Genomic DNA, 576,716 nt, shown 5'->3' on the forward strand with positions numbered 1-576,716 from the left:
TGTGGCCAGGAGTCAGCTCTTCTCTAAGCCTGCTTTTGTTTGTCTGTCGAATAGTGACCATAACATTTACCTGACGCAGCATGTTTGATGATGGAATAAGACAACCAATATGAATGAAAACCAGGAAAGCAGAACTACTCTATGTGCAGATGGAAATAAAATATAGATGGATTGAGATTTAACTGTGCAAACCTGATCCTTCAATCCTGGTGAAATTAGTCCCCTTGGCATTGCCAGATGGAATGTGTCTGGTATTCTTCCCCTAGTCTGAACAGACAGTTTAAGGGCTTCCCTCTTCTTTGCAATACGGTTTCTTAATCCATTTCTGAATCACAGCTATTCAGAAAACTTTCAGTTGCAGAAATATCTGTCCTGTGTTTTTTTGCAGATTGTTATCCTATTGTTCCAAGAGAGATGTACCCCGTCCTACATATACGGTAAGTCGCTTTCTACAGAGAGAAGTTAGCCAGGTTTCTGCTCCCCATCCCCATGTACTTCCCAGAAGCCCTATTCCCAAGCTTAGTGATGTCAACCCCTGAAAACTATAAACTTTTTAGTAAACATTTCAATTTTTTAGTGTTTTTTAAGGAGGAGACCAGTGAATCAGACAAATCGAGTACTTCTGAAAATATATATCCATCATAAATATCAAAGATGAGCAAGGCTGAATCAAATCAGAGTGAAATCCAACCTCTTTGTCATAAAGAAAATACTACTTTGTAGTACCAATCAACCCATTTTTTGTGATTTATTTTGCTGAATTTATTGTATTTCTTGGCAGTGGTTATATTGTGTCAAAAAGAACAGAGCTCATCGTTGTATTTCAATGAAGTAGCATATTTTGTAGCAATTTGAAACTAGATTTATTTTGTGATTTCCTAGCGAGCTCATTGGGAAAGATACATTTCATTTTAAGAAGATAGTCTAGAAACAGTGACCACAGAACAGGTGTTTCAGTGTTTGTTTTCATACTTACGGGAGTTTCAGATGAGAAAGAACTGGTTGCTTTCCAATGGTTTTGTTGCTTGCCTTGCAAATGATGATCCTACTTTTATTCCACATAGAAGCCACTGCTGTTTGAAATTCCTTGCATGTTTTGCACCTGTGCAAATAATTTATCTTACTACAGACCTTGTATGTTGTCTTTCAGAACTTTCTATTTAACAGCTATTAGATATAGTAACCCACCTGTGTAACCTGGGCAAGTCTTTTAATCCCCTTAGGTTTTCATTTCTTCACTTATGACAGTGGAATCTGGGGAGAGGATGAGCCAATAAACACTATACATCTGTTAGGATGTAGTCCCAAAGGCCCGGGCTTAGCACTTGATAAAATACAGGCTGTGCCTCCAATAAGCTCACCATGCAGTGGGTCACCATGCAGGGGGAAACAGAGGCAAGCCAAGAAGCAAGCACTAGGGAGCCATCAGTGCCACACTAGAGACACACGCGGAGTCTGTCAGAACAGGGTGGGCATGGCCAACATTAGGGGGGTGACAGGTGTGAAAAGTCAGGAAATGCATCACCAGAAAAGGGAATACCTGAGCTACGTCTTGATGAATGAGTAGCAAATTGTGGGCAGATGTGAGGAGATGGAAAGTCTAGAAAAGGAAAGAAAAAAACAGTAAAGAAATGGGTTTTAAAAAAAAAAAAAAATCTGTGGAGAGCAGCTGTGTAGAAGTTAGAGACTCCGGCATGGGCCAAATCCTGTATTGCCGCGTAGGCTTACGGGGACTCCTGAGCTTTACCTCAAAAGTAACAGGAAACCATTGATGAGTATTAAGCAGCATTCGATAATATCACAATTGAGTAAACTCTAAGGATTTCTGTGACCGCATGTCTATAAAATACTGAATAAAAATGAAAGACAGTTAAAAGCAGGAGGAAAGTAAGGTAAACATCCTTCAAATTTAAGGTTGCACTCTGTCAGACTTCGCTTTGATGTATGGTACCGTAAACCTTCTGAAACCTGCATAATGAATTTTTATAGGTTCCACTTGTAACAAGTCTCTCAGTTGATGCTTGATGAAAACATTATAAATTATGTATATTTGGTCTGAGATCTTCTAAATCCTTGTGATAGTACACAAAGGATTATTTATGTAATTTGTGTAGTTGTGTAAATTGTGTCTTGTTATCATCACAAGACAGTAAATTGGCTTAAGATGAGTGAACTAAAATTTCCCGGGTTGTCTTGTATCTTCAAACCCTTGGGGAGTCTTTTTTTCTTCTTTTTGCCTTCAGAGGAGCATGACTTACCTTCTCCATTCTCAAAAACTTACTTGGCTTCAGGATCTGATTGGCTCCTTGGCCAGTAGAGAGTTGAACGTTTTCCTAGTTACAGTAGTAATATCTCAAATTATATGTGTCATTTAGTGCCATGAAGTTACTGTTCCAACCATTCTTTTGGCATTTCAACCCACTTTTGAATCCTCAAAATCTTTCCATTCTGATATTCAACATGTCTCTCTTTTTAATATCCATACTTGTCTTCTCTCTCTGATTCTCAGGAACCTCACCATGGTTTTTATTCACCTAATCTGGTACCTAATAGGAACAACTAAATACACATATCTGCACACAGTAGACATGACTTTTCCCCTTTAATTTCCAGGAGGAGTTTCAAATGAGATTTTGCTCTCCAGCCTTCATTCAGGGCACTCATTACAATTTACACAGTTACTTTCAGTTAAAAGGAAATGCAGTCCCCTCTGCTTGTTGGAAATAGATTGGGCAAATTGATTTAAAAATGTATACAATTCCTATGGTAAACTAAATGGAGACCACAGGATATTGAGTATTAAGTGTTGACATCAAGAAATGCCAGTTATCTTAGGGGGAAGTTGTAAGGTCATGGAAAGAGCCTGGAAGATCAACCTTGATTCTTTCAATTCTAATGACTCTATGACATTAGGAAATGCAAATAATGTTCTAACAGAAGTATTACTATCTATAAAATTTATAGATAAGTAAATGGAAATTTTGAGAGAATATTTTTTGAAGATTGGAATAATTTACAAAGCACCTGGAACCAAGTGCCTGACACGTATTAGATGCTTGATAATGGGAAGTAGTTATCACTAGTCTTCACTCATGAGGTAAGTACTGATAGACACTCTTACCTCTATAAAAAGAGCAAGGATATTTTTACCTGATCACATCCTCAATTTGGAAGGTAAAAAGCAGGTAGAATATTGAGGATTAGAATCAGAGAAATTCTCTTTTTAAAATGTTTAATGGTTCTCTGGTTCATAAAAGGAAAAGAATAGTCCATCTAGACTTCCACTTTTTAAGCTCTTTTTAAAACTCTCTGGAATCTTACTATAAATAAGCAGGGAAAAGAGAAAACTCAAAAGTTTGATAACTTGAAAACATTGTCTGCCCACCCCAATGTTGCTTCCATGACGAGTTCAAATACCCTACTCAGTGCTTCCTAAGCTCAGCTCTGACATTTGTCTTTTAATCCTCCCCTGATTGTTCTTATGTGGTGTAACAGAGAGTCCAAGTCTGAGTTATGGTTAATAACAATATTTTAATGTCACTCAGCATTTTAGTATGCTATGGTCTCTAGAAGAAAATGAACCTTCATTATAATATAAATGTCTTTTATATACAGCCTCAACCAGATTCTTGACTACTATTTCAATACATTTATTTCAAGCATAATCAAATTCTGAGAAAATTGGTTGGTATAGTGAGCAGTGGCTGAGTTATCCATCCTGCTGAATTTTAATTCATTGTCCTAAATAAACCTGAAATTGGCGATATGATTAGAGTGTAAAGTCAACTGCTGAAATGAACATGTATAATTTGGAATTATTTCTATCACAGTGTCTCCCTAAGTATGTTGGACAAAGCAGTTACCAAAGGATTTTACTTTTAGAAGCTTAGAAGTGTTCAAAAGAATATTGCATGCAGCTAATGTGAGTTTCCATGTCAGGGCATTGATCTGGTTATTCATTTTTATTGTAAAAGGAAATTAATAAGTATTTTTAAAGAGAAAGAAAATACCATATGATATCACTTATATGTGGAATCTTAAAAAAAAAAAAAAGACAAACGAACTTATTTACAAAACAGAAGCAGACTCACAGACATAGAAAACAAACTTATGGTTACCAGGGGGAAGCGGCTGGGAAGGAATAAATTAGGAGTTAGAGATTTGCAGATACTAACTAATATATATATAATAGATAAACAACAAGTTCATACTGTATAGCACAGGGATCTATATTCAGTATCTTGTAGTAACTTATGGTGAAAAAGAATATGAAAATGAATATATGTATGTTCACATATGACTGAAGCATTATGCTGTGCACCAGAAATTGACACAGCACTGCAAACTGACTATATGTCAATAAAAATGTATATAAAAGGACCAAAAAACTAGTATTATTTCACTGTTAGTATCAGTATGGCAATAATTTCTTGTGCTTAATTATACACAATATACTTGCAAATACATTTTACCATTATAGAAATCCATGGGGTAAACTAAGCAAACATGCTTATCTCCATTCTATAAATAAGGAAACAGGTACAGGGTATTGATGACTTATCTAACTTCTCAAAAGGGATTATTCAACTGGGTGAAGTGTGCCCCCAGAGGGGAACCCAACACTAGCATTCTTGTAGGAAGCACTTGGACCAATCACTCTGATTTGCTGAGACATTACTTCAAAGAGTGATTATTTGCAAGTAAAATAGGGATAATAGGACCTGCCTTCAAGAGTAGTTATGAAGATTAAATGAGACTAGTCAAACGTAATTCTTAGCATAGAATCTGGCAAATAATAACAGACGTTTTAAGTGCTTCGCATGGACTGACTTGTTTAATACTCTGAAGTTCCTTGAATGAGACTAACACGAGAAACCCTGTATTTTACCATTACCAGACTGCCATCTATTACTTAAACAGCACTGGCCAAGTTACTTAACCACCCTCTGCCTTCCTTGTCTCATTTGTGAGATGTAGATAATACTACTATCCATCTCTGAAATAAAGTGCTGCTTTTGAAGAGTTTAGGAGCCTGCCTAGAAAACATGAGCACTCAAATAATTTTATCTATTATTTCTATTAACTATTCACTTAACAATGTTAAAAAGAATTCATTTCACAAAAAAAAACAACTACCTATCCTATTCCACAATCCTGTTTATGTATCACTTTCTCATCATCGTAATAATTATATATGTATCTATATAATAGAGAATATTGTCCAAAAATGGAAAAACATGACCGCTTACTGAGTTCCCACTGTATGATAGGCACTGGGTGTGTATTAACTGATGTGATATTCCACCACAATCGTTGCAGTCAGTGTTACCATCTCTACTGACAAACATATCAGCTGGCTCTCAGGGAGGTGAGACATCTCGACCAAATAACTGTCGTCCCATCAAGGTTTGGATTTATGATGTCAGAATACCTAGACCTTTTTCACTACACCTATAAAAATGAGATTTATCCACAATGGCAACTTGAGAGACATGTCTTTTCAAATCATCAAATTTGGTTCATGTTAGTGTGAAACCACTTTCTAATAGGAACAAGCAAGAGGTGCTGTGATCAGAATGTGTACACGTCTATTACGATCCATCACCTGCTTCTCCTGGTGAAATCGTCTTGTTAAAGTAAGTCACAATTCTAAGTATGTCTGTCGCCACCAATGAAGGTAGGTGAAGAAATAACAAGCTATGGTGACCCAGGAGGAGATTAGAAACAAAAATACACTCGTAGAAAGATGGGGAACGTGTATCCATTCTTCTATTTTTGATATATCCATTTGGTTTAAAAAAATCGTTCCAACCAATAATTGTCAGGAAAAGGTATGCACTTTCCTCCCACTGAAAATGTATTTCTGCATGTATGTTTTATTCACAAATACATTTTTATTAAGGGGAAGAATATTTCTAGTTTCTCTTCGGAGGTATAATTTAAGTACCCTAAAGTTAATTCGTGGCAAGTATCACTGAAGTGCAGGGGATCTTTAGATCTGTGCAACCTTGGTAACACCCCGGTTTTAGAGTAGTTCTGTCACCCCACGAGTTTCCCAAGCCCCTTTTCTGTGTATAGCTATTACGTCACCCAGCCTCAGATAAACACTGATATACTTTCTGGACATTTTTATACATTGAATCATACAATGTGTATTATTTTATTGTTTAGCTTTTTCACTTAGCATGTTTTTGGATTTCTTCCCTGTTGTGGAATGTATCGGTAGTTTATTCATGTGGACCGCCAAGTTGTATTCCCTTGTGTGAATATACCACACGTCGTGTATCCAGTCTTTACTTAGGGGACATGTGGATTGTTTCCACTTTTTGGCTGTTATTAATGCTGCTGTTATGAATTCTTGCATCAAGTCTTTGTGTGGACATATTTTTTATTTCTCTTGGTTATATCCTAAGATTGAAGTTGTCAAATCTTATGGTAAATTTATTTTTAACTTTTGGGGAAACGCCTAAACCATTTTTCAAAGAGGCTGCACCATATTACATTCTCAACAGCGATGCATGAAGGTTCTTGCGTCTCCAACATCCTCACCGACACTTGTTATTTGCATGTGTCTGTTGACGATTTTTACAACCATGCCAATGGCGATATTATAGATTAGTTGTGATGGCTTTGTCTGAATTTGGTATCAGAGTCATACTGGCTTCACAGAGTGAGTAGGGGAAATGCTATTTCCTAAAAGATTGAGTGAAGTTTTATTAGTATTTATTCTTTAAATGTTTGGAAGAACTTACCCCTGAAGCCATCTGGCCTGAGCTTTTCTCCGTGAGTAGATATTCCATTGCTGACTCAGTTTGTTATTTGCTTTAAATCTATTCAGAAGTTGTAGAGTAGAAGTTTTTGAGTGAGGAGGCATGAGAAGTTGAAGAGGGGCTTTCAAAATCAGGGTGGAGGCATGTGACATGTTGAGAGGCAAGGAAGTGCTTTTCCTGGATTTAGTACTCCAGGTGGCTGGATAGCCCAGAAAAGGGAGAAAAAACTCAAAAGCTGTGAATATAGCACAGTCAGAATAAAATTAACCCCCTTTTTTTTCATATTACCTAAGTTAAAGACATCAATAGGACATATTCAATTATTTCAACTAGGCAAATATGTCACCTATTTTTAAGAAAATTTATAAGTAGACAATAAATAGTATCTGAAAATTCAAACAAGGATTAAGACTATAAATTAACGACTCACTATGCTTTTGATGATATTTTTGTAATGGGAATATTTAAAGCTGAAAAGATGAATGGTAACCCAAAACATTAATATTTTTAAAACTGCAGTAGGCAAAATAATGGCCCACAAAAGATGTCCATAATCCTAAAGACCGTAAAAATGTTACCTTATGTAGCAACATAAGGGTTTTACAGATGTGATTAAAGTTAAAAACCTTGAGGTGGAAAGAATATTATGGTTTATACAAATGGGCACAATATAATCAAATAGATTTTTTCTTTTTTTAAAGAGCTTGGATGCTTTGGGAGTCTGGGTCAGACTCTTAAACCATCAAGGTGACTCACAGCATAGATGTCAGCTTAGGTTTTGAAGTTTATCTGCTTTGACTTTCAGGTCCTTTTTTTTTTTTTTTTTTTTTACTTTTTTTTTTTTACTGAGTTATAGTCATTTTACAATGTTGTATAAAATGGATTTTTAAAATCAGAAAGACCGTTTCCAGCTTTGGTCAGAGGAGATGTGATACAGAAAAACAGTCATATGCAAATCTTCTGACCTTGAAGATGGACAAAGGGGACTGAGAGACAAGGAATGTGGGAAGCCTCTAGGAGGTGGAAAAACAAGCAAACAGATTCTTCCCTAGAACCTCCAGAAAGGAATACAGCCCCCTGCAAGACACCTTGCTTTCATCCCATTGAGATGTGTCAATTTTTTGACCTTCCAAACTGTAAGATAATACGTTTGCATTGTTTTAAGTAACTAAGTTTGAGGTAATTTGTTACAGTGTGAATGGAAAACTAATACAGTAACTTTTCTAAAATGTATAAAAATTAGTGGAGATGCTTTTAGGGTTATTGCTGAAAGTGATACCAAATACAGTTAAAACCTGTGCTTACTCAAAATACCGAACACCATCAGCACAGTGTGTATGACTCAGTCGCATGAAGTGAGGTCCCCGTTGGCCAGCTTCTGCCAAGAAGCTCCAGCAGCAAAATTATGAGCACGTACATTTCTTTGTATATATCCAGTCTCTTCTACTCTGAGCAACGTTTTAAATCACTCATCTCAAAGACTTTCCTTCCTAATACTTTGCTTTTCAGAAAAGACCCCTTTGACCCTCCATCCCTAGCTTGAGTCCCAGAGTGGGTTGTTCATCTCTGACCTGATTCTGAAAATGTCTTTTATGGGCAGGTGTTGGATATACATCCTCTCACTCCAGTATTTCTTGATTTTAACTATAAGCTGAAGCTTCTTTGGGAAAATTGTGAGATATTGCTAAATCCTTCCATTTCTTTTCCTAATTTTAAATCCCTCTACTGATTTCTCACGCCCCCTTCTAGTCTTCTTTTTTTTTAATACAAAAAAAATCTTCATCTTGTCTTTTTTCCTCTCTTGCTCCACCTTGACCCTACTATATAGTCAACCTTAGCCTTTAACCATTGACCTTTGCATCCCATCTAGTGAAATCACCCAAAATACATACTTGTTTTCTAACTTTGCTGTATGTTCCTATTTTTTAAGGTGAGAGAGAGGATATACCATTCAAGCAGCCTACCAATTTATAGCTTATAACTCACATGTCAAATGAGAATCTGAAAACTTCCAAATATTTTCTGAATCCCCATCAAATACCAAACGCTTGGCATTGTTTTTGCCCTCACTTCCCCCACCTCATAGGCGCATGTCAGGTATTGTTATCAGATCAACAATACCTTGGCTCAGTTTCCTCAGACTATAATTAAAAATTGCCACAAATTGTGTAGCGGTAAACAATAGAAATTTATTCTATCATAGTTCTGGAGACTAGAAGTCAGAAATCAAGGTGTCAGCAGGGCATACTTCCTCAGAAGGCTTTAGGCTTTAGCTTTTGTTTTGCCAACTCTTCTCAGTATTCTTGTGCTCACAGCTGCAACACTCCAAACTCTGTAGTCATATGGCCTTCTTCCCTGTGTCTTCTCTGTGTCTTGAAGTCTCTCTCTTATAAGGACATTTATCATTGGATTTGTGGTCCGCCTTCATCCAGTATCACCTCATCTTGACTTTTTCACACCTGCCAAGACTCTTCTTCCAGATAAGATCACATTCAGATAGGTACTGGGGATTAGGATTTCAATGTCTCTTTTGAGGAGACACAATTTGACCTACAGTAGCCCTACAGAGAGCGTTAGAATACTCAGTAAACTATTCTAAACAGCCACTTGCAATCAGTAAGAGATGGAATAGAGAATCAAATGTATTTGGGAAGGTAACATTGAGAAGTGTTTAAAGCATGGATTCTGAAATGAGACAGCACTGTGGCCCCGATTTAAATACTTTCTTAGTGTTAAAAATATCTGACACCTTAAGAAAGAGAAAACTGGTATGTTTTTAAAACTAAGTTAAAAATATGACATAAAACTGAATGACTACTTAGGGACAAAGTAGTACTTAAGTACAGTTGAGGTAACAGAAGAAGTGGCTAATTCTGGAAGCTTTGCACAGCAAATAAAGATCACATTTCACATATAATAAGCAGTTAGGCCAAAGTTGAGCTCTTATAAAATTTCTTTACATATAAGTTTTAAAATTGTGAATCCATACTTTTGTTTCCATGTAGTACCGGCTGTGATATATTAGTAAATGAATAATGCTGATTTTATTTGCTGTTACATTGCATCAACTTGCCTTTGTCCTCCCAGGTTGTATCACTAGGTCCTGCCTTCGTAGTGCCCTGTGGGTAGCCCGAGAGCAGGTAAGAGACAGAAAAGTTTGCAAATTCCCTGTTCTTCCCCAATTTTACATTACTTAAACAATTTCTTCAAAAATGAAAAAGTCTTTGATACTCATTTATTACTACTAAATAAAATGTGACGACACGCACAAGACACTTGATGCATAGAGGGGATCCTTCCTCTCTAACTTTCTTGCTCCAGTGTATATTTCCTTCCCGTACCACACGGCCAGCTTTGGACCTTAAAGGATGTCAGCATAAGGAATAGACGTGTTATATTTAGATATAGATTATTAATCATGCAAGAGAAAAACTCAAACTGTTCCTATTATGACAGACGGACACTATGAGTTTTATGACTAACTTGATGGTTTGTTCATCTGTCAATGCCCCCTGACGTACTAAAACATGCATTTCTCTCTCCTGCACCAAACATTGTTCAAGATTATTTTCCCTGAAAGAGTGTTGTACGGACTCTTGTTCTTGTATATGTTTAAAAATACCTCATGTGTCATTTTTCCAAGCATAATGAGAATGAGTAAGGAAATGCATTAACCTGTTGACTTAAACTTCTGAGGTGGATCAGTCTTTTAAAGGGTCAGTGACACTTTTCCTCTGGGATGGAGATGGAGAGTTATTTTTATGTTTCTCTTTAACAGAAGCATACTATCTAAAAGCAGCTGAACAACTCTTATCACCTGTTCCAGGTATTTAAATTTATGTTGCTTATTTTTTTCCCATGCATAATATATATTTATCCACCTCAGTTGAAAACAACATCAGAGGGAAGGAAAAAACACCAAACCAAATTAAACCAGCAGGATTAAGCCAAAATTTAGTTGCAGCCAGCTTGATCGGTGATGTTTTATTCATCAATCACCTGCACTTACATCAAATTGTTTACGCACAGATTTCAAGCATAAATAGCAAACGCACCATTTCATTTTACTTGTGTAATATCATGGATTAATGTGGTGTCCGTTAGTCTGTTAGATCCCCTCAGATGCTCAGGTGTTGCATAAAATGACTTCCCATTAGTTGTATTAAACTTATTTCTCAAATGGAATGAAAAGAATTTTCAGGTGTTTTAAGACATAATGAGACAGATTATTTAAGTACTTAGGCCACTTTAGGAAAGTAAGTTAAGCATGACTGGAAGAGGCGTTAATGCATTTATGTCACAGAACAAATTACTGATGCAATTTGTGTATTTTTTTTCAAAGCTCATGTCTTTTATAACCCAGGTATTTCCCAGTCTTTCTCTAACGTTTATTACAGAGGCAATGGGAAGTTACAGGGAAAGCGGAAATTTTGTGAGAGGCCTGCTTCAGAAAGGTTGGTGTGGGTAGACCTCCATGAAGAGGGATAATTTAAGTAGAAATCTGCAAAGGAGTCAAGACTGCAAAAGTCATAGGGAGGAGCATTTCAAATAGAGCCAAAATCCAGCACAAAGACCCCGAGGTGGGGACAAGCTTGGCCTGTTCCCAGAAGAGGGAGAATGCTGGAGTATCCTTTAGGACATTCAGTTCTGCCATACTCCAAAACCGTGCTGTTTACACCACATCACACTGACTGAAAACCAAAAACCAAACCAAAACAAACATGGAGAAAGTCTAAGGGTGTTCTTTATCCTGAGCGATTCATTACTCTTTCCTTAAATTAAATCTCCACTGATTACAGACAGTCCATTTGATTACAGATTTATGATGGTTCGACTTGCGATTTTTCAACTTCATGATGATAGGAGAGTGATAACACATTCAGCAGAAACTGTACTTCAAATTTTGAACTTCGATATTTTCCAGGGTGAGCTCTCTGCAGTACAACACTCTCTCATAATGCCAGGCAGGGGCAGCGAGCCACAGCTCCCAGTCAGCCACGCGATCATGGGGTGAACAGTAGGAACACTGACAGCTATCCTGTTCCACAGAGACCACCACTCTGTGTTGCACTTTCCGTATAGTATTCAGTACACTACAGGAGATACTCAGCACTTCATTATAAACTAAACTTTGTGTTGGATGATTTTGCCAAATGTAGGCTAATGTAAGCGTTCTGAGCACGTTTAAGGTAGCCTAGGCTTAAGAGATGGTGTTTGGTAGGTTAGGTGTATTGAAAGCATTTTCAACTGTTTCAGCATATGATGGGTTTACTGGAACGTAACTCCGTTATAAGTCGGGAAGATCTATATGCTTTCTTTTGTCCTGAGGCCCTCACTCAACAAATGATAGCTCTGTTTTCCAGTCTGACATATGTGTTGCTAAAATATTTAAAGAAGTACCACACCCAATTTACAGGTTTTATGGAAATTTCATTTGCAAGAAAGACAGATAGATAGATAGATGATAGATAGATTTTTTTTTACCCTTTCCAGAAAATCCAGGAACTTTACACATGTTCTTGAGCACTTTTGAGCCACTTAAATTCACTGAGACTTCATATTGTACATTTTTATGCAATATTCATTTCTTTATTACTGACTAATATCCATCATTGGTTCTGATAAATTGAGTCTATGAAAACTTTTTCCTTTTTATTACTATTATTAGCATATTCAATTATTTGGTTCAAGAAAGGTACTATTCTTATCATTGTGTTTTATAAAAATATATAAAATTCAGTGAAATATACAAATAATAGCATAAGTCAAATTTGTTGTCATAAAACAGTAAAATTTTAGAAAATAAATGGTTGGAAGTTGCTTGATTATGAGATAACTTGACGTATACAATGGATAGCTTATGTAAAAAGTCTAAAGACATAAAAAGCATTGAATGGTGACAAAACATTCAGAAGAGTGATTTTACAAAAGACCTTTGATTTTCCTTTTGTACTGTGTTTCTTATCACTCTAAATAATTTAAGCTATCTTTATAAGATGTATATATCTCTTTATAAGCTTTCAAACTATGCTTGTTGGTTTAAAGAGAATTAAATAAAATAACAGAGTTGCGCTACACTTTGAACCTACAGTATTAAGACTGCAGTAAATTCTAGTACAGAAAGGAGTCATAAATGAAACAAATGCTTTTTATGTTCAAAGTACACTAAACTAATGAGAGAGAAGTAACTCTTGGATCAAAAGATCCATGCCATATTCCAGAACAAGGAGAATCCAGTGTCGCTCATGGTGTAGGTTTCATCTTTACTCACCATACGTGATAGGTTTTGTTCCTATTCATGTAACTCTGAGATGGAAAAAAGAGCATCCCTGTTTCTTGTGAATGCTTTTGCTCATTCCAGACATCAGTTTCTAACTTAGGAAACTGAGCAACGTAAGTGGGTGACCTCTGAGGTCCTTTCAATGTTGGCATCCGCAGATTCTATATCAAGACAGACTCTTGGAAAAACTGACCCCAAAATGATGACAGTGTTTTGCTATTAGCTATTAATAGTTTGGTTTTTTTTGTTAAAATACAACCTTCAGAAGTGTGTCATAGTGCAAAGTGGCTTGGAATAGGGGTTGGGACACAAAGGTTCTCATTCCAGCTCTGCCATCAGCAAGCTTGGTGTCGTGAGATATCTCACTTAATTCTGCCAATCTTCATTTGAAAACTGAAATGATTTCAAATTGCCTTTCTCATGATAAATTATAAATTTCAGTGAGAGATGAGTAAGTTGCTCTTAAAATGAATCTTAACAATAATTATAGCCAACACACGGTAAAAACATTCTCAGCAAACTAAAGGCTCTGTAAAGTCTTCAAATCTTGATTTGTTTTTTCCTTTTTGAAATCTGGAGTGAGTTATGATGGCCACTTGGCCTACTTGAAGCCCTTCAAATTGTCAATTCTTCGCTCTTTCCAAAGCTCTTGAGATCTGTTTTCTCTGAAATGTTTGTTTCTCTCAATTTGTAGCTCTCTGTAGGGTCCCACACTCAGAGCATAAAATAAAAAATACAAAGAAAAGTGAATAATCTTACCCCAAATTTATTACAAATAACAATTTAGAAGACTCATTATCACAGTATGAGACATAAAAAAGAAGGATCATGATCAAAGAATGTGAAAAAATGTAGAAAATATGTGGGAATGTATCTATCTTGCTATTTCAGTAACATCTGAATGCATGATGTTGTGCTGTTCATGCGTGAATCAACAAATACATTTCTGTACTCACTTAAAAATGTGTTATTGAAATTAGACTATAGTTATAAATACTGATTAGAATTATTAGAAATGAAGTGTGCTCAGCATCTTCTACCAATCTACTGAAAATGAAGGTGCTCAAATTGGTTGAAACTCATCAATTTTTGCTTCATACTTTTATCAGGGTTTTATAAGACAAAAGTATGGGAGGGGGCAGTCCCCAGGCTTCAAGAGACTATAAAATCTCATTGAAGTTGGTTTCCTGCAAGTCAAATGAAAAGGGAAAAAAAGCCCCTTGGTACACACGCACTGCTGAGTTGGTCAAATTGAGCCAATTCTAATTTTTCAGGTTGTTGAACTCATCAGGGAGGACCTGAGCAGACAGATGAAGTACAGGGTGCACTCTGTGCTTTAGCTTCAGCAGAATCCAAGTCATTTCTCGGCCTGTACTTCCGAACTCCTGCGGCCTGGGCCCGAGTGCTCTCTGACACTCTTTAGTTAGTACTTGTGGTGCCTCACTCAGGCAGCCCTGCATCCTTGATTATATAATGTGAGACTCCAGCCCTCTCTAGCCCCGAGCTACAGAATCTCAGGCCAGAGCAAGGCTGACTTTTGATTGCTGCTTCTCCGAGGAAAATAGGAAGCTTTGTAGTTCAGTAACTCCATGGAAGACTTAGTCTGTTCCAGGGTGAAAGCAGCCACACGAGGAAACTAGAGAACTGGGGGAAGCAGGGAGGAGAGACTGAGGAGAGATCCATGTTGAAGACTCGGGAGACAGAGTATTTCTGGGGAAAGTTCACCAGGTTATGCACGGGTTTTTCAGCCTTGGCACTACTGACATTTGGGGTCAAGTGATTCTCTTGTGTTTGTACGCAGTGTTGTTGTGGGTGTGTGTTCATACTGTGGGACATTTAGCAGCATCCCTGGCCTCTACCCACTAGGTGCCACTAGCACTCCTCCCAAGTTGCACAAATCAAAAAAAAAAAAAAAAAAGTTTCCAGGCATTGCCAAATGTCCCATGCTGTGGGGTGAGGGGGAGGCAGGGAGGGTGGCAAAACCTCTCCTGATTTAGAAATCTCCTGTGGTTCATCGCCCACCTCCATCGTTTGGCTTACCTTCTTTCTACTTTACTTTTTAATAATCTTGCCTCTTCAGAAGGCTCCCTGTACTCTCTGTGAGATTTAGATACCCCTCTGCATGCTTTGTTTATACCCTATTCTCATTTCATTCAACAAAACTGCATTAGACACCTACCATGCACTGTGTATGTCCTAGAGATATGGTACTAAATAAAATTGACACGGTTCCTATCCTTGTGCAACTTTTCTGTTTGAAGAGGAAACAGACGAGAAAGTGTATGGTCATCAAGGAGCAAGAAATGTGTGGCTGCTAGGAAGGAATTAAACAAAGAGATGTGATGGGACTACTACTTAGGAATTCAGGAAACAGTTTACCTTGAGTGGGCATGGAAGCTGACAATTGAACAGAAACATGTGAAAGGAGGGAGTTCTAACAGCCAGGCTGAGGAAGCAGCCAGGGCGAGAGCCCTGATGTGGGAGCACACTGGGCTTATTTAAAGAACTGCAGGAAGGTTGGTGGCTACAGTGTTGTGAGCCACGGGAAAGGCAGATATCTGAGATGAGCTGGAAGAGGTAGTTACAGGCCAGCTGATAACAGAGCCTAGAAAACCATGATAAAGCCTTGTTTTATTTCAGTGCCCCATCAAAGCTCTTAGTATACTGTCTCTACTTGTCCAGCAACATAGGCTCTCTCCCTGTCATTCACGTGGCCTTAAGCAGTTCATTCTGTTAAAAAGTAAAAAGCTGTAAGATGGGTAACCCCATACACCTCAAATAGTGTTGTGAGGATCAAGTGAAATGCTGTGATATTAATGGTTGGTTAATGAAATTGTAGTCGTGGCATACGTGCATTCTGTCTCTGAATCCACTCAACAGTAGGCTTAGTTCCACTGGGAAATAGAGAGAAGACCCTCGTACTCAGTGTTGAAGGCAGAGTGAGAGATTGTTGGTGTGAAAGGTGATGGAGAAAATAAGTCACGCCAGGAACTGGGAACGATATGTGCAAAGTACAGTTATCAGAAATCCTGGAGTTAGGGGTGACAATGAGCAATTAGGTGTGTATGGCTGGAGTTTAAGGTGCAGGGAGCAGGAGGAGAAAAACCTGGAGAAATAGATTCTTAACTTATTTGGATTATTCAGTCTTGCTAAAAGTACCTTTACTTCTTCGAACGTCAATTTCCTCATGTATGAAAAGGAGCAATAACATTTCTTTCATAGCATTATTGTAAAAGATGCTTTTGCACAGAGGAAGTGTTTTTTTTAAATTAAGTACGTAGCCAAACATCCAAAGAATGCTTATTGAGGCACCAATACCCTTCTCAGCTCCTTTCCAGTTGCAAGTACTCCATTCTAAATCTTTTCGCATTCTACATTTTGATGAGTGACTTGAATGAGAACACAGATCAGATTTTTTAGATTACCAAAGTTAGAGTGGGTAGTTAATACACCAAGTGACAAAAATCATATCTTGATAGGCTGAAGTGATTAAATTTAACACAGATAAATGTATAGTCCTTAACTTGCATTCAGAAAAAAATAATAAGTATTTGAGATGAGACAGATGTGGGTAAACAGCCATTCACATGAAAATCAAAGGGCGTTTCTGTGTGAATGCACACTCAGTATGCAATAAGACTATGATATATTTTCCAAGAATGCAGATGCGGTGGTATTTTAGTGGCATTCATAGAGGTATGTGTCTGATTAAGAAAGTAATTATCTCACTTCAGTAAAACCAAAGAAACTTACCGCACTGACGGAAAACGGTTGATATGCATAGATTGTTGGAATGATTGCATCTTTGAAACTAATGACTAAAGTGGTCAGTATATTAATACCGCAAATCTATCTGGAGTCAGTGTCCATTTAGAACGAAAGGTATGAAAGATTCCCTGAAAGATGTGAACAGCAGTGCCCGAAAGGAAATGGAGCTCACAATATTGACCTTCGTCTTCTCTTCTGATTCCTGTAATTCCACTAGTGTTAAGGAGGCCAGTAGACCAGTTGGCAGATCTTTTCAAGGAAGTTGACCCTGAATAGCTTGCTTTTGACATATGGCCAATGGAAAAGTCAGACTGTAATTTATCTGGGGAGTCTGGTTGAAATGTGTAATGATGGGCATGACATGTACTCAGCAAGAGTGGCACGAACCCAAACAAGGGAATTGGAATGCCTACAAAGAGGACTCTTCAAGAAGAGGATGCAGAGAAAAGCACAGCCTTCATTCGAAATACACGATTCGTGAAATTCAAGAGACTGGAACGTGTTTTAAGGAAATCTGGGCTTGCTTTCAAAAACAGGATCCATTTATAGTCTGAGGGGAAAGCCACAGGAGGCTAAGGGATGCTGGCTGAGATGTTCTTTGAATTCCTTGATTTTTCCAAATTTGAAGCTCAAAGTCAAATTCAGGCCCTGCCAACTACTTGAACCATGACAAGAATTAAAATAATTTTACAAGTCCTTGAAGAATGGAATTACAGCTTGGCGACTTTAATTCTCCAACATCAGTAATGGTGGCTGGGTTGGGTAATCCCTGTGATACTATCCGGTTTCACTCCCTGGTACTAGCTCTTCACGTGTTCCTTGTTTTGGAAAAGTATTACTCATAGAAGAATAACGGTAAAGTGATTTATGTAAGATGATTCTCTTGAAGCCATAACAGTCATGACATGCTTTGCATTCTTGGGGTGGATTTGACCCTCTGCAGTCATGACATTTTGTAAGAGCATTGAAAACTCTTTTAAGAAGCAAGTGAACACAGGATTATGGACAGAGAATTCTATGGGAAGGTGGTCAGTACAGATTAAGGGCAGCTGCACCACTGGCAGTACCATATCTGGACTCAACAAATAGATAAATAGATAGATAGATAGATAGACAGACAGACGGATAGATGGATAGATGGATAGATAGGAAGAGTCATTCAGTCTTTTAAACCTTAGAGTGATTTTACCCAGCAGGCCCTCTTTACTGTGGAGTCCTCTCTGACATCACTCATAATTCACTCTCAGCAAATTGGCTCTTGCTGTCAATTTCAGAAAGACTGCTTCCAACTAAACTGGTCTTACAAAAAAAATTGCTTTCTCAGCTCTATTCACCATGTTAATACACCTTGCCACGTTTACTTTTACCCTTCTTGTAACATTCCCTGTAATAACCTGTATAGTCTAAGTTATGCTCTAACAACCTCCAAATCTTATTTGCACAACACAATAAAATGTCTGTCCCACTCACTCAGAATGTCCCATGAATTGCCAGCATGGGGCTGTGCTTAACACTGGGCTCCTGGCTGACAGAGGCAATGCCTTGTTATAGTTGTACCGTCTGTGACTCTGGCCCCTTCTCAATAACTAAGGAAGGGGAAGAAAAAGAGTAGAGGCTTGTGCAAAGGCCGATCAAAACCTCTCTCTAGAAGTGACATGAATCAATTATATTCACCTTTCATGGCTTTAAATCCACCCACCGTCATGCTCTCATGGAGCCATTGTTAAAAATCTCATCTGCGATGAACTGAGATGTGATCCCAGGGGAAAGGAAGTATGAGCAAGAACAGTTACCCAGGCAATTGGAAAAGTCTGGGGGGAGTGATGGCGATAAGGACCTTAGGGCTGTTGTTCGGAAAGCGATGCTCTCGATAAGACAATGATAGGCTGAGGGTGAGTAATCGGCAATCAAAGACTAAGTGTGAAAGCCAGTGGATTAGGAAAATAACAGTTTTTCCCCTCCTGCGTCTCTCCCTTCCTCTTACACCGCTACCACACTCACAACACTTCTGACAGCAGATGTGTGGAGATTTTGCCCCACAACAAGCAACTCTTTGCTACTCCAGCAAGGTGTCCTACAATTTAATTCAATTCTGACACTAGGTAGTGTCGGAGATAATGTCAGATTCCCCAGGTTAAGGGCTCAGTCTTGTAAGACTGTCCCCCATTTCAGATGCCAAAAGCAAGTAGTCGGCCCCCAGGTTACCCACAATTTCTGTCCAGTTTGGCTACAGATAAGAGGTCCCCATGACCTCCTCCCGCTTAGATGTGGCTATTTGCTGGAACAGCTCACAGAACTCAGGGAAACATTTAAGTTTGCCAGTTTATTAAAGGATATAATAAAGGATACAGGTGGACAGCCAGGTGAAGAAATACATAGGATGAGGTTTGAAAGTGTCCTGACCACGTGACTGTGAGCTTCTGTCTTTGTGGAGTTGGAGTGTGTTACCCTCCTGTACGTGGATGTGTTCACAGACCTAGAAACTCTCCAAGAATGAAACAGAAATAATTACTGAAATACAGCTTGGATATGCCCCTTGCGTGTATGGGAAAACATCCATCAGGACACAGTACACACCCTGAATCAGTGGCCATTCTATTTTCCAGTATACCCAACAGATATGAATAATGAGTCTGAGAAACATGGCTGAAAGTCATAGTAACCACACGTATCACCACTGCCAGTGATCCTTTTGGGGAGTTTGTTCTTCCAATATTGCAACTCTTGACTCTGTAAATTTAGAAGTCCTGATCCTTTGCCAGAGGACACAGACACAATCTTACTCAACTTTCAACTATAGCTTGCCATCTGGTTACTTCAGGAAACGTGTGCCAAGAAATCAGCAGTCATAAGAGGAGTCACCAGCCTGACTACGGTAATGGGCTCTGAGGATCAGGAGGAGACAGGGCTGCTATCAGACCGTTGGGTAGAAAAGAATATGTTTGGTATCCAAGAGATCCACAGTCACATTTCTTGATACCCACTTGCCCAAATTTAACAGAAAATTGACAAACAAAGCAGCTGTGACCTGAGAAGGGCAGAATGACCAGCAGGTAAGACCCCCCTCGATATGAGGATTTGGGTCACCTGACAATGCAAGCTACCTAAAACCAACCGAGGTGCTAGCCAAGACTGAGTGGAATCTAAAATGTGTAGTAGATGATGGGAGGAGATGATGGGTATCCACTGTGGCCTCGGATTAGCAGGAAAGTAAACCAACCAGAATCCTGGCGGAGCTGCTTCCAGAACTCATCATATGACAAAAGTAGATCTGACTGTGCAAGGTGTGCCACCCAGGTGTGTCTCCACCCCCCACTCCCCACTTTCCGCTTTCAGGCCTGAGTCACACATTCTTGATGCTGCCGAGATTGTTGGTAGCTGAAAGCTCTCAGGTGAATCATTCTCCAGGAGTTTCCATCAAAAGAAGAGATGTTTGGCTTACCCAAACACATAACCTATTCCTGGGACATGCCACTTAGAGTCACTGGTCAAGGGGGAGGTGTCTCAAAAGAACAATTATGAAGACTCATCCACCTCCGGTGATACCCTTGGATTGTAATGACTGTGTTTGTAATTCAACGTTTCTCGTTGTTCACTCCTGCCTGTCTCACTCACCCACGGATTTTGACCCAAAGCATCTTCCCCAACATACTACTTATACACAAATCTCCATCTCAGAGTCCACGAGGGCAAAACCTGACTTAAGACACCTACATCTGCAGTAAAAGCCATGAAGAAGAGCAGGTTCTATGAAAGTGTAGAATCTAAGACTAGGTTTAAATAGGAGGCTACAGAGACATCCGTGTGCAAGCGATGATTAGGCTCTAATTGGAGGATGTACACAAACATGGCACTTGTTGAACAGGCTGTGGTGCAGGGCAGGGGAAAGAAGAGCACTCCATCCAGAAGGAAGAGCGTGTGTAACAGCGTGAAAGCACAGTGACAGGGGAAGCAGGACAGGAGGGGCTAAAAATCGGACCGGAGTAGCTGAACCACAGAAGGGAAGCAAGGACTGGAGAGGTAGAGTCTCATCCAAATCATGTGATGATGTTGATTCTTACGTCAGTGAGGCAGCTGGTGACTTTTGTTGGTGCAGCTGTGCAGATCGGAGCCAGAGGTGACAGATGGTCAGTCAGATCCCCATTGTGAATAGCCCTTTCTGCCTTCAGTATAGAAGCAAGAGAAGGTGCATACTGAGAATGGGGAGACTGGATCACACAACTGTGGAGGTACAGGTGGGAATCTGAGGGGAAACAAGGAGGGGTCTCTAACTCCAAAGTAGTAGAAGACACAAGTAGACAGAGTGGGAGAACACATCAAATTGGAGGTTGTCAGGCAGAGGAGAAAGGGATTTTGTATCAGAAAATGTGTGCAAGCCTCTGACCAAGAGAGGCTGCCTTAACACCAGCCTTGTAACTTGATAGTTACGTATAGTTGGGGGCAGGAACCCCTGAGCTGGAGAGCTAAGAGGCCATTTCCTGAATGAAGGTCCAGGGCAGAGGTTTAGACTCTACACTGACAATAAAGTGGAACTGTTGCACAGCGTAAAGCAGCGGAATGACATGGTCATAGTTCCACTTTAGAAAGATCTCACTGACACAGTGGGAGAACTGAACCAGCACGGCAAGGTTCTAAAATAGGTAGGAGCAGTGGGTTACTTTTTTAGAGTTTCAAATCAAGGAAGATGATTCTGTCAGTAGTATATAAGGAAGATTTCTAGTGGAGCAGGATGTGGAGACTGGTGACCAGAGGCAGGGAAAGATAACACAAAGATATCTGTATAGGTCGTCAAAAGATAAAGACTTCAACACCCACAGTGGTAGAATGTCCGTGAAACCCTTGCCCCACTTGTGGATGAAATTTGCAGACTGAAACAAGTGTGTCACTAGGTGAACAACAATCCTGGTTGGCTTGATACTCTGTTTAGCCACTGAAAGCCCCACATCCAGGGAAAACCCTCAGTCCCAGCAAATGGTTACTCTAAGAGGTGAGTTTCAACTTGGATAAAGTTTCTTACGTCAGGCTGCAGGTAATGCACTTTTTGAGAAGATCCGCATTCGGTGAATTTATTGGCAGGTTGCTTTGGGGATGAACAGAAGTGAAGGAGTGAAGGCAGCAGGAAGAGGGAACGTGACCTGGGACACAGTCCCAACACCGGCCTCAGCTGGTCCAGAAAAGAGCTCTGGAGCTGGGCTGGCCCTCAGGGATTGTCCCAGATTGAGGCAGCTGGCTGGGTGTTTGTACTGCTGTGCGGATCACTCTTTGGCTCTCAAGTTGTCCCCAGAGAGGAAGCATACATTTGGGCGTGGTCAAGGTTAATTCCCGGCCAGGGTCTCCGCTGTGAGCCATCAGCAGCCTGCACTCCAGTTCTGAGCGTCTCGGGGAGTGAGTGCTTCGGCCCTTCACGGGGAACTGAGCCAAGTACAAGAGCCTCTATTAAAGTCTTTCTACAAATAATCCCTGGGAAGCTCCCTTCAGCCCTGCATGGGTTCCTGTTGCTGCTTGACTTTCTACAGGGCTCACCGAGCGTGCAGCGCGTTCGTTTTCTCTCCCGTATTCCTTCCACTTTGTTTTGGAGGCTATAACTCAGCTGCTTATGCACATTTTAGTAAACACATTTCCAGCTCCTAGAAAGAGAAGCCCGTATTAGGTATTGAATGGGTGTGCTGTTCCCTTTTTTATCTTGACCTGGAAATTGAAGCCACCCCTTTGTTCCCCTGTACTTTTCCCTCTGCCTCTCCCACTAAGGAAACTTTCGCCAACATCAAAAAGCAGTCGAACAGAAGAGAGCTAACTTACCCATAGATTTCTCATTGCTGTGATACGTGCGACCTTTTCCTTTTGCCATCGCTTAATTCTGGCCCCCTGGACTTGCCTCTAAGGTGCAGAGAGAGAACCAACTCTCTGCACTTCAAGAATGCCTTTCTTCTCAAACGAATGCTTGAACAGACAGAATGATCCCTCACAACCCCCTTTCAGTTACCCAGTGGGCTTCCAAATACTAGAGAAGCACAAGATGTGCATTCCCAGGTTTCTGGCACCTCTATGACTAGAAGGAAAATGCAAATAATCAGTGATAATTAAAGACATCTGGGAAATGAGTTGAGCTGTATTATCACTGATTTTATAGTTTCATAAATATTTTATCTTTAGAGCCATTTTATTGAATGTTGATTAAAAGTCTCAGCTTTGGAATCAGATCGTTGTGGCCTCCTATTTGACCTCCTCCAGCTCCCGCCTGTGTTATTTCGAGCAGATTAGTTAAATACAGTGAAGCTTAATACAGCATTTGTATTTGTGCAAGGGGGCACGTAACAGGTAGCAAGTAGTATGCGTTCTGCCCAGCCCCGTTCTCTCTGACAGTGAACCCACCCCCTTCTGCAGGTGTTGACTGCTCCTAGCCCGAACCTGCACCTTTTGTTAAAGGCTTTCCCTTGACTGGTGAGGTTCACCTGAAGGGGCTGGGCAACTACTCACCCTCAACTCAGGCAAGTAGTTGATTCCGAGGTGGGCCTATGTCCCAGTGCTGACCAGAGAATTATCAAAAGCATTCTACTGGGAAATTCCTCCTCATTAGGAAGACACAATCTTTTTCATCCTCTGTATGTTGCTGTGGTTCTGTGTACTTCATTAAACATCTGTAGTTAACAAACTATACTGAATCTTAAACAAATGTTGAAGTTGTCAGAGCAGACAGGAAAAAAAAAAACTAAGATTTTTGATTACATAGGCGAGTCACTAAATCAAATGTTCTGGAGAATTTTATTTTCCACTAGAAACACTGGAATTCCTATTTTGTTTTATTTTCTGAGGGGGGCAATTTATTTATTTGTTGTTTGTTTGTTTTTAGAGGAGGGACTGGGGATTGAACCCAGGACCTTGTGCTTGCTAAGCACACACTCTACCACTTGAGCCATGCCCTCTCCCCCCTCCATTTTGTTAGTTAACACATGTTATCATTGGTTAGTGAGTTGATACAAGGTCCTCTTCCTTGCAAGCCAAAGTAGGCTAACAGATACACAAGAGGGGTGTGTGTGTGTGTGTGTGTGTGTGTGTGTGTGTGTGTGTGTGTGTATGCAAGAGAGAGTCAGAGCAAGACAGAGAGAGAGGAGAGAATATATGTATCCTGGCATCCACTTTGACTCCCTAGTCTTGGTCTCTGAGGAAGTCCTACAATATTCCTCAAAACATTGCCCAGATTTCTTTTTCTTGAACTAGATTGAATTGGGTTTCACTAAAGGGAACCTGAAAAACTAATATTGATTAATTCCCATTCAAAGTGCTTGGAATAGCTACAGTACAACAAACACTCAATGACCATTACCTATTTATAGCATTCTTAGTTATTAAGATAATCATTATGTTCTTTCATCTTATCACTCCTTATGAAGCCAAAGTGGTGGTTCTTAAAGCTAGTTTCACATTAGTATCACCTATAAAACTTTAAAAAAATTAATGCAGCCCAAATCTTCTACTTCCACTGTAATGGGATCCCTGATTCAGGTCTTCAAGGTAAATAACAAGGACATAATACCTAACAAGGACATAATACATAAAACACTTTGTGTCAGTGTGATGAATATATGTTTGGTCCTGTGCTTGGTTCCTGGCACACAGCTCCTAAAACCTATTATTTTAGGGAACCTCTAGTAGTTCCTTTAGATTGGATGCGCAAGGGAGACATTGTCAAAAGGTAAGGATAGAATCTGAGCTCTTTTTCCCTCAAAATAAACATTTAATTTCCTTTTGAATTAATGTTTCTTTAATGATCAAATATGTTTCCTTTTAATTTATTATCTGCCATCTCTTACCCACAATTACAAATAGGTCTTATTGTCTTATTCATCAATTTGACATGTGGGAAACAGAGAATGTATTATAACTTTTCAGTGGATGGTGAATCCATCCTAGTTAGCACTGAAATTATTATTAATAAAAAAATGCTGCCTGTAGATTTTTATTTTATGAAATGCTGTGGGGAAGACATGGGCATAAATTAGAAATGGAATGAAGCAGAATATTTGGAATTTAGACAACTAACAGTTTCTCATATAGCGAGCACTGCATGCTTTTCATGAAATAAAAATTCTGACACCTTTACCCTTCATGAGTTGGTTAAAAATGACACATGATGAATGATGAAATATTTTAAACCAGGATAAATATTCTGTTTCATTCCGTTCCCAGTTTGCACCTATATCTCTCCCTTTGTATCTCTCAAAACGAAAATTCAAGTGTACCAACCTGTGGAGAAAATTTTATAACAGTACTGTTAAAAGGAAGGAAAGAAAGTATTAACCATTTAGACCTGTGACTTACGGGAGCACGCATGACCCTGAAAGAATTTGCTTTTAATTGTTTTTTACGTCAAAATATTAGTATGCAAATGAAATTAATATTCAGAATAGAATCTTGCTTTGCCATGGTTGCAAAAACTCCTCATTCATAGTGATACCTTAAAACTTTTATATTTAGAAATCTTAAAACATGTTATAATTGTAAACTGCAGACACTTTTTTTTTTAATCTGATGATTTATATAATAAGCCTTCAGGATAGTTAGCTGGGGGAGCAGGTCACTGCAGTGATGAAGAGCTTGGTTTCTGGTCTCCTTCATCTTCAAAGCCAATAATAATACGTCAGACCCTTCTCATGCCTTTAGCTCTCTTATCTCCCTTTTAGTTGCATTTCTTCTGCCTTCCTCTTCTGCTTTTAAGGATTAAGGTGATTGCATTGGTCTTATCCACATAATCCAGGATAATCTCCCTATTTTAAAGCTAGCTGACTAGTAACCTTAATTCTATCTACAATTAGTAACCTTCATTCTATTTACAAAGTCCCTTTACAGCGGTACCAAGATGAGTGTTGAAGAATGTGTTTTTCAGGGTGAAAAACATGGAATCTTTAGATTCTGTCTACCACACTGTCTCACAGGGTTCTTTTGGAAATTAAATGAAATACTACACATAAAATGTTTTGTGTAGTGCCTGACACATAGTAAAATCTCCATAAATCATAGCTGGTGTCACTGCTCATTAATCAATAGCAAGTCTGATGTTTGGGTACATCCTCCTCGTTCAGTCATCCTATGAAGACTAAACAAAGGGAGTTCAAATTTTGAAGGCATGTGAGTGGATCAAAATTATTGGGATGATTAGAGTTGTTAATTCGTATCAAAAAATTGAGTAAAGCTCTTATTTTAGACTTTAAGTTTAAATATGTCACTTAAAAAATGTTTCAATAAATAGGGAAAGCTACAGACCTAGGCTACATTTATATGCCGTGTGACCCTACACGATTTACATTACCGATCTCAGCCTTCAGAGTTTTCAGCTGTGAAATGGGCATAATAGTACCTTCTGAGTTTAAAAAAAAAAAAAGGATAAGAAAAGTATTATGATATATTCCAAATAATACGTGCTTAGTAAATGTGAGTTTCCTCTCACATTTCAGACATGGTTTTCTAAATCAGGGCAAAGAAGTATTATTTATGGTTGAGTCTGCTTTCATTTTCTTCGTCTGTAAAAGGTGGTGATAATTCTTACTTCATAGGGGCACTGGTAAATTAAATTAGAAAACGCCATGATTTAGTGCTCAGTGACTTTCCCCTTTTAAAAACTGAAGAATTTTAAAGCATTGCAGAAACCTTTTGAGTGACACATTTCCATCTCTCAGGTCACCTATTGAGTAATACTAGTGTTCCAATTACTGTAATAAGAATGGTTGTAGAACATGATTCTGTTTGGAAAATGTGCAGCTAGCTAAATGCATTTTCAGTAGCTGAGTCTTTACCACTGTGGATTCACCTCTGGTGCTTTTGTTGGCAGCCTTTAGTAAGCCTTTAGTTGGCAGCATCTGAAGAGGCAGTGGCTTGCCCCTACTACTTATTAATATGTGTTATCTATATTTTAAAAGGAACGCTCTCTATCTGTGTACTTTGTGATTGCTAACAATGTGGTAAGCAAGGTCATGAAAGATTAGCTGGGGTTTAAAGTAATTTGATGTTTGACAATGGTAATGAAATGTGTACTGTATTGGAACTTTGCTTGTTAAAAAAGGATGGTTTTTAATCAGGGAAGATTCATTCAAAAAATAATTATGACACCAAACCCTAAAACCAGCACGTTGAAAGAGAAAAAAAAAATGGTTACTTTATCTATTGAAACATTTTACAACTTTGGATAATATGTATGTTCTCTCAATGGACCTAACCACCAATGTGTGTGTGTGTGTGTGTGTGTGTGCGTGCGCGCGCATGTGTGTGTGTGTACAATGATACATGTAAATTATTAGTAAACATAAATACATTGTATACCTCTAAGGAATACCATATATACATACATGCATATGATTAGTAATGATATGTATATAAATGATCTAGTATATGTAAGTTATATGAAGGAAATGACATATAAAATATAAATATAATGTCATGATATGTGTAAATTATACATAAGTTATATATAACACTTATGTGTGTGTGCTTAATAAATGGTTGCCATTACTATAAGATAATGAATTTTTACATGTTATTTCTAAGACTGAAAGTTCCTTGAGGGAAGAGACTATAGGAAAAATGTGTGTGTATATAATATATAATCATATATATTCACATATATAATCGTATGTACAATTATATGTATTATGTTATTATTAATATCTGATTATTTCAATTCAGGGGGAATATTGAGCATCTGGACATGGCCAATAAACTGCTCTCAGATAGACAATAAGCTGCCCTTTAGGAAGGGAAGACAAAAGGGGCATAGAAACACATTCAGACTCTAACAAAGCATGTGCTAGATAGCATAGTAGGTGCTTTCCAATGAAATTACATTTATCTCCTCACTTAATAACCCTGCCAGAACTATGGGATGAATACTATCTGTTTGATGATACTAATAATTTCCATACTTTGTTTACTGGGTCAAAATGTGTGAACATTTCTATGGTTCTTGCATGCAGTCATTTAATTTCAGTAACTCTCATAAAGAAAACACCGAAGAGGTATTTGTAGTGTGGGTTAGGTTATCCAGTGCTCTTCATTTCAAACTTTTATTTCCTATGAAATCCTGTTGGGTAATACTGATTCACTTTTAGATAGCAAGTGGTCTTTTTCCAAAACATCTGATTTAAAAAAAAAAAAAAAAGTACTAGTCATTCTGCTTTTACTAGTAGATGTTGTCAAGGTAATTGGGTTTTATTGTACTTGAAGGTACCTGTGGGTGATGGTTAGGATAGTATACTTTACAGAGATTAGCAGGCAATAAGCTGGCTTCTGCCTGGGCCTTCGAACCAAGGGCATCCCTGTTTGATGTAACAACCTGCTGTGTAGAAACTGTTTCCTGAGGTATTCTCACTTAAACATGGCATCCAAGAAATGTCTTTTTGACGAACAGCACAGTTGTGTTTTTCTAAAATACCACTGCCTGAAATCCCTCTCACAAGAGATGTGAATGTCAATAAATGAAAGTATCATAAGAAAAAAAAAAAAGAGGTCTTATTTTAGAAAAAAAATTCATGTATTCAAAAAGCACATCCTAAACCAGTGCTGATACCAGGGTTACAGGAATGAAGAGATGAAGCAAATGTGGTCCTTTCCCTCAAGGAACTTGAAGTCTTAGGGAGAAATAGCATGTAAATGAGCCCATATCTTCCAGTGTTTACATTTATCACCGTGATCTGTAGTGTTTGGTAATCACAATAAAAAGAGCAATCATTTATTAAGCACGTCATCTGTGCCACTCACTGAATTCAATATTTACAAATATAGTCTCATCAGATGCTCACAATAGCCTAATGTGGTAGGTGTACTATGATTTTTCTCGTCTTCCTGAGGGTTATCTGGGATTCAAGAGTTTGACCTGCCTGCCTAAAATAATGAGAAGGGGAAGTGGCTCTGTCAGAAACTAAGCTGTCTGACTACAGTCAGGGTACCTCATCACGATGCTGTGTGGCTCACAGAAGGGTGGGATTATCTGTTTTATTTTGGTGGGCCGTGGAGGTTAGTGGTGATTGGCAGGGGATGACATTCAAGGATTCATAAAAGAGTAAGATATTACACAAGCTGATTAAATATATATGTTTGTGTGTTTTCCAAGCAGATTTGAACATGGGGAAATCCAGGGCGAGGATACAGCATGTGCAGGTGGAGGTGCCTGAGGAATCATGGCTGGAAGAAGACAGACAATCCACATGGCTGGAAGTGAGCTGCAAAAGGAGTAAGTGGCCTTATATGATTCTGGAAAGGTAGTGACGTGACATACTAAAGCTTTAAGAGTGTAAGTTGTTGTTGGGCGCCACGGAAAAGGTTCAAGCAAAAGAGTTATATGGCTGACTTAGGTTTCAGGAAGATAGCTCGTCAGAGGGACGGTGGGATTAGAGGGACAAAAATCTGAAAATGGCCACCCCAAGAAAAAGGCTATTGAAAATGTCCAGGAGAGACATGATGGACTAAGGCAGTGGCGACGGGGCGGAACGGTCAGGCGAGATGGAGGAATGCTTGATTGGATGCGGGTTGATGAGGAGGACGGAGGACTGAGGAGGGGACTGGGTGAGAGAGGGGCTCCAGTGCTGGTGCAGCGTCACTGGAAAGCAGGGAGAAGAAGAAGAAGGGTGGGGCCCTTTTGCCTTCATCTGACACTTCGTGGTTTCAACTTACGGGGTTACTTGGCCAGGATGAAAAAGAAAACCTTTTAACCCATTTTATTTCCAAAGTAACAGTGGCTGAAGCCAGCATAGTAGCTTAGCATCCCACACATTTTTGAACTATGACTGATGAAGCACATTTTATCTAAGTCCTGTCTTCTGCTCAGTAGGTTGAAGAGCTACATCTAAATCTATAAGCTTGTCTACCTTGTTGGATGCTCAGGGGAAACAACAAACAACAGCAACAGCAGATACCCTGGGAATACATTTTTGCCTTTCCTGAGCATTTGGACCTTACTGGCGAATGACTTTCCTTTCTCACTGTGACCTCTGTTGCTGAGAAAACTCCCTGTCCATTCCTCGTAGCCTTCTCTTAGCTGCTGTAATTCTGTTCCTTGCTCCTATCCATGGTAATTCACCTGATAGCATTTTCCCTGCCACCAAACACTTCTTACACAACAATTTTCTGAAGTTTATTAGGCATTAGTGTGTACACTGGCAGACATTCTATTTACTGGTTGACATATTAGCTACTTAAAATATATATTACTTTTTTTCCATCTGAAAAACTTTTGCCGAGAAGCTTTGAGAGTAGAAAACAACAGACTCTTTGAGGATTTGAAGATAAAGGTGAGGGATATGAGTTACTGAGAATCCACTGTAAGCCGGGTACGGGGATCTCCATAAGCATTTTCTCTCCTAACCCACACTGTGACATTGGTATTAGTAGCCACGTTTCTAACAAGAAGGTTGTAATATTTAATACCTTCTAAACCTGCCACTGCTCGCCGGGGTTGAATTCAGCCTTGTGAGGAGACGAAACTCTGCAGCCTTCAGTTGCTTCCCTCTGGGAAGCTGCTTAACAATGCCTGGAAGTGTTTCTGCCCCCTGCTTTTAGTCACACTGCGGCATCTTCCAGATGTTACATCTCAGCAGACTGAAGAGCTGCCCAAGATGAAATGGTCACTTCAGGGCAAACCCTCCTCGTGCTGACTGCTTTACTAATACATTTTAAAGCGCTCGTTTCTCTTGCCGTGGAAGATATAAGGGTGTTCACCCTGTGCGTTTCCAATGGCCCCTCAGTGAAGTTCCGAATGTTTGCACAAGAGCTGTAAAGAGGACTTAGAAATGCTTGAGATCGTTCCCTCTCCCGTGTCTTAAGGGAAAATGGCCCTTCCATCAGGTACCCACCGCCTTTGTCCCTTTTGATTGTATCAAACTTGGATATCGACACATACATAGAAGCAAGAAAATTGAAATAAACAGAGCAACTCAAGCCATCCACATAATAAAATGATGAGCCAGAAAGGGAAGGGAGAGAGACAAGAACTCTGCGGGTTGGAGTTAGCCACATTTTAAGTGTTTGGCGTAAGGGAAGGGAAAGTTTTCAGTGTGAGGGAAGTACCGGGGGGAGATGGGAAAGGCAAATTTTCAGTAAGTTTTTAGAGTCAGAGGTTACCGAGAGTCATTCAATTATAACTGTTTTCCATGTTGGATTAATATGTCTTTGATTGGCATCTATGGAGAGGTGTGTACATATTTAGGGGGTCGTAGTAACTATATTCGTACAAGATAGAGTAAAGAAATGAGAAGAAGCCCTTAGATCTAAAGGGAAAACTTGAATTTTAATTTGGGTTCTGCCCCGCTTTCTTTATGCGATATTAGAGAAGATACCTTAACCTCAGGGCCTTCATTTTCATCCACACAAAAAAGAGAGAAGAGTAGTGTCTTTCTTCTACATCCCGAAGGCCAGCGGGGTGAGAAATCCTGGCAAGGCGGGGTGGTGGGATGTTCATCAATTCAGCTAAGTAATGCAGGGATTTGCCAACCTTGTAAAGAATGCTTTTCTAAAAATGCAGCCAAAATTCAGAACTGCAGATTGTAAATATTAGACTTGCAAACTATTATGGTAATTCTATGTTCAGAGAACTCAAACATGATCTTATATCACTGATTTTACCTTTTATTTCAGATGCAATTTTCAATAACATAATATGAGCTTTTCTTATAATTTTCTTAATTTTGTTCTTTCATTTCAAAATCAAACATGGATAGCTGGCCTAAGTTCAGGGAGTGTCCAGCTAACCCTAGACATGCACTGCCTTTGATGCACAGTTTAATACTGTCAATCCTGTTTTTAATTTCATTACACTTTTGGACACTCCACTTTTTTGCTGTTAGAGGCACTTTTCACTGTCGTCCACTGTTTTTATAAATCGGACAGATTCAACAAACACTCAAGTAATTGCACAAACTGGTGTGCGACTGATGTGGAAGGTGACAGCAGGCAGACGTGCTATGTGGGAAATGAAATATCAGTTCATCAGCTGATGAGCAAAAGCCAAAATCCGGAAGAGGAGTTCTGGGTTGTGAAACACACACATGGCAAGTGTTTTGAACATGAAGGCTTTACAAATTAAAGATGAGACTGTATTCATGTGTGCAGAGAGAATCACAATCCAGAGAAGAGATGAAGACCCTTCATGACGGTGTTTCCAACAGGAGAAGCAAGTAGGGTCAGGAAAGCTTTCCAGAACAAAGAGAATATACAGAATAACTTCAGAGTTTCAGAAGCTCAGAGTTGGAGCAGTTTCGACGTGAGGGAGATGTGAGAGAAAGCTTTGATACACATTTCAAGAAGTTTTGCTATGTATCTGGGTAAAATGTCATTTGAGAGAAACAAGGATATGTATGGGAATTATAGAAGCCCAGGTGTGACATGCAGAAAACTAAGACAGGGGACATTGCCCAGGGCCAGGCGAGGAGGGTCTCCTCGCCCCTGGGACAGTCTCCCTTCCCTTTTCATTCAGTTCCTTGTCGTCCCTAAGTTTCTTACAGGAATAAACTTTGAATTACTTTTCAATACGTGAATATTCTAGTATCTCTGGAATCAAAAAGCAATGAGTTGATTCTAAGAATAAACCAAAAAGGGAGGGGAAAAAGCACTCTTTATTCAAGCAGATTTTGGATAGTGCCCTTCATAATAGCTATAGACTCTCACCTTTGAACTTCAGACTCGCTCCCTCCCACCACCGTGACTCCACCCCTGTCAGTTCCGGCTGAAGTTTTGATGATTGGCTCAATCATTACAGAGGCTCACTTTTCTTCTTTCCCAAACTAGTGATGTGAAAAAGAAATTCTGAGTCTCAGGTTGCCTGTAAGAAAAAGTGATATAGCCAGTTTCAATCTTTTTTTTTTTTAATCATGAGAATATCAGTGTCTTATTGTTACAGAGGGAATAAAAAAAGAGGCACAAAAATGAAAATTCTTTTCTCTGTGTTCAATTTTGAGACAACTGAACATAGGCACAGTGGGAAATGTAATAAAAAATTATATAAACTCTTTGAGCCTCGAAAGATTAAATTTTTCAATAGATCATCATTTGAACATTGTCTATGAACTCCCTATTGTATTTTTTTTTTCCAAATTGGAAGTGTATTGTTTTTCTGTTTGCATTTTCTTTTTCATCTTTGTGTGGTGAGCCAAAGGGATAGCTCATTGGAAAGAAAATCAATAAAATTCAGTGATGATTTTGGACCATCCGAACAAATCCTGAGATTTTAAGCAAACCACTCAAATTCTTTGATCATTAGTTTTCAGATTTATAATTTAAAAATTGAACAAAATAGTTGTATACCATTGAAAGTGGGAAGGTAATCTTACACACCTTTTACTTAGTTAAATATAGAAATAAAAAGATATTTATTCCTCTGCTAGTTATATCCACTTGTAGTGAAATTCCCACATAGACCTCTCTGCAGTGCCTTGAGGAATCTTACCCTTCCCAGACCAAAGGTTTAGATTATTCTGTGCTTTTGTGGAATTTTCTCTGTCAGCTCACGGACAGGTAGTGTGTCCAAGCAGGCTGTGTCCACGAATCTGGCACAGGGAGGTGATTAGATACAGGGGGTCTGGTGTATGCTGCCCTAGCCTTTCTCTCTGGTACACAGTAAAGGTGCCTTTCCGCTTCTCCCTGCCTCAACCCAGGAGCTGAGGGCCTCTGTTCAATTATCTTGAGTCAACAATGCCGATGTGCATCTGTTAACTGTACTTATTTCTATCAGGACTTCGCCTGACTCCTTTCAACTCAAGGACAGCTACCCTGTCCCCGCCTCCCAGGAAGGGGCCTCTTGCGCAAGCCCACTAGTCGTTGTCAACAGGAGAATCTATGAGATTGAATGAAACTTTGCTTGCCAAGTAAGCACTTGGTGGAAGAAATAGGCATTCACTAAGGATGGTATGCAGTGGGTGAAGAGACTGGAGAGGGAATTCTCCTGTCTCAAGAAGGCCAGAGACTGGCAGTTATTTTGTCTTTATTAACCGAGCATTGCTGAGTGATACACGTACAAGCAAATCATCTAGCTGTCTAAGGTCTGACATAGTAGGGCGGCAGCTACATCTTCCATTGTTTGTGCCTTGCTAGGAGCTGGCTTCCACTGAAAAGCTGACTAATATTTGGCATAAATAGCTCCATCTTTCTCACTTAGAATGGTTATGAAAGCTACTTTTGTAGACTATTTTGAAATTGCAAGATTGACTCAATGAGCATAAGCTCCCAGAAAAACCTATACAACTTTATGACTCCCTAGAATGTTGTAATAGTCTGAGATCTTCAGAACAGAGAGCCAAGGTGTCTGAAGCATAAAAGTATCGTCAGAGACAATGATCTCATTTGCTTTTGTGGAGAATTAATACAAGTCTGAGATTCTGAGATCTCGCTCCTTCTTTTCACCATGATTTCTTGAAACCTAATAAACTCAAGGCAGCTTGTAAACAATTATTTTGGAGAATTCTGCTTTGACATGTTGAACGATATTACAGTTTCTGCTATAGAAGTGATCCTACGAAGCCCTAAAGACCACCTGATCCTCTTTGAACTCCGTCTACTTCAGTCATCGCTGTTAGGATCAGGGAGACTAACACATAGGCAGGGCTAAGATAAAACATGTGTACCTCCTAATAATTTTTTTCTGACAAATTGAGTTTTATTCCAGGAATAGAAAGATGACCCTTAGGAAACATGTTAATATAGTAATATATGTGACCGTTTTTTTTTTTCCTACTGAAAACTACACAATGTTGATGAAAGAAATCAAAGAAGACCTTAATAAGTGAAGAGACAAACTGTGTTCATTGCTAAAAAGACACACATTGTAAAAATGTCAGTTCTTCCTAAATTTATATGCAGATATAACACAATCCATATAAAAATCCTAGCAATTTTTTGTGGATATAGACAAGATTATTCTAAAATTTATGTGAGAAAGGCAAGAGATTTAGAAGAGCTAAGACAATTTTTAAAAGGAAGAATAAAGTAAAAGGACATCAGTCTACCCAGTTCCAAGAATTATTACATAGCTACATTAGTCAAGACTATGGAAATGGTGCAGGAATTGATGGAGGATTAGGCAAAGACATTAGTAGAACAGAATTTTAAAAACCCGGAAATAGAGACATACTCTTTTAATAATTTGGATTAAAAGAAAAATGCCCCTGATTCAGTCAGATGATGGTGAATTTTTGGAAGAAGAAAGTCTGAAACAGGACAGCCATATACTTCTTATTTAAGCAGAGGAAGCCAGAGTCATAGAAATTGGAAAAGAGGATAGATCAAAGACAGTGGGGGATTAGGAGCAAGAGACAGAGAAAGGGGCAGAAAGAGGGAGGAAGAAAGGCAATGATTGACTTTGAGTTGCTGTACCTTCCAGCTGCTTCTGGAGATTCCTCATTCTTTCCAATTAACCCATTTTATCTCTGAGCTAATTAGAAAGGATGTCTCACTGTTGTTGCTGTTGTCCCAGGCCACCAGCAGCCACTTACAAAGACAGATATACAACTTAGAAATAATATAGCAAACTAAACAGTTTAGGGATGACAGCGCCCTGAGGTTTGCTGAGAATTTCAGGTTTCCAGGGCAGGCCTTCATGCTTCAGTGCAGAGAATGATAGCAACCTCCCAGGCAATAACAGGAGGCAAAGGTACATGACTTTCAGATTTAGGATAAAATTGAGAATTCTGAGATGGCATATACGAGGCCATAAAAACCAGTGCCTTATGGACACCAGCAAAACAGGGAGCTTCATTGTGCATAAGAGTCTCACTGACGAGAACTGGACACCAGCTCTTAAGGCTAAATCATCCAGGACAAGTCACTTAACCTCTTCAACCTTTAGTTAGTTAAATGGAGATAATAAAGACAGCTATTCCACAGGAGAGCTGTAATGATTAACTTACAGCATAGCTCTAAATGATACGCTGAATATTCAAAAGTGTTTTAGTGGTGTTAACGTGATTGTCTTTTAATTTTGTTATGTGTCATTTGCAAAGGTTTTAGAAAAGGTCTGTAGCTGAAGACATTAAAGTGCCATTTGTTAAAATTTTACAAATGTATAAGATTTTCTTTGTCACTTGAGACCTTTGAAGTCACACGAACTTGGGGGAGAAAAAAAAAAAGCCCAAGTTCAAGATTCCACACGTTCGTGTTTGAACTGTTTCAGTGATTTGTTCAATGCCAACTTTTCAAAATATGAATGTATTAATGTATAAAAAGAAAGTGATGATTCTGCCCTCAGAGATGGATCACTGGGATGAACAGATAAAATGCACATTAAATGATTTACAAAGTTTTAAATGCTGTAATACATATGTATGATTATTATTCGTAATTTTTGGTTCCCTAAGGTACTGGAAAGAGTTTGAAGTTCCATTCTGACAATCTGATACCTTTCTTCTACATTTGCTTGCAAAATATAATTTCTCAGCATTTGTTTAGTTTATGACATACAATCTGCAATAGCAGAAATAAGGACACAAATTAGTTATGTTTATTGAATAGCTGTTTGCTAATCAGACTAAGAAAACTTATGGGATTTAAGAGTTTGAGGTAAGCGACCAAAATGCACTGGCCCACTTTAAAGTAAATAATTGTTTTAAAGATAAAATAATTGGTAGGTATTCTGTTTAAACGTTAGACAGATAGATAAATGTAACTGATTGAGAAATAGTTAATTAAATTAAGCATAACCATTTGACTCATCTACCATGAGGCCCAAAATTGTGATGCAATTGAAATCAAGGTTTCCATTTGTTACAGTTCACTGCTGTGAGCTTTCTTGCAATCCCTGCCAAACAAAATGAGATGAATAGAGGTTACATATTCAAGGTTCCTAGCTTTTATTCCTTAAAGCTCATCAATATGTAAACCCCTGGGGAGTAGCTTTCTCAGTTTGTACACCAGGCCTTCGCTCATGTGAGGACCACAGTTCAGTGAGTTATGTAAAAGATCCTTGCCATCACTCTCCAGCCTCCCCTCCCATAAAAGAGGGTAACCTGAAAAAATGTTTAGGATATAAACGGGGGGGAGAAATAGCAGAAGCAATAAGCAGTGCAAAAAGCTTAAAGTGTGGCAGAGAGATAGATGTAGATATAAATAGATACATCTGATATGTCTAATATATTGGAATATAGGTTGGGAATATTTTATTTTGTAAATGAAATTCTACACCTTGGAAAACAGATAGCATCTTGGACTAAAACTGACGTGGGGAGAGAGAACTTCAGAAAGATTTTATATAAAATTCTAAATTGCAATAATTTTCCAATCTCTTCTCACTGATTCAAGCCACTTCCCAAACATTTACTGAAATTGTTACCAACCCAAACTTGAGTCCACTTGCCTGTGCACAGTAAAGCCAATCTACAGACACTGGGTTATGGTAAAGGAAAGTGCGGCATTTATTAGAGGTGCCAAACAAGGAATGCCGGGCAACTAGCGCTCAAAAAACCCGAACTCCATGATGGATTTCAGGCAAGCATTTTTAAGGGAGAGTTGCGGGAGGGGAGACACAGGGGCTGTGATCAGCTGGTGCACAGTTCTCTGACTGGTTGACAGTGAAGTAAAAGGTGGTGTCACAGGGGTTAACATTATCAGTCCTCGCTCCAGTGGGTCTAGGGGCTAGTGCTCACGGTCATCACGGTCATCACGTAGTTAACTTCTTCCATTCGGTGGGGGTGTTAGCACCTGTAAAACAACTCAGGACATGTGCAGCAGATACTTTGTGTACTTGAGGGAGGAACTAGAGATTCTGTGACTGCCCTATGGCTGATTTACTGTTTAAATTGTTACCAGTTCTCCTGACCCAACTGCTATTTATTTCACTACACGTTCACATCCTTTCAATCACTAATTCTTAAAACAGGCTTTTGTGACTCAGGGGAGGCTGGGAGATTACAGCTTTCCTACAAACAAGAGACAGGCAGAGGACATGGGAGGGGATGTGGTCTGTCCTGGGAAGGCTTGATAGGGTCCTGCTTGGTCACATAATTAATCATCCAAGTCCTCATCTGGGATCATGTGTCAACTCTTCCAGTACCCCCCACCCTATCCTGATGCTCTTCACGTCAATAGCCATTGCTGGTCTAGTTTGCTTCTATGTTTATAACATGTAGAGAGGGTGGCATCCTCAGACGTTAACTTACTCATGTGCCGATATCCAGCATTTATTAAAGGGTTTGGTATTTTATAGATGCTCAATAAAGACTGAAATAAATGACCAGATCAACAAATTAATGGATAATACATAAATAGATGGGTTGATAAATGAGCATATGGATGGATAGATGGATGGATGGATTAGATGGATGAATAAGCAAATGGTTGTCTGAGTTTTGATCAAACTGAACTATTCTATTGTCATAAAAATCAAAGCACAAAAGCATTAGAAATAAATACCAGCACTCTCATTTTATTAAAGGCTTCTTCATAATCTACTTTATTATTCTTCAAATTCAGGATATTAGGGCAAATCATCTTTCTCCTTCAAATTATCAAAGAAGAAATTTGGGGGAAAACACTTTTTTTTTTAAGTCAAGAAATATTGAACAGCCTACAAAGCCCCTACACAAAGAAAGAAGAGGTCAATTGATGCTATCATCAGTGCACTTAAACATAGCTTCTAAAAATGAGACACTGGTGAAAAGGCATTTAAAAGCTGTTCCCGTTACACCATTCTAAAACAGTTGATGTTATTTCATTTTTTCTCCTCTGAGCTTTCAAAATACTCATGCTGAGATACTGAGATTGTATTCAGTTTGTGAAATTAGTGACATAAAGCTTCTCCAGCCACCCCTATTATCTAACACAAAGACGCTAAAGCAGAATTGAAATCCTATTATATATATTGCATTAAATTGTCTCCCAGCGGGGCATCTTAATTAAGATGTGCTTATTACCTGGGTCCAGATTAAGTGGCATGGACTATATCACAGTCTTTATAATCAGACAGAAAGCAGGGTTAGCCCAGGACCTGATTTGCTAATGAAGGCTAATGGCCCGTTGCCTTCATGGTACAGTTGTGGTGGGGGACTTTTTAATACCACACCAGTCACTGCTTTAATTTAACGCTAAGAATGCACATAACCCTATTGCCCTTTCTTAAGTAAATACTCGTCGGTTTTAAAGCATTATTCTCCTAATGAGAGATTTGCATCAGACCCTCACTTTATGCTATGTGAGAATAATATGGTTCTTCTGTAGAACCTGAGGAAATTGGAATTTTTTTTTCTATTTTGACTCCTCTTCTCTCATTTCTATTATACCCCGACTCAAACACCCATGACATCACATCTACCCTACCCAACATATACCCACTTCTGGTAAGACTTCACCCCCTCTCTCAATCTTTCCAGAATCTCCAGAGCATCAAATCTATGATAGACCAAGAAGGTATTTATGATGTTCTGGCACAAGTCAGGGTTCATTCTCCAAGGTCCAAGGTGGCTAAGACATTTTTGTATGGCCTTTGTGATATCAGAGAAAGAGATTTCTATCCTGACCATCCATAGAACCATCTAGTTTTTGCAGTGTCTCCTTGTTTTCTTTCACTTTACAAAAACAAACAAAAAAAGAGTCCTATCTTTTTATTTTGATATGTACCTTTGGATGCAAAGCAAGGGAGGAGCTATCCCAGTTGATTATAGAAAGCAGGAAAACCAGCTGATCAAAGTAGCAGAAGGCTTTCTCGTCCAGGTAGGCACACCGTGGTTCATCCTCATCAACCTGTGAATAAAATCTTACTGAGTGCCCCAGTTTTCCTCATTTCTGAGTTCCTAGGAAACCCACCTATGAATTAAATACTCAGCTGGGTAGCACAGATCCTATGAAACAGTCCATCAAACACCTTTAAAATCTGAATTGTTGGAAAAGCCAACGTTGTGACATAAATATTTGATGAAGGGGACTCAGTTATGGGGGCTGCAATAATTACACAAATTGTAATGGTAATCCTCACCGTCAGTGACACCTTTAAAGGAAACAGCATTAGATACCTTGCTCGGGGAGAATAATAACGATATTAGCATGGTGCTGACACTTGGCAAGCCAGTGTCTCCCAAGCTGGGCTCACTTGGCAATCAGGACAGCAAGGAAGCTTAGCAAACACATATTTTTTTGGCTGTCGTTCAGTTACTGGAGTGGCAGAGAATATTTGGCGTTTAATGCTATGCAAAGTGTTGTTCCCGTTTGATTGTTGTATACTATATAAGCCTTGGAGCATGACGTGAAGTAATTTAACAACTGGAATAAGGCATTTGGGACAAAACTAATTTCATAGGAAGGCTGATCACAGAAACTCAACTTGTTCATAAAAATGTTACCTCGCCACATAATGCAAAGTTGAAGATGAAGCTACGGAGGGGAAAAAGAGCCAGATACGTCCCTTGATCCTTCTGACACCAAGTCCGTTTTTCATAATGTTATCGTAGCTCTAAACACCAAGATGTGCTTTGGTCTTTCCTTCTGTGTCTCTCTCCAGTTTCCGAGAAATGGGCAGTCGAGTTAGTAAGTTTGTGTGGGTTTTGATGAGCCCTGCTACAGCCTCTAATATCATAGGGACAGCTCTTCACTTCTGTCTGGCCTCCTGTGAAAGGTGCCGAAAGACCTCATCGGTGTATCAGACATGATGCAAAGACACAGGAGAACACAAGGAACAAGGCGGAGTCTGAACCACTGCTGATGATTGGCGTGTGTTTTCTTTTCCTGGATGACTTATACGGGGTTCATGTTCTGGAGTCAGTCTCCCTGTCATTCCCACATTGCTAAAGTCGCCGCACTTCAGTATCTCCTGGAGGAGAGGAGGCTTCATCTGATGGTCTCCCAGATTCACCCACTCTGCAGCTGCTCTTCAGCATCCTGCCTGCTGTCCACCAACTGTGATGCTTGTCACTGTCAGTGACTCTTCAGCATGGATAGAACCGCAACGTTGATTCCTGCGTCTTCTGCCAAGAGTCCAGCAGAGGACTGAGTATGAGAAAAAGCTACACTTTTCTCTACTGTCTTATCTTTCTTCTTCTTCTTAAAAGCCCTGCCTGGCATTTTAGAATGCAGTGAACTCTTGGCTATAAGACCTGCAAGTTCCAACTTCCAAAAAATATTCTCTGTGTACCCACGGCTCACTAGGCTCACTCACAACAACCTAATTCATGCCACCATCATGTTTCACTGGATGATTGTGATCAGCTTCCTCTTGGACTTCCTGCTTCTCCGGTTGCCTCCCTACTCTTAATGATCCATCAAACAGCCAACACGATCTTTTAAAAAAAAATCAAATATCTTCAAAATATTATCCTATATAGAATAAAATAAATGCACATTTAAAATAAAACAAACCAATAATACATAATGTATAGCTAGATATAGAATGTTTCTGTCTCTCCCAATGCAATGTACAATGAAGAGAGAAAAACAAGGGTCTTGGTCTCCTTTATTCATTTTTATGATCATGAGTAACTAGACCAATTCCTAGCATATTGTAGAACTGAATTTATATCTGCTGAATTAATTAATTATGGGGTATTCACCATCTCTGTCTTTGTTCTTTGGCTTCATAGAAAGTCCTACATATTATCCTCAGGATTTGGTCTTGACCCATATCTTTCATCGTAATGATGCTTCTCCCCAGTGTGAGGTGAATTTAGCCCCTAAAACAGAATAAAATAAAAGCAAAAGGAAAGTAAAACCATAAGGGGATCCCTCTTCTGGACAATTCATTATGAGTTTTAGCAATGCATGCACCTTAGAAAACAGCACATGGGTGTGAATGCCCTAGGTATCCAACTTTCCAATGGGCAGCTGAATTGCACACAGATACACTCATGCACACTCAGTCTCACATACATATCATGTACCTGAAAAGAATACATTTTAACAATCTCAGTCTATTAAAAGAGAAGAAATGCCTAACTTCCCCAATAATTTGGGAAGCCACTTGTCTACAATGTAGTTACTACTTTATGTTACCTTCCTGTGCTTACCTTAGGTCTGCAGAGAATCAGAAACACATACAAAGCTGAACACATGCAGCACTCTTTCATTGCTTTTCCCTTAGGTATAAAAAGCTCTGACACTATGGCTTGTAAGAACTCTGTTACTTATTTAAACAAGGGCCATCTTCTTTCACAAATTCAGTTAGGAAAAGAGGATATTTCTTTCAATGCCAATTAGAATATCAGTATCAATGTTCTACTGTCCATCTGGTCATGTTTTAAGAGAGGCACTGTGCTTAAATTATTGGAAAGAAATGGTTCTCCGGAGGGGGTGGGGGGCAGGAGTTATTAACTACGTTTTGCTTAATTCTATATATCTTATGTTGTTTTGATATCTCTCCTTGGGCCACACAGACCCAGGAAGAGGCTGCCCATCCAAGAGCTTGCTAATTCCTGCGGGAGGTGGACAGCTTGCCTGGAATATGCCCTTCATGTGCAGGATGCCCCCAACGGCCTTCTTATCTACCTCTCATACAGCAAGCCAATGCTTTCCCTGCTCCACATCACCCCAGGGCCAGGGACCAGACAACTATGTCCTAAAGCCCCCTGGAATTATTCAGACTGGCCAGCGCTAAACTGTTCACCCTGCCCTGTTCTGCCTTGCCTTTCCTGCAGAAAACCCAGTAAAGCTTCTGGCCTTGGCTTTCCCCTTGTTCCTGCTTCTGCCAAAACTGGTCAGTCATAAATTTTTCTTTCAAAGACATTGACCTCTCTGTGTTGGCACTCAGTCGCCTCCATACTTTAAAATCCCATGGGTGTAATTTTAATACAGGGGTCATTCTGGGTTGTAGTGCCCAGTTCAGAGCACACTTGAAGGGGTTCTTTTTGAATTAGATCATATACATACAAGACTTGTCCATGACTTGACCAGGAAATTAAAACCGAGTTGCTCTGGTTGAAGTGACTTATATGGGTTGTATGGTCCTTCTGCTGTGACCAGTGAGAAAAGCCACTTTTCAAGTGAGGAAATAAGCACATGATATTCATGTGTAATTAATAATACTGCTTCCCAGGATGCAGTATTATTTTTTTTCCACATGCATCAAAGTCAGTCTAGCCACTGTGCCTTTAACAGGTGCGTCAAGAGCAAATTCCTGGTCTCTGGATCATGAACTTCATTGCCTAGATCTGCTTTTTTTTTCTTTTAGTAGCACCTTTCTGTGGCCCATTAATTCCACTTCTGACACTTTAAAATAAGATAGGGAAAAAAATCAAGAACTTAGTTCTCCTGCCTAGTCATCGAGTCTTTCAGATGATTGATGGAAGGACAGAACTGTTCACATGTGCCTGGCAGAAATCAGGTTTGTGCTCCAAGAATCAGAAGATTGAAAGTCGGGAGGGGCCCTGTGATTCATGACAGAGGGTGGTAGGTGCTTGGATTCGAGATAAAAACGTGGGAATACATGGAGGCAGGGGCTGGGGTTAGAGGGGACTGTAAAAACTTTAAGGACCCACCACTTACAAAAATATTAAATACATTTTTAAAAGTCATCGTAAATAAAACTTACCCCTAATATTACAGAATTTCTGTCAATGAAAATATTATTCCTTGTTCATTCATAACTTAGGAAAAGAAGGATTTGATTAGACAGGAGGAGCCATGTCTGGATAGCACTAAACATTTTCTTATATTGCTGATGCTCCCTATTAGCTTTTTAAAAGACGGCATGGCAATCTCACTTGACAGATGCACTAACAGAGATGGATGTGACATTGCATTCCAGGTTTTGTTGTGGTTGCTGTTTTGGATGAACACAAACTCAGTTCTGTGTGACTGATAGCCTAAACTTTTCGTGTTCAGTGATTCAGAGTGTTTCATAGGAAGATAGACCCAATTTTATTTAAAACTTTCAGGCAGTTTGTCTTACTCTTTTTATCCTGAATACGTGGTACAGAGATTTCAGCTGAAACATAGCCTTCTTGACAATGGATGAGATGAGGCAAAGTGAAGACTCAGCCAAGAAGACCTGAGAGAGGGTAGATTCCATAAGCCTGGGGCTGGAATCCCTGAGCAACTTGGAATCCATCCCCTGGGAAGAGGCTGTGTGATGGAGAGAAGGTTTGTTGGAGAATGGTCTCAGGAGGTCACCCCTGTGAGAAAGTGATGGAGGCAGAATTGAGTGGCGAGAGGAGCTGACCAACAGCCAAGCTGCAAACTGAAGCCTTAGAAGATCCCCCAGGGAGCTCTGCATCTGGACTGGCCCTTTGGAGTTGTCCCACGTTGAGTCAAGGGGGCTGGGCCCGTGCACCTGTGAATCAGCTGAGCATTACCTGTGGCTGAGACAGGGCCACGTGAGAAACAGCTGTGAGCTGTTGGCAGCCAGTAGTGCCAGAGGACAGGCAATGAATGCTTCAGCCCTAAAGAGGGATCTGGGCAAAGCACCGTGGTATCTACCATACTCAGCCTGGATCTGGACATTTAAGGAGCAAAGGGAGTTTGGGGGAAATACATATGGAGAGATTAGTTTCAAATGTGTGCATGTAAACTTCTGAATGAGTGATGAAGCCTAGAGAGACCTCCAGCGGGGAGAGTGAAAAGGCAAGGTTTCAAAATAAGGGAGATGGTCCTGATGAGATCTGCATCAGGGTGAAGAGGGGTGATTTACAGAGGGTGAGAGACTGATTGTAAGACTTCTAAGTAGAAATTTCCTGAAGTTGTTTTATTGAGCAAACAGGGGATGCTGGTTTAATGAAACAAAGCCGGGGTAGAAAAAAAATGGATGTTTCATTCCTAAAGCAATGAAGATTGATTTCATTAATGGTAACACCAAAAAGTTAAAGGTTTTTTTTCTTCTTCACAAATAAATATCCTGATCTGGAAATTAAAGTGTTTAAAAGAGAAAAGTGGATGGAGATCAACTTTACCAAGGAAGCGCAAAACCTTCTAGGACGTGAAAGACTCACTTTCAGGGTTTACATCGAGGTTCTTCCAGAGCAACACTGCTGCCGTTTGGGACCAGACAGTTATTTGTTGGGGGACTTGTGCTGTGCACTGTAGGATGTTTAGCAGAATCCCTGGTTTCTACCTCATGGATGCCAGTAGCTCCTCCCCAAAAGTCGTGGCAATCAGAAATGTCTCTAGGCATTGTTGAACATCCATCTGAGGAAGCGTGTGTGTGGAGGAGGGAAATGTGGCAAAACTGCTTCAGTTGAGAATCACTGATCTAAATAATCCTCTTTCGTTTCAGTTAGGGTTACTGTCTATCCCAGTTTGCCCAGAACTGAGGGGTCTCTCTGGAGGTTAGAATTTCAGTGTTAAAACTAGACAAGCCCCGGGCAGACAATTCAAGTGGGTCACACTATTTGGGCTCTGTTTCAAAGTGCAGTGTGTTGGACCAGAAGAAATACGTTGTTATACCAATTTAAATGACATGCAGCAGAATTACCTAGCAAGAATTGTCTTTTGCACTTAAATGAGCTTCTGATTTCTTCAGGACAATGTTGGGGTGACAAGTTTCAATTAACAAAAGTGAGTTCCATGTAATTTTACCTAATCTGGTAAAAGATAATTCACTAAAACTTGATCGTATGTAAAAATGAATAATACTTGTTTTATTGACAATGAAACTGAGTTCGAAGTAAATTGTCATTATATTTAAAATGTCTTAAGAGAAAATGGTTTTTACAAATAAGTTTTAACATTCAAAATCCAACTATTTAAGTAAAAATGCAGCCCAGTGATTTATAATTGAGTTTTCAGCAGAGGTTTCTCCAATAAATCACATTATTTATCCACTCCTTCGTTTGCCCCAGTAAATTGAAGAAGTTGAAGAGAAAATGATTTACTCACAGGCACTCAACTAGCATTATGCTCTCAATATGTAAGCCTTCTTAATATGGTAATGCAAACTAATTGAAAATTTACTAATGAGCGTGAAACTGGTTAAATATTGTTCCTGTTGCTGAAAACATATTGTTTAATCATTAAACAAATACTTATTGAAATCCTATTGTTTGCTAAGGACATCGTTAAGTGTTGAGGAGAGAAAAAAATCAATAGTACTTTCCCCACAATATCGCAAACTTGATGGGCACCAATAGATCGCCAATTGCTGTATACTGGCATATGAATAAAGGTGAATATTAATAGCAATAACTCTGATTGACCACTGTGTGTCAGGCATTAAGTTCAGTACATTTGTGTATTTTTATTAATAATCACAGCAAGCTTATAAAGTAAGTATGAGTAACATTCAGATTTTGAATTTTCAGTTCTGTATATATACTGACCCTAAGATCTGGTATGCAGTTTGTCCAAGGTCACATGGTTTGCAAATGGTGGAGCCTAGAGTTGGACTCTAACTCTGAAAACTTTGCTTATAACTGCAACTCTGATCTTTGGCAAAATGCATTATCTCTATGATTATATTTCTTTATTAATTATAATCTGTTGATATTTTTAGTGGATAACTATGTAATTATTGTTCACTAATATTATAACAGTGGCAATGAAGTATGTATATGTAACAATCTTCCTTAGATTTTCCGAAATAGCCTTAATTTCAAGTACTTAGCATTATTCTAAGACTGTATTTCTTTCTTTATGATACAAATAATATGGGCACTATGGGAAGCATTGTTATTACTATTTATTTGCTAATGAAAAGGATCAGAGAAATGACTTGCCCAGGGTCTTAGAGCTGGCAACTGGGAAAGCTGGAATTAGAACCAGTCCATCTGACTCCAAAGTCCACTTTATCAAGTCCTCTGCCTCCTAAAGTTGTAAGATAAAAGGGGAAACAGAGTTTAAATAGAGAGATTTGAGCTCACATTTGCATGCAACTTTTCTTCTATGGTTTTATTACAAGCTAAAGATGTTTCTTACACGGTCAGTGGAAATGATGTTGGGCAGGAAGCAAAGAAAATCTTCCATGGGCACTAAAATCCCTCTACCCTCTCATTCCTTAAGGGAAAGACATGTCCAGGGTCTAAAAGTATGAAAGCCTTTCCACAAGTTCCCTTCCTTCTTTGTTACACTCACTACTGAATAGCAAGACCCTGTATTTAAAGCCCTACTTGTTGCTTGGATTTCGTGTTACATTTGAATGCAGATGTTGTCTTGAATATCTTTGAAGGTGAGCAGAGTTCTCTTTGGCTTCTCTCAACTCCTCAACTAGTTCTTCATAAAAGAAGGAGGGAAATGAATCCTCTTTTATGGTTCATGACTTTGTGGTTCACAAAACATCTCTTCAGAATAGATTATTGGATGTAGAGGCAAATGAGACACTTTATTGTGTTTGACCACCTTTTGACCCAGCAGCTCACTGCTGTATGGAGAGCAGAAATCCTGTTGTCAAACATTTGCTGGTTTTTCAAAATTTTATTTTGGCTATGGTACACTTTTAAAGTCAAGTGATGTTAACAGTTAAATTTCTAGAAGGTGTAATTATAAGGCAAGAACACCTGTTGCTTAGAAAAGGCACTCGGATGAGAGCGGAAGTTTAACTTAATCACTGTGTCCTGAAGCCCAGCAAAGTGACTGTCGCATGGTGAGAGTTTGGCCAACATCAACTGTATTGAATTGAAATCCATTGCCTGTATCACGAGAGGATCAAGTGAATTATATATATAACTACTGTATAACTACTTGTAGTTATCACTGCTCTAGTTATAACTACTAGTAGTTAACAATGTAGTTGCAACTATATATGTCATTAAACTATGCGTAAGTGTATGGTTTATATATATGTATATACCTACATGTAGTATAGCTATAGATATATGCATTTACATACGTAGGACAATGTTTATAATACTATAATGCAGCTCAGACACCCATCAGAGGAATTTCACATCTCTCTAGGAAGGCATGTCCCTTTTAATGGGTGGCAGTGATGTAGAACAGAACAGACAGAGACATGAGTTTCAGTCCAAGTTCTGACATTTACTAGGTAAGTGAACATGGTCAGCCTTTTTGCCCATCTGTGCTCCAGATTCCATGCTTGTAAAATTTACCAGCTGAAACTCTTTCCACCTCTGAGTCCTAGTATTATCTGGTCACAAGCTAATCCACACTCATTTTGATTTATACTGAGAAAACAGTCAGAAGGTTTTTGATGTCGAAGCTTTCAAGAAAAAACTTTAAGCTCTTTGTTTTGAGCATGTTGTCGATGTTAAAAAAAAAAAAAAAAAACAAAGAACAGTCACCTTCACATTTTCCCCAAGTTCTCAGCCCTATTCTGTAGTTGGCACCCGGTGTCCCATTTTATTTAGTCAAGATGTTTTTGTTCAAATGCAAAGTACTAATTACTATTTGAGATCTTAAAAGATAACTATAAAAGCTGGGTTTTTTTATTTTAAAAATATTAGAAAAAGGAATATTGACATCTATACCTAAAAATATAGAAAGGAAAAGGATGGAAAGAAAACAACTTCTCATTATGCACATTTCCCACTGGATTTTTTCCCCTCCTTCTCAGGCATCCCAGCCCTTCTGTCAACTTCCGTTGAAGTGGCTGTCCCTGTCAGTTGTCTGTCACTGCTTCATGTCATTCTCAGAAAGATGAGCAAACTTCCTGGGTGACATTGTAACTTCAATCAGTCTGCATTTCTGCCACAGTGGGAATTATTTCTGAAAACATATGCATCCTTCCTAGGTGCTTTGAGGCCTTAATAGCCTAGAACGTCACTTGATCTGTAAACTTTCTGCAAGTGGTTCTGTCTGAAAGGAGGTCTGTGTGAGCTTAAGGAAAATCTCCTTTCATAAGACATTTTTAATAAGTTCTAAAATCGTGCCTGGCGCACATTGTTATGAGCTATTGAGACGACCTATTGCCGTGGTCTGTAGAATTACTTGTTAACTTTCCAGATGCGGCAGAGGCAGCACAGAACCCTGATAATCACAACCCAGACTTTGAAGCCAAACTGCTTTCCAGTCTGGATTTTCCTTTGACCAAGCCTCTGACCTCAGGTGTTTTGCATCAACTCTGTCCTACTTGGGTTCACTTTGTAAAACTGCAGGTTGAAAGTGCCTAACTCAAAAGGTTACTGTGTTGATTAAGTACAATTGTGCTTCATGCTTGGAACATTGTGTGGCCACTTTCCTTCTGAAGGCTGTCTCTGGGAGCAGTCTAAGGGCCATCCCCTAGGGAGCTCAAAACATGAAACTCAGTCTAAGTCAGGATGTGGTGATGGAAAATCCTGGCAATTGCTACCAGGTCCTGATTTAAAAGATTCTGTTTGTTGTCTCTACATAATATGCACCCTTGCCAGACTACATATGCCGTTTTCTGTCTTTGTCTCTTTCTCTCTCCACCACTCCCTCCCTCCCTCCCTTCTCCTGTTTCTTCTGTCCTGTCTTTCATGTGCATGCTTCAGAAAATCGGTGCCAGGAAGGGACATAAGGCAATGGGTTTTGCAGATGAAGAAATGTAGATGCAGAAAGATTCAGGAACTTACCTGAGTTCACCCAGCTAGCAGATGGCAGATCTGGGCGGGTCCGGTCTGTCTGGTCTTCCTCCTGCACCACGCCGCTTCAGTGCAGCGTGTCAGGGCCATCCTATTTGTTTCTCTGATCGAATGGCACTAACCCTGCACTTTCTTCTCTCTCAGGGAAGGCTGATTCCAGGCCTAATAGCTGCTATTAACATTCTCGCGCTAGGTTCTTTTAAAATGTGGGAATAGCTTTCAGATTAATTTCTGTTGAAGCAAACTTAAACTAGCTTTTCTGTTGATGCTGTGAAGAGGAAAATAGTCTTGTCCAAGGTCGATAAAGAATTGAAAAGTGAGGTTAATAATAAAAGCAGAATTAGAAGCAGTTTCAGTGGCAATATGTCATGGGCAAGCCTATAAAATAAATAGCAATTATTACGTTGGAAAAATGAGTCTCTTGGAATGGGAGCTGTTTCTGACAACTCTGTGTACCCCTCTCTTCTGCCTTGCTCACTTTCTGTCTCGTATTGACTGAATCAATGCAGGGCACTCCCCACCCCAGTGCTGAAGATGAAAGCTGTTTTGTTCCATGAAAACTCAATACCTAGAGACAAAACCATGCCTTTCCAAAAAAGTACCCCCGTACATACTGGGTTAATGTATTAGCAAATACTGTCTGTGTTACATTTCACTTGTGTTTGAAACAAAGATTACTTGCTTGTGCATAGTGTGTCTATAACGTATAACAATAAATCCTTAATAAATGGTATCAGATATCATTATTCAGTGTAACACATGCTAAGTGCTTATTTTATGTTATCTCTCTGAATCCTTACAGCAGCCCGGTTTTAGTTATTATTATTGCCATTTTACAGACCAGAAATAAGAGTTCAGAGAGGGGTAATGGCATGTTCTGGTTTATGATGCTGTAAGTGGCAGAGATAGGATTTAAACTCAGTTTTGTTGGGATATCTGGCCTTAATCTTAAGTGTGTATGTAGCACCTCTAAATTTATTATTTGGAATATCCACATATACATGATATGCTGGTCACTACCAGTGATAGAAAGTCACAATGAGTTTTTTTCTAAATCTTAAGGACATTACTTCTGAAATGTTAGTTAAGTTAGATAAGTAAAAACATCTCCGTGTAACTTACGTTCATTCCTAGTCATTTCCATCAGACACAAAGCCTTCCCCAGGCGCCCTTTGTGAGGGACCTGTTTGTTTGTTTCCGCGATTACATGCAGTGCTGGCTTCATATCTGCAGGAGAACTTCAGTCCCCCAGGTAGGGCAAGCTTCCTGCTGGGGAAAGGCCTCTACCTGAGCTCTTTCTCCACTGGATGCCTTAGCGTCCTCGTTTCCACCACAGACACACCTCTGTGAGTATTGTCCATAACAACAAAGGCAGTCGTTGTGGTGACTAATGTGACTCCAGCAACATCTCAAGGACAGAGGAGCTTTACCTCGCCTGCCAAGACAAAATGGTCTTCCAGTGCTCAAACCCAAGCAGTTTGCTTTCAGTTAGCCCAAAATGTATTTGCTTCATTGAATTCTCCCTGCAGAACAGCTTTTCTCTGGCAGCTGGGTAATAGGAGGAGCAGTGAAAGGAAAGGCTGGCCGCCTGGCACAGTAGTGGAGGCTGTAGGTTGGGATCATCATAGGCCCTGAGGCTACCCGGGACTATTTGGGAGCCACTGGAACCATCACACCTTGGACACAGTTACCTGGTGGGCCAAGAAGCATTTCGGGTAATTCTGAGGCTCATTAAATTGTAAGAACTAAGCTAAGCGCAGTGCTGCTTAAATACGGCTGCATTTGATTTAACAGTAATGACAATTAAATGAAAATATCTGGGGATAGAGCCTAAGCATTTATTTGTTTTGTTGCTGTTTGTCTGAGACCTTCTGAACCTCTCTCAGCCACCACCCTCTCTTTTAAATACCTGGTATGTTTCAGACATGGAATAATTGTTTAGCACCCCTGTCACACCTTTATGACATAGACAGTCACCCTGTGTTGCAGATGAGGGAACTGAGGCACCAGTACATGAATTTACTTTCTCAAAGTCACTCACTGAGTAAATAACCAAGATCTGAACCCTGGTACCTCAGCCTCAGAGCCTGCATGCTGACCCACCAGTTGGCATCAGTCTAGATGCACAGCAGGTCCCAAACACAGACTGGTTCTCTTCTTCTCTGCCGACACGTCAAGACACGTGTCTCTTCCTACTTTGTTACATGTTCTTTAGTCGAAAAACCTTGAGCTGATGGATTTTCTTTATAGAAGCTAATGACTTTTCTTTTTTCCAAAAAAAAAAAAAGAGATGAGAAATTCTTTTAAGAGAGAAAGGAGGGAGCAGAAGGGGGAATGTGATTTCATGAAAGACCTTAGGGTTCCTAGATTTCAAATGTTAAGTGAAATTTTAAAAAACTCTGATAGTATTCTGCTCATTATGTACTACCCTACCCTGTAAACTTTTCCAGTTTTTTTTTCCCTTTCCCACTAAACTTTTTAATGGAATATGACTATCATAATTTGCAGCTGAGAAACAGCTTAAGTATGAGCAGAAAACATTACTCTATTTGAAAATGACATTTCTTTTTTGGTAAAAAATTTTAACTAAGAAATTGGCAGCAGTGATAGCATCACAGGGAACAGGATGATGTTTCTATCCTTGTCCTGCTGCAAACATATTTTACCAGTAGCTTACAGATGGCTGTTAGTACTCTGTCACTGAAGGGTTAGGGCTGGGCTCAATAGAATTAGTCTGTGAGTCTGGTATAAGAGAGCAGTGTAAGAAAGAGGCAGAAAAATACTTTATCCTAGAAAAAGATGAAATTTATTCAGTGTTTGCAATGTGTCATGGACTGTTCTCTGCACCTGGCACATAGACTCCAATCTGATCCCCCTGAAAAGCTAGGAGGAATAGCTATTATTATTCCCATTCTAAAGAAAGTTAAATCACTTCCCCAAGGTCATTCAGCAAGTGACAGAGGTGGAAGTTAAACCAAGGAGTCTGCTTTCAGAAACCAGACTCTTATCCTCTGTATTGCATAGTCTTCTTAAATATTGTTTCTAGAAAACTCTCTGTTGCTCCTAATCTTCTCCTTCATTTTACTAACAACAGTTTTTGCACGTGTGTCCTGTGCGAGAGTCTGCTGAAGGTGCCAGGGATGCAGGGGGAATTCACGGTGATCCACAGCTTGGAGGGGCCCGCAACGTTTCATTTAAGATACTGAAATGTGTCCTCCTCGGTCACACTGCAAATAAACTGTAAGTTATAGATGATGCTCGGAACACATTTTTTCCCATGAATTCATGGACAGATGAATACATGAAGCCAACTTGGGAGTGATGGGCATATAAACATACTGCGAACACATATGCCACTGTTTTCAGCACAGGCTATTATTTGTCCCCCAGAATTTATTATTCTCATCTTTCTTAGTAAAGCAACTCCTTATAGGTACCCAGGCTAATGGAAGCCAGGTCTTTAAGCACAGGCTATTATTTGTTCTCCCAAATGTATTCTTCTCCTCCTTAGTAAAGCAACCCTTGATATGTGCCAAGGCTAGTGGAAACCAAGAATTTACTTGCATTTCCTACTGCTCTGGGCAGTGAGGTGTGGCCATATAACAGCTTTTAGTTAAATACAATAAATATAGTTTTACGTGCCATTTCCAAGAACTGTCCTTATGGAAAGGAGACCTACTTTTCTTCATCTTTCCCATCTTACTGATTTCTGAAAGGCAGATATGATGCTGGAGCTTGAGGGGCCATATTGGAATATCAGGTGATACATTAAGAATTGCACAGCAGCAAACTATAAGGATGCAGATCCCAGTGGTCATGAAGCTCTCTGTTCTCCTTCACGTGAGATTATGTGAGAGAAATAAATTCCCATTTTGTTCAAGCCATGGTTATTTGCCTTTTTCTGGCATAAGCATTTAGTCCTAACCTTAGTGATTCAGTGCTAAGATACAAATCTGCATAGAGTTACAGGAAGGCAGATTAGGGAGCATCTAACTTAAAACATGGCTGGGAATTAGGAAAGATTCCCAGGACGTGAGGGTAGAAACTTGAAGAATGAGTAAGAATTTACCAGCATCCAAGGTGAGGAGATTATTTCAGGAACCAAAATCATATTTCTAGGATTCAGTGGTTTTCTCTCTCTCTCAAAGCCACTTCCCAGTGGTGATTTTAGATGCATGATATCCATTAAAAATTCATTCATTAAATATTTATTGAAAACTCATTGAAGCAGACATACATGCTGTGCTCAGTAGAAGCTCATAGTCTTTCACAAACTGGGACCAGTCTACCTCTCTAGTCTCAGGACCTGCTACCAAGCCGACAAGCACTTTACAAGTATTTAATGTGTTAGGACAGTGACTTGTAATACACCATGCTTGTTTTGGCCTCCATGCTTTAAGAGTTATCCAGAACCCTCTTTTCCAGTTGCAAATTCTGTCAAAACTCTTTGCCTCTTTTTCCTCTTCCCCTTATTCTTTCCTTCTCTTCTCTTCCCAGGCAAGTCAGGTCAGACTGAGAAAGATAGGTGTCTGTGGCATGTCCAAGGTAGCTGTGTGATCCAGAGCAGTTTGCCAGAGGCCAGGCAAGTGGAGAAAGGCATACAAAACCGAGCCAGGAGCACCTGGTTATGCCAGGAAGTAAAGAGGTTGCAACAGTGTCGGGCATTTCAAAAGAAGACAGAAGCCTCATTGAAGGGACTCTCCCTGAGTGACTAATCTATACTTGTATACAAATGAGTGACTATATTGAAAGTTTTGTGAGAGTTGAATTATGTATATAGTAGTTCCCTGTAAGATTGATATTAATTGAAGTGAACACATGTGTTTCCTATCGCATACACATCTTAACTGCATCTGAGGACACTTTTAAAACAGCAGTGTACAGGAGGAAATACCTTGTTTATTTTCACTCAGGCAATCTTCCAGTGCATGTTACTTGACAAGTCTACAGATCTTTCTCTCTTCTTTATGGGCATGAAAAAGAGAGATATTTTACAAATCTGTCCGTAATTTCCTGGCCCTATCGGGTGTTAGAAATCCACATATCACAAAACCCTGTGACAGAAGAAAGAGACATATAAGCCTAGAGACTAAGATTTCTGTCTGTTTTTCATTATCATGCTCATAAGCAGTGTAACAGGATGCTTACAGGGATCTCCTTGTCAGCTCAGAGTATCAGGTGAAGCCTAAACTTGAAAGAATTGAGTAACAAGTACCCCGAATTATGAAAAGAATCGTTAAACCATCAATGCAGGAACCCTAAGGAGTGACTTAATCTGGTTCTTTGCTACCAGCTCAATGCCAGGCTCCAGGTTATAGGAAAGAAGAGCCCAGAGAACTAGTGGCATGCATCAGGAATGTCTTCCTAAGAGTACGGTGTTCTGTGTTTCTAGATATATCCAATTGAGGCAAGAGAGGTGAACTTAAAGAGAACAATTTCTGTTGGAGAGTGGAGTAGATGTCTGGACTAGAAACTAGAAACTAACCTGTGATATTGTGATTTATAATAAGAAATATATACGTTTGGTCTTTATCCTGTTTCTGGCAGCAAGCTCCTAAAACCTGAGGACTTTCCAAAGAGAGGAGAGTAATGAATGTGTCTTTCTGTAATGTTAGTGAGGTGGCTTCTGAGAACCCACCTAAGGATGGGCACTGGTTGTCAGGAGGACCAACTGGCTGATTAGAAGTTTGGGACTTTTAGTCCCACCCCAACCTCTATGGAGGAGAGAGGGCTAAAAGCTGAATCAGTTGTCCATGACCAGAGATGTTAGGAATCATGTCTATGTGATGAAGTCTCCATAAAAATGCAGAAGGATAGGGCTCAGAGAGCTTCTAGGTTGGTGAGCACATGCAGATGTGGGAGAGTGGTGTGCCTGGAGAGGGCATGGAAGCTCCTCGCCGTACCTTCCCCTATGCATCTTTTCCTTCTGGCTGCTTCTGAGTTATATCCTTCTATAATAAACATGTGATCTAGTAAGTGAAATTTTTTTTGAGTTCTATGAACCACCCTACCAAAGAAATTTAACCCAAAGAGAGTGGTTAGGAACTCTGATTTATAGCCAGTGAGTCAAAAGTACAGGTAACAACCTGGACTTGCTACCAGTAGCTGAAGTCCAACGATGGAATCATTGGAACCTCCAATTTATAGCTGTTCATTCAGAAGCACAAGTGATAACCTGGACTTAAATGATTGGCATCTGAAGTGGGGAGGAGGCAGCCTTGCAGGACTGAGCTCTCAAGCTGTGGAGCCTGATGCTGTCTCCAAGTAGGTAGTGTCAGAGTTGAATTGTAAGACACCCAATTGGTGTCCAGAAAATTGTCAGGTGTGTGTGGGGAATCCCCTTCACCCATAAAAAAATGAGAACTGAGCTTCAAGAACTCACGGGACCTTCCTGAACAGCTATTGAAGGAGAGGGAGTTGTACGTTCTTCCAGCCATTGGCATAAGAATGAGGCAAATAAGCACCACAGAAGGACTCCCCAGCTGGGGTTGAAAAGATTCCACCCAAGAGAACCACTGGAGCAGAAGCTGAAGGGCAGTTGCAAAAGGCCAATAGGAAAGGGCAGCACCAAGCTCAGGTGGTGATGAGAGACCCTAGAGGGAGGAGGGACTACCTTGGGGAGCTTCTGGAGGTACATTCAACAACCAAGAGAATGGTGGCCTCTACGCAGAATCATCTCCCCGCACTTTTCCTTCCCATCCGTCCCCTTTGTCCTGACCCAGCAGGAGCCAGGTAAGTCATCAAGTAGGAGAGGAGCAGAAAGAGGAGAAGGAAGAGTGGAAGAACATTTCAGATATACCAACAAAAAGTTGACTTAAAGAATTATAGAGGAATGGCCGCCATCAAAAAGCCTACAAACAATAAATCCTGGAGAGGGTGTGGAGAAAAGGGGACCCTCACACACTGTTGATAAGAATGTAAACTGGTGCAGCCAGTGGAGAAAAGTATGGAGGTTCCTTAAAACACTAAAAATACAGTTATCATAAGATCCAGCAGTCCCACTTCTGGGCATGTATCTGGAGAAAACGCTAATTTGAAAAGACACCTGCACCTCAGTGTTCATTGCAGCACTATTCACAATAGCCAAGTCATGGAAGCAACCGAAGTGTCCATCAACAGATGACTGGATAAAGAAGATGTGACACTGTAATATTACTCAGCCATAAAAAAAGAATGAAATACTGTCACTTGCGGCAACATAGATGGACCTAGAGATTATCATATGAGGCGAAGTAAGTCAGAGAAAGACAAATATCTGTGATATCACTTACCTGTGGGATCTTAAAAAATGACATAAATGAGCTTATTTACAAAACATAAACAGACTCACATACATAGAAAGCAAACTTATGATTATCAAAGGGGAGGGGGTAAGAGGGATAAATTAGGAGGGAAAGAAAGGAATGATAGAAACTGAGATGAGTTGGGGGAGCAAAAATACATTCAACTGGTGAAAGACTGAAGTGTTTATATTTTACTGACTTGGCCCTGTAACTATCTATGAATGAGACTGTGTTAACACCAAAAAGTGGCAGGAAAAACAATGGAAGCTGCTTGATTCAGTGTCCATGATTGAGTGAGCTAGACAGAAGAGCTGGTTGGAAAAACTAAAGTGAAAAAGAATAAATCTGTTTCTGTCTTGTATCCACGCTCTGCCACTTACTGTTCTGATTTAGCTGTATTGCGTATTAGTTTGCTAGGGCTGCCATAGCAAGATAGCACAGGCTGGGTGACTTAAACAACAGAAATGTATTTGCTTGGAGGTGTGGGGGCTACAAGGCCAAATTCAAGGCTGGACCTCCTCTTAGGACCCTCCCTTTGCCTTACAGGTGGCTTCTCAGTGTCCGCACATGGCCTTTGCCTTCTCAGTGTCCGCACATGGCTTTTCCTCTGTGCACACGCACTCCGAGTGTCTCGTTTTGTGTCCAAGTTTCCTCTTCATATAAGGGCACCAGAGATGCTGGATTACGGTCCATTCTGAAGGCCCTTCGATTTTAACTTACTCCCCTCTTTAAAGGCTCTATATCCAAATACAGTCACATTCTGAAATTCTTAAGTTAGGACTTCAACACAGGAATTTTGTGTGGACACAATTCAGTCCTTCATATCCTATTATTAAGTCCTTTCTCCATACCATAGAGTTGGCTCAGTACTTTCCTAATAATAACAGACAGCCTGAAGTGGGGAGGGTATAGCTCAGGTGGTAGAGCACATGCTTAGCATGCATGAGGTCCTGGGTTCAATCCCTAGGACCTCCTCTAAGAGTGAGCAAATAAATAAACCTGAGTACCTACCCCCACCAAAAAATAAAAAAACAAAAAGACAGAGTGCCTGGCACCTATGATGTTTTCAGTAAAATTTAGCCAAGTACTCTACATGCATTATGTCATTTAAATCCTACTTAAATCAACCATTACCCCTTTCTGTAGAGCAGAAAACAGCCTCAGAGAAGTCAAGTAAATTTTCCAAGATCTCACAGTTAACAAACAACTCAGCTACAATTCTAGCAAAGATAGTCATGTAGAAGCCAGCTCTCCTACAATTTGTGGTCTCGTTCAACATTGCATGTCTGTGTAACTGCATGATAATTTATCTCTGTACCTGGCTATATAAATACTTCATTGATGAGAGGTTTCTAGTTAATGTCATGTGTTTGTAACTCTAGTCTTCTTGTATTTGATAAGAAAATGCGCAAAAGTCCTTGAGAATAAATTGCATATAGTCATATGAATATAAAATTACAAATGCATATGTCTTTAAACATATGGTGATATAATATACTTATATGCATATATTTACACATAAGAGTTAGCTGTTTTGTAAAAATGACTGAATTCTTTTCTTAGTGTGAAACTTGTTCTTTTTGGTGGATCTTACTTGCTTTTTCGTTAAAGAAATTCAAGAACAACTGTAATTATTATTTAAAAAAAGACTTTCTAACATTTATTGAGGGTTTCTTATGTGTCAGGATCTTTAAACATTCATTTGATTCCATCCTCCCTGAAAGCCTTAGGGGATCAGCACCCTACAGATAAGAAAGCTGATTCCTGGAGAAGTTAAGTCACAGGTGTCTGCATCAAGGGACTTTGATATTTGCAGTCTCTCCCAGGAGACATGAAGTAGGGAGATTAAGGAAGTTGGTTCCTACCAGATGTTGACTGAAAAAAAAAAATGCACAGCCTCAAAGTTGAGAGTTATGTTTTATTCAGTGACCTTACTGAGAACTATAGTCTGGGACTCAGACTTTCACATGGCTCTGAGGAACTGCTCCAAAGGGGGTGAGGGAGGAGCCAGGATGCATAGGAGTTTTTGCTCAAAACAAAACAAAACAAACAAACAAACAAAAAAAACACAGTCAACCATCAAACAATCACTGCTCATCACAAAAGTCAGACATCTCAAGCTAATGATTTTAGTGCTTTTTACCAAACTTTGTGGTACATATGCATCAGCTAAGATGATGCTTATTGAAAAATATTTGTCCCTGAGCTCCTGTCTGAGAAATTCTGATTCAGTGTGCTTTGCCAGTGTCCAGGAATTGATGTACTTTGTGAATTTCCCTGGGTAATCACTAGAGTGGTTAGCCCCATTCTAGTTCCTATTGCCAATATACTACATTTTGAGATACATTTGTTGATATTAGTGGCTCTTCACCCTCTCTTCCTGTAAGAATCAACTGAGGAGTTTTGTTTTTGTTTTTCATTGTCATTGCTGTAACTCACACCCAGAGGTTCTCAGTTGATTGGTCTGGGGTGGGGCTTAGGAAGCTGACTATTTTAAAATTCCCCACATGTTTCTAATGAGTATGGACAGAGGAGAAGCTGAGAATGATCTTTCAGATACAACATAATGGAGTCAGGAAGATCTCAAAAACAAAACTCATTCTCCCAAAGAAGGCATCCCAGTTAAAATGCTGCCACTAGAGAATATTTCCTTCCGGGCAAGTATTGTTTTCTCCACTAATGGTATAACACCTCCAGAATATATTGCTGTTTTTCTTAAAAATATCCGTTTAAAATTCTTATGATGCAAAAACATTACAGAAATAAAGACAGTTTTTACTAAAAGGGAATTTGCAGAAAAGAAGCTTCAGGAAAAGTGAAACTGTCCAGAGGAGATTAAAAAAAAAAATCAGAGAAAAAGAGACACATTTGGAGGAGACGGTGGCTGTGACCCTTGGAGGGCTCTTGTGTTGTGCCTGGTACTCTGCTAAACCATTAGTGTGCATCATATTATGTAACATATACAGTAACACTACGACAGGCACACAGTTATTGAATACACTTTACTGCTAAGAAAACTTTGCGATTCACGGAGAGTGTGACATAGGGACTAGAACTTAAGGCTCCTGACACCAGGTCAATAGCCTTCCTATTAGAAGACACTATTATTGCACACTTTTCCCAGGAAATGTGTGGGACTCTTCCATAGAAGGAAGAGAGCTGGGGTCAAGGATTCCAGGTATAATGAAGAAATTCTTAGGGATCAAAGTGAAAGAAAAGAACTGATGATGGAGATTTGAAGACCATGAAACAAGCTCAAATGGCAAGCTCACATCCTCCACCCCCACCTCCTGGAAGAGCTAATCCCATTGGAATCCAGATTCCAGAAAAAAAAAAAAAAAAAAAAAAAAAAAAAGCACAACATGAGAGTTGTAAGTTTTATTTGGGGCAAAATGAGGAGTATTGCCCAGGACACAGCCTTTCAGATAGCTAATGAGGAACGGCTCTAGAGAGGTAGTGGGGAAGGTCAGTATATATGTGATTTTAGTGAAGAGGGTTACATGCAATCAAGCACATGTTTTGGTGGAAGGTTGCTGCTAGTCACGAGGAGCAGATGTCTCCATTAATGATTTTAGTGCTTTTCTAGCTATGAGAAAGAATTTGGGCTCATAAAATCTTCTCCTGAACATATCTGACTATCTCAAAGTCTGTTCTGCCAGTTTTTCCCAGAGCACAGAGCGCCTCATTCCTGATCTCCACCCTGAGCTCCTTTCAGGGTGCGTTGAAGGTCAGCGACTGCAGGGGCTGTGACTTCATCCTTGTAGGGGCAGATGGGCAAGTGATGATGTTTAGCTGGCTGTAGATTTCCTGACTCTGGATCTTCGCTCTAGACTCACCTGCTCACAAGTTGCTTTGTCACAGCTGAATGGTGTACCAAGCACTGTGCTAAGTATTGAGAACATGCGGTGCAATCATGACCATTATGTCATCTGCATAATCAAGAGAAACTGTCAAATACATCAAAGCGATGGAGTATTTAGGTTAAGCGTCATGAGTAAAATAATTTTTGTGTTGGAGGGATGACAAAACAGGGTGGAAGGAAAGAAGGAAGAAAAAATAATGAAAGAAGCTAAGAGTGAAATATGTGGATTTTCAGAAACACAAGAGAGCTATGTGGGGAAAAACCTGAAAAGCGAAAATAGGTTCTTGAAACGTTGTAGTTCCCACAGAGAACTCACCCTCCCCCACTCCCTGTTGACTTTGTCCTGAAAAGATAGAGAGCCAATAGCTTCTTAAACCTTATTGATGGCAATCTAGTGAACCTTCACTTCTCCACGTATCCACTTAATCCTTCGAAAAATTCCCAGTGGGTCAGGGGTGCTTTGTACTCCACCTCTTTCCCTCTGAGTGCCATCATGATGAGCCAGTTTCTTTGAAAGTGTTTCCTGAAAAATATTACCTGCTGACTAATGAGGAGCTGTCCATCAATAGCAGAAATCCTATGACAACTATTTACCGTGTGTGCTTATTTTTCTCTTCTGGTCTGAATGTTATTTTTTTGGAAAATAACAAAATGTATTGATAGAGACTTTTTTTTTTCAGGTCAGTTGAGTAGCTCTATACTTTTATTTCAGGAAAAGTTTGCACTGGTTATTCCTATTGGGTGGGGCTACTGAAAGAGACAGAAGTAGAAATTCTTTGCTGTAATCCATCCCAAGGCCATGGGGCACAAAATCGTAAAGTATTTGCTGTTCAGCTGTGCAGGGTTGAGAAGAGCTACCCAGAAGTCATGCATCTGTTTATACGTCTTCTATTTCACTGTGTTTTCATTCTGATTGACTTTTTTCCCCTGAACTTCATAACTTGGAGATAAAACATGCTTGGCACTGACCGCTTGATTTTTTTAAAAATGCACTGAACACTTGCTCTTAAGAGAAAATTGGATCTGTGATGCGACTATTTCTACTTAATGTTAGGTAGTCACAACTTGTTAAGACCTGCTTTCCTTAAGGCTCTGAAATTGCGCTTACAATGAAAATTCATTTTCAGTCTTTGCTGTATGTGTATAGCATTCTTCATCTGTAAATTCCCTGCAATTTTCTTTTATGAGGCTAGTCCCTAATATAAAATCCTAATCCTATAATATGGTTTACTTGAATTTACAGCAATAAAAATTTATAAAAAAAATTAGCAGTAACTGAATGCTGTGTGTAGTCTACTTAATAGTATCAACCAATGTCAACTTTCTGGCTTTGATATTAATAACTTATATTACTTGTGACCATTGAGGAAGGTGAAGGAAGGGCACATGGGACGTTGTGTACGACTATTTATGCAAATTTCTGTGAATTTATAATAATTTTGAAATAAAAATGGAAAATAATTAACAATAAAAGGAAGAAACAGAGAGCACTGCAGAGTAAGAAATACAGGCTTTAGAACAAGACAGTTTGGGTTCCTGGCTCCATCATTTAAGAGCTGACTTTGGGAGAATTATTTGATCTCTCAAAGCCTCATTTTATTCATTTCTAAAGTGGTAGTAAGAGTCTGAGTTGTGTAAGAAAATTTTTCCAATGAACCTTGCCTGGAGAAACGGCTAAAAATGTAGTGAACCGTAAGTGACACAGATAAAACCAACAACTACAAAATCTGTGTTGAATTTCTTATATTTATGTATTTATCTATACCATACACTGCACTTCAGACAAAAGATGTATTTTTAAGGTAACCTGACCTTTAAGTCCTCCCAAGCCTCTAAATTCCCTGCCCATTTATATTTCTGTCCAGTGGCTTTGAGGTGATTGGAGGATAAATGACTAATACCAGGAGGAGGAATTTAATCTTTCTCGGCTCCCTCTTCCCCATCACAACACTTTCCTACTGATCACAGGATCAAGACCTAGACATGTTGGCTAAATAGATTACCACTCCAAGGCCCTTTAATATTGCAGAAGATAATCCTTGGAATGCCCTATTTTACAATTAAAGCAGCTAATCTGTTGCCATTAAATAAGCAATTGATTGGGTATCATCTTTTGAAATGAAAGCAAGCGCTGTAACGTCACCATTCTGAAGAATCAAGAAGTCAGAATTTTTTCCCCTGTAATGGTAGAACCTAGCACCATAAGACACCATTTGGAAAAGGACATTGAACCTTCCCAATTTTTTTTTCATTTGTTTCTTATCTAATATTGAGTGTGCTAGTGCATTCCTAACGAATAACATCATTATAGTCAGATTTCTCTGGAAAGTGCTTCTGAAGCTGTATTGCATGCTAACAAGGACTACCAGCTACAATAAACTGTCTGACATCTACCCTATAAATTACATTTTTTTAAAAGGTCATGGACTCATGTAAACATGCATAGCGTATTTAATTTCCTTATTAAAGAAGCCATCCCTCCCAGAAGAATAAATCCCTGATCATCATAGTCATGATGGAATTTGGTTCCTCTGTGTGGAATTTCCACGTCATGGTTTTCATCTTATCAAATCCTCAGTAAAGTGTTCACCATCAACTCTGGACCAGTAGTTGAAAGTTGAAATTGATGTGGCTGTAAGATGCCTGTGTTCTTGTCAGTTACATGGAGATCCATTCTAAATGCATATCTTTGGCCTGATTTCCCTAAGTATTCTACACACTCTGACAATCGTCTCCTAAAGTTTTAACTGCAAGGATGTTAACTGCAAGCTCCCATATGAACAGAAGAATGCTGATGACACTTAATGGACAACCTGATGAATATTTATGATCTGATCAGAGAACTAGTAGAAAGGCTGAGACTTCTGGATATAAGACTCTCAGGCAGTCTTATACAGTGATAAAGGAAAAGTAAATCTTTTCTGATAAGTAACACCTTTGACAATATAACAAAATCACATTTGCAAAATTGTGGATAACTTTGACTTATTTTGAATGAAACAGACCAAGGTACAGAGATGTTGAAACCTATGCAAAACCTAAATCTACACTTTCCCACCTTTTTTCCTGAGTGAGCTCAAGTAAGTTAGCACCTAAGTCCATAATTTCATCTGTAAAATGAGGAAAATTAAAAAAAAAAAAAACTTTGGCAAATTGGTGTGGATGAAATGATGCCATGCTTCCACATTACTTACACGACAAGTTAAACTACAATACTTTTCCCCCCTAAATTATATTAAAGTTGGCTACCTGCCAAATTAGTAAGTATGGTTTCAGTGTCCTACCTCTCCCATCCCATCTTTGTCCTTAGAGTCTAAGGATCACATGAGAAACCTAAGGGGCTTAAACATAACTCAGGCTTCTATCTAAAACCGTGTGGGTGGAGAGAGGGAGGTTTTGGGCCCACCAACAAGTTTCTGCTGATGTCCTTGCTCTTCCAAGCCACAAGGGGAGCTCTTGTATATGGTCTTTGATCTTTTATATGGTCTTCCACTAGTCAATCACTGTGGCTTGTCTAAGCTAGGTTGAAGTCTCTATAACCCAGATCCTGGGAAAATGTCTTAAAAGATGTGGGAATTTGTTCTACAGATAATTTTCTTTCATCAGTGCTTTGTTTAAATTAGCATGCCTCTCACTTCACACAGTTGTAACCTCCTTCAAGCCCTTCTCTCCCAGCCTAGTAGTTTTATGTCCAGACAAGCAGGGAAATCTGACCTGGGTGAACAGCATAATCAATATCCGTATTTCTAGTTCCAAGGAGTTCTCCTCCAGACACCAGCTTATATTTTGCTTACTGTTTTTATCTCTGGAAACAAAAATATTTGCGCTTCTTTCGGGGTCTGGAACTCAGAAACACAAAACCATACTTGAATTGTAACAATCACAACTGTGACTTAATTTAAGAGGACAAGATTAAGCATCTTCCTGAAAAAGTTTTATTGTCTCTGAAGTGACCTCATTTTCAGTTAAAAGGAAAAACATGTTTAAAATACCAACCACCACCATCTTGCCTTCCTTTCTCATGGTGACTGATCATAAATTCATGGAAAAGATCAGAAGGGTGTGATGGGTGATTTTTATGTGTCAGCTTGGCTCAATCACAGTGCCTAGATATATTGTCAAACATTATTCTGGATGTTTCTTCAAGGCTTCTTTTTGGATGAGGTTAACATTTAAATCAGTGGACTTTGAGTAAAGCAGAGTGCTCTCCATAATGTGAGTGGGCCTCATCCTATCAGTTGAAGGCCTTAATAGAACAAAGACTGACCTCCCCTGAAAAAGAAGGAATTCTGCCAGCAGACTGCCTTCAGACACAGACCACAATTCTTCCCTGAGTCTCCAGCTTGCCAGCCTCCCCTGCAGATTTTGATTCACTAAGCCTTCATAATTATGTGAGCTAATTCCTTAAAATCAATCAATCTCTCTTGGCAGATAGAAAGATAGAGAGAGATATAGAGCTGAGTACATACTGCTGAGAACCTATCCAAACTGAACTGAAGTTCACAAAAGAAGCCCGTCTTCATGACTTTCTCCATTCTTTCACAAATCCATTTTTCTCTTCTTTCATGTCCCAGTTTAACCCAATCTTTGAGTCTAAAGTAAAGCACTTGTTGAGTGAAAATTAGGTCTCCCACCTCCTCAGGATTAAAGTAAATTGGTCTATTCCAACTGGCCCTGGTTCTATATTAAACAAAGAGGACTTTTCTTGACTAAAGTGACTATAGAGATCTAGGAAAATGGGCCTTAGACAGCATTACATTTTACATGAAAAATACAAAAAGCGGTGAGTTTACTGATTTTATTTCATAGTACATTTATTTGCAGACATCAGCTTCCTCTACTCCTATTGATGCAGATCATAGGTTAGCAAACTTTCCTTCAGAAAATAATTATACCACATAAGAATTGAATGGGTAATGCTAAATTTGTATGATGCATCAATAATTCAGCATTTTCCTTATTTTTATATTATTTTTAACACTAGATTATTTAAACTGTTTTTAACCATAGTTTAGGCGAACAATAGTGTTAAATTCTTGATTGTTTCCAAAGCTCCTATTTCATTATAAATATTTATTTCTTCACATTTGATTTTCACCTATTAGCTTTTGTTAGGACTGAAGTATTGGCTGAAACTTTCTGTAAGAAAATAAGAATCTTACAAGTGCTTCACGAGGCCATTCAATAGGGCATTTTATTTCTAAAATGATTTTTGTGCTGTGGAAATAACTAGGTATCAATGTTTATCTGTGGAGCAATTTGTATGCTGTTTCTGAAAGGAGGGCTGAGGATGGGAGAGGCTGGTTTCTCAAGGCCAAAATACGTAAAGGATTAGATTGTGTATTTATTGTATTGAAAATTCAAGTGAGTAGTTGCCTTTGTACACATGGAAAATATCCATGGGTTAAAATGCATCCATGGTTTAATGTACAGCTGAAGGTGATGATAAAACCCTTTCTCATACATCAGTATGACATATAGCTTCTGGGATGGGCAAAGATGTCAACTCTTGTGTAAGAACCCTGACATTAGGGACTATGAAGCGAAACAGTTTTTTTCAGGTAGTCACTCCGTGTGTTCACAAATGTATTTACTTTGTTTCCTTGAATAAAAATAATAATAAACAGTTAGAACTATTGGTATTATTGTCTTCATCATTTTGGCAGAAGACAAAAGTTAAGGCAGCCAAATTTCTTGAAACATATGTAACATTGTAACGTTCATTGAGTATTAATTGTGTATAATCGTGTGCTTTGTAGGATGGGTGTTCTCCAGTGATACTTGTTGGTACTTTATCTATAAAAGAACTCTGCAAGAGATAACACTTACTGAAAGGGACAGCTTTCATAGAAGCATCATTATCGACCATCATTGAGTAACTACTCTCTCTTTGGAAATGCTTTGCTTTATTTATTAAAAATTTATACCTGGCAGGTATAGAGCAATAGGATATTTTATAAATGAGTAAATTAAGGCCCAGAGAAATTTAAAAAAACATTATGCATTCACATTTTCATTTAAAGCTATTATTGAAATACTGTAATAGCTCTGTATGGGGACAGATGGTTACTAGACTTACTGTGGTGATCATTTCATAATGTACACATATGTCAAATCACTATGTAGTACGTCTGAAACTAACATAATATTGTACATTAACTATACTTTCATTTTTTTTTAATTTAACTATAAAAATATTATTGAGTAACCAATTTTGGGGGAGTCTGGTAGTACCAGGCTTTATTTTACAAAGATGGAACAGAAAGAAAAATGTGGAGACTTTGTGATATTTAGAGTCAAGTGAGGGAAACAGGGATTGATCAAATGTCCCCATAATAAATGAAAAATGAAGAGTTGATAAACTTGCTCTAAAGGAAAGGAATGCCGTTCTGTGAGTGCATATAGTAGTGAAACTTGGTCAATTCTCTCCAAAGTATTATCACTGACACGAGATGTAAAAAAATTCCAAACCAAGGCTGAGAGCCCAGAAAATGTAGACTGGTTAGAGCAATGCCAAAAGTTTGCTATATGACATGAGGGAATTATCTTATGATTTTAGAAAACAAAATAAACAAATGAGAACCAACAATGGCAACAAATAGCAGACCTCTACAATTCACATCTGTTCTAATAGAGACTGCATATGTTTTAGACAGAGAAACCAAAATCCTGACATTGCAAAGGTTAAAGACCCAGATTCCTTTCTCAACATATGAAAGAATGGACAGAGTCCCCTTACCCCTCCTAGTTAAGACCCCTGAGCAGACACAAATCCCATCAATTTCAACACTGCACTTTTTTTCATTTTTACTCATGTATTCTTTTTTGGCCACTGAGAACCTTATAGCCCATCTCATTCTTGGTAAGTAAATATCTGGCACTTCATCCCCAAGTCTGGAACAAAAGAGATGCTTGTTGACATTTTGATGCTGGTCAATAATTTTACAAAAGAAGTCAAGATGTCTCCTCAAAATGTTCTTTGCCCTAAGTATCCCTTAGATGTAAATGCCAGTTGAATCGTTTCATTCTTTCTAAGCAAAACTATTCAAAAGGTGCAGGCCATCAGAATGGATTACCTGAGACTTAGCTGTGAAAAGACAGCAGGAAATATAAGAGGTCAGAAAGAATAAAAGCAAGGTATTCACCATTGCCATAACCATCAACATGCCCCCCTGCACTAACCTTTCCTGAGGTTCTGACCCCACTCTGCCCAGAGAGAGTTCCTGTTAAATGAAAGATAGCTCTGATCCTGGTGTAGCAATAGAGATATGTCTTTGGGTAAGATCCAGGAGGTAGTGAAATAAGGAATCATAAATTCCACGGGTGCTTATGCCTGCTAACAGAGAAAAATACGGGGGCCTCTGAGTGTTGCAACTGTTTCCATCTGTTCTCTTTATGTGTAACTGATGTAAGAAATTAGTGACTGCCAGAAGTCACTAGGTTTGCAATTACAGTGTTTAATGATATTAGTATAAACTAGGAAAATGAGCTACCCTATTCTAGAATGGAAAGCACAAATGAAGGTGAAATCAACTTTTGAGATACTATATCACTTATGACATCCTTTATCGTTACCTAAAGCAAAGGAAGAGTCTCACTTTACTGCAAAGCAGATGGAAAATCCCTAAGACCTGCTGATACAGGGTGAAGAAAACTTTCACTAAAAAAGCTTCTGAATTCTCATGACCAATCATAGGAGTGGGTTTATTTATCTCCTGTGGGTCAAATGGCTAAGTGTGATAGAGATTAAAAATCACAAAGCTGGTCCTGTTACAGGTTAAACTTTGACCCCCTGATGCTTGTTTTGTTCCAAAATGAGGTGCTGTAATACTCATCCTTGTTTTCAGTCTGACCCTGATGGGTCGCACATTTTGAGTTCTGGCTTTCACTGAGCACCCCCAACCAGCAGTTTAACCTTCACAGTAAGCAGTGCAACCCTGGGTAAGCCAATTCAGTAAAATAAGAGTCAGAAAAATCATCTGTGGAATGGGTTTATTAATTTCTTCCCTGAATAATACACAAAATTATGGTATCGTCAGAAGGCATGGAGACTGAGGATAGTCTTAATAAATCAAACACTTGCAAATATGAATGGTCAAAAAACAAAGAGTGAGTCTCTTTAAGTACAAATGCGATATAGAGTTCTCTTTACAGAGTATCTGTTACTCAGCAATGGAAGAAAAAGAAAAACTCACAAGACAACCATTTTAAATAATTATTTTTGTCTGTGGGTGGCAGTAGATTTTAGTAGAAAATGGATGCATCACCAAGAAAGATGGGTATGAGTTGGAGTGCCCAATCCTAGCGGTATGACCTACATAAATTCCATACTTTCTCAAAGTCTAAAACTTCTCATTGTAAAACAGAAATAATTCCAACTATCTCATTATACCGCAATGAAAATTTATATGAATTAAAGAATGTGAAGGCTTGGCATGCAATAGGTGATTAATAAATACCAATCCGTCTCTTTGAACTGTCCAAACCCTAAATATACTTCAGGTAGGACTTACTGTTTGGCAGGTCAATGGAAATATGATGAAAATTTTCTTATAAAAATTGTAGACAGATACAACTCGCGATATATTTCTGAAGGTTCACAGATGACTTGTAATCTATCAATAGATTCATGCGTTATCCATGGATTCCCACACGAAGAAGGTGAAAAGGAAGGAGAGTGTTTAGGGTATTCTGAAAATTCTTCAGACAATTTGAGCAGAAATTCATGAGCTATCTTCTATTAAAATCCTCGGAGTCTTGTACAGCCATTGTCACTTCCTTTCTGAAATGAACTAGTTCAATGTAAGCTCATAACAAAGAAACCAGATGTGCCAATTTGCAGCAAAACATCTTGTTCTGCTGCACTTAGGTTAGTGTTATCAAAGTTATGATTATTGGCTTGCATTCTCAAATTTAACAAACCTCCTGCTTCTGAATGCACAAAGCATCTGGAAGTGGTAGAGAACTTTGGGACCACAAATTCAGACACTTGGGGAAATTACTACTCTTGAACTCCCTACTCTTGAACTAATATATGGTGTTTTATCAGTTTCTTTAGACATACTCTCCTCTGAAGCCTCTAGACATGAAAAACACATTTTATTGCATATTATTCCTTATCTGGGGCACGTAGTAATGTCAGAATCCCTTCAGTTAGTGTTTTCTTTTGAGTTATTGTGAAAACAACTATTGGGGGGAAATAAGCCCATCTTTATTTACAATCTAGTTTCACATTTATTATAATGTATGGTTAAATTATTAATAGCCACAATTAGGTTTGTTTTTTTTTTTTTTTGCAAAAAATACTAACTTGGGAATTTGCATGGGATTATGTATAACTATTCTTTTGAACAGAATGTTTGCAACTAAATATTTATCTGAAAGCATTAAAACGATTCTTTCAGAGTTTCTGTTTCTAACAAAGCCTTGATACTCCTGAAAATCTCATGGACTTTGGTGTACAGGCATGCCTCGTTCATCGCTCTTCACTTTATTGTGCTTCCTAAATAATTGTGGTATGTCTTTTTGTTTGTTTGTTTGTTTGTTTGTTTGTTGTCTGTTTGTTTTTACAAATTGAAGGTTTGCAGTAAACCTGTGTAGAGCAACTCTCCTGGCACCATTTTCCCAACAGTGTTTGCTCACTTCGTGTCCCTGTGTCCCATTTTCGTGATTCTCTCAATATTTGCAACTTTTCCATCATTACATTTCTTATGGTGATCTGTGATCAGTGATCTTTGGCGTTACTACTACAGCTTGCTGAAGGCTCAGAGCGGTGATGGTTGGCATATTTTAGCAGTAAAGTGCTTTTTAACTAAGACATGTACATAGACATGTACATTGTTTTTTTTTTAGACATAATGTTTTTGCACATTTAGTAGACTACAGGATAATGGAAACACAACGTTTAGACGCACTAGGAAACCAAACAATTTGTGTGGCTTGCTTCACTGCAGTGATCTGGAACTGAACTTGCAATGTCTCTGATGTATGCCTGTACATGTTTATACATGTCTTTAGTAAATGGTGAACAAAAAACCACCACGAGAAAAGTCCTTGGAAAAGAAAGGCATGATTAGTTTTAGGTTAGTTAAACTGGGGTCGTGCATATTAAGTGTAGGAAAGAGATATTTAATACAAATCAATATAATGAAACACTCTTTGTCATCACTTAGAAGCGTAATATAAAAATTGAAATAGTTTTGCTATCAATGTCTCATTGATTTGGTCAGGTTGGTTACAGAAGCTAAGATGGGCATGGTTCTGTTACATCATTAAAAGCTGGTAGCATACAGAGGTTAGTTGCGTATACAGTGGCGTTTGGAGCCCACAGTCACTTTGGCAAAGAGGTCTTTGGAGCACAGTGCTCCCACAGTGCTGAAGATGTCAGGCTGCAGAGGATCACGGAATGAAGAAAGCCAGTCCTCGTTGGAACATCCAGTTTTCCATTGAGAAATAAAACCTGTCACTACATCTCTTGTCGCCCTTGTTGGGTATGGCAGATTTTGTTCTGTGTTGAACTTTTAAATTACAGATTTAACTTAAATTGGTGTGTGTGGAGGGGGCTGCAGGACCATTTGTAGATGGGAGCTGAGCATTCCTTCTGAGGGCATGCGTATACTTTCCAGCAGGCATGGTAGCAGACAGCAGGTTTTAAAAGCAATACAAAAACCCAGCTGTGGTGTGCCACCCTCTCCTGCATCCCTGAAAGTGTTCTGGAGAATTTGATGCCTCAGAATATTTCAGATGTGGAATTGAGAAGACAAGGGTTCCGGTTGCTTTGTCCACCACCCCTTTTTTGCTGCAGCTTCCCTGCATTCTTCACTTCACTTCACTTCAGCTTCCCTGCATTCTTCATCCATTCACTTTTATGTCTGCCCATGATGTGTATATTGAACATCTATTATATGTCAGGCCCTTTGCTAAGAACCACAGATTCAACAATAAATAAGAGAAAACTGCTGCCCATGAGAAACTTACAGGCTGGTACTTGAGGACTTGCAGACAGATTATCAGAGACCAGGATAGTAACAGCTCTGACGGAGGTGGGGAAATTGCAATGTGAACTCAAGAAAGGGGCTGAATAACTCAGCCAGGGAGAGAATAGGGTTTTGGAAGGCTTCTCAGTGGAAGTGAATTTTTAAATGCCAGCTGTTCCCTGGAGACTCCCCTGGAAGAACCAGCTAACCATTTCTACTCTGGAAAAATTTATCTCCACTGTCTCTCCACCACCACTCTATAAGCAACTCTAATGGCACAATAAATACTTTAAGTGCTAAGTTGATGGTAGCCTCTCTAGTGACCAGAGCATAGCAAATAATATGGAACTTCCCAGGGAAATCAGGGGAGGTTAGGGAGAGCATCTTGGAAGAGGTTACACCTGAGTTAAACATTGAAGAATGGGAGTTGGCCAGACAAGGAGAAAGGGAAGTTCATTCCAGAAAGAGACTTGCGAGAACTAGGCACGTTCATATCTCTTTGGTTCCAGAAAGTGTGGCCAAAGATCTGTTTCTCTATAGAGCAACATTGATTCTGATTTGGCAGGGTTTGCTAAGGTTCAAGACTGGGAAATGTCTCAAAGGAAATAGTAAAATATTTTGTGGTTTTGTTTGTTTGTTTGTTTTAAGAGATACAACAGGAAAAACTGAATTGGTTAAAGATGATGATACCTTCCTTGGGGAAAAGAGGAAATAAGATAGGATTCCTGTGTGTACCATGAGGGCAAAATAAGTTTCTATAACTCACAGGCTTTTCAAAAGAAATGAATGAGATAAACTTCCCGTCTTCATTCCTGATCACTAGCCAGCACTTAATAAAAATATTTCCTTCTCTCCTTCACTCCTCTCCCAAGCACCCTTTTTCAGGGAATAGGGTCTGAAGACCTTATTTATATGTCTGTAAATATCCTTTAAAAATATAGATACTCGGTCAGAAGAAAGATACTGAATGGAAAAAAAAAAAAGATGTTGCTTGGCATAATATATTAGTGTCATTCTACTCATGGCCCTAAAATCTGACTTATAACAGGCAAGAAAACAAATGGATTTCTTCACTCTTGCTTAACTTTCATGTACATGATACATAAATAATGTACAAAGGTGACTTCTGTGTTGGCTTCCTCTCTCTTTCATTCATTTCCCCGTACCTTTTCAGAATTCTAAGATCCCTGTCATTGCTTTATGAAAAAACCACCACGTTAATTGCATTTTCGAGTTAGGTAAAAGCTAATCTGTGATGCCAGCTAGAACACACATGGTACTTACTGTAGCAGGACACTCTTCTAAGGTATGGATTTACTCTCCATTACGAGATGATGGCTAAGTTCTGTATTATCCCCATCTTAAAGAGGATTCACAACAGATAAGCTGTGCGAGTCCACACATCAAGAAAGCAGTGTGGTCTGAACTTGAACCCAGGAAACGATGGGCTTCTAACCACTGTTCTAAAGAAACACACGACAGAGGAATCAAGAATGATTTTTTTTTTAAAGCCTCTCTTCTTCCCTCCAAACTCAGATGATCAAGGTTGGGTTTGATTAAACGCTGTTTAACACTCCCCGGGTACACCCTATAGAAAAGAGCACTGTGTGTGTGAGCATGCATGCACGTGTTCGTGTGTAAGTGTGAAAAGATCCCTGCCTGTGCACTGGAGATGCAGGGCCACTGAAGGTAAAAACAAAGCCTGGCCAGCATTACATCCATTACTCCTTTGATACCCACAGCACATCTACAATGTACACATCATCATTCCTATTCTGCCAGGAAAGAAATGCACTCAGAGTGGCTAGGTGACTTCTCCCAGGTGACAGGATTGTATGTGGCAGAGCCAGGATGTGAGTGCAAATGTCAACACAAAAGAAAAGTATCGTGAGAGCCTTTCACAGAAATCATTGCATTTGCTGGAAATGGGAATAGATTCAGGAAAGGCTTTCCCGAAAAAATTAAAAGCACTTCAACTGAAGTCTGAAGAATGAGTAAAATTAACTCAGAATGGAGGGAGCAGTGCTCCAGGCAGAGAGAAGGATGTGAGCAAAACAGAGCCCGGCTTGCACGGGCAGCAGAGAGAAGGCCAGTCTTCTCCAGCGTAGAGAAGAAGCAGATATTCAGGGTCCTGTGGGATGAAGACAAGGAGGCTAATCTGCATCCTAGGGGGGAAGGGCAGCCAAAGCAAGGTTCTGCGGAGTGCCTGAGGGGAGAGCGAGAAGGCTGGGAGGAACAGCTCTGCAATTAACACGAGGGGATTTGCATTTCTGGAAGTTGCCTCTATAGGTAGAAGGTAGAGTATCCAGCACAGCGGATTCACGTAGACCAGTTAGGGCGCTCTTGTAACAGTGCAGCCGGATAATCGACAGTCAGAACAGAGCAATGGCCATGATGCAAATGGATATATCGGAAAATTTGTAAAAATCAGCTGAATTTACTGAGAGATAAGTGAGTGGTTAGAGAGACTGAGAGATCCAAGCTAGACTTCTGGCTTAGGGGACCTCCGCATCACTCACTAAGAAGAGAAGCTTGGGTGAGAACCCCCCACTTGGCAGGAAATGTGGAATGGGGGACTCCACAAGGGTTCTGAGCCACATGCGTTTATTCATACCCAGACATTTTCACGCACTCACCGATGGGCATTCAAGGAGTGGAAAAGCATCACGAAAATCTGGTGACCTACGCCCACTGAAATCATACAGTGGAATCGAACAAAAGAGAAATGTTCGGCTTCTAGACTCCCATCAGCTGATTCACTAACTGCCCTGAAACTAAGGTTTAGATAAACACTACTTCTCTTAATTCCTCTATCCTCTAAGAGGTTAGAATTTTGTTTTTTCCTCTCGAACTTTACTTGCTTTTCTTGAGGCAGCACACGTTAGAGATGCCAGCAGCTAGACTCACCACACGAAATCATTTCTTCATCTTACAGATGAGAAAACTGAGGCTTAGGGAGCAGATAACACATACCCAAGACCACGTAGCATCGTTCTGTGTTGTAATTCCACCTAACTGCCAGGGGTCACGCAACTCAATGACAGGATGTGTGGAGAATGTTCTTTGTTTTCCTTTCATTCATTCCAGGGCCAAGGCACCGCTGTGGATCAAATACAGCACACTCAAACACTGACATGCACATGAGACACTTTTCTGAATGCCTTTTTGTTTCCTCATTTAGATTTTGGTAAATTCAGTAATACCAGGGATGTGAGCCAATGCCAAGTCCAATATCCCATAACTTAACTTACACAAAAACATTATATTCTGTTCTCTAAACTGTAATTTTTCAGACTTCCTCCTGTTCATTTTTATTATAAATTACAGCTATTGTATTTTGCTTAAAGTCAAGACTTACGACAAAAGAAAGATTTGTTTATTCACCAATATGTTTGTGTGGTATGTGCCTGTATCTGTTTCACTTTAGGAAGGTGAAACATTTTTGCATGATTAGGAATAGAAACTAGCATAGATCATGGATGCTGGATGATCTAGGAATTGCCTCACACACAGAACTTGATAAGGGTTGTCATCTTCTTGCTTGCACACTAGTCTTGAAGAATCTGTGACATTAAAAAATAAAAACTGTGCATCAGGAAAATGACACACTATGACACCATGCAGCTTTAGGGTTTCCCTCAAAGCATTGAAAGGACAAAAACCTGGATTCTCAGATGAAAAGACCTACTCTACATCCTCGCAAAGAGAGTTTGGTATGCGGCCGGGCCCTGGGCCAGGCTCAGGATAACAGTCAGACTGCCTAGATTCTAACCCTGGTTATTTATGCCCAAGCTGTGTGGCTTAGCATAAAAATGCTTAATGCGCTTGAACTTAAGTTTCATTATCCATAAAAGGGGAGAATAATAATTGTACCCACTTTGTAGTGGTATTGTGAGGATTAAATGAGTAAGTGTAGTGAAGAGTTCAGTGTTGTTCTTGGCATAAATGTTAGCTATGCTGAGACTGATGATGGATATGTGCAATAAAAAGTTGGGAAATACTGGAAGGACTAGTAAGTATGCCACAGATAGAGATAATTTGTGACCATGCTATTGGAAAATAAGATTTCTTCATATGTGTGGGCCCAGGAAAACCAGGTTTGTAATAGTATCCTGAATAATACTTAGACCACTTATGCAAAGAATACACAGTTTCTGTTTGGGCAGACAATGTCTTCTGTATGTCTCTCCCTTTAGTTCTACTGTACTATTCAATTGATTAGCCTCAGGAAAAAAAATATAATGAAATATGTGTGATTCATTCACATAATTGTATTATGTGTATATGTATTTAAACCTTTTCATTTGGATCATGAACATTAGGGGATGTTTATTAACATTAGGAAAATTAGCATAAGAGCACTCGTTTTATACTGGGATCTGCAAGACACTACTTGGAATTTTTAGGTAGCAGAATGGTCTGGTGGAAATAATGTGGGCTTCCTAACTGAAAAAGGGCCAAGCCAAATTCCAGGATTTGTCCTGCTTCCTGGAGAAAGCTATTTAACCCCTGTCACCTTCTGTTACCTCATCTTAAAAACTGAGTTCCTATAACCTCTTACAGTTTTTAAAATAGATGATAAATGTATAGCAAGTGCCAGATATTCAGGAGGAGCTTAAACAGTGCTGATATCCAATTCACTGAAGTAAATACATAACATACGCGATGCAAAAACCACTTGTCTTTTCAGTGAACTAATTAGCAGATCAATTTTAGAATGTACATAAAATGAAAGATCTCCAAACTGGGATTCAGGTGCCCTGGATTTCGGCTCTGAGCCTTCGTGGTTCCAAGCAACTCTCAACCTCGTTGAGTAGAGAGCACATGGCATGAAACTTTCATGCCAAGGCCCAGCTAGAACCAATATTTTCAAACTCCCCATGTAACCCTAAGCAAGTTCTATGAACAACACAGCTCTCCGCTTGCCTGTCTGTAAAATAAACCAGTGACCTGAATTATCTTTAAGTGCCCTTCCAGCTCTGAAATGGTGTAATTACTGACAGTTAATGTTTTAAAATATTAAAAAATGGACCTCGCCTTACTTTTTCCCCAGTGAACGTTGATTTTAAAATGGTATATCCTGAGGGCAGTTGGGAGGAAGTAAGAGGGAAGGCAGCCCCTCTGGTTTCAGCTGGCACTTGAATCCCAAGTCAGAGGCAGATTTTCAGTTACGTTAACAGGCAAGGGCTTGTGTGGTAGTTGTGCATCTTTTTAGAGCAGATTTTTTTTTTCTGTCCTCAATGAAAAGAAACGTCTGTATATCCAGTCAATGGCGGCCAGCCACTGTCAGGAGGTCTGTTCATGGCTCACTTAATACATGGCCCTTATACATTTTCAGCATCATGCATTTTAACTAGGAGCGCTTACAACTTGGGTGCCCTCTCTCCCTGCCACCTAAAAATGAATGTTAGCCTGGTTCAGAAGATAGTTGTCCTGGTTCAGAAGAACCAGACAGATCTCAGGAAATGGACTGATGTTCACAGAATGAGTTAAAAGCCCAGGGGATTACAGATGAACCATCCACGTTTCACGGAGCCACCCCCATGTCAGTGGCTCGTTTCCCCATGCAGTACTGATAAAAGCTTTCAGTGGAACCAGGTAAGCGGCCTCCAAGGTGCCAGTTACACTGCGCATGTGTTATTTCACAGACATAGACGTTCACATTTGGAGAAGTAAAGATGTTTTACCTAAGAAATGCTGATTAAACCCCAAGTGCTCCTGTAACTTGGTTTGATGAAGTTTCCTCTCCAACGAAACTGCACTTACTCTTTGGGTGGCCACATCATCTATATGAGGAGGAAAACCTCTCTGAACAAAAAGGGAAAAATTAAAGAACGGTGAGAAAAAAAGAACCCAAAGAAAACCAGTCTTGTCAACATAGGTGAAAAGAAAGAAGGAGGGAAGGAAGGAAATAAAGAAAGAAGAAAAGAAGAACAAGAAGAAAGGAAGAATAGAAAACAGAAGCCCCCCACAAAAAAAATTACAGAAGAGCTGTGAATCAAAAGGGAAGTCCCAGGGCTGGGGCTGTTGCGTGACAGCGCAGAAAAGGAAAGAGGAAACAAGGGAATTTGCTTGTGTGCAGCTAAAACTCTAACTGCTTCCCTTAAGGAGTATGTATCACTGTCTCTTTTGATCAGTAAGTCAATGTTTTAACTGTGTTATCGCTGCCTTCCTTATGGCTTTTAATAATTGTTCTTGAAATAGAAGTGTTTTTGCAGGCATCCTGGGAGACGCTCTTCTCTCTTGACTGCCCATTTAATCCACCTTCAGCTGTCTGTCTGTCTGTTTGTAGGACAAGGTATTCATTCAGACCGAAAGTGAAGAAAGCTCAGAATGGCGCTGATATCTTGGAGCAAATTAACTTACATAATGACCCTGTCAGTACACCCTCCCCTCAAATCCCATGTTGTTGTTTTATACTAAACTTGATCAGTCTCTCATTGGGTTTGTGTTCTTTCTCATGCACCTGTCGATTATTCCAGCTTTCCTGACCTCCTACTAAATGCTAAGCAAAGATGAATGCCATGAGGAAGATAAGAAACATCTCCACCACCCACAAGACGCATACAAATCTTACGGACTGGATGTTTGTGTCCCACCAATATTCATATGTTGAAGCTCTGATTCCCAGAGTGATGGTGTTTGGAGGTGGGACCTTTGGGAGAGTAGGGATGAGGTGTGAGGATGGTGCCCTTCATGATGAGGTTGTCCTTATACCAAGAGGAAGAGACATGAGAGCTAGCCCTCTCTTTTTCTCTCTCCCTCCCTCCCCTCCCTCTCTCTGTCTGTCCATGCGTCTGCATCCAGAAAAGGCCGTGTGAGCACACAGTGAGACAGGGGCCATCTGCAAGCCGAGAGAGAGCTCCCACCAAGAACTGAAACCTCCAGCGCCTTGATCTTGGGCTTCGCATCCTCTCGAACTATGATAAATAAATACCTACTTTTCAAGCCCCCCAGGTCATGATATTTTGCTATAGCGGCTCAAGCTAGGACAAGTGACATTAGGCAAAAAGGTAGCAGTGAATACAATAGCCAGGGAGCCAGGCTGCCAACAGTAAAGATTTTCCAAGTGCCGTAGACCTGTGCTGCTTTAGGACACAGGCGGTGATTCCCCTTGAGTTGGAGAACTCAAAGATCTCCATAGAGGAAGTGATCCGGCAGCAACTGGAAAGATAAGCCTGACGAAACAGGCCATCTCCAGCCGAAGGAAGCACGTAAGCTTATTTGGCAAAGGGATGTAATCGAATTGCCCAATTCTGAATGCTTTTTCATGTCTGGCTTAAGTGCAGTCCTGAGATAAATCTTCAAAATGAGTCCATGCTCAGCCGTGATCAATTCAATGTGTCCGCCACGGTTACAGGATTGAAGAGGGATCTTTGTTAACTGCCATATCTGAAGAATTCAGAGAATCTAGTGAGTGTAGGCACTAATTTGGAGTCGGGTAGAGAGTAGTTTTACACAGAGGGTAGAAGAGATTGGTTAGTGAAGGGAATTGGGGGCAGATGCGAAAGGCTGTGGACGTCAGGGTGAGGAAGTCACCTGCTGTGAGAAAATTGTACACTTTCATATTTGATACTCACTATAGTACATGTGAAAGTCTAGAGGAACAAACTTCATCTGACGTAAGCCCATAGCAATTCCATCCATACAGTTTAGACACTGCCAGTCATTTGTCGTTTCCCAAATATTAACGGTTCCTCAGTATGTTTTGTTTTCTCTACTGCAGTTGTTGTGGGGTGTAGCCCGCACTTAGTTAAATAATGTGTGCCTGATTTCCCAGAGTTCTTAGTAGCTGTGATAGCACAGACACCAGATATCTCTGAGATGTTGCGAGGTGCTCTAAGGACAATAGTCACGGTCAAGAGATGGTGGAGGTGTAGAGATGGCGAAGGCTTTGTACAAGAGCTGCTTTGTCATCTAGCTGGATCCTGGAGATCAGGCAAGATTTCTGTGTGTATAAACTGCAAGGAAGAGGGAAGAGGAAATTCTAGGCGAAAGAAGTGAGCGATTATTTGGAGAAAGGAAAGACAATGGTGCCACTGTGTGCCTGCCTGACACTTCGGTCACATGTTATGGCTGAATTGTCCATGGAACCCACGGATGCCTCTGAGCCCGTCCCTTTGGTGCATTTGGCAACCTGTTATAAGTACCTGCTATTTGCTAAGCACTAAAGTAGGACCCATTAAAACATAGTGAAAATAATCATTTGTAGAATTCAGAGCATCTGTCCTGGAGCCTGTAGCTCTGAAAAAGAAGCTACTTATAAATAGGCAGAGAGATAGCAAGTCCAAAATGCACAGTCAAATAAAGAGCATATTTTCACAATGTTTTGCCTGCTTCAGGACCTCCAGTTTTCTTCCCTGGACCATTACGATGTAACAGTGGCTAAGGGTAGGATCTCTGAAGCCACACTAGCTGTGTGGTCATGGGCAAGTTAATTCCCTTCTCTGTACCTCACACTTCTGATCCATGAACTAGGAATAACAAGATTATCTATATCATAGGGGGTTGGTTTATTTGTTAAGTCTTATTTAATTTAACTATAGTTGATTTACAATATTGTGTTGGTTTCAGGTGTACAGCTTCAGATTCTCTTCCATTAGAGGTCATTAAAAGAAATTGAATGTAGTTCCCTGTGCTATACAGTAAATCCTTGTAGTTTATCTATTTTATATATAGTGATGTGTATTCGCTAATCCCATACTCCTAATTTATCCCTCCCTCCCTCTTTCCCCTTTGATAACCGTAAGTTTGTTTTCTGTTGTGAGTTTGTTTCTGTTCTGTAAATAGATTCATTATTTTTTAGATTCCACATATACATGATATCATACAATATTTGTCTTTCTCGTTTCATTTACTTTACTTAGTCTGATAATCTCTGTTGGACCTCGAGGAGTTAAAAGCATTTAGAAGAGTGCTGTTTTGTTTGCTGTTGTTTAATATTGCAATTCCTTCTTTTTTTTAATTGAAGTACAGGTAGTTACAATGTGTCCATTTCTGGCGTACAGCACAATGTCCCAGTCATGCATATACATACATATATTCGTTTTCATATTCTTTTTCATGCAATTACTTCTTAACTGGTATTCCTGCCTCCCATTGCCTGCTATCCAGTCTATATCCACTCAACTTCCAGGGCTCTGTTCACACAGGGCTGTCACAGAGGTGACTTACCTACACCCACCAGATATTTTTCAACATGAGATAGACTTGGCAGATTCATGTCCGAGTTTCTCAGTCTAACAGATAAGGCCCCGTGAACTGGTCAATTTACCTTTCTAGGCTCAGGACCCACCACTCTCCCCTTACACTCTCCCAGGTAGTCCGCACTCCAGCCACGCCTGACTGCTCATCAGCGAGATTAAGCGACTCCCAAGGTCAGAAGGTTAGAAGGACATTCAGAGAGGTTAAGTGACATTTCCAAGGATGCTTTCTGACTCCTAAGCCCTCACTCTTTCCATCAATCCATTCTGCCGCAGCTCTTGAGAGCTGTCATTGTACCAAGCGCCTGTTCTCACATTGTCTCTGCCACTTGACTGAGCTGTTGAGGACATCTTGTCTCATTCATCTCCGAATGATCTGCACCTGGTACTATGTAGGGTAATAACATGAGAATTATTTCACGCTTGATGAAACAGGGTAGTCATGCTCACGTAGTCATGCACACACTTGTTCCTACATTAATAAGACCCCGACTTCTAGTGGGTTAATCAAACAAACTAAGTACTGTCCGTGCTGAGCACTCACATAATGCCTTAGCTCTTAATGAGAAACTCCCACAGTGGAATTTTTAAAGGGAAAGGCAAGTCAGATGAGGATGTCTGCTGATCAGGGAGATTCTAGCCCCCACACGTAGAGCGTGGACTCCCTGGAAAATGACAGATAACATGTGAGAGTCAAACTTGCGGCAAAATAGGAGCAGTTCTATTGCTTTGTTTCTTGCTTTTGGTCTCATGTATTAGCATACAAGACCATAACACTGTGTGATGCGACTGTACGCGTATGCGGGTAACAGTTTTGTCATGGATATTTCGTATTATTAGATTTTTACTGCAACCCAATGAGAAAGATTTCTCATTATTTGGGAGTTATTTTTCCCAAATTACTGATAAGGAGCCTGAGGTTCAGGGAGGTGGAAAAGGTGTGGTGCAGGGGTTAAGTGCAGAAGAAGAAAAAAAGAGGCGAAAGCTCCATATGGATATCAAAGTGACCCTGACAGAAGACCACTAGAATAGATTAGCATTCCCATCTTGACTGACTCAGGCTGCAGGGACAAATTCACAGGGCAGGTAGAAAAGAGAATGGAGAGGATCATGTTACAACTTATCAAGTATTGGCTACCAAGACCTCGTTTTAAAAGGACAAACATATCAAAACAACAACAGAGCAATCCAGGCATACCTGGGAGTTACTGTGAGTTCGGTTCCAGACCACCCTGATAGAGTGAACATCACAATAAAACAAGCCCCACAAATTTTTCTTTTATTTCCCAGTGTGTATAAAAGTTATATGTATACCATACTGTAGTCTGTTAGGTGTGTGATCGCATTATGTTTAAATAAAAATACAATGTACATACTTTAATTTAAAAATACTTTATTGCCCAAAAGAAACAATGCAGAGTGGATACAAACCTTCAATTTTTAAAAAACACAGTATCTGCGAAGCACAGAAAGCCAAGTACAATAAAACGAGTTGTGCCTGTCTCTGTTTCACTTTTTAAAAGTCCTGCACCTACCTCGTAATAAGACCTAGAATATGTCCAAGATTTTCTGACTCCAAACTTGTGAAATCCCAAAATGATTTTTAGGTTGTACACCTCACAGTCTGGCCCTGAAAAGATCTCGTGTGTGTGTGGCTTAAATATCTTGCTAGGTATTCCCCAAACTCCAAGGACTTGGCCACACTCTGCAAACCCAGGAATCAAAGGGGACCAGACAGTGTTTAGCATTTATTTTACTTTCTATTTTTCCAATCCTTCTCTCCTTTTGTCTCTCCACTTTTCTTTGTAAAAAAGAAATTTTTTCCTTCCTCACATAGTAGAGTGCTAGTCAGTAATTCAAACAAAAGGAAAACATAAACGGTACTTCAGTACTAAGTCCTGGGGGACTTGAGTGATTTATAGTCTCTTTCTTCAGCAATATTTGCTATAAAGCTACAGAAGGTAATATTCAGAGGAAGTGGGTATTTTGCCACAATTTCACCTCTTAAACCTTAGAGCATTTCCTTGATATCTATCAGGCAGTTCATAAAGACTTTAACACTTTATGAGCAATATGTTGACTTCCCTTTACTATGGCAAGGAAAAAAAATAAATAAAAATAAACTCTCACTGAAGAGGTCTGTAGTGTCTCCCCAAATGAAATTGGGTGATAAACCATATAAAATAGGCACCAAAAAATGGAAGTAGGTTTTAGTTTGTTCTCACACACTCTGCTCCAAATCTGTATGCTGGGAAGATTTATTTGATTTATTTAGTTGAGTCTTTCTTGAAGAAAAGGACTTACAGTGCGATTTTCGTCAACTCGTGTCAAGGAGGTTAACTGAAGATGATGATTTTTGTTTGGAAATATTAGCAGGGAGGCAGGGAGAGGTATAATGGTACAATACTGCTTGTAGCTGAAGACTGAAACCATTTCTGCACAGGCCACTGGAACAGGTTATATTGTTTCAGTTCTTTGTAACTCCAGAGCTGACATTTATATTTTTAAGAGGTGATTTTATAGGAAATCAAAGTAGAGAAATCTGGAACATTTGATACTGAATGAAAACCGTTACGCTCAGGAACAGGACTTTAGATGTATACACTTCCAAGTTTAAGGGGACTTGGTGATAGTACGTTGAAAGGATGCTGATTTAATACATACTTTTTCACCCCAAGCTGCAGCCGTTTATGTAGTTCTGTGTTGGGTTTTTTTTTTTTTTTTAATGTCTCTACACCATCTGTGTGATATTATTTTTTAATCAACTCACTTCTTAAACAATGTAAACATTAGTTTTAAAACGGAATTTTATATCCACTCCTAAAAATAAGGGAATTCTTTTCACTTGCCATAAATACAAGGTAAACTTAGAAATAAAATGAATGAATGCAAAACAATGTTCTTAGATTCTAACAAGGCACTTGGAGCCTGCTTAAGGCTCTGAGCCTGAGGCCAGCATTCTGCTTGTTAAAGAGATCATCACTGGCAGGGAACTGAAATGTTCTCTTCTGACAACAATCAGAGGAGTGAAAGAGAATTGGAAAGCAAGTAGCTTTGCCACAGTGTGATTTAGTGGTGTTTATCCTTCGTGTGTGTGTGTTTCCCGTCAAGAGATCACCGCAGAGGTGCCCCCTACAGTCTGACAAGTGCAGGGGTCTCCTAAGAGGTGTGAGCCGGACAGCCAAAGGTGGGACACCTTTCGGAGTCTCACATCCTTTAACTGAAGAATGCATCTCTGCATCACCCGCACCTCTGAATGGCTGGGCGGGTGAAATGGAATTACGTTCTGTAAAACCACCAGTGCCTACTGGTTGCTCAGTTAATTCTAGTTACCATTAACCCTCAATGATTGTTGTCCTTTCATTCTATCTGGTGTACAAACATTGAAGGCTCCGTCTATTCCAAACCTCTGTCCTCACTCTTCACAAATCCTTCCTTTATACAAAAATCTTCTTTAACCTGTGTAATTCACCCCTCATTTTTGCTAGAACACTCTGAGGCTTTCTGAGGAAATCACATCCAATATTCTGACAGATTCCATAAGTGTATCTTATTCTATTGAAAGCTACACTGGCAAAATAAATAGATACATGAAAAAATTACTAATGACATAATAAAATACAGATTAACCACATCTGGGTAGGGGAAAGTGGAAAGGTTTTGAAAGCAATAAGATTCTGTTCATAAATGAGAATTTGAAATCATATCATTTGAGTGTAAGATCATGGGGAGAAAATAAGTTCCTATTCTTACAGCAAAAACAACTTTAAAGTCCCATTAGGTTCTTTAAAAGGCTTCTTGAACATCAAATATCTTTTCCAAACACTTCATTGATTTAAGTGTAAATTAATCAGAAATGCATAGATTCCATCTCCCTTAGAATACACATGGATTTGTACATCCAGATGCAAAATGCCTTTCCTGTTTTCCATCACTTCAGAATTTGAAAGGGTACTTGAGACTGACTCAAAAGTGCTATGCCTTGCCCTTGATTCTTCCAAAGCATGAGACGTGGTGACATTTCTTTGGTCCTCTCTGTGAATACTAAAGGAACACTTTTTCTTAGAATTCCTAACGGAGAAGATGTCATTAATAAGCAGTAGGACCTTGGTAATCTCTCTATTGTAGCATGGCGCAGCAGAAAAAGCCAAATGTGTTCAAAGAGCTCAGGCTGGTTTCCCGGATTCAGCTCTGACTAGATGTTTCCGGTTTCCTCATCTGAAAAATGGGGGTTCTGGACAGGATTAATTCATCTTGCGGCTTGCTGTGGGGTAGATACGAGATGATAAATCAACAAAAATTTATGAAGCATCACTTCTGTGCTACTGGGGATTCAAAGATAAATGAACAGAGTACTTCCCTCTGGTCTTCAAGGAAATGCCTAGCTCTGGAGGAAGAAAGCACTCTGGGAGTCTATTTTAGAGCTCTGTCCTTGAGATGGGGTGACGTGGGTGTGTGTGTGTGTGTGTGTGTGTGTGTGTGTGTGAGAGAGAGAGAGAGAGAGAGAGAGAGAGAGAGTGTCTAAAGACTACAGAGTCAGTGCGCTCTGCCTGAGGGGTCCTTTTCTCCCTGAATGGGAACTCGCTTTGTAAACACTCAGGTACTAAATTATGAAGCACTAAGGAGCAGATGGATTCTTATTGATACTTGGTGTCATTGTAATTATTGTTACTACTAGTATTAACTACTACTATTATGCAAATCACCATTTGGGATCTGAATTGTTTCCTAATGTTCATTCTTAATTGTGTCAGTTCGATGAATTTTTAATTTTTTTTCAATTGTTCAGCCTTTTAATCTGTCTTCAGTGTTCTATTTCTGCCCTAGGAGATTGAGCTTCCTGGTTTTGTTTCTTTTCACTTTGTTTTGCGATCCTCTTTCTCCCTGTCTCTTTTTCAGGGAAAGCTGTTATCCTCATCGAGCTCCCCACACCAATCTGTTGGACCATCTGATTTTTCTAAGCCCAAATCTGGGACTATTTCTAGCCAACTGTTGACAAAAATCTCGTAGTTATCTTTGCAGTCGTATTCATTTATTATCTTAAATAATACAATTGTTGAATGTTGCCTGTGCGTCAGGCCTTGGGCTAGGTTGAGGATACACAGAGATGGATAATATAATCTCTGCTTTCAAGGAGCTCAGAATCAGTGTAGTGAGGGCGCCAGGCAAACACACATGAAATGACAGGACGGTCTGCTCAGCCTCATGCTGCAAACGTCTGTAAGGAGCAGCACAGGTATGTCAGTGGGGACTTGAGTGAAGGCCTGAGTATGAGTGATACCTGTGATCCATCTTGAAAGGTAAGATGGCCATTATTCATGGAGAGGTATCCTGAGAGAGGAAGAATGTCATTTCTCTATGCTCAGGATCTGTTCAGCAAGCTGGTGCTCATTGCATCCCCAGAGTACAGAGCCAAGCTCAGTGGCATTTCCAAAAAGTGTCTCCAAGGGGCGTAAGCTCCTCTATAATTACCAGCAGCACCATAACAATGCATCTCCAAATAGACATACAATGTGTATATACTCAAAAAAGCCAGGATTCTTGCTGTGCAAATTCAGGTTCTAGGCAAGTCCCCAGAGAAGCCAGACTCTCTTATTCAGTTGCAACCCGACTCAGTCCCATTTCTGTCCAGATTTCTTCCTGACACCTTCCCATTTTTAAGGTTGGTCAAGCTCTTGTCTCCAAGGTCCATGGCGTGCAGATAAGTGGATAAATGAAAAGCCCCGTGCAGAGTTCATCAATAGGAAAATGACCATGGAGCTGACCCGCTGTTGGGTCATGGAGGGTGCTTCTCCTCTGAAGCCATCAACTAACCAAGGATGCCCCTACCAAGTGCTCCCAGCATTAGTATGGAACCTAATGGTCAGTCCTTTTGCCTGTCCGTAAATTCTAGCACCCTCCTGATTGAAAACTGACACCAGCACCCTTTTCACCACTGAAGGAAGAGAGCTTGTCTTCCATTAGGACTTTGACCCTAACCTTTTCCTTTCTCTTGTTTATGCCTTAAGATCCTATTATTCCTCTTCTAGGTCATTAAATGCAAAATATACATCCATATTTTTTTTACCCAATCCTGAGACTGAAGCAGGCCTCCTTCTCACCTTAGCTGGTAACTAACAAGACATTAGTCTCTTATTAATGAAGGTGGGGTGGGGAGAGGGACAAAATAAGAAAAAAACACAATTTTAATTCTCAAGAAGAAATGCATTTGTGTGTGCAGGGTATAAACTTTAGAAAATGATGCTTTGGAGAAAAATGAAGGCTTGTTTGCCTGGAGCTCAGATGTTTTGGAAAACAGTGGATGATACCATTTAAAGGGCTGATTGGGGTCTGAATCAATGCCCTGGGTAGCCGGGAGACAGATTTACACAATGAAGAGGACTAGCCTAGCTGTAGGGATCTCAGAGAACTCTGTTTCCTGGTCATCTGCTTTTTGTAGGTAGGTATCAGTGGGCTCACTTGAGAGGAAACTAGCATGTGCGCCAAAAACTAGACATTTTTTTTCCTTTCATTTTATCCTTTAATGCAACAGCCCTGTGAGCTAAACATTCCATAAAGCATACAGTTCCTGATACACAAAGGCAATGAATGAGACTCGGAGAGGTTATCAAGCTGGTTAACCAGTTAGCCATCTAATTTACAAGCCAGTACTGTGACTGTTGACTGCTGACCGGATCCTCGTGGCTGCAGAGACATCTGTATGTCTTGCAGGAGTCCCATCTCCTACCCCCACCCCACCGCCCCTAAGTAAGGGGGTACACATTTTCAAAGGACCAAGAGAAGTTTAGTTTGGCTGAGTGCACACAGGACACATAGAGTGTGCTGTGAAACGATGGTAGAAGATGGTAGCAGAAGCCTAATTGGGATTTAGAGAAAGAAAATACATTTCCCTTGACAGTCTCTTCATCTGAAAAGTTAGGAGGTTATGGTAAAGAATAAATGAGATAACATGTTCCACTCAGTCCCTAGAGTGCCTAGCGAGACACCGATAATACCAGCTGCGAGTGCTTCTGCCATTCATCGTCACTTTTTATTCCAGAAAAATGATGATATGCCTTATGTAATGGGGGGGGGAGGGAGCAACCTAGTGAAAAATAAACTGTTCTCTGCTCAGGCACAATGAGATCATTTGGCAGAAGAAAGCCAGGATATCCTTATGCCAAAAAAAAAAAAAAAAAAAAAAAGAAGGAAAGAAAGAAAAAATTCAGCAGGCTCTATGCATTGGTTTTTCTCTGCTTTCAGAGCAGGAGTCAGTCTTACATAGCTTTGTTTGAAATGGGTGGCTTCTGTTTGGGCTTTGGACTGGAAGGTATCAGAGAAAGTTTTAGGGTGCATCAGAATACATGAGAGCACAATCATTTTTTTTTCCCTTGTGCTGTTATCTTCCTCTGATTCCCCAATAATTCTCACTCCAAAAGTCTGCAGCACACAAGATCTGCTTTGAAGGAGCCTCTGGGGCTACATTAGTGAGCCAAACTCCAGGGTACTGAAATAATTCAACCAAGACAAGACATATTATTAGACTGAGCGGATGCTGGGTGAAGGGAGTAAATGTAATCTCACCAGAAAATGTAAGTAGACTTTTTCTAGACCATGTTATTTGAGTCTAAACTATGTTTTTCGTTTTATTTGTTTGTTTTCCCCAGCCTTCTGATTTCATATCCTGAAGACTAATCAGGTTTTTAGCTTAATGACTCCTCCCCCCTCCTGCACCCCGGCCATATTTTCAGGGAACAAGTGACAACCTGATATATTCTTTAAAGACCAATGACCTGGGATCTGGGTCTTGGTTATTTTTCCAAGAGCTGGTTACTTCAGTCTCAGGAGTCAAAAACCTTACCCATTGTTTTTCCCCATAAAATGAAGAGGTTGAACGAGACAATCTCTAAGGGCCCCTATTGGCTCTAAAAGCTTGTAACTGTATAAAACCGAGGAGAGAATATATCTTCTTACCTCACAAGGTTATTCCAAGGATCAAGTAAGAGAGCCGATATGCTTGGAAGTACACAAAGGGCTGTACAGAGCTAAATGGTCATAGCGGAAGTGCGCCTTGGCCTTGCACGTCGGTGCTGAGAAGCTCAGGAGACCTTGGACTCCATTTGGCTTCATTATTCTCAAATGGCCTCCGGAAAGGTGTTGGCTATGCTGAATCAGAGTCACCTGATTTGCTTTCTAAAGGTATACATTCTCCTTGGAGAGTTGGATTTAGCAGGTTAACCGTGGAACCTGGGATCTGTATTTCCAAAATCACATGCAGTTAAGGATCCTGGTTCTGTTTGGGAACACATACTGCTTAGGTCATCTTGCTTGCAGTGTGTGAGTCCCTTCTATAGATAGGGAGGTGACACATTGTTCTAAAAGTAGGTTATAACAAACAGTTACTTACTAGTATTTCAATATGGAAAGGTAGTACTTGATTATATTTAACGTTGGAGACCCTGGGTTTGAATTGCACTTTTAAATTACTAACTGTGTAGCCTTAAGCAGATCACCTTCTCTGAGCCTCAGCTTTCTTATGCTTTAAAGGGTACCAACAATATCCTTTCCACTCACAGTGCCTTAATAATTAGAGATACTGTATGTAAAAAAAAACAAAAAAAAAAAACAAAACACAAGCTAATGGAATGTGTTAAAATGTTAGCTCACCTCCCTCTTTACCTACCCTGTAAAATATCATAGCTATAGGGATATTGGTAAAACACAATGCTGCATAATAATCATACTATTAGTAAATAAATCTCTTGAGTTGCATAACAGGTGTTTAGACATCCTACCATCTGAACAGATGCCAGTACACAAGTTTGTTTACATGTGTCTGCTTCTTTCTTGGAGACTAAGTGTTTACTGGGTGGTGTTTGGGTGAGTAAAAACTACCTTCTGTTATTGTTAGCTCATTTTAAAATTTAGGGAGAGATGCCCAAATGTATACCATGTAGGAATTTCACCTTACTATTTAGCTCTGTTTATTCACAGTGTTTGCAAAAGCAAGTACATTTTTCTTCTCCAAATATTCTTCCCCATATCCTACCATTCTAAGTCTCTTGAGCAAAGCCACTATTTACAATAGAGTTGTTTTAACGACATGTTTATGAAAATACAGATCCCTGATCACAGTTTCCCTCCGGACTACCAAAGAGAATTTGAAACCCTGTTAGTAGATACAAGATGAAAGGCGGGTTCAACTATATATCAAATTGTATCTGAGGAATTGAAATTGTTTTATAAACCTCAATTAGGCCTCATACCACCCCCCTGAGGCAAGAAAGAAGTATTATGCACTTTTATGGAGACACAAACTGAAAACCCATGGAGAGGTTAATCAATTTGCATCAAATGTCTTATAGTTGGGCTTCAGTGAGTTAGGAACAAAATGGAATTTCTTCCTAGGGAGCAACTTACCTTCTTTTATTTGCCTGATTACTAGAGTGTATGAAACTTCTGGAAAATTATGATGAATGTTCAAAAGAAACCCCTGAGAAAGGATTAGCATTTGTTTCCCAGTTTAGTAAATGAGTGATTTGTTTTTCATGCAAAAGCAAAGCACCTCTTTTGTTTTGCCAAACACTTCTGTGGAAATGACCCCTTTGAGGAAGGAGAGAAAGCAAAGCAAAGCAATTCAGGAATTAGGACAGCGATTGGTAGAGGATTTCTTTTCCTTTCTTCTCTCCACCTCCTTCTACATAGCAACCTATGCAGATACCGCACGCTAGAGGGCGCTTGAGGTGGAAGAAAAAAAGCCTCCACTTCCCTTCCGACGGGACCAGTGCCCGCGCAGACAGGAGACAGCAATGCTACCTTTTTTCCCGCGCGGCAGTTTAACTTTGATGAACGAACGAACAAACAAAAAAATCTTTAGACAGCGTTATGCAGCTTTAACTAAGAAAGAAATTGTGTTCATATTCTCAGCAATGTCTTTTTCTTTCAACTTAGAACATTGGTGGGATGCATATGTAGTAGTTTCCTGTCGAGTAACCGACGTGGTAACAACGATTCAGAACTATAAACTCCGTTCTAGGCATCCCATAGTAAGAGACGCTGATGGTCCCCGCCTCCATCCCCTGTGCGTTTGTGTTCTTTTATACATTTGTAATGATACATAGTATAAGTGTGCAAATTTCAAAAGATGGTAATCTGCTAAACTAGACTTAAGATCAATTCAGTTTAATTATTATGTTTTAATACTGAATGCAATTTGATATCCCAAGCTAGTAGTAGAGGGGAGAGCGGGGTGGGGGCCAGGAAGGTCCCCTCTGTTTCTCTTTTCTTTTTCCTCTTTTTAAAGCACAATGTGAACTTTTTTTTTCTTCTTCTTCTTTTTTCCCCCTTCATGGCTACCATGTTAAACAAGAGGGGTCTGGAATCCTATTCTCCTTCAGGAAAACCAAAAAACAAAACCCACAACCAAACAACAAATATTTGATAGCTTTGTACCAGTCCCCTTAAAGCTATCTGCTGCTCCCCTCCCCACCCCGCTCAGTTTCTGTTTAGAAGCTGAATTGGGGCTTATCTCTTTTCTAGCACCTGGGAAGATGAGAGATAATGCCATTTTGAAAACCTTCTCCAAAATGCTCTGAGCACAGATGTGGTTTTCAGAGAGTGTTTACACCTCCATTTACTGAAAATATAATGGCAAGCTCAAGATTAGTAATTACAGTCAATATTAAGAGATCCAGGTCTAATTTCAGGGACAGCTAAAACCAGCAGCCCAGAAATGTAGAGCATCACAACTCTGAACAGAGAGTTCAGTGATGATTTTATCCCAAGAATCGTCAACCACTTCTAAAGAAATCAGTCTAGTTTTTCAAATCCTGTAGTAAATATTGGTGAAGTTAAGTGCATGAGAAATTTAGTGTGCATACACTTTTCTTTTTATTTTACTTTACTTTTTAAAAGGTAGTATTCTGTTAGAATATTCCAGGACAAAAACAAGTGTTACTGCACCATTTTATTTTTAATTCTTCTCTATGTTATCTATACATCACTGGAGAAAAGAGCAGCCTGAGGCAGTGGCTCTGAAACCTTCGCAAGCCACAAAAGCTCCTGGAGTGTTTGTTAAAACCCAGATTGCTGAGCCCCATCCAGATTCAGGGCAGGGGACTTTGCATTGCTAACAAATTCCCTGGGGGTAGGGAGGCAGTACCCAGTCCAGAGATCACAGTTTGAGAACTTCCTTCCGTAATTGCTCCCATTAACTTCACTTGAACACCATCATATCTTTTCATGAGTTTAGTGATGAGGCTGGTTTGGAAAAAAAAACTTCAGAAACACCTTTTCTAAATTTATTTAAACATGTACAAGCTTCTTAAAACAGCTTTCTTAATTTCTCCATCCTTATGACTTAGGCTTCAATACTGGATTTCAAAATAAAATTTTGAAGTCTCTTGCCTAATGCCACACTAATTATATATTTTATATAAAAATATAAAAATGTTTTATATAAATATATACACCCCCCCTCAAAAAAAAACATAGTGGTTTTCAGCTTTCTTTATTGGGATTCTATGAAATGTGGGGGAAGGCCTCTGAATCACCAGAAAATAATACATACTAATTGGAGTTATATTTATGTTTTTTCCTTCTTCATGTTTCACATTCTTCAAGTTTTTATTTTAAATCTTATTTTGAAATACCACTGGCAGGTATCACATTATAAAATCCTCTCATTCATGGAATCCATACTACTCAGCCTTCCCTTTAGGAGGTATTCTATGAATGAAGTCATTAATTAGTTAATCTAAATGTAAAAGCAATCCTGTAAGTCTGAACGTTCTCAGCAATCCAATCATGGTAAACACATTTATTTTTTAGTTAGTGAATTTAGGTTTTTATTGTGTGCTGAAGAAAGAAGAGAGGAAAAGTTTGGATTTTCATGCAGCAAGTAATAGCTGTATTCCATTCTGCCATCTCCTGCTCCAGCTGGAGAAGTTGGAGGCTTCCTAGCTCTCCCACCCCCTTTCGGGACCCTGCTTCCTATAAGCCATCGGACTCCTCACCCTCTAAGTAACCAGTCACTTGGTTTACTGTCTTCCTTAGTCAAAATTGGAACCAAAGTCCCATCCCTAGTGAACAAGACAAGTGTCTTTCACTACGTGGAGTCTCTCTCCACCTCATTCAACTGCAGAGACTCCTCTGCAAAACTGTCTGCCTGTCACCAAAATGCAGGCTGGAGACGTCCTGCCTCATCCCACTCTGGGCATCAGTCAGCCAAGGTTATTCTGAATGCAGTCCTCCCCCTCCCCGTCCCCCGACCCCCACGCCGCCTCCGACCGTTCTCCTGCCCTACCAGATACCTGCTCACCCTTCCTCCCCTGCAATACTCCACAACACATGCAATCTTAGTAGCCATCCTAAAAAGCCTGTGTAACAGTCCTCTTCTGCTGGAAGGCTGTAACCCTGGAGAGGATGTTGAAAGAAAACAGTATCTCGAGTTAAGCTCTCACCATTGTGACATTGCACTGCATCCTATTAAGAGTGGGTGGAATTGTTAAAGAGGCAAATGCCTTGTCTTTCAGCAACCCTCGTTATTTTAGGAATATCCTTATAGGGCTTTTTAAACATTATCCTAATCCTCTTTCACACTGCTTAATCATCCAGGCCTCTCCTAAGAATTAGGAGAAAATTAGTAGGAAATTCCTACTGCAGCACTTTGAGCAGAGATTAGCCATGCAGAGAGACAGGGCTACCTTGAATTCTGGTTGGCCGAAATTCAGCGAAGACAGTGTATGTAACTGCTCTGAGAATAAATGTGGGCAAGGTGAGTCAAAAGAAACTCACTCTAACCCAAGGTAAGTAAAGCCATTGGATTCTGACTCTCTTCAGTTTGTCTTCAAAATAGTTTTATTTTTCCTTTCAGAAAATATGATTTGAGGATTTTGTCTATCCCTACCATTCTAGCGCTTTCTTTTGAGGTGAGTGTGTTGCTTGTGACAATTCCCAGTCTTCAGTAACACATAACTTTTTCTTCAGTTCTCATAGATGTGACAAGGTACCCAAAGGAAAGGTTGGGAGGAGCATCTGCTCAAAGTGAAAATGAACGTCTGAAAATTAAGCATAGCCAAGATGTGATCTATTTCTCAGTCCACTTGGGACTGCCTGGTCTAGCAGCAGTTATAATTTGATTGCGGTGTGACTGCTGTTCCTTTTTTTCAAGACAGAATTAGCAAATTCCTGAATGCCCTGTAAGCAGACAAAGTCTGAGAACAGTTGCTTAGTGACTGCCTGGTGGGAAAACACCTACTCCTGCTCTTCACCTTTCCCTCTCTAAAATAATTCACTAAGTTTCTTGCCCATATATTAGCTAGAATGTGAAACAGACGGATATTAGACCTGTAGTCAATATTCTTTTCAGCATTTCACAATAGGATGCTAGATGCAGCAGACACAAAAAGTCAAATTTGCATAAATACTATAAGCATATTGTGTCTGCTTTCTCATTCTGTTCACTCTGTCTCATTAATCTGAGTCAGACAGTGCAAGCTCTGCAGACCTTGTCTGGTCCTCGGCACGCGTTCTTCTTGTGTCGGTTCTGTCCCCAGGTGGTAAAAACCCTTCCTCGGAGTTCATCTTTAGTGCACAGAGAACGGACTAAATGCTTTGCAGAGGGGAGTTAAACAAAAAAAGTAAGGCTTAGCTCATAGTATTTTTCACTAATTTTATTTTAAAAATGATCATAGTGGCTGCGTATTTCTACGTGTTTGCCTCACTGATGGGAAGAAAAGAAATCTGGACCTCCTGATTCATGATTCCTCTTCTTGCGCTGGCTTCACCGCAGGGTGAGCGATTCTCAAGGTCTGAGTGGGGACTCTCAGAGGGCTTGAGGGGGCATCTTACAGTGAAGGCAGAAGAGCTGCAATAATGGTGCCTGGGAGGAGATCTGGAGGCCAGGGCACGTTGAGAAGACCTAGAAGTCCCTCCCTTTATTTCCCAAACAAGTTCTGCTCTTTTCACACCTACTTACTGCGCGCCCCTCGCGCCTGCCCCTCTGCGCTCCCTCATCCCATTTCTCTAACGGAGTAGAAGCCTGGGCTATGAGGAATGCGCTCCACCCAGAGGATCACAACACATCGCCTGTAAACCATAGCTTCTGAGAAGTAGGCAGCGGTCTTACAAAAACACCCTACTCTGTCCGCAAGAGGTTCTCGGCATCACGAGGAGGTAAGCTGCCCACGCGCACCCCTTTGCCCTGTCGCGTCCTCTTCCTCCCCAGGAAAACAGCCGTGGATCACTAGGACGCTTTTCAAGATCACGCTAGCCCCAGAGCTCAGGGAAGACTCAGAGAGAAAGCACGCGGATACCTCCTTCGCATCCTTTAATCGTCTGCCAGCCCTCTTATCCGGGAGCCTGGCCTTCCGCTGGCTGCGCACGCCGCGCGGAAGGGCGCATCTTCACCGGTAGCTCCGGCGGCGGAGACGCGCGGGGCGTGCTCGGGAGCGAGGAGCGAAAAGTTGTGCGCCCACTTGGCAGCGGGAGAGAGCGAAGGAGCGAGCGCGCCGGAGCGCGGCGGGGAGACGGGGAGGGGGCGGAGAGGGGGCCCGCTTACATGAATTTCCAAGTGGTAGACCTGCCTCTGCGCTCTGCCCAATGAGATCCGTCAGGGGAGGCACCCGGCTCACTTTTCCACATCACTTCACAGTTACATTTGGCAGGCAAGCGGGCTCGCACGCTGGAGCGCTCAGCCCAGAATTAGTGGATCTATTTGGAATCTCCCTGCCTCCTCGAAGCTCATCCGCTGTCTCTGGTTTCTGCACAGACTGTCGCGTCCACCCAGCAAAGCTGCACTTTCGGCTGCAGACACCCAGATCCCGGCGCGCCCGCCCGGTGTCTCCGCACCAAGCCCCGCAGCTCTGAGCGGCATGAACACGATCCGGAGGCGGCTGCCCAGCGCGCGGGGATCGCTTGGTACTTGCCGCCATCGGGAGTCGACCCCGAGCCCCTCCAGCCATTTGTGAACTAAGAGGCTTGAAATTCGCCAGCGCAGAACCCCACAAGAGTAAGTGGTCCCCCTCCCCGCGCCCCCCCCCCCCCGGTTTAATCAATGCCCCGAGGTCTTAAAAGGGACCGTTTCTTTTAGGAATCCCCTTGCCCCTTCGGACTCCTTGCGCGCCTCCTTCCCCGCAGGGTTGAGCTGAGTCTTTTTTCCTGCAATGCACAGCTGATGGGGACGCTTCAGGGTTTTACCTGACGATTTTGGCAACCTACTCTGACAGTAGATCCTGGGGAGTAGCAAGCAGGCTGTGCTCCTCCAGTTTTCCTGCCGGGCTCCCTCCTTGCGGTCGCCTGGCGATTTCGCCGCCTCGCGACACAGGCAGGCGCCGCCGCAGCCGCGCGCCTTCACTGCGGGGTCTGTGCGGTGAATGGGAAGCACCCGCCGCTGGATGAGAGGCGGGTGCGAGCCCCAGTTGAAAGGAGGCGTAGGGGGTTGAGGGTGCCCTCTGGCTGGTTTGCTGCACCACCCCACCCCCGAGGAGAGGGAGGGCGACCCTCGCGGTGGGGCCGCGGGCCACGACACAGCAGCGCAAGCCCCGGTGCGAGGCTTTCCCACAAGTGGCTGCTCCAGCCCGGGAGGCGCAGTGCCCACCGCAAACTTGCCGGGCTCCCCAGCCGCACCGCGGCTCTGCGATCGCTAAGATGCTGCCCCGCATCCAGGCAGGACCCCCAGGCAGGGTCCTCCCGGAACCAGCGAGACTGCACTCACAGAGGCCCCCCAAGCGGAGGCGGGGACTCCTTGTCTCACAGCGCCCGCGGAGCCCGGAGCTGCGCTTTCTGACATCTCACTCTTCCCCATCCGCGAACCCCTGTGGGGCGGGTCGCGCCCCCCGCAGGACCCGAGGAAAAGCGGGCTCTCGCCTGGGTTCTGCCAACGCGTAACAGGTTCATAAGGAATCTGCTCCCGTTCTCCCAGGCTCCAGCCAACCCTGGAGACGGAGAAAACCAGCCACCGCCAACGATGATGCCAACAGGTATCCGCAATTCCCTGTGCCTCTTCTCTCCCCAAGACCGAAGCCTTCCTCACCCAATCTGGCAAAATCCTCAAAGTTTCGTTATCGTGGACCCTTCCCCGCAGACACAGAGTCAGCGGCACGTCCAGGACTAGCCAGTTTGCCTCCGCGAGCCGAGATAGCAGCTGTTTGCTTGGCTTGCTAAATGTAAGAAATCAAACATTAATTGTTTATTGTTGCAAACGCACATTAGTCGGTGGTGGAAAATCAAGCAGGCAGCTGCTCACTTCAGCTCCAATTAAAGAATAGAGCTTATAACCAAGCAAGCGAGAAAAGATCCTTTCAACTTTACCACCCTTTCCTGAAGATTCCACAAGAGTTTCCTCTTTAAGAGGCATGATCCGATCATCCCTTAGCGCGCCGGAGCTGCTAATCAGATCAGCCGGCTGCTTTCTTTCGCCGGCTTCACTGGTGTTTGTGGGCTGACAATGGGAGCGGGGACGCTGGAGAAGGTATGCGAGCACTGCCCTCTGGAATGGGGTACCGCCGCGAAGCAGATGAGAGGGACTGGGAAGGGTTGGGGCCCTTCGGAAGCGCCTGCCCTCTTTACAGCACTCCTGACAGCCATCTCAATGGTTAACAACCCTCCCTAGGCTGTCACCCCCGGCTTCATTATGGGAGCTTTTCAACTGGAAAACTATGTGTGGGAGAGAGATATTTATGTAAGATTCAGGAGCAGGATTTTCCGTCCATTCAACCTGGCTGCTGTACCCCACTGCATGCAAAATGAGCCCTGTTGTTCATGGCAAGCACAGATGAAATTTCTGCCTGGCTTTTGCTTTTCAACAGCTGTGTCCAGCTTTGCAGGGGTTCTATCTGGAGAGAGGGAGTGTGTGTGTGTGTGTGTGTGTGTGTGTGTGTGTGTGTGTGTGTGTGTGTGTGTGTGTGTGTGTGTGTGTGAGAGAGAGAGAGAGAGAGAGAGAGAGAGAAAGAGAAAGATTCTTTCACAGGGAGGCCTGATACCTTTCTTTGAAGGGTGTCCTCTGAGGGTTACAGTTTTTTTTTTTTTTTAATCCCTCAAAGAGAGTTCCTCATAATCATCATGTCCAGACATGTTTTTCCACTTCCCTGAGCTCTGTGGCTGAAAGAAATTCTAGGGCTATCCCTCTTATTAAATAATACTAGTAATAATAATATTCTGTAATTCTGCTTTAGCAGATTTGAGGCTCCCCATCACATAGTCATTTCATGCTGGAGCAGTCGCAGGATTTTAAATCACCTTTGATATATTTTTTTCCTGGACTCTGAAGAGGGCTTGGAGTTGAGAAAATCTGTTCCGAAAACAGAGAGAAGAGCCTTCTCAGCAGTTCTGGGGATTGCTTCATTCAGGGCTATTCAGTGACAGTTCATCTTCCTCATTCTGTTCCCCAGGACACTCAAAGGGGCATCAGGGTATCCCATGACCATTGCAAACAGACCAAATATTTTAAAGGCACTGCTAATGTTCTCTGAAATTTATGCTGCAATGCTGTCATTCAAACTTTTTAATCGTTTTCCCCTGCAACCTGGATCTTGTATTTCCAATTATTATTACTATTAAAAATCAATTATTCTGCCTTAGAAGCTATAGTCTCCTACAACTCTAAAGACTCCAGGAGGGTAAATATCTCTACTCAAGACTCAACATGTTTGAGCTGCATTTTGGGTGTCCAGGATGCATTTCTTGAGCTTTTGAAGGTGTTACGAGTTTAGCTGAAGAACAATTTTATAGCAGCCCTCACTGGAATAGCAGCTCCATTTGCCTGCTATACATATACCAGCTCGAAAGGGAAGGAAGTCTTTAGCCTGTAAAATAACTTTATTTGGGTATTAAGTAGAACTCTGGTTAAGATAGTAGTCTTCTAAAGCAACCCCTTAATTTAGTACTGAACACAGTGTAAGTAGCCAATGGCACTGTACTAAACAACCCATAAAACACACTCAGCAGGATGTAATAGACCACTTGAGAAGGCATTTGTAAAGGCTGTTATATAAATATACTCATGATGCAACATTGCCTTGCAAACTCTGCACAGATTTAAGGTCTGATACTCCTGGTTAGCAGGGAGCACCCGATTGTTGGAGCAAAGCAAGGGAACTCCAAAGAATGAGGGTATAATGATCCTGTTCAAGAAACTGTGTACCGCATGGCTTTCCCTTCCAGGTTCCTTTCACTGTTTATTGGAAAGGAAACAGGAACAAGCACATACAGGAAGTTAGAATCTGCACATCATCAACTGTTCAGGAAACCTCATCATTAGAAGGAAATTAACGCTTCAAAGAAAAAATAATAATCCTCATCTTTTTCTACTCAAGGTGGCACACCTTAACGACTTTATCAGCATTCCAATCTGAGCAAATTTTCCGTGTACTACCAAAAGCTTTTCATGGTCAAGATGACATTCAGTTTATATTTCCAACCATTCTTTTCTATCCCATCAGCAAAGTTTTAGACAAATCAGGGAACAAGCATAATCAGAATAGCCGTTGTAGATGCAGTCTACGGCCCCAAGACTTCCTTTTGAAAACGTTTTGCTCAGTGATGCTGCTGACCCTGGTTTTGGTCATTTTATATTTCTTACAGTGTTATTCAGAGAAGCAGGAAAAATGATGTAGTTATCTCTCTGTTTTCAGCACTGTTGACATGTACAGCTGAAATGGACTAACTTTGCTTTTTAGTTTAGGAAAAGGCTTCTAACTTCGGTGTGTTACACACCTACAGAGTGTAGAATTAAACCAAGGCTGATTCTTGTTGCTCTATATTCTGTGTTGTACACACACACACACACACACACACACACACACACACACTCAGCTTACTTTTAGAAAACCTGAAAACGTGCCCAGATAACTAACTTACTTATTGGTTCAAGTAGGAGATTTTGGTCATATTCCCTTTGTCATTTCATCTGCCTTAGATTATTTGATTTGCACTCCTGGTTCCTTAGATTTGTATGTTGACTAGTCTTTTAAAGCAGATACATCTGTTTGTAGTGGGGGACAATTTTTTTCCAGACTCTCATAAATGTGTATTTGTGAAATAGAATAATGTTTTGATGGTTGAAGGCCGTCAGCTGATGTCGTGGGGCTTCATTATCCAAAGAGCTGTTGGTCTGCGCTTGTTTCGTTCCCCTAGAAAGTTGTGATGATGTGATGTTTGCAGTATATCTCTGCTGAACTGTTGGTTCTTGCCTCTGGAACCCGCTTCAGATAGAACCAGGAGGAGAAAATTAGTTGAACTTGGCAACTTCAAGAGGTCAGAAAAGAAATAATTTCAAGGGATGCCATTTAGTTGCTTCTCCCATGTGTTGCCGTGAACTAAATCGCCAGGCGCATCTTCACGGCAAAGCACTGGGGCCAATGCTATTTCCTTTTTCTATCATGTCCCGAGTTTTTATTTCCTGAGTTTTAAATGTCATGTGCTATTCCGTATCACCAGTATCATCTACCTTCTTGCCTTTAGAAGTTGTTGTTGTTGTTGTTGTTTAATAAAGTTCTATTAGTAAGTAGAAATAGATGTGATTTTCTGTATCTTTTTGGACATCCTAAAAGAATAACCTTTTTATTTAGGACCTTCACACAGTCTCCTTCCCTACCCTTCTTGCCAAAGACAACTGCAAATGCTAGAAGGGTGATGGCTGAGGGCATAGAGTTAGTGTTCAGTAAGCATCGATTTAATGCATTAATGATTAGCAAACACTATGCCTTTTTTCCTTTTCCTGGGGGATTCTCAGTAAAGGGGAGGGAGGGATGCAGTTATAACCAAAGTCCAATACTGTGACAATCTACCTCAGTTTTCTCTACAGGAATTTCATAAATTGCCCCAAGTTTATTCTTAGACACAGCTTTTCTCTTTTTGAAAAAAAATCCATTTTATTTATGTTTCACAAAGCATATATTTCTCCCTCAAAATCATTTTTCAAATGATATGGGCATATAAAAATGACATAATTCAGCTTTGTAAAACTGAGAATGCCTCCAAGACTAAACTTGCATCAAAAAGGCTATTAAACTGTATGTGATGCAAAGTTGCATTTTACTGGGGAAATGCTCTAATTATGGAATCGTTGCATGCACCTTTCCCTTGCAGGGGATGTATTAAGAAATACCTGAGGAAGAACTTACTTCTTCTTTCCTTCCTTTGCTCCCTCCCTTCCTCTCTTCTTCCTCTCTTTAATACATTTTGTATTTGGATGGAACAGTTCACGTCAACCTCATGTGAAGTGCAAATCTGAGTCTTAGAAGACAATTGTATATTCCTCTATACTGATTTTAATCAGCAGGATACCTGGCCCTCAATGCACACAGGAAAAAAAAAAACGTTCCATGGTAAGGTGCATTGTGGATATGTTTACTGATATTTTAAGCAAATGGAATATACTCCACAGGAATATTAAATGGAAATCTTCTTAATTCTTCCTATGTATATCATTAAGTGAAAATGTTATTATGCTATATTCAATCCTATTAACAGTAAGAACCATATTTTCCATGCATTGTTTCTTTCTAGTTGGATTAGTGCATAAAACATGATTATTTGATTCCTGATGTGACACAAATAACATAAAATAAGTAGACGGGGGAGTGCTAGAGATGATCATAAGGGAATGCTTTTCCTTCTTATCTATGCAACCTCATCTCCAAAATCTGATGTAAAAATTAAGGTCACATTGCACGCTGTGTTTTACCCTATTGCTGTTTCAGCTTGGCAAACAGAATTTAACTTTTCTGTTGTCCAAGTATTTCTATCTTTAAAATGGTGGTCTCAGAAATATGAAAAAAAATGAATTCATATCTATTTCGATTAGGATAGTAAAACATACTTGTCTTTGAGTTTTACTAAAATATAGTAGCTGAAGATAGTACACTTAGAATCTGAATAAGCAATTTTATTTTCGTGGACCATACATTCCGTGTGGTATCTCAGTATTGTTTTTGTCCAATGAGTGCTTGCTGTCTGTCTACCTACCTGTCCATCATCTGTGTCCATACATAGTTCATGGCAACAGTGCCAGTGGGTGGTTTTTAAGCTATAAAGTCCTTGAAACATGAAATAATGACAGAAAGGTGTACTTACAAGTGTGGTTATTACACACTATAATCTACTTTGCAGCATCTTCATTTATTACGCTGGGACACTTGGCTGCATTTCAGTTTCAGTGTCACCAACTCAGTAGCCCTGGTTGTGTGATATAACTGATTCTAACCATGTCCACATTTCTCAGACAGGAAGGGGGAGCTCCTAATTTCTAACCGTCATCAGTAGTGCTAAAATTCCTTGAAATACACAGAAGAAAGCTGTGAAATATTTTGGGAAGCAGACACTACCTAAACCCAATCTCTAGTTAGCATTGTCTTCTCGGAACTCCTGCCTGAGAAGTGTTTAGATATTACTTTGTCCTCGTCTTTGAATTAGTAGGGACTAAAGGAATTTTTCTTGTAGAAGAGAAGTCCCGGGTTTTTCAATGAGTAGGTAACAATTTGATTGTAAGTGAGTAGTTCCGGTATGCCACGTCTTCTGTGGAAAAGAGAGACATGGGTGACCCCAGGCTGGGGGGAGGTTAAAAATACTGCCCTTGAGAGAGGCCTCATAAAACTCTTTGAAGTCATTAATTGTATGTTAGCTGTGGGTAGGGAAAGCTATTTATGAAATGCTGTTCCATTTATGTCCAACTTGGTTCATGCCATGTCAAAACAAGAGTTGGAAGGTTATTTTATTTCTTACCTATTTACATAGAGCAATGGAATTTTCCCCACTGATGTACGCAAGAAATTGAAGCAAAATAATTTTTTAAAAAAATCAGTCAAGATTCTTTGTTAAGCAGGTGAAACATTCAATAAAGAGTAACTATCATTGCTACATTGACAGAGTTTTACAAAGCTTATCTCGTCTAATTTTTTTCACCATCCTCCATGTCACTTTCCTCATCTGCCACAATTGAGATGAATTTGCTCCGGTCACTTATTGTAGGAATGATAGAACTGTGATTCAAACGACTTCTGTCTGACTCCAGGGTCAATGCTCTCTCAACCCTTGTGCCCCCACAGTTTAGCTGTGTTACAAGATTGTTCAGAGTAAGATTGATTCCTAGTCGTTGCTCTGATTTAAAGGGTAGTGGTTTGCAACCTTGGGATTTGGGGCCGTGAAATTCAAAGCCGGCCATTGTACATAGAAGGCCAGGAGAGACTGACCAAGAAGACAGACCACTCCAGACTGGGAGGAGTTTAACGAGCAAGGGAACTGACATAGGAGACTTGTCTTGGATAGCCGCAAGATCTCTGCACCTGCCTGCCAGAATCTTAAAGTTTATATAGAGGCCTTAATGGGGTTTAGGCACAGACACCGTCCAGACTGTCTCAGTAACACATTACTCTCTCAAGGCTACATCTTTGAACTGCTTCTCCTGCAGGACGAGTGGGTGCAACATGCATTCCCAGGACAGGGAGGGGTAAGGAGCCTCTGACTGCCGGGGCCCAGCTCATGGGTGAACCCATCTTCTCCATGACCTCCTCCAGCAAAGGGCCAGCACAAATTGTTTTCACTCATTAGTTATTCGGCTATTAAATTTTGAGTGGTTGTTTTAAAGACAGCAAAGGATGTGGCTTTTAAATGGAGAAGGAGGGGTTTAGTTTACACTTGAGAAATGACTTCCTAATGGTGCTCTGTCTAATCTGCAAGAGAAGGGTGAGACTTAGAGTTACCTTTTAGGTGGTTTCAATACAGTTCTGCCTTAAGAAGATCGAACAGAATCGATTCACCTTCAGTATCTCAACTAACCTTATAATTCTAAGAAAGTTTATTAAATAAAGCTCTGAGTCAGTAAACACTAGAAAAGGGACCTTGACCTTCCTGTGTTTGTCACAGACTTAGACACCCCATTCTGAAATATCTATAGCAGGAAAGCTTCTGTGTGAAGACAAAGTTCTGACTCCATCTTGGGGAAGGATGAGAAGGCATCTATCTATCTATCTATCCATCTATCCATCTATCTATCTATCTATCTATCTACCTAACAATCATGTATCTGTCTCTGCTTGTGCCATGGTAACCAGTAATCATAGAACTTAAGGAAAACTAAAGATTACAGTAGAAAAATGCAGTATTTTTTTTGTTTGTTTTTGTTTTTTTAAATGCAGTGTTTTTGTATTGACACATACATTAACAGCAAAAAGGATTTGGCAAGTTTTATTCTGGGTGGCAAAACAAGCAAAACGGTATGCTTTTGAGAGGCAGCTGGATAAGTTTATGATCTGATGCCCAAGAAAGATGTCCAGAAGGGTTATGGTTGAGGGGAGAGAAGAGTGTGTATGTGTGTGTGTGTATGTGTGTAAATAAAAAAAAATTAGACTTCCAGTCTGCCAAGGGAGCTTGGTCAGGGAGTTCTGAAGGCTTTAGGAAAGGTGATTCTCTTGAATATTTGTATTTGGACACAAGCAGATATTGTTCCTCTGTAGTCACCCAGGGCTTGGCGTGAATAGCACCAGGCCGCACACTGAACCTTATACCCTGTGTTCCTGAAATACCACTTTGAATTCAATGTGCATTTACCTGTTTTGAAGCAGCCTGCTAATGGCTCTAAATTCAAGGTCAGAAACATTTTTAATAGAAACTCTCCGGTCCTGTGTGTCATTTTTGCTTCCATGAAATATTGCGGCCACTAAGCCCAGTGGATAATAAAAGCATAATTTCCTGTCAACCACAATAATCTGCAGGATTGAATTCTAAAGTGTTGGTAAAAGGCCGTTTTTATTTTAGACTTTAGAGTGTGGCTCATCGTTGGGAACTTCAATCTACGTTGTTTACCAAATCGATGGCGCAGTATGTTTTTGCATAATGACTTAACGTGTCTGAGCGTTGGCCGAGTTCACCTTAAAAAAAAAAGTTGGGGTCAGCAGAGTCAAGATCTGGGCTGTAATTAAAAGTGTCTCTAAAATGTAAGTGTGACTGCAAAGGTGGAGTGTCAGTATCTTACCTAAAACAAGATACCGTCTTATGGGGAATTCTGAGGACTTCCTTATTTGTAAGAATTCCAGAGAGACTGTAAAATCTCTTCATCTCACTCTCCGGGTGTAAATCAATGCAGCAGCATTATAATAAAGTGAATTGCTTGGCCAGATATACATTCTGTGGTTAGAAAATCTAAAACTAAATTGATTTTTTTACCCAAGCTTTACAACTTCGCTCAGTTTCTTCTTCCTTGCATAGAGTTAAGCGGTTTGTGTATGCAGCTCCTATTGCAATGTTTACTAATTCTGATAGCAGTGATGTCACATTCGGTAGTATCTCAGGAATCCCTACAAAGCTATTCTCTGGCCATCAGCGAGGACAGCATTGGCTCTGCCTGTGGCCGAGGTGCGGCGTGTAAGTCGTGTCCTTCCAGTTGTCACAGCAGAATCCCATTTCCCTCCGAGTGACAGACTTCGCCGAAGTGAAGACCGAGTCTTACCCCCACCCCCCATAGCGTGCATGGGAACACACCACCTGCTGGGGCCATTTTCCCAGTGTCGCTCATCAAGTAGGGATGGAGTGGCTTAAGCACATTATGACATCATAGAAGATCCTGTATGTTCATACACTCCAGTGCCAAGTTCCCCTAAGTCTGATATACGTGTGTACTGTGGTAGTAAGTAGTTCGTGGGCATGATGTTAAATGACACTGAGGAGACAGTGACTTTCTCACCACACCTTTGAATCTCTCAAGCCATTTGAGGGAGGCCGTCTTAGTTGGGAGGTGGTTTTATTCTCTTGAATCCCAGGCTTCTCAAACTGAGTTCCTCTAATCAGTAACATCTGTAGCACAAGTGAGAGTGTTTGGTAGTTTAAATAGAAATGAGCACTGGGTAGGGGGAGAGGGAGGGGAAAAGAACAACCCAGAAAATGGCAGTGTGTCTGCATACAGGAAAAGGGACTCCAGAAATTTTTACTTTTTCTACATGAGGGCCAGTAAAAGAAGCCAGTTAAAATCAAAGCGCTGCAGCTACGCATGGGAGGGGGACCTGGTATACCCTGACCCGATGAACCTACCCAAAAGGGGATGGGCGCGCCAGAGCGCCGGGAATCCGAGCTGTCAATCAATCAATCACGAAACCAGGATATAAAAACCAGGAAAAACAAAGGAACGGTGCCATTTTTCCTCTTGGATTGGCCCGCTCCCAATTCTCAGGAGCGTACTGTCTTTTACTTTTTTTTCTTCACTAATAAAATTCTTGAGTATATCATGCTTTCTCTCGTCAAAAATCTTTTTTTTGGGTGACTAAGAACCGAGGTAATTCTTATTTCCCTTTTCCCGGTAACAAGATTATTAGAAATGCAAAGTTGCAGGCTCCACCCTAGATTTACCGGATCAGAATCCACATTTTAGAAAGACTTCCAGGTGATTTGTATGCATATTAACGTTTGAGAATTACCCACCTAGGGGTTTCCTGGAGGTGGCTCTTAACTGGGCTTAACCAGAACTGGGTCTTAAATTTTCTTGAACTGCCAGAACTGGTTAGTGGTCACACTGAGAGCTTGAAACTGGTCACAGTGGAAGTATTTATATCTTGGAAGTCAGAAATCAGAGATTCTTTTTCCGGAGAGCTACTTGCTAAATATTTAACGGCACACCCTTGCCTCTAACTGGTGCTGGTCTTTCTTTTCAACCAAGAGAGAGATGATCTCAGGCTCTGACAGTATTTAGTTAAGTGAAAATTAAATATGATTTAAAATACCAATTTCATTGCGCTTCAGTTTGCTTACCTTTAAAATGAGAATGATGGCAATAAAGTAATAATACTGGGTTACTTTGAAGAGCAGATATGTATCTGAACATACAAGGTATGTCTATACATAATTGCATATGCTTTTTCTTGGTGATACCGTGTGTATGTCCTGGATGTCCTTCTTTGTGATTTAATACCCAAATACTTTCTAAGTGTTCACTATTCATCTTTTTTGTTTAATCACATTGGCTTTCCATTTTTAAATAAATATTTTAAAACTGAGCCTGTTTCAATGAAATATAAAGCAATAGCACACATGATTCAAGGATTCAGCAACATTTGAGGAGGGGGTACATGGGTGTTTCCGGTCCAGAAGCTCTGTACGAGGGGTTACTGGGTATGAGAGCTCTGCCACCTAATTCAGGGCATCGGTCAATCACTCCATCCTTCTCCGAAAAATGAGGAGATGGACAGGAATAGCACTTACCTGTCTCAGACACCCTCTCCATGGGATGACACTTACTTTTATTCCTCAAAGCTTTGCAGAAATCAAACATGCTCTTCTCTTCACAAAGGACTGGCAGAGAAGAGGACTCCCTATTTGACATGTACTCCGTAGAGACCATGATTAGGGTGAATTTGATGGGTAGGAAGACAGTACCATGGCCATGGACTGGGTGATGTAACAGGAAGTGATTTGAAAACTATGCTAGGTGCTCATTCATTCACGGATCCTGGGTTAGATGGTAGTAGCTGGTTTGATTGACTTAAATGACCTTTTTACAACCACCATCCCACCACCTTTCTGGTCCCCAGTTGGGCAATTCCTTCTCAACATTTAGATGACACTTCCTCCGGGAAGCCTTCTTTAAGGTGGTGAAGATGAGGGACATACCATCACCCTGCATTACCCTAACCCTTCTCAGACTATATTCCACTAAACACTGTTAACTACCTATTTCTTAGTCTCACCCATTAGACTCTTGGCTTCCTGAAGATGATCTGTTTGCTTTTCTATCCTTCGTGCCTGACCCACAGTGTACGCTCATCAAATATTCATATAATGAGAGAGGGCATTGTGACAAGAAAGAATTTTGATATTAGATTACCTAGATTCAAACAATGGTTTGCTCTTTACTGAAGGTGTTCTTCAGGCAAGTCATTTAATTATTCTGCACCTCTGTTTTACACAAAACAGTACAAGGCATGGTAAGCTTTTATCTAACTGTAAGATACTGTGTTAATGGATGCTTTGTGCATGTATTCCTTTATTAATCTGTTCATTCTAACTAGTGAAGCTATGTCACTGTATAAAATTGTTTCAAGGTCCATTATTACTTTTTACCTGATTCTAGCAAGTTCAGGTAGGGTACCAACTGTGTCACATTCCGTCCTGCATAGCTTGGTGGCATTCCGTCCTCTTGGTGGCTTCCGTCAAGGAAGTATCTTAGAAAGTATCTTAGAAGTAACTCAGGATTAAACTTCCTTATCCCAGAATCATTAACAGCAGAGCAGATGCCAGAGAATACTTGCAGAATATTTGACACAGTTTAAAAATAACTGTACAGTCTTATCTTTCTTAATTGCTATGCCAAGACTATGTATTTTTAGCCTCCAAATAAACCAGTTAAGTACTTATTATTATAGTAATTTTTCTTGTTAATTGACCCCCCTCCCCCCTAGCTATGCAACTGGTAAGGGTAGTACTTTAACTCGAATTCAAACCCCAGGCTGGCTGGCACTAGAGGAAGCTCTCATAACCATCTCATGGTTCTGCTTTTGTAGCACTCAGGCCATTGCAGAGCGGTCGGCAGAGCTCTTGAGCATTCAGGTCTGGCCCATCCCGGAGCAGGGTATGTTTGGAGGCAAGAAGCCTCTTATCCCTGAGAAGCATTGAGGCTGATGCTCCATGTTTAGAACGAGCATCGCCTTCCGTGTAACATGGCCCAGCCCTTCTGTCAGCAGCATGACCGTCACCCTCCCACACTCCACCTTGGGGAAGATGTTTACTGCCTTTACCTGACTCTCCTACCTGGACTGCCCCTACTGCAGAGGTCACACAGCTTAACTCTTTGCTCATTCATTTGCCTCTGAAGGGCAAGGGACCCTGTCAGTACCTGCCCCCTAGTCTGGCTCAGGAAAACCCCAGGCACCGCAGCTTAGTGGGCACTTCCCATGTTGTGGCTGCTTTACATGAGTCCAGTTTCTGAATCACCCTCCTGCCTGGAAAGTAGGAATTATCATTGCCATTTTGCAAAAGAGAAAAACGGAAGCTCAGAGAACTTCAGTGTTTCGTCCATTATTACAGAGAAAGCAAGTGCGGTGAGCTGGGATTCGAGCCCAGGCTTCTCTGCCTGTAAAACAGACGGTCTGCCGAATGACAGAATCATCCCATAGCACTGTCCCTGCCGTGTGTCTGTGAGAGAGCATGGTGTGTGATGAGTGTGCTGGAATGCTGTTTCAGTATTTTAAGTGTAAATGCTCTTTAACTGGATTGGCAATTCAACAAGATATTAATTAGTTTGGGATTTCTTATCAAGACCTTTTGAAATTTGTTTCGTTTCAAATGTAAAGCTTGCAAAGGTGTGCTCTCACGCTGGGATGAGAGAAGGCCTTACTGGAAATCTGCTTTAAAGGAAGGCTGATTTCCCTGCATGGGGCTGCAATTCTAGCGAAAGTCGAGGACATCATTCTGGACTCTGTTTGCTCTGAGTTGGTTCCCTGTTGAAAGCTTTTCTCCCCTTCAGTTTCCAAAACAGCTGCTGCTTGCAGTGTCTCCCCTGTGCACTCACCAGGGTGGGGCCTCTTCTGAGGTACAGAGAGAGTCCCAGTGATTGAGTGGAGCCCAGGCAAAGAGTGACAAGCAGGGCGACTCCACTGACCATCTTGTTAGATCAGATCTGCCTGCCGTTGCAGCAGAATCTGGGTCTGCCCTTTTCAGCTGGCTTCACTAAGGCCACTCACTAGCCCAGCCAATGTTAATGGCTTTCCTGCTTTCCCATTCTGAGCCAGAATGGAACCAGGGACCCACAGGGGAAAGGTTCCCTACCCCATTATGAATTCCCTGAGCCAAACTGTTCCCGATAGTGTCCTAAGGAATTATTTTCCCATTTAATCTAATTCAGCAAGGCTTTTCTCTGGGATCTGCAGTGGACATTATTTCTTTAAAAATATTTTTTTTGAGAGGGAAGAAACACGTTTTGCCACGCTGAAGGTAAGCAAAAAATGTATTTGACACCTCAGGTAATGGGGATTTTTTTTTCCTTTTTGCCCATTCCTTTCTGAATCGCCTCAATTGAAAATTGTATTTTTACCATATTTCATTCCCAAAGGAGCTTTTCATAATTTAAATCTCCTGTTCAACTGTACATCTGGAATGGGAGCCTTGACACTGTCCTGATTATAACATACATGCTGGACATTACAGAATTTCTCTCTAGGAGCATTCTAATTTTATTCACTCATTATTAGCATCCCAGCAGAGAATTGCATTCTGCACCCTGAACTGGATGATCCTTTCTGATGGGTTGTGGCAGCTAAGACTGTAAAAAATGGGGGATATTTCCCTTCTCATTTTCATTTGTAATTTTTTTAAAAAATTTACCCATTGAAAGCTAGTTTATTCACATAGTTCAGCCTAAAGTGAATTAGAACTTATCTTTAAAGTAGGCATTGTGGGGAGAGAAGGAAGGAAGGAAGGAAGGAAGGAAGGAAGGAGTTTGTAATCTCTACAAGAGAACAAGAGGGCTCCACTGTCATACGCTCAAACCTGCATTACAACCAAAAAGACTTAAGAAAAGCGACAGTGGGAGGAATGGAGAGAGAGGAGGAAGGAAGGGAAGGAAGAAGGAAGGAAGAAAAAGAGGAAGGAAAGAAGCAAGGAGGGAAAAGATAATTTCAGTTAGTTGAAGCAGTTTTTGATAAGAAACATAAATAAAAAAATTAATATGAAAGTCTAAATAAAGCTTAAAGCATAAAAGGACCTATTAGCCTATTTGTTCTAATTCCTCAGATCCACTTTCTTAACTCAGGGCTTGGGAAAAATCCACTGTTGTTCACTTACATGCTTTTGACAAGCAGTACTTTTGTTTGGAAACCTGTTGCAGTGGACCTTTATCTTTCTTCCTCCTTGTGTTTTGCAGGAAATTTCAATGAGAAGGAAAGCCAATGGATCGTGGTCTTAGAAAAACTGCTTAGATGATGTCTGTTTCCTGTGCTATAAACACGTGGCAGAGCTGTAAGTAAATGCTCGGCACTGCATGATGAATTGGATGGCTGCAGACCGGAGGCAAAAAAAATAATTGTCTCATTTTCGTGGTGATTTGCTTAACTGGTGGGACCATGCCAGGACGGCTAGCGGACACGCTCTTGGATCTCTGGACTCCATTAATAATAATATGGATTAGTCTTCCCCCTTGCATTTACATGGCTCCGATGAATCAGTCTCCAGCTTTAATGAGTGGATCCCCTTTGGAACTAAGCAGGCTGAGTGAAGAACAGCGGATTTTGAACCGCTCCAAAAGAGGCTGGGTTTGGAATCAAATGTTTGTCCTGGAAGAGTTTTCTGGACCTGAACCGATCCTTGTTGGCCGGGTAAGCGTTGTTTTTAAGACCCCAGTTTCAGGATCTGTGGCTGGTCTCTAGATCTTTACCATGAGGCTTGTCGCTGTTGCCGCCTAACACTTAGCTGTACGTACTTTAGGCCAGATGGTTAGTTAGTTTACCTGTAGTTTCTTTCGGAATATGAATAATCCCACGGTAACAGTTTTAAGTGTAGACAAACTGTGCTTCTTGGGAAGGCTCATCCTCTCCCCACCTCTCCCTCCTCATCATAGATAGGATAACTCTTGTGTAATTCCTCAAAAATAAGCTTTTTCTTTCTTATTTCATACAAGAAATCTGCACACCAAACCTTTTCTGGTAACTTAAAGCACTTGCTTGGTTTGAATTTCTACCACCTTGATTCCTAAGATGTTATTTTGTTTCATTTTATTTTGAGGCCATGTATCTCCAGTTGCAGGTAGATTTTTGTCCTTTTTGTTTGTTTGTTTTTGTTGTTTGTTTGTTGTTTCAATCATTAACCTAGGAAGGAGAAAGGGAAATTCTTGGAGTGGATGCTTAGCACTGCTTTGTACTGTTAATTCAGGGAACTCTGCAGTAGGAAACTAGTTCATTCATTGTCAGGTGGAATCAAATGTATAGAATCAAAATTTTGGTTTAGTAAAGTGTGCGTGTGTGTGTGTGCACATGCATATATGTGTTAAACTGGATTTACATTTGTTTTGCTGTTGTTGGCAGGTGAGACAACATGTTCCTTGGGTAGATGCATGCTGCTTGCTTTTCAAAATCTCACTGAGGGTTATTGAAGACCATACATGTTTATTCCTCAGAATCGTTCATAAGCTTCTGTTACTTTTGATGCACACCATCATCGTAGGGAGAATTCCAATTATGAGGCTACCAATGACTGATTTTCCTGATAAGTCAAATTCAGAAGTGAATCATGTCAATATAATTCATTTCCCAAATGCAGTGATTTTTTTTTTTTAAAGGAGAATTGAGTATTGATCTTCAAGACTTGAGTTAACACTTCGTGTTTCATTAGGAACTTCTGATTGCATTCCTGCTTCTACCTCATTGTCCTGCAAAGCAAATTGAGCCTCCCCAAGGGTTATGTTTTCTCATTTCGTATAGTTCTACTTAGACAAGGGAAATCTGGATGAGGCAATATCATGAATCATTCAAAGAATATTTATTGAGCTATTTCTATGTGCCAAACACTTTTTATGGCACATGGGGGCCTGTCAGTGAACAAAACAATGATCTGTGCCTTCAGGAAATTCACGTTCTGGCCAATATTGTTATGTATTGAGCACTATTATAAAAGCTCTTTGTGGGCACAATTCTATTTGATTCTAACAATAGCTCCTTCCTGTTCTTGTGATATATATGTGTAGGAATATTCATACATATATACACAAAAACAAACAACATATGTATAAAAGAGGTCTATACTCCTTTATTCGTCCAAGTCAAAAACTTAAAAAAATCTCTGACAGATTTTTTGGTATGCTTGCTACAAACTCAGGCAGCAGAACTGACTGGGGGCTATTTGTAGTCATAATGCATCCCATTACTGTGACTGTTCACTTATTTCTCAGCAGAAATGTTAATGTGTTGGATTACAGGGTGCTGCCACCACTCTGCTGAGGGTTTCACTTCCTATAGTTTATCTACCTTCATACATTTCTAAACGTGAGAACTTCTCAGTGCCAAAACACATCTGGCCTCTGGAGTTTGAATAGGAGCTTCTTGACCACATTATCTTTTTCTTTCTTTCTTTCTTTCTTTCTTTCTTTCTTTCTTTCTTTCTTTCTTTCTTTCTTTCTTTCTTTCTTTCTTTTTTTTTTGGTACATGCAGAAATTGAGACTCAGATGGATTAATAAAGCAAACAAAGATCACAGAGCTAGAAAATGACCTGAATCTGAATCAGGTTAGGGATTCCCAAGGCCATATTTTTACCCACCGTATCCTGTTACATCATAGTGACTAGCTACCATGTATTTAAACTATAATTTGCACTTAAGAATTATTGAATATAGAATGCAGAGTCCTTAAATTCTTACTTTCTGGATATTCAAAACTTCTTTAGCCAGCCCTGAGGCAAGGTGTTTTTATACCATATGAAATTTGGGACATACAATACGTGCATACATACATAATTGATGGATATTTTCTGCCTGTTTCTGTTAGTTAACTCTAAGGAGGTATATCGCACTGATGGTGTCTTGTGTAATATAAACAAACTTGCTATGCCCAGAAGAACTTTCCATTTTTATCTAAACAGAAAAAGTAATTAAATTGGGGTTTGTTTTAGGCTCAGAATCTAATGACTAATTTTACCTCCATTCTTTAAATGTAACAACTGAGAGAGAGGCAAACCACGAGGCATTTATCATCCTTCTGCAACTTAGGAATACTTGAGAAATTCATGCTTCTGTGAATGACAGAAGTGTTGCTAGTGAACCTTCGGATTCTGAAATGGCCAACATGCTCCTGATTCTTTACAACTGTTTTTATGAATTAGCTGTTTCCCCTCTGTCTGCCATGGCCAATTCCCAAACGATCGTTAAATCTCAGTTAAGCTTATTTTCTGAAGGACTTTTTCCGCAAACATTTCCAATCATATACATTTACCTTTAAAGAAAATTGGTCCTGAATTATTACAGCTTAGCCTTTGAGGATCTTGGATTGTAGCAAAGCTCCGAATGCATTTCAGGTGACTGCTTCAGATTAGGAGTCAGACCGAGTGTGGGGATGACCCGTATCGGGGTGCCCACCGGTGCTTTACAGTGTTTTATCTCTGTGCACGCTCTTCCACATCTGACACTAAACCACTTCATCGCTGAGCTTCTCCCCAGGAACTGGCTGAGAAGCATTAGTTACTTATGAGCTTACCTGCTCTTTAAAAGGCCCTCCTGCGAGTCACCATGGTGGGAGCCTCGGGCCCGGCAGACTGAGTTCAAGCTCTGGGGCAGAGCCAGTTTTTGAGTGATGGGCTCTTCAGAGCTTCACATATACTCTTACATCCTCCACTGTCTGTTTTTACTATTTTTGGTAGGCAGCTGGATGCAGAGAAAGAACTAAGCCTCGAAAGATGGCCTCTGCAGTGGTTTGAATTCTGGATTTGCCACTTTCTGAATGTTAACCCTGGGAAAGTTACTAAAGCTCTTCAAGGGTTATCCAAGAAAGATAAATATGAGTAGATAAGAATAAATAAAATAATGTATCCATAGTGCCTTCACATGGCAATTGTAGCCATGATTGTATCCTTAACTCTGTGTATGTGCGCGTGCACGTGCAGTTGGCGTGATGGACAAATTGACAGTTACATAGAAGGGTGCGGAAATCTGGGAGCCTAAAAAAGGTCCTTTCAATCAGCCCAGGTTGCTTAGGATGGAGGTGATGTTTGACATTTCGGTGTGTCTTGCAGGGTACCTGTCACTTAGCCTGGTGGCGTGGGGTGGGATGGGATGGGATGTCAGGTGGCCCTGCTGGAAAGAAAGGCTTATGCCTTTGGGGATAGGGTGGGATGACTGAGGTGCCCCTCGATCAGAAGCAGCATAAGCCTGTGTATTTCCCATTGAATTCAAACAAAGTTGAAATTTCTGTTCTTAGCCTTCTCTGCCTCATTCTGTCTAAAATATAACTGCCCCCCTCTGAGACTTCATAGCCTTTGAGTATACTTTATTTCCCTCCTTCCTCATGATCTCTATCTCACGTACTCCGTGCTGTATCTTGTTTATGATTTGTCTCCTACTAGAATGTAAGTTCTACAAAGAAAAGGATTTTGTCTCCTCTGTTCTTCACCGCATGATTCCTCAGGACCTAGAACGCTGCCTGCACAGAGGAAGAGCTAGTAAATATTTTGCATGAATAAATGAATGACTATTTCACCTAAATAATGCAGGAATTTATAAAATAAAATAAACCCAATCAGCTTTAATACAAATAGCATTTTTCAGTCAAGGGGACAATACATGGCTGTCATGTTCTCCCTTTCTGTTGGTGTTTTAGAGACCAGCTGGGTAGTTTAAACAGTTTATATACATTGATTTTAAAAGTCTTTTTTTGTGTGTGGTTACAATAGTGACAATTTAATTTATTTTTATTTTTATTTTTTATATGTACAGATATCCTTGACTCCATGTTTGCCTTAAGTTTTGTAGCAGAAAAATTTCTGGTAGCGCATCCATAAGCTTAGTGGGCTAACGTATTAAAAAGTGGTTTCTTAAAAAGTTAAAGAGAAGAAGTAATAGACCTTCGTTCAACTGTAAATGCTTAAATAAATAAAGTCCCAGAGACTGGCTCCAGGAACTCATTCCCACTCCCGTCTCCTCCCTCCAATACCCCCTCCCCGCCAATTCTGTAGATACTGAAATCACAAAAATCCAGGATGCTCAAGTACCTTATATAAAACGACACAGCATCTTAGGCCCACCTGTGGTGGGCGGGGCGGGGCGGGGCGGAGCGGAACCTCCCCTGTGCCTTTGCTTCTGCCAGATTTTGCTCCCTGCACTCGCCTCCGGAGCGTCTCCCACCGAGGTAGGCGTGGGCCGCACCCCTTGGCTACCACCTCCCCGTTCCTCTAGGAGGTGTGAGCGCTGCCCCTGGGGGGTCTTCCGGCCCCTCGGGTCGCGGATGCTGCCTCCACCGACGCCGCCGCCGCCGGACGGGCAGCAGCTCGCATTTGGCCACGGGCCCTGCGCCCTCGGCCTGGGAACAGGGGCGGTTAGCCCGCGCCGCCTCCGCGCCCCCCGCACGCGCTCCCGCGCCGCCCCCGCCGCAGCTGGGCTCCGAGGGCTCGGAATAAGCGCTCAGTGACTGACCCTGCAAGTAAAACAGCAAACAAACAAACAAACAAACAAACAAACAAACTCGGAACCTCCCGCGGGAAGTGGAACCAGCTGGAGGAGGGCTGGCTGTACCTCACAATGTAAGTACTTAACCAAAGAGAGAACCAAACTCAAGTGCAAGTTATTAGGTGATACGGAGCTTTGTAATCCTTTCTCCTCTGAATTCAGTTTATTTATTCAGGACCGACTCTGTGCCAAGCACTGCGCCCAGTCCTTGAGATACAAGGATGGATAAGTCACTGTCCGTCTTTCAAAGAGTTTTTAGTTTTTTGATGGAGATTACTCTTCTCATATTGTAGTTCAAGCATTCCCACTCCCACATCCTGGCTCTATTTCTTCCTTCCTTTTTTTTTAATTTCTGTTTTTTAATTGAAGACTAGTCAGTTACAATGTGTCGATTTCTGGTGTGCAGCATACTGTTTCAGTAATACATATAGATACATATACTTATTTTCATATTCTTTTTCATTATAGGTTCCTACAAACTACAAAATATAGTTCCCTGTGCTATATAGAAGAATTTTTTTTATCTGTTTTATATAAAGTAGTTAATATTTGCAATTCTCAAACCCCCAATTTATCCCTTCCCATCCCCTTTCCCCTGGTAACTCTAAGTTTGTTTACTATGTCTGTGAGTCTGTTTCTGTTTTGTAGTTCATTAGTGTCTTTTTTCTTTCTCTCTTTTTTTTTTAGAGATTCCATATATGAGTGATATCACATGTTATTTTTCTTTCTCTTTATCTGGCTTGCTTCACTTAGAAAGACTATCTCCGGGTCCATCCATGTTGTTGCAAATGGTATTATTTATTATTTTATATGGCTGAGTAGTATTCCATTGTATAAATATACCACAACTTCTTTATCCAGTAATCTGTCAATGGACATTTAGGTTGTTTTTGTGTCTTGGCTATTGTATATAGTGCTGCTATGAACATTGGGGTGCATGTATCTTTTCGAATTTGAGTTCCCTCTGGGTGCATACCCAGGAGTGGGATTGCTGGATCATATGGTAAGTCTGTTTTTAGTTTCCACTCAGTTTTCCATAATGGCTGCACCAGACTGCATTCCCACCGTGTAGGAGGGTTCCCTTTCTCCACACCCTCTCCAGCATTTATTGTTTGTGGACTTTTTAATGATGGCCATTCTGACTGGTGTGAGGTGATACCTCTTTGTGGTTTTGATTTGCATTTCTCTGATAATTAGTGATATTGAGCATTTTTTCGTGTGCCTGTTGGCCACATGTCTTTGTTGGAGAATTGCTTGTTTAGGTCTTCTGCCCATTTTTGGATTGGGTTGTTAGTTGATGAAGGCTACGGAGTCCTGTCTGTGGAGGCTGTCCCCCTTTCCGGTGGCATGAAGCAATCCTGGGTGGGGATCCCATTATCTTCCAATACATCTGCAAACTTTTGTTTGTGCTTCTGTTACAAACTGGACCAAAAAAGTCTTTCTGAAAAACACATACCAACCAACCAGACTCCTCTCCTGTCTCTAGTTGTCTGTGGAACAAAGTGGTTCCAAATCTGTTCATAAACACGTAAGTACTTAGCATTCCACATTATCCGGGACCTCCAGTGTTGACTTTCTCTGCCAATTCGGGAAGAGAATAAGATGGTACATGGGACTTTCACTCTATATGTTTATTTGTTCTGGTCTTAGAAAGAAAAGGAAAACCCATGGCGGTCTTCATACATGAATCTGTAACTGAGACAGAAATCTTGTCCTTGGGATGAAATGTGCACGGACTCTCTAGGGTGGACTGCTTGATGCCATCATGAGAGCCCTTGGCTGGGAGTCAGGAGGGTGATTAGTTAAGTCACTCCATAAATATTTATTGAGCACCTACTACCTGCTAAATGTGGTTACCAATGGATCCTCAGCTCTGAGCAAACACAGATCCATGCCCTCTGTCGTAATGGGCTAATAGGGGGAGACAGATGTTACAAAAATACTAACCAGAACACCTGTCATGTTAACACCGAGATAAGCACTCTGAAGTGAAGGAATATGGTTCTTTGGAAACACCTACAGAGGAAGCTAGTCTCTTTGGTGGGATGATGTATCTTCTCTAAAGAAATCACTTTGTGAGCTGAGATGCTATTCCACGTGAACTAGCGCATAGGGATGGAAAGAGGCAGCATTCCCAGAAGAGGTCATAGCATTATGCACATGGCTATTTAAGAAGCTGAGAGAGGGTCAGGGTAATTGGAAGACAGAGAACTAGGGTTGGGATTTTTTGAATCAGGTAGAAGGATGGGCAAGGATCTCTTGGAGATTTGATTCCTTCTTTTCGCCTCTGCTATAAAGTAGCTGGAAGAGAAAGTTACACGGCCTCTCCGGGGTGCAGTTTCCTCACTTATAATTGTATAGTGGATTATGAAATTATATTTAAGATACAAATCCCTGTGGAACAGGCAAAGAAAGCAATATAAAAAAAATGTGCGACATCTATCAGTTTTTGGCCCGAGTTCCTTTAGCTCTTGTTCTGTGGTTCTGTGGTCCACTGTTCCTCATACTGCTTTATTTTGGGAAAAAACGGTTTGCTTTCCAGGTGGTCAGAGATCTATACTAAATCCTCTTTCTTACATAAACTCCTCTGCTCTCTTTCCTCCCTTTTCCCCTCCTACCTGGGTTTCTGAGCAGTTCCTTATTTGGATATATCTCTCTCGATGGTGATACCACATCTATTTATAATTCTCTCCCTCCAAGGCACTGACTCATTTTCTTTCTTTAAATTTGACCTTCTAACCTTCCCTCTTCCCTGTAACTTGGAAATGGTTTGGGTGGTGCTTAGTATGAAGGACACGGGATGCCAAATAATTACTCTATATTACAGTTTACGGTGTCAGCGGCTGGTGAGAAAATTGCACTTGACATGCCATTATTTTTGCTGGCCGTTTGCATGTTAAGAGCACTGGGCTACGCAGCCACAGCCAAATTGTATCTTCGGCCTTGCGAGAACAATTCACTGTCAATTTTCTGAGGCTTCTGCCTACTCAGACAGAGCCTATGCACCAATAATTTGGCAGGAATGCAAGTCAGCATTGCATGTCTCAATCTGGCTGAACAACAAGGGTTGCCTGCCTCTTGCCCAGTGTCCCAACTGTTAGAAATCTTTTGATGCTGACATAAAGAAATGAAATAATATTAGCCATATAGGTCAGCAGAAACTCTCAACATACATACACATGCACACACACTCACATGCACACAGTCTATTAGCTGACTTTGTACATGAGTAAAATCCTGAGTCATCTCCTAATTCTTTCTGTTGGTGGCCCCAAGATTCTCACTCAGTTTCTTTCCACCTCTACTACGAAGGTAGCTGGAGGAAAAAGTAATACAGTCTCTCTTGGGCGCGGGCAAATTGTATCTCCGTTCCTTACCAAGAGGCCAGGTGAGAGTGTGGATAATCTATTTATCTCTTTAGATTCCTGGAAAAATTCCTACAGACTTCTTACAGGAAAAGCCCTGTGCACTTTGTCAGTCCTCTGTAAGGGTCATCTCATCGAAGCAGGTACTTTTCCCACTTGAAGCAAAATGATAGTAGTCAAGTGTTTGTGGGTGAAAAGCCAGATTATGTAACCCTACTTTATGAATAAAACAAACAAACAGAGAATTGATTCCTGTCACAAATACGAAGCCAAAGCTCAGAGGGAAGGATTAGGCAAACATAGAGCCTGCACAACGAGGGAGGCTTTCCCTACTCACAGAGTAGTATGAATCATCAAAAAGTGACCAAGATTTAGAACATGGGAACATGATCACAACTGAATAAATGCCAGAAGCAAGATATAAAACGTGTACAAAATATAATGTAAAAATGCATGTGTGATATGAACAGAGTACCTGGCACATACCTATTAAGATATGTTTGTGGACATAAAAAAATACGTGTAATAAAACGTTAACAAAAGGATGACTCTGGTCATCCTTATTCAGCAATTTCACATTCTGCTTTTACTCCCCCCCGCAACCCGCCCCTCCCCACAGAGTCAACACTCTTGATTTTAAAAATTAATATAAGGAGAATCCTAATTATATATATAACCACTATATGGATTTTGATATAAAGATTTCCCCAATTGAAAACAACATACATTATAAAAGCCCCAAATATATGATTCTATCTAATAAATAAATGATAATCATGTAACCTGCATTGAAAACAAAATAGTTAATTCCTGGCATTAATTCATACTAATAACTCTACTACAAATCAGAAAAGGGAAAAAATACCAGTATATTCAAATTTTTTTCTAATACATGTGATTGGATTATTTTTTTTCCTATGTTATAATTTTCCGCATTCAATTTTCTAGGCTATGCTTTTATTACATTATAAAACATAATAAAGTGAGAGAAAAATAAATGACAATGTTATATTCAATTTTTAAAAAAAACCAGGACCAGGTGTTCCTAGCAAATTCTTGGGAATCATTCAATGTGAAACTCATTTGGTAAATAGAATCTTTTTTTTTTTTTTTTAAACCACACCTGTGTTAAAGCTTTGGACGACCCATCTCATCAGTTAGTAAATTAAAGTGCCAGCATTATTTAATCATTTCTATGAAACTATGAAGAGAGGAAGAACAGCCATAGCCTTGCTGTACTGCTAAATGTGCGTTAAATGACTTTCACTGCCATGGAATAGATGACAGATTATCCAGAAAGGAAGATTTTATATTTGGCCTTGAAATGGGAAACAACTATCTGGAGTCTTCAAGTAATGCAGTCAGCCTGCATGTTGCTTGTAACCATGCAATAAGTAAGAATAGCCTGCAGAAGTTGTTTAAGGTATTACGTTGTTTAAGAAAGATGAAGGTGTTGCAGCATTTACAGGATGTCGTTTGGCCTGGCCAGATATATTTTCTACGTAGCACTTCCTTCAGTATTTCAGCATTTTTCATCTGTACATATTATTTCTGTTATAGTTAAATTCACCCCCCTAAACACACACACACACTCTCGCCCCTTGGCATAATTTAGTTATGTGTATAGTCCTGTTCCTAACGAAGTCTTTAAATATTTTGATGTATAGTAAAAACAACGTTGTCAATATTCAAAGATCTGAATATTTCACTAGAATGTGTGCATATTTTCTTATCAGCACCAGCTACCCCACCTCACATTTCAAAACTTTTTAGATGTTATATCTAAAAAGAGAAGTAAAATACACTTCATTCTTATTAATCAAAGCGGGATTCTGCAGACCACCGGCAGCAGCATTACCTGAGAGCTAGTTAGAAATGCAGAATTTCATTCTTGCTGAATCAGAATCTGCATTTTCACAATACCCCCAGGCAATTCCTGTGCATATTAAAGCATTAAAATAAAAACCCATATTTTTAAAGAAATCAGTCCATCCCGGGATTGTGCGAATCAGGCTTTCGGCTTTCTGTATCTAGTCTGAGTAACTTTTGAGTACCACTCAGTTAAACAAAAGGGCCCTGGGGCTGGTGTTTGGAAGAACCCCAGGCAAGGTTCTGGGTGGAAGCTGCTGCTTATCTCATTTGACCTCTGCGGGGCAGGTGCTGGACACAGGAGGCTGCCACATGAGTTTGCGGATGGGACCTCCTTGTACTGCAGGTGATGGCAGGGGGAGGCAGCTGTCTGTGGGCCCCCCAAGCTCGATTAGCTAACAGGAACTGCTTCCTGCTCAGATCCACAGACTGCTCTTTTTTTCTTGTATGTATTTACCACAACGTGGCAGATGTGCTCTGAAATCTGCAGAGCATCAAATGTCACTGGGCTTCCGCGGGAGACAATAGCGGAATCCAAATGAGCCTGGTCAGAAAGGCTGAGGAATATTGTGGGAACAGCGGGGAATAAAACACTGGATGCATATTTCTATTTCTCTCTAATCCTAAAAAAAATAACCCAGCTATGTTGCCTAGGTTTTTTTTTGTTTTGTTTTTTTTTGTTTTTTTTTTTTGCTATGAATATATATTGGAGACTGTGAACTTGGTGGCATGGCAGAGGCATTAAAGTGGAGAAGAAAAGGAGGTTTAACGTAACCAAAATAAACTGAGAATATCTATTAAATGTTTACTACATGGTAGACACTTTATAAAGCTTCCTTGTTCAATCCTCACGGTAATCCCTTGATGAAGGTACCAGCAGCCCCATTGCCAGACCTGGAGAGAGTCACTGAAGGGAAAAGTTACTTGCATTAGAGTTTACAAGGTTAGACAAATAGTGAGTAAGTGATCAAGCCAGGAGTCAAACCTGGGCCTGGTGCTCTCAGAACTTGTTCCTGTCATCTTGGCAATGCATGGTCCCAGGTGAACCCATTGTGGGAGGAGGTCAGTGCTCTGGGCTGCCACCCCAATTTGCAGATGAGAAAAGTGAGGCTCACTGACGTTAACCAAGGTGTGGTCTCATGACTAGATGTAAAAGTTTTAATAAGATGTAAGGAGACATTTAGAGGTGTCTGTCTCATTGCAAAGCCACTACATCTTTTTCTTTGCATATATCTCTCTATGCTTTGCTAGTCAGAGACAGAGGTGGATATGAACCCCTTGAGAGAAGAAAAAATGTCCTTGAGGTTTATACATGTGGTGACTCTGTTTTATTTCCTTTACGGGGAGATGAAACTGCCACAGCCTGGGCCTGGGGAGATTTGTGGGTTATTCTCCAAATGTCGCAGCTAGCCCCATATCTGTCTTTTTGTCTCTATCATTTGCAAATATACATTTAAGATGATGATGATGATAGAGTTAAGAGAAAAGTGATGAAGGAATAGTAGGCAGAGAGGAATATTTTATTGAGCATCTCAGGCATCTTGCTCTGTGCGTTAAATATATTTGTAGATGTTACTGTCTCCATTTTGCAGGTAAGAAAATTGAGACAGTGGGACTAAAGTGACTTCTCATTGGTTAGGTGATGACAGTGAAATGATTCTAGCTTTTTCCTGAGTTGGGCAGAGTTCTTAATGACTCCAGAGCTATTGCATTAAGTTCCCTGGAAGCTTTGGCCACAACTGGGCAATTTTGTGAGTTTCTTTTAAACTGAGAATGGCCAGAACAGTAGTAGGAAGAGCAGAATGTTTGAATGGAATGGAAAAGAAAATCTTGTACACATAGACAGGAGCGAAAAGAAGACAGAAAGCTTGTACCCTGCAGTTTCTTGAACTAATTGTGTTAATGCTGAATAATTTAGTAACAACTCCCTGTACACTTGGAAGCTGAGCTGGTGGACATTATTGCAGAGGCTCCAGAGGTGGGATCTGTAATTTACTTAGCTGTCTTCAGTGACTTCCCCGGTGCCTTTTGCAACGCCAAGAATCTTTTTTCCAAATGGATATGTGCTTCTCTGTTTCATCTCTTCCTTGCCAGCTCTTATAATGGTGACCTTCCTCTGGACAGATCCGGTCATGTCCTTTGCTACTGGCGCACGCTGGCCACTGAGAATAACCCCCTCGTGCCTTGAGCAGATTCTACGAGGAAAAACGACCAAACCCTGTAACTCCTCGAAGCAAGCCGGGCTCCCTGGCCACTCAAAGGCTTTATTTAGAATGTGGCAGGCTTATTTATAGTAGCATTTTCTTTGCTTTTATTTTTTTATGTGCTCCTGGGAACCCAAAAGTATAAATGAATTTCTCATTGCAGTTTGCCTTTCGTCACGCTCGCGCGTGTGTGCTTGCATGTTGTGAGTGTGTGTGTGTGCGCGTGCGTAGGCCTGTGTTCTATTATTTTTCACTTCGAGCAGCGTTGCTCTGGCAGAGCTCATCCTCTGAATATGACCCTGACTTTGCAGGGACATTTGTAATCAGCCCTGGGAGGTGTTTTCAGGAATCATTAGACATTGGCGATGGTTGGTTCTATTGATCATGGCCACTGCTCCTCTCCTCTTCTGCTTTTCCTGCCATTAGACTCAGGCTGTAAAGGTCTCAGGTTTTTTTTTATAGCTGAAACCAAATTCCACATCCAAACTAAACTATGAGGAATGCATTTCAATGTTCCCAGTTACTCCTCCATCCCACGCTGGGAAGAAAGGTGCGAGTTGCAGCTGAAAGACCGAACAAGAAACGTGGAGACACAGCCAGCCCAACACACAAGTACCCAAACATGGAAGGAGGTGATGAGACAGGGTCAAAGAGACAGCAGGCCTAGGGCCAAGCAGCAGGTGGACAGCAGGACAGGAATCCTCAGGTACCGGGACTCGCGTTGCTATCACGACACAAGGGAGAAAATGTATAGAAAGTGAGTGGCTTTTACAGAAACGCAGAATTTAAGTAACAGAGAATCAGAAACAATGAGAAAAAAAGTGAAGTTGGGTGAAGGCGAGAAGTGAGACGGGGGGAAGTAGGGCAGGTGAGACAGAGGGGGAGAGAGCACACGTGTGGAGAGAAGCCACACGGGGAGGATTCGGGGTCCAGTAAGTGACCTTCACTAGGCCCCAACTGGTTTCTTTTTGCCCCTGCACAGATGGGCTTGTGCATACTTTTATGGCATTTCTAGTCACACAGGACTGTTTTTTGTTGTTGTTATTTTGTTTTTTTAAGAAGTGCATTTCGATTCTGACACGTGGCGTTTGCTGAGTACCTGTGGCTGATGGGACTGGGCAGGAAGTCAGAACGAGCTGAGTGAACCAACGACCATCATGATCTTTCTTCTGTACTTCTCCAGAGACACAATTTTGGCTTTTAAAGCTATATACTGTCTAGCAATTGATGATAGAAACTAAATCACGGCCATTTAACCTCAAGTCAGTTATGGAGCATAAGAATTTAATAATGAATATTGGAGTGAAATCATCACATCATTCCTACTTAGAGATCAGGGCGCTAGTTTACCAAAGAAGTGGGAAAGGATTATGGATAAGCCTCTGGACCATTTATGTCTTCTAAAACTCTGAGAATATGGAATGGGCTTTTGAAACATTGGAATTAAAAAAAACAACATTTTATTGGAGTGTGTATTTCCAGTATAGAAACAATTTAACTTTTGCAGCTAATTTTAAATAATCTAAAATGGCCATAGAGGCTAAGGTGGTTTTCTACTTTTGCACTTTTACCAATATATTTGAATAAATATATGTTTTAATGGCTTAAGAAAGGGTAGGCAAGTTGGCAGTTGAAGGATATGCATGGTAGGACCAGGGGGAAATAACACTTCCCAAGTGCCTAGTGCCTTCCAGGATGTACAGAATCTTACACAGCCGTCATGTGAACCCTGTGAAACAGGGCTGTTACCATCACCTTCATGCCCGCTTAGCTGAAGAAGAAACAGGTTCGGAGAAACTGGATGGCCAAAGAAAATGGGGAATGGGGAATAGAACGCAGAACCAGCTGGTTCAGAAACCTAGGCTTCTTTCTGCCTCCATCGCGCTGCTCCCTCTCTGTCACTTTATTTGGTTCTTCCCTGTTTCCTTGCACATGGATATGTTCTTACGGAGTATGGGGAAAGTTCTGACCTCTACACAACACAATTTGTTCTTCTGAGTATTTCTCTTGATCATCCCAGCAACCCAGCCTATTAGGGCAACTGGGATGGTGTTTCTAATGATCACACTGGCTGCGCAAGGTCCTTTGAGAGGTCTGTGCCGTGGTCACTCCTCTCCATCAGGACGTGTGTTGAGATGACCACTGCAGTTCCATGCTGCGCCACAGAGCACATCTCTTAAGACTCAGACTCTTAAATCTTACAGCATGCCACGGCTGGGAGTTGGCAAAGGCCTGGATGAAGTTACCCTGTCAGGTCACCGTCCAGTCACGCGGTTCATGTGGTCTCTCTTAAATCCAAGGACTACAGTACTTCCCTGCGTACAGTGCCAAATGCAGACTAAGAACTTGGATTCCTAATAGTCATCCTCCCAGGGATGTTACTGAATGAGGCTTGCAGAAGCCTGTGCTGCCTTGTGAACGCTTAGCTTCACATTATTTAAGATTGGGTTCCTTAGTGCAGACTAGCACCCCAAGTTCTGGAGGATGCGTAGTCCAGGCTAGGAAGCCACAAATCCAAAAATGTTAGAGGATTCTTTTGTTAATGTTTGAGGAAGGCTGTTGCAGTCGAATCTTTAGGAATATATTCACCAGGCCTGTCTCACTTGGCACTTCAAGCTCTAGGGTACAATTTCATCCCGTGACCTGGCAGAGAAGCTTTGTTAAATTTATAAGGAAAGTCAGCACGCCTGGCAACTGTTCCCCGAGAGGCGGTAAGGAAGGAGAAGTCTGTGTCTGAAGTCTCCTCTCTCCTGAGAGATCTTTTGAGGTAGCTTAAGAAAGGATTCCCACTTTGGATTTGGACACTTTGGAGGGTCTTTGCAAATGCAAAATCCTCTGATTCTGCTACTCTCTAAGCACCACACATTTCTGGCTTTTTCCTTTGAATTTAATAAAAATGTCCGCACAAGGAAAACTTTTCTAACCCGTCAGGTCAGAGGTTGAGTTAAGTTTTCTTTCCACCTCCCCTGAAAGCTAAACATTAATGTGGCTGGATGCAGATTTTCATTTGAACCTTCTTCCTCCTAAAGGACTTGTGTTTTCTGTTTTACAGCTTGTGATTGCAGGCATATTGTTTCACCCAAACCAGCTTTTTAGGGAGCATGGATTTGGGTTTGCGGCTCTCGGAGGGAAACTGCTTCGTATGAACATAGAGACGCATTTAACACAAAATTAGGAACTGATGTTTAGTACACATTTCTGAAACCATTAAGAAATTTTCAACACAATTTCTGTCTTCTGTTGTTATAACCACAGTGGCTAGCCTATTTTTCTCCTCTATTTATCCCCTGAGATGAAGAGTTTGTACCGTTCACCTTACCCTCCATCACCTCCATTGACCTCTGTTGGTCAAAAGTACAGGCTCGTTTAAATGAGAACCATGGTAGCTCAGAGTCCTGTGGTAAGGAGTTCCTCTCTAATGTCAGACCAAGCTGAGTTTCACATCCTGTCATGACAGCCACACAGCTTTGTGACCTTGTGTGTCCTTTAATCTTGTTAAGCTTCAGTTTCCTCATCTAGAAAATTAACTTGTAGGATTTTTTTTCCCCTTAGGATTCCCCAGGCAATGTGATAGCTTTATTCACTAGAGGAGACTAAATAGAATGGTATTTATGACTATTTTAAGCATCCACATCTTGACCTTTTTTTTTTGGTCATTAGTTAAAGCCTTTTCTGATTGTCACTACCTGTAAGTTGTGAGGTCCCCACATTCCTTGGCCATACGTCCCTCATCCAGGCTTCTAGGGCCCTCTGAGCTCCAACATTCTGTTTCTCAGTAATTCTGGGTCATCTAAATGGATGTAACACCGAGCTTGAGGAAGGAATAAATCTCATGGAATAGAAGGGGCAGTGCTTCTGTAACACAAGTGCTTTGTCTTCTGAAGGCAGGGATGAAAGTATATGCTTCACTGTGACTTCCAATGTTCAGGGAGAAGAAAAGTCAGAGTGAAATGATGGAGTTCCTTATGGATAGGCAGACATTTCCAATGCGTCAAGATGTTACAGAACAAACAAAATAATTACTTTTAAGATAAAGGGAGGATGGGCTTGGAGATGTTTACCAGCTTTCAACTTCCACCACTCAGGGACCCACATAATGAGTCAGTGATGTGGAACATGGTGGTGCTGAGTTCCGCCTTGCTGCAGACCCTCAGGTGAACGCTGGTCAAGGGGACTGCTTTCTTTTGAGCTGTGTGTGAGTAAAAATGATTCCCTGAAAAAAAAAATACAATCAGGCATTACAAAGTGTTCTTGGCATACAAGTATAGAATTGCCATCATCATAATGTGAACTACGATGAAATATCAAATCTATGACACCTGGTATGGAGATTGCATAAAAAGAACAGCATTATTAGAACATACTTGATAAAAGCTATTACATTGCAATGACAGTTCTATTCAGTGGCTGTTTTTTTGTGTGTGCAAATTTTCAAAAAACATTGATCTTCAAACTCTTGAACAGGCAAGAAACGTTCTATCATTTTAGTATCTGGAATTCATTAAAATAGAAGCTAACCTTCAGTGGTACATTTTACAAATACTGAAGAGAAGGAACCTTTAGATTCATAATTACTTAAGCCTTTCACACCCCTTCCACACAAGTGTACCACCAAATCCCACACCTACACAAACAATTGCACTAACTTTCTTAGTAGTGGATAATTATTATGCTAAACATTTCTGATAAGTGTGTTTTTAGATAGAGTTGTATTATCCCATAAATTCACCTCAGGTTTGGACTTTGTTTTTATAAAAATGAGGTGTTTTACAAGAAGTTCATCTCTAGTCCAGACTGTCTAGGAATTACAATTTCCATTCTTTACTGCTTTCTTAAGGAAAATAGGAAATCTCATTGCTGTTAATAATAATGCCAATGACTGACATTTCAGACACTTTCTGCTATCACTGGCATAAACACTACAGCATATCTCATTTAATGCTCACCAAATCCATACGCGATACCTACTGTAATACCTTTCAGTTTGTAGACATAATCAGATCTAATGAGGCTGTACAATTTGTGTAAGGTCAGCCAGCTGAAAGTTACTGAATCAAATCTTAAACAAAAATGTATTTGCCATCAGATTTTGCCCTTTGAAACTTTTCTCATATATAACCTCCCATACAATAGTTGAAATTCTTCGGTAAAGTGTTCACATTCTGTTATTTCATCAAACATACACACATGCTCAGGACCCACGTAATGAGTCAGTGATGTGGAACATGGTGTGACACATATACAAACACAGAATTTAGAAACTAATGTGGTGGTCCGCAGATTTATTTACTTTTTATTTTCCAAATCAAATCAATTGATTAACGTGTTATTCTGAAGTACTGACAAGTTATTGGGCAAAAGTAGAGTAATGTATTTATTCAGCGGTATTTACTGTGCCAGAGCCCTTACTGAGGTGATTCAGGCGGCAGCAAGGACTCTGGATTGTTGTCAAACCCAAATTTGTGTGCACGACGTACAGTGAGGCCAGATACACCATAATGTCAGAGTCTGGAGCAGAGAAGGTTTATTGCAAGGGTGCATGCAGCATGGAAAACGCGTGGTCTGCGTTCAAGAGATCTGAACTCCCCAGTGGCAATAAGGCAAGGGTTTTTTAAAGACAGTGTTAGGGGAGAAGGTCATAGGATGACCACTCAGACGGTCCACGTGATCAGCTCATGGACCTTCTGATTGGTTGGTGGTGAGGTAACGGGATGATGTTTCCTGAATCTCAGCCTTCTAGTTCCAACCAGTCTACTGCTTGTGGTCAGCATGTAGTGGCCATCCTCCATCTGGGTGAAGGTCTTAGTTTTTGTAGAACAGCTCAAAGATGTGCATCAGATTGTTACCTGCATCCCTTCCGGGAACTAGATTTCCTATGACTCTATTGTCCTAATCATTAATTGCTTGTGCCTGCTCTTTGGAACTTGGGGAAGGCCTGGGAAAAGAAAGTCTTTTTTTCTGCAAACAAGAAACGGGACATGGAAAGGCTTTTGTACCCGGGACGGCCCAACAGGATCCTGTTCGGTCTCAGGATGACATCAGCTTTCACTTTGAAGAAATGAGGTAGAAATACTCAACAGTGGGCTATACACTCTTTAAAACAACTTTACCTATTTTTTTCCTCTAATATCTACTCATCTTAGCAACAATGTTGTTACCAGCTCACATGCGTTATCCAGATTTCACATCACCCCTGGAAAAGAATGAACAATCAACCAGCTTGAAATGGAAGGATTTCTCTCCTCTTGACTCTGTAACAGAGCACATAGCTTGAAGCTAGTGCAACTTTCTAGGCAGGAAGAGAGAGGATCACTACGTTAATCATTACTGCTGACAAGTTAAGCCTCCAGTCAAAAGCAGAATGTATAGTTTGTGTATTTACCTCAGGCTATTTGTCTCCATGGGGTAACTTTGAAAAGAAGTACTTACAGCAGGCTGATAGCCATATATATCCACACAAACACACACACACACACACACACACACACTCTCACACACACACAGACACACACACACACACAATTATGCTCATGTCACTGTGGATTAACCGAATTCCAAGGCTTAAATTATCCCCCTGGACTCTGATAATCCATCTCTCCATCCTAACCCAGAAATCCCAAGTAAATCAGATGAAGTGAAAATTTCATCCAGAATGAGTAGCTGTTTGATGAACTTTAACTGTACTTATTAAGCACAGGGTGGGAGGTGGGAAATGACCTGAATGAGTTTCTCTAGACCTTTCTCCACAGGGTTGGGGGTGGTCAAAACGGCTGTTCCAGTCTAACTCTCTCCGTTTTATCTGACTCTTTTTTTTTTTCTTCAGTTTTAGAGCTGGATATATTATTCCCCTGCACGTAAAATTTCCGTGTTTCTCCGTTACCTATGTAGCTGAGTCCTGAATCCCTCCCTAGTCTCAGTCATCAGCAGTTACCATTATGTGACCTTAGGGGATCATTCAACCTTTAATGTTGAAAACATTAAATGAGTTGGTAGGACGTAGACAGCACTGCTGTATAATTATTAAATGTAACAGTAAGAATGAGAATAATTATTATTATTCACCAACAAATAACTGTTACTACTTGTATTACTACTGCTGCTGCTAAAAACACCAAGGAATTTGTCTCTACAGATATTAAGAAAAATAGTTAACTTTGATCGGCAACCTTGTGAGAAATAGAGGTCAGAGAAGTGAGAGGAGTTCGGTTAAGATGTCACCTAGAGGCTGTGTCTCTTCTCTGCACTGTGATGTCTGCTGTGTCTCTTTCTATTCAGTGTTTGGTGGATTGGGATACACAGTACATGTTTGCTAATCGAGGAATCTTTCTATCATTTTCGTTATAACTTTAAAACCATCTTACCCAAGTGGGTGCTCAATAAATACACTTTTTTTTTTTCCTTCTAGCTTGCTCTCATGACATTTCGAAAACCAGTGTACTTTGAAGAAGTGTAGCTTGTGCTGTCTTAAGCCATGTGTTTCCAAGCTAAGGAAGGAATTTATTTATAACTTTTTTTTCTGAAGGAACATCTCAGTCTTGTTCTTACAGTATCCCGGTGAGCACAACATGAATATCTGAAATACATTCAGAGTTGAGTGTCTGTATATTACTTTTTCCAGGATTCTTTAAAATCATAATCACTACCTGGCACTTGGCACACATTATCTCATTTAATTCTCGTAATAAACCTAAAAGTTGGGTCTTATTATCTCAGTTGCATAGTGAGAAACCAACGTACTTCAGGAGGAAAGGCAAGTTTCCTAATGGAGGGAAGTCAGATCTACCCCTGCTGACCGTCGTCTATCCCTCCACTCCTCATGCTGCCTGTTTTAGAAGTAGCCTGTAACTTCTGTGACTTCCATAATCCTTTTACTCAGAGTTTCTGCCTCCAGATCTCCATCACTCCAGTCTCCAGAAGATAGGATAAGCTGGTAAAACTGTGGTGGAGTTGTGTTTCAGACCAGATATATGTGACCATGAGGAAGTGCGACCTCTCTCAGCTCTGTTTTTCAGCTGTAAAATACTTGGTCGGTGTATGTTTCCGATTAAAGGAGAGAGCACGTGGGAAGTCCCTAACAGCATCAGTCATACGATAGGCACCCAGGGAATGGTAGCTAGTCTTTTTATTGTTCGTACTCTTCTGATTAGTGTTAACAATCAGATCATGTGGAAGCACCATGAATCATTAAGATTTTCATCCTTCTAAGGCTGTGTATTCGTTCTGTTTGCTAATGAGACTCTTGTGCTTAACTAAACTTGTCTGCCCACTGTCTTAGTTTTAGCTTCCTTGTAATATTTATCCTCCTTATTTCTTAGAAGTGAATTCCTCCCCCCTCCCCCATTTATTGATTTCATTAAATCTCTTGGCACAACAAGTCATTAGAATAAAACATCCGGTCTTAAGAGAAAACAGTCTTTGGAACCAGAAATGTAGTTTCATTCCTAGGATCAAATAGGTGCCTGAAGGAAGCAGAGACTTGAATGTCTTTTTCAGGTGACAGATACCTTCTTTGTGGTGGCAACACTGTGACCCACCCCAGAATCTCTTGGATTCATGAGCCAAGATTGAGTATCTCAGGATTCTCAGTGATGGCAGATGATGGGCATGATTCATTTATTTACAAAATACGAACTTGAGTACAACTTTGAAGATGAAGCAAGAAAGGGCCGCACTGAAGTTCTTACCTGCTTCCTCTGTGTCTAGGCATGAGGGGGCCTGGTTGAAGACAGCATGGTAGATTGGGAAGTCTTACATTTTAGACAGTCCTGGGTTAAAATTCCGACTCTGCCATTGTGTTAGTCAGGGTTATCTGGGAAAACAGAGCCCATAGAATATATAGAGATATATGGAAAGAGATTCATTCTGAGGGATTAGCTCATGCATTTATAGAGGCTGAGAAGTCTCACGAGCTGCCAGCTACAAGGTTGGGGTCCAGGAAAGCCAGTGATGCAGTTCCAGAACTAGGGGAGTCACTGGTGTAAGTCTCAACCTGAGTCCAAAGGTCGGAGAACTAGGAATGCCAGTGCCCGAGGGCAGAAGATGGATGTCCCAGTTTCAACTCGGAGCAGTTCCAGCCCCCCTCACCTTTGTGTTCTGTTCCAGCCCTCAGTGGATTGGATGATGCCACCCACGTTGGTCTTCTTTACTCAGGTTACTAATTCACATGCTAATCTCTTCCAGAAACATCCTCACAGGCACACCCAGAAACAGTGTTTTACCATCTATCTGGACGTCTCTTAGCCCAGTCAGATTAATGCATAAAATTAACTATCATAGCCACCATATGTTCTTCTGCAAATAACTAACCTGATCTCTTTGAACCTCAGTTTATTCACCTGTCAAATGAAGAAAGTATCTAGTAAAAATCTGATGAACAGCTTTAGTTATTATTCGCCGCAGAAGGCCACATTTTATTGTGGTTTAATTTCAACTTGATGGAAAAGTTGGAAGATTTATACAAGGACCTCCCTGTATTCACGAGTTGTTTACGTTTTAATCCATTTGTTTCATCATCTGCTATGTATCTGCCTACGCATGTTATATTTTTCTTCTGAATCACTTGGGAGCAAGTTGGGGACATTTGTCCATGGCTTCAAGATACTTCAGTGTATTTTCTAACCACAGGATAATTGTCATAATCAATAAATGGGACAATACTATTATGCTTGTATGACTTTGTAAAATTTCGTCAGTTGTCTCAACAATGCTCTTTGTAGATGTTTGTCTTCCTTGGTCCAGGTCATGATGGCGTATACTGCACTTAGTTGTCATATCTTGCTAGTTTCCTTTGGTCTGAAACAAATTTTCAGTCTTTCTTGAAATATATATTTTGCAAGATGAAAGGCCAGCTATTTTGTAGCATGTTCTTCAATTTGTGCATCTGATAGTCCCTTGTGATTATATACATGTTACGCATTGTTGGATGAAAAACTTGTAAAAGTGATGGGGCGTTTCCCTCAGTGCACTGCATCATGAGATGTGTGATACTAATTTGTCTCAATATTGGTGATGCTAATTTTGCTCACCGTGTTAAGTGTCTGTTAAGTCTCTCCACTGTAAAGCTAGTATATTCCCCTTCATCATTAACAAGTAATTTGTGGGGAGATACTGTGTAAAAATTATATCCCTCATCAGACTTTGATCTAATAGTTTGAGCATCAGTTGGCAATTTTGCATGTCCATTTTTTCTTCCCTATTTATTAATTGGCATTCTTTTTTAAGGAAGTCCATGATCATTTGACAACTGTTCTCTGTTAGAAGGAAAACATAGTAGAAGCAAGAGAAAATGTTGGGCTATAATGATCAGTGCACAGTCTGTAAGTGCCTAGAAAAATAACCAGTATATGGGAACCTGACCAGCCATTTTGACGGCATGTGCAACACGGTACAGGTGCCGCCTGAAAGAAGTATGCGTTATGTTCTCATTCCAAATAGGATGTCACAGTTTTTACTTCAGACAGTACACCATAATGCAGGATGTGGAGTGATGGAGGAATCCCTGGTAATCAGCAGTCAGCTCCAGGAAACTAGGCTGGGAGAGTTGTATTTAATGTAAGAATTATGAACTGTTTTTAGAAAATCTAGATCCTGAGAACAGACACTAGAAAACCAGAGAGGGATTATTCTAAAAAAAAAAACCTCTGTGGTCATGAAATATTCTTTGAAGAGTATTAACCTCATTTATGGAAGAAAGCAAAGTTCGATAGATTAAGCTACCTAGCATTTCAAGATTGTTTAAACTGTAGACCCCATTAGGGATCTAAGAAACTACCTTGTTGCTGTTATGTAATGCAGTTTGCCTTTTGAAAATTCTTTCATAAATTAAGTTACCACCGTGAGTTTCAGTTAAAAGTCTCCCTACTTGGCAGCCATCTTCATCTAGAGCTGTGTTTGTGGGAAGCTTTTGGACTTGAGAATGAAAGCTGATACAACTGTAGGGAATATTACATAACTTCATATGTCCCCAAGTAAAGCCTGTTGTAGCGGAGCATTCTTAAATGTGTTGTGTTATGTCCCCAAGGAATGCACTGATGCCCTTTTAAGAAAGGAAGATGCTAAGGCAAGCCTTTGCCTCACCTGGGTACAGGTTGACAAGAGTCTTTAAGTGCATGCATCCTCTGACAGAGGCCAGATTCGCCCCCCTGTGTGGTGTTTGCCACTTCCCACCATGGCAGTGAGAGAGCAGTGTTGTTCAATTAGGAGACATGATTCTTCCATTGTGGGCTCACCCTCAGTCCCGATGCAGTTATTTTTATCTCTGCTTCTGGGGATTGGGGTGGGTGATCTGTCAGATCCCTTCTAGCTCAGATATTCTCAACTAAGAAACAGAGAACACGCTAGTGAACATTTCCACAGGCCTTGAGTTTTGATGAATTTATCTGCAAGGATGGATTAGGTTTATTTTTCCTTCTCTCCAGGGGAAAGAGACATATGTCTTTAAAGCTGCTAGCTGGACTGTCTTTTCAGCATGATTTAAGAACACAGGAAACTTTCACACAGGATTAGAATCAGTATAAGCCGTCTAAAGTTTCCATAAATTCTTTTTGGAGGATAAGTTGATGAGACAATCAAGGGTGGATGGATTATATCTACTGAGTTGCACAGGTAAGATGAGAATTTGTGAGACTGAAGGCATCTTTTTTTCTCCATTTAGAAAATGCATCTGTTAATTTTGATTGAACAATAATGAGATATTATTATATACATATTATATACATATACAATATTATCAAATACAGCTATAGGCAGTCAAGTCTGCCTAGCAGAAGCTGTTCTGGTCCAGTTGATCTGAATGAAGAAGGAGACATGCAAAAGGTAACAGGAAAATCAGACATGCCAGCTCCCAGCACAAGCCCATCTTTGCCCTTGGAATCTGAGAATTAGATGATTTTTGTGGGAAAACAGGAATTGCTTCCAATAACCTCTAACATTATTTGTTTTGTCTAGTTTTCTTGTTCTGTGTTTCCTTTTTTATTATAGCTTTAGGTAGGTTCAATCTTGGGACATTATCTCATTCATAATCATCTATCACAGAAACGCTTCCTGTGTTTCACAGAGCAGAATGTTTTCTTTGTATGTATACCAGGCCTATTCCCTCTTTAATAAACCTTTACCCACAAGGGCCTTGGCGAGGAACAAAAGAGCCAGCATGATTTCATACAAGTAATCACCTTTGCTGAAACTTGGTTCATTTTTCTTAACCTCCCTGGGACCTTGAGTTAACTTTCAGCCAGGTCTGTTTGCTGAAAGTAAGTACTGTGGGACACAATTAGAACTTCCATAAGATTGTAGAAGGAACTAGAAACGGGAGTGGTGGTATTCTGCTGCTTTTCCCAGTGAGGGGTTCCAATATGGGGAGCAAAACTGACTGCAGGAGGATAGATGTTTGGAAAAAGGAGTTGAGAAACGTGCTCCGCCACAGTGGTTCTGAAGGTTCCGTGAGCATCAGAATCACAGAAAGGGCTCTTTAGAGCTGGATGGGGGTGCCCCACCCTGAAAGTTTCCGATTCAGTACATCTGAGGTGGGGGTACCAGTACTCTTAATATACCCCTAAAATGGATTCATTTCAGTAGCTGTTATCTGTAGTGAAGAGAGTACTGGATTGGAGTCATAAAGCTTTTTACATTCAGTCAGTCATCTGATGAATTTTTCTTGGCCTGTAATAGGTAAATTATGTGCTATGCCCTGTCAGTATAGAGATTAATAAGTCACAGTCTTGTATTCCAGGAAATTGATAGTCAACTAGGGGAGACACTCAAGGAAATCCACAGCCTCAATACAGTATAATAAAAATCTAGTGAATGTGAGTGCAGGTTTGCTGTGGAGAAGTATAGGAGCCCTGCCTGGCTCAATTTGCACCTGGGGCCTTGAGTCGGGGCAGACTTCTTGGTAGTAGAAATTGAAAATGAGTTCTGAACACCATCTGGGATTTATTAGAGGGACGATATTGCAAGCAGAAGGGATAAAGGTTAAAGACACGAAGGAGTGAAATGACAGTGCAATTTTAAAACCGTAAACAGCTCAGTGGACGTTGAACATGAGATACTACTGAGGAACTTGCTTCCTCCCCAGCTTAATCACTATTCACTTCCCAGTTGTGAGTTTTGCCTGGTATTCTTAGGAGTTTGCATTTTATTATGTGTGTGATAAGGATGGTAGAGTCAGAAATGAAATTTTAAGCAGAGGAGTAATGAGATTAGATTTCCATTATGAATGCCTGAGTACTTTATGATACATACATCTATTCTGTGGAATACTATACAACTGCGAAAAGGATGAGGTAACACTATATTTGCTGTGGATTGGTCCCTAAAACAAGATGCAGACTAGTGTTCATAAAATGCTTTCATTTGAGTACAAAGAAGGATGAAAAGGGTATCTGCATTAGCATATGTTATGTCTGATTGGAAAATTTCTTTGCATAGGAACACCGTACATGCACAAGCATGCAAAATATAACTTGATAGCAGTAGTTGCCTCTGGACATAGGTGTTGGAGGACAGAGGTCTGTAATGGGAAGGGTACTTTATGATTTGCATGCTGTTATGTAGTATTTGACATGATTTTAACATGCACATATTTTATTTTTGTTATCACATTTACTACTACTCCAACCATTAACAAATCATTTTAGAGAAAAAAATATAACCATTATAAATATTTTAAAAAGGGATTTCAGGAGGAAAAGCTAAAGGGAGCAAGGTCAGTTGTCTCTTCTTTCAGTTACGTTTTGAGTAGTGTTTAAAGTTAGAAATACAGTGGTGACAGATTAGATGGAAAGGAGGACGTTGTTCTGAGAGAGTTACACATCCCGGGTGTTTTCTGAAGTCACTGTGTACATCCAAGAGTTTATCTTTGCATCCTGTGTATGTACATTAAAAACAAAACTCTGCCTTCTTTACCAGAAGGTAAACTAACTGAGGGCAAGGGGTCTATTTTTCTTGTTTACATTGTCACCACTTCCCTAGGTAAGGGCTCACTAAATATTATTAGATGAATGAATTACAGGGCTGTAATTTCTTGCCTCTGTTGAAGTTTTATTCATTGAATCACATATTAAAGCTATGTATACTCACTTGAGTGTAGAGCCCAGAACGGAATATATTCTTTTCTATTGCAGAGGGGTATATTCCCTTATATTTTATTTCCTGTACAGATGACCACCACCCACCCCTCCCCCAACAAAAAGGCTTAGCACATACTCTGCTGGAAGCAGGTGGTTGCAGGGATATATTCAATATATTGACTGGCAACAGTTTAGAAAAGCAAAGCATAGATACCCCAGTGTCTCTTAAGAGCAGCTTGCCTCTCCAAAGCAGTAGATGCATTTTGGTGTTGCCAGTTTCAGGAATCAGATTAGACAAGAGAGAGAAATCTTGGCTAACTCCCAGGTTTTCAGATTCAGCTATTAAAAGGGCTTGAACATCAGCCTCATCCCTAACTTGCGTTGTTGTGAGCAAGCCTCATTCTCTCAGAAATTCTCTCCTGCTCACCTGCAAAATAGATGACGGTGTAGTCTCCATCTGCTTCCAAATGTGAAGTGCCATGTGAAGTGAAGTACGTGAAAGCATTTTGTAAGCGTCTCCAGTGCTGCAGAAACTTAAAGCCGTGTTATTGCCTGCCTACCTGGGATCTTTCCGCATTTGCTTTCGGTGTTAAGAACAACTAGAAGGTTATAATCACTTAAAAATCCTGCTCTTTTGGGTTTCTGCGGGGAGATGAGAGCAGAAGTTTATAAAAAGGAAAATCTATAGTACAGACGGCATGCTCAAAAGTGCCTCACCCTCCGCCTGGCAGATGGTAGTACCTTAATAGATGTGTTCCTTTCCTTCCGCCCCTGCTTACCTAAAATGACTTAGAGATGCTAACTCTGCTGGTTTGGAGAAGATTGGATTCCTGAATTTGCCAAGTTGGTTTAGGGTATGCACATATGATTCTTATCTGAGTATTGTTAGAGAAGACATATTGCTAGTAAAGTCACAGAGGCAAGGAGTCCTATCCTCACTATTTTAAAGATGATTCTGTGCACTTTTATACTTGACTCTGTCTGTTTTTCTTATCTGTGAAATGGGGATACTTTTCACTTTATCAGGATGGTAAGCAGATTTGAACTAAAGTATGTCAACTACTTGTTAAAGTATCTAGCTAATAATACGTAAGCTGTTAAACGGAATACACGGTATTAACTAACATAACCTGGGTTAGTAGCCCTTTCTCTCATCTATCACAATAATAGTTAGCAGTAACACCTGCTCTGTAACAACGTAATGATTACTGCTACACTGTGCCAAACACTGTGTTAACAGTCCATTTTTGTTTTCTTATCTCAAAAATGGGAAATCAACAGTACAGATGACTTAATCTTTTAATATAGAGATTATATACCTGCTTATAGTCAAATATCCAGTAATTTGAGGTGTAGGGATTGGACCTATTCTTGCCCATCGCTGGACCCTTGATTGACTTCTAAGTACCATGTGATACTTGCTTTTTGAAGGGCACTAGATGAAGAACGCAGAAGCCTGCATTATGGGTTCTCCCAAAGACAAAATTATATAATATCATAGGCCCCTAAGTTTAATGCGAACAGCAAAATCTCAACAGATGATGAGAAGGAGTTAATTAATGTTTACAGAGTATGTTCTTGAAAAGGAATACAAAAGAAAGAATAGAAACAACCACATGTTTTGCATTTCCTGGGCTCTAATGCAATTCAGTACAGTTTATTTATTTCATCACTTCCCTGATCAATCATAGGAGCTAAGGATGGCGGTCTGAACACACTGATTTGTAACTGTGGTGACTGGGGCTTTTGGCTACACAAGCACATTGCTGAAAAAGATGTTCCAGGAGATTTGAGATGGGGCTCTTGGAGCTGCCTTTATCTTTGGATGTGTCTATTGCTCTCCCAGGGTCAAGATGCTCTGCCTTCTTTAGGGCATCGAGTTGAAGTTGCTGTGACTCTCAATCTGCCCACATCTTGGGAGTTTACCATTCCATCAAAGCTGGCTGCCTATACCCTTACGATCAACAATTTGCCACTCATCTGCCTCCCTGTGTGGGCAAGCCCTTTTCAGTCAATCCTGGTATGGATCTATCTGGAATACCACTCTCTTTGTCTAGAAGTAATAATGCATCGATAGCATGTAGCCACCCTTGCCAAAAGAGTACAGATGTGTGAAATTACAGTTTGAGCATCCCTTTTAGTTTTCTTCTATCTGTTTTATCTTTCTCCACCCGACTTTAGGTGTTAGAACCTGTCTTTAAGCCAATTCACTTCCGATGCTTTGCAGAAGTCTCCAGTTACTTTCAGGTCTGACAGAATCAAAGGAACTCTCTCTGTCTATGAGCCCAAATACAGACCAAAGGAAAATTGCTGGAGTGTTTTTAGGAGCTCTGTCCAAGTCTGATCTGTACTCTAACTCTTTTATTCTTTTTCTTGCCAAAAAAGCCAATTCCTTTTGCAGTGAAATTATATCAATGCAATGATCTCATGTGTGAATATTACTGGCCTCAGCAGCTTTCTTTATGTTGCTACTCGGTCTAACATTGGGATTCCTGAATAACACTTCACGTTCGAAAGGGGTTTGAGCCACAGAGTTAAACACTGCCAACAAATATTTGGCTGGCAACATTTATTACTTATTTGGATTAATAACAAAACATCATCTAGAGAAATTCCCATCCAACTGTGTTACCACAAATGCAGTATTCATGTTTTCACCTGCAATTCAGTCTGTTTTGTTTATGTAGTAGAGGAGGCTCTATCATCTGAACGTGCTGATTTTTTTTTTTTTTTTTTTTGGTAGCTCAGGAGATGAGCTACAAATTCAGACCAGAGGAAATAGCTACATTGTCAGTAAGTGCTGTGTGCTATCAGGAGTAGTTTTATACTGTTATTACAAAAATATTTACAATTAAAATGCAGGGCTTGGTTTAAAGAGCCCCTGTTTAATCAAGGATAGAAAGTCATATTTTGTATATGCCACTAGGTGAATGCTGCCTTGCATATCAATTCTGTCCCTGACTACGGCTCTGTTCTTTTAGTGTTTTCTCTCTTTAGAAGATAATTCTTTGTTGAACCACTGCTTACAATTTTAGGAAAGTTTAGTTAGTTTTTTTTCTGGGGGAGAGGTGGTTTTGTTTAATGTAACTTTTTAAAGTTTTCCTTCGCCTTTAAAAATAACTTCCTATGGGAAGTTTGGTGCAAATGTTACCTGGCGGAACAAGAAGCAGGTTAACAGCAGCGTCCTGAACCTGCTGAGTGTTGTGATGATGGGATGCTTTTGTTAACTGAATTGCCTTACCCTCTAAGCATAAATGTAGAGCTGACTAATCACAGCCTGGGCTCTTAAGGCTCTGACGTTTGAGAGGCTTGGGCCACTTGCTAGTAATGTAAATTAAGGAAATTTACTAAGTTAGCTTTTCCCTACTTGGAGAGTTATGAAAATGGTATTTCATCCCTCGTAAGGTTATTGAGAAAATTAAATGAGGCAATTCATACGAAGTGCCTGAAATGAGGTTATCACTTAGTAAATGCTAACCCATTAGTATTAACATTAATATCCAAGGAAAATCTATATAAGGATGAACAGTTTTCGAAGACCGAGTATCTTTGTCAGTCTAAAACTCCAGACTGATGATAATTTGAGTAATGGGAAGATTCATGTGTATGACATCATATTGCAACGAAAGAAGCGTGAGGCCACAAAATCAGCCTGATATATATTTGAATCTCAGCTCCATTACTTATTAGCTAAGCTTCAGTTTTCTCCCCTGCCAAATAGAGGTAATAATCCTTATCTCCAAGGGCTATTGTTAGGATTAAGTGATGCTATCTCCAAACTGTATTGACCCAGAGAGAAAACCCAATACATTTCAGCCCTTTACGCATTTTCCTTTAAACTCTTCGTTATGAATTAGTACCAGAGAGTGAATTAATACAATAGAAACACTTTCTCCCTTCTGTGTAACATAGTTTAATTTAACTCTCTGGGAGTTAGAAGCAGGAGATATTTGTTTGAAAGCCCAATTGTAGGTAATCATTCCTCATTACTTTTCCATTATTGTTGTGAATGATAGGCAGGCCAGCCTACCTTAGATTTGTTTCTAAAGAATCCATAAAATAAGAGTTAGAAAAATCATATTAAGATGCCAAGACAAATCCCCAGTATTCCGTATCCTGATGCCTCTTCTTGATGCATTTAATTATAAACGGCCTTCCTAGGCAAAAGCATCCAAGGTGTGCTTGAAAGCTCTTCCACAGCCAGTGGCCCAGAGTGACTGAGTTTGCAGTCCTTCTGCTTTATCTGTTCTGACTCTCTAATCTACCTTCACACAGCCTTGACTCCCTGCCTCCAGCCCACATAGATCCTTCACTTCTGCTCTATATAATCACCTGCAAACCCTGTTACTATGTTGACTCACTTTGGACATACATCTCTAGTCTTTACTCAGATTCAGTTCTCATAATTTCAGGGTTGGGTCAGACAATAGTTTTATTAACCCCCTCTTAAAGAGTAAAGTTCAACAGAAATAAAATTTAAGAATCTTACTGGCTCTATTTGGTAGTCATGAATTGGGAGCATCTACTCAACCAGTGGTTCAGTTCAAGAGGGCTTCATAGTGACCAAAGTAAGCAAGAACAAGGAAGTTATACTGGGCATCAACTGATTGATGAAAGCAGGGTTAATTCCCTTACATGGAGGAAAGGGAAGGCTTGCAGCCAGTCAGGTAGCTTGTACTGAGCTGGCAAGTGCTGATTGGTTGATTCAGGCTTTCTTTTTTTCTGGAAAATAGAAATTTGGTCAAGTTTTTGTTTGCTGATGTGGGGTTTGGTGTCAGTAACTCCATCTTGGGCCTAATCTGGTTACTTTAACACCTCAAATAGTACGTGCTCTTCCTTTCCGTTATTACCTATAGGCATATAGTAGACCTTATTGCCTTTTACAGCTGTTGCAAGGCAAATAGAGAGTGTGAGAAGGGAATGAGTGTCTTATCACCAGATAGGTGCCAGCAGAGATCACTCATCCTGCAAGTTATCCAGGGACTCAAATATCAAAAAGGTTTGGAAAGGAGTGAGAAAGTCCCATAGAGGAACAATGAGGTCCAACCTACTCTAGAGACTGTTGGCATATTTATGCTGAGTACACTTTTATTTTTCACTTTTATTTTATTGTTCATCCAGTGGGATGAAGATAGTTATGTCCGTCAACAAAGACATGACATGTAGAAATTTTCGAAGAAATCTGAATGTAGCTGATTAAAAAAAAAATTGAAAACCAGAAGACCTTTTTTGGGCTCACTGCTTCAATGTTTTCTTCAAAAGTGAATAAACCAACTTCCTTTGATGGTTCTGTGTTGAGGATCTAAAACAGCACCATCTCATAAAACTTTCTGTGATGATGGAAATGTTCTACATCTGTGTTTTCCAGAATGGTCACACTGACCACTTGTGGTTATTGAACACTTGAAACGTAGATAGTACACCTGAGTAACTGAATATTTAATTGTGTTTAATTTCAATTATCGTAAATTTACTTGGCCACGTGTGTCTAGTGTCCCTAGTATTGGTCAGTGGAGGTCTAGAATGTATCATGGCTTTGCCAGAAAGGGATTTCAGGCTTTTCATTCACAGGGGATAGAAGAGGGATCATTAAGAGCCTCCACATTTGGAAAGACAATCATTCTTGAAGAAAAACAAGATGTGGGTGGTTTCACTAACATATGTCAAGGCTCACTGGAAAAGGAATATACATTGTAGTACTGGCTTGGTGATAGCCAAGTAGACTGTAGACCTGGATTAAAGGACCCAGAAAGAGACTGTGCAAACACTAAAACTTGATATCCAGCAGAAACAGCATGACAAGTCAATGGTGAATGATGGACTAGAGGATACATAGCTCAGGGACAATTAATTATCTATAAGAAAAAAATGAATTTCTATTTTATATCATTGCTATTAATTTTAGATGAGTGAAGGCCTTAAGTATGAAGGGTCCAAATTTTGGAAGGCATGTGGGAGAATATCTTTATTTCCTTTTGGATGGGGAAGCATTTTATTAAGCAACAGACAATGGAAACCTTAAAGAGAAAAATTAATCATTTTTACTGCATTAAAATTAAGAACTTTGGTTTAGACATCATAAAGCTAGAAAAAAGTGGGAAAAAGAAGAGGTATTTGCCACTTACAACTGGCAAAATATTTTATCAGAATATATAAGTAAAAATGAATAAAAGACAAATAAAAATGAGTAAAATTATGCAAAAAAGAAACAGGTATTACTCTTAAACATATTTTAAAAAATACTCAGCTCACTAATGGTCATGCAAATTAAAAATTGCAGTTCAGGAGCATTGGGTACCCGACACAATGCAGGAATTAAATGTTGAACAGTATCAAGTCATGAAGATATAGAGCAAGGTGAATTCTCATAACTGATTGGTATTGTGTGAGCTAATAAAATTGTTTCATAAAGCAAGGTGATACTATCTTGGAAGCTAGGAAAATTGAAACTATGGATTTATCTATCACCTAACAATTTTTCTCTGAGGTAGATGGCCTAGAAACTGTCTTAGACATGGGTACTAGAGTTCAAGTGAAAGTCGTAAATCAGCATTGTAATGTTAAACACGAGGTAAATAACCCAAATTTTCATCTAACGTAGAATGGATAGATTTGGAATTGTCTTTTAAGATAATTTGGTGGAAATGAATGAACTAAAGCTGAGAGCAACACCATGGGTGAATTTCAAAAGCAGAGTTGAGCAGAAAGTAAGCCACAGAAATATATAGGAGGCTGAACTCTAAAGAAAAAAAAAAAAAAGGCCAGTGAAATATGGAATTCAGACAACTGGGTACCTTTATTGTTGGGGGGGGGGTGCTGTCACATAGGGTCATATTCGAGGCTTCACGTACATTACGATTAGTGTTATTTTAGTATTATTCTTTAATCTTGCTTTTATAGTCATATGTGTATTTTGCATGTAGATAATTTATTTCATGATAAAAGTGAATTTAAAAAAAAAAAACAGGAAAAACTTTCATGGCAGCATATAAATTGCTTCATAAAAATGTACTTTACCAAACTACAGAGACCCTCTGGGCTCACGCCTAAGCTAAGGGACAGGCTGGTTTAGTTTCCACCCCTATGCCCCCACTCTGGGCTCAGACTCAGAGTTGCTGGGACTCAAATTTCCATCATAATAAATTGATCAATTCATGTATGTTACACAACTTTAGTACCACAGATAGCTGAGATTGCTAGTGTTATATCTAGAAATAAGAATGGCTCGTGTCCATTGAGCGTGCACTATGGACATGGCACTTTTAAAATAGCTCAGCACACATTAATTTATTGAATCTTTACCACAGCTCAAAGAAGAGAGCATCATTATTATTATTCATCCCCTTTCTGCCGGTAAGGAAGCTAAAACTAAGGAAGTTTAAATGACTTGCCCAGTTTCCCACAACGAGGGACTAGAGAAGACCCTTTCTCACACAGATCGTGGGACTTCAGAAGGGAGTGCTTCAGCCATTACATTGTAAGGATTTGCTGTCACTAATCACAGCTTGTGATTTTTATATAAGAAGTGAATTTGACTATTTGTTTGATAAGTATTATTAAGTGTTTTTCATGTACCAGTCATTATTCTAGAAGATGAGGGCACAGTGGTAAGACATAAGTAAAAATAAGATAATACATCTCTTTCCTGAAAGCCAGCAGCATGGTCAGAGGAGAGGAGGGGCAGAAAGAGAGAGAGAGATGGAGTGAAGGAGAGAAGAGGAAAAAAAAGGGATTATGAAGAAATTTTATGTTTTTGTTACCAACAGAGTCTTGTCAGTCCTATTAAGGTTGGCTTTTATTTTCTAGTTCCAGATTATTCCACAACCTGAGAGTCTTAATTTACCATATATATTGCTTCTCAATTCCTGAGTCAGAATTCTTCATGCGGTCACTTCTGTCTGGAATAGTTCTCTCACTCCCCTTTCTGTTCCCAACACACCACAGCCACCACCACCCCAAACATCCTGTGGTTCAGCTCACTATTTACTTACTTCTGAAGATTTTCTTGACCCCCATTAATCTCTGAGAAGAGTAGATGAATTATTCTGTGTAGGTTTGCACAGCTAGATGGATACATAGGTAGGCAGACTGACTCCATGCATTATTCTGCAGGCTCTTTCTCCGTATCCTCTAATCGAGGAAGAGTTTAGAAACCTCATGTCCAATGTTAGATTCCCACAGACCCCTGAAGTAGAAGCCGTGGATCTAAGAAATATGTCTTCTTGAGAAATTTAGGTTGAGGAAAGCAATAATGAATAAGTTTGTTAGAGTTATAAGAAAATGATGAAGCAGTTTAATAAGTATAAGCAGTATCATTGATAGTTATCGCATCTTAAAATAGCGGATAAGGTACTACTGGTTCTCATTTACATTCCTCAGACAATTTTTCCAGATTTCCTTATTTCACTGTTTAAATCCTTGTAAATCTGTTTGGTTCTGTCGCCCACAGGCATAAGCCATAACAGCTAATACTTCCTTAGTGTGTGCCGTGTGCCAGACACACTACTAAATATTTGGGAAACACTCTCTTGTTTTATCTTTGGCATGGTGATATTGTCATCCCTCCTTACTGTGTAGATGAGGAGCTGAGCCACAGGAAGATGAAGTGACATGTTCAAGGTCACCCTGCTGGTAAACTGCAGAACTTGGTTTCAAACCCAGATCTAGCCCTTTTGTTCTTTGGGGCATTTTATATCTGAGAGGAGACTCCGTCTGCACTGTGTAACAGTTTTCTGGTATTGTGTTTTTAATAAAAACGCACGTGGTCTTGGCAGTGTTCTGAGCTAGGAGTTTAGGGATTGGCCAGCTCTTCTAGAAGGGGTTAGATGGTAAATATCATGTGCATGCAGGCTCTGTTGTAACTACGGAGCTCTGCCCCTGGAGCAGGAAGACCACCTTAGCTGTAAGGCACATGAATGAGAGTGTCTGTCCCAACAAATCTTTATTTACAAAAACAGGATTGACCAGCATTAGCCTGAGGGCTGTAAATTGTGGACTCTGGTTTTAAGGGCTTTATAATTACCACCGTAATCCTTCAAACAAGCAAACAAAACAAACCCCCCAAAAGAGGTATTACTATTACAATGGTAACAATTTAACATATCAAGAAAATGGGGTGAATACTGTTGAAATCAATTGCCCATGTAACCAATTTACATGGTTGGTAAATAAGAAAAGAAGGGTGTGAGGTCTTTAGGGCTGTGTTCCTCACTATGTACATGTTATTCCTGCATCTGATGCAGCAGAAGTCCCATATTATAATCTCTGAATTGGTGACATTCCCGTTCTGCCTGCCGAAGGGTCCCAGGGCACATCCTTTGTTCTCTGTATGAAATCCCTGTGCCAGGGTACATGCTGTGACCCCTTCTAAACATACATCCTTGCCCTCCTCCGGGCTTCCCTGGAGATCAATGTGCTTTCTCTCATGTTTCTATAAGGTTTCACTGTCTTATTACACAATCCTGAGTACTTTCTTCTTACCTTCTTAGTCTCCTCTTTCTACTTCTGTTCTTTAGTTTCTATGTTTGGATTGTCTCTAGATGAAGTGCATCAATTCTGCACACACTCTAAGTAAAATCCTTATATAAGGGCTTAAAAGGAGAAGAGGAGCATATTTCTGCATGCTAGAATTTCAGCAAGGGAAAAAATAGGAAAACGAATATGTGTATGTATAAGCAAGACTGGGACATTGTGCTGTACACCAGAAATTGACACATTGTAATTGACTGTACTTCAATTAAAAAAAAAAGAATTTCAACATGGGGGTTTACAAATTGGGTAAATTATTCTTTCTTGAGAGTGGAACCAAACAAGATTCATTGTGATTTCTCGAGGAGGTGCCACAGTATCTAGGATGAAATTGGTGCTTAATGAATGTTTGTGGAATAATTTAGTAGCTGAATGGCACCTCTTATTTGATAGTCTTAAAGCATTTCTGAAATTATGGGAGGATTCACTGATTAGAAGGGTGACTAATGGTGAGTACCTGAAATTCAGCATGTGGATGCCCGTAGAAAAGTCCTTTCTTCAGTTTCCGCATTCTGTTTATCAGATGACTTCCCACCTATGTTTCAAAAATTTTAACAGACTTATTGAGGTATAATTGATACACAAAAACTGCACATATTTAATATTTATAATTTGATGCATTTGGACATATGGACATATGCATATGCCCATGAAACCATCACCACAATCAAGGTAATAAGCATCTCCATCACCTCCAAAAAAAGAACAGTGGCTGATACTACACGAAAAAAAAAAAAAAGAAAAACAAACAAAACAGAAAAAACTGAGGGTAAATTTAAATAAAAAGAAAAACAAAATTTAAAAACCCATAGTCATCCATATTCTCTGTCTTCTGTGTTTGGGTTGGCACAAAGGTGTGTTCCTTTGTGTCCATTCCAGTTGATTGATAGAGGCTGGTTGGAATGTTGTGTTCATAAAAATGCTTAGGCTAATCTTGGTCCAGTGAAAACAAGTGCCTTGATCGATTAGTGATGTTTGCCCTGGGTGCATGATGGTAGAATTGAGGCACCCATGCAAAGTATCTGCTGATGTTTATCTAGAATTTATGTTGCTCTGTAAATAAAGGTTATTTTACTAATTAATGAGAAGATCTTTAATTTAATGGCAAAGGCTGTCTGGAACTTGGCCTTATTAATGTTTCTCAAGTTCACTTTTCATTCTACTTACGTCCCTTTATCCACAAGGGGAGAGGGAACCCTTTTACCCCAATTTTAAATGTCCTATATAATATCTCATCTTTAATATCTGAAATGTGTGTTGTCAGTAGCTAAGATTTATTGCAGTGCCTACCTTACTGAAGACACTTTTACTTTGGGTTCATCTTTCCTGGCTCTGGGCTGGAATTCTTTATTTCTCTTTGCTTTTTTTTTTTTTTTTTTTTTTTTAGTCCAGAAGCAAATTGCTTTTCAAAAGTTTGAGGAGAAACTAGAGCAGTTTTGGATGGGTTAGAAATGGGGAAAATGGCTCATTTCATGAATAAATATTTGCCTGCGGTTCTCCACTTTGCAGGCTCAAACAGGGATTAAAAGGTAAAGATTAGCAGAAGGGAGGTGAGGAGGCTTTTAGGCAGAAAGCAGCATGGGTGTTACAGCTCCACACACAGAGAATGCAATTTTCCCTTTGTTATAAGTAAAATCAGCTAGAAGTAGCCCTTTGTAGCTGCCATTACAGTGGGTCAGTCCATTGGAAAAAGCACAGGCTTTGAGTCAAAAATATCTGAATTTGGATCATTTACAGGAGGTGGGAGCTTGCGCAGGTGGCTTAAGGTCAAAGAATGTCAGTTTCCTCATCTGCGATATGAGGGGCAATACATGTAATCAATGTACAGAGCCTGACATGTGGTAGGGGATCATCAGTACATCTTTGTTCTCTTCGGTTTACCATGAAGAAAAATTAGAAATTGATAGTGTATGACTAATTATAAGCCAATCAGAATTCTTCAACTTCCAAACACTAGTTTGCAGCAAACGTCTTCGAGCATTTTATTTGTATAAACGTGTTTGCCATACCAAAGCATTACACCACCACTGCCACCAGCAGAAGGAGCGGTAGTGGCAACAGCGGCAGAACCCTCAGTGTCTGTCACCAGGGAGGCAGTCCTAGCCTTCTGACTAAATGGGCTGAGGAAAGCATGGATTGTACAGAGAGAAATACACACACACACACACATGCACAGTGAGAACTTGTGCTGCAGAACTGCTAGGCCAACATGCTCACTAAGATGCTGGCATACCTTTTGAAGTTGTATAAAGATTTTAATACAAGAGCAGAAGAAAATTTCAAAGCATCCAAAGATAGTAGGGCTTCCTTGCCAAAAGAGGAAAAAATTACAAATCTTTAGATTCTGGACTTAAACTGAACACGGATGGAGGGGGAAAAGGCTGTTTAATGCAGTGACACATTTTACATGATTCTGTGCTGTAATAACAGTGAAACCACCACAAATAGAAGGATGAAAATAACAGACAACCACTAAAGCTAATAGGTACTGAGTGCTTGCTGGTTCCGGCCATGTGACAAGCTCTTTAATAAGCCTGTAAGAATCTATGTATTGTGGTTATGAAGAAAAAAAAATGAATTACTAAATACAATGTGTCCATGAACATACAGTTCAGACGTGGTGAATTCAGTATCGGAAGCTTAGAGTTCAGATGTCCTACATCAGTGTCAGGCAAGCAAGATCTTAAAGGTCGTTCTTCACCTCCACACCCTTAAGTACGTAAGAAGAAACTTTCCTGATCCATTCACTGCACCTCCCAGGGATTCTGGGGTATTTTTTTCCTAAGCTGTATTATTCAGTTTCAGACTTCAGAATGCTTCATAGGTATCCCATTTGCACCGGTTTCAGTTACCCTTCACGTCAAACTCATCTTGTCCATAGGAAAGAATTTGTCATGTTGACAGTTGAGTCATCATGTTTTTAAAGACACAGGTTTTGGAGAGAAGGCACTTTTCTATGAACATACTGTGAAGAAGTCTTTGAGGTAAATGGTCTTAGAGAAATACAGAATAGTAGTACCTCCATATTACGATATTTTTTTTTAACCAATGATTTTTAAGATTTGTCCTCCCCAACTTCCTGCCTCTTGCTTCCCTTTGTTACTTATACAGACATTGTTGCACATTTACTGTACTCTAGACACTCCCTGGGGCTGGAGAATCACAGGCAAATACTGGTCTGTCTGCCATTAAGAGCTGCCGTCCCAGCGTCTCTCAGAAGGTTAACTATTGTGTAAGTGGGAGAAGGTAGGGAAATCTCTGAGGAGAATTTAAGTGACTAATCTTAACTCCACAGCAGTGAGAGTTCACCCTTTTTTAAACAAGTGTTGCCCAAATTCCATGGCTGTGTGCTCTTTTTTCACATTTCTGGCTTTTTATATTATGCAGTTTGAGCCCGTTGATTTCCTGTGCTATTAGGTATTCTGGAAACTGGCATTTATACTGGATGTCCACATTCCAGACTATTTTTCTCAAATGGATTAGTATGCATTTTTTAGATGTGTTTGAATTGTTTGCTAAGTGAATCCCCCCGAAGATAAGAGCAAGTTACCACCAGCTTGAATAACAAGGGATTGTGCTTCAGAACCATTTAGCTGCTCACACTCTTCCGACTTTGGTTTGCAATCAAGGTCTCTATCAGTGTCCACTGTGCCGTAGTTATATGTGTGCAGTTGTGTTCTCAGTGGAACTCTCACCAAATGATAAACTCTCATTCCCAGTACTGTTTCTATCCTGGAATTTCAGTTGATAACAAAATAAAATCCTTTCCGTTGGCTTATGCAGAAATAATGGCAGAATATCAAGAAGTCCACAGAGTCAGTGAGAAATCCGTTGGACCCACCTCAGAGAGCACATTCAGATCCTGAAAAGGAGATAGCTTGCTGACAGCCCTCGTGCTGCCCCCTCCAACGCTCATTCCTGGAAGTCGGAATCCCCATTCAGATTCAAAAGTGATGATGTATTTCCAAGATATCACAAGAAGAGTCTTGATATCATGTGCAGCCTGAGAGAAAGAGAAAGAAAGAGAGAGAAGGAAAGAGAGAGGGAAAGGAGGACAGATGCACTACGCAATCAACCTAGGCTATTCCCCACATGAACTCTGTAGCGTTGAAATACAGCAGTGGAGCACAGAGGGCCTATTATGTATGCGTACTACAGAGATACTTGCAGAATGGTTTTCATTCCTGCAGCCTTAGGAAGCAGCTCAGGAAAAGGAGCGCTTTTGTCAGGCACTGGAGTGGACTGGCTCTCCTGTCAGCCAGTGATGTTAATATTAGTTCTGACCTGCTTTCATCAAAAGAAACCTGCAGCCTTTTGAACCCAAATCTTTGGCCCTTTGTAGCCCCAGTAGCTCCCGTCCCGTTACATTCATGCAGTCCGTGGGGCTGGCTAGGCACGTGGACTTGATGGGAGACGTTCTAATTTTTTCATTTCCTACCTTTGTGACCTTCAGGAAATCAGTCTTCAGAGCTTTATCATTTCTCCTTAAAAGCAAAAATAATACCCTTAAAAAGAAAGCTTCATAAGTGCATGGCTAGATCTAACTTTTCTGTCAATAATGAACATTGTGTGAATGGATGAATAAATGAGTGAATGCATGTTTCATCCACTCATTCATTCAGTTATTTATAATACCACTATGGAATGCATTAGGCGTGTTTTTAAAATGTTAAAGCATCAAACATATGACAAATACTGTTTCCGTGGGGTTGGAGTCATGCTATTTGGTCATTTTCCTTGTTTTTAATCTCACTCATTATTTTCACCATCAGTGCTCCTTACAAACGACTGCCAGTCCCTATGCTTGGTCTGTTGCAGACACTGGCCCTGCTAAGGAAGATGGTCGTTACTATCATTCGACATATGGAAACACAAGAGCAGAGAGTTCACTTACCTAATTACTAGGCGGAGCTAGAATTTCAGCCCACTTTCTGTGTTCAGGGCCAATTTTTCCCCCTACTCCACCATTCTGTGTCTGACAACAAATGCCACAACAGTATGAATTTTCTATTTTGAATTTCCGCCATCAAAATGCTGAGCAGCCTTTTTTTTTTTTTTTTTTTTTGGCAGGAGGGTGCTCACATTTGTTTCTCTTTTTTTCCTCTTTTCTTTTTTTATGTCAGTGACATCTTCTGCCCAACCTCATAGACCATCACAGAGCCTTCATGATCTAAAGGGAGACAAAGAGATTTATGTCTTCTTCAGATTGTCTCCTGCTTCTCTGAGAATAAAATGAAATTCTTTGTACCACACTTCAATATACTTGACATCTTTTATTATTTTCAGGTCGTACACATCTTTCTTCCTATAAAGAGAGTCATCCTACAAGCATTCATTCATTACTCTCAAGGTCATGTCAGAAAGAATCATAGACTTATTGTCAACACACTCAGTGTAAAAATACAAAACCTTTTTTCCCCCTCTCAAACCTTCCATATGTTCTTACCAGGAAATCAATGTGTTGATGGGGCACTGAGAACTGGGAGACTTGGAGAAACTCAGTGTACTTTGCCATCTGCCCAAGCAGATGGAGTTCGGATTGAGCACTCTCACTCTGATCTCAGATCTGCTGGGTATCATCATCCAGGATGTCATAACTCCTACAACTACTGCCCATGAGAAAGGTACCACTTAAGACACTGAAACAAAAAAAATGTGCAGAGCACACGCTGCTGTGACATAGCTTCTATATTTTCTAAACTATTTAATGTATTATGTGCTTTGGAAGTTTGGGGAAAAAAACCTTGAGAATATCTAAAATTTTCTTTCTTTTGAGTCTGCTCTCAGACTTCTTAGAGGCTGTGATATCAACAGTAAGAGTTCCACGTAATGTTCTGAGTGGTTCGGAACTTTCAGAACTGGGTGTCTTGGATTTCATGGTACTTACTGCACCTCTTCCCACATTGATTTATGTGAGCCAGGTGGACCCTGCGTTGCCAGGTGTAATAGAATGAAGCAGATGCTGTTCTGTGTGCGGACTCCTTACCCCTGACACAGGTTGATCCGTACCCCCATCCTCACACTAACACCAGCCTGGTTCAGAGATGGATGTCTGCATCCACTTAGTAAAGCATTCCATTATCAAATGGGTGTCTGTGGTAAACTGAGTATATGCCTTCATCATTTTCCAAAACTCTCTTTTATTGAAAGTCAAATATATTTTCTCATTTCAAGGAATGCATTTCTTTGTATGGTTCTGCTGTTCATAGCCTCTTAAATTATTATGTAGAAGTGTCACTTAGACTCATTACTAGATTCATTGGTCAAGTTACTCACTCTCTCTAAACCTCAGACTGTTTAATTCAAAATAGGACTAATTATACCTACACTGTAAAACTCTTGTGATGGTTAATGCATGCAAATTGCTTACTGTATTTTCAGCCCTGGGTTAGTGACTCACAAATGATGAGTCTGAGAATTAGGCAAACCTGACAGATAAGACTAAAGGGAGTCATGGGAACTCATGTTTATTTCAAATATTTGAGATGAGGGCATTGGGATATGTGGGGTTTTTAATGCACTAACAAGCGGAAAAATTAAGTGTAGAATTATTGGGTATCAGTTTACAAATTATAAATCTGAGGGAAATTTAATCTATAACTGGAGACTGAGAAGTTGTGGGTCTTTTTTTTTTCAGATCATCATTTAGGAATTTATGTCTCTGCGTTTATTTAGTTTCCATAACATCATTTTCATGAACTGCACTCCAGGTTTCTTAGCAACCTGTGAACGATTCCTCTGTATGACTGTGCATGTGGCTTTATTGGACCATGGGCTCTGTGGTATGAAGGAGAGATTAAAAAAAAACCTCCAGGGAATCACATACACATTATTCAGGTCTCTAAATAATTATATAGTCGCCTTTTTGACTTAAGCTGGTGTGAGCGGTTTCTGAATCCATATCCACCTGTATTTGTACAGGCTCGTTCGATCTTAACTCTGTCTCTCTCCACGTCTCATTTCTGCTTTCCTGTCTGAGTGGAAATCCTTATGGAGACTGCTTCTGCTAAGCACCTGGGTAAGAGGGTTGTTGACACCTAGAGGCTTGACTCTTCCTTCAAACTCAAAAGACAGTAGGAAGAGTGAGGTCCATGTTCATCTAGCACTCTCATGTTACTCTGTTACTCCTTGGAAAGGTTCTGGTTAGTCTTGATTGGGTGATATTTCTGCTCACAGTTCAATCGTCTTATCACGGAGAGAGATACTCTGAACATTATAGGAGGCAGGCCCAATTTAAAAATGAAATTAAACACACACTCACACACATACACAAAGTGTTCTCAAAGACGTTTTTTCTCGTGAACAGAGTGGAGGAGGCCCATATGCTCTACCATGCAGTCCACCTTGGCCTTAATCTCTTCACCTTTTCACCAGCCCTCCCACTGCCTTCAGGAATAATACATGATGCTTATACTGTACCATCCAAAACCAAACCAACAACAAAAATAGAAGCTTCCTTCATAACACTCCTCAGGGGGTTGAAAAACTTTTGTTCATTTTCTTCTTACTTTGATGAACTCCGTTCCTCTTGTTTCTTTCTTGGTTTTGGAGATTCCCCTTTTATCCAATTGTAGCTGCTTTGTTTCTCATTTTTCAATGCCTTTGATAACCTCTTTTCAACTTTCACTTTGGAAAAGAGACATTCTCCAATATTTTCTGCTTGAATTTCTATTCTTATCCTTCCCTTGAGTCTGGATTTTGCTTAGATCGTGATGACACACAAATAGGGATCTCTAAACCAGGTCTCTCTTAAGTTTCTAAACCACATGGCTAATGGCTCCACGTAGACATCCACGTCAGCACATTAAGCTCACATCATCTTGTCAATTAAAAGTGCATGGATTATGTAGCATCTTATGAACCTGGGTAGAAGCTCAGCGTCCTACATTTAGTAAAGAGGTGACCTTGTAGGAAATAATGTACATTGTGTTGCATGTTTAATATGCAGATAATAATACATGCCTTTAAGAAATGTTTTGAAGATCAGAGATACTACGTGTAAAATCGTGAGCAAATGGTCTGATGCATAGCTTTGAAAAACGTTCTATTAACATTAGGACCTCGAACTAAAAGAATAGCTTTCTTATCCTTTCGGCACCCACATATCTGTCCTAGGGAAGCATCTTAATTCTCCAGTTGAATCAAATACCTGTATCTGGGTTAAAAAAAAAAAAAGTGTTGTCTAGAAATAGACCCATGCCTGATTCATGTTCTTCCAAGCTGGGAAGGTACTTTCATATAGTAGATTTATATTCATGCCATTGCACTTAAAGAGACTGCAACATATAGTAATGGGATCAGAGATGACATTATATACATTTTTCCCCACCAGTTGTTCTGTACATAGTGAATCTATTAGGTGCTCAGTAAATCTTTTATTAATTAACAAGTGCATTGGGAAACAATTATATATATTTTATGTATTTTTTAATATATATACATATAATCATAATTGAGTTAGTATCTGACGCTCACAGAATTACAGTCTCTTAGAGCTGGGAGAGACATCAGAGGTTATTCGGTACATTTGGCAGATAAACCCCTGTGGGACCTCTCTGCACTCTGGATATTCTCTGACGGATTTCAAAATAAAATGTAGACCACATTTAAGAGACCTGCTAGATGTTAAGACAGACAATAGCCCCATTACCAGAAACATGCTATGATTGCATGAATCATTTAGCAGTGACTCCGGGCGGTAGGTGACGGAACAGAAGCACTCAACTAGCGAGTGTCAGACTCCGGATTCAAGCCTGTGCATCTGTGATTTTAATAAGGGGGTGCCTGGGCTATGAAATCTCTTCTCCTGAGTCAGTTTGTTTTATCCTACCATGTCCCACAGATGGAAATCCATTTTAACATTTCAGGGCCTGTAGGGAAGATTTCAGTCTACCCCCAAATCCATTCAACGGTGGGTCTGCCCCTGGAGTTCACTTTTCGTAGTGATTTTCTCTGCACGTGCCCGGTCATGTTCCGTAAGTTCTGCGAACTCTTGTGTCAAATGCCAATCCTCACTTCATACCATTTACTCTGCCAAGAGGAAGTCTATTTATTTTGAGTCATTTGTATCATTATTGCAACTTAAGGGCAAGAAGTAAGGCTCTTAACAGCTATCAACACAATCACCTCCGTTCCTCTTTTTTCTTAAGTATGTAACTGCCTGAGAAGGTTGCTTCTGCTCCTTTTTGTGTGTGTAAATCCGAACCCTTCCTCAGTGTTTTTCAAGAATCTTGGACTCTCAGCATCCTGCCGTGGTTCTTTGCCAAGAACAACAGTCAGTGTGTGGAGCAGGGCTTCACCTCCCCACCCTTTTTTTGGAGCAGCGGAGAGCTCGTTTTAGATGAGCAGCCTGCGCCCTGTCAGGCTTCCTGCCGCTTTCTCAGGTAGCTCTAAAGGAAATGAACTAAGGACAGCTGATGATTGTGATGGGCAGACTCCCTCCTGCCGCTCAGAACTGGAATGTGAGTGAAAGCTGTGGGCGCCGGGGCCAGCCCTGACAGAAACAGGTTTTTAACAGCATGAATTTATGAATCCAGTCAATGCAAATGAGAGTTTATTATACTTGGAGTCTAAAAACGATGCCTCATTTATTAAATTAAGCTGCAGAAATTCTATTCAGATAATGTTAAATGAGAGTTTTTGCTCTCAAAGCTAAGCTTTTCTTTCAGTGATTTTGCTTATTTGGTTGTGCTATTTTACACTCGACTTCAAATGGAAAGGAGAGGAAAGATTTACAGATGGAGGGTGCTGTGATTATAGCCAAATAAAACGGGGCTGGAATCGAAATTGTGCCCTCTACCTGCCCTAGGTCTCACAGCTTTTAAGATTACCTTTATCATCTTTAAAATGGGCATAATTGCCTAAACTGAACATTGTGGTGAATGAGGATTGGAAGGAAGACCATGAACTATGACTCAGTGGTCCAGTATAAATAAAAAGAGGAAAGAAAACCTTCAGACACATCAAGATTTCACAGTAGTTTCTGGGCCACATGCAACAAGTCCTGTTCACTCATAAGGTCTTTTCTTTTTTCTTTTCTTTTCTTTTCTTTTCTTTTCTTTTCTTTTCTTTTCTGTTCTGTTCTCTTCTCTTCTCTTCTCTTCTCTTCTCTTCTCTTCTTTTTTCTTTTCTTTTCTTTGATTTTTTTTGTGTGTGTGTTTGTTTTTTTGGAGCTGATCCGAGGAATCTGTCTCCAAGCAACACTTATTCTAGTCAGAGAACCACTGGCCTTAAAGTCATGTGTGTATTTCAACCCAATTGTGATATAAGTAATAGGAATATTTTGGCCCCAGCATGAGATTCTCACGAGGTTTCTAGTGATCAGTATTAACATGGGGGGAGGATTGTGGTGGCATTAGAGAGAGAAAACCGACACCTGTGCACTGTTTGAAGCCCCCATCTGTGGGATGTTGTGGCACGTCTGTCTTTGAATAACTGTATGACATGGGCGAGTATTTCATGTTTTCTAAGACTTGACGTCCTCCTCTCTAAAGGGAAAATGTCCTGCTGTATTTGCATGATTGCTTTGGTTAATAAGTGAGATAATACACGTAGATTCCAGCACAGGGCTTTGAAAGCCGTGGTGTGTTTGGAGTGCCAGTTTTCTATCTGCGTCCTAAAGATCAATAGTTGCTCATTGTTTATTTCTGCATTTTGGAACATAATTGATGGACTTGGTTTTTAATGATTTGACTCGATGTATTCGTTAATTTTCTTATTTAGACACATATTTTACGATGATGATAATTATATAGCTGAATGTTTAGGTACAAATCGTGTGTGTGTGTGTGTGTGTGTGTTTCTGAATGACCACCACACTCTTTTTTTTTCTTTCATAACCAAATTATGTCAGTATACAAGTTGGTTTGCTCTTAAATTGCTACCACCTTGTGTCTGTGTGAAAGAAGCCTACGAAGTATGTAGACTGGAGAACTGCTTTATCCTCTTCAAAGCCACAGTTTCAATGAAGAGGTTCAGCCTGATAAGGCCCTTTGTGATAAAACCAATGAACGTGCTTTTTAATTGATAATTCTTCCTGAATCTTGAAATTATGGTTTTTCATTCCAAGAAGCCAATTGTACGAACCCTTTAATAGTGTCACATTTTTTGATCAAGGCAAGAGGTGTTCCCACAACCATTAGCTGTTAGGATTCAGGTGGAAACAAGATAATCCACACATACGCATCCTCCATACACGTTAGGCTAAAAAGCCACTGCAAATGAAAACAATTAACATACATTATGGGCCATTTCCTTGAAAGTGCCTGCTTGCAAACAAGTGCCCCGAGGTGGAAACGTGCTCCCCAACGTACACTAATGCCACCTCCACCCCTGTCAGCGTGTTGCGTCAGGAAGGCAGTCAGCTGCAAGGCGACCATCTATATAGAGTCCTTACTCTTGTTCTTTTGCTTTTCTTTTGCTTGGAGTTAAGTTTATTTGGTAGCAGGAGTCAGGAGTCCCTTCATGAGGCATCCACCTTATGTGGGCTCATTTTTGAATTTTTTAATTTAGGTTTTTAAGAGCCAGGGCTTGTAGAAAATTGGGTAGCTAAATACCAAACTTAGGGTACTTGGTTGTTAAGAACTTTGGGAATCGTAAGCGTGCCTTTTGTTGGAGACACTTACCAGACACGTGTGAAACAACCGTTCTGTGCCAGGCCTGTGCTGGTGCTGGGGATTCCGTGGTTACCGTATTGAAGTGATTCTAGCCTTTAGGGAAAGATGATTTGTTTTGGATCCTGCCTCCCCTAAGAGAATGTAAGCACATTAATAAATCAAGCATCAGAATGGGAAGTTGGCTGAGAATGAAACAAGCCGGGTCCTGACAGAAAATAGCAAATGGGTAGAGGGAGTCTAGTTTAGATGGTCTTAGGAAATGGTCTTAAATGAACCACTTTTGATATTTAATTAGACTGTGATACCGATTTGAGGGAATCTGAACATGTTGTTTATTATATTTTGAACACTCTTGCCTCTAACCTCAACTCCAAAAACTGATTGGGGGTGGGGAGGTGGTTTGTGTTTTATGCATAAAGAACAGCATGCATCCAGGGCCTTGGGGCAGACAGACGTAGGAAAGAGCCAGATATATGCGAGGAACTAAAATACGACTGTGGTAGAGGCCAGGTGACGCAGGCCAAGTGGACTACTGTAGACCACTGTAAGGAATTTGGATTTTACTGCCATGTGCACAGGAAAGGTATTGGCAGATTTTAAGCAAAAAAGGGATGCAAGTTACTTTACATATATTAAAAAAAAATCCATCTTCTACTGAGCAGCAAGGTAGTATGGAAAGAGAAAGTTTACCAGTAAACCATCTGGAAGGTCAGTAGTTAACCTCGAAGAGACTAAGGATGATAATTTATAGAGAAGGAAAGAGGCAGATGGTAGATTCCCTGTAGAATTGGGGGCAGACTGAGGCCCTTGAAGAGGCAGTGATTTGCCCAAGGCCACAGACCCACTCAAGGGTTGAGCTAGAACTACAGCCGAGTCCGTTTTCCCCCTAAGCCTGTGCTCACGTAAATTGGTGAGCTTTGAAGGACTTTCTAGAGAGAAATACCCAAGGGTTTAATTGTGTTGCCATTGGCTGCCTCTTGTCTGGTAGAGATAAGCAAGACAGAAAGGCTTTAAACAAGCTTAAAAGTGAATTTCTAAGTATTCGTTTACATTTGATTTCTTAGAAGATTCTCAATTAAAGAAAACAACAACAAAAAAATCAATTAACATTTCCTGTATATTTGGTTCCTTGAATTTCAGGAAGTCTGGGAGCTTGAGAAGGACTTTCGAAGGTGGGTAGTTGTTATTTCCCAAGTCACTCCCTCTTCCTGTGCCTTTCAGTCTTTATCACAATGGAGAAGGAAGTCTCAGCATATTGTTCGTCTTTAGTTGAGTGTTAATAAGAGAGATTAACACCTCCCTGGGCCTGAAGGCCACCCCCCAACCTTTCTTAGAGACTTTGGCAGGCTGCAGCATCTAGACGGGATTTAATCACATTGCTTCGTTTTCAATGAATTTATTTTTATGACTGCAGTTATTTATGGCATGTGTCATAGGTTTTCTGTTATAGTAGTGACGTAAGTTTTCTTTTGAAATAAGTCTGAGTAAAAAGTCAACTTAAAGAAAAAAGTAAAAGCGTTATAGATGGTATGAGTATGTACGTAACGAATAAAAAGCAGCGTTTTATAGATAAACTAGTTTATGCTGTACAGCATAGGGAACCATATTCAATATCTTGTAGTAACCTACAGTTAAGAAGAATATGAGAACGCATGTATGTATGTTCCTGTGTGACTGAAGCATTGTGCTGTACACCAGAAATTGACACAACATTGTAAACTGACTGAACTTCAATAAAAATATATTTTAAAAAAAGCAGCATTTTAGATCCCTCCTGGCAGTCACCCCCCTGGTGGCCGCGCTGGTGCAGTAGGGACGTGGAGAGGAGTGCTCAGGGCCAGTTTCCTGTGTCTGCCCCCTGCCCCAATTCCCCTCCTGCACCAACTCTGATTTTCACTTGGGGAAGAATCAGTTTTCCACAGTAAGGTAGTGAGTATGAGATACAACACAGCCCCAATATTCAGAAACCAGCCTCATAATGAGAGTGAGGGTGGGGATGGGGAGAGAGAAAAGAGACAGAGGAATATATTTTTAAAAATTTTAACACTTTTTAAGGTGAATTATGCTGTATCTGTGTCATGAAATGGTGTAAAGTCGTTAAATATACCAAGTTGATCTAGATACATTGTGGTAACTGATTTCTAAAATAGATTAAATGAAAGAAGGTCTAAAGATGTTGCAAATGTGTGCTTTATTTCTCCCATTTCTATGAAGAAAATAATGCTACATGCATGCTAACGTGGATGTAAACAGAAAACGTCTGGAAAAATGCACATGGGGAAGTTATCGTTACTGCCTCAGGCAGGGCTGGGAGGTGGACGTGGAAAAAGGCTTACTTTTATTTCGCACAATTTTTTACCAGTGTTCCATTTTGTCGACTTACGCCATACGTTTCTCACAAAAACAGAAGGAACAGCACACATTTAGTGTTAGAAGGAAGGGGGTGAAGTACCAGTTTTAAGTCAGGGCCCATTGAGTTCCACAGTATTAGAAGCAATGCTTTAGGCCAGCAGCCCAAGACTGAACGGGCTTACGGCAGACGTGCCCAGCACTGTCCTCAAACAGCAGATCCACAGGGTTGCATGATGGTCACAGGAGCTGTGGAGGGTGTCACAGCCCTGGTGACATCCTCCTGCCTGCCCTTCCCCCACCCCACCTCCAGTGAGGCTCCACTCCCCTGGAGGCGCCCTTACTTAGTATCCGTAGTTTCCCCACTTGTAACAGCTTTCACAAATGTTCACTGAGTTTCGCTCTTTGCTAGGCATTGTTCTGGGGACATAAGGATGCAGAAGTCAAGAAGACAGACTCACCAAACATTATTTTGGTGTGAAATCATCAGTTTACATTCGAAGGGAAAAGATCTAAACTTATTTATTTAAGTGCAATGTGTCAGACAGCGTTAAAAGATAAATAGTAATATAATTAGGGAATTCTCTTAAAGCTATCAGAGAGAGCTCTGACAATAGTTTTTAAAAAAATGTACTGCTCAGCTTGGCCACAGAATCCAGCCAGCCAAGACTGTGTTGGTGATGGATGATGAAGGAAGAAAGAAGAGATGGAAACAGGCAAGTGGACTGAATAAAAAAGGGGGAACAGGTCTGAATTAGCAGAAATTCACCCCTTGTTTCTGTTGTTTTGCTGGGTTTCATTCAACATTAGAGTATTTTTCAGTACTAGGTTGAGGGTTCAGTATGCCATGCTGACTGTCCAGAAACATCTTCAATAAACATGTATTTTTAATTGTTTTTTGCACTTTTTAATTGAAGTATAGTCAGTTTACAACATTGTGTCCATATGTAGTGTAGAGCATAATAGTTCAGTCATACATATATGTACATATATTCATTTTCATTGTAGGTTACTACAAGATATTGAATATGGTTCCCTGTGCTGTACAGCGGGAGCTCGTTGCTTGTGATAAACATGTATTGAGCGCTGCACTGTCAGAGGCTCTGTGCTGAAGACAGAAAACACAGGTGGTGTGGCCGTTATGCCCTGAGAACGCAGATTCTGGAGAGACGGGCTGCTTTCCTGTGCATGAAACCTGTGGAGTCACACAGGTCTCTACTGCTCGGAAGGACCCCCAGGCCTGGATTAATTCCCTGCTCTTACTGTCTTGAAATTTCCTAGTTTTTGCATGTGACACCCAGTGAGAGAAAGGAACGTGCACACATGCACATAAGCAAACGAGATTTGTGTACAAGAGGAAGTATTTCGTATTTTAGTACCTTTTCCCTGCATTTTCATTTCGTACTGGGCATCACAAATTATGCAGCCGGTGTTGCAGCCAAACATGTGTGTTTTTAAACCAGTAATCACAGTAGACCTTGGCTTTGCCTAGCTGAGAAATGCCTGTGGACAGACGTAGAGTTAGAGGCACTGACGTCTCACAGAGGTGGGAGACGGAGGAGGACAAAGAAGGATTTCAGGAACAAGTGAGAGTCCAGTTGGTCTTTGAAGGAAAATCAGGAGATGGACAAATAAGAGAAAGGATGTCAGGCAGAGCGAGCAAACCGCTTGTGTGAATGTGAAACCTTATGAGGGGCTGCGCTTGGGGCATTACAGTTGTCACTGAGGCTTTCGTCTGGGGAATGGCCTGGGAGTTCTATCGGCTGGAGGCGGACCTGGAGAGAAATGTTCAGGCTCAGATCAGGGAGAGCCTTCCGTGTCACACTATTAGGTAGAGAAGCAAATTGTCTCTGAAATACCACTTCTAATAAATAGCCTCAGATGTGCAGATAGCACTGAAGGTTTCAGAAGAGTGACAGTTGTTACTGTTGAGGGCTATGGGACACACCTTGTGCAGATCTTGTCATATGCGTCACCTCACTTCATATGGTTGTTTTGAAGATTCCTGTTAATTCCTACCACAGACCAAGGATGGAGGTTGAGCCCATTACTCTCCAAACAGGGGGCTTTAGAGAGATAAAGCAGGACACTGAGATTCGTGTCAAGTATTTTGACTTAAGAGCCCAGGCTCTTAGCTTTCACTTTTTGGGGCCTTCCCTGCAGAATGGTAGGTAAACGGCCATGGTAGGAAAAGGCTTTGACAAATTGACAAGGCTTGACTTAAATTATAAGGATTGTAGAAGTTTATTGTGTTGCTGTTATGGATGAATGTGACAATATTGCTTTCTTATATTGATAGAGCTCTGCTTTGTTTAGCTGTTGCCCCACATATCACCGCACTCATATAGATAGATTCAACTTCCGAATAGATCAGAGACCTCTCATAACTTGAGACCTGTGTACATGCTTTTTTTCTTTTGACTGGAGAGCAATTCCAAGCACTCTTTTATTTAGCTCAGTCTCTGGGGGCCCACCTAGGTGATCACCAGCTTTCCTCTTGCAGACTGGTTTGGCGTCCCTTTCCCAAAGTTCCCTAATCCTCTGTGTTTCCTAATCTCTTAACCACGCATGTCATTTGCTCTGTGTACTTACCCTTCTCTCCCACTAGCCGCTAGATTCTTGAGGACAGACACATGTTTTATTTCTGCATTTCTGACCTATTTTATTCTGCATATACTTAGTCTCTAGAGCAATTTGAATATAGTCATTGCACAATTATGTTCTTACATGTGTTACCATTCATTATCCTAGTAGAATTCTACCTCTCTAGTGGAGTGCCCGACGTTAACAGAAAATTGTATTGAGTACCTGCTGTAAGGCAGACACTGTGCTGGGTCCTGGGGCGATAAAGGTGAAAGAAAAGACATGATAAGGATGAGTGGGAAAGAGGAGAAGAAATGACTTTAAATACGGTGGTCAGCAGAGGTAGGGTTGTATTCAAGCTGTCACCTGAAGGGTGGGAAACCATCCATGTGAAGATTCACATGGCAAGTGTTTCATGCATTGAAAACATACCATATGCAAAGGATCTGTGTTGCAAGAAAATGTGTCATGTGCAGAAAGCCTGTGTGGCTGGACCAGAGTAAATGAATGTGTGCGCCTGTGTGAGTGTTTCTCGTTTTGTGTTCGTAAACCTATATATGGTTCTTCATATATTTGTCAGTTCTTTTATTTCCATCCTTAAATCCTACACTCTCCTTTTTTGTACCTGAGCTGAATGGCTACTTAAATAGTTTGAAGTCTCTTGAAGTCACATTAACTGGTGTTCTTTTTCACAGAAACGTTGAACCTGACAGATAGGGAGGGCTTCCGATGTGTTCTTTTGAAACTACACTTAGCTGCTGCTCCTGGCTCTTAAATCGACATTCTTTCTGGCTTCCTTGAAGGGAACAATCAGGTAGACTGTAGGTGGCCTTGCTTAGACATTTGAAGCTTTATTCTTGGACAAATACTGCCAGGTTGTGCTTTGATTCCTGAGAGCAGCTAGAACCTTTCATGGTGTGTGTGTGTGTGTGTGTGTGTGTGTGTGTGTATCTGTATGTCTAAGGGGAAGAGAAAGGACTATTAACTTTGATCTCTTGAGTCTCTGATTGTGTAATTAAGAATCAATTGGCCAAAACCTAATTTTGAATATATAACCACTTCCACTAACTTGCTTCTGCTGAAATGATTTGCCAAGCAATATTACATTAACACCTAATCTACTCTGAAAATCAGTTAGAAATACTCAATCACCCAGGTGCACCTAATGTTTTCGATGGAGCGTCCACATGTGTTAAGCACACACATTGACTACTTCACACTTATTACCGTGATGACGGATCTAGAAACATGTACTGTTTTGACCACAAGGAGGACAAAAGTGGATTGGAGAGACAATGCAGGAAATCATATAATGGTCAACTGTAAGGACCCTCCAAACCTCTCACAGGCTGGACCTTCTGCCTCAAGCATTTCAAGTTGGTCACCTGTGGGTGCAGGGTGAAGGAAATCAGTACCAATGAAAACACCACTGAAGTTGGAATAAATTGCATAGAATCGAGCATTTTACTTAGCTTTTTATTCTTTTTTTTTTTCCTGTTTTATACTTGAGAAGTAAAATAACTTCTTGCCAAGGAACTACAAACTTGTTAAGCAGCATCATAAAAATACCGTTCAGGGACTTGGTATTTTTACTGTAAAAATAGATACTGCTTTGTGCTTATGCAAAGTAGGCTTAATTTGCCTTCATAAAATAGAATCTGTATTACCTTGGGTCTGCTGTTTGGAAATTAGATAACATTAAAGAATATAATAAAACACAATGTAAATTTACCCTCTCCTTCCTTTTTCCAAGATGAATTTTATTGAAGTCTAGTGAATACTTGAGTCAATTCCAGATATTTTCTCTAAGTTTACTGTAAGATTTTACTGTGTGAGGTTTTGGCTTTTTCAAAGGCTATCTTGCCTGCTTTAAAAGAAAACAAACACTTCTGTTGTGCAATGACGACTTTCAAGAAATAGGATAAAATTAGATCTTTTGTTTTCTCTTTCAATGTGTAGATATTTATAGTTAAAGGGTATGTGTGCATATGTCTGTGAGTGTATGTGTGTGCACGTATACTTTCGGGGGCAGCTAATTTACAGAGTTGATACTGTTAGATTGTTAAACTGTTGTCCTGTTGTCATGGGTTCTTTCCCCTGGATTTTTCATAAGCTATTTCTTCTATCTTGAATTCACCCCCTATGCCATCCCAACTCCACATTAACTCCTTATTTCATTTGAGAAGGCTTCCCTGACAGCCCTTCATGAAGCCAAATCTCTTAGTTCATTTTCACATGATATTCAATACTTATCTTTTATATACTACTTAGCGACACAGATACCAAAAATAAACACAAAACACAAACAAACCCGTCTACCCCCAAGTCTGACTGTACATTGTTATTTTCTTGGTATTCACCATTATAGTCTCATCACTTAACACAGTGAAGGAGCTCAGAATATATGTTTGAATTATTGAATGGAATTCCCTTGTGGTATTCTCCAACTGTGGCACTGGTATTCTGTTTCTATGTATTGAATTCATGCAGGAAATTAGAGTTTATGCCTTATTTTAACTCATATTAATAATGAACATAATTTTCACAAATTTCAAAAAAGAATATCTCATCAGGCAATTATTAGACATCAGCTCTAAAGAATTCTACTTTGGAAGCTACACAGATGAATAGGAAGACATGGCTGCTGCCTTCAGGATGTCTAATAATCTTCAGTAACTGATTGAAGGTTTATTCTACTTCTCTCTACCTCAGAGGTTTCTACTAACTCATGCAATGAATGAATTCCAGCAAAGCTGACAAATTCCAGTGAAGCAAATCCCATTTTCCCATTTACTTCCATCATTATATTGAAAATGCATTTTCTCTTGGTGATGGATCCTGCAATATTCAATTGCTTAACCCAGTGGATCATAGGGAAACCATATCCCCTTCAATGAGTAAAGTGAAAAGCAGCAGCAATAGGTGAGATAGGAATGGTTAACGTCCTAGAAAGGTGCTGCAGATAAAGGTTAATGATGGCTCAGGAATTATTTCTGGCTTTTAGCTTCAGAATAGTAAAACGTGAGACTCAGTGGTGAAGGTAAACAGAACCTTTTGATTTTGAATCCCAGTTTCTCCCCACTAGTGGAATGACCTAGGGCAAGTTACTTCTTTGAGTTCTGTATTTCTCAAGTGTGAAAGTAAGATAATGTGACATTTTTCATAGGTGTATTGAGAGGATTAAACAAAGTATATGTGTATTGTTTAGCATAGTGTCTGGTACAAAGGATGCACTCATTTAAATACGTCTGTGTTTATTATTATTATTATTATTATTATTATTATTATTATTATTATTATTATTATTATTATTATTATTATTATTATTTATTAGCCAAAGACTGGAGTGTGGAATGTTAGTGGCATAAAGACGTAAAGAATTGGAAATAATAGTTGACCTGATGTTGGGGAGGAAAATAAAAATAAGTCTCATATCTAGAGGTTATATTTCTTAATATTGTTATTTTTGGCACTAAGCCATTTGAATTAAAAGCAATAGGGGGAATAGACACCCAGTTGCACTCCCCATGGTGCTTTGCACTCATGTCATTTAATCTTTTCAACATTGATTCACTCAACAAACAAGTATTGAACTCCTATGCACATTTGCTAAATAGGGTAAAATCTAGTACCTGCCTGCAATATTTCCCTAAAGGTGTCTGTCTTATGAAGAGCTGCTTCTCAGCTAAAAATATCCTACTCTCTGTCTTATCTCTAGCACCTTCTCTCAACGCAGAAGTCAGAGGGGAAAAAAAATCCATTTGGGATCAAAATGTCTTGCTTTCTGTATTACAACTCATACCACTTACCAGAGAGTGTGGTGGGCTCATCCTTTACAGACAGAAAGTGCTTTATCAATAATTTTGTTGTACTACCTCATTTACAGGTCCCTGGCTATCTTGATTTTAGGATTATTCAGGCTATACATGCTATAAAAAACCAGGGCACAGGAAGCACTAGTGTGATGCTGTGATTCACGGAGCTTAAGATGTCTTAAAACTCTAACATTTGCTCAAGTGCATCCTGTGAGGTATTAATGGATGTCACACGAAATAGCGGTTCCCAGTGATGACCACAAAACCCGTGAGTTAATTATATTAACATGTTTCTCCGCTGCAGGAGTAATCAGAACTTTTAACGTGTTGACCTGCCTTGCATGTCTCCAAATTAGGAATATAGTCTAAAGTCAACATAGCAGGTAATTTTCCCAAAATGTATTTGATCATTTTGGATGCGTAAGATTATTTTAAAAAATATTCACCCCCTCTGCTACTTCCTTCACGGGAACAGTATACTTCCCTGCCCTACTTTCTGTCAAAAGCTTTGAGAGAGGAAGGATAATTTTTTTTTTTATAAAAAGATGCTGTATTGAGCAATTAGAACATACTCTTTCCTTTATCATATTCTTGAGAGGGATTAAAAGTATGCCTCTAATATCTATTGTTGGACTGCTGATACTTTCGGTCAGCACTGGACAGGTTCTATGCCATTTGGAGCCCTGGTTGTATTCTGGTTACCTACTGGTAATATTCAGTGAATAATCAATGGTGTGTCTCCTATTTGAGAGACACTGTGCTAGATACTAAGTTTTGACTGTGTTCTAAGCCCCTTTTGTACATTTGTTCCAATTACGAACTTTTTAAACCTAAAATTATTTAATCAGAATCAAATCAGAAAAGCAAGAGATCAAAAATACTCAGAATCTATTTCTTACGGACAGGCTTAAATTAACCCTTTTGTATGTATCTTAATGTCTTTCTGTTTTGTTATGTTACTCTTTACAGTGTCAGCTCCGCCCAAACATGTTCTCAGATCTTTTCCCAATTCGCTAGTCACTTTGCCATTTGCTTTGTCATTGAGCATCTTTAACTGAGAATTATCCAGTTGATTGGTTTTCTTATGATGCCATTATCAAAGTGCGGTTCTTAGTGGTTAGATGACCAGGACAGAAGTATGGAACGGGAAAATATACTGGAGACTGTTAACTGCATGTGGCCAGGAGTCCCCATGCTCTCAGCTGCATGGTTTGCCTGCCTTACTGTAATATAAATTCCATCTGATGAACGTGTTCTTAGATTATTTTCATTTCCTGTGGCATCTATTATTTGAGAACAGAGCCACAGCAGCCTTGTAAGTTGACCAGTAGCAATTCCATGTTGAAATTTAAATACATTTCAACACTGTTTGACATTTATTTTAATATTAGACATAATTTACAATACTGTAGAGTAATGAATGAAACTTTTCTAAAAAGGAATTGAAACAAATATTTAGATTGGGGGGGGTATATCCATATATTAAGTCTGGAAAGGAGCGTGTTACTTCATTCAGAGGAAAAAATGTATTCTGCTTTCTCTCAGATTTGCACTAGCTAACACTCGAATTCTATTCCATTTTTATTTTCCATTGCCTCGTATGTTCCAGGAGGAGAGAATTCAGCCTAGAATGAGAACTTCTTGAAGGCAGGGGCCATGTTTTATTCATCGTCTCAGTGCGTAACTCCTCTGGAAAATAATAGGGACTCAGTATGTGTTTGTGTGACTCAGTGACTGAAAAGCAGCTGAGTCTATCCTTACGTGGTACAGTTACAGAAATATGTGATTGGGGAGCAATCAGCGTTTTCCTTGACACATTTAATACCATTTTTATTCACACTGTTTAAATATTTAAAAAAAAAAACAACTTGGTACCTTACAAACAAGTTGTATTTGCATTATTTCTCCTAATCATTGTAGTAATAATACTCATACTCAAACCTACAGCGAAATATACGTCGGTTTAGAAATAAGATCTACAGTAGCAATCGTGTATAGGAGGTGAATAATGGTTTGGAGTTGTTTTGATAATGCTTGTGATACTGCTTTTGAGCAGTCTTGAAATTCTTGGCCTTAAGAAATAAAGAGCTGTTTCAAACCCCTCAGCGAGAGAATTCTTGGTATCAACTAGTGGAAACACTGCTTCAATCACTATAGAATATTCTATCCAGGAAATAGGATAGTTGAGTGCTTGGCTGGGAACTAGATAACCAGATTTGGTCAAGCTTAGTTACCTGCAGCCTGATTCCAGATTCCACCTAGATCCTCAGACACTTCTCCTCCCTGGATTGTTTACTTAAGATTGTTCTGCACCAGCCAAGAGGAGAAGCACAGTCATGCAGTTCAGCAAATATTTATTAAGAAGCCAAATTGTGGCAATGTAGAATCTGCAGATAGCTTTATGGGCTGTGCCTCCTTGGACAAGTTACTCAGTGACATTGAGCTCCAAAATAATCCTTGTTCTTCCTAAATTCCAGCTTGTTCTTAGGATCAAGAGGGCTAACAGGTATGAGGGGAAAAGATGGAAGAAAACTAATATGTATTACACACTGACTGTATACCAAAGAGTGTACCTTTCAAACCTCAGCTCCCTAACTTATTAAATAAGTGTGTTGATACCTACCTACCTCAAAGGAGAAAACAGAAGTTTAAGCAAGCATCAGCTGTTAGAGATTGAACTCAAGTCCTGACATGCCTGGTTCTGAAATTTATATATTTTATTGTTTCCTACATTGCTTCTCCAGAAACACTGTAAATAAAAATACTGAAAGCAGTGCTTTCTTTAGAATGCTGCTAAGCACCATGCAGCACACAATCTTCAGTTCTTATGGACTACACAGTTTCTTATAGACACACTTTCCAGTTAACAGAAATAAGAGTTCCCAGTCTTGTTCCAACTGTTTGTGGGGTCTTTAGTTATTCTTTTTTGGGGGGATAAATCTTAAGCTGAAGAAGCAAAAATACCGCTAATGAGAACCCCATGTAATCTTCAAAACAGTGGAGCAGGTATCAGTGCACAAGGACGATTCAGCTTCCCTCTGTGTGTGTGTGTGTGTGTGTGTGTGTGTGTGTGTGTGTGTGTGTGTGTAGGGGGGATATAAGGGGTGCACAGTGGGTGGTAGAGGCTTCAAAGCAGGGAAGCAGACTGAAATTTTTGAGACTCCTTTGACAGGTACTGATACTGAAAATGCTGAGATCCATTCTGCCTGTGACTTAGGAAAATGAAGGGAAATCACAAAGCGTCCTTTGATTCAGCCACGCTTCTTTTCACATTGTACAGCCATTCAGTCTACAGTCTTCCAAAGGATTTAAAAGAAAAATAGGAGGAAATAATGAAACACACACACAAACCCCCCCCCCCCCAAATCACCATGCTTAAGAAAGCTGTTACAAAGCCCAGTTCTCTGTGAGCAGTTTGCACCACCACCTTTTAGCAACATATTTCTCTTGATTCACACCAGCTGGTCGTTTCTAATTTCTCCTCAGTGTCTTGGAATAGCTGTTTTCCTTGAAGCTAATCTCTCAGCCTTTGCCAATGAGTCCCTGAGTCTGGAATTCCTTTAGAAAGTGTTAGTCCTCTTCAACTTTCTGTTCTCTATTCCTTCTCCTCAAACTCTTAACTCTTAAATAAACTGTCTTCACAGCTGACCTTTGAGTAAGGAGGCTCCCAGAGATTCATATTGCCTATGAGTTTAGGTGACCTTTAGGGGTAAGAATGATGACATATTGAGGTGGATAAACTTGAATCCCTGTCTTTTATCATGCATTTGGTCTCAAAGTGAAATTGACTTTTTGACTGGAGTGACTGAGGTCTGAGCATCCTGCCACCACCACCTCTCTCCGGGTGGTGACAACAGTCCTAGTGGAGAAACAGACTTGTTGACTATCTGGATGTGAATTCTATTAACAAAGTTAGAGCACATTTCTCATGTACTATTGGAGTTAATCTTCACAAGGATCCTGACAGGTGGGTATTTTCCTGTCTTCTTTTAAAAGAATTTAAAAGAGGCTCAGAGGGCTTAAGCAGTTGCTAATATCATGGAGCTCATAGGAATAAAACCTCAGTTCAGACCCAGACTGTCAGACTCAAAATCCGTATTTTCTTCCTAATGGATGACAGTATCCAGTCCTCTGTTGCAGTAAATCTGATGAACTTGTTCTTCTTTGAATTTATTTTCTTAGTTTTGGACCATATTTTCTTTTGTCTTTCCTTTAACATTGGTAGGACTTTAATTGTGTGTGTGTGTGTGTGTGTGTGTGTATTTATATATACACACATGTATGTTAATATTTTACTTTTATTTCTGTTTGTATTATTGACAACTCCTTAAATTGGAGAAGACTTATCTAGGAAGTGAAGACATCAGACCCATGCCTGGAACATTGCGTCTGTAGATTTTTGAATATATAGAGAGATATCACTGTCTTTTAAACTGTAAGTGCTCTACATACATCTAATTCAGTCTTCAGAACAACTTAATACATTAGCCTACACAATTCCTGCTTTAAAAGGAGAAGGAGTGGAAACTTAAATAATTTGCAAAAGGTGACACAGCCAACAAGACAACATTCAAACCGCTGCACAGGGTATCAGCTGGACAGCGGCACCTTGTCCAGCAGTGTTCAGGAAGGAACAACTGAGAACCCTTAGAGCAGAGCTTTGTTTCTGTGTTAAGAGTACCTTAATCCAAAGCCAGCAAGAATTATAGATTCCATGCTAATGAACATTCAGTCTCTTTAACTCATTTCTTGTCACTCTATGCATTTCAATTGAGTGTTGCAAACACTTACGGGCCACTCGTGGGCTAGGGAATGTGGCATTACATGCCTCCCGTTGTCTCGTTTCGGCCTCACAGTGCTCCTCTGAGGTAATGAGCGATGCTCTCAAAGCCTTCATTGTTCTCATCTGCAGAAGTAGACAATAAGTAACTTCCCCAAAGGGACCTGCGTACATACAAGTATGCATGTATGCGGTGAACCGGGAAGGCAGATTCAGTTCTGCCTGATCTTAGAGCATCTTGACCACTGCGCTGTGCTGTGCATGTCCCGTGTCTGCCTCTCTCAGGGTTTCCCCCCACAGGCTTTGGTAACTCGCCTCTCCTCTTTAGTTGACACTATCCTTGATCCTATTTTTCTTGGTTGTCACTTATCTCTTTTCGCTGCTTTGAGAATCAGATGAGGCATTCACTTATATGAAAGAAATCTTCTCTGATGGTTAGCCTCTGGGCTCCATAATACCTTCTTATAACACAATTTTACTTTCCATTCTGTGATACTAATATTCTATGTATATTATATATTATATATATATTATATATATATATATATATTATAAAATATTCTATGTATTGTTCTGCTACCCTTCATCAAATTACGAGATCTGAGAAAAGGGGCCGTCTCAATTATATTTGTGTTTTTCAAACTCAAACAATACATGGAACACAGAGTAAACAGTCATTCAGTGAACTTCTATTGAGTATCTTATGTATCTGAGTAAATCCAGTTCTCACCAGCATGTCAATGCGGGATTATTTGTTATTCACATGGACAACCAAGTTTTGATTGAGAATAGAATGGCCACTCTGTCAAAAACTCTGTACCGTCTAGACATGATGTTGAGCTGCAAACACCTATTCTGAATCCCAGGCTAATCTAAAGGACAGGAGGTATCTCGTGAATTTTATCTTTCTCAAGTGTCTAGAATCTAGATGATGGAAACCCATTTTACTCCCACCGTGGGTGTCTCCATTCATTCATTCTTTTATTCAGCAATCTGTTACACAGCACTTCGTATTGGTGAGACACTCTCCTTGCTGCCAAAGTTACACCTGAGCAAGACAGAGAAGTCCTCTACTCTCATGAAGCTCATGTTCTAGTATTTGAGGTTGGGGAGTAAGACAATAAACAAGATGAAACAGTGTGATGGAATATGGAGTGACTGGATGACTGGTTAGTCTGGAAAAAATCTTTTCTGAGTTAGTGATTTCTTTTTTTAAAGCTAAGATGTGAATGACAAGTCAGCCTCCACGGAAAGAAAAGAGGAATTAATGCTTACCTTTTGAAAAGAACACGATGAACTTGTTAGAGGAACAGAAAGTAACACAAGGTGGCTGAAGGGCGGTAAGCTAGGAGTAGCGTGTTACAAGCTGCAGTGTGAGACCAAGGTCAGACAATAGGTTCTCATGCAGTAAGACAAAGAGTTTAGCTTACCTTCTAAATGTAGTGGGTGGGTATGGAAGAGTTTAAAACTGGGGGCAACAGCATGTTACGTAGATTTCAAAATAATCATTCAGGCAACAGTATGCAGAATGGGTATTAGGGAGATAAATGTGGAAGGGGGACAGCATTTAGGTGTCTCTTATGTGGTCCAGTCAAGGGATGCTATTTCACTGGTCTGAGGATGTGGGTAACCATGGAGATGAGAAAACTGGACAGTTTAGGGATGTTGTTTAGAGGAGGAGGCAACCCTTCTGTTTGGATGTAGGACAAGAAGAGAGGCTCCAAGTAGGGCTTTTAGGCTTCAGCTTTGAATAGTTGGGTAGATGATACCGCTACTTCCTGAAATGAGGGGCAAGTTACGGGTAAAGGAGCGCTCAAAGGATTAGGAGTTCTGCTTGGGTCATGTGAACACTGAGGTTTCTCGGGAGTATGCATGTGGGAATGCCAAACGCAATGCTGGGTTTATGAGTCTGGGGTCCAGAGGAAGGTATTTTACACAGCATGCACATTTTTAGGTCGTTGCCGTCAGGTCAGAAGATAGAATGAGATCACCTAAAAAGAGCGTGTAAATAGAGAGAGAGGAAGATTGAGGGCACTACTGTGGGAGGGAACTCCAGCCTTCTGAGTTCTGGAAAAAGGAGGTGCATCAGTGGAGGAGAGGGTGAGTGTAAGCCCGGAGAGTGAACTATTTTGGACACCGAGAAAAAGAAAACGTTTCAAAGAGAAGATGACTCATTGTTTTACTTGCTGTTATCATTATTTTAATTAACATCATTTTGAGTCAAAGCAGGAGCTATTAGAAGAGGGCTTTGAAGAAATTTTAACTTTATAAAAAGAAAAAAATCATCATAAAAAGTTATTGCCCATATTTCTAGGTCACCTCTGGAAATTTCACCGTACAACTGAAACTGTCTTTTAAGGCTGCACGTGAATAAAATGAGAACCAAAGATAAATGTAGTCAGCCTCCACTGCTTATTTTTCTTATGGATTATGTCATAACTCTTTGAAAACAGTGTTGCATTATTGTAAAATTGCTGTGTATTTTTCTTTGTCAAGTTCAACCCGATTGAGTTCTGCGTACCTTTGAAATGGTACAAGATGAATGTGCCCACTTGCGCCTCCCCTGTTTGTCAACATTTTCTCATTTTTAGTTTATCATTATTAATATTTTTATCATTATTATGCATGTGTTTCTCTTGTCCTTAAGATCTGAGACTCCTTAAAACCTGAATTTGTAACTCTTGAAAGATACGAAAGACAGGGAAGAGAGCATCTCTTGGGGTACTCCATATGGCATCTTCTTGCCAAGAAGTTGCTGTTGAATCAGCCGTGGTTACATCAGACCCAAAGAGACTTTAGGGATTCCAGCGGCCTCTGTTCTGGGCCTCTTTTTTCCGAGATAAAACAGCCCATTAGCATAGCTCTGCCCAGCAAGGCTGTAAACTCTGGCCCTGGTGAGGAGCACGCATATGCAGAAGCTAATTCGGGCCAGTAATGAGATCTTTAATGTGCAAATAAATATTAGATGGGGCAAGGAGCACAGTGTGTTTCGATTCTGTGGTGACTCATTTATGTTGATGTGCACCGTTTGACGTAAGAAAGATGGAAAAGGAGATAAGGGGTAGATGTATTATTTTTTAATATATTCTCCATTTACATAAAAAAAATCGATGAACTATCCAAGAAATACAACGCAAAGACTGACTTTTATTTTTCTTTGATATGTATTATTTGTGATGTGGTAAAATTGGTGAACTGATAAGGAGCTGTGCTAAGCAAGGGAAGGCACCTCTGTTGTGGGGGATGGAAGAGAAGTGCTGGCAGGAGGAGGAGGATGTTTTGTGAGCCAGACATTTCTCATTTGAATCCATGTCCCATTGTTTAAAGTCAATGTTCTCCTGTACAAGTTTCTTAAACTCTTGGAGTCTCGGCTTCTTAATTTTTGCAACGTGGTGACGCTCATGTCCCTGGAAATGGCAGATCTTTACTCAGTGACAGTGACTTACAGTGTTGTTTCACTTCTTTCTCCAAACTGCTAAACCTTCAGCCTTTTTCTCTAACTTTATATGTAGCAGGAGAGGGAGATCTATTTGCATAGCCCGTCATTTTCAGATTATGGTAGGGCCTGGTATTTAGCTTTTTGGTAGTAAAGTCAATTACCAATGATTTATTAGCTACTAGGAAGGTACAATATAAATAATAAACTTGAAGGTTATGGATAAATTATGTTTTTAATTGGAACACTAATAAATTACAATGTCATGTTATGAAGTAAGTAGCTGCATTCTTCAAACATCAGAGTAAAAGTCACCTGATGAAAATTTAGCAAAAAATGATGGCATAAGTTAAATTTAGCTGTCAGAATAAAATGTGCAAAGGAGGGAACTCATGCTTCCCCGTCTCCAAATATAGTTTATTTGAATTTAGAATAATTTCTACAGATCTATACCTTAATAAATGTGGAAGATCCTGAAGTCATCTTTTCTGATTAGGTGGCAATAAACTTTTCCCCAGAAAACTTTTTTGTCCTTGAAATGGGAAAGCCATGTTTTGTTTGCAAATATTCCCTGAATTGAAATCTGTGCCTTAATTCATATTGGAAATGAGTTGAATTGTTACAGGTGGAAGGATCTTTTCACACCTCTTCAACTTTCTGTATTCAACACCAATATCCATATTGAAGACGATTCTGAAGAGTGTTCAGTATTTGACAAATAGCATTGTGTCTAGGAATTGAGAAACTAAAGACTTGAAGAAGGGATTACTGCCTCATCCTACATGAAGTCTTCGTTGATTTCTTCGTTTTCCTTAGCTTTCTTCCTTCTGAGTGACAGACAGAAATGTTTATACAGTACAATTGCATGTAACAGTGTAATGACTAACAAGTATTAAATGCTTACTAAATAGCTGGCACAATGCTAAATATTCTTCATGTATCATTTCTTCCAGTCTTCACAAACAACCCCAGGAGATCTGAACTAGCATCATCCCAATTTCAGATGAGCAAATTGCTGAAGGTCATGCAGTATATAGATATTATTAGAGCTGAAAACACAAGCAATCTACTGCATGTTAACCTCAATTCAGTACTTCCTCTTTTCTGTGAAAACCCATTGGGAAGGAAAACCCCATGGAGATAATGGTCTTTGGACATTTGAGTGCTTTTGCTTACCTGTGATTTTCAAAAAAAGGTTACGAGGTGGACGGGTGCCATGTTTCTATTCCCAGCGTAACTATTTGCTACTACTTTACATTTTAGCATCACTCCTCATACGTATGATTTACTAACACTAACGTTTAGGAGATGGATGTGCATTTCGCAGAGATGTGGCCAAAGCCCATGGCCTCTGGTTCTGTATTATGCAGAGGGAAACAGCAGGGGTACATTTCTCCTTCAGTCAGAGAGAGATGCCAACAGGAATAGCAGGCGGGGTGGGGCGCCTCATTAATGTCTAACTGCAAGGAATGATCACTTCTAATTTTATGGTCTTCTTCTCCTTGAATGAACTACTTTAGTTCTGAAATGACTAGTAAGAACATGGAAATCATGTATATTGTAAAATAAGTGTCATTTGGGATAACTGAGTAATTAATTCACTCCTTGTCAATTCGTCTGTAGCCACTGATGTATTACATAGATCTGAGCTTCATTAGGATTTGGTGAAAAAGACACCCAATGAAATCATTTTATATATGATTTGGGGAATTAAAAAAAAAAAAACTCCATTACTTTATCTTGATGACTCAACATGAGGTATTGTAATTTTCCAGGGCATCAGTGAAATACTGAATTGTCATTTGTCTCTTTTAAAGGAATTTGATTCCATTAAATTTAATAATATTTAGTACTTATAGAGTATCATCTCCTTTCAAATGGAAACATTAACTGCTGTAATTAATCCTCTCAGCACTTCTCCAGGCTAAAAATACAAACAGAAATAAAGAAAGCAATTAGGAACAGGTGTGCCCTTGATAAAAGAAGGAAAACAACTAGATGTTCAGCCTCTGACTCAGGACTCCTGGGTTCAGTTACTGCCCATAGAAGGTTTTTTTTCTTTAGGGACGGGAGCAGTTCACTTCCTAGAAATTGCAGCTTATGCCTAAAGCTTGATTAGTTGGGAGAAGATACTGAGATCCCTTTACAGATACCATGAATAAAGCTCTGTCATTAGTGAAAGTTTGAAAATAGTTGACACTGTGGGCTCCTCTCCACACAGAAATGCTGCAACTTTTTTTATTCTGTGGAGAACTTGACTATAATTTGTCTGCTGTTCTTTCTCCTCTGGCTTAGGCCAGTTTTTCAGGGTCCGAGAAAAGTATGTGTTAGGGGACGGGGGATATGGAAGTGGCAGATAGTAAGCAGAAAGAATTTCTTTGGTCGCTGATGTTTGCTGTCAGACACGTCATCTCTCAGTTGAACTGTGTCCCTAATTCATCAGTTTGATTCTTTCTAAACATGCACCTGAGCACTCCCTCGTGTCCTTCAGTTGTTTCCATCTGTCCTCAAGATCAAATCCAAGTTCCTTTCCATGGCACCAGACATGTCATCATAAGCAGCCTCTTCCTGTTATTCATCTCCCAGTCTTTGAGGACCGTAAGTCCAGAACCATGTTTTACCATTTCACGTGTGTATGTGTGCTGGTTGAAAAATCCAACTCTATGGAAAACCACCCATTAATTACACTTGGAAAAGCAATGTTCCACACAGGAGAAGCATCGCAGTGGCTTTCAGTCCAAGTAAACATTTAAATCATCTGGAGGCTGTGAAATATACCGATTCCTGGATCCCACCACAGTCTACTACTTCAGAATAGAAGCAAATGGGACCGGGCATGGGTATTTTACAAAATTCCCCCCAGAGATAGGTGATTTCCGTTTGCATCCAAATTTTAAAACCGTTTCAAGATAATATGAGATAATACAATAATGTAATAAAAGATAATATTATCTAGCAGTAAAAATAAGGGCTAGGACATCAGACAACTCTGAAGTTCCTAATGTGTTCTTAAATGAATTTTTAATTCAGTATTTATTTAAGAGACAGAGCAGGACATTGAAAATGATCAGAAAAGTAGGACCCCTGGTGGCAGCCTTCAGGTTTGTCTCTTGCTCTGAGCAGTTAAGCCCTGGACCTCCACACTTGTATCCCATTCAGCAAGACCAAAGCCTTTTGTGTGACTGGACCAAGCTACCAAGGGAGGGTGATAATCCATGAACACTTGCACATGGCTCTTTGGGAGGGGGTCCCCTTTCCCACTTCAAGTGGCTCCTCCGTGGGAGTTACATTACTCCTTCCAGCCACATACGTCATCTCCCTGAAGGGACTGTGAGAAATCTAGTGTTTTCCGTCTTGTTAGAAAGCCAGTGATATTTTGGCAGTCTTTATCTGCTAGCCTTGGTTGTGAGGATTAAATTAAGCAGCAGGAATACAGCGTAGTGTTTGACAGTGTTAAATGTTCAATACATGCTGGCTGTTACTATTTTCATTTCCAGCACTCTGTATCTGTATACCTGAATGCCTCATAACTATGTGGTTTTCTCATTACGCATTATTTCTGAAATGACGTTTTCTTCTCTTTCCAGGGAAGTATATAACGTAAAAGCTAACATCCTTTAAGTATTTACCGTGTAATGGGCACTGGTTTAAGTCCTTAATATGTATATTTAGCTCATTTAATTCTTACACCTATTGGTAGTTCTCACTACTTTCCCCATTGTAGAGATGAGAACATTGTGTCACAAAGAGGTTATGTAGCTTTCTGAAGGGTGCAGCTAGTATGTGGTGGGTCCGGAGTTTGGACTCAGGATGTCTGATTCCAGAGCTTATGCCATGAACCTTCACAACACCTACTGCCTCGCCCTCCTAAGATCTAGCTTTCAAGTAGTACGACTGTGTGAATCCATCATAGGCACCTTCCTCCTCTAAAGAACATGATCCATTTTCTCCATCGTCTCTTTACAGACTAAAAATGTATGATGCTATGTATGTGTTTTTTTTTTCCTCAAGGAATACATAGTCCAGTGGAGGAGTACACGTACGTCTTATTTATTTATGTGCCTTCAGTCGGCAGTGAAGTATCTGCTGTATACTAGCTGCTCAGCAAATATTAGCAGTAGAACCAGGGGGGAGGGTGTAGCCCAGTGATGGAGCGCATGCTTACCATGCATGAGGTCCTGGGTTCAACCCCCAGCGCCTCCTCCAAGAATAAATAAATATACCTAATTACCTGCCCCCACCCAAAAAGATTAAAACAAACAAACAAACGAAAAACAATAGAACCAAAGAGAAAAATGGATAAGGAAGTCACAGGAAGAAAATTATTATCTGTGTCTAAGAAATAGGAGGTGACTTCCTTGCTCTCCCGTCCAAGGCATACAAGTATGCCTTCCAGGTCAGGGTGGGAAAAGAGGGGAGGAGGTTTAAACGCACACTTCCTTTCCTCACGTTACCTTCGTGCAATCCAGGCTCAGTCCTAGATGCATGTTTTCAGTTATGCGTCACTGCCATTCATCACTTCTAAATCCCTCCGGTCAGAATTTGTCTCCGTAAAGCTGTATTTGGGCCTAATGGAAATTTAATAAAAATGTGTAGGTTAGTTCATTTCATGTGAAATAATCTGAGGACTGTGTTTTCCCAGTTATGCGCTTATACATGAACGTCTTAAAGCTTTCTGATGCATTCAGAATGGGGTAGCCACATCCTGCTTTGACATTTATCGTCTTTGTTTAAAGCATACAGACTGCAACTCTCTGCTTCTGACTCTTCCCAAGTTAGCCTGCAGAGCGTCGGTGCATTGTCATCAATAATGTTGTCCCAGCCCAGTGATGTCCTCTCCTCCCCACTGATACGAAGGGCCTGCCCGGTGGCCCTGGGTTTTAATGCGAAGATGACTGGATAGTTGGTATTCGTGTTAACAAATTCAGACTCGTCCCTGCAGACCGTCCTCTCGGCAGTTTCCTCTCTGGGCTGCGTACTTTGGGCTTGGCATGGGACCTTACTTAGGAGTCCTGTCCTGAGGTTGCAATTACTGCCCTGCAAGCTGAAGCTCACCTTTTTTATCCCTGAAAAGCTTCAGGTGACAATCAGACTTAAATTCTCTAGTGATGTTGGTGCTTGTGATCATCTGGTAATTCTCCGAGCATGTCTTGAATACCAACAGTAGCTAAGTTGTGTGCTCAGCGCCAAGGATTCAGAGATGAGTGGGATATAGTCAGGAGTTCAGATCCACTTTGAGGGAGAGAGAGAGTCGTGGCATAATGACATAGTAATAGCTTCAGCTTCCCCTGAATTGGTATGTACCAGACATTTTCCTCTCAGCGTTCTGCTGCTTGACTTCATATCTGTCATCTGAGAAATTATGATAGAGAGAAGTAAGTGATCGTAACATTAAATAAGTAGCATACGCACCAGATCACACGTAGGTGATCTGCAACCCAGATTCTTAAATGATAAGATACGGAAGAGTGTCATGTTTTTCCTGAATTCTGTCATTAAGCTTTCCCTTGTTTTTATCTCTCGATACACAGTAACTAGTATTGCATCGCCATGTACTCAGCAGACCACGGAGGCCCTTTGCAGTAAGCTGGGAGTGAGGGCTGGAAGGATAGGTGGGAGTTCGTTCAGACTCCCACATTCATCCTGTATTTCCCTCCTAAACTCTCTTTTCTGCTGTGTCGCTCCCCACCTCCACTGGTGTGCTTGGGGTATTCAGTAGGGAGGGCCTTAGTGTTCTAGGTGTTAGGAACACTAAACACAAAACCTCTTTGACTTTGGCTCCATCTGGGCACCACCCAGTGCTTCTGAAAGTGTGAGCTGAGGCAGGTTCCTTCATTCAGATGTTCTTTTCTTACTTTGTGCCACACGCCAGCACCATCCACACACACCTTTGTCATTGATCCAGTCCACGTACGGTAGACGATTTCTGCCTTGACTTAAACGGTGTTGTCTTTACAATCACAGGTTTTAATGTGTTAGTTGCCCTCTCCATTCAGAGAAAAATAAATCCGTACGTTTTAAAATTGTTCTTTTTGTACCACTTAAAACAAATTTGTGTATCTCTGTTTGGGATGAACACAGAGCTACTACAAAAAATGCTAGACTGTATGATACCTTAAAGGAGGAGAAAATGTCCTGGAGCTCTGTCCTTTTTGCGACGTGTGAAACTTGCAAAACAAACAAAAACCCAGGCATTAAGAATTAATATCTCCACTGATACTTTATCCCAATAAATATTTCTTAAATTTTACCATGCCTTTTCACTTCTGCCGTTGCCACTCTAAGCCACATTTCCATTGTTGCTTGCCTGATTTATTTCACCATGTACTTTTTTTAAAAACTTGATTTCTAAAAATTTCTTTCCTGACTTCAAGTTCACACTCTTTTCAATCCATTTCCCGCATGGCAGTGTGAGTGATATTTTAAAAACTTGTATCTGGATGTATTATTGTCCTGCTGTAAGTCCTTCATTAATTTCTCCAAACCCCTTTGGGTAAAAGTCTAGTATCCTTAATATATGTGTAAGGGGCCCACGAGCGTAGTACCCCTGCCTACGATTCCAGCCTGTTCTCCGGTCACTTTCCTTATCAGCCTCTGTTCTTGTCCCTCTCCTTATTATTTTCATTGTCCTCTCTACCCTTTGAATTTATTTTGATTTCTTGAAACTGTTCAACTAATATTGATCCTCTTAATTTGGTACAGAATGGGGTTGATTGCAAAGAGAAAGACTTTTGGACCTGGATTCAGATTTCTCTTTGGATTCAATTTCTCTTCGTCTCTCTTGCTGTTTATTTCAAATAGAAGCAAGGAAGCCTCACTCCCAGTATTACTATGAATAAGAAAGGAGACAACAACCTCCTTGGTAAATATAACTTCTTTCTTATAAAAACAATTGCCCCTCATTTTCAGCTTTCAAAGAATGGATTCCTGCCTTGCTGTTCATAGTGGCTCTTGTGGGCTCCCTAGATCACAGCAACGTCAGTGCCACCCGGGAGCTTCTTCCACATGCAGGATCTCAGGCCCCAGGACAGACTTGCTGAGTCGACATCTGCATTTTAACAAGATTCCTCAGATAATATAGGCACACATGGGGATCTCATGGTAATATTTAACCGCTGTGTTTTCTTTTGTAGAATTCAAGTCAAGTCATCGTGTCCGATAGGATGTCTACCACTGAGGGCAGGACATATCTCTGACTTATTCATTGTTATGTCCTCAGAGTGTAGACCAACGCATTCAATGGCAGTTTAACAATTTAGTAGTGGGGCCCAGAAAATAAGATGGGACATGATTTTCACTACCCTGAACTTACTGTTAAATCCTCATCCTGACCACTCTAAGTCATAAGCATGGCATGGTATTCAAGGACACTGTATATATCAGAACTCAAATGACTCCAGATTACTTTTTCCCCAGGAGATAAAAAAATGGAGATTATTTGGGGAAGCACATATATGTACCCCAAACATACTTTTGGATTTTATAAATCCAAACCTTTGAGTTGCATTTTCGTCTTAATAATGCTTTACTATTAGCATTATCTCTAATAAATTCCAGAGTGCTCACTTCTAAATTAATATTATGGTATGTCTTGGAGATGTTTTGTACTTTTTCATTATATTTTATAACATATCATTTCAAATCCAGTTGTTGATTATGTGTGTGTGTGTGTACAGGACCATGCCTTTAATACCATTGATTTTATAAAAGTGTATCTTATAATTGCAGGTTCCATTTTTATGCTGTTTCTGTTTCACATTTATCCCTAGTACAGTAAGCAAATCCCTCATGAACTTTCTGGTAGAAAGTTCAAATGACATTGACAGTTGTGGTTCACAAATAACATTGTGGTTCAGAGTTACTGACGGTGGAACGTGGGTGTTTGTAGCATCCAGAAAAAGTGGCACAACAGTGTGACGAGAGACCAGGGCAGTTTACGTTTCGCTTAGCATGCCCTGAAGCCAGGTGATTCCTAATGAATGTTAAACGAAGTCCTCGTTATTTCAGTGTGTTCATTTTAAGCGAGACGTTATTAATTTATATATATATCTATCTCACAATTTTAGATTGGCGTAATCAAAAACAGAGAAGATGCTGCAGTAACTACAGTCTTTGACATGAGGTACTGACAACTTTTGAATCCGAGAGTGTGGTTAGATGTGCACTGAGCTAGTTGGAGCCAACAGGTAGCAAGGCAGGCTCCTTTGAAAGCCTGCATTTTGTTTCTTGGGTGACTCAAGCCAAGTAATGTAGAGTACCATCAGAAATTTCATCGAGGGTGACATTTAAGGCCTCTTGTTTGGTTTGGTTTGGTTGCAGTCAAATACCTAGAGATCACTTTTCTTAACTAGACAAAACTGTAGCTAGAAAACCCTTAATGGTCCATGGAGAAAGGAATGATATAGTACAAACTTTTACTTTAGTTGTTATTTTAAATCTGGACATTATTTTTACCAGGATCATGAAAGAGTTTATGGCTTGTTTTTATGGAATAAAAGGTCCACACAGTTCCCAATGCTCGTTCTCAGCCCAAAGCAAGTGTCTCCTAAGGTTTGTGAGTGATGAATCCAGAACTCCAAAGGTCACTGCCGGATTGTAAACTTACATTCCTTTTGGCATAAAAGAAATAAGCTAGCCTCAAACCCTTTTCAAAGGTACATTGACGAATAGGCAATCTAATTGTAGTGTAAGCAGAAGTCAGTGACTTAATGTGCTAATTACAAAGAGTTTTTATCCTGTTCTTAAATTAAGGTGTGTTCTAGCAGCAGTTGGTTAATTTGCATTTAAAGATTATATTCATTTGAATGTAATAAAATTATATTTTTCATTTAAATATATAATGTGTAAGATAAACAACAAGGTCCTACTATATATAGCACAGGGAACTATATTCAATATCTTATAATAACCTACAATGAAAAAGATATGAAAAGGAATATATATACATATATATGTATATGTATAATTGAATCACTGTACTGCACACCAGAAACTAACACAACATTGTAAATCAACTCTACTTCAACAAAAGTATAAATGAATAAGAAATAAAAATATATGTGTATATGTGTGCGTGTGTGTTTCTCTAACTTTACCTAATTTAAACAGAAATCTCCTGGGCAGTTACTCTGCATTAATACGATTTTTACTTTCACTATTCATACTTTTCCCCCACTTTAAACATTTCTCTTTGCTCTTAGTTCTGCAGAGTACAAATTTAAGTAAGCAGTTGTTTACTTTAATGATCACCCTTCTGTTTAAATACTATCCCTGGCATATATTTGTTATGGGACAGAATCATAGAAAAAAGAGGTTTGCAGTTATTAAACTGATCCGTAATTTGCATTTTGGCTTTTGGCTGAGTTATGTAACTGACATAGATTTTGTATGTATCAGTCTATTGATCGATTAACTGATTCTCTTCTCATTAAAAAAAGAAGGCATTTAAAAAAAACTTTCCATTCATGAACTTATTAGAAATCGTTACTGGCAATCTCAGTACACTAGGATTCTTCCCAAGAATCTCCGATCCATGTGGATGAAGAACCAGCTCCTGGTGAGATAGTCAAGGGCAAAATCACCTAGCTCAGAAAACGTTTGTTGTGGTCACGTGGTTAAGAGCAGGAGTTCTAGAATCAGGGTGACTGGGTTGACGTCTAGGCAACTACATGTGTAGCTTTAGCCTCGTTGCCCATATTAGAAAACCAAGGCTCAGTAAGTTTATATGAGTTGTCTTTTTAATTGTATAGTCAGTTACAATGTGTCACTTTCTGGTGTACAGCACAATGTCCCAGTCATGCGTACACATGCATATTCTTCTTCATTGAAGGTTATTACAAGATACTGACTATTGTGCCCTGTGCTATACAAGTTTTTGCATGGAAAGTAGGTACAACAGTACCGAACAAAAGGTAAACATCTAAAGAAAAACCTGTAACCTCTATTAAGGAATTATTTTTGTATATAGTTCAACAAACTGTTCTGCTTCTTTATAGACATCCTTTTCTAAACCTACCAGGGGCCGCCTCAGCTCGCAATCTGTTGTCCTACTAGAAGATAGAGAAGGATTATTTTGGCAAAGTGGCTTATTCAACAGCACCTGCACCTTGAACACCATCCGAAAAAATCCTCATATCACTCACTGTCATAGAGTCTCTAAAATATAGTGCTGTTTCCATTTGCTCACGTAAAAGGTTGCTAAACCTCTCCTACTGACTGTTATTATGTTAATATGGGGGCCACTGTGGGATCATGGAGTGAGGCCCCTCACCGGCTGGGTGTGCCAGTGGAATGAGAGATAACAGGCAGTAAGGGAGGAGAGGTAGAGTGTAGGCACACAATAGATGCGGTTACCCAGAACAGGCAAGAGTCGTAGTAAGCGTGCGCTTTCTTATCAGTTTTAGAGTTACAAATAGAACATTTGTAATATGCAATTAGCATATGCATACGTTGGGCAGGAATTTGAATATCTCAAAAGTTAAGTTTACCATATTTATCTCAGCAGATTAAACCTTACCACAGATGAAAATTCATATTTTAAACAAGTAAAGCCAAAATGTAACATACAGATGGTGACAGCACTATATAAACTAGACATAGTTGAAAACAAATTTATGAAAATTGAAAACAAATAGGAGCAAAAGGGCACAGTTAATTTAGCTAGTATACACAATGCATAATAGAATTTCTGTAAGTTTGTTGTTGCGGAGGCCAACACTTTGACTCTCAGTTTTGGCTCATAGAACTTATTACTAGTACAAATCAGAGGATCCATAAGATAAAATAAACTAAATCGCCTTAAGATATTTTGTTACTATCTTAGTATTGGGAAGAGCTATTTTCCCCCCACAGTCTACTAGACAGGGTACTGAGCAACATCCTGACTCTAGCCCTGTAAGATCACAGTGAGGTGTTTCACAGGGCTTTTAATTTCTAGCACTCCTTAATGTAGGTCACAAAATTGCAACTATTGCATGTAAAGTGCAATTCAGTGGAACTAACTCTACTAACTCTACTGAAAAGAAGTACTCGTTGTACAAATGGCACTGCAGTTGGAACTCTCAAGTATTCCTGTGTCGTTTAGTCATAGGTATTAGAATATTCAGAGCAATGATTTTCAAATATTTTTAAACAGCCTAACCCTGTTGTCAAGCAGTGTCTTACGTAAAAACACTTAAAGGTGATACATTTGAGGCTTTAGCATTATGCTGCATCCCACGTAGGTCCACATGGCCCCTCGTGCTCTGTGTCCCGAGGCATCGCTGCAGATTCTGCCCCGGCACAGAGTTGTGCCACATGTTTATGTATAAGTAATACCTATGAGTTAACATTTATATATGTATGTGTTTAATGAAAAATATATACAAGTAGAAGTAAAACAGTATTTGATGAATCAAGACCTATACCTACACCGTACACATCTATTGTCAGTTAACATACTTACCGTAAATCTCACACTGACTCTATGAGGCATTCTTATTCCTAGGGTGACATAGGAACTGAAGGGAAGGAAAGTAAAATGATTTGTTTAAAGTTCACATGATGTTTAAATCACAAACCAATGTCGGGGGTGAGGACTCAGTGACTTCAAAATCCATATTCTTTCTACTATAACGTGGTAGTGAATCACATGGCAAGACTCACCTGTGGAGCACTCAGGCCACAGGTGACAGCTCACGCAACGCCTTTTGTTTTTCACTCTTTATCCTTGAAATTGTCATAAAAGGTATTAATGGCAGAGTTCAATAGCAGTAATTAGCCACATGAAATAAAAAGTGCATAACATCTTCTATGAGACCTTTTGTAGCCATTTTCCCTCCCAAACCTCACCATTAACTCAGCACACCCCAGATACCTGTCTCCAATGTGTCTACACATAATTGCTGCTACTACTAATGAGACTTATGTAGGCTCACAAAAGAAATAATGGAACCTATTGAATCAAAATTATGAATCCTGTAATGGTTCTTCCTTGTGAATGAGCACACTGTATCTTGGCGACTCCTTTTGCATAGCCAACAATTGTTTGAATGCTGGGTCATTTGTGGGCATACGCTCCATCTGTCAGGTGTCACAGAAACCAAAGGACGTAAAAGTCCTTCTGCCACCTAATGCTTTTCATCTGTTTGGTGAATTCAAGAGTTGACCCTTTGGAAGAAATAGCTAACAAGGACATAGATCAAGGTGTTAATTTGGAAGGTGTCACAAAGAGAGGAAGCAAAACTGTCTATAAATAAATCAGAAGACTTTGGGAAGGAATGTGAGGTATTAGAAATTAATGGGCTGCTGTCAGGCATACTCGGGTTCAAATATCTGTTCTCCTGTTTGTTGTCGTGTTATGGAAAAATCTGCCAAAGGATCAATATTCAGCAAGCGTTCCTTCTATTTCCTTCTCCCCATATTTAGAGCATAGATTTTTATTTCCCTTTCCAAGGAGGCACCAACAGAATTCAAAGAAAAAAAAATAAGAATAACTATTTATTTGGAATGGAGAAAGAGAATGGCTGTATACGAATGTGTTTCCACACAAACACACACAGGAGCACATGCTCTTGGATGTAAGACCAAACTCCATGGTTCTGCTTCTTATTAGTTTGTGTGTTCTGGAGCAGGTTACTTAACTACTCTGTCTCAGAGTTTTCATCTATAAAATGAGAATAATAAAAACAATCTGTGTATGAGGATCAAATAATGCCTTTTAATCCATTAGAACAGTGCATGGCACGTGCTAGGTTCTATATATTTCCACTTTTCTTTGTCCTCCATCTCTTTCTCTTTTTTATTTAACTTAACTTGCCACCTCCTGACCTGACCCTGGTAAGACTCGTCTTTGAAATAATAATGTTAGAGGTTTTCTTTTGCTTTGTTCTCCGCCCCGTCCCCCCTCCCCCCCCCCCCCCCGCAACCACGGGCTAAGAACAGTACTTCAGAAGTCAATTCATTTAGGGGTGAGCAGTTATTTCCTGTGAATCTTGATTTTAACATTTGATAATATGCACTTCCTCTAAGGAACAGTATATTGTACTTTTGCAGAAAAAATGACCCTACTTTAAATTCCTCTTAACATTCATATTGCATGAAGCTTTTGAAATGCATGTGGGGTGGCGCCTTTATAATTACACATCTTGCATTCATTATTTCCTAATGAGCTCAAATAAAAATAGCACAAAAGTAATGTAATATGAAATTATCTTCTTCCCCTAACTAAAACCATCAAACAAGGAGACATAGGTATTCTCCCCCATACAGTGGCTTGGTTTGGCGGAAGATGAACGTTGTGATTTCAGGCGATTCAGCATTGCTCACTACAGTGCGTTATTCTGTGGAGATCGCATCTTGACTGGGATAAGGAAGAGCAGTGAGTACCCTGATTTCTGTTAGCTTCTGGATGTTTTATTTAAAACACCAACAGGAACAACAAAAGACTTCTTTGCTCTTTTTATTGCATTTTGTCTTGTTATCTAATCAGCCTGGCCATGTCTGATAGGCATTTGACAGTGTTGCTACCCTCTGGTCTCACATGCTTTAATTGGACAGTGGCAGTTTTCAATTAGTGAAGTGCGGCTCCTTGGGCTATGTCTGCAGTTTCTCTCACACATGTATTGTAATTATGTGTGTACCTCAAAGTGTGAGACTATAAACATATGCTATATATTTGAATAAGAGTGCTGTCAACACTTTATTTCAGAAGTGTATTAATTATGACTGAATAGTAATGTGGATCCTAACGCAGAGCAGCATCCTGTGCCTGGCTGATATTTACATTGCCAGATGCATCTCGTCCTTGGGATGAATTTTAAAGTAAGGGACAATTAGCAACTGTATGGAAATTGTGTGTTAAGAGTGTCTTAAAAATAATCCTCCTCAAGACAACTAACAGCTCTTTATTCTAAATTGTTCCTTTTGCCAAAACAGGCAGAGGTGTTTAAAAATAGAAAGCTGAATTTTAGTTTGAGTCGCAGCAACTAAAGATGACTACGTGCCTGGATAAGAAGATTTTTAAGTGTTTGTAGCTCTCTCCCCCCCTCCCCCCAAGGCTAATATTCATTTATCTTGATTATGTTGCTCCATCAGTCACCAAGATCCTGCGTATTTATGAGTGCAGGCTTTGAGTTTGACGCTCTTTAACCTTCACATGAGCACACACTGATGATGCCTGGGAAGATGATTATTTTCAGCAACTTTCAGTAGAGAGGGCAGAAGTCGGGGGTGGGAAGGAGACTTTGTTATTAAATATTCCAGGTACCTGTGGGTTGGGATGAGCAGGTAAATTTGGCCTGATAGTTAACTCTGTGAAAGAACAGTGTGATTCTCGTATGTCTTATAACAATAGGATGGGATGAGAAGCTGTGTGCTGGGCACGCAGTAGAAGCTCTATAAATGTTGTCGACTATATTTGACAATAGACTATATAGACAAATAAGGAAACTAGATTTCTACGTAATTTAAGTGTTTTAGTGTTCAGGACACGAATGCTCGAATGTCCCTAAAAATGTTTGGAACCTGAAATTGATTATTTCTTAAGGAGCAACTTGGACTATTTGTTAAAAATGGCATTTGCCATTATCAAATAAAACAATTCCACTTAGAATAGTTTAGGATTTTTTTTTTTTAATCATAGGGAAAAAAAGGACTTTCTGATCGCTAAGTCAGTGGTCTTCAAAGTACAGTGCCTGGACCAGTAATATTAGCATCACTTGGGAGTTTCCTAGAAATGGAGTCGCTTGGATGGCACCCCAGAATTGCTGGGTAGGGTGCAGAAATCTATTCGTGATTCTGATATTCACTGAAGTTTACACTGCTCTAAGCATACATATGAAAAAGCATTCATTCCTGTTTTCTGCAGCCATCCAGATTGATTGCCAGGGCTTCATAATAACCTGAGATAATATTCACCTGTGATTTGAGATGAGTGTCCAACTTCTCAGAAGAATTGCTTTGATGTGCAAATTATTGTTAAGTTTGCTTCAAAGAAGAATATTTTAGGCAGGGAACTTGAATGTGCAGCTTTGTGCTATATGTTTGATGTACCGTATTTTATTTAATATTCACAAAGTTTTAGGGAGGGAGGGGTTCATTTCCCCATTTGTGAAACTTGCTTTAAATCGAAACAAGGTGAGTTCTTTCCTGTGATCACTGGAACTTCCAAACCTAGGCTTTGTGATATTAACCCCATAATTTTTTTATTCCAGACCAGCAGCCTATGTTTATAATATTAAATTACATTAGTTTTAAAAGATAACTTTATTAAGGTACAGTTGCATTAAATTTAGATAAGTGTTTCTCAAATTTTTCTGGTCACAAGAAACTACCTTTATACTCTTAAAACTTAACGGGGATTCCACAAAGTTTGGTATAAGTGAATAATATTTACTATATTTGCCATATTAGAAATTCAAACTGAGAAATTTTAATATTGTCATTTAAAATAAAAAACGTGTAACATGTAATATAAATAATATTATTTCAATGAAAATTATTCTTTAAGAGTGGTATTGTTTTATGTTTTTAAAAGTCTTTAATTTCTGGCCTGGTAGAAGACTACTGAATTCTCTTGTCTACTTCTGCATCCAATATGTCGCAATATGTTTTTTTCATTGAGGTACATGAAGAAAATCCAGTCTCAGAGAAATAAATAGTTGAAAAAGGCATAGATATTTTAATAACCTTTCCAGATTACTGTGTATATTTTTCTTTGATATCACATCAAAATCTCCACAAGTGGTAATTTCTTAAAAGCTAGTTTCAATGTGGAATCTGAAACCATATCAATAAATTTTTATACTCTGCTCCATTAAATCCATTGGTTTCTCTTATATTTGAATAGATCTTTTGCCAATTCATAATTTTCTAGCATCATGCATTTAGAAAATGTTTTTTTTACTGAGCCATACAGATCTTCCAAATCTCATTATAAAATAATCCAAAAATTCATATCAAGTAGTTTTATCAGATCATCAGTCTCACAAAAAGTCTTTAACTATCTTGAAGCTTCAGTCTCATAAAGGCAGATATAAATTTCCTTAAGTTCTAGAAAGTGCAACTTTTTTCATGGACAGTAAATACTGTTGTTTATCTTTGAAGAAGTAAGTTAATTTTATTAATAAAATAATTGTTCTGTTTTCTAAATTATAAATTTTGGCTAAAATGTCTGGTAAGTACCCAAGTCAGAATAGTCATAGTTTGTCTATCATTTGTTCTTTCCCTTTTCCATTTTATGGTAAATGAGGTTCCATAAAAAACGTGGCTTATTCAGCTTGTCACGGAACCAATCACAGGTTACATTCCTTGAGTCAACAGTCGTACTTCACTGTGGATAAGATGTGGTTTATGTGTACTGCCTGTTTCATTACACAGAAGATTGAAAAAATATGTGTACTCAAGGAGGGAGGGTGTAGCTCAAGTGGTAGAGTGCATGCTTAGTATGCACGAGGTCATGGGTTCAATCCTCAGTACCTCCTCTAAAAGTAAGCAATTCTAATTATCCCTGACCAAAATAGGATAATTAAATAATACAATAATAAATAAATAAAATACTAAAAAAAAAAAAGAATATGTGTACTCAGGGCTGGGATTTAATAAAATGAGTGATTTGCACTGCCTTGTCAGAGACATCTCAAGTGAAACTGGCTGTTTAAAATTCTTTTATTATTACTATTATTTTTTAATCATGAGAACACATGGTAGTGAGGAGTACCATGACTCCTAGTATAGTTTGGTGCCACCGCCTTGAGGGGTGGGAACGTGGCAGCATTTTTGTCCTCCCTTACATTTGCACTATCAATGCGCATGTCAGCACAGTGGGAAAGGCAGGGAACTTTGATCTCCTGGATGCCCTGCAGGGTGCTGTGAGATTCCCAGAGGTCTGTGAATTCATATTCTGGGAACTGCTGCTCCAGACCCTCCTGTTTCTTCCAGTGCTCAGAGTCCTGACGGAGGTGGTTCCTGCTGAGATAGGAGAAGCCCTGCAGCTCTGCTGTTTGCCAGAATTTTTCTCGTGCCCTGATAACAAAGACTGGCCATTTTTAAACTTAACTATAGGAGATTAAATTTAGCTACCAGGACTATAGAAACATTCAGTCCAATCTCCAGTCTTCCCCCATTGCTCCAAAACTGCCAGGTTTTAAACACACACACACACACACACACACACACAAACACACACTAATAGGTCAACAATTTGTGCAATGCTGAACTGCAGTGAGCCTTTACCTCAGTACATGGTCACTTTCAAAGACCCCTCAGCCTCACATTCAATTCACTTTTTTAATATAGTCACTCCATCATATGCCAAACTGAAGTCTACATTTTTATTTTTAAACAAAACCTCTTAGAAACCTGATTCTCCTCTTGTATTTCTGAAAATCTTTCACATTAGTGGCAAGTGTCTCCGAGTTTCTTCTTTCTCCTCAAACACATCAAAATTGAAAGTAAATAAACAATATGCAAAAAAGCAAATCTAACCTGCCATGCACACTCTGTCGCTTTTATTTCCTCTTTCTACATCTATTACTTTCTGTATCACTAGCTCTTGAACTTGTCATTGCAGATAAACTAGCAGATCTGATTCATAGGAAGAAGGTTAAAAGGACCATGCAATCTATTTTTGCTGGCCTGAGAGTCCATCAGACCAGACAAAACTTTTCTCATGATCAGAATGGATGAAGAATTGTGGGAGCACATCTCCACTACAGCTTCTTACCACAAATGTATAGAATACTGGGAGGTGGGGTAGAGCTTTTTTCTTAATTCATAATGTAATTCATAATTATATATTGTGCATCCATTATGCACCTAATCAGTGTTGCCATATTACTAGTGTTGTTGAGAGTGCAAAGGAAAGTTGCATTGGTTCATTTTTTTAGGGAAGGGTTAAATACATGACTATTTGAGTAGATATTTCCCATTGGTAGTTTCTGATTTGCAAAGCGTACCTAATAATTCTCTAGCTTTACATTGTTGTCTGCAAATCCCCCGTCTCCCCTCCCTACCTCTGCCTCCGAGGCTTGCTAGATTTCCCTAAAGCCTTTTCTGCTAGCAAGGGCAAGTTTCCTCCTTTCCTGCCCCCTTTGCCTTCCCCTACCCCGGGGAGGTTTCTATCATTAGACTCCTCCCCACTGAGGAGTTTGGGGACCTAGGACTCTGAGGTGTTAATTGGGTGTTAAGGTTTCCAGAGGTCATTAGATCCAGAGCTCTGTTTCCTCCCATGTGCCATGGGGATGAGGACGCTCTCCTTGACCTGAATTCTCACAAGTCTCCTATTAAGCAAACAGGTCATATATGAAATATACATTGAAAAAAATTGCTAAACTGGTTATAGTTTTGTGAACAGTGAAGTCTTTGGTTTCAGGGGCTTCTGTTTTTCTTCCTCCATGTTTGATTCTGGCATGAAACGCTAAGACAATAAAATGAACATGAGCTTGGGAAGCGGATTGACTTGGATTTGAATCCTTTCTCTGATTCACTTGCTATGTAAGGTATTGAGCAATTGTCTAAAATTCTAATCTTTGTTTCTTAATCTAAACTGAAGAGTCTAGTATGTAGCTCATAGGGTGGTTGTGATACTTAAATGAAATAGAAAATAAACATATCTAGGATAAGGAAGCTCTCAGTATTCGTGGGGAAATGCCTGAATTTCCTTCCCTGTGCCTGGGCAGCTGGGGTGACCATGTGTTTGCTGAGGGAGTGCCCATGGTAGCCTACTGAAAAATTAAAGTAACTTTGCAAAGGGGAAGGATGTGTCTAAATGATCACAGGCTGTCTGAGCTATAAAGCATCTGAAAAGCAGTTTCATACCCTTTATTTTATAAGGGAAGGAAGATATAATTAGGAAGGATATAAGGTTTACTCACAATCACTAGCTACCTGATATGTAAACTTACCAACATTTCAACAGTTCTATAATTGCACTGATTGAGAATATTATATTACTTTTCTGTTGTTCCTGTGACAAATTATCACAAACATAGTGGCTTAACACAACATGAATGTATTATCTTACAATTCTGTAGGTCAGAAGCCCAACACAGGTCTCACTGGACTAAGATAAGGGTGCCTGACTGTCCCTTTCTGGAGCTTCCAGGGGAGGATCTGTTTCCTTGCCTTTTCAATCTTCTTAGAGGCCACCCACATTTCTTGGCTAGTGGCCCCTTTCCTGCATTTTCAAAGTCAGCGAGCTTGAATCTCTCTGACCATTATTCTGCAGTCATGCCTCCCTCTGGCCACAAACAGAAAAGGTTCTTCTTTTTTAAGGATGTATGTAATTAGATTGGGTTCACCTGGATAATCCAGAATAATCTACCCATTTCAGGGTCTTTACATTAGTCATGTCTGCAAAGGCCCTTTTGACAGGTAACATGTTTGTAGGTTCTGGGAGCTAGGACATGGATGTTTTGGAGGGCAGTTTTTCTGTCTACAACACCTACTAACCTATCAGTAGCCTCACTGCAAGTTGCAACCACAGTTTTGAATCTATAAGATATTTATAGATAAATATCTAATACGTCATTATTGAGGGAAACGAGTCAGCTCCTAACAGGAGTCTTGGAAGGATTATTTTTGTTTCTGTTTAGAAACAAAAAATACAATTGATTTCCATCATAAAAGATTATCATTAATGCAGGAGATTAATGATTTTATAGCGTGAAAAGGAACAGCATCTTGAGGTTTTAGGATTTCCTTGAAGTTTCCTTGGTGTTGCTGTTTGGTGTTTTTTCAGCTTCTAAACTTTGCTGTCAGAACAGAGATGGAGTGGTGAAACACACACACACTTAAACAGACACCTGTTTATAGCATTGCAGTCTATATTATTAGCATCTACTTCTGGTAAGTTGATAGTACATTAGATTCCGTTTCCAAATCTTCACTATAGGATTGATACTTGGGAGAGGAGGTGTTTAAAGAAAAAAAAAACCCAAAATTGAAAAATGACTTTTACATATATGCTGTCCTAACAACAGATAATTTTTTTGAATAATGGTGCTAATAGCCTTGTTAGTATCTTTTTAACTAAAGAAGCTAAAAAAGGGAAGTTTTAAGTGACTTATTGAAAATCATATTCACTAAAATCAAACCAGGTCTTGGATTATCATTTATCTAAAAGAAAAGGTGTTTTTGAATCTGTTTAGTTAGCCGTCTTCTCATCCACTCTTTTGTGCACCCATTCATTTTCCAACAAAATCATTTACCTAACCACCCTCTTCCTCTTAATTCTTTTGTCAACACATTTATCCATCCATCAATCCATTCATCCACTCTTTGAGTAGTCAAACTTGAAAATGTGATTATTTCTGTAAAATCTGAGCTTTGGTCATGACCCTCTACTTTCTTAGCAAGATTCTGCATGAGACAGTTTATAATGCTCAAGGGGTAGGACTGGGCAACACAGCTACGTTATTTCAGGCTTTTTGATCACAGAAAAAAAATGAATTGCCAATGTCACACCCTATTCTATGGCCTTCTCGATCCCAGGTTTATGTATTTCATTTCAAACTGTAATGTTCTTCCAAGTTCATGGCATTTTGGTTACTGCACAGTCCTTTTATAAATATAGAATTTCAGAAAGAGTAGGTGACTGTCATTTGGTTATCCACTGTGTTCTTTCCTACTGTGTTCTTGTCAATTTTTGGATAACAAGATACGTCCTGTTTAGCAAGTAATCGTGATCACCACATCAGAAATCTATCTCGTATTTTCAGCTCCTGTTAGTACTCTGATTAATCAAGTTCTTTTCAGACATGAAGAACATTGATGCAGCATTCCTAAATGCTTTCCCTTTTTCCCACAGTAAAACTGAACTCTTCACTGTAAATTGATCTTTGAATAATATCCTGAATATCTATTTTATATATCCATATCTGTTTAAAATCTACTTCTTTTGTTTGGTGTCTTCTTTTTTTTCCGTCCTATTCACATTGCTTACATTGCATATTACTACCTTGTATATTTAAGTGGCACAAAAATTTCCCCTCATATATCTTTATCTATGTATCTGTATCTCTCTCTCTATATAGATAGATAGATAGATAGATAGATAGATAGATAGATAGATAGATAGATCGAATAGAGAGAGAGAGAGAGAGATTGTTTTCAAGAAATTTGTGAAGAGTGTTCATTTAGTTGAAAATTAAATATACACCAAAGATCTTCATTTAAGAAATACTGGGTAAGTACTGTGTCTGTTTTAGTGTAAGACAAAGAATAGAGCTCTGAGACAGAATAATTTGTTATGTTTTCCCCAAATCGATCTTTTAGTGAAACTCTGTGGTCCTTCCAGCCCACCCACTCACCAGTACATCCATGTGTTCATTCATATATTGGTTCATAGTGTTCAATGTGCATTGGAACCTGAATGGAAAAACAGCTGAGACTCTCACTCAACCGGCCATCCCTCTATCCATTACTTTTTGCACATGCATTCCCCAATAAAACCATGTATCTAACCATTTTCCTTCTCAGTTCTATCTTCAGTCAATTTATCCATCCAACTGTCCATCCATCCATCCACTCCTTGATCCATTCACCTAAATTTCTTTTTAGTAATAGGTTCACAATTACTATTCACCTACACTCTTGCACACACAAGCATTTACTCGATGACCCAATGCATGTAGACCAGCCTCCTTCTGCTTGTAGGCTTACTGTTACTGTGTAACAAGAAATGAAAACCAAGTACACTTTAAATACCTTACAGCTTTTTGTCAATTACACATCACTAAAGCTGAAAAAAAGGTAAAAACTTCTAGATACATCTACTGGCATTACTTACTGAGTGAGTGAATAAATACCAAATATGTGATTATGTGCCTAATACAAGTGCTCAGTGTAAGAGTTTAAGCCGCTTTTCCCAAGATCGTTTAACTCAAGAAGTGACATTCTTAGATTTTACTACAAAGCAATGTTGCATGTTAAATTCTGACCCAGAATATGCTGTTAGACGTATTTTTCTTGGAAAGCAGTTCCAGGTTTGGCAGAACCTATCAGTATAATTCCAAAATTAAGTCTCCACAAGAACCCACCCTATATGCAGTTTTATTTAAATGTTTTAGTCCCTAGAAGATACCATGCCTTTGTCTCTTGTCTTTGTCACATTTTAATCATGACCCAAACCCTATAGATAGCATTGTTAAAACTGTTATTAAAACATTTTTACAAATAAGGACACCATTTGGGGGAGGTTAAGTAAATCCTTCAGTATCTTACAGTTTGTCCTATTTCTTATCAGGCTCTCATTTTGGTTCCTATAATCTGAACTACTGCTCTATAAATCTTTGGTTCCCTTAGAGAACCATATTGACTACCAAGCCTGGAAGATTTAATGTATTAACCAGGCTGTTATCAACATACATAAGCAAAGATGTGTCCAGTCGAGAGGACTCAATTGTCTTTTTTTCTTTTGTCATATGATTGCTTACTTAAAAAGTCTCTATCTCAGTACTTAAAGGAAAAGAGAAAATCTGAGAATACAGAATTTAAGCATTCTCAGAGCATTTTTAAGACCGTTTTTGTAGAAGGGGCATTCTTAAGCTATTTTTTCCTGTGGCATCATTATGGAATTAGTCCATCTAATGCTCCGTTCTCTAAATCATATCAACAAGGATGCTTTGGCTTCACTTTTGTGTGTGGGTCTTTATATAAAGGGAAATTTTGTTCATCATGATAGCTTGAATACTTGAAATGCTGTTTATCGTCAATACGTTGCTTTCTTTAAAATAAAAATTAAACTTGGAAACTTTCTTTATTGGAGTCTGGCTAAGAGAGATGGGTTTGCTATAAGGCTGACACATCATGTTTCCAAATCTATAAAGCTGTGGTCCAGACTGAGGATAGTAGCAAACTTGCCAAGGTCATGAATGTTGGCTTGGGAAGTCTCTTGGTAAACAGCCTGCCAGCCTCTTCTTGTCAATATTTTCTGTTTGCATTCCTATTAGTTGAGCATACTGCCTTTCTATTTCTATGTCAATTCTATTTCAGACTTTTATAGGATAAACTAGTTCACAAAATGTGCCTGTGCTCTATGGTCTCATACAAATGGCTTCTATGTGTGTGTGTGTGTGTGTGTATTTTATATATATATATATATAATTTTTTATATGTATATAAATATATATATAATCTTTTATATATATATATATAGTAAATCTTGACTGCCATTTAGGGGCAAAACAGAGAGCCTTCTCCATTCTGCCTCCTTCTCATCTACTGAAAGGGGAGGCTCCCAGACTAACTAGTTATATTTTCCCGGGAGTCTCTGTTGAATTAAGCTAAAACGTGTATGCTCTGAAATCTGATTTACTGAGTTACACCTGATTCTGTTATTTGTGAATTGTATGAGCTTGAGAAAGTCAATATATTTACTGAACCCGTGCCCCTCATCCTTGTAAACTCACCGACAAGGTGCAGGATGTTAAGATAGGCTCTGTGCAAACAAAACAGTTAGGCTTTAATGAGCATTTACTGTGTACTCTGTGCAATGCCTGCTGTTGGGGAGATTGTTGAATAACTTACCTAGAGTGTAGCTAGAGGCCTGTCTTTAGGAAACTCACTGTTTAAAAGGGTAGCACAAGTAATGCATTCCTAATTCTGACTATTTTCAGGTTCCCACTGCCAAACACAGCAATTCATTCAGACTTGCTTCCAATTTTCTGTTTCTTTGGGCACCAGCCCCCTTGGCCAGGTCAAGCTGTTGAACGCTCACACCACCAGCTGACACAGGAGGCAGAGAACACACATTGGAGGCCATCAGGGTGCTAGATGTTTGCCTGCTGTAACCCGTTGGAATTTTTTTATTTTTTTTTGAAGCAGAAGTCACTTCCAGTGCAGGACGCTCTTCTGTTCTTTTAATCAGGGATTACATCTTCTTTAGCCTTTTGCCCCATAAGACAAATTTGAGGGTAACTTGGTTTATAAGATAATTACTTTGAAGGCTGTTATTATTTCACTGAATTACTTCCTCAGAGTGTGTAATCACAAGAGTAAATGGTATATTCCCAACTTGATTTACTAATATGCTGGGGTGCTTTTAGTCTATTTCCTAGCTTTAGTTTTCTGATCTAGTTTGTTTCCGCACCTTGTTAAGAATGGAGTGACTGGATGAAGGAGTTATTTAGACTTGCTGAAGTGGTACGCCCTTTCAGCATATGAAGGCACCTTACAGGTTGTGGAGTCCATCGTGACATCCTCACTCCACCTACTCCATCTCCCACCGTGCCGAGCATCAGGAACAAGAGGTTGTCTAGTTCTGCCTGAATACAACGATGAAAGCAGACTCTTTCCTGAATGGTCCATTTCAAGTTTGGTGAGCATCTTTGGTGAGGTGTCCTGCAGTGCACAAGAAGGCTAAAACTACAAGTTAAAATAAGTAGATTTCAACTCAAACTCCTGGTCCTTGTTTGCGGAGAGCAATTCAGAAACATGAAAACTACTCTTTTCTTACACCCTCTTTCTCTTTCGCTTTACTTGCCTTTTCACGCTCCTAACAGCCTGAATGTGCTTGATCAAGAGTGAAGTCCTGCATTCTGATTGTTTAGGTCAAAACCTCATATTGTGTCAAGTCTCTGGTCCCATCTTTGATATTAACTGGTTATGACTTAATGATTAGATTTTCCATCCGTTTGCTGATTGATAGCCACTACATAATATCTCCCTGAAAGGCAGGTACTAGATACTGAGAATATAGTGTAAGATTTAATTTTTTTTAGGTGTGCTAAGCTTGCTATTCTTTCCCAGGGAAAGAAATTTGTGAAAAACAGGAATCAGTAAGTAATAGAGAATCATGTTGTAGTGATCCCTGTTAACCCCTTTGGGTTCCAAGAGGTGCTGGTTCTCTTCCAGTAACTTTGATAATTCTCTAGAGGAAGACAGAGAGAAACTCTCCTAGGATCTTGGATAGAATGGAACGTCAGAGTTAAGTTCTGATGTCAGAGCTACCTGACTTTAGTTCACTTAATCCCGTTCCTCATCACTTACTCTTCAGGAGAAGGCGGGCAGCATGGTAGTGAACTCGTTCTTTGGTGTTATAATAGGCACTCAGAGGAAAATTTATCTTCTCTAAGCTCTACTGCCCCAGGAGTACTTTAGTGTCCTTGGGGATCCTGTAGGAGAAGGTGGAAAAGCAGTTTGTACCTTTTTTTTTTTTTTTTTTTTGACAGATATGTGGGTGATACTGACGGTTGGGTTCAGGTGGGCTTATATTCTGTGAACAGTGATGTGTGAATATCAGACACTTGTCATCTGTCATCCATCTATTATTCATCCATTACCCATCCATCTGTCCGTCCACCCATCCGTCTTCCACCAATGTTCCCTCTACTATGTCTCAGTTGTTATACCTGGAGCTAAATTTGGATGCATATTTGAGGGAACTCAAGGGCTCGGCACATAGAGTGGATACGATTTTAGCTCACTGGGCCTGACATTTCTAGGTTCCTTTGCTCTCTTCTTTAAATCACTCTTTCGAAAAGAAAATGAGAAAATGTTGTTTCCTTCCCTTCCTTCCCATTCATCTTACTCCACACATATTGTTTTCAGCTCCAACAACATGACAGACACCTCACTAGGTGGTGGGAATATGAAGGAAAGTAAAGATGCAAACGCTTTTTCCCCATAGCTTTTAGAGTTTAAACTTGTATTTTAATTAGGGGGTAACATGCCAATATATGAAAGATAGTGAGAGTGTAATTCTGTTTATACTCACAATTCAGCGCACTTATGTAGTGGTCCTGTTTTGATCCTTGAAATCTATGACTTAATGTGAACTCTGCATGCCTGACTTCTCCAACCAGCCTGTTGTGAGTGACCAGAGGGATTCATCTGGTTTTTGATGAGACAGATCATTGATGCTGGGCTGAGCTTGGGAATCAAGCATACAGAAATGCAATACTGTGTTTCAAGGTTACCATTAGCCCAGGGCTTTGGATTTTACTGAGACTGGCTAAAAAAGGAATTTCCAAAAGAAAGAGGAAGCGCACAGTGTTTACTAAGAGTTTCCCCACCCACCTTGTTTTTTTTCATGATGGCGTCTTGGGAACTTGTTTTCACTAACCTTGCAACTGGGCTTTATTACAAGTGCCTTCAGATGGTTGTGTGTGGTTGAGGATGGTATGTAATAATAACGGTTTTAGTTATTGCACACTTAATATGTCAACTTCCACTTTTCTCTATTTTTCAAATAGATCATTTCAGATTTTAAAATCAATTCTGCCAAATAGATGTTTTATCTCCATATTAGAGACAAAGTAATGGAAGCTGAAATGAATGGATTAATTTCATCAGTTCATATGGTTAGAGACCTGTCTCAGCTTTGTGTTTTTCAAAAACCTATGCTATTCCCTTCTCCCTCAGTTATTTCTAAACACAAAGGAACATCAAAACCTAAGAATATGATCTGATTTACTAATCAGAGCTATTGATAAATGTCAGGAAAATATGGTACAAATAAATTCTAACATAACAATAATAACACCATTTTGAATGGCTTGATTTTTGATACCAGAAATGTTAAGGGCAAGAGTGACACGTACCAATACCTTCTGTGTCTCAGGAATGCCTTGTATTTGAATGAAAATGTCCGTGAATCATTTATTATTCAGATTTTCTCTTTTTTAATAAAAATGCTAATGGAAATGTTAAAATGCACATAAATTAAAATGATCATAAATTAGGATTAATATCACATTAATGAATTATAATCCCACATTCATTAAGATAAAGTGGCATTTCAATATTTGCTCTTGTCAGTGACTTTAATACAATAAATGAAAGGGATACATTTTGAGATTCAATAAATATTTGATGTAATCTTATGCTTTAACTTTTTAAAATAGTCAAAAGAAAAATAGGAGATGTAGATGTATTTGGATGCTTTGTTGCTATTTTGTGTCTTTTTTATAATCTTTTCTTTTCGTTTATTGAGGCGCTAAATACAATTTAACTTGGCAAAGAAAGCAACAGAGCCTGTTCTGAATAAAGTGATCCCAAGAGAACTCAATGAGTCTTTGCAGTTTCTAGGAGTTTCTTTCCATGAGACATCTTTTTTCCCCCAGTATTTTTTTTAAAGGAAAATTATTTGAAATCTCATGGTGCAAGAACTGTAACTGTATTGGCATTTAAACACCTGAGTTAAACTGAAAATATGTGCATTTAAGCAGTATTTTGCAACTATAATGAGTTTTTGTTTTAAAAATGCAAACTAAAATATATATATATTCTTATTTTATTTTAGTCTTTTAACAGGAGTCAACATAGTGTAAAGGAAAAGCACCAACACGCCTGTCTCCCTCTTGCAAGAAAACTAAAAATTTGATAGCCAGGGATTCTGTTTTCCCCAGTTCCTACCAAAATGTTTTGGGCAGAGTAGGTGTTCAGTAAATATTTGTTGCCGTGATCTGAGATGGATTTGGATTCCTGCTGCAAAGTTTTTATTTTTCAAAGAAGTCCCATTTCTGGAAAATGTGCTCCCATCTTCTGGCCTCAGTTGTCTTCTTTATAAAATGGGCATAATGTTCCTGGACCAAAAGAATTGGACAGATCAAATTTTTTAAAAAAACCTCACACACACATAAGATCTGACTATGTCAGATTATTATAATTATTTCTGTTTTTATATATATAGAAGGCAGATCTGAGTTGAATTTTGGTGACTACACTTGATTCTATCAAATGTAAACCTTGGAGATGTTATGATGTGCCTTCTCAAACTTCCCTTTTCTCATGGTTCCTATGAAATATTCTAACTCATTGAGTTTTAGAAAAGATCAAGGGAATTATCATATGAGAACTGATTCATGTAGTTCTTGGCACAGAGATAGTAATCCATAAAAGGTAGCTGACAATAATAACTTATTACAGGAAATCCCTGTTAATAAATATATTAACAAATTGAAAAGAACACATACAGTTTTGCATTTTCTCCTTGATCTTTTTATTATTCTAAGTGCATATCAGTTTATACTGAACAGTAAATGTATTAATAAATTGAAAAGAATGCATGTATTTTTGTATTTTCTCCTTGATCTTTTTTTAATCATTTCAAATGCATGTCACTTTATACTGAACAGGTCAGCATTTTTTTTTTAAGTGTTCTAACTTATTTGTCTGAATTTCATTATATTTTACTTTACTTGATATGTAGACAGTTGCATAAACTCTTTGTACAGCTACTGTTAGGCAGAACTTGATGAAGTGACAATTAGTGTAGAAAGAAACAATCTTACATTCAAGTATGCAGTAGCTAAAACATACTTTGCAAATCGCTGCATCACTAACCAGTGTCACTTTTCATTTTAGCTACACACGGACCTGGATCCTGGGAGCAAAAAAATCAAATACATCCTATCAGGTGATGGAGCTGGGACCATCTTTCAAATAAATGACATAACAGGAGATATCCATGCTATAAAAAGACTTGACCGAGAGGAAAAGGCTGAGTACACCCTCACAGCTCAGGCAGTGGACTGGGAGACAAATAAGCCTCTCGAGCCTCCTTCTGAATTTATTATTAAAGTTCAAGACATCAATGACAACGCACCAGAGTTTCTCAATGGCCCCTACCATGCGACGGTGCCAGAGATGTCCATTTTGGGTAAGTATGTTTCCAATTTCATAGTACGATTAAGAGTCATCTTTAAAATAGTTCCTGGCATCAAGGGCAGCGTGTGGCTGAATAAAAGGCATTTATTACCGTCTTATCCTCATTTGCATTTCCAAATCCCCGTTTTTGGCCTCAGCTCCACAGCTCAATAGCTTTAGTCACTTAGTAATAGGAACCGCCGAAGCAGTTTTTATTAAACGCTCTCTCCTTACACAACAGTACTTCAATAGGCTGCATTTGTATTCCTCTCATAGACGTGTGGTTCGAGTATTGTTACTGAGGCGGATTTATCAAGATTTGTTCCAACATGCCAGGCTAATCCTATTGATGCTTGCTTGATGTTTAATTATGTGTTTGTGTGTATTCACATGCAGATGCGGCACACAGGGAAGTAGGAAGCGGTCTAGGTCTGCAGTCCGGCCAGATAGTGGGCTGAGCTGGTGGGGTGAGTGGAGAGTGGATCAGGAAACTGCAGTTACCTGAGGCTTCTGTGCTGTGACCATCTTCCTTTAACTGAGCTTGTTAAAGAAGCATTGCTATCGCCAGTGGCTCACTCCCACTTTTTCTGAGCCATTATACTTTACAGAACAGTATATTTTTCAAAACATGATTTTTTTTTTTACCTTTTTTCCTCCCTTTTTTGAATTTGCTTATCTATCCCCAAACTCTGGCTTTGATACAGGAAATCCCTGCTCCCAGACTTTTTACTATAATAAAAGGGCTCCTTCTTGTCTGACAAAAATAGTAGGTAGGATCCAACAAGCCAAAGTATAGAAGTCACTCTTTTGTATGTAATGTATTGTACTCTAGTTTGTTTCAAATTGCATTTAAGACAGCCTACAAGGGTACATGCTACGCAGCAAATTCACATAAATTACAAGCAGGTGAACATGATGTGATACATTTAAAAAACACACACACACACACACAAGTAGGGATATAAATTGAAGGCCAGAATTAGGTAAATAACTTGGCTTCATTTGATCTCTTCTTTTTCAGCCTGCAGTATAGCTTTGGTTGCAAAGCAATACATCATTGCAATGGCAAATCAGAATTGATTTCAGGTCTTCACATCTTACTCATGTTATTTCTCCTGCCAGGACTCCACTTTGTCTATCTCTTCTGCAAGGAATCCTACTCTTATTTATTTTTTCCTTCGTGTCAAAATCAAATCACTCCTCTGTGGCTGGCTGAAGTGACACTTTCTCTAGGGAACCTTTTATGGCTTTCCAGCAGGAAGTTATCTCTCTACCATCACCGTCACCGTCGCCATAGAAAGAAACCCACAAACAAGCAAAAACACCTTCATGTTTGTACTTCTTTTAAATTCTGACATGTAAACAGGAACTGCGAAATACTATGTATTTTTTTTTCTTTCTTTTTATTTTCTCCTTATTTGATCAACTTATTTAGGGCAGAAAACTTGCCTAATCCATCTTTTCATTCAGATCAGTGTACGATGACTTTAAAGGACTATTACCACTTACAATAAATATAGAACGCTTAATCTTAATTGCTAATAAACGATGAACAGGGAAGCTGCTATTTCTGTCTCATTTTTATGATTTCTACATCTTAATGGCCAAGTCCATATCTGTTTATTGTCAATGTGTCAGAGACTTCCATTCCTGTACGTATGAGTCATGTGCCTGATAAATATGTTGAGAAGGAAAACCCCCCAAACTTCTGCAAACATCTAAGTCAACTGCAGCTAAGAAAAGGATTTTTAAAGATATTATTAGGTACATAATGCACTGTGTATGTGCACCTGTAAATATATATATATATATATATATATGCATGTTTTCCTCTACCTAAAGTATTTTTCTTGATAAGAATACTCTTATCTTTAGCAGCTGAAATAAATCATCTATACTAACATACACAGTTTTTTTTTTTCTTAATGCTCAGCTTGTGACATCTCTTCCAAAAACCACATGGACTATGCTGCATTTCAAAGTGTGGGTTTTGAAGTTAGATACATGAAATTTTGAATCCTGGTTTTATCCCTTATTGTCTGGTTGACTTTGAAGTTCAAGGAGGTTAAACTATTGCATATTTTCCTTAGCGACAAGGCAAAGATAACAATTTCCATTTTGCTTTCATTGTTTGAGAACTGAGTGATAAAATACAAGGAAATGGGATGCCATAAAGTAAATAAGTGTTCAGTAATTGGTTGTTGTGGTGATTTTTTAATTTATTTTTATTAATCTATTTCCCGCTTTACCTTTGGACTTTTCCTTTGTATCGATTTTAGGCACTGGGTGTCTGGTTGCTGTTTGACTCCAGCCTCTCTGGTTAAAGGAAGCAGAGGCAGCTGCACTATTTTATTGTCAAGTGTGAATTATTCCCTTTATTTCTCATGAAGGTGAATACCAGGATGAAGGTCAGCTGCTATCTCCTTTCTCTCCCCATTACCACTGTTCTCTCCCAGCCTGTCTCTTCCCTCCCCGCCTTCCTTCTTTCATTTTTCTTCCTTTGCTACTGCAGAAATGCCAGCATCTGCACCTGTGCACCCTAAAGAATGCCGGCAAGGGCTGGGGAATTTCACTGTACAGAAAGTGAAAAGTAAGATTCTAATTGAGAAATTTACCAATATTACATTGAAATGAATGTGATGTTCAAGAACTGTCTGCCAGTTGACAAGCTGTCAAGACAAAACACACATATATATTTGCCCAAATGGCAGCCAAATTATTTTAGAAATACCTTATTTGGAAGCTGGAGACTGAGCTCTTTTATATTCTACTGTGAATTTCAAAACTTGATGAGAATTCACTTTTATAGCAATGTCGCGTAAAGAGAGACGTGCGAGCTTGCCTGATTTTTACTGTGAATCCCAAACCAGCATTGTTGAAGTTGGTTTTTCAATGAAGATTTGCCTACATTTGTCAAGTTCCAGACACTTTAGATTTTTTTTTTATGCTTTTGGATATTGGAATAAGGGACATTTAACCCTGATTGTATGTCCACACCTGGGTTCAGGTAGAATGAACTTTGTATTTGGCTTGGAAATAGAGTCTCAGATTATTTGGCTGCAAATTTGATTTCTAGTTGTGTTAGTGACATAACCCATCTAAGCCTGTCTTTCCCTGTTTCTGTGGTGTGTGTAATAATCACTACTTTAAAAATGTATTTCAGAAAATGCAATGATTTTATTTAAAGTGCTGGTCTAGTAGCATAGAGTTTGTACCCAATAGATATTAGTTCTTTACAACTATCCGTTTTTGAGCTACTTCTACTAGATATGTTTCCAAAAATTGCCTATAAGGTATGAATGCCTTGGCCAATAAAAAATTTTTTGACAAGCCTTAACTTTATGTTTCACAAATGTACATGTTGGAATGAACCCTATTTTATTTAAAAGGGCTTATTAATGAAGACGGGGATAAAGGGATGAGAAAGCCAAGTAGGGCTTAAGCTGGTAGGCATGATTGCAGTGTTGAGTAGACGTATGAAACCTGACACTGAAGGTTTTCTTAGTCTTCTTTGAGATTCAGGCTCCTTTAATGATGATTAATATCTATTAAGAAGTTGCTATATGCCTAAAGCTGTGTTAAATGCTTGCAATATCCACAACAATCCTACAACCTTAGTAGCGATAGTAACTTCTCTACTTCTCATTATGTAATTAGTCAGAAAAATGGGGGAAATAATACCTAGTCCAAATCTAGATAATCAAGTGGGGGAGCTGGATTTAAATCCGGACATCTGGCTCTACCTACCATGGGTTTAGCCAATATGCTGCCCTAATCTTTGATAATATCTGTATTTTGTTCACGTACGCCCTATGATTCTGCTGCCTATTTATCATAGTTACTGTCTTTCCAAGGTGGAAGAGCTCTTGAGGTCAGCATACTTTGCAAATTAAATTGAGGAACTGAGGCAGAAGTTGGACAGGGGAACTTTGGGTGAAGTATTACATATTTTTTAAAGATTGGAATATTAGTGGGGAGGGTATAGCTCAAGTGGTAGAGTGCATGTTTAGCATGCACAGGGTCCTGGGTTCAATCCCCTGTACCTCCTCTAAAAGTAAATAAGTAAACTTAATTACCTCCTTCCTCCAAAATACTATATATATATAGTATTTTGGAGAAAGGAACAATACATCAGTTAAAAATTCAAATCACAGTGGAATTAACTGAGAGCTAAGTGGTAAATGACTGGGGCTGAAGTGCTGTTAACATATTAAAGGTGAAAACTAAAGAGAGTAACTGGGATTGACTCTGGTTTTCTTGGTGGTGGATGCAGAAAAAAAGAATGCACTCTCCATCAAAAAATACTAATTGAAAAATCAGAAGAAGGTCAAGAAATGTTTGGAAAGGCAGATCTCACTGCTTTCCAAAGACTCATAACAGAAGAGGTTATGGATGTCGGTGAACTATATGCAAGTGAACTTAACTCTCTTTGAAACAGTAACTTAGCCAAAAGGAAAATGTTAAAATTTGAAGATAGTTTCAGTCTTTTTCCTTCTGCGTGTTATTCTCATTCTCTTGTCTTCTCCTACCATTAATAGTATGCCTTTTCTCTGTAAATTTGTTCTTTTCTGGTTAAAAATCTTCAAATCCTCTTTTGGAAGAAGGCCCACATAAAACACATTCTATTTCTTTTGTGTCGTTCATTATCTTTCATTTGGAATGAATTTAATCTTACAGAAAAGTTGCCATGGTAGTCCAAATGTATTTTTCCTGAACTATAAGAGATGCCCCATAGCCAGGAGATACCTCTGTCAGCCTTTCCCACATGGGTGTTTTTCTACGCGAGCACAATACTACCATCAAAATTAGGGAATTAACATTGGTACACCGTCGCTATTGAATGCACAGTCAAATGTCTCCAATTGTCTTAATAATGTCTTTTTTCTAATAGCGGAAGGGTCAGAGCCAGGATGGCGCGTGCGTTAACCACGAGGTTACCTCCATACCTCCAGTTCTAAAGCAGCACCACAGGGTTCATTCTGACTGCTTCCCTTTCTCCAGCAGTGAAAACCCTGTTTCTTTCTGGTGTTTGGATCACTGCTGTAGTAAGTGACTTCCATTGGCTCCCTCTGCCTATCCCCTGACTCCCCAGCATAAATGTTCATCTACTATTCCACTCTCCCTCCAGCTTCCTGCCCTGGCCTGGATCCCTACCTTGGCCAGCCATACCTAGTGGCCTTTCGAATGAACTGTTCAGGTGGCAGGCAGGCAGGAACAGAGGCAGGAGGCTATATAATACTTTTATTTTTATTTTCCTATGTATCTCAGTTGTTTGTATAATACAATAGGCCAATGGCAACAGCTTCCAGTCTGTACTCAGAGTACAAATACTGAAGAAATAAAGTCAGATTTAATCAATAAACACTAAATTAAAGAAAACAAAATACTTACCGTACTTCAGAGTCTTTAAAGTATTCATATATTATAATTTGATAAATTCATATTATATGCCCTTTTGGAAATTCAGACATTTATATGATCCCAGAAAGTATGTTTAAAAAGCGTCTTGCGGGACTACATTATATAAGAGCTATATAAACTCATGTCTAATGAGAAGGGATTTTTGAATCCACGTTAGGTCATGTGTTAATTTAGCATGCAGCTAAACAGAGAAATTTGCCGTTTCTAAAGAGTGCATTGAAGATTGTGATGATCAGAAAAAAACATTATGATGACTGTAACTTACATGGATTAGCTTGCTATTCATGTCACTGCCCAGTGTATGTTTTCATCCTGTATGAAGAAGATCCCCTCAAGTAATAATGAAAGAGATTCATTTTTATATTCTTTTTTTTATTATTAAAGAAACAATTTATGTCGCAGAAGCTTAAAAGATCAAAGAATGTTCATACTGACGAACTGTCTTAAACCTAACATACGTCTTTTTCATAATTTAGAGGTTGTGGCTTTCCTGTTCTCTCTTGGCTAGATTTTAAAAGGATTTGGCAGCAGTTCCCTATTTTACAGGAGAGAAGCAAAGGGAGAAAGGGAAAAACACATCTTGATGGATTTGATTATCTTTTTTTGTCTGACTTGATTCAGAATGATGAACCAAATTGAAATTCTTTAGGAAAACATGGCCGGGGAATCATGAGGATTGAAATAAACACTTTTGAAAGAAATCCAGCTGCTCTACCTGGTATGAACGCCTGTAACAGCTGTGGTTCCAAACCTCTAAGATGGGGTGAGGGTTGTGCAGTTTCTATTCTGTGTAAAGAAGGTAAACCTCCGTTAGGACTCCACAGACAGTTGGTATGACAACTGAATCTTTTCTTGTATCTTATGATGAGAGTGAAGCAGTGGTTTCTGATACGTGGATTTTGATGGGTCCAAAAGGTCTCCCTAAACCATCTGTGGCTTAGAAATTACTGAAGTATCAAATGGGAAAATTACTGGCCATTAACTGTGAGAAGTACCTAATATGAATTAGTCTACCAAGAGGCATTATGCTATTTTTACACTGTGGCTGGGAACAAGTTTGGTGTATAATGATGGGAATATAAACAAGGTTCATTTGGATGTCTTCTGTGATGAGGAAACTCCTTCCATCAAACTTTGCTTTAATGCTTACTCTTCTGTACTCTCCACGTTATACAATGATATTTTATTAGTCAATCAATTGATAACACAATAATATAATTAATCAATTGTACTGTTCCTTATAGGACTCTTAATATTTTTAGGACCTTATGTTGGTCAACTCGTATCCCTGATATCTTTAATTTTAAGGTTCTTTAGGCTTAAACATCAACCCCTAAAAAATATACTAATGCAGATAGAATAGCTTAGGGAAGTTTATTATAAATCCAGCTTTCAGTCATGTTGAAAATAATTAAAATTCTAGAACTATTCATTCTAGGGCTGGCTTAGGAGCCTCAGACCCACCCCTGTTCTGGGGTTTCATTATCAACATAAACTAGGTGTTTTCAATAGTCTGTGTATATTTGATCTAAAGACTAAGGAATTTCAAGTAAAAAGCAGAAATCTTTGAATTCTCTCTAGAAGATGAATTTCAACCACTAGCCAATAAAAATTCTTCAGAATGATATGAATAACAACAGAATGTGATAAAATATCTTATTTGATTTTTTAATTGATACTAATGTCACTTGTTCTATATAACAGAACAAAAATTGAAATAAAAATATATTTCAGTAAGTTACATGAATGCTTGAAATTTGAACCTCTTGGAAACTAATTTAACACTCTCTGCCCCAGCTCCCCCCCCCCCACCCCAAGTGAACAGAGTCACTCCTGTGGAATGGGATCTGTTGCCCTGATTTAATTTAGAAATCTCTATATCTCTTTCATGGTTATCTCATAATTTGAATTGGAGACTAAAATTGAAGCATTGACTCAGCGTTAACAATATCTAAGTGAAGAGGTAACATTGATTGTATATCTCATGCTGTGCCTTTGCACCAGGTCAGTCCATCGATTAACAATTAAACAGTGGTTTCCAGGCCTATTCATAGCAGTCGCTAAGGCTAAAGTTCTGTTTCTTTCCTTTTTATTTTTTTCCTCCATTGCATCCCTGTGCTTATTAGAATTAAACTCAACTTAATTGAGTAACAATTTGATTATCAAATTAAACTCAGTTTGAATATCCTGGTGTTCTCTCTTTAAGTTCTTAGAAATACATCTTCTAGTCACTCACATTTTGACTCTTCCTATTTCTGTGGATACACTGGGCAACCTCTCTGAAAATTACACCCACTTACCTGTTGTCAGAGAAATTTCCTATGGTGAACAGTCTTTTATCCAGGTCTACCCTGAACTCTTCTGAAAAAATAAAACATCTACTGCTTTGTATTCAAGTAATCTTCTGGTACTTGAAATACTGAAGAGTATTCTCATATCAGTAAACCTGCACTTATAAGGAAAATCAAAACACTCAAGAAAAACTTTGTATTACAGATGGAAAGTTGAGAGACAGAGGTGGAATTCCACCCAGACAATACCATGATCCTGCTGTCTTTCTCTCTCTGTCCTCATATACAAATTAATATTTGAGGATTTGATACATTTATTGATTTTAGAGGCAAAAGGGCAAATCATTCTTAAGGTATTCAAGCATGCTTGTGTGCTCTGTAAATTAGCATCAATCCCCACATTGTTACAAGGTTTTGTTACATAGCCATTTCAGGAAATCATGAATTAAAAGGGCCTGGAGAGAAAAACACACAGAGTTCAGCCTTTGCCCACATGAATCAACTGCATGTCAGGGCAGCTCCAAAACATGCATTTGTGAAATTCTGAAGTCTTGGCCGAAAATGAATATGGGCTACCCTTGTCAATATGTTTTTGGTACATGTCATGCCATCCTTGCCTATCAGAGCTGGTGGGGATTCCTAGAATCTTTATGCAGGTGCTAATATTGGTTTTTTACCTTTGATACTGTGCATAGACTTAATAATTGTACTTCCTGGATTCACTGGACTTTGAAAATTGCCATTGGATTTTTAGACCCAAAGTGCTTTTCTTCTTTGGCTGATTAGCAGTCACAGTTTTATGAGGTATGTGCCCTTTTTTCCCTTTTCTCCTTATCAATAATTTTACATAGAGAAAAATATGATGAAGTCTGTATGGCAGAATAGCTGCTTGCACATAGATCAACGCAGGCATACCTCAGATCCTGCTAGTTCGGTTCCAGACCACCGCAATAAAACAAGTCACACAAATGTTTTGGTTTCCCAAGTGCGTATAAAAGTTATGTTTATGCTATACTGTAGTCTCTTAAGTGTGCAAAAGCCGTGTGTCTTAAAAATGTACAAGCCTTAAAGTATTGCTAACAAATGCTAACCACCCAACATTGAATGGTTGCCACAAATCCTCAACTTATATAAAAAGCAATACAGTGAAGAATAATAAAAGGAAGTACGCCTGTAGATAAAAAGCGGTAGGAAAGCTATGCAAGCTGCTGAAAGAACTGAGGATGATGATAAGACTGTAGATCTATGGAGAAAAGAAATGTGTGTGTGTACATTTGATATATAATTAGATATACTAAAAAAAGAAAAATAATTACATTATGAGGCTGTAGATGAGAACATAATGGATTGTCTCAGATACAGCTCACATATTAAGGGAACAAGGTTTTATTCCTTGTGTCTGTACTAGAAGAGCTTAAAGTCAGTATAACCATATTTGTGCCACTGTTGAAGATGATTATATTCATCTTCTTTTTGTCAGGGTGCATGACACCAAGGAGTCTTCTTTTTATAACCATGTCAGACTCTTTGGATTTCATCACTATCTACCAATTAAGAATCTTTGCAAGCCATAAGGGTGGTTTGAGTTCAGGAAATAACAGTGGGGGCCAGAGAGGGGGAATTCATCAAATAAAGGTCTTTGAAATAGGTGTTGAAATGTCTATACATGTTTCTTCTGAAATCTAAAGCAATACTGTTCGCTTAAGGTTAGCATAATGAATAATTGTTTTGTGACGACACAGATTAATATTTAAATATTTAAGTTTAAATATTCAAAATTAATATATAAATTTAAATAAATAAAAATTAAATATACATATGTTAAAACTCTGTCAAACACAGTGTGCATGTACATTCATTTAGTCCTAACAACCTTATGAAGTGAGTTTTATTACTCTTATTTTTAAAAATAGAAAACTGAAGCACACAATCTTAAAATATATTCAAGATCTTATCAAAAAAAAAAAAAAAATGGAAAGAAGAGCTCCCCGTCAGACATGCAGAACCACTAACAGTCCATAGAGTAAGGGAGGAGTTATTATAGCGTTTAGACCGTATGGAGTTAGAGAGCTGGTAGGAAAGCTTTCTCTCTGCATCAGGTGATGAGATACAAAGCTGGAAGTGAAGCTGTGCTTCACAGGTTGGCTTACTTAGCCCCTGGTTCTAGAAACATACTGAGTGTCAGACAGTTCCCATCTCTGTCTACTCCCATCGGTCCACATATGACAGCTCAAGAAGGGCAGGGAGGCATACAATGGTTCTTAAAAACAAAAATGTCCTAAGAAACATAAAAGTGTCTGCTGGATGCTGTGGGTGCCAGCGAAAAGGAGTTACTCAAAGAAATGCTGGTCTATTAGAGAGTAGATACAGAAGTGTCTTTCTTCTGGACTATGTAAACAGTGTAATAAGATAATGAATCTTTATGCCCACTCACATTGTTTGCAGTTTTCTCACTATATGAGCCTAGAGAACAGACTCACTCTTGGGTCTTCCTTGTGAAACATCTCGGCTCTTCAGGGCAAGGTGTGGTATGGGTATTAGTGACATGTGGTGCGTATCTTCGTAATATAATAACATTTTTTTTTTCTTTTTCTGTCGTTGACTACTGCCCACATAAAAGCAATGAACTGAAATTTAAATCCTTGGGAAAGTCAGAGCTGGAGTGGGAGATGGGATATCCCTTCTGCCAGGCTTGTAGAAAGATCAGGCATCTCCCTGAACTGGGAGCGAGAGACAATGAGAGGAGGGATGTTCTCAGTTCAGTCTGAGAAGACTCTTCATGCTGAGTGCAGTGTCACTCTTCTATCCATTTATATTCACAGATCCGATTAAAGGATGTGAGATAACCTGCAGTCTTCTGTGCTTTGTTCTTTTTAAAATTACTATTAAAGAAAAACTAGATGATCAAGACGGAAAACAAAGGGCAAAATTCATTCCTGAGCATGTCTTTGTTGTCCTTTTTCTCACCTTGACAGAATCATCTGAATAATGATAATCACCCCAGGATTTTTTTTTTTTTTTGTATTGCTATTCCTGTGTGATTATTAGGGCTGCTGATACCATTAAGTGACAATGAAATAGTATCAAACACTCACCACACATTTATGTACATGTAACAAGTTACAATGTCACAATTAAATGAAAGGAGAAGCACTAGTATCCATCTTAGGAGCTGCTCTCGCAGTGTCTTACAGCTCCAAAAGGCATGACCGAAGTGCACCGGGAGGGTCTTTTCCGGGACCGCATAGCAAAGAAAGTGAGACCGTGGGATGTGAATCCGGCGTTTTACCTCCACTGCTTGATTGAGCGCTGACGGTGTTGCTCAGTTAGATTTCCATAAGCATAGACAGCAGTTCTTGCTTCTGTTCAGGCTTTTCTTTTCTTCACTTTGGCCTTTTCTTGGCCCCCATACGTATTTTTAAATTAGGCATTGAAGTGTAATATCCACACAGTAAAATGTGTGTATCCTAAGAGCACACGCTCACGTCCTGAACAGGCTTGCGTAGGCAGCACCCAGGAGAAAGATGAGAAGAGCCACAGCACTGCCTCCTGGCTGTCGCTGCTCCCGCAGGGGGGCCAGTGTCCTAACCTCTAAAAGCGCAGCTGAGTTTTGCCTGCTTTGTTCTTATGCAGGTGGACTCACACGCTACTTTGGCTTCTGAGTCTGCTTTCTTTCCCTCCACAGCTAAGCCTGAAACCAGGTCTACCAAGTTTACAAGACTGGGGGATAAATCAGTGAATATATTGGTTTTTATATTTACTTATCCTATTGATTCCTCTCCCCTCTTCCCCTTTTTTCCCTTTTTTTGTTCCGGTGCTGGAAGGTGACTTTAATATTAGATATGTTATTTTGGGTAGGCTTTTATTATGTGCCTAGCTCAAGGCAGCCAAGGGAGAACTTCCATGTCAAAGCCAGGGTTAGTTCTGCCGGCGGTTAATCTGCACCTGTGGGACGTTTAAGACGTATCTCATCTCCCGGAAACAAATCTCACCTAATTCCTAATGGAAACTCACTTATTAAAACTACGTGGATTCCAAAGAAAACTACTGTTCTGCCTCTCCCGCTTTTATTTCATTTTTCAGTCCCAACCGCTATTTCTCTATTTTCTCCAGCATTATCATCAAATACATTTTACAGACATGTAGTGAGCACCTGCATTTATAGACAGTGAGGTCACAGAGATAAAAGCTGTATTTGCAGATAGAACGCCCTAGTGGTTAAGAGTGCATACTCCGGAGTCAGCAGGCCTTGTTGCAAATTCCCACTAGTTTCCAAACCCCCTTGGCCCTTTGAGATCCATCTCCAGGATTATTGTCCAGTGTCAAATATGCCGTTAGCCTGCATGGAACTGTCCTGTCAGAGAAAATTATTATGATTGTATTTATTTACATTGTCTTTAAAAAAATTATCCTGCCACCTGTAACACTTGTCATAAATAGAAGATAAATGTCAGAGAAATATTAGATAAATATAATGAAATATATACATAATATTAAATATACTGTGAAATATGTGCAAATATATAAAAGCCATTAACTTTTGTGTAGACACTGTTGTCTGCCGAAGTCTCTTATCCCCTAGCGTGCTTATTCTTTGCTATATAAAGGGATTTTGGCAAATATTAGAAAGGTGTTGAACACATACTAGCATAAAACTGAAATAATGTCTTCAGTATAATCATGATGATTAAAAGGAGAATGAAATGGATGCATCTGCCACTATAGATGTGAAATAAATTGATGTGATTCCCTGTATACCTAGAGTGCCCTGCTGGGGTGCTTCTCATGTTTTGGAAAGCAACATGTTATGCAAAATGTTAAGTTCATATTTTGGTGAATGCCAAACTAAGACACGCACAGTGAATATTCTCTTTTAACCACACCTGCCTTCAAGGGGCACATAGTCTATCAGGACGGATAACCTGCTTTCTTGAGGTTTGTCAGAAATGTGGAAAAACTAGCAGGAACCATGATTACCTAGGGACCCAGGGACATGGCAGGGTATCAGTTACAATTTCATGTTTTCTCATGACTCAGAAGACCTGCCACCATTTCTTAAGATCTTTGGAACTGATGAGAACTAGGCACGTGGTATCACCTGCTCCGAAGTCAAATCACATGAGCAGAGCAGAGGCGGTGTTAGCAGGACTGTGTGGGCTCTGCTTAATAGCTCAAAGACTGATTCCTGCCAAATGGAAAATAGTTCAGCATCCTCTCTCCATTCCTAGGTCTAAGGAATCCAGGGTAGATAAGCAGTTAGCGCTGTATTCAAATGAGCAAGCAGGTGGATAGATTTAAGGGTGTGGGGTTGTTTTAAATATTGGTTGAGAGCTTTTTACATTATATCCATCAAGTAAAATGCATTTGATCTGAAGATGTTTCATGATGTCGTGATTAAAGTGAGTGATGGCTGTGCTATCAGCAGTGGTGAGAAAGGCCACTTTGAAGCTCCCCTGCCCCCAGACCCAGGGACAGGGGCCATGTTGGACTTTGAAGGGATATTCTAACACGTTAGACTTCACATTTGCGTTGACAGAAATGACACTCCTGGTTAACTCTAAGATTTGCCTGGCTTTTTAGATGTATCTGTAGCTCTTTAAGTTCTGCGGAGCTTCCAATACTCTTGACGCCAGTTTGAAGAGGGAGGATGCATAGAATGTGGGATCCAAGGTTAGGCTTAGGACCGTGTAAAGAATATAAAAATGGGCTTCCTTGTGTCTGATTTAATGCTTTCTTGAAATGCTCAGAGATAAAAGCTCAGGCTTTGAAGCCAGACTGTTTGAATTGTGGATCTTCTCCTATCTACTGGATGACCATGAGAAGGGAATTTACTTCTCTGAATCTGAGTTTCTTCTTTAAAAAGAGATTTGAAAAGGAAAATTAGGTGAAAGAAGAAAACACTCTGCCTGACATACAATATTTCAATAAATGTCAGTTTTGTCTAGGCTTTGAGGCGTAGCTCTGCGTTCTGAAGTTTACCCGACTTCCCGTCTCAGTCAGGATGCTGCTTCTGAATTCTCTGAGCGCCAATGGACATAAAGTTGGGTCTTTCTCTCGGACATTTCTGTTTTTGATACATTTTCAGAATTAAGCTAGTCTGTTCGAAACAAACAATTGATTATTTCATTACCTTTACATCAGGTGACGTCCTTCCCCTTTGTTTCTGTGACGTCACTTTCTCTCTTTTATTACTTTTTAAATTCACCCTCCAAAACTAACATCTTATTTCCGACCTTTCCTTTGAGTTCCAGGCCTACAACTCCGACTGCCCACGTGACATGTAAATGTGAGACTGAGGCGCCTTGGTTAACAGCCAACACATTCAAGACTGTATACATCTGTTATTTGTTGCTGTGTAACAACGTAACAATAAACTTCATGGCATCTAACAACACACAACACACATTTATTATATCGTAGTTCCTGTGGGTCAGGAGCTGTTCAGGAGACTGGTAGGACCTCTTGCTTTAGACTCTCACAAGGCTGCAATCAAAGCTTCAGCCAGGACTGAGGTTTCATCTGGCGCTTGGTAGGCAAGAATCCAGTTTCCCAATCCAGCATTCAGATCTTTGCTGCCTGGGTCTGGTGGCCACCCTCCATTCCTTGCTACATGGATTTTCCGAGTGGCATGTTAGAACGTGGCAACTTGCTTCTTCACAGCCACCAGGAGAGGGTCTCAGCTTGGTAGGTGTTATAATCTCTGATAACATGTTCACATCCATGCCGCCACATACACCTGGTCACCTTTGCTGTATTTTCATTGGTTAGAAGTAAGTTCCGGGATCTCCTCTCTGATTCTACGATAGCAAGAATGATATTTCCAAAATGGCTTGAGCATGGCGATCCCTTACCACACATATTTGAATGTTTTCCCCATTGCTCTGAGAAATAAACGTTGGTGGATTTGATTCATTTTACAATAAATAAGGGTCACCTTCTGCTTTTCAACCACTGAGTCTTCTCTTACCATCCTACTTCCGGAAACCATAATTCACTTGGACCTCTGCCTAGCCTCCATACTGCTTGTCTAGATTTACGACTGCCCTGTTCTAATGCATTTTTTTTTCTAACTGAAGTACAGTCAGTTACAATGTGTCAGTCTCTGGTATACAGCACAATGTCTCAGTCATACATATACATACATATATTCGTTTTCATAAAAGGTTATTATAAAGATATTGAGTATAGTTCCCGTGCTATACAGAAGAAATTTGTTTTTTATCTATTTTTATATATAGTAGTTAATATTTGCAAATCTCTAACTCCCAAATTTATTTTTTCCCACCTTCTTTCCCCCAGTTAACTGTAAGATTGTTTGCTATGTCTGTGGGTTTGTTTCTGTTTTGTAGATGAGTTTATTAGTCTTTTCTGTTTTCTTTTTTTAGACTACATATATAAGTGATATCATATGGTATTTTTCTTTCTCTTTCTGGCTCACTTCACTTACAATGACGTTCTCCAGATCCATCCATGTTGCTCCAAATGGCATTATTTTATATTCTTTTATGGCTGAGTAGTATTCTATTGTATAAATATGCCACAACTTCTTTATCCAATCCTCTGTTGATGGACATTTAGGTTGTTTCCATGTCTTAGCTATTGTATATAGTGCTGCTATAAACATTGGGGTGCAGGTATCTGTTTGAATTAAGGTTCCCTCTGGATTGATGCCCAGGAGTGGGATTGCTAGATCATATGGTAAGTCTGTTTTTAGTTTTTTGAGGAATCTCCATACTGTTTTTCATAATGTTTGCACCAAACTATATTCCCACCAACAGTGCAGGAGGGTTCCCTTTTCTCCACACCCTCCCCAGCACTTATTGTTTGTGGACTTTTTAATGAAGGCCATACTGACTGGTATGAGCTAATACTTCACTGTAGTTTTGAGTTGCATTTGTCTGATAATTAGTGATCCTGAGCACTTTTTCATGTGCCTATCGCCCATTTGTATGTCTTCATTGGAGGATTGCTTGTTTAGATCTTCTGCTCACTTTAGGATTGGGTTGTTTGTTTGTTTGTTGTTGTTACTAAGTTGCATGAGCTGTTTATATATTCTGGAAGTTAAACGTTTGTCAGTTGCATCATTTGCAAATACTTTCTCCCATTCTGTAGGTTGTTTTGTTTTGTTTATGGTTTCCTTTGCTGTGCAAAAGCTTATAAGTTTAATTAGGTCCTATTTGTTTATTTTTGCTTTTCTTTCTATTGCCTGAGTAGACTGCCAAAGGGGAACATTGCTGTGATTTATGTCAGAGAATGTTTTGCCTGCGGTTTCTTCTAGAACGTTTATAGTGTCTTGTCTTATATTTAAGTCTTTAAGCCTAATGCACACTTTAATTATGACAGGTTCCTCCTTACTGAAGTGTTTCTCCATTGCTTTTTTTACAGTTCAAAATTTATAAGATGGGTGACAATATTCTGCACAACGTATGCATGCCAATACCCCCGTATTTTCTAGCTGCGTACTCTACCTCACACACCTGCTTTTTGTCCCTCAGGTGTGAAGGCTTCAGAGTCTCCATACATGCCATTGATTTTGGCCAGAAGACTCTTAACTCTTATCCATCCTTCCAGTCTCAGATGATCATCACTTCCTCTAGTCTGTTAAAGACTTCATATCTTTCTGCCTTTTCCTTGATGCAAATTATAATTGATTAATTAATTATTTGTGGACTTTTCTGTGCTTGGTGGTAATACGCTCCCTGAAGGTGGAGCCTGTGCTTCTAAAGTTCACTGTCATCTTCCAGTGCCTATCACAGGACCAGACACATAGCCGGTATCTCAGAAAATATGTATCAAACAAAGAAAAAGGAAGATACGACAAATAATGCTCAGTGTTCCCTCAGAAGATCTCAATGACAGGGAAACAGACAAAAGACTTCTCTGCAATGAGGTGAGGGGGGTAGAGAGTTGCTTTCTCATGGTCTGTGCTCCTGAAGGATGCAGTGGAACCGCCCGGGAGGTTCAGCCACGACCAAGGCGCGGGACGATTTGTGAGAACGATGGCAAGTAGCTGGCGCGGCTGATAGCGCGCGCGGAGCGGTGCGGTGAACCTCAGTGGCCGGTAGAAGCACGAAGCACGGCGGTGTTGGAAGGTTAGCGCGCTCTGTATCGCCTCCCCGAGTGACGCGGCAGCTGATCCTGAAGCGTGACAAAGAGGGAGTTTCTTTTGGATGATATTGTGTCTTCACTCTTCCTCCACAAACCAAACTGACGTAGAAATGAGGAACGTGCTATCTGCTTACGGGAGAAAATGCTCATGGCCATCGTCTTTTTTTTTTTTTTTTTTTTTCAGTTTTGCTGCTCAAGTTTCTCCCTTGTATTTAAGGTAGATTCATCCTAAAACAGTAACGTTCTTTCCCTTGATGAGTCAATATAAATGCAGTTAACTTATTCATTATTATCTTTTAATTTTTGGTCATCAGAGGCAAGGGAATCTTGGGAAGCTGGGGAATAACAACTCAGCAGCCTCCTTCGCTTTTGAGGAAACTCATTTGTGTAGGATTTAGACAATGGAATATGAGATTCACTGTACCGTCTTTTATTTCTCAGTGGCTTTAGAAACTCACGCAGGACATGGGGGTGAATACATTAACCTTATTCAGACATAAGGGATCAGAACCTTCAGACAGTAACTGAGGTAGTCTCTTATAGGATTGAATGTGTAACATGAGGTACTCAGTGTAGACTGACATGGTTCAGCCTGAGACACGAAGAGTCTGCGGAATGAATTGTGGACTGTGGAGGCCACTCATTAAACATGCAAATTTGGATATGTTGTGTCTCTCCCTTGCGCATCCAACTTATTTTAAAAATGTTATTCTTTTACCATTATTTAGGGAGCCGTGAGGTACTTAGACAGTTAGTTTGATGTACCTGCAGCAATGACACTTTGTAAGCATTCAATACCTATTGATTAAGAAATAAAAATAATACCACATGCAAAATACCTGGGCTGCTGTCTTGCACACAGTAGGTGCTGGGCAAATATACACCATTAGCATCATTGTTATCAACATCATTATCAGTGCTGCTATCCTGGACCAACACTGTGCTGTGCAATTTCATCTAACTTGATAATCACACCAATCTGTCAGGTGAGGTTTTTTGTTTGCTTTGTTTTTTGTCTGTTTGTTTATTGTTTGTATAAAGAAAATGAAATAAAGCAATTGGCTTAGAGTCTTAGGGCAAACATGCAGTGAGGCTGGGACTGGACTCTTCCCAGGCTTATCCACAAACACTTTAACTAAAACATGATTCAGTGCGTGCAGATGGAGCACCCCATTGTGTGTTTGATATCTATACACTGTAATCAAAATCACAACTGCTTTTAAGGTAGTGCTTTTCTCACTTCCTATTATCGCCAGGCTAAAGCCTTTGTAGTGATGTTGAAATACCTTAAGCCAGAGGAAGAAGACGGAAGCCCTTCTCCACCTTAGACATCACTTATTCAAGGTGCTCCTTAACCATGTTCTTCAAGATATCTTCTCTGGGGAGAGAAAATGGAATTCATTTCACAGTCTTCCGTCGGTCACTGATATACGTAGAATAAGTATTCAAAGAGAAGTTCAGATCCGTCTAACACCTGAATAGATGGTCAGCTCTGTGAAGGCAGGACCATTGCTCACACACGGTCGGCCCGGTGTTTGCATGAGCGATTTGCACACAGCAAGGGCTGATGCATGGTTTTGTTGGCATGCTAGTTTTTCAACCCTGACCAAAAACAAACAAACAAACAAACAAACAAACAAAAAACTGGCAAGAGTGTGATTCTGTTCCTCTTTCTACTTAGTTTGTGAACAGTAAGTTATGTAACTTACTGTTCATAATGGCAGGTTAATGCCATTTCCAAAAATATTCCTCTTAATCCTTGAAGGGAACAAAATTCTTTAATATCTTATTTCTCTTCCACAAATTTATTCTCTCTCTCTCTCTCTCTCTCTCTCTCACACACCCACTCCCACTCTCTTTCTCTAAATTACCTCTTATTTCTACATGTTGCAGTGTATGTGTGTTCATGTGTGGATTTGTGTGACATATACTGTCTGAGTTGGAGAGAAAACGTTGTTTTCTTTCCAAATCAAGGAGAAAAATGTGTAGAGTCTGGAACGACAATAAAAATAGCTGGCCTGACTCACAGTCTCTCTACTCTGAAATATAAATTCTATTCTGAAGGGAATTCTCATTTCTGCCTAGAGTAGGCTTCTCTCCATACACACCCAGGTAGTGGAATAGGTGCCAGTTCTAAAGTCTTCAGAGGGACACATGAGATCATTAATTTTGTATTATCTTGGCAAAAATCGGGGTGAGACATTATTTATATTGTGGGCTCTGATACGAGGCAATTCAAGTTCCAAAGGATTGAGTTTCAGCAAATGCCTAGGTAGCCTCTTTTTTTTTTTTTTTTTAAGAATTCCACATTCCCCCATTTCCTTCCTTACAAGTTTGCCAGTTCCAGCCATAATGTACAGCGTCAGGCAGTCTTGTGCTAAGAAGACGATGCAGTTATTTTCTCATGATGGTGCTTAAAGTAATTGTGTCTGATTTCAGTAGGCTTCATAGATGTAGTGGTGTCTGAAAAAGAACCTCACACTGGTGACAGAGATGGAAGTTAAAATGTAAGGGAACCGACACCTAAAGATAATATAAAGTTATCTTTATAGATGTCTTAATGTTTGTATGAGATTTGCATATGTTGTTAAATAGTGTTGTAGATCTTTGTTACCCTGTTGCTTTTCCCTGATAGTGCAGTAACATGGGTGAAGCAGATGAGTAAATTAGACTCAGAGATTTAGTGACTTGCTCTAAGTCTGTCTGTTCCAGCTCTTATTATCTGTAAGCCCCACATATACTGATCCCTGTGCCAAATGTGCCTTCCATGTGCTTTCCACTAAATCTGCGATAATGCTTGGATTAGAATTAAAAGGGAAGGGGACAGGCACAAATGGAAAGTTGAAATTAACTTGTTCTTGGCTGATCGGTAGATAGTCCTTTAACAAAGAGCAAGCAGAACATCTCTACTGTAAGAATGTACATCTAAGAGGATTCTTTTTCATGATTCATTTCTCATAATCCTCGCTTCTTCTGTCCCATAAACAAACATGTAGAGAGAAACGAGCTAAGCCAAGTAAGCAGAGGCCGTTTCCCTGATAATGGAGTGTAAAGCATTCTTCGACTTGGTTTTGAAGGCTATTTGATAGCTGTCATGCAAGCAAAATGTCCTGGGTTCTTGGTCGTTCCAAAGTCTTGAAGTGTGTGCGTTCTTTGTAGCATGAATGGGGACCGGAATGGAGTTGGCGATTCTGATGTAGGAGATAAGGAAGTAGCAATTGCCAGCTATTAAGGGATTTGTGAAATTATGTGCCTGGAAATTTATGCTTATTTAATTCTTGTTCAAAGTTTCACAAAGGATGTAATTTTAATGACTATACTTAGATGTGTCGCAATATATTAATTTTGGAGAAATAAAAAGTGTGATTAGTATGAAAACTATACTGCACCCCCCCCTTTTTTTTCCCATCCCATTTTTCTTAATTTACCATCCTAAAGAAAAATGAGCTGTTCTGGTCATGACACCCTACCATTTGGTGGTAAGACACCATCATTACTGGAAAGCATTGGGTCAAAACAGGGAAATTGATTATGAGTTATATCCTTACTAACACTAAACTGAAAATGTGACCCACGTTGAAAGATTACAAAGCACACCAAGTGTATTCCCAGCATCCTCAGCGTTGGTACTTTCTGTACAGCCTTCGAACATAAAGAGGTTAAGGCAATTTTTCAGTCTGCTTTTCTATAAAATTAGAAACTTCCTAATTGTCTCACCTTACTAGGAAGGTTGTAAAGTTATAAAAAGAACCTAACCCATTATCTTAGTAGCTTTTTTTTTTTTTTTAGGTCTAAGATACGTATATTGATTTAGTATAAAAGTACTTGCTGCTCATTTAATACACTGGTTCCCTAATTTGAGTGGGCATCAATCAGCAGGACCTGGAAGACTGGTTAAATTATATTTTTTTGAGCCTCATTCACAGAGTTCATGATTAAGTAGGTCTGGAGTGGAGATGAGAATTTACACGTGTAACAAGTTCTTGGAGGAGACGAATACTGCTGGAATGGAGACCACACTTTGAGAACTGCTTGCTCAGTGGGTGACCACAGTGCCGTATTTCCATACTTGGAGTCCACTCCCGTTGGCATCTCTACCTGGCGGGATGCCAAGGGATTCTGAAAACAAAATGAAAAAGGCGCGACGCATCTTTCTGAGGTGTTATGGGAAACTTTGTAAAGCTATTTCGTATTTTAAAGAAATGTTGATATATTAGAGAATGAAATACAGGAACTGCATGATATATTTTGAGAAAAATGCAAGACTTCAAATAATTCCAGTTTTATAATCATCTGCTTCTACCTATGAAAGCTATCACCTACTATGGCTGCCTAACTTACTAGAGCTTTTCAGACTTGACCATCCAAATATTCTACAATTCGAGGCTCACAAGGGCAAGTGTTGTGTCTGTGTACCAAACCCCAAATCCCCACATTCTCAGTTCATGTCTGAGCAATCTCAAGTTTTGAGTCTCAGCAATCCATGTGGTCTTAGGCAAGATTTCTTCTGCTTTAACCTCTCGGTGTCTAGTTGCTGCTTTAAAAGTAGCAATGATAGAACCACTTCACTGGTGGGATAATAGTCTATGTTGGGCCTTTCATATGGATTCAAGACAATATTTGAAAGTCTTCACCAAATACGGTAAATATCGTGACCGTTTGCTGTGAACCGGACAACTATTTAATTATGGCAAGTAGACAAGTTGACGTACACCGTTCTGCATGATCAGAATTTCACGTGGAACCAGCTCAGTGTGCTTCTTCATTAGGTGGCCTGTGTGGTTTACAACTCAAAGCACTGCCACAGAGGTTTTTTTTTTTTTTATTCCTTTCAGGGACTATGCCAGCCTGGGGGAGTAATTCGGCTGACTTCAGGCTCATGTATGTACGTGAAGAGTCTACTGGAGATTCGTGCTTGTCTAAATAGCTAATCTTTTAAATTATTTATATAATATTAGCCACTTTTTGCATCATTCATTCCCACTGATAAAGACACATTCATAGCAGCCGCACCCTAAATACAGAGCGCGTGTTAGAAGTGTCCTAAGGCGTTAGCACTACAGAAAAATGACAACATACAGGTTTAAATACTTACAAAAGTGGGGTTGAAGCTGTTATATTTTGCAATTCTCCAGGCTCTCCTGGATGTTTTTCACAGTTTGACCCCCCATCTGTCCCAAATTTACTTGACAGCTCCATAGAATTCAGGTGCTAATTAACTTCTTAACGCTTCTTTGCACTGTCCTATGAGCCCAGCCTTCTCACTTCTGGGCCTTCTCAGATGTCTCTTTGACTAAAAAGAGGTGTTTCCCACAGTGAGTATGTATTACTTTTGTAATTAAAAACTTGAAATAACATGTAACTTTTTAAAGAGTGTAAGTCCCCCTTCTACTTTCTGACTCACAATAGCACTTTTCCAGGGGCCGCTGTGTGATGAAGTGGAGTCCTTGCCCCCTCCTCTGAGATTCTGAATTGGTTTCCCAAGGGCTAGGACCTGGGGGGTCTATTTGCATTTTTTAAATTAATTAATTCATTCATTCCTACCTCAGGTTTGTCTGTACAGATAGCACAGGAGGACAGAGCCCCCCTGCAGACAGCAGCCCGGGGGTCAAAGCAGTCTTTCTGTCCTCACTCTGGAGCCTTTGTGGGGGCCTCTGGGCACCTCTGGGAGGCTGAGTCTGAGCTGGAGCTGGAGCCGCAGCTGCAGCCTTGGCCGTGGGTTGAGCCTTGGCTTTGGCCTTTGGCCGACAGAGCCGGGACCTTGGTGATGTGCATGCGAGCACGTCTCCCAAGCTTGGGGTGAGCAGTGTGGGCAGGGAGACAGGCTGTGGTGGCTGCCTTTTGGGCTCTTGGGCTTCGCGGGAGCCTTGAGAGCCTCACCACGAGCACTTGTGCCCTTGGCGTTGTTGGCCTGCATCGTCTTCAGACCCTGCTGTGCTTCTTGGCAAAGCCCGTGTTCCTCAGGAACTTGGGGTCCACCTCTTTCAGAGATTCACATCGTTGTGAGTGGGGTTTTTTAATGTTGTTTATGTGCCATTTTCAGACCTGGTTGTGCGTGGTGTGGTTCTTGGACATGGCCGTGTCTGCACCGGGGCCCACAGATCCCGGAGCACCTGGGACTAGAAAAGAAGGAGTCCATTTCCTTTTAAACATAGCTTCTCAGGGGATTCTGGCCCGGAGCCGGGGAGTAGGGGTGCGAATTACCCATTCAGAGCGGAGTTCTTTTCACATTGGACACACTGTTCTGTTTTCTGACTTACAGCGCGTTGTTCGATAATTTCAAAATATGCCCTGTGAGCGTCTCCACATCCTGATTCTCATCCTGAGTTCTGTTTCTTTAAGTCATATAGAAGCAATATAGCTTAGCACAGAGCACAGGGCACAGGGCACAGAGCACAGAGCACAGAGCGCCTGGCATAGTACAATATTGCATAGTACTTGCAGCCTGCTATTGGTCAGAACTGGCTTCTGACTACAAGTCTCACATCTGTCGGCTATGGGAGCTCACGTAAGTGACCTAAACATTGTAGTGTTTCTTTCTGTTTCTCTTTTTTTAGCAGTCAGTATTTTCTCTTATTTTTCTTCGGTGGTTTTATTTTGCGTTTCCTATTTTACCTTTTATTTATTTTTTTTTTACTGTTTTAATATTTACTGTTGATGAAACTGTTACTAATAATATTCTAAATGTTTTAAAATAAATACTTGTTCAATCAGAATGTAGCAAAAAAAAAAAAGTTTGCTCATATTTTGAATTCTTTCTTTAGGATAACTTCCAAGAAGTGGAATTAATAAGTCAAATCTTTTGAGTATGTCTGTATCTTTATCTATCTGTTTTGTTTTCCTGGTTATACAAACTATTGAGGTGCTTGCTATTATAATTATGCTAAAATATCCATATGGAAAACTCATCTGTAAGTGAGGAGATGAATGAGTTAAAAAAAAAACATTTATTGGGTACCTATGTATTCCCATCCTATTTTAGAAATCTAAAAGTGATTTAAATCTAACTTTTAGGGTTTATGAAAGATCTGAATAAGGTAATTAAGTCAAGTAAATGCTTGGGCCAGAAACATAGTGGTTCTTCTATATTTGATGGTAGTTATCAGTATCTGATTAAAAGGAAAGATTAATATTTGAAAATAAAACAGGCAATTGACAATGGATTTTTTTTTAAAGGAAGCTAGAGGGATGTGGAACTCTCTAGAAACCTTGGATTTTCTCCTTTATGCTTCTCCTTTGAAGGAACATCATGTGTAAAGTTTGTATTTAAAGATCATCTAATTATTTTCTTTGGAAATCTGGAGAGCTACTAAAGGTAGCTTCACTTCCTGTATGAAGTACTGTTTTGAAAATACTGTTTGGAGAATTTAAAAACTAGAAAACCCCAGATTCCACTGTTTTTCGACGTATCCCAGTGCTCCTCATTTCACACACTTATACTCAAACATTTACAGAATCTCTGCTGCCACATTTTCCTTGCTGCCCGGAGAACAGCTGTAGGGACATTAATTGTGCTTCAGTCATAGATGGACTGCCAAAAGGGACAGAGCGGGTTGTGTGTCTCATCAGCATGCCCTGTCTGGTATAAATAATGAGACAGAAACTTGGTAAATTGGAAATTTGTGATAAAAACGAGATGTGATATCATGAAGTCCCACCAGTTCCTTCTTCTGGGTGCATTGATTTTTAAGGCATTCTGCAAGACTGCCAAATCAATGATTGTCTGTCACAAAATGTTGGTTAAAAGGGCTCTGTTACTGGGGTCAACTACAAATTAGCCCAATGGGTAAACACAAAGGTAGCATAAATGTTAAAAAGAAAAAAGTCACAGATATTGTAAAATATAGCTCGAAAGGCACAGCTGTTGAAAAACATGTGTAGTCCTTTCTCCTGTTCCACCTAAGAGTCTTCAATGTGATACCTAGGAAGACGTGAAATGAGTAGCAATACAATTGAATTGAACTTTATTTTATCATTTCAGTTATTTTTAAAATGAAGTTGGGATTTTCTCTGATGTTTCTCCAAATTCTCTCTGTGTGTCTTCCAAATCTGCTGATTTTTACTTTTACCTTTTGTTAAAACTTAGCAGATTTACTTTTCCCAGCATGGTGCCATGAGTAAAATTTAAACAAATCTAAGAAAATGTTGATATTTCCAAAGGTGTTGTGTAAATAAGTTGATGTACAGTAAGTTGTTTTCTAAATAAAACCCCAGTTTGGAAGAGATCTTGCCTTAATGTGATCAAAATTTAAGAATGGATTAAAAAAAAAAAAAGCTTACACACCTCTCACACAGACATATACTCTCCATTTCTGATGGCAAAGTCAATATTCTAAAATCACAGAATACCCTTGAAGTTGAGGTACCTGCCCTGACTCGTCATCAGGGAAGGTTTTGCTGACCTCCAGCCTGTGCTCCATCTTTTCCTTACTTACTTTTCAGCAATAAGACTTGGAGTCAGTCTCCTCTGTACAGTCACCTTGAACGTACCCTAAGTTACAGCCTATGCAGTGACGTTTCTTTCCACGCCTCTCCCCCTGTTAGGCTGTGAACCCCCCAAAGTTCAGGAAGGACCCATATTCCTTTTTGATACCCCAAGGCCAACCACGGTTTGATGGTGTACAGCCATCAGTAAACACCTGTAGAAGGAAAAGAAGGGACTAAGGAAAGGACAGTAAAGAGAAAGATGGATGCAAAGAGAAACAAAAGAAAAGATGGAGATGAAATATTAATTCTGTTTTCCTGTTAAGCTACTTAAAGGTCTAGTCCATGTCAGATTCGTCAGTACATCTTCAGGGCTAAAAGCATAATCGTCTTATTCTCTCTACCTCATCCTCGCTCTCTCTTTGTCAGTTTCCACGCTCCTAGTTTGAAAAAATCCCTCGAGCTGTTGGCAGATCCTCGATCGTTTTTTGTAAGCCTAATGCCTAGGCTTTCATGTATTCTTCTGGTTTTTTCCAAGATTTTAAATCAGGCAGGTAGAGTTTCCAACATATATTTTTTCCCAACTCTCTCCAAGCAAGCAGGTGCCAAGATCTCACCATATTCTTCTAGTACTTTTGTTCCATGCCCTGATTGTTCTGTATGGCCACATTTGACTTCTTCCTGTACAGCTGTAGAGGCCCCTTTCCTCTCCCTCATCTCTCAGGATGAACCGGGAGAAAGAAAGCAGGCTAGTAACTGGCATCCAGGAATCTCTGTACTCAGAAATGAGCTGATAGCACCAGAGGTGCTAAAGATGGGGTTGGAAATTGATGTGGATTGACTTGATTTTTAAATCCAATGATCAGTTTTATTTGAGGTGAGGTCTCTTTGCCAAGGCTACTTTTCTAAGAATAGCCCTCATGCTGTTAGTTATTTGTAAGGATTATATATGTGTGAATTCCTTAGTTCCACGGTTAAGTTTCAGACATGTGGCTATTTAAAGTCAGGTGCTGGAACTCCAGAGTTGAACTCTGAGAGGAAAATGAAACAGAATAGTATTTCTCTACTTACTGAGTCTATGTCTTAATACATTTGTTTAGGTTCTTTGAGCTTGTTTTCCCATCTAAAATGGAGACAACATTTGCAGCTTCATAGGTATATTTGGAGTATTAGAATGAGTAACAGAAGATAAAGGACCTTGCATAGTATGACACAGTTGGAAATAATTAATGGTATCAGTGTCCCTGTCCCAACCAGAATTGGGATTAGGACCAAGTGATATTTCTCTCTTTCCAGACTGAAAGACCCTGCTTTTATGATAAGTAAAATTTACTTTAAAATATACAAATACCAAAATACAAATACTGTATGCCTCTTTTTTTTTTCTTTTGAATAGAATAATGTTGGCTTTGGATCAGATGGAGTTGGACTTGAAGGCCAGCTTCTTAAATTATAACGTAGACCTTGGTAGTAAAAGATGGTGGCAGTCTGTGTCTTAGTCAGTTCAGACTGTTATGAAAAATTGCAATAGACTGGGTGGCTGAAACACCAAACGTTTATTTCTCATAATTCTGGAGGCTGGGAAATCCAAGATCAAGATGCTGGCAGGTCTGGTGTCTGGTGAGAACCTGCTTCCTGGTTTGCAGAAGTCTGCCTTCCTGCTGTGTCCTCACGAAGCAGGGAGCAGAGAGAGAAGCAGCAAGCTGTCTTTTTCCTCTTCTTATAAAGGCACTAATCCCACTGTGATGGTTTTACCCTCATGAACTAATTACCTCCCAAAGGTCCCATCTCCGAATACTATCCCATTAAGGGTTAGAAATGCAACATATGAATTGGGGCAGGGGGCACAAAAAAATAGTCCACGGTACCCTGCTTGTGATTTTTTTTATAGGGATTAAGGAGCTTCCCTATGTGATGTTAATGGAACATCTAGCAAGGAGTGGGTCAGGTTCAGGAACACATATCTTCACTTACTTTCACCAATTTAAGTAGAATTTCCTTAAGCACAGACTAGCAAGATAGGCAGAAAGTACTTATTCTTCTGGATCAGAAAAATCCAGAGGGATTTACTGATAACATAAAAAAGTCCAACAGACTTCAAGTTCTACCAGCAGGGAAAGAGAGTCCAGCTCCTCTGCACCCACCATCACCAACTCATCCTTGGCCATTGCTACCACCCTTTCCTGTCAATTGATTTTGTTGACATGTGCTCTCCTGGACTCTCGTAGTCCTAGCTGTGCTCTGCTAGATCTGTGTTTGCCCTGGGTGGAAGGTAGCCTTGTGTCTGTCCATTTGCTCCGTGATAAGTTTGGCTCTGACATCTAATTTACAGACTTGGGCTCTTACTGATCAGCCTTCATGGATGTGACTGCAGCCATCCTTGGTGCAGGCTTGCCTAGCCTAGACAGGCTCAAACCTATCCCCATGGAACCTACCATCTTTGTCTTTCTTCCTAGTCCCTGGGAGGTCCTTAACTCCTGGTGAAGACACTTTCCACCTTCTCAGCCCCACCAAATAATGTCTTCAGTCCATCACTTCTTCTGTACCTTGTAGGGTGGTTTGATATCATACTAGCTTTTGTTTACAGCCAGAAAAGCAGACCTCTCTTTAGGAAGACGAGATCATAACTACACTTTTAAAAGGAACAGAAATCCCTACTGTTTCTTCTCTAAAAATTTGAAATATGAAAATAAGACAAAACAATTGAAATAACACATAATTAAAAGTATCAATGGATCAACTTGCTGTTATTAATTTCTGAATTAAGTCTTCCTAAAGAAAATAACCATTGATTCAGTCATTCATTCATTTATTTACTTAACACTTATTTAAATGCAAGGCACTTTCTGGGATCCCAGAGGGAAAAAATAAAAATGTTGGGCCATGTTCTCTTCACTTAAAGATGTAAAGTTCAGAAACAGTATCGTGTTTGTGTGATAGTTAAGAGGGCCAGTTTGGAAACCTCTGTAATTGGTTTTGAATACAGGATTTATCCCTTTCTATTTGAAAGGAGATAATCATCACAGATGCTTGAAGCCTTGTTGCAAAGATTAAATGAATAAATATTTTATACCAAGCATTGTTCTTAGCATTTGTACAACTGGGACAATAAAGAGCTATGCTTATGATATGAACAAAGGAATGAAACCATGTTAGGGTAGAAAGGGTTAATTCTGGAGAGGAAGATTAGAGGGGATAGTTGAGCAAATAAGAAAGAATATTGTTTTCAAGAAGCTTTGAATCTGAAAGGAAAAAGCTGTATGTGCTGTGATTTATATATAAAAGCAAAAGGTGCCCCGAGAGAGAGTCAAAGTATTTTTAGAGTTCAGAAGAGGGAATGATTCAGCTTAGGAATCAACTAACTCTTGAATCTGGGTCTGAGTGATTTAAGTGGATGTGTTAGAGTATCATAGGAATGTACTTGCTAGATAAGAGTGTAAGGGGGGAAAAGAAAGTTGTGAAAATTAGAGAACTCTCAATGACTGGTGTAAAAGAGCTGTTCAAGACCCATTTCTAACTTTCCATTTTCCTAAGATAAGCTCCAACCTGATTAACCTCTTTCATGGGGGTTCTTCCTGATTTGCATGCCTACCTCTGAACAGTGACTCAAGGTCATCCTTTTTCTCAAATCTAATCTCAATGTCAATGTCCCCCCCTCCCAGAAACCTTGCTTTAGCTGTTTAGCTGCCCCTCCTATATTATTCAGCACTTTTCTTTTACCTACAGCACTTTATCACTTCATTTGCTGTTAGTTATTTAATTTCTGCCTTCCCACTAGTCTGCTCTTCAAGAAAGCAGGAATCTCCTAACTATGAAGTTTCTTAGGCACCTAAAACTAGGCATGACCCATCATAGGAGCTCAATAAAAATATGTTGAACAACCTATATGGCCATCAACAGATGACTGGATAAAGAAGTTGTGGTATATTTATACAATAGAATACTACTCAGCCATAAAAAATGATAAAATAATCCCATTTGCAGCAACATGGATGGCCCTGGAGAATGTTATTCTAAGTGAAGTAAGCCAGAAATAGAAAGAAAAATACCATATAATATCATTCATGTGGAATCTAAAAAAAAAAAAAAAAAAAAAAAAAAGACAAATGAACTTATGTAGAACAGAAACAGACTCACAGACATAGAATACAGACTTGTGGTTGCCAGGGGGAAGTGGGGTGGGAAGAGATAAACTGGGAGTTCAAGATTTGTAGATACTGACTGGTATATATGTAGATAAACAAGTTTATACTGTATAGCACAGGGAAATATATTCAATATCTTGTAGAAGCTTATTGTGAAAAAGAATAATGAAAATGAATTTATGTATGTTCATGTATAACTGAAGAATTGAGCTGTACCCCAAAAATTGACACAACATTGTAAACTGACTATACTTCAAAAAAAATGTTGAAATAATAAAGGGTCCAAATAAGAGATAAGCCCAATTTACCTCCATTTCATCTACATCGTGGATGGTAGCACTTACAGGTTGGCATATTTGGGGTGAGCTTAGTGAATACTTAGTTTTATAAATCTCTTTGAAACCATAGCTCTAAAGATTGCCTAATTAAGCCTGTTTTGTCTAGGACTTTCCCTTCCCAAAAAGCATAATGGCTCAGTGGCTTTCCACGTTGCCAGGTTTGCAATTTGATCGGAGAGCTACTCATTTTGTATTTCACATTTAGGGGAGAAGAAAAAGTAGCTATGTGATGTGATGGATGTGTTCATTAACTTGATTGTGGTAATCATTTCACAATGTATACGTATACCCCATCATCACACTGTACACCACTTTAAATATATTGCATTTTTGGGGTCAATTATACCTCAATAAAGCTGGAGGGGAGGGAAGAAAGAACAAAGAAAGAAATGGCAGCAGCCACAACCATCCAACTGCAATTTTTGAAAGTCCTGGCTTTTAGCTAGAAAATTAAGCTTATTCTAAAAGAATAAAAATGAACAGCCACTGTAATGGTTATGTATTTTTTCTCATGCATCTTGGTCCCCAAATTCTCACTTGGTCAAATGTAAATACAGTAGTGGCATGCCCTAGAGAGCCAGGGGGACAGGGGACAGCTCTGTGCCATGTCCCCTCACCCAGGGAGCACTTATTGGTACTGTGGGACCCTGATGGAGCCTTAGACTAAGAATATGAAGTGGCTGGTGTCATTCCCATTTCTTAGATTAGGAAAGTCAGCCTTAAAGATGTGAAAAGATGCTCTTGTTGTGTGAGAATGTCAAGTCATTGACGTACAATGTGGTCTCCTTGCCTCTCAGTATAATAAGATCATGTGAAGAAAATCTTCTGACATTGTAATTGCAGTATATACGTGTTTTCCGCCGCATCATGCTACCACCTTCTAGAAATAAACTTCACAAAGATTTGCAGAGTTTTCTTCATACTGTGGAAGCATTGCTGTAATGAGCTTGAAATACTGTTGGGACAAGACACTCTGACTCTGCTGCACATTCTTATACCTCCTCATCTAACTCTGAGCTTGGCACACAGAACACACTATACAAATAGCCTTTGTGTGAGTGAGTGAATGAATTCATACAATAAAATAGAATAAACGAAGCTTTCCTCTACTGCAGTCCTGACACACTGCATGAGACACCTGCAGTGCCACTGGTAGCATAATTTTGCAAGGTCAGGGTGGAAATAGCTGTCAGTCTAAAGCATAAAGGATGCTGGTTTACTTCTGAAGCATTTATAGGATTTTGTTCCATACGTAACAGAACAGCAAAGATGTGATTGCTAGGAGTAGGCAGCCCAAGAAAAGAAAACACATTCCTCCCCCACCCCTTGTATTATAAAAGAGTCATTCCAATTCTGAAAGGGTTTATTTATGCGCGTGAAACTGTAAAACAGACAGCTTATTAGTTTTCATAACCAGGCCTCCAATTGTCCTCAGTATCTGTTTGCGAGAGCAGTGGGTAGGCCACCGTCCTGGCGTCGGTTGCATGGGCTGCAGAAGGTACTTTTCTCCTGTGCAGAGTAAACATGGCTGAGGTTTCACAGTTACACATTGTCATACAGTGTTCTTCATTTCTCTCCCCCGACTCACATTACAGATGTTTGCTGGAATGACGTATGGGTGGATGGAAGACATCTGCATGCTCCAGTGCATTTTCTGGAGTGTTTTTAATTGTTCCAGAAACTTTCAAGCTCATTTTAAAAACACAATGTTAAGTGGGTATGGATGTTTCATTAAGTTACAAAACTGTTTATACCTCGAAATGCACCAGAATGAAATATGGGAACGGAATTTTATTTCCCCAGTTTATGTCCCAAAACATAGAGCCAGAGAAATGACAGGGTCCATTTCAGTGCTGTCCATCCGCCAGACTGCAGTTAAGGATCTGTCCCTGTTCCCGTAATAAATTCAATTTGGAGCATGTAGAATCTGGCAGCGACATTTTGCTACAGGCTGAGAGTTGGCACAGGCGAAGAACACCCAGTGAGCAATGGTTAGGCCTTTGCAAAAGAAGATGGAACAGGAAGTGGCTGTTTAGGATCGCATTGTGTGGTGCGTGTCTTCAAAGAGAAGGCTTCTGGAGCAAAATGGCCAACGGGCGCTGCCTCGGCCTCCTGTTCAGTTGCAAGTCTGTCAACAAAAGAGAAAGGTTAGATCTTCTAGTAGCCCTGACGTGACTCCCAGTTAACCAGCAGTGGTTTGGAGCGCAAGTTTCTAGAAGGAAGTGGAAATCTGTCTTCCAGCTTCCAGGTGAGCAATCGGATGGCACAGCTCGCTGTTTATTTCCCCCAGAACTTGATTGGGGAAGAATTCTCCATACATAAGGTTAAAAAGCAAGCTGTTATTTTTACTGATCCATATTTAATCCTTCTCCTCTTCCAAAGACCCCCTAAGGCGTGCGTCCCTTGGAGGTTTGGATGTTTGGCATGTGTCTTCTATAATTAAATAGCAAAAAGGAAAAAAAAAAAAAACAAAAAACCTGGTAGGATTGAGGCCATCTTTCCCAGTAGGGGAATTTGCTTGAGGCCTTTCCGGGGAAATGAATGTTGAAGCCTGTGGTATCAGAGAGACGTGAAGAAAAATGCAGTGGCTGCTTGCATTTATTTCTCAGATTTTTCCTTAAGCACACTAGGCCTGTGCTGTGCTGCAACTGGGCCAGGGGGTGGACACAGCAAACCAACCAACCATCCAACAAACAACCTCTAAAAGTATATGCCAGTCATGTACAGAGGCATCCCAGAGCATGGTTTGAAAAAACTGGAAAAAATAAAAATGGATTTGACACGACGCATTTAAAATGTCCAGGGCCAGATGTTTCAGATTCTAGTAAGCGATAATTTAAATGTCAACAAGTTATGTAGGTATTATGAAACTATTGCCCTGCTATTCAACAACAACCAAAAAAGGTTGTCATAGCAACACCTGGGCCCCGTTACCTCTTGTGTTGCCTGCTACTTGCAGGAATTAATAAGGAGGATGAGGAAACATGGGTTGAGGGTTTGGTTTTATTAAAATAATGGAGGAATCACATTGGTTGCTGTGACCTGCTAGATCTATGATCTTTGGAAAGTGTGAATGTTTAGGTAACATATTTTCAGTTGATAATGCCAGACATTCTGTCTGGGAATTCTACTTCACTGAACTTGGAACAGGGTAGACAGAAGGTCAAATCAGAAGTTGGACGATGATCGTAGAAATACAGGAATGCATACCTTTGTGAATTTCAGCTCTTGCAAAGGTTCTGCTGCTTTATTTTCCCACCTGCTATTGAAATGCTTATTCTCTGAAAATGTATTGCAAATGACTCTTTGCAAATGGGGTTTGTGTTCTTCTCATCATAAGAGTTTCAGCATTTCCAGCGTGCACATTTTCACGCCGCACCAAACGTTTGTTTTTCTGCTCAGCGTGTCAGCACCAGCATTTTTCTTTCTGAATAATGTGCAGAATTGGTGTGCTGACTTGCTCATAAAAAAAGTAGAGCCCAGCTAACAGAGCTGCACCACCCAAACCCCAACATCTTATTTTCCCGAAGGCCTTTCATCTTAGTTTGTCAGCAAACTGGAACCTCTAACCTGATGGTTAATTTTGCTTGTAGTGTTTGTTGTCATTATAGGGGGGAGATGTGTAGGTTCTGCTGCTAATGGGAAACTTTCAGGTGTGGCAAGAGGCGAATGATACTGGGAGCCCTCGGTTAATCAAAACCCAAGCAACACTTTGGCAAATCGCACTTTACCAAGAAGCTAAATGGAGAAAAATGGATTTATTAAAAGCAGAATCCACCTTGGAATTGACGTGTGCACACTTGACTTGATACTAGCAGGCTGAATTGTGGTGACAGGGATCATTTTTGTTGACAACAGCTGGAAATACAACAGCTATATTATTATAATTAGGATCAGCATCAAGTTGGATCATAATAGGGGCTTTCTTGGAGAAATGGCACGGTGTCAAATTTATAGTCTCTAGCTAAATGAGTCTCTTGTATCCTCTACAAAGGGACAAAAACGGCTCCAAATGAAAACACAGACAGAGAATCCTGTTGTTATATTTCCTGGGTATTACTCAGGGTCCTATTTATCACATACCAACACTTGCCGCTTTGAAGAAACATTATCCTGCAAGGTTTACACTTTTCAATTTGCCTCCGTGGTCTGCATTCTGCATGCATTTCCACGGAGAAGCCTACACCACAGCTTGACTAGAAATCTTTTCTGCTGCAAGATTAACCTCAAAGCATTCATTTTCCCTCCCTGTGGGTAATCACTTGACAAATGCATCCACAGAACCTTCGCACACATCTATTCCAGTGTACAGGTGCATCAACAGTCTTGAATCACTATTAGGAGAAATATCATTCTTGATGGAAAGTAGTGCTGCCTTTTCATTTCCAGGTGTCTGAAGCTGAAGGATGCGGATTTCCTGGGAAGCCAGATATCTGGCAGAAATATCCTGGATGAGGATGTGGGTGAAAGCTTGTCTTAGCTTTGTTACAGCCCCCAGCCCAGTGGTTCATCTTGGCAGGCGTGGGAGATTTGCATGGACTGGGAGAGACGTCATGCAAATATGAGAGCCGTTCATTCTAATAACATTGAGAAACTTGTACTGAGGATGTGCCCAGTGCCTAGTTTTGTGCTTGCTACATCAAAACAGTGTTGTGTTTTTGAGCCCACAGCAATTTTATACCACGGAGGAAACCGACATGAAATTGATTGAATGAGCAGAATGTGAGATTGTGTGTGTGATTTCTTTTGTCAGTCACTTTCTTGTTAAGGACGTGAACATATTGTTACATTTGGGGATGCCGTTTGGTGTTTCCTCTTCCAAATTGAAGGAAATAAGCTACTATTAAAACGACTAGGCAAAACTACGCCCAATTATAAGTTATAACATCCACCACCACTTAAAATTGTAAAAGACTAGGTTATTATTCAGCCTCTCACACATGTGTGTATATATATATATATATATATATACACACATGCATGATGTACATATGACAATAGTGACAATAAACTCTCAGAAGTATTATCTAAATAACTCTTTTATACTCTTTGCATAAATTGTATTTAATTGTAATAAATTGTATTTAATTATCTCAACAAGCCTAGGATATAACAATTACTATCACCTTCCGTTTTTACAGATTAAGGAACCAAAGCTGAGAAAAATTTTATTACTTGGCCAGGGACACAGAACTAGTAAACGTTGGGGATGGAATATAAAACAAGTGTTCTGGTTTCATTCAGTTTGACTCCAAGTTTATCTTCTCAGCCACTATTCTATATTGAAAATTATCTCATTGGATCCTCACAGAAAACTTTGAGGTTTGAAGAATAAAAATTACTGTTTTTGCATATGAAAAAACTGAATCAAAGAGCACGTAAATGATGGAAATCACAGGTCCCTACTCTTACCTCAGTGTTTGGCAATGTAATGGGAGTCCTCTCATAATAATTTTCTCAACTTATACCAACCCATGACAGTAGATATGATCATCCGTCTTGTAACAGTACATTCCGAAGGAACTATCCCCAACTTCTAGTTAACGAAGGATGGTCTCCATGTCTATTTATCTAGCAGGAAGGATTTTAAAATTTCTTCATTTTGATGAACAAACCTGAGCAAAGGTTATTCAAAGTAATGAAGATAGAAATGAATGGTTCTATGGAGAAGAGTGAAGTTAAATTTAAAAAAAAAAAAAAAAAAAGTCTGGTGCCCATTACAGATGTTCTGAACTGTGGCTTTACATCAGAACTGGCTGAGGAGATTTTTAAAAGTAATGCACCCTCATCCCTGTATTGCCATCCCACAGATCTGAAAGGGACCCCAGGGATCTAAATATTTTTCTAAGCTAGATTCTAATACACAAGCAGAGGTTTAGCATGCTCCTACGTGTATTATTTTGTTTGACCCTCACAGTGACACAGTAATATTCACTGTGGACTTGAAATCCGAGGCTAAGTTAAATGATTTGTTCAAAGAGACAGTGGTACTTGTTTCAGAACAGCCCACGTGGAGCTATTCCACCTGGGAAACTATTAACCCCACACGACGCTGCCCAAGTACATACACTCCGCTAATGTACACAGGGCTCCTGTCATCGTCCAGGTACTGTCTAGATTTATTTATTTATTTACTCTATGAAGACATTTCTTAACTTAAGAGTCTGCCACTAGAAGGTAATTTTGTTGATGACAGAAATTTTTGACTCTGTTCACTTTTTTTTTTTCCAGCCTAACCAGAGACTAATACTGAATGCTCACCCTCATTAACTTGGCATGGTACAGAGTATAGATCTTGACTTTATTTTTCTAATGGTTTTGTTATTTCATAATGTGTGAAAAGATTTCTCCAAAAAAAAAAAAATCAAAGGAAATACATAACACAACAAAATAAAGGAAAATAGAAAGTTGCTGCGTGGTCTTCTTCAGGGCAGAGTTCAGCCTGTCCGATCAGTCTCTGAACTCTGTTAGTCCTCTCAGTAGCTCTTGGGTCTTTTTCTTGCGATTCATTTTTTTATGTCTTCTGAACTAATGTTAGACTTAGAGAAAAGTGGCAAAAGTAGTTCCTGTACCCTCCTCACTCAGCTTACCCTCAGCTGAACATTTTATATAAAGTTAGTACGAGGACCAAAAGTAGAAAATCAGCATTGAGAAACCATATTCATTTTCATTGCCCAGTGTCAATATTTTAGCACCTCTTAACTGGACTGTTGCTGTAAATGTCGTAACTAGTCTGATCTCTTAATTTTCTGTGTCTCTGCCTCCAGATGAATCTGGGGGCACTAACGGAGGGACCCCCAACATAGGGTTGGTCTCTCACTGAAATAGCTTCTCTTTCTTACAGGATGAAGTCAACGCTCCTCATCTTGACATTCAAATGCCCCTTCTGTTTTGTTCTCAGCTTTATCTTTAGCCTCAGCTTTAATAACTGGCTTCTCTAGACATCTCTCCTCCTGAAAAAAAAGTCTAGTCACTTTTATCTTACTGTCCTCCTCTCACCTGGAATGTTTTTCCTCCAATTCTTCTCCATCCCACACAATGTTCAAATGACTACAAATATTGTGCTTTCATGTGCTCATTTCACCATCTAGTTGATGAGTTACTTGCGAAAGTGAGTCTTAATTTATTTATTTTTTTGATATTGTTCCCAGTGTCTGGTGGAATGTATTACACAACCGACATTCAGAGCATTTTTTTAGTTCTAACTGTAGATCTTCGTAGAACCTCTGAATCATCATTCTGAGTAAAAATTCAGATTTTATGGGATGATCAACTGCTTGACAAATATTATTGTTACATTGCCCTGTGCAGTGACCATAATTCAGAACACTTCAAAAAGATTTTGATTGGCAAGATCATACAAAGCTCTACCTTGTTTCAGCAAACAGAGGGATATAATGCTCATACCCATCCTCAAATTTTTTTTCAGCTACTGGTGATGGTTTTTGACAGCTCAGGGCTGATGGTCCCTCAGTGGAAGAGAGCTGCCTGGTCCAAGGCCAAGCCTTCCATCTCAGGGGGTTCCCACAGCCAGTCACTGGTCATTACTGGGCTATAAAGTCCTAGGTGGGTTTCCTCAGTGACCATCCCAGCTCTGGAGAGCAGTCTTCTGAGGTCTTCGCTGTAGCTGACTCATAGCCCAAATGCTCCTGCCCTAACTTGTCCTTTCTCTCAGATATTAATCAAAGAGACTTCTCAGTAAAAATTCAAGAAATCTTCACCTTTGAATCTACTTTGAGGAAACTCATTTGTGATACCTACTTACCATTCCTCATTAAATCACCAGATAATTTATTCATTTGTCCATTCATTCTATTATCAAATATGTGTTTGATAATCCTTATTCATCCAACACTGACTGGGTGAGGAAGACACTGAAACTGCCCTCGTAGAACGTGATTCTTGTTACCACACCAGACTTCTCCAGTTTCTCCCCGCTTTCAGCAGTTCCCAGAATTTCCCACAGTCTCTTGGACTATTTGGCTTTTTTGCTTAGAATTTTTATTTTATTTTTGCTTAGAATTCCATCCCTGCCCTTCTTCTCCTGGTTAAACTCCACCTGTCTTTCATAATTTCACTCAAATGCAATGTCTAAGAAAGCTGTCGCTGACCATACCCGGTTTGTGCTGGACTGAGTGGGGGTTCCAAAGACGCGGGGCAATTGCATTCAGTTGAATTTCTACGTTTATTTGTCTCTCTCCTCCTTTCCCTTCCCACCACCAAACTGTAAGCTTCTTGAGTGTAGATTTTGTCTTAGGATATATAATTTGTAGTAAGCAAGCTATATGTGCTCAATTGCTAAATGAATGAGTGAATAAAAATAGAAAATTAATCTGGGGGAAAATAAAGGTTTTGAGTCTATTATCCACAGGCCCAGTTACCTAAACGTGCTGATTAATTGGTAGTTCCAGTATAATTTTATATTCTGAGGAATTAAATAAAGTGGGATAAAGCACTCCTTTGATGTTTCTGTACAGCTTTTCTCAGCAGCCGATTTTAACAGGTATATTCAGTTGTGCTTTTGCAAAACTTAAATGCTGCGTGTTGTATCTATCATATTGTTAACCTTATGTTTCATATTTCTTTGATATGTTTCCTTTTCATATTTTCTAAGCCCACATGATAGGTATCTTAGAAAACAGAAACTACAAAGCCATCTTCAATAAAACTGATTGTAAAGGGGCTGTCTTTATATAGTACCCCAACCTAGCAGTGCTCTTTCTTTTAAAAGGCTTGTGTATTGTTGAAGTTGTGATAGTTTAACTCCTACTTTTTAAAGAGATTTCTTTTCCTTCTTATTCTAGCACATGGATTTCTGTATAATATGCTTGACAAATTTTAGCTCTTGGCAAAGAATAATGTGTTAATTATTATTTTCTCTCTTTCTCTCTCTCTCTTTTTTTTTTTTTTATTTAGGTACGTCTGTCACTAACGTAACAGCTACCGACGCTGATGACCCAGTTTATGGAAACAGTGCAAAGTTGGTTTATAGTATCTTGGAAGGTCAACCTTATTTTTCCATTGAGCCCGAAACAGGTTTGTGGCCTAAATTTTGGATTCTATTCAGCATGTCATTGCTTCAGGGAGACACTTTTCCTGGGATTTGGATTATGAAATGCTATGGTTAAGTGCTCTGATGCCTGCGTCAATAATATTTGAGTGTGTTATTCCTGTGCAGTGTGGGGGACATGGCAAGCCCAGCAGTCATTCTGGTACATATTAAAATGAATTGCAGCACCTTTATAGAATATCACCTGTTTAACAGATGGCCTGGCATCCTTGTTCATCCCTGTGGGGGGAAATGCACTTACACATGAGGCCTCCTTAAATAGATTTAAGAATAAATACAGTTACTTATTGGTTGTGTGATGCTTGACAAGTAACGTTTATAAATCTTTCTGAGTTTCAAGTCCCACATCTATGAAGTGGGTGAGGAATCCTCCTCGTAGCCTCATGATGATCCTTAGATGAAGCAATAAATATTAAACGTATAGAACACGACATATTCCATGTATGGATGTTGCTTCATTTGGTATTAACCCCCTTATTTGTAAAACAGGAAGCTGACGTCTACCCACTAGGGCTCTTGTGAACACATTATTATTTTTGCCAATATTAAACCCAGCCAGTATCCTGAGTCCAGTGTTACAGATTTTAGCAAACAAAAAATAAGTTATTTAAAAAATAAAACCAACAAAGTTGCTTTTTTTTTTTTTTTACTGATTTGGAAAATAACTTTATAAAGTAATAATTTTTATAAATGAAGACATATCTTTTATTGTTTATTTTTAACAATAGTTAAGAGAGGAAAGCCATTTTGTTAGACTTTTTATAATCCTGTGGGGGGTTTTTGTAGCACATTTAAAAATTGCTATAAATAATATCATTTTTCTGTGTATTTTTCTTCTGCATCTGGTGGTTTTTGTCTGCAAATTTTCAAGTAGAAAAATTCAATATGTGGGGATATACACATATCATTTCTTTGATTCATGAGTTTTCAGCATTATTGAGATAAATTCCCATGTCTTACCATTAAGTCAATTATTAATTAAATTAAAAATTTAAAGCTTCTCTTTGCTTTATTTTAATTCAAAGAGTAAAACCCTCATGCATTTAAAAGTGAAAAAAAGTACATTTATACATAAATAGGTCATGGCTTAAAATTGAATTTAGATTTGGCAACAGGAAAGAACTCTTGTAAAATACATTAATTAGGGACATAATTACATATTCTTCTTCAGTTAAGAAGGAAGTCTGTCATAAACTTCATCTCATTTGCAGTCTTTGATGACCCTGGGGAAGTGGCAGAGACAGCAGTGAGCTCTGAACTTTACTAGAAAAGAAAGTCTAGAAATGTCCCATTCCTTGGCCAAAGTCACAGTATCAGAGTTGGGACGAGAGTTGGGACTCACACCCAAGTCCTTGATTTCAAAGCCACTGTCACACTTCCTTGAGCTTCACTTTTCATGGGCTGTAGTCATGGTAGAGTGACCTCTGGAAAACAGAAATGTATTAATTGCTTAAGTGGGGTTAAAGAGTTTCCTCGTTTGCTCCTTGACTATTTGTTACTTGAATCTTTTGGTTCACTATTCATAGTGTAATATGTTGAGATATATGTGACACATAACAGTAGTTTCAGGTATAAAACAAAGATTAAATATATATATACAGATATATATACGTATATATATAGAGAGAGAAGTGATTATCACAGTAAGTCCAGTTAACATCCAACACCACACATAGTTACAATTTTTCTTTATAAACAGAACTTTTATGATCTACTCTGTTGGCAATTTTCAAATATACAACACAGTATTATTAATGATGGTCACCAGACTGAACATTATATCCTCAGGACTTACTTATTTTATAACTATCAGTTTGTACCTTTGGACCAGCAATGGATATTAATCCAGCAGATATCCATTCAGCATTCACTATGTGCCAGGTACTAAATTAAATACAAGGAGATGAATTCACAAAGGCTAATCTCAGCCTACAAGTATCTCACAATCCATTTTGGAAGACAGATTTTTTTTTTCAATGTAAGTACAAGAAAGCATGATATGCCATTTAAATAATTTATATCTTAAGAATAACTTACCATGAAGTACAGTAGGGCTAATAAAAGTCCTACTAAGTCAGAGGGTTTGTGAGATTCTAAATCTCATTGATATATATCACCATTTGTTTAATTAAATGTCATCAGCAGTTTTTAATATTTACATTTTTACTCAGCATGGATGTTTATCTCAACATCTATTCATTTTAACCTTATCATTTCCAACTTGGCAGATACAAAAATATTTGATTTATATTTTAGAAAGTTTATTCTGGTACTATGGTGGAAAATCTAACAGAGAGAAATGATACTTGAAGAATGTGCATAGTAGTTGCTGAAAAAATATTGGTTGAGGGAAGTTGAGGTTTTTAACTAAGGCAGACACGATGGGGAAGGAAACAGAGGCAAAGTTTAATAATCAGTAAAGAGGCAGCCTAAGTTCTTTAGCTGAAACGTCAGTGTGTATGAGTGAAATGTGAACAGACTGTCAGTGCCTGCATAACCACACCTGAGTGTGTTCAAATGAAGGCAGATTGCTTGTGGTTTCCAAAGAATCTAAATTTGTGTATCTCTGAGGTCTTTTTTCTCTCTTAAAAAAAAAATTGGGACTGATATGAATGTATGTGTGTGTGTGTGTGTGTAAGTGGAGGAGAGTATAAATGCAGAAACAGATTAAGAATACTTTTAAATATTTTATATTAGAAAAATAAAGAAAAATGTATAAAGGATATTGAGCATTTGTATTTTTTTATTTTGTAAGCAAATGGAAAGAAAATACCCTTTCTGGTGATCAAAAGATGTGTTAATTAGTTGACTTTTGGACTGCCTCTAAGGAAGATGGCTGGTTGCCAGGGGAAATACCCTTGTGATTAAAAGGTTGGAACTTTTAGTCCCTCTCTCTGATCTCTGGGTAGGGGTGAAGGGCTGGAGTTTGACTCATTTGCCAGTGGCCAATTATTTCATCAATCCTGCCCTTCTAAGGAAGCCTCCATGAAACCTGCAAAGGATGGGGTTCAGAAAGCTTCTGAATTGGTGAACAGGTGGAGATTTGGGCAGAGTGACACCTGGAGAAAGCATGGAACCTCCGTGCCCTTTCCCCATACTCTGCCCCACGTCTCTCTTCCACCTGGCCATTCCTGAGTCGTATCTTTTTACAGTAAGCCAGTAATCTAGCAAGTAAAATGTGTCTCTGAGTTGTCAACCACTCTAGCAAATTAATTAAACTCAAGGAAGGGGCCTTGGGAACATCTGATTTATAGCCAGTTGGTCAGAAGAACAGGTAATAACCTAGACTTGCAACTGGAATCTGAAGTCCAAGAAGGGAGTCAAGGGAACCTCTGATCTTTAGTCAGTCAGTCAGTCAGTCAGTCAACACAGGTGACAACCTGGGCTTGCTACTAGCCTGACACCTTAAGTGTCGGGGGGGAGGGCAGTCTTGTAAGACTGAACCTTTAACCTGCGGAACCTGGTGCTGTCTCTGGGTAGACAGTGTCAGAACGGAGTTGAACTGTAGGACACCAAGCTGGTGTCTGGAGAATGATTTGGTGGGATGATCTTTATAAAGAAGATTGCCCATTGACTAGGGTCAGCAAGTCCTTAATGCTGTTATGTTTTCAATAAGGAAAAGGAAACCGGAGCACAGGAGACAAGAATAGATTGATGTGTCTTGTTTTCTCCTCATAAGAATGCTAAGAACCGAACTCTGGATTTTGGAACTGATAAGTTCTGCTGCCCCCTCGGTTGCTACTTTCCAACTTTATGGGATTATTTCCTGTTGTCATAACACATCAAGCTCTCTGTGTCGGGGAGAGTGCACCCTTTTGTTTGAGGTATAAGCTTAAGGCTGCGGAAAGGTTTTCCCTTTGTTCTGTTTATTATCTTCGAGCTTCTCATCATCAGTAATGATCTTGTATATTGACTTGTCTTTATTCTTGTCAGTTTTCATGCTAGAATGTATAGTTCATGAAAGAACGGGGCTCATCTGATTTCTTCATTTTGCATCCCGGTGCCTAGCAGAGTGTTTGGCATCTAAAGCCACTCAGTACATAGTTTAGACAGAAAGGCAAGGGGTGGTGGGGACAAAAGGAATATAGAAGAGAGAAATGGGTGAATAAAGAGAAAGAGAAAAGCTTGCCACAGCTCGTGGAGAAGATGTGTGATGACCCAGGCAGGGAAGCCAGCTTGGTTTCCAGCCTGTGTTCCTTCTGTCTACGTTTGTGGTGGGAAGAACACTCGAACCTCAGATGTAGGTTGTTTGTTGTTGTTGGTGGTGGTGGTGGTGGTGGTGTTATTGAGAGTCACTTAAGACTAAAGTTAATGCCATTTCCAAGTCTCATACTTTGTCTCAAGTGTGTAACCAACACAGTGCTATTGTGATACCTGCAGAAATGAGCCTTGAGGCTGTGGTAACCTCTTGCCCAGATTTAGTTCTAGATTAGATGTTGAGATAGAAAGGTTCAGGGCCCACTGCACAAAGAAGGGATGGCCGTTAGCAGGTCTATTCCCGAGCTCACTGTGCTTGTGTTAATAATAAGAAGAACAACAACAGCAAAAGGAAAATGCCATTGTGTTTCTACAGTCCTGTAGGTTTGACAGAGCACTAAACCATAGTGTAGAGAATTTCTGTCTCCATTTTGCAATTGCCAGAGCTATGTTTCGGGGGAAGTAAGGTAAAATGCCTTCCCCACCTTTAAATCAAATTCTCTGACAAGTTATAAACAGGAAGAAGAAAAGCAACAAGAATATAAACAACAGCCACCTCATTTACTGAACATGTATTATGTTCTTGCCCGTGTGCTAATTGGGTTTGCATGCATTATCAAATTTAATGTAATTTATTCCACACAATATTTCAAGATAGGTACTAATGTCATCTCATTGTTACTGATGAGACAGAGGAGGATCAGAATTGATACATTTATTGCACAAGGTGTTTGAAGCAAGATTCAAAGTGAGTCTCTGATTTCAAGCTCTAGATTTTCAGCGTTCTCCTGTACCCCCACTTGACTTCCACGCATTGTAGCTCGTGCCTGGGGCTGCCATTGGTTTAGAAAATGACCTATAAAACTTGGAAGCAAGCCCGTCTCCTTTATACATAGACATAAGAGGCAGTTTGGTGTCAGATAGGAAGTGAGGCAGTAGTAATGGTAAAATGAATTGTCATTTTTGTGAATAGCTTCAAAAGGCTGAAAATAGCTTATTTGTATTCTATAAATGTTTTTTCTCTGTCTTTTTTTTTTTGTTGTTGTTTTTGTTTTCCCCTCCCTGCCACTTCTAATACCATATGTTTGCCTGTAACATTTTGGGCACAGGCAGGGAGAAATGTGGAATTTATTTAAAAAGCTACTAATTTGAGGATAGATGAGAAAACAGTTACAGTCCATCCTAAGTGATTGAAGATGGAAAGTCTAAATAAAATGCAAGATGAGTGAATAATAAATACTTAATTATCTAAAGAAATCAGGGTAAAATTGCAGGACAGTCTAAACTTTGCTCCAGGCAAGCGAGAGTATGAAAAATGACCTGCTTAAAAATAAACTAACTTAATTCATTGACCTTTTTCTGAGATTCAGACCATCTTTCTTCATTGTATACAAATAACATTTGTCTCAGTGGAACCTGTAAAAATGAGCTAAGGAAAAGAATACTCCTTGGGGAAAAAAAATCCATGTAATGAATGGTTCTCTTTTATAAAAATCAAGATAATACATGAAGTCTTCATGTAATGCCTTTATGGAATCGAGTCATTATTATGCCTTCTGAACCAAAGTGATAAATAGCAAACACACAAGGTCTCTTTTTTAATCAGGATAGCAGAGATTATCATTTCCACCGTCAGGAGGGCTGGCTTTTTTTTTCCTTTTTCTTTTTTTTTTTTTAGTGTAGACCTTGGAGAAGAAATATTCAGATAAAGGCAGGCTGACCAACAATGCTAGGATATGCACTGACGGATGAGAATGTCTTTGTAATTCACATAAATTGATATTTAGTCAACATTTACACTCTGATAAGAAATACCCTAGGCACTGAGGGTGCAATGTTGTGTATGACAAATCCCAAAAAGAGATATATATGGGCAAAATGCTGTGATAAAGTGGGACACGGGCCAGAATTGATGATATGGGGATGGAGAGGAGCACCAGCCAAGCCAGCTAGTAAGGAAAGAGGAGAAGAAAGAAGCCTTCTTAAAGGTAGTGATACCAAAGGCTGTGTCCTGAACACCTGTGTCCTCTAACACGTGACTGGTGTGGGGGAGGGGAAACTGTTAAATAAGGCCTTTTAGCAAGAAGAAAGCAAAGGGATATGTGGTTAGGGGACAAATGAGGGTGATAATAAAAATTGAGTAGTTTTCACTTCTTCAATGGTATCAGGAGATTTTTACTTTAAGAGATTTTTCTATATAAGATAAACTTAGGCTATAATTTAGGAATCCAAACTCCTATTAATTTTCTGCATGACTTTCGATGAGTGCCATGACCTCTTAGGACTAAGTATCCAGTTTTTAAAAATACTGATTATAGTGCTGTTTCCAGTCATTCATGAAATTGGAGGAAAAAAGCATATACTCCATATTTTGCTTTTTATTTTCAAAATTAAGACTATCTTGAATATTACTCATTTTTATAGTTTTATTTTTATTGAATATAACAGAACATGTTATTTCTTGATAGGACATTTCCATTTACAACAACCCATAGTTTTTGCATTAATGGTAGGTAGAAAGGTACTTCAGCATTGTTCAGTACAAGACTATGAAGAGCCCTGGATTTGGAGATGAAAGTTTGACTGTAAAGCAGGAGTGACATGGAGAGAGGAGGAAGCTGGCTTGACCAGTTGCCTGGGACAGTTTCATCACAGAAGATAAAGAACCTCTTTCTAAGTGCCGGCCAAGAGCTGAGGGATCTCCACATAGATGACTCACTTTGAAAACTGCACAGCACCCCAGATCAGGCCTTCCCGTGGCGTGGGTGGCCAGTGGTGGGGGAGAGGCAGGTATGGCTTCTTCTGTAACATGTGCAGTCTTTTCTAAGTCTCCTGGAAGAAGAGCAGGGGTTCTCTTTGGAGAAGTCAGGCATGGAGCCAATAGACAGAAGGATTTGGGAGGGAGCCAAAGAGTGCATTTCTCACCTGGGGGCATGTCCTCCTAATGCTCTCTTCATCCGGCTTATATTTTCTTTACACAGCATAGATTTTGACATAACTTTTGAGGGAAGAATACAAGCAGAGAGACCCCTTTCAAACATAACACACACGTGTGTGTATGCGCGCACACACACAGACAGACACGTGTTCAGAACAACTAAAGATGGGGGAAAGTATTAGTTTGTGAATCTCTGCTTGTTTTAGGCCAAAAGAGCAAATAGAGAAAGGCAACTGCCTTTCTCATATTCCTTACATTTCAGGTGGAAGAACCACTGTGGATGCTGAATAAAATCATAGGCAGCAATGGACTACATGGCAGTGTCTTTGCAGTCTTGTTTAATCTCTATACCATATGAAGTATTTAAAAATATTTTATTAAAGATGAAGATTATGAAGCTCCTTGAGGTTTAATATGGCCAAAGTCAGGCAAATGACAAGTGTTTGGTACGTTTAGCTCAAATCAAGACTTGTTGGAGAAAAATGAATGGATGGATGAATTAATGAGAGAGTGAGGATCCAAAGTGTGTAATGGCACCTGGACCTATATTTAAACCTCGTTGCGTTGTTTAGTCCCAACTAAATTATGATATGCTGATGACAAAATTAGATTTTAAGTCTCTAATAGGTTAATATTCTAATCTGCTTAGTATTTATAGATAATGTTCCCAATAAGTGCTGTCCCTCCCTAGTCTTGCTCTTGATTAAATCTTCATATCCCAGTGAGTGTATTAACTGGCTGCTTGCACACAGTGACTTAACAATCATTTATTTCCCTCCTTGGAATCTCTTGTGGGAGATAAAGTAGCTTGAGAAAGTGTTGTGGTCACATTAATTGTTTTATGATTCCTAAAAATAGCCCCCCCACACACACACACACATACAGAACAATTATATATACTTGGATAAGCTGAAAGCAGTGTGACTGTCATGTTAGTTATATCTTTGAAGAAACTATTTTTACGCCCAGAGGGAGCTGTCCAGTGCTGACCAGAGCTAGAGTCAAAGGGATGTATTTTTAGAGAAACCAAAGTTTTGGAGGTGCATGGTAAGCAGAAAGACTGCGAACTACACAGACTCCTCACCATGTAACAGCTGCTGTCACATTGGGGTGCTTTGGGATGGGTTTAGGTGGAAGCAGAAGCAAATACTTACTCCCCCGTGACACCTATCCAACCTGAGTAGACAAGCTAGGATCAGGAATTTTTCCCAGCTTACTATGTTTTGTGTCCCTGCAGAATTACAATGTAATTTCTATTTTTACAGGGATTTTCTTTCCTTTGAAATACAGCTTTGGGCTTCACTTGGATTAGTTCAAAATGACTTGGTCTAGAAGGACAAAGATGTGTTTTCATTGATTTTGTAAATAAGCATGGTTTATCTAAGAATATCAAAGATTAACCTTATATATTCAAAAATACACAATCATACACACACACACACACACACACATCCTTTGTGTTTTTATTTAAAGATAGCAGGTTTTATTTGTGTAATTCCAGTCTTCCCCAACCCCCACCACCTTCCATCCTTATGGGCTAACTCTGCACTCCTAGCCCTAAGACAATATAGAACACATCACTGGTGTTCAGTAATTGTTTTTAAATATTGTGCCAAATGCGACTTCAAATACAGCTCCCCAAAGAAGGCTTATCTAGCATTCAGTTGTTCTAGTTTGGAAAACAGAATTTAACATCACGAAATATTATCTGTAACTATGTATATATGATTATCAGAAGCTCAGAGAAGAGGGTTAATTCATACTGGATACTACACTTCTTAAGACAAAAGGAGTCTCTTAGATCAGTCTAGTGCACAAATATAAGAATCCTCTGAGAGGCTGGGTTAGAAGGAATGTACACACACTTCATCTGTTTCCTTATAAGTCAAATTCCAGAAACATTCCTGTGAGATAAATTCCTCTGAGCTTATGCATAAAAGACCATAATTTCTCTTTTCAAGAAAGACTAATCAAAAAAGTAAAAGGGTTTCAACCCTAATTGCAGGAATCCTGTCTAGTTCTCACCATGTACCCTAGTGCCTAGCACTGTGTCCACTTTGTGATAGTTGTTCAAGAAACATGTTGTAAGTGAAGCAATGAATGTAGACAGTTAACTCAAAGATGAGCACAGTTAGAAAATGGGCTTCCTCAGAAGGATTGAGATGCTGTCAATTTCAGATCCCAGGGAATTTTGGGTTTGAAAAATGGATGCTTCTAGAGACTTAGAATGTATCTTTGTGTTCTCTTCTTGTATTCAGTATATATTTGCACTTGATTATCTGATTATGTGGAATCATTTGGTATGACTCCGCTTATGACAGACCAGGGACACAAGGGTGTGCCCACAGATGCTGTATAAGAATAGCCCATGACACCATGTATCCATTTGCGGGTCCCTTTCCAGAGGCAGTGGTCTCTCATGGCAGTGGCGTGGAACTCTGTGCATTATGTTTGGTTTATAAAATCAAAGGGAAGGGAGGTACCATATCTTGTTCGTCTACTATGTGTGATTTCTTATAATATTCTTAGTGACCATGGGAAGTGGGTGCTATGATCCTCACTTCACATAAAGGAAGCAGAAGCTCTGGGCAAAGTAATTTCTGGAAGCTACCCAGGTAGTAGAAGTCAGAGCTGGTTTCCTAGGCACATCTGTCTGATTTCAAGCTCTGCTGCATTAGGCTTTTTATTTTTATGTCCCAAAAGAAAATGTGGTGGTGGGGAGGAAGTAGTGAAAAGTCAGTGAGTCCAGAAAATAAGAAGAAGAAAAAGAAGAAAGAGACTCTAAACATTTTAATGCCCTCTTTTATATTAATGTTTATTTTCAATTCAGTAAATAAATATCTTGTTGATCACCTCCAGTCTCTGGGACAAAGTGATGAATGGGGCAGACGTGGCCCTGACTGCCTGGAGCCTACAGAACAACTAGAGAGATTTCAACAGAAATAATTATGTTAAAATACATCAATTGGATATTTTCTTCTTCATTGACCAAGGTGCCATGAAGAAAAGATGCAAGGGAATGAGATCGTTTATTTATTATTATTGTTGTCGTTGTTGTTGTTGTTGGAAAGATTGGATTGAGTTTAATGAAAAGAAAGTAGAAAAAATAACATTCTTGAATAATGAGAATAATTGGTTCAGATAAATACCAATATGGATGATTCAGGAATATTGGGTAAGGGAGTCTACCATAGAGCTACTTGCAGAGAACAGTCTTTCTCAAGAGAATCAGTTCTTCATTTCTTAAATACTGGAGAGACTTTCCTCTTGGGGTGAAACCCTGATTCAGGAAAAAAATTGTAAGTACTAGTCTGTAGGCTTATATTTATTCCCTTAGTGAGACAATTTTATGGTTATAATATGGAAATAAGTGGTTACTTCTATCCATACTGGTTTAATTGATATTTATAGACTAAATTTAGTTTTCAAACTCTTATATGCCTGATACTGTACATAGAGTAAGTGAAAAAGACACGGGTTTTGCATTCTCATAGGCAGGACTATGGAGCATGTGGGTCTATAAAGAAAGCAAAAAAAAAATTTTTAATGTTTCAAGAATTATACTAGAGTCACCTTATAATTTGTGATTATGTGTAATTTCCCATTCAAAATCTTCAGTGTGATTATTTTATTACGAGCGAGGCTGTTTTATATGACCATGAGGAGCAGAAATATGGAACGGTAAATTAGTGATTTTAGTATCCATAAGGTGAACAGGATTGAACTGGTTAGTAAATGTAAGCATAGCCATAATTAGATAAGATTTTTTTTAATATCTGGAGAGTTTCTTTAAAAGTCGTTTCCATGTGCGGTAAAATTTTATTGTGTGTGACAGAGTACTATTGAAACTTTCCTTTCCATCCCATTAACTTTAATAATGTTGCAGTGGTATTATCTATCTTAAAAGCTACCTTTGCACTCTGACACCTGTGGATCTCTTAAAGACGGGAATTGAGATCACCTAATTGTGCTGTTTAATAGCAAACACATTCATGAGCTATAAATGAAAAAAAAAATGATTATATTTACATGATGAAACAAAATGCAGATTTGATTCCCTGGCTCTCATTCTCAGCAGAGTATAATTAACAACCCAGACACAAATAGCCACAATAGAAAGCATTTACTACGTACTAGGCCTTGGGCAATAAAGCCTAAAACATTTAGCAGTTTCAAAGAACTGGGATCAGGCCTCCCTGGCCCTCAGTCCACTTCTGCACACTGGGTCAAGGAAAGGTGGGGCCCCATAATATTCTCATGGCATTAACTTCACTCTATGACTTGAGTCAGGTCACTTGAGTTTAGATAGCTCGCTATCAAAGTAGCATTCTTAACAATTGTGTTCTACTAACTTCACAAAGTCATATTTTTAAAAAGCTCTCCCTTGTGAGTCGACTGTTTGAACAAGGATTAATTAATTAATTAATATTCACTAATAATTAATATCAATTAAGTGATAATCGGGTATCGAGAGAATATATGTAAGTGTGGCACTGGTTGTGTTATTTTTCTCACTCCGTGTATCCGTATCTGTAGTTATTCTTCAATAGCTGAAAGGAAATAACCCCAGCCTCCGACCGTACTCCATTTTCTATCCCCCAGGTCTACCGAATTACAGCCACAAAATATTGGAATTGTCATAATGGAGTCTATTCTGAAATGACATCACTTTCTATCACGTTTGAAAGCAGTTATGGGGAAAAACACGTTTAACCGCAGCATGTGTCTTATTTACATTTCGTATGAACTCTAAAGTAATGTGCCTCCTACACTCTAGAAAACAGTTACTGAAGACTGTCATCTAAAGCAGCTGAAAAATATGCTGTAAGAAAGCAAAAAAGACAAACAAAGCTCTGTGTTACGTGTAAACACTTATGACAAAGCTAAGCCTCTGAATGGTCACTGTGTTTCTGAGAGAAAGACAGATTCAAGGTGGTGCCAGTGTGGCTCGGGATTTCAGAGGAGACAATGTGGTATGGGAAGTCCTGGATGGGAACCCTGGAATCCGCATTAGGTTCAGCTTCCCAAGTTGATGACCATTCCCTGTCCTAAGGCCTTATTCTTTATGTGTTAAGGATGGATAATCATAGCTACTTTTAGAGTTCTTACAAGGTTAAGGTTGAGATAACATTTTTAGAGTGTCCAGCGCGTAATTTCCACTCAACTACTTGAGCTCCCTTACCTGCCAAAGTTAGAATGCTCCCTGAAGGACATTCACCCAAATACAACCCCCTTGAGTGAAAATTGTTGGTAACATAAGTCATTGTCTTGAAAATGCATTTGGGTGGAAAATTGAGGTTTGCTTACATTTGATACGTATCAAAAACCCTGCTTTCATTATCTTAGTGGGGCATCCCAGGAATGTGGAACCAGAAGGGCCACCTGTGTGTTCACATCCCGAGCAACTGAGTGGGAAATATTTTCAGAGCCAGCCCCCACCCTGCCCACAGTAGGTCCTGGTTTCTGCATATTTGCTTCACTACTCCTGGTTGTCACATTGACAAAGGACTGACTTCCCCTGTGCCGATTGCCAACACCTGTCTCTGAGTCAATTTGTCTCAGTTTTTCTTCCATGCAACTATTTCAATAAATGTCAAGGTGCTGAATTTTTACATGTGCAATATTTATGTAAGAGTGAGAATCAGCACAACAGTAATTTGATGGTATTCAGGATGTTTCACAGGCATAAATTATGTACCCCACGCAGCTCCCTGTTAAGTAGCACAGTGCTGCTCTGGCTCTCGAGCATCCTGTGGCCAGAACTTGCCACAACAGAGGTGAAGAAGTGGGGAAAATCAGCTCTAGTTGACCTCCACGCATCTTAGGAAGAGGTCTGCAGAGAGTCATTCACTTTTATGTGGGATTCCCCACAAGTTCACATGGGAAAAAAGACATTCATTCATGCACTGAGTCATTGAAAAATGTTAAAATGCACTGGGAGGCAACAATGTGTCAGGCAGTCTTCTAGAGGCTGGGTAAACATCAGTAAACCAGGAAAGTCCATTTGTTTATTGTCTGTCTGCTCCCACTTGAATGCATGTAGGCAGGGACGTTGATCACCGGGTAACCAGCCCAGAGTGGTTTGTAAAGGCTGGTCAGGGGAGTCTCACTAAGAATTTGACATTTGAGTAGTGGTATCACAACGCTGTTTTTACAAATGAAGAAAGGATCATTAGATATAGTGATGCTATGCTGTGCCCCTGGAATACAGCGGGTGTTGAGATTCTGAGTATGAGACTGTCCTGTTACAGCAAGGCACGGTGGAAATCACTTCTGTCTGGTCTTACAGTATTTATGAAAGTGTTGAGGGACTCAGCAGAGGCTTAGTCATATATTTGTGGAGTGAAAAAGATTGGAGCAGGAATATTTTTATAGAAAAGAGGATGCTCAAAGCCTTAGAGTATAAATTTGACAGAGAGGGGCGGACCAATTTGTTGCTAAACTAAGAAGAAAAGCACATCTAGAAAACACATTGGGTGGGATAAGTGTTGTAACAGTGTGGTGCAAAAAATGATACAAAGTTCAAAATAGGAGGGGTGCGTCTGTATCTCAGAAGGCAGTTGCTCATACCTGCCTCACCTTTCAGATTGTGCACTACTCCAGACCGGAGAACGGCACCTCATTCATCTTCATATCTCCAGCCCTTAGTGCGGTGCTTGTTCCATTAGAGGTGCTCTCCACGGCCACTGATTTGAATGAATGATCCAAGCTTTTGCAAAGATGAGGAGATAAAGAGGGTGGGAGACGGTGACATGGCTTCTCTTCTCTTTCCCCGCTGCGGGCGTGCTGAGAAATGAGAGGTATCTGGGGACAGTTAGCACAGGTATAAGGAAGGAAGAACGAAGGGTTGGTTTTGTTTATCATCTTCCTATTTCCCTCACATGAGATTTCTTTGGGTATTAAGTTCATTCACACCAGAAATTAACCCCTAGTATTTGCTCATAATAACAGATTGTTTGCCTACATGAAGGTAGTGAGGCTTCTGTAATTTGATTTGCTTCTAAATATATAAAACATCCAAAAGAATGATTTTACACTTTGAAATTGATCGGCCAAATAGCTACTGAAAGAATGCCGACAAGTTCAGGAAAAAGCAAAAGCATCCCCACATCTTTAGAGCCCTTTGGGGCCATTACTTGGCAACAATTGCTAGAAAAAGACGAAAGAAAAAAATTACAGATCTTGGTAATCATCAGTACAATATGCCTCTAGCTATGACACAATATATTTGATGTGTTTTATAGGTGTTCAGGAAATGTATGTTTTTAACAAGGATGGGTGAAAAAAACACACCATTACTTAGACACATTCGTGCTTATGGTGAGAAATACTGGAATTAGAGTTTGAAAATTCTGGATTCCAGCATCAGATTTTACTAGCAGCGTGACCTTGAGTAAGTCGCTTATTACATTGTACTTTGAAAGAGTATGAAAAGTATGTCTTCCAGGCTGCCTCGCACACATTTCTTTGATTTAATCTCTTCCTTATCTTAGAAACAAAGTGTTAGTGGTCTTCATTTAATACAGGGAAATCATGCTGAGAGAGGGTAGGTGGCTTATTCAAAGTCACCCAAAACAGAACTGTCAGAGTTAAAAGACAAATGTATCCCTTAGTCCTCGTCCAGAAATGTTTTCTGTGTCACATGATTTCCCTTAATCTTGCTGCGCTCATGTGCACGCACAGGTGTTCCTCCCAGGGGTGGCGTTTTATTCCGCATCACGCTGCATCTGGTGACGTGTGCAGGGGGAGACTGCAGGTTTGTACTGGGAGAGTCCTTTGTCCTGTGAGTAGCTCGACAACGTATAAACACATAAACCTCAGGTTCTGCAATTCCCAGGAGCAACTGAGAGTTTGAAGGAGCCGGTCTTTCACTTGCCGTGGGTATCTTTTCTGCAGAGACTCATACACAGGCCCCTCAACCATGCCTAAGGCTTAGCAAATAGGACATAATTAGTGTCCACTGAATGAATGTAAGGGAGCAAACTATGCGAGAAGATGAAGTTTTAATATTCATTCATTCACGATTCACACACCAGCTGTGTCTTCCATAATATGTATCTTCACTTAGATTTTTTGGAATGAAGGCATTAAAGAGAAGACTTCACAGCAGGCAGAGGAGGGGAGATGGGCCATGAGAAGAGGTTGACAAGAATCAGGAGGAGAAAGAGAAGGGGGAGTCGTATAACTTTTTTTAAAAAAAATCCAGAGCAGAAAAAAGAAGAGGTACTTATTTGTTACAGTTTTTAATTTTAATGTAGAGAATAAAAATCCTAAGCCACTTAATGTATTTGAAGAAACAGAGCTCTGATGTATTTTGACAACTGTCACTAAGGGAACAATAGATCCATAAAAATCTGCTCTTACTAACCCTCTGTTCGGTGCCTCTCTCTTAACTAGAACATCTACCTCCCTTTCCATTCTGACTGATTTTGCCTCCGGCTTACCTTCCAGGAAGGTCAGACAGCTCCTTGTTTATACACGTCTAATTATCTCTGTCCTGGAGGGACATGGAGCTCTGTTCCTTTATGCTTACCTCTCTATCGTGGGGCATAATCACGCCTGGATTTCAGTGTTCTCAGGAACGTCTGGAGCTAATTATAGTTAAATGTGTCCTATGTAAATGAGAACCACGGATGATGAATAGCCCCTGCAGGTGACATATGTCTGTCTCACTTTTTTCTTGCAAGGTCTTTCACTCTCCCAGCTTTACAAAGGAAGTACTGGAGCCCAGCCAGCCAGCCAGTGAATTGTGAGCCCGGTTGCCCCATTCGTGCAGCTTTGCATGTTGCAAGCCACCCCCCACCCCCCTGCTTTTATACGTAACATGTAAGAACTGTGAAGTTAGCCTCCTTGTCTGCCTTCTCACTGTAACCTTAATACCTGAAACAGTGTTCAGTGCCGAGTAGTCCTTGACAGACGTTTGTGAAACCACAGATTGATTCCTGTCAGTTATGTAGCCCTGCTGCTTCTTCTCCTTATTCTGTACAGAATGGAGCCCAGGGCACTTTGTGCCACTTGCCCTCTTAGGTTCACAGATGGGACGGAAAGGCATTGATTGCAAAAGTACAAGTAATTTTTAGTGTGGGAAAAAAGTCCTTAAAGACGTAAAAGAATAAAACAAACTAAAGCCCATGATATTAAGCAAGAGCGAGGAGGAGGGACGGCTGCTGGGCCAGGGGAAGGAAGCTGAGGATGCGTCTTGCGCAGACACAGCCTGCGTAAGGGGGATCACACAGCACCATTGTCTGAGAAGAGACATGAGGGGAGGAGGGGGAGGGGAATTCTATTTTGAGAGAGAATGCGAAGGAAAGGAGAGAAGTCACTTTGCTAGGAAGAAAGAGAACCCGCAGCCCCAGAGAAGAGTGTAGGAGGATTTCAAAAACAGAATGTGGGGGATGTGACAAAGGGGTCAGGGAGGGTATTGAATTGAATGGCACAAAAGAGTGGTGAGGAGATTATCCAGGGTTAGTTAGTTGTGAGATCGGTGCCCCTTAAATTACTATAAACGAATCAAGTTGTCAGAGTGTCAAGTGATTTTATTACATGACTCCTCTCAGTACTTGAACATTTTTTTTTACTTTTGTCCATGTCAATATTTTATTAAGGTCTTTGGCTGCTAAAGAAAAAGCAGTAGAAGCGTAACAGTGGTAGAAAACCCTAGAATATTTCTTTTGAGCCCAGTCAGGGTCCTGATTCCTGCTTTGAGGGGAGTTGGGGTAACTCCTCAGCACATGTTTGATTGATGCCCACGATGGCAGACCCTCCCCTTCCCAGCCAGAGCCCTCTCATGGAAGTAGGTGTACCCCTCTCCCCTGTGTTACAGCGATGAAAGCAAACCAGTACTCTGTGTTTCTGAAGTCTTGTGTTATGATTTTATGAATGGGAGCCTCATTCATTTACATGCAGAAATCATGCAGTGATCATCTGTTGCTGAATATCCAATGACCATGGGGCAAAACCAGGATTTATTAGCCAGACAGTTCTCTAAAAATATGAGGTTGAGGACTTGGTTAATTTGGAAAATTTTGTTAGCAAAGGCAGTCTCTTCACCAATGGTCTTACTTTCTACATTTTATAGATAATTCAAGTCAGGGTTGCTGAGTCACTGGAAGTTCCCTGCGGGAGGTCTCAGAGTGGGTTGAGTGCCTCTGGGTTAGAGATGACTAAAAGAGGAAAAGCAATGACTATTACAGTGACTGTTACTTGAGGAACAGGCAGAGTGTCCCAAGTCAGCGGTGAGTGATCATCTGGACCCTCCAAAGTGTAGGCGAGAGAAGCTGGTGTCACAGGAATTACAGAAAGGAGCATCAGATCTACTCCTGCTCCAACCGTGTTCAAGCTCATGGAATACAGAGAACTCAGATCGGGCCACAGAGGCTCACGTGTCTTCATCTTTTAGCGGGAACTGTAGTAGTTACCTAGTTGGTGGTTGCAGAAAATAAAGATGAGGTAATGGTGATGATAACTGTAACAGCTATACAGGGGAGCGGCTACCTCCTGCCAGCCATCGCGCCAAGTGCTTTGTGTACACGTAGGCTTTGTACCTGTGTAGGGCCTGGCGCAAAGGAGACCTAATAAGATATGGAGTTTTGTTATTGTTACTGTCACTGATCTTCACTATCACTGCGCAATAGTGTAGGGTTAGAGTTAGTTATTTCCATGCTAGTGGTAGAAGTAGTGATCAGCTAATTGCTATCTTATTATTGGTTAAATATTTTAGATGCATTATCTTCCTTAAAAATCAATTTAGGGGGAAAAACACCTATGGTTAAGTTCCATTTCTCTGTAACGAAGGAGAAAGCAGGGGCTCAAACATGTTAAAAAAAACCACCCAGCTTAGTTATAACACTTGGAATTGGAAGGGTCAGATATCAACTCTGATTGTCCGATATCAAGTCCTGGGCTCTTAAAACACCGTGTTCCACTTGTCCATATTGGCAGTCTGTGATCAATACGACATGCTGGGTCTGATCGAAATCTGGGTTCGGAAAGTTCCCCTGAGGCGTTAGCGGGATCAGGGACACTTTAGCATTTGGGAATGATATCAGTTCCATTCAGATGTGTTCTGAATATCTGTTACGCTCTGTGAGCAATGCCAGGTGCTACTTCTATCCTCTCAGGTGGGCGTGACCGTCTCTGTTGTACAGATGACGAGACCGAGGTTATAAGAGTTGGCAATAGGTGCTTGTCTTATTTAGACTGAGGTCTCAGTCCCAGCTCCATTTCTTGGTAGGGCGATGGCAGAACCCCTGCTGTGTCTGCCCTGCAACCCCGCCAGTCCCGTCTGCTTAAGTTCTGAATTGCTAAGAGAAAGCATCCGATTTTTTTAGCAACTTTCACTCTGCTTTCTTAAACTACCCATACTTATTATACGTGTAATTAGTGACTGGAATTATGGCTTAAGGAAAGAATAGTGCCATCGTGTTCTTCACAGAAATAATTCCACTTGATTGAGGAGTCCCTGAAAGTGTTTTCATTTAGGGGAAAAGAAATTTCACCTTAATTCTGAGTAGGAATAATTGCAAGAACTTCAGGGTAACTCAAAATGGGCAACTGAAATAGCACCGGTCATCGGTCAGCCGGCGTGCTGACGCTGTGAGTGGTGGCTGGTGCAGACCTGTTTAATAGGGGAATCCACGAGCTACCGAGGTGGCAGTCCACGTGCTAAGCTCACTGCGTGCTTTGTATGTGGAGGTGCAGAGACGGGGTATTGTTACTAATTCACTCACGACTCTTCATATGTTACTCCTTCTGGGTACGGAGATAGACATGGCTGTGATCCACCCGACGGGAAAATTTAAAAGTTGTAGTTATTTAGTAAGAGAATATGCTTCATTATAAGACAGGAAATTCTTATGTAAGGGAGCAATTTGTGCTCATTGAGACACTGGGACAATTTTCAGTGGTCTGATTTAAAGCTTTCAAGCCTGCTGTTCTCTAGAACGGTTTTCAAACACAAATGGGGAAGGTTGTGTAGAGGTTAATATATAAAATCTATATAAAAAGAGTCATGTCTGTCAAACAGACTCATGTTAAGACACTGATGGCATAGGAGGAGACTGTTGGACAAGTACCTTACTTACTAGCACTATGCGGAGGTTTTTGGGGTTTTTTGGGTTTTTGTTTGTGCCAATGGAGTGTGTATTATTTTTTCATTAATAATAATTCATCACTGAGATTCTGGAGACCCAGATTTGGATCCTTACTCAGCCACAGTCTATGTGAGCTTGCCCAAGACCTTTCTCTTTGCTGGACCACATGCCAAATCCCTAATATTCATATAATACATTTTCAGTTCTGACAAATGAACCAGGTTTTCCTATGGATTGCTGTAGGAAAAGTTGGCTGTCATAGCTATGTATTTGCCAAGAGAAGTAAATAATAATGGAACTTCAAAAATAGAAAAACCAAAGCATCATTGATAAAGGATATAGATCAAAAGGATTTTTTCATGAATTCATCCTTAATTAATTCAATTCATGAAGTGTTACTAGTACACGTAGCTTATCAGCATCACTTTCTTTTTGAGTAATCCTGAGAATATCCGAAGTATTAGAATAGTGCAACACAAACTTATACTGAGACACTGAATAAATAACTCAAATGTCGATCATGAAATGGGTAAGATAGCTAGAGAAACAATGAAACCCCTTGGCTTCTTTAATCTGCAAAAAACACACCCACCTCACTGGCATTTGTGAAATGCTACACCCTTCTTCTGGCAAAGCGGCAGGACCCTAAGAAGTGACTCTTGCGATGCAAAGAGTGGCCCTTGAGCCTCCCTTGAGCCTTGAAGGCAGCAAGACTTGGATTTGAATCTTCGCATCCTTTTCCCAGATTTAGTGGCTCTGTTACCTTATAACCAAATGTAAATGTCTCCAGTCCCCAGATACATGACAATCATTAATATTTATTAAGTGCCTGCAGACTCCAGGGCTGAGTCCCCGAAGTAGCCAGAGAAAAACTGTGATCATCATTTTTTCTGTCTCTTTGTTTGTCCCCCTTTACTCCCTCCTGCCTTCTTTCTTCCCCTTTGTGCTACTACTTTCTTCCCTCCTACATTTGTTGATACCTATTATGTACCAAAGATTGTTCAGTTCTGGGCACTCAAGAATGAAAGAGACATGGGTCCTGTCCTCAGTAATTTACTATCAGGACTGATTGACACAATAGGGCAAGTGGTGAAATGGAGAAGAAACAGGAAAGTAAGTGCCATGAGGAAATTACTAGGAAAGGTGGGTAGGGCCCAAAGGAAGAGAATAATTCATTCTACCTGGGAAGGCTTCTTGGCTTCTGAAACATCAGAGCTGAAAGGATGAAGGGAGTTTGAAGAGATCCATGAAGGGCAAGTGTGGACTAGGCTGCACCACCCACACCAGTTATGGAGGCACCGAATGTGGGAAGTCTGAAGAAAGGTACCTGGGGAACCAAAGGCATATGCTGTGTAGAATGTTGTAGTCAGGATGAATTTGGGTACAAATCATATAGAGATTTGGATGCAAAAAAGTGTAATTTTTGTTTGTTACCTGGAAATCACTGGAGGCGTCACCATTTTGAGATTGGTAAGAGAGATTCTTGTAGCATCACTAAATAAAATCTTTGTTTCTAATCTTTAAAATAACACAGGTTTACTTTCTGTATCGTTACCACTGAATTAATGTCTGAATTTTATTTACATATATGTATTAACGTGTATACATTTATAAAATGTAAATACAAAATTTGGGTATATATACATATATACACTCAGAAATATACACCTTTCTGAGTGTGTATATGTATATATATGTTTATGTATATATTTATAAAAATAAATACCAAAATATGGATATATTTATATATATCTTTGTGTGTTATATCTGTATCTAATGTATAAAGTAAAACGTGGCTTTTTATCTCGTGGGTAATAATAGCAACCTAAACTCTTATTTGGCAGTTAATAACATTTTACACATGAGATTGAAAGCTTCAGGGAGTTTCAATGACTTGCCCAAGATCACATGGCTGGTAATACTCCTATCAAAATAAATTCTCATCTATATAATCCCAGAGCCCATTCTAACCAATACAGTCCTATACTTTCCATTAAGGAGTGCTGGGAAATTTGGGGGGTAATAACTTCTAATTCCTTCACAAAACGCATCAAGTTATCTTCCTTTATATTCTTTACCAAATTGTTATAAGCACTTATATAAGCATAAGAATAATCATGGCATACCTTATTTTTAAAATTAAAATTTTAAATTATTATAAGCACTTTATATTGCTACAGACCTTTTGTAATATCTGCTTAGTATTGTATGCACTTGATCTCTATAAACTTAACCACTAATTTAATATTTCCCATTGTTACATATTTAAATTGCTTGCCTTTTACAAAATATCATAAACAAAAAAGCAAACACTTTAGTCTAAAATTTTGAGGGGTTAATAAGAGAGAGGAAATGTACAATTTCCTGGGAATACGTTCTTAGTTTAAAAATACCAGGTCAAAGTATCTAAGCAAGCTTTTGATTCCTGAGACCTTGAGCCCATTAGCTTTCCAGTTATGTTATATTTTGCAAAACCATCAGAAATATGTGAGAAATCTAGTTTCTCCAAATCCAGCCCATTCCATCTATCTACCTACCCATCTATCCATCACCTGTGTAATTCATCAGTTCTTGGTCACAAAAAAAGGTAAATGCAGGTTTTTCTGAGCCTCATGGAGGCTGACCAGTTTTCTAATATTCTGCTTTCTCCTTTGTGATATATTTGTGCAAGTTTGGCATCATTGAAGTTATTATATTGAAGCTATTATTCAGTGCTAAGGTGGGCATGTATTGAAGCATCTCTGGTCGTATACCCTTCACCCCCCATAACTCACAGCATGCAGTACAAATTCCATAGGTGGCAGGACATGTGGGGTGCAGTAGATGACCCCCCAAAAGAATGTATCCCTGGTGAATTTGTACCACTTAACCTCATAATTGAAAGACCCTTTTTTCACAGATAGTAAGGTGATAATTGCATGTTCTGTTGGTAAGAGTTTGGGGGAATAACAGAGCTAGTGGGTTCATAACTAGGATAATGTGTTCAACAAGTCTTATTCAAATAGGAGTTTAGCACAGCATTTTATATCAACTGCAATCTTTGAACAGCACAATCTGGGAGACCCACAAAGAGTGAATTACAGTAATCAGCCTTCAAAATGACAAAGGAGTTAATCAGCATCTCCTTGCCTTTCTCGTGAAGCCTCTCAATCTGGTGATATCACAGAAATTATAAAAGGAAGTCTTCGTGACGGGCACAAAATGCTTCTCAAATGATAACACCAAAGACAATGGGAAAACAACAAAAAAAAAAAGACCCAAGTTTTAGATTTTTGAGATGACTGAATTCTAATCAGAAGTACTCCCTGAATGATGAGGCATAAGGAACAGCTGTTTAGTACTCAGGAAGAACTTAGGCCAGGCTAGGATTTAAATTCCTAAACTTCTGCACTAGGAAAATCTCCATTTGATTGCATACAGTTAAGGTGAAACCACGTCGTTTAAATACAGGAGAGTCAAGCATGTCCGTCTGTTCACAGTGGGGGCGTGGATGCCAGTGTCAGAGCAGGGACGGTCCCTCTTTCCCTTGTCAGCCCTCCTGCCAGGGCTCACCGCTCGCCTCAAAGCTTCTCAACCCCACTGCCAGTGCCAGGCGCAAACCTCCACTGAATTCAGTTCACAGAGGATGGACTCTTTTCATTAATTGAATTTTCTGATTAGATTAGGTTTTCAAAGTGGAGTTCTAGGAAACACTTCTGGAATGTAATAGTTCACATTCCGATTTCTGAGTCTGCTTTGCAGTGAATGTGGTTGGGAATCCAGCAGGACAAGCTCATTCTTTGGGACACCAGTTGTGTGTTAAGGTCTGTGATTTTCCAGGGGTAATTCGTTAAGGTGTCTTAAGTCTAAACCCTGGAATCATTCCTGGGTTGGATATTTACAAAATTTACAGAAAAAAGTATGGCAGCTTTCATCATATCAACCCCACGTCATTTGGGGAAATTTCCATGCTTAATAAAAAGTAACTAAATTAATTTTCTTTCTTTGTGACATTACTTATCGAATATCTACATTAAGGAGTTTTCTAGCTGCCCCTGAAGAAAGTATTATGTCATACTGCTTGCCAAAAAGTTGAAAACTCTGATTTGTTGCCAATTTGGTGTGATGGAGGTTGAGACATACTATTTAAGCTTGTGAACACATTGCTGGGCATTGAGGATGTGACTGTAAGCACGTGGGAAGCCGTGGGCACTGCTTTTGCTGGACCGCTACTTTGGAAAAGAGGAACACAATTCATCTCTTGGGGAGCTGTTTAAAATGAGCATTATCAAAAAGTATTTTTAATTAGTTTGTTTTGGCAAAAGATACTGTAGGAATCTCTCCTTTGCCTTCTTAAAAATCACTGCTGACATTGGATAAAAATGCCATTTAATTGAGGTTTATAGTCACTAAAAATTCTTCATAGGTTGAAATTTTTGACTTCTCAAATCGGAGAGGGAAAAATCATTTTTTACGATATTTTCTGTTCTGTGTTAGGTGATATTTAATACCAAACAGGTTTTAAAATTTAGAAGTCCTCTCTCTTGTCCACAAAAGAAACAGCCTAAAGCTACTAACACTTGGGAGAATATATGTGCCAAACAGATTGGGAGAAGAAGTAGGAACCTTTGCGGCAGTTTTTAAGCTTCTATTTTAGGAGTTGATTAACATCTTGCCACATCCGCACAAGTGAAATGATCTGCCTTTTGAATAGGAGTAAAAAACGTTAAATAACATGTGTAGATATGCCCCCAACGCAAGGAGAACAAGAAGAGGACCACGGGCACTTGTGGTTTTTTTTATCCTGCCTTTATAGCCACGAGGTAGCAGGGAAAATGTTCCAGAAGTTCTGTCTTGAATTTTCTAATGAGTTGCAGTGGTCTCGGACAAAGCAGGAGCTGCGCGCTGTGCAGTCTGTCCCGAGGCCAGTTCAGCGTGCGTGTGCCCTGAAGTCACTGAGGGAGACTGCCTGCTTACCTTAAAAACCAGGAGCCCTGCTCGCAGTGTTGGATAGGAAAGGAAGGCGTGAGAACTCCCAGGTGCGCAGCTTCCCAGCTGGGTCCCTGTGAGCGACACACTTAACTGAATAGGTAAGATTCTCAGTTTACAGATAAGGAAGCAGATACCTGTCCTGCCATCTCGAGGGGCGGGCCTTTGGACAGCAACACAGGGTGACACTGAAACACTGTTGAACTGTAGATGTCTGTAAGAATGACACTTGGGTAAAGAACCAGTATCCTAACCGTATCTTTTAGGGTCCTGTCAGGAGTGGGGTGACTGAGGAGAGTTTAGTGACGGAAATACTGAGAAAAGCATGGCCAGGTTAAGGGAACGGAGCAGAAGTGCCCGTATCATTTGTAGACCTGAGGGAGCAGAAGAAGGAAGCTGCTAGTGGACACTGGAGTTTTGTTCTCCAAAAGCGTCCTGAGGTAACAGCCATCGAGTGGCCAAACACGTGGTTGAGGTACTGGGAGCTCAGGAACCTCTCTGCTCCAGGCTCGCTGTCTCCTGGGTGATGTATGTTGGTTGAGTCTAACACAAAGCCAGAAAGGAAGGCCAGCCGTAGAGGTCACGCTCCCATGCCAGGAGTAGGTGGAGAATGCTGGAAAGTACTGTCCAGATAAGCTTTAAGTTCTGGCTGGGAAGCCAAAAGGGGAAGGTGAACAGTGTGGCTGGGGTGACTATTATGTGACAGGAAGTTGGCAAGAATTATCGCATAGAGTCTTAGAACATCCTTAATGAGAGGCTGATGAGTATTTCCATTTAACAGGACAGGTGGTCCTGGTGGGCTTAATCATTTGCTCATGGTCACAAAGCCGTAGTATGAGGATAATGTGAGCAACCAGCAGATGTAATAGATGGGGACCCGGGGAGCTCTTTTCCCATTAAAGCAAGGCCCCCATCAGGCTTCTCATATTCACACAACTCACAGACACTGACCCAGGTACGCGATTTTCAGCCGAGCCTCAAAACTACTTTAATTCCAGGTGTCTGAGACACATCACAGTTTTTTTTTTTAATTTATACTCTCATGATAATTTTTTAAAAATGATGAGAATAATACACAGCAATCTTCTCTGACTCGGAGGAAGCTGTAAAAGTTCTTCCACTGACATAACCTGAGAGGATTAATATGCAGCCCTCAACACATCAACTTCTTTGAAAAAAGCTGCTGCCTTCCTTGAGGGGGAAAGCCATTCTCTAACCCTTCCTACTGGAATTGGGCCAGTGCTGAATATATTCTGAGTCGTGGAAACACACAACCGCAGCAGGGCAGCCACGCTGGCATCTCATCAGGCCAAGGATGAGGCCTCCTTATGGTCGTTCTTGCTGGGTTTTGCCCATATGTTTATTTTGCCCTCAACGATGCCTCACAGTGATCCAAATTGGAAGGACTGCTCTATTTCTACTGTTCTCTTCTTTCTGTTTTTGTTTATAACCATATAAGTATGACCCATTGAATTATGTACAATCAAATCCTAAATCAAATCGTTGTATTGGAAAATGCTATTACGTTACTATCTATATTTTCAAACGGGCAGGGTTATCCAATTGAGTGCTCCCTGAATGGAGAGCTCTGATATAAAGGTGGTTTCAAGGTCGAACTGAGTACATAAGAGCTCACGGCTTTTCCCAGAGCCTGCTCACTGCCTGGGTGGATCGGATTCCCCGGGGCACTCCTGTGCCTGCTCTGCTACTTGACTGATTCAAGGACTTGAACTCCTTGCAAACCTCTTACAGACAAATGATTTAATTAGAGCATACGAGTCCAGAAAAAACAGAATGATAACTTCAGACATGGCCAAGAGATTGGCTCATCCTCAGCTTGAATGGAACACTTACGATGTCCCTGGGGTTGGAAAGTGAGGGGCAAATTGTCTTTAATCCAGAGAATTTTCCTTCACTTGGGCCAGAGAGGTAACACACATCCATTCAATAGGAATATTCTGGGCTAGTCATGAACACTTTTGTGAGCTTCTAGCAATATGAGTTGGGGGAAGAATCTCATGACATGGAGTTAAGTAAAAATGCAGGACTCAGAAAAATACAGTATCATCATAAGATACTGGATAGTTGTTTAAAGTGGGAAAATACGGGGGTGCTGGAGTTACCTGTGTGATAAAACCCTGTATGTCCATTCACTGAGCAATTACGCAGCTACAGGAAGTGATGAGTTGGGTGTCTGTGTCTTGACATGGTCTCAAAGATATCTACTGTGTGAAAAAAGAAAATCCAGAACAATGACTATGCCATGATCACATTTGTATCCATATACAAATCAAAATGTTAGCCATGTCTATGTATGAAAAGAGGTATGAAAGTAGGGAAAGGGTTAATGATCTAAGATTTTTCAGAATAACTTCAGAAATATCCACACATATTTTGAGTCTTTAACAAGAATATTAAACTACTGGTGAAACACACAAAGAGGAAGAAAGATAAAACCCTGAAAATGGGTCAGGAAAAAAACTAACATTTTAGCACTGATACTGTGTTATTTTATATGATTCTATGTCTACCCTCTTTTCTCTTTTACATATCTTCTAATTTCTCTAAAATATTTATTACTTTCACAAGAGAGACAATATAACTAAACAATTAAAATATAAACGTAGTTGAACAACACCTTAAGGTTTAGACACTTGCCTGTGGTCATTCTGATTGGCGTTTTATTCATCTGAGTTGATTCTAATAATGCATTTATTTCTTTCATCTCTCTGATGCATTTGTGAGCTTCAGAATAATTTATCTCTGACCTCAGAGCCTTCAAGCTATTTGTGTATTTACTTCTCTTGCAGGGGAATTGGAGTCTGTGATAAATTGTAGGATTCTTTCACTTCCAGGGGTTTCCTGGGTAGAAGAAGCTATGTTATGATTTATACTTTAATTCGGTAGGCAAGGATATGCCATTCAGCTTACTTTCTCGAGTATATTTTTTGCAAGTTCTTTTTTTATACATTATAAAATGTATTTTTGCAAGTTATCTGCTAATGTCTATGACTGGAGTCTTTCTCATTGCTAGCATCAGAGATGCACACAGGTAAATGTTAAAATTATTCGAGTGGGGACCTGATATATGCACATGTCTTTCTCTATGTGTGTGTGTTTGTGTGTGTGTGTGTGATTCACACATTCATTTCTGAATGAGCTGTCCTCCTGAAAGTCATTCTCCCATTTTTTTCATCCTCAGCAATTATAAAAACTGCCCTTCCCAACATGGACAGAGAAGCCAAGGAAGAGTACCTGGTCGTTATCCAAGCCAAAGATATGGGTGGACATTCCGGTGGCCTGTCTGGGACCACAACACTTACAGTGACACTTACTGATGTTAATGACAATCCTCCAAAATTTGCCCAAAGTAAGTGAATTCCCTGCCCTGGGTGAGCATCTAAGTATGATGTTTCCATTTGAATTTATATTCTAATTTTCAGTGACATTTATAAAACCGACAGCAATCATTGAGTGCTTATTATGTGCAAGGTATGGTAATTCATATATATGAAACCACCAACTCTCCTATCATCTTGGTACTAAATGATCCCCGCTGTACAGATTTCAAAGAATTTGAGGAAATTTCTAAATATCAAGCATAAAGTAAGTAGTGGAGCTGAGAATTAGAACCAGTAGGTCTGGCTGCAAGATTTGTGCATATTTCTCTATTCCATGGTACTTCCCATTAAGAAAACTTGAGAGAATGATTGAAACGCACCTCAGATACTGCTCTATCAATAGTCCCACTTGTTGTATAAAATAAACTAAATCTCATGAGCCTGAGGTGGGGAAGGCAGATATATGGTACACTTGCTGCAAAATATACACTCCTCCTTCCAGTGGCTGGCAGGCCATCGGTGATCACTGACTCGGCTCGTGCCTGCTAAAGCTGTGCTCTGCCTCTGAAACCTCCCGGCAACAGTCCCTGCAGCCACCATCGATGAATCAGGGGGACAATCATTATTTGCCCACATGCTTGTACCCTTATAGAGCCCTCTCCTTCTGTGCACTTATCCACATCATCTGACATGAGAGAGATGACTTGGGAAGGCCTTTCTGACATGGAGAGTCTTGAATTGAGAGAAATGAATGAGGAATAGGGATGAGCTGGAACAAGATGAAACCAGGGGAGGGAAGATGGGCATAGCAGCTGGAAGAAGAGGATGTCCAAAAGCCCTGTGGAGGGAGGGCGTGTGGCCTGGGATGAGAACTGAAAAAAAACACAGCACAGCTGGAGCACAGGGGCTGGAGAGCTAGGTTAGACGGGAGCTAGCCATCCTTGGATTTGCAGGCCATTTAAAGTACCATGATCTTTATCCTAAGATCACTGGGAAGCCACTGAAATATTTTAAGTTGTAGGTTGAGTAATAGGATCAATTCTAGGAAAATGAGAGAAAATGAAATCTGGCCTTCTTCCAGTGTCTTTTCCACATTGCAGCCAGATAAATGGTGTTTGTAATCATTCGTGTAAAAGGTGATAGTAGCCCCAGCCAGCAAGGGCGGTCGCAGAGGGAGCAGAGAGAAGTGTATAGATGTGATAGACATTTAAGAGTTAACGGTAACAACAAATCTAAGGATAGACTGCATTTTCAGTTGAGGAGGTGAGTTATCCTATCTCTGACACGAGAGATTAGATGCAGGCTGGTGCTGTTTCTGGGATAGGAAATACCTTAGGAGAACCAGTTTTGGAATAGAGAGGGAAGAGAGGGAAGGGAGAGAGATCGAGGTGGGGTTTGAAAATAACACACTTGAGGTACCTTGGAGAATTTATCTGCAAAAATCCCAAAGTAGAAAGAACAGAAAAGACACATTGCATTAAGAGTTTTAGAATGTTCATATCTGGCCGTTCATGAATCAGACAACAATGCAACCCTTTTAAGCCCAATTATTGAAATAAAGAACACTTCTTGTACCCTTCCTCTGACTCTTATTTCCTTTTCAGTTGCCATTTAGTTAATGCTCTAATATGCAACTGTTCTTTCTCAGAAAAGTCATTGTTTCAGTTCAGCAGTGGCAGATGAGTTTCAAAAACGTTGCCTTTCTTAGCAGTAGTAGCTGTTCACTGTGATCGCGCTGCTGGAGATGAAGGATAGGACAGGATAAAGAAATACGCCGTTTGCTTGGTTTCCCAGGGCTCCCTGAGGCAGCACTGGCAGCAAGGTGAAGCCCCTTACTGTCTTATTTACTTAATTAGCACACCAAAAGGAATCATCTCAAAACCTTACCTGAAATATCAAGCTTGAAGGAAATGGAATCATTACGCCAATTGTGAGAGGATTGGGAGACCTTCGCTCCACATGGCGATTGCTGGTGCCTAGCTTATGGCAAAGCTATTTGGAAAATATTTTTGTTCCCAACCTCAAAATATGATGATTTTTAGAGGCGTTTTTTTATTTCATCATTAAATAAAATTGTGTTAGTGCTAGAAGAGAACCTTCCCCATCGTCTGAAGTAATCTTGTTATATGGGGTAAAATGAGCCGCAGTGAATTCAAAGGAACTCAGTGATTGAGTTCAAACTAGAATTAGGCAATGTTCTCCAGATTTAATTTGTCCTTTTGGGTTTATGGTTCATTGAATGTTTATTTTTCCCTTGTTCTTGTTGCGGTGGGACTAAATCTTCCTGGTTGTCTGAGTTTAGGTTCCCCAGAAATAGACACTGAGACAAGAATTTGATTATAGATAGTTTATCTTGGAGATGATCCCAAGAAATGCCAGTGGGGAAGTGAGACTGTAGGAGAGAGAAGGATAGAAAGCCAATAATGTGCGTTAATCAAACCAGCTACCACTGCGGGCGACCGGAGCTCCCTCCCACTGGGGAAATGCTGGAACACTGTGAATAAACAAAAGGAAAGAACTAGCTCCGTGTTACCCTACTGGAGGCGGAGAGGGAGGGACCTGAGGTTTTATATACTAAGTTGTGTGAGTCTTCGATGGTTGCTTCTCTGAGAGTATTAGTTTTGTGGCAGTTCTGGTCTGCCGGGCAGTGGGGAAAATGGGTTCCGAAGGCCAGAGGAAACCCTCAGGCAAAGAAATGGAAGAGTTGGCAGTTCGCTGTAGGGCAGGTGTGACTGAAGTGGTGATGGCCAGAGGTTATGGGAATGGGGTACCAGCAACTTCCCCTACCCCAGTGCGAGTGAGTGACACCAGTACAACAGCAATAGTGATTTGAATAAAAATACCACTGTCGCTCATGTCACTAATTAGCCACGTTTTACTGCACCCAGAGGAGAAGGAACATACACTGTAATTGTATTTTGCCCAGAGAGTTTTGAAGGTAGGACTTTTGGTCTTCAGAGCAAGGAGGGCTTTAGTAACAAGAGGAGTGTTTCATGTGTCTGAACAGCTTGCTGCAGGGCACAGCAGAAGCTTGGTAATTGGATTTTATCAAAAATGGTCAACAAGTCTGTAAATATAAAGGTAACTTCAAAAGTGACTTTCAATGGTGTTACACATTGCATCTATCTGTGCTGAAATTAGCTTAATATTTTATGTTGGGCAACAATGAATATCCCCAAGGGCAGCCAATGTGATTATACAGCAAATTGGAAAGAACATTCACATAGACTCACTAATACCCTGATATAGCTCTGCTCCAAATATAAACTTGGTAAACATATGGTTGAATAAGGCCCATAACTCAGAAGAATTTCAAAGAAAGAGCAGTATTTCTGGGAACCATTTGTCTCGCACTCATTTAAAAGGTTATACATCCTACAGAAAAAGGGATGCTTTCGTTGTTCCCATCACCGTCCTGGTAGCGTCTATACAGGAGTACCCAGCTCAAAGGGCGTGCCCGATACATATTTGCTAAGTGAATGAATGAATGAATGGTTCTGTGCAGTGCTCAGTGTTTCTCCTCTTTTCTAAGGTCTGTACCACTTCTCAGTCCCGGAAGATGTGGTCCTTGGCACTGCGATAGGGAGGGTGAAGGCCAATGACCAGGACGTTGGTGAAAATGCACAGTCGTCCTATGACATCATCGACGGAGACGGAACGGCGCTCTTTGAAATCACTTCTGATGCTCAGGCTCAGGACGGCATTATAAGACTAAGAAAGGTAAGTGCAAAAAGGTTTTGTTCGTTTCCAGAATACCTCTTTAAAACTTGATTTTGAAGTTTGTGGGGGTTGGGTGGACTTCTGGCGTAATCTTAGAGTTAATGGTTTGCCGTCTTAGCTGTGAAAAAGCAGAGTCCTTTTTGCACATCCTGTCTCTCGATGCCACTTCATACTCCAGCTAAAGCCCTGGTGAACGGTGACCACTGTGGTGCCAGCCTCCCGTCTCACCCATTACTCCTCTCCTGTCTACGCCTCTGGGTTTTTCCATGAGCTGCGGGAACTTGCTCCGCTCTTGTACAGAGCATCCAGCTTTGCAGGAGAGTCAACACTCCGAAGGCAGCCTTCGAGCAATGAGGGGCAAAGATTGGTGGACAGTCTCTGTTCTTTGAAGAAATTATTCTGAGGCATATTATCCTTGGTTCCTCAGAGGATTCTCAGTGGAAAGAATCCTCATTAACCCACAGAGGTGGCAAGTTCGGTGGCTTTGAATCCTTTTTCTATAGAACTCTCCCCATTTCTGCAGTCTTGCTTTCTGAAATATCTCTGCAGAATGCATTCAAGGTGCCTAAGTCCTCATTGCAGGCTCTGGTTTTAGGGAAACTCAGAGACAGACAAAGTACTCAGCTTCAGTTATTCTGGCGAGCTCTGGCACCGGCAGGACAGGGCTCACTCTGCTACCATTATCTAACTACTCCAAACCGTACTCAGATGTCCGAGCATTGTGGTAAATGAAGTTCATCTCGGCTTTGTCCCTGCGTGGGGGGGGCTTCCACTGGAGAAAGCAACGTCTCCATAAATAGTACAAATAATATATGGCAATCCATGACTGCTTTTGTGAGCAACCATTTGTGTGTGCACGTGCGTGTGTGGTGAATATGAGAAATTCTGTACATTCTCCATATTTCTCATCATGACAGTGACACTCATGGAAAAAATGTGTAGAGCACAGGTCAGTATTTTATGGACACGGGCGTTTGCAAAGAAAAACACCCTTTTGTCCTCATCATGAGTGTTTTGTTCAGCATCGTTCTTCATGTTGGTCATGAAGTGTAGCACAAATTCATTTTGAAGTGGATTTGCTGACTCATGAGCAGGAAGATCACACTGTTTGGAGCCAGTGAGTTTGCCGTCTGTCTTGATCAGCGCTACACTGACATGACTCCGAGCTCACTCTCTGACTCTGCCGTGTCACGCAGGGACCTGCTTCCAACGGTCATGCTCTTAAAATCCCCCCCTGGGGAGGTATTGACAGTGAGGACCTGGAACTTTCTGGATATACTTTTATATACAAAATCAATTTGAAAAATCAATTTTGGGGGAAAAAAAATAGCTGCATCTGTTTTACCTCTGCTGGGTGACACTACCTTTACACCTGGACGGAGCTTAGTACTGAGAGTTGCAAAGTATGTAAAAACTCGTGTTTGAAATAGACCACAGTGTAATTGTACTTGAGTCAATTATTGAATAGCCCAGAGCCACATTTTTCCCCTGGTTAACGATTCCTAATGTCATTTTTATTGGTATTATTAACTGCTATTCTGTGTTACCATAAGGTGCTTTTATAAACTGAAGCCATTAGCCGTTTGCTGTATTTTTATTCACCGTTATTCATAAACGTGGAAGCATATACCACACATCCTGACACCAGGAGACACATGGAGAACAGTGCGAATGGAGCCATTTCCCCACAATTCACAGGTCCCCTTTTTTGTCTGATAAAACCCCAAGGACACCAGGATGGGTTCGGGTGCACTGTCATTAAGTTGAGCTAAGAGTTAAGCAGAACGTAATCTGTTATACTTAACAGTGTTTGTGAAGTATTTGAAATTACAGAATTTTTACAGTCGGGATGATTGGCCATTTGGCAAAATTCTGATGTTCAATCACCTATTCACGGGCACGTGTGTCCAGGAAGCTCAGAATAGACAGGGAATTGAGTGCCTGCCTTGTTTACCAGAGTGTATTTCAAAATAAATAAGTCCATTCCCACTAGAATGAAATTCCAATATAAAAATCAACAACATTTTGCAATAAGAACACAGATTTAAGCTTGTATAGGAGTTCTGAAAGAGTTCACTTATGCCAGCTTGTGTCCCAGCTTCTTTTTTAAAAATTTGCATTGCAGATGTAAAGTTCTATTTCTTACAAGAAATCGCAGTGCAGACCTAAATTGTCTCTTTGAACCTTGACTGAAATACATCCTTGACATCTGAAGCATTGTGCGTTGCCGAGAGAATTGGACTGTAAGGGTTCTGGTGCAGAAGGGCTTCTGGTCATTTAAGGGGGACTGTGTTCTCTCGCCCACCTCTGTTTACCTGGGTGATGGGTTAGGTCTCTGAGGCTTTTAAGGAAGGAGGTATTAGGAGGTCAGAAATATTTTCAGCAATGGTACAGGGAGGTAATTTCACATTGTTTTTAAATGGTGAGGGACACAGCCAGACCTAGTTATCTGTAGCTATATACCATTCTCCTAAATAGAAACACGGATAGGTATGCATCTGCGTACATATCTTTATATGCTCACCTGTGTCATAGCCCAGAACTCACGGCAGAGACCTAAGAATGCCCTCAAAAATAAGAAACCTCATTTTAGCCACATGATCAGTAAAGCAGTGATGCCTTGGAAGTGAAATAAGAAAACGCTCTTTTATTGGGATTAGTGCTAAATTATGCTTTTTAATGTCTCTGCGGACTAAACAGTGATTATTTCTAGTTCTTTACATTTCACATGCTGTTGCAGAAATGATAAAATATTCTTCCCAGATAGGGATTGTGTTCGAGGCTGCCTTATCTCCGACCAGCAGAGGCCCGATTAACTGGCTGATTGGTATGCGGGTCATGCCATCACTAGTAAAATTTTATTATGAGTCTGAAGTGAAATTTTGATGGCACAATTCATGACTGTGAATATTTTGTGAATTCCAAGTGAAATGAGCAAAACAAAACAAAACAGTGGGAGATTAGAGTCACTGAGCTTGAATAATAGGCGGACATCAGTAAATGCCTGTACAGTTTACAGGCTGAATCTGGGGGAATGGAGAGTGAGGCTCACGAATGGGCTTAAATGCACAGAACGATCATCCATCAGCATTACACTCATTTGTTCTTGCTGCTGTGGTCATTAGTGAGAAACATTCATCTTTGTCATTTCTTAACAGCCTCTGGATTTTGAGACCAAAAAATCCTATACGCTGAAGGTGGAAGCAGCCAACGTCCACATTGACCCGCGTTTCAGCGGCAGGGGGCCCTTCAAAGATACGGCGACGGTCAAAATTGTCGTCGAAGATGCCGACGAGCCTCCCGTCTTCTCTTCGCCAACTTACCTCCTGGAAGTTCATGAAAATGCGGCTCTGAACTCCGTGATTGGGCAGGTGACCGCTCGTGACCCTGACATCACTTCCAGTCCTATAAGGTATTTGTCTTTTCAAAGGAGTACTGGCCACAGTGAATGACAAAGCAGAATGAAACGTGATTATGTGTAGTCTGTGTGGCTGCCTCTGAGACTGTGACCGGGGAATTGGTCCACACGTCCTGCGAGTGTGCGTGTGCGTGTTGCACACACAGGTGCCCACACGCCAAAGAAGAGGTACATACAATGCTCAGAGCCAGGAATATCAAGATGAAGAAACTTCTTGGCTTTCAGAGAGCTCAATGAAAAAGCAAGATCACATATATCTTGCAGTGCATTTGGGTGGATCTTTTATATTACATTGTTTTTGCTTCTTTGTGCATTTGTGGGTTTTTTTCCCTAGCATTAGGAAAGTATTACTGTTTTTTCTTTCTCCTTTGACAGTTACAGTGGGTTATGCGTAAGAATTTAGAGGCATGAGAGCACTATCTCAATGCATTAAGAGGCCTCTACCTTATTTCTGTGTTTGGTGTTTGGCTTCAAAATTAACTTCTTATCACTTTATGGGCATTTCTGATAGGTCAGCATCTCTGGATCAGTGCCTTTTAGACAGAATTTTCTCTGCCAAATACCTTTTGTTTATAGCTTTCCGTGTTCAAAAATTTTTCCCTAGATGAGAAATAGAATCTTTTATTAAAGTTTTTCTTCCTTTTTTTTTTTTTTTAGAAATGAAGCTTAGTTCTGTTTTTTTTTCTGTCAAAATATGTACATCTTTTCTCTTTTGTCACCCCCCCCCCCCAGATGACAGTACAGATGTTCAAGCTAAATAGCTTTTTTCTGAAAGAATGCTGAAAATCTATCATTTGTCCACTGGTCTCCAAGGGTGAAGTGTCGGTTAATGATGTGTTTGAGTGTGGCTTTCAAATACTGTCTTAGAAACATTTGTTGAAGAGAGAGGAAGAGAGAGGGAGGGAGAGAGGAGGGATAGGGGAGAGAGAGAGAGAAAGAGGGAAAACTAGACGAAAGAATACCATTTTAAAGAAAGGTCTGAGTTTGATGTCAGCTTATACCCAAGTCACTCAATTTCCAAGTCACAGGGACAGAGGGCATTTATCTTCTAATTACTTTATTCAGGGAAATGCTAGACAAGTGAGCTTTCTGAAAATTTTTTTTATTCACTTCTTCTTTATGTGTTAAATTCCCAGTTCTCACAAGGGTGCTGAAACTATGAGGCTGGAGGTGAAACCCAGCGGAACAGTCAGTGACCCAAAGAATTTGAGTTTGGGCAAAAAAGAATTCCTTTCAGATCTGGAAAGGATGTTTTTAACACACACTTTCTAAATTCAGGATAAGAGAGTGTATCTCATAAGGATACAAAAAATACTTTCCTCAAAAGAGTGCAACCTTTAAGAAGGTAAAGCTCCATCTGAGGATGTGAGGAATGGTCAGTTGTCCATTCTCTGTTCTGAAGAAATTTAACAGGCAACAGACAAACAGAATATTCCCTATTTGGCTAAGAGAATCGTATCTCTCAAGCGACCAGCTATTGACTGCAGGGGCAAGAAGTATCCAGAAAAATCAGTTTCCATGGGCTTCCATTTTCTGAGTAAATAGTGAAGTTGCAAAACGGCTTTATACTGAAATTCTATTGTAAACAGAGGCAATGACACTTGTTGAATGAATGGACCTGCCCCGTTTTCCTGTTACTTCGTTTCTTCAAAAGAACCCAGAACAGGGTAATCGCCACTTTGTTCACATCTTCAGGCGCAGGAGACAGAACGTGAAGGGAGTAATAAAGAATGGTACAACCGAGAGACCCATCGTGGGGCCAGTTTAGCACCTGATTTGAACCTACAGGGGGCTCAGGAGTCAGCCAAGCTAAGGACCCTCGGGGGAAGTCGGGGTTCTGATACCAGGCAATACGGTGCACACTCCAAACGTGGAGTCCATGGTACCAGTGGGGACAGACTTCCCGCTGACACGCGTACTTCATCAGCTGGAGATGAGGTTTGAGGAGGAGCTTTTGGTACCAAAGTGACACTAACCTCCAATTAGCAGCACTGGGTAAAAAGCCAGATTCATAGCTCCCCCCTCCCCCCCCCCCACACACATGGTTTTGCACATTTTATAATCTATCCATTTACTCATGTAAAGATGGAGATTTACTGATAATCATTCCAGATCGCAGAATCAAGTGAGGATGATCATTGTAGTTGGTTGTTATTATTATCGCCATATATATATAAAAGGCAGGTGTGGACAAAGTTTGTGGGTCCTTAGCAACAACCGCCCAGCTTGGAAGCATTTTGTTTCCAGGCAAACTGAAGGGGAGTTGGGATGTATTACTGGGAAGAGATAGACAGGTAAAGTACCATCTGATGACAGGGCCATGTCTGCATTGCTGATAGGTATCAGGCAAGTGCTAGGTCCTTGGCATGAATGGTCCCACCCAGAAAAGGGTGATTACTGTTTCAAAGCATTTACCACAGTGTTTGATGTGTTATTCAGAAAGTGAGCCCTGCTGACTGACGGTGCACTGGCTCCGTGGGATAAGAATGTAAGCATCACCAACTGCATTTTCAGCTTCTGTTCTGCATTTTTCCAGTTGCCGCCCCGCCCCCGACCTCTACTTGGGTGATGGAGAGCAGCTTCCCTCTCTCTATACGCAATTGGTTAATTTGAGTAGAAAATTAAATTTCCTGACTAGCCAGAGCAGTGCATGTTTCCTTCTAAGTCTAGCAGACAGATTTAGAGCCTTTTAACCTTTTTAAACAGAACTAGAGGACACAGATATTCAGGGAAATACTGAGTAACAAATAGCAAAGCAGTATCCTCTCTGGCGGACTGTTGTTATTTTATATGTGAGCAAGAATGTATCTATCTTTTAGAAGAATGTTTACTTTGCCATCCAGCAAGAAATAGGCATTTATTATGGCATCTGCCATGTTCAAACATGCAGTCATTAGCTGGTTGCTCAACTTCCCGTAAGACTCAACTTCTTTGAGAGCACATTGTCAAGATGGAAATAATCAAGTATTTAAAAATTCGTACACCTAAACCTCTATCTATGTCTGCAAACCTAGCTGTATCTATACCTGGGTCTTACATAATCCCATGCAGGGGCAAATAGACAGTGACACAGAGGCAGAATTCACGATCTTATCATCTCCCTTAACATTAATTAAGGATATGCTTCTTTCTTCAGTACCGTATGCCGCTCAGGGGTATAGAATACAGCTGTGTAAATTATTTAAAAGATGCCACATCCTGAACCTACACATACGACATTTCAAATCCTGCCTCTGCTGCTTCCCATTCAGACAACTAAAGTGAGTGGTAGCTACTAGCATTATTGGCTAATAGAGCCTCCACAAATTCCATTATCTTAGTGCACACTGAAAGCCTCGTACTCATGTTAGCAGAGATTCTTCTACTAAAGGTTGCTGACCATGTGCAAAACTGTGGGCTTTTTATTTAATGGTTACATGCTGAACAGTCTAATCAGCCTCACCAGTCTGCTCTACCCCCACCCCTGTGGGGGACATTGTTACTAGTGAGTGCTTAATATGGGGTGGGGGTGTGCTCGGTACATTCACTTCCACTCCCTAAGCCCTCCAAGAGATACTATGTGTACTTGCTGTCCCCATTTAACAGATGAGCAAACCAGAGAGAAAAAGAAAGGCTAACTGGCCCAGGATCACGCAAATAGTCAAGAACGGAGCTGTGGTGCACACCAGTTTTTTTCTCTCCCTGTGTCACATGGTCACACTCCCTTCTTTCCTGTGATCTCCGTGACTCCAGCTGTGTCTCTAGATGTTGGGAGGCTTAGCAGGAGCAGGTTTTTTCCCTTCAAATTGTATTTTATTTATTTGTTTACTTTTAATTATATAAGCTTCAGCTTTATAGTTCAACATCTGCATACACTACAGAGGGATCACCACCGCAAGGCTAGTTCCCACCTGTCACCTGCAGCAGACCCCTGCACCCATTTCACCACCTCCCAGCCCTCTTCCCTCTGGTAGCTGCTAATCTGTTCTCTGTATCTATGTGTTTGTTTTGTTTTATTTTGTTTTGTATTAGATGATATAGATATATCATTAGATGATATATATATATATATATATATATATGTAAAATCATATGGTATCTGTCTCTCTCTGTATGACCTATTTCACATTGCATAATACCTTCAAGGTCTGTCCATGTTTTCATGTTTTCACAAATGTCAGGATTTCATTCTTTTTTATGGCTGAGTAGTATTCCTGTGTGCATGGGTGCGTGTGTGTGTGTGTGTGTGTATGTATGTGTGTATCATCCTCTTTATCCATTCTCCATCGATGGACACTTTGGTTGTTTTCGTATCTTGGCTGTTGTGAACAATGGTGCATTGAATTAGCAGGACCAATTAAATTGAAATAATAAACTGCTCATTCTCTAAATGGTCTCATTCAATCTAAGATGCATACCAAGAAAGAAGAAGAATATACCAGGTCTGTGTAATTAACCAGAGTTAATTCCAGGCTGGAGTGTTCCCTGCTCAGCAGTCTAGCTCCTTTGTATGGTTATGAACCAAATTGTGTTTAGGGAGGTAAATGGAGAAACAGTGTTGTTATTTGATGAATCAGACATTGTGCTAAGTTTCTAGTATGTGTTATTTCACTTAAGTCTCACTAAAGATACTACCAAGTAGTCAGTGTGATTCCAGTTTTGTGGAGAAGGAAACTGAGGCTCTGAAAGAATGAGTTTCCTGTGCATGTTAATACAGCAGGGGGTGCCGGGCCAGGGTTTAAACCCAGATTTCTTCTTATAATTGCCCGCCATGTCTGTGCATGCTTTGCTAGTTTCTGGCATTTTGCATGAGGTGTAGGACGATGACAGCTAATGTTTACTGAGCCAGCACTTTGTGACAGACTCTCAGAAATGGCATTCTAGACAGCTCATTGTCTATACTTAAGGCAAAACTTCCTGGTGCAGAAGAGGTGTTAAATATAAGGCAGTGCTTCCATGTAAACCTTCTATGGTTTACTTATTCCTCTCAGTAAATTAATTTCAAGTGTGTATTTGATGTCACTGTGGCTTCGAGATGGCATGTGACTTATTTTTTTTTTTTTTGATAGCTGCTTCCTATTTCTTTCAAAAGACTGTATGAGCTGCTTAAATGAAAAGTGGCCATTCAGCAGGCAGAGCAGGTTGACATATGACCGTGGCGGCCACAGCGCTCTGCTGTCCTAGTTCCTCTCTTGAATGTAAGTGCCCTCTCAACAGAAGACATTCCTTTTTTTTTTTTTTTCCTCCTGCTTGTTATTCTGGCATTTTTATAATTCACCTCAGTTACGAGGCTTGCTATTAATGAGCTCTTTTCCTGAAAACGCTTCCTGTCCTGATGTCCAATGATGCTAAAAGTGGAAATATTTCATGCCGCAGAGAACCTGACAATTATTTGAGAATAGGCTGTGTATCGATTGACTCTCTCCTCCGTCTTGCGATAACTCCTATCTTTGTGAAGGATTTAGTCTTTTTTGGTTGTTTTTAATTGTGAGAAGAGCACTTTACATGAGATCTACCCTTTTAACAGACTTTGAAGTGTACAATCCAGCACTGGTAACTATAGGAACAGTGTTGTAAAGCACATCCCTAGAACTTGTTTATCTTGTGTAGCTGCAACTTTATATCCATTGATTAGTAACTTCTCATTCCCCGCCTTCCCCCAGCTCTTGGCAACACCATTCTGTGCTTCTATGGCATCAAGCATTTTAGGGACCTCGTGTAAGGGGAATCGTGTGATATTCATCCTTCTGCGACTGGTTTGTTTTACTTAGCATAATGTCCTCTGGATTCATCTATGTTGTCACATATTATAGAATTGTCTTCTTTTTAAGGCCGAATAACATTCCATTCTATCTATATACCACATTTTCTTTATTCATTCATTTGTTGATGGGAATTTAGGCTGTTCCCACACCTTGGCCATTGTAAACAGTGTGGCAGTGAACATAGGAGTGCTCATATGATTTCAGTTCCTTTGAATATATGGCCAGAAGTGAGACTGCAGAATCATATGGTAGTTCTATTTAAATTTTTTAAGGAACTCCCAGACTGTTTTCCATAGTTTCTGCACCATTTTGCATTCCTACCAACAGTGTACAAGGGTCTGGTACAAGGTCTAAGTCTCTCAAAAACAATTAAAACTTGGTCATTTAGTTCCTGGACACTCTTAGCCAGTTGAAATTTGATTGTCTCCCAGTGCAAAAGTACCAACTCTTCCAAGTCATTGTACCAAACAACTCCCTGCATCTACTAATTCAGCTAAAAGTCATTAATTTATTAAGTCACATACTGATTTTGTCACCTATCCATCTATTCATTCCTTCCCATTACTATGTATATAGTATTTATGGTATATAGTATATATGGTGTATATACCATAGATGGTCAGTCACGTATGATGTGTGTGTATCTGTATCCATATCTGCGGTGTCCCAAGGAATTTCTATGAAGACCAAGCCTCTGCTTGGAGCACGGATCTCGTTTTATAGTGAGGAGGCTGGTTAATAGTCATGTAAACTTTAAGTCCTTCACATTTATCTAACTAGCCTTTATTATGTGCTATCTGAAAATGATAAACAAAACTAGATTATGGAACTTTAGGGTCACATGGAGGAAGAGGTTTCCTAGTTTTCTGATGAATTGGAATAGAAGCAGCCACAGATTATCCACTGACGCTACAGAGGACATGACTCACACTCTAGAGAAACTGGTAACAATTCGGACGGTGGACTGTGTTGTTTATAATTTTCTCTCATTTTTTATTCCCTCCTTCCCTTCCTCCGTCCCTCCTTTTTCTTTCTCTCTCTCATGATAAAGAAATGCTTTGGGTAGAAGAAGTCTCCTTTTTCTCCTTAAAGGAATAATAAATAATGTGTGATGCATGGACTTTAGAATTCCGAGACTAGCAGAACTCAGATAATATTATTTATTAAAGCAGTTAGAGCAACCAGTAGAGCAATTAGAGGCAAAAAGCTGAAAACGTGTAGATGGAATTTTTGATACTCAAAGTGCATGCGAGAAAATGTTAAAATGGTTTCTTTAGGCATAACAACAAAAGCTAGAATGAAATTAAACAGTGAGGAAGAAGCAGTTGGAGTTCAGTGAAATATAGTAACCGATTCACAACTAAGGGGCTGGTTTCATTATTAGCGGCTCCAAGCAGCACCCTCACTAGCAGATGGATCAGAATTGTATCCCCCTGTGAGTTCTCCATCCAGAGGCTGCAGACCAATGTTTAACAAAACATTTTTGTAATATAAAAGTGCATTTATGGCTGTTAAATTTGAAAACTACATACACACTGCCTTCCTCCCAGAGCAGCATCTCCCTCACTGAGCCTGAGAAACATTACTGGGACCAAGGACAGTGTGGCCAGATCAGCTGGAACTCAAGTTTCTTTGCACTCGGATTTGACAGCTCAGTTAGCTGGCTCAGGTGCTTTGCCCTCTCTAAGAAGGGGAGATTTACTCTCTGGACTTTCTGTAGTTTCGCAGAGAACCTGAAGCGTATGATGTAAAGGAGGGTGTGTGGTGTCTGTGCCGGTCTCTGCTCTAGATCCTAATGCATTGAGCGTTGCAAATATCATGACACTTATTCCTGTGTATGTAATAACATATATGTCCTTATATTACCGTAGAAGAGTGCCCTTTTTTCCTTTCTGTAGCACCTGCTTAAAGGAGGACCCATGACTGGTGAATACTTTGACTCGGTCTATCACCTTGGGCCAGGAGTCAGCCAACTACAGCCTGTGCACCAAATCCAGCCTCCCACGGTTCTTAAAAATAACGTTTTCTTGGAGCACAGCCACCTTCATTTGTTACGCCCTAACTGCAGAGCGGAGTAGCTGTGACGGAGACATTCTGACCTGCAAAGCCTAAAATATTTACTTTACAAAAATGTCTGTCATCTCCTATGACAGACCGATAAGGACTGGGGTTTTCATCAATAATTTGAATAACTGGCTCTCATGGAATTCCAGGATCCTATTCTGTCTCAGAAAGTCTCTAAATGTAAGATTTAAAAAAATATTTTTTAAACCTCTAGTAGTCAAAGAAAGTCTTTGTATGAGAATCCAGCACTGTGTGAGGGGACTGGCATCTGCCATGCTTGCTTCAGGACCCTGGGGACAGTAGCCCTCATGGGGCCCAGGACAGTGTGCAACTCATGTTGAGTCTGCCAGAAAAACTTGGCTTTGTTTAGTGCAGCTTTGAGGAAAATCACCATAACTACCATCAGACTGTGAAAGGACATCCTAAAAAAGGCTGAGATGCTTACCCGCTCGGAGTAGGGAATTTTTTTTGTTTCTTGCATGAATTAATTACAATAGCCTATTTTTCTACCTGCCCCATCCATTCTCCAGACCTCAGTGATGACAACAATACAGGGTTTTTAGAATCAAGGCTGGTGATTGCCTTAGCCAAACTCTGGTCTCTGCATTTCAATGTCTTAGCAAAATCTTGGACTCCAGCAGCATTTCTCTATCTGAAAGCATGAGGTGGCATGAAATAGAATTTCACTTGGAACAGACGTGCTGGAGTTTGCTGTAATGTGTATTCTCTAGTATGAGAGCAGAGATTTGATGAGGGCTACTGGAAACCTCCTGTGGATCTTGATTCATGCCTATTTAATGTTTTAGATCAGTGCCCTTCACATATATCTCATCTACACTTCATTACATTAATGCTACGAATTACTCATATTTTTATTCCCATTAAACATAGAGGTTACAGGTTGTCTTCCCTGGAAATAAGTGGGGTTTGCAGTACAAGCTGTGTGTTAGAGATCGGCACCTGTAAATGGAAGGGGATGGGCAGGGGGAGAGAGCAAAGGGCAGTGCGGCCCCAGCCAAGCCTTTGCCCTACCAGTGGGCCTCCCTGCCGTGAGTACTGACCGTCAGAGGACCTGTGTCCTGCCAGACTGGACGGGCCTTTATCGCTCTGCTTGCTCATCTCCAGATGACCTCTGGAGAGGACACGTTCTGCAAACGACGCGGAGTCCAAGGAGCGGATACTTAGCGGCCGTCTCCTGACCGCTCCCTGTCCAGCTCGGGTCCTTCCTTGAAGGGAGAGCTGCCCCGTGAGTCTCCATGTCACTCATGGATAAGCGCACAGAACTTCTCTGCTGGTGCAGTCACGTCACTGACTCCACACTGCTAGCCATCCAGCTCCCAAGCCTGCATGTTACCACCGCATGACAATGTCTTCCCTTAGGCAAATATCTATTTGTTCTACATTTTGAGATGCAAATGGTAAAGCAGCAATTGATTTAAAACAAGTGATCTGAGGTGGTAAAAATAGCATAAGAATTTGAAAGAGGATAAACAAAAATTGGAAAGTGCTGATCTGGGGTTTAAAAAGTTTTTCTCTTTTTTTCCTGATGGCTGAAGTCTGTTGCCTCTAGGGAAGAAAACTTAATAATAATGTTTATAATCTGAGAGAAACAAAGATGCTTGTGTAGGCTGAGCAGAGTTATCTAACATTATTAGACTCATAAGGGAAAATAAATCCCATTTTGCATCCCAACAAAGGGAGACTGACACTCTTACCTGATGTTCAGATATTTATGGGAGCTGTTTCAACCAAGCCTTTATTTTTCTGGGTATTTCTACATTCTGACTGACACAATGTATTATACAACCTTGCTTCTGATAAAGGACAATCAGGTTTGACTTAGTGTTGCAGAGGAAAACATAACATTGCATATTTAAAGAAGAGAGCCTGTTAAAAATGGAGAAACGCCATTTCCATCCACCTATTAGATGTCAGTCAGCGCTCTCCTGTGTCTGAAGTCGGTTTGCTGGGCCGTGGAATAGGCTTGGCTGAAGCGCCTTTCCAATGGGCCTCCGGATGCAAGTCAGGTTTGGGGTGGTCAGCTGAGGTGTGCAGCGTCACAGTAAATAAGGTTTACGGAAGGCCCTAAGAAGGGTCAGAGGTATATTTAATGTTGTGAATGACAGCAAAAGACCTGAGCATCCTTTGAAACCAAAGATCTGGAATTGGACAGAACAGGCATGGAAGGGGAGCCGGGCGCAGAGCACGGTGAGGGAGGCGTCTCGTCCCTGGCAGAAAGGGAAGCGTGTCTGGGTCATTCACTAAGCATCAAGCACATGATACTGGGTTTTGCACTTGCTTAAATGTACGAGACCGGGTTAGACCACATGGGCAGGCGTTCTGCGTAGGGATGAGTATTTTTGGCATAAAATACTTTTGTTCCCCCTAGAAAAATTACACCCGGTTGAATGCTGGAATGGTGTGCTTATGTGATTTTGGTTGTGTGTCGGAGAAGTAAACAAGCTATCGCAGTACAAATGTATTTCCAGCCCTTCAGAGTTAACCGGCCAAGGACCATCCACCTGATAGTTTCCAGCTCTTCCTGAGCCTGAATGTCCAATTAAAATTTCAAAATGTATAGAACTTTATGACATTTTCCAAAAAAATCTGCTTTGATATAGCTATGCATCACTCCTGTTATTTCTTACGTGTGCATGTTTTCCATAAGTACTTATTTTTCTATATAATAAGTGATTTTGACAAAAACTGGACAAACTTATAGAATCAAATAGCACCATTCTGATACCTATTCAGCATTTACTAAGAGCTGATTAGGTGTCCGATGCTGTGGTCGGGACATGGTACCTATAACTTTATGACTGGGGGAACCTGCATGTTCGCTTCATTTTACAACTACAGACATTGAGAGGGCAATTTATATGAGCCACGCAAGTAATCTCTAGGGAGGAGTGAATGCGAAATTAATGTACAGGGCTTAGCAGAGAGGCTGAAATTTAAGAAGGCCACAATAAATACATTAAACATATGATAAAATCTTCATTCTGGGTCTGGCCCTGTGGCCCAGACCGCTGCATAATGAGGTGTTTTTCCATCTCACACCATCTCTGTTCTATTGTCCGTGCAGCATTTATCAACTTTGAATTTCATTTTGTAGAGAGAAAAGCCATCCTTGGTATGGTTGACAGCCCAATTTTAAGGGTGTTCCAGGATGCTCTTCACTCCTCGGTTTCCCCTGACACCCTCAGGTCACTGTCGTGGAGACTCATGGGAATTGCTTGGGATTCTTGTGACCCGTGGGTGAACAGTGAGGATCAAGGTCATCATGGGGGCTTCAGTGTAAAACAGTTTATCCTCACAACTGCTCATCGCCCATCACAGGAAAGCACACACCGGAGATGAATATCACAGAGCAGTTCCAGATTCCATGTATTTCTGGAAAGATTGAATTATATTTTGCTAATATTTAAGTGATTTTTTTTTACCAGTTTAGTGTATTTGGTGAATAATTAGGTGAATATGGCTAAAAGGAGACAAAAGAGAGAAACTCATCAAATTTGAAAGCAACGTAAACTGATAGAAGAGGTTACGAGCCTTCCATAGGGCATTACCTCAAGATTCCTTAATCTCCTTTACTTCCACATCCCAACAGTCACTATGTCCTATTTATTTTAGTTTCTAGGCTCAAACACCATCATCTCTAATGTGACCCGTTATCATGGCCCCATTTGCCTGTCTCCTGCCCTCTGATGCCCATGCAGCTGCCGAAGTGATCTCTGACTCAGTTTAGATCTGTACTGTCCAGTACAGAAGCCATTCATCACAGGTGGCTCTTTGAATTGAAATAAAATTAATTTAAATTCAATACAGTAACAATTTCAATTCCTCAATCACACTAGCTATGTTCAAGGGCTGACTAGCCACACAGCTAGTGGTTACCGTATTGGACAGCACGGAGCACATTTCTCCATCACAAAAGTTCGGTGGCGTCCAGCTGTGTGGCGTAGGTCATATCACTCTCTTGCTATATTTTTTCAAGTGGCTCCCCATCTTCCACAAGTGAAACAAGTTAATTCTTCAGCATGGTTTCCAGAGTCCTTCCTGATCTGCTCCTTGAGGCCCTGCCCCTCACTGAGCCCTGAGCTCCAGCAACACCATCCTTTGTTAAAGGCTTTGAACACACTGAACGTCTTCCTAACTCAGAATGTTCACATTGGCTGTTTCTTTTGATAGGAATATTTTAATAATATTTTATACATCTCAGACCTTTTTTTTTTTTTTAAATATCACTGTAAACCTTCAGAAAACCTTATTTACTTTTATTGTCTTTCTCCACATACAGACTCAGTTACGTGAGAAACGTTTGGCGACAAACAAGATGCCTTCCTTGTACATGAGAATCAGTAAAGAGCAGAGGGAGTAGAGGGAGGGAGGAAATGGTAGGATGCTCATCTGCCGGATTTTAGCTCTCACCACCACACCTAATCTGGTCCTTTAATTATACAGTTTCCTAAACAAACCCAGACTCCCAGGATTTTCTCCACGGATTCCTTTCTGGCTGAGGATGCCCTCCCTTCCTACAGTCCACCTGAAAAAAATCTTCCTGACCCAGAACAGGTGTCCTCACCTTCCCTCTCCCAGGTGTACCTGGAGGCCCTCACCACCGCAGGGTGCTGTAACTTTATTCACTGGCCGCTTTCCATCGGAGGTAATGAGAAAGTCACAACTACTGTGTCTAAGAGAAGAGGCTCTGTTCAAACGTTTAGCATCACACGTGACCCAAAGAAACACTTACGTTATTGTTAAATAAAAAATAAAAATTTTACATTTAATCCCTTCACTGCACTCCGTTTTCTCCGTACAGTTGCCATATTTAGAACTTCCAGTTATGACTGATTATTTTGATGACTCAGGGAGAACATTAGAATTTCTCTGAAGATATTATAGAAATATTAAAGAATTAATCATGAATCAAATTTTATCTGGGATTATTCACTGAAAAAAAATCTATGTTGGGTTTTGTTGGTGGCAGAAATTTACCTACGAGATTGTGGCTTCACGAAGTTATCTTTTCAAGGTGTGAATGGAACAAACTGTGAAACAAAACACATATTCAGAAAATGGGATGCCGTTTGAACCGATACATTTAGAATGTGGGCTTTCTATACTTGTCCATAAATAAATGAAGGTATCTGAGGATGATTTGGGTGCATGAATCTGTTTCATCTTTTGGGTGAAAGCAGCAAGTTGAAATATGACAACAACCAAATACCAGAGTCTTCTGAATATTTTGTTGTTCTTGTTTAAAAATGCCTAGATATTTGTCAGAGTGTCTTCTAGAAATAATGATAAATACTCAGTGTACAAACACTTTTGAAAAGCAAAAGGGGATTTACAATGCATTATCTAATTGGGGATTTACTTTAAACTTTAAATGAAGGCAGTCTTGTTTTCATTTTTCAGATGAAACTGAGAATAGATCTATAAATTGGCTTAGCAGAGACGTGAGGAATAAAAGGGTCATTCTCTGGAAAAATTGTCAGGTGTTTCACAAATATTGTATTAGGAAGAATGTAGTTCAGAATAACTTTTGAAAGAAACGTGTCATTTATCTTTATCTGATTTTTAAGATGATCATTGTAGCTGCTTGTGGACACTCCAGACTTTAATCTGCACCCCTCCTGGGTGGCACTGAAGTCATTGGGAGTGAAACAGATGACTCCTCAACACTGGGAACTTGGTTCTGAAAATCCATAAAATGTTCTTGATATTGTCACAGACTGATGATCTCTACTGCAAACAAGAAACAGTAGTTCAGCAGGAAACAGAGGGTCTCTGTAGGTATGTAGTATTGGGGGTGAGGCTGGGAAGAGGAAGTAGGGGATGCTGTAAATGAATGAATATATGAATGAATGTATATATACATGGATTATTTGTGTGTTGACAACAGAATCTGTCTTAAACACACACACGTATACACAAAGTGGGGTTTTGTGCCAACGTTGGTATGAAATACAAATAGTTGGGCTGTGTTAATTGAGTAAACATATTGCTCAGGTTAAAGTTGTAACTTAATATAAACAGTAACAGCAATGCAGAAAGGGTGCTATTTTCCAACACAGTAATATCCAGTTGTCCATTTTGACCTGTTCTCAACCACCACACCAGTGGTAGCTTCTTATATTAACTTCTGACCTCTGCAAACTCTTCTGGATTGAGTGAGCTGGTGACAAAGGCTGTGTTCATGGTCAGAGTGCAGTAGGTTAAATTAGATCTCCAGGCAAGACGCTGAGCATCTAGGTAGGAGTATCCTTGCATCTATGGCCCTGACTTCACAAAGTAAGATGATGGTGTCATTAGCAGTTATTCCTAACACATAACTACTGTATTGAAGCAAACCAGGAAATTTGTTGGTATAAAATGGGAAAGCTTACTATAGGGCTTCTGTGAATATTGGGTATCAAGGTTTATGCAGTTTCTAAAACATATCTATTATTTTAGAATGAGAATGTTTATTTCCAAAACTTCCATCCATGAAATTGATGTTAATATGACCCAAGGAGCCTGTTTTCTCACATGCCACACTCCCCACTGTGTTACGTTTCTTCTTATTGTGGCAGGAAGGTGACTCTCCAAAGTATATTTTGCTTTTCTCAAATGAGGTCTTTGGTCTAATGTATCTTAAGTAAATCTGCAAAGAAATAGCAAATCCAATAGATGCATATTTTTAAGAAGTTAGAATGGAAACTCCAATATTGGAGATACAAATCCTATGACTTTAAAGATATAAATTAGAAGACATTGAACTTTTCAGTAGATATAGTAGAAACCAGTTATTATTTCTTATTTTTTCTTCCTTTCTTATCCCATATACTCCTTTTTCTAATATTTCTTGACCACCATGTTTCCCACATAACAATGCACACTCAGCGAATGTTTGTACATCCTTCCAGTAATCAGTTATTGAATAACTGCAGTGCAGAATTCCAACCAATGTGATGTTATGATATATGAATCAAACAATCTCTCCTTGTCTTTAATGAGCAAAAGGCCAGCAAATGTTTAACTGCAGAATAATAAGAGGAATGACCTTGAGGAAGGGAAGGTCAGTAAAGAGTTGGACCAGGTTCAGAAGGCTCCTTGTGGGTGAGCGGTGAGCGAGGAGGAAACCCAGTGGAGCCTCTCATCTCCCCAACTCAGAGTCTGCACTCTGTGAAGATATTCGTGGGAGCGGATAGTTTGAAAAGGGTGATGATGGGTGTAGGCAAACACTACAGAGTTCTGGAGTATTTTTCTAGTGTCACTTGGGAAACAACTGAAGAATGTGAATGATAGTTTTTATTTCTGTCTTTCCATTTCTAGTTTTTCATTTTCACAGTCACTCTGGGCTTGAAGAGATCTCTCACAGATTGAAGACTCAACTATCAATTAATCAATTGATTTATTGTATCTGAGTCATGTATCAACTCATTTACTGCAAAGCACCCCTTTGGGAAGTGTCTCCTGTTCATGGATGAGCCTAAGAGATGATGGCTAGTTACATTGTTTCAGTGATAGCCCACGGGTGAGATTCCAGGAAAGGTTTACTGGTTTCTCTGTTTCTTCCACTTCATCTGCTGCCATTCACATAGACACCGAGAGTCCTAGAAAACAGAGTAGCATGAGGGTCTACTTCTGAGAGATCTGTCCAAAATCACGACGTCTGGCCAACTTGCTTGGTATACTGGATTCTAAAATTTAGGTTGTTTTGTGTTTGCTGTATTCAGCCCATTCAGTTTTTCTTTGAAGCTATTCTCTGTTATTTGGCTTAAGGAAAGAGCCTGTATCTGAGTCTTGTAATGGAGTATTGCCTTCGTCACTCTGATGCAGCTCTATCACAGAGTGGAATGAGTAGGAGGTGAGGGGAGAAACTGAGAAAATGGGGTGGGTGGTGGCGGCTTAGAGGACCAGAGGAAAGTAAGCTGCATCTTTGCAGCTGGTGATGGAGTGCTGTAGCCACGGGTGGGGGGCAAGCATCTTCTGAGAACATCACTAAAAATCGCAGGTGGGGTGCAGGTTTTTTTCAAATGTGAGTATCTCTAATTATATAATTCATTTTAAACGTGTAAAAATGTAATTAATTTTAACCGTGATACAAAACAAATGCTCATGCAGTAGCCAATAGGAATTCAAAAGTCAATGTGTCCAATAAAGCTTTGAATTTGGAATGGTCAGTTCATGGGACGGAGATTTTGGTCATAAAAGTTAGTGGAACAATGAACACCTAAAGTGGTGCTGGGGGTGCAGGCCTCAGCCTCCCCACTCCCTTTTTCTCCTTGGCTTTATCACTTAAAGTGACATCTTCTACGTGTTTGCTTCCACTGACCTGAGATCCCAGATGAACTTGCTCAGGGACAGAGAAGCAAGGGGTGAACAGGAGTGCTGCTTGGACCTGAGGAGGGGCCTGGGAATCAGCAGTAGATGCCTATTGTTTCCAGATAAGTGATGCCAGCGTTAAAGATTTTCAATAGCTATTTACTGAGCACTTACTATGTGCCACGTGCTGCAGTAGTGCCTCATGGGTGCTGCCTCGGTAAATCTCACAAGACCTTACTATAATTCCCATTTTACAGATTAGGTAGCAAAGGCATACAGAAGTTTCTAACATGAGTAAATCACACCTATGTAAGAATGATTTTTCTTTTATTCATTCTATTAAAAAAAAAAACAAGGAAAGAAACACGAAAGAAAAAGGCATCTGGCACGGTGCTTGGTACACATTTGGTGTTTAATGCATGCTTGTTGACTATGTTGAGTCTGGGTTTTTGAATTGTTTAGTAATTCTTGGAAGCCTTCATTGTAAAGTCTACAAGGCAGTAAAATGTGTAAAATGTCTACAAAAGGAGCAAAAGGCTTCTTGAAATAGTTGAGGTAGACTTTAAACTGAATTTTAAACTAAGTCATTTTTTCCCCTCATCGAGTTCCTCCCGTTGTGTAATCTCGTAATATTATGACATTCTTACCTCTGATCTTACTAAAGGGCTGTATTTATAGCCTATTTTATAAATTCTTATGACTCACCTCATAAAGTCTGTCATGAACTGGATCTTTAAAAAATGAGAAAAATATCCCTGCCTCTGTCAGAGTGATGGGAGTTAAATAACACCCAGATGTTTTTCTAGTTTTACACTATTTATAAACTGTTAAGAAAGGGGCCTTCTCAACCCCCTTCCAAGTAGGGGAGTTTATTAAAGTTTAATAAACTTTATGGGACATGCTGATTATGGTGATTTCAGGCTGACGGACCTGTCTCCAGCACACAAGTACCAGAGACAGGTTTATGCTTCGTATTTAATCTTCACAACCACATCTGGGGTCTGAGTCTTCATAGTTGACCAGTGAAGAAACTGAAGCTCAATAAACTTATTAATTATCCCAGAATCAGCAATACATACATAATAGAGATATAATTCCTTCCAAAGTTGAGGTCTGCATGATATGGATTTAGATAAGGGATTAAACAAATAACATTTTTTAAATGCCAGCTTCCAAAACCCTGTCATTGTTCCCAGTGCTTCTTCCAGGCCACAAGTTCTAGGCAATTACTGGTCAGCAATCAAATCGCCATGGAGTATATTTCAGATTTGGGATCCATGAATATCAATGATGAGACTGATTGTCCTTTATGGTGGCTTCTGGGAAATCAGTTGATGCATGAATGTGTGAACTGTCAGCAGTGAGATAATAAAAGCACTAGAACCCAGCAATGCCTGCAAATTTTATTTATGAATATGATGCAGAAAGCGATAATTAATCCTCTGGACATTTCTTAGCTCATTTAAAAGTCCAAGTGTTCATGGTATCTGGAGTAAAACACATGTCTGTTCAGTTATTTTACAGTTAAAGTTGGAATCTCATTGGTCTAATCAACAATCATTGTTCCCCAGGAAAACGGCTTTTAATCTTCTTTCTGTAATACAACAGATTCAAATGTTTTGCAGTGAACACTTACTTCCTCATGCTCAGGATTATTTTGTGAGCACTGTTAATTAAGATACGCCTCTGGGTTCTTAAATCCTTCCTGAATTTCTCTCATCCTCCTGGAGGTTGGGTGTGGGGTTGGTTTGTAAATTCCTGGTGTATAGATACAAGTCGGTGTCTTAGTTTTCTTTGTAGCTAAGGCTTTACTAAACCAGTAGTTACAATTTCATGGTGCATGTTTTCATCAAGGAATTTAGCAGTAAACTATTGTCAATAAAATTAAGTACTTTTTAATATTATTCCAAAATGTTTAATGATGCTTGTCTTTGGTAGGGAAGATTTACAGAAATGCCTTTTCTTTTTTTTTGTATGTGTGTCTGGTATACAGTATATGAATGCAAATTCTAATGAAAAAGAAGTAGCTAAAAGGAGTAAGGAGTCATCCACATCCCTGTATATCTGTTTCTCTATCCATCCGTCTATCCATTTATCCTTCCTTCTTCAGAGGTAGATATAGACACAAATAAGTAGATACACATGAAGAAGTAGATATACATAAAATACGTAAATATGTGTTTGCAATGAAATCCACTAAGATATTAACAATACAAAACTGCAGACTGAAAATTATGGGAAAATTATTTTTTTCTCACTTTCTTATAACATAGTCTTATTCTTGACGATACAATAAATGTTCATTAAAAACATGAAACATGTTAAAAAAAAAAAAAAGAAGAAGAAGAAGAAGAAGACATGCTCGGCTCCAAATAGCCATGGACCATGTTTCATATTTTGGGTTAATGAGTCCTACTTAATAGAGAGATTTTATGCATACTTCTCGGTCATCTCAACCATGAAGGTTTTCTTCAGGTCTTCCTCCTAGAATGGGATTGTACACGACCTTTGACTTAGTTTGCACTTCTGTAGATAAGGAATACCATAGATTGAGTGGGTTAAACCACATTTATGTCTCACAGTCCTAGAGGCTGGGAAGTCCAGGATCAAGGCACCAGCAGATCCAGCATCTGGTGAGGGCACCCCTTCTGGTTTGCAGACCTTTGTCTTGTATCCTCAGTGGCGAGAGCAGAGGGAGAGCCTGTGGCTCCTTTTTTTAAATAGGGGTATTAATTCCATCAGGAGAGCACCACCTTCATGACCTAATCTAACCCTAATTACCTCCTACAGGCTTTCCTTCCAAATGCTATCACAACTTTAACATACAAACTTTAGGGGGGACACAAACATTCAGTGTACAACACCCTTCTTTGGACCTCCGTTCCGTCCTGTTTGTTTTGGTTCATTTCACTGCTTATTTATAGGTCAGTTTTTCTAATTATGTGTCTTGTGTTCCTTAAGACATAGAACTTACTGTATGTGGCATTCCACTGCCGAAGTTCAGATCTTGATGTATAAAAGGATGTTAATAAATGTTATGGGAAAAATTGTGTATGATCTCGATATTCAATGTTCCCAAGAGGCACTTAGCTCTAGACACAAAGCCTCTTAATGCTATCCTATCTGAAAGAGACAACTCTCATTTTAAGTAAAGTATATATTTAGTTTTCCTACTTCAAATGAAAGCAAAACAAACCAACAGCAACAATAACGAAAACACATACATGCTGTGTAATCAAATGTGAGTTTAACACAGACATTTTTTTGAACTGCCATAAATAACTTGCTGCCTAGCACCATCCTGCTTTGGGCTTAAGTTCATTGTTTTACATAGTATTTTGTGGCAACTGCTAATTATCATAAGCTGTCCAATAAATGTGATGGATTGTCCAATTAACTCTTCATCAGCATCCATTTTTGAAGGTGTTACCCATTGAAACTGATGGCAGTTTACGACCTCTGTGTTACATATGTAGCTAATTACTCCTTGGATAATAATTATTAAGTTTCTTGTGCCCCATTCAGTCATTTTGTTTTCCAAATTATGATGCCATTGAGTCTCCCCATTCATTTGACTTCACAACTATGGCTCTCCAAGGATCACTAAAGGTCTGCTATGGAATGTATGGATCACATAAACATTGAAGAAGATCACAGATGTATCTGTTTTGCAGGTTTTCCATCGACCGGCACACTGACCTGGAGAGACAATTCAACATTAATGCAGATGACGGGAAGATAACGCTGGCAACACCTCTTGACAGAGAATTAAGCATGTGGCACAACATAACGATCATTGCTACCGAAATTAGTAAGTGCCTGGGTTTGTTCATTTCTTCCTTGTGTGGCTGGGTTCAGTTTATGCCTGGTAATCATATAAGTGGTCCCAGTGTCAATTAGCTATTTTGGCAGTGGAACTTATCTCATTGTTCCCAAGGAACCTTTGAATGCACCATCTCAACGTGAAATAACTCACACTGTGGTAAACTACCAAAAGGTTGCAATATATGTGGAAGGGAAATATTCTTAGAGCCAAATATTCTTACATCTTATATCCATTATTCAGCCATTAAAAGCAATGTTTTGCATATTTAAATATACAGAAAGATTTAGCATAAAAAAATAAAAAATAGAATTCAAGAGCTATGCCCCATAACTTAAATAAGTGGACACTAACATATATATTATATACAATATAGAAATTATCACTCACATATTTAAACTATGCATACACATGCAGAAAATATAGGAGGTAAATTTACACTATCAGTATGTATCATTTTGGGGAGATGAGATTATAGATGATTTTGTTTTCTTTTTTGGAGTTGATGTATTTTACACAGTAACCACAAACTATTTGAAATTATATTTTTAATAGAAAATTTCTCAGAAGTTGCATGTGAAAATGTAAGCACTTCTTCAGAGGAGGCACCAGAGTTGTTAAAATAACACATGCTAGTCTTTCTGCCAGTTTTTAATGAGCGTAGAGCTTCTCTGATTGCACTTAATGACACAGCGATTGAGTCTCCACACAACAGCGTCAAGGTGAGATTTAGTGCCGTGCTGTCTACGAGAACTTGCACTCTGCCTCCCTCACCAATTTCCTATTATACAGAAGCATGCAGAAGGGCTGTGATGTTCATTTTATTTCCAAGCACAAGGTATTTTGTATATTACTTAAATATCTTTCTTCCATGAAGGAGCTGATGAGGACTTCACAGTTTACACAAGTTCAAGGGAGGCAGTAAACTCTTGAGGAAATTGGGGTAGAGGGAATCGGAACAAGGAAATAAAAACCTACGTTAGGGAAGATTCCTGGGCATACATACAGTATAAAGACGCAGGACCTAAAATCTGCGCCGGTTTCACAACTGATGTGAAAATGGGGAAACACCTCCAAGATACATGATTCGTTTGTTGGTAAGAAGAAGAGTCGTCTAGACCTTCGGGAGGGGCATGGCTTTTCCTTGTTTTGAGATGTGGGGGTGATGTCTTTCATGGAGACTTATTCAAAACAAAACAAAAAACAACCACTGTGTGGAAAAGTGATGAGTCAAGAGTGAAGAATGTTTCTGTTGGCAACTCCAGGGCAGGCAGAGAACTCGAAGTCAAATGGCTATGGAGGGAAAAAGACTCCGGAATCTTAGACGCTTATCCTGTATTAGAAGCAGTATTTTCTTCCCCCGAGTGTTACTCTGGGGGCAGTTTTCCCCTGTAACATTAAGGGGGAAGTCAAACGAAGCGTCCCATTTGGTGGCTTTGGTTTATGAGAAGTGTTAGCCCTACCTAGAGTGGCAGGTATGAAATTTTTATAATTTATAATGTATATCCTCGTGAGCCTCTGAGAAAAACTATATATATTTAATTGATTTTAGGCTATATAAAAATGCTCTAAAGGACCACGGTTTTCTTTAAAGTATGTAGGCAATAATTATTTCTAAAAGAATTTTCTCATATATTGACTATAATAACCTTAGCCTTAATCTATGACACGTTTTTTTTATGAGACGGATACCTTCACTTAAATACTCACCCAGGAAGTCCTCATTATAAGGATCCAGGTACTTCATTCTAAGGAGTGAAAGGAAATGAATACACAGAACAGGCGGTTAAGAAACATTTCAGAAGGCGCAATCCAGAAACAAAGAACGCATTTGCAAGAAACCCCAGACGAGTAAGGAAGACAGACCCCAGAGCAGATGCTCCAGGGTAATGAGCTGCTAACTCCACGGTGACAGGGGTGCCAAACCCAATCAGGGGAGACATTCATTTGTTCACTCACTCAGTAATTATTTATTGAGTCCTTGGTACTTGCCAAGCACTCTTCTAGTGGCTGAAGACAAAGCAGTGAGTGAAACAGGCAAAACCCCTGGTCTTCTTGGAGTTTTCCTTCTAGTGGCACCTGGAAGCCCCTGCATCCGAAAGGGTGAGTTGGAGTCTGCTGATCTATCCACAGAGAATGACCCAGAGGTAAGGAAGGAGGTGATGAGTGTTGGGAATTACAAGCAGTTCCGTGCTGAGGGTATGAAAAAGGTGTGACAACGAACCTCCTTCAGTGAATGTCTGGTTGATTAAAAATACTGCAATATAGACCAGATACAATTTTCTTCATGGCTTGAGAGAAATCCCTCAAATATGCTCCAGATTCAAGTGTAAAATTAGCTCCATATAGAGACCAAGTAGGAAATGATTCTGTCCACATGGCAACCCTCAGCTTTTCTCTGAACCATGTAGAATTACAAATACAGGAGTCGAGGGTATAGCTCAGTAGTAGAGTGCATGCCAGCATACCTGAGGTCCTGGGTTCAATCCACAGTAACTTTATTGTTTATAAATAAACAAATAACCTAATTATCCCCCAAATAAATAGATAATAAATAAAATAAATAAATAAAATATATGACAAACTGACATTCTGTTAAAATCAATGGGGGTTATCTCATCTTTTATTACACCTTTTTTGGTCTTTTTTTTTTTTTTTCATTCAGATTGAAAACTAAACATCGGTTTTGAATTTTTGCATGTAACTTTCTTAGAACCAAAAAGAATGGGAGTACAAAAGAGAATGCTCATTTTTAGCTGTAAAATATAACCTGAAGTGAGCATAAATCTAAAAACTTTAAGTGTACAATTAGGTTATCTGTTTTCTAAATCTTGAAAGGACATCAAAATAATAATATCACAGAGAACTTAAGAAAAATTGGAGTTACTATCAAAATGGCTTAGAAATTTGTTTTGACTTGGTTGTATTTTGGAGCCCATCATGTAATGTTTATCTTCCAAAGCTGCAGACTATGTCTTGGAAAAAAAAAATTTTAAAGGGAGATTTATTGTATTTGGATGAGATGAATATTTAAAACCACTCAAGACAATAGAACCCCATGGGGGTGGTTCTAATAAAGAAATATTCATTCCAGGGAGAACAGTGTAAAATTACTCTCAGAACACCATCTCATCAGACAAAAGATTTAAGCAAATGAAATTAAGCTAAAAAATGGGTTTTAGGAAAGTCCATCTGTTATCCCTTAATGAGGATGGAGATGTCATCCTTTATCCTCTTGTGTCAGAGTCACTTAACCAAGGCTGAGATGCTTCACTGTGTGTATTTCCCAAGTAGTTCCGTGGTAATAGACCTAACTTGCCGTCATAATCAACAGGCACCTCTCATTACAGGAGCCGGCAGTTAGACGCCCACGTGCTAACAGGGGATCAGGCTCGGGGAGCACGTCTCCGCTCAGTAGCTTTGCTAGTAGCAGCCACATCCCTTGCAGCTACTGTGCGTGGCTGCTGGGCGCCATGGTGGTGAAGGCTTAAGGTAAACTTAGCTAATTAAAAGAAACACCGAAAGGTATTATGTAATCCCTGCAATATATTTAATTCCCACGTCACTCTTTCAAAGTAGGTATGATTATTATATGCATTTTTCAGTCTAAGAAACTCACACACAGGTTACATAACTCCCCTGGAGTGTCAGAGAGAGCAGGGGTTGGAGGCAGGTTTGGTACCCACGCTGTTTAGCTGTGACTTTCATGTTCTTAGATGCCTTCTTTGGGAGGAACCCTCTCCTGTATCTTCTTTCTTTTCACCTTCTTACTTAAATTGAACTTCTGACACTGCCACACCGTTTCCTGAAGCAGGTGAATGAAGTGGTTGTTCTGTGCAAAGCATGAGGCTGGTGCCGGAACAAGAGTGCAGCGGAGGAGGGAGCCAACCTGCACTCAGTCAGGGCCTCCTGTTCCAACCTTTATAACCCAGGGCAGGGATACTGCCTAATGGACAAAGCCAGGCATTGGAACTGTTCAGACGGGAACTGGATTCCCTTTTTTTTCCAAGATTAGGAAACTGAGGAACAGAGACTAGAAAGCACAGAATAGTGTATTGTAGGAGACAGCATTTTTCTATGGAGTTCACAGAGAACTTGACATGCCCAGCTGATCTCAGTCACCTGGGTTATTGTTTAAACCAAACAAGAAGAGTTCTGGCCGTCACCAAAGGCCTACTGAAGCCGAATCCCAAGGGAGCCACTCAGAACTCCACTTTCCACAAGTTCTCCCACCACCTCTCCCTACGCCCTACCAGTTAGATATTTAAAATTAATTGTATTATAATAAACATAATTATATATTATAAGTAGTATAATTATAATATTGTGAAGGAAGGCAGAGAAAGGTGAGGTGTTCTTCTGTTTGTGTGCTTTTGTCTTTATTTTTTGGTCGTTCTTGTGGTGGTAGGTAGTACCCTCTGAGCTGAGATTTGCGCTAAGGCTCACCAGATGATGCTCAGGACTCCTTTAGGCTGGGCGGGGTGGTCAGACCTGCCGAAGACAGCAGCAGGAGTTAACAAGCATGGCTGTCAGAGAGGTAAAGGGATACTGGGGGGCAGTCAGGGGAAAAGTCTGCTTAGAATGGAGTGTCTGCAGAGGCATTTCAGAGGTACTGAATGCCAGTTTTAGAGTGTCCCTCCCAGAGAAATGGGTGGTGTGGGATGGAAGGTGAGGAGGGTTACGACACTGTACCTGAGAGCAGGCAGTTGGCATTTACAGAAAGCATACCACTGTTGGTTACCTGAAAGTATTGTAATGCAGGAAGCATATAATTGCCCATTAAATTAATCTCTTTGAGTTAGTGATAATGCATTGCTCTGGCCCACTACAGTGGGCTGCACACAATATTGCAAATGAAGCTTTTCGCTAATGATGGTTAAATCTCCCAGGGAAAGCGCTAGTTTGATGGCACTTAAAGGATGTGTCTTCCTGGCATAGGGCCCACTTGCCAGAATAATTGCTTTGTCCAACCCAGGCTACTTAGGAAAAATATATCTTTATGGGGGCTCATCGTTTGGAGGGATTTTGAGTTCTGGAGTCGGGTGGAGTTGGCCACATCTCGGCCGTATAACCCTGGGCATCTTACTTCCCCTCTCTTGCTCTCAGTTTTTCCTGTCTATAAAATGGGAATCATAACTGTTCCTTAAAATTTAGAATACAGTAAAAATTGAATTAAAAGTGATAGTACCATAACCCTTAGCTCAAAATCCATCTATAACCTTCAGAAATTGATGAGTACATTGCACATATTCTTGTTAATACAGCCCTTTGAATAACTGCTTAACTTCAGATTATTTATTTGGTTTATACAGTCGTTTAACCCTTTCTCCTCCCCATGGTGGCAAAATTGGTGACTGTGACCTTTATGTTACTGCTCGGCACAGTTAAGTTTCCTCGCTGCACAGCCAGTATGCTTGTTCACTGACCTTCCTTTGGCCCTGCTTCTGGCATGGTAGATTGACCCGTGGCTACAGAAAGGCCCTCAAAATGAGGCAGGCATATTCTTAGAGAGCCCAATTGAACTAAGAACTTCAGGTTTTATATCCAGAGCTCGTTCAGATTATATAATGCCTCTGTCTGTTGCCTGTGGCACCGTCGGGACTAGAGCTTCTGTAAGACCAGCATCGCCCCTTGTGTAGAACTGCGTGGCAGCAGACGGAAAGAAACCGTTGTGCAGTTAGATAACTAACTCTCACAGACAGGAGAGAGTGATGGGAGCCAGGGGTAGATGGTGAAATGCAGGGGCAGGAGTGGTTCAGGGCTCCCAAATGCCAGGGCAGCTGTAGTGCCACGAGCGATGTGACCGTCTGGGGATACAAGCACACGGCAAATCCCCATCAAGACTCTCCCGCCTCAGACAAGCCTGTGGGTGCTGTAAGGTAGAGACCAGTATTCTTAACAGTAAAGGGAATAATGCAGGGAAGTGGAAAGTAAAATATGGGAAACGGGAGGAGAAGCTACAGGTTCCTGGGAAAGAGATCTGCACCCAAAATAAGAGTCCCCACAGGGAAGAACTAGAGTCAGTCATTCCAAGTTCAAGGGGGGAGGCCCGAGGCAGGCCCCAAATGAATGCTGTCCTGTGGGTGACCTGTACCGGCTTTATTTCAGCCCCCACAGCGCCCGCTTCATGTGCAACCGCTCCAGTTATCTGAGTACTGAGTTGGGAATCCCTCCCTCGTTTCCTCCCTGTTCTGCATCCGTTCTACTGTATCGTCTCACCTCTCCATCTCTTTCATCTCTGCTTCCTCTTCTGTTCTAATCCACTTAGAGAAAGCCTGCAGATAGAGAGTGGAGATGCAGATTTTAACTAGGAACTCCTTTAGGATGTCACTGTGACTAACAGCTCCTAAGCCCTAACCTAGAAAAAGACAGAAGGTAGGAGGCATCTATCCCTGTGCCTTGCCCTGGGCTCTATAAGCCACCCTCCCTGAACCCTCAACAGTAACTCGTATCTTGTAGACGACTGCAGATAAAGGATAGGAGGTACTCAGCAAACAGTGATTCAGACTTTCCAGGTGCAAGTTGTAGCAAAATGAGCAGTCACAGCAAACGGTCATCTCCAGGTTTAAGGGTACCAGATGAAGGGGGGTGGGGAGGAGAGTTCCTCGATGTGGGAACAGATTATAAAGACTGGATAATACTCGGTTGATTTATCCCCAGTTGTGTCTTCTCTGGGGACAGAGGAAGCACACGGACTTGGGAAGGAGTGCAGATATCAGTCTGAAAGTCAAAGAGGAAATACAGGAGTTTAGTGAGCAAGCTTATAATGGGTGTGCTTGGATGGGATCATTACTCTTTCACTGATCCACACTCACTCCATTGCTAAGTTATCTAACTTCTCTCTGTGGCTTAGTTTCCCGAAGGATAAAGTGTGGGCTGTCACACACCTTTAGAGGTGCACAATAAGGAGTGAATGTGTTTACATGCTAATATCTGTCCTCAGCTAGAATAAACTTTTTGTAATGATGCTACTATTAATTATCATAACAATAATTATAATGATTAATTTTATCATTTTATATAATTAAAGAGGATATGCCTAAAAGTAGCCTTTTTGTCATCAAATAAAAAATCACCCAGCTTTATTTGGACGTTATACCAGATTGTGAGTTTCTTAGGAAGTATCATCCTGAGATGATTGGGGAGGGATAATTCTTTGCAAACATGTGTATCCAGTGGGAGGGGCTTCTTCCCGCTGTCAGTCCCGGCCGGGCTGCCTCAGAAGCCTTCTTCTTACCCAAAACCAAGGTCACAGTTACTCTTATCACCACTTTCTCAGAAAGCAGTAGTAGTTACTAATTTAAAACATAAACTGTGAAGCTAGAATTTCGTAGCCAAAACATATGCTCTGTGTGTGACTTGAGTAAGTCATATAACCTCCTCAAGCCTCAGTTGCCATGTGTGAAGTTTACTTCTGAGGGTTGAATGAGTTAATAGAGGCAAAATGCATACAACAGAGCCTGGCACATAGGAGGGGCTCAGTAACGGTTTTTCTTTCCCCTCTCTCGTGCTCCTCCCCGCCTTCCTCATCCTCCTCTCGGTCCTTCTCCAGACCAAACCTGGGGCCTACTCTCCCTTCCACACACACAAACTATTAGTCCTTCATCTGAACGTTCTATTTGTCATTCAGGCCTGGTCTCCATTCCCACCCCGCCCCCAGCCACTTGGGCTCAGGAATAACGGAACCAAAATAGTCCTGTCAGTTCACTTCTGCTGCAAAATAAACCATATCTCAGCTTAGTGACTGAAAGCAATAAAGATGTATTTCTCCTGGTTCTGTGGAGCAGCTGGGAAGTTCTTTTGGTCTGAAATGGTTCTGCTGGTCTATCTGGTCACCTGGTAGCTTTGTCTGGGGCTGGACGGTCTGTATTAGCCTCAGGTGTATATGCAGCAGGCTGGTTAGGCCAAGGTGCCACAGCGGGCACCCCTTGTCTGTCCTGCGTGGCCTCTCGTCCTCCAGTAGGTTCACTCCGCTTCTTCGGTGGTTCTCCCAGGCTTCCACGGAGCAGCAAAAGACCAGGGAGCAAGTACTTTCCAAGTCTCTGTCTGCATCAAGTTTGTCAGTCCCATTGGCCACAGCAAGTAGCACTACCAAGAGCAGGTTTAGGGAGTGGAGAAATAAATGTCACACCGTGAAGCGAGGAGTTGGAATTTCACAATATTGTGGGCATTTAAAAATTTTTATTTCAGACTGGAATGCCTAATCTCAGTCTGCATGACCAAGAAGTGGTACGGACTTCCTGGTTGGCACTTCCTTCCAGGTCCCTCTTCTCATAATAGCACATGTACATCCGAAGTTCTCTGCTCCAACATCTTACTTTTTCGAGAAAAAGCACTGGACACAGTATTTCTAACAGCTGCCAACTGTTTAACTATGGATTCTTTAGAATTTCAGCTTAAATAGCAATTTGTGTTATTCTTAAATCTGTTAGTGTATCTAGCGCTAGTGTGAGCTTCAGCTGGTGTTTTTACTGTTTCTTGATATCCACGCTGGGTTCAGTTCCTTTGCTGTAAGTTCTCACAGATCCATGCTTTTTGCCTTCAGGTGACTGGCTGAGGCTTATAATACCCATTAATTTGCTTGAGGTTTTACAAATACATTTCTAAGGGGAGAAACAGGTAACGTCCTTGCTCTGATGAAACATTTTGTTGTTGCTTTATTATTGATCACTGCTATATCCTGGGAGCCTAGCACAGTGCTTGGGGGGGTGGGGTCCCGATAAATGTTTACTGAGGTGATGAATGAATAAAGGAAGTAAAAATTCACACCACACGAGATTAACTGGATGAGTTCTGACTCTAAACAGACGCTATTAATTAATTGGTGGAGGGGCTCTCCGCTTTAATATGCCCCACTCAGCTGTTTGTTAGAAGTCTCAGGCAGACCGGCACAGTAGCTTCCTGGATTTTCTAAAGTCATTCTCTCCTGAGTGACTGAAGCTGGGACATAAAGGGCAGAAGCGACTGTGCTCTCCTTGTATGAAAATTCTGGGGCAATGGCTGTGCGCACAGGGAAGGATTCCCATAGAATATTAACCAACCTTAAGAGTCAGAGACAGAGACCATGAGAAAAGTGCTGGCAGAGAGGAGCCTCAGGTCCCCTCGCTCTTTCCCCAAGGAGCCAGGCTTCTGACCTAAGAACCTTTATTTTTCTTCCTTCTGAGAGCCTGAGGCAAGCCCTGAATTATGCCAGCCCACACTTCATTACCCAACAAGCCCGTTTATCGTTTAATCTGATCTGTATTGAACAAGTGGAAGCAGGTTACAAAGCAGCAAAGCCTAAGGAATGGAAATGCGGCACGTTTTCTGATTACAGGAATCCCTAATCCAAGGCTTAGAAACCAGGGCTAAAAATAGACACCAATTCCATCTTTTATCCACGGTTACCCAGCTAGCATTTCAGTGCCAGGTCAGGCGGCCCTTTAGCCAGATGGTAGAAAGTTCAACAACGATAACTTGCTTCCATCTAATTTGAGGTGGCAGGCCATTGGTTACTCGACACCCTCACTTATGATACTGATATTTTCTTGTTCCCAAAGTATCTATAGGACAGGGGTCCATACGACATGTAGCCAAAGGTCAGGGGTTATGCTGTTTGTCACAAAGAAGCAACAAAGTAGACTATAAAGAAACTGTCGCTAAGGCATTGTAACTCTATCATTTGCTTAAAAAGCACGTAATTTGCAGTAGGCTGGGATCTCTCCCTTGGGTGGAAGAAGCAGTCTTCTCTGGGAAGAGTCTTTGTGGAAGGTATATTTTCATCAGGATCATGAAGTAACAGTAGGCTTTTGTTAAAGATGTATTTCCAAATTAACAAATGTCTTGATCAAGAGAAGAGCTTAGAAGATGAGGGAAATCAGGAGAGAAAAGAAGATACGGTTGGAAAGTTAAGTACAGCAGATTATGATTGCCTTCGGATGTCAGGTGCAGGATATGGTCTTATTCTCTGTGTCAGGGAGTCCCATCAAATACATAGAAATATCAAAATAAGGGAAATGTAGGGCTCAGAATATTAGCATTCCAAATTTAGGAGGCAAATAGCCTATGGGTGGAACAGAGCCTAAGGCGTGGAGAATGAGAAGGGAGAACACGGCTATGATGGTGGATCAGAATCACCTGGAGAGCTCGTTAAAACAGATTCCTGGGCCAAAGAGTTTGTGTTTCTAACAAGTTCCCATGTGAGACTGATGCTGCCAGCCCAGGGACCATACTTTGGGGACCATTCCTATAACCTCTGCAGTTCTAATTCAATATAAAACTAAAGCTGCACCAGAGATGGGAGTTTGAAACAACACAAACTGGCATCTGGTTATAACTAATGAGCAAAGAAGAGAAGCAAATATTGCCGGAGATTGCAAGCCTTGGGGAGGAGGATGAAAATGAGACAGTTAAAGGAGTTGCTGCTTACTGCAAGGTGGGCAGCTTGCTAGCCCTTTATCCATTTCATCCTCACAATCGTGCCATAAATTGGTACCACCAGTTCTCTCATCTAATAAAGCTAAGATACCAAACTTCAAGCGCTCTAGACTTAGGTGGCTGAGTTTGCATTTGGTCCTGGGTTTGTCTGACTCTTCAGCCGAATCTCTGACTATTGAGCGTCCGTCCTCTCCTAGTGAAGGCCTGGCTGCTGCTGAGATGTGTCATGATTCACGCCAACAAGGCAGAGAACAGGAAAGACGGGCCATCGCTCCAGGCCTTCCTTTGACGATCTTTGTAAAACAGGTTAGAACACAATGGGATGTTATTAATAAATAGCCCCCCACCCACTGAAAAGGATGGGAAGAGGTTCAGTTGAGGATAATGAATTTAAAATCTGCATCTTTGAACTGTCTGTTCCAGGGGAGTTTGGATTTTTAGGAACCCCCAGTTCCTAAATTTAAAACAAACCAAAGGGGCTCCTTATGTTGAAGTTTGAATGCTCCCGCAACCCACTGTGTTAAGCCTGGAATGATGCTGAAGTCTGCTCCACACACCTGCTCTTATAATTTGACAATGAATGCTTATTAATAAGTGGAAGAAGGGAGACATGGAGTGAAACCGTAGATGGCAAATGTGGAAGGGAAAAGCTTCAACTATGCAGCCAAATATAAATTCCAGCCTAGGTTTCCTTAACAACTACCGGCTTGAACATCAACAATTTCCTTGACCAATGTAATGAATTTGTTTATTGGTTTAACGTAAACTGAAACAATAGGGAAGTAAAACTCACTTGGTTGATAGAGATTATAAATGTATATATAACTGTTATCATCATATTTTAATATAACCATCATATTGTATCTATTATTTATAGCTCAATACAATATCATATAAATATATTCTCTATATCCGTTTTTAGCAATGGTTATAATGATAAAAGCCTCATCACTTGTTCTTTCAGATGGACTGTTGTGAGCTTATGTTTGAGACACTGACTTTTTAGAACCTTCTCTTTCTTGATTCTATTTAACTGTTTTGTTTAGCAAAACAAATAATTCTAATGGACTGTGAAGAAAATCCGTGTTTGTAAAAAATGTTCTCTTCGAGCACACACACACACACAGACATATACATATATATTGCTGGCTTTTAAATAAGGCTTGTCATTACATTGTGTGTTAGGCACAGTATCTAAATCTCTTTACCGGTTAATATTTGAGTATCTCTGGATATAAAAATACCCACACTGAGCCAGTGTTTGATTTCCTGCTGAACTGTTTTTCACATTTCCAATATAAAATTATGTTGCAGTTACAAAGAAACAAAGACTGAACTCCACAGACTACCACAGAAACCCACATTTGTTTATTTAAGAAAAGATATAAAAAGCATCTAAGACAGAAACTGATGTGTAGGCTGACTTTTCAGGGAAACTGATACATAAAGTAAATCTGAAAATATCTGGATATTTATCAGAAGCGATAGATTAGGCATGGATTTAAAAAGGCATTTAGATGTTCTACAAATGGCCTCTGGTATATAAATAGGAGACCTCAGTGAAAATGGGAAATACTAAATTAGAGAATTAGGTAGCTTTATTTTGCCTTTGGTCTCTGAATGATAGATTTTGTCCCTTGTAGTGTCCATCTTAAGGAGAGTTAAGTTCCAATAAATTAGTCACTAAATGTACCAAATAATTGTTGACTGAATACACAAAACCTTAGTGAGGCAAACACACATAGGCAATTCCAAAGACTAGGGTCACAGGCTGTTAAGACCTGGTTCCCAGTCTGGAGGCTACAGGAGGGAGTGCTGCTGGGCTGCAGCTGAGTGTCTGATGGAAGCGGACAGAACGCACCCCAACACCACGTATGGGGAAGGCAGTTCTCTGTGATGCCTTCTCCAGTGCCCTTCAGAGTCAAGCTCAGTGCTAAACTGGGACAGGTGGAGAGGAGAGGCAAGAATATTACAGGCAGAAGGAGTAGCATGAATGCATCTAGGATGTTTTGGGAATTTTGTGATGAAAGGGAGAGACTTGTTGATCTTGGCTTGTTTCATTCCTCCTGGTTATGGTAGCTCTACTGTATGCTTCACTTACCTCCATGCAGATGTTTCTGTTGTGCTTTTTACACAACAGAAAAATAAAAATGAATGACCAAGGTATATTTTCTGGTTGTAGAAAGGTCTTTGGACATCATAAGAATCGTGATTTAAGAAAGCTGCATGGATGCATGCAGAGCAACTCTCATGATCACTGTTGACTCTGGGTCTATTAAGTTGAAAAATATCTGGGTGGGGCAGCCACGGAGAGAAGGTAAACTACAGTTTGAGATGCTGCCTAATTCCAGGCAGAATGATAGTCACCACTGTGTGTGAGCACTTGTACCATTTACTCCTTGTAACAGTGTTGAGGTGGCCAGAACCTGAACGTTGTTTTAGACATGTATGAAGTGACGTCTAAGGAAGGCAGGGAATGTACATGAGGTCACACATCTCATACTGTGAAGTTCAGTCCACCAGGTTTAATGTCAAAGCCTGAACCCTCTGCTCTTCGGTGCTGCTAAGTGTGACAGATGGGCAGAGAGGGCAGACATCCTTAAAAGATACTAATCTTTGTACAAATGTGCCATTAGATGCATTTGGAAACAAAACATCAGGGAATTAAATTGCTGATAGTCTACCTGTGATAAAAATCATAAGAATAAGTAATAGTCATATAAGGTAGTATGTTGACTTTATTCAGTGTAGTTTTGCCAAGATACTTGGCTCACCAGCACCTTCACATGAATACTTTGCTCCTTCTTCTTAATGTACACATACTATAAGGACTGTTTCTTCAACAGGGACATCTAATTTTAAGCGGCAAGGTGTTGGGCATGATAAAGCCACTCAGGAAACACAGGTTCCTTTCTTGGTCCTATTGTGCTACCTCTGGACTCCAGAGTTCTCTTTAGTATGTGGGTAAACTGAGCCCGCTACTGAGTTCTCACTCATTTCTGCCGACGGGTCTTCAGTGGCTGCAGCATAGCAAGATAATGAAGAGCACAGGTTCGGGGACAGAAAGCTAGGGATTGTAAACTAACCACCATCCCTGTGAGTCATGTGATGTTAGGAGAAGTACTCACATCGTTTCCAAGCCTCAGTTTCACCATTTGTGGATAAAAGGTGTGGCTAAAAATGTCTTTTTTACTCTGCTGTGTGCATCACCTGCCATAGCCCCTGGTCTTAAAGACAGACATCATAGGATGGTTGAAATATACAGGGGAAATGCTATCATCCTTTACAACAGCACATGCCAAGTATGGACTTGAGTGAATTAAAGTCCTTAAGACACTTTTAGGGGCTTCATGAGGTCAAAATGTGTTTATCACAACAACACTCAGACACTATTGCCTTAGCCTTATGCTCTCCCAGGAGAGAGTGGAATTCACCAGAGGCTACAGGACGTGTACCGATACTGTTGCTCAGCGGCTAATGGAAAAATGTGTGCCCGTGTATTATTCTGTTATAAAAAATTAGTTGTAATTTCTCATTGGCAAATATTGAGAAATATAACCCAGTAGCATGTTTTTCTAAATAATTTTGATTTCTTCAATAATTTTTAAATGTACAAAGAGGCCCTGAGACCAAATTGTTTAAGAACTGTCACCGTAGGAAGGCACGCATCTTCTCCAGTAGTTTGAGATATAGTAACAGCAAAAAGCGTCACCCTGTCTTAGATATCACGTTGCTAAAATAATTTATCATCGGCAACATGTAGGTTGGATGTTGAAAGAAGTAATGCCTGTAACGTCTGCAGTATGCTCCATGGTAGAGTACACAGAGTAGGAACTCAGTAAACGGTGGTCACTGTTAGGAGCAGAATGAAAGTGAAGTTAGGCCCGATGGTAATAGGCTGATAGTATAATTGACATTTCTAGGGTCTCATCAAATAAGGTTGCCTTCTCAGCAGACGGCGTTACGTCATGACACATCAAGGCCTGCCCGCTGCTAAGTGCCTGGTGGCGTCACCCTTTCAGAGAGGCATACGAGCAGGCACAGGGACTTGCGAGTGTCACAGAGACAAAGGCTGGGGGGAGCCCCTCCAGGCACTTCCGGAGAGTGATACCCTGATCTAAGGACCAAGCCCGATGTGCTCTTCCAGGACCAGCCCTGCCCCCAGATTAACAGAGCATAAGGCCGCCAATATTTAAACTGCGTATCTAACTCCCACTGCTCTCAAGCCATGTTTTTTCAAGGCATTTTTGTGTGTGTGTGATTATTTTATTCAGTTTTAGGAATTCTGCAGTAAAATATGCTGACCTAAATGGTGATGATGACAAGAAGAGGAAGTACCATTCCATCATTTCTTGAGCTTACTTTCCTCAGTACTTGATACAGGCATTCTGAGTAGAGTTTGCCCAGGGACTTTGCAAAACTTCCCTATGTGCTTGGAAATCAAATTTTTAGCATTGTGCGAATGAGAAAACTGGGCAGCTAGAGTGTGTGTCTGCGCGTCAGAGACTTCACAGTACTACTTGGTGAGGCCAAACTTTGAACCTACGTCCATCTGACCCCAGAAGCTTGGCCTCAGCCCGCGCGCCGCGAGGCCTCTGGCAGATGTTTCACTGGTCATTGTGCATTAACGCATCAGTGTTCTTGTTCGGCAGGTGTCCTCCGTGGGCTTGGCTAGTGCATGTCTGTGCTGAAGCATCGCTCACTTCAGGAAAGTGCTGACAATCAAGTTTCTGTTCCTACAGAGCTGAGGACAAAACCCTAAATCTCAGCAAATCTGGCAAGGTGAATGAGTATTTTGGAAAATGTACTCAGAAGAGGCTCTTGCCATATAAGAATAACTTTGGCCTCTAGATCTCACATCTGCTAGTAACAGGAATTCCTTACCTTTCTGTTTTTATCTTATATACTTTGTAAACTGATCCTTTATTCTTTACTACACTGACGCCTCGAAACAACTCTATGAAAATAAGCCGGGGCTGATTGTATTGTCCTGCATTTTAGGTGATACAGCCGAACATTAGAAAGCTTGTTTTCTCAAGATCGTTCCACTAAACAGTGCAAAGTCATTCTGTAACCCTAAGATTTTTCACGAATTTGTAATTAGCATGTGCTTCACTAATACCCATTTTGCAAGACCAGGTATATATAGCAGTTCGTTCTGGCAATACAGATATGACAGTGCTAACCAACAAGGGTAGCACCCGTTGGTCACGCAGTGCATTACCACCAATTTTATGGAGCAGTGATGTTACCTAGGAGCTCTATGAACAGTGTCACCCAACTACAAATCAGGCAGAAATCACTTTGGGGAACAGCCTGAAGTGTGTTAGCCCATTGGGAGACATAGAATTGACCAGGTGCGTGTTTCCACGCTCTTCAAGGGCGCAAGACGCCTGCTGGCCTGCCCCTTACACAGTGCCCGTCCTCTCCGCACGCTGCAGATGGTCGTCCCCAAAGCACCACAGCTGCATCCCTGGAGTGGTGTATGCTGGAGGCTCAAAAGTTTGACCTTCTATTTAAGGTGCCAGGATAATCTTGGCCTGAAGCGCCTCTTCATAGTGTACGTAACTTGCAGAGACAAAGAACTAAAAGACTATTAACTAACTTTAAGTACAATAAATACTGAGCTAAGAGACTGTTGAATAAACAGGTTACATTATCCCCATTTTATAATATTGAGATGGTGGTTTGGGGAGTCTTCAAGGCCACTGAGCTAGAGCTTTCTGGAAGTAAAATGTCCACTGCGTCTGTCTGTATCCATCAGTAGACTGTATCCAAGTTAGTATCACATGGGCTTCTGGCCAGTATCTAGAGCTATTCTGGATGTATTCTGGATATAGAGTCTCTCCTCTCTAACTCCTTTCCTCCCATGGAATCAGCCTTGGGTTTCTCAAAGGAAAGCAACTAATTTAAAAATTTTGTATTAGTCTGCAGTACTGGGTCAAGGTAGATGTGAATGTCAGATCCTGTTTTATAGTTGAGAATGATAAAGTTCCTTCCTTTCTTACAGTTAAAGCCTAGAAGGCAGAAAACAGTAGACATCTGAGAGCATTTTTTAACAATTAGACTCCTAGAACTATGTGATGCCAACACCTCAGGCAGCAGAAATGAAAAATTAAATCAAATGACATTTACTCATCCACAGCCAAGCAACAGATGTGAGGGAAGGGCTGGATGAGTATCTCAACTAATTTTGATGAATTCCAGGAGCAATAAACCCTAATTGTGCATTTAGTGAGCCTCTGGAACCGTGAGGCTAATGCTGGTAATCTCATCTGAGGGTGCGGTGCCCAAGTGAGGTGTCGGCCGGCAGCATTTGCAGCTCATCCCTTTCTTGGTTTCCTCTCATTCCTTTTTTCCTGAAAAATGGTTTAGTTTCTCAGATCTATTTGAGATTTAGGCATTCAATTTAAGCGCCTGATTGAAATAACAAAAACCTCTTTAAAAATCACAGTACTCCTGCACTCTTACACCTGCCTTATTCACAAAGGTGGGTAGGGCCATAGTTCCACTGGAAATTTTATTTGCAGAATCCAGTAGAATAATGGTGATGATCTCTTAATTTTTCCAGCTTATAGCTCTTTATACATATTTCATTAATCTTAGCAGCATCTCTCTGAGGTATGTAAAGGGCAAGTATTATTAGACCCATTTTTCAAGTGTAGAACATACGATAAATGAGCTAGAAAGTCATTCTCCTAGGACGGCAGTAAGAGCCCTGACCAAACCGCCCGACATTTGCGGTTGTGCTGTTGCTTTGAAAACACGACAAGTATTAGCTAATTAATTCACATGGAAATTATTTCATACACGTGTACCACGGTGAGACATTTGTGTGCACATGCACATACGCTTTAGCTCTGGATCTGGATCTGTATTCATGTTCTGCAGGGCAGAGGCAAGGGGATTATTTCTACACAGTAAAACAAGCATTGGAGTTGAGGTCTGTCCTGATGGGACTTTTTCTGTCGACCTACATCATTGGAAATGCCTCACAGAGTAACTGGGTGGCTTCCTTTATTCAGAGAATGACACGTGAGATCTGTGGGTAAGAACTACAAGACAGAGCTGTTAAATGAACTATAAGAAAGAAACCTAATAAACTTGTTTACCTTAGGTATTGGCATAGCCCAACTATCTATGCTGTTCTAGGGTGTGATGTGATAGGAGTAAGTGTGTTTTGAACTGAGTGCATGTTTAGAGGGTGTGTAAAATTAAGAGCCAGGCAGCTGCATCTCCTCTGACCCTAAACATGGCCTTAAAGTAAATTTCTTGAGGAATTTGGAGCCCAGAGATTACAAGTGGGGAATTTTTTTAAGTAAAAGTGTGTCCATATTCCATTAGAGATCAGAGAAGCCCAGCTAAAAGAATTGTAGACTGACTGATGTGACAACTGTGGGTTGAGCAAAAATGCTTTGTGGAAGGGCTGTCTTGAAGATGATTATGACCAAACGTTGGAGGAACTAAGGTGATTGGCAGTGGAAGGAATCAGAACGTGTGAAATGCCCTAAAAATTTGTTGACTTTAAATAATTTTGCCTATGATGTTACACGTAACAACAACACAAACCCTTGAAACTTTTTGTAAAAAATAAACATTGGAGCACTGAGAACTAACGTAAGTGAGTCAGTCTCTTGGTCTGTGTCATGCTGCCCATGAACTTCACCCTAAGTGTGTCCGTTTCCTCTGCTTTTGCCCCCCAAGCCCATGACACAACAGACCGTGAAGACAGAACCTCTGGTATAGAATTCATCCAGCGCTGAGACAGAAGGAAATGCAGAGCAGCGTTAGTCTGACACATTTACAGACACGTGTAATGGTTCTTATGCTGCGTCAGTAATTGGATGTGAATGGTTAGCGATTCATGGAGACGGCAGTCATGAGTGTTACTTTTCCAAACATAAACCGAGCACATTTGGAGCCACCTGTGGAGAAACACAGGAAGCTCTGAAGTTGGGTGGCACTCCTTGATTTGAATCTAAAACCCAATCCTTTTTCAGCTGACTGCTCCTGGCCTCCTTTCCTGCCCTTTCTCATTTCTGTCATCAAAGAAAGGAGTGTGGGGCAAATAAATAGCCTTTTGTTTGAACTCCATCTGGCCGCAGATGGGTTGTATGACTATGGGAAAAATCTCCTCGTGTTTCTGAGCTTCGGTTTCCTTCTCTGTGAAATGCGAATGATTGATAGATATCAATATCACAGGAATGTTGAATAATCTGAAGTAGAAAAGTAGAGGAGGCACCTGTTTAGCACCTGGCATCAGGCCTGGCAGGCTGAGATTGACAGTCTTAGATGGATTAATTCATTTGATTGTTGTTACAGTATATTGTTCACCCTAAAGTGTTCATCTTTGAATTCCCAGGGGCTAGCAGAAGCTAGACTCTGCTGCCCAGTGATATTAGTTGGTATTAGTAAGTATTGTTAATGAGGGTCTACCTTGCCCCGTTGTCCGTTTGCTTGGCTGTTACAAATATAACTTTGTTTATTATTTCACTTCTGAGGATTCTACAAAATACACAGAAGCCTCATCTAGTCAGTAACAGCTTTGAAGCATTTTCTAGCTGTGCCTCCCTGCTTATTTAGCAAAAGGATTAAAAACTGCCCCTCCCCCTGAAATCAATGTGAATTTTGCTATTTTCTTGAAGTTAAACCCTAGACATAAAAATGGTAAATGATTTTTTATGCTGTCAGTTGTGCACTCAGATAATACTTGGTTCTGCCAGCACACTTCCACAGAATTGAAGTTAAGATAAATAGGCAGAAAATCTAGTCAGGGACAATCAGAGAGTTCCCTTTCAACTCCAGCTCCCAACAGTATTATCTTCCAGCTAACGTGCACTCTGTCGACTTGGAGTCTGTGCCCTAGGACCACATGGAAGGATGGATGGGGGACCTTGGGGGACAGGAGGAGGCGGAGAGCATGTAGACTCTCTGCAGTCCTGAAGCCAGAACTTCCTAGGGGGTGAATCTGAGGCCCCAGTTATGAGCTTAGTGTCCAGGGAGTAACAAGATCAGAGCTGCCTGAGTGAATTACACCCTCTATTCTGCCCCTGGCGTGTGTGTATGCAGCGCATGACACTCCCTGCTGTGCGCAGCTGGAAACCAGAACTGGCCCACGGGAGCTGGCCTAACAGATGAAGGGCGACTGGACGATTCCGCATCGTGCTTGCGAACATGGGCTCTGGAGGGAGTCCAGCCACAAGAAGCGTATCATCTGTTGTCCCTTTGCCATGTCAGCGCAAGTCTTAGGTGGGCTCCTTACGAGATGTGTTGTCTAGGGCACCGTGTTTCACATCCCTGCCCCAGCGGGAAGCTGGTGCCTGAATGTTCTCACTCTCACTGGAAACAAAGCTGCATTCTGACGGAACACATGAAATAGTTGTTCAGAAATACGACAAGGCTCCATTTCTTAAGCTTTTACTTGCCTCGGAGTTCACTGGAGATCTTGTAAAAATGGAGATTTGGATTCTCTAAGTCTGGAGCAGAGAGTCTGCATTTCTAATAAGCTTCCAGATGATGCTGACGTTACTGGTCCGTGGACTACATCTGAGTAGCGAGGGTCTAGTTAGCATATAGTTGATGGTTGTCACAAAACGGAACTCTAGACTAGTGTTTCTCAGAGTTCACCACTCATCACAGTCACCTGGAGGGTTTACTGAAGCACAGATTACCTGGCCCCACCTTTAGAGTTTCAGCTTCATTGGGCCTGAATTAGAGCCTAAGAATTTTCATATTTAATAAGCTTCGGAGTGACAGTTTTATACTGCAGTGTGGACCACAAATTGAATAGCACTGACCTAGGCCAGTTTCTCCCCTTATCTGAAAACGTCTGCTAATAGAACCAGTTCTTAATGTTGAAGACAGAAAAGCAGAAATCTTGGAAATGCATTTTGAGTACACCCTTAGATCCCAGATCTTCAGTTTGTTCTAGCTGAATCAAACAGCGGGATCGTCCACACTGTAAGGATGAGCTCCAGCTGTAACTTGGACCAATTTTTTTTCTGTCTTTTTGTTTGTTTTTATATTCATGCACCATGAGTGTTTAGAACACTGATGCTGGCAATTATTCCTTCCATGGACATGTATACTTCCCTTTTACTAATCAGATTTTATCTAAGCCATATCAGAAAGATTGGTATTTATGTTTTTTGAAAATTACTATAATTTATTTAGTACATATATATGTACATGTATATTATATTAAATGCTATGTGAAAATAAGTTTTATATGAATATGTGTGTGTGTGTACGCCACATAATATTGATTTTACTCAGGAAAAGAACTGTGGGTAAATTATGGATTTGTAATTAAGACTTTTTTTCATGAAAACTTTTCATTCTTTCCATCTTTCTTTTCCATCTTCTTCCTCTTCTTGAAGATAAACCTTATGAATAAAATGTTGTTTCTACAATTAATATTAACACACATCTTAAGTGGCTTTTGTTTTTATTTAACATTAAAATGTCAGGCGCTTTGCTATTCGTTTCTTTCTTATGCTCCCTTAGATAATTATGTTTCCATGACTCGTGACTGCTATGACAAGTAGTCAGTGTTACCTACTCTGATAACTAAAATAGAAAGAGATCCTGTTAAATATATTTAAAAGTTCCAAATTCAGAAGGGGTGCTGTTAAAACTCTCTTCCAAAGATATGTTACCGCATAACAAATTATCTCCAAATTTAGTGGCTTAACACGAGAGCAACCAATTAATTTGTTCACAAATCTGTCATCTGGGCAAGGCAGAGTGAGGATAGCGCACTTCTGATCTCCACAGTGTCAGCAGAGGTGGCTTGACTGGGGCTGGAAGAGCCACATGGTTCACTCAAATAGCTGGAAACTGATGTTTGCTTTGGCTCGTCTCCATGCACGTTTCTTCAGGGAGTGGCTTGATGCCTGGGTTCCATGGTGTCTGGACCGCAAGCGCCACCACAGCAGGAGCGATAGAAAGTGAAATCTACCACTTCTTATGGCCTGGCTATCTCCAATGCCGACAAAGCTTTATGTCTGTCATCTTCTATTGCTTAAGCAGTAACAGAGCTCAGATTCCGGGGAAGGGGCTCCATGAGAGGAATTTTAAATAATTGTATATCATATTTTAAAACCATCGCAAACCACTTCTGGCCAGAAATTATTAAATTCCTACTAAAATATTCCAAGATTTTGACTCATTGTAGCATTAGCCTCAGGCTTGAAGTCAAGGATCCTCTCATCAAATTATATATAGGTGTGCTTCTTTGAGTCAAACTCCTAGCATATGGCTCTTTTCTATTGGAAGATCCGTGAGACAAACAGAGAAGTTGCCTGGCTTCCACATACTTGGAATATAAGGGTGGGACATGCTGAGGATAACTTCCATAGATCCCATTATTTAAAAAGGGAGAAAATGGAAGTTACGAGAAGCCACTGGTAAATAGCAATTCCAGAATTCAGTTGACACATATCTTGTATCCAGTACTTCTCTGAAGAACTAATTCTCCTATACTCTGGGCTCAATACTACATCTCTTGGTTCTGCCCCCAAAATCATTTTTCTTTCTTCAGTGGGCTATCTGTGTTTGTAGCTGAGATGTCTTCTCACTGCTTCCAGCCTATAAACATTTGAGCGACCCATGGCCTCTTTTTGTTGTCGATTGTCTCTTTCAGTCAAAACCAGTGCATTTCCTTTAAGGACTTTGCAAGTTTCTAACAAATCAACCTATAATCCACTTCATTAAAAGAGAGTTACACTCTCAAATCTTTTCAAGATGAGCCCTTCTTGACCTTGGAAATCTGGTGAAACTGCTGTGGTCAGTAGCATTTTTAACAGTGAGTATCTAGGAGGCATGTGCTGCCCTCAAAAGCTTCTCAGAGACTTCTATGTCTCTGACCAGGCCCATTAGGAACCTCAGATCTTTCCAAGATACTAGCACCAAAGGAGCATATTGTCCCAATCTGCATTTGATCTGTGGGCTGAGACCTTTCTTAATTTGAGATTGTTTGTCTCTGGAGAAGCTGCAAATGAAAAATAGTTCTATTTTCAAACCCAACTAGTCTTGGTGGAGGAGCTCCTTCTTTAGCTAATTTCTCCGTTCACATTTTATGTAGGCAATGAGTAGAAGTGATCTAGCATTTAAACAATTCTGCCTCTGCCTGGAATCTCTTAATGAGATCATCAAGTTCACCAAGCACATGTCCTTTTCTTCTGCATGACCTGTCAGAAAAATGGTCAAAAATCAAGCCACTACATACAAGGGTCTCCGTTCTCCGAATTTCAATAGTACTCTCCCTGTTTTTACTATAAGGCCTTGTCAACAGCCTCCTCCTATCCTTCCAACAGTGTCCCCAGGGTCCTTAGAGCTTTCATTAACAGTCTTCCCAATTTATCTAGCTCCTGTCTGCCACCTGGTCCCAAAGCCAACGTCACATGTTTTAAGTATTCATTATATTAGCACCTTACGTCCAGGCACTAAAATCTATTCTGATTATCTAACATAACAAACTACCCTAGAACTTAATGTCATAAACAACAAATAGTTAATGGCTTAAAATAACAAATATTTTACTCACAAATCTGGATGTGAGCAGTGCTTGTCGGGGTCAGCTTGTCTCTGTAGAACGTGGTACCAGCCGGAGCAGCCTCAGTGTGGCTGACCATCCCACTCCAAGGTGGCTCACTCGCATGGCTGGCACATTGGTGCTGGCTGTTTCCTGCCTTTCCAAGAGGCAGCCTGGGCCTCTTCGTTGCCTGGTGTCTGTGTTCCAGCAGTGAGTGGCCCAGCAAGGCTGGGAAGTGGAAGCTGCTAGCTTTGTAAGCCTTGAGCCTAGAATTTGGCATAGTGTCAACTTTCTTCATACGCTACTGATTAGTAACAGAAAATACATTCACAGGATGGGAATATATACCCCACCCGCAACAGGAGGCATGTCAAACAATTTTGGGGCCATGTTTTAAAATGTAAATGCTAAGTTAGTTCCCACAAAAGCATTGTGTTACAAAGGACAAATAGTGTCAAACTACTTTTAAAATCTTCGACAGTACTATAAAAGTTATTAATAATAAATATTAAATGTTAAATACTTGTTAAATACTCTTATAACTCTAGGTCTTAAAACTTTAGAACATTTTAAAAGCTGGGAACATTCATGTAGTTTCCTTGTCTCTTCATCAACCCCTGTTAGATATGTTTGTTGCTCTGCTTTATCTTTGGATTTAAGAAGTCCTTGTTTTAAGGTTGGTCTTTGCAGTCTAACCAGATTTGTGACCTTGGGACTTTTTCCTTATGTCCACTAAACCATTTTTTAAGTTCTTCTATAGACAAAGAATATTAATAACATCTGTCCTGCTTAACCAGAGGGATCTGTGATGGTTGGCAGGACAGTATGTTGGAAAGGAAAAAATAGAAAATGGACAGTAATGCAGGGTCTACATTTCCTAATTGCAATGGCATTCTAACTCAGAACTCTGGGTCTGTAATACGGAAGCCTGAAGTAGTGCTGTGCAGGGAAGTGCAGGGCTCCAATTATTCCAAATAAGGTCGGGCAAGGACTTTTTCAAGATAAGATGAATCTGTGCACACAGCAACGTGGAGCTGGGTTTGTCAAACTTCCAGGACACTAAGAATCCCATTTCCCAAGGCCAGAGATTCTTACTCACTGGGACCTTTGCTGGGTTCAATGTTATATGCTTTTTGCAAACACTTCAAATAATTTCAATACGAATGAGATGTGGAGCACGCTTTGGGAAACATCCCGGAGGGAGAACAAGGAATAGAAACTAGAGATTCAGATGAAATATAATCTCCATTTAATCTGACGCTGTAGGACATTCTGTTAAATATGACATGACCATATAATTGCTATCTTTAGATAATAATTTTGATTTGATATTATATATGTAAAACGAAATTGGAATCATTTGGCACTGGGTAATTATACATTGCAATTTGTGTGTATGTGTGTATGTGTGTGTGTGTGTGTGTGCATTTCTGTCGCCTCCTGAAGCCAAAAAGGAAACAGCCTCTCAGATTCATACCTTGGAACTTCGCTTACTTTTCTAGTAAACTTCTAGTAAGGTCTTAATGTTGGGAATTGATTGTAAGTTTTCACTGGCTATGAAAAGGTTGTGTGCAAGTGGACAGAACGATAGATGGATTCAGATTTACCTTAAATATCTGGCAATAGAAAAATCTTGCTGATTATCAGGAACGGAGAAAAGAGGCAACTAGGATACAAAAAGTATGAGAAAATCTTACTGAAACAATATATTTTATGGACAAAAAATGTACAAAATGTTCTTATTTTTAGAGATTTGAATTTACTTGGGTAAAAAAACTCAATAAAAATAAAATTAAGTTATTTTTTCTTAATTAACTATTATCCATGCATCATAATTTATAATATAAATATAATTTATAATATAAAAGATATAGAAGAGAAAATCACAACCTGGGGACAACCACTGTTAACAGTACATTCTCAGTATTTTTGTGTGTGTGTGTGTGTGTATGTGTATATATATAAATTTATTGAAGTATAGTCAGTTTACAATGTTGTGTCAGTTTCTGGTGTATAGCACAATGCTTCAGTCATACATGAACATAGATATATTCGTTTTCATATTCTTTTTCACCATAAGTTACTACAAGATTTCGAATATCGTTTCCTGTGCTGTACAGTATGAACTTGTTGTTTATCTATTTTATATACATTAGTATCTGCAAATCTCGAACTTCCAAATTGTTCCTTCCCACCCTCATCCCCCTGGTAACCATAAGTTTGTTTTCTATATCTGTGAGTCTGTTTCTGTTTTGTAAGTAAGTTGTTTTTTTTTTCTGGTTCCACATATGAGTGATATCATATGGTATTTTTCTTTTCCTTTCTGGCTTACTTACTTCACTTAGAATGACAAACTACAGGTCCATCCATGTTGCTGCAAGTGGCATTATTTTATCATTTTTATGGCTGAGTAGTATTCCATTATGTAAATATACCACAACTTCTTTATCCAGTCATTTGTTGAAGGACATTTAGATTGTTTCCATGTCTAACTATTGTAAATAGTGCTTCTGTGATCATTAGTTAGGGTGCATGTATCTTTTTGAATTAAGGATCCCTCGGGATAGATGTCCTGGAGTGGGATTGCTGGATCAAATGGTAAGTCTATTTTTAGTCTTTTGAGGAATCTCCATGCTGTTTTCCATAATGGCTGCACCAAACTATATTCCCATCCTTTTCTCCACAGCTTTGCCAGCATCTATCGTGTGTGGACTTTAGAATGATGGTCATTCTGAGAGGAAGAAAGGGAGGGAGGGAAGCAAGGAAAAGGAAGGAAGGAAGGAAGGAATTTGACTGCTGCTTTCAGCTGAGAAGGAGCAACAGAGATCAGATGTGGCTTCCCCAGCTGAAACAGCTAGTTTCCAAGCTACAACGCAGGTTGAGGCAGCAACAACCCAGCTGACTCCCTGAGTGGGGAGATAAAACTGAGTGTGGGGAAACTAAGGTAGCTAGAGAGAGGCAATAGCTCAGTGGTAGAGCATAGGCCTAGCATTCAGGAGGTCATAGGTTCGAATATGTAGAGGAGAGGCAGGAGAGGCAGGAGAGGCAGGAGAGGCAGGAGAGGCAGGAGAGGCAGGAGAGGCAGGAGAGGCAGGAGAGGCAGGAGAGGCAGGAGAGGCAGGAGAGGCAGGAGAGGCAGGAGAGGCAGGAGAGGCAGGAGAGGCAGGAGAGGCAGGAGAGGCAGGAGAGGCAGGAGAGGCAGGAGAGGCAGGAGAGGCAGGAGAGGCAGGAGAGGCAGGAGAGGCAGGAGAGGCAGGAGAGGCAGGAGAGGCAGGAGAGGCAGGAGAGGCAGGAGAGGCAGGAGAGGCAGGAGAGGCAGGAGAGGCAGGAGAGGCAGGAGAGGCAGGAGAGGCAGGAGAGGCAGGAGAGGCAGGAGAGGCAGGAGAGGCAGGAGAGGCAGGAGAGGCAGGAGAGGCAGGAGAGGCAGGAGAGGCAGGAGAGGCAGGAGAGGCAGGAGAGGCAGGAGAGGCAGGAGAGGCAGGAGAGGCAGGAGAGGCAGGAGAGGCAGGAGAGGCAGGAGAGGCAGGAGAGGCAGGAGAGGCAGGAGAGGCAGGAGAGGCAGGAGAGGCAGGAGAGGCAGGAGAGGCAGGAGAGGCAGGAGAGGCAGGAGAGGCAGGAGAGGCAGGAGAGGCAGGAGAGGCAGGAGAGGCAGGAGAGGCAGGAGAGGCAGGAGAGGCAGGAGAGGCAGGAGAGGCAGGAGAGGCAGGAGAGGCAGGAGAGGCAGGAGAGGCAGGAGAGGCAGGAGAGGCAGGAGAGGCAGGAGAGGCAGGAGAGGCAGGAGAGGCAGGAGAGGCAGGAGAGGCAGGAGAGGCAGGAGAGGCAGGAGAGGCAGGAGAGGCAGGAGAGGCAGGAGAGGCAGGAGAGGCAGGAGAGGCAGGAGAGGCAGGAGAGGCAGGAGAGGCAGGAGAGGCAGGAGAGGCAGGAGAGGCAGGAGAGGCAGGAGAGGCAGGAGAGGCAGGAGAGGCAGGAGAGGCAGGAGAGGCAGGAGAGGCAGGAGAGGCAGGAGAGGCAGGAGAGGCAGGAGAGGCAGGAGAGGCAGGAGAGGCAGGAGAGGCAGGAGAGGCAGGAGAGGCAGGAGAGGCAGGAGAGGCAGGAGAGGCAGGAGAGGCAGGAGAGGCAGGAGAGGCAGGAGAGGCAGGAGAGGCAGGAGAGGCAGGAGAGGCAGGAGAGGCAGGAGAGGCAGGAGAGGCAGGAGAGGCAGGAGAGGCAGGAGAGGCAGGAGAGGCAGGAGAGGCAGGAGAGGCAGGAGAGGCAGGAGAGGCAGGAGAGGCAGGAGAGGCAGGAGAGGCAGGAGAGGCAGGAGAGGCAGGAGAGGCAGGAGAGGCAGGAGAGGCAGGAGAGGCAGGAGAGGCAGGAGAGGCAGGAGAGGCAGGAGAGGCAGGAGAGGCAGGAGAGGCAGGAGAGGCAGGAGAGGCAGGAGAGGCAGGAGAGGCAGGAGAGGCAGGAGAGGCAGGAGAGGCAGGAGAGGCAGGGGCTATTCTGTTTTCTTTCTGAAAATCCTGTCATTTCTTTATATTTCCCATTACTACTTTTCCTGCAAGGCTCAAATCAAATGTTACCTTCTTGTAGAAGCTATATATTTTGCTGAAACTAAATGGGAGCTCAGAGAAGGTGGTGATGATCTAATTTATAATTACAGTTGTTTGTGTCTGTTCATCTCTTCCCTCCCAGACTAATGTCACCAGGGGCAGAGACTACTTTTTACACTTGTCCGTAATCCTCATTGCTTATGACATACACAGCATCACATTATAAAATAAACAATTGGCAAATATTCATTCAGTGAGCAAGTAACCTTAATGGTTACTCTTTAGATACAGTTACAGGGTTTTTAAGCACATGCTTCTAATATGCTAAATACTATTCAGACAAGAGAAAAAAAAAGTATCAGCCTATTAAGATATGGGGAAAGAAAAGGGCGCTGAATTCTTGCAAACATCCTGAGGTCGTGACATATCAGAAGAGAGGTTTCCTACCATAATAAAGATCCTCCCAGAACACAGCAGTTGGTTGTGTGCTTTAAAGTCAATAATCCAAGCCCAATTCTGTGTTAAAACCTAGAGTAGTTTTGTCTTACTTTATTTCAATTTCAGTAATCAAGAAAAGGATGTTACTTAATTCTCTTTGCAGTCTGTCACTGTTACGTGCAAGTCTCTTACCACCCCTAAGAAAATACTCTTGTTTGCTAACCATGCAGAAATCTGTGACTGAATACTTTCCGACATTAGCCTTGCTCTTCCCTTACAATCTCTGCAGTAACTGTTTACTCTGCCTGGAATACGCATCCTCTTGCTGCGGTCATGATTAACTCCCATCTTTAAGTCTTTGCTCAAAACAGCCCGACCCTTAACCACCACCAGGACCAGATCTTCCTTTTCATGCTTTGTTCGCTTTTATTAGCATTTAATCCTTTCTTACATACCACATAATTTAGTTATCCTGTATATTCTGTATGAATTCTTCTCCACGGGTAAAATTTCTTATTCTGTAAATTGCTATTTCCTCAACAGCTACATAGTATCTGATAACAGTAATTCTTTAGTTAATATTTGCAGAATGAATGAATGAATGAATGAATGATGGGAGAACATGCAAACAAAGACAACTGTTAACATTTATCTTGGCTTACAGAGCAGTGCCTAATCCCTAACTCACTGGATAATGAACTCATAGTATAGCAGCATGCTTAGTTTTCCTAGATCTTCAAACAGTTTGACTGGGAAGTTCAACACAACTCAACGTAATATAATTACCTTTTTGTTTTCATAAAGCGTAGTGTGAAGCAGAGAGAGAGGAAATACGTTTCCTGCTATATGCAGACAATTAAACGACATGTTACTTAAGCCGAGGCTGACCCTGCGCTCTAGTCCAGAGTCCTTGTCACCACACTCTTTATGCAGCTACCCTTAGCCAACGTTCTCCTCTTCTTACTCACTGTGTAAAGCATTATGTCCGTTTGGACCTTTTAGTATATCAAGATGGCTCAATATATGATTGAACAGTCTTTTATCTGAGAGATATAAGTATCACGTTTCCTTTAAGCCATTCTTTAAAATCTCTCAGACTTTTGTTTTTGTTTAGTTTGTTTTTAATGGAGAGTAGGCAGAGGGTATCTGTGGCAAATTAGTTCACCCCAGATACACGTCTAGAGGAAGATTCTCTCTGCTAGCGTATGGTTTTGTAACTCCACCTCTGTGGTGTCCGAATAAGCTACAATTTAAGGCAAATATTGTATAACTGCAAGACATCTGGATGTGCTTTAGAATGACGCATACATTAGATTCAAATCCTGTATTCAAGTTTTCTGACTTCAAGAAGCGAGACTTCACACCTTTGTTCTGTCATCTGTATAGTGGATACTAAAACAGACTGCATAATAAACACTAAACTGAACATCTATCATTAATAGCTTCCCATTTTTCCTTCCCTTCCTTTGCCTTTAGTTTCCACGTTACCCTGAGACTATATTCATTGTTATTCACATGATGAAATGATTTGTTTAAATGCCTTCATTTAATACATTAGGCAATTAATTCTTTTTAATGTTGAGCAAATTCCAACAATTTCCTGAGACAAAATTATAAAGAAAGTTTATGTGCAAGAAATTGAAAGTCATAGTATCTTTTTAGTCTCACATAGTTATGAAAAATCACTTGGAGAAGCAATATTTGAAATTATAAAATTTGCAACTGCTCTCATGCACTTAATTAGAAGTAAACATGGATGTTGGGATGAGAAACTACATAGTGGAACTCAGCAGAGTGTTGGTTTTTTCCCTATAGAGATTTCTGAGAGCACGGTCATCAACAGTCAAATATAAAGAAGCTAGTGGGGAAAATCCTGAAATTGTATATAAATAAATCAGTCAACTTGCTTACAAGGAACACAGTACTTTGTAGTGCTGTAAATGCATGACCTGTAGTTCAATGTAGGAACCAGATGAGATGGAAAATTGTAAAATTCCTAATTCAGTTTCACTGAGTCAACTCTGGCTGTAACATCTCCCATGTAAATTTGGTAGCTAAACATAAGTCAGAATAAAAAGCAATGTTTGTTTTAAATTAATGATTAGAGCAGGTATTAAAACCTACCCCACATCCACCATCTGGTCCTCCACTTGCCTCTGCCCCAGCCTTACTCTGATTGCATACTTGCAGTGGTCAGAGACTCACTACCTTGGGAGACCGATTCATTTTTCTTGTTAGCAGCTGTGTGACCAAAATGTGCCTCAAGGTGTAAACAATTCTTTTTCTCTTCCCCTTTAGCCTAGTAAAATACAAAGTGTCTTGAAAAAATTGTTTCTATGCCATAGTTTCAGTGGCCTGGAATGATGGCTAAGGAGAAAACTGTGTTTGTAGAAACTGGCATGGAGATGACAGACCTCAGAGGAGGCTGAGTCAGGAAGGAGGTAACTAGAAAGTTTGGAGCAAAATACAACATGGGACACAAACAAGACCGAACTCTTTTAAAAATTCTGCAGTTTGCTCGGTGTTTTCATGTATGATTCCATTCAATCCTCTCGATGACCCTCGGATAGATATAATCTGCTGTGTACCAGGTACTGTTCTACGTGCTGAACACAACAGTGAACAAAAAATTCCTAAAATTGCTACCTGAATAGAATTTACATTCAATTAATGCTAACCAGGGTTTGTCAAACCATACTACCTGCTTACCAGTTGGCTTACCATCTAAATTTCTATTGCCAGAGAGAATGCTAGAGCAGGTACTTTCTAGAATCAAAGCTCCACACAGACTGTATAAAAACACAGCAAGCATTAATGTGGTCTTCCATACCCTCACAAGATTCATGGTATGGACTGAGTAAGATTTTTCAATGAAGAAGGGATCTTCTCACTATGGTTCTTATCAAATTTAACCTGCTCAAAGCTCTGGAGTCTTTTTTTTTAAAATTTTTTTCCCCTGATAAAAGTTTCTGGGCTCCAAACCAGACCCACTGAGTCAAATATTACATAATGTTCCAAAATCCACAAGATTTGAGGAAAAAACTGCCTAAGTTTTTATTGTAGTTGCTTCAGGTGAAGGGGATTTACTCTTCTGTTCTCTCTCAGTATTGTAGGTTTTGGCTTGAATATCCAGAACTCAGTAAAAATCATGTTGGTCCCTCCATAAAAGGAGGGGAGGGGGAAGAATGGAATAATTAATTCCCCTCCTCACAGAATCAGCAGGAAATTGAATAATTAATTCCCCTCCTCACAGAATCAGCTGACAGATGTAGACGAGGAAATATTCGATCTTGGAGCTTTGGAAACCATTGCTCTGTGATCATCACTGGTGGCCAGCAGGCCTCTGTTGAGAGGAGCTGTCCTTTTCCAGCAATCGTCAAGACAAAGGAGCCAGTCCCATTTCATTTCCATATAAGGGATGAATGCTCAGGGTCAAATTATTAGATTTTTTCTTAGAGAAAGGAGGGACTTAATTGTTGAGATAAGAAAACAGAGAAAGGAGGTCAACACACCTGTAACTTGATATTGCAGCCACAGCCATGTATACATCGTTTATAAGCATTGAGCGAAAAGTTGGTTTCCCACATTTGTCTCTTTTACTTCCCTTGGTTTTATTTTTCTGCGTACATTTCATCTATACCTGAGAGTCCCTACTCCTACCCCGAGGTATGTGTGAATGTAATAGAAAATGTTTTTGGTATCACTTGTCCTAGAAGAGTATCTGGCACCCAGTAAGTATAAGGTCAGTATTTGTTGATTAAATGGAAGTTTAAAATTACAATCATATGTTAAATGCTTCTGTGAGAGAATAATTATATTGTCTTAGTCATAAGGTTATATAAAAATGAAAGCGTGGTGCCTGAGAGAAAATGGTCAATAAAGACTTGTACAAAGCATACCCAAAGCTTGGACCGCAAGGATACAATTTTCTGTATCACCTGGGGAGCTCAGAAGAAGTCAGCTAGAGTGGGTTCACTCTCCTCTGATGATTCCAGTACCTTCATGGAGAAAACTGAGCTCAAAATGATGAATGTTCTAGAGGACTGTACTCATATATGTGGATGAGTTAGGTTACTTTTTACCCAAGTAACTGTATATAAAGATCTGCCCCAATCATGCCAGGCCGTGTCAGGGACAGATCACCACAAACGAGTGGATTATCTGCAACAGCAGAAAGGCAGATGCCGACAACAGAACTTAGCATTTTGCTGGCAGTGCTTTTCTCTCACTTTTTTTTTTTTTCCTGGTGTGTTAGAAAAAAATCACTTTTCATTTTTGTCTTTGACCTGATTTTGTAGAAATTAAAGCATTTCTGGTAGCATGCAGGGCTTTTTGCCATTCTCCATAAATTCAGTTTTAAAAAAAAAAAAAACCTCCAGCAGTTTTTCTGTTTCAGCGTTATTTGTAATTATTTTACTAACAACATCGAAGACTATGATATTGGCCTGTATTCTCTCACTTTCTCATAATGTTTTGAACTAAGCTTGACACTTGAGCTCCCTGTCAGCATCTCAGTTGCTGTATGTTGCAAATTTTCATGATACACTGACTGGGCCCTTGAAGAGTTTATTAAGCTTTTTTTAATAGGGTAGGTAATTTAAAAGTTTTATACAGCTAGCATCTATTTTTTTTTTTAATCTATAACCAAAGAAAGAGAGAATGAGAGAGAGTAGTTTACAGACACTCCGAGCTGCACAATATCATTATATACAGGTGCTCTGCACTGCCTCTCCAAATACAATCATAAAAATAAACATAGTGCTTCCTATTGCTTACAGATTTGCACCTTTCACCTAATATATCTTTTTAAGTTTTATTAAAGAATACATGATATTGTGTCTAGTTACCTTTCTAATATACACTGATAGATGACTTTGCGGCTCCAAATGCAACTGGAGGAAGTAGTGATGTATGGATGTAACTATGTTTCCATTCACATATATTCTAACCATTTAATATTAACGTCTGGGAATCCATCAACATCATCCATTTTATTATCTTGTACTTGACCCTGCAGTGGTGGGATGCACTGCAGGCATTTCAACCACCTCTGCTAATCATTTGTCTTGAATTATGTTTTTGCTTTTTTAATTCAGTATGATCTATCTATCTATCTATCTATCTTGGTCCAGTGTCACAATAAATGTGTAATTTATTGTGGCCAAAGCATAGACTAAGGGAAGAAATCTCAAGAGATTGTTTGGCTTTGGAATCAGAGCATTAACTAAAGATAACACAGTTTTAATTACCATATGTGAATTATGCTGGGCACTAACTCACGGAGAAGTAGGGTCATTTTATAGTAATGTTTTCTGTCCCTTGTTTGGAAAATAAAGGGTGACTTACAGTTTAATTTTCTTGGGGAAATAATGAACATATTACACCACAATGGGACGGGGAAAATTAAGTATCTTTCTTATGTTTATAATGGTGGTTTATATCTGACTGACTCCCTCACTGAGAATAAGTACAAAGCTAGAGGAAAAAATGTTATTTGAAGGCAGCCATTACTTAAGAAGCCAAGATACCAGAGAGAAAGGAAACAGACTGAGGTGACTCCTAAATTTAGCGCTGCTGTTCCCTTCAGGCTTTAACTGATTCAACCCACAGGGCATAGAAACCAAGCAGAAGTCAGTGACCTGGAGTGTAGGACTGTCTCGTGGGACTGTGGAGTCAGAAGTCGTAGTACAGGGCTACCAACGTGTCCAGAAATTGAGGGGCTAACTCTACGGCGAGGAGGTAACTAAAAAGAAGATATCATCAGAAATTAACACAACCTTGTAAACTGACCATCCTTCAATGTAAGAAAAAAAAGAAAAGAAAAGAAGCTATCAGAACATTATGAGGGCTTTTACCCATGACGCGCTTACCAAACCTTAACATGCGCAGAAGTGAGAGGATGTGAAGCCTCTCAGAGAGAGTACGCAAAGAGGCTAAAAAGCTAAAAAACATATTTTAGCAATTCAACAGAAAAAAATGGGATCAAGAAGTAAGGGAAAACAACAGATTAGATCAGTCCTCATAAATTCTGGAATCCAGCCTTAAGAGTATCGAGGCAATCTAACTATATAGACCTTCCCGTGAGGGAAGGATCAAACTCCGTCTGAAGGAAGACAACACTTGTTCATATCTAATTTCCAGAATTAAAACCCAGATACAGGAAGGGTATAACAAAACAGCATAAACACTTAACACATTATAAATGTCCTTACAGTGTACCTAAAATGTTTGAAGCATTACTTTAAGGTAGATTCTAATAAGTCGCACACACACACACACACACATATATATATATACACTTATGATAATATATATATATATATATTTAAGATATCACTAAAATAGTATTAATAAAAGACTATGTAACTAAAAAGCTAATCGAAATGGAATAATTAAACCTTTTAATCCAAAAAAAGACAGAAAAGAGAAAAATGAGAACTGATGAAGAAAAATGTAAAAGTACAATTAGAAATTAAAACCCAGATATGTAAACAATCACACTAATTGTAAATAAAGTACATACTTCAATTAACAGATACTGGTAGACTAGGAAAAAAAGCAATCAATTTCAAATCATGTTTTTTTATCAGAAATTAATCTCAAATATAAGGACACATAAAGACTGAAGTGACTGAAAAAAGATCTATAGAAATTAAACCAAAATAGTTCAGCTACAGACTAAAAAGCAATCTTGCCAAAGACAAAGAAAATTTTCATAATGGTAAATGATTAGATTCAGCAGGAAGACATAAAAATCCTAAATTTGTCTGTACCTAATAATATGCTTGCCACGTACACACAGCAAAAAATTGACAGACGCAAAGAGAGAAATAGACAAGTCAACAGTTATAGATGAAGATTTTAACCGAACTGTCTATTAATCAAACAAGTAAACAGAAAAAAAATTAATAAGGCTATAAAGTGTTTGAATATCATAATTAGTCACCGTATCTAATTGAAATGTGTATAACCTTGCACTCCAAAATTACAAAAATATCATTATTGCCAAACACACTTGAAACATTTACCCAATGTGGCCAAAATTGGGCTGTAAACCAAGTCTCAATACATGGCAGGTTATGCTTTATTAATACAGTGGAGTTAAACTAGAAATAAATAACAAAAAAGACCCTGGAATTATCCCCACATATTGGAAATTAAGCCATGCATCTCTAAATGATCCATGGAAAACAGTATAAAGTCACAAAGGGAATTAGTACATTTTAAAAATGAATGATCACAAAATAATGACATGACACAACTTGTGGGATACAGCTAACACAGTGCCCAGAGAGAAATTAGCCTTAAATGTTTCTATTAGAAAAGAAGAAATGCTAAAAATCAATTATCTAGGCATCCACTTCAAACAGGCTGAAAGTGAACAGAAAATTAAAAACTAGTAGCGAGGTGAAAATAAATATGGGATAGAGTATAATGAAATTGAGCACAAATATACAGTCCTAAAATTCAGCAAACCCAAAATCCGTTTGTTTGATCAATAAGTAAGCTGATAAAATGTTGCAAGAAAAAATAGAAAAGTTACAAGTTGCCAATATCAGAATGACAAAGAGGACATCACTACAGATTCTATAGATGCTAAAAGATAATAATTGGACATTATTAGCATATTTATGACAATAAGGATTAAAATATATATGAGATAGACTAATAAGTTGAAAAATGCAGTCTGTGCAAACTGGCATAAATAAGAAAAAGAAAAAATATGTCTATCATTTTCTTTATTGAATAAATTTAATCCATAATTACTAACTCTTAACACACAAATCGTCATGCCCAAATGAACCTGACACAAACTTTACCAGAAGTAGATGAGCATTTTCCACCTTATGTCATGAGCCAGCTTAATCTTAATGCTAAAACCTGACAAGAATATTGTAAGAAAAGAGAATTAACAGCCTGCTTCTCATGCACAGAAGTCCCAGGTAACATGTTAGCAAATCAAAACTGCTAACGTAAAAATATAATATTACACCCAGGGAATACACAGATAGATGATAACATTTGAAAATCCATTACTGTAAATTAAAATTTTGAGGAAAGAAAATAGAGAAAACATGTGATCATTCTCAACAGATGCAGAAAATGTTATATATTTATTTCTTGTTCATGAAAAAGCTCTCTGCACACTAGAAATAGAAAAGAACTTAATCTGATAAAGGACAGCTACCAAAAAAAAAAAAAAAAGCAAATACCAGACCCAATGGTAAAATACTGAAAGCTTTCTCCCTGAGATTGGAAATGAGATAAGGTTGTCTACTATTGCTACTTTTATGCAATAATACTGAAGATTTTGGCTAGTATAATAAGATATAGGTAAGAAATTAAAGTATAAATATTGGAAAGGAAGAAACAAAGTTGTCACTGTTCACAGACAACATGATTGACTACATAAAAATGAAAAAAATACAGTTAAACTATTATAAGTAATAATTATAGTTTGCATTCTTGTTAGAGTTATAAAATAAGTAGATTTATTTTCTAACAATACTCAGAAAATAAAATACACTACTTATACTAGTAAAAAGACTTCAATTAAATAGTGACAATCGAACGAATGACGTACAATACTTCTAAAAAGAAAACTACCAAACGTTACTGAGAGAAGTTAAAGACGATCTGAATAAATGAAGAAGATATTCATAGGCTTCATGAGTTGGAGATTCAAATGTAAAAGATGTCAGTCCTCTTTAAATTTATCTGTAGATTCTTTGCAATATCAATCAAAATTGTAACAGCTGTGCATACGTGTGTGTGTGTGTGTGTGTGTACGCACAGTTTGACAAGTAATACCAAATGTGTATATAAATTTAAAGGGAAAAATAATGAAAATATTTAAAAAGAAAAACAAATTGTTGATCTTATCATACCCATAATAACAATATAAAAGATTTATTATAAAGAGTAATTAAGAGAGGATTGTATGAGCATAAGACAGAAGAATAGATCAACGGAACAGAAAATTCCACAAATAAGCCTCTACAAAAATACTTGACCGATTCATAACAAAATACCATAGGCAGACTTAACAGTAATGTTGACTGTGAAAAGGATATCCATGAGTGGAGGAAACTTAGCCTTGACCTCAAACCTCAGACTGCCAATATTAGTAATTGTCAGAGAGATCAGAGATGTAAGTGTGAAAAAAATAATATACCTTCCTAAAAATAACAGAATTTTCAAAATCTGGGTTGTGCAAATAATTAACAAGTAAGTTGCAAAATGTGTTAAAGTTCATAAGAGCAAAGACTGATGAATTCAACTTTATTAAATTAAGAATTTGTGTTCATCAGAAGATACTATTAAGAGAGTGAAAAACTAAGCTACAGAATAGGGGAAGGTATTGTGATATATCTAGCAAAGGACATATACCCTTAATATATAATATGCATATCTATTAGGAAAACATAGACAATGCAATTAAAATGTGGCAAAAACTTAAACAAATAATTCACAAAAGAAGATACCCAACTGGCCAGTAAGCATAATATGTCCTTAGCATCAGATCAAGATATTGAAAATAAGATTGAACTGAAATACAACTACACACCTCTACAGTGGCTAAAATCGAAATTAAATAATGAATAATTGGCTTTACCAAGTGTGGTTGAAGACATGCAGCAACTTGAACTTTTCTGTGTTGCTGGTCATAGTGTAAATTGGTACATCCACATTAGAAACATATTTGGAAGCGTACAATAAAACCGAAAGGAGGCATATTCTATAATATTTCATTCTTTCCCTAAGTATGTAACATACTGAAATTCAGGTATTTGTGTACAAACAGAAATACACTAAATATTTATAGTAGCACTTTTCAGAACAGCATAAAATTGAAACATGCAAAATGTCCACCAGTAAGAGAATAAAAAAATTAATTGTGGTCTATGTATACAATGAAATTCTTTTCCAAACAGTGGAAAAGACTGAACTACAGCTGCCTGCAGCCATATGAATGATTTTACAAACAGTATATTGAGCTAAAGAAGCCAGATATAAAGTGTGTACTTTATATTATTTAAATTTTCACAAAGTTCTGAAGAAAGCAAATGAATTTAATGTTAAGAAACAGAGCAGAGGTTACCTTGAGAGGCGTGACAACTGCAAAGGGGGGTACATGGGAAGATTTTGGGACGCCAGTTATGCTGCACATCTTGATCTGGGTGATGGTTACGTGGGTATGTTCACTTTATAAAAATACACTGAAATACAACCTTAAGATTTATGCATTTTACTGTTTGAATGGCTTACTTCAACAACAAAAGTTGCCCTCACACAAAAAATGTAAAGGAACCATCCCAAGAATTTTTAAAAAGCTGACTATAATATTTCTAAACATAAAGTCACTAATAAAATGTTTCATGTTAATGGAGTCATCAAACCTTTCTTTTGAGGTTATTATTTTATTACAATGTTATTTTGTTTGGGAAGTGATCTATCTTCAAACTCAGATATTTTAAAGTTATGTTTTACAAGTGCTATGCGAAAGAGAGCCTGTGGGGAAGAGTCAGTTTTGCTTGTTCCTGTGTGGTCTTTAACTTGTGGTCAGGCTGCCCTGGATTCGTATTTCAGGTTTACCACTTCCTGGCTTTGAGTAAATACAAGCAAGCTGACTAGAGTCCATGTAATTTTTAGGCTCACTGGATGTTGGTAAATTGATACTTCTTCACCGCCTACTATCATAGGTAGCCCAGATAAATTGATTTCAGTCCTTACAGACCCTGACATCATAATTCCATTTAAGAAAATAATGTCTTTGCAGTAACCCAACAAACCTGAAAAAGACAGTACATAACAAATCATGCAATACATGCTGGGTACTTACAATATTAGTTTTCTTTCATGATAATCAAGTGGGGGGGTGCACATGTATGTGTGCATGCATGCACGCCCTGGGGGCACAATTCTTATTGTAAGCTGGTGCTGAATGAGCATTTAAACTGATTATTAGATAAATCTTTATCACACTGAAAGTGTGAGTCTCCCTAATTAAGATTCTAATATATAAGGGATTTAAACTGAATTGCATTGTAAAGAGTAATCTCAAGAAATTCAGTTCCAATAATTTTGAATCAACCCTACTTGAAATAATTAGGGGAAAAAAAAAACACTGAAGATTTAGTAATAGAAGCATGATGCAATTTTGCTAGCAGAGTATAATTAGAGATTTTGCAAAGAAGACTTAGATTATGAAAAGGGACATATGAAGAAATAAACTTACAGAATTTTGTTTCCTTGCCTCTTATAATATGGACAAAGATAAGATGCATAAAAAGAATATAAACGTGCACTTAGGGCTGCAAAAGGAGGGGGCCAATATTTTTCAGACACTAATTCCACGAGAAGAATACACAGCAGAAAAGAGAAGTGTACCTAAGACAAAACAGAAACAGGCAAACACGGAAAAACCACATATGCATTCACACATACGCACAACAACAAAACAAAAAAGAATATAGACAACAAAGGAAAACAAATTTGTTAACATACACATAGAACTAAAAGTATCTTGGCAAGCATTCAGTTTACACAGAAGTCGAACTATAACGTTGTACACATGAAACATATAATGTTGTAGACCAATGTTACCTCAACTGGAAAAAAAACCCCTAGAAATCATAAACCACAAATGACTGGTTTATGTATGTTTAACTCAGAACTCTAGAAGCAGACCTATCCTCAGTGAAACAAAGGTCTTGGAATAAAGTTTGGCAAATAATAAATTCATATTTATAAATTTTAAGTTAAAATATTTAGTATATGAAAATAAAATGAAGCAAAACTAGTAACTGCTTAATTAAAAAAAGAATCGAAAGTAGATGATGTTACGTAGCATATCAATAGAAAATGGAAAATGGAATAGTTCCGTTCCCATTTGTACTAGTTTTTCATTTACAAACTGCCATTAATGTTGCCTTTAGAGTGTGACCGTGAAAGAGCTACATTTAATAAATACACAGTATCTAAGAGGCTCATAACATCAGTTCTTACCTCAGTGGCTCTAAAATTTTTTCCCATAGGATTGAAATTTTACAACCATAAATGTGACTATTTTATTCTTTAGGACCTCCACTCTTGTGATCTGGAGAAAGGATACCTCAGGGCTCACTGATCGATGTGTAGGAAAAGGTGGAGTGAGGGCTTGACGAGCCATTATAAAGGATTTCACTACTTCCATGTTCCCTTAAGATGAATGCAATACACTAGAGACCTACACCTTTTCTCCCCATTTACAGAGCATTTGAAAATGGTGGAGCTGCGCAGAATGCATTTTTTTAGTCAGTAGGGAAAACAGGGGTCAGTGAGGACTTGAACTAAAGTCACCATTTAAGAGTCATTCTCTCCAGAGAGTTTAAGACATTTTCAAATATGTCTAAGTCCACAACTGTCACAATGAGAGAAACCATTTCTCTCCATCTCCTGAGAGAGCTACTTGGTTAATAGAAAAGCTCTGCCTTACAAGCTTTGTTCACTTGATACTGAAGTTCCCATCTGATTAAAGTTCTCATTTAATTTTAAACTAATCTGCAAATACAACTGAGATTTTAAGGAGTAAAACAGAATTACTCCTTTTTTATAGTCTAGCTTGCTGGAATTTTCACAGTCCTATAATCATGAATTATTAAAATTCTGGTGGTCAACTGCTCCCTCAGTGTTGACATTTCTTGGTACGTATTTGAGGAAGTCAATAGACTGTATTTGAACCACAGCATCAATACAGTTGCCGTGATAGTGAAAGGGTAATGCATAAAAAATAATGCTATGAAGAGAAAAATCTGTCAGAGATATCCCCAACAGCATTTCTGCCCTGCTAGTGTCCACTGGGTAATTATATTCTACCTTGTTTCTATGCTACCTAATAATCTATGGATTAATAAATCATCACTAATGATTTATAAATTATCATACCTTTTTTGGGCAAAATGTACATCATGAAGTTTTATCTTTGGTCACTAGAGAGCCTAAATCCACTAACGAAATTATTTTCCGAGACCTTCTTTCTAGTTCCCACCAGTTTTATTCTAAATGTCCTAAATTGCTATCTTTTCTATCATATATTCAGTTTGAATCTTCCTATTTTATACACTTCCACAGTTCCTCTCACCCCTGTTCAATTACAAATTCTCTTATTTTGCATTTCCCCTGTTGAGTGTAATTTACTGCTCAGGGCTTCCATCCTTCTACTTGTAGAAGGCTCAAGAATTATTTATTGAGTCCATCAGTATACCTAAATTTGTCAAATCATTTTTTCTCTCACATAGTCTGAAAAGGAGAGGCTGTTTATTTCAATCGATGCCTGCAAAAAGAGCAGCTCGTGGAAACTAGTTGAAGCAAATTCCCAAGTAACGTAGACTTGGCAGTGTTCCATTACCTTTGATTATAAAAGGGCAAAATTAATGGGCAATTCATGAGTCTATGTGACAGAGAGGTGACAGGAAGTCACTACGATTCAAATGGTAGAAGTAAGGAGTTGTTTATACTAGGTACTATTTCAGCCTTTTTTCATCATTCTCTGAAAACAGTCTGACTTTTGTGACCAACTGAAACAGGCTTTTCCTTCCAGACCACTTTGTCGCATCTCCTGTGTTTAGAAAATTAATCTTTAATGAATGCTAATCAAGTTTCTAATTATAATATCTTTATATTTAATATTTGTGTATCAGATGAAAGGCAAACATTTTGGGGCCAGTCACAAAGGACATGAATAATTTCCTTAGAAGCTTATCTAATTAATTTTATTGCTCTGTAATATCTTTAAAATTTGAACTCCCATCATTTCATTAACTTAGACAAAAGTGAATCTTCAGCACTTAAATATGACACTTGTGTTGAAAATTATGATAAGCTGAAGTAATTTCAATCATGCATGTTCATCTAATACAGATAATGATAACATGTTTTGGGATTATTTTGGGGATATGTGGCACTAGTTGCTTGTTATGTTTTATTGTTTTTCTCTTTGTTTTAGCAATTTTAAGAAATTTTCAAAGTATATTTCTGAGACATTCATACATTTAAGAAAACAAAATAAAACAAGCCATAACTTCTCTTATCAGTAAGCTTTATGCTAACTTTTAACATTGTAAATCTCATCAAGAATTATTTCAATGGCTCACCAACGATCATATGATACAGCCTTTACCCATCAGCCTATAACAGAAGACTTTCCCTGGTTTGGCTTCAACGTTCTGTCCTGACATCACCAACAGCCACTCTTCTGGTGGCTCCCATCGTTGGAGCTGCTGATTTTTAGCTGATGGCATGGTCTCTGGGCTCCTGAGCCTTTTCATGTGTGGCTGACTCTTATCTGAAAGATTTGCCCACCCTCTCTTTACCTAGGGTACTTCTACTCATTATTTAAAACTAATTCAAAGCTCTTTTAAATCTACAGGAAAATGTCCCTCCTTCCTATGTTCTTCCACATTTGGTAAAGGAACAACATGCAGGATACTTGAGAGTATAAAGAAACCATTACAATGTGGAATCGCCTTGAATACTGTGGATTCCGGGATTATAGGAGCTTTGTCTTAGTAAACTGGAAAAACAGATACAAGTATGGATTGAATAACTAAAGAGAAGAATGAGGAAAGATATGTTCATGAATGATAAAAGGGTGTTAACAAAATTCTTAGGACAGAGTTACTAGTTACTTAACCTTCTTGAATTTGCATCTTATAATATTTCGAAGAATGAATTCAAAGAAGCATGTACGACCAAATTAATTTCACACATCTTTGTTTTCTAGAAAAAGACCAAGTTTACGATTGTAACATTCTATTCAGTCATAAATGTCCTAGATTTTGGGAAGAGGGAATGTAGTGGGTTGAACAGTGCCCCCCTCCCCACACACACCAATATGTTCAGGTCCAACACCCAGGATCCTGTGAATGTGACATTTGGAAAAAGGGTATTTGCATATGTAATTAAGTTAAAGATCTTACGATGAGATCATCTTAGATTACCTGGGTTGGGCCCTACATCCAATAACAAGTGTTCTTATAAGAGACGGAAGAGTAGGAGACAGGAGAAGAGCAGATGACCCTGTGAAGATGGAGGCAGAAATTGGGGTTTTGCAGCCACAGCCAAGGACTGTCTTGGCTCCTCCCAGCTGAGACTTTGCCTGATTCTCTATCAGCCAGCTTCACGAAAGGACCAAATCTCCCAATCTTTTCCCATTTGCTTTTCACAACGACCTCTACCAGTTTGAAACCACCATTGGACTTGAAATTCACATACCTTTGCAAATGAAGTCAGTTCTTTTGTTAAAGAGATTCAGAGTGCTCAGCTTTATGCTCCCTACCCCCCACCCATCCGCAGACAACACCTCTGAACCAGGACTGCTCCAGGGCATCTTTCTAAGTGATGCTCCACTTAAGGAACTGATTATCCTGTGGAGGGGGTCTGGGGGAAATGGTAGCCTCAAGTCTTCTTGGCTTACCTCTCTCAGAGCGAAATGACCCTTATGAGCCATGCAAGGATGAGCAGGACCCAGGGTTCTCAGTGACACTTCAACCAGTGTAGAATCTCTGTACCGTAAGCAGAAGGAGGCAACCCCCACCTGCAGTTGCCCAGAACTTAGCCTGAGCAACAAGTATCTGGGTAGGATGAGAAGTGCTAACATCCTGCTCCCCGCCGACCCCCACTAACAAGAGCCCTCCACTATCAGTTTGGGGCAGAGGCAGCCCTGTGTTGTCGGAGTATATTTCCTATCTTGCTGAGCTGTGAGGGTGGAGGGAGCGAGCAGATCTTTATCAGATACCACGGACTTCCTTACTAAATTTTACTGGATTTTTAAAAATAAATATGGGGAGTTTCAGGGGGTTTTTGTTTGTTTTGTTTTGCTGTATGCCATCAGTACCTTTTCCAGGGGCTTTTGTGTTTAATAATTTTTATCACTTTTTCTGGGAATCAAGTCTGTGGGGTTTTTCATGCTGTCATGTAAGTCTATAAAAAGAAGAAAAACACTGAATTGTGTATTCAAAGTGCTTTTTGGAAAAGATGTGGCCTAGGCTGAATCATAAAGGGTAAAAAGGAATTCAGCAGTTACAAAGAGGAGGGATTACAGTATCACTGGTTAGGGTTAACTGTCCAGGATGTTTTACACAATCACTAAGGTATAGACATTCTAACCATTTTGCCATACTCCACGAGCATCTCACTTTTCATTGCCAGGCTATACAGCTTAGGTTTTCTTTCTTTTAATATTTTTTAATGAGGTAGACTATACACTATTAAATTAAAAGGAAACACCTAGAAATGTATCGAATTCAACTATATAAGAAGACGTTAATTTAGTAAATTCAGCCAATTGTTAAATAAGAGTAAAGAAATACATTGAACTTGGGGTAAACATAATAAATAAAGTGCACACCATGAGATTCTTTACCGCTATGAGGTGGATTCCAAACTTAGTTCTGAGTTTTCACAGGTCATACCAAACAAGGAAATATAATCATTTACAAAAAGCCTATTTTCCATTATATTAAAACAAAATACTTGTAGAGCCACTGAGACAAATTAAATATCATAATCAGAGGAATATTCTTTATCATTCGTGACCTTCTAATGGTAGTAAGTGATAGCTCCCAAACCTACATTATTTCTAACAGCAAAATAATTAGATGGTATGATTCTAGGATCTGGGCCCCTGGAGAGTTAAATACCATCCTTTCCCCAGACACTACAGTAAGAGAAAACGTACATTATTTGAATGTTGAAAGTTATCCCCAAAAGAAGCTCATGGAGATTCTCCATCTTCTCTGCTTGAATTTTACCTGCTGGCTGTCTAGATCTAAGAGATAATTGCAATTTATTGGAACAGTGAGATTAAGAAAAGAGGAGAGAGAAATTAAGAACATATGCCTTGATGTAATTATCCTTTTGCCAAAGTGTGAGAATGAAATCTGTATGTGTATGCATGTTTGCCTGTTGGGTGTGTGTGTGTGTGCGTGCGCATATGCACATATGCACACACGTGTACCTGTGTGCAGACAGCACAAGAGGAAAGACAAAAATATCATATTTAGTAGACCCGGCACAATCACCCACTGTCAGTGAATCTAAGTAGATCAACATCGCCCCATAGCTTTTTCTTGTACCTGCAGATTTCTAAGACAGTGTACCTATTATTCACTATCCAAGTCTGTGTTGATCTTTGGCTGTTTATTCATTAAATGGTTAGAGAGATTAAAAGACAGAAACATAATAGAAGTTTTCTCTAATCATTTATATAGACAAGAATTGGTCTAAGGTGTGGAATGGAAGGAAAGAGTGCTGTATAAATAAATAAGCAATCAATAGTTCTCACAGTTGAAATACAGAGAATTGCAAGATAAAATTAACCAGTTAAAGGGACTCTGGGTGAAACAGTAGCACAAGCAATAATACGTGATTTAAATTGTTCATTCTCTCAGGGAGGCGTGCAGATTGTCAGTGCAATTCTGAGAATATTGGTGGTGGTGCAGCCCATTAGATTCCTCCAGCTTGATAGTTGATATTTGTAGTCAAACTTCAAATAGTGGTTAAACTTGAGATAAATATTTATAATAAGCCTATAAGCATTCTTGAGGGAATGGCAATGACTAGTTACCTAAACAAACAAACTACATTTTGTTTTAAAATTCATCACTATTGTACTGTGAAAATGGCTCCTGCTTGGAAGGCCAAAACTACATCTTGGAGTCTTGGAGTTAAGTTTTAATTGCATCATCTTGGTAAAGGCAATATAGTTCTCTGAGTGTCAGTCTCCACATCAGTAATCCACAAGCATGGCGGGTTACAGTACCTCCTTCATAGCTCTGTGGTGAGGACTGAACAAGATTTGATTCTGTGGAACATCTTGCGCTGTACGTAGTGCACACTCAGGATGCTCAGTGCTGGCGTTTACAGTTTTAAAAGGCAAAAGCTAAGATACCTTAACTATGTGCCCAATATGATCTGAGCACCTGTAATTTTTTCTCATAATATTTATAACAGTTCTGTAAATAAGGTGTCAAGGTCTTGAGCTTCACTTTCCTCAGGAATACAATGAGGTTAAATAAGATTCAGAATCTCACAGGTAGTGGGAGGCAAAGACGGGGTTCTAAGTGCCTGTTTCCTGTGAACGCTAGATTCCCTTGTCCTCTCCAGCAGCTGCTATCAGCTCGGGCCAGACTAGAAAAGAAATGTCAGTCTTCACGGATATAATCATACCTTATCTCAGACACCTTATAACTCCTTTATTTACCCAAGTCAAGTAGAAAAAGGCTAAAATGTGAGTTTCTTGTCTTAGGGTTACGTATTATACCTTTTTTCAGATTTTCCTCTCCATTGAAGCTAGGGAGCTGCTGCTTCTCTGAATGAGAATGAATTGATTCATTATACATAAGACAGTAAAAAGATAAAGAATCTATCAGGTGAGACATTTAAGGCCACTGGTGTGGTTCTGGTGAAGTGAGATTACGTTCCATTACTGAGGTGGTTGGAATTCCAAAGGATAGTATTCATCCATCCAGAGTTAATCAAATTAGAATGTTGGAGAACAGCCATGATAGTTAACTAAATTCAAATCTCGTAGCATTGCCTGTGGGGCTAACCAACTCTAAATTTGTAACATGGCTCTGATTATTTGGCATGTGCTTTAAAGTGCTTTTATAGTTAATGAAAAAATTGAGTATTTGAAGGTTCAGAGGTCTGAATTTAATCAATTGTCAAAAGGAAGATTTTGATATATCAAATACAAGACTGTTTCTTCATATTCAAAGGCCAAAGAGTTTTCTTCCCCTCTTGACTTGCTTGTAAATAATCAGTGCCACAGAAACACAAATAAATAATTGGCCATTTTTGATGCACTCTGTATAATTTACAAGAGATCAAAAGATTATTACATGGTGCAAACAGTACTGTATGAACAATCATCCTGTGGTCCAAGTCAGCAGTGTATTAATGGACCAGATTTTTGTGCATGCATCTGTGTGTGTGTGTGTGTGTGTGTGTGTTTGTGTACTATGTATATATAACTTTTTAAATTTAAAGACTCAAGGATTAAGGCTTACGTATTAAGTTCTATGCTACTGGAATTGACCTGGAAAGATTAAAAGATTGTTATCTGTTTACAGATAATAATAGAAGATGAAAATCTTCATGAAAATGACAATATTAAAAATGACTTGGACTTATCCAAAAAGATCCCATGGTCAATTTTTAATAAAAAATAAAATTCATAAATGATACGATTCCCTATCTTTAAGAGTATCCCTTTTATCATTGTTAAGGATACCTTCTCAACAGTTGATTTGGTTCTGGCCTTTTTTTGTGGTATTTGATGTTCTTCTTTAATATATAATCAGTCAAACAAGTAATAGTGCAAAAATGGGCTGTGTTCACCCAAAACAGAGAGATCAATCTTTTTTGCATACAGCATTTTCTCTTTCGTACAATGTGCTTTATCAATAAAATTTCTTTATCAATAAAATTTCTTCATCTAGGAAACCTCTTTTAATTTATTCAGAGATTGTCTTTATCAAGCTAAGCTCCAGCAAATGGTGTTTGGAATAATAATTTATACTTTTTAAAAGCAGCCAAGCACTGGCTGTTTTCTCCTTACTGAGTGGTCAGATTCCATAATCACCATGTGGAAAACACCCTCAGTAAGGGAAGTTGAACCAGACCCACAATGCTGTCAAGGAGAAGGTTGAGTTGCACGTTACAATGCAATATCCTCAATGCTGATGTTATTTTTTCCTTCCCATAGGGAACCACAGTCAGATATCCCGAGTACCTGTTGCTATTAAAGTGCTGGATGTCAATGACAACGCCCCTGAATTCGCATCCGAATATGAGGCATTTTTATGTGAAAATGGAAAACCCGGCCAAGTAAATATCTCCATGTTGTTAATACTGAATTTGTTTGTATACAGCTGTCTCATACTTGATTAACCTGCATTACAGTGTGCATCTGCATCATTTATAATCTGCAAAATCATAGGCAAGACACATCCAAATGGGAACAGAGAGGGAGTATTTTTCTTTTGGAGATGTTAATTCTCTTTCTGCTTAAGACCAAATTGGCTCCTGTAATGGAACAACTTGCTGTGCCCAGAACCCAGAGCCAAAACACTATCTTGAAATATCTCGGGATATGGATGATTGCAGGGGAGGTCTTAGAGTGACGGGGCCAAATTTTTAGCCTTCAAATGACAGGAGGCGAGGGCGAAGCCCATAGGGAAGGCTTGTTTGTTCGTATCAAATGTAGGAGTAACACATAATAATGGAACCCCAGGAAGAAAGAGCTGTTGTAGGAAGTGAGTTTTTAAATCTGTAAAAATGTAGATATATTTAAATAGACATGAGACCAATAGCATGTTTTAGACATGGAAGTAGAGCATCCGATAATTGTGTACTGATGTGTATTGGTGGAACTGTTTTAAAAATCTGTCTTATACAGCATAAATAGGACAATGAGACAGAGAGAAAGAGGGAGGAAGGGAGGAAGGAAGGATTGAGGAAAGGAAGAAGGGCGGGTGGGAGGGAGGGAAGGAGGTGGGGGTGGGAGGGAGGGAAGGAGAGAATTAAGAAAGAACAAAAACAAAAAGCAAGCCTGCTATACTCTGAATGTCAAAATGGAAATAGTCTATGTAAAGTTCGAAAAAACCACAAATGTAATAGATTTATTTTAACAAGGTGCCAAAGTACTGTATGTTTAAGAAATTTATCGTTTTTCAACTTCCTAATTTATTTCTGGATGGTGACATTTTAATTTAAATAAACAGCAGCTGACAGCATGACACTGGAGTTGTTAATCCAACTATTCTTGTGCCTCATGTGGGTGTTAGGAATTAAACTTACTATCTGCCAAGCAGTTTACCTGACAAAAGTCAGAATTTTTCCACCTAAGAAAGGAATAGCACTGTGGTGCTATATTTTTATGTAATTATTACAAAAGATGAAGTTGTTACCGCCTATAAAACAGCGGACATCTCCCCCTAGACTATTCTCGTACATCGGAAAGATTAGCATTGTTTCCATCTACCAAAATAAGACACACATACCTGTGCATGCACACACAAAGTAAAAGCTAAAATTCTAATAGTAAAATTAATTCTAAACACCTAGACATCATATTGTTATAATCAAAATATTCGCCTTCAGCAGTGATATGCTAAAGGTTACATCTTTTTAAAACTAACATTTGAACATTAGTTTCAGTATTTCTTCATTCCACCATGTCCAGTTGCCCTCTATCGGTCTTATCTTTTGAGCGTTTTTATTTATGACTCTTTGAGGATGGAGTGTATATATACTTGGCAGTAAAATATCATTTTGCTAAGTTGGTGAATGGGTTTAATGGTGAGAGTCTGATCAAAATATATGCAGGTCAGTTTCAAGGATACTGTTGTATGGGCCAGACTGTTGCTGGGGTAATATAGCCAGTCACAGAGTTATAAGCCAGACATTTTTGATCGTACAGCAACTGTCAAATGCTTTAGAATTTAAATAAAACTCCATTGTTCATGCAAAACTCATCACACAAGTTCAGAGAGTCAATGGCATTGATATTTCAAAAATTCCACATTGGCTTCACTTATGATATTGACATGCATGCCTTTGGACCTCCTGGAATCTGGAGGTTTACCCTGTGGATTTTGACTGTTTCCAAGGTTTTAATGATTCCTCAGCAGTTTTTATCCTCAGAAAAAATGCGTTGTTTCATCACCTTTCCTATGCGAGATCAAAATAAAAAACGAAAGTTGATTCTTTGTTTTATGATTTTTGCAAATCAAAACAAATGACTCATTCTGTGAAAAAATGTTTATGTTGTGTGTGTCCTCTGCACAATCTTATCCTCAAATGAATTTGTTTAGGCATGTTTATTAGAGTCCATATTTACATGAAGAAATCAGATCTTTGTTCAGCATAATTTTTGAACATATGGCTGACTGGTTGATATACAGGCAGTTGTTCAAATAACTCCTGAATTCCTTGTGGCAGTCAGAACTCATGTTTGATTCATTGCATCATTCCTAGGTCACTTTTAATGGCTCAAGTATCTCATTTTTGATGTCTCCAAAATTCATATTTGTAATCCACACTTAATAGTGTTCACTTATATAGGTTCAGCTCAGATATACTTTTGATCATGTCTTGTAATACCACAAAAATGGATGACTCACTTTGAAATTAGAATATTCATTATCACACTCTCATGAAAAACAAATGTCAAAAACTGAATTAGCGCTAAATTCACAGCCATCTCAGTATTTTTCAACAATTAATGTCTGCTGTATAATGGCCTCAGAGAAAGGAGTACAAGTGATTCTGAAATATCTGGTTTTCTTGGAAGATACGGATTTAAGGCTAACCTCAAAGGGGATCAGCTGCCTGGGAGATGATGCAGCTGGAGATCTTTAGCAATAATCAAGCAAAAGCCATTTTTAAAAAACCCCAATCCGTAAAAACCTTCTGGACTGAGCAAGCTGCTGTAAGCAGGTTTTTAAATCATTTCACAAAATGAAAACCAGTATCGACATGAACATAGGAAACTCTCCTGTGCTTGACTCTTTTCCACTGAATCGGACTCATTTAAACAAAGAGTCAAAAGAGAAAGAAAGAAGGGAGGCCACTGTCCTTTTCTCTAAACACAGACCTCTCTCGTTCATGATACATATGTGCTGAAACTGGCATAGGTTCACTTTGAAAGTAGGGTGAGAAATCCTGTCTGTCCCTGCCACCTTCTTATGATTCTGAAGTGAAAGGTGCCATTTCCTTGAATTGGTTCCCTTAAGGGAGTAACAACCACCCATGATGGAGAGAAAGAGTTCATAGTCCTTATCAGAAAAAGTCAACGTGAATCCCTTTTGATTAGAATCCTGTTAAATACTCCCTCCATTTCAAGATTAAATGTTAATGTGGTATTTTCTGATTGCTAGTTACTCTTATTTAAAACATTTCCCCCAATAGTTATAGGTAAATTAAGTTAAAAGTTATAAGATGATGGATACCTTTAGTACAATAACGGCATGATATAGTCATCTACAGATTACTTAGCCCTCAGTTTAACAGGATAAGTACAAAGATTCTCTCTACTCACTCCTCCTTAGTGGTCAAAGCAAATTTAAGTGTATGGGTTGAGGATTTCACAATTAGAAAGCAAGATAAATAACTGAAAGTTCATGTGTCTAATAGGATGGTGGTTTTGGTCACTCAGTAAATATTTATTGAACACAAACTATGTGCCAGGACTTGGCTAGGTACCAGGGATTCAGTGACAAACACCACCCTAAACATCAGTCTTCTTCCCTGATAGACTTTTCTCTCTGGAAAACATATCATACAATTAGAGATGACAGAATTGCAAGAAAATATGTCAAATCCTCTGGGCAGAAAGGCTGAAGAGATGAGGGGAAATGAACTATCTTAATGAAAAGACTTCTTGAGCTAGGACACATTCCATCAGAGATAAGAAACATCTATCAAATGCTGAGAAGGAGTCAGCTTGGGATAAAGCAGATTCTGTCTGAAGAGAATGGGAATCTGGCTGGACGGGTGGAGGAACAGGTAACAGCTCTTCCAGGAGAAACCAGTATCTTCCTTCACTACGCATGATACCACCACACTCAGAAGCAAACACAGAAGAGAAATAGAGAACGTCAGTGACCAGTGTTGGCCAGAGGGCCTTCCATAACTCTGTTCTACATCTTACCTCCTTAACAGGGTCTCCAGGATTTTATTTCAGATGCTTAACTCTTGCTTACTATACATACGGAATTAGGGCAATATGATACGGAATTAGGCAGTTCATTGATGCAGGACTGTACTGAAAATATTGCATTTCTAGGTGTGAGTCAAGGTCTCCTGTTTAGTCTCAGAATACTTATTGTTTGAGAATTATTTAGGCAACAGACCACTTCAGCTCTTTTTCCTTCAGGAAGGAGCTTTCCCTGTCACTATAAATAAATCTAGTGGAGTATAATTTAAGCTTCATCACTATCTATAGAAGTTGAGATGTGCTATTTAGCATCAACTTAATTACGTCTGGGTTAAAAGCATACTTTGCTTTATCTCTCTTAATCCCTTCTCTCTGACCAAGACTGCAGCAGTATAAAGTCTGCTTATCATGGGAATATCACAGGTCAGAAAAAACAGGTAATAGCCTCTATTTATAGATATGTATCTAGCCAATGTTTGGCATGTAATGGATGTTCACAAAATTTTAGAATCATGGTTTAATTTATTCCATTCAGCAGTGACAAATATTTCAATAATTAGTTTTTCAGATATTACCATGGAAACACTTGTTTTATTCACAGACACACAGTGCACAAGTGAACCTCTTTAAATGAAAAATCATTTATTTATTGAACAATATTTATTGTGCATCTACAAGATGCTGAATATTATAATATGACCTGGGGAAACAATGTGAAAAGAACAAAAAAAGTGTTCTTTCTAATGGAACTGAATGAGGAAGAGGGGTAATAAAAAATGTAGGATGAATAAATAGCATAATTTAAACTTTGAAAACAGCGTTGAAGGAAACATTAACACAGCTAGACAGAAGGGAACAAAGAAAAAGCAGAGATCTACTTTGTACAGTGTTGTTAGAGAACGGTACTTTTCAAATGGGTATCACTTAAGCTGAAACTGAAAAAAAATGAGAAAGGGTAGTCACACAAGAAATGGAATCAAGAGCCTTCTAGCCAACAGGATAAGCTTGTGCAAAGACCCTGAAGGGAGATAAACCATGGTTTGTTTGAAAAATTGAAGACGTCTATGGCTGCGAATAATAAGTGTAATAAGCAAGAATGAAATTGGAGTTTTATGTTTGACTAAAATCTAAACACACACAGACGCACGCATGCACAATTAAGCAGGAAGAGCACTGAGAAGGCTATAATTGCGAAAGATAATGGTAGCCTGACCTAAGGTGCTGGCAGTAGAGATGGAGAGAAGTGACTGCGGAGGCCGCACGCTTCCGTGAATGAAATAATGTATGCAGACACCTAACGTGCAATCAGCATCATTGTTCTGGGAGTTTGGTGTCGCAATGACATTTTATCGATATGGGAGCTGAGGTTGAAAAAGAGTAAGGATCTTACCTAAGGGCATGAAAAGTGGGAAAGATGGGTTTCAAAGTCTGTTCTTGAAGGTACCCAAGTCCTTGAACTTTCTAGGAATTCACAATGCTTCCCAAGAAGCAGACTTTGAAATTCCATTGCTTCTATGACACACTTTTCAGAAAAATAGTAATGACAATAAGATTCTGATCAAGAGTGAGCACTTTTCTAAAAAAAAAAAAAAAAAAAAAAAAATCAACTCCTGTGACCAATAAAATATTCTATTCAAAAGCATTCCATGGAAATTAAAGTGAAAGGAAATAAGGCTTAAAAAGAAAAGTAAAAATAATTATCCCTTGATAAACACGAGCAATGAATGGGTTTGCCACTGTATTTACATACTTTTTAGTTTCTGTTGGTCTTTTTCTAATACATGTGAAACAATGAAATGAAATTACAGCATTTTATAACATTCATGAAACAATAAATGTAGGAGGATTTAATTTTAACTTTCCTGCCAGGGGGCATCTTTCAGGATGCATACACAAGAGAGAGACAGGAATGATTTTAGAACAGATGAAATTGATGGCCTCAACAAAATATATAAAATGTGATTTTCATTTTACTTTGGGTGGAGTAAGGATATGGGAAATTAGTGGAATGCAAAAAACAGTATTTGAAGAAGATATGTAACAAACACTTATTTCAAGAGAGTCATTCATAGAAGTATAACTTTTAGAGTACAATTTTGACAGAAGGGAAAAGCGTAAGTGAAAAAATACAGTGGAAGGGTTTGAAACCAGCAGAATCTAAGTGTGAGTCACAGCCCTGCCATTTACGAGTTTTGTGACCTGGGGCTTTAACTTACGTGAAACTCTCATATTTTAGGAATATCTAGCTCAATAGCAAGTGCTCAATAAATAACTATAATGATTAGTACTATATAATTTAACTGGTCTCATAGTTTGGAAAGCAAAATATACTTTAATAGTATTGTTTTGTTGTTTTTATTGCTGCGATTGTTATATGTTTATGAATTTTGATTTGGAGCAAAACACTGTAAATAATCCCTAAACAGGTCAATATGAAAGAGGACAATCTATTCCCCTGTACTGGAGTAACGCCTCCTCTGATACTTTACAAGGGTTCTATCTGTCAAAGGTGAAGGAAGGGCTTGTACTTCATTCTTCCCCACGTGAATTTCTGGGCTAATAGACTTATTTCTTTCAAATACACAGGGATCAACTTACAGGAACTCACACAATCTAAATCTGTTTTGAAGTCATGCTTGCAGCCTCTTGTGTGATTCCCAATCCACACGTTTTATGCTGGCCCCTCAACTAAATAGGATCGATAATCCACAGAGAAAATGGCATAAAGGATTGTTTACGAATCTTGAGCTGTTACTGACTGATGCATCCTCTTTGTTTTGTTTTCAACCTACAAGTTAGTGAGTCAGAACTTAGGATGGAAGCATGGTGGGTACACGTGCATGCTTGTTTTTATTTGTTCGTAGAAGCCATGATGATGAGCAAGTCTTTTTGAGAAAAGTAAAACTGAGACTAGACATTAGGAGGTTTCAGTTCTAAGCTTTCAGTTAGTGACGTAAATTGGGTAAGATCTGGTACCAAGAGGAGCTGATGAATTACTGAAAGGGCAGAGAAGCAAAGGGAATTAGTGCTAGAACCACCAAGCTATGTAGACATAATGTGTTCAAAAGGAGGCTGAAGAAGTCTCCAAGCCTTTAAGACATAGAGGGTTTTAGAGGATAGCATTTCTTAAAATAAGTGCTCAAGAAACACTTTTAGGGGATAGCATGTCAATATACGCTATGGTGTGTGATGTGTCCGTGTGTGTGTGCGTGTTTTACCTGGTAAGGTGGGGAACCACTGTATTAAACAGAGGTAAACAACATTATCTCTGTTGGTTTTGTTTAACCAAAAGATCCCCTCGCATTTATAAATACATACAAATCCCGAAAAGGCTGTATGGTCTTCACCATTTACCAAACATAGTTGATCAAAAAATCTTAAAAATTTCCTTCAGAGAAAACTATAAAACTAGTGGTACATGAAACCCAGCTGGAAAAATCTTGCCCCAGAAGTATAAACAATAGGATAGATATATTTTCAGCCCAGGAAGTAATGCTTGTATGATACGAAGAGGGCGTCAGGAGATACTCCTGTGAAGTTATAAACAGTGGAAAATGGAGAGGAGTTGAGATTAAAAAGGAAGTTGAGGCTTCTAAATTATGTTAAAAACTGTGTATTTTTACCTTACCAGGGAGGTTTTCAAAGCAAAGCAAGTGATGGGAGTAATTTTTAAAAATATATTGATCATTTCAGAGGTACACAAAATGCATGTGAAATATGCAGAGTCCAGCAAAAGAAAAGGGAAAATTCAGACTCTTTATAAATACATCCTTCAAGAGTCCTTGCTTTGTACCATTTTATCTCAGCTTAGTTTCAGGAAAGGAAAGGGGAGTGAAAAAGAATGAAACCGAGGAAAGCATCGGAAGTTCTGTAGTGGATCTATGAAGGCACACCCCCAGATGTCTACCCAGAGGCCTGAGGACTTCACTTACTGCTTGACAGAGACATATGCAGTCTAATCTGCATCCTCTTGTTGTATTTTCAGTAGGTCAGACCTCTAAATATACGCTCTGAATAGCCACATAATTCTTTTTTAAAACAAGGATATAGTCATGCAAAGAAATGTGACGTGGGGAAACACTTTGGGCAGGAAAAGAAAAAGCTTGATTGCCATGCAAATTACACAAAAGTACCTAGGAACTGATCATTAAGTGGACACGAATAGTGCTTGTTTTGAACTATATTATACAGTTTTAAAATAATTGAGCTATCGTGTGGGGTTTAATATAATTTCTCAAATTCCCGTATTTCCTCTTTTTTCAATCAGTCATCGTTGGTATAACCATCTCTCTGGTAGGCATAATTTCTGTTTTCAAAGACCGCTCTTTTAGGGAATGATTCTTAGCCTATTTTGTTGTATTCTCTTCCGCTACGGACACCGTTGATAATCTGATAAAAGCTATGGATTTTCCTCTCAGATAGGTGCATATATAATTAATGTCATACAGTTTTACTTTCATGTATCACCCTTTCCTTCCTCAAGGTGAAACCTACTGCTCTAAGAAACAGAAGGAGGTATTTCAGAAACGTTAACCCTAGTAACCAGAAATAAACTAGCAGTAATAGGCAAAAAAGTGAACAGGAAAACAAAAATGATGCTGTCCCTTCTGTAATGCCTTTGACATCCCCTCTTCTCATTTACTCCCTTTCCACCACCTTCAAAATCAAAAGGGAACCTTAATACTCATAAAGCAAAGTACACGGGTGGCAGGAGTAGACAAGGTCATCCTTAGGCACTCTCAAAATACTGGCGGTCTAAGACCCAGTTTAATCCAAGTACATGTGCAGAAGGTATGAATGTCAACAAGACTTGAGGGCAACCTGACACAGTAGGGCAGGAGGATGCAGGGAGTTTGTTAACCAGTTCACCCGGGGTCAGATGTTAGATATAATGTCTTTGATGTGCTGGCGTTCGGTCTGATAAGTCTCTTAATACCTTCCTCTCAAGGTTATGTAAGATACTGGTGATGATACTAAAACATGCCTGACATGATTTATTTATTCATCCATTTATTCATTTAGACAAATACTTACTAAACAGCTACCATGTGCTAGACACTATTCTAACAGTAGTGAGAGGGGGAAAAAACCCCAACTCATCACCTAAGAACAAATCAATTGAGTAATGCCTGCAGGAACTCATAGGGGATGTTCTAATAGAGTCCGTGAGAGTTTTAAGGTTGTTAACAGATCAGATAATCAGAAATGTGCGTGTTTGCTGGCTGCTCACCTTTTAAAAAGTTGATAATGACAGTGAAACCCTGCTGCTATTAAATATTTTTGAGTTAGTATAAAAGTATAAAATAAAGTTTAATAAACTATACTAAGAAAAACAATCTAACTTAGCTTTAGTGTTATTGATAAACTGAGTGGTTTCTCTAAAAACAGAGTCAAAATTATGATATGGCTCATAATTCTCAAAAACATTTTTTTTTCATGTGATGCTTTAGAAATGTCATTTGATTTCAAATCAGTAATTTCAAAAAATAGATCAGAGTCCACTCCCGCTGAAATCCAAACATGTCCCCAAGATCATTTCCTTATGCAACACCCCAGATATACTTTGTTTTTCTGATAGAGATGCATTTTAGCTTTCATTCCCATAAAATTAAGGACAGTAAATTACCAAACATTCGATTTTTCAATAGCAACCTACCATCATTGGTAGAAAGGTCAATATTTAAACTACTAAACTATATATGTATTCCTAAAAATCTATGTCCTCTCCAGAAATTTTTATAACATTTTCACGAAACAGTTGTCCAATTACTTAAAAATTAACTGATGTCAGAGTAGCTCACAGTGGGGAATATGTGCAGTTTTCATTTGTCATCAACTCGGTTGTGAGTTGAAATAAAATCTGCTTGTGTGCAGGAGCACTTCCTTCAATAATTCTCTTCTTTGTCTTCTATTGTTTAAAGCCAAATGTGCTCAGATGTTACTACATCAATGGACATTTCAGCCTTTTTAATATGGGTAACTTTGTACATTTTAATAGCATAAAATCCTTCAAGTGATCTGCCAGGCATTTTAAGGTAAAAATGACCAGACAGTGGCCATCTGCATTAAAATGAAATGAAGTGTCAAAAATGGTTTAAACCAAAGTCTTAACCATAGCCAGTTCATGGGATATTTGGAAATTAATTTAGAAATTCACCATTTCATCACTTTTTCTGCCCCCAACACATCATGCACTGAGTTTGATGTCAGCTTGGCAATACAGACTCCCCTGGTGAATAATAACAAGGTACCTATAATACCAGTTTTGTCCCTTGGCTCAAAAAAGTGGATTCCAGACTTAAGCGTGTGCATCAGAATCACTTAGAAGACTGCTTAAAATGCAGATTTCTAGGCCCTGCCCCAAGCCTTTTTGGTTCAGCAGGCTCAAGAAGTTGCATGTCTAACCGAGTTCCTGGCCTAAATACATGGTGGAAAAAAATACTCATTGCAGGTGTAACGTTTAGGCCGTACTTCTGAGATGTGGTATGACAGGGGCTTATACTCCTTGACTTCAGGTAAGCTACCTGATTGCATCTTTCGTTTTGGTTGCCGTGGCTTACCTTAACACGCGGGTGCGTTCAGCAGCATGTGTGAGCCTTTTTCACGCAGATTACTTAGAAACAGTAGGAGCGGCGTTACTCACAGGGGTTCGAGCCCTTAAATACGCTTTGAGAATGCATTTTGTTACGAATGATTTCCACCCTAGAACATCAGGAAATCCTCTCTCCATTTGCTTTTGCTCACACACTTCAGGAACTACTTCTTCAACAGGCACAGGTGGGAATTGAAGTCTTTTAAAACAAAATTGGGTAAAGGGAGAAGGGGATGCTCCGTGTGCTCACAAGTTAACTGTTTCCCCCTCTGTTCATAACTGCCTGAAAGAAGGCTCTTGTCAACTTCGTCTGTTGAATATCTGTACATGCAGGCTGACTGTGAGTCATCTGTGTTTCACGCTTTGCCCCTTGTACTTTAATACTTTTTTAATAAAACTGGAAGCCTAGGGACATCTCTCTGCACTTCAGTGTCAAGGCAAATATGCTAGCTGTTTAGATACAGTGAATACAACTGCATTCCCGACGAATCTGATGGAGAAGAGGCCCTGTTTGCATAACATTAAAGTTGTTATGTTTATTAAGGTGCTATGTCATGAATACATGGTAGTGACCTTAATAAAAAAATAATACATAGTGATGAGAACTAATACTCACTGAACGTTTACTAGGAACCAGACACTGTATTAAGAGACTGACGTGGATTTACATTAAGAATGAAAATGACCCTACGAGAAAAGTATTATTTTTATTTAAAACTTAGGAATACGAGTAAACTGAGTTTCTGAAAGAGTGTATGGAGTCCCTCCACGTCCTGCAGTGAGCAAAGGATGCGACTGTGACTTTTACGGAGGCAGCTTTATTTCAGAGTCTAGCACCTTAATGACTATCTCACTGTCTTAACCATGAGTTATATTTTGTGCTATTTTTTGTTATACTGTTACTCAAGCGAAGTACCATGATAGGACGTTTCGCAAGGTCCCAAACCTACAAAGGAAGGATGTGTTCCATTTAAAAAATGGAGAAATAGACGTTGAGAGACATTATTTCATTTATGCCTCAAATAACCTTGATGCACTGCTTACCTTAGAGCATGTGCATCTGATACAGCACAAAACTTCACAGCTATTGACAATGTCCTTAAATTGTGGTTCTCCTCTTGTTTAGGTGATAAGTTACAAGGCAATGACACCCCTTTCTCAAAAAGAAGTGATTCATTTTTTTCTCCTTAGTGATATTGGCGAAGTTGAATGGGACATAATTGTTCAAACAGATATAACCTAGAGGTATCATAATTATACTTCTCTAAACTTCACAAAGCTGAGAGCATTTCCCTGTTAATTTTTTTATGGTACATCTGATATCATCTTGACTGTCATGCTTCATAGGCATTTTTTGGTAGAAATTCTGTTGTAGCTATTTACAGTAGTGGGGTAAGCTATAATTTTTTACTACATTAGCTGTTGCCCAGTGTTTCATATTGCAGTGATTAATATCAAAGAATCATAAATATGAATTATTAAGCTAATTCTTTGACGTCCTAAGAAACATCTTAGCGCTAAGTTAACGCAGCTTTGCAAATGAAATAAGCACATTCAACTGGCACCGATTCCAAGTATGTGTATCTATTCAAACAGTTCCCCACACAGTGGTAGTTCTTCTCATCCCTGTAATTTATTCATCTCAGGATACACTCCAAAGCATTGTTTGCATGTGTTATCCACTAGCTTTAAAAACAGTATTCATTACTGGGAGGGAACAGATGCAACTCTTCAGAAAGGTTTGCTGCAGTGATGTTTGTGCCGAGGAACATTCTATTTGGCAAACGTTTGTAACCTAATGAGTGAAATGAGAAGAGTTGTGAGGATTCCAGAGTCAAGGCCTTTACCACTAAGATCCTCCCAAGAGCCACACTGCAATCACTGTAACAATTCCAGGTTTCATTCCAGAAGCCCAAAGATACTCAATTGGAAAGAAACCTGCAATTGCCCAGTGGAATTTTCAAATACCCTTAAATTTACTATTTCAAGCCACAGATACCAAATGGGCACAAAAATAATGACCTTAATTTTCATCAACTTTATCAAAGCTGAGGTTTTTAAAGTGATGAATGTTTCTCCTTATTCCTGGCACAAACCATCCATAAGAATTTAGAAAACTGAAAAAGATTCCTTGGACTGAACTGTTGGTCCATTAAAGGAATGTCACTCAGCTTTTAAAGGCAGTGGGAGCCCTCTGATGTCATCAGAAATGCTGACGTCAAGTTTTATGTTACAGGTCATTCAAACAGTGAGTGCCATGGACAAAGATGACCCCAAAAACGGACATTATTTCTTATACAGTCTTCTTCCAGAAATGGTCAACAATCCGAATTTTACCATCAGGAAAAATGAAGGTAAATATGTTAGCACTGTAAAACAGAGTAGGCTATAAATTGGAAAATAGGATGTGATTTCATAATTTGACTGAAAATATCAGTAAAATAATTTTTTTTCACCCATGAGGCATTGAAACTTAGCTTTATCAGCCTAATGGCATGGTAATTACATCACTTCCTCTTTCCAATATTGAAACAATAGACAAGGAAATTGTGAATGTGGGCGTTAATTTTATCCCAGGGAATACCTCAATCACCTTACTTAAAAAAACAAAAATGAACAGTAAGATTTAACCCCTGTGAAAGTTCCAGCAATTTTGAGATACTGAGACATCTGACAGGAGGAGTTGGCTTCTGCTTTGCAGCTGTTAAGTTTTAACTGAATGTTTACCGAGTCCGTATGGAAAGTCTATTCTAATTTTGCTTGGTTTGTGGGTACACATTAGGGGTGTTTGTTTTAAGCCTGTACCAAACTTTGACGATAGCAATTAGATCAGAAAATCCTTCTTGAAGGACAAATATTTTGGAGCTAACATGAACTGATTTTGTTGTTAAGTCTTTTACTCATGGAGAGCATTTAATATATTTCATTATTTCTTGAGAACCAAGTTCGGATTAACCGTCTCGCTTAACTATTGTCTATTACATATGAAGGTCATAGATCATTTTAAAAAGTCTATCGTGTACATTTTTCTTTCGTAAGCTGCTGTGTATTTAACAAGGATTTTTAGCTGTTTATTTGGGCTCAGATGTATTTAAGTCTTAGTTTCAGCTGTTTCAGAATGATTAGCAAAGTAAATGTATTGTCTGGGGCTGTCCTCTGGCTTTCCTATAGGCATCTGTTTAGATTTCTGAATGTTCTATATAGAAGCCATACTCAGAAGAGTAAAATTTGGTTCATGACAATTGTTTGGATCATTTGCTCTGTTTTGTTTCAGGGAGGTAGCAGATTTTGATAAAACTTGCTTTGTGAAGTAAAACAACATTTTATGGCTCTTGTTAAATATATTCTGGCCTCACCTCTAAACTTAATGCTACTTAGCTCTATGGGGATGCCTTGATAAATATGGGTGCATCACGGAAAAGGAAATGAGAAAGTTGTTATACAGATATTACTCATTTAGTTGGCTTCCACTATTATAAAAACTAAGGAGACAAAATCTTGATCTTTTGCCTCAATAATGGAGGGACATGTGTTAGCCTCTCTAAATTAGGAGCTCTAATTCAGGTACGTTGTCTTTGTTTTTTGCTTAATGCTGCCAAGATTTCTTTTTAGTGAAAGTCACATGACTATGTCTAAGATGAGAGCCCCCTTGGAAATCCCAAACTGAACCGGAAGCCTGCAGAAGTGTGGCCCACGCTTACTTTGATTGTGAGCTGATAGGTATCAGTCATTATTTTTGTGTATCAAATGCCCTACATTTAAAAATTCTCTGTGAAGAAATGTTTTCCCATCCCGAAGGTTCTGAGCTCCTTGGCGCTTTCTGCGCGTTCTGCAGTTTTCGAGAAATGCCTGTTGCGGGTCCGGCCCATCAAAGGCACTGCAAAGACACGTGTTGGGCGAATGAGAGGTTGTCACGGGGCACCTACGAAAGTGTAGTTTTGTACTGTATTTATTATGCACTAAATCCTTTAAAGACAAGATTTTAGTCCTGCAGTAAATGAATTTCAAGTGTTTTCTCTAATTTTTAGAATTTTACTTTGTAAAATAATAAGTTTATACACTGAGGAAACCTCTTTTTGCCTCATCACACATTTCAACAAAGCCTGTAATAGAGTATTTATAGGCATGTGGGTTATCTGTTTTATTTTGAAACTAGAAAATAGAAGTTTTGACTTACCTCACAGGTGTAGATGTGTGTGTGTGTGTGTGTGTGTGCGTAATAACTGAGAAAAAAAGATGCCAGGCATTGCAAAATTACTTGAGACAGAGCACTCTCTGTGCCACAATTGTTTATTTAAAATTATGTGTTGATTTATTTTGCAAAAGTACCATATAATTTATTATTCCAACTGGGACATTTTTTAGTGAAAGGGGTTGCTATTTATATTTATATTTATGCCTGGAAAAACCATAAACCAGGACTGTCTTGTGGAAACCAGGACATATGTTGACTGTGATTTTGGATTTAGGATCCAAATATTCAACATCTCCATAGAATATATCATGAACTCACAGGTCTTTAGAATAGCTATGTCAAGTTTATAATCTATTTCCCTCTTCCTAGGTCAGAAATTCATGAGTTTTATTCCATAGACCATTGCTTTTTTTGGCATCTGGCATCTGGGTAGTTCCTGTAAAAACAGGAAAAAAAAAACACCCTATTTTTCTTCTCTTAACATGTAGAAACAAAGTATTGGAAAGAAGTTGTCAGATTTAAAATATTGGAGATATGTTGGTAAGTAGGTAGATAAATAGAAAATGTGTGAGCCTGTTCGTTCCTTGTTAATGATGAGAGAAAACAAAACCACCAGAAAGTTTTCAAATACTAGATGTGACGTAGTTTAAAACTATGGTATATTTTATGTTTGAAACATGGAGAGAATCAAATGGTATAGTCCTATTTAGATGGAATTTGAAACGGTCAATAGCTGGTGTTTCTCCAACAAGTGCATCACGATTTACAAGTCTCAGCCCATCAGATGAAGGTTACGATTTTGAGAGAGTCAATGTATTCAAATCCGTAATTGAGGGACAGGTGATCCGCCTTTTTAGTTGGCTCTTTGAGGGAGACGGTTTCCATGTCTGGCATTTTCTAAGGAACTTGCGGCGTGTCTTTGAACCCAAAGTTACTGTGATCTTTCTCCTCTCTCGTACAGATTGGTCCTTCTGCAGTTTTCAGCTGACTAATTCATAACCAAAAACAAAATGAAATAGAAATTAACTGTCCCTTGTCTCCTACACAGCTGAGTGATTTCACAAATAATTCTCTTTCTGAATATATGAGAATAATATTTCTGCCAGAATAGGAAAGCCCCCTTTGATACAGATAAAGGGGAAAGCAAAGGTCAACAATGTGACGTCACTCTCAGCACATGCACACACTGAACAACCAGAGCACCTTGAATCTTCTCAATTACACAGCCCAGACATCGGTTTCTCCATCTTCCTGGTGGGTTAATTTATAAACAAAAGGAGTTTGACTGACCATATTTTAGGAAGCTACTCAACAATTAAATATAACAAGTCAAGGAAGATAAATGGACCTTTTCCAGATACAGAAATATCTTGCATGCAGAAAACTTAAGGTCTGCAGAAACCTGGTCTTCTCTATCCTGCACACCGTAGTTAAAAGGCTTAATTGCAACTGCCAGAAAGCAGGCTGGAGAAATGGGAGTCTTCCTGTTTTATACTGAACTATTTGAATCACGTGTGTAGAGAAATGAGACTAAACATAAAACTTCGCTCCCTAAAGAGGGCTTGTGGGAAGGAAACAAGTAGACAGGAGAGCTGGCCTCATTTACAGCTTGATTACATTTAAGCAATGACAGCAGGGGAACCCGAGTATCTGACGACCTAAGTTTTTTTTCTCTTCTTGCTGACTTTTTTTTTTTTTAAACAAAAGTCTATTGGTAAGAACCTCACTCTAAAGGCATGCTTGTGATAATGAGTGATAATTATTATTATTGTGATCATTTGAATCTTGTAGATGCTGACTAGGGCTTTGACATAAGTGTGCCTTGGGTTATATCTCAGTGTCCATTATGTGGTTACCTGTTTAGAGTATAACTCATGTTTGGTGTTGTGGGGTTTCCATCTCAGCTGAATGGCCAACTTCAATCACTGTGTGTTTCATGTCTTTTTATCCTCTAGAAGCATCCCTTGTGAGAACACTGACTACAGGAAGTTATTTTAAGCCTCAGCTTCCTCATCTGTAATACCAGGACGACACTACCAGTCCACCCCATAGGTGTGCTGTGATGGGTGCGAGCAACCGAGGGCTCACACAGCTCTTAGCACGATGTCTGGCACATAGGAAAAAACTCATCAGTAGGGGAACAAGATCCTATTTATGTGAATCCATCAATTCCTACATTTCCATGCCGTGTTCTCTCTCTTCTGGCTTATTATTCTCAACCAGGACTCTTTGCAGCTTTAACTCGGCTGATTTTTTAACTTTGTACAGTAATTCTGAAAGTGGCCTCAGTAGTCGTGAAAACCCTGACCTGACCCTCACTAGCAGGCACTGCAGTGTACTGCAGCCTAAAGGGTGTTACCACAGAGACAGAAAAGGGATAGATTTACAGGAGGAGAAGGTAGGGGAATAATAATATTTATCAGCCACAAAATAAAATAGTTGGGATTCCTGATCTGGTTTTAAATATGCAGACTGTCTTTTCCTTCTCCTTTGCCAAAATGAAACGCAGCTTTCTACACACAGAAGGAGATGACTCTGTGTCCAACGGACATTGTTGACGTGACCCTCCATTCTGGTGTATCAAGTTGTTTTAAATCACCCACAACCTCCCAGCGCACACTCTGGGAATCATTTCACATAAGTTGGAAAATTAAAGACAGCCGTCCTTTGCTCTTCTGAATGTCAGCTTATCTCAGAGTCCCCTTGTCACAAAACTAAAATTCACTGTTTGACAGTGGAAGTGGATTTCCCTCATTCTGAGTCAGCCAGAGCTGACCCTCTGTCTTCCATCGTTTCTCCAGCTGAATCCTCATGCACGCCCTGCCTGTATTCAGAATGCAGGTTTAGAGGCAAACAGAGTCCTTCTCTCCTCCACCTTAGAACAGCTCTGCCTGATCTGGGCTGAAGTGGGCATGAAAGCCCTTCCTGTTACTCCACACAGCAAAGAGGACCACCTTGGTAGGCCCATTGTCCTCTTTCTGGCCACCGTGGGCCTCTGTAAGTTCTTCCATTATACCAAGCTGCTTTGAAACCGAGGACTTGTCTGAATAGCATCTCTTTCCTCAAGCGGCCTTTACAAAAGCCGCCATCCCTCAGCTGCAGCAGCTTCACGATGGCTGGGTTTCTCTGGCAACCAGACCTAAGCAGCGAGTGACAACTGTGTGCTTGCGTGAGTGCGATAATGAATACTTGCACCTGTGTGTCTCCACTATGGCGACCCTGCCTGCCCTGCTCCCACAGTGGGCTCCTGCACAGCCCCAACCATCGACAAAGAGGTCTTTTTCATATAAGGTGTTCGCTTTTACCCATACGAAGCATGGTGTTTTTCCTCAGTGTTGAATCATGAAAGGTAGTGCTCAATTTGCATGAAACAGAAGGGCCAACTGGGATTCCGAATCTGCAGAATAGCATTATGCATACATGATCCAAAAAGGCTTCTGCTTCAGTAATTCATAATTTATTGTTTATGCTTCCAGCAATGTTTCGTTGATAAAAAGCCATTTATGTTTCATTTTGTCGTCTAAACTGTAATTAAGGACGATGTACAAGCTAAGAAAAATAGATAACAGATCTGTACTTGCACTTTCCAAGTTAAGTATAACTATATAGTTTGGTTCAGAAAACTAGATTTTCTCTGCTTAAGTAGTTTTCGGAAAATTCTTCTTTTTTGTATAGTCTCTGTATCATTTTCGCATGTTTGCTTTTCTTTTTAAAATCATAATACAGGAATACCTTCAAAAGTTAAGAATTCCCTTTGCAAAAATTAAAGATCCTAAAAGTATTGCTCTGGTCAGATACAGCATGGCACAGTATCTTTTCAGTGTATATTTTTGAAGACAATTTAGTTCTGAGATTACTGACTCCTGCAGATATAATTTAGACACGTTGCACATGCTTGTATGTGTAGCTGTCCATATGCTATTCAAAGTTATGAACAGAGCTTTGCTATCAATTTGCTAGCAATCACTTCTGATCCTTATAGAGAATTCTAATTCTGAAGATTTTTGAAAGAGAAAAACCAAGAGATAAATTGGCACATGGTTAGTTATCTTGAAGTTATCTTAGTTATCTTATAGGCAGGCATAGAAACTTTTTTTTTTTTTGAGAATTTTGCTTTCTGAGATGTTTACTTCAAAAGAAAAATAAAACAATAAAAGGATCACTTGAACATCAGGGGGAGTATAAACAATTACTCAGGGAAATGTTTTTTCTTTATCAAATCTCGTTTGGACCACTTTGTTGTGTGTGCCATTAAAGAATAATGTTATTTACTGATTTATCATCTATTTGCAAGCATCAAAATAGGCCTTGGGATTTTGTGGGTGCCAAATAAACATGACTGCCCTTTGGTAAGCACAACCAGATATTAAAATTGAATGTGGAAACAAAATGAGCTGTCAGTCTATGCAAATTCTCCTTTTCTACAAAAGTATTACATGTAGTTGACAGTCATTTCATCTCCTTTCAGCACAGAAGTTTGCATTTTGAATTAATTTGAGCACTTTATAGACACAACATTGGGCATATGTGACATTCCATCTAGGGATGTGACCCGAATAACACACATCATGGGCTTTGGATCCTTCAGTTTGTTCAAGTGTATAGAGAAGGCAGAGAAATAATTTGGACACAGTAGAAGGGACACACGCATAGATAAACATTTAAAAAGTTGACTTGGGATGAATTAGAATGAATGATAAAAGAGAGCCCCTGTGGAATATAGAATAACACAGACTTCCTGGTTAAGAACATTTCGTTTTGAACCCTAGCTCTTCTGAATACGAACTGGGAGAACTTGCATGAATCACTGAACACCCTTACGCCTTTATCTATAAAATGAAAATAATTACCCCTATGTTGTTTTGAATAAAAAAATATTACTTTAAGTAAAATACAATTAAAATGTGGTAAGTTTAGTGTCTGGTAAACAGGAGGCATTCACTAAATACTAGTTTCCTTCCCCTCTTTCTCTCCTCCTTCTACAGATTTCTGAGCCCCCTGAATCTCTTTCATTCACCCAGTGCAACAAACAAGATTATTAAAAAGGAACCCAAAGTAAGGACTTGGATGATAACTAATGGTATCTTGTTTAGCTGCTCCATACCTGAAAGGCCAATGATTGAATGTATCAGTAAACACTGGCCATGAGTAAAACAGGGGGGAAGGAGAAATGAGAAGAGTATTCGGGTAACTTAAGTTCTTTGAATATAACCCTCATTACCATAATATAATCCATGGATAACTCTAAAGAGGACCTAAAAGTTGTAGGTTTCCACAGGACTGGGTCTTCTGTCTCTTGATCCACTTGCATTCAGCTCTCCATATTCAGGCAGATGGGATATTTGAGGGCTGATGGAATGATATGGTTTTTGAACTAGGAGCACCTTAGTAAATAGCCAGATTATGAAGACAGTAGATTCTAGATACACAGACTTCAAATGTATTTTTTAAAAACCAGTGGTAGTGTCCTTTAAAAAAGGCAATGATGATAGATGTCTATCTCCCCAACTTCATCTTCCATCACTCCCTCCCTTCTACATTGTTCTGATTTTATACATCCTTTAGGTTGAACATGCAGAACCAATGATGCCCTTTACATCTACTCTCCTTTGCTTCTGTCTGGAATATACGCCTTCTGCTCCCTCTATTTTCCATCTAGCTAATTTCTAGTCGTTCATAAAATCCCATGTTCCTCTCATCTGTGAACAGAGCCCGGGAGTACTTAACAGTGGCTGTGAAGTTTTCTTTGCTTTTCTCTGCAAGACTGTGTGGTAACCACTAAGGCAGACACGAGTACCCGTCTTGAGTCAAGGGATTTCTCCTCCACTGTCCTCTGAGGTTATTAATAACAGAGCATATCTTCATTCACTCACATATTCATTCAACACCTGTTTATTTAATGTTCACTACGTGCTAGGCACTACCCTGGGAATTGGAAATAAAGCAGTTAATAAAACAGACACTGTTTTTGTCCTCCTTTACAGAGTAGTGTTGTTCTCCTTAGGACTCAGTCTTAAACTAATTTGAATTCTCAGAGAGGAAGGCTATAATTTAACATGGCTTTTTGTCATATGGTGGAGAAATTCACAAGCTAGCCTGCAAAATACTGTGTTTTGTGGAGGAATGATCACACATTCTAACTTCTATACTGTCATAAATAAAGTTCCCTCTTAAATCTTACCCAACTTGTGAAACGTATTCTACATAAAGAGTTAGGTTTTCTTGTATTCCATCTCTCCCATCTTTAAAAGCATTTGGCTGATCAGGGCGGTGACAGACATCTGTAGTCATGAACAGATAACACTCCCTGTGAGTTTCAGATTGCTGTCCTCATGATTCCTGAGTTTAGACGAACGATGCTGAGCCACACTCTTCAGTACATTTCTGCTTGCAGAGTCAAATCATGTTGGTGAGCTCCTTCCAAATTCATAGTGATCCAAAGACATCACTGCGGTTGTGCTGCAGCACTGTGAGCCGGGGCTGATGATTCTATTTTTGCAGGTTTATTAGACTCCATTCTAGTTTTGACCCAAGTCTCATTATAAATAGTTCATGTCTTTTCCCGTTCCTTCGCACAGTTGGTTTAGATACGTGTCAGTTAACAAGTTTTGGCTAACTTCCAATGTGGTATAATGTTTCCTGAGGGCCCCTGGCAACTAGAGGATGGTGGTGTGCTGATTTCTGGACGGGATGTCGGTTCCTGTTCTATCTGTTCCCTAAGATGCCACCAGGATGAATGGGCTCACGCGCTCTGTAGAGGAAGATGTCCTTGGACCTCTTTGGGTTACACATTGCCTTTGCTTTCACCCTAGTAGACTGCCTACTAGAATTTCCTCCCTCTGTTGCTTGGGTATATTATTCTCAGCCTTTTGAACGCTGATTATCTTCCAGCAGTCTGAAACAGGGTGATGCTGTACCTGGTGTGCTGAGCACATTCATCCTTCTCTGAGTTTCATGCTTTCATTTGGCCAGTCACTGCTAGTTTCATCAAGGTCACACTGTGATGTACTTTTCCCTGGACTTCCGTTTCTTCTTGCACAAAATGAATAGGTTAGTGCTGGGAGCTAAGGACTCACCTATTCTAACATACTGAATGTGAAAACACGTGGTGTTAGGAGAAATATCCACCAACTTTGAAATCAGACAAGTCTCACATCCACCAATTAATGAAAATGTGACTTTGGACACATTCTGTAACTTTCTGTAACAGACCGTGTTTGTCAGTGTTAAAACAAAACTGCTGTGATGAACAAATGAAAGACTGTAGGATAAATGCCAAGGGTAGTACCTGAACTTATGTGATACTCTGGGTATTCTGTCTTCTTTATCAACCTTCAAAAGAAATAATGCAAGTGGAAGTGATCCTTACACTAGAAATTATTGCACCAAATCTCGTCCACATTAAAATACTGAATAATATTGTTAAAAGATGTGCTTCTACAATATTGTAGGTTCTCTCAGTATGTTGAGCAGGTTTCTGGATATATCAAAGAATTAAATTATTCCAATACATCAAAAGAACTCAATGAACATATGATACATGGTTCTAATAGTTTAGAATTTGGTAAGCCTTGCTTATCTTCTAAGCCTGCAGACAAGGAAAATTGAGAGTTTTATGAAGATACTTAATTATCAGATTCAGTTTTGACTGATCAGAGAGAGCTCTCAAAAAGGAAGAGCTTGAATGAACTTTTACAGAGAGAAGAGCAAACAGTTATGGGCAGAGGTGTCTGTCCCAGTCAAGGAAGAATGCTCAGATATATGAGTAGTTTACATAAAGGAGAAATAGGGAACGACCAAAACTGCAGTGAAATATTCTGTGGAGACCCATAAACTCTATGATCATAAGACTTTGCTTGATTCACAAAAGAAAATTAATGAAGTAGTTCTTAGTATTTAGAGTATATTTGTATCTATTCTTGATGTTTTTCACAGGATAAAAAATGTGTCTCACACATTGAGGCAGTTTTTCTTCACACACACACACACACACACACACACACATACACACACAGTTTACTAATGGGTCTGGAAAGTAGATTGATATAAACACATATTATGTATATCAATATTCAACATACACATGTCTATGTACGTATGCATATATGAATGTTTTCTCAGTGCATGGTTTCAAATCTTAAAAATAATAAATAACTTTGGCCAAGTTCCGAAACATATTGTGAGTTGATATGAAACTTGCCTTTGTTATAAATGTTGGCAGACTAAAGTTCAATAACGAAAGCTTTAGAATGGTTAAGAGACAATTACCTACAATTCATTATCTTTTTTTCCCAAAGAAAGAAAACTAAAATGTACCCTGGTAATTAAAGTTCACATTTTGACTGGGTAGAGAGGAAACAAAATGAAAACCTATACCCCTATATTAATCCTGTTATAACTTTTCTGTCTTTCTAAAATATTTCTTCTAAAAAATTTTGCAAGAACTTTTTTTTCCCCAAGAAATAATCTAACATTACAATGCCATGGAAATATAACTGCTTGCAAAACAACTTTCATTGAGAAATATAAAAAAGGATTATAAAAATTAGAAAGTATGCTTACATCTCTGCTTAGGATATTACTGAGAATTCCTGTGGTTATTTTTAAGATAAATCTGTACTTTCTTACTCCGGATGTGTTATATATCAAATTGCAAAAAAAGAAAAAAGAAAAAAAGCTAAAATTTATTGAGCACCTATTATTTCAGGTAATTTACACTAACAGCTATCTATTACTATACATACTCAGGGAGAGTATTATTACTGCCATTTTGCAGTTGAGGAAAATGAAACTCAGACGTGTTTTCTGACCTGCCAGGCACAGAACGCAGCTACCCAGCTGCTAAAGCTGCTTCCTCACCAGCAGCACATACTGCCTCCCAAAGCCTGACGCTGCACTTCTACAACACTGCTCAGCACAACTGGTGATATTTTATTTACAGTTTTCAAACACTTGTGCTTTCTTTTTTCAAACGCCAGAAGGTCAGAAACTAATCACTAAGCATTAGAGAAGACCATCTCAGCATGAGTTGAATAAAACCTGGCAACATCAAAAAGAAGACAAAAACCGTCAAATGGTTTAGTGTAGATGAGGCAGGGCTGAAAGAACGCGTTGCTACGCCTGCTGCCTCGTGAGCAGCTACTACACGTCAAGGGTGGTTCTAGGCTGCACGTGTCTGATCCTCGTAACGGTCCTTGCAGTTCATGACGATAGCGAGTTACTAAGAGTCACAGTAAAGCATTAGTTTCCCACGCTTAGGAAGAAAACTGAGACGCCCGTCCTGGGCTAACAGACCTGATTCAGTCTAGCACAACTTCCAACTCTAAATTTAGTGATGATATAGAAAGATATAGATGTAAAAAGTGATATAGAGGATATAGAAAAAATGAAACTCACAAAAACTGACTGATGGTCCACATTTTGCCAAAATCTGGAAGTGATGTCTAATTAAAAAGCTGAAATTTCTAGATTAAAAACACCAGGAGCAGCAACACCACGATAATCAAGTCTGTCAGAAATGGAGGAAAGATGCTTTCCAGAAACTTGGTTGAAGCCCTGGTGTGGCCCCTTGATGAAGAAACAAAGTATACACCAATCATACAAATTGGGTAATCAACCCTATAGGGGTGTTTCCTTGGCTTTTCCCACATCTTCTAATAATTAAAACTCACAGAAATCAATTGGACAGAAGGTATCCAGTGAATTGTAATGGGAAATTGCAAGAGAAAACCACCATTTAATCCTGATTACTCATACCTTATTCATGCTGCATTATCCTATTTTAATGAACATACATAATCACTCAAATATATACACAATGCGTCAGGACAAGGGAACACAGATAAATCATTTAAACTTTTTTAAATATGAAGAGTCTAAAATGCATTAAATGGCGGTGGGGGGAAGCACTTAGGAGCACTCACTATTTTTTTGGAAATGGGACTTTTGTAGTACTGTGATTCCACATAATACATACTTTTTATTAGTATGATGTGACATTTATGAGATCTAAGTTAGAGACACATAAATACTTGACTCCTGACCGAGATCAGTATCTTTTTTTCCTTGGATGTTTCTAGGATTTTTATATTCATATAGAACAAAGTAGGGACTTAAACTAGGGCATCATACCTGTACCTCAGTGTGGTCTAGTGAGCCTCTGTGACTGAGATAGGTCAATCATAGTGGCCTGAAACCAGATCAGGCCAACATGTTATCTTTGCGTTTTTCTGAACAGAAGCCCAAATGCTAATCTGATGCCTTAAAACTTAGGCATCACCAAGTGTAAGATATTGCTAATGAGATACAGCATTCATTTATCTCCAACTAAGAAAAATAATGCTCTACTACAAAGCTGACAGTTAAATACAATGGGCCCTCAACTATAATACACAGCTTTGTTTCTCAGATATTAAAACATGAAGAATATATGCATATACCTTAGAACAAATGAAATACAGTATTCCTATTAATAAACCTGCAGAAGAGCACTTTGGCTTATAAACAGAACTGGAGGGAAAGAACGAGAACCTAAGTACAAAAATCATGCTGAGTATCCAGATCACGCCCTGGAGACCAGCACTCCACTGAGGCTGGAGTACAGGCAAACTGTGAGAGCTGCACAGAAGCACATTTCCAAAGACCTCGTTTCTGTTATATTACTCACTTGCTTAATCCCTTAATACAGTGTCTTTCAAAATAAGCAAAGCACCATTAACAAGGAATCACTTACTCATTTCTCTCAAAAGCACAATTTTCAATGTTGAAGTTGCAAAGTGAGAGTTTAAAATCCAAATCTTGGCTATGCACAATTCTCCGGGAAATGCATCATTGGGGTATGTGTTTGTTCTTGTTTATAAGTGCAGAACACGGAGACTTAGCATCATAGCATTTCTCTCTTCAGGGCCTTTCCTCCTCAGAAGGGCGATGACACTGTGCCAGTGGCAGAGAACAGAAAGGCAGCAGGGGCTTTAGTATCACAGTTCAGGTGGACCAAGTAGCAAAGTTGGTGGGACCTTATAAGAGGAAAGGAGGACGCTGGCATCAGGTAGGAATGGAATTTTAAGGGATTAAACCACCTGTATAAAACCTTCCCTGAAATGTAACCTGGATCTCAACATGCTGACCCTAAAGAAGGATAAGGAGGGCTCAGTGAGGGAGGGTGATATCGCAGCAGGAATTTCCAAAAAGTAAGAAACTCACTCCTAGGGACACAGATGTTCCCGCCTGTGACTCTCCTTCCTGAGAGGAGCACTCAGCCATGGTGCTGCTTACCTGGGCTGCCCGCGGCTCCTGGGGAGCCAGGGCCAAGACGAAAGGAAGGCAGCAGTTCCATTAGGAGATCCAGGGAACCTTAGGAAAGCAAGGCCAAAACCAGGCTCTGGAGACTATGCAGATAGAGAATTTACTAGCAAGTGCCTGGGCCCCTGCGAACTCTGCTTTTTAAAGTCCATTGGATTTTGCTCTATGGACAGAAGACCATTCGCATCACAGTGGGTCTGAGCCTCTTGCCAGACAGCGCGCATTAGTTTGTTTTCTTAGAAGGCGCAGAAGGAAAAAAGTTGCAATGCAGAGAAAATTGGAAGAAAGAGGGAGAGCATGGACTGTTCCAGCTGTGATTCTATTACCCTTAATCCCACACAATTCATGACTTCCTCAGGCCTCTAACACATAAAACACTCTCAGGGGCAGCGATGATGAAAGAGAGCAGCGACAGAGCCCGTCACACAGGTGCGGAGGCCGCCGTCCGCAGGCTGGTTCTGTCTGTGGGCTGCATCGCTCGCTAGCTGATCTTTGCTAAGTATTGCATTTCTCGGACCGAGTCTCCTCTTAAGCTGGGAGCATCCACGTGTTACTTAGCAGCATTGCATGGCGTTTAAAAAACAAATTATGTGACCTTAGAGTATAATTCATGGGCTCAAAGGAAAGGTCGATAATTGGTGGCTGTGTTTGAAGAATGTAAGCGACTGATGAATGAATGCACGCACTTAATGTAGCTTCATACAGAAGACCTTGTGGAGAGCGTCCCCTTCTCCTAAACAGAAAAAAAAACTCGATGGAGCAAGTACATCTGTTCATTAAAACTCATTTGTTTGTAAGTGACGGAAAACTCCACTCACAATTACCTGAACTATAAAGGTAAACCAATCCAAATAACAGAAAGTCCAGCGTTTAAACGGCTCCTCTCACGACCGGATCCAGGGGCCCCCAGGATGCTGAAGGGCCCTGACTCTCCCCAGCACTAGTCCTCTACTTTCTTTCTCTGTTCTCTCTTGCCTTCCCTGTATACTCTCTCCAAAGAGTGGGAAAGAAAGCTTGCAGGGAGGGTCGGCCTATTCAGATCTCATGTGCTGCTGTTTTGGGGTGATAGATCCTCTCTTTCCCAGATTCCATATAAATTCCTGGTTTAAAAAAGGGGGGATGGTTCATGTTTGACCTAGGAGACGAGTCTGTGACTCAACTGAGCCCTTCTCTGTATTTATGGAGGTGAAATATTCTCAGGGCCGCTGTGCACAGTTGTGTGAGTTGTTCCCTGTGCAAGTCTCCTCGCCCCGGGAGGAGTGGCAACTGAAAACCAGCACACATTCCCCTTGAGAAGCTATGACCCCAGTGAGGTCTCCTTTGTCTCATTGTTAGAAAGGTACCATCTCATCACCAAGGCCTTGAACCCACTGAGGCTGCAGTCACAAAAAGATGAATACATCTTTTAATTCACACAAATGCAACCTTAGGCCAGCAGCAGCCCTGAGACCCCTGCTGGGAGAGCCTGGGCAAATCCCCACCTTCCACTGGAGGCAAGCCGCCCTATTATCACAATCAGAAGACATGAAGGGGGGTCCATTTTAAAAGGAAAGCAGGTTAGAGAAATAAAGAGTACAGACAGGATGAGAAGGTAAGTCACAAACAGTCCAGTAGCCTCAGTGCTGCGAGTGACCTCAGCAGAGGGATTCCTTTCCTTCCCTTGGGAAGCTTCTCTGTAAAGAATGACTCTCCCTGCTCAGAACGTTATGAATTGCAGTTGTCTGTTATGTGACTTACATTGCATTACACTGCAATATGTCATTGTGAGATGTGACATAATATAATGTAAGTGACAGGCAGCTAAAATTTTACAGCGAGAAAACTTTTTTTTTACATCCAGGATCTGCTATCAAATTTGATAGCAGCTATCAATCCATTTTTTTTTTCTGCAGATAGATCAAAAATTTGATGTTCATGAAAAGCAGGTCATTTTGAAACATCCACAAACACTTCAGCGCCTGCACAACTCAGTTACCGTAAATCCGGTGAAAAACAAAACCAAACCCTTCAAAAGCTGCATCAGCCTTGACTCACGGTGCTCCCTGCGATGAGTGTGCCATTGTTTGGGATTATGAGTTCAGTTTTCTTTTGGATAATGCTAAAAAGTGATGATCAGATAAATGATTTGACGCTAGATCAGGCTACTAGTTCAGACCGGAGGGTGGTTTTGCAGCCTAGGAGACAGCTGGCAATGTCGGGAGATGTCACAACGGAGGACGGGGTGGGGTGTTACTGGCATCGAGTGGGTAAAGGTCAGAGATGCTGCTAAATGTTCTCTGATGCACAGGACAGTGCCCACAAGGTCATTCTGTCTAATGTCTTGGTAGTGTCCCTGATCCCAGAGGTCACTGTTTAAGGGAATTGGCCTGAATATGGTCATGACCTGGTCCAAAAGGGTCCTAAGTAAAATTTCGATGAATCTAGCTAGAATTGGTTTTACCCATTCACCCCATCCACAAGACAGGCTGCGGCAATGCATTGTTTAAATATTCAGCTAATTCTTTTGTGCTTAAGGGGCACTTAACAGAATCTGTGCACATCAAAACTGACTGGGAATTTCACACACTAACATCCTCACAGCAGGTCCTATAAGGAGAAGAGAGCAGAATTTCTGAGGTCTAGTTTTGCCTCCACCACAAGCTTATCTTTGAGGGCCTTTGGAAAATGGTTTCCCCTCTTAGGCCCCGGTGGTCTCATCTACACTATGGGAAACTGAATAAAGCAGAATCACTTGACTTTGCTTGTTTTTTTACTAAAGGAATCCTTATATTAAGCTATATTTTTCAAGCTGCCCTAATTACACAGAACACATATATGTGAAGCCCTATGACTGAAACAGGTGAAAGACAGGACCAGGGGCCCTGTCCATTCTCCATCACCCCATCACTCCCAATACAAAAGACCCCAAGAGATAATCTGAAAACTGATGATGCAAGAGGCCCCTTCCAGGGGTAAATTCATTTGATGTTATGAATCATGCCAGGAAAAGACACTGGAAAATCAATATTGCTTTTGGTAGGACTCACTAAGGAGTGTAGACAGCTTCTTCAGCTTTCCCCTTTGCTTCCAGAAAAGCACTTCTGAGAACAAAGCTGGAAATATAATCCATTATCAGTGTTTGTATGTCCCTGACAAAGAACTCTCACTGTCTAGGATTTCCATCTGTTGAGATACAGAGTAGCACCGGTTAAAAAGCAAGCAGGCTTTAGATTATGGCAGCTCCCAGCAGGAATCCCTGCGTTGCCTTTACGCACTCGGTGTGTTTGGGTTCATTATTTGAGGTCTGGGTGCGTTCGTTGCTTTCATTGTGAGGCTGGGCTAATAATGCCTACCATAGAAGTGATTTTAAGGATTAAATGTGATAATAATGTAAAGCACTTACCACAGAGTGTGATGCATAATAATGGCTACCATTTATTGACCGCTTTGTACAGTAATTGAAAGAATGAGAGATAATGTGTGTAAAGTGTGTGGCACGTAGAAGAGGCCCGTATGAAGCAGTAACCGTTGTTACTCAGCTGGAACACACGGCCGGAAGGAGTCCTGGGAAACATTTATAAAATGGAGGTGGCTTAATTTCACTTTTTTTGCATCCTGCCTCATTTATCTCTTTTTCTTCTTTGTGGCAGAGAATCCCCACGTTGCCCCTGGGATCTCAGGGTCCAACTTGGACACTCAGTAAAGGCTAATGTACACGTAACTCATAACAACGGCAACAGCATCTGAGTATCTGGCGTTTCTTAGGAAAAGTGTCTCCATTTGGCAGATAGGCAGACGGAGGTTAAGTACCTTAGCCAAAGTCAATTAAACATGAATCAGTGAATCCGGGATGCAGGTTAAGACAGTCTGCTCCTGAACTCTGCGTGTGAATCATATAACTGAGTGCTGACAAGCTGAATGCCTCCTAGTAATGGGACCCTGCGATGGCGCAAAGCAGCGACCCTTTAACTGAGTCACAAGGCTGTGCATCAGCCAGCGTGCCGCTCTGCTTACCTTCATTATTTCTTCTAGTCTGACTCAGGCTCAGCTCTTCTCAACTCGGTTCACTCGCCTGCCTGGGGTGTTGGCTGGGATAGCCTGGACCTCATTCCATGTGGTTTCTCCTCTTCTAGAAGGCTAACCTGGACTCAAGGGGTACATAGGTTCCCAGACTGGGAGCAGATTCTTCAGGCTCTTTCGATTCCTGGGTTTGGAACTTGTACGTGGTCACTTTAAGCATGTTCTTTTGGCCAAAACAAGTCACAGGGCCAACCCACATTAGGGGAAGGGCACAAGAGACTCCACTCTCTGATAGGAAAGGGAACATACATTCTGTGGGCTTTTCTGTGGTCTACTACGGCTTACCTTCTGTCCCTAAATCCTTCATATTCTTCTCACGTTCAATATATGCCCTCTCCTATCCCAGGACTCCCCAAACCCTCTTACAATTATACATCAGCTAATCATGCTCTGTAACAGGTCTGAATGCAAATGAGATTCCTCTTTCAGCTTCTTTCAATCAAGAAACTACGAACTGAAAAGACATATTGTCTGTACCCCATATACCTAACATATATGGTGAAATTCTGAAAGGATGACTGGACTAGAGGTCCTAGTTAGATCAGGGAGGAATGTGAGGTGGACAGAAGTCACTGGTCCATAGCTACTCTGACATCCACCTGGTTACCTGTCGCCAGATCGTGTTCTCCAGAGGTGGGGAATGAGCCAGGGTCTCCTCTCTGGTCTTGGTGCCTCGTTCATTATTCACGACTGCTCTTGACTCCGCCTCTGGGTTCTTGGATCACCCCCCGAGACAGCCTTTATTTTCCGCAAGAAATATTGCCTGTTTTCAGCTAAGTACCCTTCTCATCTGCCAGGTATCTGAGGCTTCTTTTTTAATGATGGCTGTTAAGTTTAGTCTATGTTGATGATGCTTTCAGCTATAATATTGTCTTTTAACACTTTGTAGGTGTCCTGTGAGTCTAGTTCAGATCCAGTCTGTGTCTCCAAAAACCGTATCTACTATTCTTTTTGAGAATTTTTTTTTTAACTTCAGTGTGTCAGTCCACTGTAAGACACTGCCCTGAAGTTTTCTTTTAAATTCTAGTGAGGGAGCTCTATGAGGTGCCCTCTTAAATCTTTCAGATGTCTTAACAGAGGGCAGTCTCACCCTTTATTTGATCTTTACCCCATGAGAGGGGTTGGCAAACTTTTTCTATAAAGGGATAGAAAAGGCTTTGTGGGTCTTATGCCCTCTGTCACATCTACTTGATTCTGCCTTTCTAGTGAGAAACCAGCAAACAAACAATATATAAACCATGGGCATGGCTCTGTCCAATAAAAGTATTCACAAAATCAGGGCAGGCTGGCTTTGGTCCATGGGGCAGAGCTTGCTGACTTCTACTCTAGGTCACTTTATACTGTGGGACTCTTCTACTGTTTGAGAGACGGGAATTGAGAAACACTTTTACTTTCCAACCCAGTAAGCCTTATATCCAAAAGTCTAGTACATAATGCTTATAAACATTCTTTTTGTTATGCCTGTTTTGTTTGAGCTCATCCCGCTTTTCCTGTACTGTATCATACGTCACTAAAAGACGCCAACTGACACTTTCAACACTTTGCCTGGAAAATTTCTTGCCGAGGTCCACAAATTAATTAGGGGATTAAAAAAACACCTTTTATGTTACTATGGACATTTTACAGATTTTTGTCTGCTATATAATTTGACTGACGAATATATAACTGGTTGAATGTTTGCTATAGCAATTTCCTCACCACCTGAACAGATTCCACTAAGAATCTAATAGTTTCCTTGTTGCTTTTCCAGCATTTGTTAAAAGTTTCCTGACCTCTTTTACAGCCTCTGCACCTACCTGGTGCCAAAGCCAATGCCACATGCTTTAGATTTTTCTTACAACAACCCCTTTTTAAGGTACCTATTTCTTTATCAATTGGTTTTTTCATGTAACAAACTAACCCACAACTTAGCAGTTTAAAACAATAAACTTTAAAAATTTCTTATGATTCTGAATCATCTGGGTGATTCTTCTTATCTAGGCTGGCTCAGCTGGGGCTGGATGATAAAACATGGCTTCCTAACATGGGTGATGATTGGACCAGTGTTAGCTGGGCAGAAGGGATGACTTAACACTGTGTGTCTCATCATCCAGAAGGCCAGTCCATGCCTGTTCACATGGTGTTGGTTACAGGATACCCAAGGGTAGGGAAAAAGGGCAAGCACCAAATAATGGGCCACATTTTCTATTGTCCTATTGGCCAAAATAAGACACGTGGTAAATTTCAGATTCAGTGTAACAGAGGACTATCTAGGAGCACACTTACGGAGAGAAGAATTATTGCCAAAAAAAAAAATCTATAACCAACATACACATTATTCAGCACCAGTTTGCTCCAGATTAAAAAAAAAATTCTACAGAGCAGTAGGATTCACTATTTCTTCTATGTATTTTTTCAGGGGGAGGGTGGCTTCTAACGACTTTTTGTTACAATTGTTTAGCCTGTGACTGTGGGAAATCTCAGGGAAAGCAGGACCTAGTCTCCTTCCATCAAGAAAGAACAGTTGTTTTTCCTCTTAGCTGGCAACAGTATAGAGCTCAACACACGTGTGCTACACACACACACTGTCCCAAACAAACCCTTTTTTCTGGGGGAAGGGAATTCCACCTCAGTCAACAAGGTATGTGCATACTCTACTTTTTCCATAATCTCATAAAAGAGAAATGCAGAAGAGCAAAGCAGAGTAGACATTCTTTTATTCAGATAGGTCTGCAGGAAGGAATCGATTAAACTGCAGTAACGATGTAAAGAGGGAGTGAGTGACTTAAGAGAAATATCTAATGGTCAGGTTCAGAGGCAACCTCAGACACTCAGATAAAAAAACCTCTGATGGGAGGACCTTCATAGCACTGGTCATCACATTTGCCTGTGGACACTGAAGTTCATGTGAGCAGAGGGCCAGTCATAAGAACATTGCCGTTTCTCTCTAGACAGTGTAAGCTTTCATTACAGTTTGCCTGGTTAATTCCAGGTTGATGCCAGTTGTTCCAGCATCATAGTTGTGAATAACAACCTCTTTTGTTTACAAAGTATTTCGTTGATAAATTATATGATCACCTAACCTCTAGGCTCCATCTGCATCCCCATTATAAAACTCACTGATTTTGCTACAGGTTAATAATTTCCAAGTGAATAACAGTGTGCTTCCCCTGAACACCATTTTACCATTACCTATGTAGCAAAAATATTCAGGAACTGTCAGTGTCTGGCAAGGCAGTCAAAAAAGTGATCAAGATGATCATGAAATGTTGATTGAACCATTAAATGCATACAAGTTGTGCACTTTTATTCAGCAAGTTTTCAAAGAGTGCTATGGCCAAGAGCTATCTTTCATACATTTTTTCTTTTACTCATCCATTCATGTGCATTTGTCACATATTGACTAAGATCTTGTGGCTTACTGGGGATAGGTACTGTGATAAACATGAGGGCTGTTGGGATCAATGTCATGATCCACATCCTTAACGATGCTACTGAAGTCCTTGCTCTTGACTTGCTCTAACCAGTGTCTTGTTAGAGCTTGTCTTAAGTCTGAGGTTTTCAGAGGGCAAACAAGACCAGAGACAAAGGGATCTCAGTAAGACTGGGGTGGGGGAGGGGGACAGTTAGGATTTCTAGGAGAGACGCCTGAGTGAGTCTTAGAGGGATTACCAGACGGAGGAAGTAAAGACTTAGTGGTGCTTCAATCCAAGGGAGCAAAATTGGGAAAGAACAGATTATGTAGACGTATAATGTATCTATGGCCAACTACAGCGTCTCAAAACGCAGATAAGGAAGTTCAATTCAGCAATGGCCCAGGCATCCCCAAAATGAATACGGCCCTTTGCCTTGTTAGAGGTTTTGAGAGTAGAAAACAAATAACCAAGGTAACGAGAGGGACAAACACAGGCTGTGACTAGAATGCAGAGAAGGAGAGCCAATACTCAACGTTCAAAGTGATAAATCTGGGCTGATTCTTCAAGGTGACTGTACTTACCAAAGGTGCATGACTTACCCAGGTGACTGAAAGTGCGGATCATCCAAGACAATGGAACAGCTTGGTTAGATAGCCATATAAATATCACACACGCACGCGCACACACACACACACGGAACTAAAATCTCATTGGCAGTACTAGACTATATTGTGAGGGTGCATGTAGGCATTAATGACTAACAATGATGCTGGAGAGAGACCTAGGGAGATTTTGAAAAACTACTGATGAAGGCTGTAACATTAGAAGGAGGTAATTCTTACAATGATTCTGTATACAACAATTAACCTTATAGGAGGAGCCACTCACATATAATAAACTGTTATAAAAAAAAATCCCAGCGATTCCAAATATGAGTTATGTAGATATATCCAGTCTACCTCTGCATTTTCTTAGATTAGACAATGATCTTAGAATAAACATATGGTCCTATTAATGAACATGTTACTTGGCATAGGAAAAAAATAAACCGAATGAAAAGACCAGAAAGCTGAGAGATTTATTTCAAACGTTTAATCGATAGCAACTGTAAAGGTGCGTGTGCTTATCGAAGGTGCATGAATATTTCACAATTCCCATTCCTGCAAACACTGACCAAACTCTGAAGATTGTATCATGCATATTGATGAAAATGGTGTTCTTTCAAACCTCGTTTTGCTCACGTGTAATAGGAGAGCTTTTATAGATGAGAGAGACCATTTTAGGATCATCTGTAAGTGTGAGAAAACTCATTTCATGAGGGTGAGGGGGGTTAGAACTTGCCACCACTGTGCCAAGTTATTCCAAGGTTTCAGAAAGCCAGTAGTGACAGAATTGCAACAAGGATCAATAAAGAATGCAACGTTCAAGACAAGAGGGAGAAGCAGTATTAACCTTTAGAATCTGTCTTTATGCCTCCTTCTCAATAATGCCTCCAAGAGTTAGATAGCTACTTCAGAGACCCACCTGACCCAGGTAACGTGATCATCTTCAGAATATGGACACTGTACCGCCACAATGCCAATATAAATCCCCTACGACCCATTATTCAACATACATCCAGCATACTTCCTTGATCGTATACATCCTGAAGGTGTCAACTCCAGTGGAATGGCATTAAGAATGCAGACATAGACAGCCATAGTTTAACTGGATAACTAATATGAAATTCAGATTCCTAGAAAGTGGAAGGCAGTCTAGATTAGTGGCTTTTAGGGAATAGTTAGATTGTTGTATCTCAGATGTAAGGTATGTTAGTGATGTGACTGTGGGCAAGTTAGTTAAACTCTCTAAAACTGTCTTTATCTGGAAAAATAAAAGCATATTAGTTAAATTGTCTTCACAGAATTGTTGATATATGCTTATAAAAATCTTCAGGAGCACTCAAGAAATGTTTTCTCTGTATCAGATTCCTGGCTATTATTATTACAATTAAAGCCAAAAAAATCTTACAGTCATAATAAAAACATAGTAATTATTGCTTCTTGGCTTACAGAGCAGTGGTTTTACTCTCCTTGCCTTGTCTGTCCCCCAGCAAATGTCCATGCAGAGATCATTTTTGAGCTGTATATATAAGGCTCAGTGAGGTTGAGATTAAGTAATTGCCCAAAATCACAAAGCTAGTAAGTGGTAATTAAATGCTGTTAAGAATTCCAAGTCTGTGTGCTGGGGTTAGGGGGGCGTTCAAGGAAGAAAATGGGGCTTGGCGTAGAGTTTGGCTAGCATTAATTGTGTGCCTCTTATGGACCAGGAACTTTATATATTTTATCTCATTTTAGCTTTATGACAATACCTAAAAAAGAGGTATTCCTTTCTCCATTTTACATATGTAGAAACTGAAGTTGAGTGATGTGAAGGGGCTTTTTAAAGGTCACAGAAAAGATAAGATTCAAATCCCAAAAACTGATTCTAAAGCCCTTTGTGTCTCATTGTGGAATCTTGTTTCGGGAACAGAGAGGATGCTGGTTTCTTAAACTGTCAAATGAAGTGGAGGATCTCACCTCTACATTTTGGAACAACCTGCCAATCTATGTTCCAATGAAGCTCCCTCTACCCTGCCACGCCACCCCCCCCCTTATGTTTTTCACCCCTTGGGTTCTATACTCAGGCTGCTAAAAACTGCAGACATTCGAAGTGCATGACTTGTAGTTGAAAGAGGCAGGCAATACTTGGAATTAAAAGTAAACATAAGCTCACAGAAAGTAGTCCTCTTGTCCAGTCAACATGCCCCTGCTTCCCCGATCGTCAGTCCTAAACCCACTGTAGGGCTTTGGCTGAATAATATTTAGGGATAGAACGGGTTTGGGATTTTTTATGATTTTGAAAACTTCACTTTGAAGATGATAAGGACCATCTGAATTGATGTTAAGGGTGGCCCATCCACAAAAAAGGCAGAAAGAGAGAAAAATGCTCTTTTTCAATGGGTTGCATTTTTCTCTCTGTCAATCAACCTGAGGTCCCTCAGTACACAGTATTCCCTAGCTGGGGAGAGAGCGGAGGGGAATTCACCCTGTTCAAATCTTCACATCCCCACTGTCATCTCAGTGGGATCACTCTGCAGAAACCCAAACCACAAGGGGGTACTAACAGTTACCTTCAGAGCTCAGGATCGCTGCGTTTGGGGGTATCCCAGACAGCAAGCGCATTTCATTTCCGCCAACTGCTCAGTGGCCCACCACCATGAAAAAGGAAGCACTCGAAAAAGGAGCAAAACTCTTCCTTTGTAAACTCTTTTGAAAACAAACTGCTTTGCAGACAAATCTGAGCCCAGCAGGAGGTTAGAGGCTTAGAGAGAATAGCTGCCCATACCTGCCTTGAGTCCTTATATTCACAGGTAGAGAAAGCTGGGGTCTTTCGTCAGAGTTTCCAGGGGCACACATGCAGTAATTACATCCTTGGCTTGCATCTGATCTGAATGAACAGGTACGGATTAGCTGCTCTGGCAGAGGGGTTGGAATGACGGCGGTAACACTGGCACGTGACATAATGAAAGGAGTAAGACAACGTGAAGAGGTAGGGCCCCTCCCCACTTCTTCCTCTACTGGCCCAGAATAATCTGAAAGTTCCTTCTGAGAAGAGATTTCAAAGTATTTAGAATACGAGTTCTGGGGACAGAGAGATGCCGATAGGAGGCCCTTTTCTCTACGCCAGTTTTATGGGATGAGTTATTCCTCTGTCTTCACCCTCGGAATTCTCATTTGCCAAAGAGGCTGATGATTTTCCTCACTGTAAGAGATGGGAGCCAACTGAAACAGTATATGATAAAAATGAATATGATAATAGCTAAATGAGATGAAGCTTAGAAAGACTCACCACAGTTCCTAGCTTATCAATTATACAAATTCAATAAAACTCATTAGAATTCACTTAGGCTAGTACTGTTATTTTCTCCATTTTGCAGATGACAAAACTGAAACACACAGGGGTTAAGCAACTTGCCCAAGGCACTTAATTAATAAATGCAAGGCCAGAGTTAAACCCAAGCAGTCTGACTCCAGAACTCACAAGCAAAAACATTGTGCTAATAAGTGTTTCTTATAGTGTAAGATTAGGATAATAACTCCTGGTGGGAAGGTTTGTGTGAGAGCTAAAGAAGTTCTAAGCATGAAATCATCTTGAAGGGTGTTTAAATTTATAGTGTCCTCTTCGTGACAATCGTCAAGACCTTCATAATGTCCCTTAAACTCATGAGAACAGACTTTCGTGTCAGGAATCCCAGATGCTCAGAGCTGCTGCCGAAGAACAGAATGATTTGTAGAAAGTTACTTAGACTGAGCCTCGGAGTCCTGATCTATACAATGGGTGCATCATACCTTCATTTCTAGTGAAGATTGTTGAATAAAATCTGTATATGTACGGTGCATGTTAAATGCGGACATGATATTTATGAACTCCATGGAATTTGTGACAACTTTTTGGCTTCAAAATGGAGGGAGGACTGAGAATCCCAAATTTCATTCACAATCATATCTCATCCCCTTTCCATTGCAGCGTGAAAGGAAGAGGGAAAAGAAGTCAGACTAAAATTAATCCATTGTAAACTAGGTATAGTGTTCAGTGATTCATTTGATCTATCAGAACATTTAAGGAAAGAATTGCAGTACCATTTCAAAGTGTACTGTACTGAGGGAAAAGACATTATGTAATTTGCATACAATTTATGGGTAGGAAGCTGGGGAGCTGGTCTGCAGGACCCTTCATAAAAACCTACTGTTGCTGCTCTCTTCAAAACTGTCTGGCCCCTGTTAAGAAACTTTTTATTCCTTCGTTTCAGAAGCTACTTGGTTAAGCATAGATTCTGCTTTTAAACCTCAAAAGGACACCTACAAGATGCAGACATGTCCTTGTAATTTCCAAACACATGCTGCCTAAACTAAAATACATTAACTCCAATAAATAAAAAGAAACACAAACCCCCAGCCCTGCCAAGGTTTCCAGCTGCAAGACTTCCAATTAAAAATTTCTCCTTTTCTTCACTCAAGTAACATTTCCAGCATAGATAACAATTTTACTGCGACATCTTTAATACCATTAATGATTTGATCTTTCTGCAGAGAGCTTAAAAGCCTGTAGAAGACGGCGACGGACCCGAGGTAGGTAGGTGGAAGGTTACACAGCAGGAATAGCTACTGATCTGAACATATTAAAAGCGCGTGGACCAGAATTAAAGGAACCAGATGAGGGGCACTTACAAAGTAACACTTGAACACAAACCAACTGCTGATTTTTTAAATAAGGACTTTGGAATGAGAAAGTGGATTTTCAATATCTCTTTGGCTTTATTTTCACAGGCAAAATCAAATGAATAATTGAGGCAATCAGTACTGGGAACGGTGCCTTGTACAGAGTAGGTGACTAATAAATTTGGAAAATGATTAATTCAGGCAAAAAAAATCCTGCTATCATGAAAATGGAGTAAGAAGAATGGAAGCATTCTTGCATAAATAGTGATCATTATTAGAATAATTGTCTAAACATTCAGATTGTCTTTGTTTATAGATGTGGCTTTACTTTGGTTTTAAGAAATCAGATTCACTGACCTAGAAATATCCCAACATGAATAAGGCTTTTTTCTTCAGTTATGTATGAGTGAAGGCTGGCAACTTCACATTTAATTATTTTCCCCAAAGGAGATAACCTGGGTGGTTGAGAACCTTCATTTTTCATTCCACAAACATTAAGGCTTTCCTATAGTCTCCGTGCTAGATTCTTCAGATATAAAGTCATGGAAAACACAACCTCTGCCCTCAAAGGAATTGACCATTTACCTCTGATGAACACAGTAGTAATCCATTAAGTTAGTCTCATTCTCAGGTGAGAGAGCAAGTTCTGCTTTGATTTAGAGCCACTGACTCTGCCCTAAAAGTCAACAATCCTCCTCCAAGGGCAGTATGTGTGAAGTGAGGCAAACTCAGCACCGAGGGAAGAGAAAACTCAAAAAAGGCAGTGATGATGATGATGATGATAATTTAAAAATTGACATCATTATTATGTGTCTGGTCTGCATTAAGCACTTTGTCTACTCTATATCGTGACATCCTCACTATTAGCCTGAGAAGTAAATATTACTGTCCCCATTTCATATAAAAGGAAACTGAAATTTCAGTGTTTTAAAGTCTTAGAACAACTCTGTGAAAGTAAACATAAAATCCCTTCTTTATCTGTTTGATTTCTTCTCCTTTTACTCCAGCCTTGATCCACTTCTCTGCAGGTACCACCCCGCTCTGCCCCCGGGCGCAACAGCTTCCTTCCTGTTGAACTCATTGAACTCATCATAGGCATCCTCCCCTCAGGGTCTCTGAACTTAACTATTCCCTCTCTTGACACTCCCCTCTCCCCACACCACACCAAATATCTGAAGGATGGACTCATTCACCATCTGCCTCAAATCTGCTCAAATGTCACAAGAGAGTCAGGCCTTCCCTGAGCATGTTTTTCTCTCCTCTCCTCCTCAGTTCCCCTAACCTGCTTTATTTTTCTCCATAGCAATTTTCCCCTTTCTCTGATACCTCACTGGCCAAGCTCTCACACCCAGTTCTTCGGCTATCCAAACTAATTTGTATGTAAGTTGTAGTTTTTTTTTTTTTTCAGATAGTTTCCTATAGAAAAAACAAATTCTTTGCTTTCAAATTCTCTCTGCTGTCAATTCAAAATATTGTATTGACTAAGGACCTACTAAAACAACAGAAACCACTCTGAGTATTTAAAACAGGAAATTTAATGCAAGACAGTGGTTACAAAGATGATGGAAGATGCTGAGAAACCAAATGGGGCACAGGGAGGCAACCTAAAGAAGTTTCGACCGCCCCTAAGCAAAGAGAGAAAAGGGAAGATGCAGAATTACTGGAGCCCATGGTCGGTCTGGAGTTTGCTAGAAAAGTCAGAATCGCAAGAGGCCAAATGAAAGGAGGTGGGGGCTGAAGCCACTGGGGAAGTTCAGCTGCTACAGAAATGCCCCTTGAGGTAGAGAAGAAGGGAGATGAATAACATAACTTGGAGGTTCCTTTTCTCCAGTCCTCTGTCTCTGGCTAGTGTGTCCCATTAGCTGCATCCAGCAAATGCTGCATGACACAGGAGCTGTTAGATCAGCACCTCCCACAGTACAGAGCCGAGGACTGGACCATCAGGAGATGGACCTGAGTGCCAGCAGTCAAATAATTAGCGCAGTCTCAGTGATGCGTTAGGCTCTGGGTTGGCTTTACGGCCCCTTGATAGAGACCCTCAATGCTACCTGGCTTCCTTCTTACACAGCACATGCAAAAAATATAGTTAATGAGGAGGAACGGTACAGCTCAAGTGGTAGACTGCATGCTTAGCATGCACAAGGTCCCAGATTCAATCCCCAGTACCTCCATCAAATAAATCATTAAATGAACCTAATTACCCCCCAATATAGTTAATGAAATACATGTGTGATCTCTACATTTGTTATGATTGTTGTTTACCTATGCCTCCCACTAGATTATAAACTCCGTGAAAGCATCTGAACCATTTTATTGCCATATCTATGCCCAGTCTATAGAAGAACTTTTGCCGAGTTCTTCTCAATACCTGGTGAATGGCTGAATGAGAGCGCATAACTGGAGCTTCAGCAACAGAGTGATTTATACGCACTCTATCATCGCATTGTAATAATTATTTCCTTATTGGTTTTAGTTCTATTTCCTAACCTAGTCTTCTAACCCAGGAAAGACAAGAAGGTATAACTGATCTCAAGTTTTGAAGAAAGTACGACTGCCTAATATCTCAGTATCGTCACTCATGCCATATCCATTAAACCCCATGTATTTGTGCAAAAGTAAGAGAGAAAGACAATAAAAAAAGAAGCCATCTCTGCTGAACACCATGGGTGGTGAGCTAATTCTGGAGGGAAGGTAGTCTCAAAGAGCTCTTTGTTCTGTGTTCCACTTTTCTAGAATTACCAAATACAGGGCCTGCCTTTCCTCACAGCTGATGAGAATGATTAAAATAATGCCTTTTAGAGGGAAATTGCAGCTGAGCAGCAAGAAGCTCAAATGGATTTCAGAATCTTTCCATCTGTAAGGCCCTTAATGGGAGGACAGTGAGAAATCTGGGACGGTGAACTCTACAAAGATAACAATGAACACAACAAACGAGGAAATGAGTATCTAGCCCCAGCACCTCTAGATGAGTACTTAATGATACTCCAGTGTCCTTAATACTTTTAGAGAGCCCAGATAATGTACTTGTAAGGGCCTCTTTTTATATGCTTGTCAGACAATCCTTGATTGTGACTGGTTAGAATATGCCAGAGTGCTGGGAATTCAAATGTATACTTCAATGACTACTATGAGCATGACACTGTATTTGGGGAATCTACATATATTGTGTCATCAAATTCTCATTTAAAAGTATAAATGCCTCCTTCTAAAGGTCCATAAATTAAATCATGTCTACCATTTACTGACTTTAGAGTTCGTACTGTGCTATAGTTTTCACTTGTATAGTACCACCTCTACTCTTTCTAATACTTTTCCAGGTTGTGTCTTATTCCGGCATTATTCAATGACAGAATAGAGATCCGAGGAGGTAGGACGTCTTGCCTAAGTCCACAAAGCTACTAAAAAGCAAAGATGGAATTAGAAAATAACTATTAGGTTATTATTCTTTTTAATATTTCATATGGAAAATGTCAAAAGTATATAAAAGTAGACAAAACATCGTATTGAACTCCACATACCCATATCTGACATTTCAAAAACTGTCAGCTTTTGCCAATCTTATTTCATGTGCTTCCTCACCACGTTCCCCGGCTTAACACTTCTCTGAAGCAAGCCCCAGATATGGTATCATTCATCTATCAATATTTTAGTATACTCTATCTAGGCACTTTTTTAATGGAACAACTTTGTGTAGATATAGATGAAACAGTTTAATGTAGAACTAGTTATTACTGGGAAATGTTAAAACCTACCACTCACCTTCACTTTGAATTGCCACTGGCAAACCATCCATTTCAGTCTGTACACGGACGGTCAATCATTGTTCCAAAATTTAAACAGGATCATTCCAGATGTTCCATTGGCTTATTGGACAGAAACAAGAATTTACAAGTGCTGTGTTTTTTTTCAAAAATGTCTTCACCTTTAATATAAGGGATATGGGGCAGGGAGAAGAGTAATTGAGGAAAAACACCATGACTGTCATAAACTGGAGGATTTAATTGGATACATAGTAAGAAGAAATTTTTTAAAAACTGGAAAACATTCAATTGCAAAAACATGGTAACAAAAGTAACACAAGAATTTAAAGCATTACTTCTACATACTGCTGTGGGTATTGAGATCTTGGCAAATGAGTGCTTAAACGTAAGAATGCAGAGCAATTAGCAGAAAATCCACATATTACATCTCTTGGGAGTCTTTTTGGACCAGTTTCATTCCTCCTTAGATTTTTAATATTTTCTATCTCAAATTAAGAAAAAAACAAAATTACTATTTTTCCTAATAAATAAACTCTCATTGCTTCTGATCACTAAAAATTAATGAGCTGTTAAATGTCCACAGAAATTGTTTTTAGTCTTAAATGGCTTCTTATAAAAGGAAAATGTTGTAACTCTTCAGAAGATTGGCTCAGATTTCACTTTCCACACACACAAAAGATTGAGTAAGCTCTTTTCTGTAATAGAAAGGCAAGTTAAACAGCAGGATCTACTTATTGAGTAGTGTGAGTATCTATTTTTCAAAATGTGGACTATCTTCAGAAGCGTATCCTTCTTTACTTGGAGAGATTATTTTTCAGAGACTCAGTGAAGGTTTCTAGCTTTTGCAAAGCATTATACATACTGTTTGGATCATCCAGATTACCATATGTGACTCTCCTAATTTTAGGAGCCGAATTTTGTCAGCTGTCAATCCATGCACAGTATTGCTCAAAGGAACATTCAGTGCTTTGGCCTGAAGGTCATGATGCTGGATTTGCAACTACTCTTCCAATCTTTAAAGGGTACACAGCTCTCCCATATGAATACCAACATAAATGTGACAATATTATTTTTACTTTTCAAAGTTGTAAATAGCTTTCTGAGAAATACATTACATTTCATAAAACTCACTTATTTCATGGTATAATTTAATGGTATTTAGTAAATTTACAATGTTGTGCCAGCATCACCAGCACAAACATTTTAGAATAATTCTATCAACTCAAAATAATGACTAGATGTGCTGATACTGAGGCTAAAATTTCATCCCAACTACATTTCTAGAGCCAATTAAATTTCTAATTTGCCAGGATTGGGAGTTATTTTCATTTATTTACTGATATGCGTTGCCACTTTGTAGTTTGTATACTGTAGCATCTGAATGTGGGATCATCTTTAAAAAAGAAAAAGAAAAAAAACAGTCCTAGAAAGACTGAGCGACCCGAAAAGATACACCTAAGAGCTGAGCTGGAGACTTTTAGGGACAAAAATTTTGCATCCAGTGAGCTGAAGCTGGAGGTTGCCAGTGGGATAGTGAAGAACACATGAAAAATCCCAGTAAGTAAACGTACTAGCCCTTTATATCTCCTTCTCGTAAGGCATCAGTGACAGGTTGTAGCTATCTTACATGCAAGATCACACCCTTTTCTTTGATTTGTGGATTCTCTGGGACAGGTCATGGGGAGGACAGAATTAGGTATAGGAGATTTCTGACTGAAACAGGAAGTAAGAGAGAGAGAGAAGACAATTTATATCCTACTTTTGGAAGGCTGCCTTCCAAGCCTGAAGTAAAATCAAGCCTCGGGAAGGCAGATGTTTTAAATTAAATGTTAGGAGATTTGAAAAGTCATTTTTATTGATGTATAATTGACCTACCATAAACACTCTTTTTAAGTGCAGAGGTCCAAAAGTTAGACAGATGTATACAGCCATGTCTCTACCATCACAGTTTCATCACCTCACAAAGTTCCCTCATCTTTCTTTACAGACAATCCCTTGCACACATGGGGCACTAGGCAATGAGGGAACTTCAATCTTTCTTCTGGCTTCTTAAGGTGGAAGTTTAGATCACCAATTTTAAGCTCTTCTTTGTGTCTAATATAAGCACCTAACACTCCAGTTTTCTCTTACTTAGTTCTTTAGCTCCGTCCCGCAAATTTTAATGGGTTGTGTTTACATTCTCATTCAGTTCCAAATACATCCTAGTTTTCTTTGTGACTTTTTTTTGACCCACAGATTCATTTTATTTCTAGCTAGTTGGTGATATAATGCATGTATTTTTGTTACTGCATTCTAATTTAATTATTTTGTATCAGGGAACATGTCTGTACATTTCAACTCTTTTGCACTGAGACTTTGTTATAGCCCAGAATATAGTCTCTCTTGGTGAATATTCCCTGCACATGTGAAAATAATATTTTTTACTGTTGTTGGATAGAGTTTTCCATCACAATTAAATGGAATCAGTCAATAGACTTTAACTATCAGGTTCCAATATTCTGTGGCCTTACCGGTTCCTCATTTTTGTTCTATCGATGACTGAGAGAAGAGTGTTGAAATCTGAGTATGGTGAAATTGTTATTGCTCCTTGCAATTTCATCACTTTTCGTTTTATGGATTTTGAAGTTATATTATTTGATCATACATATTTAGGAATATTATATCTACTTGTTGAATTGATATTTTCATTATTAAGAAATAGTCCTCCATATCACTGATAGTTTTATTGGTCTAAGTTTTACTTTTTTTACCTAATATAACTGCTGTACTTTCCTTGTAATATTCATATGGCCACCCCAACTCTCTTATATAAGAATTTTCATTATATATATATTTTTTCATTTCTTTTTTCCATCTTTTTACTTGTAAACACCTGTGTGTCTATAACTTTAAAATTCACATAATGTTGGATTTTTCTTTTTCTTTTTTTTTTTTTTTTTTTTGGTTAGCAAATCATTCAGTCTTTTAATCCAGTCATACAATGTCTGCCTTTTTACTTTGAGGATTTAATCTTTTTAACTTTTAAAAATTTACTTTTTCTTTTTTTAATTTTGTTGTGGGGGGTAGGTAATCGGGTTAACTTATTTATTTTTTACTGGAGGTACTGGGGATTGAACCCAGGACCTCTTGCATGCTAGGCATGTACTCTACCACTGAACTATATCCTCCCCACTAGTCTATGTAATTTTAATGTAATATTTGCCAATATTAGGTTTAATTCTACCATCATATAACAATCTGTAATTATTGGTTCACTTGTTTCATTCTCTCTTTCCCTTAAAATTCCTTCTTTAGGGTTATGGACTATTTTTGAGCTCCATTTTATGTCCTCTGTTGATCTATTAAAAATAGATTTATTATTGATATGATTGCTACTATGATTTTAGTCATTCATCTAAGATTTACAATATTTGTCTTTAATTTATCAAAGTCTATCTTCAAGTAATAGTAGACTACTTCACATGTATGATTAAAAACTGACAAAACTATATTTCTGTCTTCTCCTGAGTCATCCTTTGTGCTACCATTATCTTATATTTTATTTTACATGTTATAAAGCCACAATCTGTAGTTATTTTTGACTTAGTCTACTTTCATTTAAAGAAATTTTAAAAAAAATTTTTTTAGTTATCCACATTTTACTATCTTTGTTATTCACATCTTACCACATTTTTTCAGTCAGTCACATTTTGTCATTTCTGGCACTTTTTGTTTCTGTGTCTAGATTTATGTTTCTAAGTGGAATAATTCTGCTTCAAGCTGAGTAAGTTCCTTTAACATACCATGCAGCGCAAGTCTCCTGGTGAAAAAAATTCTCATTTTAACCATTCTTCCTTTATTTTTCTCTGCCTAGCTCTCTTTTCCTTCTGGGTCTTTGATTATACCTATATTACACCACTTGATATTGTCCCACTGGTTACCGAAAGTTGCTTTTTTTTGGTGGGGGAGGCAGCCTTTTTTATGTTTCTGCTGTAGTTTGGATAGTGGCTGTTGCAGTGCCAAGTTCACAGATCTCTGTTTCTCTAATACATAATTTGCTGTTAAGCCTAGGAACCAAAATTGATTTTAGATCTTACATTTTTAAGCTATGTAATATCCATGTATGCATTTTTAAAAAATATGTTCTTCTATTTCTCTTATTTTTATGTTTTTTCTTTAAATACTTGAACATACTTATAATAGCTTTTATAATTTTTGAGTGGTTTATCAGCAACTCTGTCATTTTTATGTTGGTTGCTATGAACTGATATTTTTTCTCTTATCAGTCGTATATTTCTGTTTCTTTACATGTCTTGAAATTTTGTTGGGATGCTGGACTCCATGGCTAATTATTGTTAGATCTCCAGATTCTGATAGTTCTCATTATATCTTGAGTTTTGTTTGGCAGATATTTATTGAATTTCAGACTAACATGATTTGTTTGAGGCTTAGTTAAAATAAACAAACCAACCAACCTAGAGTATACTAGAGTAGCCATTGTCATATAATTAGTTTATCCCTATTCTTATGAGTACCCTTTCTGATTTGTCCACTGAGTGACTTATGTATTTAGTGATGTCTCTCCACTGAATAGTTAGCAGTCAAACGTTTCCAAGCCTTGTGGTAGTTACGGTAGTTGTTCAGCTAACAGCTCCACAGTAAGTGTTCTGTCTCTAATAGTGAGTGTTCTGTCTCCAGGTCTTTGGGGTCTCAGTCTATGCATATGTAGCTTGATTTTTCAACCTAAGGATCAAAAAGGACCTTACCCATATTTTTCAAGCTCTTTTTCTGCATAAAGTCCTCCTCTCTGGAACTTGCTCCTGAAAATTCCAGCCATCTCTGTCTCTTAAGCTCAGCAAGACTGTCATCCTCTGCTTGGGTGTTGGGAGTTTTCAAATTACACTAAATGGTACTTTTTAAATATTAAAATGAGATGAGTCTTTTCATTGAAACTTACTGACAGAGTAGTATAATGTGCCCAAAATGTCTTGCAAGGACAATAAACAATCCAATGAGTGATGTTAAGTATTCCTTGACAAGAAAGAGTAAATTTGTTGTATGAATGAATTATACTTGTCCTAGTTGTTTAATAGGATGTTCAGTGCAACAACAACAGCAACAAAATAGCACTGTAAGGGTAGAGCCATGAATCAAATAAATATTCAAAATAAATATCATTCAGTTCGGAAGGGGGCATGTTGTATATTCTTGTTAGAACAATCTTGATTCATAGTTGGAGAAAGAAGAATTGACATCAACCAGATCATTTTAAGGAAAGAAGTGAGCCCTCTACTTATGAGTGCAATGCACCCTAAAGTGACATAAATAAAGTTTCCTAGATAATTCTCAAATGTTCCCCTTAACTTGTTGGAATATTTGTGTTTGCAGTTAGTAGAGACACATATACGTGAAAATTCTGTAAGGTAGGAAGAAGAGACCTTAAGAGAAAAATAAAGAAATAGAAATCTATCAAATGATACCAATGATCTTGAGCAAAAAAGGTTTAAACTTTAAGATAAAGGAAAAATACTATGCAATTTAACATCACCTACTGGGTACCTTAAGCTTATACTAGACACTGAGGATGTAAAGATGTAGACAGTTCATCCTGTAGGCTTATCTCGAGGAGTCATCGTCTATGAAGAATTTCTGAACCTAATTCAGAACTGCAGCACTTTCCTAGCAGTTCTGAGCTCTTTCTTTGATGACATTCGCATGTGTGAGTTCACATGGGCTTGCCTTTGATTAAGATACTGTTTTTAAATCAAGACCTAGATTGCTAAAACCATACACTGATTTAGGCGGAATATTTCCTTGGAAACCACTTCATATTGCATCTGGATACTATAAGACCCTCTTTAACATTCTGGAAACCTTTTCTCAATGTGTATCTTGCAGAGTCTTAGTCTACTTCTTAACACATATTTTTCTAGTTTTTCACTTTATATTTCACTTTCTAGTTTAGTTTGTATTTTCATCTTTGAGGCTTTCAAATAGAAATTCATTGTGAAGTATGAATATATGAAATCCAAAGATTGCAACTCTTTGCTTTATTTCAAAGCTAAAGTAACTGATAAACTTACATGTATTAATAACAAGTATTATTAAACACTTTGCATATGACAGACCCTGAAAATACACTTTAGGTAGAAAGACACATTTACTCCTCAAAGACCTCTGGACCCTCAGTTCCTTAATTAGTAATTTGGGCACAATCAGAGTACCTGCTGTGAGCTTGGGGAAATTACTTAAAAATGCAAGTATGTAAGTAATGAAATTGGGATGCAAACACAATTAGGAATGATTCCAGAGCCTGAACATTATCTAATATGATATTCAGAAGCAGTCTGAAATATACATCCTAAAGAAATTACACTGAGTATAACCTATTCAGGAATTAGAATGTCTAAAAGGGAACAAGTCCCTTAAACTTCTCTTTATTTGCTAAGCATATCTCTCGTAACTCCAAAATGTGAAGAATCCCGTTTTAGGGATCTTTGTATCAGTGCCCAGTGCCAGGAAATACCACACATTCATTGTCAAAGGGGGACGGTAAGCTTGGAAAATCAAGTATCATCTTAAGAATATTTTAAAAAGACTCATCAAAAAATCCCTTTTATTTTAGAAGAAAGTATTAAAATGAAATCATGCATGACTTCAAAATGTATGCAGATTTCTCTATAGTGTATAACAATAGGGAATTTTATCAGATTACATTTTCAATAAAAAGAGTTTGAATGAGCTTGATGTGATTTCTATTTGAATCATAAGGGTGACCTATACAGGTATCTTCTTCTTCGATCATTTTATTTCTGCTCTCTCCATCTGTATTTTAACCTGTTAATATGTGGGTGAATTTGAGGAAAAGCAAATCAGTTTGACCTTTAATTTAAGTCATTTTTGTATGATCAAAACAGTACTATTTCCAAAACTATAAAGAATGTGGATTTTAAGATTCAGAAGCACGTGCCATTCTCAGCAACCTGGGAGGAATGATAATGGGACCACTGCTTGAATGATAATTTTATCTACATAACTGCCTTCCATCCTCTTGCCTTCACTGTATATTAAGACTTCTGCCCAAAGATACATGTTTAGCCAAGCTGCTTCAATGTAACATATTAAACTTTAAAATGATTCAAGGACAAACACTGGACTTCAGCTCACTGTAGGATGCCACATTTTCTTCAATCATTTCCCTTATTTTTTTAGCAGCTATTTTACCACTAAACCAGAGAGAAGGAATTATGCAGGAAAATTGCTATCAGCCGCTACCCCTGCTGGATTACAGAACCCCGAGCATAATAGTTTCCCCAGTGGCGCCTCTGAGGGCTTGGGCCAAGCCATTAACCACTGCTAACGCCCAAGGAAAGAAGCAGAATAGAATAGAATGGCTCTCAGGCATCCCAGAAGATTTTTATGCAAACAAAATTTATTTGAAATGCAGATGTCCAGGGCCTAGCCTCAGAAATTCTTCCTCAGTTGATTCAGAGTAAAATCCAAGAATATGCATTTTTAACATGCTCAGATATTTGTATCTGAATTACTGCCTGAATTTTTAAGTTGGCTTCTGTTTATGGGAATATTTGCTCAGACACAGGTGATCATCAAAAAGCCTTGAAAATTAGAGTGCCAAGGTCTATCAAATATATCAGAGCCTAGTATGTAATGGGCACTTGTTAAAATTAATGTAATAATAAACATAACAGTGAGGATGATTCTTGCACTTGCATTCTATGTATGTAATGTCGGATACATTTTGGACTTCTCAAGGTACCACTTTGCCTTCCGAGTCTCTTGTTACACACTGACTTACTCATATTCACTGATGACTATTATGTATTTATTCAACAAGCTAATTAAAACCATTATATTTACTTTATAATCAAATCTCCATTATATCTCTGGATGAGATATTCCAGAGTCCTTAGGAGTTTGTTCTTGTTGTCTCCATTATAAAGGAAGCAGTAACTTTTCAGCTGATTACAGGATGACAGAACTTCCCTGCATTGAAAAGGAAGAGGTGAGGCTAGTGGATAAAAGGGGAGGGATGCACAGAATCATGCGGCAGGAAAGAGAATGTGAGAAATGGGACCAAGAAAGAGATTTTGGGAAATGGAGAATAGGCATTAATTATGATTAGTATCATTATTGAAAGGTTGAATTTGTGGTACTGAACGTCCAGGTGGACATACGCAGTAGGTAAGTGGAAAAGGCACGGGGCTAAGATTTTAGGGAAAAAAAAAATTTGTCTGGTATCTGAAATAAGATAAGTGAATCAGATTCAAACAGATCTTAAAGAGGTTAGGGAAAAAAGGCTGAGGACAGAATGCTATGGATCAGAAACATGGGAGTCGTAGGGAGAAAAAGGGATGCCATTCTCTGTATTTCCCCTGCTTAACAAACCAGCCCTGTTCTCTAAAGTCAACCCACATGCCACTCTGTCCTTAAAGCCTCTCTCATCTGTATCTAACGAAATGATGATTTCCAGGGGTACCTGACCTCCTTCGAATCAAAGCAGGTTATTTAGAATACAAACTGCTTTTCGTACTTCTTTTCTTTTATATCCTCAGCTCTCCATTCATTATGTTTAATGATTTCAGTATCTTATACACAACGTACGCTTCACTTTAACTGCTGTTTTAAAACAATCTTACTTCCTGGTCCAACTACCCTATATATCAAGTATGTTAATGACCACAAATCTATCAACTCCAGTGTAAAATTAATCTCTCTGTTTCTTAAATACTTGGAGATGTCTATTCAGTCAATAGAGATGTGATGAAAAAGTCACTCTCCTGACAAAGCTAGCTTTCCAATGTCCAGATTTTTCACCACTATTAGGTTGTTTTCTGAAATGTTCACAACTCCACTAAGGGCATTGGTATTGCTTTGTTTTGTTTTTGTTTGTTTTTCCCTAAGTAGCTGTGTATTTAAAAAAATATCAATGCATTTTTCAGTTTTGCACAAATCCATATAGATAAAAATATTATTTTCCAGATCTATTGATATTTGTAAAAACTTTAAAGTTTTCCATTCAAACAAAATAGAAATTGGCTCTTGGTATAGTTTTCATTTTTGCGGGTTAGTTAATGCAGGTATTCCTCAGATAAAATGAAGGTAATATTAATCTTCATTTCTTGTTCCCTGGTGCCTGGAGTGAGATAAATCTGCCTTTCCTTTGAGCGCTAAAGGATCTGCATAAGGTACATGGAGCATTGTGAGTCAGAGCAAATGTGCAAATTAAGTGCAGGAGAAAAATAATCAAACTCAGAAGACCTTGGGCAGTGTGATTATATCTAACATGGAGCTTGGACTTTGCTCTGCTCGAGTTCCTCTCCGGCACCAAAACTGATTACTTCTTGATAATTAATTCAAGGTTATGTTATGCAATACTATGTTATGTTGACTCTCAAGATATGGGACTTAGATCTATAGAGCGTTGCACTGAAAACCTTTTGATGTCTCCACAGTTCTATATTCTTGCTTACCAATAGCCTCAACCACTTAATTTTTACTTTGTCTCTGATAAAGGTGGCGTGGCATGGAAACACCTCCCGCCACACACTTTTGCTTTTTCATCTTATCTGTGACTTTTAATATAACCCTCTTAGAGCCCATACACCCTTGCTTTCTGAGGTGATCTTTGTTAAGATGACAGAGAAAATGTAGGAACATGTTGGACTTGCTTGTAGCTCTTAACTGTCAGCTGAGGGACTTTGAGTAAGTCATTTTATCTTTCAAAAAACATGTGTCTCATATGTAAAATGGCCATAAGAATGCCTGCTTTGCCTCTGGAAATAATATTTAATCAGATTTACCAACTGTATTAGTTTCCCAGGACGGTCATAACAAATTACCACAAACTGGGAAGCTTGAGATAACAGAAACTTATTCTCTCCCAGTCTGGAGGCCAGAAGTCTGAAATCAAGGTGTTGGCAGGGCTACACTCCCTCTAGACACTCTGGAAGAAAACTCATTCTTCGCCTTGTGCAGCTTCTATTGGCTGTAGGGGTTCTGTGGCTGTGGCCACATCATGTCAGCGTCTGCCTCTGTGGTCACATTCTAGCTTCGTCTCTGTGTCAAATCTCCCTCTGACTTTACTCTTATGAAGACTCGTTACTGGACTTTCTTACAAAGATACATACAATTGGACTTAGGGTCCACCAGCTAATCCCAGATGAATGCTTCATCTCAAGATTTTTAACTTGATTACATCTACAAAGACCCTTTCCCAAGTAAAGTAACGTTCACAGGTTTCAAGAAGGACATGGACGTGTCTTTTTGGAAGTCATCGTTCAGACCACTACACTGAATGCTATCTTCATATGATCTCAGAAAATATTTCTTTTTATATTTACCATTTAAGAAAACTATATGTCGCCTAAAAGAATTTAAAGAATTTTAGAAGCTGCTTAAGTTTCACAGATTACTTAATGAGTCCTAACTTTTGTAAAGTGAAAAGCATAGCCCATCCTCTGGACCCTTCCTCTGCAAAATGCCAACCATGAAGATATTTATAGAATTGTAGTGCTGCATGGTTATAGTAGAATGAGTCTTTGTTTTCTCTTAAAAAAGTGCTTATTTATTCTATGTGTACTTGTAAAATGTTGAATAAACATTAATTTTGGTATTAGTCTAGGGACTTCTAAAGGAAAAGTGATGGTTTTTCTAAAGCCAAAGTCAAACTTCGTCAATATTTTACAGTTAGGTAGATATACATACCTTATCATTAAATATTAGGAAATTTGGTAATGAGTCACCATTCATATAAACATTGAGATTATTGACATTAGGTCACATGCTGCACTATCTAATGAAGAAAAAAGATAAAAGAATGACAAATGATCTAATTAGGTGGCTCAGAACATCCAGCTGCATGTTGCAGATTTAGTATGTTGGTATACTTTCAGTGAATTAGGTAGGAAATTATAACGGTACTGGAGATACAAAGGAGACTGGCTTCACAGAGTCTTACTTTTTATTCGTTACAGCCTGATTGTTTCCAACAAGACTTAGTATTTAGAGGAAAAATATATAAATGAAGTGTAGGTGTCATGATCTTTGCTTCTTACTCCAAGATATTAGAAACTGTATATACATGCATCCAGTACGCTGAAATCTCATGGATTGGGTATCTTTATTGCTTTGGTAGGTTTTTAGAAATAAATAACAGACACAACACAATGATAAGAACTTAATTAAATCTCTTGTCCATACCTACCGAGCAGAGTGTCATTTTCCCTTTGTTTTGGCCTTTTTGCCATTTTCATTCCATTTGACTCAACCAAGAAAATCTGAATTAAATTTGCAAGTCAGATGACAAGAGATATTTCTCAGAAAGGCATAATATCTACTGATCTTCTCTTCATCTATTCTTTTGTCATAAATACTTGTCTGGCAAGTGCCTTCATTAACTTTGGCTCCTTTTCTTGCTTACATCTGACAGGACAAACAAAAGCCCTAGCTCTGTGATTTCAAACAAATAGGACCTAGACCAAAGTAAAATTTCTGCATCAGGGCAACAACAACAGATGAAACACCGAAACAAATAGAGAATTTAGATTCACTTGCTTTATTCTACCTGAAAACAACACTAGATAATGTGGAAAGAACATGGCATATTTAAATAGTAACAGCAAAAATAATGGTGACTACTGTTTTATTAAAACACAAAGAAAATAAATGGGAGGAACGAAAGAACTTATGACTGTGGGAAAAATCACACAAAGTTGAAGAATTATTCAGGCAGGCAGTCTGTCTCTTTGGCTAGGCTTTTTGTTTTTTCATGGGGTATCCATATAGAGTTAACAAATGACTATAGTACTATCTTAGTGCGCTGAGGCTGCTATAATGCAATATTTCAGACTGGTTGCCTTCAACAACACACGTTTATTTCTCACAGTTCTCAAGCTTAGGAAGTCCAAGGTCAAAGTGTAGGCAAGACATGCTTCACTTTGAAAACTTTTTTTGACTGCTTGTAGGTGGCCACCATCTGGCTGTGTGCTCACGTGACCTCTTTGTGCAACCGCTAGAGAAAGAGTGAGCTCTCTGGTGTCTCTGTATTCCACAGACGGCAATTCTACAGGATCAGGGAACCACCCTTATAAACTCATTTAACCTTAATTACTTCCCCAGGAGGCTCCCTTGGCAAATATAGCTACCCTCGGGGTGAGGACTGCAACGTATGAATTTGGGGGCTACACAAACATTCAGTCTATAATAAATACTTACTGACTAATTTACTAAAGGAAACTTGTCTTATAAGATGGTTAATATTCTGTAAAAGACAGTCCTTTGATTTCCGATTCCAAATGATTCCAAGACTATCAATAATGAAGAATCAAAGAGAAAGATACCTCCTAGACCAACCATAGGAGATACCTATTTAGCCTATGAGCCCCTCTCTGAATGTAGGGCTAAGTCATACAAGTTCAGCTCAGTAAAAGAGAACTCTGGTGTGCACCCCTATTGATGATGATATTTCAGATATTTTAGAGCAATTTTTCTTCCTCTCTGAGTGTTCTCTATTTGAATGTATGCATCCTCAGTTTATTGCCCATGTTACATGATATAAGGCATGTCTAGAGAAAGACTTGGAAACCATCAATATTTCTCTTAAATTTCCATATAAGACCCCAGGCTATACATATATCCTTTCCAATAGCCTGAAATTGAACTTTCTCACTAACTTATTTGGAACTACATATACTCCCCCTATGACAAAATAACATGAATGGAAATAAATATGAGCCCCACAAAATACGGCTAATGATTACTTAGTTATTCATTTATTCAGCAAATATTTGCTGAGTATTCATTATGCATCTTCAGTTGGTTATTTGTTACTTGGAAGTTCCCTAGCTGATTTCTGTATCTCCAGTGTCGATCATATCCCCATTATGATACCACTTCTTTGCAAGAAATGTTTTAATGAAAATAAAAAGGCTTATAGAAGATTACATAACTAATTCATCTAGGGAAATTGGGGGCAACCAGTAAAGGAAATTATCCCCGAAGAAGTGACATTTAAGCACGAACAAAAATAATTCATAAATATCAATAACTCGAATGAAAGCTAAGAAGTGGAGAGACTATTGCACAGAAGAAAGAGCAAATCTGAAAACAGAAGACCCCTGACTCAGAAAAGACCAGGACGGCTAGAACATAGAAAGCAGAGAGGGGAGACATGAAATCATTCCAATTAAAAGTAGGTTAAACAATGTGACGAGTGTTGTTATGAGAATCTTTGTCCTGTGCCAAGTCCTGCGCTAGAGACTGGAAACAGAGCTGTGAGTAAGGCTAGTCTCCCTCGAGGGGCTTAGAATCTAGTGAGACGATGCACATATTTTATTGAACATTATCTATTTGTCTCTATAATGTTGGAACTACTGCATAAAATAGTCTAAGAATTTAATTTTAAGACGGCCACCTTTGTTACAGCCTCTAAAAATTTCCAGTAAAATTCCAACAAACGCTCTGGAAAAACAGAACAACAAAAACTAAAGATATGAGTAACTATTTTTATTCAAAATTAATCTGTTGTCAGAATCTGAAAGAAATTTCATACATAATGGCATAACTGTAATGTGCTATCTGAAACCAAGCAAACCTATGCACCTACTGTTTACCTGGTCCCTTCTTTACTATTTATTTGGTATATACCTTGTGTTACTCAGCCAAGAAGTAAGGAATCCAACTATACCACTATTTTAGGAATATTATCACTCAAAGTATGCCTCGTACTATAAGTCCGTTTTAACTCCCCTTCATGATCTTTCCTCCAACAGTCAGTCATAAACAGAAATAAACTGGTGGGGAATACGAAGCAAGGTTCTGAAGATGGAGTCACTCATCAACTTGGTGTAAGGCTCATAAGCAACACATTCCAAGGGGGGTTGGAAAACGAGAACATCCCTAACTGAGAGAAATAATAGGGAAGACACATATCTGAATAGGTGAGAGTATCAGAGAACTAGGTGGTAAGGTTAAGGTGTATTTCTATCTCAGGGCAACACAACTGCACTAGGTGGGTAGCGATCGGCCATTATACTCCATCCAACTGGATATTAGTCTACCCTAGAGAACCTCAAATGCTTTTGGTCTACCCTCTTCTTAAATGGACCTTGACACATCTTTCTATCTGTCTTGAAACTCTGTTGTTATATACTCAGCTTTAAGAGATTTGATTTAAAAAAAAAAATCACAAGACATGTGTCTATGGGATTTCAATGATCATTTCATCTTTGTGTTTCATTTTTTAGAAAATGTCTGTGTTTTCTCTAATAAATCACTATCAAAGTATCACCTTCTGTTTGCTATGCTCAAAAAAATGCAATAAATATAACAAGTAAGAGAAGAAACCATAAAGGTAGAACAGTTTAAGTTGCAGGGACAACAAGATGGTATAACATGGAAATGCATGCAAAGGACTGAAACGAAGGTTTTAAAATAATGCAATAATACAACTGAAGCCAGCTAAGTTACTGTCCTTGATGTGACTGTCTTTTCCCTTTGCATCATTGTCAGACAAATAAGAAAAAAGAAAAAAAATTTAAAATGAGAGTGCATGTAAACAAACAGTTACAAAAAGTATCTTCAAATAAACACCATTGATCATCTTACTTAACTTGAAAGCCAAAAGTTGTTCCTTTAATATCAAGAGCAAGATACAGGTGTCTACAATAACTGCTTTTTAAAATAATTTAATTTTTATTTTGTCATGGAGGTACTGGGGATTGAACCCAGGACCTCATGCATGCTAAGCATATTCTATGCCACTGAGCTATACCCACCCCTCCCCTTTGCCTACCATAAGTTCTTATACTCAAAATTGTATTTGAGGTTCTTGTTAGTAAGATAAGAAAAAAATTAATACAGGTATTTAAAGCTATAAGTATCCCTTTAAGAACCTCTATAGCTGTATCCCTTACATTTTGATTGGCTGCAATTTCATTTACATTGTCTCACAACAGTTTCTAATTTTCCTTTTGATCTCTTCATTGAATCATTGGTTATTGAGGAATGCGCTGTTTAATTTCCACATATTTGTGAGTTTCCCCCAATTTTTTCTATTATTGGTATCTAATTCCATTCCATTATGGTCAGATACTGCGCTTTGTATTATTTACATCCTTACGGAGGTTTATTTTATTGCCTAGCCTAATGTCTGCATTGCAGAATGTTCCATGTGTACTTGACAAGAATATTTATTCTCCTGTTTTTGGGTGGAGTATTCTACAGATACGTTAGGTACAGTGGGTACATACTGTTGTTCAAATCTTCTATTTCTTGACTTATTTCCATTTAGTTTTTTTTTTAATCCATTACTGAAAGTAGGATATTGAAATACCAAACTATTACTTTTGAATTTCTAGATATTACATGCTCAACAATGTATTACGTATGTACTGTTTTACACCACTGCTTTATAAAAGTTAAGAAAATAAAAGAAAAACTATGCATTTATACTGTCTTTTATAACTACATAATTACTTTTGCTGATGCTCTTTGTTTTTAATGTAGAGTTGAATTACCATCTGGGGTTATATTCTTTCAGTCTGAAGAACTTTCTTTACTGTTTCTTTCAAGGCATGTCTGCTGGTGACAAATTCCCTCAGTTTTTTGTTTATCTGGGAATGTCTCTATTTCATTTTTTTCTTGAAAGATAGCTTTGCTGAATATATGACTCTTGATTGAAAGTTTTTGCTTTGAGCACTTTGAATGCGCCATCCCTCTTCCTTCTGGTGTCCATTGTTTCTATAAAAATTCAGTTGTTAATCTTATTAGGGTTCCCTTGGAAGTGATGACTCAATTTTCACTTGCTTTCAGGATATTCTTCTTGTCTCTGACTCTCAGCATTTTTTACTATATGTCTCTTTGTGACTTTCTTTGTGTTTACCTTCTTGACATTTGTTGAACATTCTGAATGTGTAGACTAGTGTTTTCAAAAAGTTTTGAGGTTTTCAGCCATAATTTTTCTTTTCTTGTCTCCTAGTATTTTCATTGCAGGTATGTTGGTGCACTTAATGGTGTCCAACATTTTTTCTGAGGCTATATTCATTTTTTTTCTTTTTTTTCCCTCTCTGTTCTTCAGCTTGCGTATTTTCTATTGATCTGTCTCCAAGTTCACTAATGTTTTTGCCAATTCAAATTTACAGTTTAGCTATTGTAAATTTTCATTTTAGTTACTGTACTTTTCAACTCCATATTTTCCAATGCATTCTTTAAAAAAATATTTGTCTCTTTATTAATAGTCTCTATTTTATGTGACGTTGTCATCATACTTTCCTTTCCGTCTGTATGGTTTAGTGCAGTTCATTGAACACATTTATAATGACTCTTTAGAAGTCTTACTTTAATCTGACATCTGTTTGCTCTCATGGACACTTTCTTTTTCCTGCCTCTTTTTTTTCCCCCCTAGTTTATGGTCATGCTTTCTTATTTCTCTGTATTTATTCTAATAATTGTTTGTTGAAAACTGGACATTTTTAGAGACTAACAAATCTTGACCCTCCACTTAAGGCTTGTTATTTCTAATTTGCTTGTTTATTTGTTTAATGACTGGCTAGATTGACTGCATTGAGATTAAAACTTTAATAAAATGAAAAGGCGTCATATGTTTTAAAGAAAGAAGCCAGAATTTTGTTAAAGATACTGGCAACGTGTAGATTAAAAAATGTATTTCAAATACATGAATTCAAAGTGTGTGGAACTGCTAATATTCAATGTTTTTATGGGTAAAATAATGACAATTCAATTTGGCCTAATAAAATAACTCAACTAAATAATTAATAATTGCAAGCACCAATCAAAATATGGTAAAAAATAATATTAATAGGCAAATAGGGAATTGACTTTGCCTGGAGGTAGAAGGTAAATTTCAGCAAAAATGACTCATAGGCTTCCTTTACTCAGTCAATTATTTTCTTTATATAGAAGGGGAGCAACATATGCAGGTGCCAAGAGTAGTGAAAAATAGGAGTTTGGTGTTAGACCCACCAGTGCTTTTCTAAGTAATAAAGGAGACAGCTTTGTTCTGCAATGAGTAATATTCTTGTTGCAGTTCCTAAATTATCATTATAGATTGTTTTAAAGAAAGAATATGTATGCAAAGATAGTTTCTCATATAAATAGCGTTAACCACAAAAAGATAAAAGCCTCATTGTAATTTTATTAATTGCATCTTGAAGAACAATTCCCATCTTCTGTTTTGAACTATGGTATATGAAATCATCCACAAATGTTCCTTGTACTAATGAACTGCACTCAAACTTGTCACACACTTTCTGGAAATATAACACAGCTATATATTCTGTATTTGTTTTGAGATAATGTTCTTCTGCTTTTAGCTTAGTGATATTTCCTTCTATGTTATGGGAATAAAGACTACTAGATCATTTGGAATATCACTGCTTACCTCCATGAGAAACCTCTTTTCATTCTTCAAATTACTAAATAATGAGGCACCACCAGAAGAAATTTAGGAAAAAAAACTGTTAACTCAATCAAAGTTTTTGTTTGTTTGACTGCTTACTAGCAAGGCATTGTAGGTCCACTTATATCTTAAACAAAGCAAAACCAAATATAATTTATATATCTGTTTTAGGGAATGTCTGCCACTTTTTTTGAATTCTGGTATAATACTGTATGGTATAGAAGATTTAACACATTTACTTAAAATCATTTGAGTGGGATATCTAAGCATTTGAGTATTCTGGAAACAACAGGACACTGATGACCAGGAATTGGACAGCAGTGGTGTGGATTGCCTGCTCTAATATGCAACCATGAGGCAGCCAAGTGTTCTGGGGTCTGCAAATTTGCCAGTATTTGAAAAAATCCCAACTGAAATAATCATTTTTCCCAAATTATAATGCACATATTAACCAAAGATATGTTTACTTGCTTTTGGCTAGAATATCAGTGTCAAATAACAGTGTTACTATGTTGAGCAGACATGTCTTTCATTAATCAAAATGAGAAAATAGATATATAATTTATATATATACACACACATACATACACAAATACATACATATATATATACACACACACACATATGCGACTACAGTTCATGAGATAGGGATGAATGACAATCAAAAGTTCATTTTGGGGGTGAAATTCTGCGATCACAGGGCTAACATGGGACTAATCACTTCTCACTGACCAGTTCTACTTTGAACTGAAGCATGCGCTTAAGTATTGCGTGAATGCCCTTAAGTGTTGCTCCAGAACCAATATGCATTTCCATACAACTAATTAATACATGAAAAATGAATCGCCTGCTGTGAATTCTCATTTAATTCTTATTTGTGCAACCACTCTAAGTCTTCTCTACAGAATTTAAAAGTAGGTGGCGTATCTCCTCCAATTGACAGTAAATGGAACTTTTGTTATATCTTAGTATAAATGCTCTAGGGCATGAATAACTCTTTCTAGGTACTGGTGGGAGTCAAAGTGAATTGTTTTGCATGCTATATTTTCTAATAGTCTATCTTTTAACACAAAGCTTGTCAAACATGACTTTCAAATGTGGTGAAATTCTGCCCAGTCAATTTTGTATTATCAGGATAAATGAGAAAATAAAACTTATTTATGGGGATGTGGGGTAATGTGTGTCTAAAAGGACACCTGAAGATTATTTTTGTAAAAGAAGTCCTTTGCATTTACAAGGGGATGGTAAAACGCCATTAGCTTACCCTGAGGCCCTATTCATTAAACCTTTTAGGGTATGGATGTTTTGGTCCAGATGCCAGTTGGGAAAGTGGGAAGAGGGGAGGCGGAGAGAGCTCGAGCCGTTCAGCAGAGTTGGGACTGTCCTGAGGTTTGCAGAGGATTTATGAACTAGAAAAGCAAGTGGTGTTCGGGCAGCTGTTTTGAAATGATGCCAACTATTGTAATTTTCATTTTTTTCCAGATAATTCCCTCAGCATTTTGGCAAAGCATAATGGATTCAACCGCCAGAAGCAAGAAGTCTACCTTTTACCAATTGTAATCAGTGACAGTGGGAATCCTCCTCTGAGCAGCACCAGCACCCTGACCATCCGGGTCTGCGGCTGCAGCAGTGACGGTGTTGTCCAGTCCTGTAATGTTGAAGCCTATGTACTTCCGATTGGACTCAGTATGGGCGCCTTAATTGCCATATTAGCATGCGTCATTTTGCTGCTAGGTACGTATTTTCCTCATAGCCTAATGGTTACTCTTTCTCCGGTTCATAAATGACTGTAAATAAGGAAGAAACCCTAACCCAGCCAGGCATCAGCATTCTTTGGAGAAGTAACTCTTTTGCACTTCTCCAAGCTTTGAGGTCATTAAGAGGAAGGGAAGAAGAAGAAGAAGAAGAAAAAAAAGGATTGTGACAGTCATGTCCAATTGGAGAGAACAGATTCAGTGCTTTTTTTCAATCCTATCACCAGTGAAAAGATAGACTAAACATAATGGTAGAAGTGGGGGTGGACCTTTATGTGGTTACAACAGCAACTATTATATAAGAAAGTATCCAGATTGTCTGATACACACCAGTTTACTTCAACAGGGGGCTGTCATGTGTCTAAAATACTCTTTTATCTGAACAATATATAGATCAGGTTGCTAAGTCCATTCAATCACAAAACTTGGTGAGATAAAAAGGAAACAAGCAAAAAATATAGTTTTAAAATTGCATTGTTTCTCAAATATTTTTCCTGATATTAAAATCAAATTACAATAAAGATTGCAAATTAAGGAAAGGTTTTTGTAACATTTTCACTAAAAAGATCCAGCTATAAAAATGAGATTAGACAGTAGGAAGATATAGAAGAGGAGAATTACATTTTATCCTGCCCTTAGATAAAGGTTTTATCAACTACTACCTTCCAGGTTACATCTGTCCTGCTCCCCCAGCACCCTGGATTGAACATCATTTCCTGCCATGTTTTCCACCATTAGCCCAAGTTTGGTTTGGCTGATCTGGCTACTTCTTTATGTGTTCCTCTCCCTTTCCCCACTTTTAGGCCTACCTTACCAGATAGAGGAGTTCTAGTCTTCATACAAGACAAGAAGTTTCACATGCAAAGTTGACATTCATCTTAATATATCACTTCATCTGTGAATGAACATTATTTGATTGGAAAGAGTCTTCAAGAACTGATAAAAAACACAAAATATACTAGATATGATCTGTTCAGCTCCTTTTTCTTTACAGAACAGGGGCATGAAGGCAAAAAATATTGAATGACCTGTCAAAGATACACAGCAAGTTAGTTATGCTATCTGTGCTGTTTTCCATTTTGTGCCATTCACTCTAGAGCTCCTGAAAGTGTTAAATGCAGCTTTCTTCACGAATAGATGCAAGCTTATTCTTTTAACCCAGCTTCATCACCGTTTAATAAAAAGAAGCAACCTAGTGATATCCACTCAAAATTCAATGCTCATCCTTCAGAAAGGTGTTTAACTTAATTCCCAAGTGAATGTTATTAAAGCTGTATGCTCCTAAGTTTTCAAATAATGCCCCTCTCTTAACATACACGATGCATTGCTTGTGAAATTATATGCGAGGCTAGCTAATTGTCACTTCGCGTTTTTCCTACAGTCATCGTGGTGCTGTTTGTAACTCTGCGGCGACATAAAAATGAGCCATTAATTATCAAAGATGACGAAGACGTGCGAGAAAACATCATTCGTTACGATGATGAAGGAGGAGGGGAAGAAGACACGGAGGCTTTTGACATTGCAACTTTACAAAACCCAGACGGAATTAATGGATTTTTACCCCGTAAAGATATTAAGCCAGATTTGCAGTTTATGCCAAGGCAGGGGCTGGCTCCAGTTCCGAACGGTGTTGATGTCGATGAATTTATTAACGTGCGGCTACACGAGGCAGATAATGACCCCACCGCCCCGCCGTATGACTCCATTCAGATTTACGGCTACGAAGGCCGAGGGTCCGTGGCTGGCTCCCTCAGCTCCTTGGAGTCCACCACCTCAGACTCAGACCAGAATTTTGACTACCTCAGTGACTGGGGTCCCCGCTTTAAGAGACTGGGCGAACTCTACTCTGTTGGCGAAAGTGACAAAGAAACTTGACAGCGGATGATAAATAAATCAGTGGGAACTGAGCATTCTGTAATATTCTAGGGTCACTCCCCTTAGATACAACCAACGTGGCTATTTGTTTTAGAGGCAAGTTTAGCACCGATCATCTATAAACTCAACTACATTTTAATGTCGAACCAAAAAAATTAATAATAAAAAGTAAAAAGTGTATGTTAGGAGGTTATAAATCTTGTGGAATGTGAATTACAGTATGTGGAGTGTCTAGAAGTCTTTGGATATTTGATATTTACCTGACCACCACAGACAAAGATTGGGATCCTGGCTAATCCTTAGAGAAATGGTTTGAAAAGAGGAAAAAAAAATCAAATTTAAAAGGTGCTTTCTTAGAAAAATGGACCTGCAAGAAATGTGCTGCTGATAAAGTGTCTTCTGCAAGGATTTTTATAAATGCGAATGGTTTTTTTCCCCTTCACCAGTAAGGATCCCGCCACAAATGAAAAAGCAATACTTGGTCTGCTGTACATTCTGACTTTCTGGAGTTTTGGGAGGCCTCCTAGATTATATGGTACGGTGACCACACATTGTACATAACTGTTGGCCCCACTCATCAGAGACTAAATAGCATCTTTAAATATTGTGTCGAGCCTTAAAATAATCACATTGTTCGTAATCCATTCCAGGGTGGGGACTGCCAACTCAGTGGTGGGAGGAGAGAAATCCCATTCAAACAGGCTTGTGTTCTGGAAGCAGGATTACTCATTCCCTCCACTTCATCTTCTTCCACAAGGACACAAAGATAAACTGTATCACACAGCGGACTACATAAGAGACAAGATGGTTTTATTGCTAGCGCGTGAATTTATTTGTTTAATCCTCGAAATAAATATTTTATTGATGTCCATTAATGCTTTTATTTATTAAGGTTGATAATCTATAGATTAAGGGACTATATGAAGAAAAAACTAAATTATATCCATTAATAATCCTTTAGATCGTTTTATATAAATATATATACAATGAATGTTTAATACATGTACATTTTGATGAGATGAGTATGGCAGGCAATATTATCAAAAGGGAAGCTAATAGTCTCCTTAGAGTAGAAAGTGTTATTGTGACTGTGATGGCAGGAACAGAATTTTCCCAGAGAAACTTTTGGACTGTTTTCTATTTTGTTCGTAATCCTAGTATTTGGTGTTTTTACTACAAGCACAAACATCTGAAAGTGTATCGACTCATGTGAATATTTAAACTCTAGACTTTTCAATACCTACGTAATGCCCTGCCCAATAAACACGCTTCAAGTTGCCCCCCCCCCCCCGTTTTAGAGCAGAAACTGGTTTGTACATAATTTTACTGCTTCTGTTTTTAGCCTTTCTCTCCCCGATCTTCATGGTGATGCACAGAATGTCTTATAGACTCCAAATGAGAACAGCACTAGAAGATGTGAGCATATTCGATTTTTACTGCAAACCTGCCATTTAGAGGTAGAATATGTAAGACAAGACTCAAGTACTACATGCAGATCATTTTAATTTTCTACTTTGCTTTAAGGCAATATTGTTTATTTACTCCATGTATTGTATTCAGAGAAACTCCTGTATTGTTTCCTACTTTGTGAAATATATTTTTATAAATACCTTTGTTGTCATCACTTTTTTTTTCCAATCAGATGAAGACCTATTAATGGAGCCAACTCTTATAGGAATTTTAAAACGCTCAACTAAATCATCCCAAGGGTCACTTTTATTTGTAAGAGTCTTTATCATAAAGAACCAGAGATGAGAAATGGCTGAACCACGATCGCATAGCAAGATACTGATGGAGACATGAAGGGAACATGGTGGACTAACAGCTAGTCCCGCTGCATCAGCTGGGTCCTCCAGGAAGCAAACGCTAACGCAGAGTTACAAGTGAAAGATAAAAGAGGGAGGAAACAGGACGGAGCAGGGAAAGCTTTCAGACAGGGATGCAGATGTTAAAACTTGTAGAAGTAAAGAGATTAGGAAGGAGGATTTGGTAGAGAGCCTTAGACTGCAACGCAGACCTGACAATCCTTTGCCAGACAATTAGAGGGTCCTACCGAAAGAAAGCCTATTAGAGGAGTCTCTCACTGTGCAAAACTAGTCAGGCCCCAGCTCCCCTGCCATCTCAGCCATTGGCTTGGGGCTACCTGAGAAAATCACGGCTTTGGCTAGAAAACTGAAGGCACCAGCTTTTGGAGGCTGACTCCACTGTGAATGAAGACAAATGTTTGAATATGATACTCGGAATTTATAGCTATTCAGTGCCCATAGACTTGGTTGATCCCATGTTGAGTATCCCTTGCCTGAGACTAGTTCCTCCTGTAAGCTTATCACTACGGCTACTGAACACTTGTCCTGAGGTCAACGTGATGGCCCAAAGTGACTTGAAAATACAGTGGCTAAAACAAATACTTGGTGAAGGCAGACTATTAATAGTAGTTGTTGTAGTAATCAACAGTAATATTCTGACTATCCTACATATTCTAAACCAAGGTGAGATTATTACTTCACTTATCTCTTGCATACCAGACTCATTTCTCGTGCACTCTTCAGTGAAGTGGCATAGACTACAGACATATAAACATGTCTGGCAAAAATTACACCATTTTTCAGGGGTATAAAAATCCATATTCTCCAGTCTTGGCAATCAATAAGATAATCTTCATATGATGATTTTCGTGAGCAGGAGATAATGTCTGATACACCAGTTGCCCACATCTTACCTCAAAATTTACTTTGCCCGGGAAGAGAGATTAAGTATGGTTTCCATGTTGATTTTCTTTGCCACCATCATGCTGGCAACTTGCGCTTAAAAGCCCATTTAAGGTTTTATAATACAGAATCAAGTAAATAGCCCCATGTTCGCATGGGGCTGAACTACACTTTTAGAGTACCCTGAATTTAAATAAAGATCTGAGGGACACACACACACGCTCACACACACACACAAGCACTAACTCTGACCTTGACTTAGGTACTTTTTACTCTAGTAGGAGAGTTTCTAAGACTTCCTCAACCAAAAGAGGTTGATGGGGTCCCCAAACTTTTAGGGTCTGAGTATGTCATAATCAACTCTTTAAATAATACATTTTTAAACTTTATCAAAGTGACTATTTTTGTCTCTGTGCTTTGTTTTCTGTTGCAGCAATACTCACATATGTCTTCCATATACATGTATGGCTATTCTTCAAACGAAATGCTTCTTCAGTTCATAGGAATTTTAATGTGTCTGTAGATCTTTGTGTCTCAAGCACTCGTCTTTTTTGAAGCTTATCCCTGCCCAAGGGTTCTCTGCCTAATGGCGAAGAAGCACTGAGTTGGAGCCAAGTGAGACAAAATTATCTCCCTCTGCCTAGTTCACAATTCGAAGTTCCCGCTTGGGGAACTGATGCATCCCCAGGTGACCGGACACCATATGGGATTGATCAACTCATCTGCAATCCTGTTCACTATTTGATCAAATCAAGTTACAGAATGTCTCTGAAACATCCATATATGTGTTCTAAAGAATGTTAAGAGGCCATTCTTTACAATAATCTTTTATGAGTACAGTTATAAGATTAAAAGCAGTTTGTAATAGGATGATTAAAATAGACCAGAAATTAAACGCAAGTGTTAACCATGCCATGCAGAACTGTGATTTCTAGAATAAGAACTTTACAGCGAAAGTGTTCCAGAGAAACGTGTGTTTGTATATATATAATATAAAAGACTTACTGGCATCACCAGTGAAATAAGAGTGCTTAGAAAGAACCAAATGTGTCTTTGGGAGAGTTTGCCTAATCAGATGCTTAACAGAAGACAAGTCTCTGCGTGAGACTTGGAAATCTCCTAAGAGCAGCCAGATTCCACACTGAGACTCAGCAGAGTTCTGGGCTATGCTGTATTCTGGAGAAGGAAAAGCAGGTGCTGAGAGCTAAGTAGCCAATTACTCTTTATAGCCACATAAGGACTGGAGGCAGGTAGGCCTTTCCAACAAGTTGTATTATGCGATCACTGGCTTTGCAGGGAATCTCACAAATGTATAACCTTCTGATTGCCTTTTTGATTGAAAGTTCCATTTGAGATCAGGGCAGTGCAACCAGTAATAAGATTTCAAAAAATCCCATCACTGGCACTGTTGGAAAGGCTGAGCATGACTGAAATCCCATCTTTGTCAGTCGAAAAATACGGTAACAGTGGCCATCACTAGAAAAGTTATATGAAAGCACATTTTAAACATGAATATCAACATTGAAGGGACTATATATACACATATATATTTATATTTATAAACACACACACTCAACTTTTTAGAGATCAGTTTATATTTGTAATTTTTTATCTCACAATCACACACTACCAAAAACCTGAAATGGTGGCTTTTTGTTTTTCTGAATCTATCTTTGAATTTGAAAGAAATTGGATTGAAGGTAAAGGGTCTTAAATGGGAGTGTTTATTTAAGAGCAAAATAATGGCTCACAATACCTGAAATTAGAATGAAATGCATCACGTTGTGAAGCTGGATTAGGTTTTTTTTATATTGAATTGTGCTTTTGTGCAAACAATAAATGTAGAATGCATTTTGCAAGGAATATAGTTTTCAACATATTTTTATTTTCCTCCATTCCAATGCTTTTTTTTTATTTTAATATACACAGCTTCTTTGTAAAGTTACTCAGCTGGCCAAGCAGTGTTGCATATATTGTTGTCACTGCAGCTCCTACTCTTTCTGATGATTGTACAAGATAGAAATTCTATCATTAAAGTAGGTATTTGTTTTCATTATTTTCCTTTTAGTCAACACACATTTATGTATAACCTGGTACACTTTTGCTATTGTTTACATGATATACTCTTGACAGTAAAGATCTCCTAGTCCTCGTATTCTCTACCTAATCCTAGTATTATAGAGTTCAAGACATTTTAAATCTCCCCGACTTGACAGTCTATCTAAAAGGAAAGACAATGTGTCTCCTGCAAATACTGAGCACCACCCTGCTCAAAAGTCAGGCTACACAGTTGACTATAATCTCCAAACATATCTCCTTAGTTATGAAATTGAGCTAATGGATCTCATTTAAGCTAACTGTTGAAGCATTCTTTCTCCGTGGCCTTGTAAGTCTAGGTTTAAACTTAGCCCATGACTTTCGACTAAACAACACTCTCTGTAATTATAATGTGAAGCTTCTAATGATAAGAAATAAAAGCTAAGTTATATACAGTGATGTGGAAGAACTGAGGACGAAGAAAGTGACTCTAAATGGTAAGACTCAAGAAGTCTTTACAGAGAACTTTTCAGGGAAGATGAGAACTTCTTTAATGGGTGCAACAGTAATCATAGCTTTTCAAACACAAAACTAAGAGGGGGAAATTATAAAAAGATCACACTGACAGGTTAATAGCACCTTTATGGACATTCAGAAAGATCTAGAAAGTGAGTGCTCATAGCATACTTCAGCTTTGCCTAAATTTTGGCATGTTTTGAGAAAAATGAGGTTCAAAGATGTCTCAAGGAATTTTTCAGGATTAACTTACTCATCTAATAAGTGAGAGACAGGAATCAAACTTTGGTCTTTTAGCTCATTACTGAGACTGTGAAGTTGTAAATATTTCTTGAGTTACCTGCCATAATATGACACACATGTCGAGTATAAGTATTATCTCCTGCAGGTATCTTTATTAATAGATCATAGATACCTCCGTTATTATCCACAGATGACAGAAAGTTGTTAGAAGGAATAGCACAGGGTGCTATCTGGGGAGAAAAATTAGAAAACAAAAGCTTCAATGAACCTAGAGACCACACGATAAGAGAAAATGAAAGGTCACTGAAGGTAAATTTTCATTCCTTCAGATCTCCTCTGTACATGCAAGGATACCCAGGGCCACCCTGTGACTCCTCCTATGCATGGGCTAGAGTTCAACAACTGTGTTCTAACTGAACACAACAGTATGGGTACTGAGAGCCTTCTCTCTCCCTAATATGCGCATTCCCTCATTACCAATTCACCTATGTTTTTTCTAGGTTCTCTTTAATTTCAACCTCTAAAGTTTGAGAAGTATTCCATATTTGTCAAGTCTAATTGTTGCACGAGTGAATGAATTATCTAAATTAAAGGTTAGAGCTACAAATACTTTAAAAAAAAACTTATTAAATTTCTTTCCTACAAAATATATGCTAGATTCTATAATCATAAAGTCCTGCCTTTCTAAGACATAGAGTCTAACTGGATAAATTATAGAAACAAAAAAATAATAAAACATTAGGTTTGTCTATGCTGTGGAAAAGGTGAACAGACAGTTCTGTGAAAGTTCAGAGAAGTAACAACTAACCCTGCCAAGCGACAGTACCCTGCTGGGATCTCTGTTACAGTGAGTTTTGGGCGGAGCAGATCTGCAGCCTGGGAGCATCAATAAATGAGTTCAGTCCAGACACTTGAAAATGAATTGTGCTGCTCGGATAAATCTCTCAATTGACTTTACTGCTAATGCTCCTTAAATATGAAATTCTCTACATGACAAAACTTCTAATACCTCATTTCTTTTACAAATTTGTGCTTAGAATGTTCCACTAATCTGAGTGGTGACAACAGCAGTAATAGAGTGTGCAGGAGGGGGTCTGTTTCTTCAAAGACTTGGTGGTGCAGGAGAAAGGTAGATGAGTAGAAATAAGAAGATACAATAGAACACAACATGGATGGGACACTAAATGTTGTGGACAGAGTGATATCTGAGTTGCCATGTGAAGCTGCCACGGTAAGAGCAAACCACAGCAAAAGTCTTCAGAAAAGTAAGTCTGTGTTAGTGGTTCTGCTGCACTAAACCAATGGACATATACAAGGAATGAAAATGACACCTAGATCATAGTAGATGGTGGTGGGGGGGAAGTGACACAATGTGATGTGGAGAGTCAGGCAGAGACCATATAATACAAGTCCTTGTCAACCAAGATGAGGAGCTCAGATCTACTTTACATCAAAAAGGAAGCAATTGAAGGGATCTAAAGGCAAAGAATGACAAGATCTGGCTTGTATTTTAGAAAAGATCACTCTGGTTCCTGCATGGAAATGGGATTACAGGAGACAAGAATGAAAACAGGAAACCCAGACAGGAGATTGTTGCAGTAGCCCAAGCAAGAGAATGTCATGACTTTGACTACTGAGGTGGTCACTGGAAAGAAATGGAAAAAATAGATAGATCCAGAAATATTTTGGATATAGAACTGATAGTACTGGCAATTGCACTGGATATGCAAGACAAAGAAAAGATGGTACTTAAGGTGACCCCTAAAGTTTTTGATTTGAATAGCTATGTCATTGGGTGGGGCCATTTACAGAGATTAGGATGACTTGGAGATGATTTGGTTATCAAAACAGACATCATGACTCCTCTAATCCTCCACACCAGAAGGGATAATAGAATTTGGAGTCCTGTAGAAATCTCTACATGAGGTATGTAAAGGACCTTCTAGAAAATATTACTATACTTTGATTCTTCTAAGTATCAACACCTGAGTCAACACCTTAGTCTCAGACAGAAAAAGTCCAGCTTGTTTATTTTATTTTTTTAGCTTTCTAGAAATGAAAGAAAAGGGGAAAAAAAATAAAGGCTCCATATTGGTGAGTTCACTCTTGGCTTGAGTCTCATGGATACATTTATTAGAAATGTTTCTTAATGGAACTAAGGAGTTACATCTGAAATATTTACCTATGATTATCTTAAAGCAGGGAAAAGGGCTTTATATTATAAACATAATACGTTGTTCAGGAAGCATTCCTGAGGTGTGTCCTTTTCTTTGAAGTGTATGCTAATTCTCAAGGGCAGAAACATTTTGGTCTTTGTGGTTTAGCTATGATAAAAAATATCAGGAAAAAACACACTCAAACAAACCTTTTGTTTTGTTTTGTTTATTGCCACTTACTGATAAGTCCCTCTGGTTCTCTGGAAGTTGAGGAGCTTGGCACTTAATAAATACTGGGTGCATAGAAATGAAGTCATATCAGTCTGGAGAAAAACATCTCATACTATATAAGTGTAAGACATTGTTATATAATAAGCTATTTTAAAAGGATGCTGCACCTTGTTTGTTATGCATTGTTATTCTCTAAGCCTTATACTGGATGCCATGGGGGTTGGCCAAAGATAGTAGGATTCAATCCCTTTCCTTGAGAGCATCCAGTCATCTGCTGTAGCATAAAGTCAAAAAAAAAAAACAAAAACATAGCATTGTGATTTGATATAAGTTTTAGTATTTTCAAATTGCTATAAGAACACTGAGTCAAATTAATTAATGCTTCATGAGTTTGGGGAAAGGTACAGAAATATTTATTGAGCTATGTCACATAGAAAAAGTTAGTTATTCACTTAGTTGATGTGGTGAGAGAGGGGATATACAGGCAAAAATAATATCACAAGTGAAAAACAGGAAGGCATGACAGACCCAAAGAGCCTCGAGAAGACGCAGTATGTATCTTCAAACTTGGCAAGGATAAACCAAGAACTGGCAGTTACAGACTCATTTATTTTTCCCATAAAACCATCAGTAGAATCTAATAGTGCATTAATAAGTAATGCCTCTTATTTTAATATAGTTCATCCTAAGAATATAAAGATAATTTAGTATTACATCTAATTGACTATCAAAGACAAAAATACCACTGAATATTTCAATAGATGCATTAGGAAAAAAAAGTCTGAGAGAGTTCATGATCTACTTAATGTTTAAAAAAGAAAAAAAAAAAGAAAAAACCCAGAAAACTAATAAGCATAGATGGGAACTTCTTTAAGTTAACAAAAGGTAATCTACCCCAATTCTATAGCAAATAAAATAGTTAATAGAGTTGTAAGATACATCTCCTCAATATGGAGATAAGAAAAGAATGGCGGCGCTAACTGCTTTGGTTCAGTGTAATATTGGAGGGCCTGGTGACCACCGTTATACAAGGAAAAACAGAAACAAAGATGAAAGATTTATCCAAAAGTGTCATTGTTTGCATGTGACATTACCATATACACAGAGAAGTTAACAGAATAAACAGACTAACTACTACACTAAGCAGAGTTCAGCAGCATAGCTGCATCTGAGTGATACATCATTGATAAAAGGACTTAAAATGTTAAAGATGTCGATTAGTCTAAAAATCAATCTATAATTTTCATTCCACTGCAATCAAAATTATAGCAGAATTTTGTGACCTACTTAACATCCTTTTTTTTTCAAATTGGATTTTAGTATTTATTAAGCTCCATTCTTCAATATAAAATTCAGTAAGACTAGCAGAGACTTGAGGAGGGAACAGTATTCCTCACAATGACAGATAAGAAAGACTTACTACTCATATGTAAAAATAAAATAAGAAAACAACAACAACAAAGGCAATAAAAAATAAGCCTATGGCATTCCAGTTACAGGTACAGAAGCATACTCAAGTGTATGAACTAATAAACTAAGTATAGTCAGAAAAAAATGGAAATGTGAAAACAAGTTATTACTTTAGACTCATGAGACAGATCTAAAAAAATACTGTGGATACAGCCTAGTACTGATAAAAATACAGGTGGGGAGAGATAAATTGGGAGTTTGGGATTTGCAGACACTATTATATATAAAATAGATAAACAGCAATGTTCTACTGTGCAGCACATTAATACCTTGTAATAGCCTATAATGAAAAAGAATATGAAAAAGATTATTTATATAACTGAGTCTCTACGTTGTACACCAGAAACTAACACAACACTGTAAACCAACTATACTTCAATAAAAAAAAAAAATTAAAAACGAGAAGCTTCATATAGTACATCTACTTTATGACCCAGCAATGCCATATCAAGGTATAAATCCCAGAGAAATACTTGAAAAGATTCACAGTGAATATACCTAATATTATTCATCATATATATATTTTAAAACAAGATGCTGGAGGCACTGTATTCATTTACACAAAGAGAATGGATATTAAGGGCTACTATGGAGCATTTAGAAGTAATAAAATAAATGCACAGAGGCCAACATATATTCATTTTCAAAACATTTTCAAGTAAAAAAAAACATAAAATACAGCATAATCTTTATGGCACACTAAAAGCTATATGAATTAAAAATGCATCCACACAAATATATATCTTACAAAGGACATATGTCCAAGAATGCTTATCATTGCTCACCTGAGAAAAAAGAATGACCCAACTATTTGCACTTGCATTTCAGTAAGGAAACTAATTCATAAATAAAAATAAAATGAGTAATATAAGATGCTTATGTGTTTGCTGTTTAGGGAAAACAATAAGTAACAGAGGCCTTAGACTTAGTGTTCGGTAGAGAAGAAACATTAGAAAGGTGATCAGGGGTGTTCTGATTACAAAAGTATATACGTGCTGAGTCTAGGCACAGATGGGAAACTCCAGCCTTTGGAGTTTGTTCTGTAGAACAACAGAAATTCCTATGATTTTGATAAGCATTCTGAGGAAAAGTTAAGTTTCAAATTTATTTCACATCGGGTAACTTGCCCAAACTGTCCATTCCCCTCTTAGAGACCACAATCAACATTGGCAAGCTAAAGACTCTTAGAAATCCCATTGCAATGAAAATGTTTAATTTGTTCATCCCAGAATTTCTCAAATATAATTAATTAATTATAATTTTTTTAATGAAACATCAAATTCATCTTTCTAGATACGTGTATTTTGTGAAATAGAATTTCAGAATTACTACTGGAATCAACAGATAAACTTGGAGGATTTTTAAGAAATAAAAGGATATTATCAAACCTAATTTAATTCCCTTCTTCTTGATGGTGATATATTAAAGATACCATCATCTGTTTACTGAGCATCTATACTGCACACAGATCTGAGATAAATGTGATTAGGAATAAAGCAGTAGAAGAAATCATACACCTTGTTCACACAGAGCTAATAGGAGAGAGAGATTTAACACATGGGGATAATTAGGGGATGTGACCTACTGCATATGACAGTGTCTCAGGAAGTGATAAAATGTGGGGAAGCTGTCAAGTCAACTGGCATTCCAAAAAGAAAAAGGTGAAGGAAGGTCAAAATGGCTAGAGAAAGCAATGTGCAAGACGTTGACCTTGTCGGTTAGGTTTCCCTTCCCCATTTAGGAAGGGGGTTTGTGAACAAGTATCTTTGATACAGGTTATTGCAATAGTCTACTGAACAGCCTCTCCATCTCTGACCTTCTCCCTCGTTGACTTTTAGAAATTTCTATTATCAAGTAAACTTCCTAAAACATCACATTTAGTCATTTTTCTACCACTAACCTAAAATGGCTCCCTAATCATTCTTTTATCTTTTTTCTTTCTTTCTTTCTTTTTTTTTTTTTTAACTGTTTTTTGGTTCAATATATACTTGTAGAACTTATTATGCACCAGGTTCCAGTAAAATATAGCCCCTGCCCAAAAGAAATTTGCAGCCTGGATTTTAGGCCATAATGGAGGACACTTCCAGGTCAACAAATCCACTAAGCACACTCATTTAAAGTCTTTTCCTTCTGCTTTGGTCAAGATAAGATTCTCCCTCTTGGTTGCCCTCGCTGACAACATCCTGAAATGCCCTTCCCACTGGTACTCAACCATATAGCAATCTACTCTTGAGATTCCAGTCTCAGCATTGAGCATGTGGTCACAAGATCAGATTCGAACGACCAGGAGTTAGGTAGATATGCTAATAATGATGAACGGGGTTCAGAACGAATTATTTTTATAAATGAAGGCAACAGTCCTAGAAGTTTCAAATGTTGGAGATGAAAAAGGCTGAAACTAGCTGAACATCTATCTGCATTATCTTTAGATAACAATGGTTATTTTGAAGGGGCTAATAGAACACTACTCTGATTCAAGGGAGGCATTTTTCTGTCAGCTTTATGTACCTGGACATGATTGAGAGCTGGGAGGAAAACAAAGATTTTTATGACACAGAGCTTATCTTAGATTACGTGCCCTTAAACATGCAATCGTCTCTCTTGAGTTCACTGTCTTCCTCTATAAAGTGAAGGGAACGCACATCGGTTGCTTCCAAGCTGTACTCCAGAACCCTGTCCGGTGCTGCTAATGTTTGGGGATGAAGAGACAGATCAGTAAGCAGCATCACAGACTTTCCACCATCACTAGCACCATCACTTGATTTTAACTCTCCAAAGACTATTGTTTTATATATTGAGGTGCCAAGCAAACTACACTGAAAGGAAACATCATTTATTTATTTATTTATGGCTGAAAAGTCTTTCTGGACAGTCTGCTCAACATTTTTCAAAAATCCCTTTCAATATTTTATACGCTTGTATGTTTCACTCAAAAACCTGCACGCTTATATATGGCCAAGAGAACTCCCCATGACAAAAAAGAAAGGCAGAAAAATCATTTTGAAGTTTTCTAAATAGGGTAAAGACAGTACCACAGTACTTATTCCCTAGTAAAAGGAACACAGAGCTTTTGTTCTGTAACGTTTTGTCTATATCAGAGAGGTCGTTTATAGGAATGTAGGTATTTTGTATTAATTTGTCATGGCCACCATACAACTGATTTGAAAACCCACAAGAGTTAATTATCAATCCTAGCAATGTTTGCAGTGGGAAGAGGTGTTTCCATGTCATGGTACTTCCTACTTTCTGGAATCTTTCTGAAAAGCCCATGTTGAATCGTTGGAATAATAGTCTTTCATAGTCTATCATTCATATAAGTTAGATTCATATTATTTTTATATTTGTGCATGACAATATTGTGGGATTGCAGAATGTAGAAACCAATTTTTCTAGCTTTATTTATAACTCATAATGGTTTTGAAATCACACTGCAAAATGTTCACTGCCTTCTCTTTTACCCAATTCTGATAGTGTAGAAAGATGGCACATATCCAGCACCAAGATTCTCAGTGGGGAATTACAAACTTTTATAAACGTACTTGTAGGACAGTGAAGAAAATGTCTTCAAGATTGTTTCCTAAAATGAGTTGAATACTCCTTATCTAGACAGAGGTATATAAACAAGATCGTTAAACTAATTTTCTACTCTACACTCACCAACATACCCTTAAAATCAAACCATATGAAATCTTCCTGATCAATTAGGGAGAACGTGATGACTGATACAAAGTTAAAAAATTTGCAATTTTCTCTTCTAACCACGCAGCTCACTTGTAAATGCCAATTTTTACTCTATGGCCACACTCCAAGATGGAGAGCCTTCTCCTGGCCCACACTGAAGAACCTGATAAAAGGCAATAACTTTCTGTGATCCCACTTTAAAATTATCCCATGTCCACTTTTTCTGATTATTTTCTTTGTGACCTGTTTGTTGACTCACTCACTCATGGACCAGTTTTTTCTGATGTCACGCTCTGACCCCTGCATTCTATTCTGCTCCCTACTCCAAGACTGGGTAGCCAACAAGGGTGTGGAGCAGCCCAAAGCTAATCACAGGAAGTGAACACACCAACATTCTCAGTCCTGACTGGAATATCAGGCTAAATAGTTAACAGAATTTGGAGAGAGAGTTGAAGTTTTATTTGTAGTATAGGTGACAGGAACTATGGCAAAGAAAAGTAGTTGCCCCCTTTGACTTTGTGGAATCTCATCGCCTGTTAGGGGTGAGTACATGAAGGATAAGGACATGAAGAGAAGTACACAGGAACAAAGCAAGTGGAGAACTGCTGAGCCGTTTATTGATTAGGCATTACGGAATATTGTTTCCACAGGTTTGTAGGAGACATCGATAAAATATGTGCTGTTTTTATCACCATTCTACAGAGTAAGAAACTGAGACTCCTAGATGTGGAGCAACTAGACCAAAATCATATTCTCACCTGATTACAAAGCCTGACATTCATCGCCCATGGGCGGTGAGTTGCCATCAGATGACAGTTCGAGAAGGGGCTCAAAAAAAAAAAAAAAAAAAAAATCTCACTTATTTGCATCACTAGGGTTTCTGCAAGATTTTCAAACCATCTCCACTGTGGCAGTTTTACAAGGTTCTACTTTCAAATAGAATTAAAACATCCCCTGATTTTCATGAAATCCTCAGCCTGCTATTTTTCTCTCACTGCCAGCAAAATCAGGCTTTTATCCATTACTTACGAACAGTCTGGGAAACTGTCAGTTTTTGCTGGGGCTTTCATTACATCCACCAGATAGCTATGTTTAGGACCAATATGTTCCAGCTTACCCTGTTTCCTGTGCATGCATCTGAAGAAATTCCTCTTTGTAACTATAAACTCAATCTGATTCAATCCAAATTCAATTCAATTCAATCCAGTGATTCAAGAATGTTTCAATGTTTCTTACAGTTATGACATAGGTAATAACTGATTATGACATCATAATTGCCAGAGACTGTGAGCCTAATGCTTGCCCCCAACTATTGGGAGAAGATGTTTCCTGAATACACTTCTGAAAAGGCATGTACCTGTGCTAATAATACAACAAGATGAGACTATTCAGTTCCTATTCCTGGAAGGGAATTTAGCAGATATACATGTGAAATAATTTTCTCTTTACCTATTTGGTACTGAAAACCTTTGTATACCTATCCACCGTGCAAGAAAAAAGAACAAAAAACTATTTTTTATGTAGTTTCTTATTCAGCCAATGTTTATTGGGAGCCCTCATCTGCTAGAGACTAATCTAGCAGACTGTGTGTGTAAGCCACAGCTTAAACATACACACCATATATATGTGCATATATATATGCCACGTGTTTATATATTGTGGAAAATGTTATCTAACTGGCAGTGTAAGGCGGCCCAAGTGTGTCCTCCACAAAGTACCCAGGCAAAGGGGCACAAGTAGAGGCAGAAATCTAGCTTGACTACATAGCCAAGCCAAGTGTCATGGTGTGGGGCTGTGCCAGCTTGGAGGGAAGCGTCATACTCTTCACACAGAGAGGATGCCTTCTTGCAATCCATCACCCAGAAGAGGAGTACTTCTCTAAATTACACAGAGCCACTATAAGAAACGGAGAGTTCTGAAGTACTATGAAGAAATATTTGGAGAATCCATAGACGAAAATAATAACCAAATCCAATGGCATTGGGTTATCTGGGAAGTCATCAAATAGTTTTAGAAAATGATATATAAGAAAAAGGTAACCAGGTCAACAGAGAAATACAGAGAGGATAGGTAGGTTACTGGATAGAAGATTCCCCAAGTTGAGAAGAGCTTAATAACTTGCAGAAATGCATGTGGCTAGCCTGTAATGGCAGAAAAGGAATTTAACATGAGATGAAGTGAGAGAGATAAGCAGTGGACAGATCATATAAGATCTTGTAGGACACTGTGGTGAATATTTATTTTCACTGTTAGACTGTTGGGAAATCACATCTTAATGACAGAACACAAGTACTGAATGCAAGGTGGGTGGAAAGACAAGACTGGGGCACAAAAAAACTTTTCTCCGGGTGATGCAATTCTAGGCATAATTAGCATATAAAAGCTCCTTAGTAGTGAGATCACAGAGTGATTAACAGAAGAAAAGAGAGTCCAGACAGTGCTGAAAAACAGGAGAAGAGAAGAGAATAACAACTGGGAATAAATGCAGAGCCATAGAAGAAAACTCAAGAGGATGTGTTCTGGAGGACAAGGGAAGAGTTTCAAGAGTAATCTACTTAACTTAAAGAGCTGAGTGACCTAGTGAGATGCAGACTAAAATTATCTACTGAATTTGGCCTTGGTGACACCTGCAAGCCCACAGTCAGGGCAGCAGAGTGGACTGAACCAAATATACTAGATGAGAGAAGAAATGGGAGTTTAGGAAGTAGAGACAATAGATACCAAAGGAAAACTCCTCTGTTCTGTCTCTCCTCACTGAATACTGTTTCCTCATACTAACCAATTCTTCAACTTGAAGGAGTATAAAGCAAACTAACAAACTGACCTCCCTGATGAGAAAATGTTTGCTACTTCATTCTTCACTGAGAATAACTTTAACTCAGAGGTTGTGTTCCAGGAAGAAGATAATAGGCTGATAATCTCAGAAGAATGGACAGACCCTCTGGAGTTCCTTCTGAAAATTCATGGAGGTTAAGAGCAATGCAGCCCCCCGTAAAACGCCCTGATTGTTATCACCTTTTCTGTTCCATTCAGTTTTGCTATAGGAGCTCAAGACCCCAACCCCAAGATGGGCTCACAGTCTTTAAGGTATTAGCCTGCAGTGACTCCCTTTGCTAGGCAAAGTATAAAGCTGCTCTTTTCTTTGCTCCCAAAACTCTGCCTCCGAGTTTGAATTCATTTTTCGGGGTGCAGAGGCTGATTTTTCAGTAACGAAGTCTCAGGCAGACACCAAATGGGTATCTTACAATCCAGTTCACTTCTGACACGAAATACCTGGAGATAGCATCAGATCCCACAGCTTATACACTCAATTCAGCAAGACTATCCCCACTTCAGATGTCAGTCACAAGTCCAGATTGTCACCTGTGCTTCTCACCTACTTGCCATAATTTGGAGGTTCCTACAAACCGCTCCTTGAGTTTGATCATTTGCTAGAACAGCACACAGAATTCAGAAAAACAATTTACTTGCTATTGCCAACTCACTACAAAGAATACAAATGAACAGCCAGACTGAAGAGATGCCTACGGCAAGGTATGAGAGAAAGGGTGCAGAACTATCACATGCCCTCCAGGCGTGCCACTCCCCCAGCATCTCCAAGTGTTTAGGAACTTGAAAGCTCTCCAAACCCACCTCCTTCTCCCATACTTTTGGGGTTTTTATGGAAGTCTTATTACTTAGACATGATTGGTTAAATCATTGGCCACTGGTGATTGATTTGACCTCCACCCTCTCATATCCATGGAGACAGGGGGTAGGAGGGAAAATTCTAATCCTCTAATCGCCTTGGCAACCAGCTCCCATCCTTTGGGGCTTTCTAAAACTCACTTCATTAACATAAACTCAGTTGTCATTGAACGGGGCTTATTATGAATAACAAAAAGCACTTTTATCACTTAGGAAATTCCAAGAGTTTTAGGAGCTCAGGACCAGGAACAGTGAAGAAGACCAAATATGTATCACATTATAAATCACAGTATCACAGTAGATATAAACAACTCTCTACTTACCTTCAGGGGCAAACTTCTTCAGAGAATTTATTTTAGGAGTACATGGAAATAGAGGAGGATATTTTAAATTTATATGTGTTTTTTATTTAAAAATGGAAGACACTGGATCCTATTTAATGTCTTAGTGATAAACCAGTGAATAAAAAGAGGATGATAACTGAGGATTGAGAGGGTATAATCAGCTATGGGATGAAATGCCTTGACAAGTGTAAAAAATTAATAAACCAAACCATCAATTAAATAGAGTTGGGAGACCAGAGGGGGAGCTCTCACACCCTGTGACAACAGGAGAGCCCAACAGGAAGAAGAAAGACTCCTTTTCTGGCAAGTACTCAGCCAGTGAAAAGCCGCTAACTTTTTGTTTACTAGAGCCCTCCCAACTTCCTTTTCCCCTCTATAAAAGAGTTCTCCTTACCTTGCTGTGTAGGAGCATAAAAGTGGCTCACCCAGGTTGCAGATCCTGAAGTGCAACTTTTGGCTGATCCTGAATAAGCCTGGAGAAAGATCTGGAGGTCTATTTCAGGTCAACACAAGGTGGAGGCTGTAATGCAGAGATGTGGAGGAACTGGTTTTTGATAAGAAGGGCATTATTTTCTCTCTTGTAATAAGAAGGAACAATGAACGGTCTATGCATTCACACATTCTAAAAATAAAAATATTTCTTGAAATCTTATTATGTTTATAACTACTGTGCTAGATGTTGGATACACACAGGTCAGCAAGACCAATGTGTTCACTGCAACAAGGAATTTTCATTTAGTTGCCATGTCAGACAGATGAAGGAAAGAATTTTCCACCCCAAAATATGCCTCTTTGTCATAAGGATTATTTTAGGCTCATTATTTTTTAAAAACACAGCAGACATAGGAAAGGCACTAAAAACTGAATAGAAGTTCCCTTTTGTAAGAGACATTTACTTTTATAAGGGAAATCTACATCTGTGAGTGTATTTTCCCCTCAGTACCAGGAAGAAGAGCTGACTACATTTCTAGAAACTCTTATTGCAAAAAGCAAGGACTTAAATCTCATAACAACTTATTTACTGTGCTGTTTCTGGTAACCTCCCATAACTGTCCCCCTTCTCTACCCCCAACATCTTTCTTGGGTCTTTGGCTAGAGATGGTATTTAAGGTGATAGATTGGGCTATTTGCAGAGTTAGTTTTCCTGGGTCTATGTATACAGAAGGTATACATGTTTTTTGTTTGTTTGTTTTTCAATTGAAATATAGTCAGTTTACTGTGTGTCAATTTCTGGTGTACAATATAATGTTTCAGTCATATATATACATACATATATTCATTTTCATATTCTTTTTCATTGTAGGTTATTACAAGATATTAAATATAGTTCTCTATGCTATACAGAAGAAACTCATTATCTGTTTTATATATAGTAGTTAATATTTACAAATTTCGAACTCTCATATTATCCCTTCCCACCAATTTTCTCTGAGGAGAAAGAACGTGAGGGGGATTGGGTCAAGATGGCAAAGTTGAAGGACACAAAGCTCATCCTCTCCCATGAATCCATCAAAAATTACAACTAATTCTTTTAGGAAATTATGAGATTTCAAGTTCTAGTAACCATGAATTATGGAAAGTAGAAAAAGTATATACATATGGTGGGAAAGTAGGCTCTAAAGGAAAGAAAGTGTATTATAAGAGGGGATAGTTTGGCACAGATCTTTAGCTGGAGATAGAAAGAACTGAATTAAACCCAATATCTATAACTTATTGGCTCTTACTTAAATTCTCCCAACATAGGTTTCTTCTTCATGTTTAAGTTAGGGCTCATGATAACCACTGCCCTGAGCTGTACCAATTTATAAAGAGATAATTCTGTAAATTTTAAGTGTGCTGCCTGATATATCATAAATACTCAGTAAATGGTAGTTGCATATATATATATTACCAGCCAGATTCTTTGCCCTCTCTAATCAACAGAAATTGATAAGAGGCCAGAGAAAGATTTCAGGCAAGGCATTATTGGGACTCTGCTGCAGCACAAGGGAGCAAGAACAAGTAACAAGTGCCCTTGCTTGCTCCCTGAGTCTGGGTGAGCTGGCCCCTTAAATGAGGTGAGGGAAAGGGTGGACCCAGGGGTCAGGCCAGAGAGGTCGGCCTACCCACTTGGTGGTGTTGTGTGTAAATACAACACTCTCTTTTGCTCCCAACACCTTAAAGGTGACAGTTGGGGTTTTGGCCTTTTTGTATCTTGTTCATAATTTGCCCCAAGGGAACATATGCACAGTTATTTTTAGTCCCTTATAGTTTCTTTGTATCTGTTGCTTGAGGAAACGTTTGTCCAGGTGCAAGCCTTTCAGCAAAGGGTCCCAGGTACCGTCTCATGTTGAGAATAGGGAGGCAGGGTTTATGTAACAGGGCCTAGGAAATGTACATATATACATATATTTTTTTTCCTTAAAGGTCTAAGGGAAGGTAAACTCATGGTTTAGAACTATACTCTTTGATATCCTCAAGAGAATATGGACTAGAAACATAAGTGAGGCTGAGAGACACAGGAGCTGGCTATGGAAACAGTATTTCATGGCCCATAAAATCAGAAAGGCATCATAATTTTGAATGGAAGACCAACCACAGTTAGAAAATAAATTCCCTCCTGGCATGCATATTATCCATAATAAAGCAAAATGAAGTTACAAGCATTTCACTGAAATGCAGGGGAGGGAGATACTAAAATTCTTCTAGGTGTCCAGGGCTGGTTAAAGGGAGATTAATGTGCAATAGAAATTACTACTAATTTAGGACTTGCAAAATGCCTTCACAGGTTATATGAAGCCTTAACTCCCTAAATATTTCTCAGTCTCTCTCTCACCTCCCTCATACCTATGTTTTTGAATGTGACTACTCTTGCCTGGAAGGTTTGCAGGACAGTTCTTCCCACAATGGGAAGAGATGGGAGCTTTTTCTACATTTTGAAGCACTCAAAATATTAATTATCTCAGTTCCAGTTATTAAACCACCCAATCCTCATGACAAGCACTGTGGTAGTTAGGGCAGGGGCTGTTATTCCCATTTTTACATCTGGCAAATATTTGTCTTGGACTCACTGTTTAAGATATATTCTCCTTCTCTCATCCAATTAAGCATAAAGGTCTCTCCATTCTACTAGACCATAAAAAAGGCAAAATACCTGAGCAATGAGGGTGGTCAGTAACAATTCTCTGAGTGAATTTGTCTTTCTCTTATCCACTGCCTCAATTAAGAACACAGCAGCATTACAAAGAAAAGAAAGTACCTTGACATTTTCCAAGTCTTGACAAAGCACAGAGACTTCAACAATGAGATTTGCATTCCCTCCTGTATTTCCTACTGCAGGGTCTGTAAGTGTCCCGAGCAGATTGCTGTCAAGCAGGCCTGGGAACAACGTCAGGAATAAAAGCTCCCTGGTGAAACCAGAAAAGGCACCCTCTGTCCTCTGCCTGCAGATTTGAAATGACCTCTGCTTGAAGCCTTTGCCTTCATTAGTGGAAAAGTCTTTGTTTCACATTTGGAGACAGGGGCTCAAGGGAGGCAGGATAATGTTCTCTAAATTGGGTTTAAGATTAGACCTCAGTCCTAATATCCTGCCATATTTGGAGTCTTAAAGAATCCTAATTTCCTCCAAAGGTACCCTAATGTAATCTTTTTCAGGAGGGCCCTTGGAAATGTGTCCCATAGCATAGAGTCCTAGATCTCTTTCTCCACTCAATATCTTCACTTAAGGGGCATCCAGATTGTCTTCCCCTCTGTGAATCAGTAGCCATGATTTGTGAGAAGATTTTACTTGGGCCTCATATGGCACCATGTCTGTTAAATACACAACCCAATAAAAAATATGGATTAATTCCAGGGAGAACTATTCTAAACTCATCAGATAAGCCACTGTCTTGCTGAATCTCCTCCTGAGCTTCAGAAAACCAAAAGGTTTATATGGATAACAAGAGAGTGTCACTATCCAGCACTTAAATAGAGGAGAGGCTGATTCAAACATCAGTGGGCAATGGAGAATCAAGATTCACATGGAATTCAAATGAAATGATCTCATGATGAGGTAGTTGGGGAGCATTTTCCTTGGCCAGGCCCCCTTCCCTTCCTGTAGTAAAATATACATTGAAGGCTTTATAATTATTGAAACAAACTAATGTACATTTTAACATCTAAAAGTTGTCACTGTAGATTTTTCAACATAGTAATGGAGCAAAAAGGTTATGAGATTTCAATTATTGTTTCCTTTATCCATTCATCTATCCATTTATTCACTCCTTTAACCAATATGTGTTGTCAGTTTGTTTTGGTAGGCACTGTTGTAGACAACTGGATAACATCACTGAACAAAAGAGCCATAACATCAGCTCTCTTAGGTACTTACAGTATTGTGAAGGAGCTAGACAATAAACAATAAACATAAAAAATTCTGATGTGGAGACATGTGTAGTTGCGTGTTCACTAAATGTTAATCTATTTTATTGTTAGGTCATTTAAAAAAAATTTTTTTAATGAAACTTTCTGAGTCCACTTATCCACAAAACCTTACCTCCTTATGGCATTTTTAATGTCAAATTGGCATGTGTGTGTATGTGTGTATGTGTGTTTGTGTGTGGAGGGGCTAGGATGACAAAATTATAAGAATTTGTCTAAATTTAGCTATTAACTAATTTATGCATGAGGAAAGGATTCCAGCTGGTCTATCTGACTCTGAAGTCATCCTGACACTACTATGCTACACTACCTCTAAGAAATAATGCTGCAGAAATGAATGAATAAAAGCAGGATTTAAAATAATAATTTTCTTTTTCTTTCTGTGAATTCCATGTATCCTGATTCAATCACCATTCTCATTCTCTTTCTCTCTCTTTCTTTTTTCCATTTCTTTCCTTTTTCCTCCCTCTTTACCACTCTTTCTTCCTCCATTTCTTCAATCTTTCTTCTCTCCAACCCGCCCTTCATTTCTCATTTCTTTTTTGTTTAAATAATAAAACATATTTTTTAAAAAAGGAAGCTTCAAGGCCCCTAAGAATATGTAACTTAAAAGAATCAGATAACAGATTGGGTTTATTGTTTATTTTGATTTTCCTGGATCTACAGCTACCCCTCCCTTTATTTTTTACAATAAAATAATTTGAATAATGTTCTGTTTTGTTTGTGTCTTTTGCCTTTCTCCCATTACTACCCTTCCCCTAAAAAAATCCTCAGGGGCTCCTCTCTTCTGCAAAGTAAAGTTCTTACCAAGTATTCTTGGACTTTAGCAATTGGACTCTAACTTATAATTATTTTCACATTAAAAAAAATAAACATTTTCTACTTTGCAATAAACTTATAGTTCCTTTGATCTTAGAGATCTCCTAACATAGTGTGAAAATCCATGTGCCATTTCCCTTCTCCATATTAGTATTATTTTTAATAATATGGCAACCTTTCCTTTTTATCTTCTCTTCAGAATTCCAGTCTAAGTATCTCTCCTGTCCTGTGTTGTCAGAGTGACTTGCTACCCATCCATAGTCTACAGCAAACTTACAGATTTTTATAATTGTCTAATACTTGACTGAGACAATAAAATCCAGTACTTAAGAGGTGGGAATGAGGGGGAAAATATGTGTGAGAAAGGTAACACACAAACATACACACACACAAGTGTGTTCTTAGACCCGAGACAGTATATCTGTTGGACAGCTCCTTCCCCACTCCATGTGTGGCTAGAAGCCATATATTGTTAATGCTTCAAAACATACTTGTTTTTGGCATGTTTTAGTGACCCTGTTGATCTTCCTTTAGTGGGAACCTATCATATAATAAATAATATCATCAGCACAAAGTAAGCCAATTATGAACAAAATAATTTTCATATGCAATATAACAGTCCTTGAAATTTTTTTGGTTTTTAGCTATTTCTGTTCCCTAGATTATTTACTAAAAGTATGTATATGGGAGGTAATAGCTTTAGCATGTAAATTAGGGGCCAGAAACTCCCACTGAATTCCCTAAAGATATCTCCATAATATCATTGCACTAACATTACTGTGACCTATGATGGGAAGACTCCTACTTTCTCTGCCTCTTTCCTTTCTTTCTCACTCTACCCATGTCACTCTGCTCTTTTTCTTCCATACCACCTGGAAACAATGAAAAAGACAAGTGAACACTGCAGAAGGTCAAGTGACTTGCCATATTTTCAAATTCCTGTGGAAATTCTCTGTAAGTGATGTGGACCTGAGGTTTCCTCAATAAAACTAATTTTCAAAAACTCTTGTTTTACAGAAAATATAGGAAGACACTGTACTAGCCAAATTTACTACTTCAGTTCCATCCTTGAGACAACGAGCATCCGAGTAACCACCAGTTTTACATAAAGTATATCAAGTCAAATTTCTATTTCAGTCTTCTCCAAACTCACTTCTTTCCATTTGCCATGCCCCTTTTACTTGTACCTCTGTGCTTCTGCATCTATAGTTTCCTTCTACTTTGAATGCCCCAATTACATCTCCTCCTTGTAGACCTAGTAAATTCCAATTCTTGTTCACAGAACAATACTATTGTGAGGGCTTCCCTAAGTCCAAGGACATCACATCTTGAAGACAGAAGTAGAGATGGCTGCAACAGAAACACTATGGCAACACATTGCCTAACAAAGAGATAAATAGCATAACAAGATGGATATAATCAATTGTTTCTATGCCTGTCCACTATATCATTCACTTCTAGAGAAATTAGTCATCATCATTTCCTTGCAACCTAGCAGAGAACTTCACAAGTAGTAAAACAACAATGAATGTTGGTTCCATATGTGCAATACTGCTCTATATTTCTAATCTAACTTCAGGCCAGAAATTCATTGACAGTACAGTAACAAATCCTGGAGAGTAGGGCAAGGAATCGAGATTTCCACCTCTCATTATTTAAAATGTTCACTTTTCAACCACAACCAAAAATTAAGACATGCAATGAAACAAAAAAATTTGACCTACACACTAGAAAAAAAAAAATCAGCCAATATAAAATGTCCTTGAAAAGCCCAAATAATACTTACTAGACAAAGACTTATTTATTTTTAAAATTATAATCCATTTATAGTTATTATAAAGTATTGGCTCTATTCCCTGTGATGTTCAGTATATTCTTGTAGCTTATTTTAAACCTAATAGTTGGTACCTCTTACTCCCCCACCATGTATAGCGCCTCCCCACTTCCCTCTTCCCTCTGGTAATTACTAGTGTGTTCTCTATATCTGTAAGTCTGCTTCGTTCTTGTTATATTCAGTATTCTGTTGTATTTTTTTAGATTCTACAATAATATCATAGTGTTTGTCTTTGTGTGACTTATTTCACTTAGCATAATGCCCTCCAAGTCCATTCACGTTATTGCAAATGGCAGAATTTCATTCTTTTTTATGACTGAGTAGTATTCCATTGTATGTATGTATATATGTGATGTATACCGCATCTTTATCTATTCTTCTGTTGATGGACACTTAAGTTGCTTTCATGTCTTGAAAATTGTAAATAATGCTGTTATGAATATTGGGATGCATATATCTTTATGGATTAGTGTTTTGCTTATTTTTCAGATATATACCTAGGAATGGAATTGCTCAGTCATATGGTAGTTCTACTTTTAGTTTTTTGAGAAACCTTTATACAGTTTTCCACAGTTTCTGCACCAATTTACATCCCCAACAACAATGTATGAGGGTTCTCTTTTCTATAAAAGACATATTTTAGATTCAACTATATAAATGTGAAGATAGACAAATAGAAAAAGACATAACAAGCAAGCAGAAATCAAAAGAGAGATGGAATGGCTACAGTAATATCAGACAAAACAGACTTTGACACAAAAATGTTATCAGAGATGAAAAAGTATATTTTATTCTGAAAAAGGGTCAATCCAGTCTTATGATTATACATGAATGCAACGAAGAACAAAATTACAATTATAAATGAATGTACCTAAGAACAGAGTGTCAAAATATATGAAACAAATGGATAGAGCTGAAGATAGAAATAGACAATTCAAAAGTTGTAGTTGGACGCTTTAATACTACTTTCAATAACATATAGAACAACCAGAGAGAAGTCAACAGAGATATAAAAGTCTTGAACAGCACTATAAAACAACTAGGTATAACAGGGATTCAAAGACTATTCCACCAATGAAAGTAGAATATACATTCTTTACAAGTGCACAAAGAACATTATATAAGATAGAACATATACTAGGTCATAAAATAAGCATCAGTAAATTTTAAATGGTTGAATTCTCTGACTGAAAGGAAACAGAACTGCCATTATAAGAAGTAAATTTGGGAAATTCACAAACTTGTAGAAATTAAAAACCATACTCTTAAATAATCAATGGGTCAAAGAAAAAATACTAAAATAAGTTAGAAAACATTTTGAGGTGAATGAATATGGCACATAACATACCAAAATTTATGGGATGCAGCTCAAGTGGTAATTAGAAATATATCTGTAAACACCGATATTAAAAAAATAAGGGTCTAAAATAAATAGCATAACCTACCCCCAAAGAAACTAGATAAAGAAAAGTAAAATAAACATAAACAAGCATAATAAAGGAAACAATAAAAATCAGTCCTGAAATCAATGAACTAGAGAATAGAAAAAAATAGAGAAAATCTACAAAACTAAGAGTTGTTTTTTTAAAAATGTTTAAAAAAACTGGAAAACTTTAGCTTGGCTGACTAAGAGCAAAAGAGAGGAGACTCAAATGACTAAAATCTGGAAAGAAAAGGGGAACAATATTATCAACCTTACACAAAAATAAAGGATTATAAGTGAATGATATTAAACAATTATGTGACAATAAAAAAAAATCTAGATGAAAATGGACACAAACTACCAAAACTGACTCAAAAACAAATTAGAGAATCTGAACAGACTTAAAATAAGTGAAGAGACAATTAGTAACTGAAGAAAAAAACCTCCCCACAAAGACAAACCCAGGAACAGATGGTTTCACTGGTGAATTCAACCAAACTTAAAAAGAAATTAACATCAATTCCCCACAAGCTCCTTCAAAAAACAGAAAAGGAGGAAATACTTCCCAACTCATTCTATCATGCCAGTGATCCTCTGGTTTAAAACCAGACAAAAATATCACTAGGAAACTACAGACAATAACCCATATGAATAAACATTTGATTGTACTCAAATGTTTATACAAGCATGATTTGTAAGAGCCAAAAAGTGAAAACAACCCAAATATTCATCAACCAATGAATGGATCAATAAATGTGGTATATCCATATGACAGAATATTATTCAGCCATCTACAGCCATATCACCCTGAACACGCCCCATCTCGTCTGATCTCAGAAGCTAAGCAGGGTCGGGCCTGGTTAGTACTTGGATAGGAGGATATTATTCAGCCAAGAAAAAGAAGAATGTTTTGATACACACTACAACATGGATGAACTTGAAAAACATTGTTAAGTGAAAGAATTCAGACAAATAAGACTACATACTACATCATTTCATGTATACAAAATGTCCAGGAAAAGCAAATCTATAGACACAGGAAGATTAGTTTTTTCAAGGAGCTAGGTGGAGAGGGAAATGCACAATGACTGCTAATGTGTCTGAATTCTCTTTATGGGGTCATGGAAATATTCCAACATCAGACAGTTGTCATGTACAAATTTGTGAGTTTAATAAAAGCTACTGAATTATACATTTTAGAAGTGTGAGTTTTATGGCAGGCAAATTATTTCTCAATAAATGTCACTTTAAAAAGTAATGCAGCTTGCAATCTACAATTATTTCTGTTATTATTTGATTACTCTATGTCTTCTCCAATATGCTGAATCTCAAAAGGGCAGGAACTGGATTTTTACCTCCACTCCACATCACCGTCTTGAATCCACAGTATCTAACATGACTTCTAGCACTTGGTAGACATTGAAGAAACGTTTTTTAAAATGGGTACTGAATGAATATAATCTATGTCAAATTCAAATGCATGCTAGACCAAGTATACATTCTCATTTCTGAAACCTGAAATGAACAGAATTCCCTTGAATTAGCAGTTACGGTTCCAAATGATGTGCATGGTCTATGTCACAGAGCAAAATGATGAAGCAGATATCTTTTCTAAATGCATTAGTCCTCTGTGTGCTTATTCCATGTTGCTTTCTAAGTTGCTTAGATAACCCTTTCAACAATACTTAGGCAACAAAAATCAACTCTCAGTTACAGTTATTCACAAGTTACTTAAAAAGAAAACTTAGAAAAATGAGTGCCTTTGGTTTGCCCTGCAAGAGGTTTTACTCTTAAATAGTGGCAATTATCTTCTGTGCTATTGCGGTCTATATATTATTTGACCAACAAGTATAAAAATAAAACCCTGGTTGGCAAAGACATGCTTTGCTTTCACAGCTTTCCTGGTACTGATAATTGAAGCTGACCTCATAATTGCTCTCCAGTGACAGTGATGTCTTCAGCTGGATATCCTGGCAGTTTAGGGCAGAATTTGACTGTAACTTCAGAGTCTCCGTGTCTTAAAATTCTAGCCTATTTTCAGAACAACTTTTTGTTTCTTCTTTTGCCAAGGTTAAAATGTACACATTTCAAAATATCATCCAGAACTACAAAAATCAACAGAATTTTATTTGATAACTGAAAATCTGAAGTAGAGTAATAATCAATATTTTAAACTACCTACTGCACATAAAGTGCTTTACATACTTTAAAAACTACACTCCTGAATTACAGATGAACAAACTAATATGGTACCTCAAATTGTTGAGATAATTAATTAATGGGGGAGAACTTAATCCCACAGTGGTAGGAATTGGATTTAATTACAGTTGAGTTTGTTTATTTCCTTTACATCATTGGTTCTCAGCTAGGGATGATTTTACCCTGGAGACATTTTTGGCTGACCTTAGTGGGTTGGGGAGTACTACTGGCATTTAGTTATGTACAGGCTAGGAATGCTGCTATGCATCCTCCAATGAATAGGCTAGCCCCCAAGACAAGTCATATGGCCCAGATATCAATAATGCTAAGGCTGAGAAACTGCATTATGCCACTGGTTCCTAACTTTAAACATGTATGAGACTCACCCAGGGAACTTCAGAAATGCTTATGTGCTTTCTGGGGGAGATTCTGATTTAACTGCTCTGATGTGTGATCATATTAGAATTTTTAAAACCCTGCCACTGAATCTCATGTGCAGTGAAATTTAAGAACCAGAAGAGGACCAGCTTGTGTCCTGCACAAGCTGAGGCTAAAATAAAATTCCACAAAGACTTTCTTGGACTGTGGGGACAGGTTGGAGAAGGGTAGTGGTAAATGACCTTCTGTTTCACCATTTGACTCTATTTTGCCAAAAACAATTTCAAAGACTAATATGTTCACCAGACACCTTTCTGGGGGTGATGGCTCCATTCGTCCCACTCTAGAGCGCACAACACTAAGGATGTCTGTATGTCCTGCAAGCTGGCTGGCACCAGGAACATTCCAGGGTCCCCTCCGCTGCGTGTCCTGCCGCTTCCACAGTGCCTTCCAGCCCTCCATGCCTGAACCAGCAGCCGTGACTACTGCACCTCCTGGCGCAGTGCATCAGGACTGCCAGCCAGCCTGGGCAAGGCTGCCAGCAACAGCCAGATCAACCTGGAGCTCTGCGCCTCCTATGTGTACCTGTCCCTTTGCCCGATATTTCCTGTACCTGTTGTGTGAGGAGAAGGAGCCCTCAGAGGAGTTGATGGGGCTGAAAAACCAGCCCAGAGGCCACATCTACGTCTGTGACATCTAGAAGCCAGACCACAAAGACTGGGAAACCAGCCTGAAGGCAGTGGAGTGTGCTTTCCATCTGGAAGAGCATGAGCCAGAGCCTCCTGAATCAGCACCAACTGGCCACCAGGAACAACGCCCATCTATGTGGCTTGCTGGAGAGTCACTATTGGCTTGAGCAGGCCAAGCCCATCAGAGAGTTGGGTGGCCACCTCACCAACCTGCCTAAGATGGGGGCCCCAGAAACTGGAATGGCTGAGTCCATCTTTGACAAGCTCGTTCTGGGCAATGGCAATAAAAACTGAGCTTGGACTGCTTTCCTTACAGCCATGGGGTGACCTCCTCTGGTCACTGTGTGAGGCATGCACATCTATATCTATACCTATACCTGTGCCTATATCTATATAGCTATCTGAGACAGGGACTCCTTATAAAGAATTGGTTTATGTGCCTATGGAGGCTGAGAAGTCCCCAGTCTGTTGTCTGTAAGCTGGAGGTCCAGGAAAGCAGATGGTACAGCTCCAGGTCAAGTGCAAAGGTCTGAGGACAAGGAGGAACATTTGGATGTGTCGTGTCTAAGTCTAAAGGCTGGACAACCAGAGGTGTAAATCCTGGTCAGAGGACAGGAGAAAAACCAGTCTCCCAGGTCAAATAGTCAAGAAGAGAGCTAATTCACTCTTCCTCTGCCCTTTCACCCTCTTCAGGCCCTCAGTGGATTGGATGATGTCCAGGCAAACTGGGGAGAGCGATCTGCTTGATTCAGTCTATGATTCAAATGCTAATCTTTTCTACACACACCCTCCCAGACTCACCTAGAAATAATGTTTAACCAGCTATCTGGGCATCCCTTGGCCTAATCAACTATCACAGTTTCCAAACATAAAATCACACCCATGTTCTTTCTTAATTGTTCTCTACAGACATGCTAAAGGTACCCTTCTTCTGCGTCCTGCTTGGTGCCATAGAGCAGGATCACTGCCGAGTGCACACACTTTGTTTCCCAGTCCTTGTTTCTCTCGCTTCTAAGCTGCAGTTCTGCAGTGGCTGCTTCCCAAGATGCTTTATCATCACTTATCTTGTAAACTGATCCTCCATTAAACTCTCTTTAAGCACCTCTTTTTAATGGGCCACATTTTCCCTGCTGAGAAGCTAACCAAAATAAGATCTAATAAAATAAAGTGCTTGTTTAAAAAAAAAACAAACCCTCTTAGAGTGGCTTTTTAAAAAATTAAATGTAAACATCAAACTCATATTTTACCGTATACACTCCCAACAGCCCCATCAAGGAAGTTAAGATCTTAACCAAGCCCTTGGCACCTAGAAAATACTCATGGACTGTTAACAAAAGTGAGATGTACTTTCAGTTTAACTAAACTTCAGTTTTCTCATCTTTAAAACGGTGATCGATTGATCCATGCATCGATAATTCATGATGGCAATATCCAAACAGGTTTTCTGACTTTAGGACTTTCATCCAAATCACTAAATATACCAAACTATCCATAGCATTTTTAGTTTATTAGATTTCCTCCACTGGCATTTTCCAGAGACATTAAGTTGGGAAAGGGAAGTAGTGGTTTGAGGCAGTTTAATCACTCAGGGTCGGTGGGAAAAGAATTTCAAAATAGGACGTTTTCAAGAAAGTTTATCTACAGTGCATCATGTAAAAATAAGCCATAGAAATATACTTTCTGACTTTGCTCTCCTGCTGGGGGTCCAAAGGCCTATTATAACTAAAGGCAAAAGGACAGAGAAACTCTGGTACCCACACGTGATCCTTCTAGTATTAAGATAATCAGGAAAAGGGTAGGAGACAGACCCGGAAGGAAAAGGCAAAGAGTTTGGCACATTGTTCATTTTGTTACTGGCTACTCATTTCCGCATATTACTAAGCTTATGAAAAATGTTTTCATATAAAGTATTTCATTCGATCATTAAATCCTTAGATAAAATATCTCAAATGTAGCACTTAGAATTTTTTTTTTTTTAGTGTTAAAATTGTCATTCATTGGCTGTTTTGGTTTTTTTCTTTTGAGATAGCATTTGGAAATCTTGTGGAAGATCCATAAACTAATAGTTTATGTTTTGGAGAACAAAGTCCAAATAATTATTGACCAATTACAATCTAATGAGTTTCCTAAAAATAATTTTTAAAAAATGTTTACATTTTTCTTTCTTTCTTTTTTCACTTATACATTCATTTATCCATACTTCTATATTAACAAAAATCCACTAGCACATTTATTGAGTAGCTACTACATGTTAGAACCAGAGGATTTGATAAACATGGACATGATGGCTGCCATTTGCAACTTAATGGGAAACGATTAGGTTTGAAAAATGAAGCATGGCCGAGTGGGATATTTTTAAAATCTGTTAATCAAAAATTTGGCTAAATTCTAGGTAAACATCATTTTGTTCAAATTTTTCATTTTGCTGATTAGAAAATAAATACATTTTGTATAGCTTATAAAGCAGAGTCGAGAACTCAAAGTTCCTGACCCAAGGTCGCTCTTTTCCAAACTCAATTACTGACTCTAGAATGGATTTTACCGTTAAGAATTGATCATCCTCATCCGGTTCTTGCTCTTTTTCCACCTTCTTTAAAAAAAAAAAAATCCCAGCCTTGACTTTTATGAAATGCATAAAATACTTCTGTCTCACAAGACCTGAAATATTATTTTTATGAGAAAAATCATGAGTAGGAGAAAATCCCTTACATTCTCACTACAATTAGCCAAGTCACAGAATGCAGATAGTTCAATATGAGCAACTTATATTTTAAATCATCATATAAATGAACCTTAAAATTGTGAATCCTTTCAATGATCCAAGTTAATTCTTTAATAATTGTTCTGAACTCTATATTTTGTTCAGAACTATTTAGTCTAATTTAAATAAGTAGTAAGTACCTAGAGAGACAGAGATTTCTTTTTTTTGAAGAATAAAATTATTTAATGATGCTCTGAGAGTGAAAAGGTCCATTATGCACTTTCTAAATAGTGAATTCTTCCATTCCATTACTGACGCTGCCTTCATTTTAATTAATAATCTGGAGATAGGAATAGGGACTTCAGAGTCTGTGTCTTAGTTTTGCATTTAAAAGTTGACCTGGGCATTGTTGTGTGGATGGGAAGAATTTTCTCCTACATAATGCAACAGAATATTAAATATATCAGAATATTAAATCAGACAACAGGTTAAGTCAGCCAAAAAATAAGTAACTATATTAAGAAACATTCCACATAAAATCTTAATCACTAGGAAGAAACCACTAGGACCAAGAGTGAGCGAAGAATGGCAAACAGGAGTTGCATATGGTGCCTTCTCCCTCCTAGGCGCCTGGATAGCATTGTTTAATGCCTTAACAGGACCCACTAACATGAACACCTTTTCCACACTAACTCCTTCTACTCTTCCTTGTACTCTCCAGGCACAAAGTTCTCTTTTTCTGGAATAGGCAAAACTTGTTCATGCCTCCAGGCCTTCGAACCTGTTGTTCCTTCTGCCTGGAATGTCCTTCTTCACAAGGCTGGCTACTCATCACTTCATAAACCATATCCTCAATGCTCTCCTTATTACTACCTTATGTAATTTTTTCCAATTGATTTTGTTTGACATTTTATCTGAAATTATTTCAGGTATTGGTTCACTTATTTATCCTTTTCTCTGCCACTGGAATGTAAGCAGATGAGAACGGGATTTTTGAGTGGTTCATGGCTGCTACTCTGGTACCAAGAACAGAGCCTGGCTCAAACCATGTGCTCAGGACGTACCTTATGAAAGACTGGATTATGCCACAACAGGCCGCCTGACACAGTGCGCAACCCTAGAAAGCCGGGAGCCCGGTATCTCAGACTCAGAATCTGGTTCTGCTATTTCCGAATTATGCAGCCTTGGGTGCCTCAGTCTCATCTCTAAAATGATAATAATAGCATCTACCTGACAAGTTGTTTTGAAAATTAAACAGGTTTATATGTGTGAAGTGCTCTGGATCATAAAAGGCGTATAGCAAGTGTTAGACAGGTGGTGTTAAATGCCTGTAGGTGTACAGATATGTGTGTGTGTTCATTAATTTAAAAAATACTTGGACTTCTTAAGTGGTTACAATTTAAGAAAACTGAATGTTTCTTAGAGGCCACTACTCAGAATCCACTGACACAGATTTGATACTTTTGTAGTTTCAGATAGAGAAGTTTGGTTTTTAACATCTTTGCCAAGCCCTACACACCCCCACTCCTCCCCCCAGTGACAAACACTGACCCTCTGGATTCCAGTGTGTCCTATTTAGTTTGATCAGTGCTCCTGCCTTCCCAAGCCCATCACCAGCCTCCATCTCAAGGCGGTGGTGTCCACTTACATTTCCCCTGCTCTTTGATCCACCTGTCCTGTGAGAGCAATAGCTCCCCCTTCCTAGTGCATTCAAGCATTCAAGGGTCTTTCCTTTCACGCTACTGAGGTCTCCTTCAGCTGCATGCTTAGCTGTCAGAGTAAGTTGGTTTCCCTTGATTCTGTTCTCGAAATCCCACCTGGGGGGTTTAGATAAGTAGAAAACACAAAAGAACAATTTGTAAACACATGTTTCTATAGTTCTGAACACAATGTGAAGGAACAAAGGGGAGTCAGAACTCCCTGATCTAATCTTTGGAATTGTAAAGAAGTCATGACTATTTTGACTTATTTAATTTTGTGGAAATCACATTTGAGCCTAATGTGACTGAGGTTCTGGTTTCCATGTATTAATTGTTTTAACATTTTTTTTTCTTGTTTAATAAGCACAGCATAAGTGAGAGAAACAAAATTATTTCATATGTTTTTCAGATATTTTCCTTTTAATATGTAAAGTGAAATATCATTTAATTTGTAGAAAGGTGCACCAAAAAATGAGTCAGTGAAAAAGTCAAGTGAACAGAGCCTTGGGTAAGGACCTGGGATGTATGCTTTGTTTTGGTTTGTTTTTCCCACAAAATGCTATGTGTTTGGCAACATGTACTAAAAACTTTGCCCACTGTGGAGGTGATAGAGATTTTTAAAACATAATCTCTGCTTTCCAGGAACTCAATCTCCCAGGGAAACTATAAAAGGTACACAAATAGTATGAGATATGAAGTGAAAGATGACACAGAAAGAGATTCTTACAATATCATGAGACTGGAACAAACTGGTTTCAAGCTCCCACATTACAGTAAGGTAATGTGTGATCAAGTGAAATCCCATCCCAGTACCTTGATTAACGTTCTGAGAGTTGGATCTGAAAATGGAAGAACCCAAACAGAAAGGAAAAATCTTGAAATCCTGTTAAAGTAACATGCCAGAGTGAATTTTCTGCATAGGTTCTGTGTCATCATAGGTAATATGATTCTCTTGTTTGCGCCTCAGAAACTTCACTTAAAAATAATGGATTTGGGCAAGCAATGTCTAAGATATCTTTAAGATCTAACAGTCTATGTCTAAGATCTGCCTCCCAATGTGCCTTATTTTTTTCTAGAATATTTTATTAGGTTTGTTCACTTTCTACCTAATCTAAGGCATAAAAATTCTTTTCTAGGCCTTAATGCTTACAAAGATATGTATGTGAAAAGACAAAGTGTTATTACAAAAGGGAGAAAATCAAATAAATTGAGAGAAACAACAGAGGAATACCTAATTCTCAGAGTTTTACATGAGTTGTTTTCGTCTAGGAAAGCATTATAAATCAACTGCATGGTGAGAGTATATAATTTACTTTTTGAAGCTGTTTTGTGAAAGTGGTGAAATAAATTAGCATGAGGTTGTAGAACAGGGAAGAAAAAAATGGTGAACAATAAAAGATACAGTGTTGTCTTGAGAACTAATTAACTTAACGTTTCTACTGAAGGGACCACTCCACTGAGAGCCTTCACTATGACGCTTCTCCTATCTGGGTAACTGGTTCAAGTCCAGCACATGCTGCTAGTATTAAGAACCACATTAAAAAAACAAACAAACCAAATTTAGCAGGTCATTCTCTCAATATTTGTGGAAACAAAGTTGATGGGCAAAATTCAATCTCTTAAGCCTGTCACCAACACACATAGTGATCTTGGGTTTAAGTCATTTCAGTCTTAAAGTTTAACTTCTCTTTCTTCTAAATCATCAGTAAGTCAACTACCATTGATTGAGTGCCCACACTATGTCAGGTCTTTAGTAACTGCTGGTTATAGCAGGTAATAAAATGGGTCTGCGTTTCTTTTTATACAGTTTACAATCCAAAAGGAAGGTGAATGATAAGTGAATTTGGTGGAAATCCTACTTGTCCATCATGATAGGATCTGGTTCTTGGTCAATAGATTGGTTTTGCTATTATCCACATCCATTTTCATTCATCCCTTTCTGCCTTGCTCTGAACTCTGGGAGGCTGAAAACTGGGACTGTATCATCCAGTCTCCTTTGGATACTAGTTGGATTTGGGCCAATGGGAGGCACCAGACAGAGACAGGAAAGCCAGAAGAAAGAGAAGCCAGGGTGTTGCTTTCTCATCTGTTTTCTTGCATGACTGTGGATCTGGCAAGGGTCTGGAATCTGAATTCCTTTACCTACCAACACAGTTGCTATTAAGCCACTTCTCTCTCAAGGTTCCAGATCATGCCTAGCTCTAGTAACACCATTTCATTCTTCTCCATTTTAGGTCTGGAGGTGGGACTGTCATTTGGTTACCAGAAGCTAGATACTTCATTAGCTACTGTTAGTTTCCTTAAACTGGCTCATACCTCTAAATGTCCCTTCACTAAACTCTCATGAATTGAATAATCTTAGTGTTCTATTTGTTGAACCTTGATGATATGGCCAGCACAATTAAGAACAAGGTTAAACTGGGAATCAAAATGCGTATTTAAAACTTAAACTAAAAAATTAATTTAAAAATTTAAATATACGCTCAGTCATTCAATGAAGGAAATATACTTTCCTTGGAATATGTGTTTATTGATTAGAATTCAGACTTGCCTTTATTGCATGGTTCTCACATATAATGCATCCTGTCCCATTTCCTATTTCAATTTCATCAAAGAGATATGAGAACTTAACTTGTAAAGTAAGTTCAGCATCTATTTGGAATCTCTCCCACTCTTTTATACTGCTTCTTGCTCGTCTAAAGTAGGAACTTTTTTTTTTCCACTGTGTTCTTCATTTTGTTCTCACAAAAATATCCCATTTCGTTCTCATAAATATGACAATTCTTCCTTTCTGCACTCTAATTAAATATTATGTTAAACACAATGAAACACAATTAATAATTGAAGTGAAAAGTACAAGTGGAATAAATAGGGTTGGAAACAAACACAGTGTATTTGAATAAACAAACAACGCAAAGGGTAGCAGCAAGCATCTTAGAGGAGCCTACTGACTGTGTGTCTGTGATTTTAGCCAAACAGTGTTGATTAAACCAATATTCTAGTTAATTACAAGAGAATTTTAAGAGTTTTACTGTTATTATGAACATTTACAAATAAAATTACTAAGACAATGAAAGCATGAGGGGTTTGTACCTAACAGTCTCGGAGAAGGAAAGCCCAGAAGTATTCTCGAAAGAAGAGAAATGTAAATTAATCAATACCTGAAGGATGACTAAGATTTATTAAAGCAAATAAGAAAGATTATTCCCCTAGGAAAAAAAAATGACATGTGGACGACACTAATATTCAAAAGGAAGCATCAAACTTAGAGCAAGAGAGAAAATTCGAGATGTAAAGTCAGGACTCACTATCTGATATTATACAACTTGGTCAGTGTTTTTACCTCCACAATTAGATATTAAAATCCACCTTCTGGGGATGAGTGAGAGTTAAGTGAGATGGCACATGGACGTTCTCAGTAATGACTGTTTTACTCAAGAAGGTTAACCTAGTCTTGCTGATGCCAAGGAGAAAAGGTTTGCCCCACACTGTTACTAAAGTTCCAAAAAAACACACTGTGTATGTTACTAAAATACAATCAGCCCCTATTTAAAATGTTGAAAATTCCAGCTTTGTAATCAGGCTGCAGCTATTCATTATTTGTCATTATTTGTCATGAATTATTTATTTTAGAATATGAAAAAAGACTACAATGTTCTACAAATCTGTGGAAAATGTTAATATCCATACCATAATGATTATGAGAACTGCCAAAATGATGTCTATTAGTTTTCGGAACTGGATCAATTGTCCATAAATAGACAAAGAAGGCAGCAGATTTGCACTGTTGAGTGTGATCTGGGGTTGCCCTCTGCCTAAATCCGTTCCGTCATCAATAAAATCAGAGCTGAAAGCCGGATGTTCAGCCACTCTGGGTTTCCCTTTGCTGCCAATCTCCCCACTGGCCCCTCCTCCTCATTCACTTTAATTCTCTAGCTGTGAGAAAGGCAATATCCTGTTCGTGATATTGGACTGAAGAAAATCTAACAAGCTTGAGAACTAAAAATTTGTTTTGTTTTGTTTTGAATTTTAAGGCAATATACCGTGGTTAATTTTTCACTTCTGAAAAATATTGCTACGTAAATCCCTATAAATTATTCTGACAAAGTGTTGCTGTGTAAATTCCTGGGTTCCTTTTCTTTGCAGCGCAACAATTTGAATGCAAGACTTGGATAGTGATTTAAAGTTCTTTCAGGAGAAGCTGAAACAGCAAGTCCCATGATACTGTGTTACTGGATGTCCTGTGTGTATGTAGGTGAGAGGAGAAAGTCACACCCACATCCCACCCTTGTCTTAAGGACAAGGCTAAGCTGTTTGGATCGAAATTCTAAGAGACTGAAATCCTACTGGGGATGGGGGATGTTATCTCTTAGATACACAAACCGAAGAGCTTACAGCATTGGATGTCCCGGATCTTCATTACATTAATTGAATAGGGTCTGGTACACAAATGAAATATTATTGGTCTTATTTTGATAATTTCTGAACTCTATGATAAGTACACTGGAATTCATTATGTTACTCTCCTGCCTTTATGTATATTCACAATTTTTCTTAAGTTTTTGTTGTTGTTTTTGTTGGTTTGCTTATTTTTAAGTTCATCTAGTGTGGTTTTACCTGGAGCTGTCTCTCAGCCTGTGCTGTCTCAGATCAGACACAGCCATCAAATCTCTAACTCATTTTGAGACAGGCTGGGACCTGGGACCTAGGCCCTCTGCTGCGATGCTTGCACTGGGGCTGAAACCAGAATGCAAAGACACTATAAAGGACTAAAAATAACTGTGTGCGTGTGCAGGTGGGGTGAGTTATGAACACTTAGATACAAAAAGACCAAAAACCCAACTGCCACTTCTGAGGCGTCAGGAGCAAAAGCAGGGCACTGGGAGCAGAAGCAGGATACTGCGGATGAGCCCCGCACACAGCAGCACCAAGGGGGCAGACAGACCACCTTAGCCACCCCTCCAGCCCAACCCCTGGACCTGCCTCTCCCCTCAGGCCATTTAAGGGATCAGCTTGCCTCCGCCTCAGGGAGCCAGCAAGGGAATCTGTTACTTGTTTCTGCAGCAGAGTCCCAATAAAGCCATGCCTGCATTTCTCCTCTGGCCTCTTATCAATTTCTGTTGATTAAGGAGGCCAAGAACCATGGTCAGTAACAATATTTACTCTCCTCTCTTTCTCCAGCTTGTGAACTGTCTATGTAGTCACCTCAAGGTCTATAGAGAACCATGGTTAATTCTAGCTCTAGATTCAGGGAAATGGTAACCCACCTTCTGCCTCAAGTCCAGACTATACCCTCATCTCCATTTGCTGAGTTCCGTGGCAAGCATTTTCTCAGTAATATTAAGAGAATGACACCATGCCTCCCATTAGTATATCTCTCCCCTGGGAATATCAGAGAGAGGAACAGTACCCGGATCAAGGCAAGATCTATACACTGGTCTCTTACCCTGACACAGACTTAATAGCAACAAACTGAACCATAAACTCTAGTAGATCTTAAAAACGTCACTTAGAGGGTCTTGCCTTTATTTATCTTCATAAGGAGTACCACATAGGCACTCTAGCTATGTTTCTTAAAACTGAAATACAGTATTATGTTGACCTACAGTATTATGTAAGTTTCATGTGTTACTACATAGTAATTTGACATTTTCATACATTATAAAATGACCACCACAATAAGTCTAGTAACCATCTGCTCCCATACGAAGTTACTATAACATTATTAACCTTATTCCTTGAGCTATGTATTATATCCCTGTGGCTTATTTATTTTATAACTGAAGGTTTATACCTCAATCCCTTTCACATATTTCCCTCCTCCCCGGCAACCACCCATTTGTTCAATGAATCTCTGAGTTTGTTTTTATTCTGTTTTGTTTGTTTTGTTTTCAGATTCCACATATATAGGTGAGATCCTACGGTATTTGTCTTTCTCAGTCTGACTTATTTCACTTAGCATAATACTGTTTAGATCCACCCGTGTTGATGCACATGACAAGATTTTATGTATTTTTTTTCCTTTGGCAGGATTCCTTTTTATGGCTGGGTAAAGATTTTGTTTGTTATATATATAGAAAAATTATACATGGAAATGGCTATGGAAACATTTCCACGACCAACAAACCTTCTGACAATCTGAGTATTCAGCACAGTGCTCTCCACTGCCCGAGAAGTTCTTTCACATGGGACGCAAACTCTGCCACACCTGGCACCTAAGTGCTTCTCTTAACTCCAGCCACAGCCTGTCCTCCTAATTTACTTTTTATTACTAATTAACTACACAACTTATCTTTTCATACCTCCACACCATTGTGCTTGCTCTTTCCTCTGAAATTTCTATCTTTACTAACCAACTAATTCCACTTACCTTTTTAGGCTCAGCCCTGTCACCTTTTAAAGTTTCCCAGCGTTTTTGTTCAAGCAGTGCCCTCTTGCAGAGATGCCATTCCATAACTCTCTTGCTGCCTAATAGTTACCACACTTTTTAAATGCATTTTAGATAGGAAAAGAATATAAAATCCTCATCGGATGTGTTGGCACTGAAAAACTCACCCCTTCTATTTATTTACAGCAACTTTTATCCAGATTATATGCATATGCATATATTTTTTTCTTTTACAATATATTTTTCTCAATAAGAAGGCTTTTCTTGGCATCAGTTTTGTGCCGGCCACTCTGCTAGACAGTTGCAATAATCTAATAATAGATTAGGAGGTAATCTATTATCATGCATGTAACAGACCTGAGCCTTACCCTGTGCCTGGCTGGTGGCCATCCCTATTATAGACAGGCCCATCTTTAGTTGCTGTCTTTCTTTCTAATTCCTGACCCTATCCTCTTTCAGTATGAAGAAAGATGGATAAAGAATAGCTCTATTAAGATAACTACTCAACAAAGTACTTGCTTTCTCTCCTTTGAGTTGTGTGGAGGATTGGCAGGGAAGGAGAATGAGGCCCTCATCAAACAACAGAAAGTGACTGTGGGAAGTGGTATTTGGCACAGAGGATTCATCACCTGGGATGGATCTTTGGTGGTGAAATTTCCATTGATAAATATGAAACAGGCGCTAGAACAAGCTTGAGTCTTGCCTACATGAATAAGGAAAATAGTGAACGCAAACTTTACTGCCTTTCTGCTCTTGGCCTAATCTACTGCTTCATTCACCAGCAATCTCCTAGTCCTGTGCCTGGCATGGAGTTAGGTAGGGGGTTTTTAAAAGTCAACAAAACATACCCAGTCAAGACTTTGCCATCACAGAGCTTACTGACCAGCTGGAATACAGGTGATTACTCATGAATACACTGAAGCTGGCAAATGTTTGGAGAGAGGAAATACTGGGGACATGGGGGAATGCATAAGACAGGTTATTTCTTTTTTGTTGAGGCTATGCCACTGGCCCATAGGGACTGGCTTCAGAGCTAGAAAACTTGCTATAGAATATATAAAGTAATATACAAAGTTATTTTTATGGACATCTCATGTTTAGAACTGAAGTTAACACTTGCTTATATATGAAAATAAAGAAGTCTATATTTGAAGACAAATAATAAACATGAGATCCAATTCTGCCACTTCACTGTGGAATAACCTTGAATAAATCACATCACCTCTCTGAACTTGAGTTTCTCTGCAAAATGTAAGCACTGACATCTAACTTGACAGACCCGAAGGGCTGTGAGAAAGGCTCAATTAGGACAATAAAGGGGGAAAATACTTCGTAAACCATCAAGATCTATGTGGATTTTGCTATTAGTACTGTTGCTATGTGAACCAGTCTGGGACTGAGCAGGTTAAGACATAGTATTGCTTTATATGACGTAACAGATGGATGGTTCTGGTTGGCTAACTTTCAAAAGCTCCCTGCATTTCCACACCAAAGTTTCTCTTGTCTATATGGTTTGTTTTCTTTCCTTTCTGAAAGGATGCATTTTAGAAGAAAACCAAAGTCATTATTGTTAGACTTTGTCTAACTCTTTGGTGTTGAAATTTCCACAGATCGACAGGAGACAGGCACTGAAGCAGGCCCGGGTCTGTTTCGGAGTCAGCAGTGAACACTGTCAGTGCTCTGCGCGCATCCCTGCCTCCACTCTCACCCCCAAGCCTTCTCACCTGTTCTGTGCGTCTTCTGTCTTGTCCTTCAACCTTCTTACGGAACGGCCTTTGGCTGCTGGAGCTGCTTTTGCCTGAAATCACAGAAATCAGAATTGTCTGGTTGTTTACAACTCCTCTACCTCCAAACAGGGACAACTCAAAGTCAAGGATAGACTCGTTCAGGACTATAAAAGCCCAGCTTCATTTCCTAGAGCTCACCTACTTACTGAACCGAGGCTGGGACTGTCCCTAACATTTCACCTTTGTTAGGCTTCTTCCTCTTGCCAAATTTCCCCCACTTCCTCTTGTCCTGTTTCCCCCACTATGTTACCTGTTTTCCTTTGGAGCATTAAAAAAAAAAAAATCATAATTTCCCAGCCTGCTTGTAGGGAATCTGACCTAAGGCAAATCCCCTCAGTTGTGAGAAACTAGGACAGACATAGTGGAAGCAGCTGGCTGAGGACCCTCAGCACGGGCTTGTCTAAGTAAACGGGAGAAAAATGACTGAGGAATGGAGACAATTATCTTGGCAACAAAAGAGGCATTATCCCAAAAGCTGTCCCTTTCAAGACCATATTGAATACAGTCTAGTGTTAATAAACATATTTAGTAGTAACTGATTCACTCCTCTGCAGTATTTACTGTAGCAGGCAGTGGGGACATATGATACATGATTTTTCGAAGTAGAAGAGGAGACATATTACTTGAAAATAGAAGAGACCGGAATTTCATATTGCATTTAAAAGTTAATACCCATTGTCCTTATAATTTATACAGTGTGAAAAACCTTACATTTTTGAGTGTAGATTACTTCGTATACATTATTCTACTTACTTCTCATCACAATCCTGTGAAGCAATAATTCTCATTTGAAGATGAGGTGAAAAATGTAAGAGCAATGCAATAATTTATGCAAAAATACACAGAGCATGTGACTGATTTACTGCAACTTAAATCAAGTGTACTTCAAACCCTGCACTTATTGTACAATGCTGTAGAGTTTCTCTAAGTAGAACACAAGGCAAGAATCACTCAAAAACATGCAAATAGCAACAATCTTTTTCGAAGTGATTTAATAAGTTATCGGATGAGAGATTTATATCTGAGATCCATTAAATTGGATGGTGCAACTGTTCCACATTTACGTATCCTGTACTTAAACACAGATATGCACATGCCTTTCAGAATTCTCTTAGCACTTAGTGGTTTTTAGTGTCTGGAAATCTCATCCCCCTGTACTGCTCCTATTCTGAAGCAAAGATCCTGGCAGAATTGGCATATAGACAATATGTTCAGTGACTATGAGACATAGTTTCCATCTTCAACCTAGAAAAGTGAAATGATTGCTATCCTTACTCTGGATTAAGGTAGAATGAGGTCTAAATCTCAACTCTGACACCTACTAGTTATGTGGTCTTGTGCAAGTATGTTGTGATTCTGAGATTTCATTATGGGTAAAATGGAGTTGATCAAACTCTCAGAAGTTATCACAATTAAGAGAATACATATATCTCAGTTATGTATTAATTAAGAGAAGTAAGAGAATATATATTAAGAGAATAAGAAGAATGTATACTGAGTAACAGAACAATAATGCTTCTTATTAATTTCACCCTTACTTTTCTCATGAATCTCAGAAATGGATATTAAGTCATAGTTCTTTGTGCTCTGGGTCAAATAAAAGATGAGGGGTTCCTTGAGAGCTAAACAAAGTTGCGGGGAAGTTCGGAACAGGATAAAGCCACTCCTGCTGAAATCATTACCTCTTTGGGGAGGCAGGTTTTATATGAGATTTAGCTGAAACTTAGCATTTAGACAATCTCTAAATGTGTGTTAGTTGAGAGCATCTTCTAACCCATCAGAGAGGTACCACACAGAAGACATGGCAAACAAACTGCCTGTTTTTTGTTGGGGACTTGGGAGACTTTGCCCATATTTTTAAGCAAATAAAACAGATACTTAAAATTTATAAATTCACAAAAACTGAAGTGGGTTTCTTTAGACATATTTTCAGAGATTCAAATTGTATAGAGATGAAATCTGCTACTTAACAACAACAACAAAACCTCTGTTTCTTTGACTGTCCACTGAACAAAGACCAAATGCAACAAAGGGGCAAAAGACATTCTTTCAACTCCCTTGAAGTAAAAGCCTTTTGTATATGTTCTGGATTGTTTGGAAAAAACCAAAACCAAACAAAACAACTGACTCAAGACAAAGGATGAACATAGTTTGTTTACTCCGTTGCCTGTGATGCCCTAGTGCCATTTCTCACTTAATAATCTAGAGAAACAGTTGCTCTTTGTTCTCTTCTTCTTCCCATCCGAGAGCCTCAGACCATGCCCTGAAAGGAAGATTACCAGACCTTGTCTTTGATTCATTTGAACGGCTGTAATTGGCAACTTCTCTCCCCAGTTAAAACCTTTCTGTAGTACTTGAAGGCCCACTTCTATACAAAGGTTTCTGTTAACTCTTTCCTAAGAGAGGGTCTCCTTACCACAACCTAATGATGGGCTGTCTACATTTGGGTGTCCGAGAAAACCCAGCATTAGGAACACTTTACAGCTTTGAAACTCACATCTATAATTTACTTTTCTTTGCAAAACACCACCAATGTAAGTCAGAGCAGGCATTTTGCTGCCTGTGTTTTATAAGATAAGTAAAATTTAAGAAATAATCTAGAATCAGGAGTCCTGTTTTTAAATCAAGGTTCTAACTTGCCCCATCCTTATTTCAATAGGTGTCCCACTCCCAAAACAAAAAGAATAACCAAAGCCTCACTAACCATGGAACTGGTCAAGGACAAGTAAGTTGAATTTTTCCCTTATAGTTCCTCCTTTCTTGATCAGAATGAGGAAAGGAACAGCGCTGTTCAGTCATCAGGTTCCTTCTGGCAGGATTCTCTATTCATTCACCTTTCTTCCCCCTCACGTCCCTTCATCGTTCATTTTCTTAAATGCTTCCTCCCTCTCTCTCCATTTTAGCAGATAACAAAGGCTATCAATCACCCAAAGCTGCTCTGATGCTTTCTGGGCAGTTAGTAATTACATTTATTTACACTGGCTTCAAAAGAGTCCAATACACTTTTTCATAGGTCTTTCCCCAGAATCACTCTCTCTTTTTGTTTAGTAAACTGTGTTGTTCCTGGGCCCCCAACCTGCAAGACATAATTAACTCGTGTGTGTGTACTTTGGCAGAATGACTTGGATACAAGTCATGCAAACAGAGACTGTAACAAGCCCGCCCCACTCCCAAACTATACACACCTACATAAAAGCCCCAATCTCATCAGAAACCTCCTTAGAGAAGCACCCCACGGGGAACACATGTCTGCTTCAGTTTTGATACATTTTTCAGATAACAGTAAGCATTGCTCCTACCTCGAGGTCTTTAAAAAACGCTCAGGACAGCAGGGTTCAAGTGTCTGTCAGCCACAGATGCAGCTTTTTTTGGCAGGAGTATCAACTTGATAAGTTATTCATTCTAACTAGTATGTGAGGGAGCTTGTTCAGTTCAGCATGGTCACTGGATGTTTATTGGGACTGGGGCAACTGGAAAATTAGCACCATTCAATTTTTAGAGTATTATAATGGAATTCATTGTGAATATATATAATTTTCAGTTCTCTTTCTAAAAGATACAACAATAAAATTTAATAAAGAAACAACAACTGAGCAAGTATCTAGGTAGGGTATTGAAAGATAAAACTTTTAAAGTAGAAGCTTCTGAAATACCATTAAACTGAATGTTAACATCTATCTATGACATAAGACATATGTCTTCAAAGCTAGTCACTGACATTCACTTGTGCGTTAACTCTTCTTTTTTATTGAAGTATAGTTGATTTATAATATTATATTAGTTTCAGGTTCAAGACAGTGATTTTATAGATTATACTCCATTTACAGTTATTATAAAATACTGGCTATATTCTCTGTGCTGTACAATATATCCTCATACCTTATTTATTTCATACATAGTACTTCGTACCTCTTAATCACCTACTCCTATCTTGCTCCCTCCAACCCTTTCTCCTCTCTACTGGTAACCACTAGTTTGCTCTCTATCTGAAACTCTGTTTCTTTTTTATTATATTCACTGGTTTATTTCTCAGATTACACATTTAGTGATGACATGCGGTATTTCTCTGTCCGACTTACTTCACTAAGCATAATACCTTCCAAGTCCATCCATGTTGTTGCAAGTGGCAAAATTTCATTTTTCATAGCTAAGTAGTATTCCATTATATATAAATGCAAAATTTATATATGTGTGTGTGTGTATATAAAAATATATACACTCAATCACATCTTCTGTATCCATTCATCTGGTGATAGACACTTTAGTCCCTTCCATAGCTTGGCTATGTAAATAATGCTGCTATGAACATAGGGATGCTATGAAATAATGCTGCTATGAAATTAGTGTTTTTATTTTCTCTGGATACATACGCAGGAGTGGAATCATATAGTAGTTCTATTTTTAGTTTTTGGAGGAAACTCTATTGTTTTCCACAGTAGCTGCACGATTTACATTCCCACCAACAGTGTACAAGGGTTCTCTCTCTCTACATCCTGATATTTACTCATGCATAATCCTTTTTTTTTTCCCCAAAAGTATTCAGGGTAGGCATCAAATTTAAACACTTAATTTTTTTCTGTCTCTTTCTCAATAATGAACTCAGGGATTCTTTGAGAAATGGGAGAATGTTTTATTTGCCTTATCTCCAGAATTAAGCACAAGTCCAGTCACATAGTAGATACTCGGGAGTTTTTGAAATAAATTAGAAAAGGTAAGGAGGAATTAAGGAAGGCACTAAACATCCTACAATGCACAGGAGAGCCTCCGCAAACAAAATTCTAATAATGCAAAGAGAAACCATGAGAAACCTTGATTTAGATTAAGGCATAAAGAACTTACAGGAAATGTTTGAATAATTAATACTTGGTTTTGGATTAAGAGGGATTAGTGAAAAATTTTGCCATCCTTGGAAGAAATTGTCAAATTTTCCAAAAGAAAAGAACGAGAATAATTTTGTCCAGATTTTAAAATATTAGAGCTGTAAACTGATGAGTCCCAAGGATGTGAGAGCCGTTGGATTGGCACACACTTTGAGAAATGTGGCTGCCTACACCACTGCCTCCAGATATCATTCTCTGTAAATCAGCCAGTACAGAGAGGTTTCTATGCTCTGTGCAATTGCCCTGGTCAAGAAGATGTTTTAGAAGTAAAATCTTGTAGTGAGTCATGCTGGTGCTTACTTAGACTCCTGAGAGACGACCTTTTCAGTTCCCAAAAAAGCAGCCTTCATCTTAGGCAGCTTTCACTGCATTAATCCTTAAAAGAGAATCAGACTATGAACACTCCATTGTCAATGAAGTTAACAAACAGAACACTTCTCGAAGAGTGGGTTACAGCTGGATCTCTAGGGCTACGTTAATTCAACCCGAAGCCTCTCTGCTATTATCCAGTATTCACAGTATTGAAATCCTTAATGCTTTGGAGAGATACACAAATCTTCTACCCTTCTTTAGTCTTCTGTCTCTTGTAAAATGATCTTGATGACTTTGAACTTCCCTCCGGTAACTTTAACTTGCCTTCAACCATCTTGGTTACGCCTCTGGAAATTATTCCCCCATTCTGTACACCTCTTAACTGCTGAAAGTTCTAGGAACCGATTTTATATCTCTTATTACCAAAAAAATTAAAAGCAAGTCTTTCTAGACCTCATCGTTCTGATACAGAGCCCATGATAAGTGATGTGATCTCCTTACAAATGTTACGACACTGAGTTCGATTTAGCGACAAGGATGCAAGCTGCAGTTTTTTGGAGAGAAGGAAATAAGGATTTGAATACTAGTTCTACAATCTATTGGCTATGGAGAGGGACTAAAATCTATGAATATCCATGTATTCTATAAGATGGAAATAATTATTCTACCTATTAAGAGGGTTGTTCACTTCATAAAAAAAGTATTGAGTGACTTCTAAATCACACAGCCCTAGATTGTAAGTGAGGATGCAAAGTAATATAGAACCATATCAGTCAGGGTTCTTCACAGAAATAGAACCAATAGGATGCAAATATATTCGAAAGAGATTTATTTTAAGGAATTGCAATTATGGAGACTGGCAAGTGCAAAATCTTCAGGTTGAACAGGTGGACTGGAGACCCAGAGCAGAGCAGATGCTGTAGCTCAAGTCTGAGGGCTGACTGCAACAGAATTCCTTCCTGCTCTGGGGAGGTCAGTCTTTTGTTCTACGCAGGCCATCAAATAACTGGATGACAGCTATCCCCCACACATATGTTTTACCTGTTAATTTATTTTTAAAAAATGAATGAATTGTCTTGGCCAATTTCAAGAACTTTGGACTTGAACTTAAAGGGCCTTTATATGCAACCTGCATTAAGTGCCCACTGTTTACTATGAGTACTAGATCATCTCATTAAGTCATCTACTTTTAACAAAAAAATTCAGGACAATTAGATTCCTTATCTGGAAAATGGGATAGTGATACTTCAAATGTTGAGTCTTGTTCAAGATCTATTAGCTAATAATTCAATGGCCCAGGACATTTACCCAAATCTGTCTACACACTGATTCCAAAATATTTTTCTTTAAAGTTTCCCAAGAAAATGTTCTAAACTGGAACTACAGATACTTAGATTATGAAATTTCTTAGTTGGTCACACAGGTCAAAACAATCTCCCAAAATATTTTTTTCAAGACAAGACAAAAACATTGCATCCAGATATAAGATTAGAAGATAAAGAGAGGTGTTGAACACTGGATGCCATGCTCACCAGGACATTTCATTCTGAGACCTTGGAACAGAATCTTCAAAACACCTCCAACAGAAAATATTGGGGAAAGCAGCCTAAAAAGAAATGTATTGTTAACCCCATATCATTGCTTATGTTATTTCTAAGATCATTTTTACTAATATAGAATCTCATCAGTTGAATTCCTCAACTTCCCAAAATGGAGAAAGGGACAGTTAAACAATTTGCTCACATAGTCATACACAAAGGGCCAAAGGAAGTAACCACACTGCTTGTTGCTCTGTAGTTTTGTTTGGGCAATGTTATGACATGTCTACTCACAAGCTACACTAGTGCTTTAGAAAAGAGTTGGAAATTCCATATTCAAAGTTAGTACCATAAATTACCAACAAAACAGAGTCTCCCAAACAAGAGGGTCCTTCTTTATAGCAAATAACTATGGAGTATCCTCTGGATCAGACATCCATTTCCAATGACAGCAGGCAAATAAACAGAACTTTGTGTGCTTCCACTCATAGCAAGGTGCTAGGAATTGACCTTGGTTGGAAATGTCAGCAGAAGACTGAGGAACAAATTGTTGAAAGAGACTGGAAATCACAGTGAATCTTCTACGCTTCCAGTCATGCCAGGTATCTCTGTCAAGATATTCTACAGAAAGCCATTAGTGGAACAACAGGGAGATGGAAGGTAACAGCCAGGAAAAAGGGGTCATTCATCAGAGAAGAGAAGAGGACAAGTGAAAATTACAGTTTTGACATTAGTAAGTGGGAATAAACGGAGATGCTCTCAGAGTGGTATTTGTAAGAGGGAACAGGTAATTACATATAATAAATGCCCTGGAATTGTCATTCTTCCTGAGCTGCCGCACCTTTTCTCTTTTTCATTGCCTCCTTTGGAGATTTTGTGAGATCTGTTTTATTTCACTTCTTGTCCTTGCACTCTCTATTGCTATTGAAGCCTCACGTGTAACAGAGTCACTCCTGGAAACCAGAGTCCCCCTTTCCCTGGCAGGAAGAAGCAAAACTCCTTTAGAATATATATTTCATTTCTTATGTCTTTGCAATATAAATCCTCAGGCCATTTATTCAAACACACACTTTTGGGTCCCTTCGTCAGGTTCAGTGTAAACACAATCTTTCCTTGGGTTGCCTGATGCCCAGTGGGGAAAACGGGAAAGAGAACAAAGACTTGTTAAAAACCCATCATACATCAGACACAGTACTAGATGCTTTTCATTGCATCATCTATTATCAATCATAACCAACAGGAAATTCCAAGACATAGAGTTTTGAATTAATGTAAATGTAAAGAGTAAAACATAAAGATTAAAAAAATTTGTTATTCTTCTGACTCTTGAGTTATGTCTTACGTTATTTCACTTTTTGTTGGTTAAGAGACCAACAGTATCATTGAGGATATAGTTCTTTCAATTCTTTCATGACTGTCATACTCAATGTTGACTTGATTTTGGTTTGGCTGCCTATATGGTTTAAAGAAAGATGCAGCAATTCTAAATGTCACAACCAGACATGACAAACCCAAGAGGAAGAAAAACAGCATCATTTTGGATAAAATCCTTTCTCAGGAACCTCTGGCATCTTTTCTCATTGGGGAGAATTGTGTCACAGCCATGTTGCTAAAACAATTGTTGGCAGAACATATAAGAACAACATAACTGATTTCAGCTAATAAAGGTTAATCTCCTTAGAGTACTGCTGGACTGCTTGGGGGAAGGGAAGATACCTGGGTGGGATCGGGGGGCGGTTATAATAAAAAGGAAGGCAGAAATCAATGTAGTCCAGAATCAGTGATTCTTTTTTTTTTGACACTCACGACACAGATCATCTTGTCTGGGATCTGAAAAGAAGTAGAGATGGAAGTTGAACACATTTACTTTGGTCTCCTTATCCATTATGATATTCTCCCTAGTGGTTTTTCACTACTGCTCATTATGGTTACAAGCAAGGGTTTGCGGGGGAGTGGACAGATGTGATTATAAAATTCTAAGTCACCACCTTGGCCCATTAAACATTTGAGAAATCTGTACATGAAAATGTCTTGCCTCTCAGGCTGTGTGGATTGACTTCAACGCTTTGTGGTCTGTTGGGAACAAATGTAACAAGTCCAAAGCTTGGTCACTAAAATGAAAACTTTCTTGGATTCAACAAAAATGGAGACAGAACAACAAAAATACAATATGTGGTTAACTACAGACAAAGCAGTCTCTTCTGCTTAGCTCTACTGACATCTGAAACTTCTTTCTTGGTCACTGCTGCCCTGATAACTCTGGTCCAGTAGCCGATCATTTGAATGCACAGAATCAATGTGAGGCTAGCACATTTTTGATGAATTTGCATAGAAATCGAGCATCGGGACTCTGTAACATGTTTATAATTGTGTTTCTTCCTTTGAGGAGGACAGATGGCTCAATTTTGTTATACACACCTTGAACAACCAAAGTGTGCCATTCAAAACTCGCAGTCTGAACATGCACACAATCACTCGGCCAGCAGGAAGGAAGGTGGCAGAGTCAACTCGTAAGGCAAACGCAATTTAGCTGGGGTTTACCTCAGTTTGAATTAAGGACTTTAAGATCATATGAAATCCTTCCCATTTTGTAGATAAATAATCTGATTGAGAATTGGAGAGACTTGCCCAACTTTGATTATAGCTATAAAACAGTAATGCATTTAGCATGGCCTGTGTACTTTTGTTATCTGGGTGCAGTGACAAGAAATGACTGTGTTGTTTTCATAACTTAGGTGTAGCAAGTGGAAAGTGCCAAATAAACTTGGGTTTAAATCCTGACTATTTTATTTATTAATGGTTCTATGACCTGAGGACAGGAATATCTAACTTTGCAGACTGTTCAACAGATGATTAATAATGCAAGTGTGACTTTAATATACTGGTAAGAGGTCGGTAGATCTAAAACTTCAAAGAATATGTGAATAAACAGGGAGGATATAATTAAGTGTGCTAGCCTTGTGCCAGTTCATCCTCCCATCAATACCTTGTGCTCTCCTGCTCCCCTACATGCTGCAGGTGAACTTATCCCGACAGGCTGTCTCTCAGCTCCTCTATTAGCTGGTCTCTGCCTGATGTTAGTCTTTGGAAAACTCTATTAGAAGTGAAAGCAAAAGCATGTGAAAACTACACAGAACACAGTGTCCTCCATTGGATTCTGGAACAGGAAAAGGACGTCAGTGGAGAATTGGTGAAATCCAAATGAAGTCTGGAGATTAGCTAATAGTAACGTACCATGACTCTGTTTGTTAACATTAGGGGAAACCTGGTGAAGATTACATGTGAACCCTTTGTGCCACTTAAAAAATATTTCTGTAAACCTAAAACTATAAAAAATGAAGACATTTATTTAAAAAACTTAGTAAAAAAAAAAAACCCAACATGCTGCTCTCCTCACTTCATCACGAAGCTTCTGCAGCAGAGTCTGAGCTCCCCCGGACCCAGTGCCCACGGAAGGGCACACCTGTCTGCAGTTTCCTCTGGAGTGAGTTAACTGCCTCCAATTTTTTTTTTTTTTTTTAAGCTTGGAATGGTGGATGCTTTCTTCTGTTGCTATATCTGGCATGTCTTATGGTTCCCAATTTGGCTTCTGTAAGTTTTCATCAACTGAGTACATAGTTTCTTCCATTATTTCTCTCTGTTTTAGAAATTCAGAGTTGTGTTACTTTTCTTGATTGGATCCTGGCTAATACACCTAGGGAAAGTTCCCATAATTAAGGTTATATCCTTTCTGTACACAAAGTCTTTTCCTGGTTTTGTATACTATTGATCAAATGTGACACAAATCACAAGACACCAATGGATGGAAATACATTCAACAGTTTAATTTTCTCTATGTTCTCTACCCAAGATAATCCTCATACTACCCAGGCATTAGCATTGATCCTAATCTTTGTCTGGTAAACATCAGACTCCTTGGCGGTCTCAGTAGTTTGGATCCTCAGAATTTGTAAGGCTGTCTCTTTGGCTCTGGGTTGTGGGTCAGTCCTGTCCCCTTCTAGAGTGAAGTCCCTACAAGAAACACAGGCCAACTCCTCCAGCAAATGGAAGAAGTGGACAGATAGGAGAAAACTGTCCCTAATTTATTTAGACAAACAAAATTTTATGCAGGGTTTCTAAAAGGGGCTTTTAAAAGGTTGTTACAGATGCTAGACAATATTTTCCCTCATTGAAGAGATGAGGCCTAGGTTCTGAAAAGTGTATCACAAACTTGAGGTTAAGAATATCAGTCCCACCTATCAATATTATCTAGTTTTTTTTTTTTTTTGAGAAGAAAAAAATATGAAATGCAATCACAGTGTTTCAGGCCCAATTAAGAGATCTTCTAATTTCCAAGCCTTTTATGTGAACAGGATAAATAAGCAGGTGGTGCTCACTTCATATATGACTCCTTCTCCACATTTTTATTAATTTACAGCCTGATCAACTTCTGTTTTACTGAAATATTTTATATATTCTAATTCATCCACTCATTGAACACCCAAATCTTGCATTATGTTTCTTAGTAGCCTCGTGCTGGTAACTGTGCACAGCTCAATCCATTTATAATTCTTTACTGGGCATTATACCCATTTGATTACAATTTTATGATATTTTGTTGTTATTCTATGATTATTGCCATTGCCTGTTTATATTGTGTTTCACCAAATAAAAGTGCCATAAATTTAAAAGAATAATATGTGTGCATAACTGAATCACTATGCTGTGCCCCAGAAACTAACACAACATTGTAAATCTACCAAACTTCAATTTTAAAAAATGTCATAAAGCTATTCAAAGAGCCCAGGTGGATAGCTGACATAGCTAGGTTCCCAGAGCTCCAGGATCAACATTCATCAGACAAGTCCTAATTATCCTTGTCATGGCCTCTTCCTACTCCTCCGGAGCCTCTAAACAATTTCCAGTGGCTGTCACACTAGCAACAGGGGGGAAGTACAATGATTCAACCATCAGCACAACTCCCTGGTGTTCATGTCCTGTCCCAGCTAATGAGCAACCAGGTGTGCAAACAGCACAGGTTTGGAAATCAGAATGTCCTGGTTTTTCTGATATTAGAAGTAGGGCTGAGAGCAAGTCAGTTTGACCCCCCCTCCTCAGTTTCCTCATCTGTGACATGGGATGAGGTTTTATAGCTCTTAATGGATTAAATAGGGATAATGGATAGCATATAGTTTCTACAGTACTTGAGATATGGTAGATATTCAGTAATAATTAATTTCTGTCATCCAAATGTAGAATAATTCAGTGTTTCAACAACACCTTTTTCTTGGATTCAATAACAATATAGCAAATAAACATTTAAAAACTAACAAAATATTCCTCAAATAGTATTATAACTGGTTTCCCTAAATATCCCATAATTTCCCATCTTGACAACTTGTTAATGTATCTCTTATGTTTCAAGGACCCTGGTTTCTGTGCAGATGTCTGGTCTCAAACTTAAATTCAACTTATATCTGACAGATGCTTTGGTTTTTTAATTGGGGATTTGGTAAAAACGACTTGGCATAAATCAATATTATGGTGAAAAGGGATACAGAATCTGACAAATGTGGGTTTGCATTTTGCTTCTGTCAATTATTATCAGAGCAACTCTGGGGCAAGTTTTTTCTATCAGTCAAATGACAATAATAATGAATACTTCACAGGGTATTTAACGTGCATGAAGGAAACATGAGAGGAACTGAATGAATATAATCTTTGACTTAGTAAGATATAGCCAAATTTGATACTGGTAGACTCAACTGGTAGTATTTTTGTTATTACTGAAGCCATTTTCTTGGTTCTTCATTTTGGAAACTCTTGGACTTATGTGGGGAGACAGTGAGATGTATCTTAGACATTCTGCATGTGATACTTGGTCTTCTAAAGCAAACTCCTGGTCTACCACCCCTTCCTCCTACATGATGTGTCCTCACCGTGCCATTCCCTTCTTAGCCGCCCACATTGTCACTCCCCTGGATCAGGAGACTATTAGTTCTTAATTTCACGCCTGGCTAAAATCTGAATCTACTATGCATGTGTTAATTATTTATTTATTTATTTATTGTACTGTGATCCTACTTCCCTGATTCTTATTAATTTCCTCTACCTTTAGTCTACTTCCTCTGTATTTACTTCCAAGCATGCCTTGCATTTGCTACCATGCAACTCTAATAAGAACCAACTGCTGGGAGACAATTCAGACAAGTTTGAGTCCCTAATTGGTCTAGTACTACTCTCTTGTTCCCACACAAAAGGATGAGTTTATGGTTTCACCCTGACTGCCTGTGTTACTACTTCTTTCAGGAATTCTCTCTCTCTCTCTTTATACTCCCAATTAAGCTACATATACTTTTATCAGTCATAGTTCTGTCATAGTCTTTTTATCAAGAAATTTTACATCATAGAACTGGTTTGATGAGACTAAATGCATAGAAAGTATATTATATGGAGTTTCAAGGGCTAAGCTTCAAGCTACTTCATAATTCATTCCTTTATTCATTCATTCACATATATCTTTAACAAATATATTTGTTGAGAGGAGAAAGTGCAGGACCTGGAATGTGGGAGAGCTGAATTCATATCTTGCTTGGATCTTAGAAAACTGATCCAATCCCTTGCATATCAGGTCCTTTGATTAAACAAGGAGAGCGATATTGTATTTAACATGTTTCATAGCATCTGATATGGTGCACATACTTAATAAATGCTGTTTCTCTATTTTTGTTGTTACTTTCTGGCTAATGGAAACATGTAGGCCATATTCAAAATGACTGAAAAGCTCTTCATTTTACCATTACTAAAATAATATTAAAATGCTATTCATTTTGTACTCTGTAATTATGATGATTAATTCCCTCTAAGCATTAACAAGGGACTATGGCTCCAATGACCCCGACTAAGATGTGTCACAAGAGTTCTTTGCCCTTTCATATGGCAGGTGTTTATCTGCATGTAATGGGATGATGGTGGGGTTGGTGAATATTATTTTTGAGAAAAACTGTAGGCATTTAGAAAAGAAACTGGAGTTGAAATTTGACAGATGAGTCACTTTTGAGACCACTGTGTTCACAGAGGAAGGATCAGACTGACGTAATGAGAAGACAAAACCTAAACAAATACCCCTCTCAACACCACAGAGAATCAGATCATGGTAACAGTAGATAGATCCACGAAATAATTGTCTTGGCTTTTAAAAGACTCTATCACTGATCAAAAAACATAGATAAGCAAAAGTGCTGACTACTGAGGTATCACCAGTCTGCCTACAGTCTATATTTTTTTAAAATGTCCAATCTAAGGTATTACAATCAATGTAAAGACCTGAAAATTTGAAGCAATGTCAGGTATTTGTATACACTGTACCTACATTTGAAGACTCTGCACTGCAGTAGTACATATTGGTTTTCACTGTATGAAAGGAGAGGTTGTCGATGAACCATGCTACAGACTGAATGTGTCCCCTCAAAATCCGTGTGTTAAATTTTTATCCCCAGTGTGATGGTATTTGGGGATGGGGCCTTTGGGAGGTGGTTATGTCATGAGGATGAACCCTCTCATGAATGGGATTAGCGGTCTTATAAAAGAGGACTCAGAGAACTCCCTCCTTCTTCCACCATGTGAGGACACAGTAGGAAGAAACATCTATAAGGAAGCAGGGAGCAGGCTCTTACCAGACATTCCATCTGCTGGTGTTTTGATCGTGGACTCCCCAGCCTCCAGAACTACATTTCTGTTGTTTATAAGCCACTCAGTGTATAATATTTTGTTACAGAGCCCAAGTAAACTAAGACAGATGCACATACTTAAGAACTCCACCTTTGTGGTAATTCTCCTGGGTTCAAACAAAGAAGCATTTATAGTACCTTATTTTGGGGAAGGGAATTCCTGGAATTATTGTTCCCCAAATTTTGTTTTTCATAATCAATATGAGAAGCTTTACGAAAGCAACTAACACAGTCATGGGTAGAAGTCAAATTTTACTTTTGTTATTGATTATAAACTAAAAACTCTGAATGATTAAAGAAGTAAGGGCAGAATGAAAATATGACATGGAAAATATTCCAAGGACTTCCATCTTCTGCTTAGAATGTAGAAGCTGGAAAGAGGGTTTCTCTCATCCTAATAAAAGCTGAATAATATATAAAATAATAGCTGATCAGAGAACCGAGATTACGACGAAGCCAACTAACATGAAATCTAAGAAAAGTGCCTCCAAGGAGAGACAATTATTGCCTCACTTGGGGCCAATCATGGAAGGAAGATACATGCATTCATACAGTTAGTAAAGAAGAACTCAGCTAACATATTTAATGAATTTGTAAATGCTAAGTATGTGATAGCTTCTGAATACAGAAGCCCTGAAAGTCACAGGGGGGAGTTCACAGGCACTCTCAGACTCTTCCATGAACTTCACCAGGTGACAGTGTGAAAGACTGGAGTCAGGACAAGAGTCTACAGAAAGCTTTCCTCATGGAGCCTGCCTGGAGAAGGGGAGTAGCTACAGTTTTGGAAAGGCAAGAAGCATGGGAGAGGGGCTTCAAATTGCCTAGACCTTTGGAGGACACTATTTCTGGAGGAGAGGCATACCCTTCTCCTCCTGAGAAAGCCCCACCTTCTAGCTCTATAGACACAGGGATTGCCTGAGACTTAGGCTGAACCAGGGAGACAGAAGAGAATACTAAGAGTGTAGACAAGCAACCACTGGATAAAGTGATTAGTATGGGTGTGAACCACAGAGCGAATCATCCACACTAGCAGGAATACTACCAGTTTGAGCTGAAGGGGATGTAGAAGGGACAAAATGAAGAAAAGCTGTCACACTTCTTAGGTCCTACAGGAAAGATCATAGAACTATTTGACTGTGAACACATGCTATTCTTCAAGACAAAGAAAGAATGACCCTGAAGGTGATTCAGGGATCGTCAGGGTTCCCTCTTTGGTTTCCAAGGGAAAAACTACAGCCTCAGTTTCAACAGGCCAGACGATACTTGCCTAGGGGGCTTAGCTCCCACCAGGTAGAGCGAAGGAGGTAGGACTGGAAGGTGGATCATTGAATCTGAAGATTACACTAGCATTAAGATCTCATGATGCCTGCCTTGCTACAGTTTTGACTTGCTAGGGACTCATCATCCCTTTCTTCCTTCCAATTTCTCCCTTTTGGAATGAGAACAGTATTCCATATAAGTTTTGCCATTATATTTTGGAAGAGCATAACCTATCTGGTTTCACAGATTCACAATGAGAGAAAAAATAAAAAGGTCTCAGGATAAATTGTAGCTAGGGGTCTAATCTATATTTGATTTAGGTAATATTCAGATGATACTTTGAACTTTAGACTTTAGAGTTGATGTTAGAACAAGTTAAGACTTTCGGAGCTATTGAAATGGGATGAAATGCATTTTTCATGTCAGAAAAAAAAAATCTGGGGGACCAGTAGCAAATGTTATGAAATGCGTGTTTGTGTATCCTCAAAATTTGTATGTTGAAACCCTAACTTCCAATGTGATGGTATTTGGAGGTAACGTCTTTAGGAGATAATTAGATTAGATGAGCTCATGAGAGTGGCACCACCCTAATGATGAGATTAGTGTCCTTATCAGAAGAAAAAGAGGTCAGTGTTCTCTTCCTCTTCATCATGTGAAGATACAGTGAAAAGGTGGCCATCTGAAAGGAAGAGGGCTCTCACCTGAACCCAAATGTGCTGGCACCCTTATCTTGGAAATCCTACCCTCTGGAATTGTTAGAAGGAAGTTTCTGTTTTTAAACCACCCAATCTATGGTATTTTGTTATGGCAGCCCAAGCTGACTAAGACAGTGACCTTGAAGATAGGGCAATAGAAATCACCCAATGTGAAACACAAAGAGAAAAAGGGTGAACAAACAAATACAATGGTATAATCAAGAAATATAGGAAAATACCAGATGGATTAACATTTGTGACACTGGAATCCTAGAATATTTGAGGAAACAATGACTGACAATTTTCCAAAAACAAGGAATGATGTCAAATTACAGAATCAAGAAGGTCAGAGAACAGCAGGTAGAATAATACAGCACACATGGGTCCACACACACATAGACACATCATATTCGAAGCTGCTGAAAACTGAAGATCAAAAGAAAATCTTGAAGGAAGCAGACAGAGAAAGAGAAAACATATTGCACTTACACAAAGATAAGAAATATAACAGACTTCCTGTCATAAACTATGCAAACCAGGAGAAGTGGAGTTATATTTGGATAGGGCTGTAAATAGGAAAAAACTCTTTGTCAGTGTGGAATTCTATACCAAGTGATGCTATCTTTCAAAAATAAAAGAGAAAAGGTTTTTTACATATAAATGAAAATACTAGCAGACCGACACTACAATAAACTTGAAAAAAATTCTTTAGGCAGAAGAAATTAATTGCCTGACACAAACTTAAATTTATACAAAGAAACAATGTATTCTGGCAGATATTCTTTGTCTATAATAACTATCTTACAGTTATACTGTATACTTTCTTCTGTTTTGCAGTAGACAACTTAATACACATCTCACGATGTCCTCACCAAAGTTATTATGACTACGCTAAGTCTTAATCTATCTATTCTATTTCCTTACTAAATGTTCATCTCATCCACTCAAGTCCTCAACCATCCTCCCTATCTTTCTCATTACCATCAAAAAAATTCAAAATTGTGATTCTAACTTTAAAGAGTTTAAATAACCTTACACTTTCCTATGTTACTAAACACACTGGATAATTGATAGTGACAGTGAGGGCCTGTACTAGGAGAGACTATTGCCTATAGTCTGATTTAGAGGGGTTTGTAGGATTTCAGACACTAAAAGAGAAACAGCTGTAGACCTTTTAATTATATATAGATACTTGAGATTATATCTAGATAGATAGATAGGTAGGTAGATAGATAGATAGGCAGACAGACAGACAGATGCTTGTTCACATTAGTAACGAAAAAGCTGGAAAGCTCAATAGAGAACAGTGAGGAAACCCAGAGATTAGTAACATAGGGATGACACTACACTGTTAGAGCTGGGTGTTTAATAGGAGGAGGAGGTATGCTGGACCCCTTAATGCAGAATCATCCAAAAGAAGCTGGAACTCAGGCAGGAGCTTTTCAGTATGAAAGGCAACCATGGAGGGAGGGGCTACCTGGTGAGAGCTGGATCAGATAAGTAAGGCGGCCTCCGTCAGATGCAACATAGGAAGTTAAAGGAAAGGCAAAAAATACATCATTTCTCTCTCCCTTCCAAATTTCTACCAGGTGTCTTATTGAACAAAGAACATCAGAAGTCAGAGAAAAGGAGATTCTGGAAAACGTAGTTACCCTGAGTAAGAGACCAGAACAAGAGAAGGGCGGGTAACAGATTGGAGAGCACACAGACAATTCACTGGCACACTGCAATCCATCCTACAGAAGGATCACATAGTCCTCAGCATAACGATTAAATCTGATCCTGCTATTATTCTGTCAAAATTTTAATGACTCTCCCTTTTCAAAGTTATTAAGCATTTTGCATGGCCTTATCTCTCATGTGTCTCCATTTGGCAAATTCTACTCCAGCATTACTCATACACTTGATTTTGTAATATTTTGCAACCATAATATATGCTGTTTACATCCTCAGGTGGACAAGATTCTCAAGAAGAAAGACTCTTCCAGCCTGACGTCTCTTTTCAAATAACTTGTTCTCTACATTTAATTTGTATGTCAACACAGCCATCAAATAAAGATATAAGGACACTTGTTAAAAAAAAAACACCTGTCTTGTGGGTTGTAATATTGCAAGGTCTATTTGTCCTACAACGAGACTAATAACCTTAGGCAGCAACTGGCTGTTTCGTACCTATACCTTCAGCACTTAGGAGTATATGTGACATGTGTTGGAAACTCAATACACATAGGTGGAAAGAATGACTAAATGTTCAAGTCAGAAATGCATAAATTTGAAAGTCCTCACAATATTCTCTTCAAAAGCTCATAACTTGTCTTTTACTTCTCCAACCCCATGCTGCATGCTCTAATTATAATACAATATGTGAACCCTTGATGATTGATATTGAGAAGAAGAAAATGTGAAAGTTCATCATCAGGATTCCAATGTAGCACTGGAAATTTTCCCTTAAAAGCATGCTAAACTGTTATATATCCACCTGACAGCTGTTACCTTTTGACTATATGAGGTTCCAAAATAGTAATTAAACAAGGGTTGTCAGTGCGGCAGTCCCGCTTATATTATATTTATATATATATATTATATTCGCATGAAAACCAATGCTACCTGGAAAACTGGGTGGCACATTTTCAGGTTTAGGTCTCTACTTGGAATTTGTGTCAGAGTGTAGAATTCAATTTATGGTTAAATATCTGTAAAAAATAATACACTCAAGCAAACATTAGGAAGCAACTGAGATGACATTTAAGTCAATCACCTTATTAGCAACCAGTTTTTCACAACTGCATGATATTTTTAAGAAAAATACAAGTTATTAGATTCAACATCAAATTTAATTGTCTTGGGGCCTTTGCCATCTGATAAAATTTCCCCTCAGGCGACAAGTCAGTGTTTTGCCCTGGAAAATATTAAAGAAAGTAATGCTCATTGTTAGTTTGTGTATGTGTTTACACGTGTATCTTTTTCTTCCCCTTTTTCCTTTTGCCAGACTAACCTTTATAGGAAAATAAATCCTGGTAACATTGAAAGCAAATTTCTCTGTAAGAATAAATAACCCATACAGATTTTGAAAACTTTGCAATTAAAATTTATAAGCCTCCCTGCCTCCCTCATTTTAATGAATGATTAAAGATTTTTCACACTGTTTGCTAATTGTTTTTACTTGATTTTCCAATGTCATCAAAAACGGAAATTTAAGTTTAGTACATAGCATGTCCAGTAAACATTTTATTCCCTTAATCTAAGTTATTTGAAAACAGGCTGTTTTAGTCCATTGGACTACTATAATAAAATACCATAGACTGGGTGGTTGGCAACTTAAATGTATTTCTCACAGTTTTAGAGGTTGGGAAGTCCAAGATAAAGGCAGACTCAGTGTTTGTTGAGGGCCTGCTCCCTCACAGATGGCCATCTTTTTGCTGTAATCTCACACGACAGAAGAGGCAAGGAAGCTTTCTGGGGACCCTTTTATAAAGGCACTAATCCCATTCATGAGGGGTCCACCTCCTAGTAACATCACCTTGGTGGCTAGGATTTCAGTATATAAACTAAGGGTGGGGGGCACATTCAGTCTACGGCAGAGACATTTATTTTTCTCCCACATTCCCTTTTTCTCAGAAGAGAAAAAGAAGTGTTGAACAGAGGGATAATAATCAGGAGTCCCTTACTTAAAGTTTACTTTATCTTCTCTCATTCTTTTCATTGCTTTCAGAATTCAAGATTCTGAAAATCCAGACTGAAACTATATAAGCATAAAAGAATAGATTGACTACTGACTAATAAACAATGGAATTGTATCTACAAGAATTTGTCAGTGAAGGGGGAGAGGAGTTCACTTGCTTATTCCTTCTTTTTTTCTTCTCTCTCTCCTTCCTTCTCTTTCTTCTGTTATTATTTACGTTATATTTAGAAATTATTTCCAAATCTGTGAAGCATGTGTTGGCAAGGCTAGTGGCAACTTTCCGCAGAGGTGGGCAGTGGAATGCAGGAACTCTAATATAGATACGTGTGTGTGTGCACGGGGGCGTGTGTTGAGCCAGTTTTGAAGCACTGGGTAGAGGCCAGTCAGCTCCCTTTCTTGAGCAGCAGATTAAGTCAATACCTCCAATGGTTCCTTTATTAAATTCTCACAGTCTGGGCCACTGTACACCCACCCCAGTCACCCAGGGCCAGGTGTCAGACAACCAGCAAAAACACCTACTCCCCAGAGCCTGCAGAAATTATTAGGACCGACCGATTCTATACCCACTTGCCCTGCCTCACTCTTTTCTTCGCATGAAAACCACAGTAAAGTTCTTGTCCCCAGTTTCCCTCTCGTCTTCGGCTTCCTGACCAACCCCAGTGCTTCCCCTGAGTGACCCTGCAGGACACTCTGTGTTGTCTCCAGGAAACTGTGAGTACAACAAAACTGCAAACTGGTTTCTCTGTCTTGTCTCATCAAATCTCATCCAAGGCAATAAAGTTCGAACATGGACCTGTACTTGTTACGTAAGCGACAGACATTGCTATTGTGTAGATGGACACAAGTTAGTACAACTTGATAATAAGTATTTGAAATATCTAATGCTTTCAATTCCATGGTCACCTAGCAATCAGCAGTTCATTTCCTTCTTTCTGTTCAATCATTCATTCAAGCGAATATTTATTCAATGACTGTCAAGTGCCAATCACAGTGCCTGGCACATTATGAGGAAAGAATGAGACCCACAAGACGGCAGGCTCCTTAGGACAGAGACTCTATGTAGCATCTTAGCTGGTTAATAAAAGAGAATATACAGTTCTCCTGCAAGTTTTCTGGTCAATGGGACAGTAAGAGTCTTCACTGTAAACCAAGGAACTGGAATTCTAGTAAATATGTCCCTTTTGAGTGAGAGCTTATCATGAGAAATGCGTAGTCATCCAAAAAATATTTCCTAAGTGCCATAATACTTACTTTGGAGGACAGTAGGCATAGAAAGGGGTTGAGAGAGAGAGAGAAAAATGAAACAATTTGTACACTAATGGAGCATGAAGTATATGCTGTTTCATATTCTTTGATGAGAAGGATAAAAACAAGAAAACACACCAGCAGGGCTGAATGAGGCATGAACCACAGAATCTTTCACTGGGGCTGGGAAACAATATTTACATTTTCCCAAACCCGAAGTTAAAATAATTTCTACCAAAATAATAGGGTTGTAGTAAACATATTATCTCAAAAGGAATAGAATATCTGATGTGTAATTTTATAACCCATGATTCAGATGCAAATAAAGAAAGGGAAGAAAAGTCAACTTGTTTAGTTGCTCAATCTTTTTTTACAGAGTGGTGACATATCTCCCTTACTTTGTGTTGAATGAATGAAATTGACCCAGTCTTCATCAGTAAAGGCCACCTGGATCTAAAGGCAAAAAATAATGTGATTACACCTACAGTTTCTTTGAGAGACCAAACTGAAGTAATAATTAAGACTCTGCAGCTTTAAACAGAATAACAAGCCTTGAAAAATATGAAGCATTCTCTCTTGGGCTATCAACAAGGAATTCACCTGATTTGTTCTCTATTAACAAATCAGTTAATAGAACAACTAACAAGTCAGTTCTCTAACTGACTCTATTACTTAACAGCCTTAGGGGAAGTGGGGTGGTGGTATAAGAGGAGCTAGAAAGTACTATTTTGGATTTTTTTTCTTTAAACATTTCATAGTTGAAGGTAGCGTTTTGGGCAGTCAAGGACTCGGTGATTCTGACTAACTCTCTCACTCACAAAACTAAACTTGGAGAAATACCAAGTCAAAAAAGTGAGGAATTAAGATTTTTTTTTTAATTTCAAAAACTAAGAAATAAATTAAGAGTTAAAAAAAGTTGGAAGTTACTAGAGAAATATCAATTCAGAAAAGTGAGGAATTGAGGGATAAGCTATCAGGTAGGACAAGAAGCTGTGAGAGCTGAAACTCGCATTTTGTACTGTATTTCCACTGAGGCAGTGGATGATTCCTCAGGTTACGTATTCAGTCTTACAAGACATACCCCCCTCCAACCCACCGCCAACTTCAAACTCCAATTGCAAGCTCAGGTTATCACCTGTGCTTCTGGCCCACCAGCTACAGATCAGGGGTTCCAACGATACTTTCCCTGGGTTTGATTAACTTGCTAGAGCAACTCACAGAATTCAGAGAAACATTTTACTTAGTATATTGTACTAGGATATAACTCAGGTTAACAGCCAGGTGGAAGAGCTGCACAGGGCAAGGAATGGGGAAAGAGCGTGGAGCTTCCATGCTGCCTCTGAGTACACCAAATCTCTACATGTTTATCAACATGGAAACTCTCTAAAAAAAGTCCTTTTGCTTTTTTTTTTTTTAATGGAGGCTTCATTACATTGTCATGATTTATTAAATCATTGGCTATTACCAGCTGATTCAATCTCCAGCCCCTCTCCCCTTCACAGAGGTCGCAGGGCAGTGGTAAAACTGAAAATTCTAATCGCATTGCTGGGTCTCCTAGCCATCAGCGCCTATCCTTAAGTTTACCTAGGTACTGTCCCAAACTCACATCACTAACATAACAATAGGTACCTTTATCACTCTCATCACTTAGGAAATTTCAATGGTTTTAGGAGCTCTGTCCATGCCACAAACTTGGACGAAGACCAAATATATATTTCTTATTATATATCACAATACCATAAGGTCCTAAATTACAAAAAGTCAGGTACGTGTCCATGTGCTACTCTACATATATGAAGGCAATAAATACACAATAACTCTAGAAATATTTGCAAGCGAGAATACTTTTTTCCTCAAATTTGTTCAATGAGATAGCCATCATATTGAAAACTTGTTTATAAGGGATTATGTCCTCTTGAATAGCAAGAAGAAATCAAGCATCATTTTGAATTTTATATAAATGCTCTTACACAAAAAGATATACCGCATGTGTCTGTGTATAATTCATAAGGCTCTTCCACACAATATAGACTGAAGATTCCAAGACAATTTTGTAAATGTCCTCTTACATGAGAAATATTAAAGGGTGAGTGGCATGTAGTCAGTCAGAGGAAGGACAGAAAGCTGCAGAGGATAGAAAAAATCTGGAATCAGTCATTAGAAGTGAGATAGACAGGATCTTTGTCTCCAGTACTTCACCCTTCCCTGTATCAACGCTCTTTGCTATATAATTTTGCAACCCCTTCCTCTGAAGGTAAAATGTGCTTCCATGTTTCACTGTGAACTTGGCAATATGACATTATTTAGTAAATGAAATATTAGCAGACATAACCCAGTGCAGGACTTGGAAAGTGCTTGTCCGCACTAAACTTTGGCCCTCTTGAACTCTGTCACTGCCATGACAAGAGCTTCCCTAGATTAGCTCTGTCCCTTCAGTCCGGGCCACAGAAAAAGCAAACTGGGCTGAATGAGCATCTCCAGCCACGCCCAGAGACCCATGATAGTGCGTGATGGGTATTTTAAGTGACTGAGCTTTCAGGTGGATTTTTAAGCAATAATATTGTGATTTGCTTACTGACACAGAGATTGATTTGGTGTAACTTTAGTGAATCTACATAGTAATATGTTCTTATATGTGCATCATAAAACTTCTAAATTGTGGATTTCATTATAACCCATCAAGTTTTCGTTGATACATGCAAGAAATCATGGCATTAATTGATTTGATAGATGAAGAAACTGAGTCTTAGATATTTGGCTGAGACCACTACCATAATGAGACAGAGCCAGATTCAAAGCCAAGCTGTCTGACTCTCAGCTTAATGCAATTTCCCATGCTTCTGTGCTGCTTTTGCAGAAAGATGAAGGCACAGGAGGAATAAAATGTAATGATCATATAATCTATTTATTCCACAACAAATTGCTTGAATATCCCTAAATTTTAGGGTAGATTTACTAACAGAGATCTAAAGACTAACTTTATTTTTACTTTTTTCATTCCCTGTGTTTCTATGACAAAAGCCTATGAAGAATTGAGTTAGGAAATAGGGATTGCAGACAAATGGGAGACCGAGGAAAAAAACACAGTAGCTAGATAATCCATAAATGAAAACAATCAACCCTTAATTGAATGCACATGTGTAGACTGAGCTGTTTTCCTAATAGTGAGGCAGTAGGCAATGATTAATGACTGGAAGAAATCAGTAAAGAATTCTTCCTGAGCTCTGAATTGTGCTCTGAATATAAAAATCTGCTGGAACAGGTGACGTGTTGCCAAGGGTTCTGAGGAGCAGACAGAAGCAACTGCAGATCTGCCAACAATTTATTTCCAAAGACAGAGAGAAATGGTGACGTAGCAGTGTCACAAAATAAAGCAGAAAGCTTTTTAATTTTTTCTTCTGTCTGAAGAATGGTGAGCCAGACTATGGTTTTATTATCAGAGCTACAGAGAAAGACAAAATGCAATAATTAAGAAATCCAAAGACTGTCATAAAAGACAATATGAAGCAGGAAGTTGAACAATTACTTAAGTGCTCAAAAAAGCTCAGCTCAGAACTTCACTGCTCTAAGTATTTTGGGGGAAATGAAGAGTTATCTTGGGAAGGGGGAAATGTTAAATTTCTAGATAAGTAAAATTGAGTACATGAGAATATTCATTCATCCATCAAATATATATTGAAACCCTACAATGCCCTCAAATGTAAATTCTGTAAGAAAAGAAACATGAAGATACTGTTCACTGGCCCAGTTCCGTCCACTATAACAGAGTCTATGACATAGAAGATGCCTAAAAAATGTCTAATCAAGTAACGAATCCGGGGATGACACGACCCTCGCGGGGCTTACAAAGGAGTGAGAACGATGCTTGGTGTATTTCCAGATTTTTCTTGCAAGTTAGAGAATCACAGAGGAGAGGGACGTGCACACAGCAACAATGCAGCGTATGAAATAGTTACTCTCATACTTGTAATAATACTAATGCCTACCTCTTTACCTCCATGAGTCTGATTTAATTTCTTTCAGTTGAGGCCTGGGCACTGGTATTTGAGAAGTTTCATGTGCAGCTAGGGTTGAGAAATACAAATATATAAAGGGAGAAATGACATAGTCCAGAAGTTCTGAGGGAAGAGGAGGGATCTAACCAAGGCAAGTGTAGCTTCTGTGGGGTGTAGCATCCCAGGCATAGGGACAGCCGTGGACAAAAACCCTGTGGCTAGAAGAGACATGGCATTATTGACACACTTTAAGGGCAGCATAGCTTGTACACACAGGAATGAGGCATGGGCTGAAGTTGAGAAGGTAGGCAGGGGCCAAATACACACATTTTTAAGTCTTCATCTTTAAAAACTTTAGTGGATTCTTATCATTCACAGGATAATGAAGGTAGGAAGTTGATAGAATTTTGCCTTTCGGAATCATCACTTTGTCATCAGGTTTAAAAATACATGGGAGGGGAAAATATTTGTGGAGAAGACAGGAGACGACTGCAATTTTTTACACGAGAGCTAATGGCAGCTTAGACTAGACAGACAATGGAAGTGAGCAGTTTGCCTGCTATTAGTCCCAGGCAACAGGTATTCTGAGTTTCAGGGTTTAGAGGGTCCTGCTCTAGACTCCCTCCAACTTCCCTCTTTCTCACTGGGCCTTCAGCCTTGCTTCTAGGGCCTGTGTAGGCCTCCTTTTTCATATGATTTCCCAAGGGAAGCACATACCACTGGTTCAAAGGTGTGCTGAGGGGTAGCCATTAGTAGTGGAGTGGTAGATAATGCAGTGTAAGCTGGCGTGATCACATACACGCACAGTAACCTTTTGAGATGTGGGTCAGAGGTTGGGGTACAAGAGAAGTAGGCTGGGCTTAGGCTCAGGCTCAGGCTCAGGCTTGTGGCCTGTAAGTTCTATGATGATTTTGTCAGAGGCCCTGCATATATTAGGGGAAGATCTGGCAGTGAGGAGAGAGAAAAACAGCAGACAAGTGCAGGGTGCATGATCTCAAAATTAACAGGTAGAAAGGACAATAATACACTATACGCTTCATCCTTTGAAATAACTATATTTAAAAAACAATTCCAGCATTTGTAATTTTCCAAACTATTTTCCCCAATTGTTGTCTCAACAGTTCACTGAGTTGATCAAAACAGGTATGCTTTTCTCTATTTATAAATGAAAAAACCTGACATTTATATAGATTAGGGTGTGGCAAATTGTCTTCTGTAAAGGACAAGATGGTAAATATTTCTGGGTTTGCTGGCTGTTCTTTGTCATCTCTGTCACTGTAGTGACTCATCTCTGACATTGTAGCTCACAAGGAGCCACACATGATGTGTAAATGAATGGTTGTGTCTTGTTCCAATAAAGCTTTATTTATAAAAAGAGGCAGAAGCCGGATTTGCCTCATGGGTAGTAATCTGCAGACTCCTGATGAAGGTTGTTATTAGTTGACGGATAGTAGGCAGCATTTGTGGGACTAGAAGTCAGACCCTTTAGTTTCTGGTTCTATGCTGAGTACTTCAAAATGCTTAAGTGAGAGAAAATACCAGTTCAGTGTCCAAGGGACAGAGAAATCACCTTTTCTGAACTCATTCTACATATGAGAAAACTGAGGACTAGAGCATTCAAGTTATCAAGTTCCCAGAATTTTTACAGCCATAACTGTGACCAGAATTCAGAGCTCTTTAATTTTGTCTTGTGTCCTATCTGTCAACCCACTGCGAAAGTCAATGACTACATGAACTGACCTGGACCAGCTCTGGATTTTCTACTGTGTTCTCTTGTTATAATGTCTCCTTAGAGGAGGGTGAGCCAGAACCTAGACAAAATCATAGCAAAATAGGAATAGATAGAACAAAGTTGGGAAGAACTTTTTTGGTATCTTCCAGGTTCCTAAGGTAGTTAATTTTAGCTCTGAAATCCCTAATTCTGCTAGTCCTTTTTAATATTTTTAAACCAAATCACTCAGAAAATTACATTTCTATTTCATTTAACACCTGCATTTTCTACCAACTTACGTTAGCCTTGCTGTGGTTGTATTTCCTGTGGCTACTGTTGTGTTTGTGTGTTCATGTATGCTCTGACTGAATGAGACATGCACACATTTATGCAACCTCCTTGAAGCTGTAGACTACTTGATCCAAACTCAGAGCAGAGTCACAGTCTAGAAAATACAATCAGGAAGGCAGACATGGTTCCAAGTTAGCTCAAGTGTTTTATTCCATTTCTTGAGCATGATGTAGGGGCTCTTTTTAAAATTCACCATTTTCTCCTCATCACTTTCCTTCAACCTACAGCATCTCTTGTGTTTATATCTCTTCTCTAGCCATCACATTTCTTCTCTGCCTACCTTTCCTCTGTCTTCAGATTCTGCATCCAAGTACTGAGAAGAAAAAAACAGCAAAATACTTTGCAGAGGGTGGGGATGGAAATAAACAGAGTAGGAAGATAAAGCCAGAATCTTCTTCATAGAAGAGAGAGATAAAGGACAGGACTATTTAGATTCAAGTAATGTTTGTCCAGACACATTTAAAAATATTACCCTTTTACTAAGAATACATCAACATTCATAGTTGCTTTTAATGAATGGACCAAAGGCCTCTTTTTGGAGACAAAGTGTCTGCTGCCTGACATACAGTATTTGATAATAAAACTTGAGCATATCAGACACAACTGATAGCCTTCCTTGACTCTTGTTAGAGTTGGAAACCAATTCAGAAGATGTAATTTATTTAGAGTTTAGTAAACCATTCAAAAAAGTTCTGCTGGGAAATCTAATAGAGAAATTAGAAGCATTCTGTCTGATTGAAACTACCTACGTCCATCTACATAAAACTGACAGACAATAAAATAGGTAATTACCATCAGTACAACATCAAATGGGGGATAAGATTAAAGGATTAGATTAGAACAGCCACCTCTGAAGGAAGAATTTGGAATTTAAAATGCATTTGTAAGCTTCACAGGTAACCATTTAAGAAGCACTCTTATGTACTTTAATTGTATTAGGAAGTGAAGTACAGAGAAATATGAAGAAAATTTTTTCAAGTTCAAGGCTTTTCTTGAGAATAAAAAGGAAAAAGTAGTAGAACAGTGTCCACACAAAAATCTCTATGCAAATATTTATAACATCTTTATTAATAATTACCAGAAAAAAAAATGAAAGCACCAGAGAAGTCTTTTATAAGTAAATGGATAGAACAAACTGTGACACATTCATACAAGAGAATACTATTCAGTGACAAGGAATGGGCTGTCATGCCTATTCAAAGACATGGATGAATCTTAAATACATAACATCTAGTGAAAGAAGCCAGTCTGAAAAGACTACATACCAAATAATTCCATTTATATGGTGACACTATAGCAATGGTAAACTGATCAGAGGTTTCCAAGGATCAGGAGGAAGGGGAGGTAAAACAGGGGAGGCACAGAGGAATTTTTATGGTGGTGCAGCTACTCTATATGATGCCGTATTGGTGATACATGACACCATATTTGTAAAATCCGTAGAAATTTATAGAAAAGGAATGAAACCTAATGTATGCAAGTTAAAACAAAATATTATTTAGGAGGTTGGCGGATCCCAGAATGGAGTGAAAAATGTGACTAAGGAATCAAACTAGAGTACAAATGTAAAAAATATCTACCCCATTGTAGAGAAGGGGAAGAGGATGCTGACCTAAGTAACTTTGGAAGTGAGCGGAGTCTGTAAGATTAAAGACAAACAGCACGGTATTCTAGTTAATAAAGTCCCCTCCCCCACAGTGGTACAGATTAATGTTTGTAAAAACACTATACATGTATACCGGAATTGAACAATTAAGTAAAAGGATGGTGGATGGTGGGCTCCAGGTTCTGACTGTTAGAGTGAAAGGCTGCAAATAAGCAAGGGGAGCAAGCCGCAGTAATCCACGTAAAAATGGGTTATAGTTGAAGACATCAGTCTAAACTAATGTTGAGCTTAATATAGGTAGAGACATACCTATTGATATGTGTGTATATGTATAAGCATATACATACATACTCCTTTGCTTTGTCAGCTGAGAGATCCAAGAAGTAACAATATCCCAGTAGCAATGAGCACACCTAGTGTATAGAACTTTGTTTCTAATACCATTCTCCAAAAAAGAGGACCCAGATCTTCTTGGAAAAATGGCTGATTCTAAGACCAGAGTGGCATCTTATAGTTTCAGAAAGGAAGTCTTTGAAACATACAACACAAGGATGGAATTATTAAAGGAACCAACAGAAAGAGCTCCCAACAGCAAAGGTAGAATAACTTGAACCACAAAATTAATAAAGTAGTATTGGATTATAATTCGAAGTATACAAAATAAGTATCCAAAAGTCCATGCTACTATAAATAAATGATGGAATAAAAAAATAAATAGAAGAGTCTTCTATGTAGACATACTCTAAACAGTGAATGGTGATATTTCACCCTCAAGGAATTGGAGCATAGCTCCCACTATGTATATTGCATTCTTTCCGAAAGTACAGTATTAAGATGGAAGAAAATGGTAGCTTTGAACTGGATAAACATGACCAGCACTACAGCAGCTGGTTTGATCAGTGCTAACAGCAACAATGAAAAGTTATGTAACAGTACGTGCACGTGATAGCATACGCACTTTACCACTATGACCTTCCTCCCCCAAATCCAAACTCCAGTCCAGTAATGACAGACAAAAGAGAAATCCCAGATGAAGAGCATTCTGTAAAACACCTGATCAGTTCTTCTTAAAACTTTCAAGGCAATCAAAAAAAATTTAAAGTCTCAGAAACTGTTGCAGCCAAGAGGAGCCTAGGGAGATCTAATAACTAAATCTAATGCAGTATCTTGGATAGGATCCTGGAATGGAAAAGGAGCATTAGGTAAAAACTACTAACATCTAAAGAAATTATGCACTTTGGTTGATAATAATACATCCGTATTGGTTAATGAATTGTGACAAATATATCACAGTAATGTAAAATGTTAGTAACAGTGAAAAGGATAAGAAGAATATGAAACTCTTTACCATGATCACAAGATTTCCATAAATTTAAAACTGTTATAAAACAAAAATTTCACTAAAAAGCTGTAGAAGAGTTTAGCTTAGGAATATTTTTATTAAATAAGCATAACCCAATGCCAGGCACTAACAGAATAATGCAATAGCCAGACCACAGGCTTTCTCTATAGTATTGGACAATTTGATTTTATGATCTCTCATATCCTCTCATCTCAGACATAAATTCCATGACAGTGCAATGTATCTTATTTAACTTGATATTCTCATAGTGTCTAGCACATTAGCTTGTAAATATAAGGGCTCAAAAGGTCTCGGCAGAATTGAAGTAACGTATATTAACGGTTCCATAGAACTCGGTAATGAATAAATTTGGGACCAAAATGAATATGAGCATTTGTAACTACTGCAAAAATTCAGATGCATCATTCATTGTAGAAGCATTCTGACCACACAACATGGCTTTAGTGGTCAGTAGATATAATATTCATTGCAGACTAAAGGGAAAAGATTAAATTTCAACTGGTACTTGAAGTTTGAGTCACAGAATGAGTAGCATTTGAATAGGCTCTCAAGAAGACCCTTGTCCCTGGACTCAACACTGCCAAATTCTTTGTTTTAGAATAAGTGTGTACTGTGTGTGTAAATTGTTTTCTAGTTTACTTCAGTGGATTTTAAGAAGCTTTGAAACATAGCAAAATTAAAATATACACCAAATAAATACTAAAAGGAGTGCAAAAGTGTATTCAATGAAAAAAAGTGTATTTCCCAAAATAGAACCCCAGTATTTCTTTCTAGATACAAACACTATATTTTATATTCCTATTCTCTGTGTAGAAAACTTGATTTTTTCATCTCCCTTTACACAAGATTTGTTTTTTAAAGAAATGGAATATATTCTAATGTAACCATGCTCCTGGTGACGAAAATTTAACTTATTTTCAGTCTTATGCTTTTATCAACAACGTGATAAAAATTTTCCTTTACTTACAAGTATGTATAAATGTATATAACCCATGTATATAGATCTGTAGAATAAGCTCAGAAGTGCTTTTGCTCACAAAACATACATGTGCATTTTTAATTTGCGAAAATGACCTTAAAAGAGATTGTACAAATTTATTGTTCTGCCAGTAGAGTCTATTTTCCCACACACTTACTAAGTGAGTCTACCCTGTCAGCTCCGTCCAAGGTTTAAAAGTAAGCTGCACAGATAGGCACAAGAAACAAGTAATACTTACTTGAAATTACTTGATAGCTGTGTGTATTGGTCCTGGTCCTGGAAGAAACAGATGCTTTATTAAACTCTCTTCCATCATCTCTTTTTAAACAACCAGCTTTTTTTTTTTTTTTTTTTTGCCAGGGCCCTGATTTACTTACACATTTATCTGTTGTTTAATTAAGATTTGTTTCTTGTGTATTTCCACAATATCATATATTTAAACCTTGGCGAGAGAGCTGTCAGTCAGGAGTTGTGGCTTTGGGTAGAGAACGGTATTATCAAAGGGCAGCTCGGCAGGAAAGGAGGCTGTATTTATTCTTTTTCAGCACCCAATCTCCATAGGCCAAATACAACTGATATTCAAGGTCAAGGGAGCCCCGAAGATTTCTGAGTCACAGAGGAAGGTTAGAAAAGGCTACGAGTGGATCCTGAGGGGCAATGTTTTTAAAAATGTAGCACACCGTATACCCACAAACTTGCATGTTCAAGTTCTCATCTTGGTTCCACCAGGAATATTAATGATCTACTATGAGAAGAATACAATGATGCAAATAGGTAAAGAAGTTTCATTTTGGAATATAGTGGAAGGCAGTATTGTTTAAAAAAAAAAAGATTTTTTTTGAACTTGAAATTTCCCCAGAGATAAACTTTTTAACCATTTCATTTTTAAAATGGAAAAACGTAGACCTAGAAAAATAACTTGTAAAAATGTGGACCTAGTTAGGGAAGGGGCTTGATTCTAAACACAGGATGTTGATCTCCCCCAGGCCTCTGAGCTGTCTCTTCACCTATTTGTGAAATGCCATAGAACTAACTGAGCTATTTGCACTTTGACAGAGAAGTGTTTGTTTTGTAGTTAGTCCTTCAGAGTACCTCTGTCTGGGTAAGCTGTGGTCACTGTGAACAATATAGCAGCAGTACATACAGGAATGAGTGGGACTGTTTTCTCTCTTAGGCTACAATGTCTTATTTCCCGTACGCAATATTGGGTTTCCACTCAAAAGTTCAATTAAGATGTTTTAACTTAAAAATAAATGTATATATATGCATGTGTGCATACATGTGTGTATGTGTATATATATGTATATACACACATAAACATGTATATATATGTGTGTATGTTTTACTATAACTTAGTAAAAATAAACAGATCACACCATAAAGCAATATAAACTACATAAACTGTCTTTAAAAATAGGAATAAGCAAGTAACATTTGACATAGATTTATTTCATTGCACCAGTATTGTTAACTGGAATATTAAAAACAAACTAAAGAATTCTTAGAGCTGGAAGATCACTTCCAAATACCCTCCACCTACCACCATTTTACATATGAGGAAATTCAGGGGGTTAGGTTAAGAAAATTTGATTATTGGATTTGAGAATTAAAACTGAACTTTATAAAGATTTTCACAGGATCAGAATCTGCAGGGGGAAACAAACAAACAAACAAAAAAACCAACTTTGAAATAGTCCAAAGCAGGCCTGCTGCACTGGGTCATGTGGGGGAGAACAGAGAAGCAGCTCAGCAGTGAGTAAGGCGGATTCTGCCACAGAGCAGTCACGTATGAGAAAACCGAGTCCTGAGACAGAGGAAGCACAGAGAGTGCTTACCAGCTTTCCGTTTCTGGTCCCTGTACAGTCTGTTTGTACTTCTGTTCCTAAAGCTATAAAACATCATGGAAACCACTGTACATGTGAGAATCTCACATATGTAATTGAGCAAGCTTCAGTGAGTTTCGGTTTTGATATAAAAAATAGATTTGACTGATAATAGAAACTCTCTGTGTCCCCATCTGACATTTGTCCTCTTATTCCAAATTTTGTTTATACTAAATTTAACAGGTCACCTAGGTTTTGGAGAGCTCTATAGCACGCTGATAGAAACCCCAGAAAGATCCAGGGATGGTAGACATTTCCACAAAAAGCAGAAGTGACATCTATTAATTGAATATTGAGTCCAGCTATTTCCTCCTATGAATTTTGGTCCATCTACTGCAAGTATTTTCTGAAACCTAAAGAACCCATGTGCTAATTAATTTTTTAATTGTTTTACTATTTTCCCCACCATTGCATTATTATGTCGTAACAAGAATTCCTGACGGTGGGCCCTTTTTAGCGTATAATTATAGATCCAAGAGGCCTTCATGTCCTCTAACATCTTGTGATCATCATAAATGTTCAAAGGCTTTGATGAATACTCAAAAGCAAGATTAGAGAACCAAGTTGCCAGGAGCTCTAAAATCATTTAAGCATAACCTCTTTGTGAATTCAGCCACTATTCGACATAGCCAGGATCTAAGAAATATTAAAGTTTTGGAAAATCTCAACTATCCATCAGCTGGGAAGTAAAGGCTCCAAATCAAGGCACTTTCCCTCTTCTACTGGGTCTATACCCACAGATAATAATAGTTTTTTTGGAGAAATCTTAAACTCTCTTACACTCTCATTTAAAATAAAAATTGTAACAATGGAGAAATTAACATAAATGAAAGAAAAGAGAGGGGAATGCTAGACTTGGAAAAACTCTTAAGGAATTTTAAACATCATCTTCTCCCCTCGAAAACTTCACTAGGGATCAAAGGCTGAGTGAAAGACATTTTCCCTAGGGTCACACAGCTAATTCTGATGACAATAAATCTCACCCCTAGTATCTGGTTTTATGGTGCGATTTCAAAGCAAGCACATTCAGGCTAGATGCCTGGCACGGGTGCCATTTGACTCCAGTGTCATTTAGACCAATCAGTCAGCAGCTTCATGCCTAGAGGAAAAGTTGCTCAGAAGTCTGTGGCTCAGATGCATCCGACTGCATGTTTTTGTTTCTGCTTTTGTTTTACTTTTTACCCATGCCATCTTTCAACTATTTTCACTTGGTCCTGATATTGAAAAATAAAGGGATGGCCTGTAACGTTCTAGATTTCTGTGTCTCCCCAAGATGAATGAACACTGTCTATGGTAGGTCAGCATCACTGGCCTTCAGGTCTAACTACTCTCTTCAGACAGAAAGTGCATGATTTAACTCCCTCTCTGCTCCTAGCCTGCTTCATTTATTTCTATTAGTTTCCTAGAGCTGATGTTTGATGTTCCCTTAGGTTTCATGTTAACAACTTCATGTCATATTGGTGCTTCTTTGGAAAGCCCACTTTCCCTTTCCATAGAGAATGCTTCCACCTACAGTATACACATTATATTTTAGTGGCTAAGAATGCGAACTTTGGAGTCAGACTACTTCAATTCAAATTCTGGCTTTACCGCTTCCTAATTGCGTGTGAGCTTGGGCAAAATGGGGTTGGTACTACTACCAAGGTCACATTATTGTGTGAACTTTTGCGAACATTCACTGAGTTAATAGAGAATACATCTGCCAGAAAATGTCTTACGTTCTTTCACATATAAGTGTTAGCTATTAATATACTATCTGCTTAGATTTGCTTATTATCCCATAAAATGCAAATGTGATTCACAAAGCAAAGTCAATATGGGGAACTCTGGATTCACATATGTAGACTTTGCTTTACCCAAAGAACATGTGTTTTCTTCTGTAATTGAATAATCCTTCAACTGTAACCTCTATCGTGTTTATCAACTTTACTGTGTCCAAGTGAGTATATTAAGATTTTCGTATTTTTGTTCCTGCATTCTATTCTAATATAATTACAAGGAAAACATAAACTGCTGGCAGTCATCTTTAGAATATTCCACCAATTAGAAATAAGTCAAATAAATCAGTGAACCTCTTCTTTTTCTGTTTTTCCCCACATTAAGACACCAAGGATGGAGACTATCTGACATCCATATACATGTTACCTCAACCTGTGCCTCTGGCAGACAAAACTAATCCATCATGGCACTCTTTCCCAAAGACTTCAGATTTGAATACACACTTCTCATAAAAGTGGTTCAGAAAGCTATGACTTTATTATTGAAAACTATTACTAAGCTTTTTTTTTTTTTAGCTATTTTTTTTAATCTATTAACTGTACTATTATTCTACCATGCAAGTTCAAAATCTAAGAGCCATCTTCAGTATCTTTGTCTCCCAGGATAGAGCATTACTTTCAATATCCTGCCAATTATTCCTACAATGTCTTCTTAAACTGTCTCTCAATTTTCACTGTCATTGCCTTGGTTTGGGCCTTTCCTGCCTCGCACTTGGGCAGGGATGCTGGTTTCCTAACAGTTTTCCTGCCTCAAGATCCTTTCAGGTAATTCTTCCCAAGATGATTTTCTAAGAGCATGGGTTAAATCGTATCATTCAGTCTTTTGTGACCCCTCAGTGTCTATTCCATTTTCCACACAATTATGGCCCAATCTGCCTCGTATTCAAAACCTCCCATGATCTGCCCTCAACTTCCATCTACAACCTTATCTCTAACGGTCCTTGATTCAAGCCATAGTTTCTGCACTCCATTTCTTCAACTTGGTTTTTAATTTTCTAATCTTTATTTGCTCATGACTTGTCTCTCTGTCTCCACATTTAAAATATATACTAATCTGTCTAATATTTATCACTGTATAAAATATCTCAAATGCTGTTTAAAATAGGAATGACATATCCCATGGATTTTTATAGTGTACTGTATATATTTCCTCACAAAATTCATGTATCACATTGTCTTATAACTACTTGTGTGTGACTCAAACTCTAAAAGGAAAGAAATTATGTTAGCAAATATTTCTGAACATCAATTTTGTTCATATTTGTATTTCCACACACCTAATTCACGTAATACACAAAAATGGAGACAAGAAAACAGGTAGAAAAAAATAAAACAAGCTAGTTCTGTTTTTGTTTTTGATTTTTTGCAATCTTGTGATAATTCTGATCAACTATTAGGTGGAAGAGAATATTAAGACTTTTGGTTGGAAGGAATTTTATGTATTGTTGATAATTTTACTTATTCAGGTTCTGATGCTTGTCAGAACAAATATGAGATTAAATCTGATTTAATAATGAAGTCATTTTAGTCTCACTACATACATTTTTATCGAGTACTAAAATTTTGTCTTTAATTCTTAAAAATAAAAGTTTACCTCAATATGGCACCAGTAAGAAGTGCCAATTGGAAAACATTACTGAACTAGCATTTCTACAATTGTCTCAGGATAGTGAGTGGTTTCTAGTTTTTATTTCAGATTTATGAGGGCAAATGCTTATCACTTGCAGTCACTCATTTTGCCTGCTTTTTCTCCACTTTAATTTAAAGCAAGGCAACTGATAAAATCATAGATCAAAGGGTCCTAAGAGAAAGGGAAATATAAATCAATAGCTTGCAAATTCTGATATTGTCTTTCAATGACTCCTTTCATCCTTTAGTCTCAATATGACAACTAATTGTGCAAATAAGAGGTTTTTTTTTAGTTAGCTATTTAAACACTCTGTGTTTTTGTCTGTATTGTGTTTTTATTTTTCCCCAGTTTTATACACATGTAAATGACACTGATGTACCTAAAGGTAATCTTTAGTATTTGTAAATAGGTAATAAAATCATGTTTCTCCAAGTCCAAAAATGGTATAATCAAATAGGAAGCTAGCTAGACTTGAAACTAGAAGACTATATTCTTGCTAGAGTACTTACTATCTGTGGGATGCTATGGAAGGACTGGAGTTTTAGATAGGTTCTTAAAACAGAGACCTAGTTACTAAGACCAATATCAAGAGAACAAGGAAGGTATCCATTTACTCAACATTCCTACAAGACAGGACATGAGGTAGGACTTTAGAGTAGGCACATGAAGGTGATGGGGTCAGGGAACTTTGAATGTCACTTCCTATGTTGCCAGCGCACACACACACATACATCCATAGATGCAATGACTTCTGTAATGCATACAACATGTTTAACAGTCAAATTTTCTCTTCTTATAATTTCACCATAGAGCAGCAGCCACCACAGCATTTCCTCAAAATTTTCTTTGCCTTTATCCTGGAATTGTTTTACTTTCAGGAAGGAAAATATGGTAACATAACATATTGATTTCAAATCCTTACTTCAGTGGGTAGATCAGAAAATGTATGAGGAAATAATTTTAACAAAATGGACACAGTGATCATATAAAAATGGATAGAAGAAAAAATTTTGGTTTGTTTTTCACAATTTGAAAGGTGCAGATACTGTGTATATGCAACATAACATTAACTGAACTTCCAAACTTTCATACATTTTTGAAAGATACTGTTGTAATTGACTTTGGATTCTCAGCTATTATGCTTAGCAGTTAGATCATGAAACAAAATATCAAATGGGTAGTTAACACAATATAATTTCATCAGTCGGAGCTGGGCACTCAAATTATCATGAAGTCAAGACAATTCTTGGCTATATGAGAAATTCATGACTCTAGTGGATATGGCTATACTCTAGTGAACTCAGACAGACCATCATAAAATGCTGCTTTCTGCGAGTTACAACCAATACAACATGCAAGACTTGGAAAAACAACATCAAACTCTTCACTTAGTGGTGTCCTCGGGCTGACAAAATTCTTCTTAGCATGCCAAATTTTGTCAATCTGTTTCCTTCTTGTGCCTTAGTTTTGCAGTTCATCGTAAGTATAGGAAAGCCATTAAGTAGTCTCGCTACAAATCAGATACTACAGATGATATCTGAACATTTCCACTACCTAGTACTTAAAATGTTAATTCATTCTTGCCCAGGAGCAAATGGAACATCTGGTGCTACTTCCAAGCGAAGTCACTAGTGCAGTTTACCTTCTGAATGGGAATGTGATGGGCGGGCTGGAGGGTAAACCAGTGGCATGTGTGATAGAAAGCAGGCACAGTGGAAAAAGGGAGCAGAGATTTTAGTAATGTGCTTCCTATGAAAAATAGCTAGAACAGTCTTATTTCATTTGCAAATGATTCATCCACTTTTAATAAAATTCTGCAACTTTGACCTGTGAATATTGAATAAATCAAATTATTCATCTGTGGTGATGAGGAATCCATTAAAGATACCATGAGGTGGCAATTTGCATCCTTCTCATACTATATTGCTTGTCACCACATCCAAAGTTGGGCACCTGAGTTCAAACCCACAGGAAAAGCTTTAGGCATTAAAGACTAGAACTCCGGGGGGTGCTTATGTTCACAAACAGAAGAAAATAAAAGGAGATACTAATCTAAAAGGTATTTGACGTTGTGGATAATGTTAAAAATGAGGATAATTTGCTAACAAGTCATGAATCCACACTTTTGTTTAAGACAAAGGACGGTTAATAAGACACGCAATTGTTCATGTAACACATTATTAGAAATCTTGGGATGTAGGCTTTGGAATTGCTAAAAGATATGAAAAAATAATTCTATAGCTCAGAAGTAGACAACAGTCTTTCTGAAACAAGAAAGGAGCTCCTTTACAGTTCCATTCCAATCCTTTTTGGTGTTGATGTCACAGAATTATATCTGAAATCAGGTAGGAAACAAAAAGTGCATTTACAAACCATCGTTATAATAATACTACCTTTTGTAATTGCCCATGTATTTACCTTTATTGAGAACTTGACTTTTCCTTACTGCTTTGATTTACTGTATAATGTACTTTCATTTCTCCTGGCAGGACTCCCTTAAACATTTCTTGCAGGACAGGGAGAATGGTCATGAACTCCCTCAGCTTTTGTTTATCAGCAAATGTCTTAATTTCACCCTCACTGCTGAAAGAGAGATTTGCGAGATATAAGATTTTTGTTTGACAGGTTGTTGTCCTTCTAGCATTTTGAATATAGTAACTCACTGTTTTCTGGCTCCCAAAGCTACTGATGAAAAAATCTGCTGATACTTATTGAGGATACTTTTTATGTGAAAATTTGCTTCTTGTCACTTTCATAATTCTCATTTTGTCTTCGAAAGCTTGATTATAATGTGTCTCATGGTGGTTCTCTTTGATTTTATCTTGGAGTTTGTTGAGTTTCTTGAATGTTTTATTCGTATTGCTCAACAAAGTTGGCAAGTCTTCAGCCAATATACCTTTGGATATTCTCCCTGCCCCTCTTCTTCTGAAACATCCACCATGTTTATGTTGCTCCTCTTGAAGATGTCCCATAGGTCTCTTAGGCTCTGTTTTTGCACAATATTTTTGTTTATGTTCTTCAAACAATACTTCTAATTAATCTATCTTCAAGCTCACTGATCCTTTCTTCTTCCTGATCAAGTGTGCCTCTGAATTCCCCTAGTAAGACTTTTATTTGTTGTTACACTTTAGAGCTCCAGAATTTTTTTGGTTTCTTTTTTAAAGTTTTCTATTTCTTTATTGATATTTCCATTTTATTCATACATAATTTTCTTGACTTTTTCCACATCTTCCTTTAGTTCTTTGAGTATCTTTAAGACAATTGTTTTAAAATTTTCTGTAGTATATCTGCCATCTTGTCTTTTTAAGGAATAGTTTCTGTTTATTTATTTGTTTTTTGAGTGGATCATACTTTCCTGTTTCTTTGTATGCTCTGTGATATTTTTAACATTTAAATCTAATAATATGGTAACTCTGGAAATTAGATTCTACGCTTTCCCCAGGGTTTGCTGGATTCTGTTATTGTTTTGTTTATTGTTTTTGTTTGGTTGATTTTCGTAGGCTGTCTCCGTGTCAAGGATCAGCCTCAAGTGTAAACTTAAAGTCTTCTCTGGTATTTTCTGAGCTTTTCCTGGATATGTATGGTCACTCTCTAATTTTCTCTGTATATACAGCTGTTTTTAAATGCCCTTGTCTTTAATATCTGGCTTCTAAAAGAGGAAAAAGCAAAACACTGTGTGGGAGGGGAGGGCACTGGCCCTTTAAATTCCCTGGAAGTCATTTTGGCTGCAAGGAAGGGGTGCCTATGAAAACGGGGGTGGGGGTGGGGGCTGTGTGCAACAACAGAGGCTGCCTGCCTCTTTTTCTGCACTTCTGTGATCAGAGCAGAACAGCAACCAGTGACCAGAGTACAGCTTCTGAGAACAGGGTCCTTTTTGCCCACCCTGGTTTCCAGCCAGCTGTGTGAAAGCTACTCTAGGAACCTGTGTGCAGCTGCCTGCCTTCCATGTGGCTGAGGGTGGAGAATGGGTAGCTACCGCTTTGCTAAGACCAAAATTAACCTGAATTTACTCCCAAGCCTTTCCCTAGAAGTTGCAAGCCGTCAAGAGACTCCAGAGTTCCAAAGTAGTTATATCAGACAGATTCTCCTAGTATGGTTGTTGTCTAGGTGGGGAGACAGATTCTTGGTACTTCCTACTCTACCATTTTCCCATAATCCTCTCTAGTTTCCTCATTTTTTCAGTTATCTCCATATACATATATCTGTATAATAAAGCTATAGATGTTATTGACTAGGATTAAAAATAACTGAGACTGACCTCATCTTTTCTTTTCTAATATACTGAAGGTGGTTATTAAAAATCAAATGTAAGAGAATTAAGTGGTAAAATTTCATTCACTAATAGTACCAATTTTGGATATCAGTTTAACAACAATGCTCATATACTGTGAGTTGCCAATGTCATTACAGTTCAACAATAATAACGTCTGTTGCCAAGCCTCCTATTTACTACAGCTTAACTGTAGAGACTGGATTCCTAAAAGGAGAAATAATAATTTAGAGTCGTTGTGCTAAAGTGTTCACTCAATAACATAGGGTTCAGAACCAAGATAGATGTCCAAAGGCAGAGTATTATAAGAAGAGTTAATTGAGGGAGTGGCGCTTGGCACAGATCTTAAGGAAGTAATGGGGAGAGAACATTTAAAGTGTGTCACCAGTCTATAAAGAATGGCATTAGTTTGCTTCTAATGGTATTAGCTTTCTTTCCTCCTAACAAACCAGAGTATACTTTTTTTTTCTTTTACCCACAGTTGAATATCTTTTGTGTCTCATTTCCCTAAGATTCTTAAATATGAATGACTAATCTTGAACTACAGGGTATTAACACAATAAAAGCTTGAAGTTGAATCAGGATTTGGCTGCATTTTGCCTGTATTATCATAAACAAGTTGTTCAAGTGAGAAACTGATGCAATTGCATCTATCCCATATGTTCATCTGAACATAAAATGTGATAGTGTCTAAGTTGCTTGGCCTAGGGTCTCTATGCATATATGTCATACAGTAGCATTGCACTTTCTGGAATTTTGATAGACAGAAATGTTCTTCTGTCATAGGGATTCTGGGAGATAAAAAAAAATAGTAAAGACAGATACTCTTATCTTGTATTCACATATTTGAATTACTCTCTCTTTGAGCATGGCACAGTGGACCAGCCAGACTGTAAGGACTCTGCCAAAAAGAAGGTCTGCTTCCCTCAGCTCCAGACTATGATAAAATAAAAAGATGTAAGAAATCAATTCAGATGGGAAACTTGTGAGCTATAGAGGGAAGCCCAAGGAAGAAGTAGCCACTAAAAACTTTTTAGTAGATCCAAGGAAGCTAAGGGTAAAGAAAACAAGAATAGAAAACTGTGGACCAGGAATTCAGTAAAGCGGATAATAACTTCTTATAAACTGGTGCTCTCCTCATACTTTCTATGGTATAGAGGAAGGAACTAGTTGAAAATGCCAGGGATAAAGGACATATTTACTGCTAATAAATGCAAAGAAAGAATACACCATATAGTGAAATAAAGAAAGTAACTGGTTTGAAAACCATAACTCTCTGTGACAGTCAAATAAATGCTAAGCTGTAGCTGTATCTCCCCAAGTGTCTACACCTGCAAGCATTAGGCATGCTCTCTAGCTCAGCAGTCTAACCAGAATGTCCAGAATGTACTATTAAGTATGTTACTTGTATTACCATCTCTACTGATTCCTCACAGCCTTCTGGCAAGCAAAAAGGGAACTCCTATTCCCAAATGGTGCATTTCCCTCCCAGTCACCAACTTTTATTTCTTTCCCTTTTTTATTGCCCTGAATGGTTCTTTATAGATTATATAGCTGCTTTCTATTTGAGGACTTTCTCTTTCCATTCAGACCCCTGGCATACTTCTTCCTACAAACTATGCTTAGGTTATGGATTTTATAGATACAAGTACGTTACATTAGTCACAATAGATATTTACAAAATGTTCCTTCTTGCTTCTCTTCCTAACTTCCTCCTTCTTATTTTTCTTAGGTGTATCTGGAATGAATGGATGAAGAAAATCTGAGAGAGGCTGTTAAGAAAAATCTTTCTCTGTGTAGCAGAGAATAGTGGTCCCTATGAAATTAACCAGACTTTATATGTCTGACATAATAGTTTTCACCCATCATCATGTTTAATATTGGAGTGATTCTAAACATATTATGAGAAGATTATAACACAGTGATGGGGATATAATTATGTATTTGTTGGGCAGCCAATGAGTTCATAAACCACATACTGCTGGCACTTTAACTCTCAGGTGAAACATTGGATTTTGATATCTAGAATATCCAGTAAATTTAAATGATCCTATTTTCCAATACAGGGAGGTAGTTAGAAGCTAAGGGTTAGCCATGGGAGTTAAAAATACAGACTTTAGAATCATAGGTCATAATCCAAGTTTTGTCATTTACTGATTTTGTGACCTTGAACATATTAATCAACCTCACTTTAGATCCTTTAGATCTGTATATGTCAGAAAAAGAGTTTAAGATATTAGAGGAAAAAATAAAATGTTTATTTCCTGCTTTCCTTTTCCATAATCTGAGCACAGCTGTTCTCTATTCATTTGGGGAGGAGGAATGGAACAGGAAGAAAGGCAGGAAATTCTTCCGTCTTCTGTCTTTGGTTTTCAGCAGCTTAACCTATTAAGGAGATTATGCACGTCAGTTGTGTATCAGCTTACGATGGCACATGGGTCAGCACAGGGCTCCGGCTCAACTCTCATGGATTTAATCAGCTGGATGGTACCGATTCTCACCAAGAGACTGAGATGATAAACACCAATGTGCTTCTTGCCCAACTCTAAATGATCTACATTGGGCTCAATATAGTGACAGTGGGTTCACCCAGATTTTTTTTGTGTGATGCATGTTTTGAGGTCCTAGAAGTGGCTTCCAGTCTGGAAATAAATACATTAAATAAATGTCAAGCTTCCCTTCTAGGTAGAATGTGGACATGGGAGCTGGGTTCTGCCAACCAGTCATGAAGCATTATTTTGAAGTCAGTAAATAGGCACAGTACGAGTGATGTCAGGGGCAAGTGGTTCTGTGGTCTGCGGTATTAATGGAAGCTTCCAGTCTGCTGCAGAGGCACAAGGTTATTAGTGATGACAGCAGCTCTGTAAGAAGTTAAATTTAAAGCGTGGTCTGGAAGTTGCTCTTGTTAACTTCCAGCAAATGCCTGCAACCTTCCCAAAGATTCTGTACAATACTCAATTACTGTTTTCAGTCTCTCCCTGCCTGAGTATGTTAGAGTAGATCCTTCTATCAACAAAGAAAAACCCTGAAATATATAATAGAGCAGTGGTAGAGCTTCATCAACCGGGGACTTCTGAATTGAATTCCTTGCATTTGCAAGAGGGTGAGGGACAGAATATAGGCTTCTGAATTTAAAGAAAGAGAGAGAGAAAGATTAAGAAAGAGAAGGAGAGAATCTCCCATCTTTCTTTTAGTTCTACTTACCCTCTCAAACCTGAAGTTATGAGGCCCCTATCTGGACAAGGCCTACTTGTAACCTCACAATTAGCAACTTCAGCAGAGAACTAACCTTCCCAGTAGTTCCAACAATGGTGCAAAACTGCCTTGTTTTGGTCTCACCAGGGTCCCTGTGCCTCCCTCTGAACCACTGTGTCAGGAGGCTGTAAAGATCTCATTGGCTAGAGCTGAGACACAAATTCACACAAATCACAAACTCACACAAATTAAGCTTGGAGGAGCAGTTGTTTCCTGAGAAAAACTAGGGTTTTATTCCCAGAGTAAGGAAATTTGGTGCCGAGCAGATTCAAACAGCTGATTCTAGGTGCAGGAAGATACTCTCTGCTTCCATGCTGATGAGGTCATGACAGAACCAGGGGTGCACCTGATCTTTCTGAGCACATTCTCCAAAATGGTGCTTTTTCTACAATTATTCAGATACTATGTCAGAGAGATGATTTTTAATCTCTGATGAAAAACTAATAGATAAAGCACTTTTTTTTTTTTTTTTGATAAAGTACTTTGAAAGTAAGTCTGTGAGATTCATGGAGAAGTTGGTGGAAGGATGCACTTTTCATAGGACAGCTGTTTGATTTCAGAAATGCTAGCACCATCTTCATGAGTCTCAGGCTTTAGAAGTTAAACTAATTCATTCTTTTTTCACTTTTCTTCTATGAGTATCCTAAACCCATTCCTGTCCATCATGAACACAAGTAACTATGGAAACAATGGTGATTATTAGGAATAGGTCTATTTAAAAATAACTAATTAACAGCAGTCACACTCATGGGCATATATATATCCAGAGGAAACCTTAATTCAAAAAGACACAGGCACCCCAATGTTCATAGCAGCCCTATTTACAATGACCAAGACATAGAAACAACCTAAATGTCCATTGACAGATGACTGGATATAGAAGCTGTGGTATATTTATATGATGGAATACTACTCAGCATAAAAAAGAAGAAAATAATGCCATTTGCAGCAACATGGATGTACCTGGAGACTGTCACTGTAAGTGAAGTAAGCCAGAAAGAGAAAGAAAAACACCGTCTGATATCACTTACATGTGAAATCTGAAAAAAAAAAAAAAAAAGAGAGCGAGAGACAAACAAAGTTATTTACAAAACAGAAACAGACTCCCAGACATAGAAAACAAACTTATGGTTACTGGGGGGAGGGGATACGAAAGGATAAATCGGGAGGTCGAGATTTGCAGATACTAACTGATATATATAAAACAGATAAATAACAAGCTTATACTGTACCGCACAGGAAACTCTATTTAATATCTCATAGTAACATGGTGAAAAAGAATATGAAAACAAATATATGTATATTCATGTATTACTGAAACATTATGCTATATACCAGAAATTGACACAATATTGAAAACTGACTATACTTCAATTAAAAAAAAAATATATATATATACACACAAATCTAATTAGTGCTAATTAACCTCCTCCTAGGCTCACAAGGTTAAACGGAGTTATTATTTTTATTGTCATTTTTATTATTTTATGACCACTAGGAAAAAATTGAGAGATCAAATTTGCTCAAGTGGCCTTTACGTCTAGAAGTTAAAGCTTGAATATATTACACATGCACACTTTACAAATACAATTATGCTTGCGTATGCAGAATGACAGATTCACACTCACACTTGTGCAGTTGCACATATGGACTGCCTGTATTTTTCAATCAATAATTTTTTCAATAATTATTCCTTAATTATTCAGAAGGAGAGGGGCTGCTCCAGGTTCCAAGGCAGGTAATCCAACTAACTTATGACACCGTAACACTTACTTTGATTTACACTTTACAAACAAGCCTAAATATATCCTCCCCTGAGCTGAAACAGTAATTCAGCTTGTGTTCACTGTGGAACTGAAGGTAATGTTCTCTTTCTGAGGTTAGAAATTAAGCCTAATATATGCAATGTTTCTCTTTTGTAATGCTAATTAAAACAAAGACTGAAGTAGACAACTGATTTGGGTTATTTATGCTGAACTATCTGCACCGCCCTTCATTTACATCAAAACAAAATACCAAACCAGCTTGGGTTGGCACAGAGGTTTACTGTTGTTCCCTCCATTTTTACATGTAACATTTTAAAAAAGAAATATTTGAATGTGATGTTAATTGAATGTTAATTGTCAGGTTTAGTCTAGCACCTTATAGATATTTATACAACACTGTACTTTAGATACTCAATGAAATTTTAGATGGCAAACCTAAATTTCTTCCTACCTATTACTTAAAATGTGTATCTGTTAATTCCAAACTCCTAATTTATCCCTCCCTCTTCCCTCTCTGGTTTGTTTTGTGAGTCTATTTCTGTTTTGTAAATAAGTTCATTTGTGTCATATTTTTAGATTCCACATGTAAGTGATTTATTTTTAACGTGGAGGAATAAGCAGATAAACATCAGGAAAATGTGTTGCTAACTGTTGAAACTAAATAAATATATATGGGATTCTTTATTTTGCTCTCTCTTTTTTATGTATTTTCAAATATTTCCATAGTAAAAAGTTTTAAAAACAAGAAAAACAATGCTCTGCTTGTAGGAGATATTTTTAAACATTTATTTTAGTAAATAGACGTCTAAACTAAAATCAGATATTTATTTACTAAAATTAAGTCAATTAAAATATTTATTTTGGTGTCTGCCTGTATCCTGTATTTGTTTATTTATCTTCCTCCGCTTTCCAACATCAGGATAGGCAGCTGGGGACTCTATGGATTGGACCAATGATATCCTGCATAGAGTATGTATGTAGTATCTGAGTAGAGTATTTAAGTAGAGTACCGGAGTAGAGTATCTCATGTCCATCAAAATCCTATGTGGTAATAAAAGTCCATTATCAGAGGTAGCATCCCAAGTGGTTCCTAGGTTAGTAGAAGCAATAGTGGTTGTGGCATCAGTGACAGTGGAGATGGTAGCAGTGTTAAAATTAGTAATAGTACTATCAGTAGTAGCAGTAGCTAACACCATGGGAGGGAGGCAGTTAACCTGTACCAGGCACCAAATTGAGTATTTTACATGTATTATTTCATTCAATCCATATGCTAACTCTATGATATATGTACTGTTATGCTCATTTGAAAGATATGGTATCTGAACCTTAAAGGCATTAAGTTCTTTTCCAAGGCTGTACAAGCTACTTAGACACATTACCAATATCTGAACTTCTTTGAAATGGTATACAGAAGATTTCCTCAATGGAAAGGAGGCACATTAAGAAGAGTGAGGCAAATAGTGTAACCAATTCAACAAATTCAAAAGGTACTGAGGGGGAGTAACTGCTTGCGTCAATCTGAGAAGATAAAATTTAAAATGAACTGGGTGACTTTTCCACACCTAAGGGCAGCTGTGCCCTGTCTGTAGCCTGGGACAGGCTGGGGACAGTTAGAATAAACACAAAACAAATGGAAAGACTGGAAGACTGGCACTCCAGCACACACCTGTGCAGGAAACATCCAATGTCTAAGACAAATGCAGGGGTTAGCTGCTGGACAAGTAAATGAGAGTACTGATTGGTCTGCATTACAGGATGTTCTTTTAGTGATACTTTATGTAATCAACATTTGTAAGAAGCTTCCCAGATAACAGCAATTCTCTTTTCTCTCTTACCAGTTTCCTTAATCTCCTTGGATGAGTCCCCTGAGCCATACTGTATATTAAGTCCCCCCAACAGAAGCTCTAGATGTAATTTACATGTTCACCTCTGATCCAAGCTGATTTCCTAACTAGATATTTGGAACTGGGGCTATGAACTATTGCTAGAATCTGGTTTCCCATGGATGGTAAAAAACTCAGGTTCTCTTTTTGGGGTATACCTTCTTTTGGACTGAACAGCACAGAGCTGGAGGAAATTTCATACTACTTCTCGTTTCTGTTTCTCGTCCTGTCTACATTCTTGCTTCTGAATTCCATAAGATGTCTTAATAATAATACTTGGATCCTTAAAAGTAGCAGTTTAAGTTGGTTTCTGTAACTTGGAAACAAAACACCTCCTGTAACATAACTGATTTAAGCAACATGGTATCTTATAAGTTATCTCATTATTTTGAGGAATAGGCTAAGGCTTTCTCAGTAGTGCTCTCTAATCCTTTATAAGAATGTAAGGTAGGGAATTCTGCCAAGTTATATAATGAGCAGACATCTGGACTATGTAAATTTTATATAACTATGTAAGATTAGATTCTGGAGCTTAATCAGATAAGGTTTATTCCTTTCAAAATGCTGCTTTACAAAAATTTAGGATGTGCCACATTTCACATTATTAAATGCCTCCCAACTCCTTACTTTACTGAATATGAATACATTATGAATGTGCAATTAAAAAATTCAAAGATGAAGAAAGAGCAGTTGACACAATCTATCACCTTGCCCAAGTATAAAATTTGGTTTTAATTACACTAATTAGAAAATAGACTCTAAAAACTGTGCATAATTTTCAACAGGATGGTAACATAACTTTTTATGTTTCATAATCAGTTACAGAACTGTGAAATTCCCCATTGGTATCACTGCTAATTTGTATGCCTCATACTTAGAAACTTACATTAGCTCTGATTAATAAAAGAAAAATGCCCACTTGTCTTTCTTTGTATGATGCACAGGGATTAAAGGATGAGTAGACTCAGCCAGTTTGTGTTCGCTCTGTAATGTAGTAGTGAGTCCTGAAAACAGTTATCTGCTGTTTGAGAATGATATCATCTACAATTGCTATATGATTGGTTATTGATTCAAACCCAGCAGAACCGATAGTCTTGATTATGCCACCATATAAGGCTCCGGTTCCCATCAACCATGCTTGCACACTTTTTGTTGACGCCACCATGCCATAGTCAATAAGAGATACAACCCATGAAAGTATCTAAATAATTAAGTTTTTACTTATTTTTCCATTATGTTAAAATGACTGATGATCTCCTATGTACATATATGTATTTATTTCAGCCAATTTTGATAAGATCTTTGAGATGGGCTGACAAATATGTAGGTTATAAAATACACACAGAATTTACTCTAGGGCAGTGTTTCTGAAACCAGGGAGGCAATTTTGCCTCTAGGCAACATCTATCAGTTTTTAGCAACAATTATTTTGTTGTAACTGGGGTGGAGGACTGCCACTGGCATCTAGTGTATAAAAGTCAGTGATGCTGCTCAACATCTCACAATGCACAAGAAAGAGGTCTTCCACCTAAATGGTAATAGTCCTGAGGTTGTGGAAACTGCTCTAGAAACCCTCTATGTGCCCTAAATAGGTATTTTTAATTTTTTTGGTTGATGGTCAAATGAAATACGAGATCATCATGTGGCAGCTACTCCAGGAGAGGGAACTGCGTGTTGATATCCACTATGAGCCCCTTGGAATATAAGAGAACTCTAAATTAAATAAATTACTTTTTGATCAAGTTGCTTCTCACATGATCAGATTTTTGTAATTTACCCCAGAATGAGGAGTAACAGTTTTTTCCCTTTAAATTTCACGATGGCTATTGAAAATTCCAAACAATAAAGTGAGAACAGTGAGTATTATTAATCAATGAATCAACTGTTTTCATGGAATAGCATACATTTGTCTCAAAGTGCTCAACAGATTTTTTGTTAATTAGATATTACAAGATGTCTTAAATGAAAGAAAAATAGGTAATTTTACTTCAACTTTGTAAATGGAAATTACGTTTATCATGTGAGTAAACAGCTAAAACCCTGAACTACTTCTGCAAATAGGGAAATATAATTGTGCAACACTTGAAGGGTCATGTCCTTAGGCAAGAAAAGATGATTTTCATTTGAACCCCAAGCAGGAACTGACTGCTCAATACAGGGTGAGACTATAAACCTTCCCAAGGGACAGTATGGCAGAAAATGTTGATTGTGACAGAGAAGGTGACACATGGAGACAAGTATTTCAGAGCACAAAATAGCTGCAACATTGTGACACCATTCCTAGCCTGCAGTATTTGTCCTATATATACATATATAAAAATAATATAATCAAAGGAATTAGAACACAAAGATCAAAATTATTTAGTAACTTCTTCAAGAGTCAACAACTACACAGTGTTAGAGTGGAGACCTAACTTTGGAAATTTGCCCCCTAATTCCGTTCCCCTTGTAGTATATTGCCTGCCCCACAGGGTAAAGTTACTTGGAGTTATAGGGGTTGGAATTATGGGCCCTTAATGCACTTGAAGGTCACTTTAATGCTACTTCCGTCAACTCCCATTTCTCACACCTGATTTCCCTGTCCCTTCCCTCTTTTTCTGGTCTGTGCTTTGCCAATTCTCCACCTGTTTTCCTTTTCTATTTCTTTTTTTATTTTCGCAAGTGTCGGAAAAGTTGTTTCATTTTTTATTGTAGTCAGAACACTTAACATGAGATCTATCCTCTTAACAAAAGTTTAAGTGTGGGGTACAGGACTGTCAACTCTAGGCGCAGCGTTGCACAGCACATCTCTAGGGCTTATTTGTCTTGCGGTAACTGAAACTTCATGCCAGTTGTAGAGCAACTCTCCCCAGCCCTTGGCAACCACCCTTTTACTCTCTGTTTCTATGACTCATTATATTAGACACCTCATGTAAGTGGAAGCCTGCAGTATTGGTCCTTCTGCGAATGGCTCATTTCACTTAACATAGTGTCTTCAAAGTTCATCCACATTGTTGCTTATGACAGAATTTCTTTCTTGTTTTAAGGCTGAGTAATATCCCATTGTATGCGAATAACACATTTTCTTCAGCCATTCGCCCATCCATGGGCATTGGGAAAAAAAATACAGTAATTAACATTGCATTGTACTGGCATAAAGATATCCATTTGTTTTCTTAAAAGGCATTTGACTCTTACGTCTCTTCTCTTTCCAATGATCATGCTGCTTGACCGTTGACGACTAAATGCCCTAAGGCAGATTTCCTGTTGTAAAATGTGTCCCAAAACATACATTTCTCCTTCATTTATAGGATTCCTGGAAACTAACATCATCAATCTCTCCACACTTTAGATGTGGAGTAGATTACAGGTATTGCATATTTTTTTAACTAAAGAACTGAGTAAAGGAAAGGAAAGAGATCTGATGGGCCACTGAAGAATATAATAGAAACACAATTACTAATTTCTAACGTGTCTCAAATATAATAAAGAGAAGCTGCCTCTTGACAATTTAATGATGCAGAATAGAATAAGTTGGTAGAACTGTCATTTGAAAATGGAAAATTAGAGTTTTATAAAAAATTGTATGATCTTGGTTATTATTCAGCTCTAAGTGAATTCACAAGGTCTTTAACAGCCTGGGAATTCCAAATGCATATATTTTGTTATCTTCAAAAAAATTAAGCTTTTACACTGATGTCTGTCAATACCTGGAACGGGATATGAAAGCTTCTTCAGTATTCAGTTTATGATTTCAGCTACAGCTTCTTCTCAAATTTCTTTTTACCTTTTCTCAAGGGAGAAAACAATTCTTCTAAATGCTTTCAAATACACATTGTTCAGACAGTCTATTAAAGTTCATTTGAAAACGTTGACAGGTGAAAAAGAGTTGCTGGACTCTTCTAAGAGTGCTCACTGCTCTTAGTATTTTACTTAGATTCCCCCACAACAAGGGCAGGGTGAGATGTGAGGGAAAATGACCTTGGTTGATGCTTCTTGGCATGCACAGGGTTGTCAGGCGCCACATAAGAGCTAGGTATACCTAGATTAAATGTTGAACATCACAGGAATTGGACTAGCCTTATAGTCATCAGGTAATTAAGCTCCAAACAGGGTGAGCCACTTGCCTTGGTTTGCTGGCATGTTCCCACTTCAGTACTGAATAGCCCATGTCCTGAGAATGCATCCAGTTCTGGGCAAATCAGGACACCTGGTCATGTTAGCTCTACACCAAATATACACTAAAGCATCGTAAACTTGCAAGACGACAAGAGAATCAAAAGAACCTTTTGTAGGCATCCCACTGTACAGCTTTGATTAACAGCTTATGTGATCATGCTCTACCACTCTTCTGAATAACACTATAACATTAATTATTACCTCACTTTTACAAATGAAAGAACTTTGATGATGATGTCCAAAGTGCCACAGTTTGTAAGGAGAATCAGCTCCCAAACACAAGTACCTTGGATTCTACCCCTTAAAAAGTGTACCCATTTTCTTTCCCTTGATCAACAGAAGTGCAATGCAGACCCAGTGAACAGTATGAATGAAAAAAAAAGTTGTCATTTTAGGTCTGGCAATTTAAGGGAAAATTCTAGCCAGCCTGAAGACTAAGTTCCCATCTCCCAATGCTACATATAGACAAAGAGTGGGAGGTTTTAGTTGGTGACACTACAAGCCCAATTATTTTTATCTTTCAAACCTCAAAGTTTGAAGGGGAATAAGGATCTTCAAACACCAAAGGTGTCTTACCATCCTGGGAGAGGCGAGGAATAGGCTTTTTGGAAGAGAGTGGGAAAGAGATGAGTATTTAGGTGAACCAATTCACGGCACAGTCATTAAAAGCTAAAAAGTAACAAACAAATAGAAATAAATTCAGGTCCCTGTTAGGCCATCATTAGGGATGTGCTCTTGGGCATGTTTCTTACATTACTTGAGTTTCAAGTGATTTTATTTCTTTGCATCTTTTAAAATTTGAAATTAGCAATAATAATGATACCTGAATTGGTTCCTCTGAGGATTTATTAAAATTATTTATAAAATATTTAGCAGAGTGCCTGGCTTTTGGCAGTGCTGATAAAAATCAACAGCAATTTTTATTGTATTAAGAGAGATGTCAAAGTTTTACTTAAAGTTTAATATACAGATGATCACTAACTTAAGATGATACAAAAGTGATACTCCTTCAGCAGAAAACATACTTGACATTTTAAATTTTGATCTTTTCTCAGGCTGGCAATACGTGGTACGATCCTCTCCCAAGATGCTGGGCAGGGACAGCGAGCCTCAGCTCCCGGTCAGCCATGTGATCATGAGCGTCAACAATCGATACACTTAACAACAATTCTGAACCTAGACAGCCACTCTGTTTTTCCTTTTCAGTACAGTATTCAATAAATTTCATGAGATATTCAATATGTTATCATAAAATAGGCTTTGTGTTAGATGATTCTGCCTAACTGTAGACTAATGTAAGTGTTCTGAGCACATTTAAAGGAGGTGGGGCTAAGCTATGATGTTGGGTAGATCAGGAGTATCAAATGCATTTTCAACTTAATGACATTTTCTACTTACAAAGAATTTATCAGGGCATAACTGTTGTAAGTTAAAGATGTGTAAATGCATATGTGTATATGTGTATGCATGCGTACATATAACAGTCTAAAAGATTATAGAATAAATTATAATTATTATTCACTGTGGTTGGGTTACGAATTTCCTTTTGTTTTTTAATTGAGGGGGAGGGAGACAAAAACAAATGAGTATTTCTTTCAAAAATATTTTTAAAACAACTGAACATTCTAAACAGTACGGGGGGGCACGTATTTTATGGCAAAGATTATGTGCAACAGTGGTAGCATGAAAATATTTGTAGTCAGAGTTTTTACTGAGAGTTTAATCAATATTTACAAATTTATTTTAATTGACGGATTTATCTGTTTTTCAGCTTTAGCAAAGCCCAACTCAAAGATGCTGTGATTTCTGAGTTATCTGGCCATGCATACTAACATGGGCTAATTTGTTTAGTCAGCTTTTGGATTCTAATGACTACTGATTTTCACTTCCCATTTGGCCTTGCACAAATCAGTTTCCTCTTAGAATTTCAATTTCCTGTCCTTTAAAATATTAGGCTTAGAGTAAATGGGTTTCAGAAACTCAGATATTCTATTTTGTTTTGTTTTTCTCTATTTGTGTAGAAACAAGTTGTGAATCCCTATGTTTATACCATCTAAGAAAGGAGCAAGGAAGTGGCTCTGGGGAGGGATGGAAGCAAAGAGAATAATATAGATCCCATAAATCATGCATAACAGAATGTGCTGCTAAAAGGCAGTGCGATGCTCTGAAAGAGAAAACTGCCCTTCGTGTGGGTAAGATTTGGCATTTTATGCTTTGCTGCAAATCAACTTCTAAGTCCCAAGTTCACAGAAAAGCGTAATCCTTCCTCCTGTACTAGACATTTAAAAAATTTGTTAAGCAATGAGACTGTCACTGAGGTACAGAGGTACAGTCTCCAAAGGGTCCGAAGATTCCAGGAAAGAAAGCTGACTTGGCCAAGACCATAGACCATGGTGATCTGGAAAAGATTTATTGACATTTGGTCTCAGGATCTTCCTACAATGCAATGCAAGTCCAACCCTTCTTTCCTTCATGCCAAAACACAACAGAAGCATGGGATGAGAACACAGGAAGGGGAAAGGGTGAGAAGAATTCTGACACATGTGTGTCCCGGGTTGTTGGAATATGCTGATCTCACATTAGAGTGAAGGTTTGCTGCTGTTATGTGTTTGAAACATCTATTTGTTATTTCACTTTATGCAAGAAACATTTGTTGAACATCTGTGTTGTTCCAGATACTGTGTGAAGTGCTAAGGATACTGATACCATGAAAGACTGAAAATGCAAGATGAAAAAAAAAAAAACTAACAAGTATTATTACACTGATACATTGTGAAAATCAAGAGAAATAAAAAATTTTGCATTAAAAATCTGGGGAAAAAATTGGAGGGAAGGGGGGAAGGGTATAGCTCAAGTGGTAGAGCACATGCTCAGCACCCAAGAGGTCCCAGGTTCAATCCCCAGGACCTCCTCCAAGCAGAAATCAATGAAGAAGCCTAATTACCTCCCCAACAGAAAAACTTGGGGGGAGTAAGAGATATTGCCCAGAAGTTATTATTTTGCAGTGTTAAGAGGAGGAAAAGATCTATGGCGTATACCACAGTGGAAAGCTATGGTGGAGCCGACAGTCAATCCAGGCAATTTGCTCTAGGATTCACATTCTTACTCACTCTGCTGTGCTACTTCACTGCCATCAGAAGCTGTCATTTAGTAATAATAACAATAACTAAAAATGTATTAAGCACTTACATATACCCTCACTTACAATTATCACATTTAATCCTCATTACAATTTTATGAAGTAGGCACCATTAAAAATTTTATTTTACCAACAGAAAACAAATTAAGAAAGATTAAATTAACTTGCCCAAGGGTCACAGAGCTGGAAGTCGCAAATCAGGGATCCCAGCCCAGTTCTGATTAACATTAAGAACTATGCTTTTAATCACCAATTTATATTATGCTGCTGGCATGTCACACAAGCCATTCCCCCTCGTAATCTATGCTTCCTTCCCTCATATTGAGCATATGTTTGGTAGATATTTCAAATTCTGATTTCCAAGTGAACCAACATCAAAAGATGTTTATAAAAACATTAATGTTTATAAAAACATTAATTCAACTTTACACTATTATACTATCTGACACAGGTTACTGTGGAGGGTCAGGAATAGATAGTCATTTATTTTTAAGCAATAGTTGCTATATATAGCCCAGAAAGCTGTCTTACGTCCCCTGATCAACCCATCACTCTTCCCCAGAATAATTTATGTCCCTTGACGTTTACTTTAGACCCTCCTGAACATCTTCCAAAGAAGATTTTCTTGACACTCATGATGACTTGTTCAGTTTCCATCTTCCCCACATAACTAAGCACTCTATTAAGGCAAGAGCTGTATCTGACTTGTTCCCAGCTGTATCTTCAGAATTTCAGACTATGATACCCCTAAAATATGTTTCCAATCCAAGCATGTCTCTTCCCTTTCACATTATCATTATTTTAGTCTGTATTTCTACTCTCATTCTTTAACAATCTCTATTCTACAGAGTATCCAGAGAGAATTTTTAAAAGCATAAAGCAGATCATACCACCCCCTTAAAAGCGTCTAGTGACTTCCATTTGCACTTGGCATAAATCCAAGCTCTGTAAGCTGGTTTGAGCATAAAGAGCACCCTCTTGTCCTCTTCAACTTCATATTCTACACTGTCATCTTCTTTTTTTTCCACAATGTTCCAGCTATGCAGGTATCTCAAACAGACCAAAGCTATATCTACATCTCCAAACATTTGACCCCACTCTTTGTACTGAAATATTCTTCCTGATCACCACTTGACTGGATCCCTCTTAACCAGGACGTGAAGTACATCTCACCTTTCCAGAGAGGTTTTCTCTGACAACCCTTTCTAGACGCTCTATCCCCTTGCCCAATTGATCTTATTTATATCATACATGCTTTATCAGCTAATAAGGTGACCTTTGACAGTGAATTTTAATTTCACTAGAATGATACTTCAGTTCTGAAACACAGAAAATGTGGCTGTCTTCTTCTAAGCACTTAGAGTTCAAGGGTTAATAATGCTTAGCAAATAGTAAATATTCAAATATTAATGGAATTATTCAAGCATGAATGTAAGTATATCCTATAGATATGCTTATGTGAAGTATCATTGACAAAAAGGACCAGGTGGACAAGTGGACATTAGGTAACATTTGGCTTCATGTGCTTAATGCGCCTTTTTAGGGGAGGGATGGCAGGTACTACTGCTTTGCTAGACTATATGGCTTTACACGGGCATGCGATACCTGTTAGCTTTAATCATATTTTCTCTCATAGACACGTAGATCTGAATGGAGATACACAGTTACAGAGGGCAGTTCAAAACAATCATTTGAAGGAAACGAAAGCAGCAGAAACTCATAGATTGAGGTTTCTTTAGCTGGCTGTTGTCTTCTTTCAGATGCCCAACATAGTCAGCGCATGTCTTTTACATGTGGAAGCTTATCAGAATCGTTGTCTGTTGCAAAGCCACAAGAGTGCTATAACTCATGGGAGGGTTACAGCTTCCAGAGCTCAAGGTGAAGCAGGGGGAACCGAAGTATCAGCAAAGTTGAGCTGGGTAACAGGTGAACTGCTGGAATTTTGTTAGGGGTGTTTCAATGGCTCTAGCAGATGTTTAGACTGTTTGAGTAGACTCTGTACTTCTGTGGGCAAGCAAGGTTTATGTAGAGAGGAGTACAGCGATGGACAGCGGGAGGCATGGCAGTGGCCTCCAGTTAGTGCGTCAGATGTGCTATAAATTTTTCGAAAAGCAGGACAAGATAAAAATAGAAAAATAAATTTCTTTTGAAGTTTCTTGTGATCTCATATTGTTTTGTATCATTCTGATACTTCAAATATTGTTTCTGAGTAAATTATTCCTAAGATTTTTCTACTTACGTTTTAAATAGGCAAAGAATGCAAATATCTCTACTTTGCATCTCTAAAAATGTATGATACACAATCAAAAGGAGCTTCCTTGGGACTCATCTCATCTTCTTCCCATCTCCTTGATGTGTATGTGTTTCCCAGAAGTCTCCATGATTTGGGTCAATTGATTATTGACACTTAATATCTTCATTCTTCAGATGGGGATTTGATAAAAGCAGAGCCCACTTAGAACAAAGGCAGTTTCATTACACTGGATAATTACACTTTTGAATATAATTGTCTCCACTGGGATCTCATAAAAACCTAAAGCAACAGAAATATTAAAAGGCTATGGATAGCCTTCTATTAATCAAGATGCTTTTTAATAGAGAAAATTTCTATAATAAAAGAAAATGTTTCCTTACATTACATAGTTATGAAACAGTGGTTTTCCTACTCCCTTTCATTTACTCCCTTACATTTTTATTCAGTGTTTAATTACAGCCCAGGTAGTAGTTTAATCCTGGTAAAGCTATTAATATTGTTAGGCAATTAAAAGTCACTTAACAGATATAGTTGCCTTTATATGCTCCCTGTAACTGTAATGTGGGAGATGACTGACCTTCAACATCAGTATAACTAACATTTGTACAGTGTTTTATAGTTTACAGTGTACATTCACTTCTATTCACTTGCCTGATTCCTAAATACTAATGTGTTCATTTTACAAGTAAACAAAATAGGGCTCGGGAGTTAAAGCACCAGCCCAGGATTGTGTAGTCAGCAAACGAAAGAGCAGGGATTTGAAGCTAAGTCTACAGGGTCTCAAAGTCCACATCATTTCCCCCTAAATGATAGGAGAGCTATGATCATGTAAGGTAAAATTGTATTTGGGGAGAGAAAAGAGTGGTCAATAAGCCATTTCCTCCCCTTCCCCTGTGAAAAAATAAATTGCTGTTTTGCGTTAAAATAGTTAATCTATTGTCTTTGTAAAACTGTGACACAGATGCCCCATCAGTAAATATTCAACTCCAAAGAGACCTAGGGTATTTAATTTTTATCTCATGTTATTCTTGTTACTATTACTATTATTATTATTTTTTATGATAGGTAGGTGCAATCCTAAAAGGTGAGTGTTTCCCCACAATAATCAGACACGATGGTGAGTGTTTTATACCTGCATGACTGACAGGCGGATGAAACCTGGGAAGCAAGTTAGTACACCCCACTCAATCGTGCCGTTTCAAATCTCCAAGCTGACTTTCAGCGCATAGCAGCTTCTAGTGGTTCTTGGGAACAGAACAGTAATCCTGAATGTTATAAATAGGTTGTTTGGTCAAAATATTGACAACCTAATTGAAAAATATATATCCTACTGTTTCACTGTTTGCTAGCCAGTGAAATGAGACAGAAACCCCAAGGAATCACAGAAGGCTTCATATGACCTGCCACTTTGACTTATGTAACTGCATTATCCCGGCAAATGAAAGACCTTGTTTATTTTTAGTTTCTTATTTCTCCCCATCAACTTGGTCTATGAAGCAATGGTAAACAACAAATGTTGAGAAGACAAAAAAAGTTGTTAAAACTTTCTCAGCTCAAGTCTTCATCTAGGTTCTTCTTAAAGAGACAGTGGACAAAATTATTACTTGCTTTTTTACCTCAACCCAAATCCACACAGTGGAGCAGGGAACATTCCTATGGTTGGAAATAAAGCATCTGAGCTGCTAGTGAACAAAACCAAGGTTGCTTCAGAGGATGGAGACTTGGGGAATGTCTTTCACATTCTGTCATCCAGACTGATTCATGATTAATATCCACATCTATGTGTATTACAAAAGTGGAATTGGTTGACTTGACTACTTGGCTTTGCCACCATGAAACATATTGAGCACTACTCTGGGCAAAGTAATGGAAAAGATTCATATCTGAAAGAAAATGAAAAAGTAATATCGAGTGTGTATGACATCTTGCTACTCAAAGTAGGCTTCCTGGAGGAGCCACACAGACACCTTACTTAATTTCTCTAAGCTATAATTTTTTTTTCCTGTTAACTGGGGATAAATTTTATTTAAGTCTTGTCATCAGACAAATACAAAATTCCTAGTATATCATCTAGTTCAACACTTTCAATCTTTAACTTATGCCTAACTAACCCTAAGACTGACACTTAAAAATTATTTTTTACCACACCAACACTGTATCTTAAATTAATATTCTAAAATTCCATACTATATATAGAAAACCCTAAACACTCCACACAAAAACTACTAGAGCTGATAAAAGAATTCGACAAGATAGCATATAAGATTAACATACAGAAATCAGTTGCATTTCTTTACACTAACAATGAAATATCGGAAAAAGAGTAAAGAAACAATAACTTTTAAAACTGCATCCAAAAAAATAAGATACTTAGGAATAAATCTGACCAAGGAGGTGAAAGACTTATACACAGAGAACTATAAAGCACTGATTAAGGAAAGTTCAAGTTAAAGATGACTTAAAGAAATGGAAAGATTATCCCATTCTCTTGGATTGGACAAATTAATATTATTAAAATGGCCATACTGCCCAAGGCAATGTACAGATTTAATGTGATCCCTATCAAATTACCCATGATATTTTTCACAGAGCTAGAACAAATAATCCTAAAATTTAAATGGAGTCACAAAAGACCCAGAATTGTCAAAGCAATACTGAAGAAAAAGAATGAAGCTGGAGGAATAACCCTCCCAGCCTTCAGACAATACTACAGAGCTACAATAATCAAAATTTCATGGTACTGGCACAAAAACAGACACATGGATCAACAGAACAGAATAGAGAGCCCAGAAATAAACCCACTGATTTTTGGTCAATTAATCTTCATTGAGAAAGGAGGTAAGAATATATAATGGAGAAAAGACAGTCTCTTCAGCAAGTGGTGTTGAGAAAATTGGACAGCAGCATGTAAGTCAATGAAGTTAAAACACTCCCTCACTCCATACAAAAAATAAATTCAAAATGGCTTAAAGACTTAAATATAAGAAAAGACATAATAAACCTCCTAGAAGAAAACATAGGCAAAACATTCTCTGACATAAGTGTTAGCAACGTTCTCCTAGGGCAGTCTACCCAGGCAATAGAAATAAAAGCAAAAATAAACCAATGGGTCCTAATTAAACTTATAAGCTTTTGCATAGCAAATGGAACCATAAGCAAAACAAAACAACAACCTACAGAATGGGAGAAAATATTTGCAAAGATGTGACTGACAAGGGCTTAATTTCCAGAATATATAAACAGCTAGTACAACTCAATAATAAAAAAAAAACAAACAACCCAATCCAAAAATGGGCAGAAGCAATTCTCCACTGACGAAATACAAATGGCCAATAGGCACGTGAAAAGATGCTCAGTATTGCGAATTATCAGGGAAATGCAAATCAAAGCTACAATGAGGTATCACCTCACACTGGTCAGAATGGCCATCATTCAAAAGTCCATAAATGATAAATGCTGGAGATGCTGTGGAGAAAAAGGAACCCTCCTACGCTGCTGGTGGGAATGTACTTCGGTGCCGCTGTTATGGAAAACAGTACAGAGATTTCTCAAAAGACTAAAAATAGACTTACCATATGATCCAGCAATCCCACTCCTGGGCATCTATCCAAAGGAAACTCAAAATCAAAAATATACCTGCACCCCAATGTTCATAGCAGTATTATACACAATAGCCAAGACATGGAAACAACCTAAATGTCCATCGAAACAGAACTGGTTATAGAAGCTGTGGTATATTTATACAATGGAATACTACTCAGTCATAAAAAATAATAAAACAATGCCATTTGCAGCAACATAGATGGACCAGGAGACTGTCATTCTAAGTGAAGTAAGCCAGAAACAGAAAAAAAAATACCATATGATATCACTCATATGTGGACTCTTAAAAAAAAAAAAAAGACATGAATGAACTCATAAACAAAACAAAAACAGAATTACAGAAATAGTGAATGTCTTATGGTTACCAGGGGGAAACAGCGTTGGAAGGGATAAATTTGGGAGTTCAAGATTTACAAATATTAACTACTATGTATAAAAATAGATTAAAAAAAGAATTTGTTCTGTATAGCATAGGGAACTATATTCAGTATCTTATAATAACTTTTAATGAAAAAGAATATGAAAATGAATATATGCATGTATATGTATGACTGGGATATTACATTGTATGCCAGAAAATGACACGCTGTAACTGACTATACTTCAGTTAAAAAAAAATTCCTAAATTCCTTTTGGGTATGGCTTGCAATTCTCCCCCAAACTTCTTGCTTGTAATATCTTGTAGTAGAAACTAATAAAATATTTATTGTCCTGGCTTTTAATGAACAGTATCTGAGTTTTTAGTGGAAACTAGTGTGCTTAATTAAAAAAAAAAAAACCAAACACATAAAAACTGTACATTTGGTGGAGATTTTCAGGAAGTCCCTGCCAGCAACTCAAGTTTGCATAATATTGTCCAGAACTTAGACACATGCCCCTGGATGGGAGATATGGGATAGCAGATAGAGTATTTGGCAGATACCATTATCTTTGTCACATCAAGTGACAAGATACAAACATTCACAACTTTTTCTTGAATAAATAATAAAGCATCGTGTACATTTTAACACACTAAAAAAGACAGCATAACCAAAGTAAAAAAAAAATACATGAAGTATTAAAATGAGACCCTCTGAAGAAAAATTTTATTTCTTAAGAGAAATAAATACAAAAAAGGAGAAGGCTTTCAGAAAGAACATCTTCCATTCTTTCTCCCACATCCTCTATAGAATGTGGATACGATGCCTGGAAACCCATCACCCTTTGCATTTTACCGTGAGTCAACTAAAGTGAGGCAAATTTCAGTTATGTTGCAGAGATGCTGATCCTGCCTGACCTCACTGGCCTTTGAACCAATGACAGGGCCGCCTGTTCAGAATGCATGTTGTAAGAGCAATAAGCCTCTATTTATTGAGGCTGCCAGTTCTCAAAGTTGAAATCGTTCCTAATGAATACACATAGTTATTCAGGGCTGTACTGGATTCTAAATAAACGTCTGTTTACAGAAACAACTTCCAATCTCTATGCTATGCTCTTAGGTTGTTTAATCTTTTTTATTCTTTGAAGCCTCCTAGTCCAGATGCCTCTCTCTTTCTCTTCTCTGTTGATCTCTTCAAAAAAGCCCAAATAAGTAGGAAAACTGATATGATTTTTTGTTTAACAAAGGACACCTTCAGAGCCTGCCAAGTGTCATTGGAGAGGATTGAATAGGCCACTAAATCTTAGAGCATGACATTGGAAGGCCTATGTAGTCATCTAATCCTGTGTTTCCCAACCTGGTTGCATTTAGCGCTGAGTATCTTAGGGATGGAGGGAGAGAAGGAAAGAGAATGGATGAGAGAGAGAAAGATACCCCCTGGCTTCTCTCCAAAGCAACAGAACTTGTGGTAGGAGGAGACAGTTGATGGCAGGCAGTCCAAGAGACTAAGAAACATATTTATTTTTTATTGAAAGCTCTCCAGCTGGGTCAGTGATTTCCAAGGTCAATTTGACGGCTGAAGGAACTTAGGCCCACATAAGGGAACTGGCGATACCTTTGGGGTCAAAGTGATTGATGGCAGAATCAACATTACAATCCTATCTCCAGGCTACCTATCTCAAATTCATTCATTCCATTGAGCACCTGCCCAGTGAGGTCCTTGGAGATATTCCTTTCTAGTCCCTTCTCTGTGAGGCAACTGAAAAGTGATATTTGGACCCCTTTTTGCACAGCTCCCATGCATACTTCATATACACAAATGAAGACCCATTTTTCTACCCACCTATAAATAGAAAGTGAAGGGAGGAGGGGAATGGGGGAAAATGTTAAGGCCTACTATGTGAGATCATTAATTAAATTCCTTCCTAGGTGAGTAAAGTAAGTCAATTCAAGAAAATTATCTGAAGTCACAAAGTTGGAGAATTACAGAGCTCAGATTATAAGCAATCGTCTCAACGCCTTCAACTTCTGTGTTGCTTTGTCAATAATGTGCAGCTACTAATGAAGGACATGGCTTGCTGCATACCTTATTTAAAGACATATAACTATATTGTAACTGGGATCTGACATCCAAAACAGCCTGAAATTCTTTACTTGATGGTCCCTCAAAGCTAACTGAAGCCTAAGTTTCAGAGCTAGGTTTTAGAATTAGTTGTGCCCAAATTAGATATCATATCGTTTTTCTTAGTATTTCCCCTGAGCTTGCAAAAAACTGAAAAAAGCAGAAGCTCCATATTGATGCTGCTTTTAGGGTCTCTATTTTGGTTTTTCTCCCAAGTTGTCCCCTCAGTTGTAGCCCACAGTCCTCTCAACTGCAGAGAATTTATATCAAAAGCAAGAAGATGAGAAAAGACAGTGCATGTCAGAGTACTGATTCCAGGTTCTTTTCAAATGAAAATGGTCAGATACGAATTTCTGCACAGAAAAAGTTTGCCAAGGGTAGGAACAAGACAGGACAATCAATTAGGACAAATATTTTTCTAAGCCTTATACTGCCAGCATTACACAATCATCAGTCCCCTCTAATTCTGCACAGAATCACAGAATTATTTGATGAAAAAAGCTTGGTTTCCCAACTCCCAAAGAAAAAGTCGAACTCTGTGATCTCTGAAGCCCTGCAAGGGGATGTGATTTACCCATGTCATATAAGAGCACTTCTTTCTCTAGCTTTGGATGTCAAGACAGACCCTGACTGGAGTCTCTGGTTTTGTTCTTGCTCTCATAAAACTCTTTAGCAAGAGTTGAAAAAAGTAAATCAGATCAGATCAGATTCTTTTTCTCAAAACCCTCCATTAGTTTTCCATCTCTCCTAAAACTGAATCCACACTCCTTGCATAGTCTACAATGTGGACAATTTGGCTCTTAAAGCCTTCTTTGCCCTCTTTTGTAGTCCCATCTGCGTTTTTATGCCCTAGCACCCTGACCTTCTGTCTTCTTCAACACAGCAACTTGGCCCTATCTCAGAGACCGTCACCCACTATTCTCTCTTCCAGGAAAGTTCTTCCCAGGTCTCTCCATTGGTAGTTCCTCCTGCTCAGGTCTCTGATCCCAAGTTCCTGCCTCAGGGAGAACACGTCTGTCCACCTTACATCCTTCCCTTTTAAAAATATCAGATAAAATATACATAACCTAAAAATTCCATCTTACCCATATTTAAATATAGTTTAGTAGCGAAGTATATTTACATTGTTGTGGAAACAATCTCCAGAATTTTTTTTTTTATCTTGCAAAACTGAACTTCTATACCTATTAAATAACTCCCCATTTCTCTCTCTTCAGTCCCTTGTGACTACCACTCTACTTCCTGCTTCTGTGAGTCTGACTTCTCTAGATACCTCATGTAAGTGGAATCATATAGTTACTTGCCTCCTTTGTGGCTGGCTTATTTCACTTAGCATTAGTCCTCAAGGTTCATCCTTCTTGTAGCATGTGTCAGAATTGCCTTACTTTTTAGGTTGAATAATATTCCATTGTGTGTATATATCACATTTTGCTTATCTGTTCACCTCTTAATGGACATCTGGGTTACTTCTATCTTTTGATTATTGTGAACAATGCTGCTATAAACACGGGTGTACAAATATCTGTTGGGGATATTTGCTTTCAGTTCTTTTTATCCAGAAGTGAGTTGCTGGATCATAAGGTAGTTCTAATTTTTTGAGGAACTGTTCTCCGCTGTGACAGTGCCATTTTACATTCCCACCAACAATGCACAATTGTTTCAATTTCTGCACGTATTCGCCAACACTGGTTATGTTCTATTTTTGTGACAGCAGCCATTCTAGCGGATGTGAGGTGATACCACATTCCGATTTTGATTTTCATTTCCCTAATGATCAGTGGTGTTGAGAATTTTTTCATTTGCTTATTAATGGTTGGTATGTCTTCTCCAGAGAAATGTCTATTCAAGAACTTTTAAACAATTCCACAATATTCTGTGTCTAAAACTGGTAAATGTAGGTTGTTTACAATGTTCCCCTATTACAATCATTGATGTGATAGTACCATTGTATGTAAATATTGATATTCTTATTTTCCCCTCAGGAAAAATTTCCTAGGAGCAGAATTACAAATACTAAGTCAAGATGTATAGACATTTTATAAGATTTTGATTCATGTTTCCACCAGCTTTCCAAAAGTGATGCACAAGTTTACACTCCCACTAGCAAGGTATAAAAGAAATATCTCCACTTTAAGGACACCGTAGTAAGGGTGTTACGTGCAAAACTAAATGCATAAAATTAAACAGTTACTAATTTGAGAGCTGATGAAATGTCCTCTTATTTTACCCTGACCCACTAGAATAAGCTCCCTTTTGCTTTCTGTAAATTGACTTTATTATAACTTGGATAATGGGGAAAACGTGGTGCTAAGGACATCTCAAGAGTTGAAATTCACACATCAGTCTGTTCTGTACTTGTCATAATTATTTCGACACAGTTTCTAAAGAAAATATAGGGATTCAACCACATGATCACCTGGAGACAGTAATGACTGATGCCTTTTCACTGAGCATGTGTTCTATCTAGTCCTGGAACAGGACAAATCCAGAAAGAGATTTCTGAGGCAATTTTGAGGACTTAACGGAGAACCCGAGTATTACCAACTAATTTTCTTCAGCAATTTAGGATTCAAACTTTTGTGTTTGTAGCACACTTTCAAATAGTGTTCTAGAAGTTCCTGTGGTATTATGAGAAGGATTAAAAACCAGCTATGGACAAGTCAGTGATACTAAATGCAACCTATCTCATAGTGTCTATAAAAATACTTCATGGCTATTTCACTATTCTCAGGGTTGTCATAATGCCTTATGCAGCAGTCGGTTCGCAGCCAAGGCAATAAGGAGCTCTATTCGCTTCATTTGTTCATATGTAAAAAGTGAGTATTGAACTGCATTCATGATTCTCAAACTGAGTTCCCTAAAGTCACAAAGGGTGTTGGCAGTAGAGTAGGTCACTATATTCTGGGGGTGGGGGGTGGGGGGGTGGGGATAATCTATGTAAGATCCCATAAACTGTACAATCCATTAGAAGAACAGCAATAATCTTGGAAACTACTAGACTAATATCTTTCTAACTCTGAGTCTATGGCTCTACCCTTCCCCCTCCACATCTCATTACACTTGGCAGCTAATGTTCATGATAGTTACAGGCAATAGAGAAAAGACGAATTTCTGATTAGTTGTATATATTTTTTTATTTTTTAGTGATGATACGTATTTTCATGATACCTGTGTTATGTATGTAACTCACATGTCTGCTGGAGTTTTCTGGCCTCTTTTAAACAGATATATTGTTAAATCCACTCTTTAATCCCTATGGAAATCCAAAGCCCTCCAGCAGGCAAATGTCAGCAAACGAATACTGGCTAGAGAACTGGGAGGGTAGGAGCTGCCATCCCTTGATTACTCTGCTTCTGGACCAGCACCTGTGTGCGCTGTCTCTGTTCTGAAAAGTATCAGATGAGGTCATTTTCTCAGATCCCTTAAAAATCCTGTTTCACAGGAGGCGTTGTTCGGTGTAATATAGTTGATAAAATATAGAAGAATGGGCTTCTGCTGGGATTGTGGGAGCTGGGACATAATAGGAAATTGGCTTAATCACAACCACAACAACTTCAAAATGTACATTAAGGAAATGGCCTTTACAATAGACTTCGGCTATTCCACCATGAAAAAAACTTAAACTGTCTTTCAGTCATAATTGCCTATGTTGTATCCTCTCAAGATGTCCTTCCTTCCCTCTCTTTTCCCACTTCTCTTCCTTCCTCACTCTCACACGGACTCCCAGGGAGTTAGTAGAGTTTTCTTACTCAATAAGGCAGAATCATTCATTTGCCCCACACTCTCTGCAGCAACTGGCTCCAGGCCCACCTTTATACATCCAAACCAATGGTAAACCAAAGCAACACAAAGAGATGTTCCATTTAACAGGATTCACTGTCCTACAAAGCCTTCTGGGTGAAAATAATTGTGTTGTCTTGATTTTATGTATTATATTTAATTCTAAATTCTTTTAGGAAGACCCGCATACAATGGTGCCCATAATCAGATAAGCCACATTGCTATTATCTCTTATGGGTATATTACAAGTATGTAGAATGTTGGGCTAGAATGTTACTTAAACATTTTTGTTTCGAATAGTTTTTCAAAGGTTATTTTGCCCTTCAGTGCCCCAAAGGTTTCTTTTAATAACCTTCTTCCCTAATCTCAAATGATTCAGTATTTTAAGTGGGCATCGAAAAGCTATGTCAAATCCATTTGTAAAAGCTTTATTAAGTTTAACAGCAAAAACTCATAAGTTTGGCTTGGTTAATCTATCAATTTAAGGCTCATTAAGATAAGGAATGACAAAGCTGGAAGAGAATGCTTCTCTTTTCTTCGAAAATACTTATAAAATCAAGCACTCAGCTGTTTTCTCATTGTATGCTGCTTTGGAAATGTCAGGCGAGTTTAACCTGTCAAAGCCATCAAAAATAGTGCTGAAATTGCAAAGGAAACAATGACTACCCAGGGAAAACACAGTAAACTGTAGGACGCAGGAGTCTGCTTTTCCCATAAGAAGAGAAGTAAATTCTGAAAAAGCAAAGTTGGGGAGCCAACTTCCTGCATGTGAAGTCTACAGATTTATCAGTTGTGGGGCTGTGTGATGAGGGACAATATACTGCTAGCCCATACTTGTCTTGCAAAGACTCTCCTTGTTTCTATGGGACCCCTGTTTCCAGTCTATCTTGCCCACCTTTGCCAGTTGTACCTTCCCTAAAAATCCAGTAAGGATCTCCTTGTCTTTCCCCCCCTCAAACCTTCAATTGCCTTTTGGTGGAGATTTTCCCTGATATGGTACAAAGATAATCTGAGTGAAATAAATAGTAAGTCCTGAAGGCTGGATGCAGTTCTACATAATTTACCTTAGAATAATTACTCAGACACTCTGGATATTTTAGAGTTCCCCGGAAACCAGAGCCTGAGACAGGGACTTAGTACTCATTGTCAACAACTGGGGGGCTCAATCCTTATAGTTGATTTTGAGGTACCACGTGGAATGTGTCACTTTGAAGGATGAGATATGGACACATTTGTCCATGACGGGCATTCTCCATAGGTAGAGGCTGACCATTTGGCATGCCAATTCCTTTATATGTTTGGGCTGTTCAATGCATCAGCTGGGCAAGCTTCCAAGAATTTGGCAAAATCCCCAAAGTAGAAAACTAGAGAAATACAGCAGAAACTTTAGATGTAGTACTTTTGTAAAACATAGGAATTATCTGCCATGATTGCATCTTGAAATCAGAAGTTGGTTTAAGAGATGTGACATACATTATCTAATGTGTTTGCTATAGTGTGTCTTAATATTTTACACATTGCAAAGGTGATGAGAAGCCCTGTTATCACTATGAGGATTAAAAGTGGTTTCTGTCAATTGTTCACACAGTGAGCTTACATATATGAAGGTGGCTCAGCAAAAACCTGGCAAGTTTGGAGTTTTGAGCATGGAATTTAAAGTCCTCTGGTGACTAACATCATTTGTTTTTCCTCCTTTATCTCTTCCTAGTCTCTCTAGTGTCATCTTTGCTCTAACCAAACTGATCTACTAAAAACTCAGGGTCTTTCTTCTTGGTGGTATTTATGGGTCAAGTCTCTTATCAAAAAGCTCTGAATTTCACTGGAGTCTTTGGAGGAGGGAGAGTGGACTGTTACAAGCAGCTCCAGTTCATAAAATGATGCTCCATAATTTCTGTTTATTCTACAACCTCATTTTTGTTCCAAACACATAGAAATCTCATCTTGTTAATACCAGACTAGTAGCACAGAGCACATCAATATCCTAATGATTGACAAACTCAATGATTTTCAATTTCTGCTTTTGTGACTAGTTGGTGGAATTTGATACCATTAACTGCACCCTTTTCTTTAAATGCTCTGGTCTCCACTCTACTCTGCATGAGGCTCTTTATTTCTGTCTCACTACTCTCTTTATTTTCTCTCAGACTTCTCTCCTTTGCCTGCTCCTTGGTATTAGCGTTGACGAAGTTTCCATCTTTGGCTCTGTGCTATTCTCTGGAAGTCCTTCTCTAGACAGCATGAGGACAGAAGAAACCATCTGCTCTGCCGGTTATTTGGAGAGCTTATTATAAATGGCCACATGCTGACAACAATGCACTAAATGCTTGAACTAGCCACTTATACACTGAATCCATCAAGAAACATGTTCTATTTTATTCATACACGCTTCTAGACAACACGGAAGATATCAAAAAACAATCCAGATATTCTGCTTCTCAAAACAAACAAACAAACAAAAAAAAACTGAGACAAAACTAGGCCAGCATCTCTGTACACAAAAAACTGGCTTAGATTGAATGACAGCTTTCTTCCTTTAGACCAGTGAGCTCCTAAAATACATATACACATCTACTCACTCATTTATGTATGCCTTCATCTCGTCCCCCCTTCACCTTCTCCAAACTCTAAACAGGATGGAAAAGAGTAGAAAACAAGATAACCTTCTCTCCAAAATACCTAACCTTCTCTCGAACATATCTTCAGTCTACTATCCTACCATTACCTTCACGGTCAAATTTAATATTGTTAATTAGTTCTTCTTAAAGTTTGACTATCCTTGGAAACCTCAACTTCACTTTTTCTTCCTAACTTTTTATATAACACTGAAATTGCTTCTTAGTCTTTTCCCCTTGTTTCTATCCTGATACTACATCCATAAATGGTGGGATTTTTTTTAAAGATTCAGTTTTGGAAAAAGTATCTATCTATCTATCTCACTTGTAGCTAACATGTGTGGAGACAGCGTGTCAGGGAAAATAGCACTGGACTGGGGTCAATGCACCGTGTATCCTAATCTTTCCTGAGCCAGTAACTTTGGAAATCACTTCACTTCTCTGGGTCTTTGCAAATGTAGGACTTAGTGTTGAACTAGATCATCCTGAAGGGCAGTTTTGGCTAAATTGTTCCAATTTTTCTGCTTTTCTAACCTAGAGAACCTACGTTCTCCAAGTGGGAAGGTCTCCTGAGTACATTTTGACCAGATTTATTGTGCAATTTACTGTGCTTTTGACAATTTTATGTAACTTTACATTTTAATTCCTAATAGCCCTCTTTCAGAGTATATTGGCAGTTCAGTTATTTTTGACAAATACTTACACTCTAGTAAATATGACTGAGTTGATACGCTTTTTCAAAAACTCCTTTTTCCCCCACGCATGCCCGAGGGAAATTATCTTAGAAGTGAAATAGTGGTCTCTAAGGAATCAGAACTAAATCCTAAACACTGAACTGTAGCAAATATTTTTTTTTCAACAGAGTTAGAATAAAACTGACTGTTTCTTCTGGGTTTCCCCAAGGGGTCAATCTCAGAATCTGAGCTTAGATCCAAAGGCACCGACCCTCCGTGACTTTCAACTCTCATTTTAGAATACTTTGATGCTTCTGGGAGGAAGAAGGTAGAAATGGCCCTCCAGTGGTTAAAAAAAATTGCATTCAACATGCCTAGTAAAATGTTGGGCACAAACTAAGAACTCGGTCCATGGAGATTTTATTGTTTAATCTTCCCTATTCTCACCACCACTCTGAGGTTTACATCTTCAGCCGTATTGTAGACAATGACTACTGAGATTCATTGGCAAGTTCCAGAACTTCTGTTCCAGACTTGAGTAATATTCATTTCCAGCTGTCTGTGCAGATTCAGTCCTAGGAATGGCACAGGTTTAAAACATGTATCAACATGGATTTTGTGACTGCCTTAATTTATTTGGGCCTCAGTTTTCCCAGAAGACACAATAAGGCGTTTGGGAGAGAAGATAATTCATTCTACTCCACCTCCCTTTGTGTTCTATGGTTTTAGCATATTATTTCAGGGGGTTTTCCCCTGGCATGTAAAGAAGATTCATGCCTTTCTTCCTATTAATCCTAAAGTTGTGTGATTTATTTCCCTCAGTTTTATGAAGTAATTACTTGCAAGAGCTCTTCCTTGTATGAACTGTAATAAAAATGACTTAAGAAAAATGGTTAGTCCTTGCATAAAATTAAGCAGAAATTAAACTAAAAGGCAGGACATCTGTTCATTTTACAACAAGCCTTTGAGGATATTCCCAATGAGCTGCAGAGACTGTGATGATAAGGGAAACTGGAGCAAATTTTGATTTCTGTAACTGACCTTTCCTATCCCCATGCCACAGATCTCTCCATTTCCTATTTTCTGCCTAATCTAGGCCCAAACTTCCAATTGTGACAGAGGAAGTTCCATCAGCTTATGAATCAACTGGTTCAAGATAGATCTTCACATAGATCTTATCCAGGAGAAAAGAGTGAAATATGAGACTGTATAGAGAGAATGAAATATAACACTAACTATCATTTATTGAGAACTTAACTTATGTCAAGAACTGTATTTACATTTACATTCCTTATTGCAATAAATCCTCAAGCCAAACCAGAACATAATAAAACAAGCACAAGGGGCTGGTTTAATCCATGGAACCGTCTTTTCCAGAAAGGTACCAAAAGACTGTGTAAAGACATAGGTAATAGGATCTAAAATTTACTAAGCACCTGCTGTATGTAAAGTAGCATACAAGGTACTTTTGGCCTAATCTGTTTTTCTAAACCTGACAATACAATGAGGTGTTAGATCATTAATCCCCATTTTCTAGATTAGAAACATAAGACACAGAGAAGTTAAATAATTAGCTTCAGGTCACAGGATAACGAAGTTCACTTCGGATTAAAGATCGATAATTATAATCTTGCCTCTTCAAGTTCAGAAACAGACACCGCCTCACAGTGCTTTCCATCTAGGGGGTGAATGTTCCTTCAGAGAGACGTGAAGACATAGGGAGAATTTTCTCTAATAAGCTGGACACAGAAACCCTCGCTCATACGATCGTATTATATAATTTCCAAGAAGACAGAGAGGAATAATGATCAGAGGTTTTTTATGGGACTGATGTACCGTGGAAGGAAGTAAAGACAAATGCAAGACAGACTGGGATTTCAGAATGTAGAACAGATAAACAAGATTATACTGTATAGCACAGGGAAGTATTTACAAGATCTTATGGTAGCTCACAGAGGAAAAAAATGTGACAATGAATATATATATGTTCATGTATAACTGAAAAATTGTGCTCTACACTGGAATTTGACACAACATTGTAAAATGATTATAAATCAATAAAAAATGTTAAAAAAAATTTTGGTTAGGGTAAAATGTTAAAAAAAAAGAGACAAATGCAAAATTGCTATTGTATTTTAATATAATCATAAAGCAGTTTTGATTGTTTAAATAGGTTTCTTTGTTTGTTTGTTTTCAGAGCGTAAGGAAAAACTGGGCTTATTTCTTTTGTCAAACAATTTTCCTCCAGGTCAGAAAACCAATCACAGAGGAGGAGGCAGTATTTCTTGGGAGCACATAAACCAATTTTACAGATTACCAAGGATTTTAGAATTCCATTCCCTTCCACTAACGTAGTCTGCAAAAGGAAAAATGGGTGATGGGTATACCAAAGGAAGGAAAACAACAGAAAGCGAGAGAGAGAGGAGAGAGAAAGAGAGGAAGAATAGTTACTTCAGGAAAGAAAACTTTTCCTGCTAAGAATCCTGAGAGTTCAGGGAACGGGCTGGCAACGGTCACTGCCGAAGGATTAATAAAGAAGGCATCTGCTGGGGACAGGTGGCAGCCCAGCAGAGAGGGAAACAGAGGCGTTTGGTATCAGAAAAGGAAAATATAAATAAAAACCTCTTAATTTCACTTTCCCAGTAAAAAAAAAAAAAACCTCCTTGGTGTATATTAACGATAATATCTCCATTTTTGGTGGGACTAAGGGTCATGCAAGGCTTAGCCTCCATGTGTTATCCGTGTATGAAATTTTGTTAAAGAAAAAGATGTAATCCGAAGCAGAGATACATATCTGATGCTCTGTATAGCAGGCATTCCCAGAAGTTCTAGAAGGAGAAATGCCACATTAAATAGAGATTTTTAGAAAATGTGACTAGAAGAAACTGAGCAAAGTGTGCTGGAGGAAGTTTCCCCACATCAGTGAACCATAAGCGTGAAAGGTATTTGCCTTTACAGACACATACTTGTTTACTGAGACTCTAATACCGGAAATACTCCTGCCGGTCACCAGCACCGAAGTGAACATTTCCTTCTCCCCAAATCCCTTTGACGCCATCATTGCTGAAGCAAAGCTCCCCTTAGGATTCTCACTGTCCCATTTTCCTGATAACACTCTTTATAAGTCAAATGTTCATTATTAATTCATTATTTCTATCACTTTTATTATTTGTTGCAGAAGTGTAACAGATAAATACATTTTTAAAAAGAGACATTAAAAATAGAATCCACTGAAATACAATGATGGAGGTTCTCTGCATAGGGGCATTGGCAATACAAACTGGAATTTTTGTTTGTATGATGACATTTCTGAGGGTAAAGGGAAACCTCCTTTGAGCGAGTGTTCTGTAGTTTTTTGTAATTTTGTTTTGCTAATACTTGTCCCTATCTTTTAATGCTGGGCCAAGATAAAGGTGCCTGTGTTCCTAGAATTTCTAGGAGATTCCAGGAATTTCTCTTTTTTATTTTTCTGTTTTTCCCTTTTTCTTTTGCATTACTCACTTCTACCTGGCTACTACAAACTAACAACAGACAACAAATGAAACCAAACAGACTTACTCAGAGTGTCTACTGAGGCATCTGCATAGTGTCTATTCTGGCACTGTTGTTGCTTCCACTGAGAATTCTCCCACATGCACTGGGGGCCTTACGCATGTTCAGGACACCCTTTGATTGAGGCCCAGGTCCTTGGGAGTTAAAGGTCTCTCTAGATAAATACCAAGTAGCTCTCTGTGGGAGGAGGATGTCTGGCAGAGGTGAGAGACTGCACGCTGGCTGTTGAAGCCTGCACTGGGTGCCCTGGGAGTACAGGTAAGCTTCTGTCTTTAGAGGATAGTGTCCTGGGATCCTGGTCCTTTGTGTGTGCCTGCCAATTCTGCTCTTGGAGAGACAGTTTGTTCTCCTTTGAAATAGATATTTAAGTTGCCAACAGACACCTTAGAACATTGTAGGAACCAATGTCAGATTGTGTGAGTGGGGCTCTGGTCAGTGCAGAAGAAATGTGATTGAAACCAGCCTTGAGCAACAGAGCTCTGCATGGAAAGGGGGCCTCTGTGGCTGGGCCAGAGAGAGTGCTTTGGGCTTCAGGGGGCCTGAGTTAAGCTACATGTCCAGGAAACGATTGTTGTGGTGGCCCATCAACAGGCTGAAATATGGAAAAGAAGAGGGGTTCCAAATGTCACAGAATGTCTTAAACTCTCGATACCCAGAGCAACATGGTCACCTCTCTGACTGAGGACGCTGCAGTATCTAAAAACCAAAGCTTTGTTTCTAGGCTAACCTTGACTTCTTTGGTTTTATTGCTTAGAATAATGAGTTCTATCTTAGGAAGCAGCTTGGCTCCACATGCAAATGAAATGGTGGGAAGGCCCATCATATTTTTGTCCCATTTAGGCTCTTTTGGGATTCAAAAATATCTAGGCACTGTGACAGCTCAAACTATCACATTTTTCCCCCACAATCTATCTAAAGACATTGCATAAATAAATAGCAGAAGAGGTACACAGAAGCTAGAAATGGAGTTCCCAGAGTATACAAATATATCAAAGTTTCAAATATGCTCCTTGGAGCCAGCACATGGCTATGGATCCAGATACCCCTTACTGCTTGACTCCATAGTGGAAAGGGAACGCCAGGTTCACAGGGCCACAGTAATTGTAAAGAGTGATATCTCCATGCTAAAGCCTTCTGTTGTGATTCCATCACTGCCAAGCTACACTCTAGTTACTATTTATCACCCTATTCCAATTGTCTCCTCTGTCAATCATGTGCTAAACACCTCTCTAGGTATAGAGGGTACAGCAATGAAGGAAGAGGCCCATGAAGCCCTTACTTTCACAGAACGTGCGTTTCTATAAATGCAGCAAATGATCAACAAATAAATACATAGCACATTCGACTGTGACACTTACAATAGAGAACAACGAACTCTTCCAAGGAGGATAAAGAATGTTGAGGGACAGCGTGCTGTTATTTTTCGTGGGATTATCAAAGGAGACTTCATCAGTTGGGGGTTGGTGTGCATTTAAACAGTGGTCTGAAGAAGTGAGGAAGTAATCTTCCTCACTGTTTGGAGGAAGAGTGTCTCAAGCAGAGGGAACAAATACAGAGACTCTGAGGCGGAAAAAAGCCTGCCCTCTGATGTCTAATGAAAAAAAAAAGTGTCAATGAGGAGGGGTGAATAAAGGAGTAGAAGAAAGGGTGAGGGGTGAGGTCAGAAAGCAGATGAAGGCCAGTCCTGCGGGTGCCTTTGACCATTGTATACACACTGCTTTTACTCTAACCGAGATGAGAAGACTTTGAAGGGTGCTGAATCACGGAGTTACATGATTCCGTTTACATCTGAACAGGATCATTTTTTTCTAGGAGTTTGACAAAAAGGCTGCAAAGAAATGAGGTGGGAGATGTGATGTGGGAGGTAGTCAAAGTATTTTGTTGTGGAGAAATTAAAAGCAGTTTTATGTGAGCTTGGAGAAAACTCACCAAAGGGGAGGGGAGTTGGGCTTTATAATGCAGGATTACCACAAGGGTGGAAGTTAGAGAAGAGAACCGGCAGAATCTAGTACGTCGGTGGGAGGACTGACTCATGTGAGAAGAAAACTAAGCAAACTGCATCGACAGAAGGCAAATTATACAGGGGACCAGACGCAGAGGTGGATACAAGTGATGGTTTGGCCGTGTGGAAGTCCTCTTTGCATTTTCTTGGTGAATTTGAAAGCAAGACTCTTAGGTGAGAATGAGGATTAGGGAGGTCACATTTTTGGGGGTCACCTGTTTTTTTTTTTTAATTTCAAGCCCGTTCCTTTGTCCAAGTTACCCTTCATGGGGTGCACAACAGGCCCCTCCCTGCCCTACGCATATTGTAGCTCTGGGGCCTCTGTTCCCCAACAGCTTGCAAGGCCTGAGTAGTTTGCTCAGGCAGTCAGTCAGTGGGACTTACGTAGCAGTCATACTATGAAATTTCTAACACAAAGTGATTTTTTTTTTTTCCAGCCAGAGGTGGCTAACCCTCTTTAAATGTTCTTCACAGAAGCAATCAGATCCAGAATTCATATCTTTAGAAAAGCGGCCTTCCTCTTTCCCAAAGCAAACCAGGCGCGTAAACAGCGTTCTGGCAACAGCCAGCCCGCTAAGCCACATACAACTGGGCCGTTATTACTGTGTCCTTGTAGGTATTTCCACCTTTAAATGGTGATACTATCATTTTAATTAAAGCTGAGGTTTCTTCAGCATTCAATTCAAAAAGAGACTGAAAGGCTTTGTACTACAATAGAAACTAAATCCTCTGTCCATAAGTAAAAACAAAGTGCATGTAAGAAGGTAGGCAGAGCTGGAAAGTTTCAAAATTTGATGGTGAGAGATTGGTGTTAGAAGGGCATAAGAAAGAGATACTCCCAGGACTATGAAAGTTATACTCATAATACAAAGCATAAGATGAGAGATGGAAAGAAGCTAAAAGTCAGGGACTGTGTAGGGAGCGAGACAGACCTTGTAGAGAATCTTAGCCTACCTCCTTCCATCTCTGAGTGACGTGAGTAATTTAATTAATAAGCCCATTTTACACATAGGATGTGGAGATACTGAGATCTTCAATCTACACAATACTGGGGAATAGTTAATAGAGGACAGAGTCGTTGTAATGTCAGCATCATTCACATTTGGAGCTGGAAAATCACTTGTGCCAGAGGCTATCCTGTGCATTTCAGTATGCATCCCTTTGGCCTAAACCCATGGATGTTAGTTGCACCTCCTTCTAACGGTAACAAACAAAAATGACTGATAAATGTCCCTTGAAAGGGCAATAACATCATCCTTGGCTGAACACCACTGGTATAGACAAGGTGCCCAGCACAGTGTACGGAGCACACTTCTTGCCCTGCAAAGATAATTTTATAAAAATAATAAAAGCCAGAATTTTCCCACTTCCAACACCAGACAGCAAGGATTTTTTTTTTCTCAGCAGTTTTTGTTTCAACAGCTTTTAAAATAAACTTACATAGGAGTAATCATTAAATATTATTGTATATATTGAAAGTGTACAATATGATCAAGATAATTAATACAACTATCAGCTCACAGATTTAACAATTTTGTGTGTGTGGTAAGAATGCTTAAAATCTGCTCTTAGCAGCTTTCAAGTATGTAATTCCATATTCTTAACTATAGTCATCATGCTGTATTTTAGATCCTCAGAACTTCTTATAATTGAAAATTCATCCCCTTTGACCTACATCACTTCATTTCCCTTTTCCCACACTCCTTGGAAAATACCATTCAATTCTCTGTTTCTATGATTAAGGTTTTCTACTCTATGCCAATATTCTGGTCGATTATTTAGTGTAAATCTCTCCCTCAGAAACACATCAATTCTTGGATCAAATGGGTGGAGCCTGTATTTGGGGCCTTGCACCTCAGGGGCCTCCACACTTCAGAATATCTTTCTGGAAATTTTTTAAATCCTCTTCTGGTCCCTGGGAGCCACCAGGCTGGCACTGACAAATGGGTGCAGTGCTCTGAGCCCAGACCAGACCCAACACTGAGTCCAGTGCTCAGTGGCTCACACACTTCAGGGATGGCTGCCTGAGTACATGACAAAACTGAGGATAGGAGAATACTACTAAGCCATAAAAACCGACAACATAATGCCATTTGCAGCAACATGGATGTTCCTGGAGAATGTCATTCTAAGTGAAGTAAGCCAGAAAGAGAAAGAAAAATACCATATGAGATCGCTCATATGTGGAATCTAAGCAAACAAAAACAAAAACAAACAAACAAAAACAAAGCGTAAATACAGGACAGAAATAGACTCATAGACAGAGAACACAGACTTGTGGTTGCCAGGGGGGCGGAGGGTGGGAAGGGATAGACTGGGATTTCAAAATTGTAGAATAGATAAACAAGATTACACTGTATAGCACAGGGAAATATACACAAAACATTATGGTAGCTCACAGAGAAAAAAATGTGACAATGAGTGTGTATATGACCATGTATGACTGAAAAATTGTGCTGAACGCTGGAATTTGACACAACATTGTAAAATGATTATTAATCAATAAAAAATGTTAAAAAAAAAAAAACAAAACTGAGGATAGGATCCTTCAACCAAGTGCATGTCCTCCCACTTTTCCCATGAATCCTCTTTGGGGTTGTGATAAGTTACAAATATTGCCTACAGAGGCCAATTACTGATAACATTTTTATTAACAGATTTAAACAATTATCATCCTTATCAGATGATAAAAATAAACAGAGGTTATTCACCTAAGGAACACTGTGAGCTGCAAGATGTCTCTGACGCCCATGAATGAATCTGTATGTGTCCACATGTAAATTATTATTGGGAGCGTGTTTGTGGATCTCCTCAGATTTTGATTGGATCAGCAATACAATTTCCATATTAGTCTTGGAAAAGAATTTTGATTTGAAAAATGTGGGTCCACTTTGCATCTATCCATTTAAATGCTGGCTTACAAAAGTGTTTATCTTCTGGGAGTTTTAAGTGATTTGCAACTTTCCGTACAAAAGCTTTTAAGTTTTATGGTTAATTTGTGAAACACATGAAGACTGACCTATTTATAGGTAAGTCAACCTTTTTTTTTTTTTTTTTTTTTTTTGGTTGCAATGATATATTTTCCATCTCGTTTAAATCTTAGAAAAATGTTTTAGTCTGATTTCTCCCTCAGAAACATCCCTGGTCTCCTCGTCTCTTTCTGAAAACGTCTTACTTTGATAGAGGTGGCCTTACAGTAAGGAGGAGACTCACGGCCATATCTTTCCATAACGTGTAGTTTGCTCACCAGATTTGCTATACATGTTAAAGGTCTTAACTAGCTCAGATCACTTTTGCTTTCTTGAATTTTAAATATTAACTCTTTATTAAAGGAGGTTTAATTAAAGTTCTCATCCTAGATATTTTGTGACAGTTGGGTATTTGCACTACTTAATCTGTGACATTCTCTTTCAGTATACTTGTTATGTGAATGGTATGTCTCAGTCTTACAGCTTTTATAGGGTACGTTTCAGATTCTATTGGTGTCCCCTTACTAAAATCTGCCTAAGTTTTATTAACGCATTTTCAATAAAGTTGCACTCTTTTTCACCCTGTAGATGACTGTGGCCTAGCATAATTTACAATATTCTAGAGGCAAGGTAGAAATGAGATATCAAACATCTGGAAGCTGAGAGGAGAGCTAACATTTATGAAACATCAACAATAGGCTGAGCAAAAATCTCATTCATACTTTATAGTAATTCTGGGATGTAGGTACCAGCAACCCCATTTTAAAGGTGATGAAACTTAGGTTCAAAGGAACACTGAAACTGGTTATTTCTAAATATAAAAGCAAAACTCCAACCTATAGGTCACCAAAGCACATACGTTTTCCTTAGGTTATTCTGAAATATTTTAAAAGAGAAAAGAAAATAATAAAAAGGTCTTTGTTGGGGAATTAAAGGTCAGGAACCACAGGACCATCTGGCTGTGATCTTCCAAACCCATGGAGATTATTAAATAATAATTGACTACCAATTTATTATTAATCAAAGGCATATACAAACCACAAATCATAATCTTCTTTGTTTATATGAGAAAGCCAAAGTTACCAGGTTTAGTTCAAATGAGAGCACACATATTAACAAAAAAAATGAGCATGCTCTGACTTGGGCAGGCATTTTCCTAGTTACATTTATGATTCTTGATAGATTTTTAAAAACTATTTTAGAAAACAGGGTAAAGAGCCTCATTGTTATCTTTGTAGACTTTTTTAAAAATTCAAGAACTTGATTTGGAACCAACGGATGACTGGCCCTCTACTTACATGAGTAAATAAGCCATATTTTCACTAAATGCCCTAAGACAAATTAAAAGTAGAGCCAGAATTAAAACTCATGTCTTCTATCCCCAGACCATTATTCTCATGATTATTTTGTCCCTTTGCCTCTTCTTTCATGACCCAAATACAATCTAACTTTAAATCTATTTTATTCCTTTAATATCACTTCCATTTATCTTTTTTCCCAGAAGTCTTAGTATAAAATCTAAGAGAAGTCAGTTAATAGAGAAAGGTCATAACTAGCAATGGGTATTCTAGATGTTTGTTTTCACTCATTTTAATTAAGACCGTTTAAAGAAGACACCTTTCTCGAATGAATTAAAATGTCTGCTAATTTCAGAAAGTTGTACAGGAATGAAATAGAAAGAAATGAGGGTGAGAAATGTATTGGGTTATGTAACTCAATGGTTAAGGGACAGACTGCTTCCAATTCAGCTGAATCCAGGTGCTCTAATAATGTTTTCAGGGCTTAGCACCTCTTTCTACATTTCTTGATGCCGCTTTCTTCTGTGGAGATGTTAATCCTAAACTGAGTTTCCTCACACAGTTTGGAAGATGAGTAAGAGTATCACCAGGTTTAAGTGGTTCTTGAAATTTGACTTTCCAGGTTTAGTAGAATGTGGACTTTGAAATAACTCTGAAGAGTACTGCGCTAGTCGTGTCTACCACCCTCACACCAATAGTTGTGGACACAGAGAACACCATGTTTGCCCACAACCACATCATTCATATACACCTACAAACACAGGTGGCACTGAGATTGGCAATCTCAAAAAACTATGTGAGGTGGGGAAGAAGCAATCCCTTAAGCTAAGGGAAATTGCACAAACATTTTTCCATTACAATTTTCCACAGAAAAGACCACTGGAATTATAAAAGGCCATTTATCTGACAAATTGCCACCACAGTAGTCTCTCTACTCAATAATCTACATTTTGCTTAAGGTTAACTACCCCTAAAAATAAAGGCTACATATTTCATATCCTGAAGCAGTTGGCACATATAATATCTGTTTTCCTAATGCAGTCAATGGAAAATTGTGTGCCCTGTTCTCTGTTGTAGTTATGATCATATCAATGATACCCATAATATCATTATCAATGCACCTTCCACAAGAGCAGCCTCAGAACATTTTGCTTCCAACCTCAAGGTCTTTTATATATTTTTAATTATAATACATAGTTTAAGGCATGGAAAGGTCAATTCTCCAGGTGAAAATCAACCTCTCCATGTGGTTTCTGAATTACTTGCTTCAGATTCTCTTGGTTTGGTAGGTGACAAGGAGACGATAGCCCTCTGTCCCTAAATCCCTGGAGGAGAATGGAAAAATGATTTGCATTTTAACAAGTACCACTTTGTACTACACATCTGGGATGAGAGAGAGTAAAACTAAGATGAATAAGGTACAGGTTACCTGTCCTCCTCAACTTCTAATCTTTTCCTTGTGCTCATTCACCTGCATTTATTCATCTCTGAATCCCTAAAGCATCTAAAACAGCTCCAGGCATTTGATAGTTCAATAAGATGTACTCATTTCTCTTAAGGAAGGAGAGGCTGACAAGAAAATCAATGATTGTAATGCAGAATATCAAGTGCTTTGATGGAAGAAGTAGAGTAGAGGAGGAGAATTAATCAAGCCTCAAGAGGTACCGTGGGGTATTTGCATAAGAAGCTATGGGAGCCCACCCACAATGGACCTCTGATACTCCTACACATCTTCTGAGTATGTCAAAACTGCAAGGCCCTGATCTTGATGGTTCTCTCCCAGACCACTTCTCAGGACTGAGTATTTAGTTGTAAATCTAAAAATTAGAAGACATGGCTTAGAAATGCACTATATGGGGTCCTATATTGTACCCGATCTTGCTCTGTACAAATAACATATTTGCTTACATTTGCTATAAAAGGGGAAGAAATTTACCCTAAAATTATACCCAACAATACAGATATATACATATATATATATATACAGATACATATATACACACACACAAAGTAATTCATTGTAGCATTGTTTGCAATTGTTCATAATCTCCTTTATGTCCTTACGTTGAGGAGTCATTGACAAAATTGTGGTGCATTTACAAAATGGAATACTGTGTCTCTGTGTAAAAAAAAAAAAAAGTGAAATTCTATGAATCACTATGGAGAGATTATTAGAATATATCATTAAGTGAAAAAGGTATATAAAGTATCTCTAGAATAAAAACATCAAGAAACAATACAGGTATCTGCACATTTTGTTAAAAAAAAAAAAAAGAAGAAAAAATAAACGGAGACTAGTGAGATTTCTTACCTACAAGGAGTGGGTGAGAACAAAGTGAAAATGATAGAAGAAATATGGGGAGGGGGCGAAGACACTCTCTGAACACATCTTTTGTACAGTTCTGATTTCTGGAACTATGAACTATGCTAGTATTCTGTACACTCAAGAATAACACATTTTAAAAAATCAACAGGGCTGGGCACAAACCCTAAAATCACAAAAGCAAATGAATCAAACCATATTTCAAATGAATAAGATAATCTCACTAAAAGAGGAAAACAGAAAATAACTTTTGAACATAATATTTATAGAACTGTAAACAAATATTGAACTCTAGTAGGGTTTTTTTAATTTTACAGTGATATAGGTTAACAATTCTGACACTACTTTCTGACTTTCTGTATATTCTAGGATTAAACAAATTAGTAAATATGTTATGTATAGGTATCTACAATTAACTTCCAAATAATTCAGGATAAAATTTATAATTATGTGTGTGTATGTATTGTAAGATCAAATATTAATTAAAAATAAGAGGCTTACTTCTCCTTACTGAAAATAAGGAAGGGAGGACATTTCACTTTTCTTAGAATATTTACTTTAGAAAACATGAAACTGTAGGCTCTTTTTCTGTCTTTTTTGAAATGTCTGTAAATCTTTCAAGAGGTTAAATATGACTCCAGCTGGATAAAGAAGATGTGACTACATATATATTGTCTATATGTATGTAAATTGTGATTATATACATACATATGACAAATGTATGACATATACATGAACATATATGTCAGATGTGGTACTATACTATATAGAATATATCTATATATAATATAAATAGAATATTATTTGGCCATACAAAAGAAGGAAATCCTGCCAATTGCAACAACGTGCATGGACCTTGAGAGTGTTATCCTAAGTGAAGGAAGTCAGTCAAAGAATAATACTGTCCACGATAATGTATATGTAGAATCCAAAAACTGAATTCATAGAAACAGAAAGTAGAATCATTATGGCTGTCAGGGCCTGGGGGTGGGGGAAATGAAGCAATGTATTGGTCAAATGGTATAAACTTGAGGTTATAAAATGAATAAGTCCTGGTGATCTGAATTACAGCATAGTGACTATAGTTAACAATATTGTATCATGTACTTGAAAGTTGCTAAAAAATTTGATCTTAAATGTCCTCACCATAAAAAAGAAATGGTAATTACGTGAATTAATGGCGATATTAACTAACCCTATTGTCATAACCAGTTTGCAATATATAAGTGTATCAAATCATCATATTATTGCTATATGCCAATCATATGTCAAAAAAGCTGGGAAAATTGTTTTCTCTTAAAAAAAAAAAGAAAAGGATTTCCTGTGTTGCCTATCTACAGGTTCCTCTCCATATAGCACCCCGCTGCATGCACAGGCTTCACCTGGACCTTCACATCTACCTGCAGGATTTGGATCTTGGGTAATCAGCATGAATGGATAGCCATTAGGAAGACTATTTTAATGGATGTAGCATGGTTTCAACTATTGGTGTTATTAGCACATATGTTGATAAAGGCTTGCAATGAAGCTGGTAGTGAGTGAGGAGAAACCTCTCTTAGTTAAATAGAAAAGCTCAGAAAGAGAATGAAAAAGTAGGATGCTTGACATATTCCATGCCCCAAAATAAGCTTGGAAGGCTGTGAATGTCAGTTATTAGGCATGAAGTAAATGGCCTAGTTCTAGTAGTGACTGTTACCTGTGATGTTTTCATCAAGAAGATGAATCAAGCACACTGTTTCAGGTGGAACAGTACTTACTGAATAGTCAGGTGGTTACTAACACTGTAAGTCATGTCAGACCTTGTTTCAAATTTTAGCTTTAGTCATATGCATTATCTCATGCAGTCCTCACATGAAGGCATATTAGAGAAAATAATGAGTGTTAAGTAAATAAATGAAGTCCAGCCTACTTAGTACTGTGCTTGGTGTGTAACAAACATTAATATTTTCAATAGGGAAAGATGATGACAATTCTATGGTTACCTATGTAAGCCACTGAACACAGAAATACACAAAATATCCTTGAACTTCTCAAAGTTCCCACAAGATGGAGATGAAAAACACTTATACATTAGGGAGCAGACTCAGAAATGGTAACTGACTTGTCCAAGGTTATACACTAATGATTGATGAAGCTGGAATTTGAGTTCATATCAGTCTCAATACAAAGACAGTATCTTAATGACATTTCACATATCTATATTCAACTACATCATCATTCAAGTGTTTTATGCAGCCTGAGCAAAAGTCCCTCCTCCTTCCCACGTGGCTAACCAGAATAGCTCGAGCATTTGGTTGCCACTCATAAGTGTCCTTTCTTTAAAGCAGAATTTTGCCCTTTAAATAGGGTGAACATGCTTTCTGGTTTCACAAGTATATCTGTGAGAGACATGGCTTAGCCCTGACATCTGTTACTAATTTATGACTTCAGGGATCAAAATGCTTTAAAATGGATAAAGCTCAATCAGGTGTGTTTGGATGGGGACGCTAGGAATAAACAGCTCCTTTTTCCTATCTCCATTTATAACAATATTTAATAAATAGCTGTTATATACCTGACAGCATTGTGCATATTTTATCTCACTTAATATTTAAAAAATACCTTCTGGCTTGCTTATTTTAACATAATAACAACTATTTAAAATATAACACTAGTATTACATTTTTATTAGTGGAATTCAGAATCTGTCAGTAATCACATTTGTGCACATGTGCACACACATATGAAGGCACACACAAACATCAGAGAGCAGAAGAATACATCATGCTACTTTTTAACACAGTTTCAAGGTACGCTGTGTGAACTACAAAGAACAGAAATTGTCAATCTAATATTCAGCTGATCCTCATCTTCTCAGAAGACATGTGTCCTTTTCGCCTAGACTTTGGGTCACTCTCATGGGCCTTCATCAGTAGCTGACTGAGACAAAACTACACCTCCTTGGACCAAAGGAAACTAATCCATCTAGGCTCCTCTTCCCACATTACACCACTATTTTCCACTTTGTTCTACTCAGTTTTATTCTACTAAGTACCACTCTGGACGAATGAGTAAAATATGCTAATAAAGAATTGGTTGCCATTTGCAGCAACATGGATGGACCTAGACATCATCACACTCAGTGAAATAAGTTAGAAAGAAAAAGACTATCTGATATTACTTATATGTGGAATCTAAAAAAATGACACAAAGGAACTTACTTACAAAACAGAAGCAGACTCACAGCCATAGAAAACAAACTTTTGGTTACCAGGGGGGAAGGGGTGGGGGCAGGGATAAATTGGGAGTTCAGGATTTGCAGATACTAAACTACCATATCTAAAATAGATAAATAACAAGGTACTATTGTATAGCACAGGGGACTATATTCAATACCTTTTAATAGACTATAATGAAAAAGAATATGAAAAGGAATAATATGTATGTATAAGTGAATCACTGCTGTACACCAGAAATTAACACATTGCAAAATGATTATACTTCAATTAAAAAAAAAAGCAAAAGAGAGATTTCCATTGTGATTAAAAAAAATAATTGGTCAAACATTTGTTGAAACTTCAACAAAACAAAGATGGACATTTCTAATCAGGGATCACAACCACAGTTGTGCTAAAAAAGGTCACTATTAACACAACTCAAAGATGAGAGCAAATTTTGAAGAAAATTTTTACTTCCCTAGCTTGTTTTATGCATCCCTGAAGGTTGGGTGGAGATGATAGGGGAGGGAGAAAATGCCACTTACCTGCCTGTGAGGAAAATTAGGTTCTGTGTATTTAAATGTCTTGGTCAGTATGTTGGATCTTATCTACCCAGCCCTCCACCATTCTCTACTCATCCTTTCCTTGCTCTATGCCCCAGGAAGTTCACTTGGAAAGTGCCTCAATGGGTTTTCCCACACTTTAGATTGTGGTTGAGTCAGACCAAGAAGAAATATAGCAAGAAAATCAGAGGGTAAAAGGAAAGTGAACTGAGGCATTTATTCCCCAGGTGCCTTCTCCCGTGTGTCCATGATCTGGTGGTTTTACAGTCATAGATCCTTTGGGCAGCTTCTCTCATCAGCTCTCGTTCCAGTCATGGCTCTCCACCCTTGCTCCCTCAAGCCTAGACATGCTAATATATTCCCACTGTAACAAGCCCTGTAGTATTGTACTGTCCACTATTCATTTTTCTAAATGCTACTGGTGGCCTTTTCAAATGGCCTGTTTTAACATTCTTCTCAAGTTGCCTAATTTGAGTGTGCTACCTTTTCATGTCAAGACCATAACTAACAGACTCAAACCCACCCAAACAAATACAGAAGTCAAAAGTCCTTCTTGAGATCATAGCCCAATGGGTTCTGTTTAATTTCCTGCTCTTTCTGAAGCAATTAACACAGTACCAGGCAAAAAATAAATATCAAACACATATTTAATAAATAGATGAATCATGAATGAATGAATAGATGGATGAATGAATGAATAAATAACTGGAATCATTATCCATTCAATTTCTAAAAGCAGAGACACTGTTCTGATTTTTCTTATAATTTATAAACTTAACTGACTGTGAAAGATGTGGATCTTAGAAAACTAATGTCTTTATTTATGCAGTTTTTACCCCCTTCTCTCCGAAGTGTTTAAGTGACCCATCTTTTCCCTTGAGGTTTCTAACATATTTGTCTTATCACCATCAGACAATTACTGTTACAGATAAAAACTTATCAAAACAATTAAAATTAGGTTGGTTTCGATTAATGCTACAAACTTCCAACTGTGTAAGAGCAGTTTCTTCCTTGATTTTTATTTTTTACATTTACATATTCTAACAAGTGAAGTTTGTTATCAATGTCTGACCAATTATTTATGTCACTATTATTACCACTGGCTACATGAACATGGTTTTAAACCTGGCCTATGGGTCACATTAAGATATAAAGTTATAATACTTTCTCAGGAAAAAAATGTCATATAAGATATGAAGTTATACATACAGATAACTCTTTCTGAATTAATATTTGGAGTCATCCCACTGGAACAAACCACCAGGTTTAGAAAACCACTGAACCCACTGTCCCCTTTGAGTGAGACGGACGCGCTCTGTCTATGGAACGTGCATCTACTTTTGCTTTAAATTAAGCACCTTCCCCCCACACCTCACGGCCTTTGCCTTGCCTTCTGAGACAGCCTGCACTCGTTGGAGTACATGTTTCTCTAAATAAATCTACTTTTACTCAAATGTGGCTTGCTCTTGAATTCTTTCTTGAACGAGGCCAAAGACCCACACTTGGCGGGGTGCCGAGTCCCAGAGACTCAACTGAGACCTGGGACCTGGCCGTCCTCTCGCCCCACATTTTCCCTGTACCACTTCCACAAGTTGACCTCGTTGGAGGGAAAGATTTTAGGGTTTAGAATGATACATCTCTTACCTCTGACAGAGCTGAAAGAGGGGCTGCCGGGAACCCTAGAATAACGCATCTGCCCAGCAGCGCTCTGGCGCTGAGCCGAGAAACGTTCCCGGGAGGAAAGTTCTTTCAGGTGAGCTGGAACTGCGCCTCCTCTTCTCTGGTTTGTTGCAGGGTTTCTCGGTCCCGGAGCTGCTAACATTTAGGGCAGGATAATTCTTTGTTGGGGCGGGGGGGGGGGGGGGGGTGGTGGTGCTGCGCATTATAAGATATTTAGCAGCCTGCATGGCTTCTACCTGCTGGATGCCAGTAGCACCCTCTCTGGTTCTGACAACCAAAAATGTCTCCAGGCATGCCATGTGTCACCTGGGAGGCAAAACTGTACCCAGCTGAGAGCCACTGGTTGATTCGATATTTTGTGTGGAAATACTGGTTTGGGCAATCATGTGAGATTCTCCCCTATCTCTGAAGAGAATGGAACATTCCAACTTCATCAGCTCTGCCCTTGGCTTCCCAGCTGGCTCTGCCCTTGGCTTCCCAGCTGGCTCTGCCCAGAATAACAATTAAGGGAAAACTTGTTTTCATTCCTGACTCTTCCTCTCATCAAGCTCTTCTCCAGAACTTTCTTATTCTTCTTCAGATTCATTTCCCCCTGTTAATCCTCCTCAAGGATTGAGTATTGTAGGCATCCAAAGGAGAACGTGTAACTACTTGGAAATCTGTTGTTCTTTCAGTTGGGGGAGCCCAAATTGGGCAGAATCCTCCCGGGTCTTTTATTTTTCTTAAAATGGGTTGAGTTCAGCCACTCCCCCAACTTGAGAAATTAACTTACCAGGCTGACGGTCATTATGTTTGGGGTCACTTGCCCTTTGGAAGTTGTTAGAAGCACATCATTCAGCTGTGCAGAGCCTTGCAGGTAGGAAACGAGAAAGGGCGGAGTTCTGGAGATACCCGCTTGGCAGCCGCTGTCACAGGTGAGCCTGCTGATGAAGTGCAGGGAGCCGGATCAGAGCCTGGAGCTGCTGCCTCAGCCTTCCCTGAGTCAACTCTGACATCTGTCAGGAGCGAGGGCCTCACCAAAGTCTCCCGGATCCCAGAGCAAAGGATCCCTTTGGAAGCTCTGGTGCCGTGTCCGTGGAGGTTTCACTGCAGTCTGTCGGGAGACACGATGCCACTGTCACTCCATGGCAATCACATATACAGGACAAAATGTCCTTATCAGTTGATAAGGAGGGCACTGGTAGTCTAAAGACATGACCAAAATAAAGGAGGGGGGAACCCCTGGAAAGCTCTACAGTATCACAATTCGAAACCGGGGTTTAGTACTCCTGCATGTTAAATACTTAGAGTTGTGTGATTTGATACCTTCTCATCCAGTATTTCCTGTGTATACAATGTTAAGGATTAAGTAAGGTGTGGCACTTCAGTTAACATGTACTGAGAAGTTTTCTAGTTGTAAGCACTATGCTGTTATTATTGATACTGTTTATCATTTTTCTGAAATTCAACATGTCTAGTGTCCTTCATAAAATTTTCACTTTTGTTCACCTAAAAGCATTTAGAATCTTTAATTTTAACTTATTTGTTTTTAAGTCCTTGAACAACGTTCATGGTACTTTTGCTTCATATACTCGTTAGGTTGGGGGACCCAACACATTTATCAGAAAGAGTAAGAAGTTCTTAATCTCAAAGGAAAAGATCTGGTACGAGCATTATACTTGGTATCTCAGCACCAAATGTAGTCTTTAGAACATGGAACATGTATAATGTTGCAAGCCATCAGAAACATAGTTCATACATTCATTCATTCATTAATCAAATTTCACTTTACAATAATTGATGTCTGCTGCAGTGTTTCTTCTGAAAATTTTGTTTTGAACATTAAACATAATCTTACAATTCTGTGATAATTAACTTTAACATTTTAATGGTCATGTAAGTAAAAAGTAAATTTTCTTTCATCTACCTATCTCACTCCCCAGAATTAATTATTTAAACTTATATAAAATCTACCTATGGTGACCATTTTAAGGGTTACATTAATAGAGACAGAATCTGATGCTCAAAAGATTTGGGGTAGGTAGTACAACATTACACTAAGTGTAGCCAGATGTTAAACTCAAACAGTATAATTCAAGGGACTGCTCTCTTAGCCATTACCCTACACTAGTTTCTTTGTGAGTTTTATGCAAATATAATCATCTTTATTTGTCAAAGCATAGAGATACATTTTATTTTTATAGGCTACATATTATCTATTTTTAACATATCATATTTTATTTAAACAGTGAAAAACTTGAAGATAATCAAAATGTCCATCAATAGATAACAATTACAAACAGTGTCACAATGAATGTCCTGATAAATTTACTGTCAGAAATGGGCAAAGACGTCTGTAGGATAAAATTGTACTTGCAGATTTACTAACATAAAAGATGTGTGCACTTAAAGTTTGGCAAACACTCCTCAAGTACCCTCTGAAAAAGTTAAATAAAGATATATCATCAGTAATGATGTATGAGAATTCATATTTCAGCATATCTGCTTCAACACTAGACACTAAACATTGACTGTTCTCTACCTATGATATTAGTGGGATTTATTTGGAAATGTGGGGTAGTTTTAGGTTTCTAAAAAAATTCCATTGAAATATTGATTTAATAATTTCATCAATAAATAACTCTCCACAGGGGGAAAAAATGCCTTGCAATTTTTTTTTACTATCAGACTTTGAAACTACTTCAAAATCCCGAGACTTCCACTGACATGTTTGTCTATGGTATTATTTTTCTCACTAGTAGAGCAAGAAGCAAGCAAATATCACTTAAACACCCCTTTTCAAATAAAACAGCAAAAAGTGAAAACAAATGAAGTTTCCTTTTAGACAGATGCAAGCTGTCCACCCAGAATATGACCTTTTCTCTGAACTTTCTTTTCACATTACCCTAGAGAGTGACATATAAAAGAATAAGGATTCTGCAGAAGCGTGGTGAGGATTGGAGGTCATGTTCACATCTAAGCCAGAAAGACACCAGATAGCCTCTTTACAACTAGAAAATATCAGCTTCTATCCATTCATTTAAATTACAAGCATGTAAAAACAGTGCCTGGAAGCCATACTGATATCAAACTATGTCACATAGCTCTCTTACCCACTGTGCCAGAAGTTTGATATATGTACCTTCTGATCTATGGGGATACTTTAAACTGGAGAGGTCAGTACTACATATTACCTTTTCTTAGGAGGTGCCTTGACTGTACTGATTCCTTCAATTACCTAAGGCTACCAGCTGAATCACATTATGTTATGTATTTTTGAAAAAGAGGAAAAACATCTAATGAAGTGGAATATTACTATTGGCTGCAATTAATGATGCTTTCTTTCTAATTTATTGTAAACTTCTCCAAATTTGTAAAGAAAAAATATAGATGTGCTCTAGGCTTTTTTTTTTTTTTTTTTGGTAGAAAGTAAACAATTCTTGGTTGAGTATAATGCTGTGAGACATTTATCAAAACAAGTTACAAATGAAAATGAAGACAGAAGTCTGACTTCTGTGCACTGGCTCTAGGGTAGGACACAGAAAAATCTGTTTGGGTTTATACTCTAGGAGAAGTGGCCAAAATGCCCTTTTTTCATGGAGTGACTGACAGGTCTTGAATATCCCTTCACCCTTCAACGCTCTAAGTATCATAATGGAACAATTTCAAGAACTGAAGTGGGGTAAGTAGCAGGGGTCAGAGTCAAGAACAAGAGCCAAAATCAAGCACAAAGGGAAAGCCCTCTGTTTTTCCACTTTATGAACCCAAACCACGGGTGAGACAAGTTATCATAAGTCAGATTGAAAGCAACAGAATCACCTAGATCTGATGTCTAGTATGGCTTCCTCAGCGTTAACATCCTGATAGAACTGAAATGAGACTCAAACATTGTCACATCCCAGACATGTGGTATAAACAACCTGTCTGCAGAGGACCCAGTTTCAGTACCTTTGATAGCCTTGTTGGCTGCCTTTCTATAGGGTCCAGCACTAACATTACAAAAGGGGAGAGTCAGAGGAGGAAAACACACATGTTGAGGAAATAAAAATAAGGATGCTATTTTATGGTTGCTGAAGTTGCCATGTGTTTCTCCTGTCAGGCACTGTGCTGAGCGCCTACTATAATACTCCAGTTCCCCAGTACCGACTCTCTTTAAAACCCAGTCCCAATCACTTGCGTGTTCATAAGCTAATTCACTTTTCCTACAAAATGGAGGTAAGTCTACCCCATTGAAGATATTTGTGAGTGCTTTAAGAAATAATACTGCCAAGAGCTGATATTTATTAAGAACTTCCAATGATCCAAGAAATATGCTAAACCCTAAAACGAGATTTATAATTCTAACAGTTACTTGGTGAGGTAGATGTTATCTTCGTTTTCTAAGTGAGGAAGAGCTCAAGGAGCTTTAAGTGGCTTTGCCTGGGTCACAAAGAAAATAACTGATTAAGATGGAATATAAATCCAACTTAGTTACTGATCCCCAAACTACGACCCTAATTTTGGACAAAATGTTATCAGCTCCACTTCCAGGATATTTCCTTGATTGTGCAGATACTTACTATATGCATAATTACATGACAGTTCCATGCTAATATCTTTTTATTGTCATGGGACTGGGAAAGAAGGAAAAACCACCATGACAATTCTCAAATACAATCTTTTTAAAAATTTTCTCTTTCTTAAAGTTTTAAAAATATTGAATGCGTTCCATATAATCACTAATTATACTAATAGATTCGTGGAAACAGGGTATTAATAGATATGTGGAAACAAAGTAATGGCTTCATGTAGTATTAATGCACTAATGGATGTGCCAAGCTATTATTGTCATTCAAATTGATAAGGCATTTTGTCTTTAATGGCTTTGAGTGTTCATCTCCTCGAGAAGTTTTAGAGTCCATGCCAGTGTTTTAATATAAGCCCTTCCTGTTGACTTAATATTTTACAATTAAATGGAAAATGCTCTGTGACTAATGTGTTTTAAAAAGTAGTGATCAGTATATTATTGAAAATAGTTAAGTCACAATTTTGGAGTGTCTGTGTTTGCTGACTTGCAGTTGTCAAAGTAAATTAGTATTTACTTAGGAGGTGCATCGTGCTCTGTGATTTGGAAACACCTTAGCTATATCAAGGGTGATGGAGGAACTACAGAAATTGTTGAAGTTAGTGGTCAAGTTTTGTTTTCTATATGAAACAACTATTTCAGAAGTATTGGGAGAAAGAAAGAGAAAGAGGGGGAAAAAAAAAACAGAGAGAGAGACAGAGAAGTTATTGCTGGATTGGTTCAATCTGTTTTCATTTTCCAGAATCTAACAACTAATCCAATGTTGTCATCCTAGGCTACTCTCTACCAAAATATGCCAGTGGATTTATTCCTCTTGTTTTGACTCAATGAGTCATATTTCAGATTGATAATTATAGAAACATTGGTTAAATACAATGTGATATCAACCATAATGATTAAACAAATATGTTTCTCCTTCCCTCCTCTCTCTCTCTCTTCCTGTTTGTATTCAAGAATGCAATCATCTCTATTTCTGAAGGAAAGATCTACACCTGGGCTTGTTTTATAAAACCCAAAATTTCCTTAAAAATATCATACAACCACCAACTATAGTATCATTTTAGAATATTGATGTAGAATAGTTATTGCAGAGCTTGAAATAATGTTTGGGTAAATGAAATAGTTTGATAGTTATACAATTTTCAAGCAGGAGAATTAAATCTGTTGAGAATAAATCTCTTTAAACCACATAACTTATGTGTAAAGCAATTCCCTAGTTTAGTTGACTGTCAGTAACTTTCTTATGGTATGAACAACTTTAGAAAATACTGTGGCTTGAATATTTAATAAAACACATGAGCATTGACATTCACTTTAATACATAACACTTTTTTGAAGAGCAATGAACATAAAAGCATTTTCCCCAACATGTGGCACATGCTTAAATTAATGTTATCATTCATCAAAGATGCCTAACACACTCTCCATGCACATTAAAGTCCCTATCACTCCTTGTTTTGCCCATTCAGATCTATCTTCACTTTTGACCATCTTGGTATTATTTCTAGCAATTTAAGCTTAATGAAAAGATTTCAAAATAGGACACTGTGTCCAAATTAAATTTTACAGAAACATTCAGTATTATCTTGGATTCAATAGATTTATGAATAGCAACAATGGGCAATAAAGGAGTTCAATATATTGAGGACATGGCATGCAGGCACCGAGTCTCTGGCAAGTTTGTCCGAAGTAGCACAGCACCAGATACTGAGTTGAGGCTGAAGAAGAGGACATCTGTGTCTGTGCCTAATGTCGGCAGACAACTGGCAAGGGCTTTGCCTTGCCAGGACTGATTTAGAAATCAGATGACTCGATCAGACATGTAGCCTTATTACCACGAATTCTTGTTCATCACAAAGTGAGAAGTAACTCATCGAGTTCTGACTGTTGAGTGACATTTGGTTAGGTGCTGGGAACACAGCAATAAATAAAGCGATGATTTTATAAACCTTTAACATCTGGTTGAAGAAATTAACAAAACCCCAGCAATCTGTAAACATCATGGTTACCAAGCTCATAGCAAATTAAGAGCAAGGAAAATACCCAAGTGTGACCTAGATTCTAGAGGAAATAAGTTCTGGCTCTGTCACTTGCTTAGCTGTCCTGATCTTAAATGATGAAAAAGGAAAGAGAATCCATGCTACATCAAGTACTGGGGATTTGATATTCATGACCCATTACAAAGGTGTCAGAAAAATCTATAGGACAAAAGTGACCAATGAGGCAACCAAGAAATTAGTATCAACAGAAAGCCATTATCACCCTTACAAGCTGAGTATAAAAAGGCAAGTTGGAATTACCAGAGGTAAGTAGTTGAAGCCATTGGCATTCATAGGATAACGGGGCAAGGGGCTGTGCAGTAGGCAGTAGAACCACTGGAGAACTGCAGTCACTTCTGAAAATGCTATGCCATATAGAGAAATGGGGCCATGCTGGCGTTTCCCCATGCTCCACACTCCAAATTCCTGCCAGTGCCTTCTACTGGAGGAAAAAAAAAATTAGAAACCAGTTGGTAAGGGAGACTAGGAAATGTAGATTTCAAGACAGTTCCCTCCACCAAGGACAGAAAATGCAAGGAAACTATCAGAAAAAGAGAAAAATGACTATGACTAGTACATATAAATTATTTAAAATCTCTGAATTCTTCAAAAATTCATCCAGTGGCTTCCCATGGCATTTAAACTAATATATGAGCCCCTTACCTTCTCTCTCTCTCTCTCTCTCTCTCACACACACACACACACACACACTCACTCTATGTATTCCACTCTTCATAGATCTTCCCAACATCTCTTCAGTATTCTCCCCTAATCCTAGTGGACTTCAGTTTCATTCTTATGTCAACTTCTTCCTGTTCAAACCTAGTTTTCTCTCTTCCTGGAATGGAATTCTCCCCAGTCCTGCTTGCTTGGAGCCACATTGTCATGCACATTTCTACTTAAGTAACATCTCCTGGTAGAGTTCTTCTTGGACCACCTGATCCAGAGCAGTCACCTATCTACTTAGTCACAATCACTTCAGCATGTTTCTATTCTTTGCAAAGCTCTTTTACTGTTTGATATCAAACACTGAATTATGAAGCAATATTTTAAAATTTAAACACAAGAACGCCTGCCTGTTCTATAGAACATAAATTCAATGTGAGCAGGGAATTTATTTGCTTTATTTAGTACCTAAAGAATGTCTCTCACATAGTTGCTCCTCAAAATATATTTTTTAATAACTTGGATGAACCAGTATTGCTATGAGAAATATCAGCCTTGATTTGTACATGAAGAAATTGATGTTCAGAAAGTTTAAATACAGCGAGGTATGTGAATTTATAAAGCAGATGCTTTAAACTTTTTTTATTTTAATTGAAATATGGTTGATGTACAATATTATGTTAGTGTCACATGTACTACATAGAGATTTGACATATTCACGCATTATGGAATGATCACCATGATAAGTCTAATAACCATCTGTAGAGTACATGCTTTTAAGTGCAGAATCTAAAATAAAGAATTATGCAGTCAGAAGAAATTTTCTTTCCTCTTCATACCAAACAAAACAAGAAAGATAGACTCGTGTATAAATCTGTCTTGCTTTCCAGAATGATAGTGGAAAAATATATGTCGAAGAGTTTGACAAATTCCTCAATAAAAATATATTTGTAACAATACTTCAGAGGAGGATCCCATTATTTAATTACAGAAATATTAATAAAATTTGTTTGATTTTCTTGATTAAGATTTACCAAGATCATGGGGATTATTGCAATTTGTTAATGACAGGGATTTCTTTATGCTGGGTGATTTATTGTAAATGTATGGATAGCATGATGCATGGTTTCTTTTTAATGTCTACCAAGTAGCAGATTGGAAAAGGTCTTGTAGTAACCTGGATATGAAGTCCCATTATCCTTTTACAGCCTCACTTTTTATCTTTGGCTTTCCTTCTTTCACTGGTCTCCACAGTTGTTTCCACAGAACAGGTTTATTTTGGTTTGATTTTGGATGAAAGTATGTATTTCTTTCATTTTAAAAGTAATATACTATCCTTCCATATTAGAAACTATGGAGGACAATAGAACACTGTAGTAAAGAATCAGGGCAGATGAACTGGGTCCTAATTCCATCTCTAACTTTCTTAATGTTATGACCTTAAAAAAACCTTTCTAAGATTAATTCTCAACTCTATGTCTATCTTGGTGCTGATGTGTGGATTAACTGAGAAATAGGCACATACAAATCTGAAGAGAACCTACCCTATAACAACAACTACAACAACAGTAATCAATATCTTGCTTGTGGTATAAGATATAACGTGCAAATGACTTTGTTAACTTATTTGTAAGTGCACAGTACAGTACTATTAATTACAAGCATAATGTTATACAATAGATCTCGAGAACTCTTTTTTATCTTGCATGACTGAAACACTATACACACTAAAAAGCAACTCCCCATTTCTTCCTTTCCCCAACCCCTGGGAATTAACCACTTAAGTTTTTTTGTTTCTATGAGTTTGACCACTTTAGATACCTCATATAAGTGAAACCATGCAGTATCTGTACTACTGTGACTGACTCATTTCACTTAGCACAATGTTCTCAAGGTTCATCCATGTTGAAGTATGTGACAGAATTCCCTTACTTTTTTAGGTCTAAATAACATATTCTTCATCCATCCATTGATGAACGTTTAGGTTGTTTTCTCCTTTCAGTTACTATGAGTAAAGCTTCAATGAACATACAAGTGAAAAATAACCCTTTGAGATTCTGATTTTAATTCTTTTGGATAAATACCCAAAGGTAGGATTGCAGCATCATATGGTAGTCCTATTTTCAATTTTTTGAAGAATCTCCATGCTTTTTTCCATGGCAACCACACTATTTTACATTCCTACCAATAGTACACAAGGTTTCAATTTCTCCACATCCTCGCCAGCACTTTTTTTTTTTAATATGGACATTCTAACAGACATGAGGTGATACCTTATTTGCATTTTTCTCTGATGATTACTCATGTTGGGCATCTTTTCATATTCTTTTTGGCCATTTGTATATCTCCCTTGGAGAAATATCCAGGCAAGTCCTTTGCCCATTTTTTAATTGGATTATTATTTAATTAGGTTACTGCTCATTTTAAATTTATTTTGCTACTGAGTTGGAGTTCCTTATGTATTTTGGAGATTAATTCCTTATCAGATATACGTTTTGAAAATATTTTCTCCTGTAGTTTGCATTTTCATGCTGTTGATTTTTCCTTTGCTGTGCAAAAATAGTTTAGTTTGATGTAGTTCCACTCATCAATTTTTGCTTTTTCTATAAATATAAAGAATCAACACTGGAGGAATTTAAAAAACACTAATGATCTGATTATCTCTTAAAGTAAGAATAAGCACTGGGCAGAGGGGGACATAGGTAGGATGAAGGTATTTGGCTGCATTAATTTTAAAAAAGAGCAAAATATAACAAAATGTCACCTTTTAAAAAAGTTTTCTCTGATTATTCTGAATAAAATAGCAATTCTCTAGCCTCCTTCCAATGTTTTAATTTTCCTCATAAAACTTGTCAATTAATAGACAATGAACAAATGAAAATAAATATCACCCTTCATATGTCAACTTTAAGAAGGTAAAGTTTTTACCTATTTTGTTATCTACTGCATCTTCATGCCCCAAATAAGGTCCAGAAATTATGAAGTGAATCAATTAAAAAGTAATAATACCATTCAAAGCATAAAGTGAATGTTGATATATACTTCATCGGGTTGGAATGAAGACTAAATGAGCTAACATAAGAAATTCCTTGACACAAAACAGTTATTCAATAAATGTTAAAAGTTACTCCTCCTCTTGTAGGGTATAAGTAATTGGACTATTTGTGATTTCAAGCACAAATCGTAAGTACTAATAATGCTAAAAAAGGATCAAGCAGAACATGACCAATCCATTTTTTGACTCATAGATATCACGGTAAAATAGGCTAGAAAATTTCAAGTTAGGCTTCAACTACCTGGTCTAATTTTCCATTTCCTTAATAAGCGAGCTTCCTTTAATCACAAGAGGTTTTTCCCTGGACAACCTTTCTTGTTCTTGTTCTTTTCCCAAAAACATCTATTTATTAAAATGTGAGCTCTATTTGAAGTGCTATCATTTGTCTAGATTTGGAATTTAGGCAAGAATAGGTATAAAAGATGGTCTCTAAAGATGAACACCAATAATCTTCCCATCCATATATGGGCATGCCACTCATCTCTTCAAGGAGTAGAGTCTATTTATGGCCTTGTAATTTATTTGCCCAATAGAATGTGGACAAAGTGACATTGTGCCAGTTCTGGTCTTGGCCCATATGAGTTGAAGGGCATCTGATTTTGGTCTTTTGGAAACCAGCTACCATGCCAAGAAACTTCGTCTAGTCTACTGAATGATGAGAGGGCATGTGGAGAATGAGTGAGAGAGGTCATGTGGATAAAAGCCATAACTCACTAGCTGGCCACCAGCGCCAATGTCTCACACATGTGAGTGAGGCCATCTTGGATATGACAGCCTTGGCCAAGCTCACAGTTGAATGATGCCAACTGAGTGAGCCCCCCAAGTGGAGAGCAAGTAGGACGGGACTGCTTAGTTGAATTCAGCCAACCTACAGAATTATAAGAAATCATAAAGCATCATTAATTTGGGTCCCCAAATATGATTTATTATGAAGTAATGAAAACTGAGAGAGTGGGTCTGTTAACATTCTCAGGATGCAGCTGGATCAGATAAAAGATGGGGGTAAAACTAGGAGTAGAAACATTTCAGATATAGAAGCTGAGCCCCTGATTGCCAATCCTTTTCATTAGAACTCTTTTTTCATAGGGAATAATCCTCAGACTTTGTACAATGGAGAAAATATCCAACAAATTTCATTGTAGCAGTTCAGCTGATATAATTCATGGTGTCATCTTGTCTTTTTCCAAATATGCACTTTATTAAGTAGGATTTATTTGACATCTGCATTATGAAAATTAAATGATAAAATCTGAGTGACCTTTATTATTTTGTATGGGGCTGTTCTCATCACCTTATCTCCGTTTTTGGAAAGGTCATTACCAGTTGTACTTGGGGATCTGTTAATAATGTATTAATATTTGCTTTGTAAGCCAAGGAATTAGCCACAAATCAAAACACATAAACATTATGAAATAGAGTTTACAACTGTCTGAAGCAACTTGTATGGGATGTGTGTGCTATTTTTATATAGGTTTATTGCCTAGCAGTAACTACAGGAGATTAATGATATGAGTATGAAATGCTACCTCTTTGGATGCACAAGTCATATTAAATAATGATGTGATGAGGGGAGACACAGGACTAATGTTTAGAGAGCTTCGATTCAAGTGCAAGTTCTAACACTGATTATACGACTGGAAACAAAGTCCTTGGTCTCTTTGCTTAATTTCCTTATCTGCAAATAGGGAAATAGCTCCCTTCCAGATCTAACAATATTATAGCTGTGAAACACAACTGTACTACTGTTCTAAGTGTTTGTGAACTGCAAAGTTCTTTATTTCAAAACTTGCTCCAAACTAATAAATGTTCTTTTGTCAACTGAGGTTATCCCAGTCCTTTTTTTATCTTTTTCAGAGAAACTGTATGTGGTGTTGGGGGGAAGATAACGGTGGTGGTGGGCAAAGCTGAGATTGAATTTGAGCCTCACCAATTACTAGTTGATCCCAGTTTGAACCTGGATTGTCACTCTTCCATTCTGAGTCTCAATTTCCTAAAATGAGATATGGGATAATCTTAAGGGTGCGGTGGGACTTGAGGTAAAGCATCATGCAGGTTATTCTCCATTTCCCCTAAATACTCACAGTCCCATCTCTGCCCTGGTTTCATTGCCCCAAGTCCCAGCAGGATGATCTCTATGAATGGCATAGTGTGAGTTCCCTGTGCTTTCTGGCTTCTTATGGGGTTGAACTAATGAAAACCACTTATAGAAGACTGTAGAAGCGAAGGAAAGGGAGGTGAGATATTTCACGCTGTCACTGAGGTCCTCCAAGGGTAAGCTCCTGCTCCACTGCCCCAGCTCCCCTTGGCCTCCAGTAACTGCAGTCTCTCCTTTTGCTTCTTCAGTCTTTGGGGTGTTAAGGACTTCTTGCTGTGTCAGTCCCTTAGTGCCTGGCCATGCCTTCCTGTTCCTGGTTCTTTCAACTGTTTACATTCCTTTAATTTTGGAAACAGTTTCCTTATAAACCCTTTTGAGTATTTCACCAGTTTTCTTGACAAGACCCTAATACTTCAACGTGCCAGTCACATATTAATCTCTGCAAGCTGTTAGCATAGTTTATTGTAATAACTGTAGTACTTTAGTTTAAAAAAATGTCTGACTTTTATGAACCTGCCCTTCTATTCCTTTTCTTTCTTACTTTTACATTGTTTGTTTTGGAGAGAACATCAGCTACCTGAAATCATTAGGGAAAGAAAAAAGAGGCCCACATTTGGGGAACACAACTGAGTAAAAAAGAAGTCAGAGGAGAACATCTGTCTTCAAGGGACCAGACAGAGAAGCTGATCCCAGGATATCTCCAGTGACTGCTGTAAATGATTTGTGAGTATGGCTGACTACAGTGAAGATGCAGTATTAGACCAGTTTGACCCAGAACCCAAGTTCTCATTTTATCCATACCAACATTATACTGCAGCTCTGAGCAAGACCTATCAGGAGCCAAACTCTCCCTACGCAATATGCTGACTCAGTCTGCATGACTGATTAGGTTTAACTATTCTTGTTGCTCTTTGGCTCTATGGCTATATTCAAATGCCTCACATTTCCTTGAGCCTTTTTAAAAATTCCCCTAAACCACACCAATGTTTTATTAAAACTAGTAACTGTCTTCATAATGCTTCCCATTCACCAGGTGAAAACAGAAATTTTAGGTAATAGATATGAAGACAGATAAGTACAATGATATTCAGCTAGCAAGCATATTAGATAGTGAGATAGATGATAGATCGATAAATAGGTGTTAGATAGACATGTGGGTAGCTAGGTAAGGTTATAGTAAGATGGTATATCGTCTCTATGAGTATTTAAAAATTTATCTCAATTCAAATGGTTTTTCATCACAACTCTATTAAAAAAGAAATCTATATCTGTTCAAAAATTTTCCACTATACTCTTGTTGCCATGGATTATCATTTAATGTTTTCTTTAAGGGGTATAATTTTCAGTATTTCTACCCCCAAACTGCAATATTCACCCAAATGCCCATTAAATATCCAAAATGCTTTATTTTGATCCACCCATACCTTCGCTTTTTTCTTTTTGTTTGCATCTGAAATTGAGCAGACATCTTGTTTACCAGAGACCATAGGAAAGTGAATTCACTTACTGATTGACATTATCAAGCAGTCAGACAGACACAGTAGCAAGTAAAATTGCTTTTTTTTTGTGTTGTTGTCTGCCAAACTTTAACAGAGAAAGTGATTTGCTTTTGCCAGGCAGGGCTACTATACAAGCAGGTAATGGGTCTTAAAAATGCTGCAAACATTAATGGTGTTAGATCAATAATATTACTACCACAGGTAAAATGCTATTACATATATTATTAAGACATTGCTTAAAATGGAGTGACTCAAAGGACTTTGAGAACGTATGAGTAATTGCTGTATCATTGGTACACTAATGTAAGTTTTGTCGTACAACATGCTGTGTGTATTTTTTCCCCCAAGATTTTACAAAGAGTTGTTTTGCATTAATACACAAAATAGACCCCCAATTGCTCCATCACAGTTTCATCTTCCTCCTAAACATGAGCTAATTCAGAAGGCAGAAGAAGATTATTTCTCTACATTAACTTTTTCCAAAATCTCTCATGAAATGAAAGGCAAAAAATTGTATACTTTGTTATGCTTTATTTTTCTAAATATTTAATACAATGATTAAATAGAACTGGCCTTAATACTGGTCACCTAAGCAGAGTGTAATATCTAACGTTAGCTCTAGAGAGCATTGTAGATTGCCATACAAAATATTTTTTGTATTTACTAATTGATTCCAAAGATAAGTTCATTCGGTGAAGTTAGGAAAAACATGAGCTAGAGCTAGACTACTTCAGTATGTTAAAAAAATGTTATTCAAAGGCTATTTTTTCAATTAACTTAGTCCTTATATGTTCCATTTAGATTATATATATATATATACACATATATATACACATATATATATATATATATATATATATATATACACACACACACATAGATGATACGAAGTTAAATAGATGAATAGAGAGCTTGACAGATATAAGAAGATCCTGGATTCAAACTATGTAGCTCTCTTTCCCCAAGTATTTATATAGTTGTCTACCTGTTTTTTATGGATTTAAATATTTACCATTGAGTTACTTTGAATTGAAATTCTGCCTGTTGAAGAAAAATTTAAAGATAAAAAGAGAAAAAAGGAGAAAACAAGGAAGGGAGAAAAGGAGGAAGGAAGGAAGGGAGGAAGGAAGGAAAGAAGGAAGGAAGGGAGGAAGGAAAGAAAGAAGGAAGGAAGGAAGGAAGGAACAAGTCAGATAAGCAGTTTAAACAAAAAAAATTCACTTGGCTACAAAAATGGAAACAGAGGCCACATGTGGGTGAGATCCTCTTAGGGGCTTTCAGGAAGACTCTTTCCCCCCTAACTTACATTCAGTTCTATTTCTAGCTCAAGCAACTTGAGCACTGTATTCCTGGTATCAATTTTAGCTTGTACAAAATACAGCTGTCTAATTGCTAACTGAGAGGGGAAAAATAAATTTTTTTCTTCACATTCCTGATGATCTCCATTGGTTTCTAATCCTGTCACATCTTTATTTAAAAAGTGCATCCCTTTTGTCTTTCTTAATAACTGGATGAATTTGTTATTGGAACAGATTTCTATTATTTGAGTATTCTAAATTACGGAGCTTATAAGAGTACACTGCTGATTGGGTAGAAACAGGAAATGATTTTTCAACTTTTCAGAACTCTCATTCTATAAAATATCAATGCAGATTTGTGTCTGTTTTGACTATAAGACAGACAGGAACACGAAGAGATTTTCCTGTGGGGCAGGCAGAAGACAGCTCCAAAGCTTGACCAGGGGCATTTTCCAGAACTCAGCTTTCAGAACTGATAGGTTGACACATGTAGACTCCAATCTTATGTAAGGTAAGCCTACCCTCTGAGACTCAGCCCAGGTTAACTAAGGAGGTGCCCAATCCAAAGAGGTGGGAACAAATAGTTTTAGGTGCAAACAGATAAGACAGATCATAAAAAAAGTGATCAAATTTTAGGAGGGGAAAGTGATAACAGGTGTGTAAAGCTAGAGAGGGAGAGATGGTCAGTTCATCTATATGTTAAAGTAGGCAGGCAGAAGAGCTGACTGGCTAAAAGGATGCAGGCTGCCAGGATATCACATATATTTTTATAGCCTTTGTGACTGCTAGAGTAGATCATCCCTGGGGGCGAGTTAAAATACAGATGAGGATCAGGCTCTCCAATGACCTGTCTGTTTATATTTATATTTGTTTCCATGTTTATATATGTCATCTTACTTCATATCAAATCCTTTCTGGTAATAAAATACACACACACACACACATACACGCACATATATAATCAAAATGAGAATAAAAATACAGAACTTAGTCATCATCAAAGCTAGGAGAAGGAATATACTAAAGGGGGAATGATAAAGAATGGTAGCCTGGATTTAGCAGACATTACCTTGAAGCCACCGGCCAGCAAGATCAAAAGGGAACCGTGATGATACACAGGACTTTTGTCATGAAATAAAGGAAATAGGTGAGGACACATTTTTAAAATTTGAATTATATTAAAAAATTGATTCAAGAATAAAAGTACTTAATAAATTAAGAATTAATAATAATGATTTTTATGGTCTAGGCACCTTATTAAATTATTCCATTTAATTCTCAAAAAAGGTCTAGGACATAGATTTGAATGATACGCCCATTTTTAAAGGTGAGATAAAGCATTTTACCTAAGGTCACCTTCTGCCTGAGTATGCAGAGCTGAAATTTGAACTTAAGGATGGCTGACACCAAAGCTCAAAGACTTTATATTGCACTCCATAAGTTCAATTTTTAAAATGTCCATCTCTACTAGTATGGAAAAAAAGATGATTTGAAATGCTGGAGATCTTTAACCAATCCAATGAACTGACGCAATTTTCAGATCAGTTCAAAGTATAAGATATTATTTGTTTTTGTTTTAAAAAACACAACAGTGGTTTTATATTTTAGAAATAATATCTTTGTCTGTCTGGTACAACTTTAACATACATTTGTAAATTAATACATGTAGTTTATTTCCGAAAAGGAAGTCTAAATAGTTGTCTCTCTTCTGTATTCCACAAGGGGCCATTTTGAAACCAATAATGCATTTAAGCTTTTGTAATTATTAAGTGTGTCCAGGGGCAATTGCCATTTCACACAATTGCTCTCTTTATACTATCTTCTAAATGTTGCTAGTCTCATTACTTTAATTATTTTTGCAATTGATTCCTAAATTTTACCATTAGGTAATTTAATTAACGATTCTATTGATAACTCTGTGTTGTTAAAGCATTTTTAAAACAACCTTTCTGTTTGGGTAAACAAATTCTGGATTTGAATTTTTTGTTAATAATTATAAAATTTGTACCCAGAGTACGAGAATGACCCTTGGGGAATTTTCTGTTATTGTAAAGTAGATAGCATTAAAAGAACTCTGAGCATTGATCAAGTGGAACAGTTCTCCAGTGATTACAGCATCAGTGAAGATAATTGTCTATCTTCCTCTGATGGGTAAAAAGAAGAGCAAAGATAATTACAGTCCAAGACTGTTCTTAACCATTAATTAGCTGCCTCTTGTAAGTAGGTTTATATCTGAGAGGAGGGGACTGACAGCCATTGTTTTCTTATTAAAGCATGTATCTCATTGTGTCACTCCTTTGCTTAAACCCTTTGGATGACTTGCTACTGCACCAAAGATGAAGCTGGAAGTGCTTAGCTTCGTTGAAAGTCTCTAGTCTGGCCCGTGCCTGCCTACTTCTCGACACTGATGCGCTCTCTCTGCTTTCTTGTTAGAGATTCTTTCAGTTCCTCATTCACAACAGTACTCCTTCCTGCCATAGAGCACTTGTATTACTGTTGCCTCTGCCTGGAAATCCCTGTCCTCCTGCTTTCACTGAGTCACTTAATCATTTCAAAGTGAAATCACCCTTGACCACTCATATAGGGCGGATTTCCCTATTATTAATGTCTGAGCACTATGCACACCTCCTTCACAGAAATTAGAGTCACAGCGTTACATTTATGTGTGTGACTATTTGATTAAAGTATGCTTCCCCCATTAAACTGTAAGCTACATGAGAACAAAGAGAGTATCTGTTTCTACTCACCGACATGTTCCACCAATTATCATAAAACATATAGCACATTGTGATTACTCAACAGATTCATGTGAATGAATGAAGGAATGAATGAATGAGTGGATGAATATATAGTAAGCTTTTGGATATTCCAAGAACATTACAGTATAATAAATACATCCTGGTTGAGCTTAAGGTTAATACAGCATGTGCTTTAGAGATAGAAATAACTGTTCAAAGGATGCCTCTTCAATTTGACAAACGTCTCATTTATAGAGTGGGCATATTACCAAATGGGGCAATTTTGAGGAGTAAATGAGTTAATTTTATCATTGTACTTCAACCAAATTTAGCTAATTAATGAAGTGTTGTGAAAAAGTTAACTTATTGATTGATTCAATAAATACTCATTGAACATACATGATATCCATATCAGACCCAGTGCTGTGGGTTTTAAAGTAAAACTCTTCAGGACTATACCCTGACTTCACAAAGCTTTCATGATTCTCTACTAACTGTAATGTCACCATAGCCACCGAAAGGCTAAGAAAAATCCATACGAGCCACCTTGAGATCATGTAAAAAGTAACACTTTAGATTCATATGCACGATGGAGTATTGCCTATTATACCTTTTTAAATGAAATTATTGTCATATTTTAACTTTTGATATTCTGAGGCTCTTTAATTGAGTTGAGATCCACAAACTCTAGTGTCACTATGACGCCATAGTTTTATGTCTGAATGACTCATTGGAAATTTACCAAACACAGTGCTTTTTGTTTTTGATTTTTGTCTTTTAAAGTTTCCCTTGACTGAATGACTACCCCCTGATTCAATGACTATTCACTAAAGAGAGTGCAAAAATGATGAGTAATGTGAATCAATTCCAACAGGTTACAAAAAAAAATGGAGTGACCCACATTTAGAGTACAAAAATAGCAAACTACACATAACTGGCAGAGGTTCAGCTTGGAGCCTGAGATAGCTGATCTGCTTATAAAAGGTTCTGAGTAGTAGAAGAGAGAGTCTCTGTGGTGACAGTCACAGGATCCGCAGCCCATTTCACAAGTGGAGTCTGGTACTCTAGAAAGGGGCTGATCATACAACTGATTTTTATTTTATTTCTTTGAGCATACAATGATTTTGCACATGAAATCCTAAAGTATATTTTTGGGGACACTATGATATTTTTCGGATAAATATTCAGACAAAGTACACATATAAATATTCAGACAAAGTACAAAGTGACTTTTGAGGCTTTGAAAATGGCATTTAAAATGAGATCAAGAAAGGGAAGTATTAGCTACTCAGTTAATTGTACCAGACACCTAGTGTGGGCAGAATCATCAATGATCCCAATAGCCATTAGACTGGCATATTATTGTCCCCTATTTTATGGACAGGAAAATTAAGGCTCCATGATAATAAGCAACTTGTATAAATAACATGGCCAATTAATTATACAACTCAATCTTTATTATCTGCTTCTCTGGACTAGAATACCACTTCCATGAGAGCATAAACACTTTCACGGTTCAATCACTGAAAACTCCTCAGAAACTATAACTTGTCAAAAACAAAACAGGTGTTTCAAAATATTTTTCATATATTTTAAATACCCATAACAAATGATTGTGAAATAACATAAAGGGGTTGCACAGCTTTACAAACTTGATTAATAATTTTATTTTTATTAATTTGATTCTTTTAAAACTATCACCACAGTAAACTCCTTTTTAATAATTAATATAATTTTAAAAATTTACACACTGTGTTTGAATTTAATCATTTTTTAATCCGTCAATTAAGCCCTCTATCAAAAGCTTTTTCTTCTAGTTTTAGAATTGAAGCTGCATTAGCCTAACTTGAAAGCAGTTTAATCTTCATACTGCCTCCTGATGTTTTCATTTGCTTCTACCTATAGGTCTTTCCGTATTTGTGTTTCATCACATTAAAAAATAATCGGCAAAATGGACTAATCTCATTGTGCCTTCGCCAGGGTTTAAACTATTTACTGTGGTATTGGTTCCTCCCTACTTTCTAAATAGGCCTTTTAAGCATCAGAATTTATAGTAATCTATCCTTCTATAGAAAGTTATGTCACCAGCCCAATTGCTCATCTCTAGACAGGTTATAACCATTGTGAATTTCTACATGTCAACACTTCAATAATAGAAGGGAGTTCATCTGGATCAGGAAAGTAGTCCTGAGGAGGACATACATTAGGACCAAGTCTACATAAAGTCCCTGTAGTAATGAGGGAATTCCTGAACAGCTGGATTCTATCCACTTAAAATAGGTGGTAATAATCACTATAAAACAGCATGAGTCACTAAGTGAAAGTCACTTTATACCAACTTCTGTTACCAGTCTTTCTCTAATTACCGTCTTTAAGGGCATCTCTAGATATTGTTAAGTAAATTGTCTTGCTAATCACAGAAACAAAGATGACTTGAGGGGTGGACATATGTTTTAGTTGACAGAATTTGACTGATATTCTGAGGGGTGGAGCACATTCAGTTTGTCAACAGGGGAAAAGGTCTTCTTTGAGATGCTATAGGAGTTTATCATTTACCTGTTCATTTTAATACTTTTGAATGACTGGTTTTATTTGTATCCTCTTATGTGTCAGGCACTGTACTAGGCAGAGAAAAAACTGCATACGTTCAGAGTAATGGAAGGAATAAATCCATCTAATCAGTGTCACTGACCCCATTGGGCTTCCAGATCCCATGGTTTCCTTGGCAAGGCCTTCACTCTCCAGGTCGTCAAGAATAAGACCCAACAGTAGGGCCCCCAAGTCAACACTGTTCTCCTTTCTAGGATATAATTTTTTATCTATTTCATATATTGACTGGCATAAAAATGCACTTGAAAGTTTAAGTTCAGCAGTCTCCAAAATGTTAGAAAATTGCTATAAGAATCATTAAAATTTAGTTGTAAAATGTTAATAAGGTGAAATCCAGGAATGTGACTTATAACATGATAACTTTGATTTATAAATCCCTGTACTCAAAACGTTTATTAAGGTGGATGTTTTCAGTTTTTCAGATGAGAGGATCAGAGGCAGTTAGCAACCTGTCCAAGGATAAAGGCTGGGTTGTGACACAGTAGGCCCCAGTACACTTCATGTCCATCAAGGGCATCGGGGAAAAACTAAGCAATCTCTTGACCGAGTGATCTGAGAGGACACTGCAGCCAGCCCCCTTTTCACATGAGGAATGTGAAGAGCGATGTACCTCTAAGGCAAATGAGGCACTTCTGTTGTTGGCAGAACACCTGCAACTAATGTCAGAGACGACCCTTAATAACATGAGCTTCTGAGCCAAAGGAAAAGACGTTGACCCTTGATTGTACTGTTTACTAATTACATGAATAGGGAAAAGTTGCTTCCCTTCCTTAAGCTTCAATTTCACCTTCTATAATGTAGAGATAATAAAAACTCCCCTATAGAGCTAAAAGTTAAAATTAGTAACAGATAGCATAAAACAGTGACTGGAAAACAGATGCCAGTTTCAGGGTGTCTACTTCAGTTTTTGCTGTTATATCCAAGAAAATAAGCCCCAGCATATAAGGTTAAAAATGTACTTCAAAATCTGAAGAGGTGCTCAAAATGTTCCATAATTTTTCATTTATAATATTGTTGCATAATTTTTCATTTATAATATTGTTAAATTGGGAGCAATGCTGGTGTCCAAAAATACAGGAACACTTATGTACCTCATTATTTATATTGGAGATCTTCAATATATATCATTTTACTAAAATAAATGCATAGTTTTATGTCCATGATGTAAAATATATATGTAAAAATTAACCACCTATGGCCTAAAGAGTCCAGTGATACCATCTTGAGATCGCTCAGATATAAAAAGGACCCAGATAAGGACTCATTGGTCAAAGCAAATAACAAGACCACAGCTAGAATCTGTGTGGGAAGGTATATACAAAGCTGTGGATATATGGAGGAAACAGGGGACTTACTGTGACCATACTTGCAAACAAGCTATGACTCAGAAAGGTTAATAATAACATCTACTTTATAGATTTTTAAAGACAGCAAAATAAAGGCTAGAAAAGTGCTGAGGACAGGATATAACTTGGGGTTATCATTTATTTAACACATATTTAAGCTAATGTTGATAATGAGACATTGAAGATATTTTAACTAGAAAAGAGAAGACGAGCAGAATATAAGAATTTACTTCATATGATTAAATAATCACTCTTACGTGTCCTAATCTTCCAAATTTCTGGTTTTGGCATGTGAAACCATACGAAAGGAGGGAGCAGATTTTAATTCAATATCATGAAATACTGCCTATAAATAGGGCAACATAAATGCTTGCTTTAACACCAATCACCTTATTTTTAATATGCTGGTCAAGAGCTTACGAGAATGGACTTAATTTTCCCTCCTTGGATATAAATATAATGGAAATTAGAAAGTGACCTTTTTTTTTTTCCTTTTAAGGAGTATAACAAGAAAACCACATCTCTTCAGGAGGATGAGGAGAGAATTCACGAAAGGAGGAATGGTTAGGGTAAGCTGAGCCCAGCACCTGTCAAACCCCTGTCCGTTCCACCTTCATCTACTCCTTCTCACATGAGCAGATGTTTGAAAGCACAAGGATGGACTGGAGATAAGATGAAGACTAACTTCTTGGTATTACTGTCCAAGTAAGTTGGCAAAACATGGACAATTTTGTATGGAAATTGTAGAAAAAAAAAACAGGATTATTTTGTAGAGACCAAGGTGCCCTTTTTATTTTCAAATTTGGAGAAAGAAATGGAAGAGAGGCAATTGCTTGGTACTAAACTATTCATGAATAATGCCAATAGCTTTCAATTTTCCCATTGAGGAACTTGTCAGATGTGGTCAAAAGCCAATATGCAGTGCTCCCTTCTGAATGTGAAGCATCAAATTAAATGAAAGCCCCCGGCCCTGAATTATAGAAGATTAACATCAGTCTCAGACCTACAAAAACTGATCCATTGCCATAGCCGACCTCACTGTGTACTGCAGCTCATGTATTATGTACACATAGACTGGGCTCTGAAGGTTTCACTTTGATAATCTATGTGATCAATCTACTGGTCCCCTCTCACATGTCACTTCTACAAACTCTTTCTCTCTTAATTAATATTTACTAAAAGTAAGTTTTGAACTTTTCTTACCTTTTCTAAGGAATTAAATCAGTACTCTCCTTCAGTGTTACTTGAACAAATTTTCCTTCATACTACAAAATGACTAATTGTAAAGAACTCATTTGTAATCTCCTAAATAATGAATTCATTTTCATTATGCCTTTGCTCCAAAAAGTGCCTTTTAAAGCCAAGAATGGCACATGGTTCCTATACTACAAAAATTATGTTGGGGTTGATAGTAAAAGGCTTGGTTGGGGGCAGAGGTTGATGCCAAGTTATTAACTAAAATCATAAGTCAGAATTTCTTATTAATTCCTATATGAGGAGCAATATTAGCTGTATTATTTAGCATTCATAGGCCTCGCTGTGCATTATACAAAACCTGAAAATATTTCCCTATGCAAAGCACCATTAAAATTAATGATGCAAGGAAGCAGTCTCATAAAATTATGCACTCATTATTCTCATAAAGAGCAATGGCAATTGTGCTCATGTTTCCCAGACAGTTTCTAGGGCATAACTTAAGATACTGTACCTGTAGGGGATTTGTTCAGTAGAGGTCTCTGTAGCATACCTGATGCAAAAACTTCTCCTCGGGTGTATTAATTCTTCTTCTTCTTCACAACATTAAGTCCCTTTCTTTTAGCAGGACACATATATGGTCTTACAATGATCTATAAATTCATTAAATAATTACTGAAAGTTATATTTTGATCTGTCAGTAAGTATTTGGCTCTTAGTCAAGAAATCAGCACAGTCATAATCCTTCAGTGGATAACAACAGTGGATAAGACGCTTAGAGGTCCACCCTAGTATGAAATACTCTGTCATGTACAGGAAAATACCAAATGGGATTTGAATGACTGTTTCTGTCACTAGTACCACAAGAATTCAAGTCCAGACTCCCACTACCTATCACCTTTGTCATCCTGGAACTGGGGAGGATAAATTAACTGGTGTCCATACAAACAGACTTTAGTTTTGAGCTCCTAATACAGAGTTCATTGATTTGTAAATGTCTGATAGAAAAGTGATCGTCTGAAAAGATCTTTTAAGGCTAGGATAAAGTCCAGACATGAGGGATGAAGGTAAATTAATGAAATCATCTCTTGATCATGTTCTTTAAAAAACAAAGAAAACAGTAGAGCAACAACAAAAATAGTGACTTCCCTACAAAGAAACTATTCAATCTATTTGATTTGATATTACAAGTAATTCTCATGAGGTCCTTAAAAATCAGTTTTGATTAAAAAAATACTGAACCAGGACAGCACACTTTCCTCTATAACCTACAGTGTGGCAGGCCATGTACTGGTTAATGGGTATACCAAGGAGAATAAGAAATATTCTTGCCATCAAACAGTTCACATTCCCATAGTAAACCATGTACACAGCAGTGTTCTCATAAGCCTAGTCTACTCTTTATAGAAACCACATGTCTTGTATTTGGTGTCATCTCTATAGCAATTGCTCAAAAAGATTTGCAAATATTCTTGCTCCAGATGACTTTTAAGTAAGTCTGAGCTAAGAAAACTACTCAGATAAAACAACTACTAATCAATTTATGTCAAAATAAGGTTCTAAATCTTTCTGCACTACATTTAGTTCATAACTAGAAATAATATGATGTCGGTCATTTTATTTTAATGTATTAATAGTGCATCCCCTCTATCACAGAAGAATATAATTACTAACTCATAGCGTTGTTTGTTTGACGCATTATTAACACCTACTATGGGTCAGGTACCATGTTAGTCCCTAGTATGCAATGGTGATATAAAACTGGTATTTTTCCTGACTCATGAAGTGTATATTCTGATTACGCACATACAGTGCCTCTTGGTACCTGGCAAATATTTCAGACATGATAGGCTTTCTTCCCTTTGTCTGCATCTTCTTAAAGAGTGAGAGACTCACCTGAAAAAAAAATAAATTCTTGTGTCTCATGCTCCTTGTGGATCCCTAGGGAAACATTTATTACATATTGTGTATGCTAATCATTAAAAAATTATACCTTGCTCTCTATTCCTTCTGGGTTTTGGAATAAGGAAAATTGATTGCCAGATCAGATTTCTAGTGTGGACTTAGAACTGATGAATAAATTTGTCATCTGCCTTTCTATGCCAGATCAAACAGTCAACCTGAAGCATGCTGACCCCTGCCTGGGCTTTCCCTAGCTACTCATCTGAAAATAGAGAGGAAGAAGAGACAAGCTAAAGGGACCAGAGAGACCGGGTAGAGTCAGGTCAAGAGCAAGAGCAAGAGCATGTAACTCCGCTCAACTCTTCATTTGTTATCTTACTGTGAGATTATGATCATTACCTTCCTGTTTTGACCCAGCAACAGTTTGTCATTGCCCCTGGTCACCAACTGCCTCTGTCTTTAAAGGCCTGGTTCTTACAGTTTGCTCCCTAACACAAATATCTAGGAAGAAGAGACTGAGATTAGCTCCCCAGGAGACATCAAGTTTCCGACCTTACTTTAAGAATCTAGCCTTCTGACAAAACACCATGTGAGCATCCTTAGACAACAGAATCTGAAGCCACATTCTTCATTTCCAAAAATCTTTGCTGTCTGGGCTCAGAAATCTGCACTTTTAAAGTGACCTGTGGGATTCCAAGAATCAGTTGAGATGTGTTACTTTATTTTTAATTAAAAAATAATCTCAAGGGGGCTTATGCTGAGTTTTTTCCACTGGGGAGAGGGTACCTGAGACATCTCTTATATTTTCTCACAACTTTCCATGAATCAATAATTATTCTAAAACAGAAAGCTAAAAAAGCAACAAAACAGAAAGTTAAAAAAAAATACTCATTTCAAAAAAAAAACAATAATAAAGCAAAAAATATTAAAAACAAAACCTCCTTGTTATCTCCAAATTCCTTTGACTAGGCAACCATCTTAAATGATGACTACAGATAATGTCCAGATTGGACATAAATTAAACTATTATATGTATACCTATTTGTGCTATAATTTTGAAATCCCCAGTGCTGTTGACATCTTGTAGAACTCATATATTCATGTCACAGTCTGCTAATAACTATTCAACTCATACTAATGCTACAGAATAAAATTCGAAGGAAAAAAGTATGCAATTTATGACCCAGTCTTAGACAGATGGTCTGAATGATTATTCCCAAAAGGTTCAGCTCTGTGGCAAGATCAATTGCTGTAGCAAATATATATGGTGTTTCACACCTCACTCAACTCTACTGTGCAAAAATGAATATGGGGAAACCACCTAACACTGAATATGTTGCATGCTTGCCCCCATTAAAAATGGCCCTCAACATTTAGTGATGCGAGTCTCTTCCTTGAATTCGGGAGGATAAAGAGAGCTTAATTAATGGCACAAGAGGTGTGAAAATATTGCTGTGTGATGGGAAGCACATGGAGTTCTCAACTGTGCAACCAAAGAATTGGCAGGGATTCCAATGTCCACTGCCAGCAGTTCTCTTCCTCTGTTCCTCCAGATTTTGCCAGCTGGAAAGCACAGGCTGTGCTGTCTTTCCGCTTTCCCCCAAGCGGTGAAACTGGCTCTGCAGTTAGACACCCGTACAAATTCACACAAATAAACCTCGCCTGGGTTTCAAGAAATCAATAACTCAGCATGTTGAAAATGGTTAAAAGCAACATACAGAACTGAAGGAGTAAGAATTTGTTATTAATTCATTTAAGCATCTTTCCCTTGGTGGTTTGCTCACCAGGAAAACGGACCTACTCACCAGCCACAAAGAAGAGTTTCATAGTAGCAAGAGTTTTACTGCTTAGTGTTAATTTTTCTCAATAATTTTGCCCTTAACAGTTAATCTTTCTGCATTACTTGTTACAGTTGCTTACTCTTTCTTCTTTATAAGTGTTTTCTCCTCAGTAATAGCTTGTACTTTAAAAATTTTTTTTTTTTTTTTAGATTTTGTAGATTTGTACCTAACATACTGGAGTCCTCTGACCTCTTAAATAATTTTTCAAAATTTGCATACATCAAGGATCATTCTTTGTCCAGCAAATTTCTATAGGTTTTGATAAAAGCACTGTGTCATGTTTTCATTTATAACAGTATTATAAAATAGTTTCACCACCCTAACAATCCCCTGTGCATCACAAATTCCACACCCTTCCACACTATCTCTGAAGTGCCACTTTTTCTTGACTATCATAAAAAACGGAATTTTTAAGTATGTAGCCTTTTCACACTGGCCTCTTCTACAATGGCAATATGCAATTAGGATTATCCATCTCTTCATATGGCTTGATAGCTCATTACTTTTAAATCACTGAATACTGTTCCATTGTTCCCTAACAACCCCCTGTGCACCAAAAGTTGTTGATCCATTCACCTATTAAAAGATTACCTTATTGCTTCCAGTTTTTGGTGATTAGAGAAAAAGCTGCCATAAACATTCACATGAAAATTTTGTGTTGACATAACTTTTCAAATAAGATGAGCTATGAGTGTCATTGCTGGTCTGTATTGAAAATCATGTTTAGTTTTGCAGGAGACTGCCACATTGTGTCCCAGAATTACTGTGCCATTTGGCATTTCCATCAGTAATGAATGAGAGTCTCAGTTGCTCACATCCTCAGCGATTGGTACTGCCAATTTTGAAAAAAATTAGTTATTTTAGTAGGTGTGTACTGGTATTCCACTGTTTCTTTAATCTGCATTTCTCTAATGAAATATGATGCTAGGCCTCTTTTCATATGCTATTTGCCTTCTTTATATTTGCTTTGGTGTGGCATACCTTCAGATTTTTCCAATATTTAATTTTTTTTAAATTGAAGTCTAGTTGGTCTATGATGTGTTAATTTCTGTTGCACAGCAAAATGATTCAGTGTGTATATATATGTATATATATATATATATATACATATATACACATAATATATATACATATATATATATATACACACACACACACACACATATATATATATATATATTCCTCTTCATATTCTATTTCATTATAGGCTATTACAAGATATTGAATATAACTCCATGTGCTATACAGTAGGACCCTGTTATTTATCTATTTCATATATAGTAGTTAGTATCTGCAAATCCCAAATTTCTAGTTTATTCCACCACACTCTCTTTCCTCCTGGTAACCATAAGGTTGTTTTCTATGTCTATGAGTCTGTTTCTGTTTTGTAAATAAGTTCATTTGTGTCATTTTTTAAGATTCCACATATAAGTGATAGCACATGGTATTTTTCGTTCACTTTCTGGCTTACTGCACTTAGTATGACAATCTTCAAAATGGCTTAAAGACTTACTCATAAGGCAAGACACTATAAACCCTGTAGAAGAAAACATAGGCAAAATATTGTCGAACATAAATCCTAGCAATATTCTCTTAGGGCAGTCTACCCAGGCAATAGAAATGAAAGCAAAAATAAACAAACAGGACTAAATTAAACTTACAAGCTTTTGCACAGCAAAGGAAACTATAAACAAAACAAAAAGACAACCTATTGAATGGAAGAAAATATTTGCAAATGATGTGACTGACAAGGACTTAATTTCCAGAATATACAAACAGCTCATACAACTCAATAACAAAAAAAAAGAAAAAAAAAAGAAAAAAAAGAAAAGCAAAGAAAGAAAAATCAAACGACCCAATCCAAAAAAAAAAAAAAATAAAAGGCAGAAGACTTAAACAAACATTTCTCCAGTGAAGACATACAAATGGCCAACAAGCACGTGAAAAAATGCTCAATGTCACTAATTTTCAGAGAAATGCGAATCAAAACTACAATGAGGTTATCAACTCACAACAGTCAGAATGCCCATCATTAAAAAATCCACAAACAATAAATGCTGAAGAGGGTATGGAGAAAAGATTTTTCCAGTATTTTAAACCTGGTGTTTATTTTCTTACTGTTGAGTTTTCAGAGTCCATTGCATTCATTAGAACCCTTACATTTTAAACAGTTTAAATTCCTCCTCTGATAACGTCAACAACTGTGTCATATCTGAGCCTGGTTCTGATTGCCTTGTCTCTTCAGATTTTATTTTCCCTTGCCTTTGGCCTATCTTTGAATATTTGTTGAAAACCGACATATTGTGTCAAGTAATTGCAATTGAAATACATAGACATTTTGTATTTTTATATTTATCTGGTTAAGAGTTGGGATGAGTGCAACATTTTTTTATTACTATAAGAGCCAGAGCCTTGAGCCTCCTCTAATGGCTTCATTGTTGTTTATTCTGTCTGCCTTATATACTTATCTCAAAGAAAGTGTATATGTTGCAGCTCTTTCCTCTGCAATCCACTGTTAACACAATGGATCCCTGCAGTAGTTGTCAGGTGCTGGGGATGGAGCATTCTCTAATTGTCCAAGCCAAGCTCCACCTTTTAGAGGACCTGTGGCTCAAGGCTGTGACCTTAACAGGTGCTTCTACACTGGTATAGCTCTTTCCTCCTGACCCGTATTCCCTTCCCTGGCTACAGCATTCCCGATTTATTTTCTTGACTTCCTTATCCCTATTAACATGTTTTCTTTCCCCTTTCTCTCTATACAGGAAAAGTAGCAGTGGCTGCAGTGGGAAAGACAGCCCTTTCTCTCTAGCTTGGAAAAGGCTGTGGCGAAGTTTTGTTTGTTTGGTTCTTTCCCCCTTAACAGTAGGCCTTTGATATGAAGAAGGTTCCAGACATATTTCATAAAAACTTCTTTTTTCCATCTCCTTCTACCACTCCCCCACCTCCTCATCATAAGAGAGTCAGCAGGGGATGTTTCTCAGATCTTTACTGTGAAAAGGTGCGGGGAGGGGGTTCCTGGAGATAAAGGATATACAAGTGTGGAAGTCGCTAAGACTGTGGCCCCAGTAGCTTCTTACTTTCAGATTAGGCCACAGTCAGCCTGCAGAAATTCATCAAAAATTATGCTTTAATTTTGCCTACCAGTTTATGGCTCCAAAGGCTTCTGCCCAGGGAAAGCAGATCTCCACTGTGTCTCTCTGGATCCACCTATCCCTAGGTTTTGGTTTGGCAGTTTTCCCCTGTAACCTCAGTTCTCTGACGGGTACAAGAAAAGTTGTTGATTTTCAGTTTGTCCATCTTTTTCTTGCTGTAAGGATAGGAGTGACAACTTCCAAGTTCTTTACATGTTGGCACTGAAACTACAAATGTATTCTCTTTTTCTAGCTTTTTTTTTTTTTTTTTTTTTACTTCTCATTTTATGTATGTAACATTAAATGCACGGCATGCTTTCTCTCCTTATCATATACCATATCCAATCTAACAGGTTTAACTCTTTTACCTAATCCAGTGACTCCTATAGCTAAATCTTTATTATTTTCTACTAACTGCTCCACCCTGGCTCTGATTTTCAGTTACCTGATAAAGGATATACATGAGTGAAATCCTAGAGACATCTTTAATGTCCAAAGCTAGACTCTTCTCTTTCTATTTCTACTCAAAGCTATTATTCTTTCCAATGTTATCATTTGGATAAAACAGGATATATATTTTCCTGGACCCATGTTTTGATCCTCAGCATCAGTTCTGGATGTGTGTTACAAAAGGAAGAAGGGAGCCAATTTACAAGCCAGTTAGGGAAGCCTATACCATCATTTCTGCAACAGCTCTACAGGTATGGCTTTTCTACTTCTTTTTCTCAATTTCCTATTCCAATCCCCTATAATGTCTAGTTTTTAACTCTTAGGATAGCCCCAAATTAGCCCTTTGTCACCTTCAGTTTCTCTGACTTTCCTTCTCTCTCTTCTCCATGCTCTTGTCAGATTATTTGCATGGTATTGGAGACGATTGAGCATTTAGATGAGAAGAGGGAGTGACCATAAATGTGGAATCAAAGCTATCATTATAATGTTCAGAATCTCAGTCTTTTTTGACTCCCTTCCCTCTGCTGCCCATCAAGGATCTCATGCCTCAAGGCATTTAATTCACATAATACAAATTGCTTGATTTTTCATGGTTTCCATCCTCTCCTACCTTTATTAGTGCTGTCCCATCATGTGAGGTATGTCAACTCCCCCTTCATATACACAAACTCTAACCTTCTTTACCACTAAATTCAAATGCTTCTCTACACGAGAACTTTCCTGAGTATCCACTCATTAAATAATTTCTCTTTATGAAGATTTATATACTTCTTAAAGTATATATTGTTTTGTGACATATTTCTGTTACTAGTCTTTTTTTTCCTTTACTCAGGAAAGCCCCTTGAGATTAAGGATTATTTGTCTCATATCTGTATTATACACACATCTGTCTCAAATCTCTGTAGCATTCTTGGTGCTAGCACAGTTTCTTATATCTTATACATACTCAAAACAGTTTTGTTTAAATAAATTATAAAATAAAATTATACTTTTGTAAATTTAAAACTAAATTTGAAATTATATATTGTGCTGAATATTAAGTATGGCAGCTGAAATGAAGAAACAATAATAAGAACAAAAACAAAATAATATAAAACCCAGAGGTTTTCCAGTCTACAAATGCTGTAACCAAATTGCCTAAACTTGTTATATTTACAATCCAACATTAAAAACACTTGGTCTTTTTAATATGTGATCAAAATAAGATATTAAAATTCTGAAGGTGTTTATGGTGACCATTTGTCTTCAAGTAGAATCAAGTGTCTGGGGGTCTACAGAAGGAAACATATATTTAGGGGTGGTGTTGCAGAGGAGAAACAGTGTTTATCCATAATTGGCCAAAACATGTTTAAAAACCCACAAAAAATAACTCTCAATATGAAAAATAAATGCAATTCTAGGGAATTCTTGGAGAACAACGACAAACTTATTTAAAAAACCTACCATGACAAAGACTACGTTCTGTGATTTTCTCATTAACTTGTCTCAATAACCTTGACTCCAGGAGAATATGTCAGTGAATTCTCCTCACCCGTTCTTCAGTACAAAAGTGAGAAAAAACCTTGGCCATATTCCAAAATAACTTTTAAGGAGATGCCAAGCTTTAATTTAGAATGAGTTAGAATTCGATCTATTCAAGTAAAGCTAATGAAACATGAGAGTATGTATGAGTCTGTCAAATGTGTACTATATAAATAATGGTAACTGGTTATTATCAGTGAATCAGTCTGCTGCTCTGATGTTAGCATATGTCTTAAAACTTTTTATCGTGGTTAAATAAAATGGAATAATTAAATGTAGTTATAGAAAATTCAAATGGTGTAATCTGTAGAAACCATCTTCATGGCAATGACATTCTTCACATATAACTTAGATCTAAATTTGTATAAAAGGTAATTAGCTTGTCTAAAGAATTAATCTTTCAAAAGAAATATTCATATAAAAAATTAACATTTTTTTTTACTATACCTGCAAAATAGTATCGTAATATGAAGAAATCAGGCAAAATTTCATACAACAGAGACTTTTACAAATTATATATTAAGGGCTCACAAAGCGCATCAGAAGCCTCTGAAGTGGGAAGTTGTGGGTCCTATGGCATAAGTTGGCACAAGGCTAAACAAAGTTGAATATTCTTGTTCTCACAACTAAGGTGTAAAAGATGACTTCTGCTCGATGCAGGGAGTGCCAGAGCCTGCCAAGGCAAATGCAGATATATGAGGCATTGTGAAATTGCACCCGTATATTTTTTCCATGCCTGTGATTATTTGCTGATTTACTGTTGTCAAACTCTGGTGTTCATTCATTTAATCACAAGTCCCTTCATGACATAATTTAAGGTGATCACTCATGAGAATCTGGGGTGTGCCAGGAGCCTAAGGAAATACTGTGAGTTAGTGCTCTTGTGAACTCCTTGAGGAGCAATGAATTTCACTCCTCAAATGGTTCCAAAAAAGTGAGATTAGTAGCCATGTATGCTTGCAGATTTTCAAACACTGGGACACATTTTGGTAGATTGTATAAGATTTCTTCTCAAGAGACTCCTGAAACTAGAATCAGCAGGTTGGTAAAACCCCAAACCCCAAAGTTTCTGATGGCCCATGGCCAGAGCATTGGCAGAGGCTATCCGTTTACCCATGTCAAGCAGCTTTGGGCATCAGATTCATATGCCCCTATCATGTTTCAAGAAGGATTGAAAGTAGATTCTCATTTCCAAAGATAAGCCCCAACTGCTTGTGAGATTAAATTGATAGGCAACTTGTCATCAAAATATGTATGAGGTAGAGACCAGAGTTTTGTTTAAGACTTCTTAATCCTGTGTTTGTGGTTAGGCTTCTAAAACCTCAGATTGCAGAGTGTGGCATTTTAGTTATATTTTTAAGGATCCATGGTGCTTATAATACTATATTTTCTAATCATTTTCATCTGAGGTCCATCCTCTCAACATTGTCAAAGTCTCATTATAAGCCATCGATCCAATGATATTCTACCCAGCATTTTTGGCAGACATTTTAAGAATTCTCACAAATTCCTTAGCCCATCACTTAAGAAAAAAAGTTTCACAGAATTTAAAATCCATGGGATATCTGAGACACACTGGATAAGTAAGGTTCAAGTATTTGTATAAGCTTCTCAGAATCATTAATATGGCAATATACTTTCTGAATGTCTAAGAGGAAAAGAATAAAGTATACTTAGAAATACTGCACATTATTCTGAGCTTGGAAGGATCAAGTGTTCAAGTCTTACAAGCCAAAGATATTAAGTCATAATTAATTTTTTTCAGCTTAATGAGCCATCAACTAATTAAATGAGATAATATATACAAATCACTTAGTAAGTGCTCAGTAACTGTTAACCATTATTATATGATAAACCTCTCTCTATTTTTTTGTTTGTTTGTTTTCCAAAGACATGTTTAATCTTTCTGATTTCATTATAGGTAGCATAAAGTGTATAATCCTTAACTATGGTTTGGTCTCACCCTTCTGACCAGCTCCTTGTGCCTCCCTTCCCTTTCTATCTTCTTTCTATTTATATGCATTTCTTTGAGTCCTTATAATATTCCCAGTTCTTCCTGATTTAGGGCCTTTTTCCATCTAGAGCATCTTATAACCCCAGCTCCTCTTTTTGCCTGGTTAATCTCTATTCATATCTCCAGTCTCAACTCAGAGGCTATCTTCTTAGAGAACACTTCTCTAAATCTCAGCATGTGACCACAGGCATAAGGCACTTCTTCATATCATCATGCCAGTAAATACTAAATAAGTAATTATAATAGTCCTAACACACACACACACACACACACACACACACACACACATCATGTGTGTGTGTGTATATATATATGTTTTATATATATATTTCCTTACAATCTTGGAAAAGGAAGACAAAATTGTGTTCTGTGCATCATTATATTTTTAATCCCAGCATAAGAGCTAACACATAGTAGCTGCTCTATAAACATTTGTTGAGTTAAAGAATAACTGCAAATAGAGGTAGGTTAACTGGTTAGCAGGAATGATCTAAAACAATTCTAACCCCTGATTAGAGAGAGAAAAACTCACAGACTCTCAAGGCTTGAGGGCTATGAAACCAATATTCCAAACAAACTTTTTTTATAAATAAAACAGTTTTCAAATGTGACAATATTTAAGAGACATTACTGCACTGTAAGTGCCTCTAGAATCTTTCATTTTAACTTCATTGAAAATCATCTTGGTTCTCGGATAGGTACTTTTTCCAATGCTTTCAATGTTTGGCACCTTAATGGGCATCTGCCTATATTTTTTTCAGTTCTGCTTGTCAGTCTGCAGGCCAATTCCTGATATATTCCATACATTTTACTTATATTAACATTTTCAAGTAAAATGTCTCCTTATTTGTGATGACTTTGACTCCTCATTTACTCTTCCAATTTTCTTGCAGAAATGCTCAGGGATATCTATATTTTCTATTTGAAAATGTATTTTATCCATTTAGATAAAAAAAAAATTTCTTTCCATATCTCCCACAGAAAGAGCCACATTTCCTTTTATTCTGCTTTTGAAGATTTTTTTTCCCCTTGAATCCTTTTGCCAAAAGAAGTATAAAGATTCATTTTATCTTGCTTGGGAAATGACAAAAGATATTCTTAAACCTTCTGAGGTCTGTTTCTGCTGAAATTTACCTGGACAACTTTTTGCTTCATAGGTGAAAAGAATTATGTTTGTCTGTATGTAGGCAATATAGCCTAAAGGGTCTCAGTCTGATTCACAAATTTTCAGATTCAGTTTCCTCAGGGGAGTTGACAGTCAGGATCTGCATGTGGTATTTATATACACGAAAATGGGGAAACAGTTGAAAAGTTACTTGGAAGCCATATTGCGTGGACACAGCCTCAGGTTCCTATAGTCTGTCCCTGCTGTACAGACCGGATTGCGCAAGTAATTACAGAGAAAATTTTAATAATGTTTTACCTTGGCCATATTCACTGGGAAACTGTCCCCTTGATGATTCTTGGTTCTCAGCATGAAACCACTGCAAGTTCTCCTACTGGCTGCTGACTAGTATTAAAAGCTTTGTAGACAATAATGAAGGGAAATACTTTGTATTTCACTAAAGACGTATTTTAGATTAAAGTTACTGTTTCTTGATTGTAGATAAAGTGGAAAATAAGCTTACATTTATTTACAAGTAAAAATTAATAAGGGGAAAACAGTAATCATCCATAATTGATCAATCCACCCACACTGATTCATCAAAATAACTTTTAAACACAGAAGTGCATCTCCCTACACCACTCTCTCCCTTACCCCCTTCACAGGCCATCTTGCATATGTGGTTTTGCATCTTTTTCTTTTGAGAATTTTATCTTGTGAGCCTTTCCTTGTATCAAAAATCTCACAGAATTATGAAACAAAAATGTCCATAGAACTCCAAATCTCTTCAAGTACGATATCCCTATCCTTCACTTATTATGCCCCATTTTTGTTTGAACTAATTGTGAAATTTAGAAGACTTTCCCCATTATCTTTATCCCTACTAAAATTTTATGAAAAGAAAATGCTCACTGTTTATGAGCATTTTTTCCACAAATTTTGAAATAAATGGCATATCAAAGATAATTTGCAGTTTTTAAAAGTACAAAGTGACGATTAGCATTCAACATTTGCCCAGTGAAGACAGTTTTGGTATATGTAAGTATAAATAGTTATATCTTTCCAGTTTCCAGATACATTTCTAAAATGTTGAAGCCACCACTGTCCATATGAGCCACACATGAATTTCTAAATTTCTTAGTGTCTATGCATAAAAATTAAAAAGTAACAGTTTAAGTTCACTTTAATAATATTTAACCCAATACATGAAAAATCCTACATTTCAACATGTAATCTATATTAAAAATTATTAATGAGATTTTTTTGTTCTAAGTACTTGAAAACCAGTGTGTATTTTACTCTAATAACATCTCAGTTTGAACTAGACACATAATTCAATTGCTCGGTAGTCACATGTGGCTAGTGGCTACCATATCAGATGTTGCCTCTATAAATATTTTTCTTTGATGTGGAAAAAATCCAATGGGAATAAATCAGTTTCTAATTCAGAAATAAAAGTTGAGGTTCAAAAAATAAAACAGTTTTTGATGATTCCACCATTTTCTTCTAAGGGGTAGTCCTCTCTAATCTTTGATTTTAAATGTCATGGGTATCAAACAACAGTTGCCCTCCAAGTTGAGTTTGATAATTTTGGAGAAGGGTAATTTGTCTTTAATACATGCAAATCCACTGTAGTTTTTTTTCTTTATAGTACTGTTCTTTTAATTAATATTAAAAAGAGTTCACAATTACTAAAAGCATAGATTGCTGACCAATTTAGCAAATATTTTGTATTATTAAAACAATACAGCTCTATAAAGTAAAATGTCAAAGTTTTAATTTCAAAGACAATCTAGAATCACCATGTAGTTATGGAAGAAATGTTTAGATCTTTAGCAAAAACTAACTTGTCAAAACCAACCAAACAAACATCACCAAATACTGTCAGCTGTCTATGATTATTTTACTAGAATTTACGAAAGTAAAGACAAGAACTGGAGAAGGAAGTAAGTTTGTACTTTTTCTTTTTAATTAGGGAAAAAGAATTGAAACAGTTAATACTAAACTATATGAAGCGTTATTTATTACGTGTTCTTTAAGTCAACAACTAAACATATACATTATCTAACCCTTAAAATTTCTCTCATTCTCATTTTTCTTATCTACAATTTTGTTTGCATTTGCCAAGGTGACAAGGTAGCTGAGGAACAGCATACATAATAAGATGATGGATTATGTCACAGTTACTTGTTACATCACTAGCCACACTTCTCTGAGGCTCAGTTTCCTTCTCTGAAAGGAGGAGGATCATATTCTTTAATTAAGCATTTATTTGATGTCCATAACTTGAATCTTTTCTAGGTGCCTCTTAACATTTGATTAAAGCTTAAAGCTAATTTCGAAATGTCCCACCCTGGCTCCATTTTTTAACTTACGCTTCTTTCTAAAAATCAGGAGGCCTTACCCATTATCTTTATCTATATTTGAAATAAACAAAAGGAAAAAAAACAGACACTTGGTCCTGATACAGGGCTAGATGCTATTTGGTATGAAGATTTCATGAGAAGATGCAATGGAAAACTCTTTTAGACACAAACAGTGTTGTGCAAATGTGAGGATTATTTTTGTGAAAAATGTGTTCTACCATTTGGAGACCAAGAAAATGTGTTTACCCTTCTGCCTTTATCCTTAGTTTGCCTTCCATCAGGCATCCTGAACCAGGAAGCAATGTGTATATTTCACAAAAAGAGTGAGAAAGTGATTCCATCTTCCCTGGGTGAGTTTTACGTTGTGCAGAGGCTAACACTAAACAAGTTGGTTGTACCACATGTCTGTTCAAGCTGATCAGTGTTAAGGGCTGATTATACCAAAATTTCTTGTTGCTGAAATAACATGTCGGTTTCTGCCTTTCTGGGAAAAAAAATGTATGCAGGGAATTATAGTATCCCCTTTAAAGCAAATGTGAAATTCCTTTTTGGAAAGAGAAATTGATCAGCTTGGAAGGGAGGGCTCAACTATGTTCTTTATGAAGTCGTGTCTATTTGCAAAGCTTGTTATTAATGCTACGGAGAGAACAAGGGGAAGCCTGAGCACTCATCTGTATATGTTTACAGTATCGAGTCAATTTGCATTAATAAAGATTTAAAACTAGCAAATTAATTTGCGAGGTGACTTGTTTGAGTGAAGGCCTTTAAACACCCTCGGGAGAGCTATTTTGAAATCACTAAACACAAGGCACTGTATTTAGAACATGTGTTGTGTCTCTGAAAATCTCAGCAGCTATAATGGGCCAATTTCTAAAGTGAGGGCTGCCTCCTTGTGGAATTCCATTGTGAAGAGAAGTGAGAAGGTCCCTGAGTGACAAGGGCATAGCATCAGAGGTAGATCAAAGAGCAGTTTTAACATGGTCTTCATGGTCAGGTCAAAGATCCCTTCATTTATTCTTTCAGTAAATATTTAATATGCATCTATTTTTGTGCTGGTCCATATGCTAGACTCTGGGAAGACAGTAGAGCAAAATAGATCATGTCCTATCCCCACGTAATTTGCATTCTGATAGGTTTTCAAATGAATTAAAAGAAAATTCTATAGTGAGAATTACACAGAAGGAAATCCACAAGTGGTGTAATAGAGTAACGAGGGAGATTTTACCTTTTATTTTATTGTGTTAAAAACACTTAACATGACATATACCTTCTTAACAAAATTTCAAGTATGTAATAATACAGTATTGTTAACTATAGGCACAATGCTGTACAGCAGATTTCTAGAACTTATTCATCTTTCATAAATGAAACTTCCTACCCACTGAACAGCAACTCTGCCTCCCCCTCCCCCTAACC

The 576,716-nt window shown here is 38.8% G+C and overlaps 1 protein-coding gene, 1 long non-coding RNA gene and 1 other non-coding gene across 3 annotated transcripts; 2 read left to right on the forward strand and 1 right to left on the reverse strand.

The window, feature by feature from the left end:
• The first annotated feature begins 95,040 nt into the window (after positions 1-95,040).
• On the forward strand, positions 95,041-409,976 carry CDH8 (cadherin 8). Its single transcript, XM_031458332.2, has 12 exons — positions 95,041-95,506; positions 110,339-110,789; positions 203,514-203,808; positions 242,439-242,558; positions 269,990-270,157; positions 273,661-273,848; positions 277,007-277,260; positions 297,062-297,198; positions 344,879-345,000; positions 357,661-357,778; positions 406,274-406,525; positions 407,927-409,976. Exons 2-12 carry the CDS (start codon positions 110,538-110,540, stop codon positions 408,418-408,420), a joined length of 2,400 nt encoding a protein of 799 aa, XP_031314192.2. The 5' UTR covers positions 95,041-95,506; positions 110,339-110,537; the 3' UTR covers positions 408,421-409,976.
• On the forward strand, positions 314,564-314,694 carry LOC116155012 (small nucleolar RNA SNORA18). Its single transcript, XR_004139046.1, has one exon. It is a non-coding gene; the product is annotated as a small nucleolar RNA SNORA18 (small nucleolar RNA).
• Positions 409,977-425,877: 15,901 nt separating the features above from the next.
• On the reverse strand, positions 425,878-481,416 carry LOC135322167 (uncharacterized). Its single transcript, XR_010382534.1, has 3 exons — positions 481,377-481,416; positions 449,750-449,823; positions 425,878-426,013 (listed from the first exon to the last, which is right to left on the reverse strand). It is a non-coding gene; the product is annotated as an uncharacterized LOC135322167 (long non-coding RNA).
• Between the last annotated feature and the right edge of the window lie 95,300 nt (positions 481,417-576,716).

The sequence above is a fragment of the Camelus dromedarius genome, chromosome 9 (genome assembly GCF_036321535.1).
Source record: "Camelus dromedarius isolate mCamDro1 chromosome 9, mCamDro1.pat, whole genome shotgun sequence".
Lineage (NCBI taxonomy): Eukaryota > Metazoa > Chordata > Mammalia > Artiodactyla > Camelidae > Camelus > Camelus dromedarius.

Excerpts from the sequence above, each read along its gene's own strand:
- CDH8 (XM_031458332.2), top strand. The coding sequence starts at position 110,538 with ATGCCAGGACGGCTAGCGGACACGCTCTTGGATCTCTGGACTCCATTA. Across the intron at positions 242,559-269,989 it reads TTCCATTGAGCCCGAAACAG|CAATTATAAAAACTGCCCTT; the intron begins GTTTGTGGCCTA and ends TTTCATCCTCAG. Across the intron at positions 406,526-407,926 it reads ATGCGTCATTTTGCTGCTAG|TCATCGTGGTGCTGTTTGTA; the intron begins GTACGTATTTTC and ends TTTTTCCTACAG.